Source organism: Panthera pardus, unplaced genomic scaffold, assembly GCF_024362965.1.
Source record: "Panthera pardus isolate Hobbes unplaced genomic scaffold, ASM2436296v1 HiC_scaffold_13, whole genome shotgun sequence".
In the NCBI taxonomy this organism is placed as follows: domain Eukaryota; kingdom Metazoa; phylum Chordata; class Mammalia; order Carnivora; family Felidae; genus Panthera; species Panthera pardus.
In genome coordinates, this window is record NW_026526688.1 from 22,886,345 (window position 1) to 23,463,060 (window position 576,716).

General features: G+C 37.1%; 1 protein-coding gene and 2 long non-coding RNA genes across 8 annotated transcripts; all 3 read right to left on the minus strand.

The window, feature by feature from the left end:
* Positions 1-188,242: 188,242 nt before the first annotated feature.
* TUSC3 (tumor suppressor candidate 3) lies at positions 188,243-471,274 on the minus strand. Of its 6 annotated transcripts, XM_019466759.2 has the most exons (11): positions 470,944-471,271; positions 366,136-366,305; positions 335,811-335,928; positions 331,039-331,179; positions 326,762-326,902; positions 299,969-300,058; positions 245,985-246,048; positions 228,053-228,127; positions 224,431-224,521; positions 220,025-220,085; positions 210,656-213,409 (listed from the first exon to the last, which is right to left on the minus strand). In XM_019466759.2, the coding sequence occupies exons 1-10, from the start codon at positions 471,079-471,081 to the stop codon at positions 220,073-220,075; spliced, it is 1,041 nt and encodes a 346-aa protein (XP_019322304.1). In that variant the 5' UTR covers positions 471,082-471,271; the 3' UTR covers positions 210,656-213,409; positions 220,025-220,072. The 6 variants fall into 6 exon arrangements, with proteins under 6 accessions (XP_019322301.1, XP_019322305.1, XP_019322304.1 ...); XM_019466756.2 differs by lacking the exons at positions 210,656-213,409; positions 220,025-220,085 and adding an exon at positions 188,243-188,764 and having other exon boundaries at positions 470,944-471,272; XM_019466758.2 differs by lacking the exon at positions 220,025-220,085.
* On the minus strand, positions 243,212-245,245 carry LOC128776497 (uncharacterized). Its single transcript, XR_008421564.1, has 2 exons — positions 244,763-245,245; positions 243,212-244,724 (listed from the first exon to the last, which is right to left on the minus strand). It is a non-coding gene; the product is annotated as an uncharacterized LOC128776497 (long non-coding RNA).
* Positions 283,108-286,423, minus strand: LOC128776498 (uncharacterized). The gene is made up of 2 exons (XR_008421565.1): positions 284,363-286,423; positions 283,108-284,303 (listed from the first exon to the last, which is right to left on the minus strand). It is a non-coding gene; the product is annotated as an uncharacterized LOC128776498 (long non-coding RNA).
* Positions 471,275-576,716: the final 105,442 nt, after the last annotated feature.

A 576,716-nucleotide genomic window follows, 5' to 3' on the forward strand; every position in this document is an offset into this window, starting at 1 on the left:
TTTTTTTGTCTGCACTAAATTGTTAATTGTTAGCCTGTACAGCTTGATAATTTGCCTTTTGTGAATCATTCAAAGTTTTATAGATTTAAGAAAAGCCAGAAAAAGCTACATACTCATCCAGATTACTGCAGTGTGTAAATTACATCCTGGGAGTGAATTAAGTATGTTGAACAGAGCATTAATTCCTTCCAGCCACAAGGGTGTCATTGAGAAAATTACTTCTCCAGCATAGAATAGAGCACCACTGGGACCAAAAAGAGTTAGAATATTGCCCCAACTTATAAAACTAACCCCCTAACGGTGATTTATACAGACAGTGATTCTAATTTGCATTTTTGAATGTTTTATTAGCGAGTACGTGCTTGCTAGTTTTTTGTTTCACTTTTTTTTTATTTTTAATGAAATGTTAAATTTTTAGTGTCCAGTCCAAACTTGCTTAAACTGGGTGTGGAAAAACATTAATTCCTCCAAGTATCCATAGATGTCACTCAAAAACAAACAAACAAACAAACAAAAAAGCAAAAGACATCTCTTGGTCAAAAAAGTTGGATAAAGGTGATGTTTCAAAAAGTTAAGCAGGTCATTTTAGTAAACAAGTTTGTACTCTTTAATGATCCCAATAAATTGTGAACTTCCAGAGATGAAATATAAAATATAGCATTTCTCAAACATAGATGACCAATTTATTTTTCTTTTATTCAAAAAAAACCAACAACAACAACTCAGGGTGCCTAGGTGGCTCAGTCAGTTAAGCATCTAACTTCAGCTCAGGCCATGATCTCCTGGTTCGTGAGTTCGAGCCCCCTATCAGGCTTTGTGCTGACAGCTCAGGGTCTGGAGCCTGCTTCAGATTCTGTGCCTCCCTCTCTCTGCCCCTCCCCGCCCCTCCCCCACTTATGCTCATGCTCCTCCCCCACTCGTGCGCCCCCCCAAAAATAAATAAACATTTTAAAAAAAATACTCGTTAGCATCTTGCAAAATACTGTTAGAAAAAAGCTTGTTAGAAACAACTCATCTTGTCTATTATAAAATTTTGGTATTTTCTGTTTACAAGCAGTTTACAAGTGTGTTACACCAGTCTAAGAACAAAGGCAGAGTCCCTATTTTTTATCTCCATACAAAGAGCAACAAATCTAACAAGTTTAATGACTTGACAAAATCCACATAAGCAGGTTAGAAAACAGAATGATAGTCTCCTGGTTCCTAATACTCTTAAGATATAATGATAATATATTTTTAAATGTTTGCCTTATATAATTATCATATTTTTAAATTATGCAAGGTAAAATATAAAAAAAGCTCATTTGTATATCTTGGGATTCTATCTTAATGCCTATTTAGGAAGTTCTAATATGGCCAAGCTCATGTCCTTTAAGACTGAAAGACTAAAAAGCTGTGAGTCTAAAAGTCATGATCTTGAACATGATGGAAACTTTTAATACAGAATTAAAATAGAATCTGAAAATATACATATGGAGTTATTAACACTTTGACATGTATAAAAGAATAATAAATTTATAGAAGAATTAGGAAAATACAAAATTACGTAAGGCCAGTATTTAAACCATAAATGGAAGGAAGTTTAGAAAAATATGTATTTTAGAGAATATAAGCAATTGAACTGGAAAGAATTCAAATAAAAAAGAGTAACTGTAACAAACTAGAAGGATAAATTGTTACCTATTATCAGCAAATGTCTGCTAAGTGGTACATATTTACTAAATAAATGAGTATGTAGTGCTTTTCTTCTTACCCACTACATCAGGTATTGCAAGAATATAAAGACTAGGGCACCTGAATGGCCTAGTCAGTTGAGCATCTGACTCCTGACTTCCACTTGGGCCATGATCCCAGGGTCATGGGATGGAGCCCCACCTTGGGCTCCATGCTGAGCATGAAGCCTGCTTAAGATTCTTTCTCTCTCCCCCTCTGCCCTGCCCCTACTTGCACACAGACTTGTGCTCTCTCTTTCTTTCTCTCTCTCCAAAATTAAAAAAAAAAATTTTTTTAAAGGAAGAATATAAAGACCGTCTCATTCCAAGCTCTCCTGGTGTCTTAGACCTTTTGGCTTTATAGGAAAAAATGATGCATGTATGTAATGACAAAAAAAAAAAAATAGGAAAAACTAAGGTGTCACAGGAAATCATAAGAAAAAAAAAAAATGTGCCATGTGATCCTGGAAATGATGGAGCCTCAGTTCAGTCATTGGAATAGGAGGGATGTTGACCTTGGGCCAAGTGTTGTCATTGGTCAGACATGGAAAATGAAGAGATAGGGGTGATGGCTTGATTCTCAAGATGCTTGTCTACTATGTGGAAGATGTGTCTAAATCATAGGAAAGCAAGGTATCAACTGAGGTTGGGTTCAGAGTCTTTGAATTAAAGTGACACATAATGCGTTTATAGTTGAGAGGTATGTGAAATTACTTCCAGGTGGAGTGGCCAGAGAAAGCTTCACAGGTCAACAGAGTATTGGAACTGAACTTTGAGGAGCTCATTGAATTGTGGTAACAAAAGAGCAGATGGGAAGGCATTACAGATTGGTGAAACAGCACTTAGTCATTCAAGAGATATTTTTGAGGACTCACTGTGTCCCTGCACTGTATAGTCTTAAAAATACTGAAATATATGCCGCTATTTCTGCCCCCCAAAAATTAATGGAATATGAGAAGAGACAGAACCACAAATGGAAGAAAGTTGAGAAATGCCCATGTATTTAAGGGAATATAAATAATTAAATGGGAAGGAATTCATATAAAAAGTACAGCTGTAGGGCGCCTGGGTGGCTCACTCGGTTGGGCGTCCAACTTCAGCTCAGGTCATGATCTCACGGTCCGTGAGTTCGGGCCCCGCGTCGGGCTCTGTGCTGACAGCTCAGAGCCTGGAGCCTGTTTCAGATTCTGTGTCTCCCTCTCTGTCTATGCCCCTCCCCTGCTCATGCTCTGTCCTCTCGGTCTCAAAAATAAATTAAAAAAAAGAAAATTTAAAAAAATTGTTTAAAAAGTACAGCTATAAAAGACTAGAATAGTAAATTGTGTCAGATTTCGTATTCCCTGCTAGAAAGTTTCCAATATAGGCTCTGAGAAGCCGCTGAAAGTTTCTGAGTAAAAAATACTGGTAAACCTAGCAAAAGCCTTCCTTTTTCTTCGTTCATCTATTGGGTTCAATAGCTATAGCTCAAGCAATTATTCTTTCTAAACACTTCAGAGATAAGTAATACGTGTTCTTTGTTATCAAAGAACTTATTCCACACTAAGAAATTCACTGCACATACAAAACAAAAGCCTTAAGGGAGTTGAATAGAGGTGAGATTATACCTGATCTGAGATCAGGGAAGATAATATGGAAAAAATAGAACTTGTAAAACCATCCCATTTCAAGTCATACATGAAGTATCCCAAGCAAAACTTATTGCCAAAGTCAGGGCATAAAAGAAAGGGAAACCCAGAGTAAGTTCAAGGGAATAGCAGGAGATAATACCACCCAGGGAAATTGGATCACTGGAAAGGACTCTGGATTTCAGAGTAACTTCGGACTTCATTGTGGAGTAATGGAGAGCCACCCCAGTCACTGAAGCTTTACGATTAGAAATGAGATACTATGAGTGGGCTTAAGAAGATTAGCACCTTCTTAAAAGAGCTGCTATGAGGAATAAATGATTTAATACATATAAAGAGGTTAGAATACTGCTCAGCATGTTAGATGAGCTACATTGTATTTTTAAATTTTTATTACAGGAAGTATTTTTCCAAGTTGGCTTTTGCTATTTTTTCTCCAAACTTTAATTCCATTTATATGTAGGAAAATTCCATTTGTTTATAGAAATATTGTAACTCTCTATACAGCCTTTACACTTGAACTTTTTATAGTTATTTATCTTTTAGAGCTTCTGGATTTTGGACTTGGTTATGAAGGATTCTCTTTCCCAAGATTGTGTAAGTAGGATCTGTTTTTGTTATTTTAGTTTTTTTGTTATTTTGTTGTTTTTGTATTTGTTTGTGATATATATGTGTGTGTGTGTGTGTGTGTGTGTGTGTATATATATATATATATATAATTTCCCCCCCCCCCAAAGGAAGATAGAGTTGTGTCAGTGCCATTATTACATAGCTGGTTTTATTCTCTCCAGATCAATGTAACACTGTTTTCCTTTGTTACTTTCACATAGAGGGGGATAGGTTGAATGATCTATTCTGTTGATCTAGTATCTATTCTGTGAGTAATATGATATTGATTTCCTTACAGTAGATTCATAGTTCTTTCAAATATCTGGTACAAAAAGTCCTTTTTACTTTTCTTTTCATAATTCCCTTTGCTATGGTTAAACACTTATACTTTTATATGAAATTTAAAATTGCTTTGTCCAATTCCAAAAATAATCACTTTGGGGGATTTTAATTGAAATTGCATTCAATGTCTAGATTAATTTGGGGGGGAAATAATATTCTCTAAATATTAAATCTTTTTCTCTGAGAAGATACCTATCTTTCTAGTTCCTTCAGAACTTATTTACTTCAATATTATTATATATAGTTTTTTTTTCTTATGAGTCCTCTTTTCTTACATGAGTCTTGTTAACTATTGTGAGTACATTTTCTTATATTTTTGCATTTCCATTTTCAGATACTTAGTGTAGATAACATGTATTGATATTGGAAATTGTATATTATAATATTGCTTATTAATTAGGCTAGGCTTAGCTGAGCAGTTCTCTTGCTGAGCTCAGCTACGATCAGACAATGACAGCATCCCCTAGGTGGTTCTGCTTCAGGATGTTGGCTTACCAAAATCTCTTACTAATTATGGAAGACTTTCGGTTGTGTCCTTTTGCCTACTTGTTTTAAACCAGCTGTATTCTAGAGATGCAAACCTATCATTAGAAAAGCAAAGCTCGGGGCTCCTGGGTGGCTCAGTTAGGTGTCTGACTTCACCTCAGGTCATGATATCACAGTTTGTGAGTTCTGGCCCCGTGTCAAGCTCTGTGCTGACAGCTCAGAGCCTGGAACCTGCTTCGGATTCTGTGTCTCCCTCTCTCTCTGTATCTGCCCTGCTCTCTCTCTGTCTCTCTCTGTCTCTCTCTGTCTCTCAAAAATAAATAAACATTAGGTAAAAAAAAGCAAAGCAAAACTCTTTCCTATTACAATGTTTATTCCGATTTTTAATTTCTGGCGTGCTGAATTCATTGATAGCTCCAAAATAATCTTATAATGGAGTTCGAGCCCACCTCTTTCTGTACCTTGATTTTAGTTACATGCTTCTAGTGTTGCAGTATTCAAAATAATACCTGTGACTGATATAGTAAGTAATTTTTACCATACTTTTAAAAATGTACTCCTGCTGTTTTTCTTAGAGATTTTATAAGAAATGGTTATTTTTATATCACTTGCTTTTTCAGTATTTATCCATCTTATCATGTAATTTTAGTTTGTTGTGAGAACTTTTTGTTATATTTCATAATATTGAACCACTCCTGCATTACTGAATTAAGTCTGCTGGCTTATAATACCATTGCTATGGGTTGAGTTGTGTCCCAAAAAGAGATTTTAATTTTTTTTTAACGTTTTATTCACTTTTGAGACAGAGAATGAACGGGGGAGGGGCAGAGAGAGAGGGAGACACAGAATTGGAAGTAGGCTCTAGGTTCTGAGCTATCAGCCCAGAGCCCAACGTGGGGCTGGAACTCACGGACCGTGAGATCGTGACCTGAGCTGAAGTTGGACGTTTAACTGACTGAGCAACCCAGGCGCCCCCCGAAAAGAGATTTTAAAGTCCCAATTCCAATACCTGTGAAAAAGGGTCTTTGTAGATGCAGTCAAGTTAAGATGAGATCCTTAGGCGGGACCTCAAGCCACTATGACCGATGCCCTTAGAAAAAGAAGAGTAGAGACAGACCTGTGCACACAGGAAGACCTGCATGAAGTTGGAGGTTAGATTGGAATGCTGTGTCTCCAAGTCAAGGACAGCCAAGGACTGTGACCGGAAGCTGTTCCCTGGAGGCTCCAGAAAGAGTGCAGCCCCACCAGTGCCTTGATTTCTAGCCTCCAGAATCCATTTCTGTTAGGCAATGTTATACAGTTGTGGTACCTTGTTGAGGCAGCCATAGGAAACTAATACAATCATCATTTGATTCACTGCTGGATTCTACTTGCTAATACTTTACTAATAATGATCGAGACGTAAAGCATAATGCCTTTAGATAAAGCTTGTCTGTATTTATTTTACCTATCATATATGATTTTGATGTTAAAGTTATCCCAATATTTACAGTTAGAGAGATTTCCATCTGTGTCTGTGGCCTGAGAAAGTTTAACATTAAAATTACCTTTTCCTTCAAAGTGCACTGGACCTGTGGCACATCATATTCCTTTAAATTTTCAAATTTGTTTCCCGAATTTCCATATGGCTTTTCACTCCCACTTTTGTATTATGGTTCCTTTTCCATTATTAGCCTATTCTTGTTCACTCTCTGTTTTACAGCTTTTTCCTTAGTGGGGGTGGGGGACGATAGGGGTTATGAGAGAGTTGGAGGGCACCCCTAAACAGAGAAATGGATTTGTAGTGTCCACCGGGTCACGGCCACTGAGGGAGGCTTAAGATAATGGGAAGGAGAAATTACAAGTCACAGGGTCCCCTGAGTCACATGGTTCTAGGGCCCCCATTGCCAATCAGGAATAATAGCGCTGTTTATCAGCTATCTATCACTATGTAAAAACCACACCAAAATTTAGAAATGCAGCAATAGCCATGTCTTTCGTTCATGATTTGGTGAGTTGGCAAATTAGGCTGGTTTGGTTGGTTTTTCTACTGCAATCTGCTGGGTTCACACATGTGACTGCAGTCAGCTAGGCCCCCACTGCTTCTGCAATGTGTCTGGTTATAAGCTAGGGTAACAAAGATGATTGTACTGTATAACTTGGGCTCAGCCCCATGGTGGCTCAGGACACCAGAGGGAAGCCCCGTTGTACAGGCTTTCCAAGCCTCCCTTTGTGTCGCATTTGCTAATACTCCATCTCCGAAGCACATCACTAAGGACAGCTCAAACAGCAGCGGGAACACTGTCAACAGGCTTAAATAAAAGGAAGGGAAACAGTCACTTGTTTGCAATCAACCACATGGGAGCCCTTTAAAGCATAGAGGGTCAGTTGGAAGGCCTGGGAGATTTTTATCTTGGGCCAAGGATACAAACAGCCAGGATCTGTTAGGGTCTGGATGGAGAGGACTGAAAGCTGGCGGAAGGGAGAGAGTGACTGTCTCCTAATCCAACAGGGAAGAGGCAGTGGCTGAAGAGGCAAGCACCCTCATTATTCTCACATAGCCGTTGCTAATTATGGAGTTCTTGAACCTCTAGGAAAATTAGAAGAACGAGGACTACTTTCTCTGTTTAATTAACTTAGTTCTTGCCTGAGTTGTTTAAAAAGGCAGGAATATTGGAAGAGTGGAAAGGCATCCTGCTTTTTCAATTAACTCACCTTTCTGTACCCTAGATAAAAGGTCAGGTGCTTTCTGGCAGTCTTGGCTTACTCGGGAGGGACCACACACTGGAGTTATTTTGAAAATGTGGCATGCCAGGCCATAAGGAAGGTCACGGCAAGGCCAGTGTAGTCTCTGGGCTGGCATATGAATCAAGACAGGACTTTTTAGGAATACAAAAAAAATGTCCTGGAGGTATAACCAGACTTGGGGCTCCTATATTAGGATTTTTCTCAAGTCTCTTTCTTGAAATATGTATCTCCTTTTATAACTTGAAAAACAACCATAAGAACCAGCTTGTTTCAGTGTAGCCTGAAAATTAGCCATTATCATTGGCCTCAGAAACACAAGACCACAAGAATTTTTTTTTAATTTTTTTAACATTTATTTATATTTAAAGGACAGAGCGACAGAGCATGAGCAGGGGAGGGGCAGAGAGAGAGGGAGACACAGAATCTGTGGCAGGCTCCAGGCTCTGAGCTGTCAGCACAGAGCCCGACGCGGGGCTGGAACTCACAGACCCCGAGATCATGACCTGAGCTGAAGTCGGACGCTTACCCCCCTGAGCCACCCAGGAGCCCCGATGGCCACAGAATTTTTAAGTGATTAAGTTCTTTAGGGAACACTGCTTTAAAAAATATTGTTCTATTGTGAAAAGCACAAATTGTGTAAACCTTAAGGACTTCATATATGTGTACGAATATTTTTACGTGGATTGGACTTTATTTCAGGTAGCTCCTCCGTCCCTCCTCTGACCAGATGCTTCTGATGAAGATTGCCAATCACTAGTTTACCCCAGTGCCTCAGGGAGGGGACCTAAGTGATGCCCATCATAGTCTCCAATCACTTTAGCCATAGGAGATGGTTCAAGGAAGAGACACATTTCAGGGAGAAAGATTCTCCATCCATGCCTTCTCAAGTTATAAGAATGAACCTAGAGATTTCAGACCATGTCCTTCTGAGGTCTTGTAGGGAAGCCAGTCTGCGACCATGAGGCCAACCGGGCAGAAGCAGCAGGTATGGGAAACACCAAGAAAGCCCGTATGTTGTTTGAATACTTGGATCAGGGGTTCTTCTCTCTAGATCTATCCCCACCTGTGCTGGGGTCTGGTTTCTGATTAGATACAACACTAAATATCCATCCCCCCCCCCTCCATTTTGCAGAACCAGCTCGAGTTACCACTCTGAGTAATATAATGTAGTGCCAAGATGCTTTAAAGGGGGGGGGGGGAAACTATACGTTTTTACTTTCTGAAGGAGTAATTTACTGTCTTGAAGTCAATTTCCATTTAATTGGTGTTTTTCCTTTCTGAATTGAAAAATAGCTTCTGCATTTTACGTTTAGGGTCTGTAGGAGAGCCACATGGCCACCAGACCTGGTAAAGATGTCAAAATCTGCTAAAAAATCTGCAGCTGAAGAGAACTTTCAGTGGAATGCCTGGCTTCCAAGAAGCTTGTTTACTGTTAATTTATCTGCCCTTGCATAAGGCTCAGAAAAACATAATGCTCTCTCAGTGGGAGTTTACCTCTGTACAGGAATTGGTTTCATTTTGCAAGACTGTCTCTGGGAGACTCTTCCCCCCCTCGAGACACATTAAGAAGATGAGACAGTTAAAGTCTGCCAAAGGCCCAGATGACACCTACTAGAATTTCAAAAAAGGCAGTCATGGCATTTCCTCAAATATTCTGAATGAGTGCCTTTCATTTGCCTTATTGTTTGTCAAACAAATTTATATAGGTTTTGTTTGGGCTTGGTTTTTAAATAAATGGCATATTCATACTGGGAAATTTTGAAATGTTCTTACATGATATTATTAACTGTGCCTTGTGTGCCTTAGTGCCTTGCATTATTTTGTGCTCTTAAATCTATGCGGCTATATGTTTTATTTTTTTTAACGGTTGTGCAAATACAATTGGTCCTGTATAGCATATACATATAACATGTTTTATTCCACTAAAAAATGAGTGGTTTTTCACTAAAACTGAAGTGCCTGAAAATCTTTGTGCTTTCTGTTAATGTTTTTGTTTGAACAAGACTGGGGCTATACCAAAACTAGCTGGGAAATCATTTTAATAACGTTGGGTGTGTAGATATGGCACTATAATTAGAAGATTGTAATCAAGAGTACCGACCAGTGATCCACCTGTCTCTGGGCTACTATGATTGATTCTTGCAGTCTCAGGTTTCATGTGACGATTGCATGGGCCTCTCATTATTGTGTCTTAGAAGTTTCTGGGTACAAGCTACCCATTTGTAAATTCAGTGGCTTTTTCGTATCAGTTTCGTTCTGTTTTGCTACATTCTTGACTGGCTTTGGGGAAGGAGAGAAAATATTAAATTGGAATAATAGAAGTACAGGTAATAATAGGTGTCCCCATCTACCCAAAGGCCACTGAGGAATTAGAATTCGATGAAAATATTAAACAGGAAAACACTCAGGTGTGAAAATAATCCATTTGTCACTGGTTTGAGCTACTATTTCCAAAAGATAAGTCTTTCTACCTTAATCGTTCTTTTGCATCCCCAAGGAACAAGCACTTTATTTTGGACCCGTTTTCCCAGGGGGGAGAAAGATGTTTAACCCATTTCTTACGAAATGAAACAAAGACGCTCAGAAGGATATTGGCACAGACTTGGAGGCAGGGTAGAAGGGTGTTGTCTGTATCACTCTGCCACCACAGGGTACGTTCTGCCAACGGGATGGCTGGTTAGGGTTCATAGAGACTGCTGTCTATTATTGGGCAGAGGAGAGAGAATTAGCATTGGCACTTCCTACGGCAAGGAACTGAGCAAGGCACAAGGAGAAAAGGAAATAGATGTAAATAGTAAAGCTCAGACAGAGGCAATGAAAGACCCAGAAGTCAGGCCGGGAAAGAAGGCGTGAGAAAACATTGTAGACAAACCTCTAAGGCCAGTATTTGTCTAGATTTTCTCTTTCAGTGTCAGTCTTTGGGTGAATAAATTTACTTATGATGCTAAAAGATTTGTACCTCTGAATTCTTAGGTGCTTCAGAAGGGGAATGGATGAACATGATTTTTTCAGGAAGCTTGTGCAGTCTCAGATGATACAGAGTTGTACTTATTAGAACCAATCCTAATACTTCCCTCCCCCCCCCCCCCCCGAAGATCCTGCTTGCTCAGCAGTTCAAAGATGTCAGGGTCCATTATCTCTGCTGTTCACCTGGCGTTGCCTCATGGTCATGGTGTGGTTGCCAAGCTTCATCCATTACTTCTGCATTCAGAGCCGAAAGAAGGGGGGCAGTCTTTCTAAGTGAGTATATGTAGAAAACGGAGTGAATTTGGGAAAGTTTAAAGGAAAGAAAACGCTTTCCTGGAACCCACCTTCTTCAACAAAGTTTCGCTTATGGTTACTGGCCAGAATTAGGTCCTATTGCCAGCCCTAGCTATAAGGAAGGCTGGGAACGTGGAGAACCTGAATGTCATGATTCTCACAGCCCCCTGAGAAAGAAAGCACTGTCTCAAGTGGAAATCTGCTAAGGTGTATCTGATCCAATATGTTTATCATATAACATCATATACTCACATACACATTATACGGATACATTTATCTTAAGGTAGGATGTCTCAAAAAAAATCAACCTCTGTATGATGACTAGCTTTGGTCCATTTTCTTCCAATATCAAAGTTAGAACATTTGTGGGAAATATATATGGCTCCCTAAACGTGGGATGGGTAAACTTTTTCTTAAACAGCTATATAGTAAATATTTTAAGATTTACAGTCACACTGCTGTGTTGTTGTAGTGTGAAAGAACTGTTTTTCATGAGTGGTTGTTGAATTATTGAAATTCCCTTTTAGTATCAATGGAGAAGATCAGAATACTTTTTAAGATCCATTAAAATGATGAATTCTATAATGGATTTCCTATGTTTCAAACATCTTTAAATTCCTGGAATATAGCCCACATATTCATGTTATATATTTTATGTGCTGTTGAATTCTGTTTGCTAACAATCTATTTGAGATTTTTGTATCAACCACAGGTGAAATAGGTCTGTATTCCTTTTATGTGCTTTCTTTATCAGTTTTAGGAATCAGCTATTTTGTTTTTCTTAAGTAGGCTCCACTCCCAACGCGCTGCTTGAACACACAGCCCCGAGACCGAGTCTCATACTCTACCGACTGAGCCAACCAGATGCCCCATGAATGAGTTTTAACGGGATAGATGGGGACTGATTCTGAGAGATGATTGTAAAATATTACAAAGCATCAAGTTCTTTTTTCCCTTTTCTTTGATGAGATGACATCCTCTATGAGCTAAACGGGAGAGATACATGCGCCTTTCCCCTGGTTACCAACAAGGCGTTATGCCAACAATAAAACAAGCTACAGTTTTGGAGGACAGAGCAACCTATCTCTCCCAGGTCCCAGATGGGCCACCCAGAGTAATGCTAATAAGAGAGGCATGTCTCCCAAAACACGTGAAATATGATGTCAAAGTCTACAATGGATTTATGCACATTTCCATTCTAATGTGAAAATATATCCAACGTCTTCTGCTCAGTCTACAGTTCCAAGGGTTTGATGTTGGCCCTGCTCTTCTGATATGCTGTGATCATTGGACCACGTTCCTTTCTTGGGACAGGGGACTGTGAAGGAAATACTCCCAGGTGTTAACATGACAGAGAATAAAATTGAGATACCAGGATCGAGGAATTAGAGCCATGTTGCAAATATACATAAAGTAGCTCCTTTTTCTTAAATTAGCATGTCCACTAAACTATGATTGCTTTCTTGTGGGCATATTATTTTGCAGCTAAGGGTTCACTTAAGATAAGGACTAATGAAATACATAGCATGTTAAAACTCAGTATGTTTTGATCATGCATGTTTTCATCTTCAATGACTTAAAAATATTAGTTCCACATATTTTACAAACGATGTTTGTTCCTTTTCTCATGCCGAGCTGTTTTCATGAAATACCTAGTTTAAAAGCCAAGTTTACAGTAATTGACTCATTATCTTTTTTACCACAGAGACAACATGCAACTTTATTGTTTGTATACAGCTCTTTTTTTCAGCTGTGCATAAAGATAATGGCATAATCACAGTCTGTAGGACCACCTTGTAATAATCAACAATATTCAATAAGTGTTCAATTTCAAGTTGGTTATGGGGTAATAAAATCAATGAGGTGCTTTGATTGAACAAACACAAGAACGTAGAGACGAAGATAGATTTACGCAGATGCCTCCCGCCCTCATGGAGACACATGTTACTTGCCAAAACTCAAGCAGCAGGGATATCCCACCGGCCAGCAAGTTTTCATCAAAAGAACTTTCTCATAAGAGAGCTGACACAAAGTATTATCTTAAAGGGTACAAAACCTCTGTCTTCACAGAAGCTCACCAGGGGAAAGACTGTGGAATGGGGTCTATTGCTACAGACTATCAGTTAATGTTACTTTTTGTAGTAGAAGACAAGAGGGGGGGAGGATCTGGTTACTTTCATGGACCCAATGAAATTGGTTATTTTTAAGCAAGTTTTAGAGAGGCTTTCTAGGGAGTGTTTCCTTCTGACATTAATGAAGGTTTTAAACAGAGCATTGTTTATATATATATATATATATATATATATATATATATATATATATACACACACACACACACGTATATAATATATATACATGTACATATATAATATATACAACACACACACGTATATAATATATATACATGTACATATATAATATATACAACACACACACGTATATAATATATATACATGTACATATATAATATATACATGTACATAATATATATACATGTATATAGTATATATACATGTACATATATAATATATACAATACACACACATGTATATAATATATATACATGTACATATATAATATATACATGTACATAATATATATACATGTATATATGTATATAATGTGTATGATATTTGTATATTATATATATATATAGTATTCTCTAAGATACAAGATTTTTTTAAAGTAATGAAAATCATGTTCCTATAGATTAATAGCTTCTTTCCTCCCTTAATTCTAAGGGTACTTGACTCCATCCCAGAAACCCAAATAGGCAGGCACATACTAAGCCTTGTTGTCACCCAGAAAGGACTTTCAGACATGACTGTCCTAGCCTCTGTCCTTCCAGCCCTTCCCCCGCCCCCCACACTTCCTTCCACTGTGGCTAGTCTTCCGTTTTATTTTATTTTATTTCTTAAATGTTTATTTATTTATTTTGAGAGGGCACGCAAGTGGGGAGAGGGGCAGAGAGAGAGGGGAGAGAAAATCCCAAGCAGGCTCTGAGCTGTCAGTGCAGAGCCTGACATGGAGCTTGGTCCCACCAACTGTGAGATCACGACCTGAGCCACAATCAAGAGTCAGACACTTATTTACTGAGCCACCCAGGTGTACCTATTCTTCCATTTTAATCAGACTTTACATTTCTTGACCCTTCTGTTGTCACCCTCTTATTTCTCTTTTATCTTCGCTTCCTTCCTAAGCCATGTGATCCATCCATGACGTCCACTACACCCTTCTCCATGTGCCCATTTCCCTGGTTTTCTGCTGTCTGCATCAAACCTGGCCCTGAGAAGCGCTCCAACCCAAGATCAATTCCATCTGCCTTCTGTGCATTCCACCTGGTCTTTTAGCACAGCTGGAAAATTGTACAATCACAAGATTTGGCATCCTTGGAGCCAACAAGGCAAGCTTCGGTTAGGCTCTCCCTGCTACCTATCAGCCCTACATTTCCCTACTCAACAGCCTTTCCAAAGTGGCTGTTTCAAAACTTGGCTCCTCTTTTCAGGCATCCTACCCTTATCACCACTTCCCATTCCCGGCCGCTTTACCATTAAGTTACTCTGAGCCACAGCAATCTCTCTCTCCTTCTCTCTCAGGATAATGGAAGAAACCATCTAATTCCTGCTCTTGTGTTCTGGATCCCGTATTTTCCCTACCTCCTCAGAAAATTCATTATACTTCCTCCCATGTTCTTATTTTGTATATGTTTATTTATTTTTGAGAGAGAGAGAACACAGGCAGGTAGGCACAGAGAGAGAGGGAGAGAGAGAGAATCCCCAGCAGGCTCCGTGCTTGTCAGCACAGAGCCTGATGTGGAGCTTGAACCCATGAACTGCGAGATCATGACCTGACTTGAAATTAAGAGCCGGAGGCTCAACCGAATGAGCCACCCAGGCGCCCCCCTCCCTTGTTTTAAAAACACTCCCTATTTCCTCCTTCCCAAATATCTTCAGGCCTCTCTAGTCTTAAAAATTGCGTGACCTGATGCACACCTCAGATATATCTCTCTTCTCCCCCTCCCTTCTCCACGTCCCTGCCCGCCCCCCCAGGCATGCCTTCTTTTGCATCCACCTATTTTCCTTGACAAGGAAAGTATTGATTGTCTTGTTGCAAAATCCACAAATCCTATGAGCAACCTCTGGTACTTTTCCTTTTTATTTATTTAGAATATTTCATTGCTCAACTCGTCTTAAAATTCTTCATTTTGCTTATGTAAATCTACACTTTCATAGTTTTCTTCTTATGTCCTGGGTCATTCCCTTTCAATCTGATTTCTGATGATTCTTCCTCCATAGGTGCTTTAAGTGTGTGTGTGTGTGTGTGTGTGTGTGTGTGTGCACGTGAGCGTGTCAGAGTTTTCTGCCTCTTGCCATCCAGGCTTCTTTGTCATTCTAGCTGAGTTATGCATTCCACTGCTGTGTTTGTAGTTAACATTGACATGATATTGACTTTCTTATTTCTAGGTCTTCAACTCAGATTTCTCCTGAATTTCAGATCAATATATTCAAATATTTACTGAATATTTGTCATTATATAGATAGCTCAGTTGCCAAAATTGAGGCCAGTTCTCCATTCACCCCCAAAATTGCTGTTCCTTCTGTGGATCTCTCTTATAGAAAGATACCAGCATCCCACCCCAATAGCTCAAGCCAGAAACCCTGGAGTAATCTGTGATGTTTCCCATCTATCACTGTATGTAATTTATCTCCATAGCCTGTTGATATCTTCTAGAAATGTCTTGATTTTGTCCACTTTTCATTATATCCTTCCCTTCTTTGGCATAGATCCTAATCTTTTTCCATCTATAGTACAAGAACTTTCTAACTGGTCCCCGGCCTTTTGCCATGTCTCCTGTCAATCTTACTATTTCTAAAATTTAAATAGATTCAGAACTGTTCGCTGATTCTCTGCCGCTATTGGAAAAAGCATCCACGTTTTCTAGAATGTAAGGAATTTGCTCAGCCATCTGCAGTTACCAAACACGCCATCTTTTTGTCTTTCTTTCTTTGCCTTCAAGCCCCTGACATGCTACTTCCTCTGCCTGTCAGAAACTACAACAAATTGGCCTAATCATTTGCCTTCATTTAGCATTTCATTCAGATGTCATTTCTTTTAGGAAGACTTTTCTGATCTCCCCAAAGTTAGGCTAGATGGCCCTTCTCCTGCACCACATGCTACCATGGTATTTTCAAAGGGGAACATTGTCTTTAATATATAATACGCAGTTTCTCTGAGTTCCCATATGCCAAAATATCCTGCGAATATCTCTGCCTTAGTTTTTCCCTCCTTCAGTCAAAGAGAGTGAGATGTCTTTCTTTCCTCCAGTTGAAAGTTAATTGTTCACCTACTGCTCTGGATGCCATTCTCTCGTGCTTCTTGCCACTCGGATCCACCAGTATTCCTGTACCTCAGAAACTCATACAGACTAAGAAATACCAGAACTTTCACTCTACTGGTTGCCTCTCTCAGGTATGTGCTCTGTTAAAGTCTCTTCCTTCCTTAAACCTCTCTTTTTACCTTGCTCGTGAGTTGCATCCCCTTTCCTTCCTGTCTTGTAGGAGCATACAAGATTCTTTGCATTATTTCCTCACCTGATTTTACTCCCCAACCCACTACTGGAACTTTGTATGCTTGTTTGCTTTCTAATTTCACCACGGACTTCCTGGTAGCCAACCGCAATGTACGTTGCTTGCCCTTTTCCTGCTCAATCTGTCTAATGTATCTGACACTCTTGGTCAGTCTTACATTTTCCATATTCTTTCTTCCTTCAGAATCCATAACAACCTAATATCTTGATTTTTATTCCCACATCTCAGCTCACTGTTTCGCTGTCCCATTTTCTGGCTTCTCTTCTGACTGACGTTTAAGAGTCGTCCCCGAGTGTCCCATTGTTGGCCCTCTTCTGGTCCATTCTCTCTCTGAGCGTGATCTCATCCTGTCACCTCCTGCTTGTGGTTCCCATAGACAACACTTCTTTCCTGAACTCCAAAACATAAATCCATATTCTTTCTAGAAGTCATATATTTTTTGATGACCCTCACCATCGTCAATTCAACTTCTATACTACTGAATTCATTAGTATCCCTTGTCGCCCCACAACAGATTGTCTAAAATTTTCTGCTTTAGTGAGCTTTACATGCTTAGACACTGAAAGAAAGGAAAACAAAATAAAACCTGAAATTAATTTTGGCTTTTGCTTCTCTTTCATGATCCCTTTACTTACCTCAGAAACCAAAGCCACTTTGCCAAGGTTCTCAATATTCTTCAAACATCCCTCTGCATTCTCCTTGCTGCCTCTTTGTCCACACCCTCTTGATTTTTGAGAAATACTGCGATATCTGACTACCTTCACTCCTTGCTTCCAGTTTCACTACTTGGAATCCATTATTCACTCTTCTGTCATTGCAGTTTTTCTAGAGCATAAATCTAAGGAAGGCATATTCTTTCTATGCACTAGAACGTGTTAAGGCTAAAAGTCAGCGTGCAAGGCCATTCGTGATCTAGTCTGACCACACACGTCTCAGAATTCACATTTCTCCACACTCTCTCATTTTTCTTCTTCAACATACCACTCCACCTCTCAAAAGATTCCTTGTCAACCACACCAAACTTCTTACTGACCCCTAAAGAGATGGTGCTGGTTTTTGTTCACATAGTTTTGCTTATGCAGTTTCCTATGATTGGTTGGTCCTTCCACCATTTTTAATCTGTCAAAGTAGAGATTCACTGGTGCCTTTTCCAAGTCGCTTCACTGACTCCTTCAGCAGCATTAGGTGACATCCCATGTTCTTTTATAGTACTCTGTGCACATTTCTAACATAAAATTTACAATAAATAGGAGTTTCTTAAAATCAGAGGCTTTGCTTTTTGACTCAGTGTTTGTATCAAATACCGTGTCAGGTACATGATAGGTACTCATAAATGCTTACTGAATGAAAGCAGACTTGTTCAAACCAGCAAATCTATTGAACTATCCATATTGTGTAGAAAATGGGAAAGGAACAAAGATACTGACGTTGTACTTGAGTCATTTTTTCCCTTTTCTCTGGAGAAATCCAAGAATAACATAAGAAAAGTGTCACTAGTGTATTTGTGATAACTTATTTTTTCAGCAATCTTCCACAGGCCATTTAGAGTTTGAGATGTAACCTAACCAATCCATAGGGGATGTCGTGGGAACGAGCCTGAAAACAAATAGGCTAAAAAATGTAGCATTATCTTAATCCGCTGCCTTTCTCATTTCTTATGGACATATTGATTCATTCATGATTTATTCATTATTGAGCCCTCATTGTGTGCCAGACGTCGTGGTAAAGGCCAGGGTCACGAAGATGAGTAAGACTTGGCCTCTGACCTAAAGACACTCATATTAGCGGAGAGTGCACTTGTAAAACAAGTATTTTTTTAAAAAACAACTCAATTAATAGAGACATATCCTCGTTTTTATGAAAGTGCAGAGAAGGAGACACTCAATGAGAGGAGCAAGACCAAGTAGCGATTCACTTTTCAGGACGTTGACATGAGGGGAATGATATTCGAGTACTGGAACGAGGTTGCCTAAAACATCACTCCTTTTACTTTCCTTAAACCACATCCCTTCATTTCTTCCACCTACTGTTAGAGACCTGTAAGCTTCTCATACCCACACCTTATCTTCAATTCACTTTTATAATCATGTTTACATACTTGCAATTTTGTTAATTTTGTGTTTCCTTAATTAGATTTTAAAACACCTTAAATACAGGAGCATATTTTCATAATCCTAATACTAAAGTAGGTCGCCGTGGGTGCTTAATAAATACTTATTAGTGCTCTGGCTTAATGTCCTTAGCATCGTTAAATTGGAAGAATTGGTTTCTATGTTTGATAATTTTCACTTTTTTATTAATTTATGAAATGGTAAATTACATTGTTTCAAATGTTCTCCAATTCATTTTCTTCCTTTTGAGACATAATTACTCATTATAAATTATTTATCTCTCCCTTCCTAATTTCAGTCATTTAAAGTTACAGTATATAAATAGCATCACCAAACATAGCTTGCTAATTTGTTTCACACGTCAAGGTAGTAGGAAATTGCATAAAGCTTTCCTAAATCCTCACAGAATAGATGGTTGGAGACAGTGTAGACAGAATAGACACTATATAGAATAGACTGTTTTGTTATAAAGCCCCTCACTTTGCTACCCCCCCCCCCCAGGCCACAGTTTAGTAGAAATGATGAATAAGCTGAAAGAGGATACCAGAGAGCATAATATTATCTAGGAACTGGGTAATTAGATCAGAAAGAGTCAGTCCAGACTCTACCACTTGCTGGCACATGAGCTTGAGAAAGTCACACAAATCTTCTGAATCTCAATTTTGTTATCTATAAAGTAAGATAAATATGAGGGTCAATAAACTAATGAGAGTGCGGCATTTAGCAAAGTACCTGGGCAGAAACATACAAATGGCTCAGTTGCCACTATTAATGACGTTACTTATGAACTTGGGTTTTAATACAGCATAGAAATTGGTGTGAAGGAAAATGTGGAATGAAAGAGGCTGCCTCCCTAGCAGCACATATGCTCCTTACTTCATCATAAAGTTCTACCTTCACAATCAGAGCAAGGTGATTTTCGTTCTGCAGAAGAAAAAGGAAACTTCTGCTGCAAAATTGGTTGGGCAACATTACAAAGGTAGCCACTCTCACCTAAAGCAAGTAAAAGTGTTCTAAAATGTTTTTGTTCACTTTACCAGTTTCTCTTCTAAGGAATGTGCAGTGCGACATATGCATTTATATGTGTGTGAGTGTGTACATATCACATTAAAGTCAGAACTTCAGGTGCCAGTCAAATTGCCACATCATTACTACTGAAGGAATAACTGCAGTTACAAAACAGCAACTAGAAATACATGACAGATTACAAAAAAAATAAAGAAAGGAAAGCAATAAAGAAATGTCTGACATATTACAAAAGCTAGGTTTAAAGAAGATACTTTGCAAAGACGCTTTTTCTATGTGAAGTCAAACTATCAAGTCACAAGTCACATAACAACCTGTGAATGAATCTGTCACCCAGCTTTAACAGCACATTTGACACAAATCAGACAAAACAAAACAAAACAAAAGACACCATGTCAACAGATCAGCTCTATAATTTTAAAATGTTTATAGTAATAATACCTTTATGGATTCTATCATTTTATTAGTAAGGGGAAAATATAGAAAATCAATTTTAATTTCTTTTTAAAATCACTTTGTGTATTGGAATAAATCCCAATTCTGTGGCTCTCTGTTTGGAGAACTCATTAAAAATGAGATGTGGATTTGCAGCCTCAGACAAAGTGATTCTGGTTCTTTTTAATCTTTCTAGGGTTAAAATAAAAATATATAGACTTTCCCTTGTATGTTTTCTCTAGAGAAATTACCTTTTAAGTTCTTAAAGACCATGGTTTCCTTTCATACTTTTAAACTTTAAAAAATATTTGTATAACCTTATTTAAAGGTTTTCCCGACACATTCGCTAGATCTTTAGAGATTTCTCATATCTAGACCATTCCATACTTAGACTGCAATGTATATACTTTCTTCTCAGAGGTCATTCAAACTTTTATATAACAAAGTTTTATTTATCTGTTAGGATCAAAGGGTTGTCAGAAGCTGACAAATTTTTCATATACTTCTAAGAAAAAATATAATTATGCAAATTTCTTCTATTGTTTTGTCAGCTGTTTTAACTACATATTAGCTCATGTTTACATTTGTTAAAGTGCAAGAAAAGGTAAGCATTTAACTTCAATAAAGATAATTTATATCAGTTAAAGTTTTACTTTTCAGAGAGAGTACATTTAACTCCATGAGTATTTGGGTTATTACTGTCAAGAGGTTAATGACATTCTCTGTCCTTAAGTTTTCACTATAGAATTCCCAAATGCTTCATCCCCAAATTCCAAAGCTATATTTATTAATAGTAATTAATGATGATTGGGGTTCCAGCTTTCATCTAGTGAGTATAAAAGTACAGTTGTTCTCCAGAGCCAGTACGCCTTCTAACCAGCATTTATCAGGTATTTCTTCAGCATTTCTGTGAAAGAGAATTCCAGGCTTCATGAAGGATGGGTGGAGGAGAAGGAGGAGGATTAAGTAAGGATAACCATAGTCAGACTCTCTAGGGTCCCAATCACTCTTATTTTGTCCTCAGGCTCGAATACACAACTGGGAAAAACAAAGAATTAACCTGACTCCTCAATCTTTAGCAAGCGTCTACTTTTATGGTAGCGGTGCCCCAGACTCGATTTACTTCCGTACTCAAATGGTTTACCAAAGTATTCCTTCCCACTCTAGGTAGAGTGCTTCGACCAAAGCCCTGGCAAACACATGTTCTCCTGTCTCAGTTTCCAGTGAGGTTGTGGTCCATCAACAATGCCTTAGTGGCACTTACAAAATGCTACCATGAAAACTACTACTCAGCCAGGGCGCCCTTTAATCCACTCTAGCTACATTACCTGTTGACTTCCACCACACCACCTTCTTCTTGACTGACGGTCTGTTTTGGGCTCCCCCCAACCAATTTCTATTCCTAAGTTCTAAATGCATTATTGTATTGACCTACCTTTACTTCTAAACACAAATGTAGGCAGATCCCCCTAAGTACAAAGATCTGAGTTCTACTCTGCTTTCTATCCCCTTTACTAAAGTTCATCCATGTTTATTTCCTTGCTTGTTATCAGCCCTTCCTTTGGGTTCTTGAAGCTCCAGACCTAATACCCATTTCTCTGCTGGAGTTTCACCCTTGCCTTCTCAGGAATGACTCAAGTTGCATATGTCAGAATAAATAAATTCACAAATTTTCTTCCCAAACCTGCTTCTTGTTTCACTATGTTGCTGTAAATGGAACCAACATCTCCAACAGGCTCAGCCCAGGGCCATCTCATCCCCCTCCCATTCTTGAACCTCCCTCATCCTATCCATGCCTAAATTATTTCCTCCCATGTCATTTCCTCTGACACTCCTCTGGTTCAGGACTTCCTTAATTTCTTACAGCTGTTCTTGTCTGAATGTCTTCCTTCTTTTCATCTCTTCCCTCCTTTAATGTCCCCCAAACTGCTGCCCAAATACTCTTCCCCAAAGTACAGCTCTTCCTGTGACTCCTTATTGTCTACCAATAGAATTCTAAGTCCCACATCACTGATATCTAACACTTCCTTGGTGTGGTTTTACCTGTATTTACCACTACTGGTCAAGACACAGCCTTGGACTGAACTCAGCTTTGAGACATTCCCCGGACACACCCTGCACTTCCCCCACCCCCCGCAGAGATCCTTTTGTTCACACCAAACCAGTAGCATGAATGCCTTTCCCCAGAGTTGATACCATGTTGCCTCGAGGCATTTTTTGATGATCCTTTCTACCTAGCTCCACCGCAACCATTCACTTATTCTTGCGACCTGACCACGTCAGAGTTCTTTACATTTTGAAATTCTTCGTGAGTACTTGATTATTCTCCAGCCTATAACATTCAGCATCCAGGGTCATGCATGAAATTCTTTTGGTTCATTTGTTTGTTGTTTAGTAACCATATATTTCCAATATGAAAAAAGCTTGAAAAAATGAAAATGTGTATTGCAATTCTTCTTTGTGCTAGGCATTGTCTTTGGTACAGTAAGACATTCTATCTCCACTGTTTGCACTCTCAAACCAATTTTAATACAATAGTTTAAAGATAATTATATTAATGTTGAAAATTTATCATCCAGAATTCATTTTCTACAAATAAGCTCCATTTTGCCAATTTAATTTATTAATTGTTGCAAATTTCTCAGACTACTTACAGTCTTAGTATCTTGCTAAAATTATTTATTTTTTTTGTTTAATTTTTATTTGACCATTGTTACATTAGCTTCAGGTGTGCAACATAGTAATTCAGCAACTCTATATGTTATGCTATGCTTGCCATAAGCATCACCACACAATGCTATTATAGCATGAGAAATAAGCTTAGGAATCCCCCAGGCTTACACCAATGGGTTAACAAGGCATAAAGAATTACAAAGCCATAGGATGCTCACACCCGAGTTTGGGTAAACAAGACAGGGCAACCAGGAATAAGGAGGTGCAAAGGCACCCAAGAATAGAGAGGGAGGGGCAAAGGCCTAAAAATAGGGACACCAAGGTGCCCAATACATACGCATATGAAATAAACAAGATTAGATATTCAGGGTGGAAGCACCCCCAATTTAGTACTATAGCAGAAAGCTGCTTTCATAGGAAGAAAGAACCAAGTTAGGTAAACGGGTAAATTGGGCTATAGACCTCTGTGCTGCAGGTGAAGCAGCCCAGAGCGGAGATGTTTAACAAAAGAAATGTGCCATGTTAACTCTGAGGTTATTTCCCCTACCTGTCTCATCCCCTAGGCTAGCTAAGATAAACAGAAGTGGTGCCTCATGTCTGCTGTAAACAACCTTCTGCCTGACTGCCCGGCACCCAGATTTTGCTTTGTATTAACCCAAACCCCTAACTCCAAATATCTTCAAGATCCCCTTTCCCTCACATCCACAAGTTAATGTTCACAGATTCATTGCCTCTTTGTGCACATCCATTGCTGTGTTTGTAAGCCTTCTGATCCTAATAAAAACGGGCAAGGACCCTTATTCAGGGCTTTTGTCTTTTCCCAGACATTAGCCATCTCCCGCTTTTCATCCTGTCTCCTGCTCTCTTGCTAGACAACAGAACTTTAGACCCAGAGTCTATGACATTATAGTACCATTGACTTTATTCCCTATGCTGTGCATTTTATTGCCATGACTTATTGGTCCCATTCCTGGAAGCCTGTACCTCTCACTCCCCTTCACCCATTGGCCCATCCCTCCAGTCCCCTCCCCTCTGACAACCATCAGTTCTCTGTATTTATAAGTCTGAATCTGTTTTTTTGTTTGTGTGTTTATTTATTCATTTGTTTTGTTTTTTAGATTTCACACATGAATGAAATCATATGGTATTTGTCTTTCGTAGTTTGACTTATTTTGCTTAGCATAACACACTCTAGGTCCATCCATGTTGTTGCAAATGGCAAGATCTCATCCTTTTTATGGCTGCAAAATATTCCATTATAAATATATTCCAGGGGCGTCAGGGTGGCTCAGTCGGTTGAGCGTCCGACTTCGGCTCAAGTCATGATCTCACGGCTCGTGAGTTTGAGCCCCACGTCGGGCTCTGTGCTGATAGCTCAGAGCCTGGAGCCTGCTTCAGATTCTGTGTCTCCCTCTCTCTCTGCCCCTCCCCCGCTCTTGCTCTGTCTCTCTCTCTCTCAAAAATAAATAAACATTCAAAAAAATTTTATAAATCTATTCCAATATATGTATATCCCATATATCTAAAATATTATTTTTGTCCATATCAAATTTTATATTATAGTTTTTGCTGTCATATATTTTGCATGTGTGGCCATTTTCTCCTGCCCAGTCTAAATCTTCTATATCATATTTGGCAATTTAAAAGTCTAGATTGGGGTGCCTGGGTTGCTCAGTTGGTTAAGCGTCCGACTTTGGCTCAGGTCATGATCTCACATTCCATGAATTCGAGCCCCATGTTGGGCTCTGTGCTGATAGCTCAGAGGCTGGAGCCTGCTTCCAATTCTGTGCTCCCTCTCTCTCTGCCCCTCTCCCACTCATGCTCTGTCTCTTTCTCTCAAAAATAAATAAACGTTAAAAGAATTTAAAAGAAAATGTCTAGATTATTTGCTTCCTCTGTTTTTATCAATTAGAATTTTAGCCTTTTTTCAATTTCTTTATTTTTTGTTGATTATACTACTAATCATATTAATTATGAATTGGAAATACCATAATTTTATTTAATCATTGGGCACTACCTGAGAAAATTGTGAAGAATTTGGTGAGAGAAAGAAGAGGAAAAAGGAGAGAAGAATGTTAGGACATTGACAAACTTACTCATGGGGAGGGAAGGACTCATAATCTATACAGAAAAAGAGAGTCAGTCTGTGACATTTCTGGTTAGCTTGAATTCTCACAGAACTCTCCTTAACTCAGCAGGACCACAGTGCTTGATTGGAGCTCCTTGCTTTGTGTGTGTGTGTGTGTAATGGCCTAGGTTAGTTACAGATCAGTGCATTTGTGGTGCTTGCCTTATTTGTTCACACTTTCTCCTAAGGATCACAATTTTACATTGTCAATTTTTCAGGGCTTGAAACATTGATTATATATATTTCACTCTTTATAACTCTTTACAATGGAGGACTAGTTTGAAACTGATTTCTGCAACATGATTAACGTGGCCTCTTTGTTTGGGGCCTATCTTTTGTCTTGTGGATGGGCTCAAGAATGAGTCTCAAAAGAGCTCACTGGGGCTCTGTGTCCACAGGAAGTTTGGTGGAATGAATGGTGGATATCACTGTCATTCAGATGGGTTGCTAAGCACAACCACAGTTCAGTTTATTTACAGAAAACTCTTTAGGATGTGAAGATTGGCTACCTAGCTTTCACTTCTTTAGGAAAACATTAAATGGAGAGTGCTGAGGGACTCTATTCAGTATGTTTTCTTTCATTTAAGCCTCCATTTTCAGTCCATTGTCCCTGCTTCCCCCTTGTGCCTGCTGTCCCTGAATTGAGTCTGTCTGTTTCTATTTCTCCAGCAAATACCCGCCATAAGTCCTACTTCTGAAAGGAGTATATTCATCTGGCTCCTTTGGGCTGGAGGAGATGTTCTGTTGACTCTACTTTCAGAACCTATCTAAAAACTAATGATATTACAACACTTCCATTGCTATCACTCCAGTCCTAGCCACCTGTGATGGTTAATGTTATGTGTCGACTTGGTTAGGGTATGGTGCCCAGTTGTCTGGACAAATAAAAGTGTAGACGTTGCTGTGAAGGTATTGTTTAGATGTGGTTAACATTTAAATCAGTTGGCTTTGAGTACAGGAAATTACCCTCCATAATATGTGTGGGCTTCATCCAATTAGGTGAAGATCTTAAGAGCAAAGACTGAAGTTTCCCAGAAAAACAGCAATTCTGCCTCAAGACTATAACATAGAAACCCTGCCCGAGTTTCCAGCTAGTATAGCCTGCCCTGCAAAGTTTGGACACAAGACTATAACATCAACTCCTATCTGAATTTCCACCCTGCCAACTTGACCTATGGATTTTGGCTTCCCAGACACTACACCCATGTAAGTCAATTCCTTAATAAATAAATCTTTCCCTACCTTCCATCTTCCCTCCTGGCCTCTCTTACTCTTTCCCTCTCTGTTTATATATGTATAAGTATATGTACACATGTATGGTATACACATATGTATATGTGCATGCATGTACCATTTGTTCTATGTCTCTGGAAAACCCTAATATGTCACCATCATTTCTCACCTGGATTCCATCAACCACCGACCTCAAAGCTGATCTCCCTTTTCCCCAACTCGATCCCTTACAGTCTATTCACAGGTAGAATCGAGAATCTTTTTCAAACTCAAGTTTTTATCTATCCTAACTAGAATAAAATCTAAAATCTTGACCATGGGTGAGAACTTGCATGCCCTTCCCCCTGCCAGCTGTCCAACCTCACTTTTTCATCATTCCAACTTCAGCTCAATCCACTCCAGCTATCCTGGCTTCCAGCCATATCTCTGCCACAGGAAATTTTCCCTTGTTTCCTTTGCTTGAAATATTCTTTACCCAGTCTGTACCCCCTCATAAATCTCTGCTCCAATGTTATCTCCTCAAAGTGCTGTGCCTAGTTACCCATTCATTAATCACCTACATTTTTTTCCCACCATTAACCATCACTCTTACCCCTTTATTCTACTTTCTTTTTCTTCATGACACGTAATATAGCCTGAAATTATATCACTTAATTACTTATATGTTTTTTTTTCTGTCTCCATAACTAAAAGGGGAGATTCACAAGGGCAGGAAAGATGTCTCTCTTATTCCCCATTTATCCTCAACACCTAGAGAATACTTACTATGTAGTGATGGCTCAATAAATATTCATTTAGATGAGTGAATGAATAGTTTTTGTTTGAAATTTTGTAGCACGCTGCTTTAATAATATAATTCTAGAATGACTTGATCATCATTAGGCTGCATATAACAGACAGTCTCCATTTGAAGACCTCGTGTGCATTATACAGAATTTGAATAGTTTAACATAAAACCACATAAGAAAATTACAAAAGGAAACCCACTGATTATTCAGTTATATCTCACATTCTAGAAATCTGCAAGCTTCAGTGGTTTGATAAGTTGACATTACATGGTCATAAACACTTGATAAACCTACCAAAGCATTTTTGCTCATTACATTTTCATCTCTCAGAAAGGTTCAGATTTCCATATTTAGGTAACATTGAACCCAATTCTCCATCAATCAAGCCTCTTATTTAATTAACCCATTTGGCCAGTCTCATCTATATTTACTGTCTATTATCCAAATTGTCAGTCAAGTTGTTCCTAAGGCAGAATGTTTAATAGTGATGGGTTTAATAGTGGTGGGACTGATAATCAAAATACTGACTCTGGTCCACACATTACCTCAGTAAGCCTTGCACAACTAGGCCTTACAGAGCAAAAAATGACAATCATAACCACGTGAGCCATTGAGATGTGTGGGTGAACAGGCATTAGTGTGTTTGTGTATATGTGCTAGCATGCATATGCGCACTAGAGGGGGAAAGAGAAACTCAAACAAAACAGATGGAAGTACTTTGACCCCTGGTACTTACAACATCAAAGTAAATTATTATTACTGAATAATAACAGCTACCATCATTGAGCACTTCTTATGTTCTAGACACTTCTCTAGGTGTTTACATTCAGTATCCCAGATAATCCCATAGGAGCCGCATGTGATAGGTATGGTTATCCTCCTCATTATACGTGTGAGCAAACTGAGGCATACAGGGGGTAACTAGCCAAAAAAGAAAAAAAAAGAAAAGAAAAAAAAACTCATCTAAAAAATGGATGTCAGACTGCAGACTGAGGCAAATCTATTTCCAGAGTCTTGGATTCTAGCTACATATTCTAGCTGCACAGATACAGTTTTAGAAAACATGTTGGAGAAATTTTCCTTTTCACTTTTCTGGTAAATGGGATAAGAAGTATGTGAGATGCAGCATGGTGACTGACTCATGGTAGGGGTCCTTAAATATTCATGCCTTGCCTTCTTTCCAGTATATGATCCTGCCTCTTTTGAACTGATTTTTCAATAAATATGCAGTTCCTTCCCACAGGCATTTTTGGTCCCGGTGGGTCATTCTACTGAATTTAGGTTCATCATAAGATAGAACTGATGTCTGTTTCATCTGGAATAGTGGGTAACACTGAGAATAAATACTATTGTTTATGATCATTTCTAATAACCGGGAACTATGCTAAGTGATCGCTATGCATTAACGCGTTACAAAAAAGCCCACAAGTACTGCGTTAAACATTTTTTCATAAGCTTTTCAGAATTATTTTGATAAGTGTTCTAGCACTTTTGTCCAACTCATGGGTGGATTGTCATGGGACCAGGACTTGGCGAGGCAAACAGGAAATCTCAATCATCGGTCTGCTCATCCTTCCTCTCTTCACCAAAAGCCTTTATGGTAAGCAAAAATGAGACTTACCTTCAATTCTCATGAAAAATACAAGTGTTTACTTCTTCCTTGTGAATAAAACAAGTATTTATTTATTTATATATGTCTTCCTAACCTACATCTGAGGAAATGATTCACCTGGTGTGTGTTCCTATTCAGCCAAACCCCACTTTGATCCCTGTGGACATATTTATTCCCATGGGTAAGAAAAAAGAGTGTGATCTCTCCTAGGGTAGGACAGGGGGATTGCGGATCAGAGTTTGATCTTCTTGAATATAGGTAACTTTCTTCAGATTAGTTCTTTTCTCAAAAAAATTCAATAATGATTTTATGTTTTCCATTTTCTCCTCTCCTTTTTTTTTCCCTGTGATATGCATTATTTCCACATTGAAAGATTATTTTGAGGAGAAGTATGTTTTCAAACACACCATGATCCTATACCACTGCCCAGAGTGGGACACCATCATAAGTCATTAACATGCCATATGCCTTCCGAATAAAGAAAAGCTACAAAGCCCCAGTTATATACAATCTTAGGCAATAATGTTTACAAGCTCACATACACTAAAACAAATGTAGACAGTAAATGTAGCATGAGAGTGATTAAAGAATGCACAGAGACAGCCACTTATGATCAGTCTGCCCCCCAGGAGCCAGCACCAGCCGGCCCCTGGAACCAGGCCATTTATTATGCTCAAAAAAGAAAAAAAGAAAAACTAAACACTAAAAAAGACTAAGTTATTACCTTATAGAAAGTATATGCACTGTGATTTTGTTCCTAAATACATCTGGAAGGGATTTGGGACTCTGATTGTGGAATTAGATATTTAGCTCTTTGGGCCAAGAATCTGGTTCCTACCTAAGTTACAACTGCCTGCCGTGCCCCGCAGTGAATCTTTACCTGGGGTGTCCTATCAGCAGTCATGGTGACAGCTTGCCGTTTAACCATAAGCAGCATTTTCTTTAAGTCATGGATTCAAAAGGACGTCCAGAATTCTAGCAGTTTATTCACCACTTATGAGCAGTCTAGAGAGAACAGATGAGTTTTGAATGAAATCCCTGCCTACAGAAGTCCTTTAGAGGTACAGAGTTGGGTATGAGCCCTTGGAAACCCTGAAGTCTCCCGTTTGTCACAAACAAAGAACGAGCCTTCATCTTTGACACAGTGACCAAATATAAGTCACAGAAAATAATATCTTGACCTGAAATGACACTGCTGGGCAGGCTGATGCCCCTCTAATAATCCAGCTACAGAAAAATAGGAAATAGGAGGTTCTCGTTGTTTTTCTCTACACTGAACGACTTTCTTCTTTTATGAAAATAATACACTGCACTTCTCTTTTGAATTGTCTCTTCTTTTAATTAGAGAACTGGGGAAATTTCTCCCTTGCTAAATCTTCCCATCCCTCTGAAACTGTAATGACTAGTTTCAAGCTGTCAGTACAGAAAAGATATTTACAGCTGCCCCTGTCACATGGGTGGTTCTTTCTCTCCCCACCAAAGCCAGATCCTTTTTTTTTAATTTTTGCTCTTAAGTGAGCAAACTAGGGGGAAGGTAAAATGAATAAATCTTCATTACAATCTAGAAAACAAACCTGGGAACTGCTTACTTAAGCTCCACCAGGCAAATTAAATGAACGGGAAGTCCTTATTACACAGGAAGGCTGGGTGACTTTTTAACAATTGGGAAGAGTCGCTGGGAGTGTAAATACTCTAATTTCACACCTGGCCCAAATATGTCAGGAGCGATCTACCTTTTACATTTGAAACATCACTCCGTCTTATTGTAGAGTGCAGGAGTCTGTATTTGAAGTCAAGTTCTTAAATAAAACTTTCCAGACTGCTTAACATTCTGCCTTCTCATGATACACATGAGCTCGCTTTCTTTTCTATAAACTTTTCTCTTCACCCAAGCGTCTCTACTCAGGATATATCCAGGAAAATAGGCTCATTTTCCTAAGGGCATTTTTATTCCAAGTTTCACACTTATATAAATATGAGGTCTGACCATTTTTTGCCACATCTGGTGGTCTGAAAGCAACTGTGTGCTACAGAAAACAATGTTCTAAGGTAGCAATGGGTATGTTGTACCGTCTTCTCCCAAATGAGTTCAGCACATCTTGAATCACGTGATAGCTACTGAGTATCAGGGGAGAAGTAGGCACGTATGCAGCCTGTCATTATACAAGATATTTTCCAGGCTCTCCCTAGACCGGAGAGGTATGCTCAACAAAACCTACATCAGAAAACCTACATCATATACAGCCAGTGTGTGCCAGTGAGATTGACCCATGTTCACGCTATGAGCATCCAAATACCCTCACTTACGAAGGAAATTCTGTTGAGTTTAAATTGATATAATCTGTTTTGTTCCTTGGGATTTTTTTTTTTTTCACACATGGGAAATCTTCTTAGTGTCCACATTAAATTAAGTTAATTATATGGTTCTTCAAGATAGAAGTTTATCTGTGTTTTGGATGAATTTTTATTTTTTATTTTAAGGTTTTCCCTCATGGGCATCATCATAGGCCTTTTTAACTCATATTATACTTGAGACAATATATGTTCAGAGGATAATGGTCGCTCAAGTTTCAGCAGCACATTACATTTTAGAAATTATAAAGAAAATTTAGTGATAACCCTATCAAAAGATAAACATAGGAATTGTTACTACTTTTTGTAGGGATTACTGGAGACAGTATCTGGGCCTTCAACTTACTAAAGGCTGCCATAGTAGGAGGGAGGAAATAAAACATTTAATACCACTCATTTAATATTACTGTTTCTTAAGATCCAGAAATATTAATATGTCCCAATACTAATCACCCTAAGATATATGGAATATATTCTTCCTCAAAAAGTAACTCAACAGCCTATGATATTTTCAACATGTGGGAATTACTGATATCATAATACGTAGAAAATCCTTCAAACTTAAAAATCTTTTATATTCAGTCCACAGGCAACCGATATGAACTTACCTTAAATTTTATAACTTGGTGATCTGGGCACGTTCTTTTCTCTCTCTCTCTTTTTTTCCTTTTTCCAAGCTCTAAGACTGCAGTGAGAGGAACCGTGGATCCTATGTAGAGCCCAGAGCCCAGACTCCTCTGTGCTGTTGGCAAGAGTGTTGAGGCCTCACTACCTTCTCCAGACCGCCCTTGACCCCCATTTCACAACCTCTCACTTTGTGGCAACCATTTATCCTGCAAATGCCCGTGCTTAGGCTCCAGTCCCAGGCATCACTTCTACAGTAGATATTGGCCAAACCCAAGATGTTTCTCTTGTTTGGGGAGCTTTTGTTGGTTTGTTTCTTGTTTTGCTTTGTTTGGGTGGGATAAGCTTTCTTTTAGCCGCCTTTCATCTTTTTTTTTTTTTTTTTTTAAGTTTATTTATTTTTGAGACAGAGAGAGACAGAGCATGAACAGGGGAGGAGCAGAGAGAGAAGGAGACACAGAATCTGAAACAGGCTCCAGGCTCTGAGCTGTCAGCACGGAGCCCAACGCGGGGCTCAAACTCACGGACCATGAGATCATGACCTGAGCCGAAGTCGGACGCTTAACCAACCAAGCCACCCAGGCGCCCCTCATCTTATTAAACTTACAAACACAGTATCTGTTACATCCATACATTTTAGCAAGAGAGATAAATAACAATCAATGAATAAAAGTAAATTACATAACAGAAGGTAAAAAGCACCATAGATAAAAAGAAGAAAGAAGGACTGATTAAGGGGGATCCAGACTTCAAGTAGAGAGACTTCAGTTTCAATAGGGTGGTGAGAGAAAGTCTTAATGACAAATGGCACTTGGGCAAAGACTTCTTTTCAATTGTAATTCACCAAAGTGAGGCTGATTCTAAGGTATGGGAATAGCCACAAGAATATAGAATCGCTCAATCAATTAGCTGGGTAAACTAAGTTACTGAATGTTTAGTATTCTGTGAACATAGACCTGATTTTTTAATATACTATTACAGGATACCATGAAACTATGACCAACACATGCACATTATTAACTCTCTGTAGACCTTCCCAGCTGAGCAAAGCCAGGGAAGACTATTCACTACGAGAGAAGTTATTATGTTGGTTCTAACTTGTGAATTCGAGAATTGACGCCTTCTTTTGGTAAACAGACACCTTTGAGGGATCCAAGTAGAATTCTTTTTTCTCCCCCTTTTTTGTGGCCCATCTGCCTATCCCTGAAAACTCCTTCCCATGTATTTAAAGATACAGAATCAGCACTTTGATCTCAAACTCACCAGATTCAACGATGGGAACTGTCACCTTGGAGACGCTTTCTTCTGGAACCCTTTGATTCTCCAAGTTTTCTCCCAAATAAAGAAATATGAATTCTTTATAAATTTCATTTTTTTAAAGCAAGTGGAGTCAGTGGACAAGAAAATAATATAAGCAGTACAGTTACTGGAAATGGACAGGTCAAGTGAACCTATTAACGAATACATTTCCACAAACGCATGCTGTTTTGGATGAGTTATTGATTTCAGCCTTAAACAGTCCACAGGGAGCTTGCTTGTTTCATTTGTAATGCTAACAAACTCATTTGTTGGAACCAGCATGTTACTTTTTAAAAATATATATGGAGGTGACTTTTGAACACATATCTACTAGGTTTGTAAGTGTTTGGAACATTAATTGCAGAATTTACAAACAACTATTGATAGATTTTCTCCTTCATAAAAGGAAGAGTCTTTCCAAGCTAAACCAAGTGCAGCTATTGTTATATTGCAATCTGTGAAAATACAGGGATGAGAGGAAAAGAAGCTTTCTACTCACCAACCCCATCTAAGCTGTGCTAACTTTTCTTCACTTCTTTACGGTTCTTTTTAACTCACTGACATGCCCTGGCACAGAACCTAACAAAATGAATTTGGATTCCATTTATTTATTTATTACCTTTATTTAGGAAATACTGCAAATCAGTAATATGATAAAGACCCGAGAGAGATCTGTCTACCTCTTGAAGTTTTCACTACCTGAACTTTGGGAAAGTATGTTCCCACTTGTATTGTCCTGGTGACATATCACATCGACTCTATGACTAAGACATGCTGTTTCTGGCTATGGACTACAATTCCACCTGCCGTGAGTTTGCAGCTTGTATGAAAGGTAAAGTCAATTTCTTGAGGATTCTGTTCCTTTACGCCAGGTAGTGAAGGCTTCTGCTTTTCCTATGTATGTATGTATGTATGTGCATATGTATATGCTTAAAACTGTTCTGGCTTTTGTGGATGGGATTGGTTAGTTCTTCTAAAATAGCCTATTTGTTTTGCCTTTTAAAACTATAGGTATTCCTAACAGTCAACATTTGCTTTCTTTGTCGATTCTAAAGAAGTTCACCAAAGTGTCCTGCTAGCATTCCAGAAATATGATTGATGCCCTTTCTGTAAGTTGGTACATTTAAGTAGGGTTGAAAGTATGTTAAAAAATAATTTTAAAAAGTATAAAAAAGGGGGGAGGGGCTCCTGGGTGGTTCAGTCAGTTAAGCATCTAACTTCGGCCCAGGTTATGATCTCACAGTTTGTGGGTCCGAGCCCTGCATCAGGCTCTGTGCTGACAGCTCAGAGCCTAAAGCCTGCTTCAGATACGGTGTCTCCCTCTCTCTGCTCCTCTCCCACTCACACTCTGTCTCTCTCTCTCAAAAATAAACATTTAAAAAATTAAAAAATTGTAAGTACATGACACATTAAGAATATTTAATGCCTAGAATATAGGAGCCAAGAAAATTACCTCAAGCCAGGCAGCATTTTTTTCTTTTTACAAATGTTTTTGCTTCTTTTGCTCTTTTCAAATGGAGTCCACAATTGGCTGAAGAAAAGCTATGTAAATTCACAGTATTATTCCAAAATGGAAAGGAATAGTCTCTGAGGCAAACTAAATATTGTGTGAAGAATTTATCTCTAGGGCAAATATTTCCCATTTTCAGTTTCTTACAACTCAGCTCTCTCCAAGGAAGTTTCTTAATACTTTCATTTATGATCTGAATGATATTCCCGATAGCATATCTGCATCCTCTGACCAGCCGCTCGTCTGTGCCTCCCCTTGCACAGGGTCATAGATGGCAGCATGAGCAAACAGAAGGTTTCCCTGAATGTCGGACATACTATTATTAACTTTACTGCAATGTTGAGCAAGTAGGGAAACATGATTTCTCACATAGGTATTTAGTGTCCTCATGTCTTATTAATTTGTGAGCCTTCTCTGGGTGTTCGGTGTTGCTGCTTTATGAGTTTTAATACTATGGCTTTTGTGTGTTATATTTCCAGGACAGTATATTTCAAGGTATTAATACCAGTAAGACCTTAAGTTTGTATAGTTGCATTAGAATTTACCAAAGCACTGTCATGTGTGTTTTGACATGAATTATAGTCCTGGGAAGCAGGAAAGGAAGTTATTGTTACCCCCATTTATAGTTGATAAAGGGGAGTAGGAGACAACCTCCATCCTGGGTGGAGCCAGAATTCAAAGCTAATGCCCTCGCTCCAGATCTAGAATGCTTTCTAGATACTCTCTGTTCTGATGACATATACCTTGCTTGATACAAACCAAGAAACATTAAATTATAGACTACGATGTAACTAATTTTCAGAGCCCAAAGGTCTCCATCTGTAAACTCAATTATTTTTTGAGATTATTTTCCTGAAATCCTTACTCTGGGAAAAGGCCATGAGTATGTGTGATTGTTTATTTTCAGTACGTCTTCAAAAGTATCTGGCCCATCACTCTATCTAGTTATAGTCCCTGAAAGCCAAACCTGACAAAATTCACACAGGGCTGCACGATAAAGAATACCTTCATGCCTATATATTAAAAACCTATATTCAGAGCCTATGAATATTAAATCTGTATTCAGAAGTCAGAATACTTATTCATTAAATCTGTCTCTAGTGTATTCAATGAGTCTTATTGAGTAACCTCCATGTTTCTGTATGGAGGTTCCTGGGATATGGGAGATATAAATATACTCTTAGGGAACATGGGGTAAAACACTCATTGCTTCCTGATACCTTAGCAGAGATACACCATCACCTCTGGCATGGCCAGAATAGAAATTTAAAAATTGTATTCAATGGTGATGACTTTCAGAGGTTATATATAGTTATATATGGCATGTTGATTATTTTAAATTTTACCTGAGCTTTTATTTTGAAGTCCGTCCTTTTTATGAATATAGGCAGTATCATTTGCCTTTCCTGTGAATTCATAAAACACAATGCAGTTGAAATTACTTCTAAGACTTCTGAAGCCGCAGGATAATGCGTTCTGTGCAACCCCAGTGACTGATTGGGCGGGTGAAAGAAGAAATATGTGAAAACATTTCTTCTCGTCTAGATTGCCAGAACTGGAAGCAACATAGAGAGTGGATAGTTTTATTGGTGGTCCAGGCAAAAAAATAAATCCGCTTTTCCTCATGCTCTGCCTCAAAAACCCAAGAAAGCCACATTTATTTTTCAAACCAGAGGAATATGTTGACTAGGAATTCTCAGGCAAGAAACAAGATCTGAGAGATGAGGCCATTAGCCCATTCTGAAGAAAACAAAGTTGATGAGGGGTGCCTGGGTGGCTCAGTCGGTTAAGCATCTGACTTTGGCTCAGGTCATGATCTCACAGTCCGTGAGTTTGAGCCCCGCGTTGGGCTCCGTGCTGACAGCTCAGAGCCTGGAGCCTGTTTCGGATTCTGTGCCTCCTTCTCTCTCTGCCCCTCCCCCACTCACACTCTGTCTCTCTCTCCTTCAGAAATAAATATTTAAAAAAAGAAAGAAAATAAATGTGATGAAAATTACATAGGAACTGCATTCTCATTAATGATTGTGGAATTTTGAGAGATTTTTTAAAAAAATGATTACATGGGTTTGTTCATTGTCTTACAGCTTACAATATTAAAATATAAAGCAACAAGATAGCAGATATAAAAATAACTGTCAATGAAAATGGAGAAGAGCAAATAGCAAAAACTCTTGCGAGTTTTTAGGAAATAAGAACAAAAGAACATCTAGGCTTAAGAAATTCAGCACCGAAGAACACCAGTCTATCACCCAACAACATCTGTAAAAACTCTTTTAAAACTCAACAGGGCGGATAATAATAGAGACAGTGTTTTTCACATGGCCTGAAGATTCTGAATAGGTGCCTTGACTGGAATATGTCAGACAGGATGTCACTGACCAGGGAAGAGTATGTGTGAGCCCAGGAAAAGATGTGGTTGATATAAACCTTGGCGAGTTGTTACACGGCCATATATAATTAGTACAATGTAATTTGGTGGTTGGAGGAGTCAGAACATTCGTGAAAAAGAAGGTATCTATCTATGGTATCTCTATTCCAATATGGCAAATGCCTCCCGGCTCTAGTCTGTGGGAGAGAGAGAAGTCAGGTAAGTGGTAGCTGAATGATTTGGGTTTTTTGTTGTTAGGAATTTAGTGAAGTTTGAGCTGTAAGAAATTCTATCCCATTGCCCAGGAGACAGAAGACAGCACAGCTTTGGACTGTAAAATAGAAACACCTTGTCCTTCATACCGCCCTCTTAAGGATACGGACAACATTGACTCCATCTTTGGCTTTCCATCTTATTCATGCCCAGGCAATGACCTCTCTCAGGGCTCTGTGTTCCGGGTTAACGTATGTCCTGTCTGGAATGTTTAGACTTTAGAGAACCACACTTTAGAGAACTACTCTGTGACCTCACCACCGTGTCCCTCGCTCTATCAAAGCCGTGGATTAAGGTCCAGATTTTGTGGAGAATAGCTACTGAGTGCCTGGATCATATGTCCAATGGATGCCCCTTTCAATAAGTTACCCTGAATAAAAGTGTAAATAGTTTAAAGTGCCTTGCACTTTTTTCCATCCCAAAGTGACTTAGTCTGAAGGATACTTTACCGACACTCCTCCACCTTCTAACACCTTCCGTCCTCTCCCCGCTATCTTTGCCCTATTTCCTCTGGGATGAGGCACAGAGCTGTGAATGTCCCTTGCCCCGGCCCCCAGGGCTCTGGATTCCTTATTAAGTCCCGCTTCTCCTAACTTTGTTGCTCGTCAACAGACTTTTTTGACCGATCAGGTAAGGGTAAGGAGAAACGTTTCAGAAGAGCAACCAAAGTATCCCAATGGTATCGCTAACTTGCTGACTTCCAGGGAACTTAATTTTTCTTTTTTTCATCTGTAAACCTCCACATCCTGAATCACATTACACAACCATAGCAGGAGCTGGAACATCTGTGGACTTGAGTGAAGGATGCCGGAAAGATTAATGGCAACATCTTTTGCCTTTTATCGCTTCATTGATTTTAAATCAAACTGAGTACTGACCCAGACTGTGAGGTGTATGTCTGAGTCTGGGGGAAGCAGGATGAATGGACCAAGGGTATAGTGACAGAGGGAAGGAGAATGGTGGACAAGTAGGGCCGATCAGCGTGCCGATGAACTAATTTCGGCTTATTTCACACTCATTCACTCTACCCTTCATCCCCACTCGGGCTTGTTTTACTCCCTCAGAACCTCCCCCCAGGGGGCTCATGACCCCCAATTTAAAAACGTGCTCAGCAATAAAGCCAGCGTATTACCAGAGTCCAACTTGTATACCACACTCCTTACAAATATTATTACATTTAATCCTCCCCCACCACAGATTGTAGCCTAATTTGACATGAGAGAATTGAGGCAGACAGATGATAAAGAACAGCCTGAGTTTAACAGCTCATAAAATGAGGGGCAGAGAAACCAACCCAGGTAGTTGGTCTCCAGGAATTAAGCTCCTGGCCACTACACTACTATACTTCTCTCACGTTCTGTGAAAATACGCAGGTTACTCTGAAATCGGGATGCCACTCACCTCAAAGCTGTACTTTTATCAACTGTTCTGTTTTACAAGACCCTCCTGTTACTCAAGACTATTAGGTTTGTAATGTTCTTCAGACATAAGCCTTAAAAATATTTCTAGCAATAAAATGATTTCATGCATTTGTCCTGAAAACAATGTATATTTCCATTTGCTTTCATATCAGACACAGCTCAGAATAAACTAAGTGCGAGTGTGTTTATACTAAAATGAAACTACATCAAAATAACACAGCTATACAAGTTGTTGTTGTTTATTTAATTGTTGCCTTCTGATGAGTATTACTGAGGCAACAACTCGGAATCCGTTGTTGTTATTTAATTTCCAAGCAGCAGAAATCCTCATTATTTTAAGTGACATGATTCTGGGATTGGACACAAAGGTCAAAGAGACGTAAGGACTATAAACTTTAGTCCTTACTAATAGAGGCAGACAGAGCTGCCTTTTCCTCTGACTGAAAGCAGGATTGCTCACCAAAGAAAGATTCTATGGCCATGTGAAAGATCCTGAACACTGGTGACATTTTCTTGCTCATTTACTTGTCAACTATCTACTAATGCCAGCAACATTGGACTCATACTGTAGAGAAAAGGAGGTTGATAAGATGGACTGGAAAAGAAAATATTGGAATGCGTCAAGAATATTTTAACAGCTTCTACCTCTAAAACTCTGACTTCTTTCACCACTTCTAGACACAGATTTGCTAAAGAAAGTATAACCAGGGGCGCCTGGGTGGCTCAGTCGGTTAAGCGTCCAAGTTCAGCTCAGGTCATGATCTCACAGTTGGTGGGTTCGAGCCCCGCATCGGGCTCTGTGCTAACAGCTCAGAGCCTGGAGCCTGTTTCATATTCTGTGTCTCCCTCTCTCTCTCTGACCCACCCCTGTTCATGCTCTGTCTCTCTCTGTCTCAAAAATCAATAAATGTTAATAAAAAAAAAAAAGAAACTATAACCAGACTTGGTCAAAACTAATGAGTTTTAGTAGTTCCCTTTCAATCAGGAGTAGAAGATGGTCTCAGAGACACAAATCTGGGAAAGCATTCCTGATATTCAGATTATAACTAAGCTGTGCCATGGAATTTAATTCAGTTAAAAATTTTTCACCCAAAGCTGTCTCACTAGAGGTGGATACATTATCCAATTGATTTCATTGCCTCAAAAGTCTGGTATTGTGAGGCATTTATTCAATGATCACTAATGCCATTGATCACTGACAAACTTCTGTTTGATTCCAAATACTTAGGAACACACACACACACACACACACACACACACACACAGAGGAGATATATATATATATCTATATATAGATATAGATATAGATATAGATATAGATATATTATATATATTCTTGTAGATACAAGAATATATATACAAGAATATATATACAAGATATATATATAGATATAGATATAGATATATATAAAACATTCAAGCATTTCCAGTGATAGTGCTTTGTGATATCTCATGATATATATATTTTAAAATTCTGACAAAGTTTAAATATAACTCTGCAAAGTAATTTTCAATACTAAGCAATTATAATAAAACTGAAGAGTTCTTTAAGAAAATTTTCTAGTTTCATAACTCTTCTTTCAACTTGCATTGTTATTATGGAAATTAAAAATTTACCAACAATTTTCCTTAGTTTATGTCATAGTGCCTTGTGTACCTATCGTCCTAAAAAAAATCCATATTCTGTTTCTCTCATTTCAAAGACAAATATATTTTAATATAAAACTAGACTTTAAATAATATTTTTATGCTAGAGTGCTAGCATATAAATATACTAGAAAGAATATCGATAAAAACTAATGAATACAATTCCCATGGCAATAAAGGGTCAAGAAACTGGGACTGTTGATAAATGCTTATGAAAAGGCAGCTCTCTTTTTTTCGAAAGCCAGTAAAAGATGCAGTTTCTTCACAGAGGAATACAGTTTTCACCGAGGACTCAAAAATTGTATTATTTTCTTTCTTATTTATCAAGCAAGAATCAATGACTTCAGAGTAAGGCACAAAAACAAGTGAAAGTTTAAAATTGACAAAAATCACAGGAAAAGAAGCTGGGGCAATGGGAATTAATCAGGTAATTGAGAACCCAGTAGTAACTCTGAGCCTGATTGTGACCAACAGGGAAAAACTGGTTATTGAAGAACTTCCATGGCAACCATGAGGAAAAGCAATCATGCTGTCTCTCCATTTGTGAAAGCAAAGCATGAGATCTGCTCAGATGTGGGAAGGTTGATCTTTTAAAAATTGAAGAGAAAGTACCTTCAATTCTTGGAAAAATCTCTGAAATAAAAACTCAGTAAAATTTGAAAGCTCTCAAAAAGTTAATTTTAGCAGAAATTTAAAATGATCCTGAGGGGAAAAATGGTGCATTTAAAACAAGATATGATCACAAAAAATGCTCTCTGATGCCCTCAGATTTTTAATAAATATGGGAAAAGGTTAAAGACAAAAGCAACAATAATGAAGTGACTAGAAAAACATAAAACCTATTGGTGCTTATTTCCATATGGTGTGTGTATGTGTGTGTATTGTAAAAAGTCTCTGGGCTTTTCTATCTAAAACATTTTCTACAGGGACCTACATTGCTTTTACAACTTGGAAATTAACAATGAATGTTATTTTAAAATAGAAATGTGAGATCATAATTAAAGCCAAACGCAGAAGAGTAACACTAACATATGAGAATTATATAAGAAAGGCCAAGACCCAATACGACTATTTGGTGAAAGAAAGAGAGAAAAAGAGAGGGGGAAGGAGAGAGACAAAGAGAGAAAGGGAAGGAAGGAAGGAAGGGAGGGAGGGAGGGAGGAAGAGAAAAAAAGAAAAGTATCTACAAGAATGAGAGATGGAGGGGCGCCTGGGTGGCTCAGTCGGTTAAGCGTCCGACTTCAGCTCAGGTCCCGATCTCGCGGTCCGTGAGTTCGAGCCCCGCGTCAGGCTCTGGGCTGATGGCTCAGAGCCTGGAGCCTGCTTCCGATTCTGTGTCTCCCTCTCTCTCTGCCCCTCCCCCGTTCATGCTCTGTCTCTCTCTGTCTCAAAAATAAATAAACATTAAAAAATTTAAAAAAAAAAAAAGAATGAGAGATGGATACTTTTTGATGGAGAAAGTTAACACAACTCCTCAATTCTTATTTTGTCTCTCTTTTTCAGTAAAGGAGACTAATGTTTGCCCCAGAACAGGAAGAATAAACATTGACAATATGTAAAAGCAGACAGGGCTGAGAGAATAGATTTTTCCAAATGAGGTCAAGCCTTCCATCCCAAGACTGAGTGATATCATCAGAAGGCAATCTATTCTATTTCAGCAAGAAAATGAATCAGATTTAGTTAACAGAAATAGAATATAAGTATGTAAATTTAGGGGATGCTTTTGAAACAGGATGAGTAGATTGGACTGTGCTTACAAGAATGAGAATTGGCTGAGTTCATCTGATTGAGTCTATGCTTCTTAGATCCTCCTTAAAGTTGTCTTGGCAATGGGATTCTTACTCGTGCAAACAGGAGGAAAGAAAGGAATGATAATGTGGGCTTCAGGAACACAGGCTCTAGTTAATTCTATTATATCAGAAAGTCAGGGAAGAAGGTTGGGAGAGGTTTGTACAATGGACAAAAAGATGAGCTCAGGAATCAATTGTAATGGATTCTAGACAAAAGGTAGTTTACTGAGCCACGGCCTTCAGAAACATCTCGATCGTTATAAATCTGTTATATCTGCTGCAGACATGATGATAGGATCAGTAAACTAGATCTTTGCGTGTCTCTGTTGCCTCTCCCTGTCCTCCTTGATGTGCATTATCTTATGGGAAGGAACCTCGGGTCCGGGAAGTGGGAGAGCTCATTTTCCTGACACCTTTGGATAACAAGCTTGAATTACTTGCCAGGGTGGCGGCTTGTTACCTTCATTTCTCTTCTTGTCCTTGCTGCCACAAAGGAAGTCCAAACCCACCTCGAGGGATCTGGAGAAGTAGCCAGGGTCACAGGGATCTTATAAGTGAGATCATGAAAATACTGTCAGTTATTTTTGAGAAATCTTGGCCAATAAGGGAGGCACTTGGAGGCTGCTTATTAGCAAATTTCAGTCCGATTTGACACACTGGGGAGAAAAAGTCGATTTCACAAACCTAAGACTTCACCAATCACAACTGTTCAAAGTCTAGAAGAGAATATGAAAAGAAAGGTGGATTGGAAGAATCTGGAAGAGAAAGTATAGTAATGAAAGAACAATCTGTGTCCCACCCAACCCATTTTTTTTTTTTTTTAATTACTCTGGTAAGAAGGGGGTATCTTCAGCAAGGTTCTGGTAAGGTTTCTCATTACTTTTTTTGGAAACAAGGCAGATTAATATAACTTTGTCCAGGGCCATGTAAAAGCACATTAAATAACTACATTCAAGTGATTTTGATCTTGAGAGGGGTATCACATTGTGTAGCGATTTCTAGATGAGACTCTCAGCCCTCCATTCTCACCCTTATATCCTCACAATCGGATAAAGACATACAGACTAGGTTCATCAATTCAAGTATGGCTAGGAAGTATGGCTAGGAAGGACAGTAAATACATTAGAAGATCAAGATCTGAAAACACCATTAAAATTTACACTCATAAGTTAAATCCAATAAGATGAACTTTACACAAGAGTACAAAAAAAACCACTGTAGTCCCCCAAAATCATCGTATTAATTACATGAATAAAATATGATTTAGCATTAGCACATGTGAGTGATAACTGAGTAATTTTAGTTACGAATAAGAATTATATGAATTAGTAAGGCTATTGTTAACCAACTATAACTTCGGAAACTTTAGAGAACAATAATGCTTAAAACATATTTCTCTTCATACTACCTGGAGAAACATACTTGGAAACAGGCAAACAGATGAGTAAGTGTCCACAGGAGAATCACCAAATAATAAAGGTTAAAAAAATTATGGGAGACAAAGATATCCTTGAATTTGGGTTGTTTATCCCAGAGGAGACTCAGGAAGACATCCAAGTCATCTCCAAATATTCAAAGAAGTACCACGTGGGATAAGAATCAGATTTTTTGCCACAGATTACAACTGATCAGTAGGTAGAAGCAACAGAGAAGTAGACTTTATCCAAATATAAAGGAAATTATCATAATAGAGACGTCAAAAAAGGAAAGTGATTGCTTAGAGAGGGAAAGTTCTCGATCACCCAAAGTATTCAATCACACACAAAGTAATAATTTGGCAAAGATTTTATAGAAAGGACTCAATTCTACAAGGGATAATTGTCAAATCTGATTCATCGTTGGAATCATCACAGGACATGAAAAAAGTGACATATTCTTGATTTTTACCCTCACCTATAATTTCAGAATGTTCAGGGGTGGGGAAGTTTACATTTTTAAAAGCATCCTAGGTGACCCAGATGATGATGCAGGTTTGACAAACACTAGATACCCTTAAGGTCTCTTCTCAGTCTGAGATTTTATGATCAAGGCAGTCAAATTAGTTGGCTGCCATTAAAGTCTGTGGTAAAACAAAACAAAACAAAAAAACAATGGAACCATTAATAAGAATGAAAATGAGGGCATAAACATTATCTTACATCCTAGTTTTCTTACATAAGGTTTATATAGTACACAATAATGTTTCGAGAAAACTTTTTCAAATCTGGTTAGTGATAGTTTGTCGTGCTTATGTTTCTTGCTAGATACACATATACATGTAAGTATGCATATGTATTTGTGAGAATGATGTGTGTTTTGGAAACAATAAAAACTTGAATAAAATGTTCAAAGCCCCACTGGCAGGTTAAAATGAACCAGTTTTGAAATAAGGACTTCAGGGTGCATATTTGTTGGGGAACATCATTTAAAAGACATGACTGCCAGTCGACCTATGAGCGGGACCCCACACTCTGAGGCTCCTCACACCCTCCCCTGCCCTTGGCTTGGCTTTCCTGCTCCCAGAGGCTGCTCCGAGGACACAGCCTTGAGATAGTGATGTGATGCTGAGAACACGTGCACAGTATACATCACTAAACCCAGTTAACGCGCATTTATAAACTTCTAAGGTTTGGTGGGCAGGTGCGGAATCCATTCATCTTTCTGTGACCCAAGACACGCCTCATAGGTAAGTTTCTTTTGCTTATTAAAACTGACACCTACCAACCTAGGGTGGCCAGTCCCTTTCTTCAGTCTCTCCCTGCCCTCCACGGAAGGGAGCCAGTTTCAATTACACCAAGGAAGCTCCTGAGAGGATTGCTAGGATTCTAGGATAAAATAGAATAGTTTGCATTGTAGAATAATTTTTGTATTACCAAATTGCTGGCGTTTAAAGAAAGGGGAGGGAAAAGACGTTGGCAATATTTACAAAGTGCCTATAGTATGGCAGGAACTTTATACACAATCACATTTAATGTTTAAAACAAATCTTTATTGGAGCGACTGGGTGGCTCAGTAGGTGAAGCATCCAACTCTTGATTTCAGCTCAGGTCATGATCTCAGGGTTCTTGAGTCTGAGCCCCACCCCCGGCTCTGCGCTGACAGCTTGGAGCCTGCATGGGATTCTCTCTCCCTCTCTCTCTGCCCCCCCCCCCCCCGCAAAAATAAATAAACATTTAAAAAAATTAATAAATAAGTCTTTATAACAGTCCTCATTTGTAAAATGAGGAAATTGAGGTCCCGTCAGACTTCAGGATTTAGTTTCAAATTCAGCCATAAATTATAGACCCCAATGAATTACATTTTATCTGGCAATATGGGATTCCACATGTTGGTGGCACTTTCTACTCCATTTTACATACTTGGTTAATTCGAATCATACATAATTGTGCCATTAATTTTAAGCATATAAAATGTGAACTTGGGCAGCTATTAAATGTGTGTGAGTTTTCTCATCCTATAATATGGATGATAATAAATATATTCATTTAAATAATCTTAATTGTTGCAGCCTTATCAGGTGTGTCTATTTATCACCCTCTTTCTTTTAGGATAAGAGGGGCTCACACACAAGAGTTAGTAGCTGCCCAAATTGACCCCATTAATGTTGTGGATCCAGATTTTGATTTTGAAAACCTGACTCAAGAACCTACACAGAAAGCCATCTGATATGCTGCCTCCCTAAGTCTGACCGCACTCTGGGGCCTCCCTGACTGAACGTTTGCACGGGGGCCTCCCTGCCTCCGAATGTACCTACAGGTGATACAGATCAAAGAAGTTGTTCATGAGACATAGCAGTTCTTTAAATACATCTCTGAAGAGATGATTAAGTGTAATTCAATATATTAGATCCCCTAATGTCACCTACACTTTATTGCATACAAATATGTATAGTATAAGATTTTTAGTGATAAACTGATAATACATTCATTATTAAAAATGCAAATTTCTTGGAGCGCCTGGGTGGTTCAGGAGGTGAAACCTCCAACTCTTCATTTCAGCTCAGGTCCTGATCTCGTGGTTGGCAAGTTCAAGCCAAATCTCAGGCTCTGTGCTGACTGTGTGGAGCATGCTTGGGATTTTCTCTCTCTCCCTCTCTCTCTCTCTGCTCCCTCCCCACTCTCTCTGTCTCTGTCTCTCCCTCTGTCTCTCAAAATAAATAACCTTCAAAAAATGCGAATTTCTTGATGTTGATGCTACTTCATTCTTCCCAGCGCCTACCTTTGTGTACATCCTTTTTATTTTATTTTATTTTATTCACATTCTCCTGCTCTGATTCTGTTAGTGTAAATAAGTAGAAACAACAACCAAAACGCTCTGATACATTTGAGGCTTCAGAAGTGATTTTACAAGGTAGTGGCCCGTAGAACAGGAGGATTTGCACCTAAGCCCTATCAGTGCTGACGGTAGGAACCCGGTGTGAAGTCCAGATGGACAGGATGGTCAGCAAGTGTAAACTTGTTCAAGATTTAAGAGGGGGGTGCCTGGGTGGCTCAGTCGGTTGAGTGTCTGGCTTCGGCTCAGTTCATGATCTCACAGCTCATGAGTTCGAGCCCCACGTCAGGCTCTGGGCTGATAGCTTAAACCCTGGAGCCTGCTTCGATTTCTGTGTCTCCCTCTCTCTCTGCTCCTCCCCCACTCATGCTCTGTCTCTCTCTCACCTTCAAAAATAAATAAAAACATTTAAATTTTTTTTAAAAAAAGATTTGAGACCATTCGATCAAATAAATTATTCTAAGACTCTATCAAGAACAGAAATCACTGTCTCCTCTGTTAATCTTACAAGGGGCTGGAAGTTTGTGGTGTCATGTAAACGCCAGTCTGCTATAAAAGGCTTGCGATCTGTGCTATATATATTATAAACATAGTTTCTAATGTTCAAATGCACGTAAGAATCAAGAAACTCCTCTTTATTTGCCAAAATTTAGAATCACGGGTTTACCTGTGATTTAAGGTTTTGTTTTGTTTCTCCTCAATGAAGCGGGGATACCAATGCACGAATTAAAATTTTTCACAACTGAAATCATGTGTGTGTGTGTTTGTTTGTTTGTTTGTTTGTTTTTCCCTCTGAGACAAAATCCGGGGACTGTCTTACCGGGACCACTGCCATCGAGGGATCTCCCACGCAGGAGCAAGACTACACCTCGCTTCTGGCTGGTCCGAGGTGAGGAGGCCTCTGGCCCAGGCTGATGGCAGAAGCAGGGGCCATCGAGTGGCTTGTCCTGTAGCAGTCCTGCCCACCCTCCTCAGAATTTCCCCCTTACTGAACTTCATCAGATGTCTTTTTAGTAGAGACTTTGTGAATCCAAAGGGACGGTTCCCTCAGCAGGAGTTACAGCTCGTTTCAGCTGTAAGTTGAATGAGTTACAGCTTATTTCTCTGCAAAGATGCAATAGAAAACTTGAAGAGTACGACTCTAATCTCAAAAGAAAGTTTAAACAGAAACCAAGGCAGCAAAAGGCCACATGTGTATTGGAGCAAATCAGCCGAACTGACTAAGGTAACGAAAACAGAAGCCAAAGAAGGCCCGAAGTATCTGGCATAAAAATTTTAAAAACAAATTTAAACACCCACAAACTACTTGATGGACTCAAGTAGGTAACTTTTCAACTCGGGTCATATAAACAGAGCTAATATAAACCGAAACATATAAACAGAGCTAACAGGGTCATATAAACAGAGCTAATAACAAAGAAACAAAATATTCTCCCCACAGATAATTAGAAGAATCACAGTGGAATGACACAACACTACTTATGAACGCTTATCTTCACCAAATTCAAATGGAGTCTGACCAAGTTTATAGACCTAACTGCCAGTTTACAGGAAATGCAGAGGGCAGAGGAACGTGTGATAACGGTAGCCTGGAAATGAAGTGGCAAAATCCAGATTGTGGGACACACCCAACCCAGTGTTTTCATTTCATAAATTGAAAGGGGGGGGGGGAGAAAAAATGATTAAAGATCCTTAAAAGCCGGGGCGCCTGGGTGGCTCAGTCGGTTAAGCGGCCGACTTCGCCCCAGGTCATGATCTCGCGGTCCGTGAGTTCGAGCCCCGCGTCAGGCTCTGTGCTGACAGCTCAGAGCCTGGAGCCTGTTTCAGATTCTGTGTCTCCCTCTCTCTGACCCTCCCCCATTCATGCTCTGTCTCTCTCTGTCTCAAAAATAAATAAACGTTAAAAAAAAAAAAAAATTAAAAAAAAAAAAATTAAAAAAAAAAAAAGATCCTTAAAAGCCAAAAACCAAACCATTTCAATGTATGAGACTTATTTGAACAACCTGTAAAAAAACAAACAAACAAACAAACAAACAAGGGGCGCCTGGGTGGCGCAGTCGGTTAAGCGTCCGACTTCAGCCAGGTCACGATCTCGCGGTCCGTGAGTTTGAGCCCCGCGTCAGGCTCTGGGCTGATGGCTCGGAGCCTGGAGCCTGCTTCCGATTCTGTGTCTCCCTCTCTCTCTGCCCCTCCCCCGTTCATGCTCTGTCTCTCTCTGTCCCAAAAATAAATTAAAAACGTTGAAAAAAAAATTAAAAAAAAAAAAAAACCTGATAAGACTTTCGGGATATGTGAATGTTGACTGGATATTTGATGCTATTTAGGAATTATTATTAATGTTTTAGCATAATGGTTTTCTTGGCTATGTTTTATTTTCTTTCTGACACTGCATTTTTCACCTGTAGCATTACCATTTGGTGTCTTTATCTTTGCTGGAACCTGTTCACACACATTGTCCATATTCTCTTTTTAACACATTTATTATTTTGAAAGTCCCTCTCTGATGGTTTCAACACCTGGGACATCCTAGGTCTGGTCCTATAGACCGTCTCTTGATGATGAGGCTCTCCGTATTGCTTCTTCATGGTGTCTCATAATCTTTTACTGTATGCCAGGCATTGTGTATAAAATATCAGTAAAAACTGAAGGAAAGGCATTAACTGTCTTCTGTTATGCAGCCAGTGTGGGTGGAGAGGAGTCGTTAAACCATTTCACCTGTAGTTGAACTGGGTCTGGGCTCCATTGCTGTGGAGATTTAGTTCACAATTGGTTTCAGATGTTTGGTGGGCAGGACTTGAAATGTGATTAGCTACGGAGTGTTCTCAGTTGTTTTGCCCTGCCCACAGCGCTCAGCAGAGCCAGGGTGTAGAGGGAGGCTTTCTCTCAGCTGTCCTTTCCCTGTCCTGGCACTGAGTTCAGCCATATGTCATTGCCTAAAGGGATTCTCTCAGCTCCCGCTGGGCCCTCAGACTTCCGTGGGCCCAGCGCAGTTTAAGGGGACCCTTTCAGCACACCTGCTCCCCTCCCCCCGACCCTGCACTGTGAGCGACCCTGACTCATGCTTCAGCTGCTTTGTCTCATTTCCTGGCCCTGCATCCAGTCCTCAGGGTGAGCACTTGTTGAGGAGCCATGGATAAGACTGGCCAGGTAAGCCTGACTCTTCTTGGCTGGGACTCCCAGGGATTCTCAACTATCAAACCAATCATACTCAGCCTTTAAGACATTCGTTAAGTCATCCACTGATTTCTTTTCACCCCATCTACAGTGGGGGTTTTTCATTCAAAAATGAAAGCAGCCTTGTATCTGTGTTCCTAAAGGGACCATTTTAGTTTTAATTTCATTTAACATTTTCTAAATGTTCTAAATGTTTATAAATGTTTCTAAATTTTCTAAATGTTCATTTTCTAAATTTCAGTTTAGGTGCCTTTGCCCCATTGGATATAATATTTTAATGGCTTTATAGATTACATAATTGGCTCTTCCATTTTAAAATGAGAACCACACTGTCCTACAACTTTCTACATCTTCAGTGCAAGTGGAAGTTCCCTGGTTGAAATGTTCATCTTTCGAGATTTGTATTGAAATAAATGTCAGTGAAATGGCGTGAGGTCCAGCAATTGTTCCCAAATAGTCTAGTGAGGCAGGACTGTGGGATGTAGAAGAGCCCAGCATGGCCATTGTTGGTATCATCGTTGACATGGGTGTTAGGTTGATGGATAGTCAAATGATACTCTCTCTACTTTGGTGTATGTTTGAATATAGTTTCCATATTTAAAAGCTTGTTAAAATGGATACTGTAAAATTTTAATACCTTGCTACCAGTGGGTCACAAAATTTCTAAGTTTTGCAGCAGCATATACAAAAAGAAAACTAGTCAGTTATAGAATTAAAAATGACAATATAGAAATGGAGGTGGGGGGAAGAGTTTTAGAAGTTGTTCTTTGTGTTAGGGCCAGATAGAAAGCTTTGCCAAGAGTTCTCATAAAGGGAACACTGGGGAAAGTAGTAACAAAAAAAAAAAAAGTCTGTAACATCCTCCTCTAAGCAAAAACAATGGTGAATTTTTTAGAACTTTCATTATAGCATCTTTCCATGACATCACACACAAGTATAAGTCAGCAAAGACCATTTAACAGATGTTTTATCAATTTGCCCTACTTGTCCAGGTTACCTGGGAAAATACATGAAGTGTCTTTGAAATTGTCCTCCCTGAATATTGTTGTGTTGTTGTTTCCTAGACTGAGTTCCCAACTAGAGGGGCTTAGGTACTCTTCCAGCCTTCTCCTCTTCACCCTAGGACAGCATCTGGGTTTAAGTGGAAGGAAAGAAGACATGTGGGCCTCCTGCTGTCCAGTGGCTGCCATGGTCGTGTCTCATTCCATCTTGTCTCCCACTCCTAATGTGACTCCTTATCTTAGTTGTGTAGATTGCTTTCAAGCAGGTCAGCCCCTTTATCTCTTGCTGGTTTGGTGACCCTGTGGCCCAGCAACAACCTATGTCTAACTTCTGGCATTCAGTGGTCTCCTCCTCAGACTCTGTTTTAGGTCCTCTAGCTCCATGCTATTATCATCATCTGAGAAAAATGCTGACTCTTAATTCTCAGCCACTATTCTCACCCCATTCGAAGAGCCCAGCACCTTTCTTTCATCTTGTTTTATCCTGAACCTAGAGCCCCCATTGGGGAAGAAAGATTTGTCTCATGGCTTCTCTCTGCAGCAGCTCTCCCGACTCCATTCTTGCTCACGGGAAGTGATGCCATGGTAATTGAGTGTACCATGGTAATTCCCAGAGAAGAAGGCAGAATTCTTTTCATTTTCTGGCATGCAAACATTATCTCCATAACGTTTGCCACCCGCACCCTCTAATTCAACACTGGTAGGAAGTCAGGAACAAAATCCTCTCAGAGAAACTCGTTTGCAGGTAATTCCTATTTCTTAAAGCTTTCTCCACTACCCAAGCAGGGTTTTCCTTGCAACCATGACCTTAATTCATATTCTGAAACTTCTCTACTCTATCATTAACTTTTTAAAGTCCTACATTCCAGTTCTTCAGGCCAAAGTGCAATCATTCAGCACCTACTTTAAAATTGTGTAATCTGACCAAGTTGATAAACAATAATTAATGGTGAAATTCTAAAATATTCCTTTTTAGATTAGGGGTGAAACAAAGTGGTCATTATAATCAATTTTGTTCAACAATGTATTAGTGGTCCTAATCAGTAAGGCAAGGAGGCAAAAAAGTAATAAAAACATAAAGGAATGAAATTTTATTGTACATGATATTACAATGATTATAGGAAATCTATTTTGTAAAGAGACTATTAGAGGAGTCTAATAAAGTTGCTGGATATGAGGTTGATATATAAAAATCAGTTGCATTTTTAAGTACTAGAAACGAATATAAAATTAAAAAATGTTAAAGAGATTCTAAAATAGTATCAAATATATCAAATAACTATGACTGAATCTAAAGAAATATATACCAGTCTTATTTGCAAAAAAATTGTAAAACATTGAAATAAATTAAAAAAGACTCAAATGTATGGTCCACGTGCATGCATTAGAAGTCTACTTCAAGGTATCACTTCTTCTACAAATATATTTTTTGCAATCCCAAGTTCCCAAAAGGATTTTTGTGAAAATCGACAAGCTAATTCTAAAAATCATGTGAAAAAGTGCATGGCCTACACTTACCGTATGAGCACTGAGTAATGTAATAGAATTTTTGAATCACTATATTGTATACCTGAAACTCATATATACACTGAATGTTGACTATACTGGAATTAAAATAAAAAATTAGTCAAAAAAAGCACACGGTAAGAAAATATAAAACACTTTTTTTTTAACGTTTTTTTATTTATTTATTTTTGAGACAGAGAGAGACAGAGCATGAAGGGGGGAGGGGCAGAGAGAGAAGGAGACACAGAATTGGAAGCAGGCTCCAGGCTCTGAGCCATCAGCCCAGAGCCCTACGCGGGGCTCAAACTCACGGACCTCAAGATCGTGACCTGAGCTGAAGTCGGATGCTTAACCGACTGAGCCACCCAGGCGCCCCTAAAACACTTTTTAAAAAGAATAACAGTGTGAAGATTTGTTCTACTGGATACCAAAATATAAAGTTACATGAATTTATGCAATATTGTATTGATAGAAGAACAGACAATTAGACCAATTTATTAATAATCAGAAACAAATCCACATATGTATTAACTATTTGTAATATGATTTATGATATGATTTAAGTATGATAAGGGTAGCACTGTAGAGCAGTAGTAAAGGTGAACTTTTAAAATAAATAATCCTGGAATAAATGGATATTTATAAGTGGAAAATTTTGAAAATAGATGTTTATCACATAGCATAAACTAAAATCAATTTCAGGGGACCCACAACCACAGGGTCAACTAATCTTTGACAAAGCACAAAAGAATATCCAATGGAAAAAAGACAGTCTCTTCAGCAAAGGGCGGGAAAACGGGACGACAACATGAAAAGAATGAAATTGGACCACTTTGTTCCACCATACACAACAATAAATTAAAAATGGATGAAAGACGTAAGTGTGACATAGGAAACCATCAAAATCCTAGAGGAGAACACAGGCAGAAACCTCTTTGACCTTGTCCACAGCAACTTCTTACTAGACACATCACCAAAGCCAAGGGAAACAAATGCAAACATGGGCTATTGGACTTCAACAAGATAAAAAGCTTATGCACAGCGAGGGAAACAATGAGCAAAACTAAAGGCAGCCTGCAGAATGGGAGGAGATGTTTGCAAATGACACAGCTGATCAAGGGTCAGGGTCCAAAATCCATAAAGAGCTTATCAAACTCAACACCAAGCAAACAAGTAACCCAGTTAAATGGGCAGAAGACATGAATACACACTTTTCCAAAGAAGACATCCAGATGGTAACATACACATGAAAAGATGTGCAACATCACTCCATCGTCAGAGAAATACAAATCAAAACTACGATGAGACACCACCTCACACCTGTGAGACTAAAATTAACACCACAAAAAAGGAGAGGAACACCTGGCACTGTTGGTGAGAATGCAAACTGGTGCAGTCACTCTGGAAAATAATTTGGATGTTTCTCAAAAAGTTAAAAATAGAACTACCCTATGATCCAGCAATTGCACTATTAGGTATTTACCCAAAACATACAAAAATACAGATTTGAAAGTGTACATGCACCCCAATGTTTATAGCAGCATTATGAACAATAGCCAAACTATTGAGAGAGCCTAAATGTCCATTGACCGATGAATGGATAAAGATGTGGTATATTATATACAATGGAATATTACTCAGCTATGAAAAAAAAATGAAATCTTTGCATTTGCAACAATGTGGCTGGAGCCAGAATATATTATACTAAGTGAAATAAGTCAGTCAGAGAAAAATCAATACCATATGACTTCACTCACATGTGGAATTTAAGAAACAAAACACATGAACATAAGGGAAGGGGGAGAAAAAAAGAGAAGAGAGGGAAACAAACCATAAGAGACTCTTAACGGTAGAGAACAAACTGAGGGTTGATGGAGGGAGGTGGGTGGGAGATGGGCTAAATGGGTGATGGGTACTGAAGAGGACACTTGTTTTGATGAGCAATGGGTGTTGTAAGTGATGAATCACTAGGTTCTGAAACCAATATTTCACTCTATGTTAATTAATGATAATTTAAATTTAAAAAAGGAAAAAATAAATAATAAATTCCAGGTGGATTCTTGATCTAAATAAGAAAGACAAATCATAAACTGAATATCATTATGAAATCAGCATGTTCCTTCTTTTAAAAAAACGAACATAGGGGTGCCTGGGTGGCTCAGTTGGTTAAGCATCTGACTTCAGCTCAGATCATGATGTCACAGTTTGTGGGTTTGAGTCCTGTGTCAGGCTCTGTGCTGACAGCTCAGAGCCTAGAGCCTGCTTTGGACTCTGTGTCTCCCTCTATCTCTGCTCTTCCCCTGCCCACACTCTGTCTCTCTCTGTCTCACAAAAAAAAAAAAAAAAAAAAAAAAAAAAAAAAAAAAAAAAAGTTAAAAGAATTAAAAAAAACATACAGGGGTGCTTCAGTGGCTCAGTCGTTTAAACGTCTGACCTCTGCCCAGGTCATGATCTCACGGTTTCACGGTTGGTGGGTTCAAGCCCTTTGTTGGGCTCTGTGCTGACAGCTCAGAGCCTGAAGTCTGCTTCAGATGTTGAGTCTCCCTCTCTCTCTGCCCCTCTCCCAAACTCTTTCTCTCCCTCTCTGTCTCAAAAACCAATGAACATTAAAAAAAATTTTTAAAAACTGAGAAAACGAATTAATTGAATGGAAAAGATTGTTGTATTTGATATATTAAAATTAAGACTTTCTATTTACTAAGACACAAAGTAAGAAGTTTAAAGGGCAAGGCATACATAACTGACAAATGGCCGAGGTCCAGGTAGATGGACAACCAAATAGAATGGGCAACAGACTTGGTCACTTAACAATAGTGGATATCCAAACAGTCAATATACCTATGAATGGATGTTCAATTTCATTAGTCACCAAGAATATGTGTATTAAAAACTAAAGGAGGTGCCATCACACACACATACCCCTACACCCAGAATGAATACAAATGAAAAGAACAATAACAACAAATGTTGGCAAGGATCTGGAACAAATAGAACTCCATACACTGTTGGTAGGATTATAGAAACTGGTATAAACGTTTTGCAAAATTATTTGGCAATATCCAAAAAAGCTGAATATGTGTGTGGTTTATAATCGAGCAATTCTATTCCTAGATATATATCCAAAAATTGCACATGCCTGAAAGAGAATGATAAAAAAATTTCCTAATGGTATTATTTGTAAGCTAAAAACAAAACAGCCAAAATGTCCCTGAGCAGCAGAACAGATTAAAATACTGTTATGTTTATCAATAGAACATTGTAGAAGAGAATTGCATATGAATGAGTTAACCATTATACTCAGCAAAATGAATGGCTCTCAACAATCCTAATGTTAAGAGCAAGAGAAGCCTGCTGCAAAAGATCACCTGTGATTCCATTTAAACTATAGTATTTAGAGATACATGTTTGGGAGATAAAACTGTAAAGAAAAACAAGAAAAACAAGCATTGTGGTTACTTGTATTAGAAAAGAAGGTCACTTATTGGAAGGAGGCATGAAAGCATCAATTTCTTTGCTGACAATATTCTCTTTCTTCACCTATAGTTGTAAACCAAGTGTTGGCTTTGTGATAACCTATCGGGCTATGCATGTATTTGATTTGTGGATTTCTCTGTACGGGAGCTGTGTGTATGCCCACACACACAAATGATTAATAGAAAAACTGCATAGTTGAATGAGTCTTTATATTTTGATGGAGAATTTAGCAGTGGGAAATTGAGTGGGAATAATGAAGTGAAAATACAACCATTTGTAGGAAAGTGTATAATCAATTAGCTGAAAGTTCAATGAAAACAAACAAATTTTCTTTACCATAGTAGACTATAATTGAGACTTCTTCAACTATGAGTAAAGCAAATGCCATAGTTTTTGCCAATGTGTGTGTGTATTAAAGGAATTAATCAAAGCCAGCATCAGAAGAAAGGAACAGCATTTTAACTTGGAGAATAGCTTCTATGTAGTTTTCTTCCAGTGAAGGCAAATTCTTTTTTTTTTTAATTTTTTTTAACGTTTATTTTATTTTTGAGACAGAGAGAGACAGAGCATGAACGGGGGAGGGGCAGAGAGAGAGGGAGACACAGAATCGGAAACAGGCTCCGGGCTCTGAGCCATCAGCCCAGAGCCCGACGAGGGGCTCGAACTCACGGACCGTGAGATCGTGACCTGAGCTGAAGTCGGACGCTTAACCGACTGAGCCACCCAGGCGCCCCTAGGCAAATTCTTTAAGTGCCAAGTGAGTCAAAAAAGATCCTTTCTGAATGCAAATAAAAATTGCCATGAAAATGTGAAGTAAAAGTTGCTTTCATTGGGGAAAGAGAAAGGAAGAGGAATAAAACAGTCGTTGAAGACATTCAAATTAAGTGGAAATGTTAAATGTGATGAATCATGCCTGAAGACACTTTAGTTCATACCCAGGTTGGGATCATACAGTGTAGGTAACAATAAAAGGAAACTGGCAGAGAATTTAGTAACAAGATAGTATCTTAAAAAGAGGTTTATAAGACAAATCCATAAAATCTTTTCAAGAAAAATAGGTCAGTGAAGAAATTAGGAGTTCCTGGATGGCTCAGTTGGTTGAGCATCTGACTCTTGATTTCAGTTCAAATTGTAATCCCAGGCTTGTGGGATTAAGCCCTGTGTCGGGCTCTGTGCTAGGCATGGAGCCTGCTTAAAATTCTCTCTGTCTGTCTGTCTCTCTCTCTCCATGTACCCCTCTTCTCTGTTTGTGTGCGCATGTGTGCGTGCTTTCTCTCTCTCTCTCTCTCAAATAAGTAAATAGAAAAAGAAATTAAATATTCATTAAGCACCTGTTCTCTGCAAAGCACTGTGCTAAATGTTAATAGAGTGAGATACTATGTATGTGTATGAGAGAGAGAACATATAACCACCATAGAAACCAATATATAACTATTGTGTTCCAAGTATAAAAGAAATATGCTTTATTAGGACTCATCTGAGATAAGAAGAGTGAATTAATGGAGAAATTGAGATTTCTACTGGGTCTTTAAGAGAAATAGCAGAAAGGCAGAAGCGTGAAGGCAGAAAAGAACAAAACGAACTTCAGATTTAGTAAAGGACTGATTTTGCTAAGAGTACGTCTTAATCTAGGAGACTGGAGAGAGATGATTGGAATGGTAAATCAGGAACATCCATGAAAGGAATTTTATGTCAGCCAAGCAGTGGTAACTTCTTCCTATGGGAAGACGTGGTTTTTGAATGGAACAATATTACAAAATTCTTTTTTGTTTGTTCAATACTATGACATACTTTTCCCCCCTTTCTCTTACAATTATTAAAAATCATACCTTTAATTATAATTTCTTTGGGCATTACTTTTTTTTTCTATCTTGACTGTAAGCTCTCTGTAAACAGAAATGGTCTTATCAGTCTTATATGCCATAGAATCCAGCATGTCGGCTTGGTTTTACTGTGGAATAACAAGACTGGTACTTTTAAACAGTTGACAGAGAATCTGGATACAAGGGAACCAGTAAAGGAAGTTACTAATATTCTTTTTAAAATTTGAACATTGGATAAAAATTAACTGATGAGTGAAGAAGCATTATGAATATACAGTCAGTCCTTGAATATGCACATCAAGAGATGATTCCAAAATGGATAGCTTGGGAAACTTGCAGTATCACTATACTATGATACTGTTCTTCTATGAAAGATAAGATGCATAAATAATGACACCCCCTAGAAATATCAATAATTGGAAAAATGATGACATATCTCCAGTGCCTAAAATAGTTCTCAGCATCTAGACATTATTCAGTAAATAGTCATGTAATGAATGAACGTGTGAGCAAAGGCCAATTTCATTTTTCAGTATTCTCTTACTTTTCATAGTGAATAAAATTTTCAATTCATATAAGTTTATATTATTTATATTATTATAAACCAAAGTTCAAAGAGAAGATATAAAAATTTTTCTTCTTACATAAATGAAGCAAGAACACTGCTTTTTTCTTATGGAATTAAATTCACTATTCCAGCATACATTGAGTAGCATACATTTTATGTTAAGTGTATTGAGAAGTTTTATTATAGTCAATATGATCAATAGTTACGATATATTTGTGGCATACACTTAAATTGAAAGTGTATAAGGCTTTATATACAAGAAAGCAAAATTGATATATAGTGTGTATTTTCTATATAATGTATCCAATAATCAATTTTTAGTTTTTGTCCATACTGTCAGCAGCTAAATTTTTGGAAAAGATGTTAGGAAAAGATGTTAGGAAAAGATGTTAGGAAAAGATGTTAGGAAAAGATGTTAGGAAAAGATGTTAGGAAAATGTTAGGAAAAGAAACGAAATTATTAGTTTTTCAAGAAATTAAAAGCACACTATCCATGTATTCTTCCTAAAACAAAAAAATTCAAAGAAATACAAAAAATTCAAAAAAATACAGAGCCCCATGAGGGACTCAATCCGACAAACTGTGAGATAATGACCTAAGCCAAAATCAAGAGTCAGATGCTTAACCAATGGAGCCTCCCAGGTACCCCTCATTTTTTTTTTATTACTGAATAATATTGCATTGTATTAATTACCACATTTGTTTATCCATTTATCAGTTGATGGGTATTGGATTCATTTACAACTTGACCTTTATAAATAGCGCTGCTATGAACACTCATGTGGAAGAAAACTTCCACATGGAAGTTGTTTTCAACTCCAAAGGAAACTGGGTATGTACCTAGAAGTGAAATTGCTGGGCCATATGGCAACCCTATGTTTTGTTTTTTAGATTCTACATGTGAGTGTAATCACATGGTATTTGTCCTTTTTATCTGACTTATTTCGCTTCACATAATACTCTCTAGTTGTATCCACGTTGTCACAAATAGCAAGATTTCATTCTTTTTTATGGCTTAGTATTCCATTGAGTAACGTGTGTGTGTGTGTGCGTGTGTGTGTGTGTGTGTGTGTGTGTGTAATCACATCTTTCTCATCCATTCAGCTGTTGATGGACACCTAGGTTGCTTCCACATATTGGCTGTTGTAAATAATCCTGCAGTAAACATAGGGATAAATACATCTTTTCGAATTAGTGTTTTCATTTTCTTTGGGTAAATACCCAGAAGTGGAATTACTGGATTGTCTGATATTTCTGTTTTTAATTTTTTGAGGAATTTCCATAATTACTATACCAATTTGCATTTCCACCAACAGTACCCAAGGATTCCCTTTCCTCCATCTCCTCGCCAACACTTGTCTATTTTTATTTTTTGTCTTTTCGGTATCAGCCATTCTGACTGATGTAATATAGTATCTTTTGATTTGCATTTTCCTGGTGATTGTAATGATCATCTTTTCATGTGTCTGTTGGCCATCTGTATGTCTTCTTTGGAAAAATGTCTATTCAGATCCTCTCCCAATTTTTCAATGAGATTATTTGTCTTGGTTTAGCTTTCTTGATATTGTGTTGTATGAGTGCTTTACATATTTTGGATATTATCCCCTTATTGTATGTATCATTTACTACTATCTTCTCCCATTTCATTTTGTTGATGGTTTCCTTCACTCTGCAAAGCTTTTTAGCTTGATGGACTTGAAATTGTTAATTTTTGCTTTTGTCTCACTTCTCTGAGAAGACAGATCAGAAAAATATATATTGCTAAAACTGATGTCCAAGAGTTCTTACATTTTCTTTTCAGAGTTTTGTGAGAAGTCTTTAAAATCCATTTTATTTTTGTATATGTTGTTACAAAGTGGTCCACTTGCCTTCTTTGCATGTAGCTGTCCAGTTGTCTCAGCACCATTTATTGGAGAGATTGTGTTTTCCTATTGTATGTTCTTGTCTCCTTTGTTATAGATAAGTTGACCATATAAGCATAAGTTTATTTCTGGGCTCTCTGTTCTGTTCTGTTGATCTATGTGTCTATATTTGTGCCAGTATCATATTATTTTGATTTTAGAGCCTTGTAGTATAGTTGGAAAACAGGGAGAATGATGCTTCCAGCTTTGCTCTTCTGTCTCAAGATTGCTTTGGATATTCAAAGTCTTTTGTGGTCCTCTATACAAATTTTAATATTTTTTGTTCTAATTCTATGAAAAAAAGTGCTATTGGTTTTGATTGGGATTGCATTGAATCTGTAGATTGCTTTGCATAGTATGGGCATTTTAGCAATATTCTTCGAATCCATGAGCACAGTATATTTTTCCATTTATTTGTCATCTTCAATTTCTTTTATCAGTGTCTTATAATTTTCAGAGTATAGGTCTCTTACCTCCTTGGTTACATTTATTCCCAGGCATTTTACTCCTTTTGATGCAGTTGTAAGTGGGATTGTGTCCTTAATTTCTCTTTCTGCTAGTTCAGTATTAGTGTATAGAAAGGCTACAGATTTTTGTATATTATTTTTGTGTTCTGCAGCTTTACTGAATTCACTTAGTGGTTTTAGTAGCTTTTGGTGAAGTCTCTAGGGTATTCATCTGCAAATAGTGACAGTTTTATTTATTCTTTACTAATTTGAATCATTTTTTTTCCTTGTTTGACTTTTGTGGCTATGAATTCCAGCACTATTTTGAATAAAAGTGGCAAAGAAGTGGGCACCCTTACCTTGTTCCAGATCTTAGAGGAAAAGCTTTCAGCTTTTCATCATTGAGCACGATGTTAGCTGACAGTCGTTCATTTGTAGCCTTTATTATATTAAGGTGCATTCCCTCTGTATCCACTTGGCTAATTTTTGTTAGAAATGTGAGTTGAATTTTGTTAAATGCTTTTGCTACATCTAATGAGATGATAGTATGGTTTTTATCCTTCATTTTGTTAATGTTGTGTGTGACATTGTTTGATTTGCATGTATAAAATCATCCTTGCATCCCTGGAATCAATCCCACCTGATTATAGTGTGTGATCCTTTCAATATATTGCTGAATTTGGTTTGCAAATATTTTGGTAAGGATGTTTGTTTCTATGTTCATCAGGGATACTATTTATTTATTTATGGTAGTGTCTTTATCTGGTTTTGTTATCACCACAATGCTGACATCATAGAATGAATTGGGCAGCATTCTGCACTCTTTAGCTTTTTGGAATAGTTTGAGGATAAACATTAACTCTTCTTTAAGTGTTAGGTGGAGGGAACTGTGAAGCCATTTGGTCCTGAACTTTTGTTTGTTGGGGGTTTTTGGATTATGGATTCCATTTTATTACTAGTAATCAGTCAGTTCAGATTTTCTATTTCTTCTTGAGTCAGACTTGGAAGACTGAATGGTTCTGGAAATTTATCCATTTCTTCTAGGTTTTCCAGTTTGCTGGCATATGATTGTTCATAATAATCTCTTATAATCTTAATATTTCTGTGGAGTCTGTTGTGCTTCTCTTGCATATCTGATTTTATTTATTAGGGCCCTCTTTTTTCCTTGATAAATCTGGCTAAAGGTTTATCGATTTTGTTTATCTTTTCACAGAACCAGTTTAGTTCTTTAGAACAAGCTCTTAGTTTAATTGATCTTTTCTCCTTTTAAAATCTCTCTTTATTGCCACTCTGATCTTTCTGATTTACTTCTTTCTCACAGCTTTGGGCTTTGTTTGCTTTTCATTTTCTAGTTTCTTTTTCTAGGTTAGGTATAAACTTAGATTGTTCATTTGGAATTTTTCCTGTTTCTTGAAATAGGCCTGTGTCACAATGAATTTCCCTCTTAGAACTGCTATTGTTATGTCCCGTAAATTTTGATGAGTCATGTTTCCATTTTCATTTGTCTCAAGGTATTTTTTTTATTCCTTGATTTTTTCTTTGACTCATTAGCTGTTGAACAGCGTGTTGTTTAATCTCCATGTATTTATGTTTTTCCATTTTTCTTGTAATTGATTTCTAGTTTCATACCTTCCTGGTCAGAAAAGATGCTTGATATGATTTCAGTCTTCTTAAATTTATTCAGGCTTGTTTTGTGGCCCTTCATGTGATGTAGCCTTGAGAATATTCCATATACACTTCAAAAGAATGTGTATTCTGCAGTTTTTAGACTGAATTTTCTGTACTCATGTATTTAGTCCATCTGGTCTAATATGTTGTTTAAAGCTTCTGTTTTCTTGATGATTTTCTGTCTGGGTAATCTTACATTTGGATGATATAAGTTAGATATTAAAGTTCCCTTATGTCTGTTAATACTTGTTTTATGTATTTAGGTGCTTCTATGTGGGTGTATGTATATTTATATTATATCTTCTTGTTATCCCTATGTATTGCCTTTCTTTGTCTCTTCCTACTATTTTTGTTTTAAAGTCTAATTTGTCTGATAAAAGTATTGCTACCTCAACTTTTTCTTCATTTTCATTAGCATGGAATATTTTTTCCCATGCCTTCACTTGCTGTCTGTGTCATTAGGTCTGAAGCAAAATCTCTTGTAGGTAGCATATGGATGAGTCTTGCCCTTTTTACCCATTTATTTACTATATATCTTTTGATTGAAGCATTTAGTTAATTTATATTTAAAGTAATTATTCATAGGTATCTACTTGTTGCCATTTTGTTAACTGTTTTCTGGATGTTTTTGTAGTTCTCTGTTGATTTCTTCTTCTCTTACTTCCCTCCCCCTGTAATTTGATGATTTTCTTTAGAATTATGTTTGGATTCCTCTTTATTTTTTGTGTATTTATTATAGGTTTTTAGTTTGTTGTTACCATGGGTTCATGTGTAACACAGGCTATGTATATAGTAATCTCTTTTAAGTTGGTGGTTGCTTAAGTTAAAACAGATGCCAAAAGCACTTTTTTCCCACCCCCACATACACATTTTATGTTTTTGATGTCATCCCTTTGCCTGTTTTGAAATCGAATCATTTGTGCTTTTATTGGTGAGCTGTAAGATCTTTATTTATTCCAGCTGCAAAACCTTTGTCAGACACATGATTCGCAGTTCTCTTCTCCCATTTCCTGAGTTATTCTTTCACTTATTTGATAATTTTCACTGAAGCACAACTTTAAAAAAAAGTCTTCTGGATAATATTCATTTATCTTTATTTTCTCTTGTTACTCGTGCCTTTGGCATCATATAAAAAAATGCCTATTCCAAGGTCACAGAGATTTACTCCTTATCATGTTTCAAAGAATTTTTTTATTTCAAGCCCTTCCATATAGTTCTGTGATCCATCGGAGTTAATTTTTGTACACAGATGAGTAGAAGTCCAGCTTCAATTTCTGGCGTGTGGATACTTAGTTGTCCCACAACTGTTTGTTGAAATACCACTCTCTTCCCATTAATTGTTGGCACTCTTGTTGAAAAAACAACCAACTCTGAATGTAATTCTCAATATCCGAACTCTTGATTATATTCCACTGATGTGAGTACCACACTGCTGAATATAGTGGTTTTATTATTTTTTAATTTTTTTTTTTTTTTTGAGAGAGAGAGAGAGAGAGAGAGAGAGACAGAGAATGAGCAGGGGAGGTGCAGAGAGAGAGAGGGAGTCACAGAATCTGAAGCAGGCTCCAGGCTCTGAGCTGTTAGCACAGAGCCTGACGCGGGGCTCAAACTCATGGAGCGTGAGATCATGACCTGAGCTGAAGTCGGACGCTTAACTGACTGAGCCACCCAGGCGCCCCTGAATATAGTGGTTTTATATAAAGTTTGGAAATTGTGATGTGTGGGCCCACCTGTTTTGTTCTTTTTAAAGATTGTTTGGCTGTTCTGGACTCCTTGAAATTCCATATAAATTTTGGGATCAGCTTGTCGATCCCTGCAGAAAAATCAACTTGCATTTTGATAAAGATTGCTTTGAATCTGCAGATCAATTTAGAAAATACTGCCTTTTAAAATATTAAGTCTTCTAAACTATGTATATGAAACGTCTTCCATTTGTTCAGATCTTTTTTCTTTCGTTGATGTTTTGCGGTTTTAATAAAAAAGTTTTGAACTCCCTTTATTAACATATTCTTCACAGTTTCTTTTTGGGATGATATTGTATAGGAAACTGTTTCCTTAGTTTTGTTTTTATAGTGTTCATTGCATGTGTGCAGAATTACAATTGATTTTTTTCCCATTTACTTAAGATTTCTCCGTACAAGATCATGCCATTTGTGAATAGAAATAATTTTACTTCTTCCATTCTAGTCACAGTAACTTCAATTTATTTTTCTTGCCCAATTTCCCTGCCTAGAGCCTTCACTACAATGTTGAATATAAGTGGTAAGAGAGAACATTCTTTTCTTATTCCCAAACTTAAGGGGAAAGTATTAATTCTTTCACTATTCAGTATGACATTAGCTATGAGTTTTTTATAGATGTTTATATGAGATGAAAACTTTTCCTTCTGAACTCTCTTACACTGTTGGTGGGAACGTAGACTGCCGTAGCCGCTCTGGAGAACAGTATGGAGGTTCCTTACAAAACTAAAAATGGAACTATCCTATGACCCAGCAATCACGCTATTAGGTATTTACCCAAAGGATACAAAAATACAGATTCAAAGGGGTACATTCAACCCAATGTTTATAGCAGCATTATCAAAAGTAGTCAGACTATGGAGAGCCCAAATATCCATCGACTATTGAATGGATAAAGAAGTGGTGTACACACACACACACACACACACACACACACAATGGAATATCACTTAGTTTTCAAAAAGAATGAAATCTTGCCTTTTGCAATGACGTGGGTGGAGCTAGAATGTATTGTGCAAAGGAAACAAGTCAATCAAATAAAGATAGATACCATATGATTTCACTCATATGTGGAATTTAAGAAACAAAACAGATGAACATAAGGGAAGGGGGTAGAGAAGAGAGGGAAACAAACCACAAGAGACTCTTAATGGTAGAGAACAAACTGAGGGTTGATGGAGGGAGGTGGGTGGGAGATGGGTTAGATTGGTAATGGGTATTAAGGAGGGCACTTGGGATGAGCACTGGGTATTGTTTGTAAGTTTTGAATCACTGAATTCTACTCCTGAAACCAATATTGCACTGTATGTTAACTAAACTTTAAAGAAAATTAAAAAAATAAAGTGTATGTGTGATCATATGTGAAAAGTAAATAAATAAAAATAGATACTGTCTTTCGATTCCTACTTGGTTGTGTTTTTGTCATAAATTTTTATCAAATGATTTTTTCTGTCTATTGAATTGATCATATGAGGTTTTTTTCCTATTTTATATTAATGAGGTATTTTACAGTGGTTGATTTGTATATGTTAAATTAATCTTGCAGTCTTGGGATGAATCCCACTTAGCCATTGAGTATAATCCTTTTTATAGGTCACTGAATTTGTTTGCTAATATTTCATTGAGGATTTTGCCTCTGTATTCATGAAATGTGTTGGTCTGTAGTTTTGTTTTTTTGTGATTTCATTGCCTGTATTCGGTATTAAGGAAATAGTTGCCTCATGGAACAAGTGAGAAAGTGTTTCTTCCTCATCATCTATTTTTTGGAAGAGCTTGTGAAATATTGATGTTAATACTTCCTAAAGCTTTTAGTAAAATTCTCCACTGAAACCATTTGTGTCTTGGCTTTTCTTTGGAGGAGGGTTGTTTGTTTTATTACTATTCACTATTCTGTACTTGTTTTATGTCTAGGTATTCCTTCCGAAGTCAGTTTTAGTAGTTTGAGTCTTTCTAGTAATTTATCCATTTCATACAGGTTACCTAGTTTTTGAAGTACAGTTGTTAACAGTGTAGTAATAATTCTTTTTATTCCCATAAAGTCAGTAGTGTCCCCTCTTTACTGATTTTAGCAGTTGAGTCTTTTTCTTCTTAGTCCAGCTGAAGTGTTGTCAACTTGGGAGATCTTTTCAAAGAACCAACTTTTATTTTGTTGATTGTCTTTATAGTTTTTTTTTTTCTCTAATTATTAATATTTTTGCTTTCTTTTTGCCTAGGTCTAGTTTGCTTTTTGTGGCTTCCTAAAGGGAAAGATTAGGTAACTGATGAGAGCTCTTTTCTTTTTTAATATAGGCAGCCATTTCTATAAATTTTCCATTAAACACTGCTTTTGCTGTATCCTATAAGTTTCAGTATATTTTGTTTGTATTTTTTTCTCAAGAGATTTTTCTAAATTTATCTTGTTATATAATCTTTGTTTCATTGGTAATTTAGGATTGCATTTGTTTAATTTCCAAATATTCATAAATTTCTCAATTTTTATTATGTTACTAATTTCTAATTTAATTCATTGTGTTCAGTGAGCACACTTTGTATGATTTCAGTCATTTTAAATTCGATGATACTTGTTTTATGACCTAACATTCTGTCCTGAAAAATTTCCACATAATCAGACAAAACAAAAACAAAACAAACAAAAACTATGTATTTTGTTGTTGTTGGGTAAAGTATTTTATAGTTGGGTATGCTTGGTTTATAGCATTGGTGAAAGCCTCTATTTTACTGGCTATTTCTGCCTAGTTGTTCTATTATTGAAAGTGGGGTATTAAAGTCACCAACTATTATTTTTTTTAATTGTCTATTTAACTCTTCAATGTTGTGAGTTTTGTTTCATGTGTTGTCAGCTTGTATTATCAGGGGGAATATATGTTTATCATTTTTGTGTCTTTCTGATTAACACTTTTATCATTATACCCTTTTTTTGGTCTCTAAAAACAAATTTTACCTAAAAGTCAATATAGCCCCTTCAGTTCTTTTTTGGTTACTGTTTGCATCCTTCAACCTATTTGTGTGCTGGAATCTAAAGTGTATCTCTTGTAGACAGCATATCATGATTTTCTTATTAATTGTGCCAATCTCTGCTTTTTGATTAAAATGTTTAGTCCATTGATACTTAAAACAATTAGTTACAAATAAGGTAGGATTTCCAACTGCTACATTTTGTTTTATTTTCTATATCTCATGTCTTTTCTGTTCCTCTATTCCTCATCTACTGCCTGTTTGTATTAAAATAAATATTTTTGGTGTACCATTTTGATTCTCTCATTTCTCTTACTATAGGTTTTGAGTTACTTTCTTAGTCATTGCCCTGGAAATTACAGTTAACATTATTTTTAGACAATCTAGTTCAGATTACAATTTAATTTCAATAGCATATGAAAAGTTTGCCCCTGGACCTATGTCCATTCCCTCCCCATTCCCTCCCCTGCATGTTATTATTGTTGTACAAGTTATATTTTCATACATTATAAGCCCATCAATACTTTTTATAATTCCTGATACATGGGGTAGTCTATTACTACATGAATCAGAATTATTACATAAATCATGAATCTCCTAAAGGGCTAGGAGAAAAAATAATTAAAAACAAATAGATAGTTTTATTGACTTTGATACTTACCTACATAATCCTCTTTGCCTATGTTCTTTACTTCTTTGTGTGGAGTTGAGTTACTATCTAATAGCCTTTCATTTTACCCTTAAGAACTCCCTTTATTTTTCTTGTGGAGAAGTCCTATGGGTGACAAATTCTCTGTGTTTGTCTGGGAATCTTAATTTCTCTTTCATGTTTGAAAGATAGTTTTGCTGTGTATCGAATTTTCAGTTGACCTCTTTTTCTTTCAGCTCCGTGAGCATATCATCCCACTGCCTTCTGGCTCCACTGCTTCTGATGGGAGGTAAGTTATTAGTCTTATGAAGAATCACTTTTGCATCATGAGTCCTTTTGTTCTACCCAATTTTATGATTGTCTCTGTCTTTTGACAATTCCATTATATGCCTAGCTGTGGATATCTTTAAGTTAATCCTGCTTAGAAATTCAGAGGTCTTGGATGTATGAATTGGAGTTTTTAATCAAATATGAGGAGGTTTTAGTCATTATTTCTTTAACTGTTCTTTCTGCCCCCCTTTTTAAAATTATCTCTTTCTTGGATTCCATTATGCATGTGTTGGTATGATTGATGATGGCCCACAGTTCTCAAAGGTTCTGGTTATTTTCTTTTATTCTTTTTTCTTTCTATTTCTCAAACTAGATCATCTCAATTGCTTGAAGTTCAAGTTTTAGGATTCTTTCTTCAGGCTGCTCAAATATTCTGTTGCATTCTATATTAGTTTGTTAGGGCTGCCATTACAAAGTACCATAACCTGAATGACTTAAAACAACAGAAATGTATTATATCACAATTCTGAAGGCTAGAAGTCTGAGATTAAGACATTTGCAGGGTTGGTTACTTCTGAGGGTCATTGGGAAGAATTTGTTGCATGTATCCCTTATTTGGCTGTCTGCCAGCAATCTTTGATATTCTTGGGCTTGTAGACACAGCACCCCTATCTCTGTTTTGATGTTAACATGGGTTCTATATGTGTGTCTCTTTGTCTCCAAATGTCCTTTTTCTATGAGGAAATCTATTCTTTTAAATTAAGGTCCATCCTAACCCTCTTATTTTAACTTGATTACCTCTGTATAGGCCTTATCTCTAAATAAGGTCTCATTCTAAAGTATGGACATTGGAACAACAACATAAATGGGAGAGGGGGATACAATTTAACCCATAAAAGACCTTCTAATGATTTTTTTTTCATTTCATTATTGCGATTTCACTTCTGGAATTTCTACTTGTTTTTTATAATTTCTATCTCCTTATTAATACTCTGTCCTTGGTGAGACATCATTCTCATATTTATTTAAGTCTTCAGACATGGCTTAGTTTAGTTCTTTGGACTTATTTATGCTGACTTAAAGTTTTCATCTAGTAAATGATTGCTGAAGGACAGTTTCTTTTTTTTTTTTTTAATGTTTTTATTTATTTTTGAGATAGAGAGAGAGCATGAAAGGGGGAGGGTCAGAGAGAGAAGGAGACACAGAATCTGAAACAGGCTCCAGGCTCTGAGCAGTCAGCACAGAGCCCGACGCGGGGCTTGAACTCACATACCACAAGATGGTGACCTGAGCCGAAGTCGGAGGCTTAAGCGACTGAGCCACCCAGGCGCCCCGCTGAAGGACAGTTTCTATTGGCTGCTTTTTCCCCCCTGGCTTCTGTGTGTGCCTAAGAATTTTTTTGTTGAGAACTAGATATTTAAAATAATATAATAAACTTTGGAAAACTCTGGAAGCCCCTTCTCCACCAGGTTTTGTTGTTGGCAATGCTGCTTATTTCCTGGATTATTTCTGTAAAAGCTTCAGTCCTTGTCATATGCAGCCCTTGCAGTCTGTGCTCAGTTAGATTAGTGGTTAGCTAAGGATTGAACAAAGATTTAATTAAATGCTTTGAACCAATAAGTCTCCAGATTTTGCCAAGGGGCTCTGTGTGCCTGTGTGTGTGTGTGTGTGTGTGTCTGTGTGTGCGCACGCACATTGGGGCATGTCTTCAATCCTCCTGCAGACAGTTCACAACTCTGTTTTAGCCTTCACTTTCTGCCTATGCAGAGCCCCATAGTCAACAAAAGTTCAAAATTTAATTCCTTATGAGGTCTTTCCTGGGCATGTACATAGCTTTCCATATGTGTGTGACTTTCAGTACTTCCAGGAACTTTGAAACTTTGCAAAGCCTCCTATAGACACTTCATTCCCCAGTTTTTAATTTTTTTGGTCAATCTTTTGTTAATCTCAACTGATAGTATGGTCTTTGGCCCCTGTGATAATAAACAAGTGCCACTGATATTTTTCAACAAATGCTCTAAGATTGTTCTAACCGAGTGAGTTCTGAGTTAGGTCAAATAGAATTTGAACTTTTCCAAAGAGCTGTCAAACAGGAAAAATGTAACAAATTTGTGGATATGACTTGTTGGAAGTCTCCAAACCTATTCTATTGCACCCAGTGACTGCTAGGCTGCTAATTTTCCCAGCTACCATGGTTACAAGACTGTTACTTTCCAAGGCTGAGGCAGAGCTGGGGAGAGGAGAATGGGAGTGGGTCAGGTCAAAATGCTGTGTTCTTAGGGAAATTCATCTGTTTTTTCTTGAATAAATTGTCCTTGAATTGTTGCAAACTTCTGGTTAATTTCCATAGTTCTTAAAAGGTTGCTTTTCACAGGTCTGTGCTGACAGCCCAGAGCCTGCTTGGGATTCTCTCTCTCTCCCCCTCTCTCTGCCCCTCCCCCACTCGTGCTCCCTCTCTCTTTCTCTCCCAAATAAGTAAACATTTTAAAAAGTTGATTTTCACAATTTTTGCAAGTGTTCTTTTTGAATTTTTTTTTTCTTTTTTAACATTTATATATTCTTGAGAGATAGAGACACAGTGGGAGCAGGGGAGGGGCAGAGAGAGAGAAGGAAACACAGAGCAGCCTCCAGGCTCTGAGCCGTCAGCACAGAGTACCCACCACACGGGGCTCAAACCCACAAACCATGAGATCATGACCTGAGACAAAGTCGGACGTTTAACCTCCTGAGCCACCCAGGCGCTCCTGCAAGTGTTCTTAGTACTTTTATACAGAAGCAAATTTTCAGAGACCTTTATTCCTCCATTCCACAAGTGTTTCAAGCAGAACTGTTCTTAAAATAATTTTTCCATATTATAGTTTTATATAATCATTCTTGAGCCACTTTTAAGATAAATTATATATTGTTGTAAAAGTCCGTGATATGGGTTACTTTATTCTTAACCAATTCTTTCATTGCCCTTTTCAGTTATTTGGTGAAAACGTGTACATATCTATATAAATGCCTGGCATATTGTACTAAAAATGGTGGTGCCATTTGGGAGACAAGTGGCATGTTGGTTGACAAAGTAGCCAGTATTTTACAGAGCTTTCTTATTGTATGGATTTCCTACATGTTACAGAATAAGCGTTCCAAACTACTATACTATGTGAAACTGTTTAGAATAATTATAACATTTATCAGCACTCAAAATTATTTACCAGATCTGAGCAGTTTAAAGAAACAAATCACTATATTTCCTGTGGCTTAATGCCAGAATTTATTGTAAAGATAAGAGGCAAAATATAAATGTACTGTCATCATAAGAAGAACAAATTAAGGTACTAGTGTTTATAGGTCTTCATCACCTAGTTGCAGAGATAGAGTCTACCCTTGCTTCTAGTCAGTTTCAGGGCTCTTTAATCTTATTTAGCAAACTTCTCAAATAAGAACACCAAAGAAAAATAAAAACGTGACGATGTCATCATCATACCAAAGCACCAATTTTCCAATATGGAATTTTTAGGTTGGCTACTTCTATACACATTCTACATATTATAAACCCTTGTCCACTTTCCCGCCCCCATATTCTACCCCTTGGATTACATGCACATGTCTCTTTTTTGTTCTAAGTTTTAAACTTCTTTGATTGTAATTAATGTGTACCTAACACCTGGTTTAGAAATTAGTCATCTTAGAACTTCCTTTAAATACAAGTATGCAAATACACTTAATTCTTTGAGTGTAGGGAAGCAGAAAGCAGTACTCACCAGACTTGACAGTCAAAGCTTGATACTGGGTGTTCACTGAGGTAGTAACAGGGAGCCACGTGTTAAACAAGTAGAATAAAATATCAGTGATTTATTTTGAATGAGGATGATTCTGGCACAATGAAAAAATTTCAATGTCAGGAGTGAAAAAAAAGAAAATCACATTTCTATGAGAAAGAAAACCACATTTAGGAATTAGAAAGCAGGAAGAATTTTGCAATATGTCTAGGGTCTAATTTTCTAATTGAAAATCTGCCTAAAAGTGATTTTAACTTTTTTCATTTTCCACTTATGGCTTTTACCTATTTGGTATGTCACATGTTGTCATTAGAATTGCTTTATTTACATATAAGTAAGATCTATCAAATATCGATGAGAATTTTCAGGCACACTTGTATGGAATTTATGATACTTAAATCTATGGAAACAAAAAAATTGATAAATGTTGGAGATAGCTAATGGGTAAATAAACTTTGGCTTTTTTTCAAGCTGGGTTTTCTAAGATTCTGTTCATAGTATAGAAATGGAACACAAACACTGGTGTCTATAAGAAATGGAATCATATCTCAGGGGTGCCTGGGTGGCTCAGTCAGTTAAGCGGCCGACTTTGGCTCAGGTCATGATCTCGCGGTCCGTGAGTTCGAGCCCCGCGTCGGGGTCTGTGCTGACAGCTCAGAGCCTGGAGCCTACTTCAGATTCTGTGTCTCCCTCTCTCTGACCCTCCCCCGTTCATGCTCTGTCTCTCTCTGTCTCAAAAACAAATAAACGTTAAAAAAAATTTTTAAAAAAGAAAAGAAATGGAATGGAATCATATCTCAAATCCATCATGATTTACCAACAGGAAGACTTAGAAGATATTAGTGACATTTTCCTCACTTTCTTAATTTGTAGAGGCTAATGTCTCAGTTTTTAGGATTAATAAAAGTATGTATGTATATATCATGTAATTAATATCTAATTTAAGATTTTTTTCTCAGTGATATTAAAACATTAATGTCCCTATAACCTGCCATAAAGCAAACTTGCTTTTTCTTTAACTATATAAATATATGCGCTTGAAAAAGTATTAGGGGTATTACAATAGTCTTCAAGTCTCAGATATTTTTTTCAAATAGTCTTGTAACTTGGTGCTTTGTGTAATTGATTAAACCTCTTCATGTCTTGGTTTATTAATCTAAAAAGTGGAAAGGATACTTAAGAGGATTTCAAACTGCTTATAAGCTGGGAATCTTTATCAGAAAACCATACCTAACGAGCTTGACAAAACAAAAATATATCTCAAAGTAGACTGTGGTATATCATGAAATAAAAAAGAAAGTAGAAAAATAGGACTCAGGAGTGGGGAAAATCAGAAAGTTCTGGAACCTCAGGAACAGAAACCTGTGACTCTTCCCTTTATTGTTCTGCTATTAACAGGACTTCTTCTGACTCTCTATACCTCTCAATTCAACCTTTCTTGAGAAAGAACCTGATCCTCTCATCTTGTGCCTACCTCAGTTCCAAACAGTATTGGCTAAGAGATTAGTATTATGATATCACAAACATAACTGTCACTACCTACTCCTTTGGGAGTGGAGGATGGTTTTTAGCCAAGAGTCGAGAGCTGCATAGACAACTCTAAAAAATTATCTTCTACAGCCCACTTCTTGGATGTTCAAAACAGAGAGGCTCTTCTTTCTTCACATGTGATGCCAAAAATGCACCCATTAGTCATGATTCAATTCTCCAGTGTTGAAACACAAATGCATATGTTTCCTCCCCAATGAAATTCAATAAAAGGGCATTCATTTACTGTCTCCAGAAGACATGTCAATGAATAATGATTAATGGAGTTCATGATTTCCAGGTGATGTTCATTCTCTCTTAGTTCCATTGCTGACTGCTCTATTTTATAATCTGTGTACTAAATAGTTAATTTAGTTGCAATAGAAGAAAAATAAGAAATATATGCATGATTTATTCATGAAGGCAGTTTCTTTGTTCTTTTATAATCAATTACTTTTTCCAAGTAACAAAAAATAAATACAATGTTATCCATAAGAATTTTTACAAGGTTTGAATTTCCAGGTTTTTATAAAATACTGAAGAATGTGTTTTAGCTTTTATTTTAATCTACCTTATTTTAAGACTTTCAAATTACACTGTATATTATAGTCAAAGGAAATATCAGCATTAGCCCAATTGAAAATGAATCACTACTTAAAAGTCAACCATTCCCTTGCCTCTCCCCCTCCCTACCCCATGGAATATTTAAAGGATAAAATAATTTTTTAAAAAATGTGGAGAAAAAAATGTGGATTGCTAAGAAACCAAGCAGTAACAATTGAGAGACTATTATCTGAAGAAAATAAATTAACTTTTCAAACAAATAAACCTTCCCACTATCCATTTCTCATGGTTAGAATCTTTGATCTCTCATAAATTAAATTTAAATTTTTTCCTTCATAGAAACTTTATTATCAGCAACATTATCATCATGATCAATATAAAGTCATAATAGTAAATACATATTATTCTAATATATGTAGCATTCACATTTAAATGCTTTTGGAGGTTGAAATGATAATCAACCAACCAATATTCCTTACCAATCATCTTCAGTGTTCACCACTTTTCTAAATGTTCATCTATTCAACTTTCTTTAGCCCTTTGCAAAAGAATGGGTTTTTCAGAGAGCCTAAATTCTACACCACCAGAGCAGCAATTCTTAACATTAGCTAAACGTTGGACTCACTATGAGAGCTTTAAAAAAAAATTCTGATGCTTGGGTCCTATCACTGCACACTCTAACTGAATTGACCTACAGTGCAGTCTGGTTGCTGGAATTGTCAAAAGATCTTCGGATATTTCTAATATGAAGCTAAGGATAAGAACCACCGTGCTAGGTGGCGGTAAACTTGAAAAATCAGTTTTTGATTCATCCATACTTACAATGAGAAAGGTGGCATTTTCCCCTGTGAGTGTCACCCAGTGGGACATCAGCAAGGTAGCCCAAGTTTTCAGAGGAAGAAGGTATAGGAAAACCATTTTTTAAGCACATGGTGAGAATGGTGAAAGGAGTGCTTCAGGGGAGCTGGGCTGAGTGTCACCCAGATCAGGTACGATCACTGGCAGCTTAGCACCATCTGGGGCCGTGAAAGCCAAGAAGCTTGTGACTCCAGCCAGCCTTGCTGCCATGCCTCCTTTCTCATCTGTGTATGGTAGGTGCATTCTTTACGTACATTAAAAGAAGCTGTCCCTTTGCATGTGTCTCTGGTATATTTCATTCTGTCATCATCACCATTGTGTCAAGTACCCACTCATTCAACTATATGTGTGTGTGTGTGTGTGTGTGTGTGTGTATCTCATATGTATGTATTTTCTACCATCCTTTCTCCTACTTGGCTATATAGTTGGAGGGTAGCCACAGGAGCCTAAAACATAATTTGTGTAATCCAGTCACATCTGCTTCTCTTCTTGCCAGAGATTGGTTTACGCATGAGCATATAAAATTTCTGGCAAAAAAATACCTTAGGGGTTCTGCTGAGGGGTATGGGGTTCCATTCATACCCTCCATGAATAAGTGAAGGACACAAGAAGTCACGGTCTTCTTTCAGTGTACATTTCATGGCAGTATGGGATTCACAGTATAGAGCAGCTCTCATCCACCCAGAAAGAAGGTAAGCCCTTGACGATATTCTTGAGCTGCCAATTTTGCCTATTCCTGAATAGCCTCTACTTTAGGACTTTTATAATGTGGAATAATAACTCTTTATTGTTTAAGCTATTTTTAATTTGAGTTTTCAATAATATGAAAATAATGGCAACCCAAATAACAAAACCACATACCGATTACATTACAGAAGTGCCGCTATTAGCTGTGAATTAGTTCCATCCTGTCTTGCTTACTAAATGATTCCTATTTTCTGTTCTGTTAGATACTTGCTTTTATTTTTTTTTTTTCTAACTTTATGTTAAGATCACAAAGGTCATCTGGCTGGCTCAGTCAGTAGAGAATGCAACTCTTGATCTTGGTTGGGGGGTTGTGAGTTCAAGTGCCATGCTAAGCATGAAGCCTCCTTAAAAAAAAAAAGCTAGTGAGGCACCTAGGTGGCTCAGTCAGTTAAGCATCTGGCTCTTGATTTCAGCTCAGGTCATGATCTCTGGGTTTGCGGGATATAGCCCTGCCTCGGGCTCAGTGCTGAGTGTGGAGCCTGCTTGGAATTCTCTCTCCCTCTCTCTCAGCCCCTCCCCTGCTCATGTGTGCGGTCTCTCTCTCTCAAAATACGTAAATAAACATTTTTTTAATGCTACTATATTAAAACTAAAAAGACAGGAATTCCAAGTAAAACCTAGGCCATCATAATTTACAGTATTACACTTCATTGATTCCAAGTTTTTTTTCCTAATCTTTAAAAATCTCCACAGAAGAATCTTCCGAACAGTTCCTCTGATAGTATGGTATAATCCCCTAACTATTTTAATGTTGACATTCAGGAACAATTTCCAAGTGACAAAACAAACAAACGGACAAAACAAAAACAAAGAAATCCACCTTGCATGGTTTCCTACTTCCTACAAGGACAATATCTTAACCTCCCAATAAGTGAACCTCATATTTGAAAGAGTCTTAACAAAGACAGTTCTATATATCTCAGGGCACTAGCTGCTAGAAAGTCTTTTACCTTCCAAGCATTTTAATTGACTTGGGTACATAATGAAAATAGCTTTACCTATAGAGGTCTTGAAAAAGACTACAAAATGTTTTTCTTGGCTGTGCTATTATATATGAAGCTGGTTGAAGCCTGTCAGTCTCTTGGGAGATCATAATATGAAAAACTAGTGGGATGAATGTAATTTGATGACAGGACTCATGCACTCCTGGAGGGCTCCTTCATGTCCGTGAAAAGCTCAGAAAAACTCTACTTCCTTCAAAGTTTGAAAAAGAGCAGACTAGATTTTAAGAAAAAGAATATTTGTAATTCTAAATCTTTTTGAAAATTCTTAACCAGTGTTAATGCACAGGCCTTTCATAAGCTTATCTTGAAAACAATGGAGAGTCAGGCCATAGAGCCTGATCTTTAAAACTTGAATGAGTGTGTTCCATTTCCCCTAAGGAAGGAGTAGTAATAAAACACGGTTACTCTTGCTGTAGCAGAAGAACACTGTGTAAACTAAATCATCATTCTTCATTTTAAAGCCATCTAAGAGCTATTGATGCAGAGACGTCGGAAAATGAAATTACTACACACAAAATAATGAGCTGAGTTCTGGAGAAGAGTGAGGCCTTCTCAAATAAGCAGTAAGAAAGCAGGAGCTTCTTGCCTAGCTGGAAGCTGCCACCCAGTCTGCTTTAGCCTGTTTGGGGGAGGACAGAGGACCAGTCTTGACAGAGGCAGGGAGACTCTTTTAGGACAGAGACAATTCAGTTGAATTTTTAATGAACATGCGGGCTGTCATGAGGAACTGAAATACGAAAGAACTCCAAATGCAAAACCAATAATCCCAATGTTCCAATCCTCTCACAAGAGTATATTTTGTTAAATAAATAATGAGCAGGGAGGGGGCTAGGGCATGGAGGGAGATATAGTGGCACTTTAAACCCAAAGTCTTGCTGGAAGGAGGCATCTGACCTCAACCTCAGAACAAAAGTTTCCTCAATAAAATGAAACTAATTAAAGCCGCAACCCAGGCTCTGTCCAGTTAATTTCCTCATGAGATCAAAGACATTAACACCTTTTAAGTGCAGGAAGCTAGTTGCTTTCTTAAAATTGGTGCTCAGTCTCCAAAGCTTTTTTGGAGAGAGGAACCTAACCAAAGTCTCAAAATATTTGAAATCAGACGTAAAATAAAACGAATCAAAGTTGCAAACAACTAATAGGTTCACAGATCTCACCATGGATGGCTCACAAAGCAATAAGACCTCTGGGGGGGGGGGTCGCGGGGGGGGGGATAGATCGCTATCTGTATCTATTCAACTTCACCGTCAAATGCTATTTTGTATATAGTATCTAGGATACAAGAAAACATTTTGAGACATGTGAAGGACATGTGAGAATGCCAAATCAAAACCCATAATCAAGAGAAACAAATGTTAGAAGCATGATGAAAAGATGAGTTACCATGTGTTCTGATGGATGTCAGCTAGACTTACTGGGCTTATTTTGCAATATATACACATATCAAACCATTATGTTGGACGACTGAAACTAATGTTATGTCAACTACGTCTCAATAAAAAATGAATTTCTGGATTAGCGTACTAGGACTTAAAAATACTATTATTAATACGTTAAGTTTTTTAGAAGATGTACAAAATGGATCCATAATTGTGGCATGGCTCAAAGAAATGGAAACTTCTGGAGATTCAAGGGATCATAGCCCTGAAAATTACCATTTTTAAATGAAAAATTCATTAGGCAGGTGTAAGAGGATGTTAAAACAGATAAGAAAGGATCAGTGAATTGAAGCCAATTGAAATAAATTGAAACTATCCAAACCAAAGAAGCAAAACAAAACAATAAATGAAACAGAGAATCAGTGACCTGTGGACTAATATAAACAGAGTAACACTGGAGACCTAGGAGAAGAGGGAAAGAATAGAACAGTGGAGATATGCAAAAGGCCATGATTGACTTTTTATAAAATTTGTAAAGCTGTCCATTCACAGATCCCAGAAGCCCGGTGAACTTCAAGCATTTCAAATACAGTGAGTACCACAGCAAAGCATATCAGAATCAATGTACTGAAATACAAAATCTTAAAAGCAAAGAAGGAAAGCTACAGGCAGCCAGAAAATGAGGGCAGATTACTAAATTCAGGTGAACAATATTAAGAAAAATAGCTGACTTCTTACTGCTCATCAAAAACAATGATGGAAATCAGAATGGAAACAGGATACAATGGAAATCAGAAAACAACAGGATAGTTTTAATGTGCTGCAGAAGAAAAATAACTATCAACTTAGATTTCTATCTTCAGCAAAGATTTTCTTCAAAACCAAAAGCAAAACTAAAGCCAAGAGAATTTTTCACAGAAGGCCCATAATGCTGAAGGAGGTTCTTCAGGCTTAAGAGAAATAATTCCAGATGGAAGTCCCTATCTTCAGGAAAGAATGAAGACTATCATAAATATCAAATATTTTTGGTAAATATTAAAAATTATAAAATGTCCTTAAAATACTGTTATTGGATGTTTGAAGCAAAAATAGCAGCAATACATGGCAGAGCTTTGTATATATGTAGAAATTAAATATTAAGTAGGTAAATGATAAAACAAATGGAAACTATACTGTTGTACAGGTTTTACAGAGGACTGTGATAAATTGAGGCATATCTTAATCCCTAAAGAAACTATGGAAAATACATTTTTTAAAAGGAGTAACTAAAAGTGCAATAGACAAGAAAAACTTGTGGGGCGCCTGGGTGGCTCAGTCAGTTGAGCGTCCGATTTCGGCTCAGGTCATGATCTCGCGGTCTGTGAGTTCGAGCCCCGCGTCGGGCTCTGTGCTGAGGGCTCAGAGCCTGGAGCCTGCTTCAGATTCTGTGTCTCCCCCTCTCTCTGCCTCTCCCCTGTTCATGCTCTGTCTCTGTGTCAAAAATAAATAAAAACATTAAAAAAATTTTTTAAAGAAAAACTTGATTAGTAGAAAATATCTGTTTAACCTGAAAGAGCTCAAAAAAGCAAGAACAAGGAGGAAGAAAGAAGAGACAAGCAGAAAACAAATAACAGGATGGTAGACTGAAGCCCAAAAATGGGATCTTAAAAAAAGCAAAACCGATACCCACTTCAAATTTATATCAATACAGTGGTTCTGCTATGCATATAAGTAATAAGCAGTTAAAGCTTATTATCCACCCATGTTTTTACAATATTTTATTCTTTGAGCACATTTGCATTTGTGTGTTTCTTCGGGCAATATCTTGCCCCCTCGTTTTTACCATTTGGGTGGAAATGCTGCCATGAAAATCCCATTGGCTCTGCTATGCAGCTTTTTAGAGAGGTCACATTCTAAGCCTTAAATTTGAGAAGATAGAAATGGAAGATTTGGGTCTACTCCAGCTCTAGGTACAAGAAAAAATTATTTTGACTGTTGAAATGTTTCTGCAAATCAGCTTTGCAGACACGAGATGTTACAAGTTACCTCCCAAGAAAGAAATATGAAAAATAGATGGTATAAAAATCTGTAAGAGGAACTAGCTACCAGTTCTCTTCTGAGAATAAAGTAAAGGATGGGATAAATTTCAGGGAAGATACCCCTGATTTTAATCTTGATATACGAATATTTATTAAGCATTAATAAGTTTTTATTATATTTATTCAGCATGAGTGTGGTTATTTTTTCTACTGTAGCAAAAAGTATGTAAATAATTATTAATCAAATGTCAAACAGAAGACAATCAAGCTTTCTTTCCTGGTTAAATATACTGTAGTCTGAATACATATTTACTTTTTCTCCTTTTTAGATCTTGCTTGATCACATTGGACTTTACGTAAACTAGAAATACAATTTATTGTTGTGAACCACTGAGATTTGGGGGTTATTTGTTTGAACTGTTAGTTCACTCTAATAATGCCTAGATCATGTTTACTGAGTGTAGATAACTCCCCATTTTAAAATACAATATAATACATCAACTTGATTTAATATGAATTATTACTTTCATAAATATGAAATAGCTGTTGAAGAAACGTGTCATCAGTGTTCTTATAAAACCAACAGGAGTGAGAGTAACAAAGGAGATATGTCCGGTTTCAATGGGTACTTTCTATTTCTTCACAAAATAACAGTTGAAATCACTGGAATATGGAGCCCCTGAGTGGGAAAGGAGTGAAAGCGTTCTAATTTAATAAGAGAACTATTTTTCATGATGAGCAAAAGTAAAAGCAACAAGGTTTATGATGATCATTTTTTAAATATATGGGTGATGGTAATGGGTGAAAGACTTAAATGCTGGTTGCTTAAAAAAGCCAAGCACTATTGTGGCTACTGAGACTTGCTCCGCATCCCCCCTACCACAACTTATCTTTCTAACAAGATGAATCAAAAGAGTAAAATCAGAAGTGGACCCCCATTAACAGTCAGTCTGATCATGGGCAGGCAGGCAATCAAGTGTTCTTCCGCTTAGTCAAGGAAGGTGGGGCTTTCGAGGCAGACAGAGGGTGGTGGTATTTTTCCTAAAGAGCGGTGTCCAAACTAGACTGACTGGGGAAATATTATTTATTCAATCTGACTTTAGGCTGTTTGTCTCAAACGAACAAAAAAAAAAAAACCCCACTCCTTTTCTGAGGGATGTTTACTGCACCTGGAAACTAATATGCCTTGTGTTACTATTCATACAAAAGAACCCCAGGGGACAAAACCTACTTTTGTGGAAACGAATGAGATTTACCTGCAGAAAAGAGTAAAGTGATTTCCATGAGACTTAAAGATGTTGGTTATTGGTAGGTATTCACACTGAATACGAGAGGAGAAAGAAATGCAGAAGGTAGCAGATAAGAGCCAGGCAATAGAGGCAATGAAACTGATTCCTGATTGCTCTTTAGTTAATACAGACTGCCCCTTGAAGAAGAAAGTACCCGGGTCTATAATCTTAACCTCTTTATGGGAAAAGTGTTCTAAGAAGTAGTACCTAAAACATGACTTGTTCTCTCTTCTTGGCGTTTAATACGTGACTACCAATGTCCTAAATGATAATAATAGAGTTAAGTAATGCCTCCCACATTTGGAGGCTTCCTGACCGTCTCTTCATTTTGTTTTAAAAATGTTTTCAGGGCACCTGGGCTTGGATGGCTCAGTCAGTCAAGTCTCCAGCTCTTGGTTTCGGCTCAGGTCATGATCTACACGGTATCGTGAGTTCTAGCCCTGCGTCCAGCTCCGCACTGACAGTATGCAGAGCCTCCTTGGGATTCTGTCTGTCTCTCCCTCTCTCTTCCTCTCCCCCCACTTGTGCTGTCTCTGTCTCTCTCAAAAAATGAATAAATTTTTAAAAATAATAAATAAATAAATACGTTTTCTATGCTAGGATTTAGGAACTGAGAAGTGAATGAGACCCTGACATCCAGTGGCTACAGTCTACTGGCAGGTAGCAGGCATGAAAAGAAATCAGTATAATGCATAATACTAATAAATATTGAGCGGGACACACACTCTCTCTCTCTCTATAGAATGTACCCGATGGAGATATTAACCCCTCCTGAATCAGGAATGAGAAAGCTAGAGAAAAGTGTATCTTCACAAAATCATGTTTTGTTCTTTTGCCGTTGGCATCTAATTCCAGCTCTCTCCTCATCTAAGCTCTTTCTGAAAGTCAAATTACTAGAAAGACATTCTATATTTGGTAATATAAAATATAATCTGTGGCCAGTGTTTAAATCTCTAGGAGGAGGTTGAGATAATTTATGCAGTTCCCCTCCGCCCAGATTCTTACCCTTACAAATGCTATTACTGACCAAGTCCTCAAGCCCTGTGGATTTTGTTAGGTGTCCTAGTCATAAGTAAGCAGAGTAGCTTTACACAAAGCCATTCATTTCTAAGGGCTCAGAAAGTCAGATAAGGGTGCTCCCCAGAATCATGCCCAAATGCGTAGCTATAGCCAGGAGTGAGATTGTTATGCATTAACTTTTCATCACTGATCTAGCTGCCTCTGGGTCATAAGAGAAAAACAAACAAAAACAGGAAAGAAGAGGGAGAAGGGGAACAGAAATCAGAAATAGGCACTGCGCACGCATCATTGTTTTAAACTCCACCAATGTCCATGCCAACTTGGTATTATTATCACTGCTACAGAGAGGAAAGCATCAATTAAGCAATAAAATCACTTGTAAGTGACATAGATTGAATAAGTAGCAAGGGCAAGACTGGAATGGAAATCAGGGGAATCTGACTGAAAGCTTCTTCCCAGGACCTTGGCACCGCCTTGCCTCCAAAGTGGCAGTAAATCCACGTGAAGAAACCAGTTCTGCCATGAATTTGTGAAATCTGATGATAAACTGTCCTGTCGATGCCATTCCCAAGCCTCCTACATTTCCATGTATTTGTCTATAGAAAAACTCTGTTGAATTGATTTTATTCCAGTGGCGTACATTTTTCATAGTAAATCCAGCTGACTGTCCATGAATATCTAAAAATCAATGCCATCTTGAGCATCCGATGCCAATACACCTCTGTAGCCTAATGAAGACTAATGTGTTGCTAAGATCTTTTAAGTGATTCAGACAAGGTTTGGACCTTGCACCTTGTTCAAGATTACGTAGCTACTAAGTGACTAAACCCACAAAATGTTAGATTTCAAAGTCGATATTCCTTCTCGGATATTTCACTTCCTCATTCAGTATAGCAAATACTACAAATCAATACATAAACTAGCTATCATAAATAATACGACTAACAGCAAACAGGTTTGTATCAAGTTTTGAATAATCCTTTCATTTTCCTCCTTTAATAATGATTTGTAGCTTACACACAAAGAGAAAGTGTGCTTTGCTTCGTGTTAATCACCAGCCTGAATGGGGACTTAGAGGCTTGTAGAGCACATTCAAAAGGTCAAAATCTGGGACTCAGAGAGGTAGATGAAGGGAAAATTTTGATACATGAAGCAGCTTACCCACATTCAAGGACATCTAGTAGTCACGACTGTGTTTATGTTTGCTGATGAGGTAGTCTGTCAGGTGAAAGAACATGAGCTTCCTGGGCACCTGGCTGTTCTTTGGATTTCCATCTGTTTGAAAGTCCTCTTTAAATCTGAGTATGGAAATAAATCTTGTACATAAATCAGTCTGTGGACCTTGCTGGACAGTTGTTGCCTTTGGGTTATCCTATAGCATTGGGTAAATTGAAGTGGTTCAATACGTTATATCTTTTCAAATAATTGATATTTTAAGCTGATTCAGAGAATTCCTTTGAGCCGGTTCAATTCAGTGGGATACAGAAGCCAAAGATGAGAACGTCAGGGACATCTTCTCTCGTGGACCAGAGCAGATGGGCAGGTAGCGACTCCTGAATCACAAATTTACCCTGTCACCCCATTGAGGGAGATCATGCAGAGAATTAATACAAGGTTGAGTTAATAAATCCCAGATTACTTTTTCTGGTGATCTGTATAAAATTGCAACAGAAATTTGTATTCGAGTCTGCAAAACAGAGGAGTAGGAAAGCACATGAGCTGTTCATATATTAATGTTTAAAGCTCTCACTTGTTGTAAGGTGAGGTTTTCTGCAATCCTTTCACTGTTATAATGGTGCGATTGCTCTAAATGAAGATTATGTGCAGGAATAAATGGTAAAAATGACTACATATACAATTTTTTGGTCCTTTCTGTTCACTGGGAAAATTCGTACTAAATTTGCTCATGTCCATTGCTCTTTATAAAGGTAACATTAATATGATCTATTACTCCATTAATGAGGGACACTTTGTTCAGAAGTAGAACTACATTATGCATCTTTCCTTTTGCTTATGCAAATTCCAACACAAGTAATTTGATGGGGTTTTTTAATTCTCACTATTACATTTACAAAAAGAAATCATTTTATTCAGCCATGAGTGTGTATGAATAAAACTATTATTTCCTCTCTGAAAGATAGGGATGGCCGCACTATTATTTATTTTAAGGTCCTTCAGTGCATCTCTTTTATTTTCTTACTAAAACATCTGTTGTTAGATGACAATTCAACTGCTTGCTAACTACTTGAGGAAAAGGCCATGGCAATATTTTAAGTGAATTTATACTTTTACATCCTAAGATGAAGAAGCAAACTGTTATCACTATGCTTAGGAGACTGTGTTTTGCTTGTTCCTCCTTCCCTTTTCGGGCCAGCTCACACAGTCTCCGACATGGTAGGCGATGACGAAAGGAGCCACATGAATTGACCTGAGTGAAGCCTTAACAAGAAGGGGTGTTTTTCAGTGGAGCAGTTTGAGAGAGAATGCAGAATATCCCACACTTATATTTATTGTTTATCTTTGTTCAGTGACATTGAGGAAAGGCTCTCATTTGACCTCTACTAACCCATGGCATCTGTGAAATGGTGGCCAAATTAGAGGGACAGAGGGAAGTCAGCTAAACTGTGAAGGAAGCATCTCTCAATCAAACTGAAAGCCCCCAGCAAGGTTTGCTGAAGGTCATCTGTGTTTGGAGTTGTGTAATGGGATGGAAGAAACAAAAGTATTGCTGATTTCATTTTTCAAAAGCTTATTTGTAACACAAAGACCATTTTCTATAGATTTCTTGTAGCATAACAAAGACAGCCTATTTGGTCCATAAATCGCCTGAAGTCGAGTGTCTAGATGGAGTACTAGAAGCTGAACCTATCACAGATAACACATGGGAGCATTTTTTTTTTAACAGAAGTGAAATTCTGTCCCCCTAAGACTACTGGTGACTTCAATGGCCCGAGACAAGGAATCTAGAAGAGTGGGAATCGGGGATGTACCCTCAGAGGATGGAAGGGTAAGGAGCTGTATAAACAGCTAGGAACATGGCTTGTCCTAGGCAACTGCCTAGTCATAGCACTCGTTTCCTCATAAGGCTCCCTGATGGATTTGGCTTCCTCCCTTCCTGCTGTCAGTTGTAGCAGAAAGAGCCATAGCAGGATCAGAGGCTGGATTGTCTGAGTTTTTATCCTGTGGCTTAATATCTGTATGATTTGGGGCAAGTTTCTTAGCCTCTCTGTGCCTCACTTTCTGCATCTGTAAAATAGGAATGACAGTAACACCCACTTCACTGGATTATTGTGATGATTGAGTCAATACCTAGAAAATGCTTAGAACATTATTTGGCATGTTCTTAGTGTTTCCCATCTTGTCAACTCAATATCAACAACAAATGTTTAACTCTCTTTGTTTTTTGGTCAAGATGTGGTGGATAAAAACAAACTCATACATGGATTTTTGTTAATTTTATTTGTTATTTTTTAAAATTTAGTTAGCATATAGTGCAACAATGCTTTCAGGAGTAAATTCCTTAGTGCGCCTTACCCATTTAGCCCATCCCCGCTCCCAAAACCCTCCTTAACCCTCTGTTTGTTCTCCATATTTAAGAGTCTCTTATGTTTTGTCCCCCTCCTTTTTTATATTATTTTTGCTTCCCTTCCCTTATGTTCATCTGTTTTGTCTCTTAAAGTCCTCATATGAGTGAAGTCAGATGATTTTTGTCTTTCTCTGACTAACTTCACTCAGCATAATACCCTCCAGCTCCATCCACGTAGTTGCAAATGGCAAGATTTCATTCTTTTTGATTGCCGAGTAATACTCCATTGTGTATACACACACACACACACACACACACACACACACACACCACATCTTCTTTATCCATTCGTCCCTCGATGGACATTTGGGCTCTTCCCATACTTTGGCTATTGTCAACAGTGCTGCTATAAACATGGGGGTGCATGTGTCCCTTTGAAACAGCACACCTGTATCCCTTGGATAAATGCCTAGTGCCTAGTAGTGCAATGGCTAGGTCGTAGGGTAGTTCTATTTTTAGTTTTTAGAGGAACCTCCATACTGTTTTCCAGAGTGGCTGCACTAGCCTGCATTCTCATACATGGATTTCTAAAGACAAATTTTTACTGTACTCTTAAGTGGTGAGACTTGAGCTAGAGTGCTGGCAAATTTGATGCAGCAAACCAGATTTGAGTTGAGCCTTGGGGACAGGAGAACAAGGATAGACGGGATGGGGCTTGGGGCCATTACTAGAAGTAGAAAACCAATGGCAGAGGTGCAGGGAAAGAAAAAGCAAATGAGGGCTTTGATTTTCCCTTCCCTTTTCCTCACCACCACCTAAATCACCAGCACATCTTCCTTGAAGCAGTGTTGGGGTGAGGTGAGAAATAGGAACCCAGGTGGTGGGTCTCAAGACAAAGTAAGTGAGGGGTGAAGGGGAGGCATAAAATGCCATATATTTAAAAGAAAATGGAAGTATGGGGGTGAGTATAAAGGAGCAACCATTCAGAGCCCAGGGAATTTTAAGAGTAGTTGTAGTGATGAGCAAAGAAGATGATCCTATGGCTCACTGCTATTCTGGTTGGCCTTTTGTTCATAAGCGTCACGACCACCTGGTTTATAAAACGTTGGAACTTCCTATTCCTAAAATAATATCTTGTGAAGGAAGTCACAATATACAATGAGTTACGTGATAAACTTGGAGGCAAGACAGATTGCAAAAGGCAATGTGAACTAGGATGGTTAAAGAGTTTTCCATAGCATGGTGGTGTTTAAACTAGGTTTTAATACAAAAATTCTAGGGGCATCTGGGTGGCTCAGTCAGTTAAGCACCTGACTCTTGATTTTGTCTCCTGGTTCATGCGATGGGGTCCTTACGGGGCTCTGTGCTGACAATGTGTGGGATTCTCTCTCTCCCTCTCTCTGTGCCTCTCCCCTGCTTGTGTGCACGCCCTCTCTTTCTCTCCTCTCTCAAAATAAATAAATAGACTTGAAAAAAAATAAAAATTATGTATGTGTGAACCAGACTCAAAAGGTAGGATTTGTTGTATTTAGGAGGACTGACAATGGTAAATACTGAGTGAAAATAAGTTAGTAAAAATAGACCGAGGTGACACTGAAGAGATCCTTGAACACCAAGATGAAGGTCTCAAAAGACAATTGTACACAATGGAAAGCTGCTGAAATTTGAAGAAATCATGAATGCACTGCCTGAAGTATATATAATGGAAAGGCTAGAGCAGAAGAAGGAGATGCTAGAAATATGTGTAATGAGGGAACGATCAGGAAGCTAATATTGGAATACTAACTATAAAGATGGAGAAGGAGGGTCTACCCAAGTTGCCAGAGAAATGTAGAAATGAAGTCAGTTAACCTTGAACTGTGACAGTGAAGGACTAGATAGTTGTAGTCTTAGGATATGGAGTCACAACGATGAAGGTTTAATCCCTACTCTGGCTGCTCACTTGTCCTTTGTCTTTGGAATATTATTTAAACCTCTCTAAACACAGTTTCTTCATCTGTAAAATGAGGGTAACAAAATGCACCTCACAGTTGTGTGTGTGCGTGTGTTAAAGTATTGCTTTTAAATAATTCACTATTGTCTCTGATCATAATAAATTGCTCAATGAATATTTATCATCACATCATTATGATTTCCATAAAAGAATTTCTGTTGTGTGCTATTTCTTTTCTCTAGAATGGAAGATCTACAAGAGCAGGGATTTTTGTCCGTTTTATTCATTGATGTATCCCCAGCACCTAGAAGAGTCTCAGAAACATAGCAGATGGTCAATAAATAATAAGTTGCACAAACCATCATTATGATTCGGCATTGGGAACTGAAAAAAAATAATAGAACTTTGGTCAAACTAGGTAAGTAGAAAGAGGAAACTACACAGAGAGGTCAGATGACAGTTTTAGATAGTTCGTTCTGAGGTGTTATTAAAGTATTACCTTCCAGCCGGCACCACCCACTGTCTTATACATGTTACACCTGTTTAGCAGAAACCATCAGTGTACCTACCATAGTCACTAAAATAGAGACCTAGAATGTAGGGAGGAATATGCTTGCCAGCCCTTGGTTCTCAGAACAGAAAGCTTTCTCGGAGTACGGGAGTAGTATTTGATAACAACAGGAACACAGAGAACAGGAATTCCAAGAGGGTTTCAATTCAGAGAAGCTAGAAATGAAGCTGACCTGTTTCTGAAGATTATCTGGCCTTTTCCGTTGCTCACAATACACAGAGAACTCTTTCTTCTCTTTATTTTTGTCCCAGTATTATCTCGAAACTTATTTAAAATTCTTGTTACAACACCCTTTTAAAATTAGTTGGCTATCATTCACTCCCATTTCTTACTAAATTATTTCATTCCATTCTTTTAATTAATGGTGGTTGACAATTTAGGGCGGACAAATCAGAACCTTTAAAGAGCCAATAATTCATGACTATTGAATTGAAACAGTGGGAGAGAGTTGATAAGCACGGACCTCTTCATACAGTGATAAGGCTGAAAACAATATATGAGAAATGAACAAATCAAAATAATATTTGAGCAATGAGTATGTCAATAGAATAATATCACTAGCAAGTTAAATAAGTAGGAAATCATTATATAACTGTCAGCAAACAAAACTTATTATATAATGAAGAACACAACTCAATTGGAATAGCCATTTATACAGTCAACTGTAGGAGAACAAACCCAAAATAGAAACATTTACTGAGCACAAATATTCCCTTTGAGGTTGTAGACACTGCAACAGCACTTCTGAGTGAAATATAACCCATTTTGTATGGATAGTAACTCTACCCAGTAATAACTGATTCAATATTTAATTTCATAGTTTCAGAATACCATAAACCTTATCAAGAGAGACAGATTACACTGGACATTTCAGAGACGTAATACTTGAAAAACAAGTTGTGGCACAAAAGGACAAACAAGATCTAACAGTTTGATATATCACCGTCCGTGCCCTGAGAGGACAGAGGTAGTAGATGTAGAAATAGAGGCCCCAAGGAGACATGGGATGGTACCAAATGTTACCTTTAATGGAAAACAACTTGGACAGGATGCTTTAAGCACTCCGGCTTCTTACCGCAGCTTCTTTGAAACCCCGGTCTTGCTTTCCTTCACCACTTTGACACGGATACAGCGGCATCTGGCACCTCTCTTGAGGTCAGCGCTGAGGTGAGACACACAACGTCTGCGTTTCAAGCTCTTTTGCTTCCCTTCCACAGATTGCAACCCAAGAGAAGGCCTTAGAAGTGGAAGAGTTCCTTGTGATGGGCAGAGAGCTGAGTGAGTCAGCCGATAGGCATTTTGCAGGGCTCTTTAGAGCTTGATTCCATCCAAGTCCTCTCTTTCCTTATCCTGTCTCCTCCCCAGCAGGGATTGCAGGTTTGAGAGGGAGGCTGAAAGATGCAGAGGACTCGGGGCAAGGATGCCCAGCGGAAATCACGCGTTGTTGTAGCGGAAATTGTACCTCCTCGTCCATTTCTTTGATTTAGGCTTGATGTTTTCTATTGTAGTATACTTTATCTCCCCCAGTCTTAACATAATACCTTTCCCGTAACCAAGTGTGCTTAATCATGAGGTTCACCGTGTGGAAACTTTCCTGATTAGAAACAGATGGATCTTTGTAATAAAAGTATATGTCTTTCATAAAATGAATTCCAGGGTAATAACATTTATACTTTTGTGAATCTCCTCTGTGGCATGAATGTTATTCTTAATGCATGATTTTTAGATGTAAAGTAATGTATATAATCACACCCAAATATTTTGATACAAGTATAATACGTTATAGTTATTTAAGTGCCCCAAACTAAATGTTCAAACCTTGACCAATCGGAATATCTTTGCTTTTTAAGTCTTGGAGGCTATTATATAAATCTGAAATATTCTGTATTCCTGTTACGAATTAAAGAATAAGGATTTTAACTCATCATTAAAGAGTGTTCTGGGCATACAAAGGCTATAGAAATACCTGTGATAATCTCTGCCTATGAGGAGTTTTCAATGGAGGTAAAGAAGTAAGACTTGAAATAAAAGAAAATAATATGACGCTGTGAGCTTAAGTGCTAAGTAAGTTCTAGAATTGAAAACAGGAAGTATCTTGGAGATTAAATCATTCAACCTCCTTGTTTTATAGAATATAAGTGTTAGTCCCAGGGAAGTTACCTCCACAGGAACACAGAAATCTACTCATACCAAAAGTCTCCTAACTCCAAGTTGAGGGCTCTTACTCCCAACCTCCCTTTTGTCCTGCTGTAACAGCGGAGGAGGGTTTAAAGCAGGCCTTTCATCCGTGACCACTGAGGTGTCAGGCTTAGTTGGTTTCCTGTGGTTGACCACAGACAGGGCATGTCCTTAACTTTGCTTACGGAGAAGCTAAGGATGGCCGTGCAAGCGGCCAGGGAAGGAAGAGGAATGTTCCCCGAACCCACCTACAGTGAGTCGTGGGAAGAGAAAAGGAAGATAAGGGCAAGTGAACAAGTGTCATCTGTCCACTGTGTCACGCCATACTGATGGGTGCCTCATACGCAGCAATGCCTATTTGCTGAATGAAGGATCGATGATCTCACTGACTTCTCACAATTCTGTAAGGTATGGTTGTTCCCAGCTTCACGAAGGACTTAAGGCTGTTCACTCAGCCAGCAATGTTCACTCATACTCTGTTGAGTAGAAGGTCTTGTGTTGGACACAGTGGTACAGAGAAGCCCCCTGTTCCCTACTCAAATAGAAAGTAGACGTGTCGGAGATTGAACTTCGATGTTTGTATATGCACTCTGCCTCTGAGCTCTAATTCTACATATTCAGAGAAGTGACAAGTGGAAGTTAGCCTTCCAAACCGGAGCTTTTGAAAACTACTTAAGACTTCCCACTCTTTACGTTACAGTTGACAGCCTGCCATGTGAGAGGGCAGCAGAGAGAATAGGGTCACCTAGAGTCAGTTTTGGTTGGAAAAAGCCACTGAGAAGAACAGAAGTCAATGGGGATAGGAGCACAGAGCACAGAGAAAGCAGTAGTCTTTGTGTACTCTGTGTTGAAGACACGGGCACAGGGAGAGCTGTTGAAATGGATTCAGATCCAAGTACCTTGAGTGAGAGATCTGCACCAAGATAGATTGTTGGAAAATTAGAAACAGCCAAAGGAGGAATGGATACTCTTCCCAGCAGAGCAAAAGGAATGAAAAAGATAGGAAGTGAGTACACCAAGGACAGTTTTCTCTTTACAGAATTCATATAAAAACACACCCTCTTACACCCTGCCTCATACGTACCCTCATATACATGTCAGAACCCTGTGCTTTACAGTTCTTTCTCAGCTTCTCCTTCCTACTTCCAATCCCTGACAATCCCTGAAAACTCCTCCAGAAGTTTCTTTGAAATCCACTGGACAGAACAGTGGTATGACGAAGTACCTAGTTTTCAAAAATCATGGGTCCCATTCTGTGCTTGGCATAGATGTGGGCTTATACTGAGGTATTTCAGAGACTCCTGTTAGGGATCAGGGACTTCCCCTGAGAGCTGGGCATGTGTGTGGATTCTAGAGAGGAGGACACACATATTATGGAATCTTTTTCTCTTCTGGCTTCAACTTGTGAGTTTATAGGCTGTTTCCTAATGTGAACAATGATTGAGTAAGTGAAGCACTCTTTTTAAAAATTGAGGCATGTTGGGGCGCCTGGGTGGCTCAGTCAGTTAAGCGGCCGACTTGGGCTCAGGTCACGATCTCGCGGTCGGTGAGTTCGAGCCCCGCGTCGGGCTCTGTGCTGACAGCTCAGAGCCTGGAGCCCGTTTCAGATTCTGTGTCTCCCTCTCTCTGACCCTCCCCCATTCATGCTCTGTCTCTCTCTGTCTCAAAAATAAAAATATGTAAAAAAAAATTTTTTTAAAAATAAATAAAATAAATAAATAAAAATTGAGGCATGTGAACTAGTGTTGGATATGTAAATGCACGGATCTCAATCTTTATATCTAAAAGAACTACCATGAAAAAGTAAAATTGTCCTGCGAGCAGTTTTGTGACTCTTACAGATGGGTCCTAACAACACTGGCCTATAATGTTTGCATAGACACACATCTGGGGTGAAATAAGCAAAAGAAGGGCTTGTGGCTGCTGTGTTTACTTTTGCAGACTCCTACAGCAGAACTAAATACTGCTCCCCCTCTAAAAAAATGACAACTCAAGACTTCAAATGGATCAGTGGTTTGAAGGGATCCGATTTAACTCCAAACACTTCCTGTGCCCTGAGAAAATGTGACTAGGATATTAAACTGTAAAAATCACAGAATCTTTAAACGTTTTAGACTAAAAGGCAGTGTTAGAAATGACCTGGTTCAGTGGTTATTAACCTTTCGCGGGAAGAAGAGAATCTAATATAATTTGGGGAGTCACTCCCTAAGGAAAAAAAAACATGCATATTAATTTAATTTGCATACAATTTTTAGGGAGTACAGGGATTTCTTTATCCCTTGCTATCAGAGTAAGAACTCCTGAGCCAGCGACGTGCCTGCATGGCTCAGCAGGTTAAGCATCTGACTCTTGATTCAGCTCAGGTCACGATTTCACAGTTTGTGAGTTCCACCTCTGCATCAGACTACACATTCAGATAGCATGAAGCCTGCTTAGGATTCTCTCTCTCTCTCTGCCTCTCTCTCTCTCTCTCTCTCTCTCTCTCTCTCACTCTCAAAATAAATAAATAATCTTAAAAAAAAAAAGAAAGAAAGAAAGAAAAGAAAACTCCTGAGCTAGTGGAACGCTCAATTAAATTAAAGCCTCATTTATTTCAGAGATCAACTGCCTTCCCCAGGATTGCATGGCTAACTGTTGTTGAAACAGGGCAGGAAGCAATTAGCTCAATACTTAATCCACGTTTGATTAAAGATACCACCCAAATTATAGGAAATCAATACCTGAGGGACTTAAAATTTCCTGCCAATGTTAACTCTCTGGGGGTTTTTTTCTTGTTTTTGTAGTTCAAGGTTATGTCCTCATGGCACCACTGGTAACTTTCTAGATGAATTCAAATTAAAAGAAATATTTAATCAGATGACACTATTTCCATTTCATAAATTGCATTTGTTGATCTGTTGTACTTTTATTTTTTTTTTTTTTCTTGTTACTCTGACATGTCAGGGTAATATATCACTTTAAGGGAAGATACATCCCAAGGGTAGTTCTCAGGGTATCAGGCATTCGTACTACCGGATTATTACGTTAAAGTAAACTGAGATTCTGGAAGGATGGCAATAGGATGCCATTCTATTAACAGGATGGCAATCTAAAGTTGGCATTGTTAGGTTTTCTGATGAGGTGGGCTTGCTTATCTTAACAGAGATTTTGTGAATGACTTTCTTGGAACCAGTAGACAACTAGAGGTTATAAACTTATGTGTCATTTAAATAATAAAGATTACCAGTATGACATATACCCATTATTTCTACTACGTAGCAATATCAACGAGCAGTAAAGAAGTGACTCAGTTCTTCCCCTGACTTCACTCTTCTCTTCCCAGAGAGCACTTGGGCTCATCCCACTTTCCCTATCCTTTCCCTGTCCTGGAGAATTCTGCCACATAAGCAGTGAAAAGGGCAAGAGGAATCATAGCTCCTCGGGAGAGAGAATAATTGGGGAAGATGATAAACTTACAGATTCACTGAAATTGATTAGGACATTTGAGCAGGTATACCGAATGGGTTTGCTAGATATTAGATGTCCCTTCTCTCTCCCAATAAACTAAAGAGATTGATTTACTAAACACAAATGCTTCACATAGTGCTTAAGATAGGATTATCCTGAGACTTTATGCACGATTTATGAGATTTGAGTAACAGCTCAGGACAGATCTTATGTATACGTCAGATATTCAAGGGCAAAACCATGTCTTACAAGACATCTCTGTATCCTCAATATTCAGTATGAAGTCTGGCACGCAATAAAATAAAACTTTGTTTTATATCTTTAAGACATATATTTTCTATTTATCTAGATAAAAATTGTGTTGAATTGGAGTTTACCTATATGCCAAGCGATATTTGGGGTGTTCTAAGAAGGCCTTACTGTCAAATTTATCTCTTCTGTGATTCAGAATCTGAGACTCCATTTCTATAAAGTCATTCCCTTAAGTTACGCTTCTCGCACTTGGAATTTTTGAAAATTATTAAACATTTCTGCAAAACTTTTTAAAATATGTAGCATCGTTTTGCCTTGTGACTGTCCAAGAAAGGAGATATATGCTGCAGCCTTTTCCAAACTTATCTGACCTGGAATCTTTTTTCCAGAAACCTATTTTTGGACTAGTGTTGCACAGAGTATCATTGGTAAGGGATACCATGAACTCATTCACACTAATGCATTATGGTTTCATCGCTATAGATAAGGCCAGGTAGGGGGCCCTGGTGTGTAGAGAAACCCCGCGATGAGGTACTTAAAATAGAGGGAAAAAATATCATGAGGTTAATTGTCATCATTTTGCAAATGATGGATCATTTCTCCAAAGCCCTTTCTTCTGGGTTCTTATTCTGTTATTACTGCTCATACTCTTTTTTTTATTTATTTTTTTAATGTTTATTTATTTTTGAGACAGAGAGCATGAATGGGGGAGGGTCACAGAGAGAGGGAGACACAGAATCCGAAGCAGGCTGCAGGCTCTGAGCAGTCAGCACAGGGCCCAACATGGGGCTCAAACTCACACACTGTGAGATCATGACCTGAGCCGAAGTCAACCGAATGAGCCACCCAGGCACCCCACTGCTAATAATCTTTTTTTTTTTTAACGTTTATTTATTTTTGAGACAGAGAGAGACAGAGCATGAACAGGGGAGGGGCAGAGAGAGAGGGAGACACAGAATCGGAAGCAGGCTCCAGGCTCTGAGCCATCAGCCCAGAGCCCGACGCGGGGCTCGAACTCACGGACCGCGAGATCGTGACCTGGCTGAAGTCGGACGCTTAACCGACTGAGCCACCCAGGCGCCCCCACTGCTAATAATCTTAACGATGCTAATCAGTAGTAGTTATAAACATTGTCAAAAACTCAGTGTGAATATTTCCATATTTCTACATGGCCAAGGCTTTCTGATCAAAAATTACTGGCAACCTGGCTAAAAGAATAAATGAATGGCAAAAACCCTGAAAGTTCAAGACAGTTAACTACCCTACAAAGATGGCTCCAGAGAAATCCATCTGTACATTTGTTTCTATTCCAAAGGGTTGTCTGCACCTGAGGACTTTGCCCTTTTCTTCCCAGAGAGGATTTGTTCACATTCTACATTGGAGAACAAAGGTTTTTCTCCCTCTGTTTGCAGCAAAGAGGGGCAGCTGGCTAGCTCTGAGATTTATAATTTCAGGGCTTCTCTTGCATGTACAAACCCCAATCCTGCCTGTACGGTATCTTCCCTCCTCATGTTACCCCGGGAGGGATTAGGGCATAGGACACTAATGCTAAAATCATCAATAAGTAAATAATCAGTTTGCCTCTGGTGCAGAAAACTTGGTTACTGTCAGGATAGAATAAATAAATGTAGATATTTAAAATGCATCAAGCCTTTATGATGTTCCAGTTTCTATGCGAAGTGATCTGTGTACAATATCATATTTAATCTTCACAATAACTCTCCGAGGTGGGTGTTAGAATCGACCTACGGATGAGGTGGCTGAGGGTCTGAACTAATAAGTAATCAGTGTAAGGTCATTCCGCTCTTATTTAGTTGGGATGAACTTCTATGTCACACGGACTCTTAATCACTCTGCTAGGATGTAGCATCTTGAGACCTGGGATTTTATCTATTTTGATCATCAGTGTATCCCTAACGCCTAGAGAAGTGCTTGACACTCAGTAGGTCCTTTTTTTTTTTTTTTTAACGTTTATTTATTTTTGAGACAGAGAGAGACACAGCACGAACGGGGGAGGGGCAGAGAGAGAGGGAAACACAGAATCGGAAGCAGGCACCAGGCTCTGAGCCATCAGCCCAGAGCCCGACGCGGGGCTCCAACCCGCAGACCGCAAGATCGTGACCTGAGCCGAAGTCGGACGCTTAACCGACTGAGCCACCCAGGCGCCCCACTCAGTAGGTCCTTAGTAAGCATTTGCTGAATAATTGCTCTACTGCTGTCGGGAGCTCAGAATGTGGGGAACATTCCTTTCAGTTAAATCACACGTGCCAGGTCACTGATAGAGCCTACTTAGGGGGTAATGATTTCATTTAATTAGGCCTTTTTTTTTTTTTTTTTTTTACAGGTTTTAAAGAATAGATTAAAAAATATTCAGGACATTAAAATAAGCCAGCGGTAGAAAATACTCAGATTTGGTATAGACGGCTTGTGCGTAAACTGAATTCACTACGGTGGAGTACATGAAAAGCATTGGTGTTACATACCAAACAAAAGAACAGTGCTGTCTCCTAATAAAGATTTATTTCTTCGTGTAATGTTTGTTATAACAGTTTCCTAAGAAAGTAATAAAATCTAGTTCAATTTGGCTGATTATATTAGAATGCAACTTACGTGAGCCAAATTTACATTCAAATAAAATGAAGGGAGGATTTTGACCTTGGTTACTAAATTTATTTACTACCTATTTCCATGTAATCCACTGATTACTACAATGAATTAGGCTAAAATGTGTAATCCAATCCCTGGGCTAGTTAGTTAACCTATAGAAAAGTGAGTTTGGACCTATATCTTTGGACATAAAGAAACTGAAACGAACTGATTTTAAATTTTATTTGAATAATAAGATAGCTGTATGCAATTTTAAGATTTACCGAAGCCCAAGAGCAGATGAGCAATAAATTTGGATACTGGCTACATGGCGATGATAATTAACGCCAAACTAGGGAATAACCCCAGTTAATGGAAAATATAAACAGAGGTTTTAATTGGACTAAAGGGACTCCTAGTGATGTTAATAATGGATTATGAAACACAAAAAATGAATGTCCTCCAACAACCACTCTCAATAAAACAGTGGACCAAAAAGAATGTTCTGCTTCAACCTAATCCATATCACATTGCATTTGCCATTAAATTAGTGACTTTACTTCTTGTTTATTATATCATTAACTAAGCTCAGGGACCTACATACACTTTTAATTATCACTTTACAATTAGCATCCTGTCGGATGTACGATTAATTTAGAAAGACAGAGACATGATTGTATCACATAGAGAAAATCACAGGCATGATAGGATTTTCTCTGGATAAACAAGCAAAAATTATGACATTTGTTCTGATTTTTTTCGAGCTCTTCTTTTTATCCCACATCGTAAAAAGCTACTGAGCGTTAACTAGAAATTAACCTTGGGGTGCCTGGGTGGCTCAGTCGGTTAAGCGACCGACTCTGCTTTTCAGCTCAGGTCATGATCTCAGGGTTTGTGAGTTCGAGCCCCTCATTGGGCTCTGTGCTGGCAATGTGGAGCCTGCTTGGGATTCTCTCTGTCAATCTCTCTCTCTCTCTCTCTCTCTTTCAATCTCTCTCCCTTTCTCTCTCTCTCTTTCCTGCATGTTCTCTCAAAATAGATAAATAAATTTTAAAATAAAAAAAAGAGAAATTAACCTTTAGGGACTTCAAAAAGTAGAAACCAATTTCACCCTTCTTTTCTTTCTTGTTTTACTACCATCTTCTTTCTATCTCTTGCTACCGTCTTCTGCTTTCACTGTATTTGTATTTTTACATACAGAAGTCTTAAGCTCTTTATTCCTATAAATCCCTTTAGCTCTTACCAAATCTTATAAGATTTTTCATCCTTTGCCTCCGCTCTACTGAATTCTGTTTTTGAGTAAAGTTTCTCACTGAATAATATGTCAATCTCCCCGAGCTGAAAATGGATCAAACTTTGGGTCTGAATATGGAAGAGACTGCATCACTCAAAAATCTGGAAAGAGGGCTGATGGGGGAAGGCTGTTCATAGTCACGATATATGGCTGAGTCTGGAAACTGAGTATCTTAACATATTAATTGTGGCTTTTAGTAAATGTGCTGCCGAAGCCAGCACAATTGTGGCTTTGATTAAAATAGAAATTACCCCAAACTGAAATGACGTCTGATAATCTAATGGGGGTGCATGATGAACTGGACTGGGGACACGTTGGTGGTTTGTCCTGAAAAATGCACGAAAGTATAAGCCCCAAAGGCAAGCAACACGCTCTGAGGTGTTAAGCCAAAATTCTTTGTTTGCAATGATAGAAAAGGATGCCAAGGCTGGGAAACTATTTCCAGAACCCAAACAATGGGTCTTTTAGGCAAGTCAAATTGGCAGGAGATGGTCTGTTGATGATGTAAGAGGCAGAGACAAAGGCTTTGCACTATGAACTACTCTAGAGTTAACAATCTCTATGCACTGAAGAAGTAACACTTAAAAGAAATCGTAGGTCATCATTAAAATTCCTGCCATCCAGAACACATCCCTACACTCTGACGCAAACTTCTGGTAAATATTTGCTTCAAGAAAAACTGGTTTTATTTGAAAATGAATAATAAATAGAACCCAAAATAAGATATCGGCGCACATACTATGGAAAAAGAGGAGGGCTAAGAAAGCACAAACAAACAGCAGGAAAAGAACACTTAGAATAAACGTCAAATAAAAGTTAGAATAAAGTGTTTTCCATGCATTAAAAAAATTAACTCTGAAGTAAGAGCATTAAGCAAAGACAAAGAAATTCAGGAAAGCAATAATAAGGCCCCAGAAAAATATTAAACATGAGCCAAGCTGGCAGGTCTGAGAAAGTAAGTAGAAGAGGAAAAATAATCATTGAACTAAAAGATAAATTGGGAGAAAAGGAAAATTGGTATCGCTGCATAGTAAGGGATATGGAGGAAAGAAGGAGGAAATTGGCAAAATCAAACGGAATTTAATACAGAATTTAAAAGGATAAGAGAAAAAGATTTGGAAGACGGGCAAATGAATCCCAATGTATATATAGGCATACCTCGGAGAAATTCTGGGTTTGGTTCCAGACCACAGTGACAAAGCAAATATCACAAGAAAGCCAGTCAAATGAATTTTTTGGCATCCCAGTGCATAAAAAAGTTATGTTTATACCATAAGGTAGTCTTTTTGGTGTGCATGTGGTAGAACTCGTTTCAAATTTGGAGTCAGTCCTCTCAAACCCTTCCATCCCTTTGTCAACTAAATTTATGGAATATTCTAAATTCTTTGTTGTCATTTCAATAGTCTTTATAGCATCTTTACCAGGAGTAGTTTCCATCTCAAGAAACCACCGTCTTTGCTCCTCCATAGAAGCAGCAACTCATCCATTCAAGTTTCATTATGAGATTGAAGTCAGTCAGTTACATCTTCAGGCTCCACTTCTTTTTTTTTTTTTTTTTTTTTTTTTTTTTTTTTAACGTTTATTTATTTTTGAGACAGAGAGAGACAGAGCATGAACGGGGGAGGGGCAGAGAGAGAGGGAGACACAGAATCGGAAGCAGGCTCCAGGCTCTGAGCCATCAGCCCAGAGCCCGACGTGGGGCTCGAACTCACTGACCACAAGATCGTGACCTGAGCTGAAGTCGGACGCTTAACCGACTGAGCCACCCAGGTGCCCCCAGGCTCCACTTCTCATGCTAGTTCTCTTGTTATTTCTATCACATCTAATTGATGAGGTTTTTGGAGTGACTGGGGGGTTTGCGGGGTCCGGAGCTGATGACCAAGAAAGAATTCTTGAAGACGTCTTTGGTGCAAAAAGGTGATTTTATTAAAGCACAGAGACAGGACCCGGGGGTAGGAAGACCTGCCCTGGGGACCATGAGGAAAGACTGGTTATATATTATGGAGTTGGGGGAGGTAAAGTCCAGGGGAAATTTCCAGTGAGATTTTCATATGCTAAAGAAAACTCCCAGGATAGTGGAGGCCTAGCTGTTGTCAAGCTAAGGTTGTTTTCCTTCTAGCAAAGCATTAGCATTAAGACAGTAGGGAGTTCCTGTAGAAACGTCTTACTCTGCCTGCCTCAAGTATTGTTAATGGGTTGAAGGTTAAAAGGAAATTGAGTTCTATCTGCTATTTCCTTCTGCCTTTGTTTCCCACTTCACTATGGAGGGTGATGTTGGGGTTCCAGGAAACAGAGTCTATAGATTTCTGGAGATGAGACTACTGATAAGATTGCCTTTTACTTGTGAGTTACAAAGATATTTGTCAATAGATAGGACTCAGGTCTTGAGGGACTACATCTCTAGAAGTTAACCCTTTGTTTTCCCCCCTTTGCTTTGTTCTTGGGCAGCCACCAGTGCCCAAGGAATATAACGCATATCCCACCTGGAGATGGGTGTGGAGTGGGGTGTTTGCAGCCTGTTAGCTTGCCTTATGCTCCCTCATCATAACGACATCTAAAATGGTAAATCCTTTCCAGAAGGCTTTTGATTTACTTGTCCCAGGTCCATCAGAGGAATCACTACCTATTACAGCCTTATGAAGGGTATTTCTTAAGTAATAAGAGTTGAAAGTTGAAAGTCATTGATCAATAGGTTACAGAATAGATGTTGTGTTAACAGCCATGTAAACATTAGTCTCGTTGTACATCTCCATCAGGGTGTTTGGATAATCAGGCGCATTGTCATTGAGTGTTGATATTTGAAAGGAACATTTTTTTTTTTATCTGAGTCTTAGGTCTCAACGGTGAGCTTAAAATATTCTGTAAACCATGTTGTAAACAGATGTGCTGTCATCCAGGCTTTGTTGTTCCACTTATAGAGCACAGGCAGAGTAGATTTAGCATAATTCCTAAGGGCCATAGGATTTCTGAAATAGTAAATGAGCCTTGGCTTCAGCTTAAAGTTACCAGCTGCATTAACCCCTGACATGATAGTTTTTGTGTGCTTTGAAGTTTTGAAGCCAGGCATTGACTTCTTCTCTCTAGCTACAAAAGTCCTAAATGGCATCCTCTTCCAATAGAAGGTTATTTTGTCTATATTGAAAATCTGTTGTTTAGTGTAGCCACCTCCATTAACTCTCCTAGCTAGGTCTTCTGGATAATTTGCTGCAGCTTCTATAGCACCAGTTTCTGCTTCACCTTGCACTTGTATGTTATGGAGATGATTTCTTTCCTTAAACCTCATCAACCAACTTCTCAAGGTTCCGACTTGTCTTTTGCAGCTTCCTCACCTCTCTCAGCCTTCACAAGATTGAGGAAAGTTAGAGTCTTGCTCTGGGTTAGGCTTTGGCTTATGAAAAGGTTGTGGCTGGTTTGATCTTTTATCCACACCCCTAGAACTTTCTCTCTGTCAGCAATAAGGCTGTTTTGCTTTCTTCTCATTCATGTGTTCACTGGAGGAGCACTTTTAATTTTCTTTAATAATTTCTCCTTTTCATTAATAACTTGGCTAATTGGTGCAAGAGACCTACCTTCCAGACTATCCTGTCTTTCAATATGCCTTCTTCACTAATATTAATCATTTCTAGCTTTTAATTTAAGATGAGAGACATCCAACTCTTCCTTTCACTAAACAGTGAGAGGCCATTGTAGGGGTTATTAATTGACCTAATTTCAATACTGTTGTGCCCCAGGGAAGAAGGAGGTCTGAGGAGAGGGAGAGAGATGGGGGAACGGCCAGTTGGTGGGGCAGTCAGAACACACACAACATTTATTGAGTTCGCCATCTCACGTGGGCGTGGTTCATGGCGCCCCTAAACGATTACAACAGTAACATCCAAGATCACTGATCCAGATCACCATAAAAAATGCAATAATAGTGAAAAAGTTTGAAATATGGTGAGAATTACCAACAGTGCCACAGAGGCAGGAAGTGAGCAAATGCTGTTGGAAAAATGGCGCCGATAGACTTGTTCAATGCAGGGTTGCCACAAACCTTTAATATGTTTTGTTTTGTTTTGTTTTTAGAAAGCAATACTTGCAAAGAGCAATAAAAAATGAAAATTTGAGGAACATGATAGCATAAGTTGGAAGGTTGTCATGAATTCTGTTAGAGTTGGAAACATCATGCTTTTTTGTGAACATGGGAGACAACCATTTAAATATTTAGTAAATTCATATATTTTCTTTCCCTCCAACCTTTTGTTTGTTTGGCTTTCCTTCTTCCCTCAGTGACAAAACAAATGGCACAAAAAGATTTAATACACAAAGAAAGAAAAACAAAAGAAACGGTTTCCAGCCTTAATGAGTTTGTTAAGCAGCCAACATCTGGCATGGCTGCCACAAGATATAATAGCTGGCAACAATCATTTCACCTCTGTCTCTGGTATCATAGTTTAGCAAAAAGTCAAATATTAGATACTACTTTAGATGAAGTTTTTCTATATTTTTCTAAAGAAAACATTCCCTGTTTGCTAACACCACATTCTTTTTTGATCCAAAAGCAATAGTAAATGCATGCCCTTTGTAATTCAGCTTCTCTAATAAAGATGAAAAAAAAAATCACAATTCTCATTTCTTCACTATTCGATAAAATTAAATCTTGGTAGCACACATCAGCCATTAGAATAATTTTAAGAGTAGCTTCTGGAAAATTAAGAGTCCAGTCAGCATCTCAGGACCAAATAGCACTCTGTTAAATGGGAAGGGTAACTAGGACATTAGCTGAAAGGTCTAAGAGAATATAGATACCTACAGATGTTAATATAAAACCCAGTGGCACAAATCGTATGTTCAAAAATGGCTTCAAAATCTGTATTAGTTTCCTAGGGCCGCCATACCAAGGTACCACGAACTATGTGTCTTGGAACAAAGAACTGCTCCCAGTTCTGGAGGCCAGAAATCCCAAGTCAGGATGACAGCAGTGCCACCTTCCCTCGGTGGCACTAGGGAAGGATCAGCTCCAGGTCTCTTGCTTAGTTTGTAGTAGCCTCACATGCCCCTTGACTAATAGATGGCCGTCTTCTCTCTGTGTCTTCACATCATCTTCTCTCAGTGCATGTCTGCCTCTGTGTCCAAATTTCCCCCTTTTTATAAGGAAAATAATCATAACATGAGATTAGGGTCCACATATGTTTCGGGGGACATAATGCAGCCCATAATAGTCTCCCTCTGGCTCCCCAAAATTGATGTCCTTCCCACATGCAGAATATATTTACCATCCCAACATCGCGGAAAGCCCTCCACATGCTAGCATCAAGTCTCATTTAATCATTACCAACAAAATCAACTCAAAGCCCCAGATTTCATCATCTCAATCATCCCAATTAGCCATGGGTGAGAACTAGGGTAAGGTTCACTCTGAGCCAAGTGATTACATTTACTGATAAAACTTATAAGGAGCATTCTGGCTTCTGGAAGAACTAAGTCCAAAAACCAAAGGTACAAATTAGCAAAATCTGAGGATAAAATATTTAAGTGCTGCAGTGGTGAAAACATAACAATATCCAAGCTCTAGACATGAAAGCTTACCATTTTCTGGCTGTCTGAAGCATTTTACTTATATTAACCTAGAAACAAGATTTTATCTGTATAATAATCAGTAAGAAACATATACCTTAGTATCATACACAAACCTACTTTAAATTCAGCACTATTTATTGAACCCCCCTCAGTACTCCCAGTCCAAGCTGTTCCAAACTTACACCCAGTTGTTTTCAAGCCTGTGTATAGAGGAAATTTCCCCCTCCTTTTTCTAAATAGAATATCCACGAATATCATATATCACACTAGAGTTTGGTGAAACGTAACTTGATAAATATCTTTTCTAATGTATCTTAAGTAAGACATTATTCCTCTATAAATGGTTTTTTATTCAGTCTTACATGAGTTAGAATTTAGTGTTTTGCAGATCTCATGCTTATTTTACTGATGTGCATGCCGCTTACAATGAAAGCCCAGTGGTTTTCCATCAGTTACGGAGAATCATAGAGAGGGGTGTATTCAGGGTCCCTAATTTGCCTTCACATCAGGTTGCGACAACAGATGGTAGCAATCTAATGCTAGAAACGTGGGGAGGAATTCAAGTGGGCAATGGGCAGACGATATATGACAGGACTCTGACCACTTCGTCTGCAGCAATCAGCCTAGATTGGTCAGGACCTGGTCAAGGCCTTGGGCTTTCCTGTTTTTTACCCCTACTTCTAACTCGGGGCAAACCAGAGAAAGCCCAATACGCTTTCCTAACCGGTCACACAAGGTTTATCCTTTCTAGTTAGCCCATCTCCAGCCTCAGTTTTTAATGCTAACAATTTTTAATCAGAGTATCTCCAAATCCTTCCCTTATTTCATTAAAGAGCTTTCTTACTTCTTTGCCTGCCTTTGAATCTCTGCCAAATGCAAGTGATGGTGGCTGACTTCTGTCCTAGATCAGTCTCTGAATAACTAGACTCTGTTTGTTCTCATTTGGGTGGTCTTCATTTATTCCCACAGAACATTTCACCTTAAAAGCAGGAGAAAATGGCTCAGATGAAAATCCAGACCTGGGACCATTTACTCTTAAGTGCGGCCGGACACAGCTGCCTGCCCTACATGAGGGAGTAGTGTTCACTAAACAGCACCCTTATGAAACTAGAAGATCCTTACTTTTTTTATCTGTATTTTCAGGAAAGAATATGCTGAAAAAGAAATTAGAATCCTTTTAAAAGCATAGACAGAGCTAATTGGTATTCACTTGTCACATATTTGGTGTTTGGAAGATGAAAAATGATTATGGTTGACGTGTGGCAAGGCAAATTTTATGAGTGCTCAAAGTAATCTAAATGATCCAGAATAACTCCCTAAATTTCAAAATGCCCACTGTAGCTAAAAATGCCATCCTTCAGAATTACATTCTTTTTTTTTTTATTTTTTCTTTTACATTCATTTTTTTATTTTTGAGAGACAGAGACAAAACACAAATGGGGGAGGGGCAGAGAGACAGGGAGAGGGGCAGAAAGAGAGGGAGACACAGAATCCGAAGCGGGCTCCAGGCTCCGAGCTGCCAGCACAGAGCCAGACGCAGGGCTCGAACTCACAAACCGTGAGATCATGACCTGAACTGAAGTCAGATGCTGAACTGACTGAACCACCCAGGCACCCCCAGAATTACATTCTTAAGTGATCTCTCTAATCATTTTAAAAGATGCATTAATTCTGTTTAAACTAATCAGTCAGGTAACAGGGCACCTCGGTGGCTCGGTTGGTTAAGGGTCTGACTCTTGGTTTCCGCTCAGGTCATGATCTCATGGTTTGTGGGATTGAGTCCCCAGTCTGGCTCCATGCTAATAACCCGGGACCTGCTTAGGATTCTCTCTCCTCTCTGTCTGCCCCTACGTGCTTTCACACTCTCTCTTTCAAAATAAATAGACATTAAAAAAAACTTAGGGGCACCTAGGTGGCTCAATCGGTTAAGTGTCCAACCTCAGTTCAGGTAGTGATCTCATGGGTCATGAGATTGAGCACCAAATCGAGCTCTCTGCTGTCAGTACAACAGCCTGCTTTAAATCCTCTATCCCTGCCCCCTCGAAATAAACATTTAAAAAATTTTAAACTAATCAGTCATGTATCATGTTTATGCACTGAATCATTGTATCAGAATCATCATGCATTAAAGAGAATGAACTTAAGGTAAAATAGCCATGGCCTTACCAACAAAATATTTGGGTAAAAGATACAAAGGAGGTTTTCTCTTCCCTTTATCATAAATGTGTGTATCTCCCACAGTCTTTGTAATACTTCAAGGCATATATTTGTATACATGCCTGCCTTCCTTTAATGGACCTTAATTTCCTTAAGAATAAAGACAGTGCCTTATTAGCGCTTGAGTATCTCAGCACCTTGTTGTCAGACTAAAAGCACAGTAGGTACTTAATAAATATGGAATGAGTAAATAAAATGAATGAATGAAATTGTCATTATCTTTACTTCCCACCTTTGGCACTGACTGTAATTTCAGGCAGTAGATACCATGAGAGTCTGAGAAAACAAAATAGCATGGCCATAGGATTTGGTAAAAGCTGAGTTACAAATCCAGTAAATATTAGCCTTGAAACTTTAAGTGAATAAACTACAAAAAGGTTGACTTTTCTCTCAAATTTCTAGCTCCTATGGAGAGTCAAACATACAGTTGAGCAAGGCAGGAAGGTTTTCTAAGGCAAATTTCACCAACAGGTACTAAAAGCTTTTCATTCCAATTCAACAGAGGCAGGAAATCCTATACTTCGGAAGAATTAAGAGATTGGCTTGAATTTGTGATGGAAATTCTGTGAGGATCACATAGGAAAGATAGAGGACAGTGAACAGGTCCTTAGATTTTAAAGAGCCCCAACACAAAGACTGTATATATTAAGGCTATTAGTTGATACATTTTGCTGAAAAATATAACTTCTTTAGGAAAATGTTACTGGATACTAAGTATGTTTACTTGCACTCTATATTTGAACAGCGGTTTGAAGGCATCTTACGGAGGAGACCATGGGGGTGATTCATGCATCAGATAATCATTGGACACTAATAATAACAAGATATCCTCCATTTCTGTGATTATTATTTCCATGAGACAACAGAGTGATTCTCAATTCAGTGCTGCCATGAGTTAGGACCACCATGCACTTTTTTGTGCCTCATCTTTCTCCTCCCTCTAAAAAACAGAGTAACACTAGTTGATATTTTAAAACATTTCCTTGCTCTAAAGTTTTAAATTCTTTGAGAACCAAAGCTTTAATATAATATAAAACATTATTTCTTATATCTGATTTTCCTAATACTGAGCCAATACAGGATGGGCATCCCATTTAGTTCTAGATTATATTGTCCCTCAATGGAAACCAAATAGTAAATAACACTGTACAGCAAAGGTTTGTAATAGAAAGGTTATTGTTATTTACTGCTTGTGTACCAATAAATAACTTGGGGTGGTTATTTTTTAAAGAGCTGAACTTTCCAGTCTCAGTTTGATTTGACTATATGATTAGAAACCCGATTTCTACACTGTTATTTTAGATTGAATAATTAATATTCTCTAAATAATAGAAATGTTTACATCAGCTTTACAATTAAATACAAAAAAAAAAAACTTCACCTGAAGAGATCTTAGTGTAGCAAAGATTTTTAAAAAAAATATTTGGCATATTTGCCTAAAAATTCTGTAAATTTTTATAATTCAAATACACAATGATATCTTGTATTTGGAAACACCTACAATAATGAATAAGTAAGACTTTGCCTAAACTCTGAAAATCATATGAAAGTATGGAAACTTAGAGAAAGAAATGTTGCCTGACTTCTTTATGAATATTATCTTAATGTAAAGGCATAGAATCATAGAACTTTAAAGATGAAAGTAACTTTTGAAATTACAAAGTCCAAAATTCTTACTTTTCATAAGATAAGACTGAGATTATGACTGCTTAAAAAAAAAAAAAAAAAGATAAAATTGGACTTCAAAGGAAGAATGACACCTTGATGGAGCCTCAACTATTCAGTCTGTTGTTCAAGTGGAGTTCTAGATACCCTGTTGTGTTGACAGAGGCCCAGGATTTATCAGGATCAGAGAAAACCGGTTCAGGCTGGCCTAACTTTTAAGTTTTAAGTTTGCCATAAGCCAAAATCCAATATACTAATTTGAACTAAAGATTTTTTTGAAGTTGATTTTTATGTATTTATGTATGTATGTATGTATGTATGTATGTATTTATTGAGAGGGTAGGGGGAAGGAAGGACAGAATCCCAAGCAGGCTCCACACTATCATTACAGAACCCATCCCGGGGCTCCTTCTCATAAACCATGAGATCATGACCTAAGCCAAAATCAAGAGTTGAGCGCTTAATTGAATGAGCCACCCAGGTGCCCCATTGAACTAAAGATTTTTTGCTATAAAGCACGTAGAAAAGTTACATTGGTTGATCTGCTTATTTTCTTCCTTTAAAAATATCTACAATGAACGGTACGTGTCGAGAATAACACGAGAGCAAAGGATTTTCAGTGGCTGGTGTCATTTAGCTGTAGGGACAGTTAATCTGTTTACCCAACAAGGATATGACTTAAATCCACCACAGACAGGCTTGTGCCCTAATTCTCCAACAAAACTGATACTGTAAAGGTTACTAATAATTTTCACATTGGTAAATACAGTAGTTAACTCTTAGTTCCTGTTTTACTTGTCTTCTCTGCAGCCAATGAGAGCTGATCGTTTCTCTGCTTTGAAATAGTCATTACCAGCACACTATTTTCCTGGTCTTCCTGCCTCACAGGCTGCTCTTTATCTTCTATGTTGTTTCCTCATCTTTTTCCCGATTTCTTGGCACAAGTTCCCCCAGGGCTGTCATTGAACCTCTTTTCTTTTGTATCTACATTTACACCATAGAGCTGTGGTTTCCAAAGTTTGGTCCTCAGACTAGCATCATCAGCATGACCTGAAAACGTGTTAGAAATGCAAATTTTCAAGTCCCTCCAAAGACTTAATTAATCAGAAACTCTGGGATTGGGGCCCAGCAATTTCATTTTAATAAGCACTTCAGGTGATTCTCCTGAATGCTAAAGTTTGAAAAACATATCCTTAGGGGATCTTATAGATTTTTTAACTTACTAATACCATCTGCAAATTGTGGATTCTGATTGTTTTAATATATGTGGCCTAGACTCCTCCCTCTAAAGTACAGATTTATATATCCATTGCTAATATGATTTCCCCACTTGTTTGTGTTATGGGCACTTTAACAATTATATGTTGGGGCAACTGGGTGGCTCAGTCAGTTGAGTGAGTGTCTGACTTTGGCTCAGGTCATGATCTTGTGGTTCAAGAGTTTGAGCCCCGTGTCGGGCTCTGTGCCAATAGCTCAGAGCCTGGAACCTGCTTTGGATTCTGTGTCTCCCTCTCTCTATCCCTCCCCCACTCACGCTCTCTCTCTCTTTCATTCGAAAATAAATAAAAAACATTTTTAAAAATTAAAAAAAACTATTACATGTCAAAGCCAAGTTTCTGACAATACAATTTTTTTCCAGTTGCAGTATTCTCCATTTCAGTTAATGGCCAAAACTTCCTTACAGTTGCACAAGAAAAAATTCTTTATTTTTTATTTTTTTAATGTTTTATTTTATTTTTGAGAGGGAGAGAGAGAGAGAGAGCATGCGAGCGAGCACAGGGGAGGGGCAGAGAGAAAGAGGGAGATACAGAGTCTGAAGCAGGCTCCAGACTGTGAGCTGTCAGCACAGAGCCCAATGCGGGGCTCCAACTTGCAAACCATGAGACTGTGACCTGAGCCAAAGTCCGACGCTTAACCGACTGAGCCACGCAGGCACCTCTAAAACTCTTGAAGTTATCTCTGACGTCTCACTTTCTGTCATGCTCTGTATCTAATTTATCAGAAAATTGTGTTGGCCCCACTTACAAACTACCTACTGAAAGGAGACTACCTCTCCTTATCTCCACTGCTACCTGCCGGGTCCAGTCAGCACCGTCTTTCATCTGGGTGTGTGCAATAGCATGCCCCCTTCTTACCCTTCTGCAATCTGTTTTCAACAGAGCAACTAGAATGATCCTTTTAAAATAGAATTTGGAAATTTGGTTCCAGTTTAATGGCACAGTACGAGCCCATTACATCCAGTCCTCCTCATTACAACAAAAATCTCTGAACAGAATACAAAGATAAAGAAAAGGAAAACAGAGGAATGTGTAGACTCTCAAAAGCAAATAAAAGAGAGCAGATTATGGAAGGAAGTCAAGACTTAGAGAAGTAACCCGGCTAGGGGTATTTGCTTTTGTTTCTTATATGGTTTTGCTTCAATTGTGTGGCAATGTTTAGTCACAAAGGAGAGTTTGGGCATGGATAGACAAATCTTTCCCCAAACCTCATCTTTCTCGGGTAGTAAGGACGTAATCTTTTTGGAGGAAAAAACAAAAGTTAGGGCTAACCTAATTCTGTGTATGAACCTGAACACAGCCAAGACTGGTCTCGGAGCTACTGATGCATGAGATATACCTGAAACAGTATGACAAAGGCTTTGAGAAGTGATGTAAAATTTGAACATACAGTCCACAGAAGGCAATGCACAATTCATACTTGAACCTCGCTCAGTCAATTGACAGTTAAAACAACAAAATAAATGTTTTATAAAGAATTATAACAAGACCCAGAGTATTCATATAATAACATGCAAGAGGATGCAATTTAAATTACTAATCTGAAAAATATATGAATGCAGAAATAAGTAGATAGATGGATAAATAAATAATACAGTAAAATGTGATCATTTTCAGAAGAAAAGGCTATTAATAAATGCCATCCCGGAGATTACACAGATCTTGAAACCCAGACAGAGATTTAAGGTACTATTTTAGCTGTCTCCATAATGTAAATGAAAATTCTCTTGAAATGAATTTAAAAAATGGGACGTCTCAGGAGAGAAACAAATCAAAAGGAATAAAATTAAAAGTTTACAGGTGAAAGACACAATATCAGAAAAAAAAATCATGCTGGATGAGCTCAATGTAAAAATGAAAATGAGAGCGGGAAAAGTCAATGAACTGAAAGATGTAGATCAATACAAAGTTTCCCACCTGAAGAACAGAGAGAAAACACTTGAAAAAGAACAAAGATTGAAGGACTTGTGTGACAATATCAAAAGGTCTAATATACATGTAAGTGGAGTCTCAGAAGGAGAAAAAACAGATTGGGGAGAAAAAGAAATCTTGACTAAATAACAGTAGAAAATTTCCAAACTGGGTAGAAGACATATATTTACAGCGTGGCAAACCACAACTGAAAGAAAACTTTCCTAATAATATTGTAACCAAACTTCTAAAGAAAATTGCAAATGCTTCCAGCAAAAAGAGACATATTACAACAAGGGAACAATTATTTGAACAACTGAAATTTCTCATCAAAAATTATGGAGTTTAGAAAACAGTGAAGCAATACGTTCAAATCGCAAAAAGAAAAGAACTACCAACCCAGAATTATATTTTCATTGTAAGTATTTTTCGGAGATGAAGATAAAATAAAGGTATTTTCAGATGAAGGAAAACGAAGAGATAATCAACAGCATTTCTGAACATCCAGATTTCTCCAAAAAAGAAAAAAAAAAGGAAAGAAATTCTTCACGTTGAAGGGAAATAACATAAGAGAGAAATCTGGATGTTCAAAAATGCTTGTAACAAAATCAACTCTTGTAACAAAAATGGTAAATAGCCTATCAGGTTAAAATTTACATAGATGTAAAAAAAATTTTACATAGATAAAATAAGTAAGAAAATTACAACAATAAAGGTCACTGTGAGGATGTTGCAAGTTTCTAGATTTTACTTAAGGCACAATATTAACTCTAAGTAGATTTTGAAAAGTTGGTATGTAAATTGAAATTCCAAGTCACAGATAAAATTATGCATATTAAAAGATATAGGTTAAACATAAGGGCCAAGATGTAAATTAAACTGAAATAAAGGGAAAAATTTTTATAATACAAAATATAGCAAGAAATGGGGGCATAGAGAAATAAAAAAAAAATGAAGATAAACAGAATACAAATAAATTGATAGATGTAAATCCAAACATCTCATTAATAACATTAAATTTTAGGGTCAAAATACTTGAATTAAAAGGCAAATGCTGACAGAATATATACACAGGAAGGGACCACTATCTGCTACCAACAAGGTTAAATATAAAACCGCAAAGACTCTGAAAGTAAATGGATGAAGGATGTCAGTATCATAGTGGCATAAGATATCTCTTTTTTCCCTCATCAGCCACAAAAATCTGGCCTCCATCCACAGTTAAAGTGCCTTTGAGGGAGTTGTGGAATTCACTGCCACCTGTCAAGGGACCCACGAGAAATCTTGCCCACCCATTCACTGGGTAATAGGCCGAAAGTCTTTGGATCAAGCTATGGACCCTGCAATGGCGTGTGAAATGTCTCCAGCCCCTCTCAACCTCAACAGTCTGAGGATCCTTGGAGAACACGGACTTAGACAATCACCCCTGGATGAGAGAGGCTTATCAATCAATAATTACTTTAAATGTAAATGGATTGAATCATCCAATCAAAAGGCATAGAGTGGTTGGACAGATTTAAAAAAATAAATAAATAAGACCAGACCATATGCTGCCTAGCAAGAGACTCACTTCAGCCCTAAGGACAAACAACAGCTCAAAGTGGAAAAAAAAAAAAAAATGGAAAAAGATATCCCATGCAAGTGGAAACCAAAGGAGAGCAGGAGTAGTTGTACTTATGTCAGACAAAATACAGTTTAAGCCAACACTGTAACTGGAACAATGGAAGGTTCCAGACTTTACCCCACACAAGAAACCCTTGTTTCACAGCAACCCACAGAATAAAGCAGCCTCATGAGAGCCGTGGAATTCAGGTCAGAGGTTTCAACACCTTGGTAGAGCACAGAAATGAGAAACAACTCATTGAAAGGCCTAAGAACAGTTTCACTTTGCCTGCATCACCTCTCCCCAGGCCAGCACAGTGCAGCACTAAAAGAGACTCCTTCTGGCAAAGAGATGTGTAGATTAAAGAAATAAATTATTAATTGAAAAAAAAGAAAAACAGTAATAGAAAAAATGAACGAAGCTAAAACTTGGCTCTATGAAAAGATAAACAAAATTAATAAATCCTTATTTAGATTAATTAAGAAAAAGAAGAGAATAAAAATCATCAATATCATGAATGAGGAAAGGATTATGAGAGCAGTTACTATAAACACTAAAGGGAAAATAAGAGTAGGCCATTAAAAACTTTAAGCTAACAAATTCACTAATTTTAGTGAAATGGATAAATTTTTGAAAAAATACCACTTGCAAAATTGATACAAGAAGTAACCAAAAATCGGTTTAGATCTATATCTAATTTACAAATTGAACTTTTTAAAAAAGTTTATTTTGTGAGAGAGAGAGAGAGAGCATGAGCGCATGAGCAAGGGAGAGGCACAGAGCGAGAGAGAGAGAATCCCAAGCAGGCCCTGCACTGTTCGTTCAGGGCCTGACTCAGGGCTTGATCCCACTTAACTTTGAGATCGTGACCTGAGCTAAAATCAAGAGTCAGATGCTTAACTGACTTAGTCACCCAGGTGCCCCTAAAAATTGAACTTTTAATCTAAAACCTTCCTCAAAGAAAGTTCCAGGTCAAATGGTTGTGATATGCAGGCTAGAAATAATGCCAATGTTACCAAAAAATGTTAAGAAACTACAAGTGTGATTACTATCCAACTAATTTGGAAAGTCCAGCACACCCCAAATATCAAAATCAGATGAAGATGTAGAGGTCTTAAGTATTACGGGAGGGGGAGGGGGAGCTGGGAAAATATAAAAGCCATAAAGATTAGAAAAGAAAAAGAAGAAAACTTTTGTAGATGATTTGATTAAATAGAAAATCCCATGGGACTGACAAAATAACTAGATCCAATAAACTAATTGAGCAAGCTCACAGAACATAAAGTTATTTTTAAAATATCAATTTTTTTTCGTGTTTGTTTATTTTTGAGAGAGAGACAGAGTGCGAGTGGGGGAGTGGCAGGGAGAGAGGGAGACACAGAATCCGAAGCAGGCCCCAGGCTCCGAGCTGCCAGCACAGAGCTGGACACTGGGCTTGAACTCATGAACTCTGAGATCATGACCTGAACCAAAGTTGGATGCTTAACCAAGTTAGTCATCCAGGCACCACTTAAGTTTTCAATTTTAATCTTTACAGTAGAATACTCAATATGGGAAGATACTGTTAGAAAGGCAATTCTCAAACTGATCAGTAGATTCAATTCCAAAATGTTTTTAAAAATTGACTCACTGATTCCAAAATACATATAGAAATTCAAAAGACCCAAAAACAATTATTAAAACGAAGAATACATTTTGAGAGCCACCTTACCTAATTTCGAGACTTATTAAAAAGCAACAGTATTTAAAACTTCGGTATTTCTTAAAGATACACATGTAGATTAATAGATTAATAGAACAGAATAGAATACCCAGAAATAGACCCACACAGATGTGGTCAGTTGATTTTCAATAAATGCAGAAAGGTGATTCAATGGAGAAAGGAACGTCCTTCTAGCAAAAGCTGCATCAACTGAATATCTACATTAAAAAAAAAAAAAATCAACCCTTTATCTCACTCCATATACAAAAAGCAGTCAGAAAGGATCACAGACCTAAATGTAAAGCTTAAAACTATCAATATGTTTAAAAGGGAACATGGGAGAAAATTTTCCAAATTTGGGATAGGCAAAATTTTCTTAGAACAACAGCAACAACAACAACAACATACACACATACCATACACACACACACAAATGATAAACTGTTCTCCATTAAAATTATAAGCTTTTTACCTGTATTAGGTAACATTAAGAAATGAAACGGCAAACCAGAGACTGGGAGAAAACAATTACAAAATGTATATCTGATAAAGATCTCTTACAGATATATAACAAAACAATGAACTTTAAAGTGGACAAATACTTTGAATAGATTCTGCATAAAAGACACACCAGTGGCCAATCACATATAAGATGCTCTACATCATGAATCACCAGAGAGATGTGTGTTAAAACCACGATGAAGTATGATTACACTTCCGTCAGAAAAGCTAAAATGGCAAAGATTTACCAGACATTGCATCTGTAAGGATATGAAGCAACTAGTATTTTTCCTACACTGCTAGTGGGGATTTTAAATAATAAAGCCATTTTGAAAACCTGTCAGTTTCTTGAAAAGCTTAATATCCAACCTCCATATCCCCCCAGCCTTTCCACACTTAGGAAAGAAAAACTTATGTCCACACAAAGACTTAAATCTTTGTCATCTCAGTAAAACCCAGCATGGTCACCTTATATAAATGTTCAATCTTCCCTTCTTCCCTGCAGTCTCTAGCCATTGCACCGAGCCTATGTATTTTTCCCTGGAAATTATCACCGTATACCATTTATTATGTGTATTTTCTGTCTAAATCTACTAGAATATAAACTTCATGAGTACAGAGATTTTTTTTTCTGTTTTATTCACTCCTATATCTCCAGAACCCAGAACGACATTTGCCGTATAGAAAATGATAACTAATATCTGCTGAATGAGTAAGTGCCTATTAAGAAATACCCAAGGAACCATGTATCCTGAACCTGGTAGCAGCAAACTGATAATTTATTGCTTTTTTAAATGCCTCATTTCTGGATGCTATTTCTCCATCAAACTGTTTTGTGCAACATGATTGGTCAGATTTGCAATTTCTTTGTAATAATCTTACTCTGGTTATGATGTTAGATAGAATCGTAGTTATCTTGATTGGATTTAAGGTGATGAAGTTGGTAGTATCATTGATGATAACAGGTAACACTTATTAAAGGCTTACTCTACGTGAAACATCCTACTAATGCTTTATATGTGTTTTCTTTTTTTTTAATTTTTTTTAATGTTTATTTATTTCTGAGACAGAGACAGAGCATGAGTGGAGGAAGGGCAGAGAGAGAGGGAGACACAGAATCCGAAGCAGGCTCCAGGCTCTGAGCTGTCAGCACAGAGCCCGATGCAGGGCTTGAACTCACAAACCGTGAGATCATGACCTGAGCCAAAGTCGGTCGCTCAACCGACTGAGCCACCCAGGAGCCCCTATGTATTTTCTTTTTAATCCTCCTAACAACCCTATAAGTGCTGGTCTTCCAATCACATCACAGATGAGCAAACTGAGGGATAGGGAGGCTAAATAACTTGTTCATTGTCCAACACATAGTGGTTGTGCCTAGGCTATGAACTCAGGCCCATATTCCTCGACTAATTACTGACCCTTTTGGATTTCTACTTACATAAAATTATATGGAGTAAATGTTATTCTTACCCATTTAAATTTCAAAAAGTAATCTTATTTCTAAGATCATGGAAGAGGCGGTGCATTGAAGGTTATTGCCAAATCCTTCTACAGGACTAAAGGCCCAGAGAGGGTATATAAAGCCCCTAAGGTCACACAGCTAACTGATCACTGAGCCAGTGGGCCTTATGGATCCTAAGAGTATCGTCAATCTCCTTTCCCATGTATCTCAGTTGACATAAACCATAATTTATCCAGCAAATTATGGTAGGTTTGTGACTGTTTTTCAGATGACTGCTTAACCACTTTTGGCAAAAACAAAAATGGAAACAAAAACAAAAGAAAACCACTTCTGATGAATTCTCATCCCAGGAATCAAGTGTGGTCAAAGCAGAGTCGCACTCAGTTTGTTAATGAGCACCTTGAGAAAAAAGTGTTGTATGTGGAATAGTGGAACAAGTCAGATCTAAAGCTGAAATGCCCTGCTGTGATGATTCTTTTCTTCCTGCCAAGTATCTAACCCTACTAGAAGAAGGCAGAGAAAATATAAAGGTCTCGTGAACAGGCATCATTTGGGGGAGCTAAAGTAAGCTGGATGTAAATAAAAGGAATTCTGACCACTGCCTTCAATCCAGACCAGTTGACTAACAAGGATGCTTGGAAAAGGGAATAAATGAAGATAATAGGGCAGGAAGGGCAGATCCCTGTTATCATAAATAAGCCCAGATTCTAGAAAATCTCAACCACTCTAAAATGCCCGCGTTGTGACTTTTGAATTGAAAGAGCATTCCAACAGCTCCTCTAACCCTTTGGCATCATCCTTATGCAATAGACATTCATTCAGAGTACTGCTAAAGGCAACATTACTAAATTCAGTTGAATTGTATTAGCTTTCGATTCTACACACCAACTGTGCAAAGTATTGAAAGACATACAAATATGAGAAGCACCTAATTGCCATCCTCAAAGGGACTATTAGCTAGAATGGAAATAAAGGAGTTGATGGAGTCTTCATTACCAGGAGAAGCTGATGCAACAGTCAAGTAGATATGCCTGTGACAGTTAAAAATGAGGACTAGCAATCGGAAAAATTTCAAGATGCAAATATAAATGAGGAATGATCTGCCTAGAGGTAATGTGGAGAAGGATGAGACAAATGAGTTATACCATGGATGATGGAGAGAAATTAGTTCTAGAGGACTCAATAAAACTGAGAAAATTGGACAAGGAGGCAGAGTGGAACAGTGAACAGTTGTGTTTTAATGTTATGAAATTAAAGCACAAGAAGAAAAAAATAGCAAATACGACAAATGGTGCAGAATGAGGATGGGGTTAGCAACGAATTAAAGATTATGCTTGGTGTTCGGTCTGCTAACATTACATCTGGGAGAATGCTAACTTAAACATCAACTTCCAGAAGAACCATCAATGATTTTTTTATGATGGAGGGTAAAATAAGGTCTATAATTAAGAATGCCCTGGGGGCACCTGGGTGGCTCAGTCGGTTAAGCATCTGACTTAGGCTCAGGTCGTGATCTCATGGTTTGTGAGTTCAAGCCCCACATCAGACTGTGCTGACAGTTCAGAGCCTGGAGCCTGCTTCGGATTCTGTGTCTCCCTCTCTCTCTGCCCCTCCCCTACTCGCACTCTGTCACTCTCTCAAAATAAATAAACATTAAAAAAAAAAAAAAGAATGCCCTGAATTTTTGCCAGGTGAAAGAAATGATTTTGTCCATATTGACTTCTCTTATTAAGAAAGACAAGGTGAACGTCTTATGTATTTAAATAAAGTCTTCACCATTAAGTTAACAATGACACAACAGCCACAATGGCAAGTAGATGACTTTATTGATATTTAGTTCTTAACAGAATAGGCAGTTTGGAACCTATCTTTCAGTTGTAAGACCTAATTGTGGTTGCCCTTCATATCTATTAACCTAAAAGGTAAAATGGTCTTATTTGTACCATTCTGCTTAAATTTCCCCTTCTGATCTTTGGTGTCAGTCACAGAGAATTTTGGAAATTAAAGATTTCTATGCTCTTTAAAAGCTCGTTTTTAATGACCTGTCAAATGCAAAGGCTGTGGGGTAAGAATGAGGGAATGATTAGATTCATGCTATAGAATCAACGATCTAAGAACATTCAATTTTGCCAATTTCATGAAAATTAAAAATAGAGTATATGTGAAGCTATTTTAAAGAGGCAAATGAAAGTACAATAATAATTTAAACAGGAAGACAGCTGTAAAGGAAGTCCTGAAACGCTGTTTGAAAGGATTTCTATTGAAGTTGTACAATAATACGTGAAATCTTTACTTGATGTTTGCTCTGAATACACGTTCCCTCAGTCACTGAAAAGAATAATGAACAGCATGTGTCAATTTTTCTTAACATATCAACGGAGGAAAGAAAAGTTTTTAAAAGTTTGTCTTGACATCATCCTGTGACTGAATCTCCTGATAATTTATTTTGCTACTGAATATACCGCATGTGATCTCTGCTCTTCTCCAAGGTTCTAGAATTTATTTTCTATTTTTTAATGTTTTTATTTATTTTTGAGAGAGTACAAGCAGGGGAGGGACAGACAGAGAGGGAGACAGAGGATCTGAAGTAGGCTCTGCACTGAGACCAGCGAGCCTGATGTGGGGCTCGAACTCATAAACCATGAGAGATCATGAAGCTTCCAGAATTTAAAGCTGAAGTTTTATGTTCATTGTAACCCCCATCCCTGTTACTCTTTTTCCACTTACATGGCATTCTCTTCAGCTGCCTCCTTATTTTGTTCCGTGGGTCTCCGTGTGAGTCAGGGCTTCTGACTCAATTCTAGCCCTAGTGTAGCCTGCTGGGTTTCTCTGCCCCTCATCTTTCCCCTATTTGCTTTCACAGATCAGATTCTCTGGAGGAAGAGCCTGAGACAGAGTTTGGGGACAAGATCTTTATTAGGGATTAATACCTGTGAAAGAAAGATGGACAAAGCCAAAGTGGACAGGAAGAAGGCAAATGATGAGAGAGGCCTAAGTCTCTCCCAGTGACACAGACCTTTCCAGAGTGTTGGCTCCGAGAGTTTCCGCACTGGGATTTTATTCCACAATCCACGCCATCCAGATCAGTGAAAAGACATGATCTCAGGGAGGTAGCTCTTTGTACTGACCAGACCTTGAAAAGGCTGATGGTTGAAGACTGTCTGAAGAGTATCATTTCCACAGCTGGGCAACATTCATGCCTGACCTGTTGGCGATATTTGTTTCCTAAAAAATATATTTAAGAAATGCAGCCGTTTCAATAACATGGATTTGGGAGGCAGAAAAACAAGAATATGAGTCCCCAAACCTTCTAGTTACTAAGTAATTTGCTCTGGGTGCATTATTTAATTGCTTCAAGCCTCCTCCAATTCACATGTCCAAAAAATGATTACACACACTTATTTGAGTTGTTATGAGGTTTTTGATGAGAACAAGAATGCAGATTTCTTTGAATATTGTTGATATACAATAGGACTTAAATCAATGCCCATATCCTCAGCCATCTTAACACATTAGATATTGGGGACTAGCCTCTCTTTCTCAAGGTATTATAATCTCTCCCCTTTCATGATATTGCATTTTCCTAGTTTTCCTATAACTTCAGTGAATTCTTCTCCAGTATCTTTTTTTTCAGCCTTTTGAGCTATAATTGATATGTAACATTGCATAAATTTAAGGTGTACAACATAATGATTGATACACTTACACGTTGTGAAATGATTACATTCGGGTTACTTAACACTCCCATCACCTCACATATCCTTTGTGCGTGTGTGTGTGTGTGTGTGTGTGTGTTTGTGTGTGGTGAGAATGTTCAGCAATGTTCAATTAAATAATATGGTATTATTAACTACAGTCACCCTGCTGTATATTAGATCCCCAGAACTTATTGATCTTATAACTAAAAGTTTATACCCTTTGACCAACATCTCCACACTTCCCATAACCCCATGACAACTACCATTCTATTTTGTTTCTATGAGTATAATTTTTTTTTACATTCTACCTATCAGTGAGATTATACAGTATTTATCTTTCTCTGACTTATTTCACTTAGCATAATGCCCTCAAGGTGCATCTATGTTGTCTCAGATGTCAGGATTTCCTTCTTTCTCATGCATGAATAATATTCCATTGTGTATATATATATATATATATATATATATATATATATATACCACATCTTTGTCTATTCATATATTCATGTACAATTAGCTTGTTTCCATATCTTGGCTATTGTGAATAATGCTGAAATGAAGATGGGATTAAAAATACTTCTTCAAGATCTCGACTTCATTTCCTTTGGCTATATACCCAAAAGTGCAAATTGCTGCATCATACAGTCCTTCTACTGTTTTCCATAGTGACTGTACCAATTTACATTCTCACTCACAGCACATAAGGGTTCTCTTTTCTCCACATCCTCACCAACACTTGTTATCTCTTTTCTTTTACATGATAGCCATTCTAACAGCTGAGACATGATATCTCATTATGATTTTGAATTGCATTTCCCTGATGGTTAGTAATGTTGAGCATCCTTCCATATGCCTGTTGGCCATTTGCATGTCTTTGGAAAAATGTCTATTCTAGGCATTTTTAATTAGATTTGTTTTTGCTTTTAAAGTGTATGAGTTCTTCATATATTTGAGAAGTAACTCCTTTTCACATATATGGCTTAAAATATTTTTTCTGGGGGTGCCTGGGTGACTCGGTTAAGTATCCAACTCTTGATTTTGGCTTAGGTCATGATCTCATAGGTTTGAGATTGAGCCACCACCCACCCCTCCATCCCCCGCCGATCGGGCTCTGCACTGACAGCATGGAGCCTGCTTGAGATTCTCTCTCTCCCTCTCTCTCTGCCCCTCCCCAACTCATGCTTGCTCTCTCTCAGAATAAATAAATAAACATTACAATAATTTTTTTTTTAATTTTGCAGGATGCATTTTTGTTTTGGTGATTTTCTTTTGCAATACAAAAGCTTCTTAGTTTGGCGTAGTCCCACTGATTTATTTTTGCTTTTGTTGCTTATTTTTTGTGTCAGATCCAAAAAATTATTTGCAAGTCCAATGTCAAAGAGATTTTCTCCTATGTTTTCTTCTAGGAACTCTATGGTTTTAGGTTTAAGTCTGTATTTCATTCCAAGTTAATTTTTGTGAATAGTGTAAGACAGGGGTTCAATTTCATTCTCTTTCGTGTGATTAAGAGTTTTCCAAACACCATTTATTAAAGAAACTATCCTTTCTTCATTGAGCATATATGGCTGCCTTGTCAAGTATTTATTGTGTGTGTGTGAGGGTCTATTTCTAGGCTCTCAATTCTCTTCCATTTGTCTCTTTGTCTTTTTATGCCAGTACCATACTGTAACTACTATAACTTTGTAGTATAGTTTCAGCTCGGAAAGTGTGATGCCTACAGCTTTGTTTTACTGTCTCAGGATCGCCTTGGCTCTTTGGGGTCTTCTGTGGCTCTATACCGTTTTAGGATTGTTTGTTCTAGTTCTTTGAAAAATGCCATTGGAACTTTGTTAGTGATTGCATTGAAGCTATGGATGGCTTTGGGTGGTACGGACATTTTAACAATATTAATTCTTCTGATCCATGAACACAGGGTATCTTTTCACTTATTTGTGTCTTTAATTTCTTTCATCAAAATTTGAGTTTTCAGCATATAGCTCTTTAATTTCCCTGGTTAAATTTATTCCTAAGTGTTTTATTTTCTCAATGCTATTATAAATGGGATTGTTTTCTTGAATACTTTTTCATATATTTGGTGGGTGGTATATAAGAAACAAAATGATTTTTGTATGTTGATTTCTTTTTTAAAGCAACAATTTATTCTAGTTGTGATAACTGTAGGTCAACTAAGGTGTTAGCTGACAAGAGCTGTGTTTGCTTGAGTGACTTTGTCTCTAGCTGCACATTTAGCTGTAAATTTCATCCTGATATTCTCGGGATGAACTTATTTTGGTCCCAGATTGAAAGAGGTACAGCTCCCTGAGGCATATTTACTCTTTCATCAGTATAACAGATTTGCAAAAGATCGGTTCAACCCCACAAGCACACTTTTTTTTTTTTTTTTTTTTTTTTTTTTACAAATCAAAACCACACTCAAATACCACCTCACACCAGTCAGAGTGGCTAAAATGAACAAATCAGGAGACTATAGATGTTGGAGAGGATGTGGAGAAACAGGAACCCTCTTGCACTGTTGGTGGGAATGCAAACTGGTGCAGCCGCTCTGGAAAACAGTGTGGAGGTTCTTCAAAAAATTAAAAATAGATCTGCCCTCTGAGCCAGCAATACCACTGCTAGGAATTTACCCAAGGGATACAGGAGTGCTGATGCATAGGGGCACTTGTACCCCAATGTTTATGGCAGCACCTTCAACAATAGCCAAATTATGGAAAAGCCTAAATGTCCATCAACTGATGAATGGATAAAGAAATTGTGGTTTAGATACACAATGGAATACTACGTGGCAATGAGAAAGAATGCAATATGGCCTTTTGGAGCAACGTGGATGGAACTGGAGAGTGTTATGCTAAGTGAAATAAGTCATACAGGGAAAGACAATACCATATGTTTTCACTCTTATGTGGATCCTAAGAAACTTAACAGAAGACCATGGGGGAGAGGAAGGGAAAAAATAAAGGTTAGAGAGGGAGGGAACCAAAACATAAGAGACTCTTAAAAACTGTATGTTGATTGTTTTATCCTGCAATAATACTGAATTTGTTTATTAGTTCCAACAGTTTTTTGGAGTAGAATTTAGGATTTTCTAGATAGGAAATCCTATTATCTGAGACAATTATACTTCTTTTTCTGATCCTGATGCCTTTTATTTCTTCTTCTTGCCTAATTGCTCAGAGTAAGATTTCCAGGACCTTGTTGAGTAGGAGTGGTGATAGTGGGCATGCTTGTCTTACGCCTGATCTTAGAGGAAGAGCTCTCAAATTTAGTCATTGAATGTGATGTTAGCTGTGGGCTTGTCCTGTAGGGCAATATGTTGAGGTACATTCCTTCTGTACCTAAGTTGTTGAGAGTTTTTATCATGAAGAGAAGTTGAATTTTGTGAAATGCTCTGTCTGCATCTATTGAGATGATCATGTGATTTTTATCTTTCATTCTATTAATTTGGTGTATCACATTAATTAATTTGCATATGTTCAACCATCCTTGCATCTGAGGGTTATATCTCCTTGGGTAAGGGTGTAAATCTTTATAATGGACTGCTGAATTTTGTTTGAAATATTCTAGTGAGAATGTTTATGTCTGTGTTCATAAAAGATACTTTTCTATAGTTGTCTTTTCTTGTAGAGTCCTTACCTCACTTTGGTATCAGGATAATGCTGGCCTGGTAAAATGAATTTGTTCCTTTCTCTTCAATTTTTTGGGAAAAGTCCAAGAGGGATTGGTGTTAATTCTTCTTTAAATGTTTGGTAAAATTTGCCAATGAAACCATGGGGTCCTGGCATTTCTTTGTTGGGACATTTTTGCTTACTGATTCAATCTCCTTATCAGTAATTGATATAGTTCAGATTTTCTATTTCTTCATGACTCATTCTTAGAAGGTTGTATGTTTGTAGGAATGGAATATGCCCATTTCTTCTAATTGTCCAATTCGTTAATAAATAATTGCTCATAGCAGTGTCTTATGATCCTTCACATTTCTGTAGTATCAGCTTTAATATCTCCCCTTTTACTTCTGATTTTCTTTGAGTCTTCTCTCATTTTTTCTTATTCTAGCTCAAGGCTTGTCAATTTTATCTATTCTGAGAAGCAGCTCATAGGTTCATTGATCTTTTCTATTGTTTTACTGGTTTCTACTTCATTTATTTCTATTCTGATCTGCATTCTTTTCTGATAATCCTGGGCTTAGTTTGCTCTTCGTATAGTTCCTTGAGGGATAAAGTTAGGTTGTTTATTTGAGATCTCTTTTTTTTTTTTTCTTAATGTATACATTTATCAGCATAAGCTTCCTTCTTAGAACTGCTTTTACTATATCCCATAAGTTTTGTTATGTTTCCATTTTCATTTGTTTCAAGTTATTTATTTCCCTTTGATATCTTCTTTGACCTTTTAGTTGTTCAGGAGTGTGTTGTGTAATTTCCATGTATTTGTGAATTTTCCAGTTTTACTCCTGTGTTGGTTTCTAGTTTCATACCATCATGATCAGAAAAGATATTTGGTATTACTTCAGTCTTCTTAAATGTGCTAAGACTTGTTATGTGACCTAACATATTACCTGTCTTGGGTAATGTTTCATGTGTTCTTAAGAGAAATCCATATATTCTGCTGCTATTGGATGGGATGTTTTGTATATGTCGGTTATTATCTATTTAGTCTAAAATGTAGTTCAAGTGCAATGTTTCCTGATGGTTACCTGTTTGGATAATGTATCTGCTGTCAAAGTGTGCTTTTGAAGTCCTCTACTATTATTGTGTTCTTGTCTACTTCCCCCTTCAAATTGGTTGGTATTCGCTTCATATATTTAGGGCTCCATTGTTGGGCACATTCACATTTACATTTGTTATAACCTTTTGATGAGTTGACCCTTTGATCATTATGTAATGACCTTATTTGTCTCTTGGTACAGTCTCTGGCTTAAAGTCTATTTTGTCTAAGTATAGTTGCCCTTTTTCTCTTTTGTTTTCCACTTGCATGAAATACCTTTTACCATCCGTTCACTTTGAGCCTAGGTGTTCCTTAAAGCTGAAGTGACTCTCTTGTAGGCACCATATAGTTTGGTGTGTTCTTTTTGTTTGTTTTTCATTCAGCTACTCTAGGTCATTTAATTGGATAATCCAATCCATTTATCTTGGCAATAATTACTGGTTGGTAAGAAGTTGCTAATGCCATCTTATGCTTTCTGGCTATTTTATAGTTGGCTTGCTCCTTTCTTGCTTGCTATCTTCATTTGAGAATTGATGATTTTCTAGTAGAATGCTTTGATTCCCTCTTTTTATCTTTTGTATATCTACTGTAATTTTTTTTCTTTGTTGTTATCACAAGGCTTACATAAAAATCTTAACAACAGTCCATTTAGTTTACTTTAGCTAAGCACCAACAACTTAACTTGAATTGCATTAAAAACTACCCTTTTGGGGCGCCTGGGTGGCTCAGTCGGTTAAGCGGCCGACTTCGGCTCAGGTCACGATTTTGCAGTCCGTGAGTTCGAGCCCTGCATGGGGCTCTGTGCTGACAGCTCGGAGCCCGGAGCCTGTTTCAGATTCTGTGTCTCCCTCTCTCTGACCCTCCCCTGTTCATGCTCTGTCTCTCTCTGTCTCAAAAATAAATAAATGTTAAAAAAAAATTAAAAAAAAACTACCCTTTTGTTCTCTCCTTTTATGTTTTTGATTTCATAATTTATCTCTTTTTATAGTATATATTTATAAATTTTTGTAGCTATGGTTATTTTTAATATTTTTGTCTTTCAATCTTTTTATGAGAGTTGAGTTGTTAACACACTAACATGCTACCATATTCAAATATTCTGAACTTGACTCAATACATACCTTTACCAGTATGTTTTATATGTTCATGAGTTTTTTTTGTCACTGATTAGCATCCTTGCATTTCAGCTTCAAGAACTCCTTCCAGCATTTCTTGTAAGGCAGTTCTAGTGATAATGAACTCCCTCAGCTTTTGTTTGTCCAGGAACATCTTTATTTCTCCTTCATTTCTGAAGGACAGCTTTGCTGGTTATAATATTCATAGTTGGCAGGTATTTTTCTTTCCAACTTTGAATATATCATCCTATTCTCCCCTGGCCTGTAGACTTCTGCTAAGAAATCCATTTGATAGCCATCTGGGGGTTCCCTTAAAAGTTTCTTTTCTCTTTCCACTTTAAGATTCTCTCTTTTTCTTTTCTTTTTGACAGTTGTATTATGTTTTGGAGAGATTTCTTTTGGTTAATTTTTTGGGGAGACTTGCTAGCTTCATAAACTTGATTGTCTAAATACCCACTTTTGAGATGTTTTCAGCTATTTTCCTGTGTGTGTAAGTTTTCTGCCCCCTTCTTCCTCTCTTCTCCTTCTGGGACTCCCATAATTCACAGATTATTTCTTTTGACGGTATCTTACACATAATTTAGGCTTTCTTTACTCTTCTGCCTTTTTTTCTTTGTTCTCCAACTGAACAATTCCAAAGGGTCTGTCCTCTGATTCATGAATTCTTTCTTCTGCTTGACCTTTCTGATACTGATGTTACCTTGAATTTTTCATTTTGTACATTATATCCAGTTCCAGAATTTTTGTGTTTTTTTTTTTAATGATTTCTATATCTCTGTTACACTTACTCATTTTCATGTGTTGTTTTCCTGCTTTTGTTGTGTTATCTTGCTGTGTTTTCTTGTAGCCCATTGAGCTTCTTTAAAACAGCTATCTTGAATTCTTTATTGGGTAAATTGCAGCTCTCCACATCTTGGGGTCGGTTACTAGAAAATTATTTTGATCTTTGTGATGTTATGTTTCCTTGATTATTCATGTTCCTCAAAGCCTTGCATTGCTGTTTTTGTATTTGGAGTAACAGTCACCTCCTTCAATCTTTAGTGACTCATTTTCCAAGAGAAATGCCTTCCATCAGCCCTGCAAGGGATTCTGAGACTTTTTCAGATCTTCCTTGAATATGCTGGTTCTACTTGTGCCCTCTATGGCATAATTCTCAAGCTTTATTCTTCTTCTCAGTCCTACAACTCATCAAACTTAAGTGTTGACGGCCTCCTTTTCATTTTCCCAGGGGTGATACTAAATGCTCAAATTTATGATCTGTCTCTGACCCACAGATTTGGGCTAGCTTTCTGCTTATCACTGTTGGAAACATGCACAGCAAGCTGACCACAGCATAGGAGGGTATGTGAGTAAGGTGCAGAGCATAGTGGGTGCTGTGGGCCAGTTGGGAGATTCATAGGTGAGGTGTCCCAGTGCTTCATATGGAATGTTCCCAATGCACCTGGCTCACAGTTAGTAGGGTGTTTCCCTTTCATATGTCTGAGCTCTGACTACTGTTCTCCTAGTTGTTCACCATTCACCAGTCGTGAACCTCAGAACTCAATGATCTAGTTGGGATGAGAGAGAAATGGGCCTCTTTGCAGCCTCCCATATAACTGGAGAAGCTGGTCTCTCATACACTCTCACTTTCCTTTGTGGGGGAAAGTTTGGGATGAGAAGGATCTCTTTGCACTGAACTATGCCACCTGAGGGAAAGATGATATAGTAAAGTCAAACTGTGCCTCTCAGCCTCTCCAAAGCACCCAATATTTTTTGTTTTACCTTTTTTCTCCAACAGTGTGATAAAACTTCTCTGTAGAATCCTGGACTTCCACAAAGTCTTTCTCATCCATGAGTGATTGTCTGAGTCCGTATTCTCTGGGTGTTCCTGGACCATGGTTAAGGGGGACTGGAGTCAGTTCATGGGCCACTTAAGGGTCTACAGCCAGGGTCTTGACTCCTGTGACCTGATTCAGGGAGATTCCTCCCTGACCCCTTGTTGGCTGATGCTGGAATCCACAGCTCCACAAAGGCACTTTTGGCCATGAATGGATGTCAAATTATTGTTGGTGGAGGATACCAGCAGGGACATATTTAGCCAAATTTCCAGTATCACTCCTTTTACCATTTTTTTACTCCTTTTCCTCTGGCTCACCAAAGTTTTTATTTTTCTTCAGCTCATTTCTTTCACTATATACTTTCTGTCTTATGTGGAAGCATGGTAGAGTGAGAGAACCTTGAGATTGGAGTCAGATGATACTAAGATGTAATCCTTGTTCTTACAGGGGGCAGCCTTGGGGAAGTGGCTCCAATTTTCTGAGTTCAGAAATTCTAAATTTTTAGCTTTATTGTTTGTAAATTTAGTCTAACATTTGAATCAAATACTAAAAATACTGTATGAAGTATCTGTCATACACTAAGCACAAAAAATACTATATGAAGTATACACCATACACTAAGCACAAAAAAGAGTATCAATAACATGAAAAATGATTATGAAAATACTTATGATAGCAATGATGATGATCAATAACATTCAAGCTATTACTACCAACATTTGCCTTTGTCGAGATTGTTCTTGCATGGCAATCTCTAGAATAAATTATTGTAAGTGTCATTCCATACTTTCTACTGCCTATTGAACATCTGTACCTGACCATTTGGTTAATTAACACCTGTTACAAAGGTAATTCATTATTTTTATCTCTAAAATTGATTTTTCTGTCTATGGCAACATAGTTTTCTCAGTAATTTTTTTATTGAGGTGTAGTTGACACACAATGTTACATTAGTTTCAGGTGTACAACATAGTTATTTGAAAGTCTATATATTATGCTATGCTCAACACAAGTATAACTATTATTTGTCATCATACAATGCTATTATAATACCATTGACTGTATTCCCTATGCTGTACATTTTATTCCTGTGACTTACTCATTCTATAACTGGAGCCTGTCTCTTCCGTTCCCCTTCATCCATTCTGGTCATCCCCCTAACATCCCCCTGACATCTCCTCTGTCAACCATTAGTTTGTTCTCTGTATTTATGGTGTGTTTCTGCTTTTTGTTTGTTTTGTTTTGTTTTAAATTTCACATATAAGTGAAATCATATGGCATTTGTCTTTGTCAGTCTGACTTATTTCACTTAGCATAATACTCACTAGGTCTATCCATGTTGTTGCAAGTGGAAGATCTCAGTTTCATTCATTTTTATGGATGAGTAATATTGTGTGTGTGTGTGTGTGTGTGTGTGTGTGTATAATATCTTCTTTATTAATCTATCAAGGGACACTTAGCTTATTTCCATATCTTGGCTACTGTCAACAATTCTGCAGTAAACATAGGAGTGTATATACCTGTTCAAATTAGAGCTTTTGTTTTCTTTAGGTAAATACCCAGAAATGGAATTAATGGATTGTATGGTATTTCTGTTTTTAATTTTTTGAGGAAGCTTCATACTGTGATTTCCACAGTGACGGCACCAATTTACACTGCCAGCAATGGTGCAAGAGGGTTCCTTTTTCTCCACATCCTCACCAATATTTTCTATTTATTGTCTTTTTGATAATAGCCATTCTGACTATGAGGTATGAGGTGAAATTTCATTGTGGTTTTAATTTGCATTGCATTCCCCTGATGTTGAGCATCTTTTTATGTGTTTCTTGGCCATCTGTATGTCTCCTTTGGAAAAATGTCTATTCAGATCCTCTGCTGATTTTTAATAAGATTATTTGAAATTTTTTCAGTGTTGAGTTGAATAAATTCTTTATGTATTTTGAATATTAACCCCTTATCCATTATATCATCTGCAAGTATCTTCTCCCACTTCATAGGTTGCCTTTTCATTTTGTTAATGGTTTTCTTCCCTATGAATAAGCTTTTTCATTTGGTATAATCTCACTAGTTTATTTTTGCTTTTGTTTCCCTTGCCTGAGGTGATACATGCAATTCTGTACAGTAATGAGAAACTGGCAGAAAGAAAAATTAAGAAAACAATCCCATTTACAATTATACCACAAAGAATAAAATACCGAGGAATGAACTTAACCAAGGAGGTGAAAGGCCTGTACTCTGAAAATTATAAAACCTTAATAAAAGAAATTGAATAGAACACAAATATAAAGATATTTTATGGTCATGGACTGGAAGAATTAATATTGTTAGAATGTCCATAATACCCAAAGCAATCCAGAGATTCAATGTAATCCTTATGAAAATACTAACAGCATTTTTCACAGAACGAAAACTAGTCATCCTAAAACTTATATAGAACAATAAAAGACCTCAAATAGCCAAAGCAGTCTTGAGAAGAACAAAGACGGTGCTATCACAACTCCAATTCCAAGATATATTACAAAGCTGTAGTAATCAAAAAAGTATGGTATTGGCACAAAAATGGACATGTAGATCGATGGAACAGAATACAGAGCCCCCAGAAATAAACCCACATTTAGATGGCTAATTAGTCTATGACAAAGGAAGCAAGAACATACAGTGGAGAAAAGACTGTCTCTCTAATAAATGGCACTGGGAAACCGGACAATTACATGCAAAAGAATGAAAGTGGAGCACTTTCTTACACAAACATAAAGTGAAAATGGATTAAAGACCTAAATGTGAGACTTGAAACCCTAAAATTCCTAGAAGAAAACATAGGTGGTAATTTCTTTAACATCAACCTCAGTGAATAATCTTAGTAACTCAAACCAATGGAAAGACACAGAATCTGACACAGGCTCCAGGTCAGAGCCATCAGCACACAGCCCCATGTGGGGCTCAAACTCACGGACCACAGATCATGACCTGAGCTGAAGTAAAATGCTTAACTGACTGAGCCACCCAAGCGCCCCAGAGAAGATGATAATTTTAAAAGCAAATGTATACCTGAAAATTTTTTGTATTTCCACTTAAAAATAAGAAAGCCTAATGTTTAATGAACTTGCACAAAATAAACTAATAAGCCAAATATATAAGATTTCATTTACTTGAAACCCTGAGAAATTAACTACTTTTTTCTTCTTAATTGTTCACTTCTTTGTTTTGGTGTATATTTTGGGGTACATGGGTGGCTCAATGAGTTAAACATCTGATCTTGATTTCAGCTCAGGTCATGATCTCATGGCTCATGAGATCAAGCCCTGCATTGGGCTCTGTGTTGACAGTGTGAACCCTGCATGGGATTCTCTTTATCCTCTCTCTCTCTCTCTCTCTGCTCCTCCCCTCTGTCTCTAAAATAAAATAAAATAAAATAAAATAAAATAAAATAAAATAAAATAAAATAAAATAAAATAAAATAAAATAAAATAAAATAAATAAAATAAAATAAAAATGTATATTTCACCTTTCCTGCTGATGTAAAGTCTCAAGCCTCTTAACCTTTTACTAGAACAGTGACAGTGGTTAAATATTGTTAATTCAAACAACTTCTATGATGAAACCATAAATTGAAAATTAAGAAATGATGACAGAGGAACTGCTGAAATGCCAGTAAAGCAGAAACCTTCTAAAAGGTTTCTTTTAGAAACCTTTACATTTCTAAAAATGTATTAATAGATATAAACTAATCAAGAAAACAGAAAGGAAAACAGAATATGAAGCATGAATTCTTCATAAAATTCCAACATGCTCTTATCTAAAGTCAAGCTCAGGAAGGTCTTTGTTCTACACTACTTTCCTACTTCTGTCTTGATTTGCTCTATAAGCCGGTGGTTACTTGTCATGTACCACTATTTAAAATATCAGTTATTTTTCTAGACTGCAAAATGATGCTCACAGATATGTTTTTAGGTTAACCACTCTGTAAAGTCCATCTCTTGTGAAACTGCTTATGAATATTGTGTTCTTTAGTCATTTTTATCTGAACTTGTCTTTTTAAATTCTATTTATTTGATAATAAGAAATTGCCTACATTCTTAGAGCTATATTAGTCAAGTCTTCTACAAGAATGGACTTGTCATCTTGGATTCCAGATTCTGCTTCCTTCTCAGTTCCCCATTATCACATCCTGACTGTCATATTCCACTGAAATGATTTAGATTGTTTTCTCGGTCTTAGATCATTATAACTAGACTCACATTCTTGCTTGCCAATAGCTCTTTTTATCTGTGTTTAACACAATTTCTCTGGCTTCTTGGTTCTGTCCTTCAAACTTTGCCCTGCCTAGAAGCATACAAATCAGGATAATTTCAGACCTGACTGTAACCCAAGGATCCTACAGGTTGCCTCCTTGTTTTATGTGACATTTTTTCCAACTCGAATCTCTCCTACACACTGCTGTTGGTTTGAACTTCAAAAACAAAATATTCACTATAGTAATGCCCTACTCAAGAATTCACACTAGGTCCTATTAGCCTCTTGCATCCAGTAAAAATATTTGTACTATTTTAAAGGTCTCTAAAATCTGGCTTTGTTTTAACCATTCCATATTGAATTTGTGTGTGTGTGATTTTCCTCCTAAAATCCATCTAATTCAACGCCTTGCTTTTTTACACACTCTCCCCAACCCACCCCCATAAATCCTCTGTGACCTTGTCTAAGAATTCATTCCGCTCTTTACCCTGTTAGAATTCCCTTCCATCTTTCATCTATTTTTCACTTTCCTTCCAATCCCAAAGACATAGTGCCAGTGCTTCCTCCTGTGTTATACTTTCCCTGATGGCTCAGCCTACATAATCTCTGTTTATTTTTATTTTTTTTAATTTTCTTTAATGTATATTCTTGAGAGAGAGAGAGACAGAGCATGAGCAGGGGAAGGGCAGAGACAGAGGGAGACACAGAATCTGAAGCAGGCTCCAGACTCTGAGGTGTCATCACAGAGCCCAACGTGGGGCTTGAACTCACAAGCCGTGAGATCATGACCTGAGCTAAAGCAGGACGCCCAACCGACTGAGCCACCCAGGTTCCCCTGTTCTTTTATTTTTTTAATGTTTGTTTATTTTTGACAGAGAGAGAGGGAGACACAGAATCTGAAAGGAGGCTCCAGGCTCTGAGCTGTCAGCACAGAGCCCCGTGCAGGGCTCAAACCCATGAACCGTGAGATCATGACCTGAGCCAAAATCGGAAGTTTAACAGACTGAGCCACTCAGGTGCCCCCATATCTCTGCTCTGATGAGCATTTTTTTTTATTAAGCGTTGCTAACATTCTGTCATATGATTAATACATTTCTCTATATAATATTAGCAAATCTCTACGTAGTCAGTAGTCTTCTAGTTATAGCAGCATTTCATGCAGTTGTATATATAAAATATGATCTTCATATATTCATCTTACCATCAACTAGCTTCTAAGCACTTTATGGGAAGGCCAAACATCTCATATTTCTCTTATGCTAAGAAGTACTTAGTACACACATCACTTTATCATTAACATTGAATATGCAGTAGTCACTCAAAGACTTGAGCCATAAGCCATTGGGTTTTCAGTACATCCTAAGATATTCATGAGTATTTTTTGTACAGTAAGTTATATGGCACTATTCATCCTGTACTTTTAATCATGAGATGAGGGAATAAACTTCATGTTATTCATTCTGTGACAATAAATTTATAGGTATGAACATGATATAAAGTCTTTGGTTTGTGTTGCCGGCAATTAGCGTAGTTTAAAATTTCCTGTTTGGTAGGTTCCTTGTTCCAGCCTTTGTTCTTCATCTAAGACAGTGGTTCTCAAACATGAACACGCATTTGGAATCACTCATAAAGCACAGGTTGCCAGGCACACCTGAGAGGTTCTGATTCAGGGGCTTGGGCGTGGGGGCTGAGAATTCACAAGTTTGACAGGTTCACAGATGATACTGCGGCTGCTACTCCTGGAACCACGTTTTAAGAGCCAGCGATCTAAGAAATGAGAAATCCAGATACAGAACCAAATTCTTTATCATTGAAGGGTATCATAAAGAGATTTGGGGGAAATGCCAGAAGCAGAACACATTTCAAGAAAGAACACTGCTCTCCTGTATTAAAAGTCTGTATTAATTTTAGGATCCTCTCTTTGCAGCCTATCTGCCCACAAACAGTTAAAAGTTTCCTATTCTTGTTTGCTTATATGTTATGTGCTTTGATGAAAGGGACGAATACATTTTTTTGTAGTGAACATTTTCAGATAAACGAAAGAATGTTTTCTTATTACAACACTTTAAAATAGTGATTTTTGGGAAGATGATTTTTCAGCTTTATACGTATGATATATAACATGTTGAAAGAAAACAAGTATTTTTTATTTGGCATCTGTTCATTATTTAAAATAGCAATAGTTTTCCTTGGGGGTGTAATATATATTTATTTTACATGTGCTTAACTAAGATTTCAGAACATACACATTTGTGCTGCTTAAATACATACACATATTAGTGTAATCAATCGAAAAAGCAAAGTGTATGGGATAGGAGCCAGGACTTTGGTCTTTGAGGGATCTGAATCTAAAGTCCAGCACTACAGCTCGCTGGCTGTGAAATGCTAAGCAAGTTACTTCACCTCTCTTAGCTTCCATTTCCTCATCGATAAAATGCAGATAACAATATTTCCTTCATAGGCAGTCTTGTAAGGAATACATGGGGGAATGTACTTAGCCAGTGTCTGGCCTATAAAAAGTATCTGAGAAATGACTGCTATTCTTCTTCTTCTTATTAAACAGTACCTGTAGAAGATGCTTAGTAAATGTTTAATGAATAAGTGAATGAAATAATGCATCTTACCAGGATTTCAAAAAATATGATACTGCATTCAAGGAAACAGATGAGAATTATTTATCCCAATATATTAATATAATAAGCTAAAAAAAACAGAGGACCTCACTTGATAGTATGAACACAGACACACAGTAGTTTGTGATGTTTGTTTTTCATGTTTCAGTTCATATTTGTATTTTGTACGCATTGGTATTTAGTCATGCCTAACATATTGTTTTCCATGTAATAGGGCCCAGTGAGTGTGGACTAATTACCTGCAAGCCATTTGGAACATAAAATGAGTACATTTTCTGTTCGTATTTTCTTTCAGTTCATTTTATGTGTTTGCCGAATCTGTCATATTGCTATCCTTGGAGCATGTACATTTCGAGGCTTGATTTCTTTGTTCTCTGGTTGTGCAGAAGCAAAGTGCTAACTTGGTGAAGAGAATAGACGGGACAGTTGCCCTCACCGTGAACAGCCTAAGTCCCGATGAATGTTTTCACAGGTGTACTTATTCCACTTCTTCATGCTTCTGCATTTCAAATAGAAAAAACAAAAACCAAACGTGACTGAGTTTTTAAGAGAGCAACTCCGCAGTTACCTTTATTAACACGGCAGTCGGCAGGGACTGGTGGTCCCTTACAGCTAATGATGACATTATATGGGAATTACTGCTGGGTTTAATACGTTTCTTATAACAGCAAGTTCTAAAATACCAACTGGTCATTTCAGTTTCTGGCCTTCACATCTTAGATTTTATTCTCCAACGAAATAACAGAGAAAGATATTTTGGAGCAGCCACAAAAATAAAAATAAGAAAAATTACTTTTTCCCTTTCGCGTGTGACTTTGGAGAGCTAGTGTTGCCAGGCTCTGTAAATCTCCACTTCTGCTGTAAGCACAAACTCGGTCTAAACTATGATTGTAACTTACTTATATATCATTTGAATGGTGCTGAATTACACGCTGACTGTCAAAACGCACAGCTACTCCGTGAGGGCTTTTAGTATTGGGAAAGCTCTCGACTGTGAGTTGGTGAATAAGTAGGTTATGTTCCAGGCACTAGAGGTTAAACTGCGCATGAAAGCTTTGACCTAAGAGTTGTACCGAAGGAACTCCTGTTTGGAAGGAATCACCATATGAATTGAGTTTCCCGGTAGGTGGTACCAGGAAGCTGCACAATCCTTTAGGATGGCCCAGGCAGCCCTCCAGGACGCCTTGCTGATGGGTACCAATGCCAAGGTGCTTCGAAGATCTATCTTGTCCCGTAATATCTCCCTTCGCATTTTATTACCTGAATTTTCACTATGAGAATGATTAGTGTATCAGATGACATAAATCGGGCCTTGGTTCTCAGGAGAACAGTTAAAAGGCAGGTATTGCTATTTGCTCCATTATAGCCTCAGTATTCAAGTATTCCCAGTGTGCGTTCACAAAATGCGTGGCCCAAATCAAAGCATGAGACCTTCTGCTGTCTCTCTCAAAACTCATCTTCATTTCTATCCGTTAGCCAAATCTGTTGAGATAATTTCGGAATCTGACTCATAAGCTGGGGCACAGCCAAAACTTGACAAATTGAGTGGAAGCTCCTAGAGATCTCCCTCCAGGTGATATTTGTCCAAACACGGCTGCCAACTGGGGAAACGCAGCCACTCGTCCTAACTGCCACTCACGTTGAAAGTTCACCAGATACACTGGCTAAACCACCTCACTGAAATTTAGATTCGATATACCTAGCCTCTCTTCCTGCTCCTTCTGAAAATGTTACCAGAAGAGTCAATGAGCGTGTCTCATGACTTGCTATTTATGGGCCCGTGGTAGCATGTAAAACATGGACTTTCTGGACTTTCCCCCAGAAACAATGCTAAATTTGCTATTTGATAACTTGTAGCGCTCATTTTTAGAAAACATTTAGTGATACTGTCTACAAGTTCTTTAATAAGGGCCTGAGATATAATTTACCCGAATCAAGAGATTTGAACTCGTTGCTCAAAAGATGAGAAAAAGACAGGCAAGGTGTCAGAGGAAGTGGAACTTGTTGAACCAGAGAGAGGCCTGACTTTGTCTAACATTTGCCCTGGAATAGGTATAGATTATCCTGCAGAGACTGCTGACAGACCCTTCTGTTCTCAGTTTCAGTTGCTCTTCCTGTGCTCGAGTTTTTCCAAAACATTGCTATTGGTTCGAGCTTCAAATAGAGCTGTTTCATGTGACTGCCCCATTCAAAAATTATAATAGTTCCTAATAGTCTACTGTATGCAGTGAAAACACAGCTACCTCTTCTGAGGATCTCTGAATTTTGACTCAGTCTCTAATTCGGTTGACCCTTGAACAACACAGCTGTTAGGGATGCCAGCCCTGTGCAGCTGAAAATGCACATGTAAATTTTGACTCCCTAAAAACTTGGCTACTAATAGCTTACTGTTGACCAGTAGCCTTACCGATAATCATAAACAGTCAATTAACACATGTTTTGTATTTGGTACATATTCTCACAAAAAAGTAAAGCTAGAAAAAGGAAAATATTATTAAGAAAACATAAGGTTTGGTACACCTGGGTGGCTCAGTCGGTTAAGCGTCCAACTTCACCTCAGGTCATGATCTCGCGGTTCATGAGTTCGAGCCCCTGCTTCCGATTTTGTGTCTCCCTCTCTCTCTGTCCCTCCCCTGCTCATGCTCTGCGCTCTCTCACTCTCTCTCAAAAGTAAATAAACATTAAAAAATTTTTAAAAATCATAAAGTTTTTTCATCCATAAAAACAGTGAAATCTTTCCATTTGCAACAACATGGATGGAACAGAGAGTATTATGCTAAATGAAATAAGTGAGAGAAAGACAGCCTACAATTTCACTCATACGTGGAATTTAAGAAACAAATGATGAAACAAACTTAACTAGAAGGAACAAACTGGTGGTTCCCAGAGGGCAAGTGGATGGGGTGACAGTTTTTAAAAAATGAAGAAGAAAATCATAAGGAAGAGAATACATTTACAGTACTGTACTGTTTAAAAATTCATATATAAGAGGACCTACACAGTTCACCCATGTTGTTCAAGGATCAACTGTAGTAAATATTATTTATTATTATTTCCCCCAGAAATTCCATCTGATTCAGCACACTGACTTCCTTACTATCTCTCCCTACCCAACTCTCAAGAACCTTCCATGATTACGTCCATGGATTTGCTCCTGCCCTTCCTCCTATTAGAATTCCCTTCCATCGTCTATTTATTAATATTCTTTCCATCTTCTAGATCCACCTCCTTGATACCTTCCTTGAAGGTATCACAATCACTTTCTTCCTGAGGTTTTTATGTGCAAATCATTTAGTGACAGTTTATTATTTAATTAATATCTTTCTTATATACCACAACCTCGTCTCATTATCTATATTCAGTGTCTTTTCACTATTACAACATTTAACTTGTGTGTTTGTGTGCATCTTATTTGTTTCTTGATGTATTTTCTTAGCCCCTAACTAAACGATAATCTGTGGATAACCAACATATATTTTCTCATACTTAGTAACTGATATATCTTACCTTTTTTCATGCTTAGTAACACTTTGCACAGAACTATATTTATTGTTATCATTAAGTACATAGTTGGCATTCTACGTATCCTTGAATTCTGGGCCACTGGGTTTTCAGCACACCTCTAGGTATTCACAAATGTTTTTGTACTGTTATTTATTTGTTATTACTTAACATTGGTGCATCTCTAAGGCCAGAGGCCATCTGAAATCTTTAGTTTGCTCAAGGGGAAAATTTCACTTAAAGGCAATTCTTTTAGATAATTGAAATAAACAATGACATTTGATGTATTTGTATGCTAACATAAATGAAGATTTTTTTCATTCAACTTCTGGACAAATGGATATTTATGGACTGAACAAATTCAATCACTTAGAGTCTACTAGTAACCAGAATGTCCTAAAAAATCAATTAACTTTTGAATCAAATGCATATTTCCTAGCAATGCATTGCATGGAGGTGGTTAAAAATGAGGTAATTATATTTATATCTTAGTAGATGGAGAACTATATCTTTCTCACTTCTCCAATGTTCTACTCATATTAAAATGGGAATATATTCTTTCAAAGCGTTGAAAATACAAAACAAAACAAAACAAAAACCAATTTATTTTGGTCAGCTTGTGTCTGCATCCTTTTAAAAGAAAGATTTTTTTTTTTATCACGGAACTTGGTAGGAATACCACACAGGTACCCTATCACAGAAAGACTAAACATAACTACAAGTCAGTCAAAAATTAAATGGAGCTCTCAATCCCTCAATTCTGGCAGGAGGTATCTGCCGATGCTATAGCAGACTGAATGCCAGTGATAAGTAAATTCTTTTTAAACGTCCCAAATTTGGGGGCTTCTGGATGGTTCAGTTGGTTAAGCATCCGACTCTTGATTTTAATTCAGATTGTAACACCACAGTTGTGAGATCGAGCCCCACATTGGGCTCTGTGCTGATCATGGAGCCTGCTTAAGATTCTCATCCTCTCTCTCTCTCTCTCTCTCTCTCTCTCTGTCTCTCTGTCTCTCTCCCTCTGTCCTTCCCCTGCTCTCTCTCTTTCAAAAAAAAAAAAAGTCACAAATTTCCAGATAACATATATATATAGTTTTCTAACATAGTACTAAAATAATACAAAAACCTTCTATGTCCATGCACTGTTCTAATTACTTTATGGTTACTCTCTCATTTTTGTCCTCATAACAGCCATTGAGGTAGATATTACTATCATGAGGAAATTGAAACACAGAGAGGTTAAGTAACTTGTTCCAAGTCACAAAGCAAATAAGGGCAGGGCCAGAGTTCAGACCCAGCTCAGATAGCTCCAGAGAAATTCTACTATTCACACTTTATTATACTGCTTTAACATACTGCCTTGATAGCATTGATGTTGAATGACTGAAGAAAAATATTGAATGACTGAAAGGTAAACTCTCTCTTCTCTGGGAATAAGCTATCTTTACCTTTACCTATCTTTACCTATTCCAGGAATGTGTAGATAGTAGGTACTCAGTATAAGGTGGTCATGTTAAAAGGATTCCATTTTCCCACATATCATATTTCATAAATTCTAAGAAACATATAATTTTTACATTTAAAGCATTTACATTTTTATGTTTTACATAAAACATACAGAGGCTCAGAGGAAAACCACTGATAGGAGTGGCATATTTTGTTTTTTGAGGGTTTTTTTCTTTAATAAATGCTGCATCACTGATATTCTTAATGATGCAGAGGGACTCAGCTACTTTGAGTTGAAACCTATTCCAGATGAATCAGAATCCAAATTGGAAGAACTCGTAGGAACATTTTCACCAGTCTAGTTCCATTACGTTTTCTTTTGGTTGATTGTTCAATGTCTAAATCTAAATGAACTCTTCCTGCAGGTATAAAATGCAAATGCTGTGATTGAAAGAGTTGTGACCTGCATTAATGACAGCCTTTTTTTCCTTTCGTGGCAATACTTAAATTAATCTTACTTTCCATGGGCTATTGGAACCAATGGAATAGGGCAAAACATATTTGAAACACCACCATTCATATACTTCTAGCAGTAGTTATCAATTGATCTTCTATAATTGGGAGTGATTTGAACACCCACTGTTTCCCCATGCCCAATAAGCCTCCCTTCTTGGGACCAGTGGCCACGGTTGAGGTGTGGACAGCCACGAATACATGTATTTTCTTAGTAAGAACTTAATTGATATAGATGAAGCCCATGACCTAACGATAACCTGGCCATATTTTTAGAGCAGTCACAAATCCACCTGTCTCTGAGACTGTTTCTCTAACAAGCAAATGGATATATTAGAATCAAATACAATTTTTCGAAATTGTGCTACCAGTTGTTATCTATGTGCACACTATCATTTCCTTCAGATTTTGATTCCTATAGAAGCCAGTTAAAACCTACAAAAAGGTCTTCAGAATTTTATACTTTCTGCAACACCCTCTAAATGTTTACTGTTTGTGATTCTTTTGAAACTTTTCATCTATAATCCTCTGGATGAAAAAACTCAGATAATTTTACATTGAGTACTTATTTGTTTATAAGCTTTATATTCATGGCAGCAAATACATTTCAACTTAAGATGCACTTTAATGCCTGCTGACAATACAATTAAAACTTCTCATCTAAGTTGGATGTCCCCAAAACCTTGACAAGAAAACCAATAAAAGTAGGCTTGCGTCCTGCGTCCTATTTCTTTGGAGAATAAAAGGAATGCAAATTAAGTCAATAAAAAACCATGGGCAAAATATTTTAATGGATCATCATCAAAGAGAACATAAAACCCTCTGTTCTTCAAATACCTATTACCGTTTTGTTTTTTTTTTCATCTATTTTTAATCTTGCTGAAATCGGTAACTGAAGAATGACTCTGCTATTTTATGCAGGCTTTTGCTGTTCAGATAAATGTGACAGCCCTCAGTGAAACTCGAAAACATAATTGACACCAGATAGTTCTTTTAACCTTAGCTACATCATCAAATGGCTATACACTTTTTTTTTTTTAAGTCCATTGACCCTGCCACCTATTTACTTCCTCCTGTCCTCCTTCTTTTTCAACTTCAATTCAGAGGGCAATTGCGATGGTCATCTGGTTTTCCACACCCTCTACTTCTTTGACTCTCACTTGCTCTTTGTGCTTGCCCTGAAAACCCCAAATGTTGGTCAAATCCAACTCTGCATATACGCTTCACACGATCCATGCAGCTGAATATGTCTGGGAAAAAATGAAATCATGCTATCTGGCTTCGCTCTAAATTCATGTCTGTAGCCTACACTTCTGTGTCTTCAACCAGATCCTGTTTCCTTCTTCTCCTGGGCACATAACTTGGCCACATCTCCCAATCTCCTTTGCAGCTGGCAGAAGCCCTGGGACTTATGTCTGCTAGTGGAATATGGGCACAAGTGATACATAGTTTCTGGGTAGGACTCCTAAAAACCCTGGGAAAAATTGCTTTCCTTCCTTCCTTCCTTCCTTCCTTCCTTCCTTCCTTCCTTCCTTCCTTCTTTCTTTTTCTTTTCCTTTCTTTTCCTTCCTTTCTCTCTCTCTCTCTCTCTCTCTCTCTCTCTCTCTCTCTCTCTCTCTCATCAAATCCATGAAGAAATTTTACTGGAAGATTTTGAAGTTAGGGAGTGGGTTGGGAGGGGTGTGGCTGGAAATGCTTGATGAAAAGACTGTGTGGAACAGGGTACCTCTTTCTCCCCTGAAACCTCCTTGGAATGTAACAAAGAAGAGGGAAATAAAAAGCTTTTATGCAGCCTCTGAGACCTGGGAGTTGTTTGTTAGAGTCATCTGTTTACCCTTATTGATACAAATACCACAAACAGTGAGTCTTTAATACCTCAAGAAAACCAGACTGCATTTTCCAAGTCTGTTCACATGTTTATTCTCTTAAATGATTCTTTCACACTTTTTCTGCTTTCTTCAAATCTGGTTCAACACCCCTCTCCCCCAGCGCTCACCAGAGCTCATGTCTAAGATGACCCCGCAGTGGGCATTGGCCCCCATATGTCTCAGCTGCTCAAGCACATGGCTTCACAGAGTTTCCTATCTCTCTCGAAAAGCAAATGTCTCTCTATTGAATTATTCTCATCAACCAACCAACATGCTATTATTTCTCTAAATAATATCAAACACAAATTAAGAAGACAGAAACATGTCTTAAAATCAAGAAGTATAGTAGATATGACTGACTGATTTCCAGTTAAAAGTCACAGAGCAGCAGATTGGAGTTTCTTAAATTCCATTTATATTCAGATTGACAGAACAGTTCCTAAAAACAGGTACCTGTATTTGTGAATTTTATTTTCCTTTTTTTTTCCAGATTTTGTCAAAACTTCCCCTGTCAATATTTTTCTCCTTTATCCACTGAAGCTGCTCTACCCTCTGCCCACCACATTGCTGACGTGTAGTCAAGTCTTCAACGTTAGCCGGAAAAGGGGCAGCATCTGGTGTAGTTAGTTGGCTCTTCCTTTAGGCTTCCAGTCTCCTGGTTTTCTCCCTACTCCGCTGTCTTCCTCACTACTTCTGACTCATCCCCTTGGTCTCTTAATCCGGATCACTCAGGGGCTCAGTCCTTGCTCCCCTTCTATACCTACACTCCTTTGGAAGTCCAATCCAGCCACAGTTTTAAGTTCAACCTCTGTATTGACACATCCTGAGTTTGCACGCCGTCCACGTTTCTACCCTGAACTCATCTTGTCTGACTCCCTATTTGATATGTTTATTTGAATACTGTGTAAACACTGTAAATTCACTGTGTCAAAAACTGAACTTCAGATCTTCCCCACCGCTAACCTCCTCCACCCCGTCTTCTCAGTTGATGGCACTTCCATCTTTCCCACTTGTGCAACCACATTCTTTGTAGGCACCTTTGACTCCTCTCTTCGGCTCACACCTCATGTTGGGTGTGTCAGTAAATCTTGCTGACGCTCTGAAGTGAACTTCTTCTCACACCTCCACCAATAACTCCTTGGGATCCCAGTCACAATCACTTCGTGCCTGGATTTCTTGGAAGACCACAACACAGGTTTCTCTGCTTCTATCCTTGCCTCCCTACCATCTGTTCTCCAAATAAGAGCCAGAATGATCATTTTAATGTATCAAATTACTACTCTCTTTGTTCATAACCCTACAATGTTTCTCCATTTCTCTCAAAGTTGAGAGATTGCATATATCAAAGGACAATGGCTAGATGGTATATGGCAGCAGAACTTTGACATACAACCCCTGCAGCAATTGGCTCAGAATAGTCAGGTTGTGGTCAAGGACTAAAAATTTCCATATATATATACATATATATATATATATATATATATATATATATATATATATGTATATATATATATATATACACACACATATATATATACATATATATATATACACACATATATATATACATACACACACACACACACACATATATATATATATATATATATATATACATATATATATATATATATATATATATATACACACATATATATATGTTAATCACTCCTCCCTACCCCTGATTCCAACTCAGGGCCAAGCAAAAAAGCTAAATGTAATTACATGAGATGCCCCACTCCTCGTAAGCCCCACTCCAACCAACATCCTCTGATCGAATCATATTTGAAGATTTCGCTTTTTTTTTTTTACTGTAAAGTTTTCCTACTCCTGTGACTACCTTTGGATCTCTGCTAAATAAGAGTGATGGTGACTGGTCCCCTTGCCATAGCAAGCTCTGAATAGATCACCTTTGCTTGCTCTCCTTAGTGTGTGCTCTTTGTTTAAGACCCCAAATTTGTATGGCCTTCCAGACTGCCATTGATCACATGTTGGATCACCACTCTGACATCATCTCCAGCACCTCTGTTTTTGTTCTCTCCTCACCACCCATGCTATTCTCCATGCTGTTCCTTGAACATGCTTGACATGCCCCTGCCTTAAGGCTTTTCACTGGATATTGTTTCAGCTTTGAATGATTTTCTCTGCACACCTCATATCTACATGGTTCCCTCATTACTTCCTTCAAGTCTTTGCTCAAAGTGACTTTCTCAGTGGGTCTTCCCTAACTTCCCCTCCCTTACTCCTACATTTAAAATATTATTCCTTATTCTACTTTGTCCTGTCTTGATTTTTTCTGCCATTACTGTCTTCTAATATAATTATATTTATAACGTGGGGCTCCTGGATAGCTCAGTCAGTTAAGTGTCTGACTTCAGCTCAGGTCATGATCTCAAGTGAGTCCGAGCCCTGCGTCGGGCTCTGTGCTGACAGCTCAGAGCCTGGAGCCTCCTTCAGATTCTGTGTCTCCTTCTCTCTCTGCCTCTCCCCCCACTCACGCTCTGTCTGTCAAATATAAAAAATTTTTTTTAAATTTTTTAAAAAATTAAAAAATTTAAAAAAAAGAAACAAGACATTAAAAGGAGAAAAAAACATTGTGTGTATGGGAGCCCTAAAGACATGAGACCCAAAGATAGTGAGCATTTGAGGCTTATAGGCCATGCTGAGCTAAGGAGAAGCGGATATGAGTCTTGGGCTCAAAGGGGAAGAAAATAAGTCACAGGATGATGCCTTGACCAAATGTTTGGTAAACAAATGTTTGCCATGTCAGGCAGATAAATCTTTCTGATAACAAGTTATCTTTGGTGTTAGCTTTCTCCTGGTAAAGGCCCTCTATTTAAATTCTTTTAGACAGTTAAGGGAAGGTAAACAGGGCTTTCTGAGTCTGTTCGGCCTCTATTGTCTTCCACTCAAAATAATACGTATGTCAAAATGTCATATTTTGGGGTGGTGTATTCTGTTCCTTTACTTAGGTGCCTTAAAACCTGTTGGTGTTGAGTGATTCTCGAATACCTTGCACTATTTTCATAACACAGGAGCAAAGTTAACATTTACATATCCACTCTCCAAAAGGAAAATAAAGATCAAAGGTACAAATTTCCAGTTATGAAATAATCCTACGCCCGCACCAGAAGGAGACGTTGAAGGCAGTCATACAAAAATATACCAACATTAGTCATGGGGATATAATGCACAGCATGGCGAAGTACAATAAAATTTAATTGTCTTTGTAATTTTAAAAAAGAAGAGGAAGATTGTGGATTATTTTTATCTACTCTACATTGTAGTCCACTGTTTGAATATGAGGCATAGTTTAGGTTCATACTGTGCAACGTGAGTTTGGCTGTGAATTTCAACATCTTGTATCTAATGACTTGGTGTGGAAAAAATATTTTAATATATAATACTCTAAGCCAGAAAGTCTCAAACTCTAGAGTGCAGCAGAATCACCAGGAGGACCTTTTATTAAAACATGCATTGGTGGGCCCCATGCCCAGAGTTTCTGATGCGGTAAATCTGGATGGAACCTGACAGTTTGGAGTTCTAGCAAGTTCTCGGGTGCCACTGCTGCTCCTGCTGGTGATCCAAGCACCACACCTTGAGAACACTGTTCTGAGGCGGCCTGCTACTCCAGGTGTGATCCATGGGCCAGCTGCACAGGCATCGCCTGGGAGCATGGTAAAAATTCAGAAGCTCAGCCTTTTCCTCTGTTCTAGTTAATTAGGATTTGCATTTTAAAGGTGCTTTAACAAGGTGCATTCTCCAGACGATTCGTGTGCATATTAGAGTTTGCAAAACATTAAGGTTCCAAAGCAGAGGAGGGATATAGGGTCAGATATTGTCCCTGAGGCTGGACAAAGGCCAGCATTGCCAGGTGTAAAGACAGCCAACTGGTGGGAACCTTTAAATTACATATAATTAGATATGTTTGTAGGCTACAAAAACATCCTTTAAAAAGACAGTTTGTTGGGTTGAGGAATTTCTGGTTCAATGAATGCACAGCCACAAGCCTGGTGGCAGGACAACCAGAAAGAAAGCAGTGTCTGGGGTCAGTAGCAAGCCCACGTGAACATCACACACCTGAGCCTAGAAATTATTTACAGTGAGGAGTTATTTTAACGGCAAATTTCCATCCACTGTCTCTAGCTTCTAACTCTCGGGAAGTATGAAAGACTTTTACACAAACTGCTTCTGTTTTCCATGTTCTTAGTTTCCTGGGAGAAGTAAAGGGCAGGTCTAAAGGTCATGGGTTAAAGAGTAATCTGAACAATCAGAGCTCAGGCTGAAAGCAGAAATAGCCTATGAAAGGTATATATACAAAGAAATTTCCTATCTCCTCAATTGTGCTTTGTCTAACATCAGAAACATTCATGTGTAGTAATAAAATGCAAAGGAATATCAAGGAAGGCTTAAGTAGGTAAGTAAATGTATCCATTTTATCCCCCGCTCTTTATGACATAGGATTTTTTCAATTTTTTTTAACAAATTTTTTTTACAAAATTTTTTTTAGCAAAAAGTCCAGGCAGTGCTATTGTATCTGAGGGAACATTTATTACCAAGTAAAGGAAGTATGCACTGAAGATGGCAGGTAATTGTTAATCAAATCTTTTCGAATACAGTTGACAAAATAAAGCATCACTAATCTCTACAATAACATGATATGGGGTAAGACATTCATAATATGCTGATAAGCCAGCATATGTAGGAGGCTTTATAAAGATACTAGTGTAACTGGGTTTTTACCCAAAGAAAACAAAAATACTAATTCAAAAAGATATATGCACCCTACATTTACTGCAACATTATTTATGATAGCTAAAATATGGAAGCAACCCAAATGTCCATAGATAGAAATGGATAAAAAAGATGCAGCACACACACACACACACACACACACACACACACACACACACACAGAAATATTACACAGCCATAAAAAGGATGAGATCTTGGCATTTTTGACAACATGGGTGAACCTAGAGTATATAACGCTAAGTGAAATAAGTTAGAGAAAGATAAATACCATATGGTTTCACTTATATGTGCAATCTAAGAAACAAAACAAAACAAACAGAAACAGTGTCCTCAATACAGGGAACAAACTGATAGTCGCCAGAGGGAAGGGAGTGGGGTGTGGACAAAATGGGTGAAGGGGAGTGGGAGTTACCAGCTTCCAGTTACAGAATGAATAAGTCACGGAGATGAAAAGGACAGCCCATCACAGAGTCAGTGGTACTGTATTAGCGTTATTTGATGACAGACGGTAGTGACCATGACATTATAGAGTTGTCCAAACCCTATGTTCTACACCTGAAACAAATGTAACATTGTGCATCAACTATCCTCCAAAAATATTATACTAGTGGAAACATTTTGAAACATAGATATGTAGCCTTATCTGCTATTGATATGTAGCCTTATCTGCTATTGAAATTTCCTGCCAATTTTTATTTCAAACCTGGTATAAGGGAATATGTTTTGTTGTTGTAGTAAATTCTCCAGGTCTCACTTTCTAAATGTGACCTTTCTTATCTTTAATTAGAAATGTTTTATTTGATTTCAGAAGTTATAATGTTGAAAGGAGTTAGGTTTTTACCGTCATATGTAGGCTTATAAAGTTATTTTATAGCCTAATAACAATAACAGACTTCACAGTGGTTTAAACTGCCTTGTATGTGTTTAATTAGGATGATAATACTAAATTTAGTAAGACATATAGGCAGTTCGATGTAATATTTCTTAATAGGCTTTACTTCTCTTTCCTAGTAAAAGAATCATCAAAAATAGGCCTGAAAGTACATTGCCTAAAAGAGAAATCCTATTTTTTTAAATGAAATCCTTTTTGAACAATTTGAAAATAACTTGCCCTCATTGTTTACTCGCTGCCATGATTATGACACTGTAAAGAGTATAAACTTTCAGAAGAAAGGAGTGAACATCGACATCGACCCTGTTCTTTAACTTTTTTCCCTCTTCTCCCGGCCGTGAGTTGTTTGTAAGGATCACACATTTGCCTAAAGTGAATACTGTTTTTATCCAGCCATTATTTGTAGGTGACATAGTACATACATAATAATTGCTTATGCTTATTAATCTTTAAACAATTTTAATGCTGGGATGACCACTGAGCATGACTACAATTGGCAATTTTCTGCTACATTTAGCCAAATTCTGGGTATGAGGCTCCACAAATAGCTTTTCTTTTGAGAAGATATGCTTCATTTGAGTTACCTAAGAATTCTGCCTGCTGTCTGATTAATGGTTCTCAGACTGACCACACTGTGGATTCTATGACAGAGATATATTTCTGGATCACACACAAAAAAAGTGATTAACACTGTGTTTAGTCAATAGATGCCATTATAGCCATGCCACATGTTAGAAAAATAGATGCCATTATAGTCATGTCACATGACTTCCCATGTAAGTCTACAAACAAAGGGGACACCATTTAGAGATGTCCTATGTCTCTTCTCATCCAGGGCAACACACAGACTTTAGTCTACACGACTAAAGGAAAACCAGCATGGTTCCTGTCACAGCATCATTATATTTTCTCCACCTTTCAGCATCTCTGGAGGTCCTATTCACCACCCTAAGGCTTCTGGTCTCTAAGATCTCACCATTCATTCAAGCATTCCAAGCAACACCAAGGAGAGGCCATGTGAGGACATAGCAAGAAGGGGCCGTCTACCAATGAGGAAGAGAGCTTTCACCAGAACCCAACCAGGCGGGCATTCTGGTGTTGATCTTCTAGTCTCCGGAACTGCGAGTGAGGAAAGAAATGTCTGTTGTTTAGCCCTATACCACCCCCCACCCCAACTGGTGGCATTTAGTGACGGCACTCCAAGCTGACCGAGACCACATCCAAGCACAATTCTATCAGCAAATTCCAAGTTCAGTGAAGATGTCCAGTCTCAAGCATGTTTTTAACTTCTTCTGAAGCTTGAGGGATCAGTTCCTCTCTAAACCCAAGAGATAAGATATCTTTAAATACACAAGCTTAATGTCTATACAAAGAAAAATCTTTCACAGGAATTTTGCAATTATTATTTCTTCCCCTATTACAGTCTGCATAATTAAGATTTAAGACGGGGCACTTGCAACTTAGTGGAATTTACTTGAGAACCATGAACCACCAACAGAGTTTATTAATGCCGTGTCTTGCGACAAGAAAGAAAGTGTTAATTACCTAGTGATTTCTGGGGTTCTTCATACCTGCAATGTGGGATTTCACCCAGTGTCTCCCCAAACACCTGCCCACTCTCTACTGTGGATTAAAATATGTTTAATGAATGTCGTGCTTTAACTAGGGACTCGGGCATTCTCATTCTACTTCTGTGTACGGCCAAGGCTGGCGTCGAACAGCCCTGAAGTTTTCAGGCTCTAATACCCTCTTTCACGCAGGCATTATCCAAGATTCTTCTCTAAGGAGAACTGTTGTCATGTTTACTAAAACCCACAAGACAGGGAAATGGACGGGTCATTTTGTTTTATCTCCTCATGAGTGCTAGTTAAAAGGCTTTAACAAGAAACAATAGCAGAGCTCGATTATCCCTACGGTAAAATCTGCGAAGCTGTTTCAGCACACAAATATGATTTCTTCAGCAAGCGTGCTCTAGCAACTGCACGATTGTTGAATTCTTGAAACTGTCCTTCTCACTCCCCCCGAACTCCACACCACCAGTCTCCTGGAATGTTCTCAGGATTTAGAGCACGAAGCAAAATAGGAAAATTTATCCCTGAAAAGTTGAGAAACACAACAGGCATCAAACTCACTGAAGGGTTTAATGGACAGAGAGATTGATTTGATATCCGCACTAAATGCCTCTCTTTGCAGGAACACGGGAGTCTGTGACTGTTTTGCAAACCATCAGGAATAATTGTGGTTACAATTTTATTAGTAGCTGGGGGATATAGTTATATTTCCTCCCATCTTGATTTTCAGGCAACTTTGCTGCGGAGTTTTCTGCATCTTAATTTGGGAAATGAGCTCAGAGCACACCCTTGCCATTGTGCATTAACGAACGCACACTGGTTGGCTAGGCAGTATTTACAGGAAATTCTTGACACACCCTTCATGTTTTCAAGACCTCACCAGCTAGACTTAACAGGTCTCTTTTAGTCGTGCTCTTCAATGCAAATATTTGCATTTATTTAAAGTGTTTTATTCCCAGGGTACCTGGGTTGCTCGGCCGGTTAAGCGTCTGATTCTTGGTTTCAGCCCAGGTAATAATCTCATGGTGTTGTGGGTTTGAGCCCCGTATCGGACTCCATGCTGACAATGCGGAGCCTTCTTGGGATTCTCAGTCTCCCTCTCTCTCTGCTCCTCCCCAACTCGTGCTGTCTGTGCCTCTCTCAAAATAAAGAAATACATTTAAAAAATAAATAAAAACAAAGTGTTTTATTCCCCTCACACAGGGAATGAAACGTGGGAAAACAGAAATATTCTCACTCGAATTAAAGCCTTGTAACACCGTGCTTTTCAAATTTATAAAATTGTGTTTTCGGGGCCCTTAACTTCCCTTGTTTTGTTCTTTCTCACCTGTGAGTTTTCATCCTGCATTCTGAGGCCCTTCAGGTTAGATTCTGAACATATGAATGACGTGTCTGAAGTCTTAAGCATCTCTCAAGCACTGGGGTTTTTTAAGACATTCAAGCCTCATGTGGGAATGGAAGTACATTTTGTGGCGGGGAGAGGTGTTTCCAGGCAGGATAGGATCAAACTATCTCTTCTGAACAACATGTTAAATGCAACCCCGTCTTTATTATCAGGACAACCTGACTGTGAAGTTGTATTGAAATCAAACTAGTTGTGTATTAGAAGAATAAGAAATATTAGCATTAGATACTCCTAAAAACAAGCCATGTTGTATTAACTTGTATTAGCATCAGCATTAACTTGTATTAAATCGAACTTGTTTTAACATTAGTATTTTGGAAGAACTGGGAATTGTTAAAAATAAACAAAACCAACAGGCTCAGAACGGAGTCACTTATGCTAAGCCTCATGTCACCAAACTGAGGCTGAATTACAATTTCAGCTCGCCCAGAAATAAAATGTTAACATAGTTTCGGGACTGTTCTATGCTGGTCACCTGGTCAGCATTAGTTAGGTAATCTGCCTGATGGGCCACTCTGATCCCCTACAACGAAAGTAACCCTGCAGTAACCAATCTACTTCTTGCCAAGTACGACGTCCTCATTCCTGCTTCCTCTGCCTATAAAATCTCATGCCTTGCATACCTCTTTGGAGCTTCTTTCTGCCTTCTAGATTAGATGCTGCCCACTTCGCGAACCATTGAATAAAGGCCGTAAGATCTTTAAAATCTACTCAGCTGAATTTGGGTTTTTAACAAAATGTAGCAGTCACGGCCACAGATTTTGAATCAGAGGCATCTGGGTTCAAATCTAAGTGTAACCCCACATAGGACGTTGGGTGAGCTATTTCACCTTTCTCTGTCTCATCTTGGCTGTTGTTGATCTGTTAAGGGGAAGTGGCCATAAGCATATCTATTTCATAAGGCTTTTGTGAGAAGTGAAGTTGAGGAAATGTGAAGAGGGCTAAGCGCAGGCTCACGCTGTGGAAAATGCTCACCGACCCAGCAGCAGCTGCAGGGTAAGCTCCTGCTTCAGGGGAGGTTGAATCGAGGCTGAAAAGGTCATTAGCATTACAGTGGGGGTAATAGAGCAGGAACTGTTTATTCCCCCGGCACGAAAGGGATTTAATAAATTGAAGCCTGCAGTATACATCTTGTTTTCTCCTCATTTTAGCCCAAAGCCCTAGAGGGCTGGCTCCCTCTGGCCCTTTATCCGCCAACACCCTAGATTGCATGGCCCTTTAAAAATACACCCTGCAATATACCAGGTCAGAATCCCAAATGAGGACTTCTCTGCCTACCTTGCTTGTACCCTGGCAGCTGAAGTCAGCTGAGGAAAGACACACAGTGTCATCCTGACTGCCACCAGTTTCAATTCTTCCCCTGCACACTCAAGTGAGCCCTCAGGGCCTCCTCGCCATCCCCCCACGTTTTCCTAATCCCATTTTTCTTCCACCCCCTTATATGATGATTTCACATCTTCTCTTTGTTCCTCAGAGCTGCCACGCTCGGTCTCTCCTTTTCATCCTAATAATCTTGCCTCCTGTTTCAGGGAGAAAATCATATTAATCAGAGCAGTTCAACAAGCTCCCACCGCTAACAACACTGCCCTCTTTTCAGTGCCTTTTCTTCATGGGCGGACCGTCCCTCTTTTCTCCTGTGCCAGGCTGGCCACTCGGCTTGAGCTCTGGATCCAGGCTTCTCTCACCTACTCAGGCCATTTTTCCAGCAAGAGTACCTCTCCTCCTGCATTATTGCATGATGTCTCTCTTATATCATTTTTAGCATCAAAAATATGGTGCTATAGCACATTTTTTTAAAAAGTTCTCCCTTGACCTCCTGTAATTTTCCAGGTACTGTACAGCCTGCTTCTAGGCAACCAACTTGAGCAATGGAAACCTGAGAAAGGTAGAAGGGCCCCCAGTGACCCCTTGGCCCATTAGGCAACCCACCTCAAAATATCCATAAGCCCTAGCTGACCAATGGGTTACTTTTACCTGGACACACGTACCAAAAAAGGAAAATTCTATATGCTCCCATTCTTCCTCACCTTCCCCCTTAACTACAGCCCCCCACCACGGCCTCCTGGCAGACTGTCTCTCCTTTGCTGTCCTGCCCACTGCCCCTTGCGGCATATTCAATAAACTTCTAGCCCTTTCGTTCTGCCTTGGTTGAATTCTTCCTATTCCCCTTGCCTCTGGCCTCCACCCATCCTACAGGTACTACCTGTTTCCTTGTATCTTTTAACAGAAAAAAAAATTGAAAACAGGTGTCTAATTTCACTGCTTCCACTTACTCTGGCATTAGCCCTTGAACTTGCAGAACTTGATTTTGTCAAGGTGACCAAGAACCTCACACTGGCAAACCCAAGGAGCAGCATTTAATCCTCGCCTTCTTGACCTATCAGCAGTATTTGAGTCAACTTAGGACTCCCCCTTTTCAAAACTTCTCTTTCACTTGGCTTCCAGAACACCATCATTTTGGTTCTTGGATGGTACATGATGGGTAGCTAGTTTGTACAAGCATACCCTGAATGTCCTTGTTAATCGCTGCTTGAGAATGTAGTAACCCAGTCCTCCCTCTATATTCCCGTCACTTAGAATTTGCAGCAGGATATGTTGTTCAGTGTTCAAGGTCAAGGGCTATGGGGGTGGCCAACCTGGAGCATCTCTCTTGTGACAAAGAGTGTTCAAGTGTCATGCCTTAAGCTCCTTAGAAACCCTGGCCATGCAAGGAGAGGGAGGGCCACCGATAGTAGCGAGGGGAAGCTGCTGGGACATCAAAGCTTGTTGCACATGGTCCCCAGCAGTGGAAGCTTAGTCCAGGCAGTAGCTTCTGGACTCCTTGCATGTAAGTCCCTCCAATAAACCTATGTCTGGTCACTTTCTCCAGGTCTTTTTTGTGGCCTCACTGGACCATCACCCACCCTAGTCCTAGAGTCTACTGGGGTGCAGCTGCATGGTTCTCCACTTTAGTGCCCATCCCGACCCTCAAGCTGCATAGCTGGTGGTTCCTCATCTCCTGAGGGCTCAGGGTTCAATGCTTTGGGGACTCTGTCTGCAAGTATCTATATATACACAACTTCCCTTGGTGATCTCATCCATTCTCACTGGCTTTCAATAATGTACAACTAACTGTTCCCAAGCATGTATCCCCTGTCTGGAAATTGAAGGGGACCAGAACATGCCATTTTGGCATATTGATAATTTTGAATAAAAGCTACGTGGGTAACAGCTGGTACGAGAAGGACATTCTGAGCTTCCTTTGCCTCCCTGAAAGCAGGAGATAAATCTCCCATGTGAAAGTACCGGGTAGAAGGCATCTTGATCACCAGAGAGAGGGATTTTAGGGCCAAGAAGACTGTATAAACAAACCTTGTTACTTCTTTATCAGTTTACTACCCCAGGCCCAAACCCCTTTGTCTTGTCAAGTTTTCACAAAGTTACTGTTTCTTTCTCTAAAAGTTTTAAAAGTTGACTGCTTTGGTCACTTCTTTGTGTTTCATATATTATACAATTAATTTTTTTCTTTTATTAGCCTGCCTCATGTCACCTTTATTATTACACCAGCCAAAGAGCATAGGAGGGAGGAAGGAAAAATGCTTTCACCCCTGCAACTTCTCTTCTGATCTCCAGATTTACATACTCACTGTCTGCTGGATGTGGGATCTCAACATTAGCATACCTAAGTCCAGGCTCCTGATTCCTGCTCACCCTCCCCTGCCCCATCCCAATTCTGGCAGTTGTCCCCAGGTCATTATATCAAAGCTCTTTCCATGCAGTCGCTTAGGAAAAACAAACTAACAATCACGAAAACTCTGCTATTCTCTCATTTGCAGCACACTCTATCTTTACAGGGCCAGGAACTCTGGCTATCTCCACTCTTCTCCTCCTGTTCCAGCCTCCATCATCTCTCACTTCATTTAATGAAATGCCTCCTTGTTGGATTCTCTGCCTCCACTTTTTCCCTTTTATTTCCCTCTTCACCCGCTTTGTCTCTCTCCTTACCATAGCCAGTAACCCTTTTAACATATAAGCCTGATCATGTCATGCCCAAAACCCCCTGTCGACTTTTCACTCAGTAAAATCCAAAGGCTGTGGCAATGCCTTACAAGCACCTCCACAAGCACCCACTGCCCCCCTCCTGGACAGCGTGTCCTACACAACAGACTCAAAAACACCAAGCAAGCCCAGGTCCCAAGGCTTTTCATTTGCTGCTCCCTTCGCCTAAGATGGTGGGTGGGTGACAGGGCTTACTTAGGGTCATCTTAGGTCTGCACTCAAATATCACCTTACTGTAGATGACTTCTTTGACCATCTTCTAAGATAGCCCTATCATTCTAATTCAGCACCACCTGTTTTCCTTATGTGTTCTATTTTTCTCCATTACACTGGCCCTACACTTATTTACTTTGGTATTTACTCCCATAGAATGTGTGCTCACAAGAGTAAGAATCTTGCTGATTTTCATAGTTTTATCTTCAGTAGCTAGAACAGTCCTAGGCACATAACAGGAGCTCAATAAATATTGTATGGAAGCTTAAATGACTAGCGTAGTCCCTAACTGCATTGTTTGGAGGTTTTAGACCAAGCAGGTGAGAATCCTAGGGTATGGAAGATCAGTAGAAGCCAGAGAAAAATGTGTCAAATTAAGAATAAAATTGTGCATGTTCCTTGCATTAAAAAGAGTGGTTTTGCTACTGGGTATTTACCCAAAGAAAACCAAAACACTGATTCAAAAAGATAGATGCACCCCTATGTTTATTGCAGCGTTATTTACAATAGTCAAGATATAAAAGTAAACCAAGTGTCCACTGATAGACGAATGCATAAAGAAGATGTGATATATAGGGGCACCTGGGTGGCTCAGTCGGTTAAGCAGCCGATTTCGGCTCAGGTCATGATCTCGCGGTCCGTGAGTTCGAGCCCCACATCAGACTCTGTGCTGACAGCTCAGAGCCTGGAGCCTGTTTCAGATTCTGTGTCTCCCTCTCTCTGACCCTCCCCTGTTCATGCTCTGTTTCTCTCTGTCTCAAAAATAAATAAACGTTAAAAAAAATTAAAAAAAAAGATGATACATATAAATATATTATATATACATAATATTTCATTGTATGTATGTGTAAACGTAATGTGTACACAGATACATACAATGAAATATTACTTAGCTATAAAAGAAATGAAATGAGTGCCAACACGGAGCTAGAGCGTATTATGCTAAGTGACATAAGTCAGGCTGAGAAGGACAACTACCGTATGATTTCGCTCATACGCGGAATCCAAAAAACCAAACAAATGAACAAACTAAAAGTGGAAATGGACCCAGAAATACAGAGAAGAAACTCGTAGTTGCTAGGGGGGATGGGCAAAATGGGTAAAGGGGAGTGGGAGGTACGGTCCCAAAGTTATGGAATGAGTAGGTCATAAGGATAAAGATAAGAGTGGTGTCCCTACAGCCGTGCCATGAATGTCAAGGTGTATGAATTCTTGGGAAGGCACCTGGTGACTTTCTACATTCTACAGAGCAGGTTGGCAAGCTGGCAGATATCAGAGGCTGAGGATAAGTGGTCACATCATCCGCATCGCTTTAACGTAGGTTTGCCTCAGAAGAAAGCACTATCTGTGCAGTTTCCAAGTGGTGCTGTCGGGGAAGAGCTACAAAGAGCTTGTTTGGCACGACTGTCTCTCTTGTTTTCCTCTAAGTCTTAAAAGCCAAGGCACTGGCTGTTGTGAACTGTCTATTCAGGGAACAGCCTTGGGGATAGTAGTGTCTCTGTGCAGCAAACAAGAAATTTACTTACAGTCCTGGAAGATAGAGGGGTGTGTTTCCTTGGAACAGAGGTCAAACACGCCTACTGCCCGTTATGAAAACACTTGGGTTTTGTGGGTCCTCTTCTGTAGTACAACCCACTCCGTCGGCTGGTGCCCTCTGGTCTTCTTGGTGTGGCCCTGTGGGAACCGAAGCTCGGGAAACCGGCCCAAAAATGCAAACGCTCCCGCTGCTGTTGCTTTAGGTAATAATTTATCTTTCATCTCTGGCCTGAAGTTTCATGTCATCTACCAAGATCTATGAAGTTGTGGCAGGCTAACTTAGTAGCTCACAAGTAGGGTGATATTTCAGACCACTCATAGTCCTCGACAGTTTTGGCAGTGAGGGTAAGATGCTGACGAGGACATGCCTTGCTAGGAGATGAAGAATGAGGACCTCACAGGCTGATGAACGCCATGTGGGGGGAGTCTATGGGAACTGGTAGTGAACCTGTTGACACACTGTGTGATCAGTTGGACTATAAATGGTCCTTCACCACTGACCACGAATGAGGGGAAACTGGGGAAGTGGTCACAGGCTGAGCGTAGTAGGAAGCAGGCCAAAAACAATTGCCTAAGCGGTATGTCATTGTAGTTGACATTCCTCCAGGCAGAGAACTTCCTTGAGAGCATCGTGGCCAGCCCACACCCACTGCATCGTAAGGGGTAAGATTCATCCCAGGCAGGCGGAAGTTTCCTACCCTTTTCAGGCAACACTTACAGAGTTGTGTGTCTCCACGGAGCATGAGAAGAGGGAGATGTGAGACGGCTATGAGGAGAAACTAAGCTACTTCTTAGAACCTCGGCTGGTTCCCTTGGGATGTGAGGGTGAGGGGCTTGTAAAGGAGGAGTGGCAGCAGCTGGGCCATCCCACAGCCCAATCCCGCCTGCGGTCTGTGATGCCAGCTGTAGACCTATTTGAGGACAACAGGGTAGGCCTCAGAGGTTGGCTTGTTGTTGGGGTGGGGCATTTTTGTTTTTGCTTTTTTGTAGTGGATCCTGGCCGCACTTAGAAAGTGTTAGCCCTTTCCGGCAGATCTCTCTGACACAAAGTCCTGGGGCGACCATGGAAGCGACATTGACCAGGATCCTGGATTTGCGCACCTGGATTGGATTTACAACGCTGATTGCGGAGACCCAGTGGAGAATGAGAAACTGACCCACCGGAATTTAAGTGAATTTCTGTGGCCAGCCCCACCACAATGGAAAACGCCCCTAGCCCTTATGTGGAGATGAGGCGAGAGCTTAAGAGGTGTTAGTGTGGGAGTAGCGTCCCAGGTGTCCCACATGAAAGTAGACACCGTTAAAAAGTGGCTGCATGGGAGGCCAGCGTGAGTCAGGCTGCGCGCAACCCTAGTGGTGCTGCTGTTGTGAAGCCGCAAGAAGGTGATGAGGGAGCGCAAGGCAAGCTGAGGGTAAAGCAGGAGCTAACACCCCGCACCGCAGACCCCCCCCAACCCAGGAGCTAAGACTCCCCAAGGAACTCATGGCTGTCTTAATGCTAATGTTTGCCAGAGACTAAAAACAACCTTATCTTGACAACGATAGCCAAGCCCCCAGGATCCTACAATTCTTCTTTAACATGCAGAAATCCCTTTAGAGACTTGGCTTATCTCTATCCTCCTCTCCCTCCACAAACTTACATGTATATAACCAGTCACTTCTCACAATCCCAGTGCAGATCTTTCTGCCCAGGGGTCCTGTCCCTGTGCCTTTTTGCACTAAAAACATCTCAAGAGTTTGCTCTTGGCCATTCACTCTTGGATGCCACTTCATATCCCATCAATGGGGCTCCTGAGTAGAGGCGCTCCCCACTACAGAGAGGATCTCACCCCCGGGGAGAGAGTCCTGGGTGGGGTGAAAACACTCGAGGTTCATGTGGTTGAACCATTGCTGCTGCTACACTGCTCAAAACTGAAGGTAAATGGAAGCCTCGGTGAACCGCACGGATCCTCCCTCTTTGTGCTCCCCCGGTCCTCCAGTGTTCTGTGCGGACCTCAGCTCCACTGAGGAAGCCTATTAGAGGTAAGTTGAGGTCCCCTTCCCCAAGGGGGAAATCAAAGACTGTATCCACTCACCTGAGTCTGGTTAGGAATTTTGAATAGGGAAGAACTTAAACTTTCATGGCTTTTGGATATAGTTACCTCAGGCATAATTGTAAACAGACCAATGGAAAGAGAAGGTGACTAGATGCAGCTGACCAGGTTTGGAAAGACTTGACAGCGGGGAAAGGGAGCTCACGGAACCTTGTGTGCCTCTTCTGTGTTGTGTCGTTGTTCTGTTTCCACATCCCTTTGTACAGTAGAAATTGATGTGGGATCATTGTCCTTCCCTGTCCCATGGTGCCAGGGGCGCCATGATTGGAAAGAGCCACTTGTAGAAAACCTCTAGTGGAACCCGGAAGTTGCTCCCCACTTTGCATCCCCGTCTTCCCCTGGCTGGTGTCACAGAAAGAGGACAGCAGCTTAGAACAGGACAGGAAAATCACAGTCTTGATGAAGGACTTAAAAGTAAGGAAGCAAACTAAGAGCTGCAACAGCTGAATACAACAACAGCCTTGCACCATCAGCAGGAAAATTTCACAGGAGCTAGAGGTTTGCAGCCAATGGTCACCGGTGGAATTGAGTTGTTGCTCCCACAGCCTCAGCCGATGCAGACATTTTAAGAGGAGTCGAATCCCTCACACAGACCGGTAGCTCCTGGTATGTCTTGCTTCTTAAACATGTAGGCCTGGTCCACTGACGGTTTGGCTGAGCTGAAACCCACTAGTATAACTAGGCTGCTGGGGCTATTTAATCTCAGTAGTGGCTCTGCAGAAAAAGTATGTGGTTCACTCCCATCAGTGGACATTACTCAAAGCCATTCGTGTAGGTCTGGCTGCTATAATCCTTGGTGAACTCTGTTATACTTGTACTGACTCGGAGACTGTTGCCAATGGCGGGGCTGTTTGGTGTGACATTTGGAAAACTCCAGACTAGCAGACTAAAAATACCCCTTTCTCAGGTCCAAAACCGAGGAAATATTCATAACTGCTTGTCAGTCTGGGCCACTCATGTAGACACACACTGAGGAGACTGAACTGGAATTAAGCACCAGATTGTCACTTTTGCTTCCTGGAGCTGTCACCATACTGGGCATGGTAACACATCCTCCAGTATACGCTGGGTACCAAGGAAGGGACTCTTTGTTTCTGATGCAGATACAACTGATGCAAGTCAGGCTTGCGACTCCTGCTGAAAGCCTGTCTCCAGATCAGGGAGGGTCACACTGTTGGGAGTGTTGGTCCCCTCTACTCCTGGAAGACTGACTTCATTGAACTTTGACCCTCTCTCAGGACTGTTGATGGTTCTTCGGCATTGTTGATGTATTTTCAGTTTGCATTGTTGCTGTCCCAGTCTGTTCATCTGACTTTGGGGCATTCTTTGGGGTAGACAGATGGCACTCAGCTGGTGGTATAAACCCAAAGGACAGGTTGGAACCACTGACCTCAAGCAGTCCCTCCCAAAGAAGAATTGATGACATTATCCAAATTGAACGGCAAACCCTAGCATTCCCCAGTGAGCTGGGAAGCCACGTTAAAGGCCCTGCAACCTTTGCACAAAAACTGGTATAGTTACTACTTGGAGGCACTCTGACTAATGTCTACAACATTTTCCTTCTAAAGCACCATGTCTCCCCAGCTCCATGCCGCTTATACGAACACAAGCGTTTCTTACCTCCTTCCTGAAAACGTGGTGACTCATCCCTTAGAGGTAGACCTGAGAGCTCTCAGATGACAGATCTCTCCCAAACGAGGCTACCTTGCTTAATGAAGAGGCTTTCCTGGAGGAGTAAATGACACATTATTTACATGCAACCTGCAGGCAGTAACCTGTACACGGGGAATTGTCCAATTAGAAATGTTAAAATTTGTCCCTGGCTGTAGCTCAAGTGATCAGTGATGTCAACCTGGCCCCGGAAGACCCTCAGGTCAGCTTCTGCTCACTGGCCAGGGTTGCGATGACGACAGAATTGCCCAATAACTCCTGCTTGCGGGCCGAAGCAGAGGGTGTGCAAATGCTAGTACATCCTGCTGTGCATGGATCAGTGTTTCAGCCAGATACAAAGTCAGTACAGAGATTTAGAGAGAAAGCTATCTGGCCTTCTACAGTAAACTCTGATGGCCTATGGGATTTGTTTGAATGATTGCATCTGGGATTCCAGAGGCCATGATTAAGATCACTACTGCTGCTTGGAGTCCTGTGGCTAATGGTCTCAATAAAATGCTACATAAGGTGAAGGATTTGTCCCAGTCTCTGTCAGCAGAGCGGCTGTCAGAGTGGCATATGGAAAGTTGATCAGAAACCAGGATGGGATAGCAACGAGGGGCAGATATTGTTAGGAAATAAATCTTCATGAGCCTCTCACATTCCTGTATATCTTGTAAGGCACTGATTTCCCTTTGTTCTGGATGGGCTTCTAAAGGATATTTGGACAGACAACAGCCATGGAAGACAGAGATAGTTTGTCTTTCTGGAGCAAAGGGCAGACATATTCACCAGTATAATAAAGGTAATGTTTCCCTTGGGAGCAAAGAGCTAATGTGTTCACTGCCCACTCCAAAAAGTAGGGGTTCCGAAAGGTTAGGGTTCCTGTCCTGTTATTCAACCCATTGTATGTGGAGGCACCCTCTGGCCCTCTTTCTGTTGCTTTCTTGGAGTTGGAGCTTGGAAAACAGGCAGAAAAAGTAGAGTTGTTCTGGCTACAGTTACTACTTTGAGTAACAAACTGTCCTTGATGGTGAGGCATCTGATGCCTTCTACCTGCATCTGTGAAAATATGTCAGGCAAACTTGTGAGCTTGCAAGTGGGATAAAATCTCAAATTCTTGACAGTTCTCGATGATAAATTCCAATGAATTCAAATATGCTAGAGCTATTCCGCTGTTGGGGAGGAATCATCACTTTTACACTAAAAATGTAATCTCATTTTCCAGTTAAGGGGAAAGATGGAAGGCCCAGTGGCCACCTCCCTAGATAGAGTTGGTTAGAAAAATAAGAGCTTTTCTACTGGCTGTGTCACTGTAGGAAAAAGTTCATTCACAGAAATGGCTGCGTTTTCAGAAAAAGGCGATGGGCAAGGAGAAAAACGCAGAACCCGGCAGGGCACGACTCTCAAGGGCCAAGATAGAGTTGTAGTCCTGCCGCAGACTGTGTGAGGGCCATTATATAGCAGAAGGTATGGTGTTCCCAAAGTGCCACAACTGAAGTGTACAGTTCATTCACTACCTAATGACCGACTGGGGGCCCTGGCTAGCGGAGGGGGAAAAGCATCAGGAATGACAGGCAGCACTCAGCGTCTACAAAGACCTTTGTGTTTTTTGACCCTTCCGCTTCTTCAGGAGGGAAGATCTTGGACCACCCTACCCTCTCCTCCTCTGTTCTAGCCACACTGACCTCTGTTTTCCTCAAACACGTCAACCTTTATCCCTTCATCGGGCCTTTGTTTGAGCTATTCCTTCTGCCCGGGGTATTCCTTCCCATGAACCTTGCAAAACTAGCTCCTTGAATGCATTCAATTCATTCAACAAATATTTAGTGGGACCCTAGGCATGCCAGAGTTTTTCTGTAATGTGAAGATAAATCCATAATAAAACTAAACAACAAAAATGCTTTTAAAAATCCTGCCCTCCGGGCACCTGGGTGGCTCAATCGGTTAAGCATCCGCCTTCGGCTCAGGTCATGATCTTGCGGTCCGGTATGCGAGTTCCAGGCCCCCTTAGGCTCTGTGCTGACAGCTCAGAGCCTGCAAGCTGCTTTGCATTCTGTGTCTCCTTCTCTCTCTCTGCTCATATTCTCTCTCTCTCTCTCTCTCTCAAAAATAAACTTAAAAAAATTTTAAAAATAAAACTAAAAAATAATCCTGTTCTCATAAAACATATTCCAGTGGAGTGTGGGAGGGCAGAGAACACACGATATAAATAAATGAGACCTACTGTGTGTCAGTTAATGATAAAAGGAGAAAAATAAAACTAGCAAGAAAGATAGAAAATGGCAGGGTAAGAGTGCAGGTTTTAGATAGGGTGTAGGGAATAACTCAGAAGTAACATTTGAACAAAGAACACAGGAGGAGGGATTGAGTCATAGAAATCTGGAGGAAGACAGCTCAAGGAAGAAAAAAATCCGAGATGCAAAGGCCCTCAGGTGGAAGTGTGCTATGCCCTGTTCAAGGAATAATGAAGAAGCCAATGTGGCTGGAGCGAAGTGAGAGAAGGACGGCAGAGGAGGAGCTAAAATCCTCAAGCCCCACAGCCAGATATCAGTGAGCTTTGTGGTCATTGTAAGGACTTGGGCTCCCACCGTGTGTGGTGAGATGCTGTTTTCCATTTGCAGGCAGGCTGGAGTGAAGACTGGATCGATCAGGGAGAGAAAGAAATAGGAAGATGGAGGAGAGACAGGGGAGCAGAGCTGTAGCCATCTCAGGGAAAGTCAGGGAGCAGAAAAGCCTTGTGCAGGAGCCCAGGAGGCTCGTCCAGGGCAACAGGGGAAAAGGCAGCTTAAGTGGGTAGATGGCGCGGTGGCCCCTGGAGAATCTCTCTTAGTACTGCTTCTATCTTCCCAGTAAAATGAAAGGCTGGGGCCTCAGCAGAGAGCGAGGAAAGGAGGTATTGGGGCTTTGGAAAAGAGGTAGGTATGAAATGGACTAGAAACATGTTACTATGATCGCCAACAGCATCAAGGGCCCCGTAGAAGTCTGTGATCGTGAATTTCACATGAGACTCCGTCAGCATGGTCATGTGTTTCTCTCCAGGCTAAATTCAGCTGTAGGTACAGCCGTGAAACAACCTAGTCTTTGTTCACATCTCAGCTTAAATGTTGTATCCTCAGAGACCTCTCTCTCCTTGACCCCACGGCCGCCACCCTGACCTCCACCTATTTTAATTCTCTGCATAGCGTGTGTCACCAGTTTTCTTGTTTATTTTGTTGTTTGGAGGCTACCCATTTCTCATAGGGAAATGTGAATGTGTTTTCCACCTCATTCCCTGCTAAGTTCTGAAACATTGCTTGGTATATATTAGTTGTGTGATAAATGATGAATAAATGGTTGCTCCCCTTACAGTGTATGTGTGTTGGAAGTCGGTTAATAGCAGATTGACTTACTTTCTAAATCATAAATCCAGACTGGAAGGCAAACCTCTAACCCATAAAGCACAACACTCTCTTTGTCCGAATAAGATTGATAGCCCTAATGGAAACGTCTATAGCCTTTTTATATTCAAGAATGGAAAGTCTTGGAGACTGTTCAGTGTTTAATTTTTTCCCTCAATAGGTGAGATTTCATACAGGGTGAGGGTGGGAGAGGAAGTGATAAAAGTTGGCCACACAGATGATGGCATAGAATGAGATTTGTTACTTGAAGCAGTTTATAAACTAGAGTGGAATAGCATGTACATATTTTACCATGAAGATGAGAAAAAAATATATAGCCAACAGAAGACCCATGGTTTTATCAAGAGGTCAAACTAGTATATTTCTAAAACTGTGAATGGCTGAACTCTCTGACTTCTTACCTTCAATTGTTTTTATTGTGTAAGATAAAGGATTTTTTTTTTTTTTCTATTTCAGCACTAGCAATGGTGTGAAATTTATTGAGAGAAGTTTAGGTCTAACGTAAAGGGAAAAAAAAACATAACAAAGCTGGCCAATAATGGGACAGAATTTCTCGAGTGGACCCCCCAGTTCTGTTATCCAAGCAGGAACCAGATTAAGTGATTTCTAGTATAGGTTTAAAATTAAATCTGTGCCATGCATTCACATATCTGGGTATATAAATATAAAAACAAGTCAAAGGGTATGTTCTATTTTGGTACCTGAATGCTAGGATTACCAGTATTTACCATAACACACATTCCTATTTAAAGGCAAACAAGGCGGTGGGGGGGGGGGGGGGTCGGCTGTGCATCTGTGTGCACCTGTATAACCGATACCCTGGACTAAGAAGGGGCTATCTCCAGTTAGTCTGTTTTTATCATTACATTAGTATCTGTCCTGGCAAATGGACAACCTGAAGGAAAGACAGATTCAGTAAAGGTAATTCTGCTGGTGATTCTCATAAAAGATTTAGTTGGGGTAAGGTTGTTAATTTTTTTCTCTTCTAAGATAAAAATCTCTCTTTTTTTTTTCTTTCTCTTTCAACCCCACTTCCATCAACCAGGTTGAAGTTCATTAATTTTATCTCAAGTATTCCGAGTTCCTCCATAGCTGCCCCAATCTAATCTATTTCCACATGGTAGTCAAAATGCTGTTTCAAAAAAAGCAAATCTGTGCCTCTCCCTTACTTAAAAATTGCCAGGGGCTTTCTGACAGACTTAGAACCAACTCCATAATGGGATCATGTTGGGAACCCCACAGATGCCTCTAAGTACATTTCTGCCCACCCCCTCTTTTCATTCATGACCTCTCAGCCGTATTGAACTAAACTCATGCTCCCAGATAAACCTCGGTTCTCCTCAAGTTCCAGTTTCTTCCAGGAGTTCTCATCGGTGTGTGTTGCCTGACCCCCTCCTGATATCACAAGGCATTTCTCTGTCACTCTTGCCCTTCTGAAGGTGGGATGTCCTTCCTTTGTGTCACATAGCCCTATCATTTTCTTTTCTCATTGCCATCTGCTTTTCTTTTTCCTTATCATTCATAAACTCATCCAAAGCCGGGGCTGTATTTGTCTTGTTCCTTCTTGTAGCCCCCGTGTATGTCCTAGTGCGAGGCTAAGGGTAAATGCGCAGTACGTCTTTGTTGAATGAATAATTTTTTGCTCATTATAATATATATGGAACTGATTGTATTTTATTGAAAAGTCTGCATACATAATTGAAACGCACAATCACAAGTGATGTTTGTTTTATTTTTGTTAGGATGATTTGAATTTTCAGAATGTTTTTCGTTCCTAAAATTTCATGGTTTCGTTATGTTAATGGCCTTAATTAGGCATCTCCAGGAGATCCTCTGTCAATAAACTTGTGAGCTCTTTCTTAAGACTGGCTGGTCAATCAAATGAGCCTACAATGAAAAGGTAAACATAATGTTACCAAAGTGGACTGGATTTAGACAATAGGAAACGCTCTTCTTGGAGATGGTATTTTCTGTTACTTGATTGTGCGGGGACTGGAGGCTTGGCTCTTGTTCACGTGCTTAACGTAGGGCATCCGATCCATGCTGAACACTGCACACAACCACTGAGACACACACACATTTTCCTGCTCCGAGCCAGCGACAGGGGATGCCTCAGTGGACTCCGCAGAGGCAGGTATGAGGGCCACAGAAAACACCAAGCGGTTTGTCGCCTCCCACTCTGAGAAAACGTGGACGGTGTTATTAGTTCACAGTTCTGGGCATGCTTGAATGATGACCCTGATTCTGTTTCCTGGAAATGGCAGGAACTTTATTAAACAAACATATGTGGCGCTAAGCCTGAGGGTAGGAATTCCTGGCAGCTGAGGAAAAGGGGAGCAACGGTCTGCCAACGCCATCTGTTTCATTTTCCTAATAATCGAACACCTGCCGGTGAGACTCGTCTCGGATCCCAAAATGGCTGAGCCTTGTGGAAACGTCAACAATAACTTCTTTCAGGGCCCTCGCTGTCATTAGTAGGAGAGTGGCTTCCAACTTACCCTTTGGCTCTAAAAGGATGAGGACGCTGGTAACTCTCAACGATACCCTGGCTGACGCGAAGTCTGGTTTCCCGAGTGCCTAGAGCATTCTTGGTGCCCTGAAATAAGAGAGGGATTAAGGAAGAGGCGTGGGAGGGAAATTAACCTTTCACCTGATTGTATTCTTTGTTAGTGTTTGTTTCCATCAGTTTCCAGATAGGCTGCTTGGATGAAGGCTCGGGTTTCTTTTAACCAGCTTTAAAATTTGACTCTTAGGTAAGCCCTTCCCTCCCCCACAGGGAGGGAAGAATGCCTGTATTCTAATGTAACAGTTACCACGATTTAGTTTTGTTAATGTCTATTTTATTTACATTTAGTTATTTTAGGCCAAGTTATTGGAAGCAGAAAATTTCCCCCAATTATTCTCAGCTGTTTTCTTCACAGCCATGGTCTCTTAAAACCCTCAGCACCCTGTAAAGGTGAGAACTAACTACTGAGGGGGGAGGGGGTCAGGCCAGGCAGTTCAGGGGGGTTTGGAAAAGTTCCCCCGAAATTTGCATACCCATCCTGAGTTATTCTTCATGAAAGAGCAAATAGAGGAACCCTCTGAGGAAGAAGGATTGATCTTTTGTGACTACATAACTCCATTCACCTCTCCAAATGGAAAATGGTGACTTTCCTTAACACTAGGGTTCCTGACTAAAATTTATGCAAGCATAAATTCTTTTTTTTTAAGCATTAACAGCTGTGGCTGTTTTATTTGTTTATTTTTAAAAGTTTGTTTATTTTTGAGAGAGAGAGAGAGAGAGAGCAAGCAGGGGAGGGGCAGAGAGAGAGGGGGGGGGGACAGAGGGTCCAAAGCAGGCTCTGTGCTGACAGCAGAGAGCCGGACGTGGGGCTCAGACTCACAAACTGTGAGATCATGACCTGGGCCAGAGTCAGATGCTCAACCAACTGAGCCACCCAGGCACCCCGCAAGCATAAATTCTTCAAAGAATGAGAAACAGGGGTGCCTGGGTGGCTCAGTCGGTTAAGTGTCTGACTTTTGATTTCAGCTCGGGGTCATGATCCCAGGGTCCTGTGATCAAGCCCTGTGGAGGATTCTGCCCTGAGCATGGAGCCTACTTAAGATATTCCCCCCCTCCCCCCCTCTTTCTCCCCCCTCTCCCCCCCTCTCCCCTCTCTCCCCTCTCTCCCCCCCTCTCTCCCCTCTCTCCCCCCCTCCCCCCTCTCCCCCCTCCCCCCTCTCCACCCTCTCTCCCCCCCTCCCCCCTCTCCACCCTCTCTCCCCCCTCCCCCCTCTCCCCCTCTACTTCCCTCTCTCCCCCCTCTCCCCTTCTCTACCCCCTGTCTCCCCCTCTTCCCCCTTCTCTATCTTCTCCCCCTTCTTTCTCTCCCCTCCCCCTTCTCTCCTCCTCCCCCCTCCCTCCTCTCTCCCCCTCTCTTCCCCCTTCTCTCCCCCTCCCCTCTCCCTTCTCTCCCTCCTCCCCCCTCCCCTCTCTCCCTCCTCCCCCCTCCCCTCTCTCCCCCTTCCTCCCCCCTTCTAGAGAGACTCACTCTCTCTCTAGAGAAAAAAAAATGAAAAGCAATTACTTGAACTGTGTTTTTAGTATTAACCCTGGGAAGTGGGTTCTATTTTCAAAGACTTTCAGTCTAGGATAAAGGTGAATAAGCAGTGTAACAACAGACATATGGTGATCTGATTGGCTTTGCTGTGAATGAAGATTCAGTGCAGGAGATGGCTCTTCAGAGGTGAAACATCAAATTTTAATCCTGTGGAATATATATTAGAAGAGGAAGAAGTGATTGGTTGTCGTGAGGAAATAGACAGCAGTCACTAATATTGGCCTGACATTCTAAAAAAAGCTTTCATTGGCAATATAAAATCCTTTCAAATATAATTTTCTTGAAAGTTTTACAAGACATTGACCCAAACACTCCAAGAAATATAATCAATAATAAACATATAATCTGTTGGCAGGATTTCACACAGATCAAATCATCATCTACTTTGTCCATTGCCTTTCCTATTTCTTGCCTAGTTTCATTATCAAAGATTGGTTCCAATCCACCATTAACCAGCACATTGATGTTTCTCTCTGTAGTGTATATGATGCTGATAGTAAAAGCAACTTGCTTACCTTACTTTTGAAGCCATGTTGAAAAATATCTCCAAATTTAACACTACATGTATAAAAAAATTTTTTTTTTGAAAAAGACATAAGAGATAGCCTAATTTTAGCCACCGCAAAATTCTAAATTCTAGAAGGACATCTGAAATATCTGAAGAGTGCTGCAGTTCTAAATTTTGAGGTGCAGGGTAATGGGGTGAATGAATAAGACAAGAAAAAAAATATATAACAAGTAACAATATAGATCAAAAGCCATTAAGCTTCCTGACTCCCTTTTTACCTTCCCTGAACCCCGTATCATCTAATTCTACCATAGTCGCATTTCTAAATGGTTTTATATGTTTCAAGTCTATCTACTTTTGTGTACATGCATGTGTGTTTGTGAAGACTAAGGGAATTAGCAATGCATCATGCTTTTTTCCCCCTTCTGTTAGACCTCCCTGATTAGTTCTAGGTTTTTCAAAAGGAAAGAAAATTACTGTTGCAAATTCACGTCAAAACAAGAACCATTAGCTTGCTCTCTGTCCTTTTCAGTACTTTCTATTTAACTTCCACACTCTTTTATCTTTTTTTTTGAAAGACACATTAAAATATTTTGCTGTAAAAGTTTGACAGGGACATATTGTGCCTTTAAGATAAATGTTTTCAATTCATAGACATTTTTAAAGGTAACATTTAGTAACCTTTACCTTATTAAAATAGTGTCCTAAGGTCTGATAAACTTTGTTTCCAAAGGTAGTTAACTCTTATCCAGGCCTAGCTTGGACCTTGCTAAAGCCCGTCTCAAAAACACATGATATGCATGAAAAAATATTTGACGTGGTATGAAGATGCACTTATCTTTCAATTCAGGATATAAATGAGATGTTAGAAATATTGTGAAAATAACCAGGAAAGTACTAGATTTGTACTATGGAAATACCAGTGAGAAGTTTTAAAATAAAAAAATAACCACATTTCCAAAATAGTTTCAGAAATCCAACATGGCCTGTACATTGTCTTCTCATCCCATTCACTAATGCATTAGAATTTCTTGCAAGTTTTATTTTATTTTGAATCCTGTGGAAAAAACCACTTTAGAGTTAGAAGGACCTTAGCTATCGTTTGACGAAATCTTTCATTTTATAGATTAGAATGATAGCTTCACAAATCGCCTTTTTTTCCTCCTAAGGTGATGTGTGTCTGTGGTATAAAGATGGTGAAAGTTTTAAAATTGCTGACCTAGGGCTGAACTGGTGATGGTTGTTCTGGTTAGTATCATTTTAAAGCTACTTGTCCAATAAAAGACACAGCATGTTTTTGTTTTGTTTTGTTTTGTTTTTTGCATAGACAATTTGTTACTCTCTTTACTTGGCTGTAATAATAATCACATACAATTTTTTATTTTAGTCATTTTTCACCTAACAGATTTTGATGAGCATATTTCACATCTTTATATCATTATAAACTTTTCTTTATTTTTTTAATTTCTATTTTAGAAAACATGAGAGGGGATGGGGAGGGCAGAGGGAGAGAGAGAATCTCAAGGAGGCTCTATGTTCAGCACTAAGTCTGACACAGACCTCGATCCCACAACCCTGGGATCATGACCTGAGTTGAAATAGAGTCAGATGCTCAACTGACTGAACCATGCAGGCACCCCTGAAGTTTTCTTTTTTCATAAAAATATTTTAGGGGCACCTGGGTGGCTCAGTCGGTTGAGCGTCCACCTTCGGCTCAGGCCAAGATCTTGCAGTCTATAAGTTCGAGACCCACATCAGGCTCTGTGCTGACAGCTCAGAGAGTGGAGCCTGCTTCAGATTCTGTCTCCTTCTCTCTCTGCCCCTCTCCACTCGCACTCTTTCTCTCTCTCAAAGATAAATAAACATTAAAAATTTTTTTTAATGTTTTATAGGCATTATGAAAGTAATAGAAATGTGCATTGAAGAAAATCAGGCTACTTAGCCAATTACCCACCAAGGTTGTCTAGCACAGGGGAGCTCTCAGTGGGAAAGGACTTGGGCTCCATTCGAAGCTCCTCTGCATTGACTGGACTCCCCATTAGAAAGAATGTAATACCTTTGCAGATAGAAAACTACGTAGGAAAATAGAAATTCTTTTCCTTGTATTAATTTCAGCCAACTCAAAAATGGACCCAACTTACCATTATTAATTACCAGGTAGGCACTCACCTTCCCAGACCTTTGAAAAATATATTTAGGTATAATATTTCAGTTATTACTTTAGAGTAATTGAAGAACTTGGCAAAAACCTATTAAAACTATAATGGTATAAAAATGTAGAGTCTCTCCTACTCTCCTTTACCAGTAAACCTCCACCCTGTGTCTCAAGTGTCTATCCCATAGGCAGATATTTTAATCAGAGCTTATTAAATCATTTCTTTAATGACCATGTTTCTAAAGGAGTTTTTCATTTTCCATGTCTTGTTAGGTCAAGTTGATTATTATTATTAATCTGATAAGATCCCAACAACTTTGGGTCTATTGAAATCACTTTAAAAAAAATTAGATTACTATCAACAGAGTGACTAATAGACTAGACAGTTAGACATGAGCTGGAGGCCAGGCCTATGAGAAATAGGTTTTACATTAGAAGTCCCGTGGGCACGGCATCCTGATTTTGTGGCTTCTAAGACCCCTCAACATCCTGGCCTTGTGCTTTCCAAGACCCAGAGCCTAACAGATGAAGAGCCACAGATGCAAAATAAGTGTTCTTCCCTTCCACCTCTGCCCCAGCATAACCCGAAGACTTAATATAATGCATTTGCATTGCAGTTTTAGACCCCTCAGTGGGGGAAGGCAGCCATGACGGTTCTGGTACAAACCTTGTAGGGTCAAAAACTTTCCCTCCCACCCTGTAGATGGAGCCCTTCAAATGACTGGAAGCAACCTCCATTAGAGACCACCCGGTCTGTGACCCAAGACCCCACTCATGTAAAAGGAAAAGACTTCTGTAGCCTCAGGGCTGTTGCCCCCTCTGGGCCTGCCCACTCTCCCTTCTCCAATGTAGTGTCCTTAATAACCCGCTTTGTGCTTGGTACTTTCGTTCTGTCTTTATTGGAACACGGATCCTCCCATAAATCCCTTGTGGGGAATCCAGGAACTGAGACCTCCATTCTCACAATGCAGACTCTCCTGCAGGTAACATAACTGCCCCCTCCTCCCAACTGTCTCTTCTGTTATTAATCTGATAAGATCCCAACAACTTTGGGTCTATTGAAATCACTTTAAAAAAAAACAAAAACAAAAAAACGTTGCAGCTGTTGATTGCATACCTATGGTTACCAAGCCTGTTTACATTTTTTTTTTTTTTGCATGCAATGAAATTTCACTGGTGTCTAAGAGGTGTAAAAGCCACATGTGCTTAGTGTACCATATTAAATACAATATTTAAAAAAATTTTTTTAATGTTTATTTATTTCTGAGACAGAGACAGAGCATGAGTGGTTGAGGGGCAGAGAGAGGGAGACACAGAACCCGAAGCAGGCTCCAGGCTCTGAGCTGTCCGCACAGAGCCCAATGCGGAGCTCGAACTCACAAACCTTGAGATCATGATCTGAGCCGAAGTTGTTCGCTCAACCCACGGAGCCACCCAGACGCCCCTACAATATTTTTAAAATAATCATTTTATTGTACACAAACCTTATTAGCACTAGTGGCCAGTGTAACTACATGAACAATAAATTAATACATAAAATTAAGTCTTCACACATTGAGATTTTTAAACTAAACTTCAGTTTATTAGTGGCATTATATGGCAATTCACATCATAATTTAAATATTGTAACTACTAACGTTGGAAGTTCATAATTGGCTAGATGAACACATTACTTTTTTTGGAATGATATAAAATATTGCTAATTTGTGCAATCAGAAGAGGAAGAAAATTCAAGGAATGTTTAGTTGTTTTTTTTTTTTAAGAAAATCCCTATTTACCCTCAAAAAAAATGTTTCCTAGATGTTCCATATTCTCTCCTTAGAAGGTAGATGTTATGCAATGTTAATCATAAAATATTTAAAATGGTAAATAACACTTTACATTTTCTATGGAAAAGATACCAGATAAGTTTATTGGTTAATATTTTCTTTCATCTTGGTCACACCACTTAAGAATGCAGGGTGTTTTTATTTGTTTTTCCGTTTTTATTTTTTGGTAAGGGGATAAAAGTGAATATAATTAGAGGCAAATTCTATAAAGATGATAATTTTAATTAAACTCTTCTGCTTTTGCAATACTTGGGGTAGAGGAGTAGTTAAAGTTTCCAGTAAAAATGGCAGCCAAAATTATTAGGTAAGTCATATGAAAAATTTTCTATCTGAATCAAATAGGCACTCCTTACAGGAATTGAGGTGGTCCTATTTTAGTAGTACCCTTTCACCTGGTTTTTAAATATAATGTTAGAATGCCAAAACAGATGATAGACGATGACATTGAACAACCTGAATTCTAAGAGTTTTAACGAATTTAGTCATTAAATATTTACATGCTGACTATATGCCAGGCAGAGTGAAATCTACTGGCATATGCTATCATGATAAGTAAAAACATTTTTATAGAGAGACTAGAAGGAATGGACAGGGACATATAGATTAGAAAGCCATCTGTCAGGAACAGGGTGACCAGCTGGATGTGGCTGACCCATCTGCTTGTCTACCTGGTAAAAGGGTCATATTTAGAGTGATACAATCACAGGTGTTCACAGATGGATAGATGTAGTTTTAAATATTTCAATGTATATAGATAAGTGGATATAGAAAGATAAGTAATAAATTAACATCTATTTTTTTATTTAGAAGATTAGCATCCTAAACTGTGTCAGAACATATTTTTCCTGTTAATTCAAGATTTTTAAAAAATTTTCTTAATTTATTTTTTGAGAGAGAGAGAGAGAGAGAGAGAGCAGGGGAGGGACAGAGAGAGAGGGAGACACAGAATCCAAAGCAGGCTCCAGGCTCTGAGCTGTTGGCACCCAGCCGGACACGGAGCTCAAACCCATGAACTGCAAGTCATGAGCTGAAGTCAGTTGCTTAACCGACTGAGCCACCCAGGCGACCCAGGAGAGTTTTATTATGCATTAAATACTTGCCACATACAAATTTTGAAGTTTGTCTTTAGGTGCCTTTTTGAAACAGCATCTAGTAAGTTTACTGAAGTGCCTTGAAACAGGAGAATTAGTGGTCTGTAGATCAACACATGATAAGCGAACTACATTCAGTTTCTGTAACACAAATGCTTTATTCAGTTGCTCCAACAAACTGGGGATCCTAAAGGTCCCGGCGTAAGGTATGGTTACAACACTCTGGGGCCTTTCGCTCACCTCGAAACTGGGGTCTGTGTGTGTGCTCAGCAGGAGACCACAATGTCCTCAGCTCACTTCCGCACCCACTGAAGTCCAGCAGGGAGTAGCTTCCCTCAGCTCCACCCATCTATTGCCTTTGACAGTTTGCTCTTTCCGTGCCAAATACTTCTGAGCCAAAATTATTCAAAGGGTGATTTGGGGAGACTGTGGCCCAAAAATCAACTTTATAAAATTTGGTATTTGGTGGTACAGTTCAGGGAATCATTTTTATCATGAAGTATCATGGTGAAAAAAATCCTGAAAAAAAACAGCATCTTAAAAAATAATTAACATGAGAAAAAACAAAAATCACCCTAATTCCACTACTCCATGACAATCATTTAACGTTTTCGTTCATTGTCTTCTGGTCCCTTCCATTTTGTATATACCTCCTGTATGCACAACTCGATGGCTAAATTGTTTTAATGAAATTTTAACTATTCATAGAAATGAATGGGTACCGTATGGTGACGTTTAAATATCATAAAATTATAATTTTGTTAGAATTAGGAATAACTGACTTCTGTAAATTGCCCAATTTTCCTGTCCTCAAGTGAGGTATCACCATTTATTTATCTATAATTTCTTTTTACAAAAAACTCACAGAATTCTGCTTAGGATTAATTCTAAGTGTTCTTTGTTTTGCAAATGAGATATCTTTCTGTGGTTGTTGTTAAATAGCAAAGAGTTTTTTATGTTAACACACACACTTTGGGGCGCCTAGGTAGCTCAGTTGATTAAGCAACCGACTCCGACTCTTAATTTCTGCTCAGGTCATGATCTCAAGGTTCATAGGATCAAGCTCCTGGTCAGGCTCTGGGCTTCCAATGTGGAGCCTGCTTGGGATTCTCTCTCTCCTTCCCTTCCCTTCCCCTACTTGCTGTCTGTCAAAATAAATAAAATAAAAATAAACTTTAAAAACACATACATACATATATATAAAGACTTCTGCAAATGTAATGCAGCTGGACAACATATAAAGTTCTCAAATTGTTTGAAACTTTTCAGTTCTTTTTAGGTTCTAGGATGTTTAATCCTATCTTGTATTCTCTGCACAAACTCTCACTTTCAAATAATTATCAGTGGTTATGAATTTTCAGGAGAAAGTTAATAATTATGAAAGCAATTTGTAAAAATCCAGAATGGGTGCTGCCCTATCAAAGGCCTTTTCTACAAAAAATAAAATCATCTACTTAAAGAAAGTAACATGTCACTATGTCGTGCATGCACTAATAAGCCACCCTGAAGATGAACTCTATTTATTTTGCATTTGAACACTTCAAAATTTGCATTCATATCTGTTAAAATATCTGTATTACTATGTAAAACTTTGATAACCTCCCCCTACAATCTGATCTTGTCAGTGCTTACTGCTTTTTTTTTTTTTTTGCTTTTCTTGTTTTATCACCAAAAGAATATCTTTATTTGTTCAGTTATTATAATTCCCTAATTTATGCTTACTTTTATTCCTCCTTATTGATATCTTCAATTTCACTTGAATTGATTACTTGATTTCATAGTTGGCTATAGATGAACATGCTTAAAGAGTGTTTTTTCACTGATTATAATAATTTTAGATTCTTAAACTTTTCAGTATGTAATTCCAAAAACTTTAGAATTCTGAAACAGATCTGTAATTGTAATTTATCTTTCATAATCTTTTTTGCATTTTTAATTGAAATATATTTGACATATAACACTGTACAATTTAAGGTATACAATGTTGATTTGATCGTATTTATATGTTATAATAGGATTGCTGTTGTAGCAATAGGTAGCATCTCTATCATGTCACATAATTATGTTTTTGTTTGTTTGTTTGTTTTTCTGGTGGTGAAAATGGAGAGCTAGTTTCCTAACAAGTTTGATCATTGTAATACAATATTGTCTATATTTACTACACTACGCATTAGATCTCCAGGACTTATTTGCAGATTTGCACCCTTGAACAACAGCTCTCACATTCCCTCACCCCCCACACCCAGCCCCTGTTAACAAACATTTTACTCTCTTTTTAGGAATTTGGCTTTTTTAGATCCCACATGTAAGTGATATCATGTAGTACGTGTCTTCCTCTGTCTGACTTATCTCACTTAGCATAATGTCCTCGGGATCCATCCATGTTGTTGTGAATGTGCAGGACTTCCTTCATTTTTATGGCTGAATAATATTTCACTGTGTATATACACCACATTTTTATCAATTTATCTGAACATGGATATCTTAGCTGTTGGGAATAAAGCTGCAATGAACATAGGAGTGAGTATATCTCTTGAAGATCTTGATTTGATTTCCTTGTGTATATACCCAGAAGTGGAATTGCTGTATCATAGGGTAGTTCTATTTTTTATTTTTTTGAAGAGCATCCATATCGTTTTCCTTAAAGGTGAAATCAACTTAATTCCTACTAAAAGTATACAACAAGGTTTCCCTTTACTCCGCTTCCTTGCCAGAATTTGTTATCTTCTTGATGAAGGCCATTCTAACAGGTGTGAAATGGTATTTCATACTGGTTTTGAATTGGGTTTCCCTGATAATCGGTGACGTTGAGCATCTTTCCGTGGACCTCTTGACCATTGGATGTTGTCTTTGGAAAAATGTTCACTTAGTTCCTCTGCACTTTTAATCAGATTGTACATTTTGTTTTTGTTGTTGTTGGTTTGTAGGAATTTTTCTTTATGTATTTTGGATATTAACCCCTTACACAGTATATGGTTTGCAAATATTTTCTCCCATTCTTCAGGTTGCTTTTTCATTTTTTTTTTTTTGGTTGTTTTTTTTTGTGTGTGTGTGTGCGAAAGCATTTAACTTTAAAATAGTCTACTTCACTAATTTTTGCTTTCTTTTATGTTCTTGGTGTCTTATCCAAAAATAATTGCCAAAACTGATGTTGAAGAACTTCTTCCCTATGTTTTCTTTAAGGAGATTTGGTCTTATGTTTAAGTCTTTGTTCTATTTTTGAGATAAATTTGTGTGTGGTATAAGATAGGGGTCTGGTTTTATTTTTCTGTGTATGTGTATCCAGTTTTCCCAGCATCATTTGTTGAAGCAACTATTTGTTCCTTATTGAATGTTTTTGGTTCCCTGCTCAAATAATATTTTATATTTGATATAATCATACCTATTATATATATGATGATGATGTCATGCTTTATTATGTGCTTTATTATATTTACTATGCTTTATACATGCTTTATTATATTTACTATGTCATGCTTTATTATAATGATGTTAGCTTTATTCTTCTTTCTCAGGATTGCTTTGATTATTTATAGTCTTTCATGAGTCCAAATTTTAGAATTGTTTTTCTATTTCTTTGAAGAATACCAATGGAATTTGGATAGAGATTGGATCACATCTATAAATGGCTTTGGGTAGTATGAACATTCTTTCTTTTTTTTTTTTTTTTAACTTTTTTTGTTTATTTATTTATTTTGATAGGGGTGTGGAGGGGCAGAGAGAGGGAGAGACAGAATCCCAAGCAGGCTTCATGCTGATTTCTTGAAGCAGGCTCTCGTGAACCCTTGATATCATGACCCGATATCAAAATCTAGAGTCCAAAACTTAACCAGCTGAGCCACCCAGATGCCCCTGGGTAGTATGAAAATTCTAACAATATTTTCCAATTTATGAACACAGGATGTCATTCCATTTGTTAATGTCCTCGTTGATTTCTTTCGACAAAGTTTTATACTTTTTGTTGCATGGATCTTTCACTTCTTTGATAAGTTTATTCCTAGGTATTTTATTTTGTCGATACTATTGTGAATGGGATAGTTTTCTTTATTTTCAAATGTTTTATTATTATATAAAAATGCAACTGATTTTTGTATGTTGATTTTTATATCCTGCAGTAATACTGAATTGTTAATTAGTTACAAAGCTTTTTAGTTGAGTCTTTGGGATTTCCTATATGCAAAATCATATCCACAAACAAAGTCAATTTGACTTGTTGCTTTTTGATGTGAATGCCTATGTGTGTGTGCGTGCACGTGTGCACCTGATTGCTCTGTCTAGGACTTCCAGGACATGTTGAATATGAATGGTGAGAATGTGCATTCTTGGCTTGTTCCTGATCTTAGAGGAAATTTTTAAATTTTTCAACACTAGCTATAATTTGGGCTCTTGGTTTGTTGTAAATGGCTTTTATATGCTGAGGTATGTTCTTTGTATACCCAATCTGTAAAAGGTGTTTACTAATGAAAGAATATTGTATTTTGTCAAAGTGGTTTTTCTGCATTTACTGGGGTGATCCTGTGACTTTTTCCTTCTATTAATGTGGTGTATCACATTTATTGATTTTCATATGATGAACCAACCTTCTATCTCAGAGATAAATCCCACTGATCATGGTATATAATCCTTTTAATGTGTTCTTGAATTGGGTTTGCTAATCTTTTGAGTATACTTGCATCTGTATTCATTAGGGATAGTGGTCTACAGTTTGCTTTTAGTGTCCTTAGTTGGCTTTAGTGCTTTTAGTGTCCTCTGTCTTACCCTGGTATCAGGGTAATGCTGGCCTGGTAAAATAAGTTCAGCAGTGTTCCCTCCTTTTCATTATTTTCTTTGTTGATGTTATTGTGGGATAGGGTTGCAAAGACCGGCATTGATTCTGCAGGAGGTGTTAGATAGAAATCACCAGTGAAACCCTCTGGTCCAAGGATTTTCTGTGTTGGGAGTTTTTTGATAATTGATTCACTTTCTTTGGTTGTTGTCGGCCTTTCCACCTTTTCCATTTCTTCCTTACTCCGTATTGGTAAATTTTGTGTTTCTAGGAATTTATCCTTTCTTCCAAGTTATCTAATTTGTTGATACATAAGTGTTCAAAGAAGTCGGTTATGATCCTATGTATGCTGTAGTATCAGTTACAATGTCTCTTTCATTTTTAATTTTATTTGAACTTTTTTCTGGGTTAGTCTGGCTAAAGGTCTGCCAATGTTATATATTTTTTAAAAAACGGCTCTTAGTTGCATTGGTGCTTTCTGTTATTTTTCTGGCCTTATTTCATTTATTTCTGCTCTGATCTTCACGATTTTCTTCCTTCTGTTAATTCCAGCTTACTTTGTTCTTTTTCTAATTCCTTGAAGTGTAAAGTTAGGTTGTTTATTTAAGAGCTTTCTAATTTCTTAATATATTCATTTATCACTATAAACTTCCAGAACTGTTTTTGCAGTGTCCCAGAGGACTTGGTATGCTGTGTTTCCATTTTTTCTGTTCGTGATTTTTTTTTAAATTTCCCTTTTGATTTCTACTTTGACCCATTGGTTGTTTACAGGTGTGTTATTGAGTTTCCACATATTTGTAGATTTTCCACCTTTCTTGTTTTCTACTTTCATACCATTGTGGTCAGATAAGATGGTATTATTTCAATCTAAAATTTGCTAAAACTTGTTTGTGTTTTACTATGTGATCTATTGTGGGGAATGTTCCATGTGTACTTAAGAAGAATGTGTATTGTGCTGCTGTTAGATGCAATGATCTATCTATGTCTGTTAGCTCGATTTGGTGTAAAGGGTGGTCAAGTCCAATGTTTCCTTGGTGATTTTCTATCGATTGTTCAAAGTGGGTTACTAAAGTCCCCTATTACTGTATTATTGCCTATTTCTCACTTCAGATTTTTTAGTATTTGCTTAATATATTTAGCTGCTCCAATATTGGGTGCATATATATTTATCTTCTTGATGTATTGACCCCTTTATCATTATATAGTGTCCCGATTGGGACATCAAAAATTGCCCCTTGTTATAATTTTTGACTTGAAGTCTATTTTTTCTGATCTGAGTATGGCTACATCCACTTTGTTTTGGTTTCCACTTGAATGTTATATCATTTCACTTTTGTCCTGTATGTCTGTAGAACTGAAATAAATTTCTTATGGGTGGCATAAACTTGGGTCTTGTCTTTTTTAATTCATCCAGCCACTTGGGCTTTTTGATTTGTGATTTAAATCCATTTACATTTAGAATAAGTATTGATATGTAAGGACTTCTGCAATCTTATTGATTGTTTTCGGGTTGTTTTGTATTTCTATTGTTTCTCCTTTTATTTCTGCATACCTTCTGTAAACTGGTGGTTTTCCATAGTGGTATGCTCTATTTCTCCTTCTGGGTTTCGTGATTGTATACTTTTGCTTGAAGTTTACCTAAACATCTCGTAGACAAAATAGGCTGATAGTAACTTACCTTCTTTCATCTGTAAATGCTCCTCTGTTTTACACTTACCTTTGACATTTTTGATGTCCCAATTGGGACACCTGGGTGGCTCAGTAAGTTAAGGTTGAACTCTTGATTTCAGCTCAGGTTATGATCACACAGTTCATGAGTTCGAGCCCTGTGTCAGGCTCCACACTGATCTTTGTGGAACCTGATTGGGATTCTCTCTCCCTCTGCCCCTCCCCTGCTCACATGCATGCACGTGCTCTCTCTCTCTCTCTCTCTCTCTCTCTCTCTCTCTTTCTCTCACTCTCAAATAAATAAACTTAAAAAAAATTATAGTAGCTATAGGGGTACCTGGATGGCTCAGTCAGTTGAGCATCCGACTCTTGATTTTGGTTCAAATCATGATCCTAGGACTGTGGGATCAGCCCTGCTTTGTGCTCTGCACTGAGCGTGGAGCCTGCCTAAGATTCTTTCTCTCCCTCTACCCCCCTCCCCTGCTTGCACTCTCTAGAAAAAATAAAAAATCACAGTGGCTATAGCTATTTTTAATATTCTCTTCCTTTAACCTTTACATAATTAAGTAGTCAACCCACTATCCTATTAAAGAAATGGAGTTCTCGATACTATGCATTTTTCACCTTTTACCAGTGTGTTGTATACTTAGTCTTACTAATTTTAGCCATTATAATGGATACGTGGTCCTATCTCACTGTGGTTTAATTTGTATTTCCTAATGATTAATGATGCCAAGCATTTTCTCATGTGCTTATTTGTTAATAATAAATCTTCTTTCGTGAAGTGTCTCTTCACGTCTTTAACATTTTTAATTAGGTTGTAATTATGAGTTCTTGAGGTACTCTAGATACTTTACCAGATGATTTGTAAAGATTTTCTCCTGGTCTATGGCTTGTCTTTTCTCTTAACATTATCCTTTGAAGGACAGATAGTTTTTTTATTGTCAATGAAGTCTAATTTATCACTTAGGATTCTTAGAAACCACACATGTAGGGGTGCCTGGGTGGCTCAGTTGGTTAAGCATCCGACTCTTCGTTGTGGCTAAGGTCATGATCTCATGGTTGGTGAATTTGAACCCCACATCTGGCTCTGTGCTAGTGCGTGGAGCCTGCTTGGGATTCTCTGTCTCTGCTTCTCTCTCTCTCTCTCTGCCCCTCCCCTACTGATGCTCCGTCTCTCTCTCAGAATAAATAAATAAACATGAAAAGAAAAAAAAACACGTCTAGTATAATATCTACAAAGTTGTTTAGATGAGATACAAACAAACATGAGATACAAACTCATGATACTTACGATTACAAACATTTTTCTCCATATATTTTAGGTTTTAAATATAAGCCTGGGATCCATTTTGACTTAACTTTGAGTCTGACGGATAAAAATATATTTTTATGCATATGGATATCCAATTGTTCCAGCAACACCTGCCGAAACTGTCATTTCTCTGTTGCACTGCTTTGGCACTTTTGTTGTTTTTGACTTCTGTCAAAAATCAGTTATCCATATCTTTGGCCCTAAGTATGGGCTCTATTCTGTTCTGTTGATGCAGTGCAAATGTGTTTTGATCACTGTTATTTTATATTAAGTTTTGGAATTAATATAATCCCTTCCTTTTTTTATTAAATCCCTTCCTTTTATTATTATTCCTTTTTTATTTTTTATTTTGGCTATTTTAGGCCCTTTGCATTTCTTTTTTTTTTTTAATGTTTATTTATTTTTGGGGGGGCGGGGGGAGGAAGAGCAGAAAGGGAAAGAGAGAATCCCAAGCAGGTTCCACACTGGAACCTGACAGTGGGACTCAAGCTCACAAACTGTGAGGTCATGACGTCAGCCGAAATCAAGCGTCACAGGCTTAACTGACTGAGCCATCCAGACGCCCTGATCCTTTGCATTTCTCTATCAACTTGAAAATCAGCTTGTCAGTTTATACCGCAAAACAATAACAACAAAACAAAACCAAGAAAAACCACCTGGCCTCCTGGGATTTAGATTTAGATTTCATGGACGTATAGATATATCTAGGAGAAGTAAATTCTTCATGATAGTGACTTTTCCATCCGTGAACATAACGTATCTCTTGGGATTTAGATTTTATTGAATTTATCTCTGCAATGTCTTCTAGACCGCACTGTACAAGTCTTAGATTTCTTTCATCAGATTTATTAAATATTTCAGATTTTTTGAAATGTTTGGTAAAAGGCCTTTTTGCCTCACTTTCTAATTTTTTCCCCAGTGCTTATATGTAGAAGCACAATTGATTTTGGTATATTGGTTTTGTACCCTACAGACTTGCTAAGCTCTTTACTTCTAATAACATTTTTTTGGCAGTTACAATAAGATTTCCTACCTAGACAATTATGTCATCTGTGAGTTGAGATGGTTGTACTTAATCTTTTCTAATCTGGATGACACTTAAGTATTTTTCTTGTGTAACTTACTGGGTAAGATTTCTCTCTAGTAGATTGAATATAACGGGGGGGGGGGGGAAGATCACTTTCATTAAAGATGGCATTGGCTTAGGGTTTCCATAGATGCTCTTTATCAGTTTGAGGAAGTTCTCTTCTGCATCCTTGGACAGTTTTTAATCAGAAACGGATGCAATTTTTCTCTGTCGACTTTTAAATTTACAGGTGTGCAAACAAATTGATGACTTAGATGTTTTTTTCAAAAATAGTTGAGTTACCTTTTGTAAAAAATTGGATTAAAAATGAGGTTCATATTTTACATGTATCCATATAATCCATTATATATCTATATGTATATCATCTATATCATCTGTATCACCTGTATCTATAATACTACTTTATCCATTCATCACTGCATGTCCATGGACATTTGGGATCTTTCCATAATTTGGCTATTGTTGATAATGTTGCCATAAACATGAAGATGTGAGGCGCCTGGGTGGCTCAGTTGGTTTGGTGACCGACTTCGGCTCAGGTCATGATCTCGTAGGCTCTGTGCTGACAGCTCAGAGCCTGGAGCCTGCTTCAGATTCTGTGTCTCCCTCTCTCTCTACCCGACCCCTGCTCATGTTCTGTGTCTCTCTGTCTCTCAGTAATAAATAAACGTTTAAAAAAATTATTAAATCAAGGTGCATATATCCCTTTGCATTAGCATTTTTGTATTATTTGGGTAAATACCTAGTAGTGCGATTGCTGGATCATTAAGTAGTTCTATGTTTAACTGTTTGAGGAACCTCCATACTGTTTTCCAGAGCAGCTGCACCAGTTCGCATTCTCCCCAACAGTGCAAAAGGGTTTCCCTTTCTCTGCATCCTCATCAACATCTGTTGTTTCCTGAGTTGTTAATTTTAGCCATTCTGACAGGTGTGAGGTGATATATCATTGTAGTTTTGATTTGCATTTTCCTGATGATGAGTGATGTTGAGCATGTTTTCATATGTCTGATGGCTATCTGTATGCCATCTTTGGAAAAATACATGTTCATGGCTTCTGCCCATTTTTTAATTGGGTTGTTTGTTTTTTGGGTTTTATAAGTTCTTTATATATTTTGTATACTAACCCTTTACTAGATAATGTCATTTGCAAATATCTTCTCCCATTCCATAGGCTGCCTTTTAGTTTTCTTGATCGTTTCCTTTGCTGTGCAGAAGCTTTTTATTTTGATGTATTCCCAGTAGTTTATTTTTTATTTTGTTTCCCTTGAAGGATGTCCATTATTTTTTGACTAAAAATTTGCATCTTTTATGTCTTTTCTCAGTGTTCTAATATCTTCATCCCTGCTGGGATTTCTTACATATTCTCAAGTTTCTCTCCACCACACTGATTTCATTCCCTACAGATTGCTTCTATTCATTGATCTTTTTGATTCAATTAATAATTCCATTTTGCTTTGATTTTTTTTTTCTGTTCTGTCTCAGCACTCCCATCTCTTTTTAATCTTTTCTCCTATCTTGATCATGTCCCTCTTCATCTTATTTTACATTGCTCTAGGCATAGTTTATTTTGATGTCTCCATTTACTGAAAACACAAAGCAGCTTTAATTTTCTCATTTTTGCTTTTCACTTAACTAATGAGCCTATTGGGCAGTGTAGCGTCACAATTCAATGAAATAAATCAGTGATCAATCAATTGAAATTTGGGGCAATTGTTCACACCTGTGAACAAATTTCTTGAGTATGTCATGGGCCTCACCAGTGTCATAGAATAATCTCCAAAAACATTGTGAGGACTTTAATTAGCACTCTTATAGTCTAGAAGATCCACCAATATGTCACTGAAAGAATGGGTTCCCTGTTAAAGAATCCGCACCACCTCTTCTATTCTTGATAACTCTGATCTCTCTGTCTCAAAATCCTTCCAGGTGGATGCTGAGATTCCAGACTGAGTGCCTTATACCTGTTGGCATTGGAAGAGTGGCAAAAGTCCAAGACTGACAGAAAGACACGGAAACTAAAGGTACTTTTTTCTTTTGATACCTAGCCAGAAAGATCCCCTCTCAACACCTCAGATAAACTTTTAGACCATAAAGATCATGAGTTTCAAAGCAATGTTGGTGCTCAATAAACACTTGGATTCAGATCAGATATAAATAGGGAGAGTAGACAACAGAAAGAGCATTCTAATTATTTTAAAAAGCTGAAAAGCAAACTTGACAAAAGAAAACAAATTATTTCACGTGGAGAAGAAAAGATTAGAAGGGAATTTAAAATTAGAAAGAAATGATTTATTCTTTGCTTTTGAGAACAAGAGTAAAAAAATGGCTTAGAGAATGAAATATTTTGTTTATATATTACAACATGCTTTTATATGTGTGGCTTTTGTTACATCTTTTAAACGTAAAGGTGAGTCTCTAAATATCTTTAAAAATAGATGATAGTTGTATGTGTTTGTTATTGCCTATCTAAAGGTCAATAATAACACCTTAGGCAAACTACTCCCAAAGTTCCCATTGTTTTCTCACTTTCTTAAAAATATGCTATTTAATATCTGGTTTTTCTTTGTAAATTTGGTATGATACTTTTATGTGTGTGACACAAGGTATTCATAGGCTCCATGATATTTCTTCTCTTTATTAGTAAAAACTAATAAATTACCCATTAAGTAATAGAAATCAGGGTCTTTGTTGACAGTACATCTTCTAATTCCAAAGTTTCTTTAGGATTGCTACCCAGTTTGTCTCTATTGTCATCGTGCCCCAACCACAAAGCCTTTACCCAAGGTCCTGGTGCCTCATGTTGGAGATACATGGGCTTTTCCCTTGATCCCACTGATAACAATACTTGTTTCTGGATAATCTAAAACCTTGTACCATTACTCTGTGGCTGAAAGTAATGTGAAAAAAGATAATGCTAAGGACAGACTATTCCTAGCACTTGTCCAGGATGTATATGAACATAAGTGAAACAGAATATCCCAACTCCAGCCCTAATGAAGTATTACTAAAGTTAAGCTCATAACAAAATGATATTAAAGTGAACTAAAGAACATCTGGGGTTTAATATTCAAATAGAATTAATGTAAATTCAGAGGCAGAAAACTTCTAAATGCTTCATTCTGTATTCATTGTTGTATATCTAATAATTCAAGGCAAAATGTCTTGCATAAAGAGTTTATTGCTGGAATCTTCACTCCCAGATAATCTGATTATGTGAAAACTACCCGTGTGTGTGTGTGTGTGTGTGTGTGTGTGTGTGTGTGTGTGTGTGTGTGTGAGTGTGACCAGTTATCGTCTTTCTATGAGGAAAAAATCCATTTTGGGAGAAGTATATTCGGAGATATACACTTCCCTTTTTTGGTATAAAATCTAGGTAAATAATGATTTTAAATTAATGGCATAAGGCACCTTTTATATTGTATTCAGCAAGTGATGATAAATGTTGGCAGCAGGATAAAAGAAGAAAGATGCCTGGGGTGCCTGGGTGGCTCAGTTGGTTGAGCATCCGACTTCGGCTCAGGTCATGATCTCATAGATTGTGCGTTTGAGCCCCGCATAGGGCCCTGTGCTGACAGCTCAGAGCCTGGAGCCTGCTTCGGATTCTGTGTCTCCCTCTCTCTCTGCTCCTCCCTCGCTTAGGCTCTGTCTCTGTCTGTCTGTCTCTCTCTCAAAAATAAACATTTTTTTAAAAAGTTAAAAAGAAGCAAGATGCTAGAATTTATAAAAATCTTTGTTAATAGTTTCCTTTTTTTGAGTCAAGCTTGAATTTTAGTCCCCTGGCATAGTGGATGCCGATTAGCAGAAAACACCTAATACCAAAGCCCAAAGATGTTTGCTTGTCTTTTTGTCTGTTGTTTCCAGGACCCTACAAACACATAATTATTGGAAAAATGGTATCTGTTACTTTTAACACTTTCTCTTTCTCACTTTATGTTGTTACCTTCATACTGATTATAGTTTCCAGAATGAATGTAGTAAATCCAGTCCTTAGGAAAGTCAGGTGGAAGAAGCAGGTTTGGTCCTTGAAAAGCAACTCATTAGTTGACGGCTGGGGTGGTGTTAGCCAGTTTTTCTGCCTGACAATAGGGGCTCAGAATCTGTGATGTGAGGGGCACATTGAGGTTGGTGGAGGCAAGAAGAGGGAAATGAAGATGTTCTCCAATTCTCTTTTCATCTCAAAGATCGAGGCATAGGTTCTTTGATCATTTTGTATCTGATCCACCTACCCTCAATTTATGCTAATTCCTCCAAGAAACTGACACAACTGTATATGAATAGCCTTGATTATTAAAAACTCTTAGGAATTTGTACGTTTCATGTGTTTATGTATATGTATGTGGTATTTTAAAAGGGAATTTCAAGGGGAAGAAAAGAGGATGAATCAGGAATAGTGAATAGGCATCACAGTTCATCAGTTTTTGAGCGTTTATTCTCTGTGCCTTAGACACCTATGAAATAAAGTTACACTTGGCTTATTAACTATGTGAAACTGTAAGGATCAAATGAGCTAATTAATGTGCAAAACTTGGAATAAGTAAAGATGCCATATAAAAATGTACTATTTTAGGGGTGCCTGGTGGTTCAGTCTGTTGAGCATCCGACCTCGGCTCAGGTCATGATCTTGTGGTTTGTGAGTTCGAGCCCCACGTCGGCCTCTGTGCTGACAGCTCAGAGCCTGGAACCTGCTTTGGATTCTGTGTCTCCCTCTCTCTCTCTGCCCCTCCCTCCCCCCTCACTCTCTGTCTCCCTCTCTCAAAAATGAATAAACTTTTAAAAAAATGTACTATTTTATATACATTATATTTGTTGGAGATCTGCGACTATGTCTTTCCTCTTTGATCCCATAACATGTAACAGAGTGCAAAATTGAATTATATTTTCAAGTTTATATTTAAAGCAGAATACATAACGATGTCTGTCTTCTACCCCCAAACTTTTGTGCACTGGCACCAAGATCTGATAAAATTAAATCTCCCTTTATGGGCACTTATGACTGAGGTAAAGGAATTGTAAACTAGAGGAAAACTCTCAGAGGCAAGTTATACCTTTTTTCTTCATCTTTGGGAACAGCTTTATAACACCACTGACCCCCAAAAGGGGGTGAAGGTAATCAAGATTCCTTGAATTTGCTGGGGTGTCTGTATACATTCTCTGAACTGTTAATTTTTTTTATACAACTGGAAGTTAGAGATGTTAAACAGCAGTTGACTCTTCCAATTCCAGTTTGTAAGGGCAGGAAAAATTCTCGTTTTGTGCCTTCTACTCTTCAATGTCTCTAACTAGAAAAACTTTGAAACATAAACAAAGAAATGAATAAAACACATTTTCTAGATTTCACAACCTGCCCGCAGTAGGTATAGTGTCACTACTTTATTTTAAAGGTAGACATGGCAATGCTCAGAAGTTAGATTTTTTTAATGACCATAAAAATACAACAGTGTTACACTTCAGCCTCATGTTTTTTTCACCTTGTTCCTCTGCCTTTTTCACATAATAGTAAAAGGTATTGTCCTACAGAGATTTATAGACTCTTTGGAACACGTCAGTTAAAATGATTACAATTGATCCTTGAAACATGGGTTTACACGGGTCCACTAATGTGTGAATTTTTTTCAATAAATACAGTCCTGCAAATGTATTTTCTCTTAGGATTTTAACTACCCCCCCCCCCCCAGCTTTATTGTAAGAACACAGTACTTAATACATAAATACTCCATATATGTTAATGGATACCAGTAAGGCTTCAGGTCAACAGTAGGCTATAAGTGGTTAATCTGGGGAGGGGGGGAGCCAAAGTTATATGCAGATTTTCAACTGTGTTACAGTTGGCATTCCAACCCTCCTGTTGTTCAAGGGCCAACTATACAATATCCAAAAAAAGACTTTAAAATCTTCAGTATTTTGCAATGGTAGAATGTGAAACCATTTGTGAAGTAATAATTAAAAGATAATATAGCTCACTGCCAATTATAGGTAATAAGGATAAGGCAAAAATGTCCAAATGTTAAAAACTTATGAGATCTAAGAATTGATCTAACACCATAATTCTAAACTTTAATATTTCTTAAACACTAAAGCATGGTAATACCGAGAAGTCTGAAAAGCTGTGTTGAAACTTACAAATAGGAATAACTGTACATGATAAATGAATCAAAGACCTTAATTTTGAGATATAATAGGACTAGACTTGAAAAACACCATATTCACATGTCAAGTATTGAAAATGTTTCAAAAACGAGTGTTCCTTAGGTATAATGCTACCAAAGGAATGGTAGGCCATGTGTTTACATGTTAAGAATATTTGTCCTTTAATAAATAAATCTGAAAATACAGACTTTCCTGAGGGTCACAGAAAAAAAAAAAAAAAAAGTGATCCTAGGTGAAAATGAAGCACCAGAAATTTAAAAAAAAAAAAATTTAAAATAGGGTGAATCTTGTTTCATAATTGACTGAAAAGCTGCTGATAGAAAAGCAATCACCAGTTAAGATATTCTTCAAGGCTACTGTCCTTTGCATAGTGATAAGCTAAAAGTGCTTTACCACATGGAAACTGCTATGCATTTGAAAAGCATTGAATTAGATAAGCACATCTTTTCTGTACCTAAAACTCATTCAGTAAAACTTAAGGATTGAAAAACCATTGATTAATTTCATCCCCCCCCCCCCCCCAGTCATTTAATTGGATTTCTTTTTTCTGCATTGGTTTATCTTGGTTTTTGCTCATTTTCTCTTGCTTTCCTTACCAGTCAACCTCTTTTCTCCTACACAGAGGCACAATACAATGGGGAGAGACACATTCAGAGGTAATGACTCCCTTCTTTAAAATCCTTCTTTAAAAGGATTAAATGTTGCCTTTCACCAATGTGGGTGTTGTGTTTATTTATGTGTGCGTGTTTGTGTGTGTGCATGTATAGACATTTATATACATATAGAACTTTTGTCACCTCAGAAGGAAACCCTGAACCCATGACATAGTCACCCCGCAACTTCCTCCTTCCTCTGGCCGTTGGCAGCCACTAATCTTCTTTCTGTCTCTAGATTTTCCTATAATGGGCATTTCATATAAATGTAATCTTAATGTGGTAGAGCCCCTCCCTAAGTGATATGGTGGAAGACTCCACAGAACAAAGAAAGGCAACGTGCCCCAATCAACTCCCATACACGTATGCATAGCTCTGACATTACTCCATAACTTGGACTGTATCCAATCAGACTATATGTGTCACCATGTATGGGAGACAAAGAAGTAGAAATTGCATAAAAGGCTACACCCCGCTGTGCTTGGGGCTCAGCCTTTTTGGGGTCTTAGCCCACTGAGCCTGTGCCAGCACAAATAAAGCTGCTTCCTGGAAAGAAGAGCCTTGATGTCCCATCTCTCTGTGAGAGAGTCCTGCTACATTATAATATGTGACATTTTGTGTCTGGTTTCTGTCACTTAGCATGTTTCAACGTTCATACATGTAACATGTATCAATAATTCATTATTTTTATGGCTAGACAATGTTTCATTGTATGGATATACCCATTTTGCTTATCCATTTATCACTCTATGACTATTTGAGTTGTTCCATATGTTGACAGTTATAAATAGTGCTGCTATATACATTCATGTACACATTTTTGTTTGAACTTTTGTTTTCAGTTTTGGCGGGGAGGGGGTTATATATCCAGGAGTGAAATTGCTGGGTTGTGTGACAGTTGTGTTTAATTCATTGAGAAACTATTAAACTTTTCCCAAAGCGGTTTATTTAGTTGACATTCTCATCAGCAATGTATTAGGGTTCCCATTTTTCCCCATCCTTGAGGACATGTATTTTTTCTTTTTAAATGATGGCCATTTGGTGGATGTGAAGTAGTGTTTCACTGTGATTTTGAGTGGTCTCTCCTAGGAACTACAGGCAATAAGCATCTTTTCCTGTGTGTGTTGGCCATTCGTATATCTTAGCCCTAATGTTTACTCAGGTCCTTTGCCCACTGTATCAATTTTCTAGGGCTCATGTAATAAAACACCACAAACTAGGTAACATAAATTAGAAGTTCATGGTCTCATGTTCCAAGGGTTAGAAGTTCAAAATCAAGATGTAGGCAGGGCCATTTCCCTCTGAAATCTTCAGGGGAATCTTGCCTTGTCCCTTCCTAAATTCTGGTCATTGGATAGTGATCTTTGACATTCACAGCATAGAGATGCATCATTCCAATCCTCCTCCTTCATCACGGGGTTCTCCCTTTGTCCTCATGTGGCAGCCTTTGTAAAAGGACACCAGTGATATTAGAATGAATGACTACCCTATTCCAGTATGACTTCACTTTAACTCATTACATCTACAACTCTATTTCCAATTAAGACATTCTGAGGTACTGGTGTTAGGATTTCAACATACCTTTTTTTGGAAGGACACAATTTAACCTGTAACATTTTTTTTAACTTGGGACTTTCTTTTTGTTGTTGATTTATGAAAGTTATTTATACACTTTAGATATTAGATCTTGATTAGATTTGATTCACAACTATTTTCTCCATTTCTGTGGATTGTCTTTTCATTTTCTGGATAATGTTATTTGCACAAAGATTTTTAATTTTGATGAAGTCCAGTTTATTTTCTTGGTTCACTTGTGTTTTTGGTTTCTTATCTAAGAAACCATTGCTAAATCCAAAGTCATGAAGATTTACACCTATGTTTACTTATAAGAGATTTAAGTTTTACTTGTAAGAGTTTTTATTCTTCTGTATGTGGGAATCCAGTTGTCTCAATATCATTTGCTGAAGAGACCACTCTTATTGAATAGTCCTGGCACCTTTGTCAAAAATTAAAAGAACAAGGAATACAGGTATATTTTTGAGCTCTCAATTCTTTTGCATTAATCTATTGTTGCAGACTTCGGGTCTGGAGTTCTTTCTTGTCCAGCAAGAGAGCAGACACAGAATTAAATACGAGAGAGGCTAATGTTTGGGAGGAGACAAGCACAAGTAAGGGTCCTTGCTCCGTATTTATTAGGATCACAAGGATTACAAATGTGATTAGGTGTGCAGAAAGAGATAATGAAACAATGATCATTAAGTCAAGTGTATGAGAAAAAGGGGGTTTCAAAGATATGCAGTGTTAGGGGTTTGGGTCAATATAAAACAAAATCCTGGCACTGAGCAGATGGCTGTCTAAGGCAGGCACCAGAACCATCTGTTTATCTTAACTTGCCTAGGGGATAAGACCAATAGAGCATGCTACCTCAGGGTCAACAAGGCACCTTTCTTTTGGTAATTAGCTCTGGGCAATTTAACCCTGCTTTGGCAGTCTATCACCCTGTTTACCTGTTCTGGACACTTTCATCCTAAGCCTTGTTGACCCATTGGTGCAAGCTCAGGGAATTCCTAAACTTACTCCCCACAATCTATATGTTTATCATTCTGCCATTGCCTAATGGTTGGAAACTTGTAGTTGTCAATACCAGTGTTTCCATTGCTGTGGCATTATAGAAAGTTTTAAAATTGGGACAGGAGGATCTTCCACGTTTGCTCCTCTCTTTCGATATTGTTTGGGCTGTTTAGGACCTCTTGCAATTCTGAGTTTTACAATCAACTTGCTATTTTTCCAAAAAGAACTATAAATTTTAATAGGCATCGCATTGAATCTGGAGATTGCTTTGGGGAGTATTATACCATATTAAAAATACTGGTAATAATACCCTTTACCAAAAATAATGGTAAAAATGCCATTTTAAAAGCACGGGGTGCTTTCCCATTTATTTAGGTCTTCCTTACCTTGTTTCAGCAATGTTTTATATTTTAGGTGTTTGTTTCGTTTAGTTTTGTGGGGGTTTTTTTGGTAAAATTTATTCTAAAGTATCTTATTCTTTTTTACCCTATTATAAATGGAATTGTTTTATTAATTTCCTTTCAGATTGTTCACTGTTAGTGTATAAAAACCCCACATGTTGATCATGGATCCTGCAACTGTGGGGAACTCATTTATCCTAACAGTTTATTTTAAATTGTCTAGGATTTTTAATAGTGACAGTTTCATGTCTTCCTTTCAAATTCTCTTGTCTTTTATTTTTCTTGATGAATATTCTGGCTAGAACATCTACAATGTTGAATAGAAGAAGGGAAAGATGTTATCTTTTCATATTCCTTAGGGGGAAAGATGTCTTTCAACATTGGGTATGATCATAGCTGGCATTTCTCAAAAGTGTCCTATATCAAGTTGAGGAGGTTATCTTCTAACTTCCAGTTTGTTGAATCTTTTTTAATATAAATGGGTATTGGATTTTGCCTATTTTTCTTCATGAACAAATAAGATTAGCTCTTCCCTCTTCATTCTGTCAATTGGGTGTATTATACTGATTACTTTTTATTGTTGTTGCTTTGGTTGTTATTAATTTAACATTTACTTATTTTTGAGAGAGAATACTGGCAGGGTAGGGACAGAGAGAGGGAGAGAGACACAGAATCTGAAACAGGCTTCAGGCTCCAGAGCTGTCAGCACAGAGCCCAATGCAGGGCTTGAAACTATGAACCATGAGATCATGACATAAGCTGAAGTTGAATGCTTAACCAAATGAGCAACCCAGGTGGCCCTGATTTTTTTTTTTTTAATTTTTAATAACTCTGAAACTCCTGGAATAAATCATACTTGGTCATGCTGTACAAAACTTTTAATATTCAACTAGATTAGGTTTGGTAGAATTTTTTTTTTCTTAAGTATGTATAGTCCTAAAGGTTACTACTGCTCTGTAACTCTTTTTGCTTCTATTGTCTTTGTTATCGGTCTCAGGGTAATACTGGTCATATAGAACTAGTTAGGAAGTGCTTGCTTCTATATATATATGAGAATATATATGTAATATATATGTAATATATATGTATATATATATATATAATATATATATATTATATATATATATATATTTTTTTTTTTTTTGGAAAAGTTTAAGAAAGATTGATGACCAGTCTTTAAAACTTTGGTAGAATTTACTGATGAAGTTATCATCTATTGGGTTTTTATTTATTGGGAGGTTTCTGAAAACAGATTTCATTTTGTGTTACAGGTCTGTTCTGACTTTCTGCACTTGGTTCAGTTTTGGTAGTTCTATATTCCTGGCATTGTCTCTGTCATCTAGGTTATGTAATTTGTTGTTGTAGAATTATTTATAATACTGTTTTGGGTTGAATTTCTATTTTTAATTGAAGTGGACATAAAATATATTTTAGGTATACAACATAGTGATTTGACAATTGCATGTTACAAAATGCTGACCACAGTAAGTGTAGTCACCATATAAAATTATATCATCGACTGTATTTCATATGCTGTAGTTTTCACCCCCATGGCATATTTTATAACTGTAAGTTTTTATCTCTTAATCCCCTTCATCTATTTTCCCTAACCCCCAGCCCCCCACTGCTCTGGCAACCATTAGATTACTTTCTGTTCAACTTCTTTTTTTTTTTAGTTATTTATTCATTTATTTATTCATTTGTCTTTTTCACATTCCATATATAAGTGAAATCATACGGTATTTATCCATGACTGACTTACTTCACTTAGCATAATATCCTCTAGGTTGATCCATATTGTTGGAGATGTTAATATTGTATTCTTATTAGTTTTTCTTTTTCATTCAGTTGTTCTTTTTTAATTCTAGTGTAATTAACATACAATGTTATATTAGTTTCTGGTGTACAGTATAGTGCTTCAAATTCTATACATTACACAGTTTTCATTACAAAAGTGTACTACTGATCCTCTTTGTCTATTTCACCCATCCCTCCACCCACCTCTCTCCTTGGCAACTGTCAGTTTGTTCTCTGTGTTTTTTTGTCTCTTTTTATCTTTATTTGTTTTGTTTCTTAAATTCCACATATGTGTGAAATCATATGGTATTTGCTTTCTCTGACTTAATTCACTTAGCATTATACCTTCTAAATCCATCCATGTTGTTGAAAATGGCAAGATTTCATTCTTTTTGTGGCTGAATAATATTCCATTGTATATGTACACCACATCATTTTTATCCATTCATCTATCAACAGACACTTGGGTTGCTTTCATATCTTGGCTGTTGTAAATACCGCAATAAACATAGAGGTGAATATATCTTTTCAAATTAGTGTTTTTGTGTTCTTTGGGTAAATACCCAGTAGTGGAATCACTGGATCATATGGTAGTTCTGCTTTTAATTTTTTGAGAACCTTCATACTGTTTTCCACAGTGGCTGCCCCAGCTTGCATTCCCACCAACAATGCAGTGCAGTTCCTTTTTCTCCCCATCCTTGTCAACACTTCTTCCTTATGTTGTTGACTTTAGCCATTTTTCCATGTGTGTGGTGGTAACTCATTGTGGTTTTGATTTGCATTTCTCTGATGATGAATGATGTTGAGCATCTTCATGTGTCTGTTGGCCCTCTGTATACCTTCTTTGGAAAAATGTTCATGTTTCTGTTTTTAATTGGATGTGAGGTTTGTTTTGTTTTGGTGTTGAGTTGTATAAGCGCTGTATATACTTTGGATATTAACCCCTTATCAGATATATCACTTGCAAATATGTTCTCCCATTTAGTAGGTTGCTTTTTTGTTTTGTGGAATATTTCCTTTGCTTTGCAAAACCTTTTTTTTGGTGTAGTTCTAGTAGTTTATTTTTGCTTTTGTGTTCCTTGTGTTCCTTGCCTTAGGAGGCATATCTAGAAGAATGTCTCTATGACCAATGTCAGTAATTACTGCCTATGCTTTCTTCTAGATTTTTACGGTTTCAGGTCTCACATCTTAGTTGATTCTGAGATTATTTTTGTGTGTGGTGTAAAGAACTAGTCCAGTTTCATACTTTTGCATATAGCTGTCCAGTTTCCTCAACACCATTTGTTAAAGGGACTGTCTTTTTCCCATTGAATATTCTAGCTTCCTTGGTCTTAGATTAATTGACCATATTATTGTTGGTTTATTTCTGGGATTTCTATTCTGTTCCATTCATCTATATGTCTATTTTTATGCCACTACTATACTGTTTTACTATAGTTTTGTAGTGTCTTCAAATCTGGTATGGTGACACTTCCAGTTTTGTTTTTAGTTTCCAAGTTTGCGTTGGTTATTTGGGGTCTTTGGTGTTTCCATACAAATTTTAGGACTATTTGTTCTACTTCTGTGAAAAATACTGTTGTATTTTAATAGGGGTTGCATTAAATTTGTAGATTGCTTTGGGTAGTGTGGACATTTTAACAATATTTGTTCTTCTAATCCATGAGCATGGAATATCTTTCCGTTTATGTCATCTTCAACTTCTCTCATCAGTATTCATAATTTTCAGAGTACAGTTCTTTTAATGCCTTGGTTAAGTTTATTCCTAGATATTTTATCAGTTGTGTTGCAAATTATAAATGGGATGGTTAATTTCTATTTCCTCTGCTTCATTATTAGTGTATAGAAATGCAACAAGTTTTGTATATTGATTTTGCATCCTGCAATCTTAATTCATTTATCAGTTCCAGTAGTTTTTTGGTGGAGTCGTTAGGGTTTTCTATATAGAGTATCATGTCATACGCAAATAGTGACAGTTTCACTTCCTTACCAATTTGGTGGGTATGTGTGGACATCCTTGTCTTGTTCCTGACCTTGGGAGAAAAGTTCTCAGGTTTTCAACATTGATGTCAGCTGTACCTTTTTTCATATATGGCCTTTATTATGTTGATATATATTCACTCTAAACCTACTTTGCTAAGGGTTTTTATCATGGATGTTGTAATTTGTCAAATGCTTTTTCTGCATCTATTGAAATGATTATATGATTTTTATCCTTCCTATTATAGGTGTGATGTATCATGTTCATTGATTTGTGAACACTGAACCACCATTGTATCCCAGGAAGAAATCCTACCTGATCATGATGAATGATTTTTTTCTTTTTTTTAATGTATTGTTGGATTTGGTTTGCTAGTATTTTGTTGAAGATTTATGCATCTGTGTTCAGCAGAGCTAATGGTCGGTAGTTCTTTTCTTGGTGTCTTTATCTGGTTTTGATATGTGGGTAATGCAGGCCTCAGAATGAATTTGGAAGTTTTCTTTCCTGTTGTATTTTTTGAAATACTTTGAGAATAAATACCAACTCTCCTTTAAATGTTTGTTACAAGTTAACTATGAAACTGTCTGGTCCTGGACTTGTTTGTCGGGAGGTATTTTTTGTTGGTTTTTTATTCAACATCCTTGTAATTGGTCTGTTCAAATTTTCTATTTCTTTCTGCTTCAGTTTTGGTAGTTTATATGTTTCTAGGAATTTATCCATTTCTTCTAGGTTGTCCAATTTGTTGGCATACAATTTTTCATAGTATTCTCTTAGAACTGTTTGGATTTCTGTGGTGTTGGTTATTTCCCCTCTTTCAAATGAAAGGTTTGTTTATTTGAATCCTTTCTCTGAGTCGGGCTACAGGTTTATCAATTTGATTTTTTTTTTTTCCTGCAAAGAATCAGCTCCTGGTTTCATTGATCTGTTTTTTGTTTTTGTCTTTGTCTTTTGCTTGTTGGTTTGTTTCTATATTTTTTATCTCTGGTCTAATCTTGTATTCTTTCTTCTGCCAGTTTTGGGTTTTGTTTGTTCTTCTTTTTGTAGCTCTTTTAAGTGTAAAGTTAAATTGTTTGAGATTCTTCTTGCTTCTTGAGTTAGGCCTGTATTAGAATAAGCTTCCCCCTTAGGAAAGTTTTTGCTACATCCCAAAGATTTTGGACTGTTGTTTTCTTTTTCATTTGTTTCCATGTAGTTTTGAATTTCTTCTTTGGTTTCCTGGTTGACCCATTCATGGTTTAGTAGCATGTTATTTAACTTCCATGTAGTTATGGTCTTTCCAGATTTTTTTCTTGTGGTCATTTGCTAGTTTCATAGTGTTGTGGCCACAAATGATGGATGGTATGACTTTGATCTTTTTGAATTTGTTGAATCTTGTTTGTGGCCTAACATGGAATCTATTCTGGAAAATGTTTCATGTGCACCTGAATATGTATTTTGCAGTTTGGGGATAGAGTGCTCTGAATATATTTTAGATCCATCTGGTCCAATAGGTCATTCAAGGCCACTTTTACCTTGTTAATTTTGTGTTTGAGTGATGTATCCATTGACCTAAGTGGGGTGTTAAAAGTCCCTTACTAGTAATAGATAATAGTAATTATCTATTACTATTGATTTCTTCCTTTATGTTTGTTATTAGCTGCTTTATGTATTTGGGTGTTTCCATGTTGGGTGCATAAATATTTACAAGTGTTGTACTGTCTTGTTGGATTGTTCCCCTTCTGATTATATAATGTCCTTTGTTTCTTATTACAGTCTTTGCTTTAAAGTCTATTATGTCTGCTAAAAGTACTGTTCTGCCTGTCTTCACATCATTTTCTGGGTTATTTACGCTAATGTGGATGTTGCATAGGTGTATTCATGAGACAAAGTGAGCTTATAATCCCTTACTTCACCATATTTCCCAGATCCAATTTCATTCTTTTTTAGTCTAAATAAAAATGCTGCATTGAGTATATATACCACCTCTTTATCTATTCATCTATTGAAAGACATTTGAGTTGTTTCCATATCTTGGCTATTATAAACAATGCTGCAATAAACAGAGGTGTGCATAAATCTGTTCAAATTAGTGTTTTCATTTTCTTTGGGTAAATACCCAGAAATGAAATTACTGTACTGTATGGTATATCTGTTTTTAATTTGGGGGGAAATTTCCATACTGTTTTTCCATAGTGACTGCACCAATTTACATTCCCACTAACAGTGCACAAGAGTTCCTTTTTCTCTACATCCTCACCAGCACTTGTTAATTTCTGGATTTTTGATAATAGCCATTCTGACAGGTGTAAGGCAGTATCTCATTGTGGTTTTAATTTCCCTGATATTGAGAATCTTTTTATGTGTCAATCAACTGTATGTCTTTGGTAAAATGTCTATTCAGGTCCTCTGTCCATTTTTAATCATTTTTTTTCTTTTGGTGTTGAGTTGTGTAAGTTCTTTACATATTTAGAATATTAACGCCAGGGCTCCTGGGTGGCTCAGTCGGTTGAATGTCCGACTTTGGCTCAGGTCATGATCTCACGGTTTGTGAGTTCGAGCCCCACATTGGCCTAAACTGACAGCTCAGAGCCTGGAGCCTGCTTCGGATTCTGTGTCTCCCCCTCTCTCTGCCCCTCCCCCCTTGCACTCTCTCTCTTTCTCTCTCTCAAAAATAAACATTTTAAAAAATTAAGAAAAAAAAGAATGTTAACTTCTTAGTAGATATATCACTTAAATTATCTGTTCCCATTCACTGAGTTGCCTTTTTGTTGTGCTGGTTTCCTTCACTGTTCAAAGGGTTTTTAGTTAGATGTAGTCTCAATTATTATTTTTTGTTTTTTGTTTTCCTTGTCTGGGGAGACAGATCCAGGAAAATATTGCTGAGGCTGATGATGATTAGGAGTTTGCTGCTTATGTGTTCTTCTAGAAGTTTTATGGTTTCAGGTCTCGTATTTAGGTCCTTAATCCATTTTGAGTTCTATTTTTCAATATAGGAAAAGAAAAGGGTCCAGTTTCGTTCTTTTGCATGTAGCTGTCCAGTTTTTCCAACATCATTTATTGAAGAGATGGTCTTTTCTCCACTGTAAGTTCTTTCCTCCTTTGTTGAAGATTAATTGTCCATTTAAGTGTGAGTTTACTTTTGAGTGCTATATTCTGTTCCATTAATCTATGTGTTTACTAGGCCAGTAACAGACTGTTGATAACTATAGCTTTGTAGTATAAAGTGCGAGATTGTGATACCTTTGGCTTGTTTTGTTTTTATTTTTTCCCCCTCAACAATGCTTTGGCTATTTCAGGTCTTTTGTGATTCCATATAAATTTTACAATTATGTATTTGCATTCTCTTGAAAAATGCTACTGGTATTTTGATAGGGATTACATTGAATCTGTATATTGCTTTGGGTATTATAGTCGTTTTAACAGTATTGTTCCAATCCATGAGCATGGTCTATTTTTCCGTGTGTGTGTGTGTGTGTGTATGTGTGTGTGTGGTCTTTAAATATTTTCATCATTGTCTCATAGTTGTTGGAGTATAGGTCTTTCACATCTTGAGTTAAATTTATCTCTAGGCATTTAATTCATGCCTTAATTTCATACAATTGTAAATGGGGTTGTTTTTTAAATTTCTTTCTCTCAGTTCATTATTAGTGTATAGAAATGCAACAGATTTCTGTGTATTAATTTTCTGTCCTGCAATTTTACCAAATTGATTTCTTAGTTCTATAGTTTTTGGTGGAGACTTTAAGGTGTTTTTTTTTGTTTTTTTGTTTTTTGTTTTTTTTTATGAATAGGATCCTGTCATCTGCAAATAGTGACACTGTTGCCTCTTCCTTACTAATTTCAGTGAGTTTTTTTCTAATTGCTATGACTAAGACTTTCAATTCTATGTTGGATAAAGTGGTGAGAGTGGACTTACCTAGATAATGAAAATATGTTCACATTTTCTATTTATTCCTGATTTAGTCTTGAAAGATTATATGTTCCTAATGAACATATCCTTATCTTCTTCCTGATCTCAGAGCAAAAGCTTTCAGCTTTTTATCACTGAACGTTTTTAGCTGTGTGGATTGTCATATATGACTCTTATTATGTTGAGGTATGTTCCCTCTATACCTACTTGGTTGAGTTTTTTTCATGCATGGATGCTGAATTTTGTTAAATGATTTTTCTGCATCTGTTGAGATAATCACATGATTTTTTTTAATCCTTTACTTCATTTATTTCATGAATCCTTTATTTCATGTATCATGTTGATTGATTTGGGAGGTTGAACCATGCTTGCATCCCTAGATTAAATCCTGTTGATTATGGTGAACAATAATTTTCATGTATTGTTAAATTTGGTTTACCAATATTTTATTGAATTTTAGCACCTATATTCATTAGGGATATTGGCCTATAACTTGTTTTTGTTTGTTGGTTTGTTTGTGTTTGGTAGTGTCCTTGTCTGGCTTTGGTATGAGGGCAATGCTGGCCTCATAAAATGAAGGTGAAAGCAATTCTTCTATTTTTTTTTTTCTGTAATAGTTTGACAAGGATAGGTATTAACTCTTCTTTAAATGTTTTATAGAATTTACCTGTGAGGCCATATGATCAACTTAAACTTTTATTTATGGAGAGTTTTTTGATTATTGATTCAATTTCATTAGTAATCAGTCTGATAAGATTTTCTATTTCTTCTTGATTCATTGTTGAAAGATTATATGTTTCTAGGAATTGACTCATTTCTTCTAGGTTTTCCAATATGTTCGCACATAGTTTTTCATAGGAGTTGCTTATAATCCTTTATATTTCTGTAGTGTAGGTTATAACTTCTCTTTCATTTCCGATTTTGAGCCCTCTCCTTTTTTTTCTTAATGATTCTGGCTAAAGATTTGTTAATTTTATCTTTTTAAGTAACTAGCTTTTAGTTTCACTGATTATGTTTTCTTTTCTTTTGCAGTCTCTATTTCATTTATTTCCACTCTAATTTTTTCTTCCTTCTTCTAACGTTGGGCTGTTCTTTTTTTTTATTCCTTAAGGGGGTACGGTAGATTGTTCATTCAGATTTTTCTTGTTTCTTGAGGTATGCCTGTATCATTACAAATTCTCTGAAAATTGCTTTTGCTGCATCCCAAAGATTTTGAACGGTTGTTTCCATTTTCGTTTGTATTCAGTTAATTTTTAATTATCTTTTTGCTTTCTTTGACCCACTGGTTGTTCAGTAGAACGTTTAGTCTCACATGGGTTTGTTGTTATTGTTGTTGCTATTGTTTTTGTTTTTACCCCAGTATCTTTCTGGTAATTCTAGTTTCACAGTGTTGTGGTCAGAATAGATACTTAGTATGATTTCAATCTCTTGAATATATTGAAACTTGTTTTGTGGCCTAACACGTGTCTATCCTGAAGAAAGCTTCATGTGCACTTAAAAAGAATGTGTATTCTGTTATTTGAATCAAAGTTCTGTCCATATCTATTAAGTCCACCTGGTCTAATGTGTCATTGAACACCAGTTTCCTTACTGATTTTTCTGTCTGGATGGTCTATCCATTGGTCCAAATGGGTAGCTAAAGTTCTCTACTTGTAAGTGTATTACTGTGAATTTCTCTCTTTATGTCTGTTAATGTTTGCTTTATACATTTAGATGATCCTACAGTGGGTGCATAGGTATTTACAGTTGTTATATCCTCTTATTGAATTGGTCCCTTTAGCATTATGTAATGCCCCTGTTTGTCTCTTGTTACAGCTATGTTTTATTTTTTTTTTATTTTTATTTTTTTTTTATTTTTTAATATATGAAATTTACTGTCAAATTGGTTTCCATACAACACCCAGTGCTCATCCCAAAAGGTGCCCTCCTCAATACCCATCACCCACCCTGCCCTCCCTCCCACCCCCCATCAACCCTCAGTTTGTTCTCAGTTTTTAACAGTCTCTAATGCTTTGGCTCTCTCCCACTCTAACCTCTTTTTTTTTTTTTTTCCTTCCCCTCCCCCATGGGTTTCTGTTATGTTTCTCAGGATCCACATAAGAGTGAAACCATATGGTATCTGTCTTTCTCTGTATGGCTTATTTCACTTAGCATCACACTCTCCAGTTCCATCCATGTTGCTACAAAAGGCCATATTTCATTTTTTCTCATTGCCACGTAGTATTCCATTGTGTATATAAACCACAATTTCTTTATCCATTCATCAGTTGATGGACATTTAGGCTCTTTCCATAATTTGGCTATTGTTGAGAGTGCTGCTATAAACATTGGGGTACAGGTGCCCCTATGCATCAGTACTCCTGAATCCCTTGGATAAATTCCTAGCAGTGCTATTGCTGGGTCATAGGGTAGGTCTATTTTTAATTTTCTGAGGAACCTCCACACTGCTTTCCAGAGCGGCTGCACCAATTTGCATTCCCACCAACAGTGCAAGAGGGTTCCTGTTTCTCCACATCCTCTCCAGCATCTATAGTCTCCTGATTTCTTCATTTTAGCCACTCTGACTGGCGTGAGGTGGTATCTGAGTGTGGTTTTGATTTGTATTTCCCTGATAAGGAGCGACGTTGAACATCTTTTCATGTGCCTGTTGGCCATCCGGATGTCTTCTTTACAGAAGTGTCTATTCATGTTTTCTGCCCATTTCTTCACTGGGTTATTTGTTTTTCGGGTGTGGAGTTTGGTGAGCTCTTTATACATTTTGGATACTAGCCCTTTGTCCGATATGTCATTTGCAAATATCTTTTCCCATTCCGTTGGTTGCCTTTTAGTTTTGTTGGTTGTTTCCTTTGCTGTGCAGAAGCTTTTTATCTTCATAAGGTCCCAGTAATTCACTTTTGCTTTTAATTCCCTTGCCTTTGGGGATGTGCCGAGTAAGAGATTGCTACGGCTGAGGTCAGAGAGGTCTTTTCCTGCTTTCTCCTCTAAGGTTTTGATGGTTTCCTGTCTCACATTCAGGTCCTTTATCCATTTTGAGTTTATTTTTGTGAATGGTGTGAGAAAGTGGTCTAGTTTCAACCTTCTGCATGTTGCTGCCCAGTTCTCCCAGCACCATTTGTTAAAGAGACTGTCTTTTTTCCATTGGATGTTCTTTCCTGCTTTGTCAAAGATGAGTTGGCCATACGTTTGTGGGTCTAGTTCTGGGGTTTCTATTCTATTCCATTGGTCTATGTGTCTGTTTTTATGCCAATACCATGCTGTCTTGATGATGACAGCTTTGTAGTAGAGGCTAAAGTCTGGGATTGTGATGCCTCCTGCTTTGGTCTTCTTCTTCAAAATTACTTTGGCTATTCGGGGCCTTTTGTGGTTCCATATGAATTTTAGGATTGCTTGTTCTAGTTTCGAGAAGAATGCTGGTGCAATTTTGATTGGGATTGCATTGAATGTGTAGATAGCTTTGGGTAGTATTGACATTTTGACAATATTTATTCTTCCAATCCATGAGCAGGGAATGTCTTTCCATTTCTTTATATCTTCTTCAATTACCTGCATAAGCTTTCTATAGTTTTCAGCATACAGATCTTTTACATCTTTGGTTAGATTTATTCCTAGGTATTTTATGCTTCTTGGTGCAATTGTGAATGGGATCAGTTTCTTCATTTGTCTTTCTGTTGCTTCATTGTTAGTGTATAAGAATGCAACTGATTTCTGCACATTGATTTTGTATCCTGCAACTTTGCTGAATTCATGTATCAGTTCTAGCAGACTTTTGGTGGAGTCTATCGGATTTTCCATGTATAATATCATGTCATCTGCAAAAAGCGAAAGCTTGACTTCATCTTTGCCAATTTTGATGCCTTTGATTTCCTTTTGTTGTCTGATTGCTGATGCTAGAACTTCCAGCACTATATTAAACAGCAGCGGTGACAGTGGGCATCCCTGTCGTGTTCCTGATCTCAGGGAAAAAGCTCTCAGTTTTTCCCCGTTGAGGATGATGTTAGCTGTGGGCTTTTCATAAATGGCCTTTATGATCTTTAAGTATGTTCCTTCTATCCCGACTTTCTCAAGGGTTTTTATTAAGAAAGGGTGCTGGATTTTGTCAAAGGCCTTTTCTGCATCGATTGACAGGATCATATGGTTCTTCTCTTTTTTTTTGTTAATGTGATGTATCACGTTGATCGATTTGCGAATGTTGAACCAGCCCTGCATCCCAGGAATGAATCCCACTTGATCATGGTGAATAATTCTTTTTATATGCTGTTGAATTTGATTTGCTAGTATCTTATTAAGAATTTTTGCATCCATATTCATCAGGGATATTGGCCTGTAGTTCTCTTTTTTTACTGGGTCTCTGTCTGGTTTAGGAATCAAAGTAATACTGGCTTCATAGAATGAGTCTGGAAGTTTTCCTTCCCTTTCTATTTCTTGGAATAGCTTGAGAAGGATAGGTATTATCTCTGCTTTAAATGTCTGGTAGAACTCCCCTGGGAAGCCATCTGGTCCTGGACTCTTATTTGTTGGGAGATTTTTGATAACCGATTCAATTTCTTCGCTGGTTATGGGTCTGTTCAAGCTTTCAATTTCCTCCTGATTGAGTTTTGGAAGAGTGTGGGTGTTTAGAAATTTGTCCATTTCTTCCAGGTTGTCCAATTTGCTGGCATATAATTTTTCATAGTATTCCCTGATAATTGTTTGTATCTCTGAGGGATTGGTTGTAATAATTCCATTTTCATTCATGATTTTATCTATTTGGGTCATCTCCCTTTTCTTTTTGAGAAGCCTGGCTAGAGGTTTGTCAATTTTGTTTATTTTTTCAAAAAACCAACTCTTGGTTTCGTTGATCTGCTCTACAGTTTTTTTAGATTCTATATTGTTTATTTCTGCTCTGATCTTTATTATTTCTCTTCTTCTGCTGGGTTTAGGCTGCCTTTGCTGTTCTGCTTCTATTTCCTTTAGGTGTGCTGTTAGATTTTGTATTTGGGATTTTTCTTGTTTCTTGAGATAGGCCTGGATGGCAATGTATTTTCCTCTCAGGACTGCCTTCGCTGCATCCCAAAGCGTTTGGATTGTTGTATTTTCATTTTCGTTTGTTTCCATATATGTTTTAATTTCTTCTCTAATTGCCTGGTTGACCCACTCATTCGTTAGTAGGGTGTTCTTTAACCTCCATGCTTTTGGAGGTTTTCCAGACTTTTTCCTGTGGTTGATTTCAAGCTTCATAGCGTTGTGGTCTGAAAGTATGCATGGTATAATTTCAATTCTTGTAAACTTATGAAGGGCTGTTTTGTGACCCAGTATATGATCTATCTTGGAGAATGTTCCATGTGCACTCGAGAAGAAAGTATATTCTGTTGCTTTGGGATGCAGAGTTCTAAATATATCTGTCAAGTCCATCTGATCCAATGTATCATTCAGGGCCCTTGTTTCTTTATTGACTGTGTGTCTAGATGATCTATCCATTTCTGTAAGTGGGGTGTTAAAGTCCCCTGCAATGACCACATTCTTATCAATAAGGTTGCTTATGTTTATGAGTAATTGTTTTATATATCTGGGGGCTCGGGTATTTGGCGCATAGACATTTATAATAGTTAGCTCTTCCTGGTGGATAGACCCTGTGATTATTATATAATGCCCTTCTTCATCTCTTGTTACAGCCTTTAATTTAAAGTCTAGTTTGTCTGATATAAGTATGGCTACTCCAGCTTTCTTTTGGCTTCCAGGAGCATGATAAATAGTTCTCCATCCCCTCACTCTCAATCTAAAGGTGTCCTCAGATCTAAAATGAGTCTCTTGTAGACAGCAAATAGATGGGTCTTGTTTTTTTATCCATTCTGCTACCCTATGTCTTTTGGTTGGCGCATTTAATCCATTTACATCAGTGTTATTATAGAAAGATATGGGTTTAGAGTCATTGTGATGTCTGTATGTTTTATGCTTGTAGTGATGTCTCTGGTACTTTGTCTCACAGGATCCCCCTTAGGATCTCTTGTAGGGCTGGTTTCGTGGTGACAAATTCCTTCAGTTTTTGTTTGTTTGGGAAGACCTTTATCTCTCCTTCTATTCTAAATGACAGACTTGCTGGATAAAGGATTCTCGGCTGCATATTTTTTCTGTTTAGCACACTGTAGATATCGTGCCAAGCCTTTCTGGCCTGCCAAGTTTCAAAGGAGAGATCAGTCACGAGTCTTATAGGTCTCCCTTTATATGTGAGGGCACGTTTATCCCTTGCTGCTTTCAGAATTTTCTCTTTATCCTTGTATTTTGCCAGTTTCACTATGATATGTTGTGCAGAAGATCGATTCAAGTTACGTCTGAAGGGAGTTCTCTGTGCCTCTTGGATTTCAATGCCTTTTTCCTTCCCCAGTTCAGGGAAGTTCTCAGCTATAATTTGTTCAAGTACCCCTTCAGCACCCTTCCCTCTCTCTTCCTCCTCTGGGATACCAATTATGTGTATATTATTTTTTTTTAGTGTATCACTTAGTTCTCTAATTTTCCCCTCATACTCCTGGATTTTTTTATCTCTCTTTCTTTCAGCTTCCTCTTTCTCCATAACTTTATCTTCTAGTTCACCTATTCTCTCCTCTGCCTCTTCAAGCCGAGCCATCGTGGATTCCATTTTGTTTTGCAATTCGTTTAAAGTGTTTTTCAACTCCTCGTGACTGTTCCTTAGTCCCTCGATCTTTGTGGCAAGAGATTCTCTGCTGTCCTGTATACTGTTTTCAAGCCCAGCGATTAATTTTATGACTATTATTCTAAATTCACTTTCTGTTATATTATTTAAATCCTTTTTGATCAGTTCATTAGCTGTTGTTATTTCCTGGAGATTCTTCTGAGGGGAATTCTTCCGTTTGGTCATTTTGGAGAGTCCCTGGCGTGGTGAGGACCTGCAGGGCACTTCCCCTGTGCTGTGGTGTGTAACTGGAGTTAGTGGGCGGGGCCGCAGTCCGACCCGATGTCTGCCCCCAGCCCACTGCTGGGGCCACAGTCAGACTGGTGTGTGCCTTCTCTTCCCCTCTCCTAGGGGCGGGATTCACTGTGGGGTGGCGTGTCCCGTCTGGGCTACTCGCACACTGCCAGGCTTGTGTTGCTGGGGATCTGGCGTATTAGCTGGGGTGGGTAGGCAAGGTGCACGGGGGCAGGAGGGGCAGGCTTAGCTCGCTTCTCCTTAGGTGATCCACTTCAGGAGGAGCCCTGTGGCAGCGGGAGGGAGTCAGATCCGCTGCCGGAGGTTTGGCTCCGCAGAAGCACAGAGTTGGGTGTTTGCGCGGAGCGAGCAAGTTCTCTGGCAGGAACTGGTTCCCTTTGGGATTTTGGCTGGGGGATGGGCGGGGGAGATGGCGCTGGCGCCTTTGTTCCCCGCCAAGCTGAGCTCTGCTGTCCGGGGGCTCAGCAGCTCTCCCTCCCTTTGTCCTCCAGCCTTCCCGCTTTCCGAGCAGAGCTGTTAACTTATGACCTCCCAGATGCTAAGTCGCGCTTGCTGTGGGAACACAGTCCCTCCGGCCCCTCCGCTTTTGCCAGCCAGACTCGGGGGCTCTGCTTGGCCGGCGAGCCGCCCCTCCGCCCCGGCTCCCTCCCGCCAGTCCGTGGAGCGCGCACCGCCTCGCCGCCCTTCCTACCCTCTTCCGTGGGCCTCTGGTCTGCGCTTGACTCCGGAGACTCCCTTCTGCTAATCCTCTGGCGGTTTTCTGGGTTCTTTAGGCAGGTGTAGGTGGAATCTAAGTGATCGGCAGGACGCGCTGTGAGCCCCGCGTCCTCCTATGCCGCCATCTTCCGGTACCCCCCTACAGCTATGTTTTAAAGTCTATTTGTCTGATAGATTTGTACTGCTCAGTTTTTATTTTTTTATGTTTTGTTTCCATTTGTATGGACTATTTTTTCCATCCCTGAACTTTCTCTGTTTCTATAGTACTAAAGTAAGTTTTTTTAAAGCAGCATATAGGTGGTTTTTTTTTTTAATCCTTTCATGCCCCATGTCTTCTGATTAAATGTAAATGGACTTAATGCTTCCAAGTAATTATTGATAGCTATGTACCTACTGCCATTTTGATAATTGTTTTCTGTTTTTGTTGTCAACTGTTCTTTCTTCAGGTCTCTTGTGATTCGATGGCTTTCTTTAATGATATGCTTGATTCTTTCATTTTTTGTGTGTCTCTTACAGGTTTTTGGTTTGTGGTTAATGTAAGGTTCATAAATAACTTCCTATGTATATAGGGGTCTATATTAAATTGGGTCAGTTGGCTTTGAATATCTTCTAAAAGACTATATGTTTACTCTTTGCACCCTGCCATTTTTTTAAAATAAGACATTGTATTTTACATCTATTTTGTGTATCTCTTAATATTTGTAGATAAAATTGATTTTAATACTTCTATGTTTTAACCTTTATACTAGCTTTGTATTTGATATATTACCTTTACAGTATGTTTGATTTATCAGTGAAATTTTCCTCTCTCATAATTTTTCCCTAGTTATGACCTTTTCTTTTCCACTTAAAGAAGTCCTTTTAACATTTCTTATAAGGCCAGTGTAGTGGTGATGAACCCCTTTAACTTTTTTCTTGGAAATTCTTTCTCCCCTCCAAATCTGAATGATAACCTTGCTGGGTAGACTATTCTTGGTTGTATGCTTTTCATTTTCAGGACTTTGAATATATCATACCACTCTTTTCTGGACTGCAAAGTTTCTGCTGAAAAATCTCTTGATAGCTTTGTAGAGTTTCCATTGTATGTACCTAGTTGCTTTTCTCTTTTTGCTTTTAAGATACTCTTTATTAGTTTTTTACTTTATCATTGTCTGTATGGACCTGCATACAAAGTGTTCATATTGTTTGAAGCTCTCTGTTTTTCATGGACCTAGATGTCTGATCCCTTCCCCAAGTTACAGAAATTTTCAGGTATTATTTCTTCAAGTAAGTTTTTTGCCCCTTTCTCTCTCTCTCCTCCTTTGCATTATGGTGTCCCATAATGCAAATATTAGTACACTTGATGTTGTTGCAAAGATCCCTCAAAATATCCTCATTTTTAAAATACTTTATTCTTGCTATTCAGGTTGGGTTCTTTCCATTACCCTGTGTTCCAGATCACTGATCTGTTTTTCTGTATCCTCAAATCTGCTGTTGATTCCCTCTAGTGTATCTATTTTCATTATTGTATTCTTTAGGTCTGGTTGGCTTTTATGTTTTCTTTGCTGAAGTTCTCACTGAGGTCATCCATTCTCAAGTCTAGTGAGTATCTTTATGACCATTACTTGGAACTCTTAATTAGATTATTTCTGTTTCATTTAGGTATTTCTGAGATTTTTGTCTTGTTAGTTTGGACATATTCTTCTGTCTTCTCATTTTGTCTGTCTCTCTCTGTTTCTATGCTTTTTGGAGGTCAACTGCATTTCCTGGTCTTGAAGGTAGTGGCTTTAGGTGGAAGGCATCCTGTAGGGCTCAGTAGGCATCTTCCTGATCCTCACTGGGGCTGCCTGCCAGGTGCATTGGGTTGGTAGCTGCTTTCAAGAGAATGCCAGTCCTGACAGCATTTAGGTGGTTAAGCCCCACTGATTTGCAGAGGTCCCAGAGTTAAGCTCTGCTGTTATGGGGGTTCAGCTTCCCAGTGCAGGTCCCCAGGGCTAGGAGTGCCCCATATGGGACTTAATCCCTTTGTTCCTCATGGAGGACCTCCATACCTATACTATCCCTCCTGCTTGTGGGTTCCCACTGTGTCTCTGTTTTGTGCGTGTGTTTTTTGTCATTTTCACTATGTCGCTCTGAGTGAATTGCATTATATGTAGGTGAAGCCTTGATTTGTCTGTAAGAAGAGGTGAGCTCAGAATCTTCCTAGAATACCATTTTTCCAAGATTTTTCTACAGAACTTTTTGATCCTTTTTACTTCTGTAGGATAGGTGTTAATGTTCTTACTTTCTAATTTTAGAAGCTTGAAAACTATTTTTGTTTTTCTTAGTCTAGCTAAAGGTTTGTCAATTTTTTCTTTTCAAGAAACCAAGTTTTGGTTTAATTGACTTTTTCTTTTTTCTTAAAAAATTTTTTTTAATGTTCATATATTTTTTTGAGAGAGTGAGAGGGAGTGTGAGTAGGGGAAGAGTGGAGAGAGGGTGACACAGAATCCAAAGCAGGCTCCAGGCTCTGAGCTCTCAGCACACAGCCCAATGCAGGGCTTGAACCCATGAACCGCAAGATCATAATCTGAGCTGAAGTCGGTCGCTTAACTGACTGAACCACCCAGGTGTCTTGATTGACTTTTTCTATTGTTTCTCTATTGTATCTCTAGCTTGTTTAGGTCTCCTCTAATCTTTATCATTGCCTTCATTCTGCTACCTTTGGGTTTAGATTGCTTTTCTTTTTCTAGTTCCTTAAGGTGTAAAGTAAGGGTATTGATTTGAGATTTCCTTTCTTATGTAATTTTATATACTTATATCATACTTTAAAAATCCTTTTGACAAATCTTTCCTTTAGGTGGAATGCTAAATGCATTTATATTTAAAGAAATTACTCATAAGGAATTCTGTCATTCTACAACTTGTTTTCGACATGTTATATATATATAGTTACTCAATTCTTCCTTTACTACTTTGTGGTTTATATTAAATTTATAAAAGTCTAGTTGGAATTAATAGCAGCTTACATTTGATAGCGTATAAGAACTGCTCATGTACAGTTCTATCCATTTGTTTTTATGAGGTTATTGCCAAATTACATCTCATGCCCTGTGTCTGATTTGCGTGTTCTGTTGAGTTGCTCTAGGGACTTCTTCAATTCACTTACGGTTTTTCCACTTTTAGAATTTGTATTTGACTCCATTTATAATTTTTATTTCTTCATTTATATTCTCTAATTGGTGATACCTTGTTCATCTGGTTTCCTTTAGCTCTTTGAGTACATTACCGACCACTAAAGTCTTTAGGAAGTTGAATTGCTGCTTTAAGGACAGTGTCTGTAAAGTTCTTTCCTGTGTATGGGTATAATTTATACTTTGTATGTTTTCTGCACTGGTCATTCTACATACTGTAATGAAGCAACTCTAGAAATTGGATTCTGCTCCCTCTCCACAGCTAGTTTTTGTGGCTTGCTGTGAGTTTTGTAGCTATTTAGTGAATTTTCAAAACTGTTTTTGTAAAATTATGTTGTCATTTGTGGTCTGCAAAGTTTGTGTTTCATTGGTTTAGTGGTCAGCTAGTGGTTTGACAGAGGTGTCCTTAAGTGCCTGCAGACAAAAGAGAGAAAAAGAAACAAACTAGTCCCCTGGGCTTTTGCACACTGACTCTGTTGGGGCACCCTTGAGCACTTATCCAGGGAGTTGACAACTGTGCTCTAGCCTTCATGTCTTGCTTGGGCTGGGTGTAAACATCAGCAAGAAGTAAAAGCTTAGCGTCTTCTCAGATCTTTTCTGAGGATGCATCCTGATCTGGGTTTTGGCACATGGCAGCTTCTCAAAGCCTTTATTCCCCAAAGTAATTCATTCTCCAGCTTTTCCTTTCATTCAGGCATTCAGCCCTGTGTCTATGTCTGTCACAACTATTACCATGCTCCTGCCTGAGGCAAAAATTCATTTCATTATTTCAGAGAAACACCCTAGTAGTCACTTTTCTACCCTGAGGAATTCGAGTTAGGTGAAACAAAGACAAACCCCTTGCCTGAATTCTCCCAGTAATCCTCAGGTCAAAACACTATTCCTTAGGAATAGGAGCATTCTGCCTCCTCTACAGTCAGGTACACAGGCTGCCATTTTTAAGACCACTGCTGACTGGGGAGACTAAGATTAAAATGCCATTAAACTATCCATCTGAGTTTAAGTCATATTTTGTTTAAGCATTCATAGGGTTGCTGTCAACCTTTCACTATCTTTCAGACTTCAAGCAATATTGAGGGACACTGCCAGTTTTCCTAGTGTTTCTGTGGAGTGCATGAGTTCTTAGAGTTTTTCATCTTGCCATTTTCATGGCCTATATGTATGCATCATTTTTAATGGAATTACACGTACCAACAAGTGACCTGATTTTCCTATTATAGTCCGAATGTGTGATACTTTATTAAAACTTTGTATATACTTAAGACTGTTATATGATAAAAACACAGCATATATATATTTCAGACATAAGTAGATAACAAAAGGAGTATGGAAAGATTCATAAATGACATACGGTCATGAATGAAATAAAGGAATTTAGAGGCTAACATGAACATACTTGTACCATTTTAGTGTGACTACTATGGTCCCCCTTTTCCCACTCTTAGAAAAATTCTATTAGATAAATTATTGGTTTGACCCAGTACAGTTTCTTGCTAGAATATGAAAAACCTCGTTTTAATATTTTAAACCGAATGGTTAATGAGCTCTGAGGAACACCGTCTCCTAAAGTCCACTCAACTGTTTTGTTCCTAGATGCTCCAGTTAATGTGTTTGCCTTTGTTACCAGTACTTGTAAAATGCAGTGTTTACGGTGTTTGATCTCAAAATAATATGCCTTGTTTAGAAATAACTACTCTGTTCACGTACCTTTAGGGAGGTTCTCCTAATAGCAAGAAAGGGAGTACTTGTCAAGCTCTATGGTTACAAGATCTAATCTCCCTAAATCACCATGCTTGTTGGATTGCTAATTGACAAGGGATATTACTGTATACACAAAAGAAAATTACAGTATACACACAACACTCCTAGGCTTACTCATGTGAAATATCTGATGAAAGGAACAGTCAGCTGAGCAAAATGCAACATTTTATTCATCAGATGTTAGAAATTAAACCCCTTTAGATGGAACTTTATGTTAAGATTTTTTTATTCTAAGTAGGAAAGCCATTCTTTTTATTCTAACTGGAGACGGTGAAACATACCAGTTTTAAGGGAGTCTTCAAAACAGTAAATAGGGTTGAAAAGTGACACTGGAGGATATAGCATAGTAGATACAAATTAATTTTTCAATGTGACTTGTTTGGCAAAGGTAAAGGTAGCCTATATCACATGTGTGGTTTTCCACATGCAAACTTCTGAAAGCAAACTCCATTTGAACCACTCTTTGTAGTTGTTGCCTGTAGCACTTTCCAATAACAACTTGTCTTGAGGCAGTTTATTTCCTTCTAGAATCACTTCCCTAATGCAACAACAGTCTAGAAAAGCAACAACTTTGTAAGCTATAAAATGCTAAAAAAAAAAAAAAAAAAAAAAAAAATGTCTTTATATAGTTGGCATGAAATTAATGTTGAGAGGAAATTACATAATATAGGCTAGAAAACTTTTACTAATCTGGGATAGGGAAGTTCTCCTTACCTGGGCCATTGTCTGACTTTGGTCACGACTGAACACTATGTTAAGCTTTATAGAGACTAGATGTATGTTGTTTAATAAGAACTCTCAGCCTTAAGGGGACAGACCAATGTAATTATAATAAAGATATGTTTACATGTAAAATCTGGTCTCAAACTTCAATTGCATGTCTTTTCTCAAAGAATCTTAGAAACTGTAAAAATACTCAATGGAGTTACATGTACATGTCAAGTGCTACGTAGGGATGGGCATTAAATAAATGATCATGATCATTTAATGCTTTTCCGTAAGTGATATTTCAGTACTAAACCTATCAATCTTTGAACAGGAACTAGGGGACCTAATGTGCTTTTTAATAACAGATTTGGGAATATGTAGTAAGGTGAATATAGTTCTGAATTACTATGCAATTTTCACTGCGTATCATGTTTTGACAAGACAACTTCTTGCTAGCACACATACTGCCCTGGAATTTAGCTTCATATGCCCCTATAGGCTTTGATATTTCCCATTCTTTATTAATTTCATAAAGGTACAAAATAAGTAAATTCAGTGGATGTACACCTGGTCCCTGTTTGAAACTGTGTGCCTGAAACTCCTAACCAACAAAGTTCTCCATGGTCTATTATTTGGATCTTAATGAAAATTAGATGACAAAATCTTAAAAAAAAAAAAAAAAAAAAAAAAAAAGAAAAAAGTTGATTGAGCTGATTGTGTTTCTCAACTGTTTAGCACCACAGAAAATAAAAATTCAGGTTTGAGAGTTTGAAAGCCCGGTTACAGGCTCTGTTTTTCTATTCTTTGCAGCTTTCAGCTTCTAGTGCTTTTGTAAGTCAGACAAAATTTATATTCCTGTCTACCTTACAGGGTTGTTGTAAAGAAAAAAAAAATCTGCCAAAGCGCTTTATAAATTAAAAGAGGACATACAAACATATTAACGATTAGATTCCCATATTTGGTTTTTAAGAAAGCTTCACTGAGTCACCCATGTACAGGATGACTACTCTCTAGCTATCTGGATTCAGGGAACCAAGTTGTAATTGCAAACTTTTGCCATGGAACATGGGGAAAATGGCCACGCTGGGTTAGTTTTGTAGTTCTAAGTCTGGATTCCTGGATTTTTTCTTTTTTTATAGTCTAATTTTGGTTTCATTTTACACTTTCCAAAGAGGGAAGACAGAGAAAAAGTATGACTAATTCCCCCAAACTCTGGGGCCCAGCAGGTACATAACCAGACTTCTCTGACTCCAGGTTCATCCACACTGCTGGGAAGTTTCCATGTTTTGGGAAAAGCAGAGGCAGCTAGGGAAGCCCGTTGCGCCCCACCCCTACAGAAAGAATTCTCAGTGAGCCTATCACAGTGCTCTAGCTGAAGATGTATTTAAAACTAAAGAGGGTTTCAACTTAACATCTAAATTTTAAAACGATAGCATTTCAGCAACCAGTCAGCTCCGAGAACTCGTCCCGGAAGTGAAATGAGGGAAGGACTGCTCTGACGTCTGATACCTCTAAAGTCAGAGAGGAATTAATGTCTAGTTTGGGCGGGAGGCTTCCCTCATCTGATGCCTTCAAGCTTGTTGATTTGGTCCTGTTTGCTTTAAAATTTGTATCCTAGGAAAAAACCTCCACTTCCCAGGTTAGGCTTCCAGTTATAGGCACTATTCATCCAGCTCCCTCTTTATCTAATTATGATTAATAAGAACAAAACATTATTTGTAATCATACACATATCCTTTATACTGAAGTGACAAAGAGTAGAGTTTCACTGTGACATTTTCATGCATACACCTTATCTCTGTACAACCTTAAGGATTCTTTAACATATATTTCATAGTTTCCTCTTACTAACATTGTGGTTTTCCTTACTAATGAGTGAACAGTTCTAACACATGAATTGATAATTACATTGTCATTTATTTCAGTCCTAAGGCATACGCTGACTATAATATGCTCGAAAACATTTCAATGTCTCCTTTGTTCTTTCCAGTGCTAATATGAAATTGAACCATCTACTTCCATAACTTAAATTTACCAGGAAAACTCACATTTAAAAAAAATTACACAAGAATAAGCTAGATTATCACAATGTGGAAATGAACTCAAGAATTCAAAATATATCTCAGGAACACTTTATCTTCATGGTAAACATTCACTTTATGCAAATCCCACTTGGCTTCATTTAATTAAAAAGCTGAAAAAGAAAGAAAATTATATGCTGAAAATAAGGAAACACAATATGCTTTTTATTCATTCTAAGTTACTACATGTAAATGTAATATAAAATGTCATAATTATAATTAATTCACCTCATTTTCCTTTCTTATCGGGGCATTTTCTCTGAACTAGTTCCTGAAATGGGGTCACGCTTGTGGGGAGAAGAGGCAGGGGTGGGAGAGATGCTGATAAGAACTTGAACTAGTGGTGTTTAAGTTTGGGTAAAATACCCTATTTCTATGAACTGCTCTCATTGCTGGTTAGAGCATAGTTAAATCAGCATTTAAACTGGCAATGTAAGTAAAAGTTAGAATAAAAACTGTGGATGGATTAAAACAAAATTCGTTTTTCTCTTGAATCCGCAATTCATTCACTTACACAAAATAACTAAACACTTGATCTCTTTTAAATGAAATATATAACTGAATTATATTGAACCAAAAAGAATGTACACGTAAATCGTGTCATCAGATTCTGAGGAAACACAAATGGATGCTTGTCCATACAGAAATGAAAGCAGAAGATCGCTGTTTTTAACTTCCCTAAGCAAAGTTTTAATCTATGAACAGAAATAGAACTTGTAGAATGGTAAGTCAGTTTAAACAACATTGACTGACTTTGTTTGAGATTTGTACCTTTTTCTAATACGTGGTGGTTTTTTTGTCTTGACAACACAACTTTGTAGGACAACCAGAGACAAACCACGTTTTAACTGAACATTAAAACGAAAATGAAGTTAATGGTTGCTATAGCTGAAAAGCCATGTAGCTGGAAAACTAAGCTTAGTAAGTTTACTATTTGGATGTTTATAATATCCTCGTCATATATTTCTTGGTCTTTCTGAACCTCGGTTTCCTCATTAGTGAGAAGAACGTTTGTTTGGATGATCTCCAGAGTTCTTTCTAGAGCTTGTACTTTACAAACCTAGTGACACTGTGTGCTCAAAGTAAACACTATTAAAAAAAATAAAACCTTACATAAAATCTGCAGTAAATACTTAAAATGTTATATAATGTAAATTATAAAGTAAACATGCTATGCAAACTAAAACAATTACTCTGTATATCTGTCTCTGAGGAATTAGTAAAGGGTGGAAATCATGGGCTGATACCTAGATGCAACAAGACCTTGCTTCTGTTTTCAAACTAGCAAGTTCTGGCTGAGGTATCGCAAGGCTAACCCCCTCTGAGAACAAGAATGTCCGCAGGAAACGTCCCCGGCGCATTCAGCAGCGGCTGCCGTTCAGGCCACACAATCCTTAACACTGATGGCAATGCACGTGGAGGTGGCCTTTGGAGAGGAACTCTGGCATTTTCCGTCATGCATTTTAAGCTTCCCCTAAAGATTAAAGCTAACTGAAGAAGGAGGGTTAATGATAAAAAGAAAACTTGATCATAAACAATTTAGAATGTAAAGTTGAAAAAATTATAACTTTAACAAAACTGAGGATTTGTAGGGAGTTGGTTTTTGTTTTCTAATCATGGTCTGAACATTTCAAGGTGTGGTGCACTAAAGATCACCTTTTATCACCGCTAAAAATACTTTACCGTAAGAGCAAAAACAGTAATATGACCCCTGTGATCATCTTATACTTCCTAATTTTGGGAGCTGGAAAAGCAAAAAAGATTCTATCATTTTTAGATGCTAAATTTACAAAATAAAAGGATCTCTGTATCTTAATATTAAAATAAACTAAGAATCCTTAGTTACCACATTATTGGTTCATGCTAGGGATTTTTCCCAAACTAAAATACTTATTTCTTTTAAAAAGCTGTTAAGGGGCGCCTGGGTGGCTCAGTCGGTTAAGCGGCCGACTTCGGCTCAGGTCATGATCTCGTGGTCCGTGAGTTCGAGCCCCGCGTCGGGCTCTGTGCTGACAGCTCAGAGCCTGGAGCCTGTTTCAGATTCTGTGTCTCCCTCTCTCTGACCCTCCCCCGTTCATGCTCTGTCTCTCTGTCTCAAAAATAAATAAACGTTAAAAGAAAAAAATTTAAAAAATAAATAAAAAAAATAAAAAGCTGTTAAAACAATCCTTCATTTTTATTCTTTTGTGCAATGACAAATATATATTTTATCTTGAACTGATACTATTCTACAATGAAGGATAAGTTTAACAGAATACTTGCTGTTCTTTTATAGTTAAAATCTTTTTCATAAAAAGCGTTATAAGTTTACAAGTGTTTGAAGACATTGGACAGCTTGAAGCCTGTCAAAACTGTTTGCTTAAAATGCTTCTTAGAGAAGGATACACTGTTATTCTCTAGGTAATCATTCAATATTAACATGAATATTAATATTAAATAGCCAATGTATATTCCAGTATGAATGTTTCATATGGATTTCACCACTCGGGACTTGTCCCTCAGTCTTACACATCAAGTTCCGACAAGATTTTTTTTTCTTTTCATTTACCTGTCTAGTAATCTTAGGGCATAACAGTTCTCATATATTTATGTTTCTAATAATGCTTGGATATTATCTTTCTAATAATGCTTACTGTAAAAAGGTATTAAATACTTGTGTAATACGAAAACTGTTGAATAGCAAACCAGAATAGCCTCCTCTTACTTGAAATGTATTTTTCAGGGCTGTGGCTGCTTTCCTCAGAGAGGGAGCAGCTGCCTTGGGTGCCACCAGCAACTTCTGTCTAGACTCTCCTCCACCCTGTCATGAATGGTTTTCCTCACAGTTCATGGTAGTCGGCACGTGTGTGACAGACACTGACTACTGTGACCGGCTTTGAAGCGACTGTATGTATGGTCAGCGAACTCAAGTAGTAGTAGAAGTTGGAGGCCAGGCCGGTGAGTTCTACACAGGAGGATTAGAGAGCCGGGTAGAACCAGCACAGTTAGGTCCCAGAAACTCTCCCTTTCTCTAGCTTAAATGGGTGCAACTATTCCCTTCTAGTCTGTGTAACTTGATTATTGTTGAGAGCACATCACTGATGCAGAGGAGACTGTGTATATAACGAAGGGATGGGATGGAAATCTCAAAACACCTTCCAGGTCCGGCTCTTTCCTAATTACTCCCTCCCACTAGCACACATTTTATTGACATAAAAATGTAGTCCTTGACTTGCTGGGAACCAAGGTTCTAAAAGTTGGTAGCAAGGTTATTATCTGAAATTCAAAATAAGTTTTTCTAGAGAAACATTGTTTAAAATGGTAGTTATTTTCTCAAATTTGGGCCAAACACTGTCCATCTCAATCAGTATTCTGCAAAGACTTATTGACCACCTATCGTATATGAGAGTATCATGTATAGAAGGGTGGTCGTAACACATGTAATGACTAAAGGTCATGGCCATTATATTTCTCTTCCAGAGGAAAGTAAGACCCAGACAAAATCAAGTATAACACAGTGATATACTTGATATGATGGCAAGTCAAAGTGTTAGAGGAATTGAAAAACAAGCATATAAAGCAAAACTCTGACTTTGAGAAGAAGTTAAATGAAGCGATAGTGGCTTAGGCTAAAGGGGCTGAGTGCAGAAATGTGCCAAAGAATGACAATAACATTGTGCTGTATTCAGTATGTCTAACTGAGGAGTCCGTACACTTTTTGTAAAAGGCCCAGAAAGTGAATACACACTGTGGGCTAGAAGTCTCTGTTGAAACCACTCAGCTAAGCTGTTGTAGTGCAAATACAGCCCATAGAAGATATAAAAACAAATGAATCTGGCTGTGTACTGATAAAACTCTTGACGGATACTGAAATTTGAATTTTAAATAATTTTCACACGTCACAAGATATCCCCCCCCCCTTAACTTAAAACTGTAAACACACTTCCTAGTTTACATGGCACACAAAAATGGCCAGGCGGCCAGATGTGGTCCACAGGCAATAGGTGCTGACTCGTGTACTACTATGTCATAGGGTATGATGAAGGCTGTGTGTGTTATAAGAAGAAATAGAGGACACAGACAGAATCAAACTTGAAAGAATTTAAGGTGATGGATACAATGGAGTTATTATGTCCCTAGTAAAATCATATTGTAGAATACTTAATGGCACTAAAATCTATTCACGATGTATATGAGAGGGATAAAGTAGCTTATAAAATATGTATGGTATAATCCCTTCTTAGGTTCAAAAGATAAACAAGCCAAAGAATTGACATCGATAACCTAGGTGTTGATTATGAAAAATTTCAAATTTTTATCTTTTTGCTTTTCTAGATCATGTAAAGGAATATGTATTAGCTTTTCCCCTCTTTCTTGTTATTATCCATTAATGGATTTTGATAAAGCAACATAATCTGTGCATATGTTAAATTAATTCTGTGTTACTCTAGAATAAGTGATTGCTTATGGAAGATAATGACTATACATTGGGAGATAAGCTTAGGAGTGATGGAGGCCCAGACAAGTGACTCCTCTAGGACTGTGAGAAGAACATCGTCTTAGGGAAAATGGGGAGAATAGCAGAAAATAGGTTTGGAGCACAGAGGAGGCTGCCCTTTAGCCGTGTGGGGGGTGAGGTGGTAATGTGGTATTCAGGTCTGGTTCTAGATCTCAGGAGAAAGGTGTTCAGGATCTGACTTGCATATGGAAGTGGGAAATAATTGGGAAGGAAAAAGGAAGGTGTAAAAGTATCATGTTACAAAATCCAAGGTAAAACGTTTCAAAGAGGAGCTGGTCAACTAAAGTGCTAGAATGATTATGTGGGTTGTAGAACGAGAAGAGACCTCTGGTTTTGGTCACTGGAGACACTGATTATATGCACAGCATGTTTATTCCTTTTTTCTTCCTGTGAAATATTTAAATAGGGATGAAACAGTGGCGTGCATTTTGTTTTTACTTACCTTAAACTGTCTTTTGTTGGTGTTTAAAAAAAACCAGCATGTACACAATGCTCTTAAATGAGTGAATTCTGTCCAACTGGGAGCTTGTTAAGTTCTCTGAGCTCTTCGGGTGGACACAATTTTCTTCTGTACTAACTGCCTATTCTCAAACTAGGTCAGGGAGACCTGATTACAAGACACTCTGTCTTACAGAAATCATTCATGTGTTCAATCAGCAGTTGCTCGCACTTCATTTTGGTTTTGGAAAAAAAAAAAAAAAAAAAAAAGGTAGAGAAGACAGGAAAAGCCTTGCTTCTTTCCAGAGAGCATGGATGGCCCACTACTTGATTTTTCACTCCTGTTTGGCCTTGTAGTTGGTGGAACTCAATGATTCCTATTCGTGAGATTTTTTTTAACCTTTACTCTATATTAAATGTTCTAAGGGACTGCAAGGGAGAAGTACATCATGGCTGTTAGCTAGGCCTCTTTAACCTGCTTCTTTGCTTTGTAATAATAAATTACTGAACCCAGAAAAAGTTCAAGTCTGAAGCAAACGATCTAAAACAAGGCCTAAGGAAATTCAGGACTTTATTAGGAGAAGGGAAGAGATCTTTGAGTATGGAAACCTTTCTGTATCTATGGTCGCACAGGGCACCAGAGGTCAAATCTAACTACTGCCAAGGCCACTTCTCTACACGGCCTGAACACAGAGAAACTTAGTAACAGTTTGTCTAACATGATTATTAATGATTAGACATGATCAGGAATGTGGATACTATTTCTGGGGAAAAACATAAAGCTAGTGTGTGGACTAAGGTTGGGGGAAAGGTGAAGAAGCAAAAAGTCTTCTAGGCCATGGGAGCTCTCTATGCTTTTCCTGTTTTCAGTGGGGTGCTGGATGGTGGAGAAAGTTGCACTTTCAAGACGGAACTGACCCTCGAGAGCTATCTGTGTGTGTGTGTCCGCTCAGACTACGTGTTCTGAGGTTGAAGGGCTTGGAATGTGCAGTACAAAACGTCAAGGAACAAAACAATTTTCTACAAAAATTATTTTGGCCTTAGGTAGAGGTTCCTAGTATTTACTGCTGAAATTACCAAATGTTGATTAAAAATCTTAGTACAGAGGGGCGCCTGGGTGGCTCAGTCGGTTGAGCATCCAACTTCAGCTCAGGTCATGATCTTACGATTTGTGAGTTTGAGTCCCGTGTTGGGTTCTGTGCTGACAGCTCAGAGCCTGGAGCCTGTTTTGGATTCTGTGTGTCCCTCTCTCTCTGACCCTTCCCTGCTCACACACACACTCTCTCTCGAAAATAAATAAACATTAAAAAATTAAAAAATCTTAGTACATATTTCAGAGACTTGTGTTTTATTTTATTATCTTGACATTTTCGTTAGTTGAAAAAGGGCTGAGACTACACCTGTCCTAGGCAGAGTTCGGTATATTTCTGTCATTTGTTTTGGTTCTGCTTTCCTCCTTAAAGTAATAAAACACAGGTAACTAAATGAAATTACATTTTGTTTGGAGTGGAGTGCGTATGCACATATAGGAGCATTTTAAAAATATACTGCTTGTCAGATGGTTAATTCCATGGGTCAGAGTCTATTGCTTGAGATTTGTATCTGAGGACTTGTCTGTAAAGCCGCTAAGCACAGTAGCCCACGACTGGAATGTGGGGTCTCACAGTTAAAAGTTATCTTACATCTGTAAAACGATAGTTTGCTACAACTTGTCTTACTCATGAGATAAATATTATGGCCTTTATTTGAAAGATGAGGAAAACTGAGGCTCAGAGAAGATTAAAAGACTTGCCTGAGGTTACAGTTTTAAAGTGCCATGGTCCAAATCATATCTTCTCACTCAGTCCAGATCACTTTCCAATACACCACAATGAAATACAACAATATGGAAAAAATAGTCCTTAAGATTCAATTTCCATTTGCACAGTATTATTACAAGATTTAGCACTGTATTCCTTATCTATACAAGAGAAGGGCCAGACAATGGTGCCTTTAGAGCATTCCAGCTCTTCCCCGAATCCTCTCTACATCTTTGGTCACTTATGTCATTCTTCAAAGCTGGAACCCAGCAGGAGAAAGACAATCCCAGTGAAATTCTTAGCAGTTACATGTATTATGGGCTGATCACCACACCATTTTGATATTATTTTTATATTTGTACGGCTCAAGGCTATATTTAATATGGTCTCTACAGATGAAAGATCCACATGTAAGATATAGAAAATGTGATACTGCTATAATACTGTACCCTGGGATTTTTTGGCCCTGCTGTACTTATTCAGTATCATACTTTTCTCAAAATTCATATGAATAGCTCTCATTTCCAGCTATTTGTGTATTTTCCATTACTGAAGGTAAATCCATTTTTTGTTACTCATTATCTCTCAAAATAGCCAAGGACATCAGGAAATACAAGTATTTTTTTAAAAAAACAATAGAAGATAGTTTCTATGTCCATTATACGCAATTTTAATTAATAATAGATTTTTAATATTTGATGTCAGCCAGCTAAGAATCAATCTGAGTTTGCAATAAGTATCTTTATAGCTCTGGTTTCTAAATAATTATCTTTCAACACACCACACATCCCTTTAGGTGTGTGGAATACCCTGACAACTCCACGGGGTGTCATTTGATGTGAATTCCATCTTCTGGAGTTGTGCAATGTGGCAAACCAGTACTCTTTTTTCCCCACTACTTTTCTATCTTAACGGTTCCTATTGCATTTAGATGAGGAATAAATAAAAAATGTTTTTGAGTTCAACGTTCAACTAATATGAAGAGCACCTACTATGTGCACAGCACTTTGGAGATACAAAAAAGGTATTTTCAAGGACTTCTCTCTATAATACCATACAGTATTACAGAATGAAAATGACTTGAATACATGAAACAGTTCTGTATGAATACTTAGTGAAAAAGGTAATGAAGTAAAATGCTGAACACAAATGTAATGAGGTAAAATGCTGAAGTTATTGTAAAGGTAAGACGTAGGCGAAGTAATATTTATCGAGAAGCCTACATTTCAGGCTCTACGAATTATATAATTTTTCCCCACAACATTCTGAGACAGGTGTTCGACCAAGTTTACCAATGAAGAAAGAAGCTCAGCAGAGTTAAGTATCTTAGCAAACGATACAGCATTAACGTGACACAAACCTAACAACTGAGCCTGTCTCCAAACCCCATAAAGAAACTAAAACACTATTTTAGAAATGAAGAAAAATAAGACCAAGAACTTAAGTGACTAACTCCAAGTCTCAAAGTTAGTGAAGAGAGGGTCTAAGATTCAAACTCCGATCTGTGTGACTGCAGAGTTAGAGCTCTCAACTACTATAATATACATTAAACTTGAACTCCACTCTTCTGAATGTAAATATTATCTGTCCATTCTGCCACTCTCTCTCTCTAAAGAGTTTTATAAACAGGAAGTGAAGTGGTAATTAACAGAGAATGGTTCATTTTAGTTTTTTACTAAATGAGAGACATGGGTCGTAAGTACTTTTATGGAAATTTTTTGATTTTTTGTAGGTCAAAGTGTGTCCCTGAAAAATAATGGGGAATTACCCATTACTGAAGACTACCGTGTATCACTACTAGCTCTTTGCTTTTCTTTGAAGATGGGACAAGCCTAAAGTTAATCTTTATTTAATATAAAAAGGAATTCATTGCTACCCCTGGAATAAAATTTCCTTTCTGAACCATGGCTCAGATGGTAATTAGACCAAATTCTTAATAATCTTGATATTTCACTGGTAGTTTCAAGGGACTCAGGAGTCCAATTAAGTTCGTCAAAAGGTTCAGGGAAAATCTGTTCTTCACTCAACTGAATCATGCAAATATAAAACAGTTACTTAATCTTCAGTGTAAAGAAAATCCTGCTTAGGAAAGGAGATTAAATACAAATGAGTTTGAAATATTTACATCTGAATTAATGATGATAATTAGCAACTTATTGAATAATTAATACTGATAATTAGCAACTTACAGTTATGGAGTAATTAATACTATGTGGCATTTACCATGTATTCGGTAATGTGTTAAGTAATCTACATGCATTCTCTCATGTAATCCTGACAAGAGTCTTATGAAGCATGTAAATTTTTTTTCATTTACAAATGAGAAAACCAGTGTTCAGAAGAGTCCAGTAACTTGTCCAAGGTCACACATCCAGTAACAGATCAGGAATTTAAATCCAGGAAGTTTGCTTACTGAAACGTAACAGAGAACCTAGGAGAGTTAGTGATGGTGTGAAACCTACTGATACTGTAGAAAAACAACAACAAAAAAACCCCTAAGACTAAAATGTGGGACAGATTGAAGGAAACAGGATAAATATTTCATGCAGATCCTACCCCTTCAAAAGTTAGAAAGATCAACAAAAATAACAGCGTGAAGTACTGAGAAAATATCATGAAGGGTGTAAGGGTTTAAGATTTTGTGACGTTTAAGACTGAAGTCAAAACAGAAATAAAACATGTAAAGATGACTACATATAGAAGAAATGAAAGACTGTAGATTAAACAGAATTCAAAATTATGAGGAACTAATTAATAAAAATTCAGAACTGTGTTCAGAATTACCTCTAAACTATCAGTGGTATTTTTTTGATACAAAAGTTATAATTCTCAGACATTGTAATTAAAAGGGAGAACTAGAACTGACGTCCCTGGCTAAAGGTGATTTTTAAATTAGTGTATGCTGTTATGTTCAAATGTGCATTTTCACGAAGGGAGAGCTTAACAGTTTTATCCACAGGACAGGTATTATCCGCGGTAGGCAAGCAGTGGGCAGTTTTTTCATTCGTTTTAAAGGAAAAAAGTGTACTTGTCCTTGCAGTTCCTCTCAAAGACAAGGATCTGGTCTTGGATGAGAACTCATTCTCCTCTTCTTTTGCAAGCCCACTTCAATGTATGTCTGCCACAAATAAGTACGTTAAGTTAGCCCTTGGTCCTCAGGGTTAAACGCAGGGCCTCACTCTCTGTGAAGACGGATAGCCACAAGTGTCTTTCCGTAAGTTCTCAGACCAGCACATGCCTTCGGGACTGTTGCGCATGTTTTCCTTTTCCTCTGATGATGGTGTCCTATATCTCATTCTCTCGCTCCTTACAAACTGCTTTTGTGGAGAAGAGCAAGTTGATTTTTTTTTTCTTTTAAATCAAGTACTACAATGCTTGTGCCACAGATACACCCTTCAGGGAATGGAAGCCGTTTGAGAACGCGGTGCTATGTTAGGTTCATAACTGACCAAGCTTCTCACACGCGACAATTCAGTGGGAGGAAATTTCTTTTACTTCCTTATCAACATCTTACATTTCTACTCTTCTTAGGATTATTTCTCTCTTTCATTCTTTCATTTATTACCTCTGTCACTCTTGCTTCTGCTATCACCTTTATTTTTTCCTCCAGTGAACTAGTTGTACAAATAGATATTTTTCCCCTGGACTGTCAGGTTTTTAGGATTTAGCTCAGGATTTGTCCAAATCTTTGGCATGTAATCTCTGCAGTCCTTTTAGCAAAACTTGCTCTTGTGATGTGTATCAGCTGCTTATTACCATGATCATTCATAAGAGAGCTGATTAAAATTTCTGAGAAAAAAATAAAAGCTTATTCAAAAGGAAAATGATGCAGTGCAAGAAAAACAAAACCCAAAGCGGGATCTACCACAACTAAGGTAACTGTAGCATAAATCCATGTGCTAGACTAATAAAGGAATAACACCTGTCAAATGTAAACTTGGTATCTTTTCGGGTTCATACTGCTTTCCTACACTGTATTTTGTTAGCTCTGAGAGATGCTAGAAATAAAATGAAGGAAACATGTATCCTATATGAACCTGACGAAGCCAGAGAATCTGCATGTGAATGATCAGATGGACAGACAAAACAAGAGAGAGAAATTCTGATGAATTCCACAAAGCTAAACCCGTTTTATTATATGTACATATATAATACATATGTAATACGTATCTCTAAAATGAAACGATACCCTGCCTGGGAACAGGGCCTGTGTCTACTAAGTCCTCTGCAAAGTCCAAGCTGAACACATGGCAGGTGCTCAAAAACTTGCTTAACTGAGTTTAAAGTCACTTGGCAAATGAGTTAGCTACTTTATGTTAGCCTTTAAATATGTATTACCCACGGGAATTCTGTTTATTAGTTAAAAACACAAACACACACATTAATATAATGATATTACCTGTAAGGATAGCCATGGTATTTGGAACGAAATATTGAAAGTAGAAAACTGAAGAAGAAGACCACCAGGCCTAATCCCACTAGGCAAATTACTAGAAAGAGACAGACAATGCTATTAGGGTCTAGACACATGCAACCCAAATGCATGTTTTTGAAATGCATTCAATTAATAACAGTATACTTACATTTTAATAGTTCATGGCACATACAGGCACAACAAACCAGATAATCCAAAATACAATGTATTCATTATTTTCCACATTCTTCTCAATGAAAATGGACTATTTGGGGTATGAAAACAACAAAAGTGACTGATCTAAGTCTTCTGGTGGTTTTCTTCTCTTAGAGAGTTCCTACGAGTACTAAAATGCCCCAGAGGGATCAAAACAAGACAAAATATGTGAAAACCACAAACATGATTATCAGCCCCTGCATTATAAAGCATTGGCTATATTAGCATAGACATTTGCATTATCAGAAAAGTAACTATAATTTTACTTTTTTCAGGTGCCATGCAATATTTACAAGGAAATGTTATTTTAGATTATTGACTAGATTACTGCTTCGGTAAAAGCCTGTTACTTAGAAATAGTCATCCTGGTGGACAAAAAGTTAAGAATAAAGGCTTCAGGAACAAAGTAACGTGGATTCTGGAAAGCCAAAGTGGGGACATCCCCCCCCACATTGTAGGTCACTGTGTCAAAGAGTTGTTTGTTTTCACGAAGGTAGGGAAGGCCAGTATTACAGTAAGAGGTGCTGTGGTCTAGGTTTCCCCTACCACTTTAAACCAGGCAAGTTGACAGTAGGGAAAATACTTTTTTGTTTTCTTTTCTTTCTGTTATGGTTAGGAAGATTTTACTCTAAAAGAGTAATAATATCTGTAACGTATGCAATGGGAATACATATGAAAATATATTGGGTATTTAAACAAAATTTATTTCTATTAGTAAAATATATGTTCATAAAATTAAAATACTTGTTAAAAATCTGAGCCAATTAAATGCAGACATGTTTAGAATTATGAAAAACTTAAATACATTTTAAAAAATTGAAACTGACTTAAATCTATGCCATAAATAAGTAGAAATTGGAGTTAGCTCTTAATAAGAAAAATCTAAGCATGTCTTAAGAATCAAACATTTGCACAATACTTGTATACTTTCATTAGCTTCAGGTAATTCTTAGAAAATATTGAAAAAAATCTGAAATAATTATAAAAGAAAGAGGAGTAAAGAAATGAAATACTAAGGCACAGGAGAACAAGGAAAAGTTAGCAGTTCTATATACTTCCATAATGATAAAATACATTTAAAAGTATTCTAGCAGGTCTGAGACCAGGTTTAATTACAATCCTGGAAATCAAGCAGTAGGTAAGGTATGATACTGTCAAAAAATGGTCTAGAAATCTGTCAGTTTTCATTCAATTCTACAGGAATATCAATCAGTTTTGAGTACAAATTGTTGAAAGTCATAAGCGCTTAAAAGCATTCAATTGCAGCCTCTGTGACATTTCATTTCAGACAAAGTTCATGCAGTTGAACTTCAAATGAATATTGGCAGAAGATAAAGTAAAAATCTGGTTGAATACCTCAAAATGAAAAAAACACCTTTTTAAAAATGTGTGGACTATCCAACTATGACAGACACCAGGCACTAGATGTAACAATGTTAAAACATCCCTGCTTATAACAATGTTACTAAACCCGTAATTAATTACGTGATGCTTTATTTCATACCTCACCACGTTTGGTATTTTTATCAAACACTTCATCCTTCCTTTCTTTTCTTTCTTTCTTTTTTTTTTTTTTCTAATTTTTAGAAGCTAGGTAAAACCCTTTTATTCCCTTTGCCACTTTGGTCGTGCTCCATGGTCAATGAAGCTCAAAGTACATGATCAAGTAAAACAATATATTTACTTGATTCTGCGCAGTGGAACAAAATAGTATTAGTCAAGTCCTCGTATATAGGGAAGGGAGAGGAACTGAGTGAGTACTAGTGAGGAGGTAGTAATTACTGAATTAACCACTGCAGCCCAGAGAAGTTAACAGACTTGTGAGGAAATGCTATGACACAATCATTCTGACCTGAGCAATTACAATCACAGCCATTGTATTATTATATATCAAAAAGGAATAATTGTAAAATATATTTGCCATGTCTCTTCCTCTCAAACTACACGTGAATAAATAGTTTGACAGTGCTGGGGCTGGAGTGATATGCAGAGAAATTTCTACCAAGAGGAAAGTTGGAAGTACTGATTTTATAAACTTCACAGATGTTGTAAGATTAAAAATTTATGTATTTCTTACCATTACCTACTTTAATAAGACAGGACATATAATAAATAACATAAACATTATCTGTCATTTCCAAGAGCATATTGTTTGATAGATATATCATAAAATGACATTCTGCACATTACTTATGCATTAGAGTCTTGAATAGTTTCTTTACAATAGTAAATCATGGGAAAACAAAGGACAGACTAAACTGTAAATTACATCCAAAATATTTTAACACTTAAGACAACTATTTAGAAATCATGATGATTTATTTATATACATGTCACCATAGGTGATACTTACAAGAAGAAAATAAGTCTAGATTTTTATTTTAAACTAAGATAAATTATGTGTCTCTTGGATACCTATAAATAAATTCAGGGTGTAAAAAGTTTCCAGAAATGCAGAGTATTGGGAAAAATTTTAATTATGGGTTTAATCATAAAATTATATAGGGATCTGATAATACTGTAAAAAGGTTTGTGGCAGGAAATTTAAGGCCCTCTCTTCTTTCCTAACCTATGCTCCTGAGGGTAGATTTTTTTCATATGTTCTTCCTTTGTCTAGCCAAAATCTACTACTTCATAAAAATGTATTTTTTTTCTACAACCCCCCGAAAGGAATAGTTCTATCAAAGGATAAAAAAAAATAAATGAAAGAAAGAAGGAAGGAAGGAAGGAAGAAAGATAAAACCTAGTTAACTTGCTTAGAAACAGAATGCTGGAAATCCGTACAGTTGTAAATCTTGGAATACCAATGGGAAAGGCAAAGACCCTGGAAGAGACACTGTCAACAGATCACCCCTTTTTCAAACGTTGATCAAAAGAGGTTTGGAGGTAATGGAAAGGTATTATATTTCAGTGTACAAAACCCATGTGAAAACAGAGTCCTTGAATGTATGCCTGATTCTTGGGGTAAAAGGAACACAGCCTTAATCAATAAAGTCTCTGAAGACTCTGAACAGAGAATTTTATGTCACTCTGTAGCGTGGACATTACTACGGGGACTCAGCTTCAGTAGACATGGGTCAGAGCAGCCCTGACAAGGGTAACAGCTTTCCTTTATATGCAATTCCACAGAAAATCGCCCACACCCATTTTGGAAGAAATATATTTTTAAGTATTTGTACACACACATCCAAAAAAAAAAAAAAGTAAAACAACAACAACAAAACAAAACCCAAAAAACAAACAAAAACAAAACAGAAAAGCCCTCCAAAAACACTTAAATCAGAACATTTCTTTAGAAATTTGTTTTCTAAGGACTTTTATACATTTCCCATTTTATTTAAATGAACCTTAAGACTAAAGCAAAACTACAAAAATAGCAACAGAGACTTACTCCGTCTTTTTCCAACATCTCCCTTGGATGTTGCTGCTTCATTTAGAAGAACCATCCCCATGGTGATAGCAGCATCTATAGTAGTTGTCAAGGAAACAGTAGAAATACATGCGGATAAAATCTATTAATTTTTCTGGATCTGAACACGATGTGTTCTGTTCCAGAATCGTTAAGTTGCAACTGTACACAGAGGTAGATAGGACTTATTCTTATTATCCAACACAAAATTACCATTCTTTGGTATTTGCCTGAAATTGAGAGATTTTGAAGGGTCAACTCGAAATGTTCTTAAGTTTCAGGACTTTAATTTCTTAGCACATATGATTTACATGGCTCTCATAATCAGTTATGCCATTTCATGTTATACATGAAGAGATGTGCTAGTTCTAGTCACAGGGACAAACTTCATTGGCAATCACGGAAAATTAGACTGTATTTACCATGATTTCCCCCCCAGTTCACAACGAGTGCTTGTGTGCATAGTTTTTTCTGCCTGACTTCTAACTAATGTGCTGTTTCATAGATTACCTTGTTTAAAGAGACATTTATTAAGATCAGGTATTGTGTCACTCAGAAATTTTTTGTTATTCAATTACAAATTTTACAAAAGAAAACATGCACATTATAATAAAACACACTAACAAATTCAGCAGCATCTTAATTTAGTGAAATTTACATTTTAAGAATGAACACAAAATTCTGTACCTAATGTCTGCTTGCAGCAGGATGAATATTTTCATACCATACTGAAAGAAGCCAGAGATTAAGAAAATGAGGGGAGCTTTCCACCTTTATAAGAAAATTCTTAACCGTGTTAAAAAAACATTTTTGACATGGACTAATGTCCATTTGACATGGACTAATGTTAAGATTTAAGAACTCATCAATTCTGGAAATATATTTATTATGTATTCTGCCCAAATGACTAATGGATTAAAGAATGAAGAGGTGAATAATTTTAGCCCAGAAATTCCTCAATTTGTTCAACTTTACTAAGGTTTCCTTGTATTCATTTCTACTGCTACAAATGTACAACCCAACATTAGTATCTTGTACAGGGTCTCTAATGTCTTCTACTCCAAACTGTGAAAACTCAAAGAATATTATCTGCCTATGTGTATGCAATTAAGTGGAGGAAGTCAAGGAAAATTCTGCAGAGTAAATATTTCCACTCTATTTTCAAAACCATTAGATCAAAGTACTGATTAATAACTGTAAAATATTTGAGTCTTTCAAATATATCCAATTTCTGGTAAACAAAAGATGCCTGACTTCTCCAGTTAGGCATTTATGCTTACAATAACTTCTCTATACAAAGTGTTTTCTTTTTTTTTTTTTTTTTTTTTTTTTGAATTTTAAATTTTATTAAAATCCAAGTTAGTTAACATATAGTGTAGTAATGATTTCAGGAACAGAATTTAGTGATTCATCACTTAGCTATAATGCCCAGGGCTCATCCCAACAAGTGCCCTCCTTGATGCCCATCACCCATTTGGCCCATTCGCTGACCCAACACTCCTCCAGCAATCCTCAGTTTGTTCTACTTAAGAGTCTCTTGTGGTTTGCCTGCCTCTCTCTTTTTATCTTACTTTTCCTTTCCTTCCCCTATGTTCACCTGTTTTGTTTCTTAAGTTCCACGAGTGAAATCATATTTATCTTTCTCTGACTTATTTTGCTTAGTATAATATACTCTAGTTCCATCAATGTTGTAAATGGCAAGGTTTCATTCTTTCTAATTTCTGAGTAATGTTCTATTACTCAGTAATATTCATTCTATGTATATCTTCTTTATCCATTCATCAGTCGATGGACATCTGGACTCTTTCCATAATTTGGCTTTTGTTGATAGTGCTGCTGTTGATAGGGTGCATGTGCCCCTTCAAATCAGCATTTTTGTATCCTTTGGGTTAATAGCTGGTCGTGCAATTGCTGGGTCATAGAGTAGTTGTATTTTTAATTTTTTGAGCAACTCCATACTGTTTTCCAGAGTGGCTGCACCAGTTTGCATTCCCACCAGCCATGCAAAACTGTTCCCCTCTCTCCACATCCTTGCCAACATCTGTTGTTTCCTGAGCTGTTCATTTTACCCATTCTGACAGATGTTATGTGGTATCTCATTGTGGTTTTGACTTCTATTTCCCTGAAGATGAGATGTTGAGCATCTTTTCATGTGTCTGTTAGCCCTCTCAATGTCTTCTTCGGAAAAGTGTCTGTTCATGTCTTTTGCTCATTTCTTCATTGGATTATTTGTCTTTTGGGTGCTGAGTTTGATAAGTTCTTTGTAGATTTTGGATACTAACCCTTCGTCTAATATGTCAACAAATAGTTTTCAATTTATTCTATTTAGCAATCCTTTATGAAACCCTTTCTGGAGAAAACCAGCCAATAACCCAAACAAACTTGCCTGGAAGCCTACTGCATACAAGAGAAAAAGCCACTATCAGCACTATGCAGTATCAGCACTCCCCTCTCCCCTCTCCCCTCTCCAACCAAGCCGAACACATGTATACACCATATACTACCACTAAATTTGGGGGGATCCATGATACATAGTTTGAAAACACTGAAATTTGGTTAATTATTAGAGTTCCTTGAGATTCAGTCATGTCATGAGGGCCTGAAAAGGGTAACATAAGAGAATCAATATTTCATTATTACCAGTATATTGAAATATATTTCAGTATTATCAGTCTGTGCACCTTAAGGATTTATTCTTAAAATGTTTTGGATAATCCACTGGAAAAAAACTCAAGTCTAGAGTCATAGGACAATGCTAATAATAAAGTGATGGGAAAAAATTAAAAGCTTGTACCAAACTGTTCATATGTAAGGGTTTCTACTGCTTGACTTAGCTCCCTGGAGCAAACTACTGTGACTGTATAGATCCTAAGGAGTTAAAGTCGGTCTCTCTTTCATCTTTTTCTGGTTCCATTTGCCAAAAATCCAGAAATAACCAAATTTAAACCACCACATCGATAAATAATCCTTAATAAGTTTATTGGGAATATAAGAACAGTTTTTAAACTGGGAATCCTCAAATTCAAGGACTTACTAATATAAATGTTTTTTTTTAATTTTTTAATGTTTATTTATTTTTGAGAGAGACAGAGACAGAATGCAAGTGGGTTAGGGGCAGAGAGAGAGGAAGACACAGACTCTGAAGCAGGCTCCAGGCTCCGACCTGTCAGCACAGAGCCCAATGCAGTGCTCCAACCTATGAGCTGTGAGATCATGACCAGAGCCGAAGTCAGATGCTCAACTGACTGAGCCACCCAGGCACCCCAAGGACTTACTACTATAAAACTCAGGGACATGAAGTTACAGAATGGCTTCTAAAGTAAAATGAAGAAGTTGTTGACTTTAATAGTGGTTGGTTATTATAATGGGGGTTTCCAGGTGGCAGGTGATTGGTTACAAGTGATTATCTCATACCAGTTTTAAAATGATGACATAAGTTTTTTTTATGATTATCAGAGGTATTTACAAGAAATATCCCAAGTTAAGGTTTGCTTATACTCATGAAAAGGGCTACATTTAGTCTTAAAGTGTTTATGTGGCTTGAATGATTTTTTCTGCCAGGGAATTCTCAAGTGTGGTTTCTATTTTATATTTCACTTTAACACCCCTTACTTTATTCAGGTACAAATTTTAATCTACACATTTAAATAGACACACTTGATCTGAAAATTCATAGAAAATTCAGATTATTTTAACTGTAACAAAATATTTTTTTCAAATATTCAAATTAGAAATGACATTTTAAAATGATTCTATGTAGATATTATAAATAAAATACTTTAGGACCCCGTTTCCTACATAGCTTCTGAAATTTTATTAATAAAATCAATGGGAAAATAACATAATTTTCAGGGTAAAATTTTATATATACACAAACACCCATGTGCACATATATAGATGTGACATAAATACACATATATGTAGATATAATCTCAAGGAAAAGTATGTTTTATTAGGCAAAAAAAAATTGGATATTAACTATAGTTACACAAGTATAACATATCCCTATTCAAAGATCTTCATACCGTTTTCACCATTTTTTCTCTACAAATTTTTAAGATATGATGGGAAAACTATGTGAGCAAACAACATGCTTCTCATTGGAATTTTTGAACTTCACACAAATTCAGTTTGCAAGGGAAAATTATGTATAAGATTTTCATAAGCATAAACCACATTTTGCTGGGCATTTATCTTATGCAAAATTGTTCCAAATATTTGCTATTACAAATATTCCTACAAAGATATCTTTTTACATGTACATGGGCCATGTTTTCTCTAAGGTCTACATGTAGAGTTTTCTAGAGAGTGCACATATGTATTTTCAAATTAACTAAGGTTTAATCATATTGTATTTTCCTTATATTTCACCAATAGTATTGCCAAACTATTGATTTTATCAAACTGATTAGGGAGAATCTGTATTAATAGTTTGAGTATCTTTTGATAAGCTCATTTCTTTTTAATCTTTTGTATATTGTTTTTTTTCTTTTTCTTTTTTTCTTTTTGCTCATTTTCCCATAAGTCTTTTTCCTCATCTGTGTATTTTTCTTAACTTGTAGGACACTTCCTTTTTCTGGACATGAAAGTGTTGCATATAAACTCTCTTCCTTTCATGTGTTGTCTTGTATATACGTATATAGGTTATTTAATACTAATAGCCAACATTTATTTACCCCAACTATGTGCAGGCAACTGAGGTAAGCACTATGCATGGATTTCTCTCATTAAGCCCCTTAACAGTGCTGTGAGGTGGGTATTGTTTTATTCTTACTTATAAGTTAGGATAATGAAACTTATGGGGGTTAATAACCGGGACACTGTTAGGCACTACTGGAGCCAGAATTCAAACCAAGGCTATCGAAGCCAATGCCTATTTGCTCTTAACTACAATGCAATGTGTTTTTTTACATATTAAAAAAAAAAAACCTTAATATGTTTTTTTAGTATGTTGACATACATTGTGTAAATTTAAGGTGTACAACATGTTAATGTGATATATTTACATACTGTAATTTGACTGCCATTGTAATAATAATTATCACCTCTATCATATTACATAATTATCCTTTTTTAAAGGTTGAAATAATCAAGTTCGAGACTCTTAGCAAGTTTGATCATACTACAAGATTGTTGTCTATATTCGTTTCACTGTGCATTGGTTCTCTATGGCTTATTTACTACTACTCTCATTAAATTTGTACCCTTAACATTTGTCTTACTACCCTTCATTTCATCCTCTGATAACCACCATTTTACTGTTTTGACAAGTTTGGCTTTTTAAAATTCCACATGTAAGTGATATCATACAGTAGTGGTCTTTCTTGACTGATCTCACTTAGCACACTGTGCTCAAATTCCATCCATGTTATTCCAAATAGCAAGACTGTTTGTATGCCTATCATTTTGCTGTTTTGTTTTTGTTTTTTACACGTCTATCAACAGACACTTAGGTTGTGTAGGTTATATCCATATCTGGCTATTCCAAATAATGATGCCATAAACAGAGGGGTGCATACATCTGTCTAAATTAGTGGGTTTGTTTTTCTGGACACATACCCAGAAAGGTAATTGTTGAATCCTATGGTAGTTTTATTTTTAATTTTTTGAGGAAACTCCATGCTGTTTTTCTATAGTGGCTGCACCAATTTACATTCGCATCAACAGAACAAACCTCCTTCTTCTCCACAGCCTCGCCAACACCTATTTCTTACCTTTTTGACAACAGCCACCATAACTGAGGTGGTATCTCATAGTGGTGTTGATCTGCATTTCCCTGATGGTGAGTGATGTTGAGCATCTTTTAATGTATCGGTTGGCTATTTGCATGTTGTCTTTGGAAAAGTGTCGATTTAGTATTCTTCTGCATGCGCTTATCCATTTTCTTAAAACTATTTGTTAAAGAGACTCTTTTCCTCATGGAGTGTTCTGGGCCCTCCGGTCAAATTTGAGTAGATTGTATATGCAGGAATTTAATTTTGGGCTGTCTATTCTGTTCCGTTGGTCTCTGTGTCTGTTTTTGTGCCAGTACGATACTGTTTTTAATACTATAGCTTTGAAGTATTGTTTGAAATCTGTGTGATACCTCTGGTTTTGTTCTTTTACCTTGGGATTGCTTTAGATATTTTGGCTGTTGTGGTTCAGTACAAATTTTAGGAGTGTTTCTCCCATTTCTGTAAAAAAAAAAAAAAAAAGAGCCTTTATATTTTGATGAGGATTGCACTGAATCTGTAGATGATTTTGGGGAGTATGGATATTTTAATAGTATTATTCAGATCCATGAACAGAGAATGCATTTCCATTTGTTTGTGTTTTGATTTCTTTCAGCAAAGTCTTGGAGTTTTGTTGTACAGACGTTTCATTTCCTTGGTTAAATTTATTCCTAAGAATTTTTTTGTTTCTGATCTTATTATAAATTGGATTGTTTTCTTTTTCACATGTTTCATCATTAGTGTAAAAAATGCACCTGATTTCTGCGTGTTGATTTTGTAACCTGTAACTTTACTGAAATTGTTAATTAGTTACAACGCATTTTTAGTTGAGAGTTTGGGATATTCTCTCAGTGTAAGTGTGTGTGTCTGTGTGTGTGTGCATGCGTATGTTCATATCGTCTACAAACAGCAACAATATTACTTCTTCCTTTCCAATTTAGATGCCCTCTGTTTCTTTGTCTTCATTGCTCTAGCTTATTAAAGAACAGTAATGCTGGCAGGCATCCTTGTCTTCTTCCTGATCTTAGAGGAAAAGCTTTCAATTCCAACTTGGTTGTGATGTATAATCCTTTTTAAGTGTTCGTGACTTTGGTTTGCTCATAGTTTGAGAAATTTTGTATCTGTACTCATCAGAGATATTAGTGTATACTTTTCTTGTGGTGCTTTTATCTAGTTTTGTATCATTGTAATGCTGGCCTCAGAGAATGAGTTTGGAAGTGTTCCCTACTCAATTTTTTTTTTTTTTTTTTTGGAGATTGAGAAGGATTGGTGTTAATTCTTTTATTTAAAAAAAATTTATTTATGACACAGAGCACACAAGGGCAAAGAGACAGAGGATCCAAAACAGGCTCTGTGTTGACAGCAGCGAGCCCAGGGTAGGGCTCAAACTCACAAACTGTGAGTTCATGACCTGAGCTGAAGCTGGAAGCTTAACTGACTGAGTCACCCAGGCACCCCAGTGTTAATTCTTACTTAAGTGTTAGGTACAATTCTCCATAGTGAAGCCATTTGGTCCTGGGGTTTTCTGCGTTGGGAGGTTTTTGATTACAGATAGAATATTTTTACTCAATTTTGATCTGTTTAGATTTTTCCATTTCTTCTTGAAACACTGTTGGCAAGTCATGTTTCTAAGAATGTATTTATTTCTTCTAAGTTATGTAATTTGTTGGCATATAATTATTAATAGAAGTCTGTTATACTATGTATTTCTGAAGTATCAGTTGTAATGTCTTCACTTTCATTTCTGAGTCTTTTTTTCTTGGTTTAGCTATTTGTCAATTTTGTGTGTTTTTGAAGAAACAGCTCTTAGTTTCACTGATACATTTTATTGATTTTCTGGTCTTTATTTCATTTATTTCTACTCTATACTTATGTACTTCCTTTCTTATGTTAACTTTGGGCTTACTTTCTTGTTCTTTCTTTGGTTCCTTGAAGTGTAAATTTAAGTTGTTTACTTGAGATCACTGTCAATTCATAATTTATGCATTTAATGCTATAAACTTACCTCCCAGAACTGTTTTTGCTGTATCCCATTAGTTTGGTATGTTGTATTTCCACTGTCATGTGTTTAAAGATATTTTTAATTTCCCTTTTGATTTTTGACACACTGGTTGTTTAGAGGTGTGTTGTTTAGTTTCCACATATTTGTGTATTTCCTCTTGTAGATATGTAGTTTCATACCATTGTGGTCAGAAAAGATAGTTGCCTATGTGTTTGGGGCCTTATCAAATGATGTATCCTGAAGAATGTTCCACATGCACTTCATAAGAAAATGTGTTTTATGTTCTTGGATGGAGGGTACCTGGGTGACTCAGTCAGTTGGGTGTCTGATTCTTGATTTCAGCTCAGGCTGTGATCCTAGAGTCGTGGGATAGAGCCCTGCGTTGGGCTCTTTGCTGACCTTGGAGCCTGCTTGAGATTCTCTCTCTGCCAGCCCCCCCGACTCTGGCTCATGCTCTCTCTCTCCCCTGCTCATATGTGCTCACTTTCTCTCAAAACAAACAAACAAACAGACAAACTTTCAGGATACAAGGTCTGTTATGTACAAAAAAACAAATTCTACAGGAGTGCCTGGATGGCTCAGTTGGTTAAGTGTCCAACTCTTGATTTTGGCTCAGGTCATGATCTCACAGTTGTGAAATCAAGCCCCACATAGGGCTCTGTGGTGAGTGTGGAGCCTGCTTGGGATTCTCCTCCTCTCTTTCTGCCCCTCCTCCACTGGTGCATACAGCCTCTCTCTCAAGAGAATAGTAGGCTGTTGGATGGAATATCCTATATACGTCTGTTATGTTCATTCTAAAGTGTGGCTCAATCCCACCATGTTGATTGCCTATTTGGATGACCTATTCATTGCTGACAGTGGGTTACTGAAACTCCCTATTACTGCATTTTGTTCTATTTCTTTCTTCAGATCTGTTAGTATTTACTGAATATATTTTGGTACTCTGATGTTGGGTAACATTCATAACATTCGTTATGTCTTCTTGATGTATCGACCCTTTTATCATTATATAATGACTTACTCTGTCTCTTGTTAACATTTTTGGCTTGAAGTCTATTTTGCCCAATCTAAGTATGGCTAATCCCACTTTCTTTTGGTTTATACTTGCTTAGAGTATCCTTCTCTGTCTCTTGATATTGAGCCCTTGTGTATGTTTAGAGTTGAAATGAGCCTCCTACAGGCAGCGTATATTTGGGTCTTGCTTTTTAAAAAAAAAATCATTTAGCTAGTCTGTGTCTTTTTATTGGTTATTTCAATCCATTTACATTTAATATGGTAAGTGATATATAAGGACTTACTACTGCCATCTTATCTTTTGTCTTCTGGTTGTTCTGTCTCCATTGTTTGTATCTTTGTGAATTTGTGGTTTTCCATGGTGATTTATTCAGTCTCCCTCATACCTCCACCCCCTTTATTTTGTCTCCTGTCTTTAGATTTTTTTACTTGTGGTTACCATGAGGCTTAGATATCTCAAATAAATTGCTATCAGCAGGGGAAAAAAAGACTATATTCATTGACCTATAAAAGTTCTGTTTTACTCCTCACCTTTTATATTTCTAATGTCACAAAATGTTTACACTGTGAATTCATTAACAAGTTACAGTAGCTGTAATTATTTAGTGCTCTTTCCTTTAACCTTCATATTATAATTAAGGGGTTAATATACTAATATAGAATTACAGTTTTTAAATTCTACCACCTTTATCAGAGTTTTATAGACTTTCATTTTTTATGCATGTGTCCAAATAGCACTTTTTCATTTCAGCTTGAAAAACAACTTTCAGCATTATTTGTAAGATAGGTCTGGTGGTGTTGAACTTCTTCAACTTTTGTTTGGGAAAGCCTTTATTTATTGTTCATATCTACAGGGTTACTGTGCCAGATAAAGTATTTTTAGCTGGCAATTTTTACCTTTCAATTTTTGAATATGTCATTCTACTCTCTCCTGGTCTGTAGAGTTTCTGCTGAGAAATCCATTGATATCCTAATAGGAAGTTCCTTTCTAGGTTACTTTCCTTTTTTTCCCTGATTTTGAACAGTTTCTTGGAAAAGATCTTTTTACACTGAGATAGTAAGACGTTCCCTTAACTTACTAGACTTACGTCTAGTTTCTTTCCCAAGTTTAGGAAGTTCTGTGCTATTACCACTTTAAAATAAACTCTGCTCCCTCCCCACTCTCTTCTCCTGATATACCAACCATTCTGATATTTGCTTGTCTGACAGAATAACAACTCTTGTAGGATTTCTTAACTTCTTAAAAATATTCGTTCTCTCACCTTCCAACTGAGTCATTTCTAAATTCCTATCCCCCAATTTGCTTATTCTTTCTTCTGTCTGATGTATCCTAAACTTTATGCTTTCTACATACTCATCTTTTTAAGTTCTTGAGCTCCAGAATTTGTTTCATTCTATTTTTATAATTTAAATCTCTTTGGTTTAAAAACAAAAAAAATACGTCTCCTGTTCATTAATTTTATTCCAGAGTCCATTGAATTGCCTTTCTAAGTTTTCTTGTAGCTAATTAAATGTCTTCATTTCTCATGAGGAAATTTTGAATTCTTTAATCAGTTAGACTACAATATTACATGCCTTGCAGTTCCACTGCTGGAGAATTATCCTTTGTGTGACACCACATTACTGTGATTTTCCAGTGGCTAATGAAGTGTGCCTCTGCTCTCCCATTTGAAGTGGCACACACCCTTCTTGTTTACTTTGTTATAAAGTTCAACAGGCTGGCAATGAGAAACTTTTTTCTTGTGTCCCAGAAGGTGGTGGTATAGCACAAGGTTTTGGGTTTTCTTATTGGAGCCCTTGGGAGCAGGCCTATTAAAAAAAACTGGGGTTCAAAAAAAAGCTGGTGGCAAAGTGGGGGTAGGGGTGGTCTTAGCACCTGGGGCTTTGGGAGTGGCCTTGGGCCAGTAAGAGGATCCTCTAGTGGGGAAATCCCAGAGGTCCATGGGCAGACCTTGTGCTGAAATCCTGGAGCCTATAGCAAAAAACACTTTCCTTCAGGGCCCTCTGATGTTCTTGTCTCCCTCTCTCCCTTTCTTCTTCCTCCCCCGAGTCATGGGGGGGTCCCGTCTCAGAGAGGTGGGTATTGCTGGAGAAATGGGTTCCTCCAACTGCTATCAGGCCATCTGTCCCTCCCCACTTTCCTTTCCCACCTCCTCTGCCCAGAGAGGTAGCTGCTGCATGCTCTGCCCCCCCCCCACCCCCTGCAAAGCCCAGCAGGTGGTAGTGTTGCCCTCAGGAAGGGCACCATGGTGTGTTTTCCTTTTTTCTCTGCTCCCAAACTCGTCTCTGCTCTGTTTTGATGGCTTGCCAGTTTCTCCCATCAAGCTGGTTGGACCCAAAATACTCAATCTCTGCTCAGTGTACCAGTTTTGCACTCTCCAGATTATCTTTTCCGATGGCTACAAATGGGTCTGGGGCAGGCTCACAGACTCCTTTGGATCTGTGAGGGTCGTCCTGGCATACTGAACAGAGGTACTTTTGTTTGGTTATAGACCTCCAATTAGTTGTAAATCAAAAACACAAAAGGAACAACTCAGAGTGCCATGATGCTGATGTCAAATTGCTTTGTTAGGCAGAGGGTTGTCATTTTAATATGGCAAAATTTTTCATCTTTCCCTGTGAATTTTGGTTGTTGTTTCTTCCTCATGAAATTCCTGCCCTTAAGTTCTTAAAAATGTTCTCTTTCTTGATAGCTTTAAATCAGTAATGTCACTCTTCTGTTCAGAACAATTTAATAGCTTTCCATGTCACTCTGAATAAAATAAACAGTAGGTTTCAAAATGGCCTCTAGGCCATACATGATTTGTACCCCGATCTGCTGCTTGTACTTGTCTGCCTTTGTTTGCTCTTATTCTTGTCCCACTCGCTATTTTTCCAACAAGACTGGAAACTCTCTGCCTTTGCATCTTTGTACTTCCTATTCCCCTGCTTAATGCTCTTCTCCCAGTTAGGCCCATTAAGTCACATCGCTTTGAGTTTCTGCTCAAATGACAAATTATTAGAAAAGCCTCCTCCAACCTCTCTGCTTGCTTTTTTCTGCTTTTCTTCTGTAACACTGTTTTTGAAAGAAATTTTGCATTCATTTTTTTTAATAACTGTTTTTCTCCTGCCACTACAATGTTAGCCCCCAAAAGGCAGTAAATTTTTGTTCATTATCTCTCTCACCCATTGCCAAATAACATTAAGACACAGATACCCTCTTCAGTTTACCAATGAGGAAAACGATGCTGAGCAAGGTCTGGATAACTTACGCAAAGCCAAAAAACTAGTAAGTGACAGCACGAGTCAAAAAAGCAAAAAAGAAACTGGGTAGGATGAGATCACAGGGTTAGATGAAAACAACAAGAGAAAAGGAACAAAACAGCTAGAAATGCAGGGAAAGATAATAAAGTCAGTAGCAACTCTCTTGAGGTAATAAGGTTGTGGGTTTTTTTCTTTTTTAATTAACACATCCTATAGAGCAGTTTACAAAGGTTTTCTGAAAAGGCCCAGAAAGTACAGTTGACCCTTGAAAAACATAGGTTTGCATTGTTAGGGTCCACTTATATAATTTTTTTTGTTACTACAGTACAGTACTGTAAATGTACTTTCTCTTTATGATTTTCTTAATATTTTCTTTACTCTGGCTTACTTTATTTGTAAGATTAGATTACAAGATTAGAGTATGTAATATAACAAAATACGTGTTGATTGTTTATGTTATCAGTAAGGTTTCTAATCAACAGAAAGCTATTAATAGTTAAATTTTTGAGGAGTAAAAAGTATTGTGTGGATTTTCAACTGTGTGGGGGGTCGGCACCCCTCACACTCATGTTGTTCAAGGTTCAACTGTAGATACTTCAGTCTGTGCAAGCTGTATCACGTTATGGCTGCTACTCAACTCTGCTGCTGTAGTGCAAAGTAATCATAGACAATACATAAATGAATAGGTGTGTCTGTGTTCCAATAAAACTTTATTTACAAAAATAGTAAATAGACTGGATTTGACCCTCATTGGTCCTAGTTTGTCAACTGTTGCTACCAAAAATACTGTAAACTGTAATATCTGAGAGGAAGTTAGTTTTAGTCATACTTGAAAATAAATGCAATAACTTAGTATATACTTGCATATAACCCCAAAGTAGGATTTTAAAGCAAAGGAGGGACTAAATACATGGTTGTCTTTAACTGTGAGGTAAAATATTCTGTTACAAAGCAGCAGGGTCAGAACGTTTCCTGCAAACTTAAGTTTTCTAGGCTTTACCAAAAAATAAGCTGCGAACCTACTTTATGTTTGATAGTTGTAATGAAGTATGACTTCAACTGAAATGGCTTTACACTAGCCAACTTTCCCTCTCTTTTTTTAACCATACCTTTTTAAGTTGAGGCCTCTGAGTGTTGAGAATTATTTAACTTCCATTCTAATGTATCAATTTAAAAAACAGTTTGGGTAAAAAAAGAACCTACATAATACTTACCCTTTGGAAAAAAGTCACACTTGTAACGTAATTTTTAGGTAGAGTATTACTTTTTAGAAAGAGGAAAAGGTTTGACGATTATCGGTGAGACGTGATGTGTAGGGCTTCCTTCCTTGAGTAGAAGGCTGAATGACAAATGAAAGCCCCTTCAAATCTGATAGCTTCTATGGCTCTCTGTCTAACTCTGAAATAACAGCTGATTTTCTGCCATTAAACTGTGGGTGTAGCCATTTTGGCTGTGTCTTACTGAAAAGTCCCAATGTTACAGTAAGAGATGGAACTATATAGTGGATAAACCATGTTTCTGAAACTTTTTCTAATGTTCTGAGATTGCTAATGTCTATGCCTGCACACACACATCTAGTCTACCTCATGTATTACTTTGCACATTTGTATTGAGTAATGTCACAGCAATACATACTTAAACTACTGTGCACACTTGAGTTTCTCTGCTGAATCTGTCAATCACCTTCTTACTGCTTAAGAAATCAAAATATTGACATAATCCCACATAAAACAGAAGCTGTTTGTATAAATTATGTACAGCACCCAGAGGCACTGAGTTATGCTACTGAATGAGTAACAAATACATCTGCACTATCTTATAATCCATTCTCAGTTATACATGATGTTAAGTTTACTGTTGCTCCTTGGAAGAGAATGAGGATTGTCAGTTTAAAGATAAATGAGAACAGATGTTGAAAAAAATGTTAGCAAGTTATAGAAGACTCACAGAGATCTAAATCTGAAATTATCTTCAATTTGCATCCATCATTAATTTTTTTATGTAGTATGTTTTTCCTTGGACATGACATTCTAAAACACTTGCTATCTATCACAGATCAAAAACAAATAACAAAGTCAAATAATATTCATAATAAATAGAAAACAAATGTATTTCTCATCGGAAAAGCAAATGTGATCTTCTTTAGAATATATGTATTTTCATTTTAAAATTGTTCTACTGTGCCCTTTGCCTTTGATATTAGCCCTTTTCTTCCAACTGATATTTATCTCATGTCATCATCTTAACACTGTAGAACTTGAAGGATGTGGAGAGCTAAGGGACAGATCAGAGTTGAAATAAAGTAAAAGCCAACTCTAGAAGTCAGGCTTTCTGTAGCCAAAAGCACACATAGACCACAGCCTGGTGGAGTCAGGCAAGATTCCAATTTCTTAGCAAGGGCTGGAAAGATTTTCATTATCCATCCCAAGTAACCTTTCATCGATCTTGTCTTCAGCATTTGTGAATATTCTCTCACATTTTATGTTTTTGTGCCTGCTGGACCTTCCACTGGAATAGTCTCACTCATTCTCGGTCTGGCAAACTCCTTTTTCTACTGTATCAAAACCAACTGAAAAGTCAGTTCAAGTTCTCTAGGCATTGAGTGGCTCCTTCTGCTTTTGCTGCTTCCAAGAAATGATTACAACATTTGTCACACTGGATTACAATTAATTTTCTATCAGTCTACCTTCTTGTAAGCAGTGAATATCTTACATTTGCATTAGGTGTTGAAATATAACCGAATAAAAAAATAAATAAAAATGAATTTTTACTGGGAAAAATGTAAGGATTATATAAATTATTCCTAGTTCCCATATTCTGTATTAAAATGCCAAGGCACCTGGGTGGCTCAGTCGGTTAAGTATCCAACTTCGGCTCAGGTCATGATCTCATAGTCCGTGGATTCGAGCCCCACCTTGGGTTCTGTGCTCACAGCTCAGAGCCTGGAGCCTGCTTTGGATTCTGTGTCTCCCTCTTTCTCTTCCCCTGCCCCACTCGTATTCTGTCTCTCTCAATCAAAATTAAAATTAAAAACATTAAAAAAATTTTTTTTAATTTAAAAAAATGTCAAATATTTCTTACTCCTTTTTTATATAGTTCTCTCTTATGAACTTAGAACTGTTGTTCTTCCCCCGCCCCCAAACAGGTACTGAAAAAATAAAACACTACTAATAGGGAGAAAAATCTTATTCTTAGTAAATATGAATCTATAACCTATGAAGTCAAATGACTCCATCTGTTCTTAGGGTTTTTTCAACAAATTTTGCATATATCAATTGCAGCTAGTAATCTGGCTTACTAAATGAGAAGGAGAAAAACCAAAAAACAGGCATATTCTCTCCAGATAAACAAAAAGTGGCCATCTGGAATTTACATTTTTTTCATATAAAGGAAAAAAATACATGATAAGTTGGAAAAAATATCAGTAGACTTTGCCAAGTGAAAATAAAATCAGACATTATTACTTTGGCTACTTCTTAACTTTCACCAATAATTTTAATGAGCCCACCATTTTAAAACAACTTTTCTCTTTCACAGGTATCTGTAAAGCAAACAAAAAATCAGGGGAAATAAAACAAGTAATTTTTGGTAGCATAAAGAGAGTAAGTACTCTTAACTCTTTTATGTATTGCTGTTAAAAATCTCTATGGAAGACTTCATACTGCTTGTGAAAGTTCTTTGCATGCTTGATGTCAATGAGCCATGAAATGAAACCTGGGAGATTCCTGCCACACAGTGATGGTCTCAACACAGCTCTTTGCTACGTACTCCTGATGTGTTTAATAGACTAGCTGCTTTGAAGGAAGTAACACTGCTAAAATGCTACATCAAGGATGGAAACAGGTTAGGAAAAGAAGCCTACAATAAATAAAAGCTAAAATGTTACCTGCAAAAAACAATTTGTTTCCTATCAATGTGCTTTAACACAAATCTATTTTGCTTCATAAATACATGTATATAATAGAGAAGTGAAGAGTAAAGATGGCCTTCCCTTATTTTCCAACAAACAGATTTGGAAATACTTCATTTTCTCACCCAAGGCCCCTCTGATGTGCGGAAAGTATGAATCTCTTCCCACAATAAAGTCAGAAAAGAGAAGCTGGCACTTAATGATCCAGATCACGGAACTTGAGAATATGACTTCAACTCTAGCTATTTCGGATTCTAGTCTATGAGACAAACTACAGCAAAAAACATGTTCATAATAGTAGCTTCTTAAAAAGCACACGGCTAAATAAGTGCAAGCAAGAAACGGGCTCTAGATCTGCACAGTTCCACATATCCACACAAGCATGTGGAAAGGGGGAAAGGTAAAAACGTAGAACTGATGGGAAAATAAACACAATAGCCTTTAGGGAGGACCGGATGCTTTTTGTGTGCTCTCTCCTTTACTTCACACAGAAGTGCCATGTGGTTACTTCAATAATCCTGATTCTATAAATGAGGATTTTGAGAGCTTCTTGAGAATCGGATGTGCCATAAGCACTTCCTACCCCTCTCCTTCACTTTAATCAATATAAGACTCAGTATATACCAATACCTGATACACTGTCCAGAACATATGATGCAAATAGATTGCTTAAATAAACTGAAGGTAGTAAATCTATATTTGCTGGTGAATTAAAAAGTGTACTGGTATAATAAGGTAGCAACATACACAAACATTAATGATATTAGTCATTTCCTTCCAGATTAAAAACAAAAACTTCAAGATGGCATGACTGATGTTTACTTATGAAATCCTACGCCACAGACCATAATAACATATATAAAACTTAACCAACAGATCATTAAAAAGAAAAGTGATTTCTAATCCTAGTTTTCCTCTAATCTAAAGCAAGCCAAGTAAACTTTATGGGTATTAGTTTTCCTACTTTTAAAATGAGGTTTGGGCCTATATAAGTTCAAAGATTCCTTAGAAGCTTAAATAGCTCTGATTATATAAAATACTGAAAATTTGGTCTAGACTACTGCAGTTGAGTATGAATCTTAGTAACCAGGAAAGTAATCAAATGTATAAACAATACTACAGTCACCCTTTAAATCCTGATAATGACTATTTTCAACATTATAAATTTAAGGGGCGCATGGGTGCTTAAGTCAGTTAAGGGTCTGACTCTTGACTTTGGTTCAGGTCATGGTCTTGCGGTTCATGTGATCGAGCCCCTTATCACGCTCTGCACTGACAGTGTGGAGCCTGCTTGGGATTCTGCCTTGCTGCCACTCCCTAGCTCATGCTCTTTCTCTCTCTCTAAATAAATAAACTTAAAAAAAAAAAAAACCATAAAATTAAGCTTCAAATATTTCACAAGACACACAAACATCAGTGTTCCCCAAGAAATAGTTGTTTACCTAAAGAGTGACTTTATTCCATTCTAAGAGTATTCAGAGTTTGTTTCTATTTGGACACTTTTACCTTATCTCTTTCCTATTCTATCTTCCTACCCTTTACCCCAAACCATAAATTGCACTCTCTTATTTGATTCATAACATTTAGTCTGGTATGTTCCAAAAAAGACATTCAACCATCTTAAGTCTCCCTCCTCTGACTTACCATAATGTTTAGGGGAACCAGTACTAAGATGTTTTCAAAGTCTGCTTTTTATATTGTAGGATACTTTTTTTTCCCCCTTAGGATCCTGTAAGGTAAAACCACACAAAACTCCACAAGACTTTAACCAGAGATAACTAATGCAGAGCAAAAGCTATACTCTGTAATTTCAATAGTTAGTAAAAAAAGACAATTATATATCTGTTAATGACTGAGAATAAAAACAAAATTATGTAATTGGAAATAATTAACCTAGGAACTGGAAAGTAACAAAGTTTAAAATTTAATGTCTTTTAAAAATCTTGATTAATGTCAGGGAAAAAAAAAAAGTCACTTTGATAGCATGCAACTTTGGTTTTGCCCTTTTCAAGCCATCAGTATTTTAAAGGATACTTAGTACCAGAATAATGTGTGACTCTGCCACGAACTGAGCCTGGCTGCTTCCATGAATGTAGCTCTATAAAAGAAGACAAAGAAGCAAAAATTACAACCTAGAGACAAGCAGTTCTTTTGTACATTTTTTTTTTTTTTTGTATTTTGTAGTTTTATACCAGGAAGGGAAATAATGAAAAAATCGAATTAATCTTCTCTATATAATTCTTTTAAATAAAATAGTTATCACCCAACATATTCCTTTGTTTACAGTTATTACTGTTATTTGTAGAAAGCAACTTAATTATCAAAAGTAAATTTAATAGAACTTGTTAAAAGGTTTACCACAAACACATGATTACAATGTAATGGTTATTCCAGAGTTACTGTTAAGCTGTAAGATACAAACCAAAGCAATTAAGTTTATCTTTAAGCAAAAAAAAATGACTTATCAAACATTAAATCACTCTTTTCCACATTATCAGAGTTTTAAAATAAGAAAATAGCTTTATATTAGCATTCAGTCCATTAGAGCATTCAAACTGGCTTTTTTCCAAAATGAAATTATTAAAATTTTTGCCACACTGAGAAATGTACAGTTTTCTATACCTAGTAAGAATGATTATCAGTTGATATCAGTCAATTACAGAAAATATGACACAAATCTCCATCTAGGATATTTTACTGCTGAAAACACTGACTTCCATTATTTTTGCTGTTAATCTCATGAAAATTAACTGCACTTGCTATAAATATAAATCCTTTTCTAGGTTTTCTGATTATCAAAAAATAATTGAAGAAAAAAATAACACGTGTAATCTAACTTAATGTCCTCCATTTCACAACACATTTGAAGCAGAACTATCATTTCAGAGGACCACTTGGGCCCTCTCAAAATCTTTTGTTTTTATTTTCGATAAATACAGTTGAAAGCATATATGAGTATGCTCTCATAAAGAGAAACAGAAAATTATTCCTCCTTGGACTTCAGATGAGTCATGTCACCAAATTTCTCAGAAATTGAATAATCCTTCATCTGTAAAATCAGGAACTGAATTAGATGATTTGTGATCTTTTTGAAGTGTATAGAGTCTTCTGTGTTTTGTCATAAATTATGCCCTGGTATTTTCATTAGAGGCTGTTCTTTGTACTCTGATCTAAACTGTCTTTGTTCCCGTGTCTAATCTCAGTAATTCATAGGACAGCTGTCTTATCTGAAGGTATGTTTAGGTGTGTTCTTTAAGCCCAGCATCAAGCAAACTGACTAAAAGAGAACCATTTCTGTTTCATTCACAAATCCTATTACATAAATGTTCTCTGCTGACTCTATTCTTTAAATGTACTTATATGGAGATAAGCATAGCTGTGAAAATCATTAACTTAGCTGCCAGCTAATTATTAAAGGGTTTTAACATTACTAGTGAGTGACAATAGTGAAATTATGAAAAAAAAAAAAAACAGGTAGCAAAACAAACACCATAAGCTATGTTTGGCATCAGTTAAAGTCTGATTAGAAACTGAGACCCTCAAAACTGAGAAACAGAGACTTTATTATTCTAATTGTAACTGCGAGGATAATAAATACAACCCCACCGAGTACTAATAACAATAGCTACCATCTCTCAAACACTTACTTTGTATAAGACACTTAAAACTTTTAAATACAACAGCTTATTTAACTCTAATAATCCTACAAAAGAGGTATTTTTAGTACAGCCATTTTACAGACAAGGTAACTAAGGCTTAAGAGAAGTGAGAAATGTGCCCAAGTTTTCACATCTACTAGATGTAAACTCTGGGATTTGATGTTAGGTCTCTTTGATTTCAGATCTGGCGCATGTATTCTTGTTGGACATTTGTTAGACATGTTTTGTATGTTATCACATTGTATCTTATTAGCAGTCACATAAAATGATTAGTATCCTGTCATCTTCCAAAGGAGAAAACTGAGATTTACAGAAATTAATTTGCTTAAGATCGTACAACTATTAATTGGTGGAATATGGACCTAAACCTGGGTCTAATGACCTCCAAGGTCCATGTCTTTTCTGGTATACAATAACTGATTAAAAGAAAATCAAGGGAAACATTTTATAAAAGCTTTATCTGGCAGTCACATAATTAACTCTTGACCGTTACAATAAATAAAATGAACATTTATATAACCGACTGAAATATCTGAATATAACAATAAAGAATAATATGCTCAAATTTATAGAACAACCTCCAAGTAGTTTGCCTATGTAAGAATAACAAATTTTGAGAAGCAAGAACGTAAGATATTTTCTGGATGAGTGGTTTCAAAATATTTGTGTTAAAGAAAGAATCTTCTCTGGTGAATGTCATCAATACCCTTCCACATTTCAAATCCTATGGTCATAACTCAGACTTACTTGACTTTATCTGAAGAATCTGCTACATGTGATCGCTTTTGTTTTTGTTTTTTTTTTTTTTTGTAAAATTTTCTTGACCTCTAGGATGCCACTGTTTTTAAAAATTGAAGTATAACTGAGACATATGTTATATTAGTCACTGGTGCACAACACCAATTTGACAATTCTGCACATTACTCAAAGTTCACCAAAGTGTAGTCATCATCTGTCACCATACAACATTATTACAATATTGTTGACTCTACTGCTCATGCTGTACTTTTCATTTCCATGACTTATTTATTTTATAACTGAGAATTTGTAACCCTTAATTCTCTTACCTATTTCATCCACCTCCCTCCCCACCTCAATCTGTTTGTTCTCTGGATTTAGGAATCTGTTTTCGTTTCTGATTCCACATAGGTGAAATCTTGAGGTATAGGTCTTCCCTGACATATTACAATTAGCGTAATACTTTATAGGTCCATCCATGTAGTTGCACATGGCAAAATCTCATGATTTTTTATGGTTGAGTACTAATCAACTATTGTGTATATGGGCATGTCTCTGTGTGTATACATACGTACGCCACGTCTACTTTGTTTTCTTTTTTCCATCAAAAGAAATACATTTTTATTCCAACTGTTTTTATTGTGGTAAAAAACATACAACATAAAATTTGCCATCTTAACCTTTTTTTCCCTTCATCATGATGTGTATTCTTAATCACCTTTAGCAATATCACACATCTTCCCATCCATCTCCCATGTGATAACCATTGGTTTGTTCTCTGTATTTAAGAGTCTTTTGGCTTGTCTCTTTTTTCCTTTGTTTGCTTGTTTTGAGTGAAATCATAGGGTACTTGTATTTTTCTGGCAGGCTTGTTTGCCCAGTGTCATACTCTCTAGATCCATCCATGTTGTTGCAAATGGCAAGATTTCATTCATTTTATAGCTGAGTAATATTCCACTGTGTATCTATACCACCTCTTCTTTATAATTTCATCTTTTGATGGGCACTTGGGCTGCTTCCATAATGTGGCTATTGTAAATAATGATGCAATAAACCCAGGGGTGCAAACATCTTTTCAAATTAGTGTTTTTGTATTTTTTTAAGTTGATTTATTTTGAGAGAGAGTACGTGAGCAAGGGAAGGGCAGAGAAAGAGAGAGCAAGAGAGAGAATCCCAAACAGGCTATGTGCTCTCAGAGCAGAGCCTGACATGGGGCTCTATCTCCCAACTGTGAGATCATAACCTGAGCTGAAATCAAGAGTCAGACACTTAACTAAGTCACCCAGGTGCCCCTTAGTGTTTTTGTATTGTTTGGGTAAATACTCAGTAGAGGAATTACTGTATCATATGGTAATTCTATTTTTGTATTTTTTGAGAAACATCCATATTGTTTTTCCACAGTGGCTGCACCACTTTGCATTCCCACCAACAGTGTAAGAGGGATTCTTTTTCTCCACATTCTAGCCAACACTTGTTTCCAGTGTTGTTGATTTTAGCCATTCTGACAGGTACAGGTGATATGTCATTGTACTTTTGGTTTGCATTTCAAATAGTGATGAGTGATATTGAGCACCTTTTCATGTGTCTGGCCATCTGGATGTCTTCCTTAGAAAAATGTCCGTTCATGTCTTCTGCCCATTTTTTAACCGTATTGTCTGTTTATTGGGTGTTGAGTTGTGTAAGTTCTTTTATATACTTTGGATACACACCCTTTAATGAATATATCATATGCAAATATCTTCTCCCATTCTGTAGGCTGTGCTTTAGTTTTGTTGTTTCCTTTCCTTACAGAAGTTTTTCATTTTGATTAAGTCCCAATAGTTTATTTTTGCTTTTGTTTCCCTCGCCCCAGGAGACATATCTAGAAGAATGATGCTATGGCTGAAGTCAGAGAAATTACTGCCCCTGCTTTCCTCTAGGATTTTTACAGTATCAGATCTCACATTTAGGTCCTTAATCCACTTTTTTTTTTTTTGGTCTACAGTACAAAAGTGGTCCACTTTCATTCTTTTGCATGTATCTGTCCAATTTTCCCAACATCATTTGTCAAAGAGACTGTCTTTTTCCCGTTAGAGATTCTTGCCTCCTTTGTCATAGATTATTTGACCATGAAATTGTGGGTTTATTTCTGGGTTCTCTATTGTGTTCCAGTGATCAACATATCTATTTTTGTGCCAGTACCATACTGTTTTCAATGCTACAGGTTTATAGTATATTTTGGAATGTGGGCTTGTGATCCAGCTTTGCTCTTTATCAACTTTGCTTTCGACTTCTGTTAGCATCATTTTTTTATTTCTGTGAAAAGTACTGTTGGTATTTTGATAAGGATTGCATTAAATGTGTACATTGCTTTCGGTAGTACAGTGTAATTATATTGATTCTTCCAATCCATGGACATGGTATATTTTTCCATTTGTTTGTGTCATCTTCGTCTTTTGCCTCCTTAGTTAAGTTTATTCCCAGGTATTTTATTCTTTTTGGTGCAACTGTAAATGGGATTGCTTCCTAATGTCTCTTCCTACTAGTTACTAGTGTACAGAAAATCAGCAGAGTTCTGCATACTGATTTTGTATCTTGCAACTGTACTGATTTCACTTATCAGTTCCAGTAGTTTTGTTTTTGTTTTTTGGGTTTTTTTTTTTTTTTGGCAAAGTCTTTATGATATTTTATACATACTATCATGTTATTTGCAAATAGTGACAGTTTTCTTTTTCCTTACCAACTTGATTGCCTTTTATTTTTCTTGTCTGACTACTGTGGCTAGGATTCCCACTACTACGTTGAATAAAAGTGCTGACATTGTACATCTCTCTCTTGTTCCTGTATTTAGAGGAAAAGCTTTCAGTTTTTCACCAAGTATGATGTCAGCTGTGGTTTTTCCATATATGGCACTCACTGACATATGTTCCCTCTAAACCCACTTGGTTGAGAGTTTTTATCATGAACAGATGTTTACTTTGTCAAATGCTTTCTTCCATCAATTGAGATAATTATGTACTTCTCATTCTTCCTATTGGAAATCTGGTGTTTCACACTGATTGATTTTTGAACATTGAGCTGCACCTTGCATCCTGGGATAAATCCCACTTGATTGTGGTAAATGATCCTTTTAATGTATGGTTGAATTTAGTTGGCTAATATTTTGTTGAAAATTTTTGCATCTAGGATGCCACTTTTGATTTTTCTAGTTCACTGGCTCCACTTCCTCATGCTCCTTGGCTCTTCCATCTCATTATTTGAACTAAACTTCTGAGGAGAATCTCAGAGTTCCATAGATTGTGGTCTGTTCTCTATACTCAACCTTCCCTGGTGTTCTTATTCAACCCATTGCCTTAATAATTACCATTTCTATACTGATGATGTCCACATTTATATCTCCGGCTCAGTATGTCAGACTTTTACATTGCTCTTGTACATAGCCATCTTCACTTGGTAGTCTGATAGTTTTCACTAATATATTCCACTTGGAAGCCTAAAACTTAAAATGGTCCAAACAAAAATTAATGTGCTTCCCTATCTATCCCAGAATCAGCAACATGATTTTCCCAGTTGTTTCGGCCAAAACTTGGAATCATCTTAGTTCATTCTTTTCTCCTCCCTCTCTTCCTCTATCTTTAATCATTCAGAAAATACCATTGACTTTACTTTCAAAATCCATTCCAAATTCAACCACTTGTAACTACTTCCAGGAAGCATTGGCAAAAGTGCCCAAAGATTAAGTCCAGGACTTATTGTCTGGTCTAAGCAGTCATCATCTCTCATCTAGATTATTGCAACAGTTTCTTTCTTCTCCCTGCCTCTACCCTATAATCTATTTGCCAGCCAGATTAATCCTGCGAAAACTAACAAGAATCTATATCATTATCCTATTCAGAACCGTTCAATTCTTTCTTAAATGTGTGAGAAAAATATATCATGTAATCTATTTTCCACTTCTAATCACAATTCCAAAGAATCTACATACTTCTACCTAATTAAAAAATAAAGCTAGATTTAGAAACTCTACTGTTGGTCCTTAGAGACTTACTTCACTATATCAGACCTATAATACTTGCAGGCTTACTTCTTGTATACATGAGCCAGGACAGAGTAAAGGCTTAGGCATAGTCCTGAATCTGCTACTTGCTAGCTATGTTATCCTGAAAAAATTACTGAACTTCACATCTTTAACAGGAATAGGAAGACATTTCCCAAAATATAGGCCTAAAAATTAAATAAGATAATGTCAAGGTAAGTAACCTGCATAGCATCTGGCTTTCTTTACAGTACATAATCAAATATAATCAAGGACAAATCATTTTAAGGTCTTTATTCCAAAGTAATTGAATCTTTTAAACATTAGACAAACATGCCTCAATACCATTCAGAAATCATTTTATTTTTATAGGAAAATTCAGTATGTTGAACTGATAATTTAAAAAGATGATATTCAGGAACCTGTACTAACATATGACTTTTATCCATCTCTTTAGTCATTAAAATCACTTCAAACCCAGATACTACAAAAGACTTCAGGATTCAATAAAGGAGAATTCATTTGATAAATGCTTACTGAGCAATTATTACGTACCAGGTATCAACGCAGGCAATGAAGACCCAGCATAATAAAACAGAAAACCAAAAGCCCAAAAAACTATATTTTCATGACTTACACATTTAATTGTGAGAACACAATTTGTCTACCAAAGTAAAACAGAGATTATTAGCACACACTAAAAGCCATAAAAGCAAACACAAAAATAAAAGCACAAATCAACATTCCAAAGGTCTTATGCATTGACCTTAGAAATAGTTATCTTTCATGGGGTGCCTGGGTGACTCAGTTGGTTGAGCCTCAGACCCTTGACTTAGCTCAAGTAGTGATCTCATGGGTGTGGGAATGAGCAACACCCCCTTCCCCACACTGGGCAAGGAGCCTGTTTGGGATTCTCTTTCCCTCACCCACTCCTTCTCCTCCTTCCTCCCTCCAAGAAAATAGTTATGTTTCATTTATGATGCCACCCAAAGTAATGACTTAATCCAATTAAAAATGAGCTAAGGTGCACGATTTTTAAACTGGTCTTAAAATATCGTATTTAATGCACACACTTTCAAGATCCTCTCAAAGAAGAAACATCAAGTAATGTTTCTTTGCAGCTTTAGCATGGTATTAATTTACATCACTTCCTTTTCTGATTTTTTACTAATTCTGATAAGGGAAATATTAGTAACTAATGGTAATTTCATCCTGAATATATATTAAACGTATCTATAAGCACAATGCATTTACAGAATGCTACTCAAGAAGAAAATCAGCATGGTCTCAGATACTGGATACATATCTACAGAGATCTACTCTAGTCTGTAGAGTTTTTCTACAGAGATCAAATGTTTTAGCAAACCATGAATATAAATATTCTTCACTTGTTCAGTCCATTGAACACTTTATATAAACCAAAATTAAAGACTGGTTCACAAAAATTACTGTATCAGAAAGGTCATTACCTTGATATCACTTACTTAAAGGCCACTTTATTCAGAAGAAAAATTAGATGATTTGAATTTTGCATAGCATAATATAAATAAATAATATATATGAATAGGACTCATCTTAATTTCAAGCAACATACTTGAAAATAAAAATTAAGGGGCGCCTGAGTGGCTCAGTAGGTTAAGCGACTGACTTTGGCTCAGGTCATGATCTCATGGTTGGTGAGTTCGAGCCCTGCATCGGGCTCTGTGCTGACAGCTCCGAGCCTGGAGCCTGCTTCAGATTCTGTGTCTCCCCCTCTCTCTACCCCTCCCCTGCTCACGCTCTGTGTCTGTCTATAATAAAAACGTTAAAAAAAATTTAAAAAAAAGAAAAATTAGTATGTTTTAATACAATGGTTCTAATACCTCTTATCTAACCGTTTCAGAAAAGAAAAGGGAAATTAAGCTAAATATAGTATAGGTCAGTAGATTAAAGGAATCTCATTTCACTTAACTTTTTCCAAAATTCTTGGGAAAATGATATCAGTCCTTCTGCTCTTTCAATATCTCAAAACTGTGTTGGTTTTGAATAATCATTACAGGGTCCTGTTATACACTGAAATATTTTGACAGTAACTGGCTAGTATGGACCAACAGTTTGTTGCCGGAGAAGGAAGCTAGTGTGATGAAAGTACACTGAACTTAGAGTCAAGGGTCTAGGTTTCTAGTGCTGATGAACTGGATAGATATTAACAAGCTACTTGTTAATCTTGGTGAATTCAATCATTTGGGTCTCAGTTTCCTAATCTATAAAACAACGACAATGAAATACACATTTCAATCAAAATGCCTGAGTGGAATCCCTATCCTGGATCTGCCACAGGTGTGACCTTGAACAAAATTACTCTAAGCCTCAAACTGTTCAACTGGAAACTATTTGAGTTGAAAAAACAAAATGTGAGAGGTGAATTAGGTAATACACGTGAAATAGTATCAGGCCTAAAACCCAGTAAGCACTCAATAAATATCTATCATTATTATTACCATTAATTATTTCAAAATTTCAAAATTCCACTCTCAGTTATGACCCACAAATCAACACAGTGACCATTGAGTTATGCCTATTGGTAGTCAATTAGCAGATTATGTCTGGGTTCAGTTCTGTCAGTGACTAGTCACTTTTTTTAAACTTCCAAGCTGATATTAAAATTATTTGCCTTGGAGCAAAAGCAAGCTCTAAACAACCAACCTGTTTGATGAACCTGAACAAAGACTGTTTCAGTTAAATGGGCTTTGGAGCAAAACCACATATTAACATAAGCAGAAAACAAAAAGTTCTTCACTAACATATCTAAGCCAGGAAATAACTCTTTCAAATACAATAGTACATAGGAATCAAATTAGTTGTTATTTCTCCCTTATTCATGGATTATATATCTGCTTTGGCCTGTAAGTTCCTTGTTGGGGAAAAAACCGAAAGTGTACTTAAACCAATCCTAGAGAGATAGAAGTGGTTTTAAACTCTGATCATTTTTAAACTGTAATTTATTTTAAAAGAATCATTAAGACACCAAGAAAATGGCAAATGCATGAAGTGAAGATTTGATACTGTTGAGTGTTACCCAAATGGCAAGGTGTCTCAGTTCAAGGTCAAATCCCAAAAGTGCCTTTGGTCCTTTCACTTTAAAATACATGATTGCAGGGGCACCTGGATGGCTCAGGCAGTTAAGGGTCTGACTTCAGCCTAGGTCATGATCTTGCCACTTGAGCTTGAGCCCCACATCGAGCTCTGTGCTGACAGCTCAGAGCCTGGAGCCTGCTTTGGATTCTGTGTCTCCCCCGGTCTCTCTCTCTCTCTTTCTCTCTCAAAAATAAACATTAAAAATAATTAAAATACGTGATTGCATCATGAACCCAGAACTTGTCAACTTCTAGAAGAAACAGTGCAGGGATTATCTTTTAGCATCTTATGTGAATTTTTTCTGCCCACTATTTTCAAGCAGTTTGACTCAAATGGCGTGTAAATTTCCTTTCCGTCCACTTTTTTCCCCACTTCTTGCACATATTGTGAAAAATTACCTTTGTGAATCCTTATAGCTTTTTTTAGTCCCTTATGTAGTACTTCCTAGTGCCAGGACAACAGACACTTAAAATTTAAGAAAATCTTTTAAGTAACAGACTCTCAATTGCCTAGTATATGATTCTTACTCTTTGCAAAAGAAGAATTTCATTAGCAAAAGAAAAAAAAAAAAAAAAGGAAGCCCAATTTATTATCAACATAACAAAATAGGATGAAAATATTGCATTTTCTTTGACAGCACTTCCAAGAAGTCAAAAGAACTGCCTCACTAATTTAAAATTTTTGTCTATGAAATTAATCTTGGCTATTTAAGAGTTTGCAGTAGAAGAAACAATGCTTTCCTGATGAAATCCTATGTAGAATGAGGGGCCCATTTTTTTGTGTATGATAGAATCAACCATTTTTTTAGTATGTAGTTCTAAGAAAATGAGATGGTATTTCCAAATGTGTATGTTAGTTGGACTGCAGTAATGATATCCTCATCCCGAGTCTCCTTTGTGTGCTAAGGTACACAGAACATGATAATGGAATGATCTTTGGTATTTCTTTTTCAGTTTCTTTACGGGAATATTAATTCCCCGGAAAGGAATCTTTTGAACCATTAATTTTAACACTAAATAAGATACTGTACCTTAACAAAAATACTTGAAGGCATCCTATGATCTTCTCTGCATGATATACTATAATCCTGCTTGCGATGGAAGCAATTAATTGAGTCTCTAGTAAAAGCAAAGCGTGAGATAAGGAAGGCAGGTAGGAAGGCAGACAGAGCTCTCTTTAGCTAACGGCAAAAGGAAGTATCCTGGGTCACCACTGTTACCGTACAAAACAAACTGAAATCCCAAGGTACTTATCACTCTGACATTGGAATACAAGACTGGCCGATTTTTTGATAGTTACACATTTCTAAACTTTTCCTTAGGGATTGTCTTTTTCGTCATCAGCCTACATCAACTTTTCTAAGGTAGCACTAGTTTTTGCTAGGCTGCTTCACCAAATGACAGATGTGGTACAGATCAGAGAATAGCTAAGCTGAGCCCTTCTGGATTTGCCTGAAAGAAAAGAGATAAATAGGTATTATCTACATCTAGGTGGTAAAGAATGCCACTGTGTTTGACTTCTCCAGAGGCTACACTTACCTCATGCTTGAAACTCCTAAGTACTTCATTAAATATTTGGCCTAAACTAAAAAATAATTACAACAGACATAAAACAGTTCATGTAAACAGTGATGAATCTGTTTGCCGCTCAAAGTATTGAATCTGACAGCTGTTAGCAATAAGCTACCACTCTCTCATTAACTGAATTTTTAGGGCATCTTTCAGCTCTGTTCCAGTAGAACTTACTGCGTGACCAGTCGTGGAGTGTGAAACCCATACCTGCCCCAGCCATATTGCAAAAAAGAATCTCTTCAGTTTTTGTTTATTTGCATATCAAAAAGCCTGACCTCTTTAATGTACGCCAGCGATTCTCAAAAGGCTTGTGCATGACACTCACCTGGGATATCTGTTTAATAAAACAGATTCTCAGACTTCCTATGTGGAGATTGTAATACAATAAATAGGCCTCTGGTAGTACCAGAAGTTTGCACCGTTCATGAGCTGAAGGCCATTTCTATACATCTACATTTTGTAAGAGGCTGTATAGGAAGAAGGGAATGCGTAATTCTTTAAAAGTTGTCAAAAAGGCTAGGTATGGAGAAAAAAAAAATCTTACTAGTGAGAAGTTTGGTTTCAGGTAATAAAAGAATTGCCGCATATCCACAGAAAACATCTTACGAGTAGGAAGGGGTGTTGTTTCTGCAAACAATAAGGAATTGCTGTTTCAAACGTAGTCATTTAGCTCTAGGGATGCGAACCTGTAACAAGGGTGCTGGCTACAAACTGGACTCAAGCAACAGGAAAACTACCTGATGCTTGTCAGGTAGGTGACCAATGGATGTTACCACAGCACAAGTCTAAACTCAGATTTCAATCGTCCGGTATTATGGGATATTTTCTAGAACACTAAACCACACAGGGTAAAAGTTACGGGGAGGCAGAAAGTGAGCCTGTTGTAAAAGGCAAAACCAAACGGTGGGCTAGCACCTCCTAACTGGGGCCATAAGAAAAGTTGACAGTTTTAGAATAACTGTGGCCTAAGGCTACAAAGGGTGTGCTTGGTCCTACTCAAACCCTTCTCCACAGAGTTGTGGGCTCTGATAGCAGAGTAGGCAAATCTCTCCCGTTATGAACTTGACCTGAATGTACAGAGTCAATGAGACAGTAGTTCATATACTGTAAGGTAGCAGGGTGGGGGCGGGGAAGAAAGTAACAACAAAACAGAATAAAAACAAAAAGCAGTCAACCCAATAGTAAGGAAATCCTAAGGAGAATATGCTGCAATAGTTCATTATAATTGCCCCTTCTTAGAAGGTCGACCAATGAGAACATAGAATGCGGGGCTGGAAAACTTCTAGGGTAAACATAAAACAACCCTAAGCCCCAGACACTAGTGAGAGCAACTGGGGATAAATGATGTTGGGAAAGGCACCTTTTAGTTTTGAACAGAACTGATGATATGACCAATGAGATAAACCTCTCATTTGTACTTTCAAAATGCTGAGAGAATAAAAATATAGTAAGACTGTTTCTTCCAAGCATATGGCACAAATTTTAAAGATCCTGTCACTTCTAAGTAATTTTAGGAATTAATATTTTGTTGACGACACATTTCTCAGCTTACTACAGTTTTCATTTCATTCAGTAACAAAAGAAAACTTGAAACGCTTAGTATAATTATTCTCAAAGAATTTTCTTTTGTAACTAAATAAAATGTTCAAAAGAAGTTATCTGTTAGAATCTTTAGCATTTTAAAATCCAACTGGATGGCTTTTAATGTGAGATATAATGAATACGTAAATCTACAATGTAAAAGCTTTGGTAGTTCCATCAAATCAGGTATATATGCTAAGTATGATCAAAATGTATGTTTTTTTGTCTTTTTATCCTCAAAAATAAGCAACCAATAAAGAAGACTAATACTCCCAAGTCATTATTATAAAAGTAATCCAAAATGCAAGAACAACAACAACAATAAAAAAAAAAAACCTAACGTAGCTTCCATTTTACATCTTACTCTGTGTTAAAAATAAAATCACTCATTTTTATCACCAAATATTTTGGCCCTGTGACTGGTCTAAGACATGTATTAGGAACAGAGCTTCTCTGTGCCCTGTTCCAGTTTTGCCAAGAAATTGAATGCTTTCCCCTAGGAAAGCAATTTAACTTCTCTGTAATTTATTTTTCTAGCACGGATCATTTTTTGTTACTTACGAAGCTATATTATGTGATAAAAAAGGGGTTATTATCAAGCAAAGTCTATAAAAGGCATTTAAACAAAAAATAAACAATAATCACTCTTTTGAAGCAAAGTTTCTTAGACTTCTCTGCTTTTTTTCGTGTGTCTATGAAAATGGATGTCCACATCTCCATTCTTAGTACTCCCCAGATAGATCATTCTTTGATAATTCTATACATGTAAGCATGTTTACGTGGATGACAAATGCTTTGGGTGGCCAGACAATTATTCCTTAATAACGAATCTTTTAGCACATCTCTGTTAAATCATCCTCGGATCATTATTTGTACTTCGTATTTATTCGTGTTGGTGCCTCACTGATTGCAGTCTGAGCAAAATATTGCTGAGTCTGAGTCCCATTACATCACGCTGGACTACTGCTATGACAGTTCTTCTAGTCTCGTTCTTCAGAAAGCTTTGGTTTATATCCTTGGAACTTAAATTGTCTTAATAACGACACTTTCTCTGAAGTTTCCCAATTGCTTTAAAAGTCCAGTGTCATCCATTTTCTCCATATGTCTAGGACCACTGCATTTTGATGAGTGAAACTGGGAAATCACTGCCTCTAAATCTTTGACATCAGAGACTCTATCTTGACATTTGATATGAAATATAGTACAAAGGTATGATAAATGAAACCTGTCCAAGAAATGAAAATGAGACTGATAAGGATTCAGGTATTAGGCCCATATAACACATTTGACAGTAACATGGCTTTGCAGGCCTTGAGAATGGGTTTAACTGATGATGGATGTTACTGGCTGAACGTGCTAATCTGCCAAATGAGACATTAAATTCTTGGTTTAATTTTCCATTTCCTTCAACTTACTATCTGAAGGCTACAAATGATCAACATTCGTCTTTACTCAGTGTACTATCAATGTGAATTCAGTTATGTAAGAAGTATTTTGCATAGAACAAGCTGCTATACAACTTCATGTTCTACTATAAAAACCTTATAGCAGCAACCACAATAATCTTCAATAGAAGTACCACACTCTAATTGTTGGGAGCAATGGTTCCAAACCAGGCTGCTAGGTTTGAATTCGAGTTTGAGGGATTGGGCATGTTATTTAATCAACCTATGGGGTCAGTTTCTTCACCTATAAAACTAGGTTGTTGTAAAAATTTCAAGCTTTTTAAAAAGTATAACAGTAAGCCTGAAGTGTTAGCTATCACTGTTCTTGTATTCTGCCAATATTTGCTGAATATCTAACATGTGACAGGTACATTTCTAGGCACTTGAGGTAAAAGAGTTAACGGAGCAAATATCCCTGGCCTCAAGGGCTTACAGTCATGGGGGGGGGGGGGGAGGGGGGGCGGGGGCGGGTAGGAAACTGGAAACAGGAAACTGGAGGGAGACAGACAAGAAACAATGTATAAATAATATAAAATAAATCGTACACCAAGGACAGTAGTTAGCCATACCAATCAGGCAAAGGACAAATGGTCAGAGCAAAAGCCTTAAGGTAGAAATGTGTTCAAGGAAGGTCCGTGGGTTGGCAAGGACTTAGATTCCACTGTGAGTTCTGTGGGAAGCCGTAATAGGAAGGTTTTGACCAGAAGAGTAACATGATCTATGCTGAGAACAGACTATAATGGAGCAAGGACAGAAGCACAGAGACCGGAGAGAGGTTACTAGAGTAATCCAGACATAAAACGTTGATAATTTAAAGAAGGTTGATAGCAGGTGTTTAAGAAGTGATCTGAACCTGGATATATTTTGAAGAAAGAAGAGTATTTCTTATTTCCTTTGTGTTTTTATGTAAGAGGAATCTGCAACTATAAATGATAGAATGAACGGGTAGTAAAAATGTAGTTCAAAATTCATGGTAGATATATACATTCTAGTATTTATAATGATACATGCATAGGACATTTACATTCATTTGTGGAAATAGGAATTTAAAACAAAGTCTACAGATTCAGTTATATGAGTTTATTAAAATAAAGAGGTCACTAAAATGGTAAACCTACTTTAATTACAAAAGAGATATGTTACACTATTCTATTCTCCTTTTTTCTCTTAAATGATTCATACTTTTAAATCCAACAGTTCTGTATGAGACCTCTTTCCAGTCACGTCTATATTTTCACCTTTTATTAACTATGAGTTGTATACATTTATTTGAGTAATCCCACTTGAATTCCCTAACACTTTAAAATATAGTCAAATAAATGTCAATATTCTCCACACAAACTAATTTATCTTTGCCAGACTTCCAAGCTTCTATGAGTAATACAACCACTCTTCTGATCTCCGTTTCAACTTCAACATCTGTGCCTACATGAATCACAAAGCCAGTGAATACTTCCTATTCTATATTTGCCATTTATCTATTACTTTGACACAAGTGATTCTGTCTGAATGCTTATCATATCATGCTTGGATTATGGGCTTTCTAATCTTTCCTCTCTAATCTCTCCCTTCTAGATAAATCTTCCAAAATCACCACTTTGATCAGTCTATTGCTCACAGACCTTTGAAAATTTAAAACTGCTGAGAGGCCTGGGCAATATGAGCCAGATACCTTTGAGCCAATCAGTCCGTCAATACAACAAATGCCTATTCAGTACTTAAGAGTAAAAGATACTATACCTCATAAAATGTGAAAAACAAGTAAACACAAAAGAAAGTACTTTGGCTCAAAAGGAAAGAGTGTATGTGCACAAAGAGATATGTAATCACACAGGCCAAAGAGAGCAAGAGCACTGTGCTTAGCACTGAAGATTTACTAGACCAAGATTTGAAATCTGTGCTGGAGTTACCTCCTTTGTAAATGGGAATAATGTATCTTTCTTACTGAGAAATGCCACAGGATTGAACATCATAAATTAGTAAAAGTAGCTACTAAGTTGCATGGCATTTAGTAAGGACTCTATAGTTTTGGTTATCAATTTAGCTTGTGTACAGTGCCTTTCAGTGAAATATAAAAGGCGAAATTACTGTATGTAAACTGGAAGAGAAAAACCCCGAAAATGGCTAACTGCAAACAGGATCCCTAGTTCAATGTATTTTACGTTAAGATGAGTTACAGATATTGGGAGATAATTTTGAACTGGTGGAATGTAATAAGGAGATCAACAGAGGATGGGAAACAAAATGGTTTACCTGATCTTACTGGGAAGGGGTCTGGGGATAGGCAGATCACACACAATTTTTCTCAAATTATTTCTCTCTTGTTCTCTCTCTCTCACCTCCCCCCGCGCCCCCCCCCCCCCCCGCCACCGCCTTCCCTTCTACCTCCTCCATATATAAAATCATGTTTCAATAAACAAAATCTGATCCCAGCCCCTAAAAATACTATTCTCATTTCCACCTCTCTACAGATTCCTAAAGCACCAAGGAATGAGCTTTATTCATTTATTTATTATTATTTACTGGTTAACCAAAAGTCACCTTGATTTTAAGGCAAACTCAAATTCCCCATCTTTTAATAAATTTCTCCCCAAGAATATTGCTTGGGGTAATATTTATTGCTCTTAAACTATAATATTTATTACCTATAATTTTAGTGTTGTTCACGTGAATTTTAAGTCCAGAATTCTGTTTCAGGAAAAAGGATATATTATTTATAGGATACAAACAGAAAACATTACTTCAAAAAAAAAGAACAGCGTTCAACTACTTTGACATTATTTTAAAACAGTTTAAACATAAAATACATTAAAACCTTAGAGTAAAATGATTATAAGAATCTGTATATTTAGTGTATTCAGGAATTTAAAATAAAAACCTAGAACATCTATTGACAATTTCCTGTTTTGTTTTTTTAATGTCTCAAATGAAGCTAACACTGAAGTTAAATTCCTCAAACTGGCAAGAAGAACAGTTAAACTCTGATCTATAGAAATCTCAGAGAAAAAGAGTGATGATTTAAACAACTACAGTGAATGTCATTTAAAATTAATTAAACCAGGGTTTACTGTTTTTAGATTTATAGTGAGTTCATTAAATAATAATCTCAAAGTAAGCATTTTTTAAAAAGCTAATTAGATTTTTAACAAATATTTGGTGGTTATTAGTATGCACTGTAACCATAAAATCTAAAAAGTAGTATTTCATTGGAGATTTCAAAAGTGCATTCCATCATTAGTAATTAATGCATTACTTGTATGCACTTAACCCATTAAAAAAATTTTTTTTAACATTTATTTATTTTTGAGAAGAGAGAGACAGAGCATGAGCAGGGGAGGAGAGAAAAAGAGGGAGATACAGAATCTGAAACAGGCTGCAGGCTCCGAGCCTCAGCACAGAGCCCAAAGCGGGGCTCGAACTCACAGACCGCAAGATCATGACCTGAGCCAAAGTCAGACCCAGGCGTCCTCACTTAATTCATTTTTATACATAAATCAGTTTTGTTGTATAGACTTCTATTTTTAAAACACTGACACTTTCCTCATAGATTTAAAACACTTATATTACCTTGCAAATATCAAAATTTACTTTCACTTAGTGTGATCCTGTTAAGTGTACCTACTGTAAACACTAAGAGTACTTCTCTTTTAACTGTATGCTTTTTCTTTTCTCTTTTAACTGGCTAATTCGTAAGAGATCCCTCAGATTTGCCCTTTATCAGAAATACACAGGAGGAGGAACAGGGCATTCACAAATTCTCCATTGGGAAAGCACAGTCAAAACTTGTTTTAAATTACACATTTATAACTTTTGCACTTTTCTGTATACAAAATATAAATCAATACAAAATGGAGGTATTATTTAAAAAAATATTATTTGGAAAAAATAGGCAGAAAAAGTGAGTCCATCATACTATTGTAAATTATTAATAAAACTGTGATTATACTGAAAGAAAAGTTAGCAGGTAGAGAACAAAAAACTACCTGTTTACCGTTCATGCTAAGAAAGAAATATAACCTGGGGCACCTGGGTGGCTCAGTCTGTTGAGGGTCCAACATCAGCTCAGGTCATGATCTTGCTGTTCCCGAGTTCGAGCCCCTCATGGGGCTCTGTGCTGACAGCTCAGAGCCTGGAGCCTGTTTCAGATTCTGTGTCTTCCTCTCTCTCTGCCCCTCCCCCACTCACATAAACAAACATTAAATTTTTTTTTTTTTTAAAGAAAGAAATATAACCTAGGCTTTTATTTATTCAGTACTGAAATATCTGCTTTGGATTCATACCAGATGCTTTAAGGTATCTCACAACTTTTCATTAGTATGGTTACTTAAGAACCAGTTTGTTATCAACTCTAAAGACTCTGATAGGCATTTCCAGCAGTTATAATTTACCAGGTATGAATAAACATATAGTATCTGTATTATAATGTATACATTTGAAGTAATGAAATAGTTTTATGGTTGAAGAACCTAAGATGGCTACATGTTTCATTCCTCTGTCTTTGGTGACAGCATAATAACTTCCTTCAACAAACTTGGGTTTCAAAAATGAAAATTTCAAAACAAGAATTTTGCATTTGCCATACTTTTTATTTACATAAATTGACAGGCTGATTATTCCAAAACCTTTATCAATGTGTTTGAGGTAAAGGGCTACAACAACAATTGTGTTGTCATACTCCCAACAACGGAACACAGTTAGTAATGGTAACACCCAGAATATGAACTCTGTACCATGCACTGTGCACTTGATGTACACTGTCTCAAAATGCCTTATGTCACCAGTGAGGATATCTATCCCGCACTCAGCAAGCGAGGTGGAAGTACTGAGAGTTACTCTTAACCGTGAACACCTGCTAAAAGCTTCAATAAAGAGCCACTTTCCTTTAAGGCGCACTTTCGCTGCAAGTGCCTTTAATCTGCAAGACATTAACATGAAATTTGTAGTCCATTAAGCACTTTCCAAATGAGACCAAGTGCTTGAATAAGTGACTAAAAGTTTTTATGAGAAAACTTTTTAACAAATGTTTTTATGATGGTAATGCTCTCTTAGGGGCTGAATTGTGTCACTAGACCCCACGTTCGTATGTTGAAGTGCTAAACTCAAGAGCCTCAGAACGTGACTGTATTGGGAGACAAGGTCTTTAAAGAGGTTAAGTTAACATGAGGTCATTAGGGTGAGCCCTCATCCAGTATGATTGATGCCCTTTTAAGCGGAGGAGATTAAGATACAGACATGAACAGAGGGAGGACCACATAAAGACAAAGGGAAGGGAAGAAAAGAAAGCCATTTTTAAGCTACAGGGAAAGGGCTCCAAAAACTCCCCAGAGACCTTATCTCAGACTTCTAGCCTCTAGAACTTTGAGAAAATGGGTAGCTTAAACCACAAAATTTTAATCTATGGTACTTTGTTATGGAACTCCTGGCAAAATAATACATGTTCCAAATGACAAAAATTAATTGCTAGTTTTCTTAAAATCTTTAAATCGTTGATTCTGATGGTTGAAATTCTCATGGTCAGCTTCCTTTTGAAAAATAATAGCAACATTTTTTTTTTAATGTTTGGATTTTACTCTTAAAAATACTTTTTTGTTGTTTAGGGCATGAGCAACAACTGTATTCTGTTTATGGTTTATTTTTACTGAATTATAATTGGCACACGTTATATTAGCTTTAGGTGTACAACACAGTGTTTGATATTTTTTATACATACATTATGAAATGATCACAGTAGGTCTAGTTACCATCTGTCACCATACAATACTACAGTATTATTGACCATATTCCCTATGCTGTGCTCTGTATCTCTGTGAGACTCATTTTATAATTAAAAGTTTGTATTTCTTAATCCCCTTCATCTGTTTCACCCTATTCCTCTCCCCCCTTCCCCTTTGGCAACAACTAGTTTGTTCTCTGTCTCTGTGAGTCTGTTTCTGGTTTTGTTTTGTTGTGTTTTTTAGATTCCACGTATAGGTGAAATCACATGGTATCCATATTTCTCTGACTTACTTCACTTCGCATAATACCCTACAGGTCCACAGATGTTGTCACAAAGGCAAGGTTTCATTCTCTTTTATGGCTGAATGATATTCCACTGTGTATATACACATCTTCCTCTATTCTGCTACTGACGAACACCTAGGTTGCTTCTGTTATCTTGGCTATTGGAAATAATCCTACAGTGAACACAGGGTGCATATCTTTTTGAACTAGTGTTTTTGTTTTCTTTGGATACATGTGCGCAAGGAGAATATCTGGATTCCAAGGCATTTCTAGTTTTAACTTTTTAAAGAACCTGCACACTGGTTTTCACGATGGTTTTCTCAATTTACATTCCCACTGGCAGGGTATGGAGGATTCCATTTTCTCTACATCCTCACCAACACTTGTCATGTCTTGTCGTCTTGATAACAGCCATTCTGACAAGTATGAGGCGGTAATGTCATTGTGGTTCTGATTTAAATATCCCTGATGATCAGTGATGCTGAGCATCTTTTCATGTGTTTGTTGGCCATCTGTATGTCTTCTTTGCAAAAAGTCTATTTAGGTCCTCTTCCTATTTTCTAATTATTTTTGTTGTTACTGAGTTGTAGGGTTTATTTATAAATCTTGGATATCAACTCCTTATCAGATATATTGTTTGAAAATGTCTTCTCCTATTTTATTAACTTTAAATGCTTATAAACACAAATTATACTTATTACACATATGTATATATTTTCTACAAGTGGAGATATACAGAAAAGCAATTGGGAAGATCCATATAAAACTGTAAACCAGTTACCTGTAGAACAAATTTTACAAGTTGATAGGAGAGTAATGAAAAGGAGGCTTGTATTTTTTTATATAGTTCTGTTTTTTTTTTTAATGTTTATTTTTGAAAGAAAGAGAGCACGAGCAGGGGAGGCAAAGAGAGACAGAGGATCCAAAGCAGGCTGTAAGCTGTCAGCACAGAGTCTGATGTGGGGCTTGATCCCGCAAACTCTGAGATCATGACCTGAGCCACATTTGGATGCTTAACCCACTGAGCCACCCAGGCACCCCTACAGTTCTGTATTACTGGAGTCTTTTACATTGTTTACAAAAAAAGTATTTTTGTATTCTGTGAAGAGCAGCATGGTCTTTTAAAGAAAGGCACAAATATTACTTCCTGCCATTGAGTAGTTTTAGAATATTCTAGAAAAATAAGAATTGCCTGCAAATGCTGTAGGATAAATTAAATTTTAAAAATGGCTGAAAAACGTCCACCTAATTCAACAACATGGAAATACCTGGTGAGCTTGGTGAGTGTGATTTTCGTGGGTACAGGTGCCAGGCTGAAGTGAACTAGGGAAGTAACTTCCGGGGCACAGGCAACTCTTTTGGTATCTCACACAGGAAAGAAGATCGCCTAACGAGTGTGAAGACTGGGATACAGGTGTAGTAATAAGAAACTTCAGGAGCAAACAAGTGTGGAATACATTAAATGAAAAACAAAACTTTATAATTGGACACAGTATTTTATGGGTAGCAGCCAAATAGAGACTAGAGCTTAACAGGAATGAAGACTGGTAAGGAGGATACGGTTGAAGAAAAAGAGCCTGGAGATTCTAAAGAAAGATCGCTTTTAGTGTCCTTAGGAGAACAGTTAAGTCCTTTAAAGAGGCTCATGGAATAGGAAAATACAGCAGAGATCCAACAAAATGGATAAGGAATAAAGATCAGAATAAGCAAAATAAGAGAGTAGAAGAAATTGAATTCAATGAATAATTTCAAGTTTGAGATCTTGGTTTTGGAATTGTTACAAGTCTTGGTGAGACGTCAAGTACTAGTTCCCAAATGAGCAGTTTAATTGGAATGGAAAGGTAGGTTATGGAATTTAAAAAGAAAAATGATAATATGAAGGCACTGTGCTCAAAGAATTGACAGCATGGGTGTTCTCAACAAAGGGACTTTAAAAACTTTTTTTTACCATATCTGAAGACAGAAGAATGAATTAGATAACCTTTAAAAGTCCTTTAAGACCTTCTAATCTTACTTTTCAAAAAAGTTACTATGTGATTGTCTTCAGTATTGTAAAAGAAAAAAAAAAATAGGTGACTTTTCCAAAAAGGAGTATAAATGACACAAAGATTCTAAGAACTAAAAATGTGACATCATTTACAGAAACTGTGCAAATCAACTTGGAGGGTTTTTTTCTTGAAAGCTGAGCAATTATAATTTATCCTTCTTAACTGGAATATATCATATGGCAGCTACTGCAATGTTCTATTTAATAAATCATAACATTATGTATTCATAGAGTTAGTTTCCTGTTTATGATTTCCTTTCAGTTCCCAAAAATATAGTGAAAATCTGACTATATCAAACTGGGGGGGAGAAGAAAGGTATACATTTTAAGACAGATTCTTAAAGAGTAGAATAACTCCAATTGTCAAGTAAAAATTTTTAAGTGGAAAACTTACTTCAGTAAACAAAATATATTGGCAATTAGTAACATCCTTATGGATATAAATAATCAAGGTTCTATCATTCGCTAAAAGATATTTGTTGAGTAAAGTAAACAGAACTCAGATAAAACTCTGCAGTCTCAATTGGCTTAGTAAAACAGGCCTGTACACGTAGGCACAAATCAACAACGGTAAATTTTTCTCAAGAGGATATTAAACTATCATAAATTCCTAAATTAACAGTCTTTGATTAATGCTGAAAGCAAGTTAAAAATACAGCTATGTACCTTTTTTTTGGGGGGGGGGGTCTAAAACCTAGTAACATCTTTCCTAAGCTATGCTTTTGGTTTAGAAAAAGTAAAATGAATTATTAGTGGCACATATACTATGAAATTATGCTTATTCTCTCAATCGTCCAAATAATGTCTGAGAAAAAGGGCAGAATATTCTGTGCCTATTGGACTAACACTGGAATACTACAAGAGAAGGGGGAGAAATATAACCTGAGAGCTTAAGGAGTTAAACACAGAGGAAAATCTTAGATGAATTCTTCAGAAGAAATTTTTCATAGCCTCTTATTACAAAGGAGGGCAACCGGTAGGGAGGGGAGACAACAAGACAACAAAGTGGGGAAGAAGAAAAAGGAGGTAGTAGTTTGGGGAATAATGTTTATTATGTCTACATTACCAGAAGCAAGGCTGGACTTTGGGCAGAAGTTCTTCAATTTAATGTACAGAAGACCCAGGAAACCCTTGGGCGGGCGGGTGGGCAGCTTGAGGTGGTAGATAACTTAGTGATTACAGAAGGGTATGGAGTGGCTTCTGGAATGCGGGTTGCATTCCGGTTCTTGATCTGGTGGTAGTTATACGGGTGTGTTCTTTTCATGAAAATTAACTAATCTGCCGATTTAGGATTCGTATATTTTTCTAAATATATGAGATGCTTCTGTAGAGATTCCGCTTCCACTCAGACAAACAAAACCAGTATAACCTAGGAATCATGCTACAAAGGTCCGCTTCTGCATCCCATTTTCTGCAATCTTCATTTTATCAAATACCCTGGGGAGTCTATGTAGCCAATAACCAGAACGTAACTGGAAAAACAACAGTTGAGAGTTTCGGAAGTAATTTCTTTATCAGCTCAGCAATGCTTTTGCTCTGCCATAGGCATTTCTGGGTAACTCAATGAATCTGTTGATTTTAAATCCTTTTACTCCAGTTGTCCAGAAAGCAAACTGATCACTGACTATAGAATCAGGGCTCATTTTAGGTCGGAACTCACTTCCACCCTTCCTCTTTTATCGTATCTAGCTTTTAAAAACTACCAGCTCCTGTGCTAGATAACACGAAAAACTGAGTTTTTGCATTCAAGAAGTTTATAATCCAGTTTGAGTTAGTATATATTACCTAAAATATAAAACAAACAAAAATTAAATGGTAAGTAGTAGCAAACAAAGCACTATAAAAAGAGGAAGAATGCGCAAACAACATGTTTCTTGGAAGGTATCACAAACGCTAGATAAAACCTAAAGTAAAATTTCAACAGAAGACAGAAGAATGAAACATTGCCAGAAAGGGCAGATCGGGGGAGCACTAAGGTGAGAAATAATAGTCTTACACAGGGCTACCAGGAAGGAAGTAGAGATGAAGCTAGAAATGTGGGTTGTCACTACATTTGGAGGGGCCTTGGCGAAAAGGCAGAGATAACTATACCTTATTTTAATTTCAGAGGCATGAAGAAGTCACAGGGGACTTTGACCAGAAAAGAGATGTAACTTGGGAAGCTGAATCTGGAAGCCATCAATTTAACGGACTGCAGCAGGAGCAAGACAAAGGTGAGTCACCGTGCTAGTATCATAGTGACTGTGAATGTAGGCCACACAGGTGGCCAGATCTACGTTCCACTGCAACTCTTTGACCGAGCTGCTTAGTCTTTCTGAGTCACAGTTTCCTCACTTTCGACTAGGAGATAACAGCGACTACTTCATGTAAGAGTACTGCACAGACTGAAGGAGGTAACACAGTAAGCTCCTAACACATTAGAGGTAATTCGTCATCATCACTGTCATCATCACCCATTTGTTCACATGGCTCATCGCTTTTCCGGTGCTCTTAGGTACGGTGTATTTAGATGGCTCACGTGAGTTGCCTTGAACTAGATTCTGATGAGGGGAATAAAGGATAAGTCAGAGGGAAAAAGAAAATGAAGGCATAAAACACCAAGATGACAGACTACCCAGTTCAATATGCCAAAGGAGAACTGGGAAATACAGGGAGTAGCCAAAATAAACAGAATCCAACTTCTCTAGTAATGCTTGTTCTCATCATCTCATACTTCGATTTGGGCAAAAGCTCCAGATTGGCTTTCCTCCCTCTAGTAAAATACCCGAACTGTACCCAGCTGTCAAGTTAGTATCACCAAAAAAACCCCCAAAACCAAAGCAAAACAAACAAACAGACAAAAACCTCCCTCTTTTCAATGGTAACTAACCAGTCAGCTAAACAGGTAACGAATCTGCCTACCTTGACCTTCCAAGATAGATTATGTTGGCTGCAATGTACCTTTCCAAACTTAATACAATCTAACGTCTGGCTTCCCTGAGGCTATCTTTCCTGTATATATCGCACAAACTACTTTCATTTCTTAACATATGATCACCTATCATTTTGAGTGTTTTCTAATCCTCTTTGAACCAACTTAAATATGACTTATCAAATCTAAATTAAGTACCATTTTCTCAGTGAAGCTTTTCATAGCACTCCACTCCACACAGATGTTTTCCTAATCTGAAACTCTCAAGTATTTATAAATCAGAACCACTAAGTTTCCATTTGGTCATGCTCTGATTTGAATTGTTTTCCACCTCACTTTTATTAGTCTCATGACTATAAATGGTTTGTAAAGTTCTTGAAATAGGATCATGATTATGCATATTAATCTCCAAAGTACACAGCATAATGCTAGACAGAAAGCGTTGCTAAATAACTGCTAATTGATTGTTCAACCACATGCTATATCTAAAATATCAATGTTCTTTCCATCCCCACCCAAAATCCTAGTTATGGCATACATGATCAACTTGCCTCCCAAGCAAATCTGAAAATCATCGCAATCCTCTTCTTAACTCTGCTCATTTTACTACCAATGAAGTTCTGTAATAATCAGTCTATAGTCACTACCACACTTTTCTTCAACTGTTGCCTCAATCTCCAAACTAGTCTTTCAACGATTTCCTACGTCACTTTCCTAAAACACGTATCTGCCCGTGCAGCCCAAAGGCTGATAGGCTCCTGGGAGCCCAGTGCCTACAGAAGATGGTCTTCTGAACATCACCGTGTAGCCCACAAGGCTTTTCCAAACCTGTGCCCATTAACTGTGTCAGCATCACCTGAATGGTACTCAATTACTCTCTTTCGTCTAAATTTAATTACCCTGAACCTTCCAGTAACTTTTCATGCCTCTATGCCTTTAGGCATTTTCTTTACTTGATGCTACTTTGCCCAGTGTAGTGGGGGTTGAACAGTGACTCCCAAAATTCATGCCCACCTAGAAATTCAGTGTGACATCATTTGAAAATAGGGTCATTGCACATGTAATTAGTTATGATTGAAATCATACTGAATTAGGGTGGGTCCTAAATCCAAGGAGAGTATCACTGCAAGAGACAGAAACACAGAGAAGGTGCTTGTGAAGGTGGAGGCAGAGATTGGAGTGAAACAGTTATGTCATGGAACGCCAAGGACTGCCACGAATCCCCAGAAGCTGGAATAGAGGTGGGGCGGGGGTGGGGGGGGAGAGGGGTGGGTTCTCTCTCAGAACCTCCAAAAGAAACCAAGGCTGCCAACATCTTCATTTCATACTTTGGACTCCCAACTATGAGAGAACAGATTTCTGTTGTTTTAATCTACCTAGCTGGTGGTACATTTTGTTATAGGAGCTTTAGGAAACGAAGACAATTATCTGCTTGTCAAAATCCTAGTTCAACTTAAAGGTCTGGGTCCTTCCACTTCTCCTTCTTCTTTTCCTGAAGATGCATCCGGGCAGTAAGCTGCTGCCACCTCTTTGCTCCCATGAAAACATGTCCAGCCTTACATCTGTCTGCCACTGAGTTGTATGGCCATTGTCGTTTTCCCTGTACGTCTGAGAGCATACGAAGAGAGAAAACGGACCCATTTTTCTTTGATTTACAGTGGCTAAGGGTGCTTGATACAATAGATGGTCAAGAATTACTTGCTAAAAGTATAGGTTTAAAAAAGATAACAGAAGCCATTCACCTTACACATTTTTGTATTATATTCAACACTGTCATTACAGTGCTTGTCACCGAAGTTCAGGATAGGAAGCAGAAGCCCAACAACTTTAACCTAATTTCAGATTTTCTTAAACCCTCAACTTAAAGCTTTGGAGAGTAACTTGGCAAAAGCATTTTCCAGTTGTATCTGCATTTCCATTAACCTATTACCTGGTTCACTTAGTCTTTATAGGCACTATGAAAGCAGAAGCTGAATCCCAAAGTGATTAATACCATCTTATATAAAATGAGATTAGTTCAAAAGACTTTTGAGAAATTTAAGTATAGCTGACATTTAATATATTATTTTCAGGTGTATAACAGTGATTCAACAATTACATACATTACCAAATGCTCACCACAGTAAGTATAGTTACCATCTGTTATTATACAAAGTTTTTACAGTATTTTTGTATCTTCTATGCTGTACCTTTCATCCCCGTGATTTATTTTATAACTAGAAGTCTGTACCTCTTATCCCCTTCACCTATTTCATCTACCCACCACGACTCTCCCAACTACAACCACCCGTTCTATATATTTACAGACTTTTTTTACTATGATACTAAACAGTGTGGTAAAACTTGGAGAGACTTAATGATGCAAAAAGAAAACAAAATCAGTATTCAGAAAAAAAATGGAGTCTAAAACTCATTAAATCTACTTCTTTTACAGTTAGCAAATGGTGATTTATATAATTCCTATGACTGAATGACCAAAATTAGCATTCTTCTAGTGATCATTGTTTTTAATGTTGCTCTGGAAGCCTGAATCCATTTCATGAGTTTACTTCCAAAAGGACAAAATAGTGGAATAAAGAGCAGAATAAAGTTGACAGCTTAATATACACTTCTCTAGAAGTGTTTTAGATTCCTAAAACGTTGAAACTGCTGTAGAATGATGTTCAGAATATGTTCATGACCACATTTTTGCATAATCAAGAGTTCAATATGGTTCACACTTCATCTGTACACAGGCATAATTGTGATTTTGTTTTCAAGTTATGAAATATTCATCACCACTGTATTATGTTCTTTTACTATAGAGTACATTTTAATATAAGCAGCATGAAATTGGCTATACTATGTATAAAAACATTATAGTATTATCTTTTCTCCACTCCTGCAAACATAATTTCAGAATGGAAGCTTCTACTCTGACTTCAAACACTTTTTAAGTATTCACGTTTTGACTGTGATGTTTGACTCATAAATGCAAAGTTGTGAAGAAAGTCTGAAAGTTAACTTTCTTAATTAGCCTACTTAAGAATAAGTATTTTAATACCTAATAGAATGTCTTTGTTAGATTATATATTATGAAAAACCTTTGTTCCATTTCCTGGGAAAATTACCTCAAAATAGAATGCTGTTGATGAGAAATAACGTTTTCCTCTTTCCCTTTGCTCCCTTAACTGACCTACTGATAAAATAAATACAAAGAATAATATTCCAGGCTCTAGCAGCAGATATATAAGACATACCACAAATATATACCTTTCACAGTCATTATTTACTGAAAATTCAGGGAGCGATATGCAATACTTTGCTGTATCAGGAGTCCTGAGAAAGTAGCAGATATCGCTGCTGTCTCTACAGCACAATCTAGTTCAATCAGGTACAAAAGATCACTGTTTCTGTTAGACTCATTATTGAAACTGGGGAGAGACTCAACCATGTACAGTATTGATCACCCTAAAAGAGTACATTTAATTGGCATCTAAGCCACAAATTAGCATCATGTAAGAAAAGAGAAGAAAATGGATGCCTTGAATTTGATCTCTGTTGAGTCCTATCACAGGGATTCAAGCTTTATGAGTGAAAAAGGGAATATGGAGTTTTATCTGATTATAAGTAAGACTTAGAGCATAAAGAGGGAACGGCAGCAGAAAGAGAAGCTATTTCTAAGATATCTAAGAAAAACCCAACCTGCCATCACCATGGGAGTAAAGCAGTACTACAAAGACGAGATGCACGAAGACCTTGTTTCTTCCAATCTATCACAGAGTAATGCTCAAGGGGGTCAGGATACAATCTTCTGAGAAAGTTTTCTCGGGCAAGAGTTATTTTAAAGGCAGTTTGGTAGCTCTATCATGTTACAAAAAACTGGTTACATAAAGACTCTTCTAAATTTATGTGAATTAATAAACACATATATGGTACAATCTGATTTAACACATATCATATTCATCTTGGTTTCTAAAAACGGTTTCACAAAAAGGAATAGTTTCTGAATTGGACATTTTTTCTTTTTCTTTTTTTTTTTATTTAAATATTTATTTATTTATTTATTTATTTATTTATTTTGAGAGAGAGCGCAAGCACAAGAGGGGAAGGGGTAGAGGGACAGAGAGAACCCCAATCAGGCTCTACACGGTCAGCACAGAGCCTGATGTGGGGGTCGATCTCACAAATTGCCTGATCATGACCTGAATCAAAATCAAGAGATGGAAGCTTAACTGACTAAGCCACCTAAGTGTCCCTGTATTGAATTTAGAAAACAATAATTTAAGAAGTCTTATTGCTTAAATATTTATGTTTAGAATACTTCAAAATTTAGTTTATTTTTGTTCAAAATATATATGTAAAAAAAAATCTACACCACCATAAAGTTCCACTCACCATAAAAAGCTAGGAAAATATTCCAGCAATACTGCTTTTCATCACCAAAATACTGTGTCTGTTCTCCTTTGGAATAATTATCCTGGTGGATTGTGGCTCTAACTCCTGTCTTTAAAAAGGTCAGAAAAAAAAAAAAATCATGCTTCCAGGACATTTTAAACGATCTTTGAACAACTGGATCATAAAAACACAAAAATGTAAATAACATAGTGATCAAATAAAGCCACAAAATATGGAATGCCAACTTGCTCTGCGGCTTTGGGCAAATCATGTAACCTGTTCGAGTTCTGGTTTCTTTACCTAAAAATGTACATGATTAAGGATCCTTCCCATTGCAAAGTCTATGATGATGAAAAACTAAAAATCTACGATGATAAAGCTGAGTCACACAGAAACAAAGATTGCTTATTCTCTCTATTCCCAAACATCCCAAATCTGTTGCAAAAGAAAAAGGAAAAGATGGAGGGTGGCAGGAATAGAGATGGGGAAGAGGAAGAAGGGAAGGGAACAGAAAGGAAAGAAAACTTCCTCTAACTGTCATTCATGTTCACCTTGGTACTGCTCCTGGGCCGTGTTCTTCTGAATGGGGGCACATTTGGTGTGGGATGATTTTCATTGTGAGTATCCCACACATTGCAGAACATTTTGCTTCTCTGATCCTTGGTCTCTAAATGTCAGTCACGATAAAAGCAAAAATATTTCCCTGCACTTCCAAAATGCGTTTCTGTGTTGGGTGAGGAGGGGCAGTATATGTGCTATGGAGAACCAGTATGTAAGCAAAGAACAGCTTTATTAGTTGCCATGAACTTAATGAAAGCTAAGCTCTGTGGCTGTCTTTTTGTAAAAGTGATTCTTGAAAAATGTCAGTTCATCTCATTCCTCTGCTTAATATCCTCCCGTCAAGACAGCCTCCCACTCAGATCAAAATCCAAAGTCTCTCCCACAGCTTATGGGGCCGTGTGACCTCCGCACACCGACCCACACTCGCATGGCTGCCCGTGCCCCTGGAGGCCGGCAATCGGGCTAATCTCCTGTATCACTCTCTCCTTCACTCACTGCCAAGGCCACGCTGCTTCGTTGCTATTCCTACAGAACATGAACCATGTTCGCACCTCAAGTTCTTTCAATTTGCTGCTGCTGCTCGTTCACTCTCTCATCTCCTTCAGGTCTGTGCTCAAATGACCTCTTTTGGGACAGGCCTTCTCGTACCACTATGTAAAAAAGCATTCTCCCCAACCCCCAAGCGCTCTGCTTCATTTTTCTCGAAGTACTTAGTACCACCTGACATACTTGCTTTTTCATTTGTCTGTTTCCCCCAACTAAGATGAAAGCTTTCAGAGGTTAGGAGATTAATCTGTTTTGTTCACTATTTAATTTGCAGTGCCTCGCCAAGATCACTTAGCAGCCAGACAAGGACAGTATCTGGCACACAGCAGACCCTCTTTAAACTTCTGTTGAATGAAGACGAGGCTGCCCAAAACTGTCACTTTGAGCATCACTGACAAATATAAAATACATACGTGTTAAAAACAAGACTGAAACTTCAGCTTCTCTCACTCATTTGCAGCCTAAAGTAGGCTAAATTTGAAGGGGAAATTCTCACTTAAAATAGCTCAGAGAACGAAATGAATAGTGTAGGGTAGTCCGAACGTAGTATTTGTTTTACCTCTATTAGCAGGATATTATACTCTGTAATTAATTAGGCTCACGTCACACGTCTCTTTAAAGTTTACAGCTGCACTAGTGTCCCCCGCTACTTCCTCTACAAAGTCCTTGAATTCGCAGACGTCAGAAAGACACTTCCTTCCCTAAGCGCAGCAAGCCGTGCAGCTCGAATGGGACTGTTGTCACCATGTGGGGAGTCAACGGCAAGCATCTTGCCAGTTCTGCCTCTTCCGGGATCTAAATTAAAGAGTAACAAGATAGCTTCAAGGCTGCCTCCTTTGCACAACTGTTTGCGGCTTCAAAAAAAGAACTAGTAGACTCAAGTATGTTGTACCTCTCCCTAAGAGTTCATTACCAAAGGACAGAGGCTTAGTTAAGAAAACGAGAAATCCAAAAGCTGTCTGTTCCTTTGGACTTCTGCTGACAATATTTTCAAATCTCCTTTTTGAAACCATTAAAGTGTGTGAGGCCGATCACTTCAGAAACACAGCTACATTTTCTCTCTTAACTTGCAGGAGTGGTGACTTCTTGACTCACACAACCTCATTACAAACACTCTGTTACACCGCTCATTTTTAGCGGGGGCACCGCTATGAAGCCAAGGGCAGAATGGTCTTTTCTGAATTAAGAAACAGGGCGATACACTTCCACGGATCACGCACACAAACGGGCACCTTCAGCCCCACTCTCTGCAACTGCACTCCTGGTAGTCTTCAACCGTGCCGGGTAATGCTGAAACCAAATGAATCCGGACTTTAACCTGAGTCCGATGTAGCTATCAGAAAAGCTAACAGAAAAGCTAGCTGTGTTTTTGTTAAGTGTTGTGAATTTCTTTTAGGTAATGTAGGTTTGGTACCCAGAAATGAAATGCTTGGACTTCTCCCCTGTTGGAGAGACATGTGGAGAGCGGTATCCAAACTTGGGCAGCGCAGTTTCTCAGCGTGGCACTGACAGACTAGAAAGCAAGAAAGACACCGCCGTAACCAGGATGGCGAGGAGTTACGACATGAAGGAACTGGAAATCGGCGGCCTAGGAAAGTCCAGATTTGAGATTCCAGAGTGCGGGGAGGAAAGGACCAATACTAGTGTTAGACATCACAAAGAAGAATAGCTCTCAGCTCCACAGAGGAAACATCTTCCCAACAAATAGAGCTAAAATTGGCTACCTTGTGAGAAAGCAAGTGCCCTACCATCCAAATTGTTTAAGAAGCTCAGTAACTATTATTCAATACGGATGTCATAAAGGGGTTTCTCCCTCAAATAGAGGACTCTGGCTTTAAAAACTTCTAGACTCCCTTCCATCCATAAGAACTATGAAAAGTCTTCGAAGAATAAATGACAAGGCAACGTGTCTATAAAAATAAAAACCCTTCTCCCTCTCTCTCTGACCCTCCCCCGTTCATGCTCTGTCTCTCTCTGTCTCAAAAATAAATAAACATTAAAAAAAAGGGGGGGAGGGCGCCCGGGTGGCTCAGTCGGTTGACTTTCCAACTTCAGCTCAGGTCATGATCTCACGGTCCGTGGGTTTGAGCCCCGCGTCAGGCTCTGTGCTGACAGCTCAGAGCCTGGAGCCTGCTTCAGATTCTGTGTCTCCCTCTCTCTCTGACCCTCCCCCGTTCATGCTCTCTGTCTCAAAACTAAATCAACATTAAAAAAAATAATTAAAAAAATTAATAAAACCCCATTAGCCCCTGAAAACCGAATCCCTTTAGTTTTACTCCACACACACCCTATTGGTTCCTTATATAATGGTTCTTCCATTCTTATCACATTGTTACTACCTGGATTGCAGCCTTAATAACCTGAAATTCATCAAGAGCCTCTTAACTTATCTGTGAGAACCGAGACTATCTGTGTCAACATGACTTAGTAGTTTGTCCAAAGAAATCTTTGCCTGGCAAAGATAAGACTATCCACCCAAAAAATAACCTCACTGTTTGCTTCAGGAAATTCTTACAGATCAATTGATCAGAGACAAGAGTCTGAACACCTGGCCAAAGCACGTACTTTACCATTCTCGCCTCACAGCGTCCAACAAACCTAAACGGTTCTGTACAGAACTTTGCCTGATCCAAATCAGATCCTGTGTTAAAAAGCCTATCTTAAACCATCTGAGTCCAGATCCCAAGATCTTATATTCTCCCATTCCTACTTATGCGACACTGAAATGACTTTCTTATGCCAAGAAGTTCTATTACATTTAGCTTTGCTTTAACAACTGCTAACAAGGACACTGTGGGGAAATCAACATCTCTGTGCACCTACTTTGACGATGACCCACCAACCACCTCTGCACACCCAGAACAGCCGCTATATCTACTATAAAATTCCTTCCTAAAACATTACTTTTAATATACTGTCCTATGGTTTAAAAATGTTAATAGTAAAATATATACACATGGACAAGACGCTTTATAAATCACTTCAAATATCTCAAAAACATTGTGTAAAGCAAAAATGTCCAGACACATACAATATTTTTTGTTTTGTTTTGTTTTAAATTCATGTGCAGGCAAATTAATTTATGGTGATGAAAATCAGTGGCTTCCCATGAGGGGGAGGGTATTAATGGAAGAGGACCTAAAAACAACCTGTAGGGGAATACAAATGATCTATATCTTGACTGTTGAAAGATACATGTATTTATCAGAGCCTGTCAAGTTATGCATTTAAAATCTATTACACTGTATATTTTATAACAATTTTTAAAAGTCAACTTAATTCTTTTGTGAGAAAGAGAGTGCATGTGAGCAAGGAGAGGGGTAAGGGGAGGGAGAGAGAGCATCCCAAGCAGGCTCTGCACTGTCAGCACAGAGCCCCATGTGGTGCTTGATCCCATGAGTGCTGAGATCGGACACTTAACTGACTGAGCCACGCAGGGGCCCCTAACAGTCAAATTAAGACTACTGGTTCTGAGGCCCCCTGAGAAGCCCAATTAGTTAAGGGTCTGACTCATGATTTCAGCTCAGGTCATGATCTCTCCATTTGTGGGATGGAGCCTGCTTGGGATTCTCTTTCTCCCTCTATCCCTTCCCCCTGCTCACATGCATTCTGTTTCTCAGAAAAGAAATAAAAGCACATTAAAAGAAAAAGACTAATGGTTATGGATAAGATGGTTAAGTATATTTTCTCCCTGTTCTTCCTGTAAATACTGCCCTAAATCCTGGATGTTATACATAAAACAAACACAAAAAGACTTAGAAAGGTAGAGAGAAAGAAGCATACAGTCTAGGGATCTCAGGGACCCAGGTTTAACACAACAGTGAATTCACTGTTTTTTCTTTGCACTTGATGTATTTGGGAATGGATGATATTGGAGAAGCCAGCAAGCCAGAAAATGTCTGTGGGCTCAGATACCACCCCCACCCCCACCCCCACCCGATCACCACACACACACAAAAAAAAAAAGCTCCGAAGCTCCAAGAAAAGCCTGATGTTTACAGCCAAAGGACCAGGAAAGGTGCAGCCTAGCAATATGACTTTTAAATAAACATTCTCTCAGGTCACTCCACCCAACTCTTACCTCACATTATCCCATGACTTTCTACTCCTCACAATATTAACACCAAATTACCACAAGGCTTTCAAGATGCTTCATAATCTAGCACAAAGTTATCTTTGATAGCCTCCTTGCTCAATCAACACTTATAGGCACTAATCCACAAAATTACTTTGTTCTCTGGACAAGGCATGTGGCCTTTGCTCATTCTGTCCTATTTTGAATATACTTCCCATTTCTCCCTTGACAAAATTTTACTTTTCCTACAATATTCAGCCTTAGGGAAAAGGTCTTTCATAACTCCTTACTCTGTGCTCCTGTATCATTTTGCTTTTATCACGATTATAGCTCTTGTCACACTGTATCAGAAACGAACTATAATTTACTTAACCTGCATCCTTGACTAAACTGTGAAATTTACAAACGTGAGAATTAAGCGCAGAATATTGTGATGACACCAGAACAACACAGAGTAAAAGGCACACAGCAGTTATTCACGGAACTGAACTCAAATGATTTCAAAGGTAAATATTTCTGGTGGCATAGCATGGTGAACTTCATTTTTCCCGAGTCACTGCCATTAGTTTCCTAATTTGGATTAGGAAGATTAGGAGAGTATTTGGATTTCAATGGCCTCAGATACTTATTATACCATCATCTAGGCTTACTGCAGTCACTGTAGTCTTGTTCTTTTTTTTTGCATCTAAGAAATGTGCAAAAGACAAAGTATTCAATCTACAATTAATAACGAATTCTGTGCAAGTGTTTTCTACAAGTAGATTGCAGCATTACAATACTCTACCTGGACCCAAATCCTGCTTATGAGCTAGCAAGACATTTTATACGGGGTTTTGTTGTTTACGTCATTCTTCAGTGGCGTTTGTTGCAAGGACAACCACTTGGTGGGCGAGAAAAAAACAAAACAAAACAAAACAAACTTTAAAAGTTCTATTTTACCTTTAAGTGCTTTGTATTAACATTGAAGTAGATTTTTCCAGTGCCTTTAGTTATAGCCTAATAGAAAGTCTCTGTTCTTTATGACACTAAATGAAGTCTTAAAAGGCACAAAGCATCCCAGTGGCTTGTCATTCTTACCTAAACTCGTAAGGCGGGGGGGGGGGGGGGGGGGGGAAGTCCTATGCAATCAGAATCTAGAATTCATTAGAAAACCCAACTATAATAAATAATGAAGTTTCATCCTGCATTTAAACTTCTTTCTAAAGCAAGTATTACTTTTTTTTTTAAAGTGTATTCTGTGCAGTATTTTTTCCCACTTTATTGAGATAAAGACTTGTAACACTGTGTGCAACCCATGAATTTGATACGCTTATATACTGTAAGGTGATTAACACCACAGCATTAGCTAAAACTTCCATTCTGTCACGTAATCACCATTTCTTTTTTTGTGGTGAGCACATTTAAGATCTTAGCAACTTTATAAGATACGGTATTTTTAACTATATTCATCCTGCTTTAAATTATATCCCCAGCATCTTACACATCTTATAACTGGAAGTCTACATCCTTTGCCCAGTAATTCCCTGTTTCCCATCCCCAATGCTGGTCACCACTGCTCTGCCCTCTATTCCAGTAGTATGCATGCTGTCCTCTTAGCTATGCAGCCCTACTGCTTTTTCACCTTAAAATCAACACTATACACTGAGGGAAACACTGGTGACAATGACACGTAGTTTGTGGTCATCAGTAGAATCTGTATATAATGGGTCTCTTTGTCCACTCTGAACTTCTGATTCTAGCTTTAATAGTCCAATGTTCGAACTAGATTGAGCTAACCGGATGAGACAGCTTAATTAAAGACTATGGGGTATGTTGTTGGGTCTTCATTTAGCTATTAGCTTTTTTTTTTATTTATTGAAATTAAACATTTGCAAGTGCTTGGGTGGCTCAGTCGGTTAAGCCTCCAACTCTTGATCTTGGCTCATGTCATGATCTCACGGTTCCGGAGATCAAGCCCCGCGTTGGGCTCTGTGCTGACTGCACGGACCCTGCTTGGGATTCTCTCTCCCTTTCTCTCTTTGCCCCTCCCTCGCTCGTGCTCGTTCTTGCTCTCTCTCAAAATAAATAAACATAAACAAAATTTAAAAATTAAACATTAAACATTTGTAATGTTTGTTAGTGTTCATATTTTCATATATTAATTACAGAATAAAACATATCTGCAAGACCTAAAAATGTTACTAGAATGAGTTTCACTCTATTGAACTTAAATTTAAGCGTATACAGAGTGTAAGGAAAATTGATAGTGCACTCAGTATGATGCTGTGCTGATTTGCAAGTTTGTTTGTCACTATTAAGATGCTATGTAATAGCACAAGCCAAGTACTAATGGTTCACTTAACAGCATGAAAGCCATCACAAAAGCAGTTATTACTGTGTAGCTAGAGGGAAACTATACAACGGTATGGTTACGTGGGACAGAAAGGTATTCTGTTAAAAAAAAAATCATCTTCAATAAGATGCATTCAGTGAAATAAGTACTTATTATAACTCCCAACATATATTAACTAAGTGTTGTTTTTTGTTTTTTGTTTTTTAATTTCCCAAGATCGCACTTTTAGCTGCTGCCTGAGGACTGCTAGGGGTTTACCATATAAAACCCAAAATATTTTGCTGCCTTGAAGTTAGTTCAGTTGTGAATGAAACGAAGAGCTGTGCCCTCTGTGTACATGCAAAAGCACTGTATTGCAAAAATGGCATGCTGCTTCATCTAAAATTTATCCTCAATGAAGCACTTTTTGGGGGCCCCTGGGTGGCTCGGTCAGTTAAGGGTCCACCTTCAGCTCAGGTCATGATCTCACCATTCGTGGGTTTGAGCCCTACATTGGGCTTTTAGCTGACAGCTCAGAGCCTAGAGCCTGGTGCAGATTCTGTTTCCCTCTCTCTCTGCCCCTCCTCTGCTCACACTCTCTCTCTCTCAAAAATATATATATACACATTAACAAAAAGTTTTTTTTCCAAAAAATGGAAGTACTTTTTCTGTGTCTCAGGCAGCCATGTTGTCTTACATTTTCCCCAATTCCTATACACTTTTATGCCTCAGGGATCTTGCATATGTTAGCTTTTTGAAGGACGCATTTTAGTCCTAAGTTATAAATTGTCTAAAACTTATTTAAACTAAACATAATTATCTTGAATGAAAATATTTACAAGGGTGTTGGGTAGTTTCACGGTAATCTTCCTACCTCTATCAGAGACAATGTCAACATACCATTAAAGTTTTTAACCAAACACTTAATCATAATCAACATATTGAAGGTACACAGAAACCTTACAATAGAGTTTGGAATTGGGATTCTGCCCTTTCACTTATTCATGTTTTTATTTTTCCATCCAGTAAGTATTTCTAGGGAACCCATTAAATGCTAGGTACTTTATTTGCCTTCGTAGTGCCAATATATCATGGAGCTCATAGACCAGTGGAGAAATGTGATATACAGGTTTGCCTAAAGTCTCAGTTAGTAAAGCCGTACCTCTTATTGCCCTGCATGGTAACAGAACCTAGCATTGTTTTATAATTTTGCCTCAGTACCACGGTCACTTTGTTGGTATGATCCTGCATCTTACATCTTGCAAGCTTTGCCTTAAATCTTCTTATTGTTTGTGTCTAGTTGGACTTGGGTAAAACTTAATGCCTTTCTCCCATCTGTTGCTGCTATTCTATGCCTCCAGCATCACATCTGCACTCTTAATCCTAAACTCTGACTGACCTTGATTCATCATCACATATCATTATAATATACACTCTTAATCCTCAACTCTGACTGACCTTGATTCATCATCACATATCATTACAATATACACTCTTAATCCCAAACTCTGACTGACCTTGATTACCAACTTCTGAAACTAGCCCAAACTATCCCTACACCTACTTTAAACTGTTGCCGCTTACAATCCTACCAGTTGTGTGGGAACCTGGGATTTGTATCCTTACTTCTCATCAAAGCATTTCACATATGATAGATATTAAATGAATAGTTGAAAAGAGGACTAAATCTTTCTCTACCAAAAGGAACTCAAACTGTATATTCACCCTCTCAAAAATATTTATTTAAAACAATGGTTTTCCCCCTAAGGTTTGTTTGCACTTCGTAATTAAAACATTGAAAGCACATACACAGAAGATAAAAGAACTATAAAATGTGTTTTCTTATGTCACACTTATACTTATTAATCTAACATAGTTAAATAATCTGAGAATCCAGAATAAGTGCAGTATCAGAAACAAACAAAGAAAACAGAAGACGATCCCTTCCACAGAGAAAAGGATATATTACTTTCTAACTGGTTCATAGTATTTAAATTTTTCCAATTTGAGAAAATTATTTAGTGCATTGAAAAGAGTAATGTGGTTTTTAAAACCCAAGGAAATTATTCTCATCCTACCAATAAAATTGAGTCTGTTATATTAAACATAATTCATAATGGACATACACATTCTAGTTTTAAAAAAGCATTTTAAAGTTTTATCTTTACAGCTTCAAAATAAGACCATGAGAGACTCTTAAAAACTGAGAATAAACTGAGGGTTGATGGGGGGTGGGAGGGTGACGGGTATTGAGGAGGGCGCCTGTTGGGATGAGCACTGGCTGTTGTATGGAAACCAATTTGACAATAAATTTCTTATTAAAAGTAAGACCATGTAAATGTCAATAACAGAGTAATTCCTGTTTAATGCATGATTTTTAAACATCATTGTATTTTGATTCTCTGAAAAGCTCATCAGTGATTTAAATACAATTAACTTTTCATAAACTTGGATGAAATTTACATTCAAAAGTGACTTTAGTATATTCTATTGCCTTTAGGTAAAAGGATTAGGAGCTATGGGAAAACTCATAAAATTTAAGTATTAGCTTCAGTAAAAAATGTCTTAATGTTTTTATATTAAGGAAGCTTTATCTATTTATTTTTTTTGTAAAGTCTTAAGTACCACCAGTCACATATGTCATAAATACTTATCAAAATCAAGAACTAAAATATACTGTGTCACTTTTATATTAAAAAAAAAAAGGTCACAGTAGCATTTGATCATGTTGTTATATTATGCTTTAGTTTATAAATAAGTTCTCAAACTCCAGAATAATTAGTAACTCTAAAGGGAAGAAACGATAATATGCACTGGTGAAATTTCCCATCATTTTGGATGAGTCATGCTCAATATTTTAAAATAACAATAGATCTCTCACCTGCTTCCTCCTTCTCCCTAAATGTTATTAAACTTGTGGTGTCACTTTAGCTAAAAATTAAAATAGTCTAAAGCATGTAAGAATAGCACGTAGGTAGAAAAATGAGTCATATATTTTTTCTGCTAATTCTGGTTTATAACGAACACATAATGTATTTCATTTTGGAATGATGTTCTTACTTTCTCCATATTTCTAAAACCCTTTCTCTCTCCTAGTTCAACTGTCCCTTTTTGATAAAGCTGCTTCTTTATGTCCTTGGACACCTATAAAATTCTTCTACTCAGAATGGCCATGACACGTATTTGTCTTGTTTATTCCTTTCAACTTTATATTTTTGAACAACCATGTCCACTAATAAAATTAAAGTATCTTGAGTACAGACTGAAATGTTACTCACCTTTATAATCCTCTTTAAGACTGTATGTACATGAATGAATGAACAAGCCAAAAAATATGCACACAAAATGACCAAACCTCATGGATTTATGTACATTTTTTTCTGTATTTAGGTTACTAATGCTGCCTGTGTTTCCGAGATGTTTATAAAATGTCAAAGTTTTTGCTTTGGTTTGTTTTTTGCTTATTTTCAAGTTAAACTTCAAAAAGTAAGCGCTTTACCTATTTATTTATTTATTTATTTATTTATTTATTTATTTATTTATTTTACTAGCTAGGAGAACACTAACATAGTATAGAGATGATTATGAAATTATTTCTTGCTGTATAACTGTATATATGTAGTCTGCTTAATAGGCTACCTATACAGGTGGCTGCTTATTCCTTTCATGCACTACAATTTAACCCACTTGAAAGATCCTGGACTTGTTCCAAGTGTATTTAATTTGAACTTACCCCAAATTGGGTAATAAAATAGAGTTAATATATACCATAAAATGCTTTAAAACAATTTTAAATTATTGTTTGCCTCTACTATAGTGTATACTCTTATTTTATCCATGAGTGTAACTTTAAAAAAAAAAAATTAAGCTTCATTCCTGAAATGAATTTTATAACAGATGTAGTAGCAGAGCTGCTGTGTTAATAATGCAAAAATGCCTTCATTCTCTCCCAAGGAAGCAATTACTGTGAAAAGCAACATTTTATTTCTGCCAAGGAATAAAATTATTGTGTCCGACATCACATCTCACAAGAATCTGTCAAAAGCCTTGAAAGTTAGGTAACATTAGTTTCTTTTCACTATTTTTTTTTCAACAATTGCATTTTTCGAAAATTGTCATTTTTTTTTTTTCGACGAACAACAAAAGGGAACACTGTGAAGTAAGTTGCCACTCACTGTATATCTGGAATTTTTCTGGCAACTTATTTACTTATTCAATCTTTAAGTTACAGTTTCAGGTTCAAAATGTAAACAGTGAGTCTTCAGGAATCCTTTCCAGTTAAATGATACTGCATTATACCACTGTACTCTTTCACCGAAGTACAGATCTGCTTAGGTTCAAGTTAATTGAATGTGCAAACTAGTACCCACAATTTATTCGCATCCACTCAAACTTCTAAGGGACCAAAAATGGGACAGCCTTTTTTAAAAAAGTGTGTAAAGGGGCGCCTGGGTGGCGCAGTCGGTTAAGCGTCCGACTTCAGCCAGGTCACGATCTCGCGGTCCGTGAGTTTGAGCCCCGCGTCAGGCTCTGGGCTGATGGCTCGGAGCCTGGAGCCTGTTTCCGATTCTGTGTCTCCCTCTCTCTCTGCCCCTCCCCCGTTCATGCTCTGTCTCTCTCTGTCCCAAAAATAAATAAAAAACGTTGAAAAAAAAATTAAAAAAAAAAAAAAAAAAGTGTGTAAGATTGCACACATATTAAGTACTCTCTATCAATTTCTGCTGTTCTTAAGGAGTCCTACAGCTTTTCGATTCACACAAAGTATGTCAAGACTCACGTATGAAGAAGAAACGTCTGAATTATTATTATCGTAATCTCTATGGCACCTAAATTGTTTGGAACTATTGTATCTCAAAATAATATCTCTTGTCAGGTGATTGCAGTATCTGACAGTGCATTTTGATATTTAGGAGATTTTCCCTGTACCTTTCCCTCATTTTACATACAAATTGTTTTTTATGCTTTGGATTGTGGTATGCCTTCATGATATTCTTGTATCGTTTATATTTTAAGTTTTTATAAGTAGAAAAAAATTATTTTTCTCCATTTTGCTTATTGGTTAATATATTAAGTTTTGAAAGCATGGATGTCTTCAATATATATTAAACAACTAATGGGTTTATTAAAATACACAAACAACATACCTGCTAAAGGGGTACTATCCAAAATCTATAAAGAACTTATCAGACTCAACACTCTTCCCCAAAAAACCAAAAACCCAGTTAAGAAATGGGCAGAAGACTTGAACAGACACTTTTCCAAAGAAGACAGCCAGATGGCTAACAGACACATGAAGAGATGCTCAACATCACTCATCATCAGGGAAATACAAGTCAAAACCACAATGAGACTCCACCTCACACCTGTCAGAATGGCTAAAATTAACACCACGAGAAGCAACGGGTGTTGGGAGGATGCAGAGAAAGGGGAACCCTCTTGCACTGTTGGTGGGAATGCACACTGGTGCAACAGGTCTGGAGACCAGTATGGAAGTTCTTCAAAAAATTAAAAATAGAACTATCCTACGATCCAGTAATTGCGCTGTTAGGCATTTACTCAAAAGGTACAAAAATACAGAATTGAAGGGGTACATGCACCTCAATGTTTAAAGCAGCATATAGCCAACAACAGCCAAACTACGGAGACAGTCCAAATGTCCATCGACTGATGAATGGATAAAGGAGAGGTGGTGTGTGTGTGTGTGTGTGTGTGTGTGTGTGTGTGTGTGTGTAATGGAATATTGCTCAGCCATCAGAAAGATTGAAATCTTGCCATTTGCAATGGCGTGGATGGAGCTAGAATGCATTATGCTAAGCGAAATAAATCAATCAGTGAAAGACAAATACCATATGATTTCACTCGTATGTGAAATTTAAGAAACAGCAGATAAACATATAGGAAGGGGTAGGGGGAAAGAGAAGAGAGGGAAACAAACCACCAGAGGCCCTTAATGGTAGAGAAAAAACTGAGGGTTGATGGAGGGAGGTGGGTGGAAGATGGGTGAGATGGGTGATGGGTACTAAGGAGGGCACTTGTTGTCAAGAGCCCTGGGTTTTGTATGTAAGTGGTGAATCAATGAATTCTACTCCCGAAAGCAATATTGCACTGTATGTTAAGTAACTTGAAATTCAGAAAGACAGAAAGAGGAAGGGAAGGAGCGAATGAATGAATATATAAGGGCACTCAAGTTTAATGTAGCATTGGAACCAAAATCATTTATACCTATCTTGAAAGTTTACAAATCAGGAAAAGTTCTGTCAACACTCATCTAGTGTTACATGGTTCCAAATATATCAAGTATGGGAGAAATAATACTAGGTGTGAAGCTTATGCTTCTGAAACATTACTTAATAGTGTTATACATAAAGAACCATGGCTCTTCATGTGCATCTGTCGACAACTCGTATTCCCCATGAATAGCCCAACAGAGCCATAATAGGATGAAATAACACACAAAACACTCTGGCAAGATAAAAGAGATATGGCATGTGAAGTGAAACAGTATTTCTGGGGGATAAGTAAAATACATGAAAGCATATTAATGAAAACATACAGTGAACTTTGATGAAGTTCTTAAACACAAAGAAACTGTGCACCAATGTCCACTTCAAACGATCCTGGATGTTAATGGAAGTTCTCCAGAATTTTGGCATTAGGGATCCTTTGCTTTGCTTTGTAATTCTGTTTCAAGTTTTGCATTCTGCTGAATCTCTACCAGTGTCATAACCAGAAGGAAGGATAAGGTGTATCAGGCGATCATGATACATGTACGTGATACATGATACATGATACATCATCATGTAAGGTGATACATCAGGTGTATCGTCTTAACCCTGAATCTCTCTCTTCTGTTTCACTATCATCTTTTTATAGTCTCATCTTGGGAATAGATACAGACTCATTCCCTTTGTTCAACTGTGTGTATGTAGGAGGTATTTATTTGATGCAAGAAAAAGCCATTCAATTCTCAGTGGCTTTTTAAGCTCTCTGCTCATATTCTGAATGGCTAGCCTGGTTTTTAATGTTCTGCATTTGATATTTGTCATGCCTTTACAGTTTAACACAAGAACATTCTCTTTAATCTACTACCTATAGATAGCACTTTGCTTAACTACATAATATATTCTTTCCCCTTGATAAGAAACTATAAGGTGGTACCATTTTCTGATACATATATTTTGTAATTTTCTAAATCTCCAAAACGAGCACTTATTATTTTATGATCAAAGGGTAAATTTTAAAAGCAAAGGCTGAAATACAAGAAGGCAAAGTATCCTATTTCAAAAAATAATTAGAAGAATCAGATAGTAAAGAAAAACAACGTGGAAGTAAATGATAACTTTTTTGGACTACACCTAGCCTCACATATCTTTAAGTCTCTAGGGCCTTATTAGGCCCTGGTCATATTTAAAAGGATCATGTTTGCCAAGAATACAGAGGTCTCATGACCTTCACCCCATATTTAATTAAGCAATCTTTACGCAGAAAATAGGAGGCATCATCCCTGATTCAGATTGTTCAGGGACTCAGATTTCTTAGCATTTCAGGCAAAATTTTAACATGGATTTTATCGGCAAGATTCAAACATTAACCACTGTTACTAACAATTTAGACATATATATTTAAAAATAACTGAGTCTAATTATCATCAATTTAGTCCATGAATGACTCTTTATCATGTTACGAGACCCACCATTCTAATTCTGGCTATATTACTCTCTCTTGAAATGTTACTTTTCCTCACTTGTAAAAGACCTGCTCTCTCTGACCTCATAGTATTGTTACTCAACATCTATTAGCTACCGCACACCAAAGCACTTGACATGTTATATCCTAGCATTTCCTGGAGTGTGTCTAGTAGCTACGTTAAGATGGAGGCAAAATTAAGTTGAAAGGCACCAGGTTAAACAAAATTAAGTAAGTTTTTTTTAATCAATGAATATGTACCATACACTTCTACATGAATAATATTAGACGCAGTGTTTACCAAACATGTGATGAGGAAAAGATTCTAGAGCAACCTATTAGGTAAGTTTTATTATTAGACAAACTCATCTTCAAAAAAATATGTGGTAGAGTTGAACTCAGAATTATTAGCATTCAAAGCATGTATTGTTTGAAGCATGTATTTAAAACACTGAATAATTGCCATTGCAATAATTGCGCCATTGAATAATATTATATTACCTTCCAGTGTGTAACATAGTGATCCCCTACTTATTAACATGATGAAATGAACACAGCAACAACTAGCTACAATCTGTCACATAAAAAATTGTTAAAATATTGTTAACTGTATTTCCTATGCGATACATTGCATTACCCTAATTTTATAATCAGAAGTCGGTACCTTTTAATGCTCTTCCCCTATTCCACCCATCTCCCAACCTCTCCCTTCTCCCCTCTGGCAACCATCCCCTGTGTTTCCGCTTTGTTTGTTCATTTGTTTTTTAGATTCCACATAGGTATTTGCCTTTTGTCTTGCTCTGACATACTTCACTTAGCATGATATCCTCAAGGTTCCTCCATGTTGCCAAACGACAAGAATTCATTCTTTTTATAGCTAAAATTCCACTGTGTATGTGTGTACATACCACAACTTTATCCATTCACCTCACAGGGAACACTTAGACTGTGTCTATATCTTGGCTGTTGTAAATAACCCTGCAAGAAACATAGGGGTGCATATGTCATTTCAAATTAGTGTCTTCTTCTTTGGGTAAATACCCGGAAGTGCAACTGCTGGATCACACAGTTCTATTTTGTAGTTGAGAAACATCCCTACGATTTTCCACACTGGTGTCACCATTTTGTGTTCCCATCAACTGTGCATCAGGGTTCCCTTTCCTCCTGCTAACACTGGTTATTTTCTGTCATTGTGATACCATCCATTCTCACGTGTCTGGGATGATATCTCTTTGTGGTTTTGCTGTGCATTTCCCTCATGATTAGTGGCTCTGAGCATCTTTTCATGTACCTGTTGGTCATCTGTATGTCTTCTTTGGAGAACTGTGTCTGTTCAGTTTTTAAATGGCCCATTTTTTAAATGGTATATTTTTTCTGATACTGAGCTGTGTGAGTTTTCTATGTATTTGGGATATTAATCCCTTATCAAATATATCATTTGTAAGTATCTTCTCCCATCCAGTAGTTGCAATTTCATTTGTTGATGATTTCCTTTGCTGTGTAAAAGCTTTTTTGCTTGATATAGTCCCGTTTGTTGATTTTTGTCTTTTTTGCTCTTCTCTAAAGAAACAGATCTAAAAAAATATTGCTCAGACCAATGTCTAATACTATGTTACCTTTTAAGAATTTTATTTTCCAGACTTATATTGAAGTCTTCAATTCCTTTTGAGTTTATTTTTTGTATGGTATAAGAAAGTGGTCCCATTTCATCCTTTTGCAGCTGTCCAGTTTTCCCAACACCATGAAGAGACCATCTTTTTCACCATTGTATGTTCTTGCCTCCTTTGTCAAAGATGAATTGACCATATACAAATGGGCTTATTTTCAGATTTTCTAATCAGCTCCATTGATTTGTGTGTTTTTGTGCTCGTACTACAGTATTTTGATGACATAGCTCGGTAGTACAGTTTGAAATCAGGGAGCCTGATACCTCCAGCTTTGTTTTTCTTTCTTAAGATTGCTTTCTTGGGGCGCCTGGGTGGCTCGGTTGGTTAAGCGTCTGACTTCGGCTCAGGTCATGATCTCGCGGTCCATGAGTTCGAGCCCCGCGTCAGGCTCTGTGCTGACAGCTCAGAGTCTGGAGCCTGTTTCAGATTCTGTGTCTCCCTCTCTCTGACCCTCCCCCGTTCATGCTCTGTCTCTCTCTGTCTCAAAAATAAATAAATGTTAAAAAAAAAAAATTAAAAAAAAAAAAAGATTGCTTTCTTTTGTGGTTCCATACAAATTTTAGATTTCTTTGTTCTACTTCTGAGAAATAGGCCCTTCGTATTTTGATAGGGGTTGTACTAAAGCTACAGATTGCTTTGGGTAGTACAGACCTCTTAGCGTTAATTCTTCCTACTCATGATCACGGTGTATCTTTCCATTTGTTTGTGTTTATCTTCAATTTCTTCTGTCAACGACTTCAGTTTGCAGAGTACAGAAGAATGTTTGTAGAAGTATAATAGCATGCACACAGAAAAGTTCCTATTTCACAAGTTTACAGTTAGATGAATTTCACAAACTGATAGCACCTGTGAATATATCACCTAAATGAAGAGATAGATGTCGAGAAGCTGTCTCATGTCCCATTCTAGCTACAACTCACACAGCTCAAAGGGACTACTTTTCTAACATTTAACACACAGATAAGTTCTGCCTGGTTGTGAAGTTAAATACATTTTTTTGTGCCAGGCTTCTTTCACTTAACATTTCATTGTTGAAATCAGTTCTTTTTGTTCTAAGTAAAAAGCAGTTACATACATTCCACTGTTTGTACTATGATTTATGTAATCATTCTGTTGATAGACATTTGGGTTGTTGCCACTCTGAGACTATTAAGAATAATGCTATTAACATTTTTGTACACTGCATTTGGCAATCATTTCCATGCATTTCTCCTGAATATACATTTATGAAATGAAATTTCAGGATCATGGGTAGGAGTCTGATCAGTTTTACTACATGCTGTCAGCTTTTAAATTGCTTGAACCACTTCCTATTCTAGTGACTGAAACTCTGTTTGGTATCAGTGCTATTGATTTTAATCATTATGGTAAATGTAGTGCAGCACCTTATTGTGTTTTAACTTTCACATACTTAATAAAGTAATAATAAGGTTGAAATCTTTTTCATATGTTTATGCTTCCACACAGTATTATGGTGTCACTGTAGCCATATATGTGTTCATAGGTTTGTGAAAACTCATTCTGTTAAATTGGTCTATTTGTTTATCCTTCAATGAATAAAATGCCATCTTAGTTAATGCGGCTTTAAAGTAGGTTTTGAAATCTGGTGACCTAAAGTTAGAGTTAGCTTTGCACTTCTCTTTCAACACTGTCTTACTGTTCTTATGCATTTGAATTTCCTGTAGATTTCCTAAAGTATAACTTGAAATTTAAAATGTCACGTGATAATACTGATGTATATCTAATAAATCAGTGCCCTAAGTAAAAACTGTCAGTCTGAAGGAGAAAAAAAAATAAGCCTTTTAATAACTAATGTGGCTTTTGTGCTTAAAAAATGTAACACTAGATGTTATAAAGCCAAATTCTATTAAAAACTTACTTATACAGAGAAATGTCAATCTCATTATGTAATTAATATGTGGCACAAAAGATCTCATCATCACCCAGAATTCTATTTAGAATTTACAACCTCAGAGAAAAGCAGGAAAAAAAAAATCCACTATTTTGGGAAATCACAGAGATCTTCAGGGCACAATCCTAAAGTATTTACACAGTTACTTCACTTTAACATAACACTGAAATAATCCTTCATGAATAATTTTAACACAAATTCTTCTGACCACCTAAGATACAGTTGAAATAAAACATTTCTGTAACTTAGCAAAACTGAACAAAAATTACAACTCAACTAGCTGATCTTTGTGTATAATAGTTACCTACAAATAAGTCTTTAAAATGTGAGTGGAGGTTCCCTTTGTCATTTTATTCCATACCAATGGAAGAGGTAAATAGCCTCTTTATAATAACACAAATGCTACATGGTAATTTCTCTTTAGAAATGTAGGTTAAAATATGAAGAAATTACCAAAGAAGGATAGTGCTAATTTTTAAGTTATATCTTAAAATTTAAATACATCTATTATAAAGAAAAACATTCACTATTATCATTCTAATGAGCAATCATTAAAGTTCTGTACCAGTAACCATTTCATTTTGTAAAGCAAAGTTAATCTTCTATTTTGTTTCAGTAATATGAAAACACATTATTATGTAAATCAATTCATTAAAACAAAACTTAAACCGTAATTTCCTGTTTCACTGTATGTTGACATTATGCATATAAAAAGGCAGGAAGAGAAATTTTGCTGGAATATGTTAAAATGCAGAACAAGAAAAAAGCTACATACTCCTAGGCAACATTCAGCTTCCCCTTTACTCGATGCTATAATAAGCCCTTTCTACACTGCTAAGCAGTTAGCATTTCACATAAACCTACAACTATAGCCACATCTCTCATGCAATTGTTTCTGTAGCAAGAAACTCCAGAATTTCTAAGACCTTTATATTTTTGTGAAATACAAGGGGGTGAAGAGTTTGGAACAGAATTCATTTTTTTAAATACCTTGGCTATGGTTTCAATTTCATCATTTCTATCATTTTTATTAAGTTGCTGAAAGTTACGATAAATATGTTAAAAGAGGTACATAAGAAGGAAATGTTTTTCCCTTTCAAAATACAGAAAATTCTCTTAATGTGTTCCTCTGAGCCATCAGAGTTCCTTTTCCTAAGAGCCACACCAATCTCTTCCTGAAAAACAAATAATTTTCTAAATAAAGAAAATGTGTCTCTACTCTGAACTGTAAATGTTCCTGTCACATTAAGGTCAGTAACTGGTTGATGCTGAATTAACAGTGACATGTTAATCCTATTATTCTTCTGACTAGTGAGAAAAAAAATTAAAAGGAGAATTAAGATAATCCAATTTAAGAAACAAAAATTTCCCAGTATGAAACCTTATAAACATTTAATAAAACATTTATTGAGAACAAGCTAAATGCAAGTTGTAAAGATAAAAAATAGCTTAGGAGAAACTCTGTATGTCTAAGGGCTTGACTAAAATGGGATCTATGTCAGAGAAAGACAAATATCATATAATTTTACTCAAATGTAGAATTTAAGAAACAAAACAGTTGAACATGGGGTGGGGGGAAGAGGGAGGCAAACCACAAAATAGACTCTTAACTGCAGAGAACAAACTGAGGGTTGCTGAAGGGGAGGTAGGTGGGGGGATGGGCTAGATGGGTGACGGGCATTAAGGAGGGTACTTGTTATGATGGACACTGGGTATTATATGTAAGTGATGAATCACTTTAGTCCTGAAACTAGTATTACACTGTATGTTAATTATCTGGAATTTCAATAAAAACTTGAAACATAAAACAATAAAGTAAAAAATAGAATATATGAATCAATAAAAAAATATACTAAAAATGCATAGATATATAAGTGGACTAACTACATGTTAATAGATATATAAAGAAAGTAGGGAGCACTTCCAATGTAATTAAGAACTAACACATCTCAGCAGGATGGCAAATCAGGTGAGATCTGAGAGATACAGAGAACACTCCAGGAATGGAAGCAGCAAAATAAAGCATATATTTAGGAAACAAGCAACAGTGCAAACATGCTAATACTGAGTTTTTTTGCAAAGCAGTAGAGTTATCAAGGTAAAAAAGCAGAATTATAACAGTCAGGAAATGGAGAGGCTCTTGAGATACTGGTATCTCAGTTCCATACACATATTAATATTATACCTATAACAAGTTATGTTTCAGGAATACTCATCTGGTAGCCCAAAATATTCAGCTATGAAGTGTAGTGCCTCACATGCACTGAGTAAGCAACAGGTCATATCCACCGTCATCACCGCTATGAGCACAAACATTTTAGAAGCTTACTCCAGTAAACTACATGGAATAATGAACTACATGTTTTGTATTAACTACATGTAAACTACAGTAAACTACATGTATTAGAAAAGCAGTAGTTGAAATATTAATAGAGATTACAGTAAGAATGAAGGGTAGCAGAAAATGACACTTCAAAATATGCCACTGGTGTCAATGATGAAGTTTTGGGGGCATGGTGGGGTGGTGCAGAGCCGACGGCCAAGAAAGAATTCTGGAAGATGTCTTTGGTACAAAAAGGTAATTTTATTAAAGCATGGGGACAGGACTCATGGGCAGGAAGAGCTGTACTCTTCCTGGTTGTACACAACCCTTAGGGTTGTGATGGGTAACTCATTATACACCCTCAGGTTGGTTGGGAGGAGGTCAGGGATAGAGTTATGCTCTAAGAAATTTTGGACGCCAAGTTTCCAGGACCTTGAGGGGCTAGCTGTTGCTAGGGAAACACCACTTATCACCGTTTAATAAAACCTCAGTCATGAGACCCTTCAGATGTATATGGAGGCGGAGCATAAGCCTGGAGTCTGATTGCCAGCATATATCTTGGGGCAGTGAGAAAAATGAAGTAGACTTACAGGATCCTCCAGGTTGGGATAATGTTAAACTAAGGTTCTCTTTTGCCGCTGGCAAAGTGTCATCATTGAGGTAGCTAGCTCCTAGAGGGAGGTCACTCTGCCAGTTTCAAGGACTTCTCAATGGGCTACAGGTAGTAAGGGAATTTAGTTTTTCATTTGTCTTAGTCTCCCACATTATCATGGCCAAGCACTTAAACCCCGTTCCTTTGTTCTTGGGCAGCCAGGGGTGTCCCAGGAATATCACACATACTCCACCTGGGGATGAGGCAGTGTGTCAGCCCATATTTTGCCCTCAGCTTGCCCCATACTCCCCCATCATAAGGATTATTTTGAGCTGAAGGCAACCAACAAGCAGATACAACAAAAGCATTCTGCCCTCCCCAATCTGGCTAAAAGCAGCATATACATCTACAAAGGTGTCCCTCCTCCCCCCTTACCAGGAAGGACAAAGGTAAATTTCTGGAGACAACTTTAGACCCTTATGAATGGAAGGAAGGCACCTGTGACTTAAATCTGCGTAACACATCTTACTTTTCCTGGTCACCTCCACAAAAGTGGCCTCCCCTCCACACATTTCTGTCTCTCTTTCACTAACGATGGTATTTGAGCATGTACGTTAAGTCATCTCTGTGTGTTTACAAATTTTTCCCTGAGTACCTCCTATGTATGCAGGCGGTATACATGTTAATAAATGTGTTTTTCTCTTATAATTATGTATTTTATTATAGGGATCCTAGCTAAAACCGCTGAAGAGTAGAGAAGTTACCACATTTCATAGGAATGTTGATTAATTTTCCATATACTTGAACAAATCGAACAATATAAAAAGCAATGCTTAATGCTTTCAACCTAAGGAATATTCTTTTAAAAGAATGTTAAAAGACAGTAATGATAAACTTAGAAGATTTCCTAAATTTACATGTTTAGGTATCATGAACATAACAGTGACCAAATCTTTGTGTCAGGACGTTCTTTATGTAATACGAAAATATCAGTGACAAAAACCAATAGAAAGTCATGCTGTCGGGTGCTTATATCTTACTGGTGTCATGACAAAAGTCAGACACACACAAAAATAATACAAAATAAGTAGATAACACAGCATGTTAGAAGATGATAAAGTGCTATGAAGAAAAATTAACACAGAAAAGGGAGATAGTGCGGGCACTGGGGAGAAAGAAAGGACTACACTTTCCAACAGGATGGTCAGAAAGACTTGCTTGAAAAATATTTCCAATTATTTTTCTTTAAAATAATTCAATTTGAATATTAAAAACATTCAATTCTTCTAAGTAGTGACAGACTTCAAAAACATACACGTAGCAAAACCCATGTCTAAATGACAACGGCAGCTGAGCATCCAAAGAAACTAACTCTGACTCCGTATCATTGCCATCTTTAGGAGAAATCTCAGTACGTTCACAAAAATATGAGGCCAAATTGATTATTATGTAGTATCTAACCTGGCAATTAGCAACTAGGCAGTCAAGGAACAGGCAATTGAATAAAGTGTATTATATCCTTATATTATAGAGTTACACAAAGAAGTTTAAAGAAAGTCACAATGTAGGAAGAAGAAATAAATAACTTGTTGGCTTTAATATTAAACATATTTCAAGTATTGTGAGCAGTGAAGAATAAATCTCCTAAGGTTATGTTATCATCTATACTTATAGAGAATTTATAACTATATTGCCATATGAAAATTTTATTCAGAACCACAATTTTAGAAATTAAGAATTTATTATCCTAGGTGATTGCAGTAACATGGTTATGATTTTCAAAGGCCTTATCTTTTAGGGATACTTACTACAGTATTTCTGTATGAAATGAAATGACATTGAGCACTTCTTTCAAAAGAATCCAACAGCAGGTAAAGAGAATGGAGCGGGGGACTGGATGAAACAAGGATTGGTTATGAGCTAGTAATTGTTTGGCCACGGGTATATGAGGGTTGTCATGACATTATTTTCTCCAAATCTGTATGTTTTCCAATGAAAAAGTTACAGAAAAAATTACATTTTTAAACAGTTAATCATCACCAACCTAATAAATACTAAGCCCCAAAGATAGTTGATCTATTACAATATATCCCATTCACCAAAAAAAAAAAAAAAAAAAAAAAAACCCGAAATAATCCTCCTGAAAACAATACCCTAAAAAAGGAAAGCAACAAAATAAGTAAATTCAGTAGTAGTTACTAATGTTCACTTGGCTACTGATTTCATTAATGTCACTTTTAATTTTGTAGCAAACAATTGTTAGCATTCTAATACAAGGACTACCAGAGTTCATAATGATGTTTTAATTACTCTCTTCTGAACTAAATTAAATTTACTACTGATAGGACAGTGACTACAAACTGTTCCTATTTCCTCTGCTGGCATTACATATTATTACCAGAGCAATATGTAAAGTTGAAAGAGTAGGTTATGAATGTCTATTCGATATGGTAGGAACACTAATTTTTTTTTCTTTTTTAAGTTTATTTATTCACTTTGAGAGAGAGAGCCACAGCATGAGTAGGAGAGGGGCAGAGAGAATCCCAAGCAGGCTCTGCACCATCAGCACAGAGCCTGATGTGGGGCTTGAACTCACGAAACCGTTAGGTCATGACCTGAGCTGAAACTGAGTCGGATGCTTAACTAACTGAGCCACCCAGGTGGCCCAGTACATTAATTTTCTTAAACAGCAAAGCAGTCCTCATCCCAAAAACAATATATTGTATATATGTGTATGTATATAGCAGAGGTAGTATTAGAAGAGAAAGAACAAACTTATAATTTATAAATAAAATCCTTTCTCACTAAATAGTAAACATAATTTCTGATCCCTATATAAACAAGATTAAAGTGCAAAATTTGGATGCTTAGAACACACACTTACCACTTGTCCATTGTGTGGGTTCTTATGAGCATACGGAGGTCCACGGATATGATTCCACATCTGGCCAGAAGTCATAGCAAAGACTATACACTGAAAAACAGTGTATATGTGAGTTAAAGAATATCAGAATACTGAATTTTAAAAATATAATGGTCATGAAACTAAATTTAAAAAATCATGTATCAGTTCACCCATTGGCATGATTTTCACTTACTAACTGTGGGACTTTGGGTAAGTTATTTATTTTCTGGCTTCTCATATTTATCTATAAAATAGGCATAAAAATCATGCTAAAGATGTTAATAATTAAATTCAATAACATATATAAAGCATCTGGCATAGTGGCAATCTGATATGTCCTAACCAAAGACAGTCCAAAGCATAGGTTATTAACCACCTAGATTCATAGTTGAAGGCAATTATATATATTATAAAATAGTGAAGATGAAGAATGTTTTTAACCCATTTAAATATACAGACCTCAACTCAGAGAAGAAGGCAGTGGAGGAGGATGACTCTAGGCTCTTCTCGTCCCATGAACATGACTGGATTAACTATCAGAGCATCCTGAATACTGACAGACTGACAGAACTCCACAACTAAAGGGAGAGAAGAGGTCATACTGAAGGAAAGAGTGAGAGCGAGCGAGCGAGAGAGAGAGAGAAAGGGAAGGAGGAAGAAAGGGAGGGAGGGAGGGTAAGCAAGCGTGAAAAGGGGGAAAAAACAAGGAGAATGGTTTTCCAAAGTCATTAGCTTAGAAAACAAGAGGGAATGAATTTCCTGAGTTCTTGCAACCATGAGACCTAAAGCCTAGAGCTGTAAAGGTCAGAGGACTTGGCTGAGATAGAGCTCTCCTGTTCCTGGAGAGACGGCTGGCAAACAACCTGGCTGGAGCCATTTTCCTCCATCACCCCTCAGCATAAACACACACCACCTGCTGGAAGCAGCGCAGCTCTGATACTGACTGCTTACCTTGCTTACACCAAGCCCCACACCCCTGCGCTCTGGTGGGACTGCCTTTCTCGGTCAAGCTTGCCTCAGTTCCAACGGAGCGGGCCCCCTCCCCCAGACCAGCACACCACGTCCCCCAAACAGAGAGTTCTGCAGGGCTTCAGTTCTGGTAGGGTGGCGTCCGGTCTCATTTCACCAGAGTTAAAACTTGCCGCATCTAGGCCAAGGGCCAACCACTGCCCACAGCAGGCGAGGAGAGCCCCTGCAGACGACCAGCCTGAAGGCTAGAGCAGCCACAATACAACAGCAGAGTGCACGCACCACACACCAGAGACACTCCTTAAAGTGCTACATGATCTGCTCTTCATAAGGCCATTATGCTGAACAGCAGAAAACATAACGGGCTTTTCTAATACACAGATGAAGGCAGAGACTTAGACCAAAGTGCCAAGACAGAGGAATGCATCCCAAAGGAAAGGACAAGATAAGGCGACAGCCAGAGAACTAAGCAAAACAGATATAAGTAATGTGCCTGATGGAGAATTTAAAGCAACTCACTGGGCTTAAGAAAAGAATAAAAGGCATCAGGGAGACCCTTACCATAGAGATAAAAGAGTTAAAAAAAAGAATCCCTGAGAGATGAAAAATGTGATGACCAAGATTGGAAACAGGCTTGATGCAATGAACAGCAGGCTGGAAGAAGCAGAGGAACAAATTAGTGAACTAGAAGATAAAATGATGGAAAATAAGGGTGAACAAAAGAGAGAGAGAAGAAGAATTATGGAACATGAGAACAGACTTAGGGAACTCAGTGACTCCATCAAGTGTAATAACATTCATATTATAGGAGTCCCAGAAGAAGAGAGAGAAAGGGGGCCAGAAAATTTATTTCAAGAAATAATAGCAGAAAACTTCCCTAATCTGGAGAATGAAACAGACATCCAGATTCAGGAGGCACAGAGAACTCCAATCAAACTCAATAAATGGAGGCCAATACCAAGACATACTGTAATTAAATTTGCAAAATATACTGGTAAAGAAAAAGTCTTAAAACAAACAAGACAAAAGAAGTCCTTAACTTACAAGGTAAGACTGCTGAAGATTTCTCAACAGAAATATGGCATGCCAGAAGGAAGTGGCATGGTATATATACTCAAAGTGCTGAGTGGGAAAAATCTACGGCCAAGTATACTCTATTCAGCAAGGCTGTGATTCAGTTTAGAAGGAGAGATAAAGAGTTTCACAGACAAAAACTAAAGAAGTTCGTGATCACTATATCAGCCCTGCAAGTAATATTAAAGGGGACTCAGAGTGGAAAGGAAACACCAAAAGTGACAGAAACAAGAGAGGGTCACAGAAATCTCCAGAAACAACAAAACAAGTATTAAGATGGCAATAAACACTTATCATTACTTTGAATTTAAATGGACTAAACACTCCAATCAAAAAATATAAGGTGTCACAATGGGTTAAAAAAACACTATAGATACACATATAGATCCATATATATGCTACCTACAAGAGAATCATTTTAGACCTAAAGACACCTACAGACTGAAAGTGAGGGTATGGAGAAACATTTATCACACAAATGGAGGTCAAAATAAAGCTAGAGTAGCAATACTTTTATCAGATAAACTATACTTTTTTTTTTTTAACGTTTATTTATTTTTGAGACAGAGAGAGACAGAGCATGAACGGGGGAGGGGCAGAGAGAGAGGGAGACACAGAATCGGAAGCAGGCTCCAGGCTCTGAGCCATCAATCAGCCCAGAGCCCGACGCGGGGCTCGAACCCATGGACCGCGAGATCATGACCTGAGCTGAAGTCGGACGCTCAACTGACTGAGCCACCCAGGCGCCCCAAGATAAACTATACTTTAAAACAAAGACTGTACTAGGAGACAAAGGGCACTATATCACAATAAAGGGGACAATCCAACAAGAAGATATAATAATTGTAAATACTTATGTGTTCAGCATGGGAGCACCCAAATATATAAAAGAGTAACAAACATAAAAGGAATTAATAGATAGTAAGGCAATAAAAGTAGGGGAGTTTAACACCCCATTTAAATTAATACATCATCTAAACAGAAAATATATAAGGAACCAATGGCTTTGAATGACACACTGGACTAGATGGACATAACAGATATATTCATAACATTCCATCCTAAAACAGCAGAATACACATTCTTTTCAAGTACAAATGGGACATTCACCAGAGTAGATCACAGATTAGGTCACAAATCAGGCTTCCATAAATACAAAAAACTGAAATCACACCATGCAACTTTTCTGACCACAATGCTATGAAATCAGAAGTTCACCAAAAGAAAATATCTGGAAAGACCACAAATATATATAAATTAAAAAACAGGCTACTAAACAATGAATGGTCAACTAGGAAATCAGAGAAGAAATTTTTAAAAAATACAAGGAAACAAATGAAAGGGGGGGAACCCACAAAAGTCCAAAACCTTTGAGATGTAACAAAGTGGCCCTAAGAGGGAAATATATAGCAATACAGGCCTACCTTAAGAAGCAAGAAAAATCTCAAAGAACCTAACCTTATACCTACAGGAGTTAGGAAAAAAATATAGTAAAAGAAGACTAAAGCCAGCGAAAGGAAGGAAATAATAGAGATCAGAGCAGAAATAATTATCTAGAAACTAAAAACAAAACAAAACAAAAAAACAATAGAACAGATCAATGAAACCAGGAGTTGGTTCTTTGAAAAAAAAAAAAAAAAAAAAATCAATAAAACTGGTAAACCTCCAGCCAGACTTACCAAAGAGAGAAAGGAACCAAATAAATAAAATCATAAATGAGAGAGGAGAAATAACAACCAACACCATATAAGAGAGTATTATGAAAAACTATATGCCAACAAATTGGACAACATGGAAGAAATGGATAAGTTCCTAGAAACATAAATGACCAAAACAAACAGGAATAAAGAGAGAATTGGAACAGATCAATAACTTGCAAAGAAACTGAATCAGTAATCAAAAAATTCCCAACAAACTAATGACCGGGACCAGATGGCTTCTCAGGTGAATTCCACCATACATTTAAAGAAGAATTAATACCCATTCTTCTCAAACTATTCCAAAAAAATAGAAAAGAAAGGATACCTTTCAAAGTCATTCTATGAGCCTAACGTTACCCTGATACCAAAAGCAGATAAAGACTACAGTAAAAAAGGGAACTACAGACCAATAACTCTGATGAACAGAAACACATCAATTTTTAATAAATGATAGCCAAGAGAATCCAGCAATACTTAAAAGCTCATTTATTCTCAAATCAATCAACATGATACACTACATTAATAAAAGAAATAAGAACCATATGATCATTTAGATACACAAAAAGCATTTGATAAAGTACAAATCGATTCATAATAAAAACTCTAACAAAGTAGGTTTAGCAAGAACATACCTCAACATAATAGAGTCCATATGTGAAAAACCTGCAGCTAATATTAATTTTCAATGGGGAGAAACTGAGAGCTTTTCCTCTAAGGTCAGGAACACAACAGGGATGTCCACCCTCACCACTGTTATTTAACATAGTACTGGAATTCCTACCTACAACAATTAGACAACAAAAAGAAATAGAAGGCACCCAAACTGGCAAACAAGAGGTCAAACATTCACTATTTGCAGATGATATGATACTGTACGTAGAAAACCCAAAAGATTCAACCAAAAACAATCGCTAGAATTGATACGCAAATTTGCAGAATACAAAATCAACGTACAGAAACCTGGCACATTTCTATACACCAATAATGAAGCAGCAGAAAGACATTTACAACTGCACCAAATAAGATAGAAGATAACTAGGAATAAATCTAATCAAAGAGGTGAAAGACCTGTAGCCTCTGAAAACTATGAAACACTCTTGAAAGACATCAAAGATGAAACAAAGAAATAGACATTTCATGCTCATGGACTGGATTGGAAGAACAAATATCGTTAAAGTGTCTATATTATCTCTATTATCCACAGCAATCTACACATTTAACGCAATCCCTATCAAAATACCACCAGCACTTTTCACAGAGCTAAAACAAACAATCCTAAATGTGTATGGAATCACAAAATACCCCAGATAGCCAAAGCAACTTGAAAAAGAAAAGTAAAGCTGGGAGCACCACAATTCCAGACTTCAATTTATAGTGCAAAGCTGTAGTGATCAAAACAGTATGGTACTGGTGCACAGATCAACAGAACAAAATAGAAAACCCAGAAATGAACCCACAACTGTATGGTCAATTAATCTTTAACAAAGCAGGAAAAAATATTCAACAAATGATGTTGGAAAAGCTGGACAGCAACATACCAAAGATTCAGAGTGGACCACTTTCTTACAACATACACAAAAATAAATTCAAAATGGATTAAAGACCTAAATGTGAGACAGGAAACCATCAAAATTCAAGTGGCGAACATAGGCAGCAACCTCTTTGACAGCGGCCGCAGTAACTTCTTGCTAGATACTTCTGAGGTAAGAGAAACAAAAGCAAAAATAAACTATTGGGACTTCATCAAAATAAAAAGCTTTTGCACAGCGAAGGAAACAATCAACAAACCTAAAGGCAACTATGGAACTGGAGAAGATATTTGCAAATGACACATCTGATAAGGGGTTGGTATCCAAAATATATAAAGAACTTATCAAATGCAACACCCCCCAAAAAAATAATTAAAACATGGGCAGAGGACTTGAATAGATATTTTTCTCAAGAAGACATACAGATGGCCAACAGACATAAGAAAAGATGTCCAGCATCACTGATCATCAGGGAAATATGAATCAAAACTACGAGTATCACCTCACACCTGTCAGAATGGCTAAAATCAACATCATCAGAAACAATAGGTTATCAGCGAAATGTGGAGAAAGGGGAACCTTGTGCACTGTTGCTGGGAATGTAAACCGGTGCAGCCACTCTGGAAAACAGTATGGCAGTATAGAGGTTCCTCCAATTTAAAAGAGAACTACCCTACAATCCAGCAATTGCACTACTAGGTATTCACCCAAAGAACACAAAAATACTAATTCAAAGGGATATATGCACCCCAATGTTTATAGTAGCATTATCTACAACAGTCAATTAATGGAAACAGCCCAAGTGTCCATCAACTGATGAATGGATAAAATGGTCTAATTTCTGTTTTAATACTGTCAAATTTATTAGTAAAGTGTAATCGCCTTAATCCAATCAGGGAATGTAATGACTGAGTCACGGGTAATGGCCCTGATAAAGCGCCATCTCTCTTGACTGAACTCAGACAGGATTTTCAAAGACAGGTGGCTCCCACATCCGTTTTAAACCCAAGACTGAAAAATACTCTGCTTTTGAGACTTGATGCTTAGGGCTTTCAGCCACTCTCCATCAGCAAACAACCGGACTGTGCTTGAGAATAATGAAATTTGTACCAAAAGATATGCTTATTTTTCCATTTCTCTACAGTACCCCTTTGCTGGGACCTGGACTGGATTTTCAATTCTTGCCCAAATCAGCAATTGGCTCCAGTATAAAAGCGGCTGCAGAAGCCAAATAAATTCTACTAGGCCTCATTTTTAAAAAGTATAATTGACATACAATTCCTATTAATTCCAGAGTAATACAATATCTGTATACATTACGAAGTGATCCTAACAAAATCTAGTTACCATCGGTCAAGATACAAAGTCATTACAATTTTGCTTACTGTATTCCCCATGCTGTCCACTACATCCTCATGACTAACTCAATAACTGGATGTTTTGACCTCTTAATCCCCCTGATTTAGTATGCATGTCACCCGGCATCTCCCTCTGGGAACCGGTTTGTTTCCTGTATCTGCCAGTCTGTATCTGTTTTGCCTGTTCATTTGTTTTGGTTTTTAGATTCCACATATAAGCAAAATCATATGGTACTTTTCTCTCTCACTTATTCAGCATAATAGACTCTAGGCCCATCCATTTTGTCATAAATGGTGTGATTTCATTCTTTTTATGACTAATAATATTCCCTTGAATATATACACCACTTCTTTTTTATTCACATATCTATTAATGGGCATTTAGGTTACTTCCATATCTTTGCTATTTTAAAGAATGTTGTGATAAACAAAGGGATGCATATGCTGAGTAATACTCCAGTATTTATATAGACATCCCATTACATATATGTTTACATACACATATAATGTATACATCCATATTATATATACATATATTATATATATACACACATATTATATATACATAATAAACATGCATTCCAGTATATACACACACACCACATCTTCCTCATCCATTCATCTGTTTAGGCTGCTTAAATATCTTGGCTATTGTAAATAATGCCACAATGCACATACAAGTGTACATAGATCTTTGCAAGTTAGTGTTTTCTTTCTCACTGGATAAATACTCAGAAGTGTGATTGCTGAATCATCTGGTATTCCTATATTTAAGTTTTGGAGGAACATCCATACTGTTTTCCATAGAGACCATACCAATTTGCATTCCCACCAGCACTATATGAGGGTTTCCTTTTCTTTGTGTCCTCATCGACACTTGTTACTTTTTGTCTTTTTGATAATAGCCAATCTGACAGGTGTGAGCGGATAGCTCATTATGGTTTTGATTTGCATTTCTTCGATTAGTGATGTTGAACATTGTTGAATGTGCTGTTGACAATCTGTATCTTTTAATTTATTGTAGTTCACAATCTATCTTCTTTGTAAAATGTCTATTCAAGTCCTCCACCCATTTTTTAATTGGATTGTTTTCTTGATATTAACTTGTGTAAGATCATCATATATTTAGGATATTAAGCCCTTATCAGGTAAATGATTAGGAAATAACTTCTCCCATTCAGTAGGTTGCCTTCTTATTTTGCTACTAGTTTCCTCTGCTTTGCAGAAAAAAGGCTGAAATCCCATTTGTTTATTTTAATTTAATTTTAATTGTTTATTTTGCTTCCCTTGCTTGAAAAGACAGATCCAAAAAATTTGCTCAGACTGATGTCCAACACCTTACTGCCTATGATTTCTTCTAGGAGTTTTATGGTTTCAGATCTTACATTGAAGTTTTCAATCCATTTTGAGTTTATTTTTGTGTATGGTGTAAGAACGTCTTCCAGTTTCATTCTTTTGTGTAGCTGCCCAGTTTTCCCAGACCACTTGCTGAAGAGACTGTCTTTTCCCCACTGTACATTCTTGCCTCCTTCATACATAGATTAATTGACCATTTATGTGTGGATTATTTACTGGGCTCTGTGTTCTATTCCACTGGTTTATGCACCTGTTTTTATGCCAATATCTTGGTTATTCATGGTTTTTTGTAATTCAATAGAAATTTTAGGATGCTTTGTTCTAGTTCTGTGAAAAATGCCATTGGTATTTTCATAGGAATTGCACTGTGTAGACTGCTTTGGGTAAGTATGGGCATCTTAGAAAAATTAATTCTTCTATTCAATAAGCACAGAATATCTTTACATTTATTTGTGTCTTCCACAATTCCTTCATCAACGTCTTAAATAGTCCTCAGAATTACCATGTTGGTTAATTTTTATCCTAGGTATTTTATTCTCTCTAATGCAATTATAAATGGGATTTTTTTCCTTAATTTCTATTTCTGTAGCTCATTATTAGTGTATGGAAATATGACAATTTCTGTACACTAACTTTATCCTAGGACTTTACTGAATTCATTCATTAGTTCTAATAGTTTTTTGGTGGATGCTTTAAGATTTTCTGCATACAGTATTGTATCAACTCAAATGATAGTTTTATTTCTTTACTTTTATTTATCTTGGCTAATTGCTGTGGCTAGCATTTCCAATACTTCATTGAATGAAAGTGGCAAGAGTGGCATCTCTGTCTTCTTTGTCATCTTTGAGGAAAAATCTTTCATGTTTTTACTACTATGATGTTAGCTGTGGGTTTGTCATATATAGACTTTATTATGTTGAAATATGTTCCCTTGAAACCAACTTTGCTGAGTTTTTATCATGAAAGAATGTTGCCCTTTAAAGTGCTTTTTCTGCATCTACTGAGATGACCACATGGGCTTCACCCCTTCTCTTGTGAATGTGTTATAAATATCACATTAACTGTTTTGCATATGTTGAGCATCCTTGCTTCCCTGCATAATTCACACTTCCAACTGTGATGTACAACACTTTTAAATGTATTGTTGAACTTGGTTTGCTAATTTTCATAGAGGATTTTTGCATCTATATTCATGAGAGACGACCTATAGTTTCCTTTTCTTTGTAATGTTTTTGTCTGGTTTCAGTATCATGGTAATGCTGCCCTCACAGAATGAATTTGGAGGCTTTCCTTGCTCTTCAATTTTTTGGAATAATTTGAGAAGCACAGGTCCTAACTCTTCTTTAAATATTTGGGTAGAATTCACCTGTGAAGCCATCTGGTCCTCGAGTTTTGTTTTTTGAGAGTTTTAAAATTACTACTTCAATTTCATTACTTGTAATCCGTCTATTCAGATTTTCTATTTCTTCACGATTCAGTCTTCAAAGACTGATGGAATTTCTAGGAATTTATCCACTTCTTATAAATTGTTCAGTTTATTAGCATATGATTGTGTGTAGTAATCTCTTATGATCATTTGTACTTCTGCGGTGTCAGTTAACAACTTCTCTTTTATTTCTGATTTATTTGGTCAATCTCTTTTTCTTTGAGTCTAAATAAATGTTTATCAATTTTGTTGATCTTCTCAAAGACACTTTTAGTGTTTTTTTTAATTTTATTTTTATGTTTTATTTATTTTGAGAGAGAGCAAGCCGGGGAGGGGCAGGAGAGAGAGATGGAGAGAATCCCAAGCAGGTTCCACACTGTCCGTGGAGTCAAACACGGGGCTCAAACTCATGAAACCGTGAGATCATGACCTGAGCTGAAACCAAGAGCTTATGTTCAACCAACTGAACTACCCAGTTGCACCTAGTTTTATTTACTTTTTAGTGTCATTGATCTTTTTTTGTAGTTTTTAAATCTTTATTTCATTTAATCCACTCTGATCATCATTTCCTTCCTTCCACTAACATTGTGCTTTGTTTGCTCGTCTTTCTCAGTTCTTTTAGGTTTAAAGTTAAGAATGTTTCAGATTTTTCTTATTTCTTAAATAGGCCTGTGGTGGCATGAATTTCCCTCTTACAGTGGCTTTTGGTGCTTCCAGTAGGTTTTGAAAAGCTTTGTTTCCATTTGTCTCATGGTGTGATTTTATTTCCTCTTTGATTTCTTCATCATTTAGTGTCAAGTGTTGTGTCTTTTTCAGTTTTCTTCTTGTAACTAACTTCTAGATATCCCATTGTGGTCAAAAATAATACCTGATGATTTCATTTTTGAATTTTATACTTCTTTTGTGGCCTAATGTGATCTGCAGACTGTTCTGTGTGTACTTGAAAAGAAAATGTATTCTGTGGTTTTTAGATGAAATATTCTGTACATGTCTATTAAGCCCTTCTGGTCTGTCAATCAAGGCCAAAGTTTCCTTATTGATTTTCTATCGAGATGACCTATCCATTGATATAGGTGGGGCATTAAAGTCCCTTAGTATCATATTACTGTCAATTTCTATTATGTCTGATAATATTTGCATTATACATTTCAGTGACTCTATGTTGAATATATATTTACAGTTGTTACATCCTCTTCTTGAAGTGACCCTTTTATCATTATGTAATGCCCTTCTTTGTCTTTTTTTACAGTCTTTTTTACAGTCTTTGTTTTAAAGTATATTTTGTCTGATATGAGTATTGTTACACTAGCTTTCTCTTTATTTCTATGGCATATCTTTTTCTAATCCTTCATTTTCATTCTGTGTCTTTAGATCTGAAGTGAGTCTCCTGTAGGCAGCATATAAATGGGTCTTGGTTTTTTGTTTGTTTGTTTGTTTTTATCCATTCTGTTATCCTATGTCTTTTGATTAGAGTAGTCTATTTACATTTAAAGTAATTATTGATAGGTGTGTTCTTACTGCCATTTTGTTAATAGTGTTGTGGTTGTTTCTGTAGTTCTTCTCTGTTTCTTCTCTTGGTCACTTCCTTTATCAACTGATAGTTTCCTTCAGTGTTATGCGTTGGTTCTTTTTATTTTAGTGTATCTGTTGTAGGTTTTTGGTTACCATGAGTTTCATATACATTGAGATTATATATACATATATACACACCAGTCTATTTTAAGCTGGTAATTTCTTTACTCCCCTCTCTCCATGTTTTGTTTTTGTCATCTTGACATTTTTATTTTGTGTGTCCCTTAACTAGTTGTTGTAGTTGTAATAGATCTTACTATTTTTGTCTTTTAACCTTCAACTAACTTTTTAAGTGGTTCATTTATTGTCTTGACTGTATATTTGCCTGTAGAAGTGACATTTTTCTTTCATAATATGCTCTTATTCCTGGTTATGGCCTTTTCTTTTCCACTTAAAGAAACCCTTCAACATTTTTCACATGGCTTGTTTAGTGGTGATGAGCTTTGCTTATCTAGGAAGCTCTTTTTTAATTTTTTTTTTTTAATATTTATTTTTGAGAGAGAGAGACACAGCATGAGAAGGGGAGGGGCAGAGAGAGGGAGACACAGAATCCGAATCAGGCTCCAGGCTCTGAGCTGTCAGCACAGAGCCCGACGCGGGGCTCGAACTCACAAACCCTGAGACCATGACCCTAGGAAGTGCTTTATCTCTTTCAATTCCGAATGACAACCATGCTGGGTAGAGGAAGTTTTTCCCTTTCAGCACTTTAAATATATCCTGCCACTCCCCCTTCTGGCCTCTAATCTGCTTTTTATTCCCTCTAGTGTATTTTTCACTTCAGCTACTGTCTTCTTCAGTTCTGACCAGTTCTTTTTTATATTTCTCTTTGTTGAAGTTCTAAGTTCACTCCCTCTTCTTTGATGCGCATCTTTACGAGTATTACTTTAAACTCTTTATCAGATGGATTGTACATCTCCATTTTGTTTTAGTTCTTTTTCTGAGGTTTTACCTTGTTCTTTTGTTTGAAACATACTCCTCTCACTTTGCTTGACTTTGTATCTATTTTTATGAATTATGCACAGCTATCTCTCTGAATTTTGAAGGAGGGTCTCCTGTAGGAACTTTGTAGACTGCATGTGCCTGATGGCTTTGACTGGCCAGCAGGAACAGGTGCAGACGGGGACTCTTGTGCTGCCCTCTGCACTGAAGCCCCCCTGGAGGGACAGCCTGAGCTGGAATGGGCATGTGCCAGGTGAAGTCCATAGGGTGCTTGGTGCCAGGGCTGCCCTGGCAGGATGACTGGTCCAAGGTTCCTTCCCTATCACAGTCTGAGACCCTTTAGTTCTCATTACCTAAGTAGCTCTCCATGAATCAAAGAGATGATTTGTTTATTTTAGTTAGCTTTATAAATTATTTTAAATAGAAGCACTGGCCTGCATTAAGCTACTTTTGTCACCCAAAAGCAAAAGTCAAATTTTGATTTACTTGGCATATAAATATCCTGTGGTGTTGCTGGAAGTATGGCCAGACTCGCAAAAGATAAGTCCGCAAACAAAGTTAAGTGAAGATCCTCATGCTCAAGTCAGAATGAGGCCCCGACTCAAGAATGAAGCTTCTTTTTATTAGGATAATTGCTAAAGACTACGTGCATAAAGTCAGCTAAGCAAGTGTGTTAATGAGTCTAATGGTTTAGCTTTTCAAGGTTGAATTTTGAGTCAATGGTTTCTATAACAGTAGGAAGGGTCAGGTGCGAAGGAGGATCCAGCCCTGGACAAATGTTAATGGCTCTAGGTGTTCCTTACGAGCATCAGCCTCGTTCAGCTGTGTAAACATGTCCCAAGGCCTTGCACCTTCTCCAGCCCTTCCCTTTTGAAGTCTTTTCCTTTGATGCTTCTCTCCTGCATCTCCCACACTATGGTTTGTTTTCCTTTGGCTTATAATACTCACACACACTCACCCACAATACTCACAACTGTCAGAGAGGATCCTTTTGTAATACGTAAGAATATTTAATACCCCATGGAAATATAAACAGTTACCTGAGAAGGCAGATTTGACCAACTTACTAAATTGAAAGCCATCTAATTTCATATTCAGCAATAGATGAATAGCCTAAAGACCCATGTTTTGGTTGGCGCTTCATCTAACAAGCCAGACTATCTGTTAGTATCAAAAGTTTTCGTCTTCTATACTTCTTTAACATCAAAATAGCCATGAAACACAGTAACAAACTGGAGTGATCAGACACTGAAATGGAAGGAAAAAACTGAATGCAAGTATAATATAGTAAAATAAAGTATAATCAACAGTACATTCAGGTGTCCAAACTTTCATATAATATAGGAAGCCTTTTTTTTTTTTTTTTTTTTTGAGCACTGGCTGACTTCAAGCCAAAAGTGAGACTAAAGAGTAACACTCTGAGGGGCGCCTGGGTGGCTCAGTCAGTTAAGTAGCCACTCTTGATTTCAGCTCAGGTCATGATCTCACAGTTCATGGGTTCGACCCCGGTGTCGGGCTCCACATTGACAGTGTGGACCTGCTTGGGATTCTCTCTCTCCCTCTATCTTTGCCCTTCCCCCACTAGCATCTGTGTGCGCGCGCTCTCTCTCTCTCTCAAATAAAAATTTAAAAAAAGGCTAATGTTCTGAAACAGTAAAAAAGCTACTCAGATATTTGCTGCAGTTCAATAATCAAAGAAAACTTGGTAGTCCCTTTGGAAAGCATTTTGGATGCCACATTTTCCTGGAGAGCCAAAAAAGAAAAAAATAGTACCATCTTAGAAAACCAAGATTTTGGACACATTTTAGTCAGAGCATTTATATCCTGTTGATTCTCCTCCATCATTAGACAAGTAAGGTCTCTAGGGGCAAGAACTATATCCTAATCTTTTTTATCTTGTCCTTTTATTTATTTATTTTTTTGCAGGGGTGGGGGACGACTATGAGCAGGGAAGTGGCAGAGAGAGAGGGGGACACCAGATCTGAACTGGGCTCTGCGTTGACAGCAAAGAGCCCGACGTGGGGCTCAAACTCACAAGCTATGAGATCACAACCTGAGCAGAAGTTGGATGCTCAACTGACTGTGCCACCCAGGTGCCCCTTGTCCTATCATTTTATATCCACATGGTTCTTCACAGTTCTTAATACATAGTAGGCTTTCAAACTCTTGTTGAATGGTCAATAAACAGCTAAACATGAATTAACAGAGAAGAGGTGAATATACTGAAACATAAATATTTATTCTAAAACTGAATGAAATGTAAATTAGTTAAGTTTCCCCAAAAAAAGAAAGAAAAGAAAAGAAAATGCAGTAGTCCTAGCCATGGCCTAGAAATGCCATAAATTTCTGTGAAAAGAGCATCTGTGTAATTTTGCTTAAGACTAAATATATTTTATTTCATGGAAAGGAATCCTACATTGAGGATCACTGTCTCAATAAATATTACTTATAACCACTACTGAGTGGCATACCATTAGCATGGAATGGAATACAGAAACCAGGCAGTCATTCCAAGTATTGGACCTTCATAGTGAAGCTTATTTAATTATGAGTTTATAATAAGCAAAAGACTCAGGCAACCACACAACATCAAAAAAAAAAAAAAAAAAAAAAGGAGGAGGAAGAGGAAGAGGAGGAAGAAAATAAGAAAAAGAAAGAAAGAAAAAGGAGGTCCATCCATGTCTGAGTAGTTTTAAGATACTCTTTTGAGTTATGGAAGGCATTGTCGGTCTTCATTATAGAAAATTAGGAAAAATATACACTAAAAATATATTAATTCTTTTCATTATATTGTTACCAAATCTCCAATACAAAAGTATACATGGGACTATATATAGAAACTATCTATTTGCAAACAGACATACCCATCTTCAAATGACTCAAACTATTTATGTTTAGAATCGTCTTCAAACAACAGATGCTTCACTGGAAAAAAAAATATTAGCAGCACTTATTTGCTTCTCACTTGTAAGGAGAACAAAGTAATAAACCGCAGAGACAGTATCTGCATAATATTAGAAGTTATATAATTTTATTCAAATAAATTTGTAAAGGCGCTCATTCTGAGGTCAGAGCTGCTTTGCAGTTTTGAATGCGCTTAAGAAATACATTTCTACTGATACAACACAATGTGCAGACACCAAACAACTCTTCAAGAATGTGAAAACTGTATAATAATTTATATTAATTTCAAGCTTAAGTTTTTCACAAAACTTACATAATTAAACTGATATAATTTCTTTGAGACAGAAGACACATTAAGGTATGTGAATCATCTTATAATACAGAGCATCAGTGTTAAAAGGCACAAAACAGCTTCTCTCCTACCAAGATTTACTGTGATAATAAAGTCTGGTTATTAGATTTTTTTTAAATGATGTTTATCTTTCATGTTTTTAATTGCAAATTCTTAGGATATTTTTCTTTGTATATGCAATCAATAGAACTACTCATCACACTTCTATTTCTGCTTTGGAATGACAGCCATCTATAAAGAGCTTTAGGTTGCCAAGAAGATCTGCGCTATGAGCTATAAAGCATAACATTTTAACTCATTTTGATATTCCAAGTCAACATTTATTTCTGAAAACCATAAACTATAGACCTATATTATACTCCTTAAAGTTATGTACCAGTGTAGTTCAATATTTTACTCAACCATTCCACTTTAAACTCATCATAAAACAGGTAATGTATATGCTTATTGTCTATTATTGCTTTTCCTTTGCAGGGTGGAGGAAGGGAAAACGGAGTAAAACCAGAACCAGAACTTACTCTGCTCTATAAACAATCATCATCACGTACAAACAGGAGTTCACAGCACTTTCTTTCAAGATCAGGAAGAACTTATGAATACTCCTTTCCCTACTTTTTTCAATTCGGAATCAGGAAGCTCTAATATTTACTTTTTAAATATTTGCATATCTCTCTCTATATAAGGAAATTGCAAATTTTGTCTCATACCCTCTAAAACACCATGAACAGCTTCTTTTCCCCTGCAAAAACTTCATTCTTAGCCTACCTGTGAGTCATATACAATAAGGTAAATATAATAATGAAAAAGACAACAACAACAACAAAAACAGCAGAAGCCATAGAACATAGAACATTGTCCATCAAACTAAAGATATGTTACACTAAGTAATCCCTTGGGAGGTACTTCTGCAGAGGTTCAATACACAAGTGCTCACTATACACAGACTTGTTCTATACTAAGAAGTGGCTATATGGACAGAGAGCTTCTTTAACAAACTTTTTTCTCTCTATTCACATTCTGCACCTTTGGTATTACACGAGGGGTCTGCTCTAATCTAATTCATCATTTTTATTTTAGGAGCTTTCCTTTCCGTGCAATCCAGGGCTTTCATCAGAGTTTCTATACATCAGATGACAATATTTTGCCAAAGATTACCAAAATACATGTTCTCTTTCCCAAAGGAAAGCAGGATAGTGGTTATTTTGCATAGACAAATGTTTGAGAATCTGAATACATGATTAGCCATTTTGGGTAGACTCTTAACTTTGCAAGGGTATCTTAAGAATTGGGTAAGATTGGGGGGCGCCTGGGTGGCTCAGTCGGTTGGGCAGCCGACTGCAGCTCAGGTCACGATCTCACGGTCCGTGAGTTCGAGCCCCGCGTCGGGCTCTGGGCTGATGGCTCAGAGCCTGGAGCCTGCTTCCGATTCTGTGTCTCCCTCTCTCTCTGCCCCTCCCCCGTTCATGCTCTGTCTCTGTCTCAAAAATAAATGAAACGTTAAAAAAAATTTAAAAAAAAAAAGAATTGGGTAAGATTGGAAATGAACAAATGAACAAATCCTTCAAAATAGCCCTTTTTTAAAAATAAAGAGTCAAGTTTGGCGGTGGAAGGGCTGGCTATCAGGCAGAAAATGGTAAAGAAGATTCAAATTAGTTCCCAGAAGCCATCAGTAGCTAAAGAAAAGGCCACAAGTTTGTATATTTCTATAGTAATGAAAAAGGGGAGTTTCAAGAGGAGCTTTTTGAATTCAACATTGTATCATCAGAGTAGTTTTAAAACACACTGTTTGAAAACATGTCTGTTCTCTGCAGCCTGTTACTGACTTCTAAAAGGCTTCCACTGGTGAGCATGCATGCTTGCCAAGAATTCCTTCTCAAGTATGTGTTTGTGAATGTTAGACTATTTTCTGCTATGCCAAGGTAATTAGCTTCCAAGGATTCAAAGCAGAAATGCAAAATCTGCATGATGAGGCAGGGGATGCAAGAAAACTGACTGTTCGAGTATTTAACATTTATGCACCATATAAATATTCTCAGGCATTTATCTGCAGTCATAATGGCTCACTACATCCACCGGTTTAAACAACCAACATGAGTTATGTGCCCACATTATGAGACGCCCCGCAACGTGGTAAGAATACAGAATTTGAAGTCAGACAAGTGGGATCAGGTCCTAGTTAATAATTTTCTAGCTATGTGAGCTAGCAAAATGAGTTTATTGAATCTTAGTTTCCCTGTTTGTACAAGGAGGAGAATGTAAATTCCTTTTCATCGTTATTGTAAGGAATAAGTACATAAAACATATCCCAAAGAAGGAAAAATTCAATCAATAGTAATGATGATTATTACTAGCTTCTAACAGTAATTCTGGAGAGAAAAATGAAGGCATGCTATTGTCAACTGACTATAATTCAGAGAGACCGTCAGTGTTTTGATAGACTGAAACAGTGACAAGATTTGGTATGACACTAAATACTAAAGAAGTTTTAACTTTACCATAACAGTGAAAAAAGTACATACTATACTTTCATCAAAAAACCTGGGTAGCTTTACTGAATGAAGCAACTTGAAAACTAGCCTGAGCAAAAAACCCACAACACTTTTAAACTTAATAAGGTGATTGAGATCATCTCTAGTATCCAATTATATTAGAGTATAATTCATCCATTATGACTCAATTATCAAAAGTGACCAAATATTAAACTTTAAAAAACCCACATTTGTATTCTCTCCATTTATTATAGAGGTATTTTTAAGTATGTTCTAGAAGGTTACAGGGGTTCTGTTTGAATATCTAGACTCTAGATATTATTGCAGAAGACGTTTGCTATAAGGTGATGTGCCTGGTCTTCTTAATCTGTCCTATTGCATCCAACTCAGTCATAAAGACCACTAATTTGTTGAAAATAAAAATAGAAGGATGAGGGAATACTACACGAAGACAAAAGGCAGAAAGCAATAATTAGCTATAAATATATACATGTATATAGTTTCAATTTTGATACTCTATTTATAAATTTTATACATCTTTTGTTAGATTTAAGTACCACACATTTTTTCTTCCTATTGTTAAAGATTTTATTTTCAATTATATATCAAATTGCTTCCTGTATAAAATTCCTAATGATTATTGGACATTAACTCTTCCAACTCTAGTAATAATTGTATTATTGGTTCTCCATAAATGGTGAATTTTCCATGTGGAAAGTCATAAGTAAATATGACAAGATTTATTTACTCCCTGCATTTCTTTTTTCTGTTCTTAAGCTTTGACTAAGACCACTAATAAAATGATGAATAGTAGGTAATTATAGGCTTTATTTTAAAGTATCACTACATAAGATATTTGCTAGAGATTTTAAGACATCCTTTACCTAGTTAAGAAAGTTCACTTGTATTTATAGTTTAACTTTTTTTTTTTTTAATGCTTTTATGTATTTTTGAGACAGAGAGAGACAAAGCATGAGCAGGGGAGGGGCAGAGAGAGAGGGAGACATAGAGTCCAAAGCCGGCTCCAGGCTCTGAGCTGTCAGCACAGAGCCCGAAGCGGGGCTCGAACTCACAGACTGTGAGATCATGACCTGAGCTGAAGCCGGACGTTTAACCGACTGAGCCACCCAGGCGCCCCTACAGTTTAACTTTCTAAAACCATAAATGATGAATATCAAGTAATGTCTATGGCATTAGTGACACTCTTTCTACTTTACACCATTGCTGTGATGGTTTTCAATTAATTTCTACTTCCCCTATGGCTTAACCACCCATTCCTACAACCTGACTTTCGCTATTTTATATACAGCTGAATTTGGAAAAAAATTAAAGAGAAAAAAAATCTTGCTTCCATGTTCCTAAGCAAGATTTGACATATGCCATGCCACCTTTCCTATTTGCTGGCCATCTCTAAATTCTCATACTTAGCCTTATGGTCTTTCCTGCAAGTATTTCATTATCCCTACTAGAGTGATTTTTATAATTTCGCTAAACCTTCTGGGAAAATTTTTCCGGTAGGTTTTCCCTAGGAAAAACTTTTCTGTAGGAACAGCTGCTCTCATTTGCAAACTATTTCCTTGCACTAGATATGTACAGACAATGTGTTAAATTCTTTGTTGATATTGCTCTGATTTTGCTCATATTTGAACAGCACCCATTTTTCCTGAACTAGTGAAGTGGCTATAAGCAAGAGACTACATAGCTCAGTGGTTCAATTTTTTGTTGTTATGAAAACTGGCCATTTCTTTAAAATATGACACCACTGTGTAGCCATACCTCCTTTATCTCTCAGGTGGACTTCTTCCATTAAATCTTTACTCCCCTTGATTTCTTCATGAGTCACTGCCACCAAGAAATACAATCAGTATCTCAAGGTAAGCCACTCATTTTACTGGGTGGATCTTTGCCTGTACTTTGAATTCTGCCACCTTTTGTTCCTCAGCACTCACTGACTCAGCTGTCTTTTACCCCCTGCCCCATGTAAGCCTTCCGTATCGAAGTAAGGTCCCAATCACAACTATTCCTTCCCAGGACAGGGTCCTCATTTTCTGGGGGGAAATATTTCTTGCCAATTTTTGACATCTGCCACTAACACTATGCCCCTTAGCACTTTCTGCTCTTCTCAATAACAAAAGATCCTTATGAAAAAGAGCATCTTATAGTGGTTGTGGTCTCACTAGCTGTTGAAAAAATTTGCAGACAGATTGGAATGTATCAGATTTTTCTGTCTTCCAGTCACTTGGAATTTAACTTGACATAGGTTTTTAGTTCTCTGTCATGTGCTTAGTTTCCAAGAGGTAAGTGGAAATTTTCTGACCTGTAATCATGCTCCAAAGAAACACTTCCATACGAAGAATACAAACAAGAACCTCATTAAAGAAGGTGGGTAGTTTTCCCTTTTACTCTCTTCTGAATAAGTTGACAAACTGGCATAATTCCTTCACGTATCCTTGCCAAAAAATGACTTAGAAGCTACTGGACTTTTTCATTTCTCAAGGATGATTTGCAAATACTTCACCTTATGTAATGGTTACTGGTATACTATGAATTTATATTTCTTCCTGACATAATTTCAGTTGATATTTTCCAAGAAACTTGTTTTTTGTATAATAAAATTGACAGTACTGACTTTTTAAGAATTTTTGATTATGTGTGATATCATCATCATGGCAGGATAAGAGCATTCTACCATTCTCTCTCCAAAAAAACATGGATTTTGACAATTGCCTATGAACAAGAGTGCCTTTGTGGAAGCTGAGTCCAACTGAGAAATGCCAGCACTACTGGAAAAACACTAAAAATGAAATACTGGATGCACTGAAGAGGGTAAGACAAATGGTTTCAATTTCGTAGCTCACTCCGCCCAGGGGGCACAGCTCAGTGTCCTGAGAGAACTTCTCTGTGATTTCTCCCAGAGGGGAAAGTGAGAGTGTGTTAGTGAGCACCCAGCTTCCCCAGCTATGTAGGACACTGAGAAGAGACACAAATCTTATACCATCCAGAATACTGAGTCATATACTGCACAAGTTGGGGGCAGTGGACCGATGGGAGAACAGCAACCAGGCCTCAGAGCGGAACACATCAAAAGGACGCAGATCCTAATAACCACTTCGTGGAATCCATCAGTAAGCCCGCCAGTGAGTTGCTGAAGACACTGCACCTGTGGATTCCCCGCAGCAGGCCCAGAGGCACCCTTCATGCTCCACGTGCAGCCCCTGCACACCCTCTGTCCTGTGGCTGTCCCCCTGTGCACACTCTGCTGGCAGTGAAAGTAAGCCTTTCAGATAACAATTGGACAAATGCAGAGAGCCAGCCCAACTCTGCAGCATGAGGAGAAAGGACACAAACTAGAGCATTCTAGTTTTGCAGGATCAAGAGGAAGATATACAAACCCGAATCCCCCCCACCTCAGAGGGACCAAGAAGTATAGAGCAGGTGTGTTCACAAGAAAGATAGAAGAAAGCCTCAGAATTCCCTAACATAACTAAAAGGAAAGCCAGTCAGTAAAGATTAGAAGAGATGAATATTCAAGTATGAAGACTTCAACTTCAAGGACACGAAAAATCAAGGAAACATGATACCACCGAAGGAAAACTGTAATTTTTCCAGTAACTGACCAAAAAAGAAATGAAGATCTATGATTTGCACAATAAAGAATTAAAAGTATGTGTTTTAAGAAAACTCAGTGAACTACAAAGTAACACATTAAAGATAATTCAACAAAGTAAGAAAAGCAATACATGAACAGAGTGAGTTTACCAGAGATAGGAATCATAAGAAAGAACTAAACAAAATAGGATATATAAAATGAAAAATGCAATAGAGAATATCAATAGTAGACTGGATCAATCAGAAATAATTCGCAAAGTAGAAGACAGATCACTTGAAATAATCTAGACAGGAGAGAACAATGACAAAAAAAATGACAAAGAGTGAAAAAAAACCTGTCTTACTAGAGTCTCAGAATGAGAAGAGAGGGAAAAAGGGGCAGAAAGATTAAAGAAATAATGGGTGAGAATGCCTCAAATGTGGGGAGATGTTTGAAAATACAAGTTCTTGAAGCTCATAGGTTTTCATAAAATTTCAACCCTAAATGATCTTCTCCAAATTACATTATAATAAAACTGTCTAAAATTAAATATGGTGAATTTTTAAAACAGAAACAAAAAAATATCACATGCAAGTGAACCCACCCTTAAGCTATCTCTTGTAAGACAAGAGAGTAGAATGATATATTAAAAATACTAAAAGGAAAAAACTATCAACCAAGAATATCTTACTTAGTAAGGTTGTCCTCCAGAAATGAATCAGTGATAAAAAAATTCCAAACAAGGAGTGGAGTTCATCACTACTAGACCTGCCTTGTAAGAAATGCCAAAATTAACAGACTTATTAGCAACACACAAGATGAAACAAGCACTGGCACAGGTAAATATATACTCAAATTCATAATTTTCTAATACTATATTATGGTAGCATGTTAATAACTTCAATGTTAATAACTTAAATATTTAATAACAAATAACTTATGAAAACCTATGACAAACAATATAAAACGAGGTAAACTGTGACCTCAAAAATGAAGATATGTGTGGGGGGAAAAGTAAAAGGTAGTTTTAGTATACAATTGAAGTTAAATTATCAATGTAAAATAGACTATTATATTAAGATGTTTTATGTGAGCCTCATGGTAACCACAAAACAAAATTATACAAAACATACAAAAGAAAAAGAGAAGGGAATCAAAGCAACGACTGTAAAAAAAAACATTAATTTATACAGGAAGGAACTACAAAACTAGCCAGAAAACCATTAAGATGCCATTAATAAGTCCTTACCTATCAATAATTACTTTAAATGTAATTCAAAAGGTATAGAGTGGGTAAAGGTATAAAAAAAGAAGACTCAACTAAATGCTGCCCCCTAGACACTCACTTCAGCATCAAGGAGACAAATAATTTCAAAGAGAAGGGATGGAAAAAGATATTCCACACAAATGGAAACCAAGCGAACATGTGGAGAATGGGGAACTCTCTTGCACTGTTGGTAGGACTGGTGCAGACACTCTGGAGAACAGTATGGAGGCTCCTCAAAAAACTAAAAATGGAACTACCCTACAATCCAGCAAATGCACTATTATTTACCCAAAGGATACAAAAATACAAAATCAAAGGTGTACATGCACCTCAATGTTTACAGCAGCATAATCAACAACAGCCAAACTACGGAGAGAGCCCAAATGTCCACTGACTGATGGTAGGTCTGTATGTGTGTATGTATGTATGTATACATACATATATATACACATAGATACACACACATAAACACACACAGTATATACATGGTATACTGATGGTAGTATGTATACTATATCCATCAGTCAATGGACATTTGGGCTCTCTGTATAGTCTGGAGATATATATATATATACATACACACACACACACACACACACATACTTGGTATATACCAAATAATATATATATAGTGTACACATACACACACACACACACACACACACACACACACAGGAATAATACTGAGCCATCAAAAAGAGTGGAAATATTGCCATTTGCAATGACATGGATGGAGGCAGAATGTACTACGCTAAGTGAAATAAATCAGAGAAAAACAAATACCATAAGATTTCACTCATATGTAGAATTTAAGAAACAAAGCAGATGAACATATGGGAAAGTGAGTGGAAGAGAAGAGAGGGAAATAAACCACAAGACACTCTTAAAGACAGAGAACAAACAGAGTTGATGGAGGGAGAAGTTGGGTGGGAGATGGGCTAGATGGGTGAGGGGTATTAAGGAGGGCACTTGTTGTGATGAGCACTGGGTGTTGTATATAAGTGGTGAATCACTATATTCTATTCCTGAAACCAATATTGCACTGTATGTTAACTAAGATTTAAATTAAAAAAATAATAAAACTGAATGGTACTGTCATAAAAACATACAGACCACTGCAATAGAATTGCAAGCCCAGAACTAAACTCAGACAAACATTGTCAATGAGTATTTAACAAAGGAGTAAAGAATACTCAATGGAGAAAGCATAGTGTCTTCAACAAAAAGTCCTGGGAAAAGTGGATATTCACACTTAAGCGAATGAAAATGGATTCCTGTCTTATGCCACTCACAAAACTTAACTCAAATGGGTTAAAGATATAAACCTAAGACACAAAACTATAAAACTCCTAGAAAAAAATATATGAAAAAACCTCCTTAACATTGGTCTTGACGATATTTTGAATATGACACCAATAACAAAAATAAACAAATGGGAATACATTACACTAAAAAGCTTTTGCAAAGCAATGGTAACAATCAACAAAATGAAAAGGCAACTTACAGAATAGGAGAAAATATTTGCAAATTATATATTGGATAAGGAGTTAAGTTCAAAATGTATAACAAACTCACACAACTAAAACAAAAATCCAGTTAAAAAGCAGGCACAAAACCTGCATAGTATTTTCCAAAGAAGACCTAAAAATGGCCAACAGGTACGTAAAAAGAGGCTCAAAAGTCACTAATCATCCTAGAAAGGAAAATCACAACCACAATGAAGTAACATCTAATACCTATTAATTATCGAAAAGATAAGAGGTAACAAGTGTTGGCAGGAATGAAGAAAAAGGAATTCTTATATACTGTTGGTGGGAATGTAAAAAATACAGCCACTATGGAAAACAGTATGGAGGTTAAACTTAACTTAAAAATACAACTACCATGTGATCTAGCAACCTCACTTCTTGGTGTATTTCTGAAGGCAACCACATTTTTATCTTGAAGAGAGATCTGCATCCCCATTTTCACTGCATCATTATACACAACAGTCAAGACACAGAAACAACTTAAGTGTTCATTGTTAGGTTAACGATTAATCACATATATACAAATATGTATGTGTGTGTATACACATGCACGCACACACACACACACAAACCCCACATTTCAGCCATTAAAAAAAAAATCATGCCATTTGCAACACAGAGATGGCCTTGGAGAACGCAACGCCAAATGAAATAACACAGACAGAGAAAGGCTAATAGTGTATGATCTCCCTTGTATGTGGAATCTTAAGAAAGGGAGAGTAGAATGGTGATTTCCAAGGGCTGTAGGGTGGGGAAAACAGGGAGATGTTCGTCAAAGGGTACAAATTTCCAGTTATAAAATGTGTAAGTTCCAGGATTGTCATTTATAGCACTGTGACTATAGTTAATTTCTAAGAGAGTAAAATCTTAAATGTCCTCACCACACACACACACACAAAGGTAAATTATCCGAGGTGATAGAAGTATTAACCTTATTATGGTAATCATTTTGCAATATATACAGGTATCAAATCGAATCGTATACCCTCAGCTTTCACACAGTGTTATATGTCAGTTATACCTCAGTAAAGCTGGGGGTGGGGCAGGGAAGTACTGTCCTTGTAGGTGGCAAAGAAACAAACAAACAAAAAGTCTACTTTGTTTCTAGATTTATACAGTGTTTTTACTCAGCAGCGTGGGGTCTCAATACAGCAATTTTCTGAAAGGGTATATTTGTGCTACATGTTTAACCAAGCCACCTTCCCCTTTTTTTCCAATTGCACACCCTTATTTTACAACATTGACATCTTGGTCTCCACAGAGGACCCCACAAGGGCCTTTCATATCCTTCAAGCTTTTAATCTCTTCATAATGTCTCAAATTGAGGAGAGATTAGGATGGCTAGTCAGCAGTCAACAATGGAAGACTATAACCTCTTTCTCAATTTATTTACCCCCACAGTGCAGAACATGGGAATTTTGCCTACAAGTCCATCAACCAAACAATTAATTAATCAATCAATAAATAACCCTAACTTAGAGGCTTCAAAGTTCAATATTTTCTTTAACAGGGTCCTATCACTTTGCTTTAGGTGGCTTACGGGATATATATCACTATACAAAATTCAAACTTTTATTGGACCACAAGAACATCCGAGCCAGAAGATACAGGTTCACTACCATTTAATTGGCATGTTGAACTGATGTGCTTCTCTGCCCTTTTTCTCGTCTCTTTAGTCAAGCATCACTTCAAATCTTTTGCCTATTTATTTTCTGAATTATTAAACAATAAAACGTGTCTCCCTCTCTCTGACCCTCCCCTGTTCGTGCTCTGTCTCTCCCTGTCTCAAAAATAAATAAAACGTTAAAAAAAATTTTTTTTTTAAATAAAAAAAAGAGTTTGGCTTCTATAGTTTCCCACTGCCAACTGCTTTCATTGCCCCTACTGTCCTGCCACAGAATTGCCTGACAATTGGGGAGCAATAGAAAAATAATAAAATAAACAATAACAAAAAAACAAGAATCTACTAGAAGTATCTCCTACATATATGTCTCTTCCAAACTGCCCCAATTCAACTCAAGGAAAAAAAAAAAAAAGGAAGATTGATAATTTTTTAACTAATTGTCATCTTGAATACTGGCATTCTTACCTGATCTACTTGCTAACATTTACTTTTTAGGAACACCAAATACCTGATGAGCTTTGCATTCTCTCCAGGTTTACAGTTCTTCAGTGGGAGAGAAAGGTTAGCATGTATATATGCCATCTTGCCTATAAATAGATTGTCTTATTTTTTTAAAACCATGATTCTGTCTTCTGGGTAGCAATAATTCTTTACATATTCCAGATACATGTCCCATACACATATATTTTCCAAATGTGTTCTCTGATTCTATGGACTGCCTTTTCATTCTGTTACCAGTTTCTTTGAAGAGCAAACTTTTAAATCATCATTAAGTGCTATTTACTATTTTTTCTTCCATGGTCCGTGCTTTTTGTGTCATAAAGATTTTGTGTTCTTCTGGAAGACCTATCATTTTAGCTTTTACATATGGTGAACCATAATCCATTTTGAGTAAATTTATATGTGGTGTGAGCTAAAACTTGTGGTTCGTTATTCACATGAGGATATTTCACTGTTCCAGCGTAAGTTTCCAGTAAGAAAAGACTGTTTCTTCCTTACTGAATTATTTTAACACCTTTGTTGAATACCAACAACCATACAACTTCCAATATTATACAAAGAAATAAAGGGGAAAAGCATAGTGTAACAACATACCAGAGACACCATGGCCCAACCAGTCTTGTTATAGATGAATTCCAAGTTGTTTCTTCTTAAATAGAGCAAACCGCCAACAAGAGACACTAACAGGGCCAAAGCAATGGTGCCGGAGTAGTTGGGTGGTCTAAAGACTCGAATCTGCAAACATGCAACAAAAGTTTTATGAGCTGAATAAAGTACTTCAGTAAAAGTGTTTTTATCTTGACCATATTCTACTCCTTCCAATTTTCAACACCAAACTTTAGGAAGATGAAACCCTACTCTTCACACGTGGAACTAATACTCCCTTTACTCTTTACAAATCAAAAACAAATGGTTTCCAACATCGTGGCTATGTAAAAAGACTTGCTTTAGATGCATATAGTTCACACATGCAAACATGACTTATATTCAACCCAGAATTGCTGTGTTTCACCTATGGAAGATGGGATCATCTAGTACAGGGTAGGGATGAGATGGGTGTAATACATGTATTATTCCAAATTGGGGCATTTTAACATCTTCAACATTTTAAGTGTTTTTTTTTTTTAACATCTTTACCAAGATATAATACACATACCATAAAATTCACCCAGCGTACCATTCAATGGTTTTTAGTATATTCAAGGGATTGCATAACCATCACCAAAGTCAGTATAAGAATATTCTGATTAGGTCAAATGGAAACCCTTTAGCAAAACCCTCTTATTCCCCTTACCCTCTAAACCTAAGCAACAAAGAATCTACTTTCTGCATGTACAGATTTCCCTTATACTGGATTTTTCATATAAAATGTGTTCTTCTGCAACTGGCTTCTTCCACTTAGCATGATGTTTTCAAGGTTCTTCTTGTGACATGTTTTAGTACTTTATTCTTTTTTATGGCTGAACACTCCATTGTACAGATACAACAAAACTTGGTATCCGTTATCAGTTGATAGGCATTTGGGTTGTTACTACTTTATGGCTCTTGTGAATAATGCTGCCATAAACATTCTTGGACAAGACCTTGTGTGGGCACATATTCTCGTTTATCTCAGGTACATACTTAACAGTACAATTGCTGGGTGATATGGTAACGCTATGTTTCTTGATTTGAAGAGCTGACAGACTGTTTTCCAGAGTGGCTGCACCATTTTACATTCCCACTAGGGGTAAATGAGAATTCGGATTTCTCCACTTCCTTACCAATATATTTTCTCACTATTGATCATCCCAGCCAACCTAGTGGGTATGAGACACTATCTCACTGAAGGTTTGATTTGCAGGTTTCTCATGACTAAAGACGCTGAGCATCTTTTCATGTACTTATTAACCATTTGCATATTTTCCTCACAGAAATGTCTATTCAGATTCTTTTTCATTTGTAATTGGGTTGACTTTTTATTACTGGGTTATAAGATTCCTGTATACATACTATATAAGTCCTTTATCAAAAAATGATTTGCAAATATTTTCTTCCCTTCTGTGGCTTGTCTTTTCATTTTCTTGATGGTGCCCACTAAAGCATAAAAGCTATTTTAAAAAATTAATGTTTATTATTTAGTTTTGAGAGAGAGACAGAGAAAGAGAGAAAGAGGGAGGGAGGGAGGGAGAAGGAGAGTTGGGGAGGGTTAGAGAGAGAAGGAGACCACAGAATCTGAAGCAGGCTCCAGGCTCCGAGCTGTCAACACAGAGTCCAATGCGGGGCCCGAACTCACAAACCGTAAGAGCATGACCTGAGCCGAAGTTGGACGCCAACCAACTGAGCCACCAAGGCACCTCAAGCATAAAAAGTATTTTTAAAAAGTAGAATACATTTCTATGAAATCACGATTTCAAATTACATAAAGATCTTGGTTCTAATAACATTTCTCACTAAAAAAAATGAACACTCTGAGGAGAGATGGCTAATTGAGTGCCACATAGGGCAGATTAGGCAGATAAGCCTGAAATATATGGTTACATCAGGAAAGTAAGAAAATGCTTAAAAGAAAATGATGGAGAGATGTCATACAGACATAAGAGCCAGAATAAGAAGACCCCAATGGTCAAATCTAGAACAATTTTAGCACCAAAACATTTAAGCATAGTAATAACTTATAAACCACTGTAGAAAAATTCAACTTATGAGCCCCTACCAATGACTGACTGACTGATTGATAGGAGGGGAGGTCTCTTGCTCACAGTAGAATGCTGAAGGCCAACTAGGAATATGGAGGGACAGGCAGAATTGGATCATCACTTTGCAACCATCACAGTAAAATCTGAATCAGAGTAATATGACCAGTGGATGCTAGATCCAGCAGAAAATTTTGATGAGGAGCAGGATATTTCTTTAATCTAAGGTGTCTCCACACAGACAACTCACTAACAACAAAGGAGAAGGGGGAAAACAGTAATTATACAGGGGAGAAATGGAAAACACCTTGACCAGAATTAAACATCATCATTGAGGGTCAGACAGATATCATGTGCATAAAGATGTCATTAGAACAAATAATGACCTATGTAGTATTGTGTTTGAGAATGCATAAATAGAATCCAATCATAAACAAATATCAGAAAAAATAAATATCAGGCATATCAAATGAGGATCATTCTATTTAAAAAATGGAAAAGAATTCAAAATGTCAATGTATTTAAAAGACAAAGATAGGCTATGGAAATATTCTGGATTAAAAGAGGCTAAAAAATCCTGACAACTAAATGCAATACCTAATTCTAGACTGGATTTTTGTATTGAAGGCATGAAAATGTTACCGTAGGCTATTATTAGGTCAACTGACCAGAATATGGATAGCCGCTCAAATAAAAATATTGCATCAATGTAAATCTTTGAAGGTGTTATCTGTACTGTTCTTACCTATTTCTCAGGAAATGCAGTTCACCTTCAGAAAAAAATTGTGTGTATCTATATATATATATTTTTTTGAGAGAGAGAGAGAGAGAGAGAGAGAGAGCGCGCGCGCAAATGTATGCAAGCAGGGGAGGAGCATAGAGAGAGGGAAAGAGAATCTTAAGCAGGCTCCACACTTAGCAAGGAGCCTGAAGTGGCACTCAGTCCCACGACCAGGAGCCTGAGCCAAAATCAAGAGTCGGACGTTTAACCAAGTCACCCAGGTGCCCCTCAAATAGATTTTTTGACAAAAGTATATTTATCAAGTAACTTAACATATAGGTATGATCAACAAGTTAGGATCATTTCTGATTAAAATTCAGCAACTCTTATAAAGAATTAATAGTACTTTTGCAATATTACCCTCAGTATCTTGTACGAACTACATGATACTGTTGCAGAACTGAGTATTTGCCAAAACATTTAAAAAATATGTCAAGAGTTAAGAAAATGGGTTTAGTTGCCAAAATATCATTAAAAACATGATGTAAATAATTTAACAGTGATGAGAGACACCCATCTTGACTAAGAATAAATGTGTTTACACCTTATGATAAAGTTACATATTTTAGAAGAAAGGTACTGGTTGTAATTGTTCACTCTAGCAAATTCTGGTGAGAAGTGGGAATAAAGCAGCCTTGAGCCCTCCACATAGACATTAACTACCATCAAGATTTTGGTTTGTTTACTCCCTATGTATGTATGTACATAAGTACATATGTATGTATGTATGTACATAAGTATGTATGTATGTACATAAGTAAGTATGTAACTTATTTCCAGTTTTTTCCTACTACAATGAATGTTATTTTAAAAATATTTCTAAAAAATACACACATACATAAATAAATAAATAAATAAATAAATAAATAAATAAATAAATAAAATAAAGTTTCTATGGCTAAGTATTTGAATCATCCCTAATTATGTCCTTAGGTTAAGACGTGGAATTGTTAAAGTTACATTACTTAAAAGAAAGACATTACACACGCTCTTAAAATAGTTATTCCAGTCCCAAGAACAGCATATATGAGTATTTTTTCACATGGCTCATGAAAAGTGAGTATTGTATCATTTTTATTTGCCCAAAAGCTAAATAAAAATTACACATCTTTTTAATTAGAATTTCTTAATACCTTTGAACAATGTTCCATATATATTTTAGCCTCTGAAATTACTTTGTGACTAACCAATGTACTTTTTAATGGTTCTTAAAGTATCCGTGTACCATTATTCTAAACGGCCATTTAAATTCACCTAACTCAGTCAAAGTTCAGGTTACAGCTATCAGACAGTTTTCTCTAAGCAAGACAAAATGTTGTACAGCGTAATTTTAAAAATCCTGTGGCCTTATTACAGTGCTCTAACAAAGCAAACTAATTAGCCTCTTATTAAAACTGCAGGGAATAAAAACATACATGAACATCCGTTCTGTCAGCAATCCACTTTGCTAGTTGTTCAGCTGCAAATCCAATTCTTTGAAGGTCAAAAGTATCAGCTCTCTTGGGTCTCCCTTTTGGAGGAAAATGCATGAACGTGGGAGCAGAGTTCATGTTGAGCTGAAAAACATCAGATAAAAAATACTAAATATAATATCCCAACAATCTTTACATATCATTAATCGAACATTTTATGGGTTATTTTTTCTGCATGAGTTTTGGAAAGAGCATTTATTCTGAAGATCCAAGTGGCTTTCCAGAGTTTAATTACTGTGTTTACTCACTGTAATGTGCTACTGACTGAAAAAGAACTTGTGAATTCGGCTAAGTTCTCTGAACCTGCACACTTATCGTACTGTCTCACTTACCCAGTTTGTTAAAGAAAAATACTGGCATTTGATGAAAAATATAAATGCATAATAGAATTAATGTCAAATTATTAAATTATTAAAAATTTAAAGACTTTTTAAAAATGATGGTATAAGAAACTAAGATTTTTGTTCCAAACAGCTTAAATTTACCAGACTACAGGAGAAATCCACAATGACAGTCTTCTTCTATTCAACTTCTCTGTTAATTCAACTGTCTTAAAATGGTTATATCTCCCAATTGTTTTCTACAGGTAATTCCATTCGAAAACTGTACTGAACAGAACACTACCTTAATGTAAATGGTGCTTATTAAGAATATGGTATCTAAAACAAATGCAGGTTAATTTGCATTGAGTAACAAGCTATAACAATTATGTCAATTGAATTCTCACTGCTCAGGAATTATGACAAATGTCTCAAATAGAAGGCCAAGAGACTTTTGGCCTTCTTTGGCCATATAGCTCAGCATTTCCCCATACTGAGAATGAAAAAGCAAAAACTGTCATGGCAGCTGACATCAAAGTGACGAATCAGCAGTACCAGCAGTGGGCCTGCATGTTACGGATGTTAGTAACACTGGTTAAAAAGCACAAAACAGTCACCAGTTGCTTTCTTCTCTGTGATTTTTCCCACTCCAGACGTGTTTGTGTGCGTTTCCGTGATGGGTACACAAGAGAGAGCGACAGCCAACATGTAAATAACAGATTCCAAGTAAAAAGTCTCTGTACTTGGAACAACCAGAAAATTCCTAATAAAGTTGAATATCTAAACACTTTAGAGTTTAAAAAGAGCATATAATTCAAAGCTTTCACCTTCATTAAAATGTACAAATTTCCCAAGGCTACAAAGCAGAGCACAACACAAATCTTATTGCTGGTCCACAGGGGCTTGTAACACATCGTCATCGTTAACTGGCTGGTCTGTCATCAGTCTCGTACCCACAAGCATTACACAGAAATCCCATAGAGCTGACGTTACTTTCCCAACAAGTCCCCAGTAGGCCGGGAATTGCCAAGTTTTAGCACTCATGATAATATTATCTTCAGACAGCACGGTGTTTTAAAATGTCACTTTAGAAAGAGCACTTCAACAAAATGTGGTTCAACAGTTAGTAAGAAAAGAAACATGGCACTGAAAATCTTTTAGTAGTTCTCAGTAAAGCAAAATGTGCACTTCCGTATTTTTTAGATTAAAGTTTCCCATAAAAATCGTTAACTGTCACCACTTTTATGTGTTTTAAAATAACTCTTACTGCTAAGCAAGGGGCTAGGTTTAGAAAAGACAAAGCAGTTGTCTATAGTCAGAATTCAGCTGAAAAAAAATTAACCTGAGGAAATTTTTCAATTAAACACAATCTTTATGTCAATTTTCCTATCTATGCCAAACTTTATAAAAATTCATATTTGGATTCCTTCTTGGAAAAACAGCTCCAGCTACATGTGGCCTGCATTTGCTCAACAGAGCTCAAATGAGCTCTATCTCTCTCACTGAGATCAAGTTTATCCTCTCTACTTTGCTGTAGTCCTCATCCACACCATATTGTTTCCTCAACAATGAGACCAATGGTTAGTTCCACTGTGTTTTACTGGCTTTATTTCTTACAGTAGTTAGGAGAAAAATGAAATAGTATTTCCATCAAAGATTAAAAAAAAAAAAGACCAAGACTTTGTTTTAATAGGAGAAAACATAAGTAATTAAGCAAGTCAAGAACGAATGTGTTCAATATATCAAAAATATATGTAAATAAACATACCACAATGAAATTAAGCTAATCCAATCTGATTTCTTCATTTAATTTACAAACTTGGCCAGAGTAGATGTTTGGGCTTGAAGCCTCTGCTCTAGCCATCAGATCAGACCTGGACAACTATTTCCTAATAATGAACAGCACTTCAACTGATTATCTCTAAGGTCAATTCTCCTGAGATTCTACGGAGACCTGTAAATAACATTAATGTTATTTGAAATTACAGACGGTCCCTGACTTAACGATGGTTCAACTTTATAATTTTTGGACCTTACTTTGGTACCAAAGTAATACACACTCATTAGAAACTGTACTTCAAATTTTAAACTTGGATCTTTTTGTGGGCTAGTAATATGCAATACAATACTAGCTCCTGATGCTGGACAAGGGCAGTGAGTCACAGCCCTCAGTCAGCCATGCAATCATGAGGGTAAACAACTGATACAGTGACAACCATTCTGTATCCATATAACCATTCTGATTTTCACTTTCACTACCATATTCAATAAATTACAAAGATATTCAACACTTTAATAGGAAACAGACTGTGTTAACTGATTTTGTCCAACTGTAGACTAATGTAAGTGCTCTGACCACATTTAAGGTAAGGCTAAACTATAATGTTCAGTAGTTAAGTGTATTAAATGCATTTTTTACTTGTAATATTTTCAACTTATAATGGGTTTATTGGGACATAACCCCATCATAAGTTGAAGAAGATCTGTACATATGCATTTTTTAACGTTTATTTATTTATTTTGAGAGAGAGAGAGAGAGAGCGAGAGCGAGAGCGAGAGCGAGAGAGAGAGCAAGCGAGCAGAGGAGGGGCAGAGGGAGAGAGAATCCCAAGCAAGCTCCATACTGTCAGAGCAGAGCCCGACATGGGACTCGAACTCACAAACAGTGAGATCATGACCTGAGCTGAAATCAAGAGTTAGATGCTTAACCAGCTGAGTCACCCAGGTGCCTCTATATGTTTTTATTATTATATTATTACTATTATTATCACCTCCCTGATCCATAATCTCTTTATGGGTAAGAGCTATGTGTGTGTTTCTCTTGCATCCATTGCTCTGTAGACAGTCAATAATATCTGCTGAACAGGTGAACAAAAAGAAACATCCCCAAAGCAAAATAAATTTATAGGGGAAAAATAAGTAAGGAAACCTAACAGGAATGACCAAGAATAAAGGGTTTTGAAGGTAAAGAGAGAATTTCTCTCATTCAGCTGGAAACTGACAAAGAGGAATGAATAATCAGTCTGGAAGCAAACAAGCAAAACTACTTACTAATGGCCCATTTATAATTAGTGATCTAGATTCTTTACAAAACTAAGTGCTTTCCTATGACCTGGTAAAGTATTAAGCCAAAGAATGTCACATATGAGAAAAATAAAATAGACCAAACTAGTCAATGCCAGGTACTAACATAAGTTTTACATTTGAAAGGCACTGATCATGCGGTATAAATATAAATCTATTAATAAGCGCAGGATAACCGCATAATTAAGAACTAGAGCCCTGGGAGCCAGACTGCTGAGCTCAAATTCTAGCCCTAAATGATACTAAATTTGTAAACTTAGCTAAGCAACCTCCCCATACCTTAACTTCCTTATTTGTGAAATGGAGATCACAGTATTTTTCTCATTGGATCATTGTGAAACTAAATGAAAGAATACATATTAAGCATTTCAAAGAGTGCTTGGAACATGAGTTTAGGAAAGATGATGACACAACCATGACAAAAGTCATGACCACTAGCATCCTTCGCCACAATTCATTACCTTGCTCGACAGAGAAGACTATGTAAATGAGAATGTATTCTTCTGCCTGGGTTGCCGTAACGGAATACCATGGACTGAGTGGCTTAAAAAACAGAAATCTGTTTTCTTACAGCTCTGGAGGCTAGAAGTCCACGATTAAGACAGCAGTAGAACTGTTTACTAAAGAGACCTCTCTTGCTTTTTTGCAGACAGTCATCTTCTTGGAGTGTCCGTATGTGGCCTTTCCTCTGTGCACGTATTCTCCTAGTGTCTTTCCTTCTTATAAGGACACCAGTCCTATTGAATTAGTGTCCCATTCTATGATCTCATTTAACCTTAATTATCTCCTTAAAGGCCCTATCTCCAAATACAGTCACTTTGGGGTTATGGGAGGGTCACAATTCAGTCCACCACAGAGAACACTTTTAAATAAATATTTAATACTTCACATGTAAAGTTCTCGGTATCTTTCACACTAGAAGCAGCGAGGGTTAAGTAAAAATTACATTGAATTTATACAAAATTTCAAAAATTTTGAAAATTTGTGCAAAATATCACCTAAACCCAATACAGTTAAATATCAAAATAAGGGTAATGGATGTAAACTACCACTATATACATGAAAAGACGGATTTCTTCCATAATGAAAAAGTTAACATGTGTTTACCACACACACTAATAGAAAAAACTGTGCACTGACAAAGATAATACTGGCTAAAATTACTTTAATCCTATCACACGATTTATTACAACCACTCATTGTATTTATTGACTTATTCAACGAATTGTATTTTTACTTGGCAAACAAAAATGTACCGACCATAACCAACTCTGTCATATATAGTAGCAAAATAAGAAACAACTCTTTTACCTGTTGAAAAACATCTGTCCCCTCATCATAGTCCACCATACTGAAGAAGAGTTTGTTACAGAAAGCAGACGAATAGCGCCAGGAGTTAGCCAGTATTTGATATTCTTCATTAGCTTGCCTGATAAAGATAATGGGGCAGAGTAAAAACACGTCAGCACTCAAGCACTAACAAAGCTGTTAATAAAACAGGTAATTCCAACACATGGGTTGGCTAATTTCTACACATACTGCAAGCATTATTTTTATATTTTTACATGGTTGTAAAAAAAAAAACAAACAGAAGAAACAGTCCAGGATATTTGAAAACTATGTAAGATTCATACTGCGTTGTCCATAAAGGTTTTCTGCACCACAGCCACAATGACTCATTTACATATTGCTATGACGGCTACTGTGCTGTGTAAGGACACAGTTGAGTAGTTGTAACGGAAACTGTGTGGCCTGAAAGCCTGGCATGGCCCTTTAAATAAGCGACAACTCTTATTCTAGAGTTTATGGCATCCCCTATATATATATATAATTTAAATCTTCTAATGACTTTTAGTAAAAAACATAAAGCAGATTTTAAGAATATTAGCAATTCAGGGGCGCCTGGGTGGCTCAGTCGGTTAAGCGGCCGACTTCGGCTCAGGTCATGATCTCACAGTCCGTGAGTTCAAGCCCCGCGTCGGGCTCTGTGCTGACAGCTCAGAGCCTGGAGCCTGTTTCAGATTCTGTGTCTCCCTCTCTCTGACCCTCCCCTGTTCATGCTCTGTCTCTCCCTGTCTCAAAAATAAATAAAAATGTTTAAAAAAAAAAAAAAAAGAATATTAGCAATTCAGTTTAACAAAGAGACAAAAACATAGGCATGTTTTAAATTGTAAATATAGTTATACTGCATCTTTATATATTCCATTTATCTAAAAATGCAATTACACTCAAAATTACTGTAAGTCAGCAAAAACTTGTCTGGTGGCCGAACCGAATGCCACAAATAAGCCCTCCTCTATGAATAACAGTCATTCCTATTTTGAATTTCTGTTGGACATTTTGCTGATTTTCCGGATATCAAAGCTTTATATCTAAGTGTACAGTTGGAGTATTACTAGAAGGACGTAGTCACAGTCTAGAAACAAAAAGCAACATGGGATCATTAAAGCATTTTTTTAAAAAAGTGTGTTCCTTCCATATAATTAAGAAAGGAGTTTATCTTCTTCTCCCCAAAATGGAAGAGATAAAAATGCACAATCTCATCATAACATAAAACCCTTGGAGGACAGTCAGCAGCAGATAAGAGATTTCATGAAGTACCTGGAAAACAGAAAGCTAGTGGCAAAGTTTTGATGGAGAAGGGTACAATCACAAAGTGAGACTGCAGTGCAGGAAAGAGTTAGGAAAAGTGCTGGGTTAAGAAGCAGCAGAGTCTGGAGGTAAGAAATGGAACTCAAAATAGAGATAATTAAATTTCTTTATAGAGAACAGAAGACCCAAACTTCTGCCCCACTCCCAACCAGTCTCAATGTTAGTCTTTCTACGGCGAAATGAAAAACAAAAAAAAAATCACCTTATATTTGAGGAAAACCTGACATGATTTAAAAAACAAAACAGATTCCAGAAGAAACTGTCTTATGTACAAGCTAACAAGCTACCCTGTTACCGTTTCATGGATGCTGGCAGAAAAGATGAGACAGCGGGGTCAGAGACAAAGGACTTTATTACTTCGTGTTTGTTAGCATCAGTTCCTCTTGCCCCCAAATCTTACCAGTGACACAAAGGGTCCCTCATGAATGCCAGCACAAAGTTAACTGTGTTACAGGAGAGGAACAAGTTTGAGGCACTTACTGTTTTTATAATAAATGAAATAAATGTGCTTTGTTCAGTGGAAGACGTTATTTCCTTCCTTAAGGCTTCTCACTGTACATGTCCAGGAAAAGAGCAGCCAAGCCTATTCCTTCTTGGCATAACCGGTAAAAACATGCAGGGATCCTCAGGGCCCCTGACAGACTGCTTCTTCCAATAGTATTCAACAAACACACACACACACACACACACACACACACACACACACACACACACACAGAATGGTATCACAGAAAAGGAACAAAGAAAGTAAAGGGCAGCATTTAAAATTTAACATATGACTGTTCAAATTAAATACCAACGTAAGAAGATAGAGTTAAATAAAATTCAAAAAACAAAAAATTCACAGGTGGACTACATTTGGCAAAGAAAAGAGGAAGGGACCCAGAGATATAACCCCCAAATTTCAACTTTCAGAGGAGACCTAGAAAAAGAAGCGAGCATGGAGGAAATACTTCTGGAGACACAAAACAATTAAAGGAGACTAAGTCTCCACACTTAAAATTACTTCCTAGGTTCTGCATAAGAGGAATGGGAAAAGACAGACACCCAGACATACTGTGATATTTTAGATCATTATAGATAAAAAGAATGTCTGACCAAAAAGAAAAAAAAATGCAACAATGACAAACAATGAGATTGATTGGGCTTGGACTAGTATTTAGCAGCACTAGATATTGGCAGATAATGAACAATTCCTTCAGTGTTGAGAGCATGTTATTTTCAATGTATAATTCTATATCAAACCAATTTTAAGTCTGAAATAAACATGTTCTCAGAGATGTAAGAAACATGAAATTGACTTAGGGTGTAAATGGTAGAAAGGGAATATGAATGAAAAAATAAGAAAACTTAAGAGTATGATAGGAATACTGTAAGAAACGGAAAAGGGCAACCAGAATTATGGTTAAGGTAGGAAGGGTAGAAGATGTCTAAGAAAGCTGTGATCCAACTAAGAAACTATGAAGTACAAATTAGAACTGAAATTTAATTGGACTTTAAAATGAAAAGATTCAGTGAAGAAATGGGCAGAAAACATGAATAGACACTTCTCTAAAGAAAACATCCAGATGGCCAACAGGCACATGAAAAGATGCTCAACGTCGCTCCTTATCAGGGAAATACAAATCAAAACCACACTCAGATATCACCTCACGCCAGTCAGAGTGGCCAAAATGAACAAATCAGGAGACTATAGATGCTGGCGAGGAGGTGGAGAAACGGGAACCCTCTTGCACTGTTGGTGGAAATGCAAATTGGTGCAGCCGCTCTGGAAAACAGTGTGGAGGTTCCTCAGAAAATTAAAAATAGACCTACCCTATGACCCAGCAATAGCACTGCTAGGAATTTACCCAAGGGATTCAGGAGTACTGATGCATAGGGGCACTTGTACCCCAATGTTTAGAGCAGCACTCTCAACAATAGCCAAATTACGGAAAGAGCCTAAATGTCCATCAACTGATGAATGGATAAAGAAATTGTGGTTTACATACACAATGGAGTACTACGTGGCAATGAGAAAGAACGAAATATGGCCCTTTGTAGCAACGTGGATGGAACTGGAGAGTGTGATGCTAAGTGAAATAAGCCATACAGAGAAAGACAGATACCCTATGGTTTCACTCTTATGTGGATCCTGAGAAACTTAACAGAAACCCATGGGGGAGGGGAAGGAAAAAAAAAAGAGGTTAGAGTGGGAGAGAGCCAAAGCATAAAAGACTCTTAAAAGCTGAGAACAAACTGAGGGTTGATGGGGGGTGGGAGGGAGGGGAGGGTGGGTGATGGGTATTGAGGAGGGCACCTTTTGGGATGAGCCCTGGGTGTTGTATGGAAACCAATCTGACAATAAATTTCATATATTGAAAAAAATAAAAATAAAAAAATAAAATAAATAAATAAATAAAATGAAAAGATTCTAAGCAGTCATCAGAATCAGTACAAGTTGGAAGATACTAAGACCATAGTATGGAAGACATATTTGCTCCAGGAAAAACTATAAGAAAATGAATATAAAAGGTCTAAACAAAATGCAAATTAAAATGTATCATAATTTTGATTAATTGGAAATGAGAAAGGTTAATTATTTTGAATAGTATAGAATGTAAATGGTATCAACTCTGAAAACATGAAAATACAATCAACAAGATTTGGTAGGTAAAAGGGAAGGAAAAGAAGGAACAAGAAAGGGTGTGTTTGCTAATCTTCATATGACAAATGAGGGAACCAAGAGATGTCATCTCTAGTTAGTGGACAAGAAATAAAAGGATGCCATTTATTGTTACAATAATAAAAGAAGAAGGGGAGAAATGAGTTAAATCCTTACCTATCATAGCAAGAAATGCCAAGACAAGTATGCTGTATGAAATACTGTTATAACATTTAGATATATGAAGGAAAAAAAAAAAAACCACGAGAGGAAGAAAACCCAAAGAAATAATAGTGATTGCCCACAGCCAACTATACAAATACATGAGTGCAAAGACTAGGGAGTGTAGTTGTTCATTTTAGGCTTTTTCTTTCTTTTATTATTAACAAGGAGCACATAATATTGCTGTTATTAAAATACATATTTAAAAGGGCTCTATAATCTGAGGTCAGCATAAAGGCCTTCAGGGCATCTTTTTACTGGACCATAGTACAAACACAGACGACTGCAAGGATCGGCCTAAGGCTGCACTGGGCTCAGTAGGCAGAAATATGTTCAATGAAAATGGTCATAATCTTTTAAAGCTCTGGTGGTTAAATAAGCTTTACTTTAGTATAATTCACTGCAAAACTACTTACTGAGGACTTAATGACAGTGAATGAACTAAACTCCAAGGTCTCTGCTGTCAGGAAGTTGATACTTTAGTGGGGAGACATAATAAACAACCAAGTGACAAATTACACTTTCCATATACACTGAGAACATAGCACATGGAACTGGTATTGCAGCAAACAGTGGAGGCTCTACAGAGATGGAATGTCCTAAAAGGTTTCTCATATAAAGTGACTCTGAAGCTCAGGTCCCAAGGATGAGAAGAACACATTATCGAAACAAGCTGGAGAATAAATTTCAGGCGGCAGGAAGAGCAAGCACAAAGGCCTAACAAGGGAAAGAACCAAAAGGCAAAAAGGAGCTGTGGCATAAATGAGGACATGCGCTCTGTTTATGAGAGGAATACACAGCCTGTGCCCTCCCTCGTCTACTTAAAGCAGTGCCTCACTGCTACAATAAAAACAGTAAAAACCAGCATAAGTCCTAAAATCTGATTTGATTTTTGTCATATGGAATATAATATTACTGGAAAGTATTCACCATTGATTTTTAAAGAAGCACTTGACACAGTGAATTGGCAGCAACAATTAAGTATGTCTGAACATCTTTGCATGCCAATAAAACTCAAGAGGACAATGCGACCTTAAAAAAAAAATCAAACAGGTAACACTGCAATTAAAAAAAAAAAAAAGTGTATTTTTACACAGAAGAACATTTTAACTTCAGAAAAATGAAACTTAGAAAAACAGCGCCTCAGCAAAAACTTGCATTCTTGGGACGATGCTATTCTAAGAAATGAAAATGATTCATTCCGAAAAATAATGCAGGAAGAAAACAATCAAATTTTACTATTCAACATCTGTGTACAGTATCTTATAGAATGATGATGTGAGACAGGGATAATGTTGAATTTCTTTCCCTCATAATGTTGTAACCTAAGCCCAGACCTACTAGAATGTACATACATTCATGCACTCTTTAATTCATTACACAAATATACTTTAGTGCCACCAAAAATTAATATAAGAGCAAGGGCTCTGATCTTAAGGAGAATACAATCCAAGGGGAAAGAGAGGCCTCATGCAAGTTATACACAACAGTTCAGATCATCAAATATACTCTGAAGAAAATAAAGCAAGATTATGTGACAGAGTACTGAGGAGTCAAGGAGGATGAGTTAATTTTGCCTTTTAACTCTGTATCCATATCAATCCACTTTTTCAATTAAATTTCCCAAGTAGCAATTGTAGATTCTATCCTATGTTCTCAAATCCTAAGGAGTTTCCCATTGCCTATCTAATGAAGACAATGGGCAGAAGGAAGACAAGATCCTCGTGGCCACAACTTGTATCTATGGCCTACGTCTATATGAACAGTCTACACTTAAAGACTCTCTCCGTTTTATGACATCCATGTTCATTCTTTGAGCTTAAATCTCTTGCTTAGACTGTCCTTCTTTCTTTCAAAGCTTGCTTAAAAACTGCTTATCCTTCAGAAGTCACTTCAAATCTCTACACCTACAATGCTTATTAAGGCAAGTGCCTGAAATGGAAATTCTCAGCTAATGCATAGCACTATTTAATGCATATGTCTATTCTGTTTATGCATATTGTATTTATGCACTGATTGTTGAATGTCTAGGACCTAGTACAGAACAGTCATTTAACAAAGGTTTGATGATGGTGATAATAACATACTTTCCTAAATATATATATACATATATATATATGCTCTAAAACTAAATATTACTACATTTAAGTTTCTGACTTCTAAAGGGACTAAAAGCCCACTTTGTGAGATTTACACTACAGGTTAATGTCTCTTTTAAGACCAATTTACTTCACTCTATTGGTGGTCTTGGGAAGAAAAAGAAGAAATACTTTAAATTCTAAGTTACCATCACAAATACATGGTATTTCCCAAAGGAATGGTAGTCATAATTTGAAAGGTTATAATGACTAAATCATCATCGAACATCATCTAATATAATGACTAAGTCATCATCTAACATCTAACATCATCTAACATAATTCATGTTAATTTCATATGCAAATATGGAATCTAGATCTAAATCATCAACGATGTTTATTCAGCATTTTAATATATGCTGCAATAATAAAGAAGTATAACTCACAATCTCCACCTTTAAGAAGCTTCTTAGAGAAATGAACAGAAACACACTAACACATAAGTAAATACATTCAGCTGACCCTTGAACGACATGGATTTGAACTGCAAAGATCCACTTATATGCAAATTTTTGGATATAATACAGTACTGGAAATGTATTTTCTCAATAACATCTTCTTTTCTCTAGCTTTATTGTAAGAATACCGTATATAATACATGTTACATATAAAATATTTGTAAGTCGACTCTATGTTATGGGTGAAGCTTCCTGTCAACAGTACGCTATTAGTAAAGTTTTAGGGGAGTCAAAAGTTATGCACAGATTTTCAACTGTGTGGGGGTCAGTCCCCTAACTCATGTGTTGTTCAAAGATCAACTATATATTAAAAAAAGAATGCAGATTGTAAGTCCCATATATATATGTAGAGGAGAATGAGATCACAGTAGATTAGAGCAGTTGTATAAAGTGTGAATGTGAAAAATTCAAAGAGAATGGAAGGACTAAAATTATAATCAAAAGGATAGGAAGAGAACATTAAGGTAGAAAATGCACTATAAACAAGGACTACCCAGTCTGAAATGTATATTATGCATTTCAAATAACAGAATATAAGCTTCATGTTCGAAACTAAGGAGAGATTGGAAGCTTTCTTGCAGTAGAAAGATAAATAGGACCTTGATTTTATTCTATAAACAGTGAACAACTATGAGTGTTTTGAAAAAAGTGGATTATGCAAAATACTAATTTAAAAATCAGGATCTGGCAACAGTGTGTACAGCATATTGGAGGGGAAGAAAATAAATGGAAGGCACTTGGAATGTTACTATACTGGTCTAATTGGGAAAATATATGAAGCTATTAAAATAGTACATAAACAAAATGATGACGTATTTCTTACACATTCTCCTTTGGAACCTAGAGCACCAAAGTAATCAAAAAATTTTCTAGACAGGTTGCTTCTACTTAAGGATATATCTAGCTGTAATACAGAATTGCAGGGAAGCCAAGCAAATTATACTTTCTCAACACAAATGCAGTACTTTGAGAACATTTAATACTGACAGGGTAGATGGGGCTTTTTTTCTGTTGGGTGCAATTCAGTAGCAAGAGCATCAGTGAACAGATCTGTCATTAAAAATAATTCAGTGAGCCTGAGAAATACATATTTCAACATTAATGATACCTACTCAAAGTGAAAAGGACTCCTTAGAGGGAATGTGCACCGATAACATAAACTGACTTCTACAAACTTGACTCCGTTATCCCTCAGCCCCATATTCCAACTCCTTAATGCTTAATAGGTAAATAGAGAAACCCAAACTAATAATGGCAAAGAAATTCACTGGATTCTTGCATATGTCTATGTCAGCTTAGACTAACAACCAAATTAAGACCTCACCAGTGCTCAGCACACTTCAGACCTCACTGCCATCTGAAATTCAAAGCTGACGAGCACAAAAGCTACAAGCACTTAACTGTTACCTAAAAAAAAAATATTTTTTTGTTTTGGTAGTTCACAGGAATGGGAGAGGCCCAATTTTACCAATTCAAAGGACATTCTAAATTGTTCTAATATACTCAAATGCAGCCTGAAGAGGGCACTCAAGTTGCATCAAAGCATCCAGGAAGGTTTAGGCAATAGCCGCAGGGCGTGCTTCTGTTAACTCCGTTATATTAAGTCTTCTCAATTTTTTATTACAGGAACAAGAAAAAACACCACTTAATCCAAATACCGTAACTTTTTAGTATTATAACCCCTTTTAAAAGGTTATGTAAAACTAAAAGGGATTATTAATCTGTAGCTGTAGATGTTTAACATATTTCCCATGATGAAAGTAATTTTTATCTTTAATGTCCTTGAAGGGATTTTTTTAAGAAACATGGCTTCTCTTTTTAATGTTAACCAAACTTTCTAGAAAGTAACAGATTCTTATCAAAATCTCAATGTATGCCTTTTAGAGTGATATATTTATGATAACTTATGTCTGTATATAAATATATATTGCAAAGTTATTCCAAAGTATTTCTTCATAAAACCCCTAATTAATCCATTTTTATAGATAATGATATATAGAGAGAGATCTGGTTGAGCAGAACTGCCTATTACGTATGGTTCTGATACCCTGAAGAGAAAAACAAACAAACTGGTAAACAGTGCCCTGTACAAACATTTTAACAGGGTGATTTTTCTCTGGCTGTGCTATACACACCTAGGATTCTACTAAATATACTGAGATGTACTAAATAGACCCAAAGCTTCTGAAGAGTTGAGGTACCAACAGTTCACTACTACACTGTAATTGACTTTGCATAATTCACTACTTGGTGACATGTTCCATGTTTCCTATGCATTTTTTTTTTCTTTCTCAGTCCTAAGTACATTACCTTTCCTTAGAAAATAACTCTAACATGAAACATGTGATTCAGACACATATCTCAAGGCAAAAATGTATATGGATATACGAGATATTAAATTGTATATATATATGCATAGTTACCAGTTTATAACTCAGTAAACTTTTTGCTCTCTTTGAAAACTGGTAACAACAGGGGCTCCTGGGTACCTCAGTTGACCATTGACTCTTGATTTTGGCTCAAGTCAGGATCTCATGGTATGTGGGATCAAGCCCTGCACTGGGCTCCTGGGATTCTCTCTCTTTGTATCTCTCTCTCTCTGTCTCTTCCCCTCCCTGACTCATGCTTACTTTCCCTCTCAAAATAAATATTACATAAATAAATAATAAAATGGTAACAAGATATAAATGCTTCAAGGTTGTATATATCAGAAGAAGACTGACACACAATGCAGTAATAAACTGATTCACCCATTGTTCTCTTAAGTTTATACACACACAGTATAGATATGAAAATTGCAATATATATTTGATCAATATTTGTAGAACTAACAATAAAGAATTAACAGATGCATGAAAAAATGGATGGAGCAATACAGTGTTTGGAAAGGGTAAAAATGAGCAGAAAGGCTTAAGGCCCGTCTCAAGGTATGTCCATCCATTAGGGAAATGTTTACAATGTTAAATGATGAATACAAACAACAAGTGATCAAGTTCAAAACTATGTAAATCTTGTTCATTAATAACTTGCCCAGGAATCATTAAAATATCCAAATTGTCTGCTGAATAAACGAATACATCTGTAATAAAAACTAACAAGTTGAAATCAGGGAAGCATTAATTCACACCTCAAATCCTACAGGATTCTTTAAAAATTCTATGCTTTGGTTTCATGTCTGCCTAATACATACAACCTTGAGAGAACTTTGTTGGAATCAATCAAAAAGGCAGACCTAAGATTAAAAAAACTGTATTCCCTGAGATGCAGATTAGGTGTTTTCTACTTCTTGAAAAGCATCACCATCATCAGTGACATTTATCGAGGTGTACCATGTGCCAGAACCCTTTTACACATCTACACCCAGATCATTTGGCCTCCACAAAGCCTTGTAATACAGGTACTAGTTTTATCTGTTTCATTTGATGAATCTGAAGAACAGAATTTAATCATCTTAGCTCTCTTCTATGCCCAGTAATTATCAGAGCCAGAAGAGCATGAATTCAGAGATAGTAAGAGACAGGTTACAACTACAGCTAGGCCACATATAAACACAGAGATGCAAATTCAGTTCTCAGAGTATTGTTCCCCGAGCACTTGAATAAAAAATCACCTGGGATTTTTTTCCCCAGGACTTTGGGGTTTTGTTCGTTTGTTTGTTTGTTTTCTCAGCAGTTTTAGGTTTTAGGTTTATGACAAAATTGGAGGGAGAAATAGAGATTTCCCATATACTCCTTGCCCTCACACATACACAGACCCTCCCATTATCAACATCATTAACCAGCATGGTATGTTTTGTTTTTTGGTTTTTGGGTTTTTTTTTTTTACCATGAATGAACATATCATCCAAATTCCACAATTTACCTCGGGGTTCACTCTTGATATTGTACATTCTGTGGGTCTGCACTACAGTATAATGACACACACCTATCATTATAATATCTACAGAGTATGGTCACTGCCCTACAAATCCTGTGCTCTCCCTATTCATCTCTCACCACTCACTCCCGGCAACCAATGATCTTTACTGTCTCCAGATTTCTGACTTTTCCAGAATATCATACAGTTGGAATTAAACAGTATACAGCCTTCTCAAATTGGCTTCTTTCACTTAGTGACATGCATTTAAGGTTCTTCCATGTCTTTTCATGTCTTGAGAGCTGATTTCATGTCTTGAGAGCTGAATGAATGACATTCCATTGTTTGGATGTACCAGTTTATCCATTTACCCACTGAAAAACATCACGGTTGTTTCCAAGTTTTTGGCAGCTATGAGTAAAGCTGCTATTAACATCTTTGTGCAGGTTTTTGCGGGGATATTGTTTTCAACTTCTTTGGATAAATACTACAATGAGTGATTGCTATCATATGACAAGAATCTGTTTAGTTTTGTGAAGAAACTTTCTTCCTAAGCAGCTATGTACAATTTTGTATTCCTACCAGCAATGTCTGAGAGTTCCTATTACTTCATGTCCTTGTCATATTTGGTGTTCTCAGTTTTGTTTTGTTTTGTTTTCATTCTAAGAGTTGTGTAGTGGTATTTCATTACCATCGTAATTTTCATTTTCCTGATGACATATCATGTGAAGCATCTTTTCATATTCTGATCAGCCATCTGTATATCTTCTTTGGTGAGGTGTCTTTCAAGGTCTTTGGCCCATTTTTTAGTTGGCTTGTGTTTTTGTTCTTTTAAGAGTATTTTTATATTTTGGATAATAGTCCTTTAGGAGTCTTCTGCAAACATTTCTCCCAGTCTGTGGCTTGTCTACTAATTCTCTTGAAATTGTCCTCTCACAGAGCAGAAATTTTTCATTTTTTAATGAAGTCTATTTTATCATTTATTATTTCTTTCATGAATTGTATCTTTGGATGCTCCACCTAAAAAAGGTGTCACCATGCCCAAGGTCATACAGGTTTTCTCATGTTATCTTCTAGTTTTATAGTTTTGCATTTACAATTAGGTCTACAGATTTTGAGTTAATTTTTGTGATGGGTATAAGGTCTGTATCTAGATTCTTTTTTTTTTTTTTTTTGCATGTGGATGTCTAGCTGTTCTAGCACCATTTGTCAGAGTGATTGTCTTTGCATCACCATGTTGCCTTTTGCCTCTTTCATCAAAAATCTGCTATTTACGGAGGTCTATTTCTGGGTTCTCTATTCTGTTCCACTGATGTATTCATCTATTTTTTCATCAATATTACACTCTCCTGATTACTGTAGCTTTAGAATAAATCTTAAAATCGGGTAGTATCAGCTCTCCAATTTTACTCTTCTCCTTAATACGGTGTTGATTATTCTGGAACATTTGCCTCTCCATATAAACTTTAGAACCAGTTTATCATGATCTACAAAGTGACATGCTGGAGTTTTTTTTTTTTTTTTATTGGGATTGCACTAAATGTACAGATCAAATTGGGAAGAACTGACATCTTGAAAATAGTCTTCTTATCCATGAACATAAAATATCTCTATTATCTCTGATTTTATTCATTGTTTTTGTAATTTTTCTTCTATAGATCTTTTACATATTTTGTTAGTTATCCCTTAGTATTTATTTCATTTTGGGGGTGTTAATGTAAATGGCATTGTTTTTAATTACAAATTTCATGTATTGTTGTGGTATATAGGAAAGTAACTGGCTTCTGTATCTTAGCCTTGTATCATGCAACCCTGAAATAATTCCTCTTTAGTTCCAAACGTCTTTTTTTGTTGATTCTTCCAGATTTTCTACAAAGATAATCTTATCGTCTGTAAACAGAAACAGTTTTATATCTTTTTTCCCCCAACTGTACATATTTTATTTCCTTTTCTAAGTTTTTATCTGACCTTCATTTATTCCTTCTTTGATGTTCTTCCTTTCTTTACATAGATCCAAGTTTTTAACCTATAGATTTTCTTTCTCTCTAAAGAACTTCTTTTAAAACATTTCTTATAAGGCAGGTCAACAAATTTCTTGTAAGGTCAGCAACACATCTCAATTTCTGTTTGTCTGACAAACTATCCTTCACTTGTGAAAAATAATTTTGCAGGGTACAGAATTCTAGGTGTTTTTTTTTTTTTTTCCCTCTCTCTCAACATTTGAGTAGTTCATTCCATTCTCTTACTGTTTGCATGGTATCTGAAAAGTCAGATGCAATTCTTGTTTTTGTTCCTCCATAGGTAAGGTTTTTTACCCCCTGCTCTGGCTTCTTTCAGGAATTTTTGTTTGAGTCTTTGAAGATAATGTGGCAAGGTGTAGTTTATTTGGCATTTATCCTGCTTGGTCTTCCCTGGCTTTCTCAATCTGTACTTTAGGATCTGACATTAATTTGGAGAAATCTCAATCATTACCGTTGCAAATATTTCTTCTGTTCCTCTGTTTCTTCTCCTTTTGGTATTCCCTTTAGACACGTATTGAAATTTTTACAGTTGTCCCACAGTCCTTGGATAGTCTCTTTTTCTCAGGCTTTGTTCTCTCTGCTTTTCAGTTTTCAAAGATTCTGATATATCCTCTAGCCCAGTGATTCTTTTCTCAGCCACGTCCAGTCTACTAGTAAGTCCAGCAAAGGCAGTCTTCATTTCTGTTAGTGATTTTTTTAAATTTATGTTTTAATTTACATTCAAGTTAGTTATCATACAGTGCAACAATGATTCTAGGAGTAGACTCCTTGATGCCCCTTACCCATTTAGTCCATCCCCCCTCCCACAACCCCTCCAGTAACCCTCTGTTCGTCTCCATATTTATGAGTCTCTTCTGTTTTGTCCTGCACCCTGTTTTTATATTCTCTTTGCTTCCCTTCCCTTATGTTCATCCATTTTGTATCATAAAGTCCTTATATGAGTGAAATCTTTTATCTCTAATCTTTCTTTTTGGTTCTCTTTTAGGATTCCCATCTCTCTGCTTACATTGCCCATCTGTCCTTGCATGCAATCTACTTTATCCATTATAGCTCTTGGCATATTAATCAGATATTTTAAATTCCTGCTTTGATAATTCCAATCTCCCTGCCATGTCTGATTCTGATGCTTGCTTTTTCTCTTCAAATTGTGTTTTTTTGCCTTTTGATATGTCTTGTATATTTTTCTTGATAGCCAGAGATGATGTGTCAGGAGGAAAGGCACTGCTACAAATAGGCCTTTAAAAATGTAGTGGCAAGGGATGCGTGGGTGGCTCAGTTGGTTAAGCGACCGACTTCGGCTCAGGTCATGATCTCACAGTTCATGGGTTCAAGCCCCGTGTCAGGCTCTGTGCTGACAGCTCTGAGCCTGGAGCCTGCTTCAGATTCTATCTCCCTTTTTCCCTGCCCCTCCCCTGCCTTCTCATGCTTCATCTCTGTCTCAAAAAAAAAAAAAAAAAAAAAAAAAAATCATTAAAAAAAAAAAGTTTAAAAAATGCAGTGGTGAGATGTGAGAATAGGATATTTGATCTACAGTCCTCTAATTAGGTCTCAGTCTTTTAGTAAGCCTATGCCCCTTGACTGTAAATGTCACAACTGCTTTTCAGGTTTTTTTCCTCCTCTGGGAGAAAATGGGATAGAATGGCTAGAGTGGGATGGAGTTGGGAATTTCTTTCATTCACATGAAACACTAGTTGGGTATTCTCCTTCCCCAGGTCACCTAGTCTCTGATAATACTCCAGCAGGTTAGAGTCTAGTTAACAAGTTTCCCCTGAGAACAGGCTTTATTAAGAAGAACAAAGTGATCTGGTATATTTCAAAATGTTTCCATTCCCCTCCACCTATAAAAAACCCAAAGGACTTTTCTCTGATATTTACTACAGGAATCTGGTCAAGCTCCTGGAGGTAAATCTCAAATACTAAAGGGGCTCCCCATGACTGGGTCCCCCTTGGTTTTTTAACCCTTAGAGTTGTCTGCACTGAGCCTCCGGCAATTCACCAATTACAGTTTAGGTTTTCTACCTCGGCACTTGTTCCCACACTGGTTTCTGCTCACTGGTCTCTGCTGTAGTAAGCTATGACACTCACTGTATTCTCTTTCCCTTCCAATTTTGGATCTCTTCTAGATCTAGGAAGAGCTGATTTTTCAGTCTGTTCAACATTTTACTTGTTGACAGGACGGAGTTGTAACTTCTAAGCCAGCTTGTTATATGCAAACTTGGGAACCAAAAGTGGATTATTTGTTTAAATACAAATCCCTGACCACATATCATGTTAAATTAGTCAGAATCCATTAAGAATGTATTCCAGAACTATATATATTGTAACTAGCTTTCCAAGTATATTTTATGCACACAGAAGTATGAGAACAGCTGGTATAAATGAACAGTAAAAAAAAAAAAAAAAAAAAAAAAACACACACACACAAAAACAAAAACAAACAAAAATCAATGGAACGGCCTCTTAGATGAAGTATTTTCATCTGATCCTGTACTACATTTCCTCCCAAAAGTTAAACATTAATCTATGTACAGAAAGAAAAACACTATATAAAAGTATAATAATTTGGTATAATAGCTATATAACATTCTCAACATGACCTCTAAATTATGTAATACTAATCTTATTACCACCTTTCTGGCCAAGTAGGAAAAAATATATATATATATATTATATTATATAATATATAATATTATATATACATAATATAATATATATTATATATAATATATATAATATAATATATAACATATATTATATAATATATATATATGTAAGTCCAGATTTTCAGAACTCAGATGCCATATATATATATGGCATCTGAGTTCTGAAAATCTGGACTTGGGTACTGGCACTGTGCTTCATAATAATTCCAAGTTTATACTTAGAAAAGTCACATATACTTTGTTTATCTTTCCGTTCGTAGCAGGACAATGATAACTCCTCTCTCAGTGACTGTCATGAAGTTACAAGCCTAAGACATAACAGTCCTTACTAAAAGGCAAAGGGTTATGCAAATCTCAAAGCGTTCCTCGTCTACCTTAAAATCTCCTGACTGCATTTTCAAATATCATCTCTATTTCAAATATCTATTTTCTATTTCTCTATTTCAAAACTCTATTTGCAAATATCATCATCTATTCCCTCTTACTCTACACCAGGCCCCGCAATTTTCTTTTACTTCCTTCAATAAACTAGGCTTACTCATGAAGTTGAATTGTTTTTACGTGCTCTTCCTTCCTGTCTTCAACCCTACTTTGTCTAGACACAGAGCACAGACACACTTCGCACACACATCACACAAACTCGTCCAGAGATAGGAACAGATATACATGCCTTGTAAATGCTTACTCATCACATAGATCTTATTATAACCTCAATTATTATTTTGCAAAATAAGCCTTTTTTAGACATCAGTATTAACAGAGAAGAGCAGGGTCCTCTCAAAGATCTCTGTGCTTTTCCTTCATCGTATTTGCGAGACAGGTAATTAGAAGGTTAACTATGTAATGTGATACTATTGAGCTCTTCAACTAAATTCTGAGATCAATGAGAGCTGCAACCAGGTCAGTTTGTTCACATTCTCTCCCTAGCATCCAGAACAATATCTATACATAGTGACTGTTCAATAAATATTGGTTCAAAAAATAAATTAAATGTCAGGATCAATATAACATTGTATCATCACAGTAGTATCCAATTCCATGGCGGAAAACCACAATTCACAAAATAAAGATTCTTTTCATTGCCAGTTCTGTTTAGATTAAGGGAAAAACAAAATAATAAACCCTACTCTGCAGACCTGAAAAATGAGAATTTGAATTAAAAAACTTAAATGAATAATGAATATATTACTTCCTTGCCTAGAGTGTTAATAAATGCCTCATAATTATTAAAAGGTTTCATGTTAGGGGTCCTCGGTATCAACCCCAAGCTCAGATATTCACAAAAAAGGACTCACAGGAATTAGCATGTAGTCATATTCACTGCAGTGAAAGGTTAAGATTATAGTGGAAGAATACAAAATAAAATCAACAAAGAGAAAAGGGATCTGCAATCAGTTTGAGGAAACTAGATGCAAAGTTCAAAGAGTGACTCCCAGTGGAGTCACACAAGATCCACTTAACTCCTTCAACAGTGAGCTGTGACAACACCCAAAAAAGCTGACTAAAGATTTAGTGTCCAGGGTGTGTACGGAGGGCCAATCACGTAGCTACCCCCTGTCTAACACATAACCAAAATTCCAGACTCTCAGAAGAAAGACAAGTGTTCAGCATGAACCACATTGTTTGGATAAAGAGTTTAGGTACAGTGAGTCACTCTTATCAGTTATGGAATTGTGGGAACACTCCTCAAATCCAAGTTCCCATACACCAATCCTTTCTAAGGTTAGTAATCTTGGGTCTGCTATATGTTAACTGGTTTCTGCACAGGTTCATCACTTAGGCAAAAAAAATAACAACCAAGTCATGTTGTTCATTGGATTTTACTCACAAAGACAATGATCTACCACGAAGAATAAATCTGAAGTTGTTATAGTTGACAAAGCACTGATTGTACAAAGTAGTCACATGGGACCAAGCCTCCTATGTATCTAAGAGAAATTAATTAGGGACTAAGGTTGGGAACCCAATAAATAGTAAGCTATACTTAATATATTAATGACTAACACATCCTAAAATCATGGAAATCAAGGACAAATGCTTAAATATAACATTTTATAATTTGTGATTATGAATTTATATATATGAATAGTATTTCTGGCATTACAGATAAAATTAACTTTATTTTGAATGCTTGAGAGTAGCTATCAAGACTATAAGTGTATCATTTTAGCTATAATCTTCATAAAGCTTTCTAAAGGAATAAAATACTATTTTATGCCTACTTGCTTCTATAACTGTAATAAGAAACTTTTCAATGTGTTTTTTTCCAATTATGTAATATTAATCATAATTTCATTCAATCAAATCCTACTTAGTACACAGAAAATGCTACGCCCTTAATTGCATGTGATCTAGCATTGACAAATCATCATCGTATTTGTAGAATAGTTTTTCCTTCAAAGAACTCTTTCACTGGTGTGCAGACTCCAAATTTTCCTACTAAGATGAACTCTACTTGAAGAGTTCACTTTTCTTGTCAGATAATAACAACCAACTAACGACTTCTAAAAACTGTGCAGATCGATCAGAAGAGGAAACAAAACTATTCATCCTTGTAGCATAACTAGGATAAAAAGTAGACTACAGACTGTAAAATATACAAAAGTGGGAAAATCAACATCTGCGACCTCCTACCCATCCAAGAATGGGAAGTAAGGGTGGAGACCATGGAAAAGGAGGGGAAGAGAAATCCTAGCAGTGGTGAAATGCAAAATAGAAAAATCACGCCAAGAAAGAAAAGATCTCACCTGAATTAGGAAATATTGACAATAGGTCTAAGAATTGGTGGATAAGAAAAGTGGCTGCTGGCCAATATAAAAGAAGAGGCTTAAAAGTATACAGGAACCAATATAGCAGTCTTGAGGATGCACTACTCTGGGAAATGAGAGGCGACACAGGAGAGCTAGACAGTACTTAGGGGCTTGTTGATATAGTGAAGGGAGAAGCAAGTCATGAGAAGGAAGGAACAAAGGAAGGAAGGAGAAAACTGCTGTGTTCAACCTATTCCACTTTATAAAGGGAAAAGGGTACCTGAGTTAAAAAAAAAAAAAAAAAAATTAAATAGTAGGCTAGGTGTGCCTGGCTGACTCAGTCAGTAGATCATGAGACTCTTGATCTCAGATTGTAGGTTCGAGCCCCGCATTGGGGTGTAGAGATTACTTAAAAATAAAATAAAATAAAATAAAAAAACTACTAGGATAACCATCACTCCCACATATAAACTATTATTTCTAGTGTAGAAAAGAAAAAAAATTAAAGCAGCAAATAGCAAGCAGTATCCATGCGATGCTACTATAAAAAGAAAACAAACACACAAAAAAGAAAACCAAAAGTGCATGATCCTTCAACTGATGAAAAATTTACCTAAAAAAACAGCCATGAAGAGAAAAATAAAACACAGTATTCCAACTGTAGCAAGCATCATTAAATAAGCATTTGAGGATATTAAAAAAACAAACACTTACATTAGAAATTCAAAAACTCAAAAGAGAAAGTAAATAAAAACAGGAAGATGTTAGGTGAGAGCCGACCAAAAAATCAACAGAAGGAATAAACAAGACTAAACAAAACAAAGCAGAATCCTTGAAGAACTGAGCACTGTATTGCAAGGTGCTCAAAGAACAGAGTTGACTGAAAATGTAATAAAGGACACCACTGAAAAGAATTTAAAACAGATAAGAGAACAAAAACAACATAAAAGTGAAAAAGGTATGATATCAAAGTTGGACTAAAAAGATAGGATGAGAGACACTGATTTTATGGTGGTAGAAGGCAAGCAGCAATTTCAGCACATGAAAAGAGAACACCTCAGACCCTGGGAGGTACAGTAAAAGGAGAGACATGATCTTTTGCCTTTAAGAACCACACTTGGAGACTTCCTCGAAATAAAAAAAAACACACCCAAGTGCAGCTCTCCAAAAACCATTCAAGCACCTTTAAATTACCCAATTGCTGGACCTGCCACCTTCTACCAGTGGGCTCTGAACTAACTTTGCCATTCTTCTGAAGCTTAAGGAATTTATGGGAAACATAAATGGCTACTTGGCTTCCATACAAAACATCAATCAACCTTTCTGGATATTTTTCTCAGCCCATTCCCACGGCTATTGCTTCCTGGGAGTAGACAAGGGATATCATGTTAATGGCATGGGCAAATAAGACAAGTGAGACTATCCTCAGGTTCTGTCTAGTATCATGCACACAATTTAATCATGCAAACCGAGTTGGGGATCTGAAGTCTACCAACCAGTCAAAAGATGACATCGGAGGCACTGTAAACCAGTGCCCCTTAAATCATGTAGGTCCTACTGGGGAACCTCAATAATTATAAACAACATTTCTTAGGGGCACAATATGCACTCCCGTGTTCCTCATGTGAAAGTCTAATACTATCTTGTCATCAGTACCATGGTAAACTGTACCTAAGGATGGATAAGAGACTATCCAGTGCTTAGTGTTTAAGAAAGCATAAAGCTTCAGCTCCAACAATAAGAAAAAGAAAAGGCATCCAAATTAGTAAGGAAAGAGTAAAATTGTCACTATTTGCAGATGACATGATGCTATTCATAGTAAACCCTAAATAAAGACTCCATAAACAAATACGTGAAGTCCCAGCATACAAAATTAATAAACAAAAATCAGTTGCACTTCTATACACTATTAATAAAGTAGCAGAAAGAGAAATTAATAAGACAATTACATTTACAAACTGCACCCAAACAAATAAAATATCTAGGAATAAACTAAGGAGGTAAAAGACCTGTATTCTGAAATTTATAAAACACTGATGAAAGAAAATGAAAGTGACACAAACAGATGGCAAGATGCATCTCATGGACTAGAAGAATTAACACAGTTAAGACCTCCATGCTACCCAAAGCACTCTATGGATTCAATGCAATCCCAATCAAAATTCAATAGTATTTTTCACAGAACTAGAACAAATAATCCTAAAATCTGTATGGAACCACAAAAGACCCCAAGTAGCCAAAGCAGAGAAAGAAGAACAAAACTTGGAGGTATCATAACTGAGAATTCAACATCTACTACAAAGCTAGAGTAATCAGAGATGCCTGGGTGGCTCAGTAAGTTGAGCATCCGACTTCGGCTCAGGTCATAATCTCGCATTCAAGGGTTGTAGCCCCGTGTTGGACTCTCTGCTGACAGCTCAGAGGCTGGAGCCTGTTTTGGATTCTGTGTCTCCCTCTCTCTCTGTCCCTCCCCTGCTCATGCTCTCTCAAAAAATAAAATAAAATGTCAAAAAAAAAAAGCTATAGTAATTAAAATAATATTGTACTAGCATAAAAATAGGAATATAGATCCATGGAAAAGAAGAGACAACCCAGAAATAAACTCGCGTGTACAGGGTCAGTTCATCTACAACAAAGGAGACAAGAATCTACAAAGGGGAAGAAACCATCTCTACATTCTGAAGAAGAAGCTGGACCACTTTCTTACACCTATACAAAAATAAGCTCAAAATGGACTAAAGGCTTAATGTAAAACCTGAAACCATAAAATCCCTTAAGATTACGTAGGCAGTAATTGGTCTTAGCAGTGTTTCTTTGCATCTGTCTCCTGAGGCAGGGGAAACAAAAGCAAAAAGAAACAATTTGCAGTGCATCAAAATAAAAAGCTTTTACACAGTGAAGAAAATCATCAACAAAACAATGTAACAAAGTGAACAGGACAAGGTATTTATGAAACATGTATCTGATAAGGGGTTAATATCCAAAATATATAAAGAACTCTTACAACTCAACATCAAGAAAACAAAATAATCTAATTAAAAATGGGCAGAGGATGTAAACAGTCATTTCTCCAAAGAAGATGTAAGATGGACGACAGACACAGGAAAAAATGCTCATCATCAGGAAAATGCAAATCCAGATCACAATAAGACATCACCTCACACCAGTCAGAATGGCTAGAACTAAGAAGACAACAAATAACAAATGTTGCTGAAAATGTAGAGAAAAGGAAACTCATAGACTACTGGTGGGTATATAAATTGGTGCAACCACTGAAGAAAATAGTACTGAGGTTCCTCAAAATACTAAAAATAGAAATACCATATGACCTAGTAATTTCTCTTCAGGATATTCATCCAAAAAAAAAAAAAAAAAAAAACAGAAAACACAAATTTGAAAAGATATACACACCCCTATGTTCACTGTAGCATTATTTCCAGTAGCCAAGATATGAAAGCAACCCTGACATCCACTGATAGCTAACTGGATAAAGAAAATGTGGTATATACACAATGGAATATTATTACTCAGCCTTAAAAAAAGAAAAAAAATCTTGCCATTTATGACAACAGGGTAGACCTAGAGGATATTATGTTAAATGAAATAGACAAAGAAAGACAATTACCGTATCATTTCACTTCTATGTGGAATCTAAAAAAGCAAAACAAACAAGCAAGCAAACAAACAACAGAAACAGACTCATAAAAACAGAGAACAAACTGGTGTTTGCCAGAGGGGAGAGGGTTGAAAGGGGTGGTGAAATAGGTAAAAAGGAGTAAGACATACAAACTTCCAGTTACAAAATAAAGAAGTCACAAGAATAAGAAGTACAGGAAATACAGTCAAAACATCATAACATTGTAGAGTGGCAGATGGTAACTACATTTACCATGGTGAACATTTTGTAATGAATACAATGTATATAAATGTCGAATACAATGTATATAAATGTCCAATCACTGTTATATATCTGAGACTAATATAATATTGTATGTTAAGGATACTTCCGTTTCAAATTTTTGATGAAGTTGAAAAAAAAAATAAGAACCAAAACACATTTTTGCAGACAAATGCAAAATTTCAATATGGACAGTATAATATATCATTGAATTAATTTAATTCACTTAAAAGTGATAATGGTATTCTAATTATGTAAGGCAGTCCTTTTCTGAAAAGTTGCATACTAAAGTATTCAGTGGTGATATTTCATAATGTCTAAAATTATAGATATATTTGGTGTTATTTTTTATCTGTATTTAAAAACATGTAAAAGGAAATGTGGTAAAATGTTAATAATTAGTGAATCTTGGTAAAAAGTAGACTGGTGTCCTTGTACTACTGTTTCAATTACTGGTAGGTTTGAAATTTAAAATATGGGGGGACTAAAACCAGACTTAAAAACAATGAAATGGAACATGGAAATAATATGGAAAATACAAAGCGCTCCACGAATGTTACAATGTCACACTGAGTTCACTGAAAATACTAAAATAGTTGAAATTACCCAATCTGAGGAAGAGACACCTAGCAAGAAATTTCATACAATGAGTAAGTTATATATATGCCTTCACTTAAAAAAAAAGTAAGCTAGATGGAGCTCATCAAGAAGTGAGATCATTATTTATATTACACTGGTCATGGATTCAATCAAGCCTGAAACAGTTCTCAGGTAACACTCAAGCCAGGCAAAGAATGTGTGTGTGAATGGCATGAGAGTTTGCCAGTCTTTGACAAAGAAGTGAAATACTCTGTTCAGGTAATCAAGCATATGAGGAATACTGAATTCTTAAGTATAAAGAATTCTTAAGTATTAAAAATTAAGTCATAGAGAAATATTGTCTAAAGCAAAGAGGAAATGAGAAGGTTGTAGTCTCCAAGCCATTTATAAAGAACTTATATGTGCATTAAGCTATGTACAAGGGTAATTTTATTTTTATGCAATTTTCACCTTCTGTACTCACTTTAGAATCTAATCTCCTAAGAAATGTAAGCTCACTGTAGTAAAACCAAAGGCTGATGAGCTCCTTTTCACACAGTTTTCACCAGCCATCTCTAAACTGCCAGTCCTTGCTAGGAGATGGCTACTCTGAATCAAAGCTTTTCATGATCTAATGAATTTAAGAAATGCTGGCTTATGGATCCCTGCCCTAAAAGATTAATAATCTTAGAAGGCAACGCAGAAGCAAAATACAAAGTACAGTTCACAGGGTAAAGGCAATGGTGAACATGTACACTAAGGAAAACATTAAACTCTAACAGCTCTGGAGTTCCAAACCTCATTCCTGACAGGTATAAGCTGTGTGACTCCGGATAAATTACATAACCTCTTAGTTTTGATGTTCTCATCTATACAATGGTTATTTCTTCAGGAGTACCTTCCTGAGTAGTGAGAATGACATGAGATATTATATAAATGACTTCACATGGGACCCCAATAGTTTATACATAATTAATTATTATACCTAGAGGAGGAAGGATGTTATCCAGGTAATATTCACGTGTCAATATCATAATTTATTCACATTCCTCTCTAAAATACCTGTATAATTACTAATCTTTTTCATTTATAGAAATCCAGTAACATACTAATCTCCAACACATCACCAAAACTTTGGTTACACATGCACCCTGCTTGATTCTACATGACTTTTTAATTTTCCTTTACTTGATTTTTTTCCTGCATCTAATGACCCATAATAATCTTAGAAAAGGATATTTTGTTCTTAGAATTTTTAGTGAATTCTGGAAGAGATGAGTAACGTTGTGGTAGAATACACCTAAAAGACTTAGCAATTATGGGAAATGCTCCCTAGAGTACAATATGATAAAGGAAGTTTGGAGTGAACACTTAGAGGAGGTGAGAATTGTACTGAGCAGTCTTAATTAACAACTTCATTTGCCCAAGGAGTTTGATGTTAGAACTGAGGAAGGTGAGAATTGAATTCTGAAATTTGTGAGTAAACTAACTGTAAAAGAAAAGCAGAATGATTTGGTAAGAGAGTTTACAAGGAAGCCAATAGCTCATTTACCAGCCTTTCAGTAGAAAAGCAACTGGAAAATCTGAGTTAACTCTGGAAGAAAATTTCACTTTTTCTTTTTTTTTTTTTTTTTTTTTTTCTTTTTGGGACAGAGAGAGACAGAGAATGAACGGGGGAGGGACAGAGAGAGAGGGAGACACAGAATCGGAAACAGGCTCCAGGCTCCGAGCCATCAGCCCAGAGCCTGACGCGGGGCTCGAACTCACGGACCGCGAGATCGTGACCTGGCTGAAGTCGGACGCTTAACCGACTGCGCCACCCAGGCGCCCCGAAAATTTCACTTTTTCTTAAAGAAAATAAAAACGGCAAAAACATCTCACAGAAGACAGCACTAAGAGTTTTAAATTGTAGCTATGAAAAAAGTTGTAGCTATAAACTTTTCAATGATTTGATAGAATTATAAAAATTATAGCGGTATTATTAAAATGGTCCAAAATTACAATGACACAGAAGGATCCAAGAAAATTTAATTCATGTTAAAAAAAAAAAATGGCTACTGATGATAGGCTGCCTTTCTCAATGAATCTACATAATTTTTGTGGCTTAATTTGTAATAAAGAAACATAATTTGAATAATTTTTCTTGAAAATTTTATTTGAAACTGTATTTCATCATAGTTGACACCCTGGAATCTCTTTGGCCCACGCTGCCCATTATTATATGGGTTACAGTTAGTACTCTCTTGGCTCAATAGAAATCACAGACCACTGCTAAACCACCATTACTTAACAGATCTTTCTTTGAGGTTTATACTATCCTGTAGTATAAATTTGTTATCCTCATCCACCAAAGTCCAAAGTATCCCTCTACCAGCTCACTTAATTTTTTTCCTCTCCGGTTCCATGATCACCCTGAGTAATTTTAAATACATGTTTATAACATAGATATTACCATAGCCTTATAGCTCCTCAAATGTCTCTACAAGATCAATAATAATCTACATTATATTTCACCAATTTACTTATTAAATAAAACCTTCTATAACTACTTCCTGACTTTCAATCCCATCCCACTTTTACACAAAACTTTCCACTCTTGTGACATTTAGCTAAGTTTATCAGCAGTCTCCAGTTTCCTCTGACCCATCACCCAACTCTGAACCCAGAGTTTTATGTTTCAAATACACTCTTCCTAGCACTCAGAAATCATCTGCCTAATCCAGTTCACACCATAAACCAAACATGCTAACTTATAAGAAGGGTGTTCTTCTTCCTTGATGGCTGAGTATTGATTAGGGGAAAAAAAGTCATTAATTTCTACAGATTCTTCAGTAAGAATTTGGATATTATAGTTTCAAAAGGATTCTCAATGCTACATGGTCATTCAGTTAGTTAACCTCCATATTCTTGATGCTCCTCAATGAAAGTAAATAAACAAAAGGTATGAATCATGTACCTGCTTCTTACCTCCCCTTTCTCTATACTGGCTGCACACTAGAATCACCCAGAGATCGTGTTTTTTAAAGTGGCAATGCCTCAGTCCCATCCCGAAACAATTACATCAGAATTCTAGGGGAAGAAAAAAGAATTCTGGATATGGGAACCATGTCTGCTGTTTACTTTCTATTTGCCTCTAAACCTTCAACTATTTTTAATTCTCTAAAAATCCCACCCCTTCCTTGATCCACAAATTGTCTTAACTTTTCTAATAACTTCAATATTTTTCTCTTATATAATCTAAAACTTTTCTAAAATGTTAAAATTTATTACAAAATAGGCTATAATACACAGGTTATTTTGGCCTATGTGCCATTAAAAAATCAAGGTTCCATATTCGATAATTCATTCAAAAACATAATGCAGTAAGTAAAATAATACCTAAAGGATAAAGCATTTAACAGTATGTTATAGTTTATGTCATCAGAATACATGCAATTTTATATAACTATGAAGTAAAATACTTGGATAACAAAGTCTTTCTAAGTCACAGTTACAAGAAAACATAATGATCAATTAAATATATTTCTTCTTAATAGTGACAAATATAGGAAATCAATATATTTACTTTTTAAGAGCAAATTATTTCCCTGAAATATACAGTATTGTAGGATGCCAGAAGACACGTATTTTTAGTGGAAAATTAAATATTACACCAAAATGCCAGTTAAGGTGGTGTTTTTGTCTGAGTAGGATCTTATGGCATCCTTGAAGGTACAGAAACCTTTATCCAAATGTGCTAGCCCAATTGTGACAACACCGTTAATGCCAACTCGAATACTGGTCCTCATATACGATAGGAGGAGAACCCAGAATCGTCTGCAATGCTGTTTTTCAAAATACTTTGCTCACCTTCTTCTCTACCCACTTTCAGACATGCCCCCAACATACAGTCTTTATCGGGTCATAGGGTCATAATAAGATCCTTCTAGAATTTTTTTTTTTTTTTGAAAGCCGAGAGAGAGAGAGAGAGAGAGAGAGAGAGAGGAAGGGAGACAGAGGGAGGGAGACAGAGGGAAGGAGAGGGAGAAAGCAGGTGAGGGGCAGAGAGAGGGAGAGGAGAATCCCAAGCAGGGTCCATGCTCTCAGCGCAGCCCATGTCTCGAGACATGGGACTCAATCCCACAAACTGAGATCATGACGGGAGCCAGAATCAAGAATTAGACACTTGACCAACTGAGCCACCCAGGTGACCCAATCCTTCTAGAGAATTCTAAGACACCGAAATTCCCTTTCTGCAAACTAGTCTGAATGAATTAAACTTTTTTCCATTGACCCACATTACTGACAACTTCAGTTTGCAATCGAATTCACAATTATTTAAAATCTAAAAGTCTACACATAAACAACGTGAAGAGTGAAGATGTGGAGACACCGCATAAAAGTGTTTGTTCTTGAGAAGAACAAGTGTTCAGCCAAGAAGAAATAGATAATCTGAATTGTCCTTAACCACTGAGGAAATGAAATAATGCAATTTAAAATCACAAGGCCAAGATGGTTTTACTGAAGGATTCTATCAAATATTTAAAGAAGAATTAACACTAGCTAACACTATCTTCTAAAACTGTGTAATTTTACACAATCTCTTCCAGAAAGTAAATGAGGAGGGAATATTTTCCAAATCATTTTATGAGGCCAGTATTAGCCTGATACCAAACTAGACTAAAAAGAGTATAAAAAATAAAGAAGTATAGATCAATATCTATCATAAACTTAGATGCATATTTGTAATGGATTTTTATTAGCAAATAGAATCCAGCAATACGTAAAAAGAATACACCATAACCCAGTAGGATTTATTCCAAAATGGAAGGTTGGTTCAACATACAAAAATCAATTACCGTAAGGTACCATATTAAGCACCTAAAGATGAAAAATGCTATCATTCACGCCAAAAAAAAATTTGATAAAATTCAACACCCATTCATGATCAGAACTCTCAGCAAACTCATAGAGAACTTGCTTAAGTTGATAAAGAACATCTTTAAAAATCTTACAGCTAGTGGGGCACCTGGATGCCTCAGTGGGTTAAGCACCCGACTTCAGCTCAGGCCATTATCTCAGAGTTCCTGGGTCTGAGCCCCGCATCTGGCTCTGTGCTAAAGGCTCAGAGCCTGGAGCCTGCTTCAGATTCTGTCTCCCTCACTCTCTGCCCCTCCCCCACTTGCACTCTGTCTCTCAAAATAAATAAATAAACATTAAAAAAAATTTACAGCTAGTATCATCATTAATAATGAAAGACTACATAATGTCTTCCAAAGATCAGATTAAAATGTAAAACATAAAACTATAAAACTTTTAGAAAACAACATAAGAGAAAAATTTAGGGATACAGTGCTAGGCAAAGAGTTCACCTGGATAACAAAAGTAAATTATAAACCAAGAAACTGGTAAAGTGGACTCATTAAATAAATATCTGCAAAAGATATGTTATGAACATGAAAAGATAAGCCATAGACTAGGAGAAAATATTTGGAAGCTACATGTCTGACAAAGGACTAGTATCTACAATACATAAGGAACTCTCAAAACTCAGTAAAAAATCCAATTAAAACGTGGGCAAAAGGCATGAACAGATAGTTCATCAAAGACATGATATACAGACAACAAATAAGCAGATGAAAAGATGTTCAACCCAATGCCATAAGGAAAACGCAAAATAAAATCACAATGAGGTGTCACTACATACTTGTCAAATGGCTAAAACAGTGAAAAATGCTGGTGAAGATATGGAAAACTACATCAGGCATACACTGCTAGGGGAAATGTAAAATGATACAGCCACTCTGGAAAACATTTTGGCAGTTTCTCATAAAGCAAAACATGCAACTACCAAACAACCTAGCCATATCCCAGAGAAATGAAACCTTAGGTTCGTAGAAAAACCCATACCAAAATGTTCACAAAAGTTGTATTTTTAATAGCCATAAACCAGAAACAATCCAGATGTCCTGTAACAGATGGATGGTTAACAAACTGCAGGACATTCACCCCATGAAAGTTTACTCAGTAATAAAAAGAATGATGACTATTGATAAATGCAACAACTTGGATGGATGTTGAGGGCATTATGGCAAGTTATAAAACACCAAACCCAAAAAATCATCAAGAGTAGGATTGCACCCACATCACATTATTAAAACAACAAAATGGAGTACAAATGCAGGATGTGGGAGTGGAATGGGAATGGGTGCATGGATGTGGCTATAAAGGGCAAGAGGAGGGATTCTTATGGTAATGGAACTGTTGTATACCTTCTATACAATACCTTCCATATCATATGTTGTATACCTTCTATATCAATACCAATACTCTACTTTTGACATTGTACTACAGTTTTACAAGATGTTACCATTGGGGGACACTGAGCAAAAGGTATATAGGATCTCTCTGCATTATTTCTTACAATTGCATGTGAACCTACATTATCTCAACATTAAAAAAAATTTTTTTAAAGGATGTTGCATACGTATTTGTACTTGTCCAAAATTTTCCTTACTATGTTCCCACTAAAAGATATTTCAATCATTTAAATGATTTACTTCTGGGGCGCCTGGGTGGCTCGGTCAGTTGAGCATCCGACCTCGGCTCAAGTCATGATCTTACGGTCCATGAGTTCAAGCCCCCCGTTGGGCTCTGTGCTGACAGCTAAGAGCCTGGAGCCTGCTTCAGATTCTGTGTCTCCCTCTCTCTGACCCTCCCCCGTTCATGCTCTGTCTCTCTCTGTCTCAAAAATAAATAAACGTTAAAAAAAAAAAAAAAAAAAATTTTTTAATTTATTTATTTATTTATTAAAAAAAATTTTTTTTAAATGTTTATCAAAAATAAACATTTAAAAAAAATTTTTTTTAACAAATAAATTAATTAAAAAAAATTTTTTTAATTAATTTATTTATTTATTAAAAAAAAATTTTTTTAAATGTTTATCAAAAATAAACATTTAAAAAAAATTTTTTTTAACAAATAAATTAATTAAAAAAATTTTTTTTAATTTATTTATTTATTTATTAAAAAAAAATTTTTTTTAAATGTTTATCAAAAATAAACATTTAAAAAAAATTTTTTTTAATAAATAAATTAATTAAAAAAAAAATTTTTTTTTTTTAACGTTTATTTATTTTTGAGACAGAGAGAGACAGAGCATGAACGGGGGAGGGTCAGAGAGAGGGAGACACAGAATCTGAAACAGGCTCCAGGCTCTGAGCTGTCAGCACAGAGCCCGATGCGGGGCTTGAACTCACGGACCACGAGATCATGACCTAAGCCAAAGTCGGCCGCTTAACCAACTGAGCCACCCAGGCGCCCCTAAATAAATAAATAAATTTATAAATGATTTACTTCTGTTTTATAGAAGAACCTTCTAATCACTGGAAGTAATTAAAAGTAAATGGATTTCCGTAGGTAAAAGTATGACTCTCGATTAAACTGTTAAAATAGAATATGTTTAAGGAGGTTACTTGATTGCCCATAAAATATAATTAGGTAACTTACAGACAATATTCGAAACAAATCTTATCACACATTTACCTTTATACAGGACATAAAGAAGAAAATATGTTTTATGATTACTCATATTACACACAGTAAAAGAATATTATTTTCTAAAATATACCGATATTGAGCTTACCTTGAAGTGCACATTTAGAGCAGACTATAACCTTGAACAGCTGTTGAATTCTATTACATAGATTTACTTAAGTGTAATAAACATACAAGCATGGGATAGTAGTTTTAAAATTTTTTAGAACACATAAATTACCTGCACACAGAACACTGCCGTTGAGGCTGAAGAGCAGTGAACATAACGATCATAGAATAGTTTCGAGGTGGTGCCTTTATAAATTTTCGGAATTTATCGCCATTCATTCGGAAGATTGAGCGCCTGGAACTCCATTCCATCAGCTGTTCTACTTTTTCAGCTAAAAGATTCTGCAATTAAACACAGGAATTTAAATTTACACAGGGTTAAAGTCCTCCACTATGTATTTCATATATACTGAATTGCATGAGATTCTACCTTACCCCAAATTAATTTCTGGTGAAAGTTTTTCTTTTGGTGAAGATATCTATTATTAATTGACTGTATATGCATAAAATATTTCATTTTATTTTCCCTAAAGATTGCAAAGGTTTATAAAACAGACATAAAAAGTAAAACAGACTACCACTTCCACAAAGATAAAACACACATGCTTTTCCCTAATCGACCACTAAATACAGAAAAACATGCTGTCCATTACATAAAAAGCAAATATAGGAAGGCTCTGAAAAAGGATGTCCAATGTTAAAAAAAGAAGGAAATCCTGCTATTTGCAACAACATGGATAAAAATATGGGGTATTACGCCAAGTGAAATAAGCCAGTCATGTAAGAATAAATATGGCATGATTCCACTTGTATGAGGTTCCCAAAATAGTCAAACTCCTAGAAGCAGAGAAAAAACAGTGGTTGTCAGGGGTTAGGGGAGGAAGAAATGGACAATTGTTGCTCAATGGGTATAAAGTTTCAGTTAAGCAAGGTGAGTAAGTTCCTGAGATCTACTGGACCACATAGTATCTATAGTTAACAACTGAGTACCATGACCTTTAAAATATGCTAAAGAGGACAGATCTCATGTTAAGTGTTCACACCACCACATACACACACGCACGCACGCACGCAAAGAACACAAGGCAATTTTCGAAGGTGATGCATGTGTTTGGTATTTTGATTGTGGTAACGGAATCACAGATGTATACATATGTTGAAGCCATCAATATATATATCAAGGGTGTTCAGTGTTTTGTATATCAACGATAACCCAATAAAACTTTTAAGAAAGGAGGAGAAAGAGAGAGGAGAGGCAGGCATCTTACCCTGAGTTAGGGTAAAAGACTTGCTGAACTGCTCTGCACCTACCTGAGGGAGAAAAAAGATAACAGAAATGGAAGAGAAAAGGGAAGCAGGGGCAGTAACTTGCTCAAAGAGCATCATGCTTAGTTAGTAGTTGGACACAACATTCAGGTAAATGCACAATGGCAGAGTGACAATGACAAAAAAGAAATATTATAACTAATTACTGGGATAATGTTACTTAAAAAAAAAAAGACAACAAAATTTTACCTTACCAAAAAAGTACCAGCTGAAATTCATCCTAATCTCAAAACAGGCTAATTATTTGGATTTGATTATATTTGTCTGTAGGCCTTTAATTCCACGTGCAGATAGAACATGAATATATTTCCATAAAAATAATACTCTTGCTAAACTGAAAGTTAAATAAAATTTTAGAAGACACTGCTCTGCTTCATCAATACACACAAAACAGCTAAAAACTGAGCAGAAGGACTTACACGAACTTTTCTTACTTTGAATTCTGAGGAATAAAGTGAGGCTGTTTCCATGTTAAGCATAATATACTAGTGTTTGTCTTATAAAAATTGTCATATATTTAATATGATTTAAAATCTTCAATTGTTTACCCTAACACTCAGTGAGTCAATTTAACATCTGTAAATTCTTCTGAAATAATTTTAAAATAAAGCATTTTATTTATAGGGACTGTGACCCTCTATGTAAAGACAGAACCTCCAACTAGCAATCAAGCAAAGTCTTAATACACTAATGAGGGCAAAAAGAACTGGTCTAAAAAACAGCAGATTGTCTGCAGGTTCCTAGGGCGTTTTAGTATATTTTTCTCAACACACACACACACACACACACACACACACACACACACACCTTCCTCTTATTATTATTTTTTATTTATTTATCTTGAGAGGAAGAGAAAGAGAGAACGCACAACCCAAGGGGGAAGGGGCAGAGAGGGAGAGAATCCCAAGCAGGCTGAGCGCTGTCAGTGCAGATCCCGACGCGGGGCTTGATCTCATCAGTGAGAGCGTGACCTGAGCCAAAATCAAGGGTCCAGACGCTTAACCGACTGGGCTACCGAGACACTCCCACAGACACACGTTCCTTTTAAATTCTCTAATAATAATTCTATAACAATTAGATTCTATAATAATCTAATTCTATTCTACAATAATTCTATAATAACGTTACTCTATTTTTTGTTGTTAAAAACAATCACATCTTTACACCAATACGTTATCTATCATGACATTAAATAAATTTGAAAAGTAGAAGATTTTGTTCTACTTCCACTTTTTCAGTTATCAAAGAAGCAAGCCAGTTTCAAGCGTGCTGGCAAAAACAAGTATCCTGAGTCAGAAATATACTTTTTTTCTCTGGCAAGGTTTTTTTGTTTTCCAGCTTTACTAAAGTATAAGTGACCAAACTGTAAGATATTTAAAGTATACAACATGATGAATGGATATACATATACACTGTGAAAAGATTCCTTCCATCTAGTTAACTGACATATTCATCACCTCACACAGAATACCTTTTTTTCTTTCCTTTATTTATGGTGGGGGGCGGGGTGGGCGAGAACACTTAAGTTCTATAGTCACCATGTTATACATTAGATCCTCAGACCTTATTCACCTTATACCTAAAAGTTTGTAACCTTTTATCAAGTTTCCTTGTCCCCCTCCACCACCACCCTTTTATGGGCCTGCTCCTGACAACGACTTTTCTGTCCCTACTGTTTCTATGATTTCAAATATATATATATTTTTAATTCAACATATAAGTGACTGCATTTTATAAACACACATACATCATACTTGTTAATCCATTCTCATGGTACAAAAGGCACCATGAGCTCCATGTTGTCACCCAAGTCTCATGGGGCTGGTGTGGAACAGCCCGGATAGATGATCATTTAGCGGGTTTATGAGAGAGCTGAAGAACTCTAAGGTTAAGAAACCCAATCTTTGAAAGGTACTGCTGGCAAACATGCCCAACCTCTGCTCTAGAGATAAAAATGATCTTTATTATCCTGAACAGGAAATAAATCTGTCCTGAAACTTTCCTAAGTCTAGATTTCTAAAGAAATCTAAATCAGGGGCACCTGGGTGGCTCAGTCAGTTGAGCATCCGACTGCGGCTCAGGTCATGATCTCACGGTCCGTGAGTTCGAGCCCCACATCGGGCTCTGTGCTGACAGCTCAGAGCCTCGAGCCTATTTCAGATTCTGTGTCTCCTTCTCTCTGACCCTCCCCCATTCATTCTCTGTCTCTCTCTGTGTCAAAAATAAATAAACGTTAAAAAAAAAAAGAAATCTAAATTAAAATCAATTTACTATCTTTCAAGGCTGTTTGTACAACAATATCCTTGAAAAGACAGTCCAGCTAATGCCTGGGTTCAGATGTGCAGAAATATGAGAGATCCACGGAGATTTGCCTCCCCAAAATATCAATCAATGCATTCTTTAAATCACATAATTTGAAAACATAATTCCCCCCGCCCAACCTGCCAAAAAAAAAAAAAAAAGAAAAGAAAAAGAAAAAGATCAAGTCAAATACTAAATACAGGTTGTTTATTGACCTTTTAGGAGTTACAAATCTAGTTCTGCTAAATATGCCTAAAAGAGAGTATGGAAATATAATTCAACTTGTCAAGAATAACTACTCTCTGAATGGTGGATATGGGTAGCTGTCCCTCATAGTTTCACAACTGGATTCTGTCACAACATCATAATCAGCTAAGAAAAATGTATCCATATATTCTAAAATATCTTTTGTCAGGATGTATATAGTTACAAAAATTTTTTTAAGCCTTCAAGACTTGAAAGGTTAAATATGGCACTCACTTTCCACAAACATCCACCTACATTAACAGACATTCCACATACACTTTCATTCCATCAAAACACATGTTAAAGAAAAGAAGCAGGTAAACAAGCCTGTTATTCATATTTCCCAGTGCTTCCATCTTTCAGATAATATGAAGCTTCTTACTGACAGAGACTAAGTAAGTTACATCCACCCTTTAAAAATTATACAAAAAATGTATAATAACTTGGCTAAAGTGGATTCTTTTTTATTATTTAATGTTTACTTATTTTTGAGACAGCGCGAGTAGGGGAGGGGCAGAGAGAGAGACACACGCAGAATCCAAAGTAGGCTCCAGGCCCCACGCTGTCAGCACAGAGCCCCACATGGGGCTCAAACTCATGAACTCTGAGTCAGACACCTAACCAACTAAGCCACCCAGGTGCCCCAAATTCCTTTTTTAAAGTACGCTTTTAGTTACTGGGTAGTTACTCTTTCAGAATCAAGCAAATATAAATCTTCCCTTTTTCTGACTATTCAGATTCTATAATTTGACAGTCACGGTGCTACAGATTTTAGGGTACACAGTCACATTCAACACCAATGTCAACATATAACTTTTACACAGTCATGCCTGGAAAAAAGTAAAATTCCAATTTTATGTAGTTTTCCTACTGCAAATAATCAGGAAAATACTTTTTTAGGAGAAAATACGCATCAGTTCCATCAGGGTACATCAGCCTGATAGACTAACCACAGTTGACCCTCTACAACACACGTTTTCAAGTGTGTGGGTCCAATGAGATATGAACTTTTTTCCATAAACATGCACGACAGGTGCCTGGGTGGCTCAGGCATTAAGCATTCATCTTCAGCTCAGGTCATGATTTCACTGTTGGTGAGTTCAAGTCCCACATCAGATGAACTCCGAGCCCTGCTCTGGGTGAGCACAAGCCCTACTTCCAGTTAAAAAACAAAACAAAACAAAACAAAACCCACGAGCCCCACTTCGGGGGGAGCCCTGCTTCTCTCTCTGCCCCTTGTGGGATTCTCTCTGCCCCTCATTCACTTGCAACCCCACTCTCAAGGGGGTTTATATCTCAAAGGAGATATATGTATCTCTCAAAGAGAAATATAAATGTAAATAATATAAATATATAAATATAAACAAATAAGTATATAGGAAATTTTTTGGAGATTTGTTTGAGACAATTTGAAAAACCTGTGTAACTTAGAAATACTGAAAAAGAAAACAAGTTAACATATTATTGTGAAAAAACAGTATTTAATACAACATACAAAATATGTGTTAATTGCTGATGTCATTGTAAGGCTTTAGGGCAAAGGAAGGCTATTAGTAGTTAAGTTCTGGGGACTTTAAAGTGATACTTGGATTTTCAACTGCATGGGAGTCGCCACCCCTAAGTCCTGCATTTTTCAAGGGTCAACTACATTGGTATTTTTGTTCCTACTGTGCTTAAAAGCAGGGTATCAGTGTGGACTGCTAATGCTGCCTGCAATGCATTCATGTGCTTGAGTGAGTGTCACCACACCTTTACCAGATTAGGGTACTCATTTTCATTCATATTCTCTCTACTAACTTAATAAGTAAAAACGGTATCTCATTGTTCTAATTTGCACTGCGATTTGCTAGCAAAACTGAACAATTGTCTACAATTCTGCATACCTGTTCCATGTTCCTAGTTACCTCATGACCTTTATCTGTCATCTATTCACGAACACAATTTTATAGAAGACATGAAAATATATGTAATAAACCCCTTTCCATACTGATTCAAATTAAAACAGCACTAGGATAAGATTTTATCACTTCTAAATTATGTTCATTTTGCTTACAGGGTGAGCACTAGCAAAGTAATATTTTAAAAGTATGTATTTGAGGGCACTTGGGTGGCTCAGTCATTAAGCATCTGACTTTGGCTCAGGTCATGATTTCACGGTTCGTGCATTCAAGTCCCACATCGGGTGATCTCGTGCCCACACTGGGTGATGATGAGCCCCGCATCAGGTGAGCCCCGCTTGTCTCTCTGCCCCTCACTCACATGTGCTCTGTCTCTCTCAAATAATTAATTAAAGTATTTGATTATACTTTGTGAATTATTTCTCTTTAAAAAGTTTCAATTTACACTGTGAAAAATCTCAGTCCTTTAAAATCTGAAAAAAACAAATCCATGTTCTGGCACCACAACGAATAACAAATGATGGTGCCATTAAGAAGTCTCCCTCCTATTCTCTTTTAATATCCTAACCGTTTGATTACTCAAACAAGTTTCTCTCTTAATGTGATGATTCAAACCAAACAGAGTCAAATCCACTGGTAAAATTTTCTTATGCATTTCAAGTACCAAACAACTTTTAATGTTTTCTTCTAAAATGTAAGCATAAGGGGTGACTGAAGTGTTCTCTCTCATGAATGTGGTGATGGAAACAAAACTAGGCTTTTGCCAAAACCCATAGAAATATACAACCCAAAAATGAATTTTAAGTATTTTTTAAAAATCAACCAGGATGGGGTGGGGGGTTCTGAAATGAAATATAAACTTTAAAAAACAAAGCTCACTGTATTACAAATCAATCATATACACCTACTTTGGAAAACAGTATTTGACTGGATACTCTTAAAGCTAAAGAGAAAAGAACTGTATATAAATCCCATACTCTAGTTAGTTGTTTCATTTCTCACAAGATTAGCAATTGTGTTACTTTATGAGTATACTAGAGTTGAAGAAAAAATTAAATATATATAATTATCAGATTTATTATTTTCAAAACAAAAGAACTTACAAGTAAGGAAAAGGAAAAGCAAGGAACAATGCTATGGTATTAAACAGGAGTTAGAGGCATCCATATTAAGTATGGCTTTTAAAACAGATAAACACATACATACACATAAGTACAAGTATACAGACACACACATATGTATGGATTACTATAAATATATTTCCTAACTATGTTCAATGAGAAGGCTGAGGAACAAGAACATCCCAACAGCACACATAGCGCTGAGATGTTAGTTTCTAAACAACATTCTCTATTAAAAAGAACCAAGGTTTCTTAGAGCAGCAACTGATTAAAAGGCTGAGACAGAGAAAAACAACATGAGACTAGAGTATCTTGTGGTACCAGAAAGTAAACAAGTGCTCAAGAAAGGCATGTCAAAGGGCATAGGAACCAACTAGAAAAAGCTCCCAATAACCAAAGCTGTAAAGTTTAAGCAACTATAAAAATGACCATAGTACTGAATTTTAAACCAAATACTAAGAGGAAAAAAAAAAGTCTATGAGTCCATACTTACATGTAAATTACTGAATGAGAAAACAAATAGGAGAGGGGCACCTGGGTGGCTGGGTAGGTTAAGCATCCAGCTCTAGGTTTCAGCTCAGGACACGATCTCACAGTTTCCCAAGTTCAAGCCCCATGTCAGGCTCTGCACTCGCAGCGCAGAGCCTGCTTGGGATTCTCTCTCTCTCTCCCCCTCACTCGCGCTGTCTCTTTCTCAAAATAAGTAAGTAAACTTAAAAAAAATGTTTAAAACAACAAACAAATACAAATAGGAGAAAGGGATTACTCTTCCTCAGAGAAGAATTCCAAATAATAAATGGAGAAGTATTAGGGGTAACAGGAATACCACAGTAAGTAACATCAATGGGTTCTAAGCTTAGTTAGGAGGTACAATTTTGAAGAGAAGGAGAATATTTGCATAGTCTCAAAGTATCTTCCTAAAAATGCTTATTAATTATCAATAGAAAAATAGTACCGTGATAGTGAAGCAACCTAGCCGATACCTTACCCAAGCAGTCAATATTAACAATACAGTAATAAGAGATGAATATCATGTACTCCTTGATACTGAGAAGAGCATATTATTCTTGCCAGAAACACATGACCTCAATCTAATCATGAAAAAAAAAACATCATACAAGCCCACACTAGTAACATTCTACAAAATAACTGACCAGTATCCTTCCAAGGTGTCAAGTTCATGAAAATAAGCAACCACAGAGGAACTGTCATAGAATGCAGAAGACGAAAGAGAATGACAACTAAATACAATGTGAAACTCTGGAATGGATTCTGGAACAGGATGGAGACATTTGTGAAATAACTAGTGATATGTGAATAATATCTATAGGTTAGTTAATAATACTGAGCCAAAGGTAGCGTCTCATTTTTGGTAACCGTACGTATTGTTAACTCTGGGAGACACTGAGTGAAAGGCGTATGGGACCAGTGTACAATTTCTGCAACATTTCTATAAATTTAAAATTACAGGTGACCCTTGAAAAACCCTGGGGTTAATGCCCCTGACCCCCCACGCAGCTGAAAATCCGCCAATAACTTTTAACTCCCCCAATAGTTAACTACTAATGGCCTACTGTTGACTGGAAGCCTGACTGAGACTATAAATAGTCTATTAACAAATACTTTGTACATTATCTGTATTATACACTGTATTCTTACAAACAAGCAGCTAAAGTAAATGTTAATTAAGTTATAAAAAAGAGAAAACATATTTACAGTACTATACTATAAAAAATCCACATATAAGGGGATCTGTAGTGATAAAACCAATGTTGTTCAAAGGTAAACCATATGTCAAAATTTAAAAAAAAGACATGCATAAGTATATGATATAAATATACATTAGGTCTCTCAAGTTTTTAATATGCACAAGTTTTACCTATTGGTTAGTCTAAGTTGGAATGGAAGCTTCTGTGCTCTAAGTTCAGAGAAAAATTACATTTAAGTGTTGCTTCATACTGGCACATTTTTTAAATGAATAATTATTTCTATTTTTTGAAAATATTAGGATCAGGATTGCGAAGGTGAGAAAAAAGGCAAAACTCTTTCTTAAGTCAACAGATTTTGATAGACTCATTGCCTATCAATGGAGGCAGGATGCAGGATGCCTCCTGAAGCATGCCCTAAAAAACTGAAGCACAACTCCAACGGTGCATCTATTTACACATGAGAAGCATTCCGTAATTCAAAAAATATTTACTATCTCCTATGTGCCAGGCACTGAATTAGGACCTGAGAATAGAAGAGTAAATATGATATAGTCCCTTCCATCATTGACTTTATAGAGTGATGTTTCTCAAACTTTAATAGTGCTCTGATCCCTCTTTGAAGAAAAGGAATTCTTGCAGCCCCTTATCCCAAGTGTCTTAATTATTTTTATTGTGATGCTATTCCCATATGTAGAAATAGAATAGGTATAAACTTAGGCTTCGGTATTTAGATGTGCAACTTCTTTCGATATGGATATGAACCTTTTATTTTAATTCCAGTATGGTTAACAGTGTTATTGTAGTTTCAGGTGTACAAAATAGTGATTCAACAATTCAACGATGTATATATGTATATATACATATATATACACACACCCTACTTCATCCTTTTATCAATCGATGGACACTTGGGCTGCTTCCATAATTTGACTACCTAAATAATGCTGCAATAAACATAGAGGCGCGTGTATCCCTTTGAATTAGTGTTTTTGTACTTTTTAGGTAAACACCCAGCAGTGTAATTACTGGATCATAGGGTAGTTCTATTTTTAACTTTCTGAGGATCCTCCATACTGTTTTTCCAGAGTGGCTGCACCAGTTTGCATTTCCACCCACAGTACACGGGGGTTCTTTTTTCTCCACACCCTTGCCAATACTACTGCACAGCAAAGGAAACAAATCAACAAAACTAAAAGGCAACCTACTGAATGGGAGAAGATATTTGCAAATATTTCTGTATGTTAGGTCATTTAATTTTATTCTATTTTCTATCCATAAGAAGCAAGTGATTAGTTTTTATATCCCCTACTGAAAGCATCTTTTCCTTGTTTAAAAGTCAACAATCCCAAAGTCAAAGGCACCTGAAATTACTCTAAAATATACAGTTTCGACTCATTTCTGAATTCTCTCATCTGTGAACACTAGAAAAACACAAGGAAATGTTAGAAGGCATACAAATAACTACATTAACAACATAAATGACCTTTATAAAAAAGGGGAAAAAAACTATCTAAGCCAAATTAAAATTTTTGCCTTCCCACCTCACTAATGTCAACAGAGACAATGACTTTTAACTACATTCATTACAGAAATCATAATAATTCATTTATTTTTTAAATGTAGCATCATCATCTGTACCATAATATGAGGCTCAAAATCAATGGAAAGGAACAAATATTTAGTAAGTACTTCCAATGTGCCAGGCATCATACTAGGCATGCCTCATTTTACAATGTGTCAGGTGCCATACCAACAACCCATTCTACAGAAAAAAGTTTGGGTTCGGTGAACCTAAATTACTTGAGATCAAATGAGTAAGTAGTTAAAAGGGATTCAAACATGGCTTCTCTATCATTAATGCCTATGCGATTATCTCTATGTAATGGGATGTGTGTGTGTATGTATGTTATACAGATATATACATGTATGTATATGATATATATGAATACACACACATTCTTTTTTTTTTGTTTTCAAAATGGAACTATTTAAACAAAATTAGACATTTCTACCCAGTGACAGTTTATTGTAAAACTTCCTCCAATTTAATTCCCTGACTAGGTTTAGAAAGTAATTCTTTGTAACCATGTATGATATATGGCAAAGTCAAGCCTAGATAAACAATTACTGTGTAGTTTCCAACTGCTTAAAGGTTTTTAGTTAATACAGAAAAATGTATTTTAAAAGTGCCAATATACTAACAACACACTTGAGCTTAAGAGCAAAAATGCTGACTATTAAAAGTAAACTTAGCTGGCGCCTGGGTGGCTCAGTCAGTTAAGGGTTCAACTCCAGCTCAGGTCATGATCTCACCAGTTCAAGCCCCACATCAGGCTCTGTGCTGACAGCTCGGAGCCTGGAGCCTGTTTCGGATTCTGTGTCTCCCTCTCTGTCTCTGCCCCTCCTCCACTCGTGCTCGCTCGCTCGCTCTCTCTCTCTCTCCAAAATAAACATTAATTTTTTTTTTCGGGGTGCCTGGGTGGCTGAGTCGGTTGAGCGTCCAACTTCAGCTCAGGTCACGATCTCACGGTCTGTGAGTTCGAGCTCCCCGTCGGGCTCTGTGCTGACAGCTTGGAGCCTGGAGCCTGCTTCAGATTCTGTGTCCCCCTCTCTCTCTGCCCTTCCCCCATTCATGCTCTGTCTCTCTCTGTCTCAGAAATAAATAAACATTAAAAAAATTTTTTTTCAAGTAAAACTTAGAACATATGATTAAAGAGACTAACGTGTCAGATTCTCTATTTAGGAAGTAACGTGCAGAAGAGATCTGATTAGCTGTACTTCTGTAATTTTAAAACATATCAAGATTGAATTTCAAACTACAATTCTAATTCAAGGAACCTGTTGCAAGTATAAACTACTATATGCCTTGGCAAGGAAGAATCTAATCATTAACAAATTACCACATTATGGCCAAAGAAATTTACAATTTTATAGAAGCATGATTTTAAATTTAAATGTCATCAAAACCTAAATGCTGGTTAATGGACAAAGGAAATGTAGTATACCCATTCAATGGATACTACTGGAAAATAAAAAGGAACAAAGTACTAGAAACGGGACAACATGGATAAACCTCAAAAACATTCGGGGCGCCTGGGTGACTCAGTCGGTTAAGCGTCAGACTTCGGCTCAGGTCATGATCTCACAATCCGTGAGTTCGAGCCCCACGTTGGGCTCTGTGCTGACAGCTCAGAGCCTGGAGCCCGTTTCAGATTCTGTGTCTCCCTCTCTCTCTGCCCCTCCCCTGTTCATGCTCTGTCTCTGTCTCAAAAATAAATAAACGTTAAAAAAAAAAAAACAAAAAAAAAACATTATACTCACTGAAAGAAGCCAGATATAAAAAAGACCACACACTGTATGTTTCCATTTATATGAAGTTTCTAGAAAAAGCATATTTATAGAGAAAATAAGTAACTTGTTGCTGAGGGGTAGTAACACGGATTAACTGTAATGGGCAGGAGGCTGCTATTAGAGGAATAAAATGTTCTAAAACTGATTTGTGGTGACGTTGCACCACTCGGCTAAAGTTAATGAAAATCACTAAATTGTATAGCTGAAATAGGTAAATTTTATGATGTGTAATATATGTCTAAATAACACTGTTTTAAAAAAATTAAATGTCATGGGCTAGTGGGCATAAGGGAGTATTCTACCTACTAATGAGTGAGCCTGGCCCAATGCTAAATACCCATCTCTCAACCTAGATTAGTTGTTCTCTACCTGTCTTCACATACTCAGTACCTGCATGAGGTGAGAAAACATAAAAATAACATGAAAATAACATGTACTGTGAAGCAATGCACATAAAACGTATAGTTCCTCTAGAAGACATCATTTTGGTACTAAATATCTGAGGATTCTCAAAGGTCTCAACAAAGATGATTGCAAAGTATGTATAGTAGATACGAGTCAAGAGTCAGCACCCTGAAAACTTAAAATTAAGATTTGCGGCTTCTAGCCTTGGAATTCCAAATTCTAATCAGTACGAAAGAAAATTTAACCCTTTTAACTTTTATTTCTTCATCTGACAAGAAAAGGATAGCTATTAGTCTTAGTCCATTCAGTGAGATGGTCTCAATGACTGAAAATAAGATATGACTAAACAGAACCATTATAAAGCTTGTTTAATTATGGGCTTTCCACAGAAAATACTGAAATCATGGATATGACTTGTATAAATCAATTATATAAAAGATACACCGAAATTACTCTCTCAAAATGTAAAATAACACTGAACATACTTTAATTAAAAAAAAAAAGAATTTTAAATCTATAATAAAAATTCTGATTCTGGCCAACATTTTCACAGGTTACAGGTTTTCCTTTATTTCTTTTTTTTTTTTTCCATTATCCAAACCAAAACAAGAGCAGTACCTAAAATTGTTACTGCCAAAAAGCTATCACAAGAGGCAACTGGTGCATCAATTATCCCCCATCCTTTACTCCCAACATTCATATGTGAGTCTAATTAAAAGGCTTCCCGGTCACCACATTTTACCCTAAAATCAAGTTCATCAAAACCTTAAACCAGTACAATTACATAAATGCCATTTAGAGAAAGGAAAATGTACAATACTTGCAGATTATTCTAATCTGAGTTTGAATCTAGACCCACACCTCACAACATACATAAAAGTTAATTCCAAATAGGATTTTAGACACAAATATGAAAGTCAAAACAAAATCTTTAGAAGTAAATATGAGGAGGAAGAGGGGGAGGAGGAATTATCAATCATAAAAGAAAAACATTGGTAAACTGAACTTTATTAATTTATGGAAGATACCATAAAGAGGGAAAAGGCAAATCACAGATGGGAAAAGATACTGGCCATACACATAAGTGACAAAGACTTTAGAAGAGGAATATACAAAGGACTCCTTACAACTCAGTAAGAAAAAGACTATCTGACTTTTTAAAGAGCACAAAAAGATCTGAATAGATACTTCCGAAGAGAGAATATCCACTAACATCAGAAAAGGTGCTTGATATGATCATTCATCAAATAAAAGCAAACAAAAACCATAATGTGATAATAGTAAGCACCCACCAGAAAGACTACAAGGGGAGAAAAAGACAACCCTGAATGTCCTACACTGAAGGGAGTGTAAAATGGTACAATGGATTTGAAAAGCACTTAACTGTATGTTTTATAAACCAACAATTCCATTCCTAGATCACTACCTAACAGAAATGCATATATAAATGCTCTCCAAAAGGCATGTACATTCATGTTCATTGCAGCATTATTCTTAAAAGCTCCAGTTTGGATACATCTCAAAAGCTCATCAACAGTAGAATGGATTAATAAATTGTGGTACGTTCATATAGTACATACTATACATCAATGAGGATGAATAAACTACAACTACTTGAAAAATTTGGATGAATTTCATAAATATAATGAGTGATGAGTCAACTATTCAAAAATAACTAAAGGTAATCTATAAAAAGAAAAGTCAAGATTGTCATTAACTTTGCGAGTGGGAATGAGTAATAACCAAAGGGGGCTGATGGCTGACTTCGGAGATTCTGGTAATGTCAGTTTCAAAAAAAAAAAAAAATCACCAAACTATATAGTCATAACTTACATACTTTTCTGATTTTAAAAAGTACCCCATGTAAACTGTTGAGCATGCCACACACCCTATAAGCACTGACCATCATGTATTCCTAAATGATAGGAACAAAATTATGGAAAAAGTACCTCAGCAAGAAAAACCTTTATGTTCTGAATTAAAATTCTGTACTTAAGTTGTAAAAATCAAGAAAAATAATGTCTAAGAAATCTAAGGAATACATAACTTCCTGAATTTCTATATGCACACTTCTAGCTTCAAAACTCAAGCAAATCTTCATTGATGAGACAATACCCAGAGTTACACCCGACGCTACCAAGCAAGTCTACAAATAATGTAGAACAAGGAAAAAGAACTAAGTTCTGGTCACTAAACAGGAAAGCTTAGACAAGTTACTTCACCTCTTAGAATCTATGGACTCATCTACTAACATCTAACCAATCTAATCAACATACAGATTTATTGATAAACACGCAATGGGTGACAGATAAAAATCTTTGTAAATGATAAACTACTATACGAATATAATGCAGTATTATTAGTAGTACTGTGTTTGTTGTTGTTAAATACCCAAGGATGATGATCTTACAACTATAATCCTACAATTCCTTTATTGTCAAATTCCCCACATATTCTAAAAATACATTAAAACAACACTTCTGTGAGAATTAGTTTTAATTCTGGCTATTACCAGAAAACTTGAGACCTTTATATTCAGGTTAAATACTAGATGGCAAAAAATAATGAGATATATCTCAAATAAAAGTGTATCTTTCTCTAGCTACCATCTAAAAATATTAAGTGCTTTGTATATGCTAAACACTCTGCAGTGGACATCACATATGATGTCTTAGTGAACTTCCATAACCATCAGCAGCAAGCAGCTGATATACTTCTTTTACAGATGAGGAAACCCAAGTCTAAAGAACTTTAGCTCTCACCATTGCCCTACACTGAATGGCTTACTTGAAATGGACTCTCAAAAGTACACAAGAGTTACCTTCATCCAACAACTGACATCTCTAGTGAGTTCTATCACTTTCATTCATTTGACAAGCCACAAAACCCCATCATTACTGTAAAAGGTACTGCTGACCTATTGTCTGAGATAAAATGATGAGTGATAGAGGATTAGTTTTATTACATGTTTTAAAAAATTTTTAGGGGCGCCTGGGTGGCTCAGTTGGTTAAGCATCTGGTTTCGGCTCAGGTCATGATCTCTCGGTCCGTGAGTTCGAGCCCCACGTCGGGCTCAGAGCCTGGAGCCTGGAGCCTGTTTCAGATTCTGTGTGTTTCTCTGACCCTCCCCCGTTCATGCTCTGTCTCTCTCTGTCTCAAAAATAAATAAACATTTAAAAAAAAATTTTTTTAATTGCTTATTTTATTTTTGAAGGGGCAGGTAGGGGGTGGAAGGAGAGAGGGAGACAGAGGATCCAAATCCGGCTCTGCATGAGAGGGGAGAGCCTGACACGAGGCTCAAACTCACAAACCGTGAGATCATGACCTGAGCCGAAATCAAGAGTCAGATGTTTAACCAGGTGCCCCTATTACATGTTTTTGGAAAGAAACATTCCAATTTTTAAAAAAAAATAAGTCAAAAATTTCAGTATGTAGAGAAAACAATATACATGCTTAGTAAGTAATGTCTGTCCATGTGAAAAACAATATGTAAATAGCAACAACTTCTGAAGACACTGAACGATATTAACAAATTATTAAGTCTAGGGGCACCTAGGTGGCTCAGTCAGTTCAGAGTCAGATTTCAACTCAGGTCATGATCTTACGGTTTGTGAGATTGAGCCCCGTGTCAGGCTCTGTACCAGTGGCAGGAGGTCTGCTTGGGATTCTCTCCCTCTCTCTAGGCCCCTCCCCCACTTGCAAACTCTCTCTCAAAATAAATAAACATTTTTTAAAGTTTTAAATGATTAAGTCTAAAAAAATGTATGCAAAAGAAAAGGTATTATAAGCATAACAGTAACGAACCTTACAGATCTGTAGTAATAATAATAGCTAATGCCAATACTGGGTGCTCACTATATGCTAGGTGCTGTTCAAAACACTTTCCTTGTATCAGGGAATTCATGAGTCCTCATAACAAGCACGTGAGTGGGGTGATCATTGATATCTCAAGTTTAGAGGAAAGAAACCGTGGCACTGAGAGGCTAAGTAAACTGTCCGAGATTACACCGCTGGCAAACAGCAGAGTCATGATTCTCAGACAGTCTTATTCCTAAGTATATACACTAAACCTCTACATTATACTGCAGAATCTTACTGGTTTCGGAGGTTATACAAAAAATTCTTGCAATCAATAACCTAATATTCAAATGCACATGTTGCATAACAGAAACCTCACAGCACCTCACAGAATAAAAAATGCTCCAGGAAGGGAGCTTTTTAGGGAATCCTGGTTAACTCAAACTTTTAAGAGCATCTGTTGTAAAGAAGGTAGAGCTGTGCTATTGCTGGGTCATAGGATAGATCTATTTGTAATTTTTTGAGGAACCTCCACACTGTTTTCCAGAGTGGATGCACCAGTTTGCATTCCCACCAACAGTGCAAGAGGGTTCTCGTTTCTCCACATCCTCTCCAGCATCTATAGTCTCCTGATTTCTTCATTTTGGCCACATTTTGGTGATATCTGAGTGTGGTTTTGATTTGTATTTCCCTGATGAGGAGCGACGTTGAGCATCTTTTCATGTGCCTGTTGGCCATCTGGATGTCTTCTTTAGAGAAGTGTCTATTCATGTTTTCTGCCCATTTCTTCACTGGATTATTTGTTTTTCGGATGTGGAGCTTGGTGAGTTCTTTATAGATTTTGGATACTAGCCCTTTGTCCGATATGTCATTTGCAAATATCTTTTCCCATTCCATCGGTTGCCTTTTAGTTTTGTTGATTGCTTCCTTTGCAGTGCAGAAGCTTTTTATCTTCATGAGGTCCCAATAGTTCATTTTTGCTTTTAATTCCCTTGCCTTTGGAGATGTGTCAAGTAAGAAATTGCTGCGGCTGAGGTCACAGAGGTTTTTTCCTGCTTTCTTCTCTAGGGTTTTGATGGTTTCCTGTCTCACATTCAGGTCCTTTATCCATTTTGAGTTTATTTTTGTGAATGGTGTAAGAAAGTGGTATAGTTTCAACCTTCTGCATGTTGCTGTCCAGTTCTCCCAGCACCATTTGTTAAAGAGACTGTCTTTTTTCCACTGGCTATTCTTTCCTGCTTTGTCAAAGATTAGTTGGCCATACTTTTGTGGGTCCAATTCTGGAGTCTCTACTCTATTCCATTGGTCTTTGTGTCTGTTTTGTGCTAATACCATGCTGTCTTGATGATGACAGCTTTGTAGTAGAGGCTATTGTATGGGATTGTGATGCCTCCCGCTTTGGTTTTCTTCTTCAATATTACCTTGGCTATTTGGGGTCTTTTGTGGTTCCATACAAATTTTAGGATTGCTTGTTCTAGCTTCGAGAAGAATGATGGTGCAATTTTGATTGGGATTGCACTGAATGTGTAGATTGCTTTGGGTAGTATTGACATTTTACCAATATTTATTCTTTGAATCCATGAGGATGGAATGTTTTTCCATTTCTTTGTATCTTCTTCAATTTCCTTCATAAGCACTGGGTGTTGTATGGAAACCAATTTGACAATCAATTGCATATTTAAAAAAAAAAAGAAGGTAGAGCTAATTCTCAAAAAAAAAAAAAAAAAAACGTTACAAGACAGCATAGAACTATTCAGTAAGGAAAAAACTGTATTAATTTGAATACAATTGTAAAACACAATTTTAAAATCTACTAAGAAAGACTCACACATTGACCTATGTCCATAAATAGGGATTATTCTACTGCTATATTGTTCTGTGACAGAAATATGTCCAAGTGTTTCCCTTTCCAGGGCCATCTATACTCCTCTTGGTTGGGAGTTTTTTCTTCCTGCCACAGTTTCACTTACTACTTTCAAGATTTCACCTTCTCTGTTTGGGTGTCCCTTCTGGTCTCTTGAAAATAGTGATGTTCATGAATCTTAACTCCCCGTTCCCACTAGAGAATAAAAAAATACTCACGCCTAAGGGAACTCTGCATAGTTAACAAAGCACAGAAACATCCCTAACATGGAAGATAATATAACTTCATAAAGCTGAGAAAGTGCCATATGTCCATTTTAAAAATAGAAAAGGATTCATTGGCTCAAGTTCAAATGATGATTCTGTATTTACATGCAATGTGATGGCCCAAATTACTTCTGTACATCTCAGTTTCTTCATCTGTATCATTGAAATAATACCTCATAAAGATGTTGTCAAGATTAAGTGAGTTAATGTATGGAAAACTTCTAGCATGGAATCTTGCAAAAGGATAGGTACTCCAATTTTTCTCCCTGCCTCAGGTCAATTTCTATTAGCAACAAGGACTTTTTTAAACATCTCCAGTGGGGATTTAAAAAATCTCATTAATGATACCTTCCACCTCAGAGTTACCAAGTGTTTTCTGAGTATTTATCACATGACAAGCATTACGCTAAATTTATTAATAAGCATTAGGAATTACTAATTACATGACAAGCATTGTCTTAAATTTATGGAAAATGAAAAATGAGTACAACTAAATCCTACTCTTAATGCCTTACAGCAAATAAGCTCTATTATTAGAATATACATATTATTTATATTGATGTGTGACAGTTGTGACTTTGTTAAGTAAACAGCTTGATGCTAATTAAGGAAAGTATGGCCTATAAGATCTTATTTCTATGAATACTACCTGCTTCATAGTGGCTAATTTAAATTCAGGACAGAGGAAAATTCTGAAACCTAAATTGGTCCTATCAGTAAGGACTGGGTTTTGTCTGCTCTGGGACAAGCTGGCAAACAAGGACATAGGTACTATAAACTGACCATGTATCAGTAAAGGAAAATGAAATCTAAAAATGAGATTCTTCAAGGGGGAAACCCTGTCCTTACCTGTTACCTTGTAAACAGCAAGGGCTACCACATCCCACAAGTTAATGAAGATAGTCATAATAACTACAGGTGCCCAGCCTTCTGAATTATATTTTTATCTTAATGTTTTTATGAAAACTAAATTTTAAGGCAATTTACTATAATCAACAAATTGCCATAATCTATGTGCCAGTCCCAATATATATTACTACAATACTCAGTTATGCAAACTTCTTCGAGAAACTCAGTAGTATTTCCAGTAACATTTTTTTTTTTTTTTAAAGAGAGAGAGAAGGCAGAGGCAGAGAGAAAGGGAAAGAGAAAATCTTAAGCACACTTCACGCTCAGCCGGAGTGCAAAGCCCAACATGGGGCTCAATCTCACGACCCTGCGATCATGATCTGAGCCAAAATCAAGAGAACCTTAACCCACTGAGCCACGCAGGCGCCCCTCCAAAAGCACTCTTAATTAGTGGCTCTATCAACCTGAACTCTGCTCAGAAAATTTCCCTGAGGAAAGATCCACATTTTTGCTATTTTGTATCCCTCAATGCATCTGAACATGGCTCGCTCTTGGTAGACCTTGAAACTCCCCTATGCATATATATAAACTCCCCTACATGTATCTACTCAATGAATGGATAATTTGTAAGATTTCTAAGCTATAATCTAGGAATTAATCATTTATTTCCCTATTCGAATGGATTATTTTTTAATTTAATTTGAATAAATTAAATAATATCACCTGACAATTATCAGAATGGCTAAAATCAAAACTACAAGAAACAACAAGTGTTGGTGAGGATGTGGAGACAAAGAAACCCTCTTGCACTGTTGGTGGGAATTCAAACTGGTGCAGTCACTATGGAAAACAATATGGAGGTTCCTCAAAAAATTAAAAACTACCCTACAATCCAATGATCACAATACTATTTACCAAAGAAATATATACATAAACACGAATTGAAAGGATACATGACCTCCTATGTGTCCTGAAGCACTATTACAAGAGCCAAACTATGAAAGCAGCCCAAGTGTCCACTGATAGATGAATGGATAAAGAAGATGTGATACACACATACACACAATGGAATATTACTCCAGTATTATGCTACAGGAAATAAGTCAGAGCAAGACATCTCACTCATATGTCGAATTTAAGAAACAAAACAAATGAGCAAAGGAAAAGAGAGAGAGAGAAACCAAGAAACAGACTCTACAGAGATAAACTAATGGTTATCAGAGGGGAGGTTGGGGGGATGGATTGTGGCAAAATAGGTGATGGGGATTAATGAATACACTTACTTTGATGGAAAAAAATAATAAATGGATTATTTTTAAAGGGTTTATAACTTCAGTCTGTCATAGACTCTGCTCTATTCACTGGTTCAAAAGTAGAAAGAATATTACAAAAAAAGTTATTTCCTAAACTTAAATATTTATAGTGTAAATAGTTAACAAAAGAATTTAATAGCCAAAGAACGATGCTGTGGTCAAAGTTAAAATTAACAATTCATGAATTTAATATCAACTTTTATTGTTCTAAGATTTCCTGATTCCCAAAAATAAAAGGAGCAGTACCTTTACATATAAACACAACAATATAAATTCTACATTGAAAAATATCAGAATTTTTGCTCCATAAAAAAACTTAAATATCCCATGGAGGTTAAAAATTTTAAGAAGCCTAACATTAAATGCTATTATACTTAGTTTTGTTAGAGAAAATACATCAGAAAACATACACTTTTTGGAAATATTTGTATGTGATACTAGTAGTAACTTAAAAAAAAAAAAAAAAAAAACAAGATTAGTCCATGTATAAAATTATATAAATTCAGGCATACAGGAATTACATCTCATTCCCCAAATGCAGGCCCCATGTAAAAACATTGATATAAAATACAAACTGATTCTAATAGTTAATTTATTAATCATACATTTTTAAATATACCTTAAAAAATAATGCAAAAGAGGGGTGCCTGGGTGGCTCAGTTAAGCATCTGACTTCGGCTCAGGTCATGATCTCGCTGTTTGTGAGTTCAAGCACCTTGTCGGGCTCTGTGCTGACAGCTCAGAGTCTGGAGCCTGTTTCAGATTCTGTGTCCCCCTCTCTCTCTGCCCCTCCCCACTCATGCTCTGTGTCTGTCTCTCAAAAATGAATAAACATCAAAAAAAATTTAAATAATAATTCAAAAGAAAAAACTCGCAACAGTTATGTGATTAACAGTAATAAAAATAAAAATAGCCCGAAATGAAGAGCAAATTAAAACAATGAAATATTAGGAACTAGAATGACCCATGTGTAATCTGTAACTAGTGAAAATTTTCTATCCTAACATTAAGTAAAAAGATAGAAGACAGTATGTTTATACTAACTATACAAAATTATATCTAAAGATATATCAGAAAGTCATGCAAATAGTCAAAATGTTTTTTTTTTCAGGATTGAAAGTTATTCTGTTTTAATTTTTACTATAAAGTGAAAACGGGTTTTGTGTGTGTGTGGTTTTCAGAGGTTTTCTTAAATTCACATGGGCTGTCTTTATGACTGTTTTTCACCACAACATTACTTAAGTATCCTGCTTTCCTGTCAAGACAAAACATCATTAAAATGGGAACCAGGAGGGACACCTGGGTGGCTCAGTTAGTTGGGCATCTGGCTTCGGCTCAGGTCATGGTCTCACACTCCGTGAGTTCGAGCCCCATGTCAGGCTCTGTGCTGACAGCTCAGAGCCCGGAGCCTGCTTCGGATTCTGTGTCTCCCTCTCTCTCTGCCCCTTCCCTGCTCATACTCTCTCTTCCAAAATAAAATAAAAACTAAAAAAAATTATAAAAAAAATTTTAATGGGGACCATGATATTTCACTGCAAGATCAAAATATAAAGTCATTTTAATAAGGGGCAGGCAAAATGTGGGTTAAATGAGCAGCTCATTTTCATACTACCACTGCATTAGTTTCTGTCATCATCTGTTTTGAACTCCTTCATATCCCTTCTCTTGGATATTCATTCTTGTATAAATAAATATCCCATTTTAAAACAGGTACCAGATGCAAAGAGTCCAGAGCAGTTATAGGGCAGAGAAGAGGGGCGCCTGGAGGCTCAGTCAGTTAAGTGTCCGACTTTGGCTCAAGTCATGGTCCCACGGTTTGTGGATTCGAGCCCTGCATCAGGCTCAGTGTCAAATCAGAGCCTAGAGCCTGCTTCGGATTCTGTGTCTCCCTTTTCTCTCTGTCCCTCTACCACTCGTGCTCTCTCTCTCTCCCTCTCTCAAGAAATGAATCAATGTTTAAAAAAATAAAAGAAGGTGTAGGCCTTTTTCTCTAAAGAGCAGAGAAGAAAATCTCGTTGGAGCTGTACATAGGCATCTGGTCTTACTCCCTCGAGAGCAAGCATGGATCCAGCCATCGGCAGCTTCATTGAGTACAGCAGATACCCTATTATGATACTATAGTGCATCGCAAAATAATCTGCACTGTTTAGAAGTCCTCGCATGTAACTGCACTATTAATAGCATCATACTGTGTACTAGAGCTGAAGAAAATTTTTACTCTAGGAATATGAAAAAACAAAAACTATTAACTATTCATAAATTGCAAAACTGAGAAGTGACTTTTTTTAGTAGGTTTATTCTTGAGTCACACAAACTAACCAGTAAAATCTGTGGTTGAATTATCAAAACCAAGAAAAATTAAATAGAATCCAACAGAAAACAAGCCAAGAACAAAGCTTTACATGTCCTTAAAATGTTTTCCAATTCCTTTTTTACTGGCCTAAATTGGATTTGGTCTACCATATTATTTCCAAATGCCAGGAGCAAATTAAGTTTTGGAGGGAGAAAAAAGATTTGTTTTGGTTATTCTGTATAAAAAGTATGCTACTTAAAAGTTATCACAGCTACCTACTAACTTAAATCTGTATTCTTGGCAGAAAATCTCCAAACAAACTTCTTATGTGGGGCTTTATGTAGAAAACACTGAGTAATATTGGAGATATTACCCCCAACCCAGAAAAGACAGAATGAGATGCCCCTACTATTGTTCCATTTATCCCTACAATACAAAAAACAGTATTACATGAAATCTATTGTTTATTACAAGTACAAAAAGAACATAAGCTGACAAAGCAAGCAAAAAGTAACAAATTCAATACAAATTAGACCCTCTTGGGGCAGAGGAGGGGGTACTTGAGGATAAAATCCAACCAAGTGATAAATCAAAATAAGTAACTTATGGAAAGACAAACTAGAGATAAAATCCAGCTAAGAACAGGTGAATCCGAATAAAGAACTCAGGAAATAAAGAGCTATGGTAAAAGACTGAATGGTGACTGTAGAGTTTAATGTATTAAATACAAACACATTTAACTATAATACCAAGAGTCAACAACTCCAGAAATTACTGTTATAGACAGACCACTCTGATTTGCGTAGGAGGTCCCAAATTATACTTGCTGTCACTACATATTCATCAATTAGCACCGCTTTTCTCTCTCAAAAATATCCCAGTCTGGATAAGCTATATGGTCTTTCAAGATTTACAACACTTACATTATGTTTCATAATTAAACAAAGTTATTACTATTTAGAGATGGGGAAGGGAGCCTGGGAGGGATGTAAGAATATAAATTTCCACATCTTCTACAGCATATAGTCAACCAATACAGGCTTTAATTGTAACATGTTATTTAAAATAATTAACAGCATGCATTTGAAGAAAGGAAATATAATTATGTCTGCAACTTTATTTTTTTTAATAAAGGCACTATTTTTTTATTTTTTATTTATTTTTTAAAGATAGTGCACGAGTGAGTGTGAGCTGGGGAGGGGGACGGGGAGGGGGAGGGGGAGGAGGAGAGGGAGACGATCTCAAGCAGGCTCCATGCCCAGCACAGAGCCCTTTGTGGAGCTTGATCAGGATCATGAGATCATTTCGTCTTGAGACGAAATCAAGAGTTGGACACTTAACCAAATGAGCCACCCAGGCGCCCCTGCAACTTTCTTTAAATTCCATTTTTAAAATACGGAATGATGGATGATAAATAAGATGGACATGTGATAAAGCAAGCAAAGTAAAATATTAATTGTATCATATGGATGGTAGGTATTTCAGTATTCAGTGTAAAAATTCCTTTAACTTTTCTGTGTGTTTGAAAACATTCACAAAATGTTGGAGGAAAATGAAATTCACCTTACATTAAGTAAGATGCTTCAGGATGATGAAAGTTTAATTTTTTTTTTTTTGCTCTCATCTTTGTACATTTCTATTTTTCTTTTCTTATAATTTCTTATAATTTCTTATAAACATGTATCATTTCATAACTAGGATGCTAGTTTTAGGAAGAGTTGCCTATCATCAGCTACATATCAGTTTCAACCACTAAATTATTAAAATAAAACCCAGAACTTAAAAGCCCAGAACTGTTCATCATTGTATCTCCAGTGACCAGACACATGCTTGACACTTAAATAAATACCCGTATAGCTAATTAAGTCAAGGAACAATTGATTGGAAATGCACAAACAGCAATAACACAGCCCCCTTCCGAATAACATGGTCCTTGGTCCAGATATCCTTCCCCATCTACTTTTAGAAGGAAAATGACTCCATTTAATTTTTTTAAATGTTTATCTTTTTTTTGAGAGAGAGAGAGACAGAGACAGAGAGAGACAGAGAGAGCATGAGCAGGGGAGGGGGCGAGAGAGAGAGAGAGAGAGAGAGAGAGAGGATCTGAAGCAGGCTGCAGGCTCCAAGCTGTGAGCACAGAGCCAGATGCGGGGTTCAAACTCACAAACCGTGAGATCATAACCTGAGTTGAAGTCAGACGCTTAATCGACTGAGCCACCCAGGTGCCCCGAAAACGACTCCTTTTAAAACATTCACAATTATGATGAGAGACAGCAGCCCAGGGCAAAAATTGATCATTAAAACCTGGAAATAATGTACACAGGTCCCATGTTTAGTGCTAATAGTCACCTGGCAAAAGTATTATAAAAACATTTTGCATCATTTAACATATAAATATGTTAGAGTAAAAAATGCCACTGAAAGTGTTAAGGGACACAACATGGATATACATCAGTATAATCATTCAAGATCACACTACTAGTACACATAAATTTTAATTTATATATCCTTTAGTACAGCAATATCATTTGTAGGAATCTATCCTCAAGAAGTAGACAAGGCACACATGTTTATACAAAAGGCTACTCACTGCAACACTGTTTATAACCACAAGGATTTGAAAATAATTTCTGTAGCCTATAAAAAGGAGGCTGGTTGGATGATAATACAGTATAAAATAGAGCACTATTACAGTCATTAACAAGATGAGACAGACTTACCAAAAAGGATATTCACAACTTGCCTTTAAGGAATCCAAAAGGATTACTTATCAGAACACTGTATTAAGTACTATTTCATATTTTAAAAATACATGTGTATGCCCATTAACTCAACTTATTTTTACATATATGCTAAATATCCAATAAGATACACAGCAAAATGATAATGGCTTATTTCTAGAGGAGATTATACAGGCATATTTATTACTACTTTATAGATTTCCATGTTGTTTGACATTTTTGCCTGTATTACTTTATACAGAACAACAGTTATTGCCCAATGGAAAGAAACAGTAAAAGAGATATCCCAAATAGAGCAGCTGAAAGATAAGAAATTCTGATTCCTCTAAGAAGAAATGTTTAATACAGTCAGGTGCCACATCATTATGTTTGCCTCTTTGTGTTCCTCTACTAATCTCTCCATTTATTAATTGATCCCATTCTCATGAAAGCTACACTCACTTCACTTCAGTCTAATCCTTACTGTTCGTCAGGCTGGGTATTTGAGAAAATGACGATGTTTCATTATAGAGCAGTCTCCCCTTATCTGTAGGGAATAACACACACAACCCCCATTCATCTGAAACTGCAGACAGTACCAATCTTTATGTATACTATGCTCTTCCTTATGCATACGTACCTATGATAAAGTTTAATTTATAAATTAGGCACAGTAAGAGATTAACGATGACTAATATAGATAGAAAAATATACTGTAGTAGAAATTACATGAATGTGGTCTCTAAAAATATTTTATAATATTGTATTCACTCTTCTTATGATGACAGTGTAAGACGATAAAACGCCTACATGATGACATGAAGTGAGATGAATGACATAGGCATTGCGACACAGCGTTAGGCTGTTATTGACCGTCTGACTGTCAGCAGGAGGATCATCCACTTCCAGAAGGTGATTGAAACCACGGAAAGCAAAGCCATCGAGAAGGGGACTACAATATTCTAACCTGCACAATTACTACTACATTCATCTTTATTAACGAGCACCTTATTTCATGACCTGGAGCATGGATCAAAAGTTCTTCTTCAATTACCAGGTTTTACTTATCTCTTTACCATGAAACTTAAGAAAGCAATCCCAGACATTTCAAATACAAGTCAGTAAACCATTGGAGAAAAGAGATACAAGAAACCAACAGGAAGTCAAAAAATAGGAAACCATTTTCCTATGTTTAGTAAGATACAGGTTTGAGCTTTTCTGGTGATAAACATATCAGAAATGGACAAATTGAGGGCTGTTCAGTTATTGGACAATATAGTCCTAACCACATTAATAGAGCTTCCATTCTGCTACCATCAACATCAGCCACTATTCAATGGCTTACTTGTACCAAATACACAGAAAAGCAAAGGGCGAACAAAATCTTGCATTAATCCCGATGTATCAATTGTATCATTATGCCATATATACCTGGAGCAAATGACGGAAGTTAATCCCCTTTTCAACTAACATATCCCTGCACCACTTCTTTACTGCAATGTTTCTTCGTGATAACTATAATATTTTTATCATAACCACTATTTTAAGAATTGAGAACTGTTTTAAGAAAAGTACGAAGAGAAGCAAAATAAACACCTATGTATCAACTATCTACAGATGACAATGATCATTAAGGTTTGTGGGTTTTGGGGGTTTTTTGTTTTATTTTGTTGCTTTTTTTTTTTTATAACATAACGAAAACACTGCAGGCGTATCTGAACTCTATCTCATCTTATTCTCTCTCCCATCCAGGTAAAAGTTTTTTTTTTTTTTTTTCAAATCTATCTTTATTTACACCTATACAAACACACACAAGCACTTAAAACAATAAATAATATAAAATACAGTTTTGTATGTTTTTTTAATTTGCATAATGTCCTCTTCTACTATCATACTGGAACTTTTAGGTCAACATTTCATTTTAGTAACTTATGCATGAAGTATACAGGTATTATTCATTTGCATCCCATCATATAAATATATATTACTAATGTTTTCTAGCCTTTTCAATAAGTCATTTCAATTCTTCCCATTTATTATTTTAATGCTTATAAACAATGCTACAATCATGAACATTGTTCATGGTTTAGAGAATCTCTACAGAAGTTCTTAAACTGGGTCCCCATAGCTTCCATGGTTAGAATTCAGAGAAAGACAATGAACTTGTGAAGGGGGAAAAAACAGGTCTTCATTTTCACAAATGTCTAAAAGAAATTTAACATTTCAATTATAAATGGAGAGAACAACACATTAGAATGAACAGCATTTGTGACTTGGTCATCAAAAGAAATTACAGATATTTTACTATTCTACTCCATTTGTTACTGATATAACTCTTAGATATCGTTTATACTCATCACTACTTTGAAACTGTAGTTGTTATCAGCCTAGTCATTAGACTATTATACAAATGACTTCATAAAGAAGCATATTACTGGGGCACCTGGGTGATTCAGTCGGTTGAGTGTCTGACTTCAGCTCATGTCATGATCTCACGGCTCATGAGTTCAAGCCCCGCGTCAGGCTCTGTGCTGACAGCTCAGAGCCTGGAGCCCGCTTCAGATTCTGTGTCTCCCTCTCTCTCTGCCTCTACCTTGATCACTCTCTGTCTCTCTCTCTCTCAAAATAAATAAACATTAAAAATATATATTTTTTAAAGAAGCATATTACTGTATCACACTGTTTAATCTTTTGATAACTCTATTTCAATATGGTTATCTTTTGTATTTCTGTACATTTTATTCATTTAAAAATTATTCTGCCAAGTACAAAGGATCAGACTGCCAAATTTGCTCACAACACACAAAAAAGCTAGTAACCAAACATAAGACAATGCCAAATTGCTCATCCAAACTAATTCTACTAATTTACCCATCAGCATTGCAAGAGTTCTCGTTCTTCCACACCCTTATCAACAACACAACTTTTAGACTTTTACATTTTTTTCTAGGCTGATGAGTAACAAATGGCATCTCAATCTTCTTGTAGTTTTCACATCCTTGATGGGCAATGATATTACACACATTTTAATATGTTTATTGGCCACTTGGATATCCTCTACAAACCGTTCAGATCATTTACCTATTTTTCAACTGAGGTGTCTTTTCTAATGAATTCATGGTTTTTAACTGGTAATTAATTAGTAATGTATTAGTAATTAACATTCTTCATTTACATGAGTGGCAACTATCTTCTATCATCTAAGACTGCACATATAATTTTATTTACATTGTCTTCTGTCATACAGAATTTTGTTTTTAAATTGGTCAAATTCAATCTGTTCCTTCATAATCTATACTTCTTTCTGCCTTACTTAAAACGACCTTCTCGGGGCGCCTGGGTGGCTTGGTTGGTTAAGCGTCCGACTTCGGCTCAGGTCATGATCTCACGGTCCGTGAGTTCAAGCCCCACGTAGGGCTCTGTGCTGACAGCTCAGAGCCTGGAGCCTATTTCAGATTCTGTGTCTCCCTCTCTCTCTGACCCTCCCCTGTTCATGCTCTGTCTCTGTCTCAAAAATAAATAAACGTTAAAAAAAAAAAATTAAAAAAAAAAAAAAAAAAAAAAAACGACCTTCTCAGGGCACCTGGGTGGCTCAGTCAGTTAAGCATCCAACTGCAGCTAAAGTCATGATCTCACAGTTTATGTGTTCAAGTCCCACATTGGGCTCTGTGCTGACAGCTCAGAGCCTGATGCCTGCTTCGGATTCTGTGTTTCCCTCTCTACCTGCCCCTCTCCTGCTTGCATTCAGTCCCTCTCTCAAAAATAAACAAACACTAAAATAACTAAACAAACAAACCTTCTCTACTCTGATATAATAAAATATTCTCCTAATATAATAGCATTAAAGTTTTATTTAACGTTTAGGTTTTTATTTTTTTTTAATTTTTATTTATGGTAACATGAGGTAATCATCTATTTTTATTTTTCTATATAGATCACTCTTAGTGCCTTTTGTAGCAATAACAGCTAACATAAACTGAATTCATACTATTTTCTAGGCACTATGCTGACAGATGTTGTGTGGGGATGTGTGCAGATTGTTAACAAAGATTAAGCAATTTGCACAAGATGTGCAAACTCTGTGCTACTCACCTCATTTATACTGCATTATCTTCTCATTCCAGGATGAGAAACTGACTGAATAAATGCAACAGCACTTATAACAAGTGAATGTAAAATGTCAAGATAGAAATGACAGTATCCATTTGACAAACTGTGTGGAAATACAGGCTAGTAAACGTATTTCATATTTGTATTAAAATTAATTTAATGGAGGTTTTTCCCCCAGAGAAATAAAATTTTATCATACACAGTCGACCCATGAACCACATAGGTTTGAATAGCCCCATCCACTTATATGCGGATTTTTTTTCTAAGAGTTGACAGCAAAAGCCGTAAGACATTTATTTACAACTACCCACCCCAGTCTGTCAGGACCTACTGGAGAATTACTGGTGCAGAGGTCATGAATACTGCCCTCTGAGGACCCAGAAAGGCCCACTGAGGCCATCAGCAGCCCCCAGGGGGCCAGGACCAGGCAGGCCTGCAGGTTCCCCTGTGTGCCAAGGGATAATTAGGTAAAGGGCCTGGGGCTGGCAGGCAAGGGGAGGAAAGTTCCCAGAGGGCAGGAACGGTACCACACATGGAGACCCATGGCCCTCGTGCTGCCCACTCCCTGCCCTAGTCCTCTGTGCTCCAGGCTTCAGAGCTGTACTGGGAGGACACGGGCTTTCAGCCCTCACAGGCCCTGCACAGACCCCCACCCCCACCCCCACCCCCCCGCACTGCTGCGGAACCACAGAGGCCAGCACACTTCTGCCAGCCAGGCCACAGCTGTCAGTGGGCAGGGCTGGTGGCTAACCTTCATACAGATGGGACAGCTGTACTGCAGCTCCAGGCTTCTGTCACAGCCCACAGTCCCAGCAGCTCTGCCACTGCTGAGCCAAGGCCACCAGGCTGCACAACACTGTCATCCTGGGGCCAGGCCCACCAGCGCTGCCCCATCTTGGCCTGCCTATATGCAAATTTTTTCAACAAATATATGTATAATACTATAAATGTATTTTCTCTTTCCTATGGTTTTCTTAACATTTTCTTTTTTCTAGTTTTCTTTATTGCAGGAATACAGTATATAATACATATATATAATATACAAAATATGTGTTAAAGACAGTTTCTGTTATCGATAAGCCTCCTGCTTAATGGCAGGATATGAGAAACTAAATTTGCATTTGTTGAAAGTCATAGGCAGACTTTCGACTGCACAGGGCTCAACAACCATAACCCCAGCACTGTTCAAGGATCAACTGTATTCTATACAAAGTCCACAGGAAATAAACAGTTCTGTGGGAAAAGCAGGCACTAAAACAATAAATTTACTAGCAAATGAAGTCCCATGTAATACAAATTGCTATAATGTAAAAGTAATAAATGGTCCCGCATTTCAGTTAATTCTGAAAACTAAAAACAGAATAAAAATAACCAAAGATTCATCTGAATAAATTCTTAAATAGTATATGCAGACAAACCAAACAGATTCATAAAAACTAGTACAAAGCAAGCCACAAAATGCAGTAAATGTGTACCCATTCCTATAAGGTTCAAATCACAGTACATATAGAAAAACAAATCTTTCAGAAGGAAAAACTGGCCTGAAGCTTACAGCAATGTAATAAATTGAAGGAATTCTAACATTATGCTCATACATATAGTAAAACCAAATGTTTAGGTTAGTATAATGTATATCGTCAAGTGATAAAATATAAATCAATTCTAATAGAAATTCATACCTTAATGACTGGTATAACAATAGTAGCAGAAATATAAAACATTTAGCATGTTTTTATCCTCAAATCTAGAAAAATCATCAATCCCAAGGTCTCTAAATCCCTCATTCCTTCAGAATCTCAAGTGATCTCTTACTCAGCAGCATTCACTCACTGCATTAGAATCATCACCCTTAACTTCATTTTTTTCAATGCATTTATTTTTTTTTAATGACATCGAAGTTAGTTAGCATATAGTGCAATGATTTCAGGAGTAGAATCCACTGATTCTTCCCCTACATGTTAACACCCAGTGCTCATCCCAAGTGTCCTCCTTAATGCCCCTTGTCACTCAGCCCATCCCCCCACCCAACATCCCTCCAGCAACCCTCAGCTTGTTCTCTGTATTTAAGAATCTCTTATGGTTTGTCTCCCTCTATGTTTTTATATTGTTCTTGCTTCCCTTTCCTTATGTTCATCTGTTTTGTATAATTCCACATGTGAGTGAAGTCCTACATTTGTCTTTCTCTAATTTTGCTTAGCACAATACATTCTAGTTCCATCCACATTGTTGCAAAAGGCAAGATTTCATTCTTTTTGATTGCCGAGTGATATTCCTGTGTGTGTGTGTGTGTGTGTGTGTGTGTGTGTGTGTGTGTGTATCACATTTTCTTTATGCATTCATCTTGGAATGGACATTTGGGCTCTTTCCATACGTTGGCTATTATCGATAGTGCTGCTATAAACACTGGGGTGCATGTGCCCCTTCAAATGAGCACTCCTGTATCCTCTGGATAAATACCAAGTAGTGCAATTGCTGGGTCATAGGGTAGTACTGTTTTTAACTTTTTGAGGAACCTCCATACTGTTTTCCACAGTGGCTGCACCAGTTTGCATTCCCACCAGCAGCGCAGCGCAAAAGGGTTCCTCTTTCTCTGCATCCTCGCCAACATCTGTTGTTGCCTGAGTTGTTAATGTTAGCTATTCAGACTGGTGTGAGGTGGTATCTCATTGTGGTTGTGACTTGTATTTCCCTGATGGAGAGTGATGTTGAGCATTTTTGTGTGTCTGTTAGCCATCTGAATCTCTTCTTTAGAAGTGTATTATTTATGCCTTTTGCCCAATTCTCCACTGGATTATATGCTTTTTGGGTGTGGAGTTTGATAAATTCTTTGTAGATTTTGGATGCTAACCCTTTATCTGATATGTCAATTGCAAATATCTTCTCCCATCCTGTCGGTTGCCTTTTAGTTTTGCTGAATGTTTCCTTTGCTGTGCAGAAGCTTTTTGTCTTGATGAGGTCCCAATAGTTCATTTTTGCTTTTGTTTCCCTTACCTCAAGAGACATGTCAAGTAAGAAGTTGCTGCGGCCAAGGTCAAAGAGGTTTTTGCCTGCTTTCTCCTCGAGGATTTTGATGGCTTCCTGTCTTACGTTTAGGTATTTCATCCATTTTGAGTTTTTGAAAAGTGTAAGAAAGTGGTCAAGGTTCATTCTTCTGCATGCCCTGTCCAATTTTCCCCATTTGCTCAAAAGTCTGTCCTTATTCCATTGGATATTTTTTCCTATTTTGCAAAAGATTAGTTGGCCATATGTCTGTGAGTTCATTTCTGGGTTCTCTATTCTGTTCCATTGATCTGAGGGTCTGTTTTTGTGCCAGTATATAGTGTCTTCATGATTACAACTTTGTAATAGATCTGGAAGTCTGGGATTGTGATGCCTCCAGCTTTGGTTCTTTTTCAGGATTGCTTTGGCTATTTGGGGTCTTTTCTGGTTCCATACAAATTTTAGGATTGTTTGTTCTAGCTCTTGGAAGAATGCTGGTGTTACTATGATAGGGATTTCACTGAATACATAGATTGCTTTGGGTAGTATTGACATTTTAACAATATTTGTTTTTCCAATCCATGAGCATGGAATGTTTTTTCCATTTTTTTGTGTGTCTTCTTCAAATTCTTTCATAAGCTTTCTATCGTTTTCAGTGTATAGATTTTACACCTCTTTGGTTAGGTTTGCTCCTAGGTATGTTATGATTTTTGGTATAATTGTATATAGGATCGATTCCTTGTTTTTCTCTTTCTGCTGCTTCATTACTGGTGTATAGAAATCCAACTCATTTCTGTACATTCTGTACATTGATTTTATATCCTGCAACTTTCCTGAATTCATGGATCAGTTCTAACAGTTTTTTGGTGGAGTCTTTTCAGTTTTCCACATAGAGTGTCATGTCCTCTGCAAAGAGTGAAAGTTTGATTTCCTCCTTGCTGATTTGGATGCCTTTTATTTTTCTGTGTTGTCTGATTGCTGAGGCTAGGACCTCCACCACTGTGTTGAATGACAGGGGTGAAAGTGGACATCCTTGTCGTGCTCCTGACGTTAGAGAGAAAGTTCTCAGTTTTTCCCCATTGAGGATTATGTTAGTGATCACCATTAACTTCAAAATACCTCTATACATCTCTACTTCCTTCATAAAGTCTCCTCAGATTTTGCATGAACCTAATATCAGAGCAATGTCTTCACTGCTATAGAAGCACAGATTTTATAAGTGGATGAGAAACTTAAGTGGAAATGATTAAATCTAAACGTTATTATACAAAAGTAACCCAAATTCTAGCTCTGATCAGTTGTTTGGCCTGTGGTTTATTTTCCTAAAGAAGAATAAAGAAACAACCCCACAGAAAGGGACTTGAGCTTTGCTTTAATGTTGTAGGTTACCAGGCTGTGCCACCAAGTAAGCATGTCACCACTGCAGTCTTTCTTAGTGGACTAGCATCTCTTGTCAGATCCTTTCAATCTACAAACCTCTTGCTTCAAGCACTTACTTAGACCTTCCGCCCACAGCTACTATGAGTGCATACAGGTCACAGAACAGTCTGGAGAAATGTGTGGGAGAGGGCCCCGGGGGAGGGATGGGCAGTGGGGATAATGCATTTCATATACTACCAAATACAAATAGAGACAGCCACTGTAATTAAGAAATAAATACAAATGCTGCTTCTTAAAACAACGGTCTCTGAAAATGGTTAAGACCTCATCTTCCTAAGAATCTTTGGGTTAAATAAATCCAGTTTAGGCTGCTACCCAAGGATACTGTGAAAATGAATCCAATGATGACCTTTTACCAAGTTAACTCATATTTTAAAGTTCTTTAGTGTTGTAGGCCTGTTTTAAGTATTTTGATTTCAATAAACATGTGTTTTTCCTACTGCAATAAGAAAAAGATATTTCCACTAAACACATATTTAACACAGTACCTGAACACATAAGCTCTTAATATGTATAATTCCCATTATTAAGCTATTTGGATTAGCCATTTCTGTTGTTATAAAGCAATTTCCCACTGATATTCTATTTACCTAATCTACTAGGAACAAAATCCTTCATTAGCAAGATCAACAATGCTAATAAACACAAAGAAGTTCACAATCCATAGCAAGTAGCTCAACTATTCATGTGATTTCTACTTCTTAACTTGCATGGCAAAATAGTGTCTCACACTTCATACATATCTCATGACCAGCACTGAATCACCCCCTCAAATGTTCACGTACGTTTATCCCTCTCTCCCACTGCCCAGGCAATTCATTGTAATGTATAACCCATTAAGACAAAGCAAAGATAAAACAAGGTTATCCATATGCCTAACAAACTTAAGAATCACAATAATGCTAAACTTTGATCCAGGGAAATTTATACGCAAAATAAACTGTAAGAATCACCACTCATCTCTCATTCTCTTTAATGTTAAAGTTCTCACTGCATTCTCTAACCTACCTAAATCCTAATCAAACCTGTTTGTCCTTAAATACAAGCATTTCTGACATTTTAATCTAACTTAACTTTCAACGTTTTTCTTAATACTACTACTACAGCAGTATAATTTTCTTTTACTTTCACTGTAAATGTCAACATTCCCCACACTGCCACTTAAATGTTCTTCCATGGACTAACTATAGTTTTTTAATAGAAAATGTATTTAGACAACAAATTCAAATTTCACAGGTGAAACGCTTATGAAATAACTTTACAACAAAAGTGCATGCAGTGTATACATAGCCTATATAATTATATGAAATCATGTCTTACCATACTAAAATTGTACATCTTTAAGAGGAATGGGAAATACTCCTTACTTCATCAACACAAAAAGATGTCCCAAGTCATACAGCATAGATTAAATATCAAATCAATAGCAACGAAGAATATTTTATGAAGAATGAAGAATATCAGGCTTCACACTCAGCCTGGAGCCCGATGCAGGGCCAATCTCATGACCCTGAGTTCATGACCTAAGCCAAAATCAAGGGTCGCACACTTAACTGACTGAGCCACCCAGGCACCCCAGAAGAAAAACTTTTTTAAAATTTTTTTATTTTTTATTTATTTTGAGAGATAGAGCAAGCAAGGGAGGGACAGACAGAGGGGGAGACAGAATCCCAAGCAGGCTCTGCACCGACAGTGCAGAGCCCAACACAGGGCTTGAACTCGCAAACAGGGAGATCATGACTTGAGCTGACATCAAGAGTCAGATGCTCAACTGACAGAGCCACCCATGCGCCCGAGAAAAACTATTAATGTATTAATTAATAAACATCTGAATGGAGTGTTGGGGGGGGGGGAATGAGGGTCTAGATTATAATGACAGAAATCATATAAAATCTCAATTTATACTATGTTCTCCAAACACCTCCTTGAACCAGATTTCTTCAACCAGAAACTCCTTTAAGTTTGGAAATATCTAAATGCTTACAGCAATCATTTATCGTGAACCTAGAAAAAACATCCTTATGTATAAAGCACTTCAAAACTATCAATGATGGCCCACAGAATAAGTGTATGTGTACATATGTATCATATATAAATGCTAATCAGTGCACATTACTGCATACTACAATCTACAAACAACACACAGTATCAACTAAAGGGTTTTCCCCTTCTTACCAAATTATAATTCCAATTGCTTTAAAAATTTATGTGATACCAGGGCGCCTAGGTTGTCAATTGGTTGAGCATCTGATTCTTGATTTCAGCTCAGGTCCTGATCTCAGGGTTGTGTGACTGTCCAACTCTTGATTTCACCTCAAGTCATGATCCCTGGGTTGTGGGATTGAGCCCCACATGGGGCTCTGTGCTGAGCATGGAGCTTGCTTAAGATTCTCTCTCTTTCCCCTGCCCTTCTCCCGCACTCGTGCTCTCTCTTAAAAACTAAAAACAAATTTTAAAAAAAATTTTAAAAAATTCGGTGATGCTTATTTCTGACAAATGATAAAATGTGGAATAGTTACAGGGCAACAAGCTTAGATTTAGGCATATGCTTTCAATAGATGTCCTTAATTCCAATGACAGATATCTAGTCACCATTTTGCAAGAACACATTTATGAAGTTTGTTCTAACTAGTGTCAGTCTCATCTCAAGGCATATTTTGCTATTATATACCCAAAGTTCTAGGTTTGTGAAACTAATACTTTAGATGTTAGGTTGTCAGTATTTTATAGGCCTGATCATTTAAAAAAAAAACGATTTGCAGAGTTTTAAATAATTCAAACTTACACTGAGTTCAAGAGAACAATTAATTTTTTTATATGAAATTTATTGTCAAATCAGTTTCCATACAACACCGAGTGCTCACCCCAACAGGTGCCCTCCTCAATGCCCATCACCCACTTTCCCCTCCCTCTCACCCACCCCCCATCAACCCTCAGTTTATTCTCAGTTATTAATAATTTTTAAAAAAAAGAAAGAAGAAAAACACATGAATTTACTCAGTAAATTACCACGCATACTGACAAATTGAAATTAACAACTAATATTTCAGTTACCCAGCGTCTAACTGGCCCAAGAATAGTACAAAATTCTCTTCAAATAAATACTTTCCCAGATTATACTCAGATAAACTGGACGAAATTTGGTTCAGATCTCCCAGGCTCATAGGGCTATTGGGCCTTTTCAATCAATATATACAATTCCTGGGTTGGACTGAGAGAGACTTAAATTACCATCATCAAAATCTGCAACCAGTCTCTATTATTAAGCTTCTCCCTCACACCTATCCTATTTCTGACCTTGAGCAAGGTGCTATTTCATCCCTATATTTCACTTTTCATTTTATTTCTGACATCTTGTTGATATTCTCAGGCAACAATTCTTACTTTTATTCAACGGACTCATTTTCTCCCAGCCTTCCACTACCACTTACTTACTTTAAACTGCTGTTCTCTGCCCAAGCTTTAAATCACACTGTCAACCCTGTCACCTACTGCACACCTTCCATCACAATATGTGATGACCAGTTTACTAGGTTAAATTAAAAAAAAATCTTCTATTAGTTGAAGTGATACTTGACTATAGTTAGAAGATACTCATTTAAAGAAATATTGAAGGAATGGAGAAAAAGAGTTATGAATAATACAACTACACTCATGCCCAACCAGAAAACTATATCCACTCATTTCAAGTAATGTAAATTCTCCCAATGCCCATACCATATATCGCACTTCAAAGCCAAGAGGCTTTGAAGCCTCTTCAGAAATCAATGAAATCTAGGATTTTATAGGGAAAATGTAACAATAATTGATAGGAGGATATTAGCATAATAACTGTTTAAAAATTAAGGTTACAACTCATGAACAGTATACCTCATAATCAGCCTACAATCACTATTATAAGGCATACTAACTGAAGTTCCAAATAATTTTTACCAAAACACTAAAAAAGTATTTTTTTTTCTGCCAGCACATAAAATCAAATTTAAAAACGATCCATTTCAGATAATTCATCTCTGACTACAGATAGATTATATGCTCCCAATAAGAACATGTGACTATAAAACAGGAAGGAACACTGACATCTTTAAATACCTCCTATAAACACATTCTGAGAAAATAAATGTTATATGACTTCAGGTGAGAGATTAGAAAACTGTCAAACTAAGTCTACTATTTTACACAAAACCTTAATTGTAAAGACCTGGAAAATATGTTAAATATATACCATTGGAACCTTTATTATTCAGTTGGTTGAATTACAGTCATTCCCTAAAATCACTAACTCCCTGTAGCGTACTTTTAACTTACTAAGACTGTCATTGTAATTCTTACGGCAAAGATAGCTGAAGTACAATTTGTATGTTAAAAAAGTTTGTTTTTAAGTCTATTTCGATTTCCATACACATACCAGGAAAGACTTACTGAATTTTTGAGACAACTACAGAGTAATACAAAGCTAAAATGAGTGCTACATTGGGCTGCACTAGGCCTAAAAATGACTAACTCTAAAAACTTCTCTCACTGATCTCCTAATGCTTTCAAAAAACAACAACAAATACAACATTTCCATCTCTAGCCAGCATAAGCAACAGGGACTGTATTTACCCACCTACCTGAAACAAACAAAAGCAAATAAAATATATTAAACGGTTCTTACGACACTGGACATCAGGAAATAAAAGAGAGTGATGCTGAAGAGACAGGAAACAAACCAGGCAAACCCCATGACTGTCCTGCCTTCCTGCCCTGAGACAGAGTCAAGGCTGAGGCGCAGAGACGAGGAATATAGGTAGAGCTCAGTTGACTTCCTGAGTTAAGAAGCGGCTCAAAGTCAAGGTAACCAAAGCAGCTAGAATCACAGGACAGAGAAGCTGAGGGGAAAGAGTTGCACAGAGAGAAACCCAGAGGTTTACAGATGGTCCCCTTAAGTATTCAGCTGAGTGATGATCAAAACTAGCATGTAAGGGAATTTACCTGAGGCCAGGAAGAAACTCCACCCATAAGCATAATGAAAACGGTATGCGGCACTCACAAAGGGATCAGAATAGAGCCTGTTCTGACAGCCAGACTGTAAACTTAATTCACGAGGCACTGGGTGCCATACTCACAGGGTCTTGCCTCATTAGTGGGGAAACATTATCCTTACATTGAATGCTGCTTTGGTACTGCCTAATAAATCTTACAATCGAGGCCCAAAAGGATCAAAAGTGCATGCATGCCAGAATTAAGCTCAGTGACGTTGACAGAAACACAAAAATATCCAGCCTCCAATAAGGTAAAATGTTCAATTCTTGAATCCAATCCTATGTCACCAGGTATTCAAAAAAGCAGAAAAATACATTCTGTAATGTGAAGAAAAATTAATCAAAATTGACCCAGAGCTGACAGAGACATTAAAATTAGCAGAGAAGTACATTTCACTGCATTCAATATGTATAAAATGTTAGATGTGGAAAATATTTTTAAGAAGACCCAAACTGAGCTTCCAGAAGTGAAAACTACAATATCTGAGATGAAAAACACAATGGTTGGAATCAACAGAAGATTAGGCATATAATAGAAAAGATTAGTAAATTTAAAGACATACCAAGAAGAGCTATCTAAAATGAAACAAAGAAAAATAAAGATTAAAATTTGTGGTGAAAATCAATGAGCTGTGGGACTTTCAGTGGGTCCAATAAATGTGTAATGACAGAAAAAGAAAAAATATATTTGAAGAAATAAAATAGCTGAAATTTTTCCAAATTTGATGAAATTATGTACCCAGAGATCGAAGAAATGCAACAAATTCCAAATATAAGAAACATGACGAAAATTGGACCAAAGCCCAGCATAATCAAATTTCTCAAAACCAGTATTAGAAAGAAAATCTTAACTGTTATGATATAATGCCAGGAAGAAGAGAGCACAGTAACATAAAGTACGGACACATTATATGTCATCACCCCAGATTATATGTTTAACTTATATACAGATGTTATATTAAACCCTGAAATCTTTATACCTATTCCAAATCAGGAAATTTTATGGTTCTAAACTGAATCTCACTATTAAAAAAATTTTCAGGTTTATTTCCACTCATCCTCAAACTTATTTTTAACATGTGAATCAAACACACATCAATTCTGATCCTCAAGTAAATAACAGTAACACAAATAAGCACATGTTCATACTCACACCATTCAAGAATAGCCTATCACACAAAGTGTGACCAAAGTGTGACCTTGGATACCAACATAGGTATTACAGCTTTGATTCTCGGTTGGCTCTTACCACAGTGCATGAAAGGACTGAAAATAAAACAAATGCTTTGATTTTCTCGAATTTAAAAAGGGCTCTCTCAAATAAGAATAACTGGATTCAGAACATAAATTTAAAATAAAAAACACCGGGGCGCCTGGGTGGCTCAATCGGTTAAGCGTCTGACTTCGGCTCAGGTCATGATCTCATGGCTAGTGAGTTCAAGCCCGGCATCGGGCTCTGTGCTGACAGCTCAAGAGTCTGGAGCCTGCTTCGGATTCTGTGTCTCCCTCTCTCTCTCTCTCCCCTTCCCCCACTCACACTCTGTCTCTCTCTCAAAAATAAAAATTAAAAATACTTTTAAATAGTTAAAAATATGTACATATAATCAATGATCATTTTATTTTCATAAGCGAATTCAACAATCAAAAGTTCTTCAGTGAGTGCCTTCAACGGACACAACATTTGCCAAATTCTGAAAGTAAAAGAAACTTAGATACAATTCCTGCCCTCAGTATTCATACAAGTAAGGGGAGAAAAGACATACATGTATAAAACGCCTTATAACTTAGTATTATTAGTACACGTCAAACTTAGGAATACTGAATAATGAAAAGATGCTTAACATTGGCTATGATGACTAGAGACAACTTAATAGAGTAGGTTAATGTTTTCACTAGTTCTTCACAATCGGTAACATTTTGAATGATGGAGTCTAAGAAAGTAAGAGAGACAGCAGTAATTAAAAGGCAAGGAAGACAAAAAGAAAGTTGGGCCTAAGTAATGATAACCTATGGTGCAAAGGGAATGAAGAATAAAAGCATTAAAAGAATCCTGGATATAGAAAGGAGAAAATCAGCAAAAAGTACCAAAATAATTTCAATATAATAGTGGAAAAAAAAAAAAAAAAGACTAAAGGAAGTTAAGACAGTATGGATAGCAGAGATATGGGGAACAAAAATCTGGACATTTGAATTGTAACTGTATCACTAAACTAATCTTTCGGAATGACAGGGGCCAAATCCTAACTCCAACAGTTCTCATTTTAAACAAAATTAAAAAAAAAAAAAAAAAAAAAAAAAAAAAAAACAATGAAACTCACTAAGTAGATGATAATATATATATACATAACTATTAAAAATATCACTGTGTAACAGTGCTCTGACCATACTACTGGCATGGGAAAAAGTACTTTAGACCATTTAACATTGCTTAAAAGCACATTATTACAAAATGAATGGTTTATGTTGGTATTATCTATAGGCCAATGAAATCTCAAAATGTCCAGATCTCCAAACCTGACACTTCCTCAACTCCAAATTCATAAGCACTACACGCATTAGTGATTCAGTGCATGGGCCCTAGAGCCAGAGTCGGAGTTTGAATCCTGACGACACCACTTACTGGCTGGGTGACCTGCCCCAGGGGAAATAATTCATCTTGCATCCTCAGTTTCTGAAGATTAATGGTAGTACCAACGCCGTGATGTTGCTGTGAGGCTTAAGAGTGAATGTATGTCAAAGCACTTACGACAGTGGCATTCACATAGCAGAGACTCAATAAGCACTAGTTATTACTACTATCATACTCTATACTCTTTTGGCTACTATTAGAATATAAGACCGCCCACCTTAAAAGCTAGAGTATGTTAAAGCACAGAAAAGTGATCATATCCAAAATGAATTTGGACCTTTGCAAAATCTACTCCTCTTTTATTTTTTTCTTACTTTAGTTAAATGTTTACAGCTATTCAAATCAGAAATCTAGGAAACATTTCAAATTACCTTCTACCTCATATCTCTTATCACCAGCACAGGGGATTCAATCTTTCCTTCTCTTCTTCCCATTTCCATTCTCAACTGCCTAGTCGAAACATCAACAGTTCTTAACCTGGACACTGCAGCTGCTTGCTAAAAGGATTCCCAAACATGTCCACTCATTTTTTTCTCAAAATCTTTCTCTGTATTATTCAGAGAATGATCATTTTAAAATGTATACGAGATCATATCGCCTCCTTGCTTAATATTCCTCACCATCTACAGTTGCCACCCAAAATAAAAATTCTCTCTCTTCTTACATTGGGCACTACCTTGTTCTGCCCTCTGCCTCTAAGACCATTCTCTCCTTCGCTCACACATTCACTACGCACTATAACTCAATGCTCCTCCCAGGTACATTTCCCCTAGTTGATTATGTCAAGTCTTCCGAAACAAATTATAAATGCTTTGCCATATTTCTTCTACGTGCAGGTCGCCTCTGACTAGTTAGTGTTCAAAGACATTCCTCACATTCAAAACATCTAAAAATTGTAAAACAAAAATTAAATTTTAACGCATGACCAAGTTGTCAAGAAAGTAAAGTAAGTCATTCCACAGTTACAGGAAAAGAAAATCAGAATACAGGGGAGAAAGAAAACCTGGGAGATAATGTCCACCCAGGAAACATTTCACTGTACCTGTTGACCCAGAGACTGAGTTTTGTAAGTCATCAAGATGGAAGTTGAGAGATAAAGCCTGAGGACAAAAGATTCAGAAATCCAATCAGAAGCCCTAAAATAAAGCCTTAGCTAGCTTTACATGGCAATTACCTAAGAAATTTTAAAACACAAAAATATGAAGGTCCCTCTCAGAATAATTAAGTCAGCATCTCTGTAGAAAGGAGCTTAAGCATTAGTCCAACCTTCCCCAAAAGAACAAGTAGGTATGGTAGTTTCATGCATCAAAAGTAGGTATATATTTTCTTTTCAACTGTTCTTGAATAAATCATCATACCAGATATTTTCCAAATATTCTATAATTTAAAATACACTGCCACAAAAAATATTACTATTATAATATGTAATTGCCTGCAGAGAAAAGCATGACAAGGAATCTCAGAACATGAGCTGGAGGGACAAGGATCTGTAACAGACAACCCCCCAACGACAAGTCCACGGTGGTATGGTCTCAGGCCCCTCAACAGCATAGGGACCATATCCTGCCCTGTGCATCTATGGCAGGCAAACTGGCCAATACGGCCCACAGGAGTGAAGAAAAATGTGGCTCAGCCACAAGAGTAGGGGGCATGCAGCCCGCACAGGAAACACCCTGAAGCGCCTGGTTCTAGTGACCAGGGAACATTATGCTACAGAGCACCACACAACCTCTTACTCATAAAGCCACTACTTTCAAGATCAGGAGATATCACTGACCCTCCTAATATATAGAAACAAACACAGAGAGACAAGATGAGGAAACAAAGAAATACATCCCAAATGAAAGAATAGCACAAAACTACAGCAAAGGAGGTAAATGAAATGAAGTTAAGCACTATGCCTGATAAACAATTCAAAGTAATGGCCATAAACATACTCACTAGACTTGAAAAAAGAGTGGAGGATTTCAGTGAGACCCTCAGCAAAGAAATACAAAATATAAAAAAGAAACCAGTCAGAGATGAACAATTCACTAATTAAAATAAAAATACACTAGAAGAGGGGCGGCTGGGTGGCTCAGTTGGTTGAGCGTCTGGCTTCGGCTCAGGTCATGATCTCGCAGTCCGTGAGTTCAAGCCCCACATTGGGCTCTGTGCTGACAGCTCAGAGCCTGGAGCCTGCTTCAGATTCTGTGTCCCCCTCTCTCTCTGCCCCTCTCCCACTCATGCTCTGCCTCTCTTTGTCTCAGAAATAAATAAACGTTAAAAAAAAAATACAGGGGCGCCTGGGTGGCTCAGTCAGTTAAGCGGCCGACTTCGGCTCAGGTCATGATCTCATGGTCCGTGAGTTCGAGCCCCGCGTTGGGTTCTGTGCTGACAGCTCAGAGCCTAGAGCCTGTTTCAGATTCTGCGTCTCCCTCTCTCTGACCCTCCCCCGTTCATGCTCTGTCTCTGTCTCAAAAATAAATAAACGTTAAAAAAAAAATTAAAAAAAATACACTAGAAGGAATCAATAGGATATTAGAGGTTGCAGAAAAATTGATCAGTGACCTGGAAGACAGGGTAATGAAAAGCAACAAAGTTGAAGAGCAATAATAATAATAATAATAATAATAAATGAGACTAGGTTAAGAGAACTCAGTGACATAATCGAGCATAATAACATTTACATTATAGGGATCCCAGAAAGAGAAGGGGGTAGGGCAGAAAACATATCTGAAGAAATAATAGCTGGAAACTTCCCTGAGAATGAAAAGAGACATCCAGATGTGGGAATCACGAAGAGCCTCAAACAAGATTAACTCAAGAAGGACCACACCAAGACACATAGTAATTAAAATGGCAAGAAGTAGTGATAAACAGAGAATTTTAAAAGGAAAAAAAAAAAAAAAACCAGTTACATGGACAGGAAACCTGATGAGGCTAATAGCCGATTCTTTAGCAGAAATTTTGCAGGCCAGGAGGGAGTGGGATGATATATTCAAAGTGCAGAAAAGAAAACATCTGCAACTAAGAATATTCTACCCAGCAAGTTTATCATTCAGGATAGGATAAAGCGTATCCTAGACAAACAAAAGTTAAAGGAGTTCATCACCATTAAACCAGCCTTACATGACACATTAAAGGGCACCTGGGTGGCTCAGGCAGTTAAGTGTCCGACTTTAGCTCATGTCATGATCTCACAGTTCGTGGGTTCAAGCCCTGCATCAGGCTCTGTGCTGACAGCTGAGAGCCTGGAGCCTGCTTCAGATTCTGTGTCTCCCTTTCTCTCTTCCCCTCTCTTGCTCACACTCTATCTCTCAAAAATAAATAAACATTAATATATATTTTTTAATAAAAATATATTTTTAAATAAAAAATATATTATATATTTTTAATAAAAATAAATGAAGGGAATTCTAAAGTGAAAACACAAAAGCATTAAAATCAATTATATCTATGAAACTCAATCAAAGGATTCACAAAATAGAAACAGGTAAAATATGACATCATATACATAAAGCAAGGGGAGGGGGGGTTAAAATACAGTGCTTTTAGAATGAGTTCAAATTTAAGCACCCATCACCTTTAAATACAGACTGCTATACACATAAGATGTTACATATGAACCTAAGAGTAAACACAAATCAAAAATCTGTAACAGATACACACACACACACACACACACACACACACACACTCACAAGAGAAAGGAATCCTAGCATAACAATAAAGAAAGCCATAAAACCAAAAGAAAAGAGAGCAGAAGAAGAAACAGAGAACTACACAAACAACTGAAATATAAGTAACAAGATGGCAATGAGTACATACCTATAACTATTTACTTAGGTATATTATTAATTAAGTATATAGTAAGTATACTAAATGGGCTAAATGCTCCACTCAAAATATATACAGTGACTGAATGGATAAAAAAGCAAGACTCATCTATATGCTACCTACAAGACATTCACTTCAGACCTCACCACATATGCTGCAAGTCAGGGGATGCAAAAACATTTATCACGCAAATGAAAGCAAAAAGAAAGCTATGATAGCAATAGTTACATCAGACAAAAAATACTTTAAAACACAATTGTACCAAAAGACAAATAACGACACTATATATAATAAACATAAAAATCCAGTAAGAGGATATAACAATTATAAATATCTATACACCCACAGGGAATCACCTAAAAACATAAAACAAATTATTAACAGACTTAAAAGGAGAAACTGACATAATACAATAAAACCGTATTGCAAAGTTTAACATTGCACTTAAATCAGTAGATACATCCAGCCAAAAATAATAGTGATAATAATAGGGAAACAGCGGCTCTGAATGGCCCATTAGAGGAGATGTTCCTAAAAAATATACACAGAACATTCTATCCAAAACAGCATAATACACATTCTTTTCAAGTGCACATGGAACACTTTCCACAATAGATCACATATTAGACGACAAAACCAGTCTCAATAAATTCAAATGTACTGAAATCACATAACGCATCTTTTCTGACCCCAACAATATGAAACTAGAAATCAAAAGAAAAAAATCTGCAAAGACTACTACTAAACAGTGAATGGATCAACCAAGAAATAAATGAGGTAATTAAAAATACACAGACAGAAACGAAAATGAACACACAATGGTCCAAATCTTTGGGATGCAGCTAAAAGCAGTTTTGAGAGCAAACTTTATAGCAATACAGGCCCACCTCAAGAAACAGGAAAAATCTCAAATAAACAACCTAACCATAACCTAAGGGAGCCACAAAAAGAACAAGTAAAGCCCAAAGCCAGTATAAGGAAGTAAATAATAAATATTTAACCAGAAATATATGAAATAAAAACTAAAAAAAGTAAATAAATAAAACAAGAGATCAATGCAATGAGGATATGGTCTTTCAATAGGTAAGACTGATAAACCTTTAGCCAGACTCATTAAGAAAAAAAGGGAGAGGCCTCAAAATCAGAAAGAAAAATAACAACATCACAGATATACAAAGAATCATAAGAGAATACTAGGAAAAAGTGTATGCCAACAAATTGGAAACCTTAGAAAAAAAGAGATAAACTCAGAAACATATGATATTCCTAAACTGAATCAAGAAGATGTAGAAAATTTGAACAGAATGATTACCAGCAATGAAATTGAATCAGTAATTAACTCCCAACAAACAAAAGCCCATGATCAGATGGCTTCATTGGTAAATTCTATCAAATATGTTTTAAAAAAGTTAATACTTACTCTTTTCAAACTATTCCAAAATATAGAAGGAAAGCTTTTAATTATTTTACAAGCCAGCAATTCCTTGATACCAAAACCAGACAGACACTGCAAACCAATATCTCTGATGAAGACAGATGCAAAAACCCTCAACAAAATATCAGCAAACCAAATCCAACAATACATTAAAAAAAAATCATTCATCATGATCAAGTGGGGTTCACTTCCGGGATGCAAGGGTGGTTCAATATCCATAGATCAATCAATGTGATACATCACATTAACAAAAGAAAGGATGAAAACCACATGATCATCATCATCTCAATAGACACAGAAAAAGCATTTATCAAAATACAACATCCATTCATGATAAAAACTCTCAACATAGGTAAGTTGAAAGGGAACTACATTTCAACATTATAAAGGCCATATATGAAAAACTATTGCTAACATCATACTCTGTGACGCAAAACTGAACGCTTTTCCCCTAAGATCAGGAACAAAACAAGAATGTCCATACTCACTACTTTTATGATCAGACAGGAAATAAAAGGCATCCAAATTGGAAAAGAAGTAAAACTGTCACCATGTGCAGATGAAAGGACACTATATACAGAAAATCCTAAAGACTCCACCAAAAAAAACTGATCAATGAATTCAGTAAAGTCACAGGATACAAAATATACAGAAATGTGTTACATTTCTACACACTAATAATAAAGTAGTAGAAAGAGAAATTAAGAAAACAATCCCACTTACACTTAGACCAAAAAGATTAAATTCCTAAGAATATACTTAACCAAGAAGGTGAAAGATATGTACTCTGAAAACTATAAAACACTGATGAAAGACATGTACTCTGAAAATTATAAAACACTGATGAAACAAACAGAAGATGACACAAATGAGAAGATATACAACACTCACAGACTGAAAGAGTATCATTAAAATGTCTACACTGCCCAAAGCAATCTACAGATTCAAAACAATCCCAAAGAAAATACCAAAAAGCATTTTTCATAGAACTAGAACAAATAATCCTAAAATTTATATGGAACCACAAAAGACCCCAAATAGCCAAAGCAATTTTGAGAAAAAAGAACAAGGCTGGAGACACACCACAATCCCAGATTTCAAGATATATTACAATTCTGTAACAATCAAAAAACAGAATGACTGGCAGAAAAACAGACACACAGATCAATGTAACAGAAGAGAGAGCCCACAAATAAACCCACACATACATGGCCAATTAATGTACAACAAAGGAGACAATAACATACAACTGGGAAAAGAAATTCTCTTCAAGAAATGGTGCTGGGGATACTCTGGTTTCTCTTCAGATGGTATAAATCTTTCACCGTGGGTGGAAGTGGAGGGTATTATGCTAGGTGCAATTAGTCAGAGAAAGACAACAATCATATGACTTCACTCATCTGAGGCCTTTAAGAGACAAAACAGATGAACATAAGGGAAGGGAAACAAAAATAATATAAAAACAGGGAAGGAGACCAAACAGAAGAGACTCAAATATGGAGAACAAAGAAGATGGTTTGAGGGGTTGTGGTAGGGGGGATGGGCTAAATGGGTAAGGGGCACTAAGGAATCTACTCCTGAAATCATTGTTGCACTATATGCTAACTAATTTGAATGTAAATTTTTAAAAAACGAAAAATAAAACAAGTTTAAAAAAATTAAAAAATAAAAAAGCTGGGAAACTGGACAGCTATATGCAAAAGAATGAAACCAGACCACTTTCTTACACATACAAAAATAAACACAAAATGGACTTAAGACCTTAATGTGAGAACTGAAACCATAAAACACCTAGAAGAAAACACAAGCAATAACCTTCCTCACTTAAGCCACAGAAACATTTTTCTAGATAGGTCTCCTAAGGCAAGGAAAACAAAAGCAAAAATAAACTGTCAAAACTACATCAAAACAAAAAGCTTTGGCACAGCACAGGAAGCCATCAAAAGAACAAAGCAGGCAACCTAGTAAATGGGAGAAGATATTTGGAAATGACATTTCAATAGAGTTAACATCCAAAATATATAACGGAGTTGAATCTAATTCAAAACTTAAGTAGATATCAGAAATTAGAGATACATTATGAAGTGAAATTTATCCAACCAACACGAACAAGTTTACCTTAAATAAAACTTAAGTTTTTAAGTTCTTTCCTCATCTATCCTTGTTTGAAATAATGAGATTTTTATACTCTTGTGCTCATACATGGAAATAATTTTTTTCCCAACTTTTATAAAAGTCAGAAGAATTCAAATCATGTCTTATCTCAATCATGAATCCAAGGTGGGACACTGACTATATTGCTTACATTATCTAACACTGTTTACTTGTAAGATGATGACGGTGGTAGTAAGTGGGCCACCAAGAAGAAAATACTCAAACCTGCATTTTTTCATCTCTTTTTAAGCATTTATAAAGGTGTTTTAATTTTTTTTTTTTTTTTTTTTTTTTTTTTTTTACTGTTCCTTTCCAATTTCATTATCAGTTTCGAAACTTTCAATTCAAATTTACACATACTGTCCAAGTCATCTAAAGCTGCAAAGCCTGGAATTATACACAGAATTTTAATACGACCTAATAAATACAGGATGTAAGAACATGAGCTTAGTGGTCCAGCACACTACACTTATGAATCCCAATGTGACAGCGGGCTTATTTTCTATCTCAGAGTAAATTTAATGTTAATTTAAAATTTAATTTTTAATTACCCACTAATGACCTTATGTTAAATTAACTCTGCTCCACACTACACTTTTCTTTCCTAACCTTCACCGTTATGTTTTGTTACCCTTAACAATAAAACTACCAAAATATTTTACCAGCAACACTGGATTTGGAAATAGCAGAAAAGTACAACTCGGGACAAGCAAGCTAAGGCAAAATCATAGGCAAAGGAGAGGAATAGGAGGAGGAGGAAGTTGAGAGAGGTTGTTTTGAAGGAAACTCCATTGGAAAAAAGCAAGAGTTCAGGGTGATGATGATTTCTCGCTGAGTTGCAGGGGTAGCCAATTTCTTACAGATGATGCAACGTAGCTCCCTCCCTATTGAGGACTATAATTGATTCTTTCCTGTTGAGAATTCTTTCATTGGGGTAAGTAATTGACAGGACTGCTGGAGTCTGTTGTTAACAATTCTTCCTATAATTGACAGTTGAATGGTAGGACCCCCCCCCCACCCTTGCTCCCCATGATGGCCTAGCAACTCTATTTTAGTGAGGTTGGCCTTTATTAATTTTCAGTTTCTAACTGATCAATTTACCAAAACCAACTCAGATTCTAATCTTACCCTATTCTATTTTCTAAAGGCATGCTTCTCAAACTTTAATATGCATATGGATAACCTACTTAAATTGTAGATTCTGAAAATATCTCTAGTATGAGTCCAAACTGTTGCAGTTAAACTGATGCTGCTAATCTATGAAGCACACTTTGAATAGCAATGGTCAAATTACTAGCAACCTAAGACTAGCTACTGGGGGAAAAAGTTTTGTTTCTGAGACAAAACCTTAGCAATTATGTTGATTTGAAAATAATAAAGTCAATTATAATAAAGAAACTCAAACACTTAATGGCGTTAGAACACTTTTTAAAGAGTGATATAAACATAGAGCATTTACAAATAATTATGCCACAAACACTGTCAATTTATAACATCTTTGGCGATACAGTTCATTTGAGAGACTCAGTTATCTAAATATCAATTCTGTTTTAAAGGCCATGAGCAAAACTGCTCTACAACTTTCCTTACTCTATTCAAGAACTTAAAAGCCTACTTTGAGACACATCTTCCTTTTAGTATGTTTCTGGGGAGCAGAGTGAAATAAGATGCATGTACCTTTAATAAGGGCTACTCGAAAACCATGGGGGCATCATTTAAGTATGAATGGCAGGTCCTTTTCTTTTAACATAAAAGACAAATAGTAATAAAATCAAATGCTATGACAATACAATAAACGGGAAAAGTATGTTTATGGCAAGCTGATACAGGCGTATTTTTTTAAATAAACTCAAGATCAGGACAGATACAGACAGAACAGTGTAAGGAACAAAGTCCACAAACATTTCCATTAGCTTCAGTTTGTACCATATTTACCAGTAAACCAGTACATAAGTAATAAAATCCGAACATACAGTTTATCACAAAGTTTCTATTAAATAACTGTTTCAGCACAAGATGAAAAATAGTTGCTACGTTAGAAAAAAGGGCTGTTGAGAGTCAGGAAATACTTGGTAGTAATAAAAGCAGTGTTTTTCAAAGTGCAATCCCCCAAACAGCAGCAGTTCTCAAACTTCAGCATGCTTCAGAATACCTAGCGAGGCTTCGTTTTTCAAATTAAGAGATTTAAAGTCAAAAGGTCAGCGTGGCCCAAGAATTTTCATTCTAACAAGCTCCTGGTAATGGTGAAGCTGCTGGCCCAAAGACTACTCTAAGAACCACTACATTTCATTGATGCTGGTTACCAAGCAAATCATCTATGGACTCTGCTCCCCAGCTACCTCTCCATGTCAGCCCTGGCTCCACAGCAATAGCGGTGTTTGGCCCTGGACAATCTATATTTGCTATGCTGACTATTTACATCCACACTAATTACCCTAGATTCAGAGAGGTATGTGTCCCACAGGGTCAGAAGTAGCCCCTTTACTTGTGTTCCAGAAATCAATCATTCTAGGACCTTGATTAATCATTTAGCCTTCTACTAACCCACCTTCAGATCTTCATGGTAGATTACAGGCTTCTACTGATGTTTGTCCGATAGACCAGCTCTAGCCTCTCCCATAAAAAACAAAACGCTTGTCATTTGAACTCCTGTTTACTTCGAATTGACTGTGTTCTTCCCCACCTCCTGCTCTTTAAAAAGTCATCTGTCCAATTGTTTCTGCCTTGAGTTCACTTCTTAACCCAGAACATCCAATCTTCCGTACTTAAAGTGTTCTTGACAAACTAAAAATGACCTAGCAAATCTGGTGGATACTTTTCTGGCTTCACCTTACTAAACATAGTATTTGGCACCATTAGTCACTTCCTCCTTAAAATGTTTTTCCCAGTTTCCGACACACCAACGTCCCCTAGTTTCCTCACTCCACCCTAATTTTTACAGCCTTCTTCGCTGTTTTTTGGTTTTGGTTTTTTTTCCTCCCAGAATTCTGTTTTGCTCCTGGCCATCTAGTCTCCTCATCCTATATGAATTCCCTGGGTGATCTCATCTACATTCATGGCTTTATCAACTTACACATCTATAACACCAATTATGGATTCCAAGTCTATACCTCTCTCCTGAACCTTAAATGAAATTTCTAAGGACTTCAAATGCCATGTGTCTAAAGTTGAAATCATGTGTACCCAAATATACCTCCCACACTTGTACTATTAATGCCAGGGAATAATCAGCTGCCTACGCCAGAAACATAAAATCCATTCTCCAGTCCCCAGTCTCTTCTATTCCTATTCCCTAGCAGCCATTCCATCTCCTAAAACATTTCGCTCTATCCCCTTTCTCTCCATTCCTTTCACCATAGGATCAGTAGCCTTTCATTATCTCTCCGAAACTAGTACTTTTATAGCTCTGATCGGTCTTTATTCTAAGAATGTCATATTTAAAAAATACCTCCAACCCAAAATCTATTCTATACTACTGAGTTACCTTTCTAAATGCAGATAGATGTAGCACCTCACACATCTGTGTATTATCCTTCAATATCTTCGCATCTCCTACAATGTAAATTTCCAACACTTTGTATAGCATTTAACACCCTTCAAGAGTTGGCTTCCATTGATGTCTATCCATCCTCACCTTACATTAGTGCCAAACGCAAATGCAAAATGCCTTATGCAAATGCAAAACTCACTATTTGAAATTCCCTGAACTCATACTTTCAGATTGTTGTACCTTTGTGAGTGCTGTTCTCACCAGCTGAGATTCTCCATTCCCCTCCCTTCACCATCACCACCACTACCACCACCACCACCAACCCAGTCCAGATTCAAACAAATGCTTTTATCAGCATGTCAAACTCCTCACTAGTCAAAACTAAATTCAGTCAATTTCCTAACTCTGAAGCTTTCTCAATTCTTACCATGCAGAGCCATGGACTTATTCTTATCAGATCATCAAGTGAATGAACCTAGCAATTATCATATTGTTGTTCTTAGTATTTATATAGGTCTCTCTCACTAAACAGAATCTCTGAATAGGACATACTTTCTTCACCTTTAGATTTACGTAAACCTGTAAATACCTCCAATAGTGCTAGTATAGATTTAATGAACAAGTAATAACTTAATCAAAATACATAAAAGACAAAGCACCTGGGTGGCTCAGTCGGTTAAGCATCCAACCCTTGATTTCGGCTCAGGTCATGACCTCATAGTTCATGGGATGGAGCCCCACATCAGGCTCTGTGCTGACAGCGTGGAACCTGCTTGGAATTTTCTCTCTCCCTGTCTTTCTGCCCCCTCCCTCGCTCATTCTCACACATGCTGTCTCTCAAAAACAAATAAACTTTCAAAAAAAACATAAAAGAACTGTAAGACAATTAGGACATGTAAGTGAAATCTTTTCCCACTTTTATAATGCAAAAACAAAACAAAACAAAACAAAACTCTTATCCTCCTTCATCAGTTTGTCTTTAGTTCTGATTAATAATTTTAAAACTACTCACTGGCATATCAAAACATTTGTCCTCTATCCACTCAAATTAATGATAATATGTTTATGAGGTTCACAATTGAGAATATGTTAAAATTAAACGTTTAACATTGACTAAGCATCTAACTATTTTTAATTCCCACAGAAATGTTACAGTGTACCAATGCATTTGATCACATTTCATGTAAGTATCTGTTTTTAAGAGCATTTTCTTGCAAACTCCCACCCCATTAGTAGAAAGGGCAATCTACTTACACCGCTTGTCATGAGATTTGATTCAGCACATCTGCTTACTAAGGTGATTTACACCCCTTTCTTCTTCCCATTCCTGATTTTTCCTTCCTAAAAATGTATCCTAATCATTTAAGAGAAGTCTCTTCTCAAATAAGACATATTTTTGGTTTAAACTATATAAAAGGCTCACGACTCTTGTCTTTTTCAGAGTTCTCCAAGAAAGACACCAAAAAAAATCCCTTTTGTAAAAAATAATTCAGCACCACTTCCCTTCACAAAAGAATATAATTAGCATTGGAGTAGTTGTAATTTAATTAAACCTCCCATACAATACACATGTACAGTATCCTGACAATTGATGACAGAATGTCCATAGTTTTTTTGCTTGTTTAGACAAAGAGAGAGTGCAAGCAGGGGACACAGGCAGAGGGAGAGAGAATCTCAAACAGGTTACACACTTACGAAGGAGCCTGACACAGGGCTCAACCCCACGACCCTAGGCGATCGTGACCTGAGCCAAAAATCAAGAGTTGGATTCAACCAACTGTGCCACCCAGGCACCCCTGAAGGTCAATACTTTTAATAAAAATTAGCTTGCTATCTCAGCAGGGATATTTCATTTCAAAACAGTGATAATACTTTAAAATTCCTTCTTATATTAAGAGTATATATTTACCCATGTTATATCCAGCCACTGAACCTAATTTTGCCCTCTGGAGCTACAAAGAATAAGGCTTAACCATAGAACATACGTTTCTAAATACTTAAAGGGAATAATAATGAGCAGTTATCTTTCATTTTTTAAGTTAAACTTGCCAAATTATTTTCAATATTCACCCATGTAACATGGTTTTCACTCTTTACCATCTATGTCAATCTTCTCTGCATTGGCTAGAGCTTTCAAATCTAAAGAGAGTTTTAGTTGCTCTTCATTTAATTACAAAGTGACTATAAATGCTTAAACAAAAAAAGAACACAACTTAGAATTCCTAATGGTACCAAGTCTTATAATTATTATGATTAAATATTAAGTTTAATGGATTACAATTAGATTATCAGAGCACTCAATTTATATTTATAAAGTACCTAAAAACAATGTCTGTCATGGCAGTCTACTTAAGTGTTTGACAAATAAAAGGAACAGATCCATTGTTCATAATCTTCATAGCGGTAAGGAACTTTATCTGAAATGTGTGTGTATAATCACATGGAAGAATAGTTACCCTATTCACCACTGGATTTTTTTTTAACTCCAATATAGTTAACATACAGTGTTATATTAGATTCAGGTGTACAATATAGTGATTCAACAATTTATACATTACTCAGTGCTCCTTTTTTTTTTACTGAATTTTTAAAAACATTTTCACCTTCTTAAATGTCAAGTTCCTAAACAATGAAGCTTAAAAATCTACCAAAAACTTCAGGGCGCTATGCCTAATCTTCAGTTGTAACTCAAATTAGGATCACAAGATCAAGAGAATCAAGAGATGCTATAGAGAAATTCTAAAGTATCTTCAAAAAATCAATTTCCTCTTTAACTTCCTAGGTTTGGAAGGAATATAAGGTCACAGCAAAAGGGAAACCACATCAGCAATGGTTCCTCCTCCTACCAGAAATGTTCACTGATGTTAAATCTATTTAATTGGCATTACTTAATCCTTCCTGACTACAAAGTCAGAAGACACATTTAGAGATGTAAGGAAACACAGTGTAGGTTGTATCTTAATGCAACAACATTGTCAGATTTTGCTTCATGCACAATAATTTCCAGTTGGTGTTTAGAATCATCTTTTGGGGAGAGGGATAACCTTTAAAATTATTTTATCACGGTAAGAACACTACATGAGATCTATCCACTTAAAAATTTAAGTGTATGGGGCACCTGGGTGGCTCAGTCAGTTAAGCAACCGACTTCAGCTCAGGTCACGATCTCACGGTTCGTGAGTTCGAGCCCTGCGTCAGGCTCTGTGCTGACAGCTCAGAGCCTGGAGCCTGCTTCAGATTATGTGTCTCCATCTCTTTCTGCCCCTCTCCTGCTCACGCTCTCTCTTTCCTTCAAAAATAAATAAACATTAATTTTTTTTTAATTTAAGTGTATATAATACATTCTTGTTGACTACGGGTACAATATTGTGTAGCAGATCTCTAGAATCTATTCATGCTGCTTATGAAATGTTATGCCTGTTAATTAGTACTCCCCATCTTCTCCCTCTCCCAGGAAGCTGGCAATGACCACTTTATTCTTGGATTCTATGGAATTTGACTATTTTAGATGCCTCATCATGAGTGGAATATTTGTCTTTTGGTGACTAGTGTTTAACTTACTATATAACATCTTCAAGGCTGATTCATGTTGTCACATATTCCCTCTTTTTCAAGGCTGAATGAATGTATATACCATATTTTCTTTATCCATACATTTGTCATTGAGTAAGTTTTTTCTACATCTTAGCTATTGTGAACAGTGCTCCAATGAACATGGGAGTGCAGATACCTCTTCAAGATTCTGATTTCAATTCTTTTGGATAAATACCCAGAACTTGAATTGCTCAATCATGTGGTAGTTATAGTCTTAATTTTTTGAGGAACCTCCATACAGTTTCCATAGTAGCTACACCATTTTGCATTCTCATCAATACTGTGCATTTCTATACACTAACAATAAACCATCTAAAAACGAAAATTAGAAAAACAGTATCATTTACAGTAACACTAAAAAGAGCAAAATACTTAGGAATAAACTAAGGAGGTCAAAGACTTGTATAGTGAAAACTACTAAACACTGATGAAAGAAATTGAAGATAGCACACACAAATAAATGGAAAGACATCTTGTTCACATGGACTGGTAGACCTAACACTGTTAAAATGTCCATACTACCCAAAGTGATCTATAGATTCAAAGCAACCTCTATCAAAATTCCATTGGGGGCACCTGGGTGACTCAGTTGAGCATCGACTTTGGCACAGGTCATGATCTCACAGTTCATGAGTTGGAGCCCTGCACTGGGCTTGCTGCTATCAGGGCAAAGCCGGCTTCCTCTGTCCCCCTTTATCTCTGCCTCTGACCCAGGCATGCTTGCTCTCAAAAATAAACATTAAAAAATTTTATAAAGGGGTGCCTGGGTGGCTCAGTCAATTAAGCATCCAACTTTGGCTCAGGTCATGATCTCGTGGCTCCTGGGTTTGAGCCCCGCATGGGGCTCTGGCCTGACAGCTCAGAGCCTGGAGCCTGCTTCAGATTCTGTGTTTCCCTCTCCTTCTGTTCCTCCCCGCTCACTCGCACACTCTCTCTCGCTCACTCTCTCTCAAAAATAAACATTTAAAAAAATGTTTTTAAGTAAAAAAAATTCCAATGGCATTTTTAAATAGAAACAGAAAAAACAATACTGTAACTCATACAGAACAGAAACCACAAATAGCCAACTCAATCCTGAGAAAGCAGAATAATCTTGATTACCTTTCAAATATTATTACATTTAGTTTCATCAGCAGGTAAACACTTTAGCTTCAACGTGTCGACTGTATATGATTTAACTCAAAAAAAATTTGTTGGTGGTGCTTTTAGATTCCACACATGAGTGAAATCATATGGTATTTAGCCTTCTCAGTCTTGACTTATTTCACTTGGCATACAGAGAATATACTGATTGTTGTCAGAGGGGTGGGGGGCTAGGAGATGGGCAAGATGGGTTAAGTGCAGTGAGAGATAGAGGCTTCCAGTTACAGAATGAATAAGTCAAGGGAATCAAAAGCCCAGCATAACAAATACAGTCAATGGTATTGTAATAGCTTATGGCAGCATTGTATGGTGACAGATGGCAGCTACACTTGAAATGAGCACTACATAACGTATAAACTTGTGGAATCATTATTATGTTGTACACGTGGAACTAATACACATTAGGTCAATTATACTCTAATAAAAAAAAACGCAAAAAGGAGTAAATTTAAGAGAGTAGAGATTATGGGTATTATTATCCCATTAAAAAAAATATTGTTATGTCATTTGTTAGAAATAGCTAAAATAATTTTAATAGGTACTACCAATTTTACTTGGGCTGTTTTAGTGGGGCAGTACAGCTACCATATACACATGTTCTTAACACAAGAAATAACCTTCCATATCTAGGAGAAACGTCACCCTGAAGCTAAGGATACACAGGGAATAGTGAGAGAAGAGGGCACATGAATCTAGACTTTCACATCAGCCCTGGTGTTCAGTGAAGACAGAGATTTCACAGCTCTACGAATCACATCCTATCCAGTCTGGTTTCAGCCTGCACCACCATATCGCAAAGTTGAATTTTGATATTATGTTAATAATAGTTTAGAAGCTATGGTAATTACGGAATGAGTAGAACCTAAAATCAGAACAAAAAAAAAAAAAAAACAAGGTCAGATTCATCACAAACTAGTTTCTGGCATTAAGTCATTTACCCTCCCATGTGTTAATTTCATTGTCACTCAGATGCATAAAGTATCTGTTAGATGCTTTCTAGAATCAGGATTTCTGGAACAGCTGTTACAGAAGTTTGATAGACCCTCTACCTCAGAAAAACAGAATGAAACTGGTGAAAATTATCAAAAGTGATTATTAAAACATAAAATCAGGCATTGCAACTCTGGAAACTGACCTAAGGCCATGTAAAGAATTGACAAGCATTTATTCAAGATAACCTACAGCATCTTGGTAAGAACACCAAGTGTGTGGCATTTGAGCCAGAAATTGCTCCTGCTCTCGATCCCAGTTACGAGCTGCAGAAGTTCTATTCTGGGCAGATGAGTTTGAGAAGGAAGAGGAGAGGGCTCTCTTTCCTTGCCAACCCCTGTCTGTAGGGCATAAGGTAGAGGTTCCACACTAGCAAGGGACACGCTGAGAAGACCAGGATGGGAATCCCCTTTTAACTCCTACTCATAGAGCTGAGCTACTTCTCAGGGAGAAACGGGCCACGATCCCCCTGATCCCCAGTTCCAAGACAATAAAACAGAGGCTCTGTCAGGAAAGGAAGACATGAGAATTGGCGGTGCCATAGCACTGCCTGAGGTCTTATATTAAACAATAGAGCTTATCCTAGCAAGCAGTTAGAGAAAAAATTAGAGACCAGACGTAGCAAGAAAAACAGTACACTAGTCATAAATTTAACAAAGGGATTCAGGAAAGATACTGCCAAAAAGAACCCTACTGTGACCGCGCTCAACAAGCACCCCCCTCCCCGCCGCCGCCCCCCCCTCCCCCCCCACCCCCCACCCAGTGGTCTGGAAAGCTGCAAGTACACACTATACTCTACACTCAGAACAACTAGAAAAAGTACTTGCCAGCTGCTAATCCCTGGTTAAATGCCAGGCAAACATAAAAACTCCCTGAATTTTGAAAACATGCCTCAAACCACACACAGATACATTGCAAGGGTGTAAGGCTTACTGGGTCTGGGCTCTTAACCACAAAATCTAACCAATCATCGGCAATTTTTAGCCAGGTTAAAAACAAAAATAAGGAGGCAAAAAACGGAGCATTAAAATCCAAAGTTGAACACTACAAGGGAAATAAGACTCCAGAGAATCACTCCAGGCAAGCCACTAAACAATTAAAAAAGTAAAAAGCACAAGAGTAAACTGGGGGAAAAGGCAGGTGTCAGAATCTGGAGTTGCTAAAATATACTTGATTAAGATATTCACTTTTCAACAAAAAAAAACATATACAGAAACAACAAAAAGACATGTGGAGAAACACAAAAGTACAAACCTTGCACAGGAAAAAAAAAAAAAAAAAGAAGAGAAAAATTGTCTGAGTGGGTCCAGATATTGGACTTAAAGATTTTAATGTAGCTATTTAAATATGTTCAAACAACTAAAAAAAACATGTTGGAAAAATTAAAGGATAACAATAATTCATCAAATAAAGACTAAAAATAAAGAGACAAGGTGCCTGGGTGGCTCAGTTGGTTGGGCATCCGACTTTAGCTCAGGTCATGATCTCACAGCTTGTGGGTTCGAGCCCCACGTCGGGCTCTGTGCTGACAGCTCAGAGCCTGGAGCCTGCTTCCGATTCTGTGTCTCCCTCTCTCTCTGCCCCTCCCCTGCTCGCGCTTGTGTCTCTCTCAAAAAAGAATAAACACACATAAAAAAAATTAATAAATAAATAAAAAATAGACAAACGACAAAGCATGACCAAATGAAAAATATCTCAAACAAATCTATCTCAAACAAATCTAAGCTGAACTGTTTTCTATCTCAAACAAATCTAAGCTGAACTGTCCTAACATAATAAAATCAAATTATCTTGATTATTAACTCTAGGATGCACTGTGCAAAATAGCAAATGTACATTTTAAAAATATCTAAACCAAAATATACTACTTATGTTGTCCTTAAGAAATAACATCATTCAGGGTACTTGTATCAGATATACATGAGCAATCATAAATTATTCCTATTACCACAGGATAATTATTATGAGCATCCCCTTTCATTCCCTAATGTGTTCCAATTCTCATGTCAATTATACAGTCACCTATAACCTATATCTATCTTTCAAGTTATTTACAGTATCTTTTTTTATTTTATGTATATATACACACACACACACATATATGTTTATAGTTTATTTATTTACTTTGAGAGTACAGTACAGAGACAGTACAAGTGGGACAGGGGCAGAGAGAGAGGGAGAGAGAATCCCAAGAAGCTTCGTACTACCAGCAAAGAGCCCCACGCGAGGCTCGAACTCACAAAACTGTCAGACCATGACCTGAGCCAAAACAATTAACCTGAGTCGGACACTTAACCAACCGACTGAGCCACCCAGTAGCCCCTATTTACAGTATCTTTAACTTTTGTTCTCTTTAATCTTTCAGTATTTAATTGCCATTTAAAATGTTAACACGAATTTTTAGAAACTTAATATGGAATTGTGTATAATCAAAGTAGTCAAATGCCCTTCATTATAGATGAATGTATAAACCCATTTGGATACACAAGTAACAATAAAGGAAACTATTAGAACAACAATAAAAGAGGTTTTATAAAAACTGGTTCAAGTTTTATTTTTCAAGAGAAACAACATATTTTACTCTATTTTCACATCCGATAGAAAAAGCAGCAGAATCCTAATTGCCTAGCAAAAGGAAGCTGGTCCATCAACTCATGAACTTATAGTTTAGTCTCACAGCTAAGAAGAGTTCTGCACACATCATTCAAAACTGATTTGTTGCTTTAAGAGAAAACTTTTACTTAGAAAAATTAAAATGGGAATCTTTGCACTATATGGGTTCAAATAAAGAACCACAGTAAAATAATAGTTTTTAAATTTCAACAGGAAAACAAAACCAAAAAAATGCTGAGATCAATCTCAAAATCTGAAATTGGTAATCTTATTCAGTCGCTACTATACCCACCTGTAACTAATACATATTTTAATATATAAATCACACATTTCTCACTGACTTTTATAACCCTTTTCTGGATTTAAAATTTGTTTTAATCTTGGGATAAAAGTGCTTTTAGGAAGCACATGTGCATTTACATACACATGTATGTAAGTGATGAATCACTGAACTCTACTCCTGAAACCAATACTGCACTGCATGTTGACTGACTAGAATTTAAATAAAACTTCGAGAAGTCTAAAAAACATATCATTTCCACCAAAAATAAGAATTATGTATTTTTCAAGGAAGTATATCACAGAAGAATTTTTGAAATAAAATATACTATCCTCTTACCAAGATACGTACATATATTAGATATTTAACCTAAATAATATCTAAATAAAATCTAAATAAAATATCTAAATAAAATCTAAATAAAAATATCTAAATAAAATCTAATATCTAAAGATTCCATTGCAGTTGAAAACCAATTCTGAATAATCAATGCAAAATAAAATCAAATGATTCCAGTTCAGTAGCTGTTTTTATACTCTGCTGGTTAGTTCACAAGGTAGTTTTTGTCCTTTTTAAAACAGTGTTAAGGATCAAACACAGGCAGTGCTGGGGTGACTCAGTCAGCAAAGCATCCGACTCTTGATTTTGGCTCAGGTCATGTTCTCACAGCTCGGGAGACTGAGCCCTCAGTCAGGCACGGAGCCTGCTTGGGATTCTCTCTCTGCCCCTCCCCCATGGCACAGACTCACTCTCTCTCCCTCCCTCTCTCTCTCTCTCTCTCTAAATAAATAAATAAATAAATAAACAAACTTAAAAAAAAATCAAACACAAAGAAAATGAACTTTACAAAATTCCTGTTATTTCCTAACACAGAATATAGGTTTATATATAAATACAATATGCATGCAATGTTAATATATATGCAAAAATTATTATATACATACTACATACATATATATGCATGCAAAATAATATAATGCAATAATTATTCACCCGAATACATTGTGCATTTCAAATGACAATGTATATATTTTTAAAGAACCACTTACTGCTTTTAATGAATAAGCTTAAAGTATAGAACATTTCTAAACAATAAATGCAAGAAAATGTAAATAAAAATTATTATGTAGAAATAAACAAAAAAAAATCCCAGAAGTTAAACTATCTTTTCTCCTTCAAGATAACTTTAAAATATGTAAGGCATACCTTAGATACATTGTGGGTTCAGTTTCAGACCACCACAATAAAGCTAGTATCACCATAAAGCAAGTCAAATCAATTTTTTGGTTTCCCACTGCATACAAAAGTCATGTTTACACTATACTGTAGTCTGTTAAGCATGTAATAGCATCATGTATAAAACATATTATAGATGCCTTCGTTTAAAAATATTTTATTGCTAAAAATGCTAACCATAATCTGAGCTTTCAGTGAATTACAATCGCTGATCACAGAGCACTGTAACAAATATAATAATGAAAAAGTCTGAAATATTCAAGAATTACTGAAATGGAACAGAGACAAGTGAGTAAACACTACTAAGGAAAAAAAATGGTGTCTGGATGCAGAGTTGCCATAAAGCTTCAATCTGTTTAAAAAAAAAAAAGAAAGAAAAAGAAATGCAGTATCTTTGAAGCACAATAAAAGGAAGCATAAACTAGGTATGTCTCTACTAACCCTGGGATAAGTTAGCTCCACAGCAGGAGATATTCCTACAGCTGGAAGTATGAGATTTGGCATACGTAATAGCTCCTAATTGGCTGATCCCTCTAACATTTTCCAAGTCAATCACACCTAAATAAAAATCCATTTGGACACAAAACGTAACGTCTAGCTTTACAATAATGTTTGCACGATCGATTTCTCTAAGGTGGTTGCAACGGACTGAATATTTGTGTCCTCCCCCAAATTCACATGTTGAAATCCTAACCCCCAATGCGATGGTGTTAAGAAGAAGGACTTCTGGGAGGTAATTAGGTATTGAGGGTGGAGCCCTCATGAACTGGATTAGCGCCTTATAAAAGGGACCCCAGAGAGCTCTCTTGCCCTCTCTCCACCATGTGAGGCTACGATAAGTTAGCCGTCTCCAACCCAGTAGAGAGCTCTCATCAGAACCTAATGATACTGGCACCCTAGCGGAACTTCCAGACTCCAGAATAGTGAAAAATAAATTTCTGTTGTTTGTAGTCCACCCAATCTATCGTATTCTGTCACGGCTGCCCGAACTAAGACAGCATATAAGTCCTCCCAAATTCTGAAGAAGAATGAGACGGTGCTAGTCTAACTCTTAGGGAAACACCTGTGAGTAAGAACTCTGAAGTAGGCTTTGTGAGGCAGAGCTACCAGAATTATCGGTAAATAAATTACTCTCATCAGGCTGAGAGGCAGCTGAATGCTTTACTAAACCACATCGACTGTCGGGCCCACCATAACCTAACTGCTAAAAGCAGAAAAGAAGCTCTGGTTTTAAGAAAGAGCCTGAGCCAGACAGACAATCTGATGAAGTCTAACCACACGGAGGAAGAAATAAGAGCAGGATGACAACAAAACATAGAAGAAAAATTGAGTGCTTAAAAAATAATGCTTTTGACATTTTTATAACCTGTGCAATTTTGCCATCCTCATCATATTTATATTTAAAATCATAAATGTATGCTTTGGGGAGCCACAATGAGGACTGCAGCAGGTTAAACATCTATAGCTCTTAATGGTAGGGTTGGAGTGTACAGAGAGCAGGAGAGGTAGAGACAGAGGGAGAGAGTGCATAAAAAAAGTAACAGGTGACCATGAACTAGGTTAACATTTCAATGCCAGTGAGGTTCCTTTAACGGAATAATGCTGTATTTCTTACTGCACTTCTTACTAAGTGCACCTAACCCAGATAATGCATTCAGGAGGAAGAAGAAGAAAAAGACTGGAAAAACTGCCATGAGCAAAATACCCAAAATACCCAAAATACCCAAAATACCCAAAAATGACAATGGAAATCGTTAAAATCACCCAAGAAAAGGACTGGCCGATCATTCTCCCCCTTATGTTTTCTCCTTATATTTGGAATTGCCAGGGAAGTTACAAGATGGCGTGTGCTTGGGAAACAAATCTCCAATATCGGCATGCCCTAGGATAGCTTTTCTTCCAGAATATCTTTGCAGTAATGTTTGCAAAACAAGCCTCAGAAGCTAGAGACAGGTTTCCTTCTGGGTCAGAGGACACATCTGTTTCCTAACCAGAGTAATAAAGATATACCTTCTGCAGGGCAAAGACTGAACAGGTTAGCCAGGCCTCCTTTAAAACAGTTTCCTAAACTCATGGTCCTCGGCCATGACACAGCCTCACTGAGCGCACAGCATCTACCAGGGCCCTCCCCTCTATCACTCACCTGGGTGGAGACAGGGGAGCCCACTAGAACCTGAAGGTCATAATGCCTTCTGTGTCCAGAGTAATGAAACTACCTAAATCCATTTGGGCTCCCTGCCTCCTTACCAGCAAATTCTATGGAAGTATGGCAAGCCAACTTTGCAGATTCCACCACACTGTTTATGAACTGTTTAACTGCTTGCCATACACAAGCTCTGTATGGCTGAAGCTAGTAAGAATTCTGAATAAAGATTCTATCAGAAGGCATTATACCTGTCACTATCTCATTTCACAAACAGAATAATCCTAGGCACTCTTAGGATGACTTGATATTATGCCAAGAATCATGGTATACTATCCTGAAGCAATAGTTATTTTCAACAACTGAAAGTATAAAAAATAGGCAATTACATTTTAAAAATTAAAGGAAAAACCTAACAGATGATGGAATAGAAAGAAAAGTTCCAGAATGTTTTAATATAAAGTCTAATACCACATGGACATTTTGAACAATCAGGCAGCATCTTGCTACACCTCCAGATCCCCCTAGGTATGCATTTACTCTTCTGTCCTCAGTATGAGAAACACAGGAAACTGGTCATTAGTTACACCATACAACTTAGAAGTCAACTGTGTATTTGAATACTGGCACAATTGTTAGCTGCATGATTTGGAGCAAATTAGTTCAATTAACTGAACCTCGTCTACACAATAAAATCACATTAAGTTGTGCTTAAAAGAAATAACACATATAAAACGCTCAGAGCATGGCACATTGCAGGCATTTAATAAATGCTAGCTACTGTCATTATACACCATAGTGAAACATGCCAATGAAACATAAATATTAGTGGCTGTTTTAATTAAATCTGAACAATTACATGCTCATTTTTATATTTTTTATGTTTATTTTTGAGAAAGAGAGACAGAGTGCAAGCAAGGGAGGGGCAGAGAGAGAGGGAAACACAGAATCTGAAGCAGGCTCCAGGCTCTGAGCTGTGAGCACAGAGCCTAATGTGGGATTTGAACCCACAAACCGTGAGATCATGACCTGACCCAAAGTCAGACGCTTAACCGACTGAGCCACCCAGGCGTCCCAATACTGACTGACATGTTTTAAATAATTTCCAAATTTCTTCTTCCAAGCACAAAACTAGTATTCCTGCCCATGAAAATGTTACGTTTGGGTGCCTGGGTGGCTCAGTTGGTTAGGCTTCCAACTTCAGCTTGGGTCATGGTCTCACAGTTCGTGAGCTCAAGTCCTGCTTCGGGCTCTGTGCTGACAGCTCAGAGCCTGGAACCTGCTTCAGATTCTGTCTCCCTCTCTCTCTGCCCTCTCTCACTCATGCTCGCACTCTCTCTCTCTCTCAAAAATAAACAAACATTAAAAAAAATTTTTTTTAAGAAAATGTTAAGTTTTCCTTAGATTAACAAAGGACGGGGTACAAACTTAAGTCTGTATTTGAGTTTATGTACTTTCATATGCTATATACTTCTGACATATCTCAAATCAACGAATACGATCTTTTAACCAATTTCCAACAAGTGTCATGAGAAAGATCAGTTAACATTCAACAGAAGTGGCTCATCACTCATTATATGTATATGTGTCTGTGCACAAAATACTGTTTAAACACTCCAAAATAAAAACATGTGCAATAGTGGTTTATGAAATAAATGAAATAAATTACAGTCAAGATATAGGATGTGCAAAATCAGCTTCACTACACAGAAAAGGTTACAAAGAACTTACAGTGTTATGGACAAGTTATAAATAATGAGTAACAATAACCTGGGTACCCTTTTTATGTCTATGAGCTCTTTTGAAATATCAACATTTTATATATATATATATATATATACACACACACACACACACACATACACACACCATATAAACCGATATATAAACCAAAATCCATTATTAACATATATATGTATGCAAAAAGCTTATATTTTAAGTGAAAGTGTGTTGCTTAAGTGATGAAAAGAAATGATATAATTTTAAAAGCAGAGTTTAAAAATTAGAGAAATATTATACGTTGGGAGTTTTCTGATTATGGATTCAATTTCATTGTTAGGAACTGGTCTGTTCAAATTTTGTATTTCTTCCTGATTTAATTTTGGAAGGCCATATAGGCATTTATCCATTTCTTCCAGACTGTCCAATTTTTGGAATATAATTTCTGATAACATTCCTTCATAAATCTTTGTATGCCTGTGGTGTCAGTTGTTATTTCTGATTTTATTTATTAGAGTCCCCTCTCTTTTTTTATTGATGAGCTTGTATAAAGGAGTATCAATTTGGTTGATCTCTTCAAAGAACCAGCTCCTGGTTTCACGGATATTTCCTACTGCTTTTTTAGAATATTTCATTTATTTCACTCTAATCTTTATTATTTCCTTTCTTCTACTACCTGTGGGCTTTGTCGGCTCTTCTTTTTGTAGCTCCTCAGGTTATGAGGTGAAGATGTTGAAGATTTTTTGTTTTTTGAGGTAGGCTGATATTACTATAAAATTCCCTCCTAGAACAGCTTTTCCCACATCCCAAAAATGTTAGACTGTTAGGATTTAATTTTCATTTGACTCCATGTATGTTTGATTTGCTCTTTGATTTCATGGTCAACCCATTCATTGTCTAATAGCGTGTTATTAAAACTTGAAGTATTTGTGTTCTTTCCAGATTCTTTCTTGTGCTTGATTTCTAGTTTCATAGCACTGTGGTCAAAAGAACTGCATGATGTGATTTCAATGTTTTTGACTTTATTTGAGACTTGTTTTGTGGCCTACCAAGTGATCTGTTCTGGAGAATGTTCCATAGGCACTTGAAAAGAATTTGTAGGGGCGTCTGGGTGGCTCAGTCGGTTGAGCGACCGACTTTGGCTCAAGTCATGATCTCACAGTTTGTGAGTTCGAGCCCCGCGTCGGGCTCCGTGCTGACAGCTCAGAGCCTGGAGCCTGCTTCTGATTCTGTGTCTCCCTCTCTCTCTGCCCCTCCCCCACTCATGCTCTGTCTTGTCTCGGAAATAAATAAACATTAAAAAAAATTGAAAAGAATTTGTACTGTTTTGGGGATGGAATGTTCTGAATATATCTGTTAGGTCCAATTGCTCTAAGAAGCCATTCAAAGCCACTGTTTCCTTGTTGATTTTCTCTTGAATGATCTATCCACTGTTGTAAATGGAGTGTTAAGGTATAAAATGTTGTGTGAAATTGAATCGATAATCAAAAAAAAAAAAAAAAAAAAAAAATCCCAACAAACAAAAGTCCAGGACTGGATGGCTTCACAGGTGGATTTTACCAAACATTTAAAGAGTTAATACCTATTCTTCTCAAATTATTTCAAAATAGAAGACGAACTTCCAAATTGATTCTATGGTGCCAGCATTACTTTGATACCAAAACCAGACAAAGACACTACAAACCAATCTCTGATGAAGAGAGATGCAAAAATTCTCAACAAAATGTTAGCAAACCAAATCCAGTAACACATTAAAATAATCATTCACCATAATCAAGTGGGGTTCATTCCACAGATGCAAGAGTGCTTCAACATTCCCAAATCAATGTGATACATCACACTAACAAAAGGGAAGATGAAAAACACATGGTCACCTCAATAGACGCAGAAAAAGCATTTGACAAAATACAATATCTACTGATGATAAAAACTCTCAACAAACTAGGTTTAGAGGGAACTAAATCTCAACATAATAAAGGCTATATATGAAAAACCCATTATACTCATACTCAGCAAGCTTCATACTCAATGGTAAAAAAACAGCAGTTTCCCTGTAAGATCAGGAAAATGACAAGAATGTCTACTCTCACCATTTCTATTCAACATGGTATTTGTGGTTCTAGCTGCAACAATCAAACAAGAAAAAGAAATAAAAGGCATCCAAATTAGAAAGGAAGAAGAAAAAGTGTCACTTCTGGCAAATCCGACAGGATCCTATAAATAGAAAACCCTAAAGATTCCACCAAAAAACGACTAAAACTGATAAATGAATTCAGTAATGTCACAGGATACAAAATTAACATACAGAAACATTGCATTTCTTTACACTAATAAGGAAAGAGCAGGAAAAGTAATTATGAACCCCACTTACAACTGAACCAAAAAGAATAAAATACCTAGGAATAAACTTAATCCAGAATATGAAAGACTTCTAATTCAAAACTATAAAACAATGAAAACAGAGATTTAAAATGACACAAATAGAAAGACATTCCATGCTGATGCTTTGGAAAAACCAGTATTATTAAAATGTTCATACTACCTACCCAAAGCAATCTACAGACTGAATGCAATCCTTACCAACATTTTAAACAGAACTAGAATAAATAATCCTAAAATGTGTATGGAATCACAAAAGATCCCAAATAGCCAGAGCTATCTTGAGAAAGAAGAACAAAGCTGGTGGTATTACAATCTCAGATCTCAAGACATACTACAAAGCTATAGTAATCAAAACAGTAATCAAAACAAAAACTGATGCAAAGATCAATGGAACAAAACAGCCCACAAATAAACCACTCTTACATGATCAATTAAAGTATGACAAAAAAGGCAAAAATATAAAATGGGGGAAAAATAGTCTCTTCAACAAAGAGTGCAGGAAAAATTGAACACCTACATACAAAAGAATGAAACCGGACCACTTTTTTTTTTTAATGTTAATTATTTTTGAGAGAACGTGTAAGCACAAGCAGGGAAGGGGCAGAGACAGGTAGAGAGAGAGAGAGAGAGAGAGAGAGAGAGAGAATTCCAAGCAGGCTCTGTCCTGTCAGCACAGAGCCCGACATGGGGCTCAAATTCACCAACCATGAGACCATGACCCAGGCCAAAATCAAGAGTCAGACACTTAAATGACTGAGCCACCCACACACCCCAAAACTGGACCACTTTCTTACACCATACACAAAAATAAACTTTAAGACCTAAATGTGAAACCAGAAACCATAAAACTTATAGAAAACACAGGCATTAATTCCTCTGATATCAGCCATATAAACATTTTTCTAGATATGTCTCCTAAGTCAAGGGAAACAAAAGCAAAATCAAACTCTTAGAACTACATTAAAATAAAAAAGGTTTTGTATAGCAAAGGAAACAACAAATAATATCAAAACAGGGCAACCTAATGAATGGGAAAACATATTTGCAAATGATATATTGGATAAGGGGTCGATATCCAAAATACATAAAGAATTTACACAACACCAAAAATGTAAATAAATGTATTTTAAAAAGGGCAGAGGATCTGAATAGGTATTTTTTTTCCTCAAAAAAGACAGAGATGGGCAACAGACACATGAAAAGATGATCAACATCACAAATCATCAAGAAAATGCAAATCAAAAATGCACAATGAGGTATCAGCTTAAACCTGTCAGAATGGCTAGAATCAAAAAGACAAGGAATAACAACTGTCGGGAAGGATATGGAGAAAAGGAACCCTCACACCCTGCTGGTGGAAATTCAAGTTGATGCAGCTATTGGGCAAAACAGTATGGTACATCCTAAAAAATTAAAAATAGAAATACCATATGATCCACTCATTTCACTACTGGTATTTACCCAGAGAAACTAAAAACACTGATTTGAAAAGATATATGCACCCCTATATTTACTGCAGCATTATTTACAATAGCCAAGATATGGAAGCAACCCAAGAAACCATCTATAGATGATTGAAGACAATAAGGTGTACACACACACACACACACTAGAATATTAGTCATAAAAAATGAGATCTTGTCATTTGCAACAGTATGGATGGACCTAGAACGTATAAGGCTAATAAGTGCAATAAGTCAGACAGTGTAAGACCAATAGAGCATGATTTGGGGGCACCTGGGTGGTTCAGTCAGTTAGGCATCCGACTTCGGCTCAGGTCATGATCTCACAGTTCTTGGATTTGAGCCCCACGTCTGGCTCTGTGCTGACAGCTCAGAGCCTGGAGCCTGCTTCAGATTCTGTCTCCCCCTCCTCTGCCACTCCCCTGCTCTCTCTCTCTCTCTCTCTCAAAAATAAACATTAAAAAAAAAAGACCAAGATAAAACAGTGCCTAACTACAGAGTAACACAAAGAAAATTTTTCCATCAAGATTGCTATAAAATCATTTTAATCAATCAACAAAAACATATTAAACTTACTGTATATCCATTTTAAAACTCTTCTATACTACTTCTAAGATGACCATATGTCCTAGCCAGCCCAAATACAGTCCCTGTTACCTCACTAAAATTATTAACTGCACCTTTTTTCACTTCCAAGTGTCCTAGTTTGGACAATAAATTACTTGGTCACTCTACCTCTATTCCCCAGCTCCTTCTGGCCATAAACTATTATCCTTCAGCTGGCCCAGATGTCAGAGGTATTATAGAGATATTCCAAAACAGATTAAACAAATGTCATCTATCTTTATAATGTATTTTCGTTATCATTATAATTTGTTATCACATATTCATATGGGGAAATTCCATCTGAATCTCACCTCAGACTCAATTTCAAAAGAACACAGTGTGAAAATAAACAAAAAAAAAAACCCCCTCACTCAAAATGGAGTCAAGAAATCCTGAAGGGGGAGCTCTCACACACAAAGAGCTTATTGCAGCATTCTTTACATATCTAAAGCAGCTTACCTTACCCCGCCAAAGAGTAGTAACAAAGATTTTCCTGTGGCCCAGCAACAATCAACCAATGAGAACCACAGTAACTCTGAGAATGTGAAGTCACCACAACCCTGAACTCTCACTCTCCTCCAATGGACTTTTGTTCCAAAACAGCTCCTCCCAACTTCTTTCTTTCCTCTACAGGAGGAATCCCCTCTCCTTTGTTCTCCAGATTTGCCTATTGTTCACTGTAGCTGACATGTCCTGAATTGCAATTTCTCTGCTAATCTCAAATAAATTCATTGTGCTGGTAAGTAAAGTAACTGGTAATTTTATTTTCAAGGTTGATATTACATGGTGTCAGAAGTAGGATCGAAAGCAGATTAAACCCTTAAGGAAGTAGCATCATGTACCCACTTGATCTCTTTCACACTCTCACCTTCCATGAGCTGTCTTTCCATTTGGTTTGGTTAAGTCTTCTCTTGGATTCAAACTTCCTCCCTTTGACGGAACTCTCCAACTTTATTCAGGATCTGTTTTTGGGTTTTGTGACGGCAAAATGCTTTTCGTAGTACTCATTTATTTTCTAGGTTTTAAGCTAAGATCATAAGATGTCAATCCTCTAAATTCCCTCGGGAGAGTCCTCCTTCTGGAACCCTGGATAGTTCTGTGTTTGAAATTTATGTTCCCTCCACATGAACGTTTTTAACAAAATGGACCAATTTAACCAAAAATAATTTAGAACCCCAATGGCTATTATGGGGAACTATCAACCTCTCTAAATACATTTTTCTGAGAACGAAATTAGAAAGTCATGCCTCTGAAATTAAACACACAGGGGATGGCTATTTTAATTGGTACATAGAGGCTTCCAAACGTTCCCAACACTGTAATCTCACCTCTTTACAAAATAGCATGTCCAAATTAATGTGAGTGAACAAACAATTGAAAGAAAATAAAAAAGCTTCTGAGACCTCTTTCTCCTGTCTTGTCTCCAAGCGTCCAACACCCATCTTGTGTCAAGCCTTTGCCCGGCCCCCTGGCCCCTGCACCAACATCCTCTTTCCCTTCCATACTGTCTCTAGCTCCACTATAACCTCTGCTTCCTCATTTTAACTCTCTCACTGAAATTCCCTTTTCCTCTCAAACTTTCCCCATTTTCTACTCGCCTGGACCTAGTAAAACCTGTCCCTTTCCAAATTTTTTTAAAGTTTATTTATTTTGAGAAAGAGAGACAAGCATGCATGCACATAAATGAAGGAGGGGCAGAGAGAGGGTTAGAGAGAACCCCAAGCAGGCTGCACGCTATCAGCACAGAGCCTGATTCAAGGCTCGATCTCACAAACCGCGAGATCATGACCTGAGCTAAAGTCAAGTATGGGGCACTCAACCAAATGAACCACCCAGGTGCCCCAAACCTGTCCCTTTCAGATCAGACCTACTGGAGAGTTTAGGGAACATGGCAGAGTAAGAGGATCCTGAGGTCACCTCATCTCACAAACATGTTATGATAAAAGCTACATATATTCAACTAACTCTGAAAATGACCTGAAGACTGGCAGAATAGATTTTCCACAATTAATCAGAGAGGAAGCCACATCAAAACTGGTAAAAGGACAGACATAGCTTGGAACCAAACCACTTGTAGGAGGCTTACTAAGACAAAATATTTTGCATAAAAATGAAAAAAACATTTGAATATTCAAAACAAACTCTTTTTTCCGTTTTGAATTACAAGTAAATAAAACAGTGGTTTGTCCTATAGTTTTATAAAGCTCTTATGTAAGAAAATATATATTTAAGATATGTTCCAATTTTATTTTTTCATGTTTATTTATTTTTGACATATATTCCAATCTTACATAACAAGTTTTAGGCAGAATTAAAATTTCTTTTTAATTCTTAACTTTGTCAGTTTCCCCAGTGAAGAAGAAAATGTCTATTATACTTCCAAACTTAGTTACCCATTTAATAGGTATTCTGAGACTGCAAGATAGGTGAGCTGTTTAAATAAATCTGATTTCCAACTATTTGTTTTTGTAAGTAACTACTATACTGTGCAATTCAGAATTGCACACTGCAGTGTAATTTCTAACTACGAGCTTTAAAATCACTCCAAGGATGCTTTCTCTCTATCCTCATAGGCTTGTTCTTCTTCCCCACCTTACAACCATCTTCTCTTCTCAGCTGCCCTTGGACCACAAGCTCCAGCATCAAACATGCAAATAATATCCTTGCAGAGACAACATAATCATCTCCCACTATTGCATAAGGTCAAATCCCTGCATGCATACATACATCTGTAGGTACGTGTACATACGTTCATCTTCCTATGGTCCTACTTCTCTGACTAAATCCTGACTGATACACAACACTACCACTTTAATTTTACTGACATTGCTAACAGTCTTATGTTACAAGTTATCCTATGCACTATCATATTTCTTTTGTTGATTTCTTTAGGCCACCATTTAAAAGTATATAAAAATTTAAAAGTGCAAGTTTGCTCAATACAGTAGACAGAAATCTAAAATAAACCCTAAGCATTGAAGGTTTTTTTTGCGTCTCGCATCCATGAAATACAGCCAGATCAACACTAAACCATCCTGCATGCCTAGAAAACTGATTTGAGGATTAACACAACAATCTGCACAACCTGAACCACAGAACTTAGAAGGTACACAGCGCAGAGAGGTGAACTGGGGGGACAGAGAAGCCACAGAGGGCAGAGAGCTGTTTTTGCTTGCGAACAGAGGGCAGAGATGGGAAGAACAGTATGAGAAAAGCACCCACCCCCCAAAAGCAGCTGGAGACAAAGTGGAAACACCTGCAGGGTCTGAACTAAAATGGGAAAAAGGAGAAAGGAGACAGTTTTGATTCCATTAAGACTCTGAAACTCCGCAGCTTCATACCTGGTGGCGGTCTAGTGGGAAGGGCAAATCCCCAGGAACAGAGTGAAGTCTGGGGGGGTCCTCGGCTCACACGGGGAGAGGCATCCTCCTGCTGGAAGGATGTTTGGAGGAGGTTGTATGGCCACCCCACAGGCAAAGTTCCCAGGAGACCCCAGAGGTCAACCACATTCACTGGTGCTGGAACAAGGTCGTTAAGGGTGAAGCCTGGTGCCAGATGTGTGTTGTGATTTTCTATAACCCCTGAAACTCTGCTGCTACACGATCACATGAACTTTTTCTGGGGCAGGCTGGCACCCAACCCCAATCTCTGGGCATCAGCAGAAGCACGGTCCCACAAACATTCCTGGGTATGCAGGCACCTGGCCAGCGCTCAGTGAGACCCTCCCGCAGAGGGTCAGAACAGGTCAAAGCCGCAGTCCCTCAGAAGTGAGGGGTCAGGAAACACAGCCACATCTGAGATAAGACTCAGGAGTGAGGTGCCGCCTGGCAACCTGACAGCTTGGTCACGGACTGTGTAAAACCAGGGAGTGGATGGAACACAGAGACAAAGGACAGGTGCATGCTTGCTGATCAGGGAAAACAGAGGTCCGATACTAGAGACTGGGCAGCTGGGTGAAACCATTTTCACTCCTCCCGTGCATGCACATACAAACCAACAAGTGCCACAACAATCCACCCCAGTAAGCTAAGCAGCACCATCTAGTGGAGAATGGAGCCATTACACTAAGCCCCCTCGATCTTGGCCTGGGCCAACCTTGATCTTCAGGAACACCACAAGTCCCTCCGCCTGATTAGTTTACAGACTATAAAGTGCTTCATAGTTTGACTTCCAGAGGAAAATGATAAATTTCAATTGTATTTCAGTCTGTTCGCTGGTCCATCTATTCAACTGCCTTTTTTTTTTCTTTTTTGTTTCTTTTCTTTTTCTTGAATACAGAAAGAGAAAAAAATTATTTTTATTTTCAATTTTTATTAAAAATATTTTTAATTTTTTTCTACTATATTTACTTTTCTGTAAATTTTTCAAATTCTGTTTACTTCCATCATTCATTCTATTTCATTGTATTCATTTTTTCAAATTTTCAAAAGTTTTCCTTTTTTTTCTTCTTCCATTTTTTTCTCTAATCTATCAAGCTCCTTTCAACACCCAGACCAAACACACCTAGGTTCTAGCACCATTTATTTGATTTGTATGTGTGTGTGTTTGTGTGTTTAAGTTTTTATTTTAATTTTTTTAACCTTATTAATTCCTTTTCTTCCTTCAAATTGTTAAACGAAGGAATTCACCCAAAAAGAAAGAGCAGGAAGAAAAGACAGCCAGAGAATTAGCCAACACAGATACAAGCAAGATGTCTGACCCAGAATTTAGAATCATGATAATAAGAATACTAGCTGGGGTTGAAAATAGATTAGAATCCCTTTCTGCGGAGACAAAAGAAGTAAAAGCTAGTCAGGATGAAACAAAAAAATGCTGGAACTGAGCTGCAATCTCAAACAGACGCCACGTCGGCAAGGAAGGATGAGGCAGAACAGAGAATCAGCAACACAGAGGACAAACTTACGGAGAATAATGAAGCAGAAAAAAAGAGGGAGTCTAAGGCAAAAGAGCACAATTTAAGACTTAGAGAAATCAGTGACTCTAAAAAGGAACAACATCAGAATCATTAGGGGCCCCAGAAGATGAAGAGAGAAAAGAGGGGGTAGAAGGGTTATGTGAGCAAATCATAGTGGAAAACTTTCCTAACCTGGGGAAAGACAGAGACATCAAAATCCGGGAAGCACAGAAGACTCCCATTAGATTCAACAAAAACTGACCATCAATAGGGCATATCATAGTCAAATTCACAAAAACTCAGGCAAAGAAAGAATCATGAAAGCAGCAAGGGGGGGAAAAGTCCTTAACCTACAAGGAAAGACAGATCAGGTTTGCAGCAGACCTATCCGCAGAAACTTGTCAGGCCAGAAAGGAGTGGCAGGATATATTCAACGTGCTGAATGAGAAAAATATGCAGTCAGGAATTCTTTATCCAGCAAGCTTGTCATTCCAAATAGAAGGAGAGATAAAAAGTTTCCCACACAAACAAAAACTAAAGAAGTTCATGACCACTAAAACAGTCCTGCAAGAAATTTTAAGGGGGACTCTCTGAGGGGAGAAAAGAAAAAAAAAAAAAAAAAAAGACCAAAAGCAACAAAGACTAGAAAGAATCAGAGAACACCACCAGAAACTCCAACTCCACAAGAAACAATGGCAATAAATTCCTATCTTTCAGTACTCACTCCAAACAGCAATGGACTAAATGCTCCAATCAAAAGACATAGGGTACCACAATGGATGAGAAAACAAGATCCATGTATACGCTGTGTACAAGAGATACACTTTAGACCTAAAGACAACTTCAGATTGAAAGTAAGGGGATGGAAAAGCATCTATCATGCTAATGATCGCCAAATGAAAGCTGGAGTAGCCATACTTCTACCAGACGATCTAGACTTTAAAATAAAGACTGTAACAAGAGTGAAGAAGGGCATGGTATCATAATTAAGGGCAAGAAGACCTAACAATGGTAAACATTTATGCTCCAAATGTGAGAGCACCCAAATATATAAATCAATTAATCACAAATTCATTGATAATAATACCAAAATAGTAGGGGACTTCAACACTCCACTTACAACAATGGATAGATCATCTAAACAGAAAATCAGTAAGGCAACAATGGCTTTGAATGACACAGTGAACCGGATGGACTTAACAGTTATATTCAAAACATTTCATCTTAAAGCAGCAGAATATACATTATTCTCCAGTACACATGGAAGGTTCTCCAGAATAGATCACATACTGGGACACAAATCAGCCCTAAGTAAGTACAAAAAGATCGAGATCATACCATGCATATTTTCAGACCACAACACTAGGAAACTCATAATCAACCACAAGAAAAAATTTGGAAAGGTAACAAATACTTGGAGACTAAAGACCATCCTACTAAAGAATAGGCTAACCAAGAAGTTAAAGAGGAAATTAAAAAGTACATGGAAGCCAATGAAAATAACACCACAGCCCAACACCTCTGGGATGCAGCAAAGGCGGTGACAAGAGGGAAGTATATAACAATCCAGACCTTCCCAAAGAAGAAAGGTCTCAGTTACGCAACCTAACCTTACACCTTAAAGACCTTGAAAAAGAACAGCAAATAAAACCCAAAGCCAGCAGAAGACAGGAAATAATAAAGATTAGAGCAGAAATTAATGCTATTGAAACCAAAAAAACAAAAAACAAAACAGTAGAACAGATCAATGAAACCAGAAGCTGGTTCTCTGAAAGAATTAACAAAATTGATAAACCACCAGACAGTTTGATCAAAAAGAAAAAGGAAAGGACCCAAATAAACAAAATCAGGAATGAAAGAGGAGAGATCACAACCAACACAGCAGAAATAAAAACAATAATAAGAGAATATTATGACCAATTATATGCCAATAAAATGGGCAATCTGGAAGAAATGGACAAATTCCTAGAAACATATACACTACCAAAACTGAAACAGGACGAAACAGAAAATTTGAACAGATGCATAACCAGTAAGGAAATCAAATTAGTAATCAAAAATCTGCCAAAAAACAAGAGTCCAGGGCCAGTTGGCTTTCCAGGGGAATTCTACCAAACACTGAAGGAAGAGTTAACACCTATTCTCTTGAAACTCCTCCAAAAAGTGGAAATGGAAGGAAAACTTCCAAACTCTTTCTATAAAGCCAACATTACCTTGATTCCAAAACCAGACAGAGACCCTACTAAAAAGGAGAACTATAGACCAATTTCCCTGATAAACATGGATGCAAAAAGCTTCAACAAGATACTAGCCAACAGGATCCAACAATACATTAAAAAAAATTATTCACCACGACCAAATGGGATTTATACCTGGGATGCAGGGCTGGTTCAATATCCACAAAACATTTAACATGATTCATCACATCAATAAAACAAAGGACAAGAAACACATGATCCTCTCAATAGATGCAGAGAAATCATTTGACAAAATACAGCATCCTTTCTTGATAAAAACCCTCAAGAAAGTAGGGATAAAAGGAGGATAACTCAAGATCATAAAAGCCATATATAAATGACCCAACGCTAATATCATCCTCCATGGGGAAAAACTGAGAGCTTTCCCCCTGAGGTCAGGAACAAGACAGGGATGTCCACTCTCACCACTGTTATTCAACAAAGTATTGGAAGTCTTAGCCTCTGCAATCAGACAACACAAAGGAATAAAGGCTTCAAAATCAGCTGGGAGGAGGTCACACTTTCACTCTTTGCAAATGGCATGATACTCTATATGGAAAACCCTAAAGATTCCACCAAAACTGCTAGAACTGACTCATGAATTCAGCAAAGTTGCAGGATATAAAATGAACGCGCAGAAATCGGTTGCATTCCTATACACCCAACAATGAAGCAACAGAAAGAGAAATCAAGGAATCGATCCCATTTACAATTGCACCAAAAACCATAAAATACCTAGGAATAAATCTAACCAAAGAGGTGAAAAATCTGTACATTGAAAACAAGAGACAGCTTATGAAAGAAATTGAAGATACAAAAAAAATGGAAAAACATTCCATGCTCCTGGATAGGAAGAACAGATAGTGTTAAAATGTCAATACTACTGAAAGCAATCTACATATTCAATGCAATACCTACCAAAATAACACCAGCATTCTTCACAGAGCTAGAACAAACAATCCTAAAGTTTCTATGGAACCAGAAAGACCCCAAGTAGCCAAAGCAATCTTGAAAAAGAAAACCAAAGCAGGAGGCATCACAATCCTGGACTTCAATCTGTATTACAAAGCTGTAATCATCAAGACAGCATGGTACTGGCACAAAAACAGACACTCAGATCAATGGAACAGAATAGAGAAGCCAGAAATAGACCCACAAATGTGTGGCCAACTAATTTTCAACAAAGCAGGAAAGAATATCCAAAGGAATAAAGACAGTCTCTTCAGCAAGTGGTGCTGGGAAAACTGGACAGCGACATGCAGAAAAATGAACCTGGACCACTTTCTTACCCCATACACAAAAATAAACTCAAAATGGATAAAAGACCTAAATGTAAGACAGGAAGCCATCAAAATCCTCGAGGAGAAAGCAGGCAAAAATCTCTTTGACCAGGGCTACTGCAACTTCTTACTCAACACGTCTCCAGAGACAAGGAAAACAAAAGGAAAAATGAACTATTGGGATCTCATCAAAATAAACACTTTCTGCACAGCGAAGGAAACAATCAGCAAAACTAAAAGGCAACCGATGGAATGGGAGAAGATATTTGCAAAAGACATATCAGATAAAGGGTCAGTATCCAAAATCTATCAAGAACTTATCAAACTCAACACCCACAAACAAATCATCCAGTGAAGAAATGGGCAAGAGACATGAATAGACACTTCTCCAAAGAAGACATCCAGATGGCCAACTGACACATGAAAAAGTGCTCAACATCACTCATCATCAGGGAAATACAAATCAAAACCACAATGAGATACAACCTCAAACCTGTCAGAATGGCTAACATTAACAACTCAGGCAACAACAGATGTTGGCGAGGATGTGGAGAAATAAGAACCCTTTTGCACTGCTGGTGGGAATGCAAACTGGTGCAGCCACTTTGGAAAACAGTGTGGAGTCTCCTCAAAAAATTAAAAATAGAACTACCCTACGACCCAGCAATTACACTACTAGGTATTTATCCAACGGATACAGGTATGCTGTTTCAAAGGGGCACATGCACCCCATCGATGGATGAATGGATAAAGAAGATGTGGTGTGTGTGTGTGTGTGTGTGTGTATACACACACACACACACACACACACACACACACTAGAGTATTACTCAGAGGTCAAAAAGAATGAAATCTTGCCATTTGCAACTACATGGATGGAACTAGAGGGTATTATGCTAAGCGAAATTAGTCTGTCAGAGAAAGACAAATATCATCTGACTTCACTCATATGAGGACTTAAAGACAGAGAAAAGATGAACACAAAGGAAGGGAAGCAAAAATGATATAAAAAAGGGAGGGGGACAAAACATTATGAGACTCTTAAATATGGAGAACAAACAGAGTGTTACTGCAGAAGTTGTGGCAGAGGGGATGGGCTAAATGGGTAAGGGGCATTAAGGAGTCAACTCCTGAAATCATTGTTGCACTATTTGCTAACTTGGATGTAAATTTAAAAACTAAATTAAAAAAATATTAAATAAATAAATAATAAAATAAAATAAAATAAATCCTAGTGACCCATACCCTTATATAACTTCCTCCCCTGAGTTTGGACAAGACCTGTGAACGTGATAGAATAGCACTCCCATAATTACGTTATTTAGATGGCAGAGATCTGCAGATGTATGAAGTTCCCCTCATTGGTTAACCTGGAGTTACTCCAAAGGGAGATTATACTGGGTGGGCCTGTGCTAACTGGGTGAGGATTTTAGAAGAAAATGAAGTATCAGAGACGTGATCCTACAGGCCTAGAAGAAAGCAGTCGTGTTGAACTGTCTATGGAGGGGGCCACATGACTAGGACATGAGAGTGGCCTCAAAAAGGCAACAGAACATAGCCAGCAAGAAAATCAGAACTCGGTCCTACAACTGCCAGGAACTGAATTCTGGCAACAACTGAATGAGCTGCAAAGAGGAGCTAGAGATCCAAATGATTATGTAGCCCCGTTACACCTTTAACTTCAGCTTTGTGACACCCTGAATAGAAAATCCTGCTATGCCATGTCCAGATTTTCGAACTATATAAACGATGAGATTTAAAAAAATGAGTGTTATTTTAAGTCACTAAATTGGCACTAATTTGTTACGCATTGATAGAAAACTAATATACTCACAAACCACTGTTGTATTTATAACCTATTTCATAATGCTCACAGTGGATTATTCATCTTACAAGAAAGAGATAAGAGTGATGGAAAGATAAATTGCAACACACTTCTATTAATAGCTACATCACATTTTCTAAGAGATAAAATGATTCTAAAAAAGGACATTTAGTACACAAACTACAAATGATAATATGTGAGAAGAATACCACGAGACAAGTGTTAAGTCACTGCCATTATTCTGTAATGACACTCCCAGTTATAAGAAAATGCTGAGAAGAGTTTTTAATCTCCCAAATCTCCGAAGCCACAGGCTCCTGCCTGGTTGTTATTGCTACTGTTTTTCTATTTCTTTCTGAGGTACGAAAGCTTACTTAAAAATTGATTCTGACTTCTACTTGTTAATGGTCTTGAGCATTTATACCCAGAAATCATACAGTATGGATATATTTTTAATCAGAGAACTATGAATCAGTATGAATTCATACTGGCTTACAGCTCACACAATGATCCACAGCTGAAACTGTCTGTAAGGAACTTAGCTGAAGTGGGTATTGGTAAACAAAAGGCTGCCATTTGCAGAAGATCAAATGTTGCCAAATTTCCACAAGATCATTTAAACAGAAGCAATAGTCCATACATCTTTGAAATACCGCAAACATGAAAAAGTTGATCTTATTCATAAAAATGTCCTAACATCAGGAAATTGGTCTGAGACCTTGGAAGCAAGTTACGAGAGAAATGAAGGTTACCATTAACTGCCTAACAATTTCTCATTTTAAGACTGCAGTCCTGTCACCTAATCAAAGGAAAAGGCCTACGTAAAATTTTCACAATCATAACCAATTCCTTACATCTGGAATGGTACCTGTGATGTACCTGTGATGAATGTACCCATAATGTACCTGTGATGAATGTGCCCATAATGTCTTCGCTAGAACCCCTAGGACCACTAAGATGGAAACCATTCATTCTCTTTAACTTTCACCCAGGGGCAAGAACAGAGTCAGCACCCTTCTAGTTCTTTACATCACATAAAAACTCCTGCTCCTTTATAAATCACGCCTTCAAATCAGAACAGTCTCTCTGCCTTCCTCAGTCATTGTCATCTGATGAACCCTAGGTCACTCCCCTTCATCGTCCCTTTATGCTGAGGATGGAACAAGTCCACGTGAACACCTTACACCCTAGCTTTCAGCTCCTACCCTCATCATTTCTAATAGCTAACCTCCAGTTGACCTCAGCCACCCACCAGCAGGCTCCCATGTGGTACTGCTTCATCTCTGAAACGAGTTGAAATAAGCCACTAATGACAAAAGCCTGTTCTCCCATCTTGTTCCCACCACAACACACCTGTTGTTTCGCTCCCACTGGGACCTTTGTTCGTTCCCCTGTCAGCACCGCACAGTCTATGTCCCACATCACGCACTCAACAGCCTATCTTCAACTTGCCTTTCCATTCCTTCTGGCCCACCCACCTGGAAGCCTCCAACCCCGAATCAACCCAACCACCCACATGTCTTGTCGCTACAGCCCACCTTCTGAGCTCAGCTAGAGGAAAACAAGAAAAATCAAGTAAGAATTGTATTCAGCACGTGATTTACAAATTTAAATGATGCTGCCTGTGATTTAACAATGCTTTTTTGTTTTCTAAGTAAAATGACCTATTCTAGCTATTTGAAATTGTACTCCTGTCCTAAACCTCCCAACCCTACCATCTCAGTCCTACACCCCATTTCACAGAGACCTCTGCCAACAAATGAACAAACTTACCTGTATCTGCACCCCTTCTTTTGCCCATTCCTTTCAAAATGTAAGAGGTCAATACTCCATGTAACCATCCAAATAGCTTATATTACAACACACTGACAGCTCCAAATCTCAGTATTTAAAAAAATAATAAAGGCGCATTTCCCCATGTTATGGGTTAGCAAAGAGACTCTGCTCACCCTAGTCAAGAGGCTGTGAGAGCATGCACCATGTCAAACATTCCAGTTACCGTTCCAGAGGAAAAGAGAATGGCAAAGCATGCGAGGACACTTGAAGCTCCTGCGTAAAACTGACACAAAACATATCTGCTCCCATTTCACTGGCCAGAGTAACTCCTGAGGCCATGTCTGAGTTCACAAGAGTAGGAAAGTGCAATCCTATCACGTGCGCGGAAGAAAGCCTAATAGACGAACAGCCCTAAGTATCACATTTCTATGCAAAACTAACTCCACCTGATGTTCTCTGATTCCTATTCCTTCCTCCTACCTTCTCAGCCACCTGGCTCTTTAGAAGTTATTTTCTCTTTTCATTTCAACCTCTTCACCAGCCATCACCCACGTAACTCTCCGCTCATTCACAGCAAATTGGTTGAGAAGAAGCGTTGGCTGTTTCCACTTCCTCATTACCCACTCATTCATTAAGCTACTATATTCTCATTTCCCCCCTAACACTGCAGTTAAACCGCTCTAGCTAAATCCAAAGGACGCCACACTTTTTATTTAGCTTCTCGGTAATCACCATTTGTCATTGTTGTCTCCCTTTTTGAAACATTCTTCTCCTGTGACATCCAAAACCTGCTGGATTTCTTTCTCTCTAGCAGTACAGTCATGGTCTCTTTTGTAAGCTTGCCTTCTTTAGGACACTACAATATTGGTAACACTGAGGGTTTGCATTAGTTCTTCTGTTTTCACTGTACCTGTTCTGGCTGAGTGGTTTTTAGGCACCAACGCAAATTTAATTCTCATTTATGCTAATGATTTCTAAATCCATTTTGTCTTCAGCCCAGATCAAAGGTCTATAGTCATCCATTCTCTACTGTCTTTCAAACATCTCAGTTTAGATTTCACACGAGCATGTCACACACTCTCAGAAGTTAACGTGTTCTCTTCCTTCCAATTCCCATTTCAGTAGATACAACATCCCTTTTACCAAGATATGTAGTCCTCATTCTTGTCTTTTCTTCCCTCATAGCATACATAATGAATTACCAATAACTGTCTCATCTGGCTCCTAAATAGCTCAAGAATCCAATTATTTTTCTTCCTTCTCAACTGCTACAAACCATGTCAAGTTATGATTACCTCTCATGTTGATTTCTGCAGTGGCCTCCCGAGTACATTGTTGCCCTTCCTCCGATCTTACATCCCTACCTAAACTATAATCTCTCTAAATATAATCCTCATATCCTCTTCTCCAAGATAAAACTCTTCAATTCTGCCCACTTATTTCAGGACCAAGTCTAGATTCTTTAACATGGCTTACAGAGTCCTTCAGGATTTGACCTTGGCTTCCATTCCAGCCTCAACTCCTGTCATTCTCCCAACTAGTGCACTCTAAGCCTACCCGTATTGTACTCCTATGATTTCCCTGAATTTGTTGTGCTTTTTCGCACTTCTGGGCCTTTTTTAAAAAGTGTTATTTCCTATGCCTAAAATACTCTCCCCTTCATAGGTTATTTCCTGTGTGTATCTCTACAGTTTTCATCTTACCCTAATGAGTTAACCTAAACCATAGCACCCAAGAGTTCCCAGTTTATGCAGTCCTCACACTGGGCTAAGAGCTAAAGGATGTATCAGGGATACTGACTGTCTTATTCACCACTCTGCTCCAAAGTCCAGCATGGTGTCTGACATGTAGTACTCATCAACAAATGTTTGTTGAAAAGGAGGGGTAACAGAATAGATCACATTTTACAGAAACATTGTAAAATAGCCTTTGTTCACTAACATGTGCCACATCTTGGTGCGATGACACCCAAACATTTTTATTTTCTATTGCTTCCATCAGTATTATTTCCATTTAAAATAATCCAAAAGGACATGATATGAAAAACATTTACAACATACTTAAGAAATTAACAGCCACACTTACACTCACAACTATAAAAGACTTTTCTACTTAGGCCTTCTGCAATGATTATGATAGCACAAATATAAAAAATTGAAAAGTTACACGCTAAAAAAGGTTAGATTTTAGTAACAAATAAGTAAAACACAATATCGAAAGGTCCTAGCAATCACCTACTTACCATGACATGACGGGATCCTGTGAAAATGAAAAGACAAAAAGACTGCAATCGATGTAGAGAAATGACACAAGGCTCACTTAACTTTACCTAAGGAACTTTACAAGGAAAGGGGATGGGGCGCCTGGGTGGCTCAGTCGGTTAAGCGGCCGACTTTGGCTCGGGTCATGATCTTGTGGTCCGTGAGTTCGAGCCCCACGTCAGGCTCTGTGCTGCCAGCTCAGAGCCTGGAGCCTGTTTCAGATTCTGTGTCTTCCTCTCGCTGACCCTCCCCCGTTCATGCTCTGTCTCTCTCTGTCTCAAAAATAAATAAATGTTATAAAAAAAAAAAATTAAAAAAAAAAAAAAAAAACAAGGAAAGGGGATGTGGAGAAAAGAAAAACAATACCTTATTTCCCTCACCATTCCTTTTTAAGTTATGAAATATGTTCTTTCTATTCTACTTAGATGTATCTTGAACACTAAAGGCCAGTGCTAATGATTGTAGTCAGACAAATTACTACTACCCGAAATATTCCTATCATGATTTACTACAGATATAGTACCCACTCAGTACTTTGAAAACTACAGCACTGCAAAAAAAAGTAGATTATTTTAATTTCTGGTTTTGTAGATTACATATTTGAAAGAGACAAAAATAAAATAAGCATAAGTGGAATTGCTATTTAATGGTCAAATAAAAAAAATTACTAAATAGTTCGGCCACAGTTAGTTTTTGTTATTCCCTATGGATCTTATAACTCAGTTGTTAGGAATATTTAAGCTTCTTTACAAGACTCTTATAATCAAATCAAAGCAGAACTATTATTAAAGCTTCTATGAAGATTCAACCTCTAGGTGAGCCTGGGTGGCTCAGTCGGTTGAGCATCCAGCTTTGGCTCAGGTCATGATCTCACGGTTCGTGAGTTTGAGCCCCGTGTCGGGCTCTGTGCTGACAGCTCAGAGCCTAGAGCCTGCTTCGGATTCTGTGTCTCCCTCTCTCTCTGCCCCATCCCCACTCATGTTCTGTCTCTCTCTGTCTTAAAAATAAATAAAACATTAAAAAAAATTTTTTTTAAAGATTCAACCTCTAAGTCATGAAATTACCTTTGATATATAAAAAAAACTATCATAAATCATTCTACTATATTTCATATAATCTTAACATCTAGAAAGGATCTAAGCAAATATTTAATCAAGTAATTTTCAACCTTTTCTAAATCTAACAAACATTACAGATGCTCATGCCAGAAAAAAAAAAAAAAAATTTATGCTATAATTGAAAAATATACATATTTTCAGAGAGCCAATGGGAAACTTCTAATTTTCTCCAGATTCAGAAATCCTAATCTTGTTCAATGTTCTCATTTCACATGTGAACTGATGCTTCAAAAGTCTAAGTGACTTGCCCAAGAGCAAACAGTTTATATTTTATTTTTTAGGACTTTTAAAAACCCTTAACATTTTGTAAAGTTAGCATTTTATCTCATTCCATCTTCAAAACTACCTATGCAAGGAATCATCCCTAGTATACAAAGAAGCAAATTGTGGTCTAAATAGATAATTTGCCAAGATAACAGGGCTAGAATTCACATTACCTGCTTTTCTGATTCGAATTCCATTTTATAACACTACCAAACAATAAAATAAGAAAAGGTGAATGAGAAAACAAATGACAGAGAATGGAAGAAAAAACCAAACCAAGTATCACAAGTTTCAACTAGAGGTCAAAGAAAAATGATAATTAAATGAATAGCAAGATTGTCTGGCTGCCTCAGGGTAGAGCATGCAACTCTTGATCTTGGGGATGGGGGCTTGAGCCCCACATTTGGTACAGATATTAAAGAAATAAAATCTAAAAAAAAAAGAAAATTATATATATGTATATATATATATATATATATATATATATATATATATATACACACACACACACATACATATATACACACATATAGTGGAGAAGACAGTATTCCAAAAAAACTAGGTGCACTGATGTCCCCAAGATGGTGACATAGATCATTCCTGACTTCACTTCCCCTCACAAGAAGAACTAACAACTATTCACCGACAGGACCTCCCTAAGAGAATCCTAGTGCTCACAAGTGAGGTTAGGTCCCTCCCTGCACCACAAGACAAGACAGATAACATTTGAAGCGTGAAAGGAACATCTACATGCTGTCCACACCCCCAAGACAGCACAATAGTTGAGCCTCCAGTTCCTCCTTCCAGAGCCCAAGGGTGACATCCAGTCCCCCAGCATCGTGGGTCTATTTGTGGGAGCCCTCACTATGGTTTTCCACCACAGGGATCACAGGAGAATCTGTGGGACTCAACCACTGATTGAGATGGAGAAGGGAGTAGAGACTTCCAATGAGCAACAACAGGGTGTTAGTTGACCAAGTTCCCACCTGCAGAGCCCAACCAGTAGTACCAACCAGCAGCTTTGTTCATTTGCAGAGCAAGGTCAGTGGCATACTTTGAGGAATTAGCAAGGTACAGTTTCTACCTAATTCAGGCCCCAAAGGAGAAATTCTCCCATCTCTAGAATCTGGTCTGCGAATGCCCAAGCAGAAGAGTTGACTCCTACCCAACCACTGTGGATCACGTCTCCCTTAACTAGAAAGCCTGTTTAAGAACATTTGAGGGTGGCCTCAAGTAGGCACTCCCAGTACTGCTCAGGCCGGAGTCAGAGACACAGTCCCATCTGCTGCAGAGCATGGAACCCAATCCCATCGAACAGGAAATGCTGGTAAGGACACCTGGAAGCAGCATAACCCAGCTACTCTTAAACGGAGATGCAGAGGAGAGCTGATTACCCCCGGAGCAAGGCCAGTGACTATGTTCTGCCAGAGAACCTGGGACACAGGTCAGCCTGGGTCAAGACCACAAAAAAGAGCATTCGTGGCCTTGGAGCTGTTCTGCTGCTGCACCCAAGCCACCAAACTAACTCAGAGCCCTACTTATTGCTGAATACAACCTTCAGCCTGCCAAACAGGGAATTTCACCACAGCACGCAGGCAGCTATGCAGCCAACCCATCCAAAAACCCTGTTTACAGTGGCACTTTAACACAGAGAGCACAACTGGTGGCTTTCCCTGTCTGTAAAACAAAACTGGTAGTCTCAACTGACCAGGATATTCAGTACATACTGTTGCCTGATTTGGATACCCAAAATAACAAGCTATGCAGGCCCAGGGTCTGGTCCTGCTGCCCTAGGAAGACAGAGAGCTAATCCATATCCCCACCTACTGCTAAGTATAGTCCCCATGCCTGAATGGCTAATAAGCCTGACCAGAGAATCCAGGAAACCACAAAGCCCATCCTACAGCCTCACTTGGGCAGGGAACAAAGCCAACAGTCCTATCTAGCTATTCTCAGCCAGTGGAACACCCATCCTCCCCTGACCTCAGAGATCAACAGTTGCCTCGCCCAAAACTTATGCCCAAATAGGAGGCCCAAGGACATTACCAGCAGACAGATCCAGAAACCTGAACTAAGCTGACTGGTCAAGAACTAAGTCAAAGCACATCTGCAAAGTCTGGAAGAGGAAATTACTTATTCAAATGTGCAAATACAGGCATAAGGAAAACTAGGATAACAAATAAAATCAAGTAAATATGACACTACCAAAGGAAATAATAAAGCTCTGGTAACTGATCCCAAAGAAATGGATGTCTATAACAGCCAAAAATATACCAAATAAACCTCTTATAGTGAACTACAAGGACAGAAATAGAATAGGGAAACAATGCACAAACAAAACAAGAACTCTGACAGAAATAAAGAACAACAAAAAATCATAGATCTCAAGAACACAAAAACTAAACTGAACAATTTAACAGAGAGCTTCAAAAACAGATATCACCACACAAAAAAACAAATCAGTGATCTGGAAGACAGGACAATTGAAATTATCCATTCAAAGGAGCAAAAATAATTTTTTTTAATTTTTTTAATGTTTATTTATTTTTGAGAGAGAGAGAGAGAGAGAGACAGAAAACGAGCAGAGGAGGGGCAAAGAGAAAGAGAGAGACACAGAATCGGAAGCAGGCTCCAGGCTCTGAGCTGTCAGCACAGAGCCTGGCACAAGGCTCAAACTCACAAACTGTGAGATCAAGACCTGAGCCAAAGTCAGACGCTTAACCAACTGAGCTACACAGGCACCCCAAAAAGAATTTTTAAAAAGAAACCTGCAGGAATTATGAGACACAATGAAAACAATAATTTTCACTATAAAAATTCCATAAGGACAAGAGAAAGAGAAAGGGACAGAAAGTGTATTTAAAGTAACAGCTGAAAACTTCCCAAACTCAGGGAGAGAAATAGACATCTGGATATGAGAGACCCAAAGGACCCCAAATAGGTTAAACTCAAATACAGCTAAGACACATTTTAATTAGATTGTCCGAAGTCAAAGACAAGGAATTTTAAAATCAACAAGAGTGAAGTTACATACATGAGAACCCCCATAAGACTATAAGCAGATTTCCTAACAGAAACTTTTCAAACCAGAATAAAATAGAGCAACAAATTCCAAATATCAAAGAAAAGAAAACCTCATCCAATAACACCATACACACCAAAGCTGTCCTGAAATGAAGAAGGGATAAAGACTCTCCTAGAAAACAAAAGCTTATTAGGAAATTCATTACCAGTAGAACTACCTTAGAAGAAATGTTCAAGGAAGTTCTCAGGGTAGAAATTAAAAGATGCTAATCAACATCATAAAAATATGAGAAGGCTGTAAAAAACTCACTCGTAATGGTAAAAATATAGTCAACATTGGAAACGTGTAAAAACAATCACAATTAAAATAATCTGTTATCAGTTACATGGTATTAAAAAAACCAGGTAAATTTTAACACTGATAACCTAAAATATGAGAGGGATGAGAAGTAAAAATGTAAAGCTTAAGAATTTGATTGAAATTGGGTTGTCTTTAGTTTAAAATAGAGTGACAAAATTCTAAAATATTGTATGTAAGCCTCGAAGTAACAAAAGGGAAAAATCTATAGCAATTACACAAAAAAACATGATAAATAACTCAGAGCATACTGACACCAAAAGACAATAAAACACATAAAAAGACAAGAAACAAGGAAGAGTGGATATACAAAACCAGAAAACCCTTAACAAATGGCAATAATGAGCCCTTGTTTATCAATAACTACTTTAAATGTAAACAAATTTTCTAATCAAAAGACACAAGGTTTGTCTTGATTTCAGCTCAGGTCATGATCTCACAGTTCATGAGATCAAACCCCACATCAGGCTCTGCAATGACAGCACAAGGCTACTTGGGATCTCTCTTCCTTTCTCTGCTCTCCCCCATTCACACATTCTCTCTCTCAAAATAAACAAATAAACTTAAAAAAAAAATACACAGGATGACTGATGGATAAAAAACAAGATCCAACAACATGCTGCCTACAAAAGACTCACTTTAGATTTAAAGACACATAGAGATTAAGAATGAAGGAATGGAAAAAGATATACAAGCAAAGGGGGGAGGGGGAAAGGAGGGTTAGCTATACTTTATTAGAAAGTGGACTTTAAACTAAAAATGGTATACAATGATAAGGAAGCCATATAATGATAAAGTGGTCAATAAGTCAAAAATATACAACAATTGTAAATATATGCCCAATATTGGAGCATCTAAACAAAGAAAAAACTAACTGAGCTAAAAATAAACGTAAGTACAATAATAGTTGGGGACGTTAATACCCCACACTAAACAATGGATAGATCATGCAGACAGAGAATCAGTAAGAAAACAGTGGATTTGAAAAACACTGTAAACCAACTGATGCTAACTAACAACCATATACAGATGTGCAACACTCTGCCAACAGACTACACAGTCTTCTCAAGCACACATGGAACATTTGCTAGGATACACCTTTATGTTAGGCCCCCAAAAAGTCTCACAAATTCAAGAAGACTGAAATCATACCAAGTACCTTCTCTGATCACAATCACAGCAACCTAGAAATCTGTAACAAGAACTGAAAAATTCACAAATATTTGCAAATTAACACTCTGAACAACCAATGTATCAAAAAATAAACCAAAAGCAAAAGAAGTATCTTCAAACAAATGTAAATGGAAACACAACAAACCAAAATTATGGGATGCAGCAAAAGCAGCTCAAAGGGAAATTCATAGCAATGAACATCTATATAAAGCAGCAAGATAACAACCTAATTCTACGCCTTACAGAACTAGAAAAAGAACAAACTGAATGCAAAGTTAGCAGAAGGAATGAATAATAAAGGTTAGAGCAGGCATAAATGAAATCGAGAACAGGAAAACAATAGAAAAGATTAACCAAACTAAGAGCTGGTTCTTTGAAAAAATAAAATTGACAGAATTTTAGGTTTATTAACCAATGAAAAAGACAGAAGACCCTAATCAACAAAATTACAAATAAAAAAGAAAATATTACAACAGTCACCACAAAAATACAAAGAATCATAAGAGGTTATTAAGAGCAACTACATTGCCAACACACTGGACAACCTAGAAGAAATGGAAAAATTCTTAAAAATATACAAACTGCCAATACTGAATCAGGAAAAAATATTATCAATACACCAATTACTAGTAAGGAGATTAAATCAGTAATCAAAAATCTCCAACAAAGAAAAGCCCAGGACCAAATGGCTTCACTGGTGAATTTTACCAAACATTTAAAGAATTAATGCATGCTTCTTAAAGTCTTCCAAAAACTCAAAGAAAGAACAATCTAAAATTCATTTCAGAAGACGTGCATCACCCTGATACCGGCCAGGAAAGGACACTACCAGAAGATGACAGACCAATATCCCAGATGAATACAGATGAAAAAATTCTCAATAAATTCTAGAAAACTGAGTTCAATAGCACATTCAAAGGATCATTCATCATCATCAAGTGAAATTTATACCTTGGGTGCAAATATCATTCAACATATACAAATCAATCATTGTGATACATCACATTAATAGAATGAAAAATACCATAATTATCTCAAAAGACACAGAAAAGAAATTTGCCAAAACTCAACATCCATTCATGATAAAAAAAACTCTTACAAAATTAGGTATAGAATAAATATACTTCAACATAATAAAGGTGTTAGATAATAAGCCCAAAATTAGTATCATACTCAATGATGAAAGGTTAAAAGCTTTTCCTCTAAGATCAGAAACAAAATAAGGTGCCCACTCCTATCACTCTTACTCAAAATAGGCCTGAAAGCCCTTGCCAGAACAATCAGGCAAGAAAAAGAAATACAAGGTGTCAAAATCAAAAGGAAGAAGTAAAATTGTCTCTATTTGCAGGTGACATGATTTTATACATAGTAAGTCCTAAAGACTCCACCAAAAAATTGTTAGATCTAAATCAGTGAATTCAGTAAAGTTACAGGACACAAACTTAACAAGCAAAAATCAGAAGCATTTATATACACTAACATTAAATAATCTAAAAAAATAAAAAAATAATAAAAAAACACAATTCCATTTACAATAATTTTAATAAAATACTAGGAATAAACTTCACCGAGGAGTTGAAAGACTTGAACTCTGAAAACTACAAGACTGAAAGAAACTGAAGAAGACACAAATAAATGGAAAGGTATCCCATGATCACAGACTGGAAGAATATTATTAAATGTTCATACTACCAAAAGCTATGTATAGATTCAATGCAATCCCTATCAAAATTCCAATGGCATTTTTACAGAAGTAGACAAACTATCCTAAAATGTATATGAAACCACAAAAGACCCCAAATAGCCAAAGCAATCCTGAGAAAGAACAAAGTAGGAGACAATACACTTCCTAATTCCAGGTATGTTACAATGCTACAGTAATCAAAACAGTATGGCACTGGCATATAAACAGACAAATATATATCAATGTAACAGACTCAAGGGCTCACAAATAAACCCAAGCATCTGAAGTCAACTAAGAGAGTCAAGAACACTCGGTGGAGAAAACACAATCTCTTCAATAAATGGTGCTGGGGAATTGAATATTCACATGTAGAAGAATGAAACTAGATTTCCATCTTACACCACACAAAAATAAAACTGAAGTGGATTAACACTTAAACGTAAGACCTGAAACCACAAAACCCCTAGAAGAAAATATAGGAACAAAAAGCCCTTGACATGCATCTTAGCAATGATTGGCTATGATACCTCAAGTACAAGCAACAAAATAAAAAAAAAGTGGGCCCGTGTCAAACTAAGAAGTTTCTGCACGGCAAAGAGAAACCACAAAAAAGTAAAAAGATAATCCACAGAACAGAAAAACATATTCGCAACTATGTATCTGATAAGGCGTTAATCTCCAAAATATATAATCAATACAACTCAATAGAAAAAAAATCCTATTAAAAAAACTGGGCAAAAAACCTGAACATTTTTTCCAAAGAAGATACACAAAAGGGCACATGTACATGCAAAGATAAACATTATGAGTCATCAGACAAATGCAAATCAAAACCACTATGGGTTATCACTTCATGCCTGTTAGGATGGCCATGATCAAAAACAAAAACAAAAACAAACAAAAAAAACCAGTACCTGTTAGAATGCCTATCAAACACATGGAAAAAAGAACCCATAGATATGCTCTTGGTGGGACTGTAAACTGGTACGGTCACTATGGAAAACAGAATGGAGGATCCTTAAAAGCATAAAATTAGAACTACCATATGATCCACCAATTCCACTTCCAGGTATGTATCCAAAGAAAACAAAAACACTAACTCAAAAAGGTATCTGCACCGCCATGTTCATAACAGCATCATTTACAATACCGAGACATGGAAACAACCTAAGTGTCCGTCAATAAATGACTAAATAAAGAAGTTGTGGCAGACACACACACACACACACACACACACACACACACATGTATATACATACACACAGAATAGAACATTACCCATAAAAAAAAAAAATTGGGAAATACTACCATTTGCAACAACATGGATGGACCTTAAAGGCATTATGCTAAGTAAAATTATGTTTAGCATTATGCTAAGTAAAATAAGGCAGAGAAAGAGAAATACTGTATGACTTCACTTATATGTATAATCTAAGAAAAATAATAAATAGAAAAAGAGATCACACTTGACTTGTGATTACCAGAGGCAGAGTGGGGAGTAGAATAATTGGAGGAATATGGGGGCACTTAGGTGGCTCAGTCGGTTGAGTGTCCAACTCTTGGTTTCAGCTCAGGTCATGATCTCACGGTTCATAGTTTCCAGCCCCACACTGGGTTCTGTGCTGACAGTATGGAGCCTGCTTGGGATTCTCTCTATCTCTCCCTGCCCCACTCTCCCTCTCCCTCCCTCCTTCCCTCCCTCCCTCCCTCTCTCTCTCTGTGTCTCCCTCTCTCTCTATAAATAAATTAAAAAATAAAATTGGAGGACTATGGTCAAAAGGTACGAGCTCCCATATATAAGCACTAGAGATATAATGTACAACATAATGACTACAGCTAACGCTACTGTATGATGTATAAGAAAACTGTTAAAAGTCCTAAGAATTCTCACCAAAAAGAGATATTTTTCTTTTCTTCTTTCTTTTCTTTTTACTGTATCTATATGAGAAGATGGAGGTTAGCTAAACCTATTGTGGTAATCACTTCACAATATATGTAAATCAAATAATCATGCTGTACATCTTAAACTTCTGTAATGACGTATGTCACTGATTTCTGTATACAACTAGAAAAAATAAAGACAAGTGATAACAAATGCTGGTGAGGATGTGGAGAAAAGGGAATCCTCATACACTACTGGTGGAACTATAAACTGGTATAGCCACCATGGAAAACAGAATAGAGGATCCTCAAAAAATTAAAAATAGAACTACCATGTAATCCAACAATTCCACTTCTGAGAACATATCCAAACAAAATGAAAGCACTAACTCAAAAAGATATCTGCACCCCATGTTCATAACAGCATTATTTACAATAGCCAACTCATGAAAACAATGTAGGTGTTCACTGAAACAGGACAATGAAGAAACTATGGCATATATATAAAATGCATATACATCATATATAAACCATATCATACACACACACACACACACACACACACACACACACACAGACAACGGAATATTATTCATTCACAGAAAAACTAAGAAATCCTGCCACTTGCAACAACATGGATTGATACTGAAGGCATTATGCTAAGTGAAATAAATAAGATAGAGAGAAGACAAATACTGTATGATTTCACCTATATGTGGAATCAAAGAAAAATTTGTAGAAACCGAGTAGAGTGGTGGTCACAGGAAGTGAGTGAGGGCGGGGGAAATGGAAGATATTGGTCAAAGGATACAAACTTCCAGATAAAAGGTAAGTTCTCATAATCTAATGCTCAGTATTGTGATTATACTTAACAGTAATGTATTACACACTGGAAAGTTATAAATCTTAAATGTTCTCACCACAAAAAGGGAATGGTAATCATGTGATGTGATGGGAGTGTTACTGAAGTCTATGGTGATAATCATCTTCCGATATATAAGTGTATCAAGTCGGCATGTTGCACACCTTGAATATTCAAAATTTTATGTGTCAATTATATGTCAATAAAGCTGGGGATGGGGAGGGTGAGGGAGCAATAGCCAACAATGTAAAATGCTATGTAAGTCAAATAGTACAAGAACTCATGTCTGGCAGTGAAGAAAGCAATGACATTCTCTAGAGCCAATTCAGTAGCATAACTTGTCAAACAGGAAAACAAAATATTTATGAAAAATTATGATTTTTAACTTTTCTCTTGTGATGCCAAATCAATTTGTACTATCCATTTAAAACAACCCATAATACATCCTACAATTCATTCACCAGGATCAGCACTAAAGCTAACATTAAGCATTTACTACGTTCCATGCACCATGCTGCGAAGTACTTTGCAGGATTAAGTCATGTAAAGCTCTACAGCAAGGACTAACATACTGTCTACATTTTACAGATAAGGAAAAGAGGCTTAGAGAGATTAAGTAACTTGACCAAACTTTACTAAGCTTTTACCAACTGCAAGGCACTATGCCTGAATATGCAGGTAGAGATATGAAGAAAAAAAAAAAAAAAACAACTCTCTTCAAAGGGCTTGTATAATAAGAATGATAGACAAGAGACAATTCACAGAAGTGTTATAAAGAAATAAGCACAAAGTTCCATTTGTGTGAGCACAGAGAAGTCCCTCATCTGAAATGGGGAAGTGGGGATAACTGACTTAAGTTAACACTGGAGAGAAGCATGGAAACACTGGAGACAGCAAACAGGAAAGTTAGACAAAGGCTCACTCAGGAAAAGCACTACCTGCATGCAAAGAACTGTGGAATGCACCCTATGGCATTGAAACAGCAGGTAAACAGTGCTCCTCAAAGATAGCCATGGTCAAGAGAAGTCTCAGGGTATCTTTAGCTGGGGTGGGGAAAGGAGTGTGGAAAAACTCACATGTAAGTAAAGATTGGAGACTAAGTGAAATGTGCCCAGATTTCTGGCTTTGGCAAACAGACATGTGAACATGCTTTACTTACTATTAGGGACTGTATGTAGGAGGCACTGGTTTGGGTCCTGCGCTGTTTTAGAGTTCTGACTATTATGATTTAGGTTTACCTTAACCTAAACTCATTTATTTAAAGCTTCATAAAGAAACAGATGGCTTAATTTTATAAACCATGTTCTCAAAGGAGTCAAATCCAAGTAGTATTAATAGGTTTTACATCTGCCAAATTTTTAGTCATTTCAGACTTTAAAAAACAAGTACCCATGAAGAGGAAGTTACAGAGTTAAAATATCAGCTATGAAACGACACAGGAAAAAATAGTATAACGAAAGTAGTGAAGGGAGAGCAGGGAGGAAGAACTTGACAGCCTAACTGAACATGAGAATACGGAAATATAACCTCTGGTGTCAGGAAACCTAACTTCTAGTCCCAACTTTGTTATTTAGCCTGAAAACTGACTTTCCTGCTCTAATATCCCATAATGCAGTATTTTTTTGAAAACATCTATGGTTACTATTCTCGTTACGATTTGGAATACACTCCAACATCAAAGCATGTGACTCATGTACCTGTCAACAGGAAGCTAAATTAAAACAGAGTACCATTAGGACAGTATTACATCTTGATTCAGCCACTCTTTCTCCCATGAACTTTCCAGGAGGAGAATGTACAGGAAACAAAGCAAGATAGAGCACACCATTTCACCTCCCTGAGCAGGAGAAAAATCCTTTATTCATTCTGAAAGCTCCAATGCTAAAAAAACAAACAAATAAAAAACATGGAACAATCTGCATTGCACAATATCCTCAATGGGGGAGAGGGGTTGGAGGTCTCAACTTTTCTTTTGCTTAATCTTAAACTCAAATGTAAACCAAAAGACTATTAAAATATGATCATTTTTAAAATAAAGGTGTCTTCCTCTATTTTATCCGGCAGTCTTTAAGATGAAACTAGGTACCAATCTATTACATACACAAAAGCAAAAGAAGTATTTTTTTAAAGCATTCACATAGAAAACCTCATACAGCAAATATATCTATCTGAGGCATAACTAATTATTTCTCTCCTTTCTTGGGCTAAAAGCTTTTAAGGCATATAATAAATTTATTCCCAAATTTCCTTCCTACAATCTTTTGGATATATAATACTTAGAGAACTTCAATTCATACAATAAAAACAGTTACATTAATAAAAGGAACACATGGAAAATTCACTTCCAAACACATTTTCAAAGCATATACAGACTCCTAATAATGACTGTTAACATTCAAAGATAAGGGAGAGCTCTATGTATGTAAAAAGTCCTTTAACATTTAACATAATTTACAAAGAGGGTCTTACAGCTAGGTAATTGTTAAGCTCCTAACACAACATAGAGGTAAATAGGGGTGCCTGGGTGGCTTAGTCGGTTGAGTGACCAACTGTGGCTGAGGCCATGATCTTGCAGTCTGTGGGGTGCAAGCCCCCCCTCAAGATCTGTGCTGACAGCTCAGCCCCTCCCCCGCTCTCTCTGCCCCTCCCCCGCTCACTTGCTCCCATGCACAGGGGCATGCACTGTCTCCCTCAGTCTCTCTCAAAAACTAAATAAACATAAAAAACATAAAAAAAAAAGAGGTCTTTGGAGTAAAACTGTAAAGTTACAAGTTGGGTAAATCACAATCATGGGTAAAACCCTTAAAATAAGATGACTTTCTTTGGTAGAATGCTTTCAAATACAAAAAATCAGAAATTCATTTCAAAATGAACAATATAAATCTTATTAACATATAACAAGGATTCCAGAGTTAGAGAAATTACAAGGCTAGTTAAGTCAGGTCATCAAGCACCCATGTTCTCTCCATTTTTCTACCCTGACATCAGGAACCCACTGGTTTTTGCCCTCAGCCTTATACTTTCATGTTTATAAGATGGGTTCAGCAACTCAAGCATCATATTCTCATATTCATATACTGAAGACATGAAGAGACAATTTCTTTTCCTTGTGTCCTTTATAAAAGAAGTGGAAATTTATCACAAGTCCCATATAATTTATGCGCTTACTACTAAACCAATACTCTGCAAGGTACTAGATAATCATGATATAATCTCTGACTAAGAAAAATGTTTTGGGCTTAAGACAGTTCCAGTTTCTCTAAATGAAAACAAAGTATTGTCGGCAAAGATAAAGGTAAGGCAAACAAAGCTGTCTGCCAAACCATCAAGCAAAGATATTATAAAGATTGTATCTAAGTACATGAAATGCCTAACATTCTATCTCCTATCTGTTCTACTGTTATTTTTTTTGTCATTTTCTAATATAATTTAGACTTCCTTCCAAGTTTGTTAAATTCAATGAGTTATCCTAAGATATCTCAATTTAATACTTGATATGAATAGTAAAGAGATTTACAATGAATTCTGTACCCTAAGTTTTATCACAATACTCATATAAACTAATTTCCCAATGGTTTGTCTTGTTTCCAAGCACAGAAGACTCTGAAATAAAGTACTTCCAAAAGTTGAGTCAAATCATACCGATAATGTTAAGCCATCTCTAAAAATACACTCCTAAGATAAACAACAGAAAGTTCCATTAATAAAATGAGCATCACAATTTATTCAACCTATACTCAAGTACCCCTTTTCATTAAAGGTACTAGAGTTCTATAGGTAGTCGGGTCATGGTAACATGCAGTGGAGAAAAATTTCTTTACCTCCAAATGTCAAACTAATTACGTATCTTTAGATGATCAACCAAAACTTTAATAACAATAAATATACTAGTGAAGACTTTCTTTTATTCTTACTCTTCAGTTCATTAATAGCTGCAGAGTGCTACTCTTCCATGTTAAGACTTTTATCATAGATTTTGAAGGACTCCATAACCTCATTGTTGATCTTTTTTCTTCTGGCACAGGCAGATACCAATTATTAGGAAAAAACATATTACCTATTGTTTTGAATAACACTTTTGAAATTTTAATATTCCAACTGAATATTTAAGTTTTCCATAGCTATGTATTGAGAGAAATCCTATTTTTCCAGGATGTTCTTTTCCAAGATGTTCCTTCCAAGGAACAAAAAATCCTATTTTTCCAAGATGTTCCTTTAATCTACGTACAACTCCCCAGGAAATTATGTAAAGCCAGCCTTTCTGTATACAACATGCAAAATACAGGGTAAGAGCTCCAAATATATATTATATTGGCAAGTGATTACTTAAAAAATGAGGTTCTAGGGATGGTAATAGTTGTTCCCCATAAACCAGCACTGTTAATAGCACTTAGAAAACAGATGGGCCAGGAGCACCTGGGTGGCTCAGTCAGTTAAGCGCCTGACTTCGGCTCAGGTCATGATCTCACAGTTTGGGAGTTCGAGCTCGCATCAGGCTCTGTGCTGACAGCTCGGAGCCTAGAGCCTACTTCAGATTCTGTGTCTCCCCCTCTCTCTACCCCTCTCCTGCTCACACTCTGTGTCTCTCTGTCTCTCAATAATAAACGTTAAAAGAAAATTTAAAAAAGAAAAAAAGAAAACAGATGGGCAGAAAGAAAGATTAAGAGTTCCCCTTCTCAATTTGAGAAGCTGCAGTCTTGTTCAATAGATAAAAACTGGGTAGAGATTGGGGCGCTTGAGTGGCTCAGTCAGTTGCGCGTCCGACTTTGGCTCAGGTCATGATCTCACGGTTCATGAGTTCAAGCCCCGCATCGGGTTCACTGCTGTCAGCACAGAGCCTGCTTCGGATCCTCTGCCCCCCTCTCTGCCTCACCCCTGCTCACACATGCACGTGCTCTTTCTCTCTCTCTCAAAAATAAAAAAAAAATTTAAAAAAATTAAAAAAAAAAAAAACCTGGAGACTGACGTAAACACTACTAGTTGGTCCCCACGTTGCATGCTGCATGCACGCTCATACACATGTACACACTCAATGTTATAGAACACATACATTGTTCATGATTTACCTGTTCTCTAGCAGGGGAACAACAGCCATTCCTATACTTAAGCAAAGGTAAATTTTCTATCTTGGTGGAATGAGTTTACAATACTCGAGGAGGTACTCTTATGGAAAGAAGGAATCATAAGATCGTCTGACTCGACGAACAAACCCTGGAGACTACCAAAATAACCAATGTCAGTCACTGGCATCCAGATGTCAGTCCTACCAAAACTCACTGAATATTGAGAAAATGCGAAAGTAAATGTGGCAAAAGATTAACAGCTGATCAATCTGTGGCTCACGTTACATGTTTCTGCTCTTCCCCTGCGTCTTTCATGTGGAACAGACAACACATACGGGACTGAACATACTGGTGGGGTATGCACATGGAGGAAAATATCCCAGCATTCTCTTTTGCTTAAGTTACTCTCTCTCACTTAAGGAAATAATTCTTCGTGGATTTCGACATAACATGCAAGCACAAGGACTAAGTGACTTTGTTCTTGACATCTTTTCGGGGGCATTTAGCACCCAAGCCTTGGAAGACAGGTCCTCTCTAGACAAAGAGCAGATCTATTTATTTTCCGGTTTAATAAAGATAATGTCTCCCCTGGGTCAAAGGTCAAACAAGCTTAGTGTCCATTATAAAAGACCTGAGCTCCCTAAGCTCAAGGTTTCTCTCCCGCTACACAACTTCCTGCACTTGTAGCAGTCATCTAATCTGCATCATCAGCATAAATGCTGACACTCTGGCAAATCCGCTGCTGTAATAAACCGTCCACTTGTGATCCAGGATTTCCATGCCTTCTGCCATCATCTGTGGAAATGCGGCAGGCTGAGCTCTCACAGACTTGGCAAGGAGTTTGGGCCATTCTGAGCAAGACCTGTCAGTTCCAATTACTCAGCAAGGAGTCATTGTACACAAAATCTAACCTAGCTGAAACTACCTGCAGTGGCAGAATCTGTGTCTACATGTATACATACCCACGTGTAATTACTAGGCATTTCTTAAAGCTGTGCTCGTATATTTACACACTTTTTTTCCACTTAAGTTCTCTGCTTAAAGGTAAAATCCATTGCTTACTTCCATCCTCTCCCTTTTCTTAATTTGCTAAGATAGTGAAGCATCTACTTCATGGCTCTGCCGCTAAAAAACCACTGGATATATACATCTCAGTATAAAATGTGCTTCAAAACATTAACGACACACAGAAGTTATGTCAGAGGCAATTGAGATATTTCACTTACATAATCATATTGCTTGGCAAAAATATTCATGAGCTGTTCAATTTTTGAGATTGCATATTTATTGCTACCTACATGTCACAGCCTATTAGCTAACATAAAGGATAAGTTACTATAATAGCCGCTTTTGATGATGTCAAAGTCAATAAATCCATTTAAAATAATTACAGAATTTTAGCTCCTTTTATATTATCAAAACATGTTATTATAAATTAAAACAATTCTAAATGAAACTAACTGATAAGTGTTAACAATATAAGAAATAGAGAAATGGTCAAAATTTAAAAAAAAATATGATGCACTACATAAGCAAATGATCTACTAAGAATGTATAGTCTTCCTCAAGTTTCTATCACTTAAGAAGAGGATTCAAAAATTAGTTTAATGACTATATTGAATGTAATTAAGGAAAGTGACTATAAAGTCTCTAATCTTTTTTGCCAATTCACCCAACTATTTCTTCACTACATTCTTAGAGAATATAACAAAATTATTTTCTACTGAATTAAATGTCTTCATGAAGAAATATACAAAAAAATATATATGTAGACACACATATACACACATCCATGAATACGACCAATTCTTCCATGCTGCAAAATCTCCCATCTGGGAAGTTCTCCAACAAAGTAAGAGTGTGGAATTCTCCATGTGTCACGATAAAATAAAAAACTTATTTCAGTAACTATAAATTTCACAATAATGATGAAATCACTTTATTAGCAAAAAGAAAATTGAAAAATATTTTATCACATTTTAGGATCTCATCATGTCTAATGCTCTCATCTAAATGAAGAACACATAATAATAGACACTAGTACTGACCATCTGTTATGCTCTAGGCACTGCACTAAGTAATTTATATACAGTCTTATTTAATCCCATTGACAAACCTGAGATGTAGGTATTCTGTGTTTAAAATTTTTTTATTTGAATATTTTTGAGAGAGAGAGAGAGAGAGAGAGACAGAGCATGAGCGGGGGAGGGGCAGAGAGAGAGGGAGGCACAGAAGCCAAAGCAGGCCCCAGGCTCCGAGCCCTCAGCACAGAGCCCGACACGAGGCTCGAACTCCTGGAACCGTGAGATCATGACCTGAGCTGAAGTCGGACGCTCGACCGACTGAGCCACCCAGGCGCCCCTATATATGTGTTTTAAAACAAAGAAATTAAAGTTCAAGAAAGTTAGGTTGTTTGCCTGATGTCATACAATTAGTGACTCAGTTGTAACTGGACCACCTGTCTGACTCAAAAACTTACAGTGATAGCTATTACTGTCATAACTATTACTTCCATAAAAGCAACTAGTGTCCATTCTTGGTTCCAGGTTCAACTTTAGACTTCAACCCCCAGAATGAAGGAATACACTATTAATGTCAAGTGAACTCAAGTATTTATGTCAGTAACATTTTTTGTAGTAAACTAAGTTCCAACTGCTATACTTGCTGGTTCAACGGTGTCAAACGTTATAAGGGCATCAGGTTCTAAACTCAGCAAAGAATGAAGTGACATGTTCAAAACAACCCTGGAATACCACGAGAGACCAACCACTTTCCACTATTTCCAGTGAAGTATATTTTTCTTCCAGTATTTAAAGAGATCACAGCCTCCAAGTTATTAAGGACTAAGATTGAATCAGGTGCTCTGAACTTCACAAATAAATTTGTGTAACTTAAATAATGTGAGTGTATTCTCAGAGAACTGAGTACCAGATACCCAACTAGATTACATTCCAGATATGTATACTCATTGAGCAAAGTATTAAAACTTCAATTATTTGTTATTTTCCTCTTCTTTTCTTTAAATATGTGCATTCTGCAATACCACGATGTAGTATTAGACTCTCCTGTTTAAGAAAAACAAAAGTGGTTTTGGAAAACATCCTTTTCTAATCCTCAACAATTTTCTCCCTAATTTTTCATTTAAAATGTCTTTTATAAAAAATGGTAATGGAACAGATGTTAGTTTATTGTCATTGTACTAAGGTAACCAGTGTTGTCATCTGTTAAAGTTGTCACACAATTGGAAATACTAAGACGCTTTGAAGATGCACACTTTTCAGTCCGTTCAGATTTTTTTTCTTCCAATTGAAAGTTACTGTGGTCGTGAGAATTTCCATGAAATCCTTCATCATTTTTTACTGCCCTCTGCTGTGATAATTGGCAAAAAAAAAAAAAAAAAAAAAACCCACCTTTTAATCCCCTCCCTCAAGAAAAACTATGACACCTAAAACTCTTGGAATGTGGTCTATAAATACCAAATGCTAGAAAATGTACCTTTAACTTATACTTGTAAATACAGTTTTAATTTTAACAGTTGTTCTCTAAACCTGTTACTGGAACTCCAACAAGAATTCTGTATGCCATGCTTTCAGGTTAAAATTAAAAAGCTAAAGGGAAGAAGTTCATATTGAGTTCAGAGTTGTTTCAGGTAAAGGTAAAGAGAATCACAATTATTTTGCGCATGAGGCTGTTTCATTACTCTCTACTCAGCTATCAAGAAACGTGTGGTAATATTTTAAACCCGAATTAGATTTTGAGGCACGTGTGTGTAATACTTCACCAGTAAAAACTATCTTGAACTACAGCGAATACTCTTACTAAAATAATGTACGAAACACTACTCACATTTCCTAAAGAATTTTTTTTTCTGATCCTTCTAGATTGAGTATCTAAGGGAAGGATGGATCACTGAAATTCACCAATAACTCTATTTTAAATATAGTGACTTCAACCCCCTCATCGAAGTCATTAGAGGACCAAGGTTGAAATCAGGTGATCTTCACTTCACAAATTTACATAACTTAAAAAATGTGAGTTTATTCTCAAAGGAGTTCAACATAAGCAAATAAACCTACAGCTTTAAAAATGTGTAATTACGAATACAAACTTAAAACACATTCCCAATACGCTCCGCTGTCGCTTTGATCGAGTAACGAAGGGAGCTGGGTACTGAACCTGAAGGACAAACAGTTCTCACAGGTTTACAAATATTCCTGAAGAGTATTTTCACACCCAACACACCCCCTTTCAGGGACTCAAGGGCCCAAACCTCGGCCTTGGAGGATCAAAAGCGCCATGAGTCTGAAAGCGTTCGGTGCTAAAGCACAGAGTGGAAGACGATGCTGTACTGTTTTTGAGCAAACACCACGATAACGCTACATCCGTGACTGCGCGGCAAAAAGGACTCGCCCCAAGGCCCCCCAACCGCTCCGCGGGCGTCCCAAGGCCGCCTTCCCCCACGCCAGCGGCCCGGCTGCCTAGCAACGCGGAGAAGCTGCCTGGCAACGCCGCCGGCCCAGCCCGCCCCAGCCAGCCTGGGCCCACCCGGAAGGTCAAGGGATTCATTCTACCTCTTTTTTCTTCTGTCCTCCCCCGAGCTGGATGCAGAGCAGCAGCAGGAGGAGGAGAAAGGGAAAGCTCCCGGTGGGCAGGTATCGCAGCCGCCGCCCCGCCAACCTCCGGCGTGAAGGAGCGCCCCTGGCACCCATCGCCGCAGGGCAGTGTCTCCTCCACGCTCGGTAACCGTGCGCGCCCAGCTCCTCCCGGCGTCCTACTCCTGCCAGGCCAGCCGCCGGGTGCCCCCGGCCTGTGCCCTCGTGGGCGCCTGCGGCTTCGCCAGGGAAGCGGAGGCCGCCGAGGACGCGGAGGAGGAAACTGACAGAGCATCCGGTTCACGGGAGAGGGAACCTGGAAAGGCCCGGGATGGGGCAGGAAGTGGGCGTGGCGAGGGAGCCGGGGCCTCGTGCGCGCCTTGCTGAGCCCAGGGCGCCGCAGCTCTCCGTGAGACCCGCGCCGCGCTGGGGCTCCGTTCTCCAGCCGGGTGACCGAATGCTCTCATGTTACTGAAGCCGGTGCGAGTCTCCAGGAATATGCGAGGGCCCGGTTCAGTCCAACGGGACTAAATTCCTGTTTACCAGAAGCCACAGACGGGCCTAATTGCCTTTTGGACGACAGAGGAGCAACTTAAGGAATTAGTACCTGCCTGGCCCCTCTCGCCCATGGGCCATCTCCGTTTCCATGGGACGTTTTTTGAGACAGCTGTGGCTCACATACTGAGCCCTCTCAAGCCTCTAACATAATCCACGGAATATAATCCTCTGGATGCATAGTGGCCGCCTGCAACTTCACAGCTATTTCTGCAGCCCCAATTGAGGGGCCTGAGGAGCCCTTCATTCACTTCCTGCTCTCTGAACATTTTAAGAACAAAGCAGCAGGCTGTTTACTGAATATCTGATATGCACCAAGTCCTGTTCTGGTGTACCTTTTATTCCATGGCAAGGTTTCTTCTCTTGGATCATGAACACCTCTGCTAGTCTGATGAAGCCTACTGGGCCCAGTCTTAAAACAGTATTTCTAACTGCATAAATTAAATTCATAGATTACAAAGGAATCAAGTATAGTGAAATACCATTATCCAAATGAAAACAATTCACCTCTTTTGACCCAGTGGTCAACAACATTTGTATTTGGGGAAATACTGGAAAGCAATGGTAGATGTAAGAACCACCGTATAAACATTCGGACGTCACAGGGTGATTGTAACTGACCAAGAGACAGAATTGTAGGATACTTGGCCAGCTAAGTAGCATGAGGGCTGTAAATAAACTCTGCAATAGTATCAAATCTGACTGTATCTAACACCAATTCTAGTAAATATGGTAATACTGAAATAGCGAGGATGATAAACAGTATTTCAAAATATCTGCTACGGGGGCACCTGGCTGACTCAGTTGGTACAGCCTGTGACTCTTGACCTCCAGGTCGTGAGTTCCAGTCCCAGGCTGGGTGTAGAGATTACTTAAAAATAAAATCTACTGTACTGTTATCATAGGAAAAGATAGGATTCAGTAGGCAGAGAGGGAAAGGACCTGAGATCCCTGGATGGGGAAAAACTCGTATTTTGGAACAATGCCGGGCTTAGTCTGACTGCACCAAACCCCCTCAGGCATAAGATTCCTCTTAAGAATGTAAAAGACACTACCTACTCCCCCTCAAGTTTTCCTCAGGAATTTGACAAAAGACCTAACTAAAAATAAGTAGACTAGAAAACGTTTGACCCACAAGGAATGATCTAGCCATAGACCACCCCTCATACGATGGAATCGAGCCAATCAGGAGTGGACGACCCAGAACCTAGAGGTTTCAAGCCAATAAGGGTAGGCCCTGGGAAGGAACGAGGCAGGAAAGAAGAGAGGGCTGACCAGAACCTTATAAAAGGACACTTGCCTATTGTAGCGGGCATTTACTGTCAAATACCCCCTCTCTGTAAAGAGAGCTTTCGTACTACTCTTACTTTCTTACACTCTAATAAACTTTTGCCTGATACTCATTTTGTGTCCACGGCTTCATTCTTCCAGGCGGTGAGACAAAGAACCCCAGGTACCCAGGTAAAAAAATCCTGCAACACTGTGATACTAAGTTATTTGTAGTTTGTAATTTCTGCAGGAAACAAAGCCGTATGTACTGTTAATACCACCATGGTTTGCTTTCTGCTTTATAATTGAAGAAAACAAGATTTTTCATGAGAGGTTAGTACCAATAAGGTTAATTTTTTTCCATTTCAAGTTTCCCCAAATTTCATGGACTCCAGATTAAGAACTGCTCCACAACAACCTTATCAGATAAGTCTTATTGTAACAATTTCACATAAGGAAACTAAGACCAGAAGCTCCAACTCAAAGTCACACAATTTGAAAAAGGTATACCAGGAATTTCAACTTGGGCAATCAAGCTCGAGAGCCATTATTATATACAATTCTATGCTGCCTTTTTTAAAGGTATTTACGAATAAATCTCTCTTCTCTGTCTCCCAGACTTTTGATTTCCCACTATTACGTGAGCATTTTTGCCCATAGTAATTACTCGCAAAAGAATAGTTCCTTGCTTTTTCCTTGAAATGTGTGAAAATGGCCTCCACTTTTATCTATTTGGAGACAGGAGTAAATTTATGGTCTATATCAGCTGAACATCTATATCAAGATACACTCAACATAATCAAAATCCACCATCTGCCCTGTTCTCTCCCAAACTCGTCTTAATTTCTATTACTGTAACTAAATGCTACCACTGGAACCAAACCAATGTGAGTTCTCTCCTTGCCGAGTCACAGAGAGAGACTACACGAGGTGAATTTTTGCACAAAGGAAATTTTATTTGCAACAAATAAGGAAATCATAGGAAATAACTAACAAAGCTGCAACTCTGAGCAAGGGTGTATGGGTTCCTTTCAAAAAAAAAAAAATTTAGTGTTTATTTATTTTTGAGAGCGAGCACGAGCAGGGGAAGGGCAGAAAGAAAGGGGGTCACAGAATCTGCAGCAGGCTTCAAGCTGTCAGACACGAAGCTTGAGCCAACAAACCGTGCGGGAGATATGACCTGAGCAGAGGTCTGACACTTACCGACTGAGCCACCCACTCACCCAAGGGTTAGGGAGAATAGTTTAAAAGAGGATCCTTGTCAGTGCATGTAGATGTGGGCATGAGGTCATGCATGCACCTTAAGGAAACATGCATTATACGTGCATTGTAAAGTAAATGAGGTTTGTGCTCCTCCTTGGGCAGAGGTTTTAATATTATAATGAGGTAAAGGTAATTATTGGTTATTCTAGAGGTCACTGCACTGCCCACTTGAGCAGGTGAGTCAGGGAGTTAAGCTCAAAGCGGTGGGAGTGGTCTGGGCTAGCTGGAGGTCCCGTCAGAACTGCTTGAGGGGTGGTTTTGCCTTCCTTTTGCCTGAATTAAGAGATAAAGCAGGAAAAAACGCTTAAGGAAAAATGTAGGACAAAGGTCGGTGAGTAGGAGCGGGTGAGCAGTAAAGGTCAGGTCTTGGGATCTAGTTGATGATACCACAATCCTCCTAATTACCAATTTTCAGAGCCTCAGAGTGGCCTTCCATTTTCCTCATTCTCTCCAACCATACTGCCATCCATACTTGGTTTCCAAGTTACTCAGCCTCCAAAGTGTCTTAAGAATCTGTTTTCTGCTTTTCATTTTGTAACTCTTGCATTCATTAGAAAGGCATCAGGACACCATTATTAGTCCATTCTCCCCTTGTTTATAAATTTACCTTCCTCCTCTACCAACCTAATCCAAAACTTTTTAATCCTGCCTTCCTGCATTCTATTCTTGGTACATTAGCCAGAGTGATCCTTTTTATACAGAAACCAGTGCAAAGTACTTTCTCTGTCTTCAGCATAAAAAGCAGTCTTTTCCATGCCCTCGGGCCCCTATGTTACTTTCCTCCTGGCTGCCTTTCCAAACTCATTTCTACTTCTGCTTTCTGACTATGCTTCAGCCAGGCTGGTTTTCTTTTTTTCCTTAAATATGTCAAGCATACTCTTCCTCTGTCCTTCCCACTGTTGTTCCTTCACGCTTTCACACAGATACATGTCCACATGGCAAACTTTATCATTTTATTCAGGTCAAGGCTCAGATCTCCTAAACTATCATCTTGAGATAGGGAAACTAAAGGGACCCCATGACGGGGGAAAAAACTGTTTTTTTAGCTCCTTTACCTATTTCTATTCTTGTGCCAGGATCTGCGCACACACACACACACACACACGCGCCTTAATATATGTCCTCATAAGGAATAAGGAGTTAATGATTCGTTTGGAGCCTTCCAGCCCAATAGATGACATCTCAGGAATGACTGGGTAAGAATGACCCGGCAAGACCATCATGTGTGTATTCTGGACCACTGGCGCTAGACATCTCAATGCCAAAACCCTCTGGCTCCAAGGAATCTGTGACTTATGATGCACACATGGCCCCTGTCCTTGTTCAGACCAGTTCCTGGATGCCAGAGAGGACATGTGCACCAGACCACAATCATCAGTAAAAACCCCAGACCCCAAGCAAAGAAGAGACTCTCTCCTTTGCTTCTGAGTCTCCTGGACACTCTGTCCGTTCCTGCACTCCCTATATATCTCCAATAAACCCTGCTCTCACTTCCTACTGGCTCACAATTTGATTTCTATCCTGCCGCACTTAGCCAAGGACCCTCCGGGCTCATCCTGCAGGACCCAGCCTGCCTGCATTAACCTCATTTCTCAGACAACGCTTTCTAAAAACTAAACTCCTTACTCTTCACACACATACACCCTTAACTTTTTCATATAGCACTCATCATTACCTGAAATTATGCTATGGATTCATTTATTTCTAGTCTCCCCTATTAGGATGTAAGCTCCGTAAGACAGGGCTTTTTATCTGCACTGTCCAGAATAATCCCTGTTTCACATTTTTTATAGTTATCTATCACTAACTGGCATTATGCTTTTATATTCCTTTCCCCATTGTAATATAAGCTCCAGGAAGGCAGAGACTGTTTTCTTTATGAGTACACACTACACCAAATAGTGCATTTGTTGAATGCATGAATGATTTCAGCCATTCTCTGTTTATTCCCTGAAGTACAACACTAAGCATGTCACTGTCTTTAGTCCACATACTTTCAGTAGCTCATCCCTAGGTTTCAAAGGAGGTCCAAACTCTGGATAATGGCTTAGAGCCAAATCAAACCCTTTATCCCTGCTTTAATACAGCAGCCTTCAAACTGGAGTTCACACCAAGGACTACATAGACAAATGGTTTTATTAAGAGAAGCCATTTCCAAAATCTCAAAAATCCTGTGTTCTTCCCTAAAATTAATGGACTTGGAAAAAATGCTGAAATGCAGGCTAACTCTTCTTCTTCTTGCCCAGCTTTGTTAGGACAAGGGCCTTCTATCTTAGCTAAAGAAAGAGATCTCTCCCTCCCATCCTGACTAGTATGTCTAGGTGGGTTGCCCCCCACAAGGGACTAAAAAGACAAAACAGAACAAAACAGGGTCTCCTGGGTGACTCAGTTGCTTAAGTACCCAACTCTTGATTTCAGCTCAGGTAATTATTTCCCGGTTGGTGAGTTTGAGTCCCGCATTGGGCTCTGCACCGACAGTGCAAAGCCTGCTTGGGATTCTCTCTCTCTGCCCCTCCCCTGCTCGGAGGGAAGCAGGCACTCAAGCATTTGTGCTCGCCCTCTCTCTCTCAAAACAAGTAAAGAAACATGCAAAAAACAAAAAACAAAAAGCCCTCCAGGGCAGCCAAAGGAACATCCTAAGTATTTGTATATGTGTTGAAAAGTGAGTGATTTTAATGTCTTAGACAAAAATCCTTTTGTTAATCAGAGGTTTCTGGTTTTTTGCTTTCAATAATATTGAAAGAGGGCACAATCCACTTGTCAGGTATAGATCATTTAAAAATTGTTTTGGGAATAGAACGCTACATAAGTTTTGGCCCATTACTCAAAAGGAGTTCAAAAATTGAGTGATATTGTGATAGCAGACTCCTATTCTTGTCTCCTCATTGTGATCATAGTTCGTTAACACCTAATACAAACAAAAATTAAAAGTAAGAGTAAGAGCCCACTGGGTGGCTCAGTTGGTTAAGCATCCAACTCTTGATTTTGACTCAGAGCCCGCTTGGCATCCTCTCTTTCCCTCTCTCTCTGCCTCTCCCCTACTTGTGCTCTCTCTCTCTGTCTCTCAAAATAAACATTCTTTTTTAAAAATAAGAATAAAATAATGCTGAATATTATCTCATTCCAGCAATAATTAATATTCATCCATAGACATGTAAAGTAATTTTTAAAAACCTTAACCATTTCTATAAGTAATTCTTTCCCAGTACACTTTTGCTTTTCATTTTTTCATGTTTACTACTATTTTCTCAACTTCATAATATATGTTGTTATTTTGATCAATTGGGTACAACTCATAACTAATGATGACTCAGTGCAAAACATAAATTTTAATACAGCCTTATGGTCAGAAGTGTGTTTAAATCAGATTTCAATTCACACAACTCTTTTTGGCAGAGAAGACTTTCAAGCAAAACAAAAATTAGGATAAAAGTCTATCTGATTACACTGCCAGTGGGAGGGTAAACTGGTTGAACCAGTTTGTAATGGTGGCAGTGTCTACTAAAGCTAACTGCACCAGCAGTTCTAAATAGACATAAATTCACCATATGACATGTATAAATTCGTATAGCAGCTTTGTTCATAAAAGCCCAAAGCCGGAAAGAGACCAAACATCTAACAACAGTTAATCAGATCTATAACTTGTGATACAGTCGTACTATAGATCAATAAAAATGAACTAATGACATCTATACATAATGTGAATGAATTTTACAATCTAAGGATCCAGACACACACAAAGCTAATGTATTTGGATGTGTGGAGATAGATAACATCAACCAAATGAGAACAGGAAGAGGCTATTTTTTTCTGAGCTTGCTATAGCAAGGGAGTAAGCCACCCTCACTTGAGTTTTGACAGACTTAAATACAGGCAGAGGGAGTAGGAAACCTTAATGTAGAAAAAAGGGAAGATGTTAGGTACCCCCCAATTGGAAGCTATTGGCTTGGAGGAAACTGTGGTTAGACTAAATAGAAGGAGGGCATCTATGTGATTGGCTAGGGCAGCATATTTGGCTCTCTGTAGTTGGTCTAAGTTGGAAACAGGGACAAAAACTAGGTAGCTGTCAGTTTTTTATCAAGTCTTGGCTATTTGGGGCTAACCGTTAAATTAACCTAACGGTTAAACAATAACCGTTAAAGTTATTGTTGGGATTTCTGGATTGACTAGCGATAGCAGTCTGACCTCCTATAGGTCGAGGCTGGCTTCCTGGGATGTTTATTACATATAAGGGGTTGGTTTCCTGGACATATTGCTACAGGTTGTAGGTCAGAGTTCTATTTTTATATATGATCTGGCCATTGTTGGCTAATATATTAAATATCTCAGGTTGGAAGTCAGGATAGTAGAAGAGGGCTCAACAGGGCGCTAGAGTACTGGAAATAGTCTATGATCAATTTCCTCCTGTTCTGAGTGCTGGTTATTACACAAGTGTGTATTCTTTGTAAAAATTTCTTGAGCCATAACTTTGTGATTTATGTATATATGCTATATTTCAATATAAAATTTACTTTTTAATAATAAGTTCCATAAAAAATTATAATTTTTCAAATCCCTTGGAAGCAACATAATGGAAATGCAAACTCAGGAGGATAAAAAGATAATATAAAACAAGCAATTGTTAAAAAGAAGAGCTCCTTCTTGTGTGTGCATTTGTTTTTTTAATGGATAGCTATCATTTCCATTCCTTCAGAAATATTTAAAAGAATGCCATGACAGTTTTATTTTTTGAATGTCAATATTTATAACTTGATGGAAATTTTCATCTTTGTATTTTAAGCTTGTAATGAAAACTTTGATGTTTACTTTAAAATGCACAAAGGGATATCTAGTCTTCTAAATTCCTTTAGAAGGATGTTATTGAAGATCACATTCTGTGTGTTCCTGCCTTTGTCACTGTTGCATCTTTCTGGAATGAACTTGTCTGTCCTCCCTGCACTTCACAATTTTGCTCATTCTTTAGTGCACAACTTAAATATCATCTCCGTTATGATTCCCAACTCCTAGTCAACAGTAATCACTGTTTTCTCTTTGCTTCCATACATTTTGTTCACAGTTGCTTATTTAAAGTCACACAAGTCATAAGTATCTAAAGACAAAAATATTTATAGGTAATTGTGTCAAAACACTGCAACAAACAGTGATGATTACTAAGAACTTAACTTTTCTTTCAAATATAAGTAATCTTTTCAAAAATTATTTGAGAGAATATAAAAGCATTTTTTGTGACAAAACTTAAGTGCTAATCTAGGCATTAAATAACATGGTGATTTTATAGATAGAGATTAAAATAATAATTTTAGGCTTTCTGTGCATTATTCTTGAAACAATATGTAGTAAAGGATTTATTAACACACCTTACTGTTGCAAGATTTTTTTACGTCAATACCCACGTTCATCGTCTCACCGCTTTGAAGAATGAAGAGGTGGACACAAAATAAAATGGGCAGCAGGCAAAAGTTTGTTAGATTTAAGATGAGAAAGTGAGAATAGTAGGAAAGCTCTCTTTACAGAGAGGGGGCATTCAAATGTAGATGCCCCCAACTATAGGCAAGGGACTTTGTTTTATAGGATTTGGGCGGGCCCCTTCCCTTTGCCCTTGTTCCTCCTCAGGTCCTACCCTATTGGCTTGATCACTGTAGCTGCTGGGTTGTCATTCTTGATTGGCTGGAATTCATTGTGGGAGGAGTCAGGCTATGGTCATACTATCCACCATATAACTTATTACTTATTTTACTTATTTTAATTAGGTATTCTGATGGTCAAATTCCTGAGAAGAAGCTGAGGGGGAGTAGACGGGTGTCTGTTACATTCTTAAGAGGACCCATATGCCTGAGGGAGTTTGCGGCGGTAAGAGGCTCCCAGCATTGTTCCAGAATATGTTTTTCCCCACCCAGGAACATCAGGTCCAAACCTTTTCCTTTCTGTCTACTGAGTCTTATCTTTTCCTATTATATTACTATATATGTATTTAGGCATTCACAGATTAAAAAATTAATAAATCTGTGAAACTTAAAGCTGTAGCTTTAAAATATTAGTATATTAAATAAAACACTGTATATGTCATAATAAATACACCATATTGATCAACTATAATAACTGTTAATAAGCAGACAATCACATGCATTATTTTGTATGTTTATACATCTTTGTAATTGGAGTGCCTGGAATACTCAAACACTTGTGTTAATTACCATATTTAATCAAAGTAACTATGTTTTTCTCCAGACACAAGAGAAAAATAGAAGACAGAAAAGCAAGAACTGTTGAGCTATCTTTATTTCATGAGTGCTAATGTCTTACTTTACATATATTTACTAAGGTAAATAGTGTATATTTTGCTCATCTATAGCTATTCTCCAAATTTTTAAATTATGTTTAGCAATTGTGACATTGTGATTTATAATATAAAATGTATATCTGGTCTTCATCCCCATTTCTGGCACAGAGCTCCTTAAAACCCTTGAAATTTCCTAAGTGACAAGGGTGAGAAAGATGTTTTTATTATGTTAATTAGGTGACTTTTGGACTCCACCCAAGGACGGGGCTGGTTGCCAGGGGAACTAACCACATGATTAGAGGGAAGGGAGAGGAGCTAGAGGTTGAATCAATCATGCCTGTGCTATGAAACCTCCATAAAAACCCAAAAGGACTGGGTTCAAAGAGCTCTGGGTTGGTGAACACGTGGAGATTCTAGGGAAATGGTATAGTTTGAAAGGGAATGGAAGTTCCACCCCCCTTTCCTTATACAACACCCTATCCATCTCTTCCATCCAGCTGTTCATGAGTTATATCCTTTTATAAGAAACTGATCATCTAGGAAGTAAAATGTCTCTCTGAGTCTTGTGAGTCACTCTAGCAAATCATTCGACCCGAAGGAGGGGGTCCTTGAAACCTCCAACCAGTTGGGCAGAAGCACAGATGTTGTTAACTTGGCCTTGTGACTGGAGTTGGTGGGGTGATAGGGGAAGAGAAGCAGTCTTATAGGACTGAGCCCTTAACCCATGGGATCTGACACTATTGATGTGGTTTTGGAGTGGTGGTGGGGGTTTGGGGCCCACAGCCAAGAAGGAATTCTTGAGACTTCTTCATGTAAAAAGGTAGTTTTAATAAAGCACAGGGACAGGACCCATAGGTAGGAAGAGCTGCCCCGGGGGTTGGGAAGAGAGACTACGTACAGTGGACTTGGGAGAGGTAAAGGCAAAAGGGAGGTTCCCCAAAGGATTTTCATATGATAAAGAAGACGCAGGATCCCAGAGGCCTAGCTGTTGTCAGGCTAAAGTTGTTTCTCCCTCTAGCAAAACATTAACCTTAAGAGGGTAGGGAGTTCCTGGAGAAATATTATATTCTGCCTGCCTCAAGTATTTGTCATTGATCTGCAGATTATAAGGAAATTTAATTTATCTGCCATTTCCTTCTGTCTTTGTTTCCCACATCAACTATCTCCTGATAGAGAATATCCACAGAGTTAAATTCTAGGACACCCTGCTACTGTCTGAGAAATATTTGGTGCTGTGGAAAAATCCCTGCCACACTGGAATGTGGTGCAGAATTCTTTCAGTGATCCATGTATTTTCCTGTTACTTACTTCAAAATTATCCAGGCACTTCCTAGGGAAATTCTAACAAATATTTAAAGAAGAGTCAATACCTATTCTTTTGAAGCTGTTCCAAAAAATAGAAATGGAAAGAAAACTTCCAGACTCATTCTACGAGGCCAGCATTACCTTGATTCCAAAACTGGACAAAGACCCCGCTAAAAAGGGTTCGTGAGTTCGAGCCCCACATCGTGCTCTGCACTGACTGTGTGGAGCCTGCTTAGGGTTCTGCCTCCCTCTCTCTCTGCCCCTCCCCCACTTGCTCATGCGCACGCTCTCTCTCTCTGTGTCTCTATCAAAATAAATAAAAATAAACTTTAAGAAAGACATCCATTATTATCATTTCATTTATTTAAATATATGTTTTTATATTATTCAATTCTTTAAAAAGTCATGAAAACAGTTATAATTTACTTAACTCATGAAATCAGTTTAGTGAATTTAAACTATATAACACTTAACTCTGGTCTTGTATAAATCTAAATATTGTGCCGATGTTATTTTTATTGGTAAACTGAATTTTACAGATTCTTTATTTTTTTTTAAGTTTATTTATTGATGGAGAGAGAGAGAGAGAGAGAGAGAGAGAGAGAGAGAGAGAGAGATGGGGGTGGGGGAAGGGCAAGAAAGGGAGGGAGAGTGAAACCCTAGCAGGCTCCACACTCAATATGGAGCCCAGTGTGGGACTCCATCCCACGAACCTTGAGATCATGACCTGAGCCAAAATCAAGAACTAGACACTCAACCAACTGAGCCACCCAGGCACCCCTGCAAACGCTTTAAATAATGCCAAAAAGTCTTTTCTCGTATTGCAACTGAGGTCTTTTTTTAAACTTCATAATTATAGTAAGGAAGGCTATTAAGTCAATGCATTTTTCAGCCACCACAATTTTTAGAATAAATGTAACAATAACGTATCTATTTCTTAAAAAAACAAAATGGTACTGTTTCTCTACACTAGATATTCCCGGAGTGTACACATAGTCTAATCTGTTACTCTTAAATTTCCCAGCTGGAGAAAAAGGGACAAAGAGGAACAGAAACAGAAAAATAAGTGCATGGGGCACCTGTGTGGTTCAGTTGGTTAATGACTAACTCTTGATTTCAGCTCAGGTCATGATTTCACGGCTCATGAGGTTGTGCCCACATAGGGCTCTGAACTGAGCCTGCTTGGAATTCTTTCTCTTTCTCTCTCTCTGCACCTCCCCTACTCACAAGCACATGTGCATGCTCGCTCTCTCTCTGTCTCTCTCTTTCTCTCTCTCAGAAATAAATAAATAAACCAAAAGTGCAAAGAAACCAATTGTGGACAAATATTGAATTGTCACCGTGAAGAGCTAATAGTGTCCTATCTGCAAGAGAGGAGACAAAGTTTAGATGCAGGAAAACCCATCTGACATATACACACAGAAAAGAGAAAGGCCTTGGCAATTTTATCAAGACGTAGAATTTAAAATCCAGAGACTGTGGAACCCCGAAGTATAGAAATGAAACATAAAAGGAATCTTCGACATGAAATAAAATGATCTCGCTTTTCTACACAAGACAACCTCCCCATGAGTGTTTGTTCTCCTTTTGTTGGAAAGGAGCTACCCAGTAAACATCTTGCTAAGTCAGAAGTTCCCCCCAACAGTCACTGCAGTTCCAATTTACCTCTGCAAAATACTACCAGTCAGAGGATAAGTATGCATTTAGAAAACATAAAGGAAACAGGAGTTTGGCCTGAAAGATGTGCAGTTTCGGACTGAGACGTCCCCGTGAGAACTCTCGCGGTGAGTGGGGTCGGTGCTTGAGGAACTTCACTGATCAGGGGCCGGACAAAACTGACTCTGGGCACATGAAACTAAAGAAATTTCTCACAAGCCTGAGGGAGAACCCCCTACAACGTCTGGAAATGCTGGCCTAAAGCAACTTTTACCCAAAGAATGCCAGGCTGAGGGCAACTTCTGATCTCCCCGTTCCTCACCACTGGCCCGAGGGTGGACTTACAGACTTATCAGGTCTCTGTCCAGACCCTCCTCAAAGACTGTTCTCGAACGGACTACACCAGCAGACCATGAAAGTACATGCCACAGGGCAGAAAAACAATTCACCAAGAATACAATATAAACCTGATCATATAACCAAAAAGTCGCAAAAGAACTTATTCCTGAGAAAGGAAAATAAATCTGGTGCAGAAGAATCACAATGAAATATTAATCAGAACTCAGTACAGAGTAAAACTTACCTCTCATCCGTGGCCGGGGTGACATTTCGAACCTTTTGTTTCTAGGGCCTCCAATGTGTACGTTATTACTGAGTCTCAAGTCCTGGTCCAAGGGTGAGGGTCTCAGCTCACCCTTGTGGAATTTCTTTTTCTGTTACTGTTCTCCATCTAAACACAATTGAAGCCAAATCGAGTTGGGTTTATTGGCTCATTGCAAACACTCCTTCCTCATTCCGTGAGGCATTGTGGGTAATCTAAGTAAGAGAATGTTAGAAGGGGCTTGTTAAAGCATTAACGCTTGTTTTTAATCTTTTAGGGAGAATTCAAGGAAGTATGGTTCTATTCTGGATTCAGGGCTCTCAGAAGCAGGAAAAATCCTGTGGTAAGGCATCTTTATAATTTCTGCCTGGAAGGTGAAAGGAACAAAATAAAACTAAATATAAAATTGATCAAGAAAGGAACAGTCACTTCTATCAGTTGATAGAGGCAGATGTTTGGTCATTGTGGTTTATACAGAGCTCTCGTTTTTGACAAGATTATGCAAGGGACTCGTTTTCATCTTGCTCTGTCACAGTCATAGAGTGGCCTTGTCTGATGTTGGTCTCTGGTGGAATTTTTTATATTCAGCAAAGAAATACCAAGGTCTGTTCGAGTTAGATCAGCTCCAGGCTGACCAGAATCAGGAGCTGATTTATTCTTTTGCATCTTGGGTAAAAGTATCTTAATTTCCTAACCAAAAAAATCATAGGGGTGCCTGGGTGGCTCAGGCAGTTAAGTGTCCGACTTCAGCTAAGGTCGTGATCTCACAGTGCGTGGGTTCGAGCCCTGCCTCAGGCTCTGTGCTAACAGCTTGGTCAGAGCCTGAAGCCTCCTTCGAACTCTGTCTCTCCTTCTCTCTCTGCCTCTCCCCTAGTCATACTCTGTCTCTTTCTCTCCCTCAAAAATAAATAAATGTTAAAAAAAAATTTAAAAATAAGTTTTATGTAATGAGTGTGTCTCCTAGAAATATTCTAGAATAAAAGTGATTTTGTATATTATGCTAAATTATATTCAATTACTTTTAAGCTGTATCTTAACAAATAACTGAAGCCTTGAAGTACTGTGTCTGTGTAATCATCAGAAATTAAATTATTTTTGTAAATATTGTTACACTTCAACCTAATGCCACTTCCCATGGCATTAATTAAAACATTTTCTGGGGGCGCCTGGGTGGCTCAGTTAAGCGTCTGGTGGTTAAGCATCTGACTTCAGCTCAGGTCATGATCTCTCTGTTTGTGAATTGGAGCCCCGTGTTGGGCTCTGTGCTGACAGCTCAGAGCCTGGAGTCTGCCTCGGATTCTGTGTCTCCCTCTCTCTCTGTTCCTCCCCTGCTCTCACTCTGTCTCTCTCTCTCACTCTCTCAAAAATAAATAAAGATTAAAAAAAAACATTTTCTTTTATTCATACAATTTAGTAGTGTTTACAAAAATTCATTGCATATGATTTTTTCATTATTGTTTGACTCCTGTCTTAGAAGTTCAAAATCAATATAAATTCATATCTGAAACACGGAATTAAGGAAAAGTCTAGTAAAGATTCGCCAAATCAATTACAGCACCAAGGAGCATGCACCCACACAATTACATTTGGAACCTATGTTTGTGCTTGGGATGTTTTCAGAAACAACCCCCAGCACGTGTTTTCATTATGTTGAACATATGGTTAACTCAGAAGGCCTTGCACTAATTTTTTTAAAACATTTATTTATTTTGAGAGACAGAGAGCGCGAGTGGGTGAGGGACAGAGAGAAAGAGACATACAGAATCCGAAGCAGGTTCCAGGCTCTGAACACAGAGCCTGACTCTGGGCTCGAACCCATAAACCGTGAGACCATAACCTGAGCCAAAGTCGGACATTTACCGGACTGAGCCACCCAGGCGCCTCTAGCCTTTCACTTATTTGTTCAGCAGGTTCCCTGTATCTGAAAAGGCCAGTGGAGCATATGTTAGCACCACAAAATACTATTTCAAAGGACTTGTACATAGGTTAGTAAGTGGGGGCTCACAGTGGGGAGCAAGGCAGAAGGCATTATTCTCTTAAATTCTTCTATATCAGATGCTCTGAGGTCAAAGTCCAAAGTTTGGCTGCCTTTTGGCAGGATGCTTCCAGAGTTTTATAGACTCTCTAAGAAAATTCAATTTATCTTAATGAAATGATATAGAAGCAAGGTAGGGAAGTGGACAAATGATTGAAGGTATTTAATTCAAGCAATCTGTAGCAATTTTTTAAAAAAGAAAAGAATCCAAGAGGGTCACAGAAGTGCATAGAGAGTGTCTCTGAGATTCTGAAATAATTGAAGAAGTGTTCTACAGAGCCAGGAAAATATTAGAAAGGAAACTATGAAGCCAGGTGAGCTTAAGAGATAGTTTCACTATCCTCATTAGGCCAAACATTGTTTGAACTTGGACAGATGTGTTTGCTGCAGAATTCTTAACAGTGTCCTTTTATTTGTGGTTCTCCTGGTTTGAAAACGCTGTGATTTGTTAAATACAATGACCAATTTAACTTATGTTTTACTTCCTTTCAATTTTCCATTCTTTTGAATATATAAAAGGTTGAACTGAACTTTTAAAATTAACGAGTAAACTATGTACTGAATCTCCCAAGTGCATCACTTTCTTCCTAATACATTTCCTAAACTCGACAAATAAAGTAACTTATTTGATTGTACGCCTGTGCCAGTAATTGTATTTCACTGAATAAATGTTCATTTTCAACTTTGTCATTTTTCTTTAAATTTTTTTTTTTTCAACGTTTTTTATTTATTTTTGGGACAGAGAGAGACAGAGCATGAACGGGGGAGGGGCAGAGAGAGAGGGAGACACAGAATCGGAAACAGGCTCCAGGCTCCGAGCCATCAGCCCAGAGCCTGACGCGGGGCTCGAACTCACAGACCGCGAGATCATGACCTGGCTGAAGTCGGACGCTTAACCGACTGCGCCACCCAGGCGCCCCTCAACTTTGTCATTTTTAAGGAAAGAAATGATGGCTAGTTTTATTTAAAAAATCACAAGGTCACGATCTTGCGGTCCGTGAGTCCGTGAGTTCGAGCCCCGCGTCAGGCTCTGGGCTGATGGCTCGGAGCCTGGAGCCTGTTTCCGATTCTGTGTCTCCCTCTCTCTCTGCCCCTCCCCCGCTCATGCTGTGTCTCTCTCTGTCCCAAAAATAAATAAAAAACGTTGAAAAAAAAAAAAATTAAAAAAAAAAAAATCACAAATGCTGAGCTAAGCGTGAATTTTTTTCATATTAAGTTTTTAACTGGAATTATAATCAGTAATTAAGTTATATTGGTAGAATTATGATAAATTCCATTGGTTTCCTACAAGAGTTCATCATTTATTCCAGAGGCTAAATTAGATATTAAGAAATATGTCATGGTCCCTGGATGGCTCAGTCGGTGAAGCATCTGATTCTTGATTTCGTCTCAGGTCATGATTTCACAATTGTGAGATCGAGCCCTGCATTGGGCTGGACACTGGGTGTGGAGCCCGCTTAAGATTCTCTCTCTCCCTTTCCCCCTGTCCCTCCCTCAGTCGTGCTCTTGCTCTCCCTCTCTCTATCTCTCAAAAAAAAAGAAGAAAAGAAATAAAAAAGAAATATGTCAAGGCATATTTCTCTTGGCTAGGCTAAAACCTGGAAGCTCTAAGTTTAGTACCCCAATTTATTAGTTAATAATGTTTAGTCTAAATTGATTCTATTACTAAAAAATCATCTTTCTCATTAAAATTGTATATCAATGAATACAGGGTACGAAGAAGAGAATGTGTATGGAACATTTAAAGAATGAGAGAAAAAGCATTCCAAATCAGGGACATGTTTTGTCCAATGATATTGTAACTGTTGCTCTCAGGAGCAATGCTTACTAATTGCATATAGGACCTTTCCCACTGAGAATAAAGCAAGCTTCCGGAACATTCACGCTTCATATAGAAAGGGGTTAATAACGTACGAATCAATAATTTTAAATCAACAAGGACTATATTTTCTTTCTCATTAAGTGAAACAAACCAACAGTGTACATCAATGTGAAAATTATAGTAAACTTTTAGTGATCTGGCATGATTGAAAATGGAGAACTTATGGGTCTGGGGATGGATGAAATAAGTGTTGAGTTTAAGGAGTGCACTTGTGATGAGCCCTGGGTGATGTGTGGAAGGGTTGAATCACAATACTGCACATCTGAAACTAATATAAAGTTGTACATTAACTACACTGGAATTAAAACTTAAATAAAAAAATAAAATGGGGAATTCATGAGTTATTCAGATTAAGTTCTGAACTTTCATATGTTTTGCTTATGAATTCACACAATTAAAAATTCTAATGTGACAAAAAAGAAACAGTATTTAAATTATACCAAATATCAATTAGTAGTTATGACCCAGAGGCCTCTTGAACATCAAATGGCTACTTATTGTCTTAATCAATATTTTATCTTTCTCCTTCCTACTGAGTGCTCTATTTCCCTTAATGCTACCCCCTTCTCCCCCAGCACTCAGGCTTCAAGCCCTGAAACTCTAGCACTGGTCCTTATCATTTTATACATGGAGTCTTATGATAACATTTCTACTAATTTCCCTCTATATGGAACCTAATCCACTCCCAAGACAAATTTCCCTCAAGCAGAGTTGGATTTATGTCACCCTCCTGCTTAAAAGCCTTCACTGGCTCCCTAAAGCTTAACTCCCTAAATTGAAACTTCCCTAGTGCTGTGTTCCAGCCTTTGTCTTTCTTACCTTTCTTTTCTAAGTACTTTGCCACTACTTGCTTTCTCCTTACAGCCGAACAGATCCAATTTCTGTACCCCCGACCACTCTGATTGGCACCTGCGTCTTTGATCTTTCTGGCTCCCTACTTTTGGCTCCTTTCCATTCTACAAAGCTCAAATCCTTCTGTATCATTTAAGACTCAGTGCAAGTTTGTGTTTCTCCTAGAAGTCCTCACAGAATCTTCCAGTCCACCATGAACTCTCTGAATTCTTTGCCTAGTTCTGCCATTGGACATTTATCAATATATTGTAGCAATATTCAAACCTTTTGAACTCGGGACCCTTTTGCACTCTTGAAAATTATTGAGGACCTCAAGAGATTTTGTTTGTGTGGGCTGTATATATCAATATTTGTCATATTACAAATTAAAATTGAGAAAAAAATTTAAATGAGTTATTTAAAAATAATAGTAACTCCAGTGCTTGTTAACATGAATAAAATAACATTGTTATTTTTTAAAGCATTAGTGGAACGAGTGACATTGTTTTACATTTTTGTCAATCTTCTTAATGTGAGATAGTTGTGTCCTCATACTGTCTCTACATTTAATTTTGTGATATCACATATCATATAAATTCTGGAAAACTCCATTGTACACTCATGAGAGAATAATAGTGAAGAGTTTTACCATAGATTTTTTTTTTTTTGAAAGAGAGAGCACAAGTAGGGGAGGGGCAGAGAGAGAGAGGGAGAGACAGAATCCCAGGTAGGCTCCATGCTGTCAGCACAGAGCCCCACATGGGGCTCAATCCCACAAATGGTGAGATCATGACCTGAGCCTAAATCAAGAGTCAGATGCTCAACTGACTGAGCCACCCGGGTGCCTCGAGTTTTACCATAGGTTAAACCATAGGTTTGGGTATCTAAAAGTGAGTCCTTCATTAGACCTATCTATATCTCTATCTACTTGAGAAAAATTAAAAGAATCAGGGAAGTCCCATAAGGTCACAATTATTCAAACACAAATAATCCTCCTTGTGGTTTAAAGGAAGGAATCAGAGGCTAGCTAGGTTGGAACATTAGAACATATTTCTCATATTTCCAGCCCCCATGATGTGGTTTGCCTACAACACCTGCTAGTCACTCAAAAATGCACAACCTGAAAGTGCAAGGGAATTAAAGGCCTGGATTGGCCTTGATCAATGAGGAGGGGACCAGTGAGAAAAAGGAATGAGTGGCCAAGTGGGGACATCAATTCTGAGACTAAGACACATTTCATAAAGTGCCTTGGAAGTTCCAATGGGACCATGTGCCAGCCCCCAACAGTTGGGGCCAACTAGATAACACATCTTTGGGGGCACCTGGGTGGCTCAGTCGGTTGAGTGTCCAACTTTGGCTCAGGTCATGATTTCACACTCGTGAGTTTGAGCCCTGCATTGGGCTCTGTGCTGAGAGCTCAGAGGCTGGAGCCTGTTTCAGATTCTGTCTCCCTCTCTCTGCCCCTCCCCTGTTTACTCTGTCTCTCTCTCTCTCTCAAAATAAATATAATTTTAAAAATGTTTTTAGGGGCTCCTGGGTGGCTCAGTCGGTTGAGCGTCCGACTTCGGCTCGGGTCATGATCTCGCGGTCCGTGAGTTCAAGCCCCGCATCGGGCTCTGTGCTGACAGCTCGGAGCCTGGAGCCTGTTTCAGATTCTGTGTCTCCCTCTCTCTGACCCTCCCCTGTTCATGCTCTGTCTCTCTCTGTCTCAAAAATAAATAAATGTTAAAAAAAATAAAAACAAATAAAAACAAATGTTTTTAAATAACACATCTTTGTAAAGACTTTCTTTCTTCCCTGTTTTGTTCCCACTGCCCTTTATTCCTCTGTGATCAATTCCTAAATAAACTACATGCACGTAGCCCTTGTTTCAGATTCTGCTTTGGCAATCACTTTCATTATGTTATTGTAAACATTGGTTTACTTTTTTTTTTCTCTCCCAACAAGACTATATGGACAGGAATTTTGACTTACTTATTTCTGCATCTCCTAAGCCTAGCACATAGTAAAACCTTAGTGTGTTTTTGATGAATAAATGGTAGCATTTGTGAGAAATTTTCTATGGGTAGAGTCAATAACAGGTTGCAGGCTGGAACTGGATAGGTAAAGAGAAATATTAATGCATGAGAAAAATTATGGAGGGATAAACCCATGAATCTCCTCTACCATTTGTGTATCTCTATATTTCTAATACATACAAGAAAAACGTTGTTTGCTACCATATAATGCAGAGGTTGGATACAATACAGAGGAGGGGATGTTTCATGACATCCTATTTGGCTCTTTTGCTTTTGTAGAAATGCAGACTGATGTTTAAATAACAAGTACCTACAGAATGCCAAAATTTTTTTATAATCATGACAGACACTGGACCAAGTGGTTTGCATAAATTATCTCCTTTACAAATGAGGAAATTAAGGCTTTCCGAAGTTTAATATCTTAGTCAAGGTCATAATGTTGTTAAATGTTACAGCAGGAAGTAAAATCCAACTTAGCATTAATCTCAGTCATCATAAGGGGTAAAGGTATTTAAACATGTCTATCTACTTACAAAATCAAGAATCCTTACTGGCAGGGACCATGCCTTCTCTCTCTCTCTCTCTCTCTCTCTCTCTCAGTGTTTCCACAGTGCCTTTCAAAAAGGGAGTGTTGGTTAAATATGAATTAATTTCAATGTAATTGTAAAAGGTAACATGCAACTTGCAAAAAATGAGGTGATGGAAGGATAAGCAGGATGAAGAGGTAAATTGGAAGGATACCATTTTGGAATCTGTCTAAATCCAATTAGGCACACTGTAGGGGAGGGGGCTGCAGGAGCATCATCAGTGACGTGGCAGTTTTGAAGAAGCACCAGTGAAGAGTCTCCCAATTTTTCATCCATATGTACCTCCAGTGTCTCCATCTAGATATATTAAAGGTCATAGTGTCTATAACCACAAGCCAAGACTATTGCTTCCTAGTGAATGGACTACTTAGTGAACAAATTAGAGAATTTTCCTGTATAAAAACACTTAAAACTAGAACAAGTATCCCGTTCCCTTTGATGGTAGATACAGACCTTACTACCACTCTACGACCATTGAGTTTACTATAGCTTCAAGCATCTGTGATTTAGGAGTAGTAAATTAGTTGAAAGCCTACAAAGCTATAACACAGAGAAGATCTATGAAAAATGCTGATTATGTAAAATACACTTTGAGGATTATTACCAAAAGATATGAATGTCTTCACAATCTTTAATAAGTTTCAATTAGGATTTAATCTCCAAAAAAGTTTTAAAACTCTCCTAAAATTAGCCAAATAAGAGAATAAAATGCAATAATTATTCTTACAATCATGACTCCTCCATCATGCTTCAACAATTTAATTAAAAGATAGGTGATAAATCTTATGTCAGCAGATGTGTATATGAGAGTGAGCAGGGAGCCAAATCAATGAGCCAAAATACGGAACTGCACAGCACTATGGTAATAATGTTTTTGTTGTATAAGCAAATGCTATTTTGTGACTTATTTGCATACAAAATTTCATTTATTGATTCAATTTTAGGATAGTCTTGTAGTGTCATGGGCATAGTTCAATAAACATTTTCGAATAGAGAGAACAATAAAATTTAGATTGATTCTGTTTTTTTAAAATGAAATTATTTCTTCATGTTTAGATGCAAATTTGGGCATAAAACTTATGTTTAGTTTTATGAAAAGATGAGGGATTATTAGCATTGAAATACTTACTTAAGTATGTCCTTAAAGTATCCCTGAATAAACCTTTAATGTCATGTGCTGCTTTAACCCTATGTTTTTCTTTCAAAGTTCAGATATACTGCCATGACTAGCTATAAATATATAGCAATAAATATATAGCCTAACTTAGTTAGCATTAATATAATGATAGCCTTAATTCAATTAGTTAAAAAGAAAATTCTTCTATATAATACATATGTACATATATATTCTATTATTAGAGATATATTATAGCTATGTGTTACTATATTCTTTTATACATATTGACATATTTTATATATATATATATCTTCAATTAAAGAAAACAAAGATTTAGAAAGGTCTAGTAGCATTTTTTTTTTTTTTTTTTGAGAGAGACAGAGAGAGAGCACATGCATGTGCACAAGCAAGGGAGGGTCAAAGGGAGAGGGAGAAAGATTCTTAAGCAGGCTTCATGGCCAGCACAGAGCCCAATGTGGGGCTTCATCTCATGACCAGGAGATCATGACTTAAGCCAAAATCAAGAGTCAGACACTTAACCAACTGAGCCACCCAGGCACCTCTCAGTTTACTTCTTTTTTCCTCCGTTTCTACATTCATAAAAACAGGCTGGATTAAAACAAAGTGTGGCAAATATTTGTGATCTCAAGTGACAACCCTGAACCACTGATAAAAGCTCCCTAGAGTCTTTTGTTCAGAAGGAAGTTCAGGTTCTCAAGAAAAGTACAGGTATTGATTAGTAACTCCAGTCACGAGTATAAGAGAAGAAGTTAATCTAGGTTTTGTTACCATGAAGTAAGTAACCTTTAAAAACCTTCATATCTCTAAAATTCTATCACATTTTATTGAAATTTTCCCCAGTTAGCATACAATTTCAACTAATTGTATTAAACAGAACAGAAAATTAGTCAGCTCACTCCTTAAAATTAAACTTAAATAATATGAACATTTTCACATTACATCCTACCATTAAAACCATAGGATCACTTGGAAATTTATTCTTTGTAATGGATAACCCCCATTTTTATATTTTGTCTATTACTCGTAATTTTTATTATTCAACAAACATTGAGGAAATAGTGAATAACCCATTATATTTCATAGAATTAATTGTCTACATTGCCTGTCTAAATCAGAAGCATTTTTGCCCTCTGGTTAATGGTAGTGTGAATGTGAGGGAAAACACTTCAAGTAATGAATGGCAGAACAGAATTTCATGGAGGAGCCAAATGCTTTCAGCTCCAATTTATAAACCTACCCACTTTAATTAAGAAAAGTAATCTTCATGGTAATGGAAATACAAACCATTTTTTGGGGGAAAAATCACCTGCCATAGTATCAAGAAGCTATGTATGTATCAAGAGACATTCAGTCCAAGTGTGATATAGTGGAAATGACTGATGCCCTCGAGTAATCAAAGTGAAAAGCAGTCTGCAACAAAGGAAGCTAGTAAACAAGATGAAATTGTCAGCAATCAAGGTCAGGTGAGGACATTACAAACATTTTAATAACTTGCTTTAAAAAGTTGAAATAGATCATGAATTCTGTATATTGGTTGGCAGTGCATTCCTCTGTAATTGTTTTAATGTCCACTATATGCTAAATATATCAAGGACATAATAATGTAGGAAATACATGTCAATTCTAAGACCAGTGAAGCATTTCTGATATGGTAGATGAGGGTGAGTCAAATTCAGTTAACTCAAGCATGAAAGTCATTAACAACGAGTAACTGTAAAAATCTATACTAGCCTGACTTCTTTATACATTCCTCCAAAGTCCCCTACAACTTTGTGGGATCATTTCAAAAAATATAAAATTATGGGGAAGTACTAAGGATTTGGGAAAATTTTATATAGGAAATAATAAATTTCTTATACAACTGTACTGTATACATTTTTGTATCTGAAGACAATTAATAAAAACTCCATTGTAGTTTTTTCTAGGTTGATGTTTGGACAGTCTCCAAATTTGATTTCAAAATCTACATCTAATAAAGAACTAAGGAAAATGTAACATTGGCTAGAGTCAGGAAGATGTTGCATGACCTCTCATACTAGAAATGACAGAGTAGAATTTAAGTAAAATACACAACTAGATTATGAGTCAATCTTCGGTGAATTAGCCCATCATCCCAAGGTCTTATCTTCACCTCAGTAGAGCAAGTTAGAAAGAAATGTATGTTTGACTTTGGCAGTATTTATATCTCACTGAGGATTGGCAGCTGACACAACTGGATTTTTAAAAAAGTCCTTTAAAAAATATTAAAGTAGAAACTGAAAAACTCATCCTAAAATTCACATAGAAATACAAAGGCCCCTAAATACCTAAAAGAACCTTGAACAAGAACTTTCTGATTCTAAAACTTTCCACAAAGATACAATAATCAAGACAATGTGGTCTTGGCCAGTAGATTAACATATAGATTATCAATGGGAAAAAATTGGATTCCAACATCTGTAGTCCATTGATTTTCCAACCAAAATTAAGTAAAAATATTATCATTCATGGACTGTCATTTATATGTCAGGCATTGAGCTACAATATTTAGATTATTTTCTTCCTTTCCTAACCCCAGCCATTCAGGGCAGCTTTTATTCTACCCGTAATATAGATAAGGAATTTGAGTCGGAGAGAGGTTTAGCCAACCCACTAGTAAATGGCTGAGTTTTAATTCTGAGTGCAGGTTCCCCTGATCTTGGAGCCTGATTCCAAAGGAATCATGAATACCACCCTGTGTAACTGCTCGGACATACCTTTATAAAATAAATAAGATAAGGTGGATATTGAAGAATGTTATTGACCCCAAATAAACATAATTAAATTTTAAAAATAGTTTAATAAATGAATACGGTAGGCAAATACCAAAATCAAAATAAAATGCAGTGATTGTGTATCTCGAATGTGCAAGATACATGGAGCTCTGCCTTTGGCGCGATTTTAATGTGAATCTTAACTTCAGATTTCACGATCTTCTACCTTGTCTTTTATAGTTAAAATATTTAAGAGTATTATAGCATCCAAAGGAATATATTTTATTTTGCATGCTTTGTAATGATGAACAATTTTTTAGTATGCCTGTTAGATTAATTTTCTTGCCCAACTCACTTTTGGCACACTGTTATGAAAAAAATATCTAAAATATAAAAATAGGAGCACCTGGGTGGCTCAGTCATTTTGGCGTCCTACTTTGGCTCCGGTCATGATCTCCCGGTTGGTGGGTTCGAGCCACCCATTGGGCTCTGTGCAGATACCTCGGAGCCTGGAGCCTGCTTTGGATTCTGTGTCTCCCTCTCTGTGCCCCTCCCCCACTCACAGCCTGTCTCTCTGTCTCAAAAATAAACATTAAAAAAATTTAAATATGAAAATAAATTACCACGACAAATATAAATTGTTATTGTGAAAGAAAACATCTATTTTGTCAGCTTACATCTAATAACTTATCATTTACAATACACAGGAACAAAATGTATCTAAATACCTGTATAATTACAAGAGCACAGCTCTTAGTTGTTAGTATATCTAAATAGTTTTAGTATTTTTCAGACAATTGACCATTTAAAGTAAGTTTTCTGGGGGCGCCTGGGTGGCTCAGTCGGTTAAGCGTCCGACTTGGGCTCAGGTCACGGGCTTGGGCTTGATGTCACGGTTCGTGAGTTCAAGCCCTGCATCAGGCTCTGTGCTGACAGCTCAGAGCCTGGAGCCTGCTTCGGATTCTGTGCTGCACTCTGTCTCTCTCTCTTTCAAAAATAAATAAACATTTAAAAAAAAGTAGTGGCCTTGAAGAAGTGGTCCTGTTGTATCCTGCAGTACAATGTCCTCTGTTCACCAGAACCTGTTGCTTCAGAGGTGTCTCCTATGTGTGTTGTGTGTATCCTGCTATTGTGGCTAAACCAGTTTTGCCTTTAGTCCAGTCATCTGTGGTGACTCTTGTTGCCTATGTGGGCAGGATTTGGTCCCTGTGTTGTTAGTGGGCCATTCTGGGGTCACCTTGGGCTTGAGTTGGGTCAGACTAGGCATTTGCTAGAAATGCAGTCTCATGAAACCATAGGCACCTTCCATGGGCTGTCCCCTGAGAAGCTTTTGTTGGTGTTAGGGCCTGCAGTCAGACTAGATGTCTGCCCCAGCCTCTTTCTGGGACCAGCTGGACTGGTATGTGTGGTTATTTTCCCCTCTCCCCAGGGCAAGAGTCACTTTGGAGTAGTGCTGGCCCCTCTCAGGGCTACTTGCACATTGCCAGGATTTTGGCACTATGTTGGGGGGGAGGGGGCTCTGGCCATGGGCCTATTGGAGGGGACAGATCCTCAGGAGAACATGGGAGAGGGGGCAGCAAGACAGCAAGTTCCGCTGGATGTGCCATGGAAGGGGACCTGTGTCTGGCAGGACCAAGGCATGCCAAGTTGAAGGGGGTAGATTTGCAGAAGTGAGTGACGGTGGGGTGTGTGGAGTCAGCAAAGTTTGCTCAAGCCTTTTGTGGAAGGAGACCTGGAACCAAGACCTAGCTGGAGGAGGTGTTGCTGCAGAAGAACGAGGGTACGAGCATGTTGTTAGCAAGTCAGGTAGTGAGTGTTAGCAGCCACACTAGTTCCTGCAGTGTCCTGTGTATGTAGGCTGGGAGATGAGGGGAGGGAAATGGTGCCTGCCTGTCAGCTCCGTTGTTCCTAGAGAAGACCCCCAATGATCCCTGCCCCTGCAGTGCATGCTCTGAGATCAGTAAAAAAAAAAAAAATCTCCTTCCCGTACACCCCAGGCATTTTTCAAACTGCTGCCTTTATGCTATATTTCAGGGTTGTTTCTTGTGCTGTCTCTCACCCTCCTGCTCTCTCAGAGCTGAGCCAGCTGATTTTTAAGATTCCAGGTGTTAAGCCCTGCTGATTGTAAAAACTTATGGAATTCAGCCCCTCTGGTTTTCAAAGTCAAATGTTATGGGAATTCATCTCCCCCGTGTGGGTTCCACCTGTCTGGGGTGACTGGTGTGAGAGTTGTTTTGTTTTTTTTTTTCTCTCTCTTTGCTTGTAGCATCCCTCCCTCCTGGCAACAGTCCTGTGGGTCCACTTAGCTCCTGACCGCATCTGTGTTCTTGCTTCCCTCTTCAATGTGGCTTCATCTCTACATTTAGCTATGGAGAGTCTGTTCTGCCAGGCCTTGGGTCATTTTCTGGCTTATATGCATTGAAAAGGGTGTTATCTAGGTGTATCCATGGGACAAGGTGAGCCTGGGATCCTCCTACTCCGCCATCTTTCCCTGGAAGTCGCCTAGAATAGAACGTAAGTAATAGCAATCTTAGTGAAACCTAGGCTAAAGAAGAGGTGAAACATGGAAGATAAGATGAGGTAGAGAGCAACTGATGTGCTGAATAATATTTTTGAGTCTCCCCAGAGCCACTCTCCATCCCCTTCTCCCTGATCTGTGGCCTGAGCCTGGCCTCCAAAGTCTGTACAAGCAGATCCTCTTCTGCTTTCTGCCTTCCAGTTGAGTTCAGCAAATCAAAAGCAATGGCAGAAAATCAGAAGGTGCAAGGGGAGAGACATATTTATCCCTCTTTCCCCCTCCTTGATGGGAAGAAGTTAGGCAGTGGCTGTAATCTACTTAGTTCCACTGTTCATGATACATGATCTGTCTCTTTGGCTACAACACTATCTAGGTTCCATGAACAGTTCCCTGTCTTTGCTCTAATAGGTAACAGCTTCCTGATATCGTTAGTTGCCAAGTGCCTCACCATTACTTCTTTTTTATTAAGATAAAATTCTCATACCATAACATTCACACTTCCAATGTGTAGAATTCAGTGGTTTTCAGTTTACTCATGAGGTTTTACAACCCTCACTGCTACTTACAGCATAACTTCATCATCCCGCAAAACAAACACGGTAACCCTTCGCAGTCATTCTCCATTCTTTCTTCCCCCCAGCCGCTGGCAACAACCAATCTACTTTCTGTCTCCATAGATTTGCCTATTCTGGATCTTTCATATAAATGGAATCATATGTATGATATGTGGCTTTTTGTGTTTTTAAGGTTCATTCAGGTTATAGCATATATCAGAATTTTATTGCTTTTATGGCTGAAAAATATTCCAGAGGATGGGTATACAACATTTTGTATATCAGTTGACGGATATTTGGGTTATTTCCACTTTTTAACTAGTATAAGTTACACTGTCTTGAATATTCATGTGTAAGTATTTTTTTCATTTGTAATTTGTTAAAACTTTAAGTATAACTGCTGCATTATTTGCAGTAGCCAAATTATAGAGGCAGCTGAAGTGTCCATGGATAGATGAATAGATAAAGAAGACATGGTATATATAGACAATGGAATGAAAGACAGAATGAAATCTTTCCATTTGCAACAACATGGATGGATATAGAGAACATAACTGCTAAGTGAAATAAGTCAGACTGAGAAATACACATATCATATGATTTCACTCATATGTGGAATTTAAGAGACAAAACAAACAAAGAAAAAAGACAGACCAAAAGACAGACTCTTAACTATAGACAACAACCAGGGAGGGTCGTATGGGGGGGTGGGTGAAATAGGTGAAGGGGATGAATAGTACACTTATCATGATTAGCACTGAGTAATGTATAGAATTGTTGAATCATTATATTGTACACCTGACACTGATGTAACACTGTATATTAACTATTCTGGAATTAAAAAAAAAAAAAGACTTTGCTGAAAGCATGTAGTTCAGTGTTGGGCATGTAGCACATGTTTAATAAACATTTATTATCTTCTAAAAAAGAATAAACTGTAGTTGACATATAATGCTGTGTGAGCTTCAGGTCTACAACATAGTAATTTAACCATTCTACACATTGTGCTATGTTCACCACAGTAAGTGTAGCATGTGTGAGTTTTGTGTTAGCATATATTTGCAACTATCTTCGTTATATACCTAAGAGTAGAAATGTTGGCTTATACAGTAACTCTACATTTAACTTTTTGAAGAAATGAAAAACGTTTTCAACAGCAGCTATGCCATTTCACAATCCCACCAGCAAATTATGAGCGTTCTAATTAGTCTACATTCTTGCAAAAAGGATGTTATTTTCATTTTTTGTTTTATTAACTATTATTATTACTATTTTTGCCATTCTACTAGGTGTCAGTTGGTATCTCATTATAGTTTTGATTTATGTTTCTCTAATGACTAGTGATGTTAAGCAACTTTTTGTGTTATTAGTCATTTTCACATCTGGGGAAATGTCTATTTAAGCTCTTTGTCAAGAACTTTGTCAAGTTCTTAAAATTAGGTTCTTTTTCTTTTCATTGTGGAGATGTAAGACTTATTTTTGTGTTCTGAATACTGGGTTCTTATCAGATGTACGATTTGCACATGTTTCCTCCCATTGTGTAGTTGCCTTTTTGCTTTCTTGACAGCATCTTTTGAAATAATAATGAAAACCTTTGAATTTTGATGGAGTTCAATTGGTAACTTGTGCTTGTGGTGTCATATCTAAGAAATCATTGCTTAATTGAACATTGTTGCAATTTAAATTTTGTTTATTCTCAGCGTTCTATTTTTGGTTTAGGTCTTTGATTAATTTTGAGTTAACTTTTATATGTGATATGAGGTATGGGGTCCATATTAATCTTCTTTTGCCTTCCTTGCTAACATTCTGTCTAGTTTTTTTTTTAATTATTGAAATCGAAGTATTGAAGTCTCCAACTAATGTTGAATTGTGTATTTCTCCCTTCAGTTCTATCAGTTTATGTTTCATGTCATTTGGGGGCTCGGTTGTTAGGTGTATATATTCTTATAATTATTATATATTCTTTGCTGTATACACCATTCCATTCTAAAGTATCCTCTTTTTTTCCCCTAGTAATAAAATGTGTCTTAGGTTCTATTTTATCTGATATTAGAATAGATACTCCAGCATCCTTTTGGTTACTGTTTGCACAGTATATCTTTTCTTATCTTTTTATTTTTACCATTGGTGTCTTTGAATCTGAAGAGATTCTCTAGTTGAGCAAGTTTTAAAACTCCATTCTGCCAACTTCTGACTTTTAATTTGGGAGTTTAATACAGTTACATTTAGTGTAATTACTGGTAAGGTAGGAGATATGTCTGGCTTTTTGATATTTTTTCTATATATTTTTTCACTCTTCAATTCCCCATTACTGCCTTCTTTTGTGTTAAATAGATATTTTCCAGTGAATCACTTTATTTTCTTTGTAATTTGTTATATAATAACTGTTTGAGAATGGATTTTTGAAAGAGCTTCAGAACTGAATGTTCTTTTTTAGGTTACCACTGATTTATAGAGCAGGAGATGTACTAGGGCTATTTAAAATACCATGAAGATTTCTGTTCTTACCAAGATTCAACTATATTTTTTAAATTTAATATCCCTAGAATGCTGCAAGCCTTTGGTTAACCCCCATAATTTTGAAGAAATTAGTTCTGACAATTTTTTCCAACTTTATTGTTAGTTTTATGGAGAGGAGAATTTCTGGAAATCTTTATTCCACCATTTTTGTTGACATGACTATTTGTTTTTCTTTTTATAGAAAAATTTTTTGGGGCTCCTGGGTGTCTCAGTCAGTTAGACCTAAGACTTCGGCTTAGGTCATGATCTCACGATTCGTGATTTCAGGCCCTGCATCGGGCTCTGTGCTGACAGCTGGGAGCCTGGAGCCTGTTTCAGATTCTGTGTCACCCTCTCTCTCTGCTCTTCCCCCACTCACACTTTGTCTCTCTCTCTCTGTCTAAAAAATAAATAAAAACTTAAAAAAAAAAGAAAAATTTTTTGATGTTTCATACATCTTTAGTTTTGTACTATACTTGAGAGAGAATTTCTCTTTATGATGCTATTCCTTTCCCAGCAATAGATTATTATTATGACCCAACACTTTTTAGCCTAGTGAGGGGAAATAGGAAGAAGTCTTCTCTGTTATTTTGATTAAACCTCAGTCTTAGGTAGGCACCATGTACCTAACACTCAGAGGGCCTTCTCTGTGATCCAGCCCTGATATGATTTGTAGATATGAGTCCAGGATATGTTCCTATCTTTTCCCAGGAATAGAGAGTTTTTCTCTGTTCCTTTCAACAGTAGTCAACATGTATTCAACAGTGCTTTAAGAAAGACAGGGTTTGTTCACCTTCCTCCAGCAGTATAAGGCAATGGAGACTCAGAAAGACCATCACGCTTATCTTCTTTTTCTCTGAGAGCTGGTGTTGCGCTCCTCAGTACTGCCACCTGAGTGGCCTTTCTCAGCCTCTAATCTTGTAACCATTTTTCGTTCGTTTGTCTTTGTGAGCACTTGGTGAGATCTGTCAAGATGAGCCTGTGAGCAGAGGCACGTACCCCATGTCTGGAATTCTCCTGAGTTCTGCATTCCCTCATTATTCCACATTGGACTCTTAGCAATTCATTAGGAGTTTTAACCAAAGTTTTACTGATGAAAAGCAGCCTCTGTCCCAGGGAAGTAAGTTCTTGCTTTCTGTCTCTCCTTAGATTGCTTGTCTTCCCTTATAGTTCAAGTTGTGTGGTTGCCCTGTAATCTCAGTCTTGTGATGGGTTCAAAAAAACTTGTGACTTTCCTGTTTCTAGATTTTTATTGCTGTCATGGTAGTAAAAGTAGGAGCAATGTTCTTTCCAGCTTTCTACATCCTATGTGAAAGCCAGAAGTCTCACTCATTTTTGAATAGACAACTTGTATCTAGACCTGTGAAGAAGAATCTCAGTAGTTTTTCTTTAGTATTCCTCAACATTGACGCATGCATTATTTGTTGTTGTTGTTGTTGTTGTTGTTGTTGTTGTTGTTATATGGTCTGGGGATGATTTTCTAATCTATGCATGTTTTAGTTTCCTTGTCTATAAAGTGACATTTAAAAAATTCCTTCAAAGTGGTGTTGTGAGAAGCAAATTAAACAATAAATTCTAAGACCTCAGTAGAGTATCTGGATGACATGAGCATTCAGTTTAGCTGTTTAGTATCATCATTTTCTTCTCCATTGTGTCTCACTTAAGAGAACTGGTTGAAAAACATAAAAAATGACAATGGTTTCTTCTTCTACCTAATCTCTCCACTGATCTTCAGGTTGAAATGGGCCTCTAGTAGGATATTTATTGCTTCTCTCAAGGTCTACTCATATTGCAGAACACTTTCTTTTTAAGCAAGAATTCTTTGTAAGGCCTCTGGGTTGCTGTCTTCTGCAAGGTCAATAGAAATGTACAGTGTATCTTTGTCAAGAACTGGGAAGGGTCTAAGGTTTTACTGTACTTGTAAGCTAACAAATTAGCCTACCACAGTTTTCATTGATGTTAGCGAAAGACACAACACTCCTGGATCAGAGACAAGGACTTTATTCCTCGTGGCACAGTGGGAAGTATGATCTTAATGTTTGCGTAAGTTCTCCTTTCCCTGATATCCCAAAAGGATAACAACACAGAATACCTCAGGTGGATACTGTGCACACAGTTGAGAAAATCGGAGGTTAAGAAACCATCAATCTAATGCTCGGCTGCTAGCAAACCTACTATCCTTTGCCCCAGAAAGATAAATTACCTTCATTATTCTGGTTAAGACGTGAATCTTCCCTTGACCCTAATGAGAGACACCATCTCTCTCTTCCAAAGCTGTTTGCTATACAAGCATTTTTGAAAAGAGTCTGGAGCCAACCTGTCAATTTTTGCTCAAAAAAGAGACTTACATACATATGAAAAACTGCCTTCCAAAAATCTTGACCTCATTGTTCAATTTGTTTCACATTTTTAGGGCCTTAATTATCTGTGACCCTCCCCTCTATCTTTTCTTCTTTTTTATGTTTGTTTTGGTACATTTGAATACTAAAAATCACATAACTGTCACTTAATCCCTGGAGGATGGGATCTTCCTGATGATGAATCTGGCTCAAGATCCAGGAGTTCTGATGACTATAAGCTCTGTCCTGTGTTTCAGAAAGGATCTAAGCCTTGTTATAAAAGAGCCGTTGAGTAGTGAGATGTCGGCGTTTTTCTCAACTCTGAAAAGTTACAGACAGGTATGTATCCCTCTAGGGACCAAAGACTATCTGCATAGATGATCATAACATCTACCAAGGAAAGATATATTCTAAAGAGAGCCTCATCATTCCCTGCTCTATGCAACCACTTTGTTCTGTTGTAATCTGTGCTTCAAGCCTCATTAATCCAGAATTTATAGCAGGAGTGTACATGTTGTCTTTTCCTAAATCAATAACCCACCTACCATGCGGCAAACTCTAATGCGAACATACTTTGGTAAGCAGTAGAGAGCCATTAATGATTTCAGGCCTGGTTCAAGAGCTACATTAGAAAGATTTAACTATAAGCAGATATTAAAATAAATTTGAGTATAAGAGATGGTAGATGGAGAAATAATTTTGAAAACTTTGAGACTTGAAACTTTGGAATATGATATACAAGTTAACAATCTTGAGGTGCCTGAATGGTTCAGTTTGTTGAGCATCTGACTCTTGATTTCAGCTCAGGTCATATCCCCGGGTATGGAATCTGTGCTGAGTGTGGAACCTGCTTAAGATTCTTTCTCACTGCCCCTCCCCTGCTCACCCTTGCTTGTGCTGTCTCTCAAAAAAATAAAATAAAATTTTCTTATATCGTTTGCTTTGTATAGAAAAAAATGATTTCCATTTTCTTTTCAACAAACTAATACACACACTTACTTAAAAAATTACATAGTATCAAAATCACTTTGCTAAAATAATGCAATTATGGGGGCACCTGGGTGACTCAGTCGGTCAAGCATCTGACTTCGCTCAGGTCATGATCCAGCAGTTCATGAGTTCGAGCCCCAGGTTGGGCTCTGTTCTAACAGGTTGGAGCCTAGGGCCTGCTTTGGATTCTGTGTCTTCCTCTCTCTCTCTCTGCCCCTGCCCTGCTCACACTCTGTCTCTCTCTCTCAAAAATAAACACTAAAAAAATAAAAAAAAAAGATAATGCAATTGATTGCACCTAATCCTTCTCCCATGATATTTGCCTCTCGGAGGCAACAATATTCAATTCTTTCAGCTATTTCTTTGGGGGATTTTAAAAACAGTTTTCTTAAAGTATAATTGATATAAATAAAGTAAGTATATTCAAAGCATAGAATCTGACAGGTTTTAGATATGTACACACTCATGAAACCATCACCATAATCAAGATAATAAACATATTCATCACTCTCAAAAGATTATTCATGCCCCTTTATAATCTCTTCTTCCTGTTCTATTCTTTTTATCATAATATCTCTTTGTGATTTTAATTTTAATTTCACTAATGATTAATGGTGTTGAATATCTTTTTTTTGCACTTACTTGCAATATATTTCCATCTTTGATGAGGATCTGTTAAAATCTTTGCCCATTTTTTACTGGGCTTTTGTTTTCTTCTAAAGTTTTGAGAATTATTTAAATATTTTGGAAATAGTGCTTTGGCCATATCCCAGTCTGTGGTTTATTTTTTCATTCTCTTAATAGTGTCTTTTAAAGTTAAAAAATTCTTGGGGAGCCTGGGTGCCTGAGTCGGTTAAGCATCTGACTCTTGATTTTGGCTCAGGTCATGATCTCATGGTTCCTGAGTTTGAGCCCTGAATCTGGTTCCCCACTGACAGTGTGGAGCCTGCTTGGGATTCTCTCTCTCTCTCTCTCTCTCTCTCTCTCTCTCTCTCTCTCTCTCTCTCTCCCCCCCCTCCTTTCTCTGATCCTCCCCTGTTCATGCTCTCTGTCTCTCTCAAAATAAATAAAAGTAAAAAAGCTTAAAAATTTCTTAGTTTTGATAAAATCCAATTTACTCATTTTTTTATGGGTCCTACTTTTGGCGTTCTATCTAAAAAGTATTGCTCTACACAAGGTCCAAAAGATTTTCTCTATTGTTCTTTCCTAGAAGTTTCATAGTTTTTGCATTTAGAAGTATGTTCTATTTTGAGTTAATTTTTATATATGGAATAAAGTATGAATTGAAGTTAATTTTTTTGTGTGAGGTCCAATGTTTGCATCACCATTTGTTGAATAGAATTTCCTTTTTTAATTAAATTGCCTTCTTCACTTTTGCCAAAAATCAATTGACTATACATTTGTGAGTCTCTTTCTGGAATCCTTTCCTGTTTCATTGATCTATTTCTATATATTTTCACGAATATCTCACAGTCTCAATTATTGTAACTTTATAATAAGTCTTTAAATCACATAGTGAAAAATCTTCCCACTTTCAAAATTGTTTTGGATCTTCTAGGTTCTTTGCATTTCCATATTAACTTTAGACTCAGCTTTTCAACTTCTACAGAATGACCTCTGGGGTTCTGATGGGGATTGCATTAAATCTACACAAAAGTTTAGGAACATATGACATCTTCACAATATTGAGTCTTCTAATTTAAGAAGAGTGTATATCCCCATCCACTTAGGTTTTAGTTTTTCTCAGTTTTGTGTGGTAGCTTGCAGAGTACAAGTCTTGCACGTCTTTTGTCGTATTTATAAATTTTCACATTTTGATGCTATTGTAACTGGTGATATTGTCTTTTAAATTTATATAAACATTTAAAATTAACTTTTTCTAATTCTTCATTACTATGTAATGTATACTGATTTTCATTCCTGCAATTATGCTAAACTCACTTATTCGTTTTAATAGCTATTTTGTATATTTCATCATATTTTTCTACATAGATGATCATATCATCTACAAATAATGAGCATTTTACTTCTCCCTTTTCCTTTAAAAAATTTTTTTTGTTTAAATGTTTATTTATTTTTGAGGGAGAGAGACAGAGTGAAGCCGGGGAAGGGCAGAGAGAGAGGGAGACACAGAATTTGAAGCAGGCTCCCAGCTCTGAGCTATCAGCACAGAGCCCAGCATGGGGCTGGAACCTACCAACCACGAGATCGTGACCTGAGCTGAAGTCGGATGCTTAACTGACTGAGCCACCCAGGTGCCCCTACTTCTCCCTTTTCAATTTGGATGGCTTTATGCCTTTTTGTTCTTGCTTTATTACACTGGGCAGATATTTCAGTACTATGGTTAATAGAAGTGGTAAGAGTGGACATTCTTGTTTTCTCTCTAAACTTAGGGGAAAGCATTCAGGATTTTACTACTGAGTTTCATATTAGTTGTAAGATTTTTTGGATGCTCTCTATCAAGTAGAGGAAGTTCCCTTTTAGTCTCAGATTACTGAATACTTTTTCAGAAATTTATGTTGTATATTTTTCAATTTTTTTCTGCAACTATGGAGATTATTAAAATTATTAAATAATTCTCTTTAAAAATTTTCTATTGGGTATGGTTAATATAAAATGTTACTTAGTTTCAGGTGTAGAGTGACTCACCTTCTCTATATGTTATACTAAGCTCATCACAAGTGTAACTATCATCTGTCATCATACAACACTATTACAGTATCATGGACTATATTCCCTATACTGTGTTTTTTATTCATGTGACATATCAGTTCATAACTGGAAGCCTATATCTCCCACTTCCCTTCACCTGTTTTGTGCATCCTCCCACTTGTCTGGCAGCAATAAGTTTATTCTCTCCGTATTTATAGATCTCATTCTGCTTTTTGTTTTTTTATTCCTTTGTTTTGTGTTTTAGGTTCCACATATAAGTGAAATCATGGTGCGAGTTATGTCACTTGGCAGAATTCCCTCTAGATCCATCCATGTTGTTGCAAATGGCAAGATCTCATCCTTTGGTATGGTTGTGTTAATATTCTGTTATACATATATGCCATATTTTTCTTATCTATTCCTCTGTTGATGGACACTTAGGTTGCTTCCATTTCTTAGCTATTGTAAATAATGTTGCAATGAACATGAGAATGCATATATCTTTTCAAATTAGTGTTTTTATTTTGGGCCGTAAATACTCAGCAGTGGAATTGCTGATCATATGGTTATTCTATTTTTATTTTTTGGAACCTCCATATTGTTTTGCACAGTGGTTGCACCAGCTGGAATTCACACCAACAGTACACAAGAGTTCCCTTTTCTCCACATCCTCATGAACAGCTGTTATTTTTTGTCTTTTTGATAATAGCTAATATGATTTGCATTTCCCTGGTGATTAGTGGTATTGAATATCTTTACCTGTGTCTGTTGGACATCTGTATGTCTTCTTTGGAAAACTGTTCAGTTCTTTTGCTCATTTTTTAATTTTTTTTTTTTTTTTGGTGTTGTGTTGTATAAGTTCTTTATATGTTTAGATAGAAACCTATTAATGTATATATCATTGCAAATATCTTCTCCCATGTAGGTTTCCTTTTTATTTTTTTGATGGTTTACTTTGCTATTCAAAAGCTTTTTTATTTTGGTGTAGTCCTAATAGTTTAATTTTGCTTTAGTTTCCCTTGCTGGAAGAGACATGTCTAAAAATATGTTGCTATGACTGGTATCAGAGGAACTACTGCCTATGTTCTCTTCTAGGATTTTAATTTTTTTAGTTCTCACATGTAGGTTTTTAATCCATTTGAGTTTTTTTTTTGGTATGGTGTTAGAAAATGGTCCAATTTCCTTCTTTTGCATGTAACTCTCTCATTTTCTCAGCACCATTTATTAAAGAGACTGTCTTTCCTCATGTGTATTATTGCATTCTTTATCATAGATTAATTGATCATATAATCATGGTTTTATTTCCGAGCTTTCTATTCTTTCCCATTGATCTATGTGTCTATTTTTGTACCAGTGCCATCTTGCTTTGATTACTATAGCTTTGTAGTATATCTTGAAATGGGATAGGGATAGCTCCAGCTTTGTTCTTCTTTATCAAGATTGCTTTGGTTATTTAGGGTTGTTCGTGGCTCCACACGAATTTAGGATTATTTGTTCTAGTTCTGTAAAATATGCTACTGGTATTCTGACAGGGATTGCATTGAATCTGAAGATTGCTTTGGGTAGTATGGCATTTAACAATATTAATTCTTCCAATCTATGAGGGTGGAATAACTTCTCATTTATTTGTGTCATCTTCAAATTTTTCATCAATGTTTTGTAGTTTTTAGAATAGAGGGCTTTTCTCTCCTTCATTAAATTTATTCTTCAGCATTTTATTCTTTTTGGTACAGTTGTCAACTGGATTATTTCTTTAATTTTTCTTTCTGCTAGTTTGTTATTAGTGTATAGAAAAGCTACCAATTTGGGGTATTAATTTTGTATCCTGCAACTTTACTGAATTCATTTGTTTTTTCATGGAGTATTTAGGGCTTTCTATGTAAAGTATCATGTCATTTGCAAATAGTAACAGTTCATTGACAATTTTTATCATGAACAGATGTTAAATTTTATCAAATGCTTTTTCTTCATATTTTTATCCTTCATTTTGTTTGACGTGGTGTACCATGTTCATTGATTTGTGAATATTGAACCATTCTTGCATCCTGGAATAAATCCTACTTGATCATGGGAAATGATCCTTTTAACATACTGTTCAATGTGGTGTGCTAATATTTTGCTGAGGAATTTTGCATCTATGTTCATCGGGGATGGTGGCCTGTATTTTTCTTCTTTTGTACTCTCTTTGTCTGGTTATGCTGGTGTCCCAGAATGAACTTGGAAGCCTTCTTTCCTATTTTATGTTTTGGAATAGTTAGCAGAGAATAGGTATTAACTTTTTAAATGTTTGGTACAATTCACCTATGAATCTATTTTGTTGTGGACCTTTATTTTTTGGTAGTTTTTGATTATTGATTCAATTTTGCTACCAGTAATTGGTCTGTTTGATATTTTATTTCTTGCTGATTCAGTTTTGGAAGATTATATGTTTGTAGGTATTTATCCAATTTTTGATATTGCCCAATTTGTCAGCATATAATTTTTCATAATATTTTCTCATAATCCTTTGTATTTCTATGGTGTCAGTTGTAAGCTCTCTTTCGTTTCTGATTTTATTTATTTACTTATTTGGGTTTCTTTTTTTCCTGATGAGTTCAACTAAGTGATTATCAGTTTTATTTTTTCAAAGAACCAACTTTTGGTTTATTGTCCTTTTTCTATTGCTTTTTAGTCTCTATGTCATTTATTTCTGCTCTGATCTTTATTTTTTTCCTCTTGGTCTTTATTTGTTCTTCCTTTTCCAGTTCCTTGATGTGTAAGGTTAGTTTGTCTATTTGAACTTTTTCTTGTTTCTTGAGACATGCCTGTATCACTATATATTTCCCTCTTAGAATTGCTCTTGGGGAGCCCCCCCAATTTTGGGCTGTTGTGTTTTCATTTTCATTTGCATCCATGTATATTTTGATATCTGCTTTGATTTTTTTCACTGACCCATTTGTTGTTTAGTATGTTCTTCTCTAGCCTCCATGTGTTTGCATTTTTTCCGGTTTCTTTCTTGTGATTGATTTCTAGTTTCATACTTCTCTGATCAGAAAAGATCCATGCTATGATGTCAATCTTCTTAAATTAATTGAGACTTGTTTTCTGGCCTAACAGGTGATGTATTCTAGAGAATGCTCCATGTGCACTTGAAAAGAATGTATACTGCTCTTTTTAGAGCAATATAACTATCTATCTATATCTATATTTATCTACTGATATAGATATAGATAGATATAGATATAGATATAGATATAGGTGACTGGTTTAGTGGTGGTAGACTCCTTTAATTTTGTTTGTATGTGAAACTCTTAATTTCTTCCTCAATTTTCACTGCTAATCTTGCTGGGTAGAGTGTTCTTGTTTGTAGTCTTTTATTTTCAGGATTTTGAATATATCATTCCACTTCTTTCTGGCCTGCAGAATTTCCCTTGTATGTATCCTTTTGCTTCTCTTTTGCCGCTTTAAAATTTTTCTCTTTATTTTTAACCTTTGAGATTTTAATTATTATGTGTCATGGTGTGGAACTTCTTGGGTTCATGTGTTTGGAACTTTGTGCTTCTTGAACCTGGATGTCTATTTCCTTCCCTACGTTATGGAAATTTTCAGCCATTATTTCTTCAAATAAGTTTTCTGCCCTTTCCTCTCTCTTCTTCTGGGACCAATATAATGATAATGATTGTTCAATTGTTATTATCCAAGAGATCCCTTAACCTCATTTTTAAAATTCTTTTTTCATGCTTCAGCTTGGGTGCTTTCCATTACCATGTGACTTTCTGTGTATGTTTCTATGGATTAGGCAGAGCAGCTACTTCTCCTAAACTTGAGGGAATGGTCTTGTGTATGGTCATTCCCTAGATAGACTGTGTGTGCTTGATGACTTTTTTGGCTGGTCGTAGCTGTTGCTGGTGTGGGCTGAGTGTCCCAGGGCTCTTCACACAGTGGGCATCCTGGCAGGACATCTACAGCTGAAGTGGGCACAAGCTGGAGTGTCCCAAGGCTCTACATACACAGAGCACATTTGCAGGCTAGCTGAAGTTAAAGTGGGTATAAACTGTACTGTTTCATAACTCTGCACAGAGCGTGCTCTGGAGGGCAGCTGGAGCCAAGGTTGGCTACAGGCTGGAGGTCTTGGAGTGCTCTGTACAGGGGGTATCCTGGCTGGGTGAATGGGGCTGAGGTTGACATGGGTGGGGGTGTTATAGAGTGCTCCATGCAACGGTCACCCCAGTGGGGGGGCTGGATCTGAAATAGACATCAGCTGGAAGGTACTAGAGTGCTAAGCACCCAGGTGCCCTAGAAAGCTGTCTGAAATCCAAGTGGTGCAGGCCTGAGTGTTCCTGGGTGCTCTGTGCTTGTGTCACCTTGGTGTGGAGGCTGGAGCTGTAGTGAGTGCTGATCAGGGTTGTCCTGGTGTGTACCATCCTATGGCCACCTGGGTGGGATGGCTGGGGCTGGTGTTGGCTAGGGCCCCAAGGTGCACTGAGGTGGCAGGCCAGTTAGGACACCTGTACCATATACTGGTGCCTGTTTCATGGTGAAAGGGGAGCATAAATCATGGTGTTCTCCAGTTCCTCTGGCCCAACAAGAATTCCAGCAGCTCTTCCGTTGCTTGGCAGAATTCTAGGGCTGGGTCTTTTATGAACTTAAACCATAGCTTTTTTCTCTGTGATCAAGGATAGACAAATCTGAGCTCAGTCCCTCAGGACTATCCCTCCCCCTGCAATTCACAACACTGGGGGTGGGAGTTTCATTGGTTACTCTGTCTCCATCTTTCTTGATGTCTTTTGCTGTTCTATCTTTCATGGTGCAGAAGGTATTTAGCCAGCTCTCAGTTCTTCTGCCCGAGCTCTATTAACATGTGTAATGTGGCCTGTTCTGTGGAGGAGGTGAGTTCAGGGTCTTCCTATGTCACCATTTGTATGAGAAACCCCAATGGTTTTCTTTTGTAGCTAATAAGGTGATTTACATTGATTGAGTTTTCAAATCTTAAGCCCATTTTGCATTCCAGGAATGGATGCTCTCAGTTACATAATGATGCATTATCCTTTATATACTTTATCAAATTAAATTTTTGAGTTTTATTTAGAATCTTTGCATTCACAGTCATGAGGGATATTGGTCTCTGGTTTTATGTTCTTATAATATCTTTGGTTTTATGATCAGGGTAATGCTGATTTCATGGGAAAAGTTGGAAAGTATTTCCTCCTCTTCAGTTTTCTGGAAGAGTTAGTGTAAAAGTGGCATCATCACTTCTTCAAATGTTTGATAAAACTCACCAGTAGAACCATCTGGGTTTGGTTTTCTCAGTAGGGAGGTTTTAAAATACAAAATCATTTAAAAAATAGATACAGGATTATCTACTTAAAATGTTTTTTTTATCAAAGTATAATTGATGCACAATATCTTATTCGTTTTAGGTGTACATCATAGTGATTCGATATTTTTACACATTATTAAATGATTCCCACAATAAGACTAGTTACCATCCATCTTCTTAAGCGACTGTTGGTAGTTATCTTTCAAGTAAACTGTCATTTTTGTATGAGTTGCTGAGATTATTGGTGTGCATTTCTACATAACATCCCCCGTTGTCACTGTAATATCTATAATTTTCTGTGGTCATGTCACCTCTCTCATTTCTGATACTGTTAACTTGCACGTTTTCTTTTTCTTAATAGTCTTTTTAAAAGTCTATCAATTTTATAGATCTTCACAAAGAACCAGCTTTTGCTTTCTTTAATTTTACTCTCTTCTTTTTTTTTTTTTTTCTGTTTTCTATTGCTTTAGTTTCTACTTTGATCTGTAATATATCCTTCTTTCTGCTTACTTTGGGTTTAATTTGATTAATATTCTAGATTCTTAAGGTTTGAAGCCAAAGCCTTTGAATTGAGGCCTTTTTTTCTTTTTTCTATTATAGGCATTTAGTGAGAAAAATTTCTCCGTAAGTACTGCTTTAGCAGCATCCTACAATTTTGATATGATGTATTTTCATTTTCATTCAGCTGAAAATACTTTCTTTTAACATTTTTTAACATTTTTTATTTGTTTTTAGGGAGAGAGAGAGAATCTTAAGCAGGCTCCATGCTCAGTGTGGAGCCCAACAGGAGCCCAATGTAGGGATCATGACCTTGGGATCATGACCGGAGCTGAAATCAAGAGTGGGACGCTCAACTGAGCCACCCAGATGCCCTAATTCAAAATTAGTATTTACACTGTAATATCTTTTTTGACTTATGTATTATTTAGTTTCCAAATATTTGGGGATTTTCCAGATATATTTTTGTTATTTTTAATTCAATTCTGTTTTCATAGAGAACATGCTTGATATGACTGCAATCCTTTGAAATCTATTGATAACTTAGAATATGATCTATCTTGTAAATGTTCCATGTACACTTGAAAAAGTATGTGTATCATGTTTCAAGCTACTCTTATTTATAAACTAAATGAGTTTAGTTGTTTCCCAGAGCAAAGCAAGGCAGAATTTGAGTTATAATGTTCTAGTACATAATTTTAGCCAAGGAGAAATTTACCCTACAAGTTTCCCAAAGACGCTCATCGTCATTGAAACTTTACTAAATAGGACTTCATGACTCTGTCTTTAGTAACTTTCAAACATCGGGCTTCCTTTTGTCTTAATGTTTGATTTAAATCGGACTGCTGAATTCAGCTAGAAATTAGATATTTAAAAAGATAGAAGATGAATTAAATCTTGTAATCTAAAGCACACATACAATGCAAAGATTAATTTTATTACCATTTGCCACGTTTGAATTGTCAAAGCATTCTAGAATCTCCTATTCAGCATTACACAATGAGAAAGAGCTTATTAACATAAAAAGTATATACATAGGTATATTTTGCTCAACTCATACACAAGAAAACAGTCCGTTTATGTATTCACATTCATCTTACTTTTATTATGTCAGTTCATTTATAAGGATGAAATGTGAGCTTCAAAATCATCTGCTTCTTTAAAATGCAACGCCAAAATTGGGACTATAAATTTATTCTGGTAATACTTAATCTGATGTTTTTGCACTATTGTATCATGATTTCAAATTTTACAGAGCATTTGACTAAAAAAAAAAGGAAACTGACATGAGGTGTTATTGACAAGACCATTAAAAAAGAAAAAAAAAACCTCAAAAAACCCTGTCACTCCTATTCTCCAATATCCATTTTTTCTTTTCTATTTGGAAAATACAGTTGGTTTTTATCAAGGCAAAGGACTTCATGCTTACCCTGGTCCCAAATATTCCTCAGCTATTCTTTTCCTCTTTCCCCATTAACTGCTTCTCCCGTTCCCAGTTTATCCACACCACTCAAAGCTTGCCCTAACTATCCCTCTCGTTCTGAGCTGATGTTCTTATTTGGAAGTACAATCCCACCAGTCAAGACTTCTGTAACCTGGGGCAGTTAGATCATTTCTTAATTTTTTTAAATTCCTATTTGGTACAATGGAGACGGTACCAATTCTGTTGAGAGAAATTCAGGTAATGCATTTATTTATTTATTTTGAGAGAGAGGGAGGGCAAGCAGGGGAGGAGCAGAGAGTGAATCCCAAGCAGGCTCCATGCTGTCAGCACAGAGCCCTATTAAAGGTTAAACACCCAGCAGTCTCTTAAGGCAATGCATTTAAAGCTCTTAACACAGTGAGTGGCATACTAATGTCAATACTGGCTTTTGTTGTCTTTATTTGTTAAATCTGAGTCTGGGATAACTTTTTTTGTTATGGGTTCTAACATGTGAATCAGTGTCACCTTGATGTACAGGTTTCCATAAAGCATTGTAAAGATAATGGGGAAAAAATTCACTTTGAAAGGAAGCCTTAGATTCCTAAACTACCTCAGTGTTGTGTCTTTGGTCCTACCCATCTGTCTGTAATCTCACTTAATCCCATTTAACCATCTTGTCCATTTTGTAAGAAAAGGACTCCATCTCTAGTTACAGCTAATCTGAACTTGCACTGTTAGATCCCATGCCCTGCCCCCCTCACTGAGATCTTGTCAATCGTCCATCCCTCTTGCTCTTCATAGGGTCCTTCATTTTAGTTAATAAAATATCCACAGGTCTGTCTCAGTAAGAAAGAATTTTTTATTCCTCACGGTATGCCCAGAGCAAGTTTTGACTTCTCTCTTATCACTCTGGTTCGAGTATTACCTCTCTATCAACATTTGTTCACCTCTACTTCTTTCTGTCTGGCCCTACTTTTTGGTTCAGCAATTTCTTCTTTTTGTTCCCTTTGCATGTTTCTCACGTAACTAGAATTCTTTTCTCTCTTTTTTCCTTAGTAGACTGTTAGCTACAAGAGTGCAAAAACTTTTATTCTTTAAATCACAGCAAATATCAAGTTCTCAGTACTTAGCGCTCATGAAATAATTCTTGAATTAGACTACGGGAAGTTATAGAAATTGCCCTGATTTGCATCTTTTTTCTATGTCTCGTCTTTATTCTTAGAGTCTCCTTTAAGTTGAAAAGAGTTTTATTTAAGTTTAAAAAAGTTGCTAAAACTCAGAAAGTGCACAGACTCCTAATTTTCTTTAAGTATAAAAAGTAGCTGGAATCTAAAAGATACAAAGGAAATGGGTGTTTTCCTTTTTTTTTCTTTTTGCTGAATCACCTGTCTGATTTTCAACAAAAATTCCATTTTTGACTGTGCAGATTTGTATGAAGAGAATTTTGGTAAGGCACTATATACATATATATATATATATATATATATATATATATACACACACACACACACACACACACACACACATATATACATATATATACACATATATATACCTACATACATACATATATATATATATATATAGTGCATGTGTATGTATGTGTATATACACATACATATCAGAAATGTATATATATATACACATACATATCAGAAATGTATATATATATACACATACATATCAGAAATATCTGAATAAACAACAAATGTTTCTCCTCTCAATTTAAAAGGACCCTGAGGCCAAGGAATAATATACACTAGAAGAGAATTATGTTTTGAAACAATAAAATTTGCTTTAACTTTCCTTCCGTCAACTTAATGAATGTAGATCCAGAGTCCTTCTATAGTTTGGATAATATACTCTGTGTTCCGGTGTGAAGTGAAAGTTTTAATTTCTATTCAAGGCATTTTTACACTTATTGATACAGAATTTCTCATCTAGAAGCCATCGGAAGCTCTAGTACACCAGATGGTTGTAGACGAGGATCAAGAGTCGGTAAAATAGATTTTTAAACATTTGTTCTAGCCTCTTCACTGGGTCCTATTGTATGTGTGGCCAGACTAGGAAAGAATATGTTCCCTAAGATTTTACAGAGATCTGTATTCAGATATGGGAAAGGAATGTTCTCACTCAACCAGGGAAGCTTATCAAATCCTTTCATGTGTTTACTATCAATCCTTACTCCCTCTGAGGGACTTAAAACAAACAAACAAAGAAAACAATCAGACATAACTTCACAAAAACAGTGCTTCTAATTTGTCTAATCATGGAATTCATCAGTTAAAATTATAGTTTCTCTGGCCTCCCATCAGACCTGCTAAATCAGATTCTCCATGGGAGAGTCCTGAGTATTTCTATTTGTAGTTGACGATTCTTAGGACACACAAGTTTGAGAAATACTGTGGTAACTTACAAAAGCCAGAGAATGAGAAGGTACAGCTAGTGTAGCTGGAACATGCATTTGGGAAATGTATCGTTGTTCAATGCTGGAGATTTTATCAACAGGAATGATAATGTTGCTAAGATTCTGTACAAGCAATTAACACTCAAATTGACTGATAAAGAAATAGACACGGTACATTAAGTACAAACCTAAAAATATGTCAGAAAACAACTAGACTTGGCACAATGCCATAAGAACAGATTAAAAGCTTGGCCATCAGAACAACATTCTGGTCCTTCTTTCTTCTTTTCATTGTTTTTCCTTTTTCTTCTTTCTTTCTTTCTTTCTTTCTTCCTTTATGTCTTTCTTTCTTCCTTTTTTATTTTTATTTTTTTTAGAATTGACAGTGCAGTTTAACTTACTAACATATTTGCTTTGTTTGAAAAAAGTATTCCAAAAATATTTTATCACAAAAAGGTAGCTGTGGCAAAGGGTCTGAGCCATATAAGAAAATAGTCATGAAGTAAAGCCAGTTCTCATATTGCTAAGAGGAATGATTTATTCCAACTGATGGATATTTTGTGGTGGATGGCAGGCAATCTGTCATATTTTCACAATGTGGGAGGCAATATTTCCAGACTCTTGCCATTTGGCAATAAAATTTCTATTATTTTGTTTAATGTTTAATGGATGTTGAAATAGTATTGCTTAGAAAGTCTCTACCTCCTTTGAAATGGAAAACCCATGAATTACAAAAAGGAAGGTAAGAAATTTCAAAAATATAGCTCAAATGCTGCCATTAATAGAAGAATTTGTTGAGGGAACTGGGGACGCACATCTAAAGAGCAGCGACATTATGGCTGTAATAGGAATCCATTTCTTTTGAGTAATTTAACAACCGATTTTAATAGTAATGGTGATAACCAATACTAATAATAACTTAACCTTGCTGAATGCTTACACCTACTTTGTGCCAGGCATTATAGTTTATATGGACCAATTGTTTAAATCTCACAAAACCTTTACAGGGTAGGAATTCTAGTTGATCTTTACAATTCAGCAAACGGGCTTACAAAGTTAGAAAGCTGGCGAGTGGCAGAGTCAGCACTTAAACCCAGGCAAGTGTGGCTCTGAGGCCTCTGCCATTACCCATTACTCTGTAGTGGTAAAGGCTTGCCTTTGCTGGAAGCGCTGTGTGCCCATCTGGACTAGGTGAACAGTGGACAGCGAGAAACAAACTGTGTTCTTTTCCATAGAAATTCTTTTTAGATCCGTACCTTTGGGTCTTACAGCCCATATAGTGTAAGTTCAATATATAGCCCTAAAAAGAGATTGTTACAAATTCATCAATAAGTACTACATGATAATAATATGCCAAGACCAGATTATCATGAGTTCCAAAAGTGATATGCTATCAACTGATGTATTATTTCCTATTGCTGCTGTAACAAGTTACCACCATTTGGGTGGCTTGAAATACTACAGATGTATTATTTGATAGTTTTGGAGGTCTAAAATCAAGTTGTGAGCAGGGCTGGTTCCTTCCAGAGGCTCTAGGGGAACACGTGTCCTTTTCTAGCTTCTGGAGCCAGCCTGCATTCTTTGGCTCGTGATCCTTTCCTCCATTTTCTGAGTCAGCAACATACCATATTCAAATCTCTCTCTCTCTCTCTCTCTCTCTCTCTGACCTCTGATTCCCTCATCATATCCCCTCCTCCCATTCTGGTCCTTCTGTCTCCTCTTACAAGGACTGTTATGATTATATTGAACCCATCTGGATCATTCAGAATAATCTCCCCATCTGGAGGCACTTAACTCAATCTCACCTGCAAAGTCCTTTTGCTGTGTAAGGTAAAACATTCACTTCGGGTTCTGGAGTTTAGGGTACAGATACCTCTGGGGATTATTATTCAACCTACTGCAACTGGATTAATATATCCTAAAGCTTGTGCATGTATTTTATTTATTCCACAGAATTTTACAGAAGAAAAAGACTCATTTTTACTAATGGAGAAACTGAGGCCCAGAAAGAATGAGTGTGGAAGAAAAGCAGCTTAGGGTCTTCAGAGTTTTCTAAAAATCTCAAGTTAGAAGAGAAAATGGAAACTGTGTGACGTAGCATGTTTGTACAAATGCCAAATACAAATGAAAATAAGAGGCCAGCCTGTGTTTGGATAGTCAATTGGGTAAAAAAACACATTTTAGTTCCTTCATCTGTCCTACATGCTTTTACTTGTGGAACTTTTACAGTGAGAAGCATGCACTTGACAATTCTTAAGTCTTTTACAAAATCACTCATAACTGGTAAATCGGATGCATTCAGTCACATTTGGTAGAGCATATGAGTCCTTAGATTTAACACTCACTTTCAGGACCTAGCACAGTAAATTTAAAAGACCCATGTCAAGGCATATCATGGTGGAGCATCTGGGGAAGAAATTCAAATGTATATATAAAACTAAGCAAGTGAAGAGATAAGGAATTTACAGATTCCAGCAAAAAACATGTGCAAAGGAAGACACAATCATAGTTTACTATTTGGGTTAAAGGTCAAAATATTCTGTTGGACAGATGTTGGTAAAACACAAGAAATGGTAGTATAAAGGAATTAAATCCTCATAAAAACAGGAAGTCAATAGATAGTACCTAAAATTGAAAAATCAGGAAAAAAACATTATGAGTCTATTGTTTGGAAATACGGAGACAGATATCAGAGGGAATAGATTAAAAGTTATCAGTGGATAAAAAGCTTCTACACAGCAAAGGAAACAACCAACAAAACTAAAAGGCAAACAACGGAATGGGAAAAGATATTTGCAAATGACATATCGGACAAAGGGCTAGTATCCAAAATCTATAAAGAGCTCACCAAACTCCACACCCGAAAAACAAATAACCCAGTGAAGAAATGGGCAGAAAACATGAATAGACACTTCTCTAAAGAAGACATCCGGATGGCCAACAGGCACAGGAAAAGATGCTCAACGTCGCTCCTCATCAGGGAAATATAAATCAAAACCACACTCAGATATCACCTCACGCCAGTCAGAGTGGCCAAAATGAACAAATCAGGAGACTATAGATGCTGGCGAGGATGTGGAGAAACGGGAACCCTCTTGCACTGTTGGTGGGAATGCAAATTGGTGCAGCCACTCTGGAAAGCAGTGTGGAGGTTCCTCAGAAAATTAAAAATAGACCTACCCTATGACCCAGCAATAGCACTGCTAGGAATTCACCCAAGGGATTCAGGAGTACTGATGCATAGGGGCACTTGTACCCCAATGTTTATAGCAGCACTCTCAACCATAGCCAAATTATGGAAAGAGCCTAAATGTCCATCAACTGATGAATGGATAAAGAAATTGTGGTTTATATACACAATGGAGTACTACATGGCAATGAGAAAGAACGAAATATGGCCCTTCGTAGCAACGTGGATGGAACTGGAGAGTGTGATGCTAAGTGAAATAAGCCATACAGAGAAAGACAGATACCATATGTTTTCACTCTTATGTGGATCCTGAGAAACTTAACAGAAACCCATGGGGGAGGGGAAGGGAAAAAAAAAAAGAGGTTAGAGTGGGAGAGAGCCAAAGCATAAGAGACTGTTAAAAACTGGGAACAAACTGAGGGTTGATGGGGGGTGGGAGGGAGGGGAGGGTGGGTGATGGGTATTGAGGAGGGCACCTTTTGGGATGAGCACTGGGTGTTGTATGGAAACCAATTTGACAATAAATTTCATATATTGAAAAAAAAGTTATCAGTGGTTGCTTCTAGGGATCAAGACAGGAGGAAGGTAGAGATAGGTAAAATAAGAGACTACTATTAGCAAATTTTTTCAAATATAATTTGAATTTTAACTTTGTACCAGTATGACTTTGACAGAAATAAACACTTTCTAAAACAGCACTCGAAACAAATAAGTAAAGCAATCAGCATCCTGTTAGGTATACAGTAAGCATTAAATAAGTATTATAATTCTTATTTAACCCTTGGCTGGAGAGGGAAGATAAAAGAGTGAGTTGCTGACTCTCATCATCAGTATTCTTGGGTGCCTGTGGAAATCTTTTGTCAGATTGAGGACTAGTACTAAAAATCAACCTGGCTTCTTCCTCCCTGCTCTCAAAATACTGTGACCAACTAACTCAAAAGATGAAAAAACAAACCTACCACCATTCCAAATTCAATATGCATTTACTAAACAGCTACTGTTCTCAAGGCACTAGTGATTCAAAGATGAGTAATCTGACATTTTCTGTTTTCCAGCAACATAAGGCCTACAGGGCGTAATAAACATCTGTCATGTTTTGTTAATCGCCAAAGAGAAGTACAAGCAAAGTACCATGTGTACATTAATTTAGAGCCATTGGTCTAGATTTTGGGTTCGTAGAAGGATTCATGGAGGAGGTGGTATGTATTTTACTTAAGCCTTGAGAGTGTGTTCATAGATTTAATTAAGAAATGGAAAGAAGGTAAGTCCAGGAGGAGAAAATGGGTTAAGCAAAGCCTCAAAATGTGAGAAAAGCATAGTTTTTGTGACTGAAGTTCAGGGTAAAGGAGTGTAGATGAAGGTAGACAAACGGGGGGCAAATTTTTTGAGTGATCTGTTTTCATAAACTGTCTCATTTTTTTTTTTAAATTTTTAAATGTTTGTTTATTTTTGAGAGAGACAGAGACAGAAAGCTCAAGTGGGAGAGGGCCAGAGAGAGAGGGAGACACAGAATCCGAAGCAGGCTCCAGGCTCTCAGCTGTCAGCACAAAGTCTGACATTGGGCTTGAACTCACGAGCCATGAAATCATGACCTTAGCCGAAGGTGGATGCTTAACCGACTGAGCCACTCGGGTGCCCCTTAAACTGTCTCAGTCTTAAACTTGACTGGACCGAGGAAAGCAGAGAGAATAGATAGGAAAACTGTTACTTGGCATTTTAGCTATACTGGAGGACTTAAATTTTAAAATTAAACGTTTTTGTTGTTGTTGTTGTTGCTTTGGAAGAAATATTAACCAGGCCGGCCAAGTGACCAGTTGAAAGAAAGAGAACTGGGGTTCTTTCATTTTGGCCATTGCTGAAGACTTAATGTGCACGAATTGAGAATAAATCATGGAATTTTCAGGTTGTAAAATTTTATTAAAGTAATTTATCTACTGATGTTTCATGTCCTATTTTCTATGTCTTTGCAGATTAATAACTTAAAAAATCTATTTAGTGGGGCACCTGGGTGGCTCAGAAGGTTGAGAGTCTGACTTCGGCTCAGATCGTGATCTCATGTTCCTGGGTTCGAGTCCCACATTGGGCTTTGTGCTAACTCAGAGTCTGGAGCCTGCTTTGGATTCTGTGTCTCCCTCTGTCTATGCTCCTCCCCTGCTCACACCCTATCCCTTTGTCAAGAATAAATGAAGATAAAAAAATTGTTTTTAATCTATTTTAGTGTTATTTAGGAGAGCTTCTTTGTTTTCAGTCTATCAAGATCAACTGAATCCTACTCTATTTTCAATATTTTCGGAATCTGAGCAAATTAAAAAGAAAATTATCTCCTTTATGAACTTTCTCAGACCGACTAGAATATTGATTTTTCTCTGCTTTGTGATAATAGTGACTAGTTCATGAAAGTCCAAACTTTTGATTGGCAGTAAAATCTTTGGCTAAAATTCTCAATGTCTCTTATTTAAAAAATACTTTCAAAATGTGAACACCATAGAGGAAAAAAAAGCCTATGGGAACTTTGGTGAAAAATTAAGTTGAAAACAAGTAACTTATAAAATAGTGGCTCTTGTGGAAATTAAGTATAGAATAAGAGAAAGCCTGACTTCCCTTGATTTGTTCACTTCCATTAATAGAGATCTTTTCAAGTTTGGAGTAAAACCACCAGCCCAGGCCTCTTTGTCTCTGAGAGGTAGCTCTCAGACATCCAATTTGTCCTCAACCATCAGAGTTCTGACCACCATGTTCAACAAAACTAATCTCACTAACCCCATTATCCTTATACACGTGGCTTCAGTAAACACAAATATCCCACCTTACCCTCCACACCTGCCTTCTAATTTCCAATTAACTGGCTGCACTCCCTATTTTGTCCTAATCACCAATGCCTCTCTATCTACAGAAACACTTCAGCTAATCCCAGCGTAATTTGTGCTTTGTCATAATTTCTCTAAATGTTCCTTTTATCCTCTTGCTCGAAAAGAAAGTTGACTCTCCCTTAAGAACCTTGTTTCCCCTACAGATCTCCCAAGAGATCACGTGGTTGCATTGTACTGGGTCAACTTTGATACTCAGAATTCTCTTCCTCTTAAGGCTCTCGGTGAAAGTTGGCTACAAGCGAGATTTGCATGGAATTTGAAAAACAAAAGTGAAGCTGCAGCCATTATGCTCTGAAGGTCAGTCAAGTGTGCCAGTTTCACTGCCCTCTGGACTCATCTTATTTTCATGGGGCAGCAGTTTGAGCCCTCAGCTCCTTGAAAACCTTCCTAATCACTTCCTTGAGTTTCTCCACCTTCTGTGCCAGGTATGTGTGTAACTCCGTGAAGAAAGGCTTTATCTTCTGCCGATCACCTGCTTTATCAATCTTGGAGGCAATGAGAGGGTGTCAAGGGAATTGGGTGTATGTGCAAGAGGGCGGTTGTAATGATGGCCAGATAACTTAATGTAGATAAGGAGGAGGAAGAGGATCTTCTGAGGATGAGGAAAGGTAAATAAATGGTAATAGTATTAATAAATTATTTGCTCTGATAACATTGAAGACTTGTTGCAGTGAGGATATAAAAATATGTTGGCCAGAGAGTTGTGTGGTGGTGATTAGAGAGTGGGATGCACAGAATTAAGATTTGAAGGTGTGAAGATTCAATTGTTGGTAACAGCCAGGCTATGGTTAACAGTGGCAATGAGTGGATAAGATGAATTAGAAAAGAAAAATCATGGAAGGAAAGGTGTTCAAAACACAGGGCATGAGAACTATTATCTGTATGGAAATTGAAGTTACCAAGAGTGAATATCAGATTGTAAATTATGGTTAAATGCATTCTCAAATGCAAAAGAATGCATACTATATGATTCCATTTATATGAACTACAAAGAATAGGCAAAGTTGATCTAATATGATAGGAACCTGAACACTTATTGCCCCGTGTATATGTGTGGCAGGGGGGTGGGAGGTGGATGCTGACTGAGAATGGGCACAGGTGGATTTCCTGGAATAATATAAAAGCTCTCTATCTGATTTGGTGATGATAACATAGATGTATAATCTGACAAAACTAACTTAACTGCATACTTTGATCTTTGCATTGTATAGAGTATACCTCAATAAGGAAAATATATTAAAAAAACCAAAAATGTTTAAAGAATTTTAGACATGAAAGAGAGAGAGAGAGGGTGGGGAGAATAGGAGAAAAGGAGGCTGGCTTGGCATTGGAGGGAGTGACAGTGAACCAGGAATGAAAAGTATCAAGACAAAAGCAACAGTGGAAAGTAGTGGGTGATATAACATGATGACATGAGAGGGGAGGCAAAGGTTAGGCAAGAACAAGAAAAATAATTCTAACCAACAGTGAGAAACAAAGAAAACACCTAGCTGACCTCCAGACCCCGTTTCAGAAGGTCTGTAGGAGAATATAAAAAGCCACCACTGTCAGTTGAAGTTCAATTCAGTAAGCAGAAACACTGAGTGAGATGAAACAAAGGAATTTATTATATGGATCAGAGTTTACACATTTGCAGGAAGTGGTGAAGGAGTCTATGGAAGGCTCTAGTCTCTGCATCTGGGGATGGCTAAATGTCGCTGTGGGTCAGCAGGGCCAAAAATTGGGAGGAAAAGCTTGAAGGGGAGAAAAGAAGTAAAATTGGAACACATAAGGATAAACCAGAACCTATTATATTTTTCACTGTCTTGACACCTTGACAGTGTAGTTGATGGGAAGGATCAGAAAGATGGGAAAATCTGAAACACTGTCCACTTGATCCATTAATCAAGACTAGAAGAAAACAAAATCATACTGAATGATTTAACTTAAATTCATGGTTAGGAGACTTAGGTGGGTTCCTTGGCAACCATACTATAGTTTTCTGGTCCATGTGCTCTCCCACCCTTCTAGAAAACTCTTTTATATACTTACTCATCTCTACTCAAATCTCCAACACTTTTGCTTTTGGTTCCTACTTCACTGAGAAAATTGAAGCGATCGATAGAAAGCTTCCACAAATTTACCACCACATCCATTCACTCATTCAACCTGTGTTCTTATGATCTCTTCCCTCTTACACTGTTATCTTAAGATTGGAACCTCCATTTTAAAATAAATCTCATCCTGTTTCTCTACTCAAAGGCACTATTTCAGTAACTTTGCATCCCCTTTCCCAAATAATCATTTTTTCCTTCTTTAATAGGTCATGTTCATCAACATACAACAAACACTTCTGTCTGTTCCATCTTAAAAACCCAAAAGAGGAAACTTGTCTTGATAACATTTCTCTCCCAGCTATTATCCCACTTACCTGCCTTCCTTTGCAGCAAAGCTCTTCAAAAAGAAATGTCTGTATGTAATTATTGTCTCTAAATCCTCTCCTTCTATTCTTTCTAGGACTTAATTCCAATTAGGTTTTAAATCCCATTCCTCCAACGAATTGCTCTTTTTAAGGTCTCATTTACAAAGAGAGCATTCCTTTAGGGTCTACAGCATCTCTGTAAGTTTTGTGAGAAGACACAATGACTCCCTTTGTTCTAGAATATCTTTTAAGGATGTTGGTGTAGCAACCAACCTTGAAAGATAGAAACAGTGTCTCCTCTTGAGATAAAAGTCAAGAAAAATACTGCTCATTATAAAAGATTCGGATACCCTAAGCTTAAGGCTTTTTTCTCTAATGCAACTCACTGTCTGTGTACTCATTACCTGGCCCTCTATATCATCCTGTGAGAACCGGGGCTTGAAGACAAAAGCTGACACTGTATACCATGGTTCATCTGTCCATCAAGTCTTTGCTCAAACTTAAACTCAGAGATGCTTACAATGAATACCCCACTCATTTGAAACTATTATCATCAACTCTTTTGCTCATTTCTCTCCCAGCGCTTATCACATTTCCCATGTTATATCATTTACTTATTTAGTATGTTTACTGTTCTTTGTCGGATTTCCTCATCTTCTTGGGGACAGAGGTCTCTTTCTGTTCCATTCACCAATGTTTCCCTAGTGTCTAAAACAGGATCTGGCACATAGTAGCTGTTTAATAACTACGTGTTACAAGAATAAGTTCATTTTTTATTCTTCCTAGATTTCTACCACTAGTTTCTTTTAATTCTGCTATAAAAATTCTCTGTGGAAACCAGACAAGGTTTTGAAAATTCATTCACAGCAAAGTAAAATTTAAAGTTTAATGGAAGCTATAAACATTAAAAAGGACTTGTCAAGTAAATTTTCTAGTATTTTTATTTTTCTCTAGTTAAATTTTACACATCGGATAACAATCGAATAACCCACATCGTCACGATCTAATGCAATAGAAATCCCTACTTTTAACAGAAATTGAGCAGATCAACCTCTGTCACACAGGTGTTGATCCCAAGGACACTAATAAACATCCTGCCTGCTAACCTCCATTTAGGAATTTGCTTCACAGAGAACCCGAACTGACTTGCGATACTTGATACCAGGAATGTTTTGAGAAAGCAGGTGTTAAGATGGGGTTAGGAACTGCATCACTCACTGGCTGCTGGCAACAAGGACCCCCAAACTGGTGGAATATAGAACAGAGATAGCCCCCAGCACTGATTGTTAAAACTTTTATCAGTAGAGATTTGGTATGGTATGTCAATGCAGGGACTGAATTAGCTGTTGTGATGTATCATGAGTCTAAGAAATATGGAGGAAATGGTCAATTGAAAGATAGCGGGATGCTAACATGGCTCATCCCTCCTTATTAAAATGACCAACTCCATTTTGCTTGGAGATAATATAGAGGCTTATTCCCTGTGAGACATGTCCTTTCCTCAGGATCTGTTTCTATTCTCTATCAAGTCACTGGGTCTATATCTCAGCTAAATTGCAGAATAGCCCAGTTGGGAATGGGCTGAATCTGATCGAGGAGGAAAATGACTCTCTCCGAAAGGACTCTCAAGACCTTGCCAGCAGTATGCTAGCAAAAGTCAAGAAAATATGTGTTGGACTGAATTTTGAGGGCTTTTGATCAAGAGGGCAGTGCATAAGGTTGGATAAGGGAAAGTTTATTAATTTGAGATCACTCTCCCAGAATACTAGATTTAATACCTGGGTAATGACACTGGGAGATGGTGTAAATTTACTTTTAGGATGTCTCCTAGAAGCATGGAATAATCAATGGCCTATGCTAAGTGAGGTTCAAGTGCCAGATATCACTTTGGCAGAGAGCAAAAAATGTGTTTAAAGTCTCAAGGCAATGGGTGTGCTATATAAAGCAAAGAGCTATACCAGATGGTTATATGCAATGGAAAGACCCAGAGGATAGACCATTTATTAAGGCTATAAAGAATGTGCTGTTGAGAGAGGGATTTTAAAACTAGCACTACTAAAATTAGCTGAGTCCTCTGTAGGACAAGGCTGACAACATTAGAGAGTATTAGAGAATTAGGATCACTGATAGCAATAAGGATGATAGGATTCTGGAAAAATAGAGACTATTTGGTAGAGTTAACTGTTAGAAGTCAGGTAGATGCAATTTTCACATTTAATGGCAAAGTAGAAGTCAGAGCTCTACACATTTAATATAACATGATAACCCTAGAGACAAAATAAGTGAGTAGTCAACAAGGATACACTTACTTTGTAACATCAAAAGAAACTTAAAGTGAGTGATTATAAATCTGAGAGAAAATTATCCAATATAAGGCTACAGTTTCTTTCCCAATTTCTATGCCTGAGCTAGTTTTTGGATCTTGACATTAGGAGACTCTCTAAAGAAGGGGACACTTCCCCTGAATAATGACACTGAAAGATTATGGCAAGTATATACTTGGTAAAAGTTTCCATCTGTCCCCAAAGGAACATATAGCCATTTTCTTGGGTGGAATTACACCCAAGAGGAGTGAACAAACACATCAAGGGCTACAACGCACAAAATCTGAGTTGTTACTAACACCTTGAGACGACTGAAAACCTCATCACAGGCTCCTGCTAGAGATGAGGCATTTATAAGACAGGTAAAAAGTGAAGTTCTGCAAACTTCCAAGCAAAGTAGGTCACTGGTTCTGTGAATCCACCCAAAGATCATTTCTATAATTTTTTATTGTATATTCAGAATATAAATAACTACTATTTGGCAAAACACTACCATTAGGTTATTTTTGAAGTAAACTCTATCACATTTGGGAAGGCCAAGTGGAAGTCTTTGAAACTGCTCTCCTTTCTTCCCCAGTCTAGCCAAGGAGGAAATAAAAACAAATATTTTGCTCCAGAGGGATCGCAACGATTAGTGCCACTCTAAAACATCTAAAGGATTTAGGACTGGTGGTTTCTATCATACCTCCATTTAACTTACCAGTTTGGTGCCCATGCAATAACCGGAAGGATCCTAGAAGATCACTATCATCAATTCAATCAAAAGAAATCCTCAACTGCATCTGCTATGCCACATATGCTCTATTTTTGCTAGAAGAGATTAATATGACCTCAGCTATACAGTATGCAGCCACCCATATGACAAATGAGTTATTTTCCATTCATAGTACAAAAGAGGATCAAAAACAGTTTGCATTTACACAGAAAGGACAACGGTATATATTTACAGTTTTTTGTAGGACTACATTATTTCTCTTATCCTTTGCCATAATATAGCCCCAGGATATTTGTTCTGCCTGGACATTCTACATGACATCCCATTGACTGTGACATAATAGTGATCAGATAGGATGTGCAAAAGCTGGCTAGAGTGCTAAAAGCTGTGGTAAGAATGGAAAAGATAAGCTCTATCAAGATTTAGAAGCCTACTTCACCAGTAAGAACTTTAGGGGTCCAGTGAGTAGGGGCATGCTACAATATCTCATTAAAGGCAAAGGACAAATTATTCCTTCTCCCACTTTCAGTATTATGGCAAAGGAAGCACAATACCATGTGGGATTCTTTGGTTCTTGAGGCAGCACATTCCATACTGAGGAATAATGTTCTGATCCATTATCTGGATGATTCTAAATACTGCCAGATTTGAGAGCCTCTCAACGCAAGAAAAGGGCTCCATAGCAGGTCTAGACTGTGCTACAAGCTTTCCTGCCAGTTGGGCCATATGACCATGCAAACCCTATGAGATTGGTCATATCAGTGGTAGGAAAAGATGCTGTCCAAATGAGAAACTCACTATTTATATTGCTAGGTTACTAGAGCAAAGTCATGGCATCTTTAGCAGATAATTATATACTTTTGAAAAAAACTGCTTCCAGGCCTACTACTGGGTGCTGCTAAAGACAAGGTGCCTGACCATGGAGTTCTGTGATAGGCTGAAAAATGGTACCCTTAAAGACATCCACATTCAAATTCCTGGAACCTGTGAATGTTCTTACATGGCAGAGTCTTCGCAGATGCATTTACTTAAGAATTTTGAAGTGGAGACATTATTTTGATTATATGGGCAGGTCATAAATTGAGTAACAGGTATGCTTATAAAAGGAAGACAGAAGACGATTTGACATTAACGGAGGAGGAGGAGGCAATGCATCCATGAAGGCAAAGAATAGAGTGATGCACCCACACAGCAAAGAATGATGACCACCACCAGGAAATGAAAGTTAAGAAATGAATTCTTCTGTAGGTCCTTTTGAGAGAGTATAGTCTTGCCAGCACCTTGATTTTGGCCCAAAGTTACCAATTTTGTACTTCTGGCCTCCAAAACTATGAGAGAATACATATGTGTTCTTTAAGCCCCACATTTGTGATAATTGGTGATAGTAGCCATAGGAAGTGAATACAGATACTAAGGGACCTGGTAGCCATAACTACTCATTGTGAGTTGGTTTCTGTCAGAACAATCAAATCATCAGGTTAGGCAGTCTCAACAACAATCCACTGTTCTGTGGGAGTGGCACATTTGGGCAGAAGCATCAGCGGGACTAGAGAGCACAGGAGGAGGTATCCAAGAAACTCACATCACTTGCCATAGCTTATACTTACAGACATATGGAGAATCTATTAACTAAGCCTGAATTTCATTCACAAATGGGTTAGCTCAACGGATACAAGTTGAAAATGGAGGGCAACTGTAACACCACCCTATTAGTGGGTGGACCTTGGAAGGTGGTACCAAGATTAATGTGGTTGTTCTTTTACTTTGCATGAAAAGAGAAGTGGCTCATATATATCATGTATTAGTACTCATGGACAGCAGTGAATTGTTTGGCCAGTCAGGTACATGATATACAGCCTGGTCTCCTTCATCAGAGTCCAAGAAAGAAAAAGTGTAGAGGATTGGAAAAGTAGATTTGGGATAAATGTATGAAGCTGGACATAAGAAAATGGGCACAAAGTGTTAATATTTGTATCACATGCTAATTCCACCTAGTGAGCCTCCACTGGGCAAGAGACAACAACTTGACGAAAAGATTTGGCCAATTTATGTCAGACAGCTTCTGCAATCAGTCATTCCCATGCTGTTACAATGACACGTGAATGAAATGGCCATGAAGGCAGGGATGGAGGAGGAAATTAGTCAATTTTAGTTTTAGTTTTGAGACCTGCTACAGTGCTGGAGGCTATAGTCTTTCCAATGATGTTTCTCTTATAAATTTCCCCATAGAAAAGTATTCCACTGGATTCACAGATTATGTATGAGTTGTGCTCCAAGTGGCTTAAGGAAATGGTTATAGTGGACACTGTGATGTGTTGCCTAGATCCCCGTTCAGTGAACTATTTGTTATTCTACCTGCCAAAAAAGTTGTTGGGAAAGCCTTTGTCATTGAATCCTCTTCAGGAATTGCCTTGGCTCCTGAAAGCCTCCTTGCCCAAGGTCACAACCTTTCCTGATTAGACTACATGCAATGGCTGATCTCAGGCTGACTTGTGACTATTCTGAAGGGACCTTCTCCTCCAGAGTCTCCCATGGGGCTATCTGACATTGTCATTTGTCTTGCATCAGAGCTATACTCCTCTCTCTGTTCATTCTTGATTCTTCTCCCTTCCATAGACAACCTTTATTTATTTTTTAATTTTTTAATATTTATTTGTATTTGAGAGAGAGAGAGAGAGTGCACAAGCAGAGGAGGGACAGAGGGAGAGGAAGACAGAATCCGAAGAAGGTTCCAGGCTCTGAGCTGTCATCACAGAGCCCAATTCAGGGCTCGAAACCATGAACCTTGAGATCATGATCTGAGCCAAAGTCAGATGCCTAACCGACTGAGCCACCCAGCCACCCCCATAGACAACCTTTAATAAATATTCTGTGTGCTAAACTCCATCTCAGAGTCTGTTTCCCAGAAAAGCTAATCTGTAACACATATCTTTACTTTTTTTTATGTTTATATCTTTTTGAGAGAGAGAGAGAGAGTATGAGCAGGAGAGAGAGGGAGACACAGAATCTGAAGCAGGCACCAGGCTCTGAGTTGTCAGCACAGAGCCTGATGTGGGGCTCAAACTCACTGACCTGAGCTGAAGCCAAACACTTAACCAACTGACCACCCAGGCACCCCTATAACAGATATATTTAAATATCTATTGATAAAAAAGAATGATAAACATGATAAACATGATTTTAAAAATAAATGAAAATAGCTAAAGGGAACTCAGCAACATCCTCAAGCATAATAATTTTCCATTACAGGGATCCCAGAAGAAGAATAGAAAGAAAAGGGGAAAGAAAATTTATTTGAAGAAGTAATTGCTGAAAACTTCACTGATCTGGAGAAGGAAACAGACATCCAGATTCAAGAGGCACAGAAAGCTCCCAACAGAATCAGCCCAAGGAGGTCCACACCAAGATACATCATAATTAAAATGGCAAAATGTAGTGGAAAAGAGAATTTTAGGGGCACCGTCATGGTTCAATAGGTTAAGCGTATGGATCTTGATTTCTGCTCAGGTCACAATCTCATGGTCATGAGATGGAGCCCAGTGTAGGGCTCTGTGCTGAGAGTGGAGCCTGCTTGGGATTCTTTCTCTCCCTCTCTCTCTTCCCCCACCCCTCCAAAAGAAATAAACATTAAAAAATACATAATTTTAACAGAAACAAGAGAAAATAGTTACATACAAGGGAAACTCCATAACCCTGCAGTTGATTTTTCAGCAGAAACTTTGTAGGCCAGCAGGGAGAGAGTGATATATTCAAAATGATGAAAGGAAAAAAACCAAACCAAAACAAAACAAAACTACCACCAAGAACACTCTATCCAGCAATGCTATCATTCTGAAAAGAAGGAAAGACAAAGAGTTTCCCAGACAAACAAAATTTAAAGGAATTCATCATCAGTAAACCAGTCTTGAAAGAAATGTTAAAGGGGATTGTTTGAGTGGAAAGGAAAGGTCATAATCAGGAATAAGAAAATTATGAAAGGAAACATTTTGACAGGTACATATAAACATAATAAAAGTAGATGAATCATGCAAAACCAGTGTGGAGGTTTAAGCACAAAAGCAGTAAAATATCTATATGTATAAAAATCAAAGGAATCACAAAATAAAAAGATGTCAAGTATGACACCATAAATCTAAAACAGATGTGGGGGGAATATATTTGGTGATTTTAGAATGAGTTCAAACTTAAGTGACCATCAACTAAATATAGTCTGCTATATGCATTAGATATTATATATAAAGTCAGTGGTAACCACAAATCAAAAACTAAAATAGATATGCAAAAAATAAAGAGACAGGAATACAAACGTATTACTAAATAAAGCCATCAAATCCCAAGGGAAGAGAGCTATAAAACAAGTAACATAATGGCAATAAGTACATACCTATCAATAATTATTATGAAAGTAAATGTACTAAACGCTCCAATCAAAAGATACAGGGTGACTGAATGGATAAAAAAGCAAGACTCATCTATATGCTACCTACAAGAGACTCACTTCAGACCTAAAGATACATGCAAATTGAAAGTGAAGGGATAGAAAAACATTAATTATGCAAATGGAAGCAGAAAGGAAACTGAGTACTTATATAGGACAAAATAGACTTTAAAACAAAGACCATAACAAGAATCAAAGAAGGGCACTATAAAGGGAACATTCCAACAAGAGAATACAACTATAAATATTTATGCACCATGAAACACCCAAATGCATAAAGCAACTACTAACAGACAAAGGAAGAAATCATCAGCAACACAATAGTATTACTTTACTTTAACACCTCATTCATATCAATAGATAGATTACCCACATTGTACCATGTAGATCTTACAGATATATTCAGGACGTTCCAGCTTAAAACAACAATACAGATTCTTTTCAAGTGCACATGGAACATTCTCCAGAATAGATAACGTTAGGCCACACATTTTAAAATATGGAAATATTATCATGAATTTTCTTTATCACAACAGTATGAAATAAATCAATCATAAGAAGTCTGGAAAGAACACAAATACATGGAGATTAAATAACATGCTGACAATGAGTGGGTCAATAAAGAAATCAGAGTAGAAATTTAAAAATACATGAAAACAAAAGAAAATGAAAACACAATGGTCCAAAAATCTTTGAGATGTAGCAAAATCTGTTCTAAGAGGGAGTTTTTTTTTTCATTTTATTTTTGTATTTTTGGTAATTAATTAATTTTAAAATTTACATCCAAGTTAGTTAGCATCTAGTGCAACAATGATTTCAGGAGTAGATTCCTTAATGCCTCTTACCCATTTAGCCCATCCCCCCTCCCACAATCCCTCCAGCAACCCTCTGTTTGTTCTTTCTATATAAGAGTCTTTTATGTTTTGTCCCCCTCCCTGTTTTTATATTTTTATAAAAATATTTTATATTTTTGCTTCCCTTCCCTTATGTTCATCTGTTTTGTATCTTAAATTCCTCATATGAGTGAAGACATATGATATTTATCTTTTTCTGACTAAACTCGCTTAGCAGAATACCCTCTAGTTTCTTCCACATAGTTGCAAATGGCAAGATTTCATTCTTTTTTTTTCTTTAATTTTTTTAATGTTTTTTATTATTTATTTTTGAGAGAGAGAGAGACAGAATGTGAGTGGGTTAGGGGCAGAGAGAGAGGAAGACACAGAATCTGAAGCAGGGCTCAAACCCATGAGCTGTGAGATCATGACCTGAGCCGAAGTCAGACGCTCAACTGAGTGAGCCACACAGGCGCCCCAAGATTTCATTCTTTTTGATTGCCAAGTAATACTCCATTGTGTGTGTGTGTGTTACTTCTTTATCCATTCCTCCATCAGTAGACATTTGGGCTCTTCCCATACTTTGGAGCATTGGGGAGCATGTGCCCCTTCGAAACAGCACACTTGTATCCCTTGGATAAATGCCTAGTAGTGCAATTGCTGGGTCATAGTGTAGTTCTATTTTTAGTTTTTTGAGGAACCTCCGTACTGTTTTCCAGAGTGGCTGCACTAGTTTGCATTCCCACCAGCAGTGCAAAAGAGATCCTCTAAAAGTGAATTTTAAAGCAACACAAGTCTACGTCAAGAAGCAAGAAACAATTTCAAATAAAGGACCTAACTTTACACCTATAAGGAGCTTGAAAAAGAAGTACAAACAAAGTCCAAAGCCAGTAGAAGAAAAGAATAATAAAGACTAGAGAAGAAATAAATGAAATAGAGACTAAAACAAAAGAAAACAAAACAAACACAATAGAACAGATTAATGAAACCAGGAGCTGGTTCTTTGAAAAGATCAACAAAATTGATAAACCTTTCCTCAGGCTCATTAAAAAAAGAAGAGGACTCAAATAAACAAAATCAGAAATAAGAGAGAAATAACAATCAATGCAACAGATACACAAAGGATTTTAAGAGAATATCATAAAAAATTATATGCCAACAAATTGGACAATCTAGAAAAAAATGGAAAAGTTCTTAGAAACATATAACCTCCCAAAGCCAAATCAGGAAGAAATAGAAAATTTGAGCATACTAATTACTAGCAATGAAACTGAATCAGTAATTTAAAAACTCCCAACAAACAAAAGTCCAGAACCGAATGGCTTCATAGGTAAATTCTCCCAAACATTTAAAGAAGAGTTAATAATTTTTCTTCTCAAAATTTTCCAAAAATAGAAGAAGGAAAGATTTTAAATGTATTCTATGAGGACAATATCACCCTAAAAACCAGATACAGACACTAAAAAAACAAAAACAAACCCAAAAAACAACAAAACCAAGCAACTACTGGCCAGTATCTCTGATGAACATAGATGCAAAAATCCTCAACAAAAATTAGCAAGCTGAATTCAACAATACATTAAAAAACTAATTCACCATGATGAAGTGGAATTTATTCCAGGGATGCAAGGGTAGTTCAATATTCAGAAATCAGTCACTGTGATACATCTCAATAACAAAAGAAAGGCTAGAAACCAAAAGAACATTTCAATAGATGTAGAAAAAACATTAGACAAAGCACATTTATTTGTAATAAAAACTATTAACAAAGTAGGTTTACAGGGAACATATCTCAACATAATAAAGGCCATATATGAAAAACCTACAGTTAACATCATACTCAATGGTGAAGAAGTGAGAGCTTTTCCTCTAAGATCAGGAATAAGACAAGGATGTTCACTCTCACTTTTATTTAACACAGTACTGAAAGTGCTATTCACAGCAATCAGACAAGAAATAGAAATGCCACCCAAATTAAAAAGAGAAAAATACAACTGTCACTATTTGCAGACGACAGGATCCTATATAGAGAAAATTCTACAGGTTCCACCAAAAAACTACTAGAACTAATAAATAAATTCAGTGAAGTTGCAAGATGCAAAATTAATACATAGAAAGAAATTCATTGCATTTCTACACACTAATAATGAAGTAGCAGAAAGAGAAATTAAGAAAACAATCCCATTTACAATTGCACCAAAAATAATAAAATACTGAAGAATAACCTTAACCAAGGACGTAAAAGACCTCTACTACAAAAATTATAAAACATTAATGAAAGAAATTGAAGACGATACAAACAAATGAAAAGATATTCCATTCTCATGGATTGGAGGAATAAATATTGTTAAAATGTCCATACTGCCCAAACAAATCTATAAATTTAATGCAGTCTCCATTAAAATACCAACAAAATTTTTTGCAGAACTAGAACAAATAATCTTAAATTTTGTGAGGAACCAGAAACTACCCCCAAATAGCCATAGCACTCTTGTGAAAGAACACAAAGCCAGATTCCAGGATATTCTACAAATTTGTGTTAATAACAACTGTATGGTACTGGTACAAAAACAGACACATAGATGAATGGTACAGAATAGAGAGTGAAGAAATAAATTCATGCTTTTATGATCAATTCATCTACAGCAAAGGAAGTAAGAACATACAATGTTAAAAAGACAGTTTCTTCAACAAACAGTGTTGGAAAAACTGAACAGCCACTTGCAAAAGAATGAAATTGGGCCACTTTCTTACACAATACACACAAAAAAACCCCTTAAAATGGATTAAAGACCTAGTTGTGAGACCTGAAACCATAAAATTCCAAGAAGAAAACCTAGGCACTAATTTCTTCAACATCAGCCATTGCAACATTTTTCTAGATATGTCTCATTTGGCAAGGGAAAGAAATGCAAAATTAAACTATTGGGAGTATACCAAATTAAAAGCTTTTGCACAGCAAAGAAAACCATCAACAAAACAAAAAGGTAACCAACTGAATGGGAGAAGTATTTGCAAATGCTGTATCTGATAAGGGGTTAATATTCAAAATATATAAAGAACTTATACAACTCGACACTAAAAGAAATTCAATTTAAAAATGTGCAGAGAACCTGAATAGATGTTTCTCCAAAGATGCATACAGACAGCCAACAGACACATGAAAAAATGCTCAACATCGCTAGTCATCAGAGAAACGCAAATCAGAACTACAATGAGTTATCTCTTCATATCTATAATATTGGCGTTTATCTATAATATTGGCTATCATCAAAATGACCAAAAAATATTAACCAAGTGGTTGGTGCAACCACTGTGAAAATCAGTATAAAGACTTTTCAAAAAGTAAAAATAGAAATAACATACGACCTACTAATTCCACTACTGGGTAATTACTAAGGAAAACAAAAACAACAGTTTCAGAAAGCACTATTTACAGTAACCGAGATAAGGAAATGACCCAGAGCCAAATGTCCAGTGTTTGTCCATAGATGAATGGATAAAGAAGATGTGGTATATATTCCACACAACAGAATATTACTCAGACACAAAAAATAATGAAAGCTTGCCATTTGGAACAATATGGATTGATGTAGAGGGTGTAAAGCCAAATGAAATAAGTCGGTCATAGAAAGACAAATACCATATGATTTCACTTATATGTGAAATCTAAGAAACAAAAAAACAAGCACATTAAAACAGAAACAAAGAAACAGACTCTCAAATACAGAAAACAAACTGGTCGTTGCCAGAGGGGAGGTGGGTGGGGGGGATGAATGAAATAGATGAAAGCAATTAAGAGTCCTGTTGTGATGAGCATTAATGTATAGAATTGTTGAATCATTATATTTTATACTTGAAATTAATACAACACTCTATGTTAATTATACTTGAATTAAAAAGTTTATACTTCAGTTATAATTTAGTAGCAGAGATAAGTCATTTGCAACATCTTCTGTCCTTCTGTTGGTTGCCTTTTCTTTTGCTGATATTTTCTTTGCTTGCAGAAGCTTTTTATCTTGGTGAGGTCCCAATAGTTCATGTTTGCTTTTGTCTCCCTTGCCTCTGGAGACACGTCTAGAAAAAAGTTGTTGCAGCTGAGGTAGGAGAGGTTGCTGCCTGTTTTCTCCTCTATGATTTTGATTGTTTCCTATCTTGTATTTAGGTCTTTCATCCATTTTGAAATTATTTTTGTGTATGGTGTAAGAAAGTGGCCCAGTTTCATTCTTCTGCATGTCTCTGTCCAGTTTTCCCAATACCATTTGCTGAACAGAGTGTCTTTTTCCCATTGGATATTCTTTGTTGAAGATTAGTTGGGCATATATTTATGGGTCCGTTTATGGTTTCTCTATTCTGTTCTGTTGATCTATGTGTCCATTTTTGCACCGGTACCATGCCTTCCTGATGATTACAGCCTTGTAATACAGCTTGAAGTCTGGAATTGTGATGCCTCCAGATTTGGTTTACTTTTTCAACATTACTTTGGCTATTTGGGTCTTTTTAGTTCCATATCTTGTGTGTGTGTGTGTGTGTGTGTGTGTGTACTTAATTTAAATCCAAGTTAGTTAAAATATGGTGTAATAATGATTTCAGGAATAGAATCTAGTGATTCATACTTACTTATAACACCCAGTGCTCCTCCCTACAAGTATCCTCCTTAATGCACCCTGCCCATTTAGCCCATCCCCCACCCAACACCTGTCCAGCAACCCTCAGTTTGTTCTCTGTATTTAAGAGTCTCTTATGGTTTGTCTCCCTCTCCATTTTTATATTAGTTTTGCTACCTTCGCTTATGTTCATATGTTCTGTATCTTAAAGTCCACATATGAGTGAAATCATATGATATTTGTCTTTCTCTGGCTGACTTATTTCACTCAGCATAATACACTCTAGTTCCATCCATGTTGTTGCAAATGGCAAGATTTCATTCTTTTTTGATTGTTGAGTAATATTCCATTGTATATGTACACCACATCTTCTTTATCCATTCATCTATCAATAGACATTTGGGCTCTTTCCATACTTTGGCTACTGTCAATAGTGCTGCTGTAAGCATTGGGATGCGTGCACCCCTTTGAATCAGCACTCCTTTATCCTTTGGATAAATACCAAGTGCAATTGCGAGGTCTAGGGTAGTTCTATTTTTAATTTTTTGAGGAACCTCCGTACTATTTTCCAGAGTGGTTGCACCAGTTTGCACTCCCACTAATAGTGCAAAAGGGTTCATCCTTCTCCACCTCCTCGCCAACATCTCTTTTTCCTCAGTTGTTAATTTTAGCCAATCTGACAGGTTTGATTTGGTATCTCGCCATGGTTTTGATTTGTATTTCCCTGATGATGAGTGATGGTGAGCACTTTTTCATGTGTTGGTTAGCCATCTGGATGTCTTATTTGGAAAAGTGTCCATTCATGTCTTTTCCCCTTTTCTTCAGATTATTTGTTTTTTGGGGTGTTGAGTTTGATAAGTGCTTTATAGATTTTTGATACTAACCCTTTATCTGATATGTCATTTGCAAATATCTTCTCCCATTCTGTTGGTTGCCTTTTAGTTTTGCTGAGTGTTTCTTTCACCGTTCAGAAGCTTTTTATCTTGATGAGTTCCCAATAGTTCATTTTTGATTTTGTTTCCTTTGCCTCGGAGAAATGTCAAGTAAGAATTCGCTGCGGCCAGGGTCACAGAGGTTGTTGCCTGTTTTCTCCTCAAGGATTTTGATGGTTTCCTGTCTTACGTTTAGGTATTTCATTCATTTTGAGTTTATTTTTGTGTATGGTGTAAGAAGGTGGTCCAGGTTCATTCTTCTGCATGTTACTTTCCAGTTTTCCCAACACCATTTGCTGAAGAGACTGTCTTTTTTCCATTGGATACTCTTTCTTTTGTCCATGATTAGTTGGCCATACACTTGTATGTTTTCTTGTATAAAAATGTAAGGTGATAGAACTTGTTTAGGAAAATAGGTGCTTTAGCTCATGAAGAAAGTTGTGCTGATACTGGAGTAACAGATTATATGATATGGCATCTAATTTAAATGCTGAGTTAAATAAAGATTGAGAAACTAAAAAGAGAGCTGGTGTTTACTTGTGTATTAATGTTTATTTTTTATTTTTATTTTTTGGAGGGCGAGAAAGGGAGAGGGTGAGAGAGAACCTTAAGTGATTTTCACGTGGAGCATAGAGCCTGATGCAAAGCTCAATCTCACGACCGTGAGATCATGACCTGAGCCAAAATCAAGAGTTGGATGCTGAACCAACTGAGGTTGGCTACCATTATGTGTTACCATTATGTAACCAAGGCTACCATTATGTGTTAATATTTTTAAAAATGTTTAGCATCGCAGTAAACAGAAGTAAATCTACTGGGAAATAGTATATATTTACGTTTTTAAAAAGGTGATAAATTGATTATGTCAGAAATTGTAGAAGAGGAGAAGATTATTCTTGGAAATTACACAGTTAAAAGTCTAAAAAATGTTAAAACCTAGTACTAGCAGTCTTGCTTTGTATAGTCCAGATATGCACACATTTCGGGTACCATATTTGAGTTAAGAAATACCAGTCCCCAACAACACCAGCTTCACTTGTCTCAAGTTTCAGCTACCACCATATACTAACTGTGAGATTGCAGGGAGGAAAAACTTAGCTCTTAGCTCTTCAGTTCACAAATCACTACGCAAATCAGAGATTTACATCATGATCAGTGACCAATCCCCTCGCTTCTTTCAAAATCTGCAGGTAATTCCTCACTACACTTGTTTTTCAGTTCCTGCACAGACAGCAAAGTGTGTAGTTATGTTGCTGCCTTGTCTCCCAGTGATAAAGCCACGTGGCATTTTACAAAGATGCTCATTGAAAGAGGGGCTTAGCCAATATAGATGAAAGTACAGCAAAGAAGTAAAAAATGATGACATCGAAAGTGAGATTCACACTGAACAGAAGTGCAGTTATAGAAGAAATAGCTGGTAATGAGAATGTTGACATTGCTGCTGCTTGACAAACTAGGCATGGAGCTAAGAGAACTTTGTGAAGGTGAACTTACATACAAATGAAGAATGTGGTGGTGACAGCAGCGAGACAAGTGTCTTAGAGGAAGTGATGGTGGCAGGAAACGTCACTTGCAAAAACTCTTGGAGATATTTCCTGACATTGCAATGGCGTATCGATTCTCCAAGGCATAGCAAAGATGCTCACCACACATGCAAACTATGCTGTGAGAAGAAAAGTAAGCAATGTTCAAATTAGTCTTGATAAATTGTTTTGCAAAAACAAAATGAAACAAAAAAACCTTTACTTTTCGATTTTCTAATGTTTTAAATTATAATGTACAAAGTGTATATGTCTTTACTATCTTTATTTTTCTATATATTTACAAGCAATTGTAAGAGCTTTTAATATTTACACAAGAATGGTAAAGGACATTGAACTATCATAACCTTGCCCTTTTATTATTAAGGCTGCTCTGCATGGCTCCACTCACGCAGTCATTTTACTGTGCAAAACGAGAACTGCCTACGTTAAGCAACTGGCTTTTATGTATGGAGACTAATATAAGATGTTGCCAAATTATTTTTATAAAGAGTAAAGGTACTCGAGAGTAATATAACTTTTCATCTATATCCTACTATGGAACGAGAAAGGGATAAATATTTTAAATCTTATTTTACTAAATACTAAGGTGCGTCTCCCATAAACAACACTTATTGGGTCACTAAGTATTTCCTGTGTGGCCTCTATTGTGCTACAAAATGCAGAGAAAACAAAAGAACCTTTTCCCTCTGTAGCTCTATGAAACAATCATAATCTAAATGAGCACAAATGAAGCAACTAGAGGACAATTAGGTAGTGAATTATATTCTTTTCTGATAAGAAGAGATTAATGTGATGCGACGCTTCCTGGGGGATTGGGTTTAGGGAGGAGCGGGGATTTAGGATTGAATTATGAGAAGGATTTGGCAAAGTAGAGAGGATTATATTCTAGGGAGGAGATGCATCATATCAGTGCCAGATCATCAGTGGCTATTGTCTTCACCCATGTGCTTGATAACAATAAGGCCCAGAGTAGAAAAGGAGTTTGCCAGAACATGCAAACAAAGGAGCCAAATACTCTGTAGGTTAGTGCCTAGGTCAGAACAAGGGATGAACCAGAAACACATCAAAAAAAGGAGAGCGAATCTACCATTTATTAAGAACTACGCAAGGCAAACACTGAATCCAAACATCTAGAAAAACAGGACTTTGTTCCACTTTTGGTATATATGCTGCCAAAGTAAACACAAACATTCAGGAATTTGGAGAATAGCATGAACTCTGAGAATCGTGTTTTTGAACCGGATTTACAGTTATACGCCATCAGGAAATATCTATTTCCTTCAAGAAAGGCATTGGTTTATAAATTCCTGTTTATTTAGTCCAAGATCCGAAAGTGGCACATTGCCTTGGTGCACTTCATTAAATGGGGTTGCGGATAAGAGGTAAGATAATTGTTAATAGAACATGAGCAGAGGCACCAGAGAAAGAACTGTTTTCTGGAAAACTGGCTGGAATAAGCGTAATCTTCAAATGATAGCTCATAGTTAGTGAAATAATTTCTAATTAACAGGAAGAGTGTCAACCTAATATAGTAAAAGCAAAAGACAGATCCGCATAGAGCTACCTTATTTAACAATGATTAAGATGTATAAAATAATGTGGTAACTATGTAAAACATATTACAGACACAATAATGAGAAAATTTTAAAAAAAGAATAAAAAAGACCAGGTCATAAAAGACAGATCAAGGAATACAGTCATATCCTCCATTGCTTCAAGCAGTAGAAAGTCTTTGAAGAATAAGAATTCAATAAAATAAAAGCTTATGACATAAAGCAGATAAGACATAGATGAAAATAAGAAAACAAAAAAAAATGGGGTTCCTGATATACTGGCTCCAAAAAATGGAGCACAAAAATAATCAGATACAACATGGCATAATTTTCCTGAAATGAGGAAAAACGGATTCTATAGTTCTAAAGGACACCACTTATGCCAAGAAAACTTATTGTCATTGATAAATATCTTACTATGTAATTGAACATCTCTGATAATAAAAGACCTCCTCAAGATTCTGGGAAACTGAAACCTCCAAGCAGTGAAAATCAGATTGGCCTTAGACTTTTTCACAGCAACACGCACTGCAAGAAAGGAATGAAGCAAATCTGCTAAGAAAAAAAGGAAAGAAAGTCTGACCCAAGAACAAGTGTAAGTGCAAGAGGCAGATTTCTTCACACAGGAAAAATCCAGGCAATAGATTATGTACAAGTCTCTCTTTAAAAAAACAAACAAAAAACCCACTTGGTAAAAAAACAAGTGAATTTAGGAATGGAAAGTGTGTGGCACAGTGTTGGTGGAGAACACTGAATCCACTTAAATCAAAAGCAAATTTAAACAATTTGAAATTTCTTGGTTGTATAACCAAATGTAAATGTTAAAAATCTCATTGAAGTAGACGTAATGTAATATACATGAGAAGATGGTGGGCAAGAAAGGGAGGACATGCATTACTGCTGATCGCTTCATCTTTAATGTTAGAGAAATAACACAGCTACAAATCACAATGGTTTCTTTTATTCTTAATCTCAGAGGTATTTTTTAAAATTTTTTTTTAATGTTTATTTATTTTTGACAGAGAGAGAGACAGACAGAGTGCGAGCAGGGTAGGGGCAGAGAGACAGAGAGAGGGAGACACAGAATCTGAAGCAGGCTCCAGGCTCTGAGCTGTCAGCACAGAGCCCGACGTGGGGCTCGAACTCATGAACCGGAGATCATGACCTGAGCCGAAGTTGGATGCCCAACCAACTGAGCCACCCATGGGCCCCTCAGAGGTATTTTTTTTAAGGAACTAATAATATGTCACTTAAGAAAATTTGTCTGAAATTTAGAAATATTTTTAGTTTTCTTCCAGTTTCTTTTTATGAAATACAATTAATAATAAAATTTAATCGATTTAACTTAAAAAGAGTATAGATTAATTTTTCAAATTTTTAAAAATTTATGTTTATTTAATTTTGAGGGAGAGAAAGACAGAGTGCGAGTGGAGGAGGGGCAGAGAGAGAGGGAGACACAGAATCCAAAGCAGGCTCCAGGCTCTGAGCTGTCAGCACAGAGCCCAATGTGGGGCTCAAACTGATGAGCCATGAGATCATGACCTGAGCCAAAGTCAGACACCCAACCAACTGAGCCGCCCAGGTACCCCAAGCATTCTTTTAACACATTCTTTAACACATTTAAAGAATATTAACACATTCTTTTTGTTACCTCTCCCTTTTATTCCTGCTAAGACATATGAATACAGAAATATTTTTGCATGTTTTGTAAATGTTTAAGGTGGTTTTTAATGTGTTTGTAGCTTTAAATAATAGTTTTCCTTGAAATTTTCATATAGTTTGAATTTCTGTTTTGTACAGGTATTATTTTATTTATTCAATGTACACATTTCAGAACATATTACAAAGTTGAAAAAGGAGAAAAAAGTCACTTATTCTATCATTCAAAGACACTGCAATTAAAATTGTGTTCCCTGGATTTTCCCATTTTTTTTCCTATTCCTAAGAATTTCTATATAAAGAAATTTTTTTGTGTATGTCATGCTTTACCACAGCACTAATTCCCCCAGTCATTATAAACTCTTTATAATCATCCTTTTAACAATTGTATATTTTGCTAAGTATATATATCATAATTTAAATTAGGTATATATCATACAGTTGAAAGGGCAATTCTAGAAATAGCCTTGAAAGTTCTGTAGTGGTGCAAACATATCATTAAAAGAACAGTGATTAGTATGCTGATACTCAACTTCTTCCTTAATTATATTAATTGTTAACCATGAAATCACCAGTAGAATCCATCACTTATTTTCTTTATCTGCCTTGAAAAAACGAGGTCATAGAGAATGAAGCTGAATGCACAGGAATTGAAGATTTAAGGTGAAACATCTAATTCAGAAAACTTCACACACCTATTGCATTAATCAATTAAATAATTTAATTTCCTGTTTTCAAAGCCAGTCTAAACAAAATGAGGGACTCCATTTTTACTCGTAGGGTATAAAGAACCACAAAGAACTTAATAGAACGTCAGTGATGTATAGGTACTTATGTATTAATCAGAATAAGCTATGTGCTGCAGAAACCATCATCCCCCAAAATATCAGTGGCTTATTTCAACAGAGATATATTTCTTGCTCACCATAGATATCCATTGAAGGTAGGTTGCTGATTGGCTCTATGTCATCTTTCCTCTGGGATCCAGAATGATACAGTAGCCTTTATCCACGACACTACCTAAGGAAGAGAGATCCTGTGAGCCACAAAGTGGCTTTCAAAAGTTTTCATTATATTTCATTGACCATATTAAGGACCAAAAAACAGGAATGTATAATAATCATCTCCCCATCAGGATGGGGACTGGAGTGAGGGAAAGTGGTTTCTTTGGCAGAAAAATTAGTCATGCTATGGACTGGATTGTTTCTCCTTTTCGACACCTTCCCTCGTTCCCCATACATACACACAATCTGAAATTCATACCCTGAGGCCCAATCTTAGACCTTAGAATGTGACTGAATTTGAAAATAGGCCTTTAAAGAGGTAATTAAGATTAAATGAGATCAAATGGGTGGGCCCTAATCCACCTGGACAGCTGTCTTTAGAATGTGAGATTAGAACACTTATTTAGAATGTGAGATTAGAACCATGAGGCAGTGCAAAGAGGGACAACCATGTGAAGAGGGAGAGAGTGGTCATTTGTAATTCAAGGAGAGGTTTCTGAATGAACCAATCCAGCCAAAGTCTTGGACTAGATCTTGGACTTCTGTGAGAAAATAAATTTCTGTTGGTTAAGCCACTCAATCTGTGAGGGCAGCCCTAGAAGGCTAACACAAATCAACTACAGCAACTTTTCATAAAAGTTTCCATGGAATTTTACTGGGTTTGTGTAGCATTATGAAACTTTATGGATAAAAGCTAAGAAAGAGGGAAACAAGAAAAAAGTAAAGCAGGAAAGCAGTATCACCTTATTTATGATCCAGAATTCTTTGACAATTTATTTGAAAATACCATATGTGTATATATACAAATATATTTCTCACTAAATTTATTTCTTCTAAGTTACCCGATGTGAAAAGTGAGGTCAATTTTTCAAGTTAGTTAATTGGTTGCAAGTCATTATTTGCAGAATTACACTATCTTTACAGTGATAGTGTTAGGTTGTAGGCAAAGTTTCATAAGTCTCTAGCCTAGAAAACTTAAAAAGCAATCAAGTTGGGGAGGATAGACATAACCACGTAGACCATTAGATGGAGGCACATTTACCCTCTGGTGAATGGAATTCAGAAATTCCAATTTGGGGGCACACTATAGAATAAATTCCCTGGTAAATGACATTTTAAAAATATAAGTGAGCCATGTCTTAAGTCTTAATATCTGAGATTTATTAGCCTTGGTGATATAGCTACTGTGCTCCTTAGGGAGGAAAATCACTTTAATTAAGAAATAAAAAGACTGTCATGTGTTAAGTCAAAACACCCTGTAAACCTCTGAACTATACAAAATAAAGGGTGAAATAGAACACAAAAGAATAAAACACATTCCAAAGCAAGATACACATTTTGGGTGATTAAATGTATTTCCTAGGAATTACTGTATATATATTTTTTATGTTATGCTCTGCTCAGTGTTCATATTGAATTAGATATTACTAACTGGATTTCTTTTTCCTTTAAATAGATTTTTTTTCTTACATAAGAGTATAAAACCTATTTGAAAAATCACACAATTACTTAGTCATTCTTTGGGTACAAGCTGCACTTTGGTGTGTTAAAAAAAATTCACTTTATTCAGAATGAAATTTCTAAGTAAGAGCAAACAAGAATTGTAGCAATATTTTTAAAGATATCGTTGAAAGTTTGATGTACAGAAAGCCAAAAAATATCTCATTATGTCGTTAAAGTTCTAAAAGTTCTATTCTTTTGAGTTCTAAATGTTCATCAAACTGAATTATCCTTGTTAGAACAATCTAATTAGAAACGAATATATTCTGGAATCACTTAAATCTATCAGGGGAGGAGAATTAATGCAACTATATCATCTAGACTTTCAGAGTGCATACGTCCTATTAATGCTAATTACATTTATAAAATGCAAATTACTTACTTCCCTTTGCTCTGTGTATTTATGTTAATGTGCACAATTTAAACTAAGGCAAAAACATAAGCCAATAATCTTCATATAAAACTAAAATGATTAGTGTATTTTAAAAAGTAGCTATTGTAATGGTATGCATCCCCAAATACTCCAAAGCTTCAATTTTCCTGTTTTTCTATTTATATTTTTTCTTTCAGCTCTATGAAAATGAAAGTATCTGTACAGGGTTAAACAGTTTCTGATCTCAAAGTTTATCTAGGGGAATTTAAAAATCGCTTTTGGGATTTGGCTAAGAGGCTGAGAGATAAACAGAAAACTGACAGATGGGAAGAATAATATTGGACTAATTAACTGAATCCAAAGATGATACTACCTAAAAATTATCTCAAATGCTGCCTTATCTGTGTACGCACCATACAAAGGTGTGGGGAACAGTGTAGAGTAGTAGTTCTATCTTGGGACACGCTGATTTCAATTCTGGTCTTAGCTCTGCCCTTTACCATTTTCATAACTTTAGGCAAGTTTCTTAACATCTCTAGACTCATCTATAAAACAGATCTAGTAATCATACAAACCTCTTAGAGTTGTTGTCAAGACTAAATAGGATAATTTAAGCCTTCAGGGGTTAGCACAGTGCCTAACAATGTAATAATTGCTCAGTAAAATTAGCTATTATTATAATGTAGCAGCAAATCATGCATAAAAGGGACCCTTATAAATGCAGTAGTTGGATCATAGCAGTTGACAATTATCAAAACATTTAAGTAGATAATAGCAAAATAAAGAAAGTGAATCTTTATATCAGCATGTGTCACAGAAAAGAGGGATGGCTTAAAGATAGATAGATTTAAACATTCCATTAACGATGGTTGTGGAAAGGCTGGCTCAGGATTGTGGTAGAATGAAACTGGGATGTGTGTGGGTGAATATGAAGGAAGAATGTGAGAAGTGAGATTATGAAATAAATCTGAAGTTCTCTCTCTCTCTTTTTTTTTTTTTTTTTTGAGAGAGAGAGATAGAGTATGTGTGAGCAGGGAGAGGGGCAGAAGGGGAGGGAGAGGGAGAGAGAATCCCAAGCAAGGTCCACACTGAGCGGGGCTGGATCTCATGACCTTGAGATCATGACCTGATCCAAAATCAAGGCTCCACGCTCAACAGACTGAGCCACCCAGGCACCCCTAAATCCCAAGTTCTGAACTGTCAAAATTTCCTAGTAACTTACTTAATTGTTTTACTGTACTCTCTTACTTCTTTGAACATTCAATTTTAAGTTTTTCTACTATGACAAAGCAAATGCACATATTTAATTATTAAAAAAAAATCACCCCCACCCTGCAAGCTGTGAAATTATGTATTATCTTCAACTTCCCAGAAATGATGTTAAATTCCAAGGTGCATGCAGCATTTCTATACCTGTTCCATTTGTTACTCTAGTGAAATTCAATTATTGTGCCAATTAAATCAGGTCTCTTTGCTGAGTAAAACTAAGTTTTTTAACTTGCTCTATGAACCCAGAGCTCCAAACCAGTGCTTTGATTGACTGCCAATAGGACTTAAACTTGAAGAGCAAATTCAGATGAAGCCAGATTTTTTTCTTTAATGGTTTCATGTGAAAGAGACATTTATTCGACTAGCAAGGACAAAGTAAGGGCTAAAATATTTCCTTTCGGGTAAACCGAGCAGAAATTATTTTTGTAAGTGTCGTAAGCAGTCCAGGTTGTACCCTTCATAATCGCCACCAGATGTTTTGATCAAGTAGTTACAAGTTACACGTAAATGCCACATCTTCCAAATGTTAGCAATTCACCATGTTGAAAATGGATGTTAACTCAGAGGTGAGACCTTAAATGAGGGAAAATAAACAGAATGAGAAAAATAGGCTCGACTTGAGACTTTTTCCATCCAGCTTCACAAAGGCAGTATCTGCTGCAAAGCCCTTGGGTTTGGCCTTGTCCCCAAAGAATCATGGGTTTGAATCCTACTTCTGCCATTTGCGTGTTAGACAACATTAGGTAAGGTTTCTAACCTCACCTAAACTCTATTTACCTATCTGTGAGATGACACCATATCAACTCTCCATGTTGGGATGTGGAGACAATTTTTAAGTGTCACATGTATGAGGCCTGTACATAAGAGCCACTTATTAGTGTCGGGTTTTTCTTCTCATCCCCCTTATGAGAGGCTCTTCGTGACTGGTTTTCCAAAGTCAGTACTGTAGTTCACTGTCACTGGCCTCAGGATCGCCTCCCTCAACTTCTCTGCATAGCAACCCCCTTCTGGATGACTAGTTTCCTCCCAGAAGTAAACTGTGTGCTTATTTTTCTGTGTTTATCAGTCCTACTTATAAAAAGTGGTATTGTTGTTTACATATGTCTGCATACTACATTAATTAGCATTGCTTATTTTTAGGTTCTATAAAATGGTCTCATAGTATAGGTAGTTTTCTGGGACCCGCTTTTAAAATTCAATATTTTTCCAGTGTTCACCCTTACGGTAGCCTGTAATTATACTTCATTCATTTTCACAAACACATTCCAGTGAGTAAATATACTTCCACTTTACTTCTCTCCTCTCCTACTGATGGACTCTTAAACACAATGCTGCTCTAAATGTCTTTGTATATTTCATCTAGGTCCACAAATGTAAAAGTCTCTAGGGTTTGTGGCTAGGATCAGAATTGCTAGGTTGTAGGGGTTTCAAATGTTCAGCTTTGTAAGATAGTGCCAAATTATTTTCCAAAATGTTCGTAATAATTTACATTGCCACTAGGGTTGTATAAAGGTTCTGGCCAGACCATATTCTCAATAAACTTGATATTATCAAATTTAAAAATTTTAGCCATTGAAGAATGGTATTTCACTATGGTCTAAATCTGCATTTTCCTGATTAACTAATAGGTTGAGCAACCCATTAGAACCTAAGGAGGCCTACTGCTAGTTTTATGGATCTTCATCTGCACATCAGAACACTTGATATTCTACTACCCACCAGGGGAAAGTTTGACTAGTTTTAGAGATAATATTAATTATAAAATTATACTACAAGTTGAAAATATCTATTCTCCAGATTGATGCAAGGAGTCCGTATAATTCCTTTCCAAATTCCAACAGAATTTTTCCAATTTACAATATTATTGTAAAGGCTATACGGTAGAGCAGAGGTATGGTAGGCACAACACTCTTGAAGAACAAGAAGAAAGCCCGAGGAGTTTCCCTGAAAGATACCAACGCATAATATAAAGCTATACTAATTGGGAGCAATGAGACCTTAGTCATATCGATCAGTATAACAGAATAGAGCTCTTCAAAATAGGCACATACATGTAAAGAAATTTTATATATCATGGAGTGGATGCTGAAAATCACTAAGATTAGAAAGCTATCCTGTAATAACAGGTACTGCATGAAAAAAAGAAAAATAAATCAAATTCCTATTTCAAACCACATAGGATGCTCTAAAACATCACGCAAACCTTTTAAAAAAAATGGTGTGGCAGAACTTCAACATTGGTGCTTTCTCTAACACCAGCTGATCTTGGGGCCAGTTAGAGTGATATTTTCGATACACAGGGAAGGCCCATGTGACCCAATACATTGGCTCAAACTTAAAATACCACTATTTATGTTCTATATAAACGTAAATATTCCTGACAAGGGTAATATTTTAATCCACTGAATATCACTTATGACATATTAGGAGCAAAGTATATGAGAGTGGGTTTTTATTGATATAGAAGGAACAAAGACTTCAAATGATCTTATTTTTTCTCAAAGGTCACTGAGAAATCAGTATGTTTTCAGCTTTACACCTCTGTCTTTTCCAAAAGACTTCTTAAAAATCTGCTTATTAAGAGAATATAACTTTTTGGTTTCTTTCTTTGCAAGTTTAAACTATATGGGATTGGTTTTTCTCATCCCTGACTGATAGACATGTTCAGGCAAATATTTCTGAAAACAAACTATACAGATTAGTTCTTAGTAAGTCTGGGAAGCTGTTTATTGATGCCGTGGCCAGGAAGTCTCAATAATATCTTTGTCTCTAGAAATATGTTTCTGTATTTGAAGCATTTATAGAATGAAAACATTATTTTTCACAACTTGAGACTCAAACGATGCAATATATTCAAGTTCATATCCTTGGTGAGGGTCACAGCTGAGGTTAAAATCCAGATCTGCCTGATTGCAAAGTCAGTATTGTTTCTATCACCTTATCATTCATGCAGAGGGAATGAAAGAGTGACTGTCCTGTGTCATGCAGTTTAGGTAAATAACAAGGTGAAAATTTAGTGAACTATTTTAGATTTTGCGTTAGACATAGATATGGAGTTCATGTATGATTTCAGATACAATCTCATATAGCATAACTATAAACTAATGTTTATGTCTGTTTAGTGAATATATTCCATCCTAAACATCTACATTCTGCCCACCTATATCTGTAATGCACTTACCATCCCATTGCATAAAAATATTTGAACAGACTCTAATAGCATAATGAATTTGACCTTGACTTTTAGACTGATAACACATAAATTAAAATATTTAAAATTAATATTGTTTCCACTTTACAACTGGAGTCCTAGGCAAGCTACTTTCTTGTGTGGGTCTGTATGCCATTCTGGACATCACTGAAGTGAGCTTTATTTCAGAAGAAAAAAAAATATGATTCACTTTGATGTCCCACTCTGAACAGAAAGTTTGGGCTTGACAAATACTTAAGAGATTGAGACGTGAAAGAGGTTTTCTCTACTTTGAACATAATTTTGTCCATAAATAGAAAGAATCGCCAGTCGGATAGAAAATTTAGACCTTCAAGAGTCTCTGAAAAAAATGAGTTATTCATAGCAATACCATAACTTTATCTAAGTATGATATAGAACCCTTAGCTCAACCTCTTGGATGACAATGTTTTATAAATCCTTTTTACGTTCATTTTTGTGACCAATTATCCTTAGTCTGAGAATCTTTTACCATTTCTTAGACTTTAAATTACAGAAATCGCCAGACATTTTGGGACTTAACCATACAAAGACAAATCGTGTTTTAGGCATAAGTAGGAGAATTTTTATTTTGCTTTTTCCATATGGTATGTGAAATAGGCTAACTCCGATTTGGAAAGTTCCTTCCAGATATTCCCACTAGAGATACACCAAAGAAATTTTCTCAAAGCTAAGAATTATTCTATATATTTCACATGTATTGTTGAATATTTAAAAAATTTGTTTACCATGACTATAACTTGATTGAACAGGGTACATATTGCACACATAGTCGAAAGACACAGAAGTAGGAAACTAATAAAGAAATATTGGACCTTCTCTACTTTCCCATATCATGAAACAATGTTATTGAAACTTTTTAAAGCCATCTAGTACCTAAAAAATACAATAGATACTACAAGAACTTATAAAAAGCTTCCCTCTTTTTCGAGGGCTAACATAGAGATATAAAGCTTCACCTACTTGGGCATCTAAAGTAAGAACTAAGGACTTTAAGAAATTTAAACTGGCTTATTTGCTCTTGGAATTTGGATAGGTATAACTTCACAATTTCCATGTACAGGTTAATCAACAAATTAAACAACGTTTTTTGTATTTGTTATCTATTTGCTACCTATTACAACAGATCACCCCAAAGCATAGTGGCTTAAGACAATAATCATTCATTTTTCACATGGTTTCTGCTGGTTAGGATTTTAGGGAGGGTTTGACTGGCAGTTCTTTCTCAACCAGGGTCTCTTATGCAGTCACAAGGCACATGCTGGCTTGGGCTGCAGATACCTGAAGGCGTGACTGAGGCTGAAGTACTCACTTCACAGATGGCTCACTCACATCGTTGGTAATTTGATATCAGCCATCAACTGGGGGTCTCTGTTCTTCCCCCAGGATTGCTTGCATGTCTTCATAGCAAGGAAGCTGCCTTCCCCGAGAGCACGAGGTCTGAGAGAGAGTAAACCAGGTACAAACCTGGTTCTTGTGATCTAGTGTCGGAAGTCACACGAGTCACTTCTGCTGCATATGGTTGGTTGAGACAATTACGAAAAGGAAGGAACATGGATCACTGCTGGATGGAATTATGCCAATGTCAGATTGTAACGAGAACATGTTAAAAGCCATCGGCTACCATTCTGAATTTCTGATTCAACCAACAGTGAACATCCACTGCTTTGCTGTTTTGTTTGGACTAATTTGAACTTCAAAATAGCCTTGTGAGATAGACGTTATTTTTTTTTTTTTTTCATTTTTACGCAGAAAAAAACTGAGGCTAAAATAAATTAGTTTTTTGAGCTCTGCACAGAAGCAGTATGGGGGATAGAGCCTGATGATTTAGGTGAACATGAGTTCAAATTCTGGTTCCGTTACTTATTCACTATGTGATTGAAAGCAGTATCAGTACTTAGCTGCAACCCCCCACCCTGAACTTTTAGAAAAGTACATATTTTGTAATAATAAAATGAATCAAATATTGTGTTTCATAGTTTGCACGTCTCATTAACCTTATTCACAACTGTAAACTGTTTTACAGATGGGGAAGCTGAGGGAAGTTAAGTGATGTTTCCATGTCTAGGAAGAGGCACCGTCAGAAGTATAACCAAGGTCTTTGGACTTTTAGGACTCTGCTTATTATTATTTTCCATCTTGTTAATTTAGATCAGTTGTGCTTATGCGCATTGAAACATCGCAATTTTGATACTTTGAGACAATTTGCCACTTGAAATGGATGAAGGAATGCAGAAAATGGGCAAGTTTTAAGAAATTATTTCTTTGCCATTATTTAAAAACTTGAAGAAAATTAAATTAGCCTTTTGAGGTGAAATATTAAAACAATCTCTAAAATTACAGAATTCCAGATGTTCTGTTTGCTTTAAAACACTTTTCTAGTTATTGGTACCATTGTCGTTGTATTAATTATATTATATGAACAAAGAACAGTAGGTCAATGCAAAGTTCAAGGGGCACAACTTTCCAGCTGTTGACGTGTTCCAGTTATTTCATCAGATAAAAGCAAAAGAGGATGAAAGCTTGAGGCCATTGGTCTAGACAGCACATGCTTCTGTTCACTATATCTCTAAGTAGCTTTTATTTTTCTGAATGTATTTGGCATTAAGTTTCTTAATTTTTTATCGCTAATGACATCCTGAAAGAGATTCGTGATTTTATTCCACGGCTGTTGTAAGTGCTTAGAGCTCAATTCTTTAGTTTGAGTTGGAAAGGTGTAGCAATGATAAGGATTTTTACCTTTTCATTGCCCTGTTTGAGAATTCTGAAAGCATTAAGAAAATGTACTGCAGATGAGACACATTAGGACAATCATCTTATATTAAGATCTAAAGCTTTACCTAGATTTCAAAAAGTATGTGTATAGCTAGAAGCGGGTCTGGCTTTGAGACCACAGAGGCAAACCTTACCTCTGGATCCTTCCAGCCATATTCTTTGGGCAGTCCCAGATACCATGCACCTGATTTCTTCTACTTTTTAAAGTTTATTTATTTATTTTTGAGACAGAGCGGGAGAGAGAGAATCCCCAGCAGGTTCCGTGCTGTCAGCACAGAGCCCTAGCTGGGGCTCCATCCTGAGAACTGCGACATCATGACCTGAGCCAAAATCAAGTCAGAAGCTTAACTGATTGAGCCACCCAGGTGCCTATTTCTTCGTGGAAACCAGTATCCATATTTCTAGTTTCATATTTTCTCCTATATTCTTTTTTTAAATGTTTATTTTTGAGGGGGGAGCAGAAAGAAAGGGAGACACAGAATCCAAACCAGGCTCCAAGCTTTGAGCTGTCAGCACAGAGCCCAACATGGGGCTTTAACTCACGAACCTCAAGATCATGACCTGAGCTGAAGTCGGACACTTAACCGACTGAGCCACCCAGGCGGCCCCTCTTCTATATTATTATCTTCAAGAACTCAGGAGTGAGTACCCCTTCTGAATACTAATCTATATAATTCATGTCTGTTGATACACAAAATGAATGCACTCTATTTGGATAACATGATAATTCTAATTTGAATAGGTAATGCTAAAATGGTAGTATGAGAAGTAGACAGAATAATGGCTTTGCAATCAACTAGATTTTTGCTTTAAACTCTTTCTACCCATTACTAGCAAGTTGTTCAATTCTTCCAAATATCAGTTTTCTCATCTATGAAATGGGGTTGTTGTGTGGATTGGAGACACTGCCCAGGAAGTGCCAGCAGTATCTGGCACAGTCTTAGAGACTTGATAACTGCAGGTTATTATTTCTGTTGAATATCTAAGGAATTTGAAGTAAGCCAGTGGTGAGACATTTTTGGGCTTAAAAAACAATTATATACTATTCATAATACCATCTTGATTTAATAAGAGTGCTTAACTGACTGAGCCATCCAGGTACCCCAATAAGAGTGCTTTATATCAGTAATGCCTTTAGCGAATTGAATATGTTCTGTATGCCAGGCATGATCTTCTTCATAAAACAATCCTTGACTTTAGTATAGGGTTTCAGTGTTCTCAAATTACATTAAAAAGCATTATATTATGTGCTTTGCCCACCAACAATCCCAGAAGTTAAGCATTGCCCCCCAATAATCCCAGAAGTTAAGCAGAGCAGATATTATTATCTCTATTTCAATTTGATAAAATTGAATATGGCAGTCAGACTCCTGGCAGGAAATACAAGCTCATTCAATTTGAGTAACACAAGGAGAATTTAATAAATACACTCCTTACAATTATGTGGTCAGTATATGAGGAAACCACAAAGGATAGTCATATAATTCAGAGCTAGTAACATCAGAAGCCATTGGGCCCTTCTGGCCTGAAGGGTCCAAGAGTGATGGGAAGAGGTTATCTGAAACTAGAGAGAAAGGGCTGCCTGCGTAGACTGTGATCTGGTTCAGGAATGCAACCAGTACATAGGGATTCAATAGGATAAGCCTGGAGATAAATATCTGATCGTCCTCTATCTCCCTTTGATCTATTGGTGTTGCTCTCATAAATCAAACCCAATTGGAAACCAAGGGTCAAGAAAGCCCACTAATGCAGTCCATAATAGTCTTCCCATTGAGTTACAGAGCAGAGTGGTGAAGCATCAATGAATCTGAAAGGGCAAATGGAAGTTTTCTAGAACGCGGCATTTTAAGAGGGTCAGGCTAAGATTATACAAATTTGGGAATGAGGACCAGACCTCAGGTGCTTTGAATTGTAGACTTTTCTTTTCTTTTCTTTTCTCTTTCTTAATATGCCATGTTATCTCCCTTTATCTCAATAAATATCCCCCTCCTATTTTGTTCCTTCTATATACAATCTTTATCAGTTTTTGCTTTGCTTTACTCTATCGCTGTACAAACCTATCTACTCCCAATACATCCTACAAGTCTGTCAGTTCATTAATTGTAGGAAGCTTTCTTTTTAATCATTATATCGGTTTGTTCATTAGAAATAATGCAATACTAGTTGAATTCAATCATTTATTAATTCATTCATTGTTCATTCACTCAATCGTTCATTCATTTGACAGCTATATAGTGAGGGGCTACTATTTACCAGGTCAAGAAATTAGTAAAAGCAAACATGGTCCCTGCTTTCGTGGTGTTGTAAAATAAATTCATCCAGGGGCGACTGGGTGGCTCAGTCGGTTAAGCATCCGACTTCGGCTCAGGTCATGATCTCACGGTCCGTGAGTTCGAGCCCCACGTCGGGCTAGGTGCTGACAGTGCAGAGCCTGGAGCCTGTTTCAGATTTTGTGTCTCCCTCTCTCTCTCTGACCCTCCCCCACTCATGTTCTGTCTCAAAAATAAATAAATGTTAAAAAAATTAAAAAAAATAAAATTCATCCAATGACTGCATTAATATGTGCATAACTGCAAGCTGAGATAAGTGCTCTAAAAAAGAGAGACACTTACATGCTTTTGACCTTAGGTTTTAAGGACAGCTTCCCTGAGGAAGCAAGGCATCACATGACACCTGAAAGGTGAGCAGGAATAAATAAATTGAAAAAGGGGATAGGGAGGAGAATTTATTAGATGGTGAGAACACCAAGAAAGGTGCCTGTGGCTTTAGGGAGTATGGCATATCTAATAAAATAAAGCTTATAGGGGAGGGGAACAGAGAAAGGGAAAGGGAGAGAGGAAGGTAGGTGAAAGGAGGCAAAAGGAAGACTGGAAAGTGCCCTAGGATCTATATTAGATTTTGGTGTTTTTCCCAGGAGCAATAGAGCAATTAAAGGATTTAAAGCAGGGAATTACATGACTAAGTTTTCATTTTAATAAGACTTAGTGACATTGCAGAGTGGGAGGAAAAGTTGAAAGGGGCCAGAGGGGACTCAAAGAGACCAGTTAGAAGGTTGTTGAAGACATTGAGACACAGTGTCTTATGAAATGGAATGCCATGATTTATTTAACCTTTCCTTTTACTGAATGCTTACCTTTCCCCCCTATATTAAACTATGCTACAAAGAACATATCTTCCTGTGCTTACAGATTTGTGCACATGAGTGTGAGCTTCTCTAGAACAGACACCTTAATTTTCTTTAGGAAACTAAGTCTTCCTCAGCGTAAACCTGGGTGAGTTGGCAGGAAATGAATTCACCTTAGCTCTTGAGTACCCGTGTGAAATAGGCCTGGCTAAGCAGAGGACTGTTTCCCAACTCTGGAGATTTTGCAGGACTATTGGAAAGAGAGGGAGACAATTTTTGATGGGAATGTTAATAACTATCACTTTAAGCTAGAGGTGGTGGCACTGTCACTGTAAGTGGAGAACTTTCTTGGAGATAGATCCAACAAAGAAGAAAGCAGTGCCAAGTTACAGTGATGGAATAATTTTTTAATAATTTGAATTCATGGAGCTAGAGATGCTTGGGGGGAGAGCTCCATCTGGAATTACATGTTTGATTATATTCCCCATTGTTGCTGAAGCCAATTTGAGTTGGGTTTCTCACTTGCAACCAAAAGTAAAACAATGGATGAATGAATAAATAAAATGAAATGACAAATTCATGTGAAAATTCATGTTACAGTGGTCGTATAGAATTAATATTTACTAAATTTGGAGGAATTATTTACATCTAACCAATATTAGTTGTATTCTTGGAGCACAGACATTTGAATGGAAAGAAATGATGCTCATAGACATACAGAATCATTACAATATATAGTAGGCTATGCTGGAAGTCAACAAAAAGACAACTATGAACAGGTTCTTTTAACAATATTAGAAAAAAAAACTCTTGCCAGTCATTGCAGACAGCTGGACAGAGGGCCAGCCCCACCCACCAGTGCATCTGTAGGGTTAGCAGCTGCACTGGGAGCAAACCTACCTACCAATGCACCCATAGCAACCAGGGCCCATATTTTGGGCAGCTGAGCTGAGAGCTGGCCCCGCTCACCAGTGCACCTGCAGCAGTCGTGGCTAAGCCACAATAGGAGGGCACCACAAAACACCTTCTACATAAGGCCACTATTTTCAAGACCAGGAAATCTAAATGACCTGTCTAATAACCTAACGTACATTAACAAACACAAAGTGTCAAATAAAATGAGGAGACAGAGGAATATTATCCCAATGAAAGAACAATGGAGGGACGCCTGGGTGGCTCAGTCAGTTGAGCGACTGACTTCGGCTCAGGTCATGATCTCACAGTTTGTGAGTTCAAGCCCCACATCAGGCTCTGTGCTGACTGCTCAGAGCCTGGGGCCTGCTTCAGATTCTGTGTCTCCCTCTCTCTCTCTGCCCCTCCCCCACTCATGCTCTGTCTCTCTCTGTCTCAGAAATAAAACATTAAAAAAAAATAAAAATAAATAAAAAAGAAAGAACAATGGAAAACCTCATAAAAAGAGCTAAAGTTTTGGAGATAAGCAGTATACATGATAAAGAGTTAAAATGTATGGTCATAAAGATGTTCACTGGATTTGAGAGAAGAGTGGATTAACTCAGTGAGAACTTCAACCAAGAGAAAATTTAAAAAACAACCAGTCAGAGATGAATAATCCAATAACTGAAAAAAAAAATACACTACAGGGAACCAACAACACATTAGAGGAGGCAGAAGAATGAATCAGTGATCTGGAACTCAGGGTGGTGGACAGCACCAAAGCTGAATAGCAAGAAGAAAAATGAATTTAAAAATGAACACAGGTTAAAGGAACTCTGGGACAGCATTGAGCACACTAACATCACATTATAGGGCCCAAGAAAGAGAATAGAGAGAGAAAGTGGCATAAAAATTATTTGAAGCAATAAGAGCAGAAAACCTCATTAACCTGTGGAAGGAAACAAATATCAAGAGAGCCTCAAACACGATGAACCCAAGGAAGTACACACCAAGACACATAATAATTAAAATAGCATTAAATTAAGCATAAAAATTTAAACACAGAAAGGGAAAAGCAAACAGTTATGTACAAGGGAAATCTCATTAGGTTATCAGCTAATTTTTTAACAGAAACTTTGCAGGCCAGAAGGGAGTGACATATATTCAAGGTGCTGGAAGGAAAAAATGTACAACCAAAAATACTGTACCCAACAAGGTTATCATTCAGAATTTAAGGAGAAATAAGGTTTCCCATAAAAACAAAAGTTAAAATTCATCACCACTAAACAAGTCTTACAAGAAATTTTAAAGGGACTTCTCTAAGTGAAAAGGAAAGACTATAACAAAAAGTAAGAAAATTATGAAAGGAAGAAACTTCATTGGTAAAAGAAAAGACACACAGTAAAGGCAGTAGAGCAATCATTCATAAAGCTGCTATGAAAGTTAAAAGACAAAAAGTAGTAAAGTCAATTATATCAACAAAAATTAGTAAAGGGAGACATAAAATAAAATATGTAAAATATTATATATAGTGGATAGAATAGTAAAAATGTGCTTCTGAATGTCTTTGAACTTAAGTAATCATCAACTTAATATATACTGTTACAATACATGGGATGTTATATACCTTGAGGTAACTGCAAACCAAAGCCTATAATAGATACAAACAAAATAGAGCAAATCAAAGGATAACACTAAAGCAAGTCATCAAATCATAAGGAAAGAGAACAAGAGAAAAAGAATGGAAGAGAAAAGAACTATAAAAACATCCAGGAAACAATGAACAAAATGGCAATGAGTACATACTTATCAATAATTAATTTAAATTTAAATGGACTAAATGCTCTAATCAAAATACATAGAGTGACTGAATGGATTAAAAAAGAATCCATCTATATGTTGCTTGCAAGAGACTCACTTCAGACCTAAAGACATAGAGACTGAAAATGAAGAGAAGGAAAAATATATTCCATCCAAATGGAAGAGAAAAAACATTAGAGAAACAATGCTTATATCAGACAAAAGAGACTTTTAAAAAAAGACTGTAAGAAGAGAAAAGCAGGACACCACATAATGGTAAGGGAATCAATACCAAAAAAAAAAAAGGATATAACAATTGTAAATCTATGTACTTAACACAGAAGCACTTAAATATAGAAAGCAAACATTAACAGACATAAAAGGAGAAATTGATAATAAGACAATAATATTATGGGACTTTAATGTTCCAGTTACATCAATGGATAGACTTTCCAGAAAGAAAATTAATAAGGAAGGAGCAGTTCTAAATGACACATTAGATCAGATGAGTTTAACAGATATATAAATAACATTTCACTGAAAAACTGCAGAATATACATTCTTTTCAATTGCAACTAGAACATTTTCTGGAATAGACCACATGTTCGGCTACAAAACGTGTGTCAGTAAATTTAAGAATACTGGAATCATTCATATCAAACATCTTTTCCAACCACAATTTTATGAAACTAGAAATCAATTTGATAAAAAGAGACATGGATGCCAGACAAATTCTACTAAGCAAACAATCAGTAATTGAAGAAATTGAAGAAGAAATAAAAAAATACATGGAGACAGTGAAAAGAGAAATATAACAATTCAAAATCTATGGTATATAAGGCAATCTATGGAATGGGAAAAGATATTGGCAAATGACATATGTGATAAAAGGTTCATATTCAAAATCTATGAAGAACTTATAAAACTTAACACCCAAGAAATGAATAATACAGTTAAAGAAGACAGGAATAGACACTTTTTTCCAAGGAAGACATACAGATGGCTAACAGACTCATGAAAATATGCTCATCATCACTGGTCAGCAGGGAAATACAAATCAAAACTACAATGAGATATCACCTCACACCTGTCAGAATGCTAAAATCAACAACAGTAGAAACACCAGGTGTTGGTGAAGATGCAGAGAAAGGGGAGCATTCTTGCCCTGTTGGTGGGAATGCCAACTGGTGCAACCATGCTGGAAAACAGTATGGAAGTTCCTCACAAAGTTAAATATAGAACTACCCTATGATCCAACAATTGCCCAAGTAGAATACAAAAATATGAATTCAAAGGGATATATACCCTGATATTTATAGCAGCATTATCTACAATAGCCAAAATATGAAGACAGCCCAAGTGTTCATCAACTGATGAATGGATGAAGAAGTGGTACACACACACACACACACACACACACACACCAGAATATTAGTCAGCCATGAAAAGTATGAAATCTTGCCATTTGCAATGACATGGATAGAACTAGAGAGTATTATGCTAAGTGAAATAAGTCAGTCAGAAAAAGACCAATACCATATGATTTCACTCATATGTGGAATTTAAGAAATCAAACAAATGAACAAAGGGGGAAAAAAGAGAGCAGCAAACCAAGAAGCAGACTCTTAACTATGGAGGACAAAAGGACCAGGGGGGAGGTGGGTTAACCACCAAAATATGTTCATCAACAGGTTAAATAAGTATTGGGGATTAAGGAGTGCACTTGCTATGATGAGCACTAGGTGCTGTATGGAAGCACAGAATCACTATATTGTACACCTGATATTAATATAACACTGTGTTAACTAACTGGAATTTTAAAAAAATTAAAAAAACAATCTATGGGACTCAATAAAAAGAGCTGAAGTTTTTGGGGGACACAGAGACAGAGAGGAAAAAAAAACAGAGAGGAGGAGAGAGAGAATCTTAAGCAAGCTCAGTGTGGAGCCCAGTGCAGAGCTTGATCTCACAACTGTGAGATCACAACCTGAGCTGAAATCAAGAGTTAGATGCTTAAATGACTGAGCCATCTAGGTGCCCCAATAAAAGTAGCTCTAAAAGGGAAATTTATAGAAATATATGCCTGCCTCAAGAAATAAGAAAAATCTCAAATAAATAATCTACTTTCACCTAAAGAAAATAGAAAAGAACAAATAAAGCCCCCAAGTTAGTAGAAAAAAGGAAATAATAAAGATCAGAGCAAAAATAAATGTAACAGACACTAAAAATGCAATAGAAAAGATCAGTAAAACCAAGAACTAGTTCTTTGAAAGAATAAACAAATTCTATAAAACTTTACTCAGACTCATGATAAGAAGAAAGAGGACTCACACAAATAAAACAGGAAACGAAAGAGCAGAAGTTACAGCCAATACCACAGAAGTACAGAGGAATATAAGAGACTATGACAAAAATTACATGCCAACAAATTGGACAATCTAGAAGAAATAGATACATTCCTAAAATATGCAATCTTCCACAACCAAATTAGGAAGAAACAGAAAATCTGAACAATTACTGGTCATGAAAGTGAAATGGTAATCAAAAAACTCCCAACAAACAAAAGTACAGACCCATATGGTTTCACAGTTGAATTGTATCAAACATTTAAGAACAGTTAATACTTATTCTTCTCAAACTATTCAAAAAACTAGAAAAAGAAGGAAAATTTTCAATTTTCATTTTTTTTTAATTTGAGAGAGAAAGAGAGAGAGAGCTTGGAAGAGGCACAGAGGGTGAGAGAGAGAGAGAGAGAGAGAGAGAGAGAGAGAGAATCTTAAGAGATTCTCTCTTAAGAGAGAATCTTAAGCAGACTCCATGATCAGTGTGGAGCCCAATATGGGGCTCGATCTCATGACAGTGAGATCATGACTTGAACAGAAATCAAGAGTGGGGTGCTTGACTGAGCCACCCAGGTGCCCTAAAATTCCCTCCTTGATCAAATTTTAGGCTCCCGTGAGCCCTATTTATGACTAGGACTCCACCTTGGTCTTCTGTGTCCATTGCTTGCTGAACCCAACTTTAGTGAGTATCTCATGATCTTTGATATGTGAGCAAGAGTCTTATCTCCCCATCATTGATATCTAAGTCACTGATCTGCCTTTAGCAAGAATCCTTCTGCCTGTGATGTTTCCTCTTAGAATTTTTCTTTAAAAAAAAAAAGTTTGTTTATTTATTTATTTTGAGAGAGAGAGGAGGGGGAGAGAGAGAGGGAGAGAGAGAATCCCAAGCAGGCTCCATGCTATCAGTGCCCCACTTGGGTCTCAATCTCACCAAGTGTGAGTTCATGACTTGAAACGAAATCAAGAGCCAATGCTTAACTCACTGAATCACCTAGGGGCCCCTCTTCTTAGTATTTTTTCATCCACTGACCGCTTCACTCTGCGTGTAGGCTGGAAATCCCAAGCTGTCTTTGCTATATTCAGAGTTGAGCTCAGTTCTCAACTGAATTCATCCGAATTCAAGTCTCCTTCCTTTACTTCAACAGTTTGAACGAAATCTGTCTTGTCATTTTTAAAAAGTGTCTAGCGCAAAACTTTATATTAGTAAGCAATTAATTGATGCCATTAACACACACACACACACACACACACACACACACACAGACTCACAGCTTATTGAGGCTAAAGTATATGACACAATGCATCTTTGCTTCATGAAATAGACCACCTGAAAAGTTAGAAGAGGTTCCATATTGTTAAAGAATGTAATTATTCATGAAAGTTTTTAAAGAACAGTGAGCCAGGCTTTATGTATAGAAGGACCATTGCAATAGATTTAGGGACTACTGCATAGGGTTTTACATTAGGGAAGAGAGATTGGGCTCAGCTTCAAAGATAACAAGGAAAAATGGAAATGTATAGCCAAGGAGCCAGGGTGTGTGTGTGGTCAATGGATGGAAAATTACTAAGAGGAAACACCAAGGATAAGGGGGCATATTCTGGATAAAATGATGTAATAGAATTTTTGTTGTATGCAAGCCAGGGTGATTAGGTATCACAGAGAGGGTGGTGGAGAATGAGGAAACTGATCAGATATTGAGCATGGTTAAATATTGAGGGTGGGGAAATCTGGCTAAACTGACTTAGCAGGATTCCCTCTACAATTGGACAGTATATCAAACAAACAGGGAAGATCCAAATCAGGTCCTACTCAAGAAGAGAGTTCAGAGGAGCCTCACCAGAGTTTGGTGACAGAGAGGATCTTTGTCAATACCTCCCAAATATTTGTTCTCTAATTCAGAAATCTAAAATTTATTATATGTGGAGGGAAAGGTAATGTTTTCCTCCATTCTTAAAATCGTATTCAGTGAGGCAGGTACATACTATTTCTCCTGTCCCTCATCTCTCCATTTGTTAATTTTCTTCCTCTTGAGAGAAATGCAAAAATCCCAGCAAAGTACTGGAAAGGAAATAGGAGCAGACTGCTGGTAGAGAACATTCTGCGAATGTCAGACTCAGGAGAAGGACAGGATGGGAAACTTATTTTTTCCTGCAGTGTATCAGTTTAGGTACCAGAGGACTGGGCAACGGAGGAAAGAAGCAGATAAACCAGGAGATTCTTATTAGAAACAAGAAATTTGACATGAGGCATTAACATCAACAGCCTTCCAAATGCAGAGGATAGAGACCAGGAACAGAGAATGAGAAAATTAAATAATCTCATGTCTTAGGGATAAATAGGGATTAGTGGGAAAGAATTGAAACTAAGTGTAGACCATTAAAATCATTGTAGAATAAGGAGAAAGAACTCTCTCCTGGGACTCTGGAGATATGGCCTCTTTGGAAAAGAGTAGCAGGTAATACACAGAAAACAAACTGAGATAAAAAGTGAAGGACATGGAAGTGTAGGTAGGTAAAGGATAGAACAAAAAAAGGAGGTCAATAAAGTAAAATAAGGATTTCAAATAAAAACACAATATTCAAAGAGAAATTCATAATGGCAGTAACAAGTGGAAATGCTTCTTTTTTTTAAGTTTATGCTTTTATTTTGAGAGACGTGGGGGGGGGGGGAGGGGCAGAGACAGAGGGAGAGACAGAATCCCACTCAAGCTCCGCACTGCCAGCACAGAGCCTGCTGTGAGGCTCGAACTCATGAACTTTGAGATCATGACCTGAGCTGAAATCATGACCTGAGCTTAACTGGCTGAGCCACCCAGGTGCCCCAAATGGAAATGCTTCTGAAGAAAAATCAAATGGTAAGGTGGAGAGCAACTTGAATCCTGTTTCCTAAATGCAGATGAAGAAACATAAAATTAATTAGATGACAGAGAATGTAGAGTGTTCATACACATAACGGATGTTCCTAAATTTAGTTCGAGACAAAGTGTAAAAAGAAATCTCAAGAACATCTGTGTTAGTATGCTGGGACAGCCAGGGTTGGTTTCTGGTGAGACATCTCCTCCTGGCTTGCACAAAGCTGCCTTCTTGCTGGGTCCTTGCATGGCTTCCGTTCTCTGCGTACACGGAGAAGAAATCCCTGGACTATCTTCCTGTTCTGAGAAGACGTCCATCCTACTGAATTAGGGCCCCGCACTTTGACCTCATTTAACTAACTTATCTCTACAAAGGCCTTATGCTCAAATAGTTACATACATGGGGATTAGGGCGTCAGTATATAAAATTTGAAGGAAACACAGTTCAGTCCATAAAAACATCCGCTCAGGAAAAAAAAAAAAACACAACAAAAAAACCAAACAAGTTTCAAAAAATCCCCAGAGCAACTAATATTATAGTTCAAGGATGTAACCTTAAAATCCGGAAAACAGTGGAGCAAGATCTAAGAAGTTTTGATGGGAAAATGTTATAACTCAATTAATTTACATGTGTTAGTGCCTCAGCTGTCAGAAAAACAAAGGCAAACATTAGAAATAAATAAAAGCACACAAATGAGGAAGATATGATACTAATGGAGATTAAAGTTACAAACAAAATTACTATTAGATACTTCATAATGAAACTAAAACTTAAAATATTAAAAAGTTTTCTAGGATGCAATTTTAAATGTAGTGAAATATTTCTTGATTGAAATGCTCGAAGACTGGAAAGTTGGTGACTAAGGAACAACAAAAGAAGCAATAAAAATATAACAAATGCCTTGTTTAAAACAGATTTGACACAAAGCTTCCCTGTCACTTTTGGCACTCTTGATATTAACAAACTTCAGAAATACAGGCTAATGATTACCTATGAAAACAAAAAGTAATTATATCATCTGATCAGTTATTTTTTATTATTTTTTATTTAGGATAGATTATATCCACCTTCCTGCAGGAAATCAAGTGTATATGATGGAAAATATCAAAAAATTATTACAAACAAAAAAAGTGGTAAAGGGTACCATGCAAGAACATTCAAAATCAGAGAAAGCCTCAAAATGTTTATGTAAGATAATGTATGATTATGAAAAAAAATTTATAAACCATGCAGAGCCACATTGTTCAACATGGTAGCCCCTGTGTGGGTATTTAAATTTAAAATAATTTATTTTTTATTAAATTTTTTAATGTTTATTTATTTTTGAGAGAGAGAGACACAGAGCACGAGTGGGGAAGGGGCAGAGAGAGAAGGAGACACAGATACCAAACCTGGGTCCAGGCTCTGAGCTGTCAGCACAGCCCCAGTTCAAGACGTGGGGCTTGAACTCACAAACCAGGACATCATGAGCTGAGCCGAAGTTGGCAGCTTAAACCGACTGAACCACCCAGGCTCCCCAGTGATACAGAAGTTCTTAGCAAAATATCAAGAAATGTGGGGTTTGAACTCATGAACCGTGAGATGTTTAACTTGGATGCTTAACCTACTGAGCCACCCAGGCACCCCTAAATTAAATTTAAATTAATTAACTTAAAAGTGCTGTTCCTCAATCACATTTGCAACATTTCAAGTGATCAAATAACCATGTGTGGTGAGTGGCTACTGTATTGTACAACTTAGATATAGAATATTTCCATCATGACAGAAAATTCTATTGCACAGTGTTGTTCTAAAGAGCAAATTAATATAGATAAAAGGTGAAATGTACATATCAGAGTCATCTTTGGAGCTTTTTCCTATTTCACAGAGGGACCTACTCAGTGTTTTAAATGTTGTACTATTTGAAGAAAATAGTAGGTCAAATGTGAAAAAAAGTATATGCAGATGAGTGTTCATTATAGTATTATTTCCAATATAGAAATATTAGAGATAATTTTTTATACAATAACATTAGAGTGTTGGGGAAATAAGTAGGTACCTAGCACTATTAGGTAAGCATTGAAATTAATTGAAGTGAAAACAAATTTTTGATGCATTGTAAAAAATAAAAAAGAATTGTGGTAAAAGAAGCACTCTACCAAAAAATCCAGAAAACAACAACCACAAATCCAGAAAATGATTGACAAAGTGGCCATAAGTACATATTTATCAATTATTGCTTTAAATACAAATGAACTAAATGCTCCAATCAAAAGCCATAAGGTAGACTACAGACCAAGACCCATCTATATGCTGCCTATAAGAGACTGATGTTAGACCTAAAGACACGTGGAGACTGAAAGTGAAGGGATGGAAAAAGATATTTCATATATAGTCTTAATATATTACATACTCTTTATATATATACATATATATATAATGTATACTGTACATAATATATTAGACTTTAAAACAAAGACTCTAACAAGAGGTAAAAAAGGGCATTACATAATGATAAAGGATAAAGGGATCAATCCCAACAAAGGATCAATAACAATGGTAAATATCTATGCACCCAACATAGAAGTACCTAAATACATAGAACAAATAGTAGCAGTCATAGAGAGAGAAATTTACAGTAATAAAATAGTAGTAAAGAACTTTAACACCTCAATCATATTAATAGATCATCCAGACAGAAATCAATAAGGACAGTGGCTTTGAATGACATTATTAGACAAGATGGACTTAACAGATATATATAGAACATTCCTTTCAGAAACAGCAAAGTACACATTTTTTTTTCAAGTGTATATGGAACATTCTCCAGGATAGAGAACACTTCAGGTCACAAAAAATGTCAATAAAGTTAAGAAGATTGAAATGATATCAATTCGTTATCAAAAGAAAACTGGAAAAAACACAAACATGTGGACGCTAAACAACATTTACTACTAAACAATAAACGGGTTAATAAAGAAGCAAAAGAGAAAATAAAACATACCTGGAGACAAATGCAAATGGAAACACAACAGATCAAAATCTTTGAGATGCAGTGAAGCAGTTCAAAGAAGGAAGTTTATACCCATACAGGCCTATGCCGAAAAGTAAATGAAAAAAAAAACACCAAAAAACAAAAAACACCAAGAAACAAAGAAAAATATCAAATAAATGATCCAAACTTACAGCTACTTACACCTAAAGGAGCTAGAATAGAAGAACAAACCAAGCCCAAAATGAGTAAAAGGAAGGAAATAATAAAGATCAGGTCATGAATAAATGAAATAAAGACTAAAACAACAGCAGAAAAGATCATTAAAACCAAAAGCTGGTTCTTTGAAAACATAAACAAAATTGACAAACCTTTAGCCAGACTCATGATGATAAAAAGAGAGAGGGATTAAATAAATAAAATCGTAAATGAAGGAGAAATAACAACCAAGACCCCAGAAATACAAAGGATTATAAGAGACTACTATGAAAAATTACATGCCAATATATTGGACAATCTTGAAAAAAAATGAATGAATTCCTAGAAACATACAATGATCCAAAACTGAATCAGGAAGAAATAGAAAATCAGAATAGACCAATTACTAGTAATGAAATTGAATGAGTAATCAAAAGCTCCCAAACAAACAGACCCAGATGGTTTCACAGATGAATTATACTAAATATGTAAGAAGAGTTAATACTTATTCTTTTCAATGTAGTCCAAAACCTAGAAGGAAAACTCAATTTCATTCTTTAAGGCCAGCATTACCCTGATACCAAAACCAAAGAGACATTACAAAAAAGGAAAACTCCAGGCCAATATCCCCAGTGAATGTAGATGCAAAAATCCTCAACAAAATACAGCAAATTGAATTTAAAAATACATTAAGAGGTTTTATTTATTCTCAAGTTAGTGAACATATAGTGTAGTCTTGGCTTCAGGAGTAGAACCCAGTGATTCATCACGTACATATAACACCCAGTGCTCATCCCAAGTGCCCTCCTTAATGCCCATCACCCATTTCCTCCGCCCCCATCAACCCTCAGTGTGTTCTCTGCATTTAGGAGTCTCTTATGGTTTGCCTCCTTCTCTGTTTTTATCTTGTTTTTCCTATCCTTCCCCTATGATCATCTGTTAAGTTTCTCAAATTCCACATGAGTGAAATCAGTGATATCTTTCTCTGATTTATTTCGCTTAGCATAATACCCTCCAGTTCCATCCACATTGTTGCAAACGGCAAGATTTTATGCTTTTCGATCATAACGTATAAGGTTCTTAAAGTCTCCATTGATGTATGCCTAAATTCTTTTTTTTTTTTTGTGACTAAATTAATTCTTAACGAATAGTTTCCTCTAAATTGGACATGTCAGAAATTTTAAAACTCAAGTTATGAACTTATTTTTATTTGAAATGGAGACATCATCCCAGTTTATACACAAAACTGGCTGTGGTTGACTCCTCTTGCACTGTTGTGCAGCCACTCTGGAAAACAGTGTGGAGGTTTGTCAAAAAACTAAAAATAGAAATACCCTACAACCTAGCAATTACACTACTAGGAATTTATCCCAAGGATAAAGGGGTGCTGATTTGAAGGGGCACATGTACCCTGATGTTTATAGCAGCACTGTCAACAATAGCCAAATTATGGAAAGAGCCCAAATGTTCATCAACTGATGAATGGATTAAGAAGATGTGGTATAAATATACAATGGAATACTAATCAGTGATGAAAAAGAATGAAATCTTGCCATTTGCAACAATGCGGATGGAACTGGAGGTTATTATGCTAAGCGAAATAAATCAGTCTGAGAAAGACAGATATCACATGATTTCACTCATATGTGGGATTTGAGAAACTTAACAGATGGTCATAGGGCAAGGGTAGGAAAGACAAGATAAGAACAGAGAGGGAGGCAAACCATGAGACTCTTAAATACAGAGAACACACTGAGAGTTGATGGGGGTGGGGGAAATGGGTGATGGGCATTAAGGAGGGCACTTGTTGGGATGAGCACTGGGTGTTACATGTATGTGATGAATCACTGGGTTCTACTCCTGAAACCGATACTACACTGTATGTTAACTAATTTGAATTAAATTAAAAAAAAGAGAACTTTATATGTTAACAAACAAAGCAAACCTGTAACTAAAAATAATTAGCACAGTTAAAAGAAATGATAACAAAAAGTAACTGCATCATGGATAGACTTGTCTAATCACTATGTTGTACACTTCAAATTAATGTAACATTGTGTCAACTATGCTTCAATGATAAATAAATAAAAATAAGCTTGGATTCACCAAAAAATATATTAAGAGAATCATTCACCACAATCAAGTGAGGCTTATTCCAGAGACACAAGGATGGTTCAGTATCTACAGATCAATCAATGCAGTACACCACAATAACAAAATGAAGGATAAAAACCATATGATCATCTTGATAGATTCAGAAAAAAAATTTGACAAAATTCAGCAACCATTAATGATAAAAACTGTCAATAAAGTGTGTTTAGAGGGAACATACCTTGATCTAATAGAGGTCACATATGAAAAACCCAAAGCTAACATCATAATTATGGTAAAAAACATAGCTTTTTTTTCTAAGATTAGGAACAAGACAAGGGTGTCTATTCTTGCCACTTTTGTTCAACATATTACTGGAAGACCTAGATACAGAAATCATACCCAGAAAGAAAGAAAGAAAGAAAGAAAGAAAGAAAGAAAGAAAGAAAAAAAGGAAAGAAGGGGAAGGAGGCAGAAGAAGAGGAGGAGGAGGAAGGGAAGAAGAAATAAAAGTCATCCAAATTCGTAGGAAAAAGTAAGACTTAACTATTTGCAGATGATGTGATACTTTGCATGCAGCAAACCCTAAAGATTCCATCAAAAAACTATTAGAACCAATAAATATGTTCAGTGAAGTTGTAGGATACATAATTAATACATAGAAATCTGTTGCACTTCCATACACTAATAACAAAATAGCACAGAGAGAAATTAAGAAAACAATCCTACCAATACTATGTGTTAACTAACTAGAAATTCTTTCTTTCTTTCCTTCCTTCCTTCTTTCTTTCCTTCCTTCATTCTTTTCTTTTTTCTTTTCTTTTCTTTTCTTTTCTTTTCTTTTCTCTTTTCTTTTCTTTTCTTTTTTCTTTTCCTTTTTTTCTTTTTCTCTTTCTTTCTTTCTTAAAAATGATGGATACATTTAATCTTATAAAAAATTTAAACTTCTGTTAACAAACATCATTGCAAAGAAAGTTAAGAGACAACAAGTAGATGGGGGAAATATTTGTAACCTATCTAATCAATAGATCAATACCCCAAATTTTACAAACAATATGACAAACAATATGAACAGGCAATTCATAGAAGAGGTAATACAAATTACCAGTAAACATAGAAAGATGCTCAACTGTACCACGTATCAAGGGAATACCAAAACGCAAACTTTTAAGAAATACCTTTCTTCGCCCATCACACTGCAAAAGATATTAAAATTTGATTTAACCTAATTGTTAGCAAGTCTACAGGTAAAGGGACTTTCTTATGTGCTACAGTTGGGAATAAAATTCCATAATATTATAGAGTACAATTTTAAAATGTAGTGTAATCTAGAGTTATTTTTAAATTAAAGTTAAAAATTTTATGATCCGCAAATTTAAATTTTTGGTGATCATTCTGGAGAAACACTTGCACATGTGAGCAAGGAAGCATGTTTAAGGTTGTTTATTACACCATTGTATGTAATAGGAAAACTTGTAAGTAGATTAAATGCCTAGCAGAGTTTAAAAAAACAAAACAGAACATATCTACCTACTATAACTATGAAGCAGTTTAAGGAGGGTTATGGGCCTTTTGTTGTTGCTGTTTTTGTGTTTTGTTTGTTCTAGAGAGAGAACGAGTGTGCACATGAGAAAAAGGCAGAGGGAGAGAGAGAAAGAATCTCAAGTAGGCTCCACACTTAGCACAGAGCCCAACTCAGACTCAATCCCACGACCCTGGGATCATGACCTGAGCTGAAATCAAGAGTTGGACGCTCAACCGACTGAGCCACCCATGCACCCCAAGAGGGTTATTTTTAAATATCTGATGTGAAAAGACCAAAGACAGACATTTTAAGTAACTAGAATTTAAATAAAAGCTTGAAACAAACAAACAAACAAACCAAAAAGAAAATAATGCTATTTATAATTGCACCAAAAGAATAAAACACTTAGGAATAAATATAACAAAGGTGGTGAAACATCTATACTTTGAATATTACAAGACATTGAGGATAGAAATTGAAGATGACACAAACAAATGGAAAGTTATTCCATGCTCATAGATTGGAAAAGTTAATACTGCTAAAATGTCCATACTACCCAAAGCAATCTACAGTCAATTCAATTCCTATCAAAATAATAATAGTAGCTTCCACAGGACTAGACCAAATAATCCTAAAATTTCTTTGAAACACAAAAGATCTAAATACCCACAGCAATCTTGAGAAAGAGGACAGAACTGGAGGCATCAGAATCCTAGATTTTAAGATGTACTAAAGGGGCACCTGGGTGGCTCAGTTGGTTAAGCCTCTGACTCTTGATTTCAGGTCATGTCTTGATCTCACAGTTCATGAGTTCAAGCCCCATATCAAGCTCTGTGCTGACAGTGTGGAGTCTGCTTGGGATTTTCCCTCTCTCTCTCTCTCTCTCTCCCTCTCTCTCTCTCTGCCCCTCCTCCACTCACGCTCTCTTTCTCTCTAAATAAATAAATAAACTTAAAAAAAGATATACTATAAAGCTATAGTAATCAAAGCAGCATAGTACTGGCATAAAAAAAGACACATAGATCAATGGAATGAGATAGAGAGCCCAGAAATAAACCCACTCTTATATGGTCAATTAATCTATGACAAAAGTGGCAAGAATACATAGTGACCAAAAGACTCTTTAATAAGTGGTGTTGAGAAAACCAGATAGCTACATGCAAAACAGTGAAACTAGGCTACCTTCTTACATCATACACAAAAAATAAACTCAGAGTGTAAAAAAGAAAAAAAAAAAAACCTAAATATGATACCTAAACCATAAAACTCCTAAAGAAAAACATAGGCAGTAATGTCTTTAACATTGGCCTTAGCAACATTTTTATACAGATGTACCCTCAGGCAAGAGAAACAAAAGCAGAAATAAACTATTGGGACTACATCAAAAGAAAAAGCTTTTGCACAGTGAAGGAAACAAAAAGGCAACATATTGAATGGGAGAAGATATTTGTAAATGCTTTATCCAATAAGGCGTTTATATCCAAAATATAAAGAACTTACACAATTTAACACCAAAAACCCAAATAATCTGATTAAAAATGAGCAGAAGAGACATAGACTTGAATAGACATTTTTCCACAGAAGACATACAGGCAGGTAACAGAAACATGAAAAATGTTCAACATCACTAATCATCATGGAAATGCAAATCAAAACCACAATGAGATATGACCTCATACCTGTCGGATGACCTGTCTTTACTAAAAAGACAAAATATAACAACCGTTGGTGAGGTTGTGGAGAAAAGGGAACACCTGTGCACTGTTGATGGGAATGTGAATTGGTGCAACCACTGTGAAAAGCAGTATAGAGATTTTTCAACAAATTTAAAATGGAATACAATACAACCCAGTAATTCCACCACTGGGTAATTACCCAAAGAAGACAAAAACACTAATATAAAAAAGCACTATTTGCAATAGCCAAGATATGAAAACAACCTAAGTGTCTATCAATAGATGAATGGATAAAGAAATGGTGGGCACGCACACGCACACACACACACACACACACACACACACACACACACACACACAGAGGAATATTATGCAGCCATAAAAAAGAATGAGATCTTGACATTTGTGACAACATGGGTGGAGCTAGAGGGTATTATGCTAAGTGAAATAAGTTAGGCAAAGAAAAATGCCATGTGATTTCACTTATATGTAGAATCTAAAAACCGAGAGAAAACAACAAAAAACAGACACAGACTTATAAAGAGAACCAACTGGTGGTTACTAGAGGGGAAATAGGAATGAGCAAGATAGGTGAAGAGGATTAAGAGGTTCAGACTTCCAAGTATAAAATAAACAAGTCACGGAGATAAAAAGTGCAGCACGGGGAAGATAATAATATTATAATAATCTTTTACAGTGACAGATTGTAATTACACCAACTGTGGTGAATGTTTCATAATGTACAGAATTGTTGAATCACTATGTTGTACACCCGAAACTAATGTAACATTGCATAATAATCATAATAAACCAGAGTAGTCTAAAAGGTATATGTGACATAATATTACACACACACACACACACACACACACACATATATATATATATATATTTATAAACGCACTTCAAAAAGTTTGAGGGGATTTACTCTTAGTATGATTTATTTCTGGGTAATGGGATTTTAAAGTGTGTGTTTATCTGTTTTCACTATTCTCTTTTGTTAAAACAAGGATCAGTTAAAATCTTAGTATGATTTATTTCTGGGTAATGGGATTTTAAAGTGTGTGTTTATCTGTTTTCACTATTCTCTTTTGTTAAAACAAGGATCAGTTTTGTTAAAACTCTTAAAGGATGACAGAAAACTACTGATCTATATATATTTGATACATACTTTATTTGGTGAACTATGTATTTAAGGTTGACTCTTTTCCCAACTAGGAAATTCTTTATTTATATTTTTCTAATTTTTTAATGTTTCATGTACTTTATTCTTGAGGGAGAGAGCAAGCATGAGTGGGGGAGGGACAGAGAGACAGGGGACAGAGGATCCCAAGCAGGCTCTGGGCTGACAGCAGTGAGCCCAAATGTGGGACTCAAACTCCTGAACCATGAGATCATAACCTGAGCCAAACTCAGATGCTCAACTGACTGAGCCACACAGGTGCCCCAAGGAATACTTTGTTTAAAGCACATTACTAATACATTATTTATAACACTCAAATTCTCAGTCACAGATCTTACTTAAACCTAAACAGAAATTGATGCTGACTGTTTTCAGCAGAAAATAAGGATATTAAAAGGATGTTGGGTAGCTCCTAGAACCTCTAGGGGACTGGGTGGGGGAGGGCAGGCTTAGAGCCTCTGCAACCAGAAGAAATGCCTGGAATCAGCCATTGAGAGGATATTGCTGAGTTCTGGATGGGCGGCTGGCTAGGCTGACCACGTGGGCAGTGAAACAGACACCACAACTAGCACCATTGCTACTGCTGTCTGAGAGCTGCAGTGGTCAGAGAAGATACACCACAGAGGGACAAGAACGATGTCCCTTTCCTGGACATCACTAGCTCCTGACTAAAAATCCCCATGCTGATGTTGGGTCATGAGGCTATGCCCTATCTGCAAAGGAAGGTTCAAAGGAGCAAGCATTTCAGCTTTTATACTGTGGGTGTTTCTAGATCATGGGCAGCCCCAGAAGAGCGATGACGTCTCACACGAGTAATTAGAATAGAATATGAAAGTGCTCAGCACCATCACCATTTGCTTTCTCTTCCAACTCCTTCTGTTCCTGCAGTAATCATGAATTAATGGTAACAGTATTTTGTTTGATTGAACAATGAAATCATTGACGGTTTGCACTTTTTAAAAAATGTTTTAAATGTAAGATCACATTTAATTTCTACAAACATATCAAGTAGTTATTACTAGTGTCCACATAAATTTAGCTACAGAGACGTTATGAAAATTGACCAGGGTCACAGAGTAAATGAGCAACATAACATTTTTAATCCAGGAAATCTGGTTCCAATGCTCATACTCTGAATTCTGAGGCTGAACTGCCTCCCATATATCTTAAAATAACTTTTTTGTGGTGCTGCTGATGGTGGGAAATATACATGTATTTATTCTCGACCAGATTTATTAGCATATCTTTCTACGCCAGTAATAAAGAAGGAATGGGGGGGAAATTATCATTTTTGCCATCAGTGTAGCTGGACTATCTTACTGAACATGGGAATTTTTTGTTTTAGTTTATTTTAGACATAGCACTATGATATACATGTAAAATGTTAGATATTCCCCTGCCCGGGAAAGAAAACATTTGTCAACAATGGAACATTTTCTTTACTCCCCATTTCCTTTCCTTTCCAAACTTGTTTAAAAATGTTTTGAGTTCTTGGTTTAAATACTGCATTCCTCAAGTATAAAAAAAATAGATGAACTTGTAAATTAAATGTCAGACGATCCATTAATGAAGGCAAATGGCAACTGATTAATTGCACAGGGCAATTAATTATTTTAATTAAGTGCATGGGGAAATTACCCTCCCCTCCTGAGGATTAACAGTTCACCAGTTGTAGATATCTTCTTAAATTCTACAGTAATCCCAAACTTTAAGAGAAGGCAAGACATATTAGCGCTACTCATTTTCAATTAAAGATACTGTAGAATAAAGAGAATTATATAACTAGAGTCAGTGGCTAGAATATAATTTAACATACAGATAGACTGGTGACTTTAATATTTATACATGGGTGACCAGGTCCTTTTCACTTTCTGTAAATGTCAACACACGACTAATACATGTGATTGCTCAAAAGCAGCCAATTGGGACAATGGTTTCGAAGAATGTCTGTCTAAGCAACTTTGTATGGTTATCATAATTATTTCAAAGTTTAATAATGTCCCATGAAAACAATAGGCTCTTATTCCTTAATCACTAAAAAATAAGTTGAGGCAGAATATATGTTTATTAAATGTTCATTTCAGTCCCAATGATACTGCCTGTTTACTTCTATGGCACCACCAAAATAGCAAGTAGTTCCTTTTCTGCCAGCATTTCTCAAGAAAAAGTGATTTTCGATCAGACTTTTGACTTGTCAACTTATGCACACTGACTGATGTCACTGCTATGAAGGGTTTAACAAATAGCTTTCTTTTTTCATTCAGTTACAGTTTCATTAGCTATGACGGCCACATTTTCAACACATGCATAAATGCATGCATTTCCTAAAGAGCAAGACATAGGCAAACAGGATTTAAATATATTCATAGAACATTCTACTAGTAGCAATCACTCGGGACTTTATAAAATTACATAGAGGACTACTTCTCAGGAATAGGGTAACTATTCCCAATGTGGACCCTCTAGGTTATGTATAGATTATATTTAGCTAAAGGAATCTATTTTGCCTTGCCAGATTTTCTGTCAGGTATTGATGTTCCAACTAGCC

Excerpts from the sequence above, each read along its gene's own strand:
- TUSC3 (XM_019466756.2), bottom strand. The coding sequence starts at position 471,081 with ATGGGTGCCAGGGGCGCTCCTTCACGCCGGAGGTTGGCGGGGCGGCGG. Across the intron at positions 246,049-299,968 it reads ACCCACACAATGGACAAGTG|AGCTACATTCATGGAAGCAG; the intron begins GTAAGTGTGTGT and ends CTTCTTTTATAG. Across the intron at positions 228,128-245,984 it reads ACACATTATTCTGGTACTAA|ATGCTGCTATCACCATGGGG; the intron begins GTATCCTTTAAA and ends CAACTACTATAG.